Source organism: Mirounga angustirostris, unplaced genomic scaffold (genome assembly GCF_029215605.1).
Source record: "Mirounga angustirostris isolate CCGP_5_RB_7025 unplaced genomic scaffold, mMirAng1.0.hap1 SCAF_2, whole genome shotgun sequence".
Taxonomy (NCBI): domain Eukaryota; kingdom Metazoa; phylum Chordata; class Mammalia; order Carnivora; family Phocidae; genus Mirounga; species Mirounga angustirostris.
In genome coordinates, this window is record NW_026991710.1 from 123,674,924 (window position 1) to 124,157,432 (window position 482,509).

Here is a 482,509-nt window from a genome sequence, read left to right on the forward strand (position 1 = left end):
CATCATGCTATGAGGAAACCCAAGCTAATAAGTAGAGGGCTTTATGGAGGAGCTCCAAATCTCCCTAGCCAATAGCCATACTCAATCATAATCAAAGTAATGAAAAAAAAAGAATCAAGTAATGCAGAACTACCTATGCAATCCACAGAATCATGAGAAATTTAAAAACAAAACAAAAGAATCATTGTTGTTTTAAGCCCCTAAGTTTTGGTATGATTTGTTACATTGCAATCGATCATTGAAACATATGGCTACTCCATTCTTGGGCCCATTGCATAAGCATTGACAGAGGCTGGCTAACATCCACCAAATACATTTGTCCATTCTATTGCCAAGTAACTCCTCTGCCATGGATACTTCCTAGCAGATACTGTTGTGAGCATAAAGATTTTTGTGCCCTCACTCATAGTTCCATCTGCCTCACTCTTTCCCCAGATCTTTACTAACTGCCTCATTGCCTACCAGTTAAAAATGTAGACTTCAATCCTCCAATCTTGCTCTGTTCAGGCCCCTGACCAACAAGCCAAGACAGTTGCCAATGCTCAAACCATTTCTGTCATACAAAAATAACAGAAGTGTACTGCTGAAAGCTCCACCCACTGGGAGGATTTCATCTCATTACTGCCTTATAGGGTATACTCCAAGGAGGGACGATAGTGTGGCAGCAGTCCATTTTCAGATATCACCAGCATATTGAGCCAACCCATCCATGAACCAGGCTGATGGTTTTCTCCTGTTTTGGTTGGTCACAGGGAACTCCTCAAGAAGCTATGGGGTGAGATGAAGGAAAGGTATGGGTACAAGAGAAGTAGGTAACATGGAGGGCAGGGCTACCTATCCCTATAAATGTATGCCCTCTAATTAGCTCCCAGATGTACTATATTATCATACAATATTGCAACTTTCTTTCCAACATTATGATTTGGGGGCTCCAACTCATGACAAAGTTCATGATAGGCAGTTTTAATAACATAGTTATTTGATACCCCCATTGTCGGGCATTCAATCTCTACTACAGTAACATTCTAGAAGCCTGTCCCTTCCTGTCCATCATGAGACTCCTCTACTGGGCAATCTTTGTCCTGGGCTTCCCATTGGCCTAGCAAAGATTTTCTCAGCGACTCTTAATTATTGTAATGTTACTATCACCAGTGATAAGGTTTCGTTGTTATCTGGTTGTTAAGTGATTTAGTGCCAATAAATAATCACAGACTGATTGTCTAGGTTCTAGAAACACCTTCGTACTCCCTGTCTTAGATGCAGACTTGAGTGCAAGTTTCTTTGGGAAATGATCTCAGGAAGCAGAGTAAAGGAATGGGAGAGAGGGGCGCCTGGGTGGCTCAGTTGGTTAAGCGACTGCCTTCGGCTCAGGTCATGATCCTGGAGTCCCTGGATCGAGTCCCGCATCGGGCTCCCTGCTCGGCAGGGAGCCTGCTTCTCCCTCTGACCCTCCCCCATCTCATGTGCTCTCTCATTCTCTCTCTCTCAAATAAATAAATAAAATCTTAAAAAAAAAAAAAGGAATAGGAGAGAGAAAGGAAACGGGGAAAAGTCAAATAAGGGTAAATTTTTAACTGGTGAGCAATCAGGGCTCAATCTCATTATGGATTCTGAGAGGAATCATGTTAATATGCTCAGAACTCTTCTCCCAAAGAAAGGAAGCCGGAATATCTGCCATCTCCCACTCCTTCATGACTTGAGGGTTGTTCCCAAGGGTGTTAGTTCTTCTTGCTCTTAATACTTTCTTCTATGGAATATAAATGCCTTAAAAGCACAAGATTTTTCAAACTCAATCCCCTGGCTCCTTATTCAGGGCTTTTCACTACCAGAACCAGCCAATAAAGGAGTAGAGGTAGGCGTCCACTTCTGGCAGGCACTTTCAGAAAGGCACCAGAAAGCCTTCGTGACTAAACAATGGACCTGTCCAACAGCTTGGGGATGCTGGAAATGACCTTCACTCAATGGAAACGAGACTCAAATGCAAGACCCCTTGGAGAGGAAACTGGCAGAGTCAGCCCAATGCTTGAACAACCTAGAAGAGATCACTGTGGAGGGTAGGGTAGGGACTGCTTGGAGGGAGTGGAAGGGTATCATGGAGAGGACCAAGGGACTAGGAAGAAATTGTTAAAGACTCTGTATTTGTTTCCTATGGCTGCTATAACAAAATACCACAAACTGGGTGGCTTAAAACTACAAACAATTATCTAGATGCTACAAGTCCATAATCAAGATGTTGGTAAGGTTGTTTCCTTCTGGAGCCTCTGAAGGAGGAACCATCCCATGCCTCTCTCCTAGCTTCTGCTGGTTGCAGACAGTACTCGGCATTCATTTCGTTGTAGATACATCAGTCCATTTTCTGCCTCTGTCTTCACATGGTGTCTTCCCTTTGTATGTCTATGTATCTATGTCCAAATTTCCCTCTGCTTATAAGAACAACAGCTATTGGGGGTGCCTGGGTGGCTCAGATGGTTAAGCGTCTGCCTTCAGCTCAGGTCATGATCCCAGGGTCCTGGGATCGAGTTCCTCATCGGGCTCTCTGCTCCTTGGGAGCCTGCTTCTCCCTCTGCCTCTCTCTCTCTGTCTCTCATGAATAAATAAATAAAAATCTTTAAAAAAATAAAAATAAAAAAAAAAAAGAACAACAGCTATTGGATTACAGCCTAATCTAATCCAGTATGGTTTCCTTTTATCTTGATTACGTCTGCAAAAACATTATTTCCAAATAAGGTAATACTCTGAGATTCCTGGTGGACATGGATTTTTGGGGGGACACTATTCAACCTAGTATAGTCTCCAAAGACAACTAACCACCTAGCTCTGTCCTTTTGGACACTTGGATTTGTGGCTTCAGGGGCCCACAGAAGTAGCTATTATTACACACTTCTCATGGCTTGCATCACTGGATAACTGGACAATCAAAGTCTTCTCCTTGCATGTGCCAGAGCCAAAGTACAGTGGTAAACCATGCCAAGAACATTCTCTAGTTTAGTGCCTTCTAAACTCCTTTACCCATAAAACCCTTCGTTCAAATGAAATTTTACTAGGAGTGTTCAGAGAAATATAATGGATAACAGCTGCTCTGATGGAAGTGGAGCCGGCAGGACCAGGGTCTCCCCCTCCTGGATCAGATTATGAGAAAAGGAGCTTCACAGAACATGACTGGAAATCCACTTATCCACTTCTCTGTTTACTTCAGGAAGCAATTGATAAGTGCCACTAACAGCAAAATAAGTACATAAGGGCTAAGAGAAGAGGTAAAGAGAAGAACAAGGTAAATTTAGAAAGGGCTAGAGAAGGGACAGTTATGGCCACCTTATGTATTTGATTGGAAAAGCGAGAGGAAAAGTCACAAAATACCAGTCTGTGACCTCCTGGTAATACCAGGGGAGAGGGTAAAAGGATGGGGGCGGAGGGGGCGCCTGGGTGGCTCAATCGGTTGAGCGGTTGAGCATCTGCCTTCAGCTCAGATCACGATCCCAGGGTCCTGGGATCAAGCCCCGCATCAGGCTCCCTGCTCAGTGGGGTGCCTGCTTCTCCCTCTCCCTCTGCTGCTCCCCCTGCTTGTTCTCTCTCTCTCTCTCAAATAAATAAATAAAATCTTAAAAAGAAAAGAAAAAAAGGATGAAGGGAAAAGGAAGAAATGACCTCCTTATACAAGGATTTAGGATGGTAGCTAGTATTTTATGGCCCATGATGGACTCATGGAGGAAGCTCTAGAGTTTCTGGGTCAAGTTTGAGGCAATTAGCTACAAAGTGCAAGCAAGTTTACACTGAATGACTTTGAGATCTTCTGTTTCCCAAATAAGTAGATAAACAGAAGACTTTAGGCTCCAGACTCATTAATCTAATACCTTCTGTGAGCACTCAGCATGCATACAAGGCCAAATAAAAGCATTCAAATATAAATAAATCAATAATAATTTATATCTTTTGATCTCTCCAAAGAGAACTGTTTATATGTGGAGAAAAAATAAACAAAATGACATTTAAAGAAAGAGCCATCCCTACCCACAAACACACAGAACATTAAAAAAAGTGAGACAGGACGGGTGGGGTAACTGGGTGATGGGCATTAAGGAGGGCACATGATGTGATAGGCACTGGGTGTTCTATGCAACTGATAAATTATTGAACACTACATCTGAAACGAATGACATACTATCTGTTGGCTAATTTAATTTAAATTAAAAAAAAAAGTGAGACACTAAGCCATTTGATGTATCTTTAGAGTCTTTACCAAAGGGGGGAATTATCTGTCAGCAAGCCAAGGTGTGTGAGTCAATGGGTCAGTTAAGTTTTTCTAGAGTCATGCTCCCAAGAAAGCACTTTAATTTTTGTCTTAAATAGTTTAGTAATTTAACCTATTAATTCTTTTTTTTAATTAAAGTTTTTTTTTTTTTTTTTTGTCGGAGAGAGAGAGAGCACAAGCAGGGGGAGCGGCAGGCAGAGGGAGGAGCAGACTCCCCGCTGAGCAGGAAGCCTGACACTGAACTCGATCGCAGGACCCCAAGATCATGACCTGAGCTGAAGGCAAACGCTTAACCAACTGAGCCATCCAGGCATCCCTAACCTATTAATTCTAATATCTTAGAACTAGCTGAGTCTGATATAGGGTGAAGTGTAGGTGGAAACCATTCTGATATTAAAATATTGCTAAGCAGTATTACAATTTCTTGAAAGACCTGAATAAAGAGTATTTTGCTCAGTTGAATACCTGCCACCAATTCTACCTCTTTGACTAGTTCTCAGTGCAAGGCTCTTCTCATAGAGGGGCTTGGTCAGCTTGGGCTACTATAACAAAATACCACAGCCTGGGTGGCTAAAACAACAGACATCTATTGCTCACAACTCTGGAGGCTGAGAAGTCCAAGATCAAGGTGCCCACAGACTCAGTGTCTGGTGTGAGTTGCTTCCTGGCTTGCAGATGGTCATCTTTTTGCCGTATCCCCACCTGGCAGAGAAAGGGAGAAAGAAGGCTGTCTTCCTCTTCTTGAAAAGACACCAATTTATCATGGTGGCTCCACCCTCATGGCCTCATCTAAACCTAATTACCTCCCAAAGGCCCCCACCTCCAAATACCATCACATTGGGGGCTAGGGTTTCCCCCTATGAATTTGAGGGTCACACAAACATTCAAGCCAGAGCAGGGGCTCTTCATCTTTTTGAATCAAAGACCCCTCTGGAAGTCTAGTGAATAATATGCTTAAATGTATTTTTAAAAGCATAGAGTAGGGTGCCTGGGTGGCTCTGTCAGTTAAGCATCTGCCTTCCGCTCAGGTCATGATCCCGGAGTCCTGGGATCGAGCCCCGCGCCGGGCTCCCTGCTCAGTGGGAAATCTGCTTCTCCCTTTGCCCTTCACCCCGCTCGTTCTCTCACTCTCTCTCAAATAAATAAATGAATGCAATCTTTAAAAAAATAAAAAAAACAAAAGCATAGAATACATTCCTAGGAAAAACAGAAAAGCTACAATAGACACGTCTGTGTATATGTATGCACCCACATATACCCATCATACATATGACAATAAACATCACTTGGAGATGGAATTACAGTTTAGGGATCAATTCTGCCTTCCAAAAAAATAAATAATAAATAATAAAATAAAATACATAGAATTCTATGAATACCAATTACATTAAAATATAGTTATCACCCCACTCCTCCCCCCAAAAAATAGTTATCAGAATATTTTTTTAAAGATGTATTTATTTATTTGAGAGAGCGAGAATGAGAGAGAGTACATGAGAGGGGGGAGGGTCAGAGGGAGAAGCAGGCTCCTCGCTGAGCAGGGAGCCCGATGCAGGACTCGATCCCGGGACTCCAGGATCATGATCTGAGCCGAAGGCAGTTGCTTAACCAACTGAGCCACCCAGGCGCCCATTATCAGAATGTTTTTTAAAAGCAAATTTGTAATAGGGCAATATATGTCTTTTGTAGTAACACATTAAATAATAAGATCTAGTGGCAGGTCAAACAACTATCATAATTTCAAAGGAGTGGTAAGTGTAGATGATATTTTGAGAGACCTTTCAATGATCATAATATGTGAAAATATCAGTGATTTCTATTGGTGATAAGGTCAGAGGTACAGCTAACACTACTGTGATGTGTTGCTCATATTCATAATTGAAGAAAAGGCTAACTGTCAGTTGGAAGTGCATGAAAATAAAAATGCAATTTTATCCCATCCACATACTCAGCTCCCCAGATTCAAAACTCCTCTCTGATTTCAAAAGTTCTCCTTTTCTCAGTGCTCACAAGGGCCTGGATGAAGAAACGCACCTGCAGAAACCCCTCCTCTTTTAGTTCCTGCTCATGGCTCTCTGAATAAAGATTATTCCTTATCCCACCCCCAACACTTTGGCTAAGGCTCTGTGCCTCAGAGGCTGCCATTCCTGGGGCATGGTTGTAGTTATCATTTCCCAAATGATGTCCTGAACCCAGGATGCAGTTTGTAAAAAGTGGAGAGAAGAGAATGAGCATTTACTGAGAACCTACTATTTGCCTGGCACTCTACTGTAGGCACTTTACAGTCATTATCTCAAGACGCCCTAAGGAAAGAGAAATAAAATGGGTTGGAGTGGATAAATGGGCTGTTGCCAGTTAGCACATGACTGTCCTTGGTTTTGAATCCAAGTCTGTCTAATTTTAAAGTGCACAATCTTTTTTTAGTACATTTTGCATTGCTGACACTGGGCTGGCTTCTTGACCATTCAGAATCATCAGTTTCCTTATCTGGATATAAGATATTGTGGATCATTTGAGAATCTGTATACAAGTGTTCTGTAAACTATAAAACACTTAGCACACGTTACTGTTGTTATAATCATGTCACTGTTGTTATTATTAACGCAGAAATTTGGCATAACTTCTGCAATCATCGGAAATCCTGGGCACCTAGACAATTCTGTAATAAATGAGCCAAAGTAAGGAAGATTATGTCACAGTAATGCAGAGAATAATATTCTGATTTTTCCTGGTAATTACCTTATTATTTAAGGAAATTGGGTCTTTTCTAGTGAGGAAAATAATTTGCAAACTAAGTCCCACTTAATATAATAGTCACTTTCTAAGAACTTATGTAAAGCAAAAAAAATAATAAAATTAATAATCTAAATATGATAAGAAAATATCTTATTCAACACTGAGGTAAGATAAGCTCTATTGAGGGGTCAAAATTTCTCATAATTCTTGGGCAGCAGCTTCATGAAAATGGATGTGCAATATCTTCTCAAATGCAAACTTGTTCTTGATTTGTTCCCCCAAATGTTTTATTGTGATATGCGTTCACTTAAAATAAAATGGTTTGTTTTGTAAATTTTTAATAGTCTTTTTTCCCGTTTACAAAAACAACATCTGCTTATTTTGGAAGGGGAAAAGAGAAATGCAGATAAAAATTAAAATACCAAAGATAACCAATGTCAATTTGCTGTGCAAACTTTTCAGCCAATTTTTGAACTTTTCAATAAATTCAATACTTTGTTTTTGAACTCTGACTCCTTTTAGTAAGTCGGCTCCCTTCTAGTAGATTTAGCAACAGTGACTTTCTATATAGGGGGCAAAAATCTCTTCCCTGATAAAAGGAATATGTTCCAATGATCCAACTAGGGAGCAACAGTTTAAAACTATAGAAGATTCACAGATCTTTAAAAAAGACACCTATTCTTTAAGAAAGACACTTATTCTTTAAAAAAAAAAAAGTGTAAGAAAAGTTACCATCTGAAACTCAAACTAAAGGAATAGGATTGTGTCAAAACCTGTCTGAGGACCTTGGGGAGAGGCAGAGGAGGACAAAGTTGGTTAAAAGAGGCAGGGAGGGCCACCTGTGTGGCTCAGTCGTTAAGCATCTGCCTTCAACTCAGGTCATGATCCCGGGGTCCTGGGATTGAGTCCCACATCAGGCTCCCTGCGCAGTGGGGAGTCTGCTTCTCCCTCTCCCTCTGCCCCTCCCCCTGTTCACTCTCTCTCATTCAAATAAATAAATAAATAAATAAATAAATAAATAAATAAATAAATAAATAAATAAATAAATAAGGCAGAGAGAGGTTCTCATGCCCCAGGCCTGTGTCCTATTTCCTGGGGCCCCCTGGTGGCTCCCTGGCACTCCCACACTAGCAGTCTGGCGTGAGCTGGCTCCTCACCCCCATCTTCACTGCGGGGCTGGGGAAAGTAGAGGGAAAGCGGTGCCCTAGTCCTTCTGACCTTCTTCTTTCTCACCCTGCAAAGCACAATTGGTATTCAAGTCTTAATAACCCACTGAGTCAAATAAAATGTAATTTCTGGGAACTGCAGAGCCCCACATTTTCTCAGCAGTTTGAACCAAATCTTTCACTTCCAAAATAGAAATAACAAGATTCAGTTCCCAAAGTCTGGCTGGGGTAATATTGATCAAAAATAAGTTCTCATCAAAGTGTAATCAGGTGAGATGGGAAGTCATTTTGGAATACTTGTGGGGGCAGGGTAGCCTGGGCAAGAAGAGACTTGGAATGAGGAAATTCACGAAGATCTGATGTTTCCCAGAATAAACTTTGTTTACTTTCAGCTGATGAAGAACAAATAAAGGCCAGGCCAAATTATTTTTGTCATTTGGTTGCAAACGTAGATGACACTGCGTACATAACTCCAAAGATGTATCCCTATGTGTAACACTGCCAGACAGCACACAGGGTTTCCCTTGCAGTTTATTCATCAAGAACCCAAGATTCTGGAGCTGGATGTGGTTTTTAAAAATCATCTAGTCCAACCCCCTCATTTTCAGAAGAGGAAAGCAAATCCCTGAAAGTTAAATAAATTGTGAAAGGTGGGCTCTCTAGTTAATAGCTAGAATGCAGGTTCCCAGGAACTTCTTGCAATCTTACTTTAATTTTGTTCATGGTCTCTCTCTGTAATTTCAACATTAAAAGCCTCAAACATACACTAAATGGGGTTTACCTATACAAGGTTGCTGACCTACATCTGTTTTTACTCAAGCTGTTTCTTTATAACAGCTATACCATGACACTAAAGAATTAACGATGGACACAAAAGATAGAGTGACTATGGTTAATTTTATATGTCAACTTGACTGGGCCACAGGGTGCCTTGCTATTTGGTTAAACATTATTCTGGGTGTTTTAGTGAGGGTGTTTTAGGGGAGATTAACATTTAAATCAGACTTTAATGAAACAGATTGCCCTCCCTAGTAGTGGGTGGGCGTCATCTAATCAGTTGAAGGCCTGAATAGAACAAAAATGCTGACCTTGCCCAAGCAAGAGAATTCCTGCCTGACAGTCTTCAAACTGGGATATCAATTTTTTTTTTCCCTACCATTGTACCCAAACTGAAATATCAGCTTTCCCATGTCTCCAACCTGCTAGTCTTCAGATTAGAACCACACCAGTGAATCTCCTGGTTCTCTGGCCTACAGACTCAAACTTTCCTGGGTCTCCAGCTTATCAATTTACCCTATAGATCTTGGACTTGTCAGTCTCTATAATCACGTGAGTTAATTCCCTATAATAAATAAACTACTCAATGAATAAGTGAATATCCTATAGTTCTGTTTTTCTGGAGAATCCTAATACAGTGACCTTCCTAATGTTCTTATGTTGTGTCTCTCATGTACCTCAAAATACACTTTCAAGGAAACTTTATGAGCTTATGCCCAGCTGTCAATATAAACCATTTGGTACCACCACCATAGTTCATATACATTAAAGAACAAAGGAGTAGAATGAACATGAACTCCCAAAAGTCACTGCTAAAATGAACACTGTAATATTCTGGTTGTCTTATGTTGATCATCTGAAAAATATGGAGATTAAGTTCCCAGACTGGTAAAATTTTATTACTAGATCAGAAGTTCTCTGGGAAAGTAAGTCAGGCTGGTGGCGATTGGCCAGAAAATGGGAAGAGAAAGAAGAGTCTGATAAAAATAGCAATAACCAGCATTTATTTGGTGCCTACTGTATTCCAGACAGTTTGCAATTATTTATTCATCCAACAGATATTATCAAGCACTTCTAATGTGCCAGACATTGTTCAGGGTGCTAGGGATATACTCTGTAAAAACATACTTGATTTCCTGCTCTCATGGATCTTACAGTTTAGAGAAGGGAGATAGGCAAGTAACAAAAGTGGTGGAGAAAAATAAAGCAGGGAGGAGGGAGAGGTAGTACGAGGTGGAAAGGGTTATCATTGTTGGTAGGGTTGTCAGAGAAGACATCACCAAAGCCAAAATAACACTTGCGAATAGAGCTGAATGAAGGAAGCGAGGGAACAAATGATATGGGGGACATTTTTCAGGCATGGGACTCAGTAAGTGCAAATGGCCTAAGGAAGATGGATGTCTGTATCCTTGAAGAACAACAAGAAAACCAGTGGGGCTGGGGCTGAGTTTTTAGCCAGAAAAGAGTAGTGGAAGGTAAGGTCATAACAATAACAATGAGCCAGATCCTACTCCAGAGTCTTGAGTGAGATAGACAGTAATGGTGGTATAAATGAAATAACTGGGGCTCAGAGTGGTTTGTAATTTTCCCACAATTTAGCTAGTAAATGATGGAGCCTAGCATAGACCTATGTATATCTATTTGGGTCTAAAACCTTTACTCTATCCTCTTCATTAGGTTGTTTCTCCAGAAAAAGCTTCAAGCCTTTCCAGTTGTTTTGTGTATCCCTAGTTTAGTATTTTCAGTAAATATTTGTCTTTTTTTTTTACTACCCAACATATCACATATCCTTCCTCCTCGGAGGGAAATTCCCATTGTGTGAGTCTTGGCTTGCCACAGTAAAACCAAATGACCACACAGTCCTTCTCCCTAGCCCATAACAGTTGGAGTGAGAGCATGGGACCTGGGTCAACTCGATGTCTCTGCCCTAGACTTTGAACCTTGAGGGTGTAATCCAAAAGGACAGGGTCAGGTGGCTGCCTGGGGTGTCCAGCAATGCTGGTGGCAGGGGTCCAGCAGAGGTAGCGACAGGAGGAGTGCTCTGGCCAGAGGTGCCTACAGCAGGACCTTGGTTGTATTCCCTGATTCCTCCCATTTTCTCAGCCTGATTTCAGCACTGCTAACAATGTTGCAAGCCAAAAGAGGGGAGGGATCATCTCCTTCAACTCCAGTGAGGTACTCCGGTTGGGAAAAATTGTGCAAGACTTTGGAAAGGAAAAAAAGATGACTGACTGTTCTCTTTAACATACCTTTCCCGACTATCTCTGCCTTTTGTTGTTTTTGAGCTATTTTACAACTCTCTACTTTGTAGAAAGCTGAAAACAATACAAATGATTCTTCTCCATACAAATGCAAATGAGTTGTATCAGATAGAATGCATTCCCACTTTCCTATATAATTGTGTGGTACTTTAAATTCACTTTTCAACCAGTTATAAGTTCTCATCACACTCCCTCAGTAATTAATGGGTTAAAATTGACGCCATGTCATATTTACTTGTCAAATCATTTCTGCATTCTTTAGCTGCCTATATATATAAATGTATGATAGTACATCGGAGTTTTTCAACCAGTAACATCTTACTGGTTTCCTTAACAATTAGTAAATTAAATAAAATCCATGATGTATGTTCATTTTATATTTGTATCAGAGGCATGATTTTGCCACTTGGAAATATCATTCTTTAACAATAGTGAATAGGAAAATCACATCACTGTGCTGTCTTTAGCTCAGAGCTCTCTCCTCCTGACCTCCACCCACCACGCGCAGCCACGTACTTCAAGAGACAGGAGCCTTAAATGCTGGCCTTAGCTCTCACCTTTACCAACTTCTTAATTCACATGGCCTCCCTGGACTTCAGTTCCCTCATCTTTGAAATAACGAGGATGAATTCAGTATTCTTTAAGATCCAACTCAGCTCTGGGACGCCTGGGTGGCTCAGTCGGTTGGGCGTCTGCCTTCGGCTCAGGTCATGATCCCTGGGGTCGAACCACACAACAGTCTCCTTCTTCGGCACGAAATCTGTTTCTCCCTCTGCTTGCCACTCCCCCTGCTTGTGTGCTTTCTTTCTCTCTCTCACTTCCCCTCTCTGACAAATAAAATCTTAAAAAAAAAAGATCCAACTCACCTCTGACTTCTCATGACTGTGTTTTCTCCCCACTATCTTTTGTGAGTTTCTCATCCCTTTTCCCAGACACTGCTGTATTTATTTCCCCTTATTTCACTTTCTGCCACAGCATGCCCTATTTTCCTTCTCTTACTTTCTCAAGGTTCAATTCCTCGATATTCAGCTTCCTGTCTCCCCACATCTCAATAAACACACACACACACACAAATACAAACCTCTTGTGGGAACCAAAAGACAACAACAAATGTGTAGTTATTATAGGATTACATGGAAGAAACAAGTAATTTCCACTCTGCTTTGCTCTTAATCCCTCCAAAGGAACTACCTCAAAATAAAACAAACAAGTGCTTCACTAAAAAACAAACTAGTTGAACAAACAAACGACTTGGATCTCAATATTCAGAGGTAGATAATAATAGCACAAGTGATGGGCTTTCTTTTTTCTTCTCCATTCCCCTTGCCAGAACCACACTCAGGCTTCCCCAGCTGGGTCGGGAGAATGCACGTTCTGAGGATCACTCTGTAGCTTCCATAGAAAACTACTCAGGCCTGCGTGCCAGAACTCAGGAGTTCCGGATTCTTTCCCAGTGTCCTTGAGGTCAGCCATCCTCAGGGAATCTGCTCTTACAAAATGCTTTCATGTGCTTTTTTCTACCGAGTTCCATTAAGAATTCAAATGGATCTAAAGAAAAGATCCAGGAAGAAAGCCAAATTAGATTCTCCAAAGAGTTGTTTCTAGCGGTCATTGCTGGCCAGTGTGATGTGCTTTCTGAGCTTTCTTATAGCTCGTAAAATGTCATGGGGTGTTTGGAGGTTGGAGGGATTGTACCAAACAGAAAGGCAAGAAGAAATTCCAGGCCAAGGATATCCATGGGCAAAGTACAGACTCTTCAAAGGACCCCTGTAGTTCAATGTGGCTGCAGCAAGGAGGCTGTGTAGGGGCAGGGAGGGGGGAGGTGAGAGGATGAAGAGGAGGCAAGCCCAGGATAATAAGGCGAGAGCTAGACTATAAGGGCCACGCTGCTGCTTGTTCCACCAGGTAGCTCCCAAAGGAAACCTCTGTCAGATTTGCAACCTTGATAGTTTATAATTCAACAACACATGGCGATGTGACTTCTGAAATGTCCCCTTCGGGGTACTCATTCAAACCAATAGCATTTCCCCAGAGACAAATACCAAGTAGTCATTTGACCCTAAATGTTTGCTGAAAATAGATGTGTAGTTGGGAGTTTTTGTTTTTCTCCATGAAAACATATGTGAGTGATCATCTTTCTCTCCCCACACCTCACCTTCCAGCAGCAAGAACACATGGAGCAATCATCAGTAAAGTAAACAAGCATAGTTGCAATAACTCCAAATACTTTATGGTGCATTAACAACCCAGGAATTTGGATGGAAGAACATGATCATCTTCTGTCAAAGAATTTCAAACACATATTCACTTGATTGATTTTGGTCTCCTGGGGATAACCTGGACAGGTGATGCTTCAGCTGCCTTGTTTAATGACTAGCACCGGGGAGGGCATGGCTCCCATGTCTGGTGAACTAATGATGAGGAGAGGCTTGGAAAGAGGGACTGCCACTTTGATAAACTCACACAGTTGCTTGAATCTAAAATCTCCTGTTCCAAGGCAAAACCAGCCCTGAACAGACTCAAGAGAGCAGGTTTGCCTTCAGCGTTCTCCCACCTCATGCACACCTTCATTCTTGTTCTGTCCCTTTCCTACTGAGACACACCAGGCATCTTAGTCAGCTCAAGCTGCCATAACAAAATGTCATAGAGTGGGTGGTTTAGCAGGAATTTATTTGTCAGTCTGGAGCCTGGGAAGCCAAAACCAAGTTGCTAGCAGGGTCAGTGAGTGATGAGAACTCTCTCTCCTTGAGTAACAGACAGCCACCATGGGGCTGCATCTTCATGTGGCCTTTCCTCTGTGCTCAGAGGGAGCAAGAGATCTCCTTTTTCTAAGGGCACTAATCCCATCATAAGATCCCCATCCCCATGACTTCATCTAATCTACATACCTCCCACTGGCCACAACTCCAAATACCATTACACTGGAGGTGATGGCTTCAACATATGAATTGAGGGGGAGGGGGACACAAATATTTAGTCCATAACATTCCACCTCTGGCCCCTCAAAAGTCTTGTCCTTTTTGCACGCACAACACATTCATGCCATCCCAACGGCCCCATGAGTCTTAACTCATTCCAGCATCAACTTCTAAAGTCTAAGGTCCAAAGTCTCATTTAAATATCATCTAAATCAGGGGCACCTGGGTGGCTCAGTCGTTAAGCGTCTGCCTTCAGCTCAGGTCATGATCCCAGGGTCCTGGGATCGAGCCCCACATCGGGCTCCCTGCTCGGCGGGAAGCCTGCTTCTCCCTCTCCCACTCCCCCTGCTTGTGTCCCCTCTCTCACTGTGTCTCTCTCTGTCAAATAAATAAATAAATATTTTTTTATAAAAATAAGTATCATCTAAATCAGATATGGGTAAAACTTGAGAGATGATTCATCCTGAGGCAAAATTCCTTTCCAGCTCTGAACCTATGAAACCAGACAAGTGATGTGCTTCCCAAGTACAATGGTGGGACAGGCACAGGACAGATAGTCCCATTCCAAGAGGGAGAAATAGGAAAGAGGGAAACAGTGGTGGTCCTAAGCAACTCTAAAGCCTAGCAAGGCAAATTCTATCAGATCTTAAGACTTGAGAAATCCTCCTTGGTTTGACACCCTGCCTTCAGAACTCACTGGGACAGCCGTCCCACTTCCAAGGCTTTATGAGACAGGAGTTGCACCCCAACATTTAGGGTTGGGGGGCTCCTAAGGTTCCATTGGGCAGCTCTCCTCCTGAGGCATGGATAGGATCTTCCTGGCACAAAGAACAAGAGAGGCGGCCCTACCCTTTGAAACTGAGGAAGAGACAGCCTTGCCTCTGGACCTCTTCTGGGTGTGATAGTCCTCATGATCTCTGGATCTCCTTCTGGGTCATTCTTCCCTTTCCTTGAAGAATAGTACACATTCACAGCCAAATAGGTCTATGGTCTTGTCTTATAGAATCCAAGAAGTCTGGCAGGCTTTCTTCATTTTGTCTCATATGTAACCCTTTAGTTCAAACTGGCAGTGTTTCTTCTATAATCCCATAACTTTTATCGAGTGATAGTACATTCATGCCCTCGGTGTTCTTTTTTTTTAAGGTTTTATTTATTTGACAGCAAGAGAGGGAACACAAGCAGCGGGAGTGGGAGAGGGAGAAGCAGGCTTCCCGCAGAGCAGAAAGCCCGATGCGGGGGCTCGATCCCAGGACCCTGGGATCATGACCTGAGCCGAAGGCAGACGCTTAACGACTGAGCCACCCAGGCGCCCCCATTCCCTCGGTGTTCTTTTCAGAACATGCTTTGTCATTTTTTTTGCAATGTGGACAAGTTAAGAATTTCCCAAATATTCAAGTTCTGGTTCCTTTTTATATAACAATTCCTTTTACAATTCATCCATCTCTTCTCTCATTTTACCCTTCTCTCACCTCTGTTCTCTCATTCCTCAGTCAGGGGAGTCAAGCCACTCCTTCAACACTTTGCTTAGAAATCTCCTCAGCTAAATATCTAATTTCATCACTCACAAGTTCTACCTTCCGTAAAACACTAGAACACAAATTCTTTGCCACTCATAACAAAGATGACCTTCCCTCCATTTTCTAATAAGATGTTCCTCATTTCCATCTGAGACTTCCCAGAATCTCCCTTAATGTACATATTTCTAGCATGCACCTCAAAACTCTTCCAGCCTCCCAGTTCCCAGTTCCAAAGCATCTTCCACATTTTTCGGTATTTGTTACAATAGCACCCCCACTTCATATATTCATATATATATGAATGATATGGAGAGATTGATTGATTGATTATAAGGAATTGGCTTACACAATTATGGAGACAGAGAAGTCTCAAGATCTGCAGTTGGCAAGTTGGGAGACCTAAGAGACCCAAACATGTAAGTTTCATTCTGAGTCCAAGTCCAAAGGCTGGAGAAGGCTGATACGTCAGCTAAAAGGCAGAGAGATCGAATTCTTTCTTTCTTGGGCTTTTTATTCTACTCAGGCCTTCGACAGATGGGATGAAGCCCACTCATACTGGGGGGGACAGTCTGCTTTACTCAGTCTACTGATTCAAATGTTAGCCTCATTCGGAAACATCCTCACAGACATGCCTGGATAGAATGTTTAACCAAATATCTGGGCACCTCGGAGCCAGGTCAAATTGACATATAAAATTAAGCATCATACCAAGTCAATCTACCTTGACCTGATTTCTCATCTTTTCCTCTCATGTTTTACCCTAGCTTCGCCTGTTTATCACAATTTTCTGATTTTGTCCAATAATCAGAGCCCTTCTAAGAGACTGCTTGATTGCCCTAAAAATTACTACAAAGATATTGATGAGTGCAAATGACTTAACAGTTGTTCTTCCTATTGCATTTAACTTGTACTTAAGAAAAAAAGTTCTGTTGTATTGTGGTAAAGTACATATAGCATAAAATTTACCATTTTAACCATCTTAAAATGTACAATTTAGTGAGATTAAGTACCTTAACAATATTACACAGCCATCACCGCTATCTATTTCCAGAACTTTTGCAAAATCTCAAGAGGAAACCCCATACCCATTCCCTGCTCCCCAGCCCCCAGCCCCTGGCAACCACTAATCTGCTGTCTCTATGCATTTGTCTATTCTGGGTATTTCATATACATGGAATCATATGCTATGTGACCTTCTGGGTCTGGCTTCCTTCACTTAGCTAAAGAGGAAAGTTAGAAGGTGAAAACGGAAAGTAGAATATATTTTGTGCTATAAAGATTTTGAGGAATCTTTAAAATTACACCAACTTTCAGGGCACCTGGGTGGCTCAGTTGGTTAAGCATCTGCCTTCAGCTCAGGTCATGATCTCAGGGTCCTGGGATTGAACCCAACATTGAGCTCCCTGCTCAACTGTGAGTCTGCTTCTCTCTCTCCCTCTGTGATCTCTCTTGCTCTCACTCTCTCTCTCAAATAAATAAAAATCTTTAAAAAAAAAAATTACACCACCTTTCTACTTATTTTATTTTACCAAGATTTAAGGAACTCATCTGTGATCCGTCTCCCCCAGACATTCCACTTCATGTTATTCTTTCTTTCCATAGAGGTTTGAGGCAGCCAAACACAAGCTAGCATCAGGCCAGGATGGAGAATGTGAGGACACTTCAGAGGGCCCATTTCCCCCATCAGAGAGGCCTTCCTTCCCTGCAAGTGACCTGGCAAAACCATGGGAGTCATAAGGTCATACAGCCCTGAGGGACACAAGGATGTCTGTCCCCTGACACTTTAGGTCTTGATGAAAATAAAAGCAAGCACATCTCTGGCAGCAGAGTAAATTATTCATCGGCTTTATTTAAAAAGACAGTATTTATAGGAAAAAGAAATGAACACCATTTCAACTCCAAAATTCATTTCCAGAAAAAGAACATTCCTAATCAAGTGTGAGTCAACGATGCTGCCTTCACGGTTCACCCAGCACAGCGACTGAATTATCAAAGGATCCCAGGTTTGCTTGGATACTGGTTTCTACAATGTGGGTAATTTGAAAGGATACATAGCTTTACTGGGAATGTGTTGCACAGATGGCCAGCCCAGACTGCAAGTCTGCTAAGTTTTATGGGAAATGAGCAGTTTGGCAGCCCCCCAGTCTAAAAGGTCTGAGAATGGCATGCCGGCAGGGCTCAGGCCGCAGGAGTTGGTCTAAAACACTGAAGCCTGGAGGCCCCACTTGAGGGCTTCAGCCTGTGTGGCAGATTTTATGTGCTGCAAGCTCCCACAGCTTTATTTGGTCTAACGGAACGTACCTAAGCAGAAAGCTTTACTCTCTCAGCTCTTCCTTTTTACGCAGCTCCTATTATTATTAATAACCAAATGCAAAGAGGTTGCAAATATTTGTAGTCTTTATTTCTATCCTGTTACTATTTATATTTTTGCCAAGATCAAAGTCTAGATTCATCCTCAAATGAGTTCATGTTGTTTTCCTGCTTCTGTTTCAAAATATGGACTGCGTAGTCTTTATAATTTTATTCCACGGTGACTAGCTTCGATTTAATCATATACACAAGCTTCAGTAACTCCATAAACAAATCCATATGGGATGAAAGACCATAGGTCCAGTCTGAGTACAAAAGCCTTTATATTTTTCTCCTTCTTTTCAAAAGTTTCTGAGGTCTGTAACTGAACACAGTGGACTCTGGTTAAAAATTCACGATTCTTTTTTAAATAAGACCATTTCTCTTTTTTTTTTTTTTTTAAGATTTTATTTATTTATTTGAGAGAGAGAATGAGATAGAGAGCATGAGAGGGGGGAGGGTCAGAGAGAGAGGCAGACTCCCTGCTGAGCAGGAAGCCCGACATGGGACTCGAACCCGGGACTCCAGGATCATGACCTGAGCCGAAGGCAGTCGCTCAACCAACTGAGCCACCCAGGCGCCCCAAGACCATTTCTCTTTTTATGGGGTCTGTCAGTCCATAAGGGTCCCTATTTAACAGCATAGATATTTACATTCAGAAGACATGACTACAAGGCAAGGTCACTGGATTTTAACAAATACACCTGAATTTATCCATACAAATAAATGATGTCTCCCTTAAATAGGTAGCAACATTCCAAGAATATTGCTATTGTTCAAAACTATTTTGCAACTCCAATTAGGAACTGCCTTCCTTCACACACTGAGGGAATTGCTTCAAATATCCCCAGTGTTTAAAAAAATATATATGTTTTTCATCGGTATAAGCATTATTTTCTGAAACAACCAAATTACTCAGTAAAGCAGATGGTAATTAAGTGGATAGAACTGCTTTAGCCTAAATAAGTGACTAAAATATAAGAAGACTAGATTTTTCTTTAATATGATTCCTTAATTATTTTCAATGCTAATTCCAAAAAAAGTTCCCAGAACATTTAGAACAATAGCAGTATGGTTGAAAGAAGTGTCTAGACCTCCAAAGCAACTCCTCTGAAAAGGAGGACTTTCGTGTGAATATATGGAGGGTTTGGGTTTTTGTTTTTTTTTTTAAGTTTTTATTTATTTATTTGAGAGAGAGACAAAAAGAACACGAGCGGGGGGCAGAGGAAGAGGGAGAGGGAGAAGCAGACTCCCTGCCGAGTGTGGATCCAGTCAGGCAGGGTTTGATCCCAGGACCCCGAGATCATGACCTGAGCTAAAGTCAGACACTTAACCAACTGAGCTACCCAGGTACCCCATGGAGGGTTTTGTTTTGTTTTGTTTTGTTTAAGAAAAATAGGCTACCCTCTTTGATTTTCACAGAAACCCCATGTTATCAGTGACTAGATACGGAAGTTCATTGTTTTTCAGCTTATGCCAGGATATAATTTAATTTAACAATCCAATCTTTGGAGTGAACAGAAGGGCAAAACCTGAAATAACTTCATAGAACTCTGCTTTTGTGATGTCTTCCAAAACAAAATGTTCATATGGCTATACAATCTGGAAGTTAATGTATATGCCACGCACAACAGCTAAAAGTATATTCAATGTACTATGAATATTAACAAAATATTTAAAAATTAACTCTGCTCTTTAGAATTTATTTTTGGTTTCAAAGTCTTGTTTCCAAAGCTAATTTCTTTTTTTTTTTTTTTAAGATTTTATTTATTGGGGCACCTGAGTGGCTCAGTTGTTAAGCATCTGCCTTCGGGGCTCAGGTCATGATCCCAGGGTCCTGGGATCAAGCCCTGCATCGGGCTCCCTGCTCAGCGGGAAGCCTGCTTCTCCCTCTCCCACTCCCCCTGCTTGTGTTCCCTCTTTAGCTGTGTCTCTCTCTGTCAAATAAATAAATAAAACCTTTAAAAAAAAAAAAGATTTTATTTATTTACTTGTCAGAGAGAGAGAGCGCACAAGCAGGGGGAGTGGCAGGCAGAGGGAGAAACAGGCTCCCCACTGAGCAAGGGGCCCAATGTGGGACTCGATCCCAGGATCCTGGGATCATGACCTGAGCTGAAGGTAGATGCTTACCCAACTGGCCACCCAGGCATCCCGTCAAAGCTAATTTCATTAAGCATGTTTATGACTGGGTTGCAAGAATAGCCTGTACTGGAATATTAGGCACTGTACAAATTAATTTAAACAAGTTTTGTATTTCACCCACATAGAGATAAATAATATAGGTAAACCTGTGTTTTATTTTTGTACTCCTTTTGATGAAAGGGAGAAGGAAATTCTTGCATGCTGGGCACCTATTGTACACAAGGACTAAACACGTTACTAATTTAATCCTCTCCACATTTCTGAAGTAAATATTTTTAGCCCCATTTCTAGATGAAGAAACTGAGGCTTGGGGAATTTAAACAGCAGAATGCTGGCATACCACTGGCAAGTGGGAGAAATGCACTCAGAATTAGCTGAGCAGGGGCAGAAAAATCAAAGGTCACATGAGTGTGGTTTTTTTTCTCCCTCAAAAAACTGATGCTCTCATTCCCCCTAATTTTTTTCCATTAATCTCAATAATTCCTTTGTCATACTTTTCTGCAAAATGAAATAGTGCAATTACCTCCTGATCTGGGGAAATAAAATATTCGGTTAATTTTTATCATATTATTTATACAAGGAGCCTTTGGAAACTACTTAAGTGCTTGAACCAGTTAAGTGTTTGGGTGGGACATATAAAAATAAAGCAAGCTAAATAAAGAATTGTTTAAGTGAATAAAGCAAAGGAAAAAAATCATGATACTGAGTTAAAAAAAAAAAACAAACACCTTCAGCTTTAATCATCTATGGAGGTAATAGTTTAAAGATTTAACTTAGGAAAAGGATAAAGAGGAGATCCTTCAAATAAATAAGAGGAAATTGAGAATCAACATCAGGGCATTTCATCTGACCTTACAGACATATTTAACTGTTGACTTTTTTGTTTTTAAGTGTGGTTCTGATTTGTTGTTGCTGTTGTTAATGGCCTCGATTTTCCAGTTACCTCCCAGTTTATTCTGCCTAGTGAAGCTTGTTCATTTTTACCTTTTATTTTCTTGTTCAGCCCCTACTGACTGACAATTTGAAAGGAAACAAAGTAAAATAAAGCACCTGGTTTGAGTAATGAATTTTTTTTCATTATCCTAATGGATAACAATCCATTTTCAAAATAAATATAGGCTCCATAATTTACTAATATTTTGTGAGGTTCTTACCTTATTTCTGCAGGGTTTCATTCTCATTGTCTTCTGTCTTTCCATTGATGACCCAAACTAACACCACCCAAATCCTAAAAGGGGTTAAACCTGAAGTGACTGATGTTTTGACAGTGATGTGGCCAAAAAATTATCTTATCCAGAAATTTAGACTTGTGAATATGTTATCTGAGGAGTTCTCAAAATCTCAAAATAAATTGCATAATTCTGGCTTTTTGGTTTGTTTTCTGTAAGTCTGTGTCTGTTTCTACGCTAAAAGGATATACAGAAACTTGTATGCATTGCTCATCTTAAATTGACGTCTTATGAAGCTGCGCTGAGTACAGAATTTTCTTTCACTTCAGAGAGCAGACCACAGGGTACAGAGAAAGAAGGGATTGGGTCCTTCCAGCCAAACACTGCCCTCTGGCACTCATACTCAACTCCCCTGGGATAGAAGAGGGCAAACTCTGGCCCCTTGAAGCCCTAGGTAACATTTCCCACAACCCCTGACTCATAAATATTGACATTTGGGAAAAACAAGAGCAGAAAAGAAAAAAAGAGCTTACCCCAGGAAAAAAAGTTGTTTTCAAGTTGAAATGTTCATATATTTTCTAAAGCCTGATTTATATCAAAGGTAATTTTAAATAAAATATACCTCAACTTAATACCTCAAAATATAGTCTTATCCATCAACAACTAGAGAATATAGAAAACAAAATTTTTGACAGAATCTTAAAATGTATTTTTCCATCCAGAAAATAGTTTAACTAACAGTACTGGGTTGATGAAATTTTTTCTAAAAGTAACTATTAACAATGTTCTCAGAGAAACCCTTTTTTGCTGAATATCAATTTTTAAATCATAGTGAATTTAAAATTCTTTATTTTCAGCAAAGTCTTTTTTTCCTTTTAAATATTTGTCTCCCCCCACCCAACCATCACCATCCCAGGCTTCAAAAAATAGAAATAATATGGCTAGCTAAGACCTATGAGAATGCCTCACAGACCCTAGCCTGTTTTTTCCATTGTGGAACTACAGCGCAACCTGGTGGTGATTACTGTTTTTACAATGGTTTATGCATGTGAATGGCAAAATTACAAACCAAAATAAAAGAATGCCCAGTGTTTAAGCTTTTAGAAAATAAAGAATCAGGAAAAAGAACTATAGAGTGGCTCTCTTAAATCATAATTATGAATATATCTCCTTATAGTTTCTAAAATAGTATACCTTAAGAATGGTTTAGTAAGGTTACTGATGAGTCATTGACCCACACTGATACAATGCTAACATTCATATGTTTTCATAATCCCCCTTTTTATGTTTCAAAAGCAAAAGCATTTAAGAGGCAAAAATATCATTAATAGGTGATAAAGTAAACTAAATATTTTATCAGCCCTGGGAGAATTCTTTTCTGCTTTGTGCCAAAGGTACAATAAGCACCATCAAAAGACCAAAAAGAAAAGATGCACTTGTCATAGGATTTTTCCCTAGCTGTCAAATTTTAGCCAACAAGAGCCTAGTGAATCAGGCTCATTTCCATTCTCTTTTTTTTTTTTTTTTAAGATTTTATTTATGTATTTGAGAGACAGAGAGAGCACAAGCACGCGAGTGGTAGGTAAAGGGAGAGGGAGAAGCAGGTTCTCTGCTAAGCAGGGAGCCCTACATGGGGCTCAATCCCAGGACTCTAGGATCATGACCTGAGCCAAAGGCAGATGCTTAACCAACTGAGCCACCCAGGCGCCCCAGGCTTATTTCCATTCTTAAAAGGGAAATGTATTTTTTGGTAATTGTTTCCCCTAAAAGCAAAGACAGTTTTATATGCTTTTCTTTCACAGCTAACAATACCATTGATGCAAGATCTTGTGGACAAAATGGTGATTCATAGTAACTATAATCATTTATTATGTGTTTTTAGGACTTTACACCCATTCTCTTATCTAATCCTTTTAACGACCCTATCATCGGTATCTCCCTCTTACAGCGTATGACACTAAGGCTTAGAGATATGGAATAACTTGTTCAAGGTCACTCAGCTGATGAGTGACAGAAGGGACCAAACCCTTCTCCAAGCCCATGCTCAGGCTCTGGCACATAGTAGGCCCTTAAATGTTGGTTGACTCAGTGAACAAATTCACCTGTAGCAGGATCCAGTCCTTTGACTCTCCATCTGGTAATTTTTCAAGTAAGGTTTAGACATACTTTGACTTTTCTCTTGCATCTGCATGCAATTATACTCTTCTGAGCCTGCGAAGGGCCATTTTCCAGAAAAGAACAAAGCAGCAGTACCAAGCCAGAGACACCTGAGTCTCACACCTGAGCTATTTTATCCACGAGGTACTAACAGGATCTCTATAATTTTTATGCTATAGACCCCTTTGGAAGTCTAGTGAAGTTTCTGGAAACCTTCCCAAAATAATCTTATTAAATATATTACAAAGGAAACGAACTATTTAAAATATTTTCAAATACTTCTTAAAAACTAACTGGTAATATATGCGCTAATTTATTAATCCATTAAATAATGAGATTAGCATTAGCAGCAGATTTAATAACCACTATATTGTTTTAAATGGTATTTTGAGATATCTATAACTACTATAATTAATGTATCTGTGACTTCTACTGGCAAGAGAGATATTGTTATTCTAATATGATATATGTGACATAGATTCATAGTTAAAGAAAAAGCCAAATTTCAGTTTAAAGTTAATGAAAATAAAATTTTTTTTCATTCAAGTTCATGTACCCCTCACTCCTCAAATTAAGAAATCAGGCTAATCTTAAAAGAGCTACCTGTAGACAAATCTTTTCAAAAACTAAATTATAAAAAAATTCTTAAATTCAAAAAGTGCTTTCAGCAAATATACTTATTTACATTTATATATATTTCCATCAATTACTAAGTGAGATATTCACTTTAATATGAAAGGTCTGATGTGAGGCGAGTCTCCAAGAATAAGCATGGCTAGATTCCAGGAAGGTATAAATAGTCTTACCTGAGTCTTATGACATTAATCAGCAAATAAACATTTATTGATTGCTTATAATAATAACTCCATTTGATTTAGCAAATATGTGTTGAGCAGCTACTATGTACCAGACACTCTTCTGGGAGTGTTAGGAACTAAGTAAAAAATGAATAATTTTGTATTGTTTGTTTGTGTAGCACTTTATCATATTCAAAGCAGTTCTCTATACATCCTTCATTCAAGCCTAATTGTAACACTGAGAAGTAAGCAAAGTCTGGGGACTTACTCATTAATTCTATATTTCCACAATAAATGCCACTTCAAACACATGGTAGATATTCAATAAATGCAGCCACTGTGCTCTGTTCTTATCCCTTAAACAAGCCCCTTAATTAGGGTTGCCAGATACAATGTAGAACACTCAACTGAATTTGAATTTCAAATAAACAACAATTATTTAGTGTAAGTACATCCCATGCAATATTGTAACACACACTGTATTCATTTAGTGGGGCTGCCATAACTAAGTACTACAGACTGGGGGACTTAACAGAGATGTATTTTCTCACAGTTCCGAAGGCTCTCGAAGTCCAAGATCAAAGTGTCAGGAAAGTTGGTCTCTTCTTGGCTTGTAGACGTCCATTTCTCACTGTGTCCTCACACGGTCTTCCCTGTACACCTGTCTGTGTCCTAATCTCCTCTTCTTACAAGACTCCAATCATATTAGACTAGGGGCCACCCTAATGACCTCATTCTCTCTTAATTGTCTATTTAAAATTAGGCTCTATCTCCAAACACTGTCACAATCTGAGGTACTGAGGGTGAGGACTTCAACATATAAATTTGGTAGGGCACATAAGTCAGCCCATAATACCCACTAAAACATTCTTTTATCTGAAATTCAAATTTAACTGGGCATCCTGTATTTTTATTTGCTAAATCTGGTAACCCTACCCTGGAGTTCTCTGGATTTCTCTGCTTCAGAGCTCTCTCCACTGCAGGAACTCAACCACAGATAGAAACAGGCCAAAAGTGTATGGAGATGAAGTGTGGTGCTAGGAGCCAGCAATCAGTTCTGGATGTAGTGTAAGGGAAAAAGACACCAGCTTCCTCTCTCCATCTCTCTCTGGGAGATAATTCTGAGCATGTGCTACAAAGTCTCCCAGAGGTTCCCAGTGGGTTGGAGCCCCAGCTGCCCATTAATACCCCTTATCTCACGCTGGCTTCCTTCCCTTCTCTACCTCTCCTTCCCATGCCCCTTCTGCACATCCTGGAGTCATCTCCCAAATAAACTTTCATATTTACATCTTTGTCTCAGCATCTGCTTCTGAGGGAACTCAACCTACAACAAAATGCTTATTGAACTACATCGTCATTTTCAGATGAGAGCTTTGGGGAGCATAGCAGATGCGGAAGAGCATGGGGAATGAGAGTGTTGGGATTTCTTTCCTTTATTCAGCACGGCCTCAAGTACCAATCCTTACACTCCTATCCTGTACCAGGCCCTGGGAGAGTCCCTTTACAGTATCTTGGTTAATCCTTTCAACTACTCTGCATGGTAGCTATCTATTATCAAATTGCAAGAGGGGAAACTGATGCTCAGAGATTTTCTTTCAACACAGTTATAGCAAATGTCTTTTCCTTTGCTTAAAAGTGAGTTGAGAACACAGAACATCTATATATGAAAAGATAACTACAAACACAAGACAGTAGGTGGACGTGTGTAACAGGTAGCTCAGAGAGGAAGTCCTGCAGGAGTCCGAAGAGAGATAAGGGTGAATAGGGAGATCTTCACCCGGGAGGTTGTGAGCCTTACCAGACATGTTAGATTCAGCTGTGAAAGGAAGGGCAGGGAGAGTATTCTGGGGTGGGTGAGCACAATGCAGAAGCAGAGCTGGGTAGGTGTGCTGTGACTATAGACAGACAGATGGCCTGAGGAGAGGGTAGAGGGGACAAGTCCTTATTGCAGACCCTCCCCGAAGGGTCAGGAAGAAAAAAGGATAAAGAAAATTCCTTTACTGCACCAGGGTAATGGGGGAAATGGCACCATGAACAAGATACTGGGAAGCTGGGTATAAGAAGATGAGCAAAATGACTCCCTCAGGGTTTTATCATTTCTCTAAAAATTATACTCTTAAGATTTTCTGAATGATATGGAATTGTGACTATGTCCCCAGCTAGACAAAAGTACTCAAACCTGTGGGTGAGGCATTTATTTCTTCTCTACCCTCCCTATCACACACATGACCTTGACTCGCACTTAAGACTATGATCAGTCAACTACTAACCGTAGAGGACATTGTTGCTTCTGCTTGCCCAATATCGCCCAGCCTCCCCAGTTCACCTGGTAACGGTATTCATCTTTCCCGTAGAGGTCTCATTCCATGCAGTCCAGGAGGGCCTGAGCCGCCCCCCATCCCACTCCACCCCTCCCACCAACTCCCCCACCCCTAGCCAGCTACAAAAATAAACACATAGCCCAGACCTAGCCAATTAAACCACCCTGTACTCCCTTCACAGCACAGATTCAGGAATAGCCATGTGACCAGAGCCAAGTCAATCATTGATTATAACTGTTATTAAGAAATAACAAGAAATACTTCTTTCTGCTATAATTAAGGTCCATAGTAGGAGTTAGGGCTTATAAATTAAGGGTTAAAGATCAAAGGATGAGAGGAGGGCTGGAAAAGAGCTAGTAGAGATGAGAGAAGAAGAGTCTCAGCAAAATCATTTGAACCCCTGGATCCAGCCATATCTGATGTTAGCTGAACTTCTGAACTTTCCGACTACATCAACAAATTCTCTCTTTTTTTAAGATTTTATTTATTTATTTGACAGAGAGAAAGCACAAGCAGGGGGAGTGGCAGGTAGAGGGAGATACAGGCTCCCCACTGGGCAGGGAGCCCGATGCAGGACTTGATCCCAGGACCCGGGGATCTGAGCCCAAGGCAGATGCTTAACCAACTGAGCCACCCAAGTCCCCCAACAAATTCTCTTTTGTTTTGAGAAAAAGAAATTAGACTTCAATTACTTGCTATCAAAAAAAGTTTTTACATAGTTAATTTTACTACCTTGTTATTAAAAAGTGTCCTGCCTATGCCAACAGCCCACATCATCTTAGAGATCATTTTATTGAAATTCCTTCATTGGCCACCCAGGTATGTTACTCCTCCTCTCAACTCTCTGCCTCCTACACCTAATATTTGCATTTACTTTGAAGAACTTCTAAAAGTTCTAGCAGCACACCCTCCCACATGTGGCCACTAACAAAGGAGGATCTCCAGAAAAGCTTCCAAAAAGAGGAGAACAGCAAAAGTCCCAGTGCAGATAACAACTGCAGCACTAACTGATACCTTGATTTCAGCCCAGTGAATACCTGGGCAGAGAATCCAGCCATCTGACCTATCAAAAGTGTGAGATAATCCATGTGGATTAGTGTAAGCCACTTTCTGGTAATTCATTATGCCACAATAGAAAACTGACAGGGGCCACATGAACAACTTGTTTTTCACCTTGGACAGGATATCTTAACACGCTGTAAAGGACTAGGACTTTAGAAAACTGAAATGGAGACATGGGGGCAGTTTCCAATGAAGCTGGATAGTTGAAAACCCATATTCTGTAGAGCCTTCTCTGCCAGGAGAAGCAGCTCTTCCAACTGTGCTTGAAGAGGTTAGTCTCCCTCTGCCTGAAGAACTTTCCTGGTACACTGTAGAGGAAGTATCTTAAGGAGATGGGAACTTTGAGCTCCCACCTCGGACACAAAGACAACAGCCTTACAAAAACTATTTAACCAGCTCCCATAATTGCGTAAGTCCAAATCTTTGTAACTGATGTGTGGTGTGTGTGTCCTAGTGCTTCTGCTTTTCTGGTTGAATCCATAGTGATGAAGGAGAAGTCATTGTCACTAATTCCATGTTCAAGGTATATCCTCTTTGCCCCAGGCCCTGGTATTAAGAGTTAGTTGGACAGTCAGGGCCAGGGTCCCCAACAAGAAGATATGGAGTCAGAACAGCTAAAATAAAACAGCACTAACATCCTGTTTTGCAGCTTAGACAGGACCACACTAGCATTCTGTTTTGCAGCCTTTGAAGAAATGACTTCTGCAAAACATCGTAAAATAAGACAATTAACTACAAGGCATTTGCCCCTATCATAAGCAAGGGGCAGTTAAGACCTAAGACTCCAGATGCCAGCAAAAAAGATCATCCACACGTTGACATTAACCCAATAGGTATACAGATACGTGACCAAAGCCCTGATTGGCACAACCCAGCATACCCTGATTGTTTAAGATAGTTCTGCAAAAGAACTCATAAAAACCCTGAAACTTAGAAACTCCAGGGGCAACCCTCTCGGGCCCCCCTCCTTCTCTGGGAGCTTGTACTATCGCTCAATAAACTTTGCTTTGCTGTCCACCACTCTTTGTCTGGTCTACCTCTTCGTTCTTCGAAATGGAGTGACCAAGAACCATGGGCACTAAAGGCAGAAAATTCCTGCAACACTGGTGTCTCCCTAATGTACCTTCCTCAAAGTGTTATTACCTACACCTCTGGAAGAGGCAAAAATCACACCGATTTTCCTCAGTTTCACTCAAGAGGTTCAGGACATATTAGGCAATTTTAATGAAATCACCATGAGTTATTATCAACCCACTGTTTATGTATAAAAAATAATAATGTAAGAAAATTTATGAATGTTTTGCTCCAAAAACTTTTTTTTTTTTTCAAAAGTGTTACCTTGATATTTCTCTTTATTCTGTGGGAGTATTTTTGTTTAAGGAATGTGAAAAATCTAAAAAAAATAAATATCCTTTTGGTTTGTATGCAAGTGAAAGAAAAACAAACTGTTTGTAGCAATCAGGCCTCAATCAGAGAAGCAGAGTCACTAGAGTATTATGGGAATAAGAGATTTATTATAGGAAATAGACCACACACCAATGTGGGAGTAGCTGAGGAAGTGAAGGTCAAATGATTTGAGAAAGAGTCACTAACCAGTTCTCAAAAAGCACTGGCATGAGTGGGTAAGTTGGAGGTTGCAGGGAAATCTGAGAGGCAACTATACGCAGCTGCTTCAGTGGGATTGTGAAGGGGGAAGATGTTCCCTCTGTGGAGCTATGACCTCTGTGGGCCTGCAGCCAAGTTTCTGCATAAGGGCATAGGAAAGAACTATGCCTGCTTTGAATGAGCAGGGCCAGCAGTTGGAAACCAGACAGTGTGGAGGAGAGCCAGAATAAGGTGGGACCCAGGGTGCCTCTGTGTCTGTCTATCTGACCAGGATGCTCTTCTGAGAATAATGGTCTTTGCTTCTCTTCAACCTTCCAAATCTCTTGGAACTTCCTCTTTGGTCAACTCTAACTCAGAACTGTGCACAGAAGAGGATGCTGGGAAGTGTAATTCCCAGCTTAACAAGAAGTCATAGCATCATCCAGCACACTAGCTTAGAAAAAGAGGAATTTTTTGATCCTAGGATTCCTCAAGGAACTGAGGACAGGAATGAGATTAGGTGTCAGGAATACTCAAAAACAGGAACTCCAACACTGTCACCTCTGTTTCTTGCCTCTCTTGTTGGTCTCCACTTACCTGCTTCTTTATCTGCCTCTCCCCAGACTGACTTGTTCCCCTGCAGGAAACCTGTGCTAACTGCTGACAACTCCTGAGTTTTCTTTCTTTCTTTTTTTTTTTCAAAGATTTTATTGGAGAGAGAGAGAGCACAAGCAGGGTGGGGAGAGGTAGAGGTAGAGGGTGAGAGACAAGCAGATTTCCCACTGAGCAGGGAGCCCAACACGGGGCTCGATCCCAGGACCCTGAGATCATGACCTGAACCAAAGGCAGACACTTAACTGACTGAGCCACCCAGGCACCCCTCCTGATTTTATTTCTTACAGTTTCTTCAAATGTGTTAACTGGAGAGACTCTCCCAGCTCTATCTCTTGGTGCCTAGTCCAAGACATGCTGAGAAAGGACTCACTGGCCAGCAGACTGGGTCATGCTATCATATCGCTGCTCCTGCTGTACCATGTGGATGGGGAAGGAAGGAGCAGTTGTCAGAGGAAAGTAAAGTATTTTGAACAAAGCAGCTCAGAGGTGTCCACTGCATGGGGAAGTACTTATAATATAACAGGCTCTATGCTAAGAGCTTTGCATGTATTATCTCATTTGATGCCTATGTCAACCCTCTGAGGTTGTTTTCCTTCTTGTTTCCATTTTACAGTTAAGGAAACTGAGGCTCAGAGAGATGATATCTTCCTGAGGTCCCAGAGCGCAGAAGTAGTAAGACTGGTCTGGCTCCAAAGAGTACTCTTTATACTACACCAGTGGCTTCTAGTGTTTCAAGGAGCCCCAGTAGCTTCATCTGAATGTCATTATGTGATGGGCTTTTCCAAGATTGCATTTCAACAAAACTTGCCATTCTTTTTAAGTTCTTAAAAACCACTATGCCATATTGTACTACCTCCTTTACCATTTCACAAGTAGCAGAGACATAACATGATGACCTAAAATACATATCTGCAGAAAAGCTCTGACTCCTGGTACAGAGCTCTTTTTTCTTTTCTTTTTTTAAATGTTTTATTTATTTATTCATGAGAGTCAGAGAGAGAGAGAGAGAGAGAGGCAGAGGCAGAGGAAGAAGCAGGCTCCCCGCCTAGCAGGGAGCCCGATGCGGAACTCGATCCCAGGACCCTGGGATGACCTAAGCCGAAGGCAGACGCTTAACCATCTGAGCCACCCAGGTGCCCCACAGAGCTCTTTTTTCTATTCCATACAGACCCTGTACTCTTGATCATCCACTACAGTAAATATGATAAAAGCGACTTTTAATTTCTTACTTGTAGCAAGAGAAAAGCTGTGTTCACTCTCAAGTTCATTTAGTTTAGCATAATCAAAATAAACACACTTGATATAATCACATAAATTGCTACTGATACTACTTCAGACTCAAAAACCTTCTACCACAAAGAAAGGTCAAAGCAAAATGGAACAATAGCTTGGAAGTTCATTGTTTCTTTTCCTTCCAGAATTTCATTATCAACAGCAACTAGTATATATTGAGCATGCTATTATAAAGCACTCACCAGGCAAAGTAGAAAAAAGTGAGTGTGTAAAATATAGTCTTGGCGTTTTCTTTTTAAAGTTTTTATTTAAATTCCAGTTAGTTAACATATAGTGTAATATTAATTTCAGGCGTACAATATAGTGATTCAATACCTCCATACATCACCCTGTGCTGATCACTCCTGAATCCCCATCACCTATTTCACCAATCCCTCCACCCACCTCCCCTCTGGTAACCATCAGTTTGTTCTCTACAGTTAACTCTATTTCTTGGTTTGCCTCTCTCTTTTTTCCTCCTATGACCATTTGTTTCTTAAATTCCACAGATGAGTGAAATAATATGGTACTTGTCTTCCTTTGATTGACTTATTTCACTTAGCATAATACTCTTTAGCTCCACCATGTTGTTGTAAGTGGCAAGATTTCATTCTTTTTTATGGCTCAGTTATATTCTATTGTGTGTATATCACCACATCTTCTCATCCATTCATCCGTCACTGGACACTTGGGCTGTTTCCATAATTTGGCTACTATAGATAATGCTACTATAAACATAAGGGTGTATGTATCCCTTTGAATTAGTATTTTTGTATTCTTTGGGTAAACACCTAGTAGTGTGATTCCTGGGTTGTAGGGTAGCTCTAAATTTTTGAGGAACCTCCATACTGTTTTCCAGAGTGGCTGCACCAGCTTGCATTCCCACCAACAGTGCAAGAGGGTTCCCCTTTCTCCGCCACCTGGCCAGCACCTGTTGTTTCTTTTGTTGTTGATTTTAGCCATTCTGATAGGTGTGAGGTGATATCTCATTGTAGTTTTGATTTGTATTTCCCTGATGGTGAGTGATTTTGAACATCTTTTCATGTGTTTGTTGGCCATCTGTATTTCTTCTTTGGAAAAATATGTATTCATGTCCTCTGTCCATTTTTAATTGGATTATTCATTTTTTGGGTGTTGAGGGTTTTTTTTTTAAGATTTTATTTATTTATTTGATAGAGAGAGACACAGCGAGAGAGGGAACACAAGCAGGGGGAGTGGGAGAGGGAGAAGCAGGCTTCCCATGGAGCAGAGAGCCCGATGCAGGGCTCAATCCCAGGACTCTGAGATCATGACCTGAGCTGAAGGCAGATGCTTAACGACTGAGCCATTGGGTGTTGAGTTTTATAAGTTCTTTATATATTGTGGATACTAACCCTTTATCAGATAATGTCATTTGCAAATATCTTCTTCCAGCCTTTGTTGATTGTTTCCTTTGTTGTGCAGAAGCTTTTTATTTTGAAGTCCCAACAGTTTATTTTTGCTTTTGTTTCCCTTGCCTCAGGAGACATATCTAGAAAGAAGTTGCTATAGCCAATGTCAAAGAGGTTACTGCGTGTGTTCTCCTCTAGGATTTTTATGGTTTCAATCCCTATCAAAATACCAATAGCATTTTTCACAGAGCTAGAGCAAACAATCCTAAAATTTGTATGGAACCACCAAAGACCCAAAATAGTCAAAGCAACCTTGAAAAAGAAAAGCAGAGCTGGAGGCATCACAATTCCAGACTTCAAGTTATATTACAAAACTATAGTGATCAAAATAGTATGGTACTGGCACAAAAACAGACACATAGTTCAACAGAACAGAAGAGATAACCCAGAAATAAACCCACAACTATATGGTCAATTAATCTTCAACAAAGCAGGAAAGAATAAAAAATGGGAAAAAGACAGTTTCTTCAATAAATGGTGTTGGGAAAATTGGACAGTAACAAGCAAGAGAATGAAACTGAACTACTTTCTTACACCATACACAAAAACAAATTCAAAATGGATTAAAAACCTAAAATTCCTAGCCTTTTAAATTTGGTTGAGTGGATAGAATACAAACATGGAATATAACCAACCATTTATGGTAGCCTATTTTAGCCACTAATGAATGATACAGAATAGGGAATAACACTAAGGCCTGGAACAGTCAGAAAAGGTATCATGGAAAGGGGCACATGAGGCTCAGTCGGTTTAGCAGCCTACCCTTGATCTCCTCTCAGGTCTTGATCTCATGGTTGTGAGTTCAAGCCCCACCTTGAGCTCCACACTGGGCGTGGAGCCTACAAAAGAAAAGAAAAGAAAGGAAGGAAGAGAGAGAGAGAAAGGAAGGAAGGAAGGAAGGAAGGAAGGAAGGAAGGGAGAAAAGGTATCATGGGGGATACAGGAGTTGAAAGCCTGGACTTTAATACTTATTCCTATAATTCATTCATTCATTAACTTATTCATTCACTCATTCATTCAATACTTAGTGAGTTGAGCATCATACTTAATGTATGTAAGAGTAATGAGCAAAGACATACAGGCTGGATAAGAGGTATGAGAGAATCATAAGAGGTATTATTCCACTATCAAAATAGTACAACTATACTCCGACTCACCAGGCACTTGTTGAGTGAGTGTGTCTTGCCTGCTGAGAGCTGCGCTAGATCCCTTTATATTTTTTTATTTTTTTAAGATTGTTTTATTTTAGAGAGAGTGGGAGAGGCAGAGAGCAAGCATGAGTAGGAGAGAGAGAGAATCTCAAGCAGACGCTGTGCTGAGCACGGAGCCGATGGGGCTCCAACTCACAAACCTGAGATCATGACCTGAGCCGAAACCAAGAGTCAGACATTTAATGGACTGTGCCACCCAGGCACCCCTAGATCCCTTTTTAAATGAAGTAAAAGATAGCCTAGCCTGGTCACTGTCTACGAAGACACAGAAAACATTTAAATAATAAGATAAGTCTTTGTAAGAATAAATGCCGAAATAGCCCCTGTTGTGGACAACCAGGACTGTATCTCATGGATTAGGCTCAAAGAAAAGGGCACAAGGAAAACAGGATGCATGCAGTACCCTCAAGTTCTTACCATCCAACTGCTTAGCCAGCCATACCATGGTTGTGCTCCAGGAAAAAGACATAGATCCTCTGCCACCTTGCATATTTACAGGAGCGACGAAGGGGACAGGAACTACTCAACTGATTTGGGAAATTCAGCCTAGCCGGTATAAGAAACACCCTTTGCTGGGATGTTAATGTACATATCAGCACTAGTTTTAGGAAGAGGTCTTGAAATTTATATCCCCCCCGCTCTACTCAGCCAACTTATTGCTAGGCACCTGAGGGAGGGTCGCTATCCTTATCCAATAGAGAAATAGTCGTCTTCTCGGAACTGTAGGAAATCAGAGTGACGTGGGATGGGGAGATACAGCCACAGACAGGACTTGAATAGGTGGGAAGAAAGGGGGTTGGACATTCTAAACAAGGGGACTGCATAGGTGAAGGTACAGAGACAGAAATCAGGATACCACATTCCCCATAGTAACTCAAGTGCTTACTTCAGTGCCAAATAATAATAGGTAAATATTTGTTGGCTGACTGAAAGATATTTAGGAAAACTGCATGCCCAGAATCTCAAACTTGGTCCATAAAATAAGTGGCAATGTCTTGGGGTATATTCAAAGCCACAAGAAATAAATGGCAACAATTTTACCAAACTTACTGATACATTAATTTAAATTAAATATATGCAGATATAGTTGTTTTAATTTTCTACATTATAGATGTGTGTTTATATAGCTAGATTGCAAAGTTTCAATAAATTCTTCAAATAAAACATGAAATGAGATTAAAAAAATGAAATCTAGCCTTTGCAACGAGCTAGAGAGTATTATTCTAAGTAAGTCAATCAGAGAAAGACAAATACCATATGATGTCACTCATATGTGGAATTTAACAAACAAAATAAACAAGCAATGGGAGAAAAAAAAGAGAGAGGCAAACCAAGGAACAGACTCTTAACTATAGAAAACAAACTGATAGTTACCAGAGGAGATGTGGGTGGGTGATGGGTGAAATAGGTGATGAGGATCAAGGAGGGCACTTGTCATGATGAGCACCAGGTGTTGTATGGAGGTGTGGAATCACTGTATTGTACACCTGAAACTAACATTACACCACCTGTTAACTGGAATTTAAATAGAAACTCCTAAAAAACATAAAATGAGAGAAATTTCTTCCTTGCAGTACCTTCAGGTGCTATTTCAGACCCCTGGGAAGGACATGTTCACTCTTCTCCACTATTAGGGGTACTGTGATGGAAAAGCTTCAAAAGCATGAGTAATGAATGGGTTCCTGTTAAGCAAAAGTAAAAGAAAAAAGTGATGAAAATAGCAGCAAAGAGAGGAGTTGTAAGGTTCTTAACCTTTTCTTGAAGAAAGAGTTGTTAGTTAAGACTAAGGAAATCTTTTTCTTTAAATCAGCAGTAAACTGGATTATGTGGCCTCCACCATAAATATTATTATAATATGTATGTATATACTATATATCATACAATATGTATTATTATATAAATTTACATATAATACTACTAATTTAAATATAAATATATGATATTATATTATAATATTAATATTATATTACATATACAATATGTATAATACTTATAATAAATAAATATTATAAATAGAAATAGAAATATTAGTTCATATCAATAGGCTTCCACAATAAGAAAGTGTCTAGCTTTATAAACCATCTTTGGGGAAAAATAAACAAAAATAAAACCCTGCTAGATCTAAGAATTTGTAACTGTACACACACACACAAACATACACACACAATGTCCCAAATTTAAAATGATATGATTAAGAAACCACAGTCCCTGTTTAAAGCTGAAATTTTTTATGGCCATAAGTGAAGATGACAATAGTCCAGGTAATGTGATATATGATAATAGTTCATTATTAGAAATGTTAAGGATTAAATATAAGTAGAAAGAAAACTGGACCGCCAAGATTCACTTTGGTATATTTTTGCATAAAATTTTACTAGTCTTCAGTTTCAAAATTTGCTCTCACTGCCTTGCTTCACTTCCTTCAGAAAAATATACATTGTGCAATTGGGGGGGTCCCTGAGGTTAACTAGTATGGTCAGTTCTGTGTGGCTATAAACTTCAGATCTGGATATTGTCCCCCATTTGCTCTTTCCAAAGATGCAGGGCCCTTATTTCAGGATACCTGTCCTACTGTATTAGCTTAAAAAATGCTGGTGACAGTGTAGCTGAAAAGTCAAATGGAAAAGAATTTGAAAGGCTCAGCATCTTCCTTTCTGCTGATTTTTTTAGACTGATTCTTGAGAAGAATGTTCCTGTGCAGAATGACCAGGCTGTGGCACCTCTAATCCTGTCACTGCAAGCCCCTTCATAATCAGTGGAGATGGCCACACGGTTCATTCACCCCATAGTGATGAGAATCAAACGTGAAAATGGCTGAAATAACTGGGTCAAATCTGCAGCGGGCCACATAAAAATAAGGGCACATTCAAAAATCATAATGGATCATACTTTCTGTGGGTAAAATAGGAGTGATGATGGGGAAGTATCAGCCAGTTTCAGAAGGACACTAGCAAGTAAAATGATGTAAATCATTCATATTTATATAGGTATGGAATATAAATAAACAATACTGTTCATCATATAAATTTAGGCAGATTTATGTCCCAAACATCTAATTTCCAGCTCATTCCCTCTCATAATAAAAGTTAGCCAGCAATAGAAGCATTGGGAGTCAGAATATTTTAAGCTTAAGTATTACTTTTAATACTGTTTCATTATGCTGGGGTGGATTTCTTCCATTTGTCATTCCAAATCCATCCTCTGCCCTCCTCTGCTGTGTTCTGTGCCCTGGGAGGCTGGTTTCTATCAACAGGCTTCCTTGTCCTCTGGCTTCCAATTTGGCCAATAGAGGGCATGAAAGAAGATCAGAGAAAGGGAGGAGAGTGAGGGGGAGCATTGCTTCAACTCCCCTTGATGAGGTCATCCCTCCACATAAGGTAATGGCTCTTTCTAGATGACCTATTCCACACAATCTATCTTCAGATCCCTGCAAGTACTTTCTCCTCTTTGCCCTGTTACTACACCACCCCTAGTGGTTTCCATACTCCTTGTCCAAACCTCTGTAAACAATCCCTCTAGTAAACTCTCCTCAAAACACCAACCTGTTTGACCATGTGTGACCTTGGTTGAATCATAGGACCAGCTAGAACCTTGACTGAATCATATGACCAGTAATCATTGTTTACAATTATTTGGCAATTCGGGGCGCCTGGGTGGCTCAGTCGTTAAGTGTCTGCCTTCGGCTCAGGTCATGATCCCAGTGTCCTGGGATCGAGCCCCGCATCGGGCTCCCCGCTCTGCAGGAAGCCTGCTTCTCCCTCTCCCCTCCCCCTGCTTGTGTTCCCTCTCTCACTCTGTCTCTCTCTGTCAAATAAATAAATAAAATCTTTAAAAAAAAATTATTTGGCAATTCATTTAAAATAATTGTCTGATGATAACAAAAGGTGTGGCTATTTCCCTTCACCTTTTGCATGCTTTCCTTGCTAAACCTGAGACAAGATTCATGGAATGCACCTTCCGTATTATCTCAGACCTTCCTCAAGGGTATGTGGCCTTGACTTATTAAAACAGCTCTAAGTCTAACAGCTGTCTTGGGGATGGAAAACAAGTAATTCTGTCAGGTTGACTCAAGTCAGGCCTCTATTCGCCAAATGTGTGATTTTTTGGTGATACAAGTCAAGTAGGTCTGGTTATCTAGTTTACTCTTTATTAGGGGATAATTCATTCCTTACATTTCCACTTGCTGCCTATCAGCTTTTGTTCTGAACTATATTTTCAAGGATTTATATGGCAAACAGCCTTGGAATGGAGAGATAATATCTCCTTGGGCAAAGAGCACATTTGTTTCCTGACCAGGACAATATGGACGAGTTCTCCCTCCAGGGCAAAAGTTGGGCAGGTTCGCCTGCAGATCGTTCTTAAAAGATTGGGTTTTCTAAATTTGGAGTTCCTTGGCTGTGACGCAAACCTGCTACGTTCACAGCATACACTGGGACCTTTTCACCTAACCCATGGAACTTGGAAGGCAAGGGAACCAACGCAGACATGAAGCCCACACTGCCTGCTGTGCTAGGAGTAGAAAAGTCCTTTGTCTCTGACCAAGATGTCCCCTATCTTCTATTGGCATTTATGAAACTATGGAAGGCTAATCTGTTAGTTTGCAAACAGGGTAAAAATCTCATGCCCGTCACAGTTCTTAACAGTCCAAGGACTCCCACTTGAATTTGCTCCTTGGTGAGTCACAGAGAGAAACTGCAGCAGGTGGAGTTATTACACAAAGTAAACATTATTTGCAGCAAACAAGGAGATCATGAGGAATAACTTCCAAAGCCATGACTCCTCCAGTAAGGGTAAATGGGTTCCTTTTATTTAGGGTTAGGATGAATATTTAGATAGGGGAGCCTTGTCATCATATATAGAGGTGGACGTAGGGTGGGGCATGTGCCTTAAGGAAAACATGCCTATACATACAATGTATGTTATGTGAAAGTGTCTTGTGCTCCTCGTTGGGCAGATTTTAGTATTATAATAAAGTAAAGGTAACTGTTGGTCACTCCATGGGTCACTGCATGGTCCATCTATGCAGGTGTGAATCAGGGTTAAGTTAGAACTGGTCTGATGCCAAGTGATGTGGAGCATTTTTTCATGTGTCTCTTGTCAATTTGTATGTCTTCTTTGGAGAGATGTCTGTTCACGTCTTCTGCCCATTTTTTTTTTTTAAAGATTTATTTATTTGACAGAGAGAGCGAGAGAGCACAAGCAGGGGGAGCAGTAGAAGGAGAGGGAGACGCAGGCTTCCCGCTGAGCAAGGAGCCCGATCGGGGCTGGATCCCAGGACACTGGGATCACGACCTGAGCCGAAGGCAGACACTTAACCATCTGAGCCACCCAGGCGGCCCTTCTGCCCATTTCTTGATTGGATTTTTTGTTTTTTTGGGTGTTGAGTTTGATAAGTTCTTTACAGATTTTGGATACTAGCCCTCTATCTGATAAGACATTTGCAAATATCTTCTCCCATTCTGTCAGTTGTCTTTTGGTTTTATCGATTGTTTCCTCTGCTGTGCAAAAGGTTTTTATCTTGATGAAGTGCTAACAGTTCATTTTTGCTTTTGTTTCTCTGGCCTTTGGAGATGCATCTAGCAAGAAGTTGTTGTGGCCAAGGTCAAGGAGGTTGCTGCCTGTGTTCTCCTCTAGGATTTTGATGAATTCCTGTCTCATGTAGGTCTTTCATCCATTTTGAGTTTATTTTTGTGTGTGGTATAAGGAAATGGTCCAATTTCATTCTTCTGCATGTGGCTGTCCAATTTTCCCAACACCATTTGTTGAAGAGACTGTCTTTTCTCCATTGGATATTCTTTACTGCTTTGTTGAACATGAGTTGACCTTAGAGTTGAGGGTCCATTTCTGGGCTCTCTATTCTGTTCCATTGATCTATGTGTCTGTTTTTGTGCCAGTACCATACTGTCTTGATGATGACAGCTTTGTAATAGAGCTTGAAGTCCAGAATTGTGATGCCTCCAGCTTTGGCTTTCTTTTTCAACATTCCTTTGGCTATTTGGGGTCTTTTCTGGTTCCATACAAATTTTAGGATTGTTTTTTCCAGTTCTGTGAAAAACGTTGATGGTATTTTGATAGGGAATGCATTGAAAGTGTAGATTGCTTTGGGTAGCATAGGCATTTTAACAATTATCTGTTCTTCCAATCTATGAGCACGGAATGTTTTTCCATTTCTTTGTGTCTTCCTCAATTTCTTTCATAAATATTCTATAGTTTTCAGACTACAGATCCCTACCTCTTTGGTTAGGTTTATTCCTTGGTATCTTATGGTTTTTGGTGCAATTGTAAATGGGATCGATTCCTTGATTTCTCTTTCTTCTGTCGCATTTTTATTTTTTATTTTTTTTTATTTGACAGAGAGAGGCATAGCGAGAGCAGGAACACAAGCAGGGGGAGCGGGAGAGGGAGAAGCAGGCTTCCCGCTGAGCAGGGAGCCTGATGTGGGACTCAATCCCAGGACGCTGGGATCATGACCTGAGCTGAAGGCAGACGCTTAACGACTGAGCCACCCAGGCGCCCTGCCTCATTTTTAATGTATAGAAATGCAACTGACTTCTGTGCATTGATTTTATTATTTTATATTTTAAATTTTTTTAAAGATTTTATTTATTTGAGAGAGAATGAGAAAGAGCATGAACGGTGGGGAGGGGCAGAGGGAGAGGGAGAAGCAGACTCCCTGCTGAGCGGGGAGCCCACTGGGGGGCTTGATCCCAGGACCCCAGGACCATAACCTGAGCTGAAGGCAGATGCTCAACCAACTGAGCCACCTAGGTGCCCCTGTGCATTGATTTTATATCCCGCCACTTTGCTGAATTCCTGTATCAGTTCTAGCAATTTTTTTGCTAGAGTCTTTTGGGTTTTCCACATAGATTATTATGTTATCTGTGAAGAATGAAAGTTTGACTTCTTCTTTGCACATTTGAATGCCTTTTATTTCTTTTTGTTGTCTGATTGCTGAGGCTAGGAATTCTAGTATTATGCTGAACAACAGTGGTGAGAGTGGACATTCCTGTTGTGTTCAGAATGGCTAAAAGTAACACTCAGGAAACAATAGATGTTGGCGAGGATGCAGAGAAAGGGTAACCCTCTTGCACTGTTGGTGGGAATGCAAACTGGTGCAGCCACTCTGGAAAACAGTATGGAGGTTCCTCAAAAAGTTAAAAATAGAACTGCCCTAAGACCCAGTAATTGTACAACTAGGTATTTATCCAAAGGATACAAAAACAGTGATTCAAAGGGGCACATGCACCCCAATATTTATAGCAACAATGTCCACAATTGCCAAAATATGGAAAGAACCCAGAAGTCCATCAATAGATGAATGGATAAAGAAGATACGGCATATGATGTAGTTTTTGAATGTTGGTGAAGTCTGGAGCCGACGGCCAGGAAAGAATTCTTGAGACATCTTTGGTGCAAAAAAGGTGATTTTATTAAAGCACTGGGACAGGACCCAGGGGCAGAAAGAGCTGCTGCCCCAGAATTGTGAGGGGCAACTGATGATATACTTTGGGGTTGGGGGAAGTAAAGACAAAAGGAAGTTCCAAAAAGATTTTCATATGCTAAAGGAGACTCACAGGATACCAGAGGCCTTGCTATTGTCAAACTAAGGTTGTTTTTCCCTCTAGCTAGTCATTAAACATTAAGACAGTTGGGAGCTTCCTGGAAGAAGGTTACACTCTGCCTGCCTCAAGTACTTGTCAATGGACTACAGGTTATAAGGACGTTTAATTTAATCTACACTTCCTTCTGCCTTTGTTTTCCATATCAGTACACACACACACACACACACACAGAGGAACATTACTCGGCCATCAAAAAGAATGAAATTTTGCCATTTGCAACACCGTGGATGAACTAGAGGGTATTATGCTAAGTGAAATAAGCCATATGATTTCACTCATATGTGGAATTTAAGAAACAAAACAGATGAACATAGTGAAAGGGAAGGACAAATAAAATAAGAGGAAAGCAGAGAGGGAGGTAAACCATAAGAGACTCTTAACTATAGCAAACTGAGAGTTGCTAGAGGGGAGATGGGGGGGATGGGGTAACTGGTGATGGGTATTAAGGAGGGCACTTGAAGTAATGAGCACTGGGTGTTGTATGCAACTGATGAATCACTGAATTCTACCTCTGAAACTAATAATACAGAATATGTTAATTAAATTGAATTTAAATAAAATTTAAAAAAAGAGAAAGAGAAACTGGTCTAGATGGCCTGGGCCCACCTGGGCGGAACTTTGTCCAGGCAGTCCTCATTGTTTGAGGGGTAGTTTTGGTTTCTATCATCATGAGATGCTATGCATCTCGGGTCTTTTGTCTGAGGTAAGAGATAAGCTGGAAAGAAATGCTTGAGGAAAAACATGGGATAAAGGTCAGTGGGTACAAGCAGGTGAGCAGGAAAGGTCAGGTCTTGGGGTCTAGCTGCTGACACCATCTCAGTGATGAGGGAGCCAAAGGCAAGCTGAGGACAAAGCACAAGCTGACACCCTGCAACCTCACCTCCCCCCCCCCCATATGTGTGACATTCCTCCTGGAAACTCCCAACTGTCTTAATGCTTTGCTAGAGGGAAAATCAACCTTAGCCTGACAAGAGCAAGGCCTCCAGTATCCTGAGGGTCTTCTTTAGCATATGAAAGTCCTTTTGGACACCTCCCTTTCTCCTGACCTCCCCCAGCTCCCAAGTATATAATCAGCCATTCCTCACAACCACAGTGCCGAAGCTCTTTCTGCCCTCAGGGTCCTGTCCCCTTGCCTTTTTTTTTTTTTTTAGATTTATTTATTTGAGAGAGAGCAGAGTAAGAGAGAGCATGGGGGGGGGGGCAGTGCAGAGGGAGAGGGAGAAGCAGGCTCCCCACTGAGCAGGGAGCCTGATGTGGGGCTCGATCCCAGGACCCCAAGATAATGACCTGAGCCAAAGGCAGCTGCTTAACCGACAGAGCCACCCAGGCGCCCCAAGAACTGCTTTTCAAAACAAGAAAGTTATAGCATGAACTTCCTCCAAAACCTTGTCTAATCTAGGGCTTGCCAAAGTCTCCAAACAGCATCTCTGCTGCCAGGCACACTTCTAACGCCATTAGATCTGTTATGCCATAAGGCCCAACAGGCACGTCAGCCTGCTCATCAGCCTAGACCTGTTGCAGAGCTCGTTCTTGTTCCAGGACCCACTTAAAACTGGCAGCTGATGGCTTATCTCATGAATGGGGTGGTGTGGCATGCCCAAATGTGGTATAGGTTGTCACCAAAATCCAGAAAGCTTCATCATACACTGTGCCTCTTTCTTTGCAGTGGTTGATGCAAGGTACTGCCACTTGTCTCTCTGTAGAAGGGATCTCCTAATATGCCCCAAATCACTGAACCCCTTGAAACTTCATCAAGGTGGCAGGGCCCTGAACTCTCACAGTTTATCTCCCACCCTCGGGCATATATAGTTTCTACCTCCTGCTCACTAGGTTCAATTAACACTGCAAATAATCATTGTAAAAAGAAAAAGGTGATGTTTCATCAAACACAATAAAAGGTATAGCTTTGTCTCTGCTGTATAAATGCAAACTGCTCCTGATTGGGTTGGAAAAGAATGCATTTGCCAGGTCACGTGTCAGGTGCCAGGGTGATGACTTGTTCTGGTCAATATACATCTAAAACTATAGCTGCAGCGAACATCACAATCTGATTAGGTCTGCAATAATCTATCATTTTCCAGGGCCCTTCAGGCTGTTGCTCTGGTCACAAAGAAACATTTTATGCAGATATAATAGGAATCACTAACCCTGCTTCTCTCGAGGTTTTTATGGCAGTGGTAAATTCTACAATCCCTTCCCAAGTATCTCTTCCCAATTACTACTGGTGTATTGTGTGGGAAGAGTTCCAGAGACTCTAAATGGTTTTTCCTTTCATAATAGCCCTCACTCCGAAGGACAGGAAACCAGAATGGTGCTTTGTTAGTTATCAAGTCTATGTGTGTGCATTCTCACCATATATCCTGTAACTGTAAAAATAAACACAATGTGGATCTGTAGTTCCACTAGACCCACTGTTAGCTGAATTTGGGTCGAGACTTTATGTAAAAGCCTGACATCCATAAGCACCGACTTTGGTGGACTTTTGTAGAGTTTGGAGTCTCTGGGGATCAGTGTAAAATTAGAGTCAGTATGTCATAGCTCCCAGGAGTTCTGGGTATTTCCCTTTCCTCGGTGCACGGTCCCGTGGGTAGATAGCTGCAGGTCACTCTGCGGAAAGCTCTTCTCCACCCTGTGGAGGAAATTCACTGTGTATACCTATAGCTCTCCTGCAGGGTTCTTTTTAAGAGGCATGTAGCCCCCACCTCTGTTGAGGGGCTTTGGGTCTGTACACTGGCTTAGTTCTGGGAACCTGGTAAGAAGTCATGAATCCAAACAGTGAGGTCTAGTTAGCTTCTTCTCAGCTGACCTCAAAGTATTCCTTCTATGTAAACCATAAGCTGTGTGGGCTGCCCATTTATTCCAGAACACCCCTATTACTCTTCTCTGTGGATTCATTGTACTAACCACACCAAACATGTCTTTGTTAGAATCTACCGCCTAGGTTCTTCCCCCTCTGAAGTTCCATTGTCCCACTGTCATCAGGAAATGCAATTTCCATGGCATTTCCCACTGTCTCTCTGGATATCAAGAGAGCCTGAGAGAGATGCCCTCTTGCTCCCTTACCCAGTGCTTGGTGAAGGAAGTGGCCTCTAGGCTCTCCTAGAGGGCATAATTAGGTGGTGGCAGAGCTAGCGACCAATGACAGGATTTAGAGGATCAAATCAGGAGGCTGCCACTGCCCTGTTTCTTCCCTATGAACTCTAGAATGCTGCTAGATGACCAAGCTGTGCTGGACACCTCGTTCTGCCTTCTACACATCAGAGAATGCATCACTGGAGGAAGCCTGCTTCTTCCTCTCCCACTCCCCCTGCTTGTGTTCCCTCTCGCGCTATCTCTCTCTGTCAAATAAATAAATAAAATCTTATAAAAAAAAAAAGGAACTAATCACTATTCAGGACTTTAGCTCTAAAGGGGGAGAAATGTCCTTCTAGCTAGGTGGCCTTGTGCCTATCCACAAGTCTTTTACTGTGGCAGAAGGGAAGAACAGATAGATGTGGGAGAATTACTCCCAGTGTGCCACACTTCCCTCTCCTTCTCTACTGGTTCCCTCCCATCAGCATTTAAACATGCTCAAATTGCTGTTGTTTTCTGCCATTTCTGGAAGAGAAAACCATCCCTCATCTCCATCTCTATTTCCATCTCCTTATTCTATATAGTTCTATATTATGAAAGATCCTCAAACACTTATTTATTGGTGTATGTAAGAAAGTCTGAATTTAGCATAGCAAAGGAAGCTGTAGATATCAATATGCAATATACGAAACTGACAGCTGTGGACTGACTGAAAATTGAAGACTGTTCCAGTGTCAGGTCATTTATTAACATCACCAGGTGTGGTACGCAGAATAATGGGCCCCAAAGATGTTCATACCCTACTTCCAGAACCTGTGAATATATTACCTTGCATGGCAAAAAGGATTTTGCAGATGAGATTAAGGATCTTGAGGTTATTTTAAATTATCTTGGCGGTACCAATCTAATCACACGGGTCTTTAAAACTATAAGATGGGGGTACCTGGGTGGCTCAGTTGGTTAGGCATCTGCCATAGGCTCAGGTCATGATCCTGGGGTCCTGGGATCAAGCCCCATGTCAGGCTCCCTGCTCAGTGGGCAGTCTGCTTGTCCCTCTCCCTCTGTCCCTGTCGTGCACTCTCACTCTCTTTCTCTTAAATAAATAAATACCTTTAAAAAAATAAATAAAAGAAAAAGATGAAGAAAAAAGAGGAGACGCTTGAAAGGAACTCAACTTACTGTTGCTGGCTTTGAAGGTAGAGGAAGAAGACCACAAACCAAGGATGTGGACATCCTCTAGAAGCTGTAGACAGTCCTCAGCTGACAGCCAGCAAGGACAGGAACTTAGTCCTGTAACTTCAAGGAACTGAATTCTGCCAATGACTTGAATAAGCAAGGAAAAACATTCTCCCTAGAGCCTCCATAATGGAATGTGACCCGGCCAACTCCTGGGCTTTAGCTCTTTGAGGTCCATGCCTCCAGAACTGTAAGATAATATATATTATTTAAGCCACTACATTTGTGTTTGTTATGGCAGAAATAGAAAATGTATCAAACAAGGTACTTTTGCCATGTAAGTCTTCCTTCCTGGGGACACTGATTATAAAACCAGGGTCCCTGAGATTAGGGGAAGTTGAAAAAGATTAGTTCTGGGACAACCACCTGACTCATATCCTGACTTACAAAGAGTTCTAGGGAGAATATCAAGCAGAAAGGGAAAAAAGAAAAACACTGCTTTTCTGTCTTGTTCTCTCTTCCCAAATGAGAAAACTGGAAAGCACACATCATAGGATTTACAAAAGAGCAGCAAAAAATTCTAGTTCTACCTCTACATAGTAAAGATATGTAAATAAAAGCACTGATTACACTGGCCCAAGCCCAGTGGGATACCGTTCAGAGCTATGCATGTACAGAATACTGGTTCTACCCCATCCCTATATCCTACCTGTGTAAAAGCACAGAGGACACGTGCTTTACATGAGTTTACACAAGTGCAATTTACAGCGTGAAATTACCCCATAAAGAGCTCTCCTCATATTTGAAGAAAAAAACCATTCCTCCACAGTAGTCCAAAATCCTCCCATGAATTCTCCTTACCTCATAGAAGTCAAAGCCTTCTTTCTATGGGGGATCACCATAGTATAGCATCTAATGTACAAATGAATGACATATTGATCTTTAAATCCTAAAATAATTTCTCAGTATAAAAACATTTTTCCTTTCCCACATTTTTATAATGCATAGAATCTTCTTCCTAACCAGAAATACCTTCTCTCCCAAATCTTCTGAATTATCTAGTTTTGAATCTAATTACTTAATAAAGTTAGGGTTTTTTCAAATTTCTTTTAACCTGTAACTTGGTATTTCAGAAGTGTCACTTAAATCAGCCTGAAAATAAAACATCCATGGAGATAAAGAAAACAAAACTTCCCTACCAGACAGAGCTACTGGAAAGTTCATCTAGTAATAATTTATAGTAAAGGTAATTTATTATTTACCGTGCAAGTTGTTTATGCCATTTACAGCATCTTCTTCACTTTATTGACAAAGGCCAACATACACTACTAAGGATTACCAGGTGGCTTAAGATACTTTATCACCTTTCTTGTGAGGAAACTAAAGAACCCTACGGTCATTAATCCAGTAATTCTAGTAACGCACTTTTGAAGATGAGGGTGAATGTTCTACTCATTTAAGTATTTATTTCAGGAGTTTAAAAACAGAGACTTTATAAAGAAAAACCAATATAAAAGCTAATGAAGGAAGAAACCTGAATCAAGGATGTAAAAATTAAATCTGTAAGCAGAGAGAGCCACCAGAAAATATTGTTAGGCAAACCCTGGAAATGTGGGAAATAGTAATTGGGGTAAAACAAGGAGCAAGGGCAAGGACAAAATCAAATCCAAGTCAGAAACACAGGTAGACTGAAATTCCCAAATTGTGTGCTCAGGGGCACAGGACACTGGAGTGAACTCACAAGGCACCATGGGATATTTTAAATTTTTGAGAGAAACACAGAAACATCTGCGAGACATTATAAGAATGTCTATGGTTAGGTTGTTTGGATCTAATAACTTAGTAAATGGAACTATGCAGTATTTCTTAGGCTCAAGGACACCACGAAAAAATTAGAGATTCCAATGGTGTTGTCAAACAAGTTTGGGAATCTCTGTCTTAAGGACTTACTAGGGTTCAAAAGACACAGCTTGTCCAGAGTAGAATCAGAAAAGTAGAGCAAAAGTAAAAAGGGGACAGTGCCTCCAGCCTCTATTTGCCTAGTTATACCTAGTGGGGCCTTTCTTTCACTCTATCCTGGCTCTAAAGAAAGGAACCTTTGTGCCCCATTACTCTGAATTTACTGCAGGATTTCTTCAAAATCAATGAATCTTGCTTATAAATCAGTGAATCTTACTCTCACTTAATAACAAAAACAAAACCATGATTTTTTCAATGTTGGTTTGGGGAGCAAATAACTAGAGTTCCTCAAATATTTAGTATGAGAAAGTCCACTAAAATAAATACTTCTCTAGTGAAGAAATGAACTTTATGTTAAAATTCATTCAGCAGTAATAGCCCATTAAAGAAGTTTTAAAATTTACTCTAAATTAAGGGTTGGCAAACTTTTTCTGTAAAAGGCCAGATATTATTTTTAAATACTTTATCTTTGTTAACAACTCTAAAAATGTAAGAGCCCATTGAAAGCAGTTGGTGTATTCACATTGCTGTCAACCAACCTCCAAATCTCATTACATCTTGAAAAGCTGAAACTCCACACCCACTGAACTAACAGTTCTCCACTTCCCTTTGTATGCCTGTGTACGCAGCAGCACTAGACACCATTAGGGGCTAGAAGGAGGGTCTGTGGTCAGGGTTAAAAGGTCAAAGTACCCGCTCCAATGTTCACAGCAGCAATATTCACAATAGGCAAAAGATGGAAACCCAAATACCCACTGACAGGTGAATGGATAAAGGACATGTGGTATATACATACAATACCATACTAGTCAGCCTTAAAATAGAAAGTTCTGATACATGCTACAACATGAACGGACCTTAAAAACATTATGCTAAGTGAAATACGCTAGATGTAAAAGGACAAATACTGTATGACTCCCCTTACACGAAGTACCTATTCATAGAGACAGAAAGTAGGATGGTGATTACCATGAACTGGGGGAAAAGGGAAATGGGGAGTTAGTGTCAAATAGATACAAAGTTTCATTTTGGGACAATGAAAAAATTGCATATGGATTTGGTGGTGGCAGTTTCACAACAATATGAATGTACTTAACGCCACTGGACTGTACACTTACAAATGGTTAAATGGCAAATTTTATATTGTTATTTTACTACAATAAAAAAAAGATGTAAAAACAGCTCTTAGCTCATGAGCCATACAAAATAGACTGCAGACCACAACTGGGTGGCAGGCCAGAGTTTGCTCTGAATCCTAAGACCCACTGAACAAAATGAACAAAATGACATGAAATATTTAAAAATTTTTTCCACGTCATTATAATTTTCTTTTAACATGAACATGTTAAACAGATTTTCACATTTCACATATTTGTTACATCCACCAAAACTTTTAATACAACCAAAAAATACTTGAGGAAAGTCTAAGATGAGGTCAAAATGTATATAAAGACATACAGACATATATGTAGAAATCTGATAATACACAGACGTGTGTACAGCTTTACCTATTACAGATGCAGAGAAGGAAAAAATGAATAAATAAACTATACTGTCTTCAATGAAGCTTAAAACATAACCCAAACAATGTGGTAGGTAAAGCTGACACTTAATGGGCAAAAATACTCAGTTTTCAAAAGTTCAGATTTTAAAGTTTGATATTACAGCTTGTTCCACTTTTATTTTCTTCCCCATTTATTTGGTACTTAGTAGGCTATTTTCCCTCCCATTTGGGAGGAGAAAAAAATGACACATTACAGAATCAAGCATAATGTAAAGACCTACTCACATCCCCTCCCTGCATTTGCAATCTTGAAATCTAACACTTACTTAACTCTTTCATTGGTTAGCACAATCTCAGACTCTGAAGGCAACATATTCCTAAAAAAGAAAACCCTAGACACCTTTTCTAGGCTTAAAGTCGGTTCTAGGCAAAAAATCACTCTAAGCCAGAAGCCTTTTTCAAATAGGTAGAGTGTACGTAAATACAGAGACAAAGGACATGGTTCCAGTTATCTATTCTCTGGCACAGACACATAACAACCAACCCTAAACAAAGAAGTAAAACAGTCATTTTCATAATGCTTATGGATTCTTTTTAAGACTTTGTTTTCTCAGAGCAGTTTTGGATTTACAACAAAAGTGAGCCAAAGGCACAGAGAATTCCTATATACCCACTGTCCCCCCACATGCACAGCCTCTCCCATTATCAGGATTGTCTACCAGAAGGGTCCATTTTTTTTTACCAAGGATCAATCTACATCGACACATCAAAATCACCCAAAGTCCACTATTTACCTTAGGGTTCATACTTGGTGACGTACATCCTATGGATTTGGACAAAAGCACAGTGGCATACATTCAATATACAGAATATTTTCGTTGCCTTAAAAATTCTCTATATTCTGCCTATTCATCTCTCCCTTGTCCCCATCTGGCAACCACTAATCTTTTTTACTGTCTCCATAGTTTTGTCTTTTCCAGAATGACATATAATTGGAATCATAGTGTGTAGCCTTTTCAGATTGGCTTCTTTCACCTTGTAGTTGTCATTTAAGTTTCCTCCATGTTTTTTCATAGCTTGACAGCTCAGTTCTTTTTAGTGCTAAATAATATTCCATTGTCTGAATGTACCACTGTTTATTAATCCATTTATCTACTGAAGGACATCTTGGTTGCTTCTAAGTTTTGGCAATTATGAGTAAAAGTGCTATAAACATCAAGGTGCAGGTTTCTGTATGGACATAAGGTTTTACCTCCTTTAGGTAAATAGTAACAAGTGCAATTGTTGGATCACATGGGAAGAGTATGTTTCATTTTGTAAGAAACTTACAAACTATCTTCCAAAGTGGCTGTACCGTTTTGCATTCCCACTAACAATGTATGAGAATCATTTTGCTCCACATCTTCACCAGTGTTTGGTGTTGTCAGTGTTCTGGATTTTGGCCATTCTAATAGCCGTGTAGTGGTAAGTCATTTTGTTTTACTTTGCATTTCCCTGACGGTATGATGTAGAGCATCTTTGCATATACTTACTTGACATCTGTATTATCTTCTTTGGTGAGGTCTGTTAAGGTGTTCGGCCCATTTTTTTTAATGAGTTTTTATTTTCCTATTGTTGAGTTTTAAAAGTTCTTTATACATTTTGAGTAACAGTCCTTTATCAGATGTATTTTTTACAAATATTTCTCCCAGTCTGTGTCTTGTTTTCCAATTCTTTTAAGGCCATGGATTCTTCAGGTCAGGAATTAGGACAAGACAGAACAGGAATGGCTTGCTTCTGGTCCACAAGTCTATGGCCTCAGCTGGTTAGACTGAAAAGGCTGAAGGGTGGCTCAAATGGTTGAGAGCTGGAATCTGCTTCCCCCACTCATGTAACTGGTACCTGGGCTAACTGGAGGGTGGGCTCAGCTGTGACTGTCAATGAGAGTACTTCAAGGGGTCTCCCTATTGTTCTGGGCTTTCCACAGCACACCGGACTCAGATAGTCAACTTCTTACATGATGGCTGAGAGTTCCAAAAGCAAGTGTTTCAACAGAGAAGATGGAGTTGCATGGCCTTTTATGACCTAGCCTCTGATGTCACATATGGTGATTATGATCACTTTCACTATATTCTATTGTATAAATCAATCATAAGCCCATCTAGAAGGGGAGGGGACACAAGGTATATCTTTTTATGGGAAGGACATCAAAGAAGTGGTACCATATTTTAAAACCACCATGGACATATTTAGAGATGGAAACATATGCCAAAGGGTTAACAGTGCCCACCTCCCAGGATCCCTCAAAGTGAATTTTATTAACTTACTTTTTTGTCAGACTAACCCAAACATATCCTCCATGGATGTCAAAATTCCATCTACGTATTTTCATATAATACAGTAACAAAGAGAAACTTCATTTTATCTATATAAACTGCATTAAGGATGACTAATATCTTACTTTTGGCTCTAGTACCATCTGCCAGTTACAGCCATTTCTTATTTTCTAAAACATCAAGCTCAGATCCATCCTCTGGCTTAGGCTAAGTCATATCCAGAAAGAATACAGAGAATACCTATAGCAAGTATAGCAAGTAGATTGGAATCACGCCAGCATTATAATTGCTGAAACCGGTGGCCATTCTCTATCTCAGTGATTGCTAGACTTTAGGATTTCATGAACCAAGAAAAATTTCAGAAATAAAATAAACCAAATGGGAGCAAATAAAATAAGCAACATTTTATTTTCCAAGGAAAAATATTTAGAAAACAACTACTGCTCTATAACTGCCATCACATAAAAGAAATAGAATGGACAATTTCAAAATAAAGCACAATCCTTAAGAATAAGTTTGACTAAATGAAAACTCACTATATATTTTTTTTTCTCATTTCCCCGCTGATCTGCAGAAACTTCACCATAGATGAAATTCACAAACTGGTGTGTGAGACCACTTGTGCATCGGACATTCTGGTCTCTTCCATCTCTTGCTTTATTCTAATAGTTCTAGAACTTTAGCTTGCTCCTAGGAAGTCGATCTAGAAGACATATAAATACATAATTATAATACAACATGAATGCTGTAAGGATATAGAGGGAAAACCGTGAAAGGTTTCATACATTGGGTGAAAACGATTTGCCCATGAGCAGGAAGGAGGAAGACTATCAAACATGGCAATGACTATGGCTGAAAGCACAGAGACAATCTGTGTGTGCGGTATATCCAAGAAGATATACTGTGTACTAAAAAGTAAGTAGTGGTTATACTTGGTTGTACAGTAAGGGCTACTTTTCTTTATTCTTCTATTTTCTGAAATTTAACAATGGAATATGCATTAATTTAATGACCAGGAAGTAAACAACTATTTTAATTTTGTAGACTACCTTAGGAAGAACAAACAAAAGGCCTATTTCCCTTTAAGAAAGCAGTTTGTATTAAAAGAGGCCAGGCTGGAAAATGGAAATGTTAAGGGTTTGATAGATGGGTGCAGAAATCCAGCTCCAGACTTTGGCTAGGACAGATGACACTGGGGCTGGTAACACTCCCTCAGTGCCTCTGTGAGAATTCTAGCCTAGGTGCCCTCAATACCGAGGTTTTCTTGTCCACATAGTCATTAGTCATAAATTCTTAGGTGGCAGGTGCTGTGTGACAGGTCAAATGCTTAGCAGTGCCTTTGGAGTCAAGAGACCAAGGTTAGAATTCCGGCTCTACCACTAACTAGCTCAATGAGCAAAAGCAAATTACTTAATCACTTGAACCTGTTTTCTCCTCTGTAACATGGAAACCTGCCTACCTCTCTGGCTTTTTGTACAGATCAACTGATATAATAGAGGTATTTAGTACAATGCCTGCTCCTCAGAAAATGAGAATTACAATATAGGACACTTATATATCTAATGGAGAAGTTAGGTATTTGTTTGCTTTATTGGTTTTGAAAGGCCTTAAGGTCCTATTTGCCATCTGTCTACAGGTTTAGCTAAAAGCTGTAAGCACATAAAAACTCTGTCAGTTGGAATGTCAAAACTTGAAACTTAAGGGTATGAGAGTTTCTAACACAAGTTCTAAATGCGGAAAGGATATTCATTATTTGCAGTTGCTTCTAAAATTAAGCTACCTTTAGAATGTTCTGCAGGATCCAGAAAGAACTAAGTAGCCCTCCCCTAGATTCTAACAACTGATAGAAAACGAGGAGGACGTTACCCATTCTTCACTGACTTACTCCGGCTGGCTCCCCTTATCCACTCCCAGAGAGAACCGGAGATCTTTGTGCAGATAAAAGGCTCAGTTCTAAGGTCTTACCCAGGCTTTTTTAATGCTGGAATACAGTGAGCAGAAGAATGTACTAGGTGTTCCTCAAGTCTTTTCAAGCAATTCTTAACAGCTTCCAGAATGCTGTTCACGGGCCATCGAGAACCAACTACCAATTCCAACAACTCCCATCGACTCTTCTCTTCCCAACCTTCTCACCTCGCTACGCCTCTCTACAGCCCCGCCCCCTGAAAATGACCAATCAGAGTGTTAAGTGAGCCGGATGGGGTGGGCCCAGTTTGGCGCTGTCGACGAATCAGCACCCTCAAACAGCGGGGGCGGAAGCGGAAGCCTTGGGGTGGCCTTGGGTTCCGCTGTGGGGGATGTCCCGTGGGAGTGAGTGAGGAAATCTTGGGGCCGGCGGGTTTGAGTGCTCGCCTTTTATCTGCCGGCAGAATCGGGCCAAGAGACGCCTGCAGGTGCGGGAGGGAGGAAGCTCCACCTCCCAAGAAAAGAGCAAGTGGGCAGGAAGCTGCGGGGCGGAACCGAACTGCGTGCAGGGTGTTTAGAAGTCGGTCCTGGTCGGCGCCGCTGTCCGCGAGGCCATGGTGGAGGCGGAGCTCTGGGCGATACCCAGGTGAGGGCAGCGCCTCCACCCGGGGATTCCACCGCGGAAAAACTGGGTAGATGCGGGGCAGGGAAGAAAGGATGCTGCCCGCACTGCTCCCTGGTAGCACCCTGAGCGGCCGCAGTTGCGGTAACAGCAGCAGAAAGCACAACGCGGGCCGAGGAGGCGACTCGAGCCGCTGGTAAAGTCGCCCAACAGCTGTTTTCTCCGTAGTATGCGAGTTGACAAAACAGCCAAAGAACAGGGCTCCCCATCACAGTCTCCTTCGAGCTCTTTTTCCTTGCTACTTGGAGCTGATTTATGCGGAAACATGCCTTGCACTTGTACCTGGAGGAACTGGAGACAGTGGATTCGACCTTTAGCGGTGGTCATCTACCTGGTGTCCATAGTGGTTGCGGTTCCTCTATGCGTGTGGGAATTACAGAAGCTGGAGGTAAGAGTGTCCTTCACCATCAGCCTCTACCCTTTAAAGTTGCCCATTTTTACCCCAGATGCCCCAGACTCTATATCCTGAAAATTGTCATGTAAATGAGCCCAGTCTTAGTTGATAAACCTGTCTGGTTTCTTGTTCACGGTTTTTCAAAGCATGCCGCAGGTGGAAGGAGGACCAGGTCGAGAAAATAGTTAGAATATATTAAGATTGCTGCTTAGAAGAGCACTCTTTTGCAAGTATTCATCAATTCCCAGAAAGTAAGGTAATTTTATTCCTGAAATCTGATCTGTTCAGATATTGGACTTTACTAGATCAAATAAACTACTTTGAAAACCATGTATTGAATTTTACTAGCATTTAACTAGCTTCCTGAATTAAAGGATTCTAGTTGGTTTAACTTTGTAGTTTGTTTTTACTTACACATTAGGTCTTAACCCACAAAGATTTTGCAAAAAGTTCCTTGTATATTTTTTGATGTCATATTCTTATTGTGACATCAGTAAAGTACTACAGGCGGGAAGACCCCAAGGTAAATACTCAACTTAGATGGGTACTTTATAAAAATTGTATAATGAATTTTAAATTCTAAGTTAATACCAGAAAGTACTTTTATTTAGCAGCACCTGTTTTACAAGAGCATTGGCAAGACCATGGCTATTTTAGGCTTTTTATTATGGAAATGATTTTTCCATAATTAAACAAAATGCAGCTTAATATACATTTGTTTTCTGAATGTTCACTAAATTATATTTTGTTGACTTTCGCATATTGGCATATTCTCTGTAGTTATTTTTAATGTTAATAAAACATTCCACTACATTAAATATTCTCCATTTGTTAGATGTTTAGGTTATTCTCATAATTTACCTACCAGAATTCAAGTATAGACATCTTAATACAAAGTAGGTATCTTTTACTTGGGAGTATTTTTTTGGAGTGTGGTATAGTAACTCCTTTTAAGGCTAATATGTATAATATCAACCTAGTTTAAGATTTCTCTTGTTGTTAGTTAACTGTAGTTTTTAAGTGCCAGCTTTTAAGGAAAATTTTAATCTGCAATCTCTACTGCAAACACCCTGAACCAAATTCTCTTCATGTCTTGTCTGGACTATTCTCAATTCACCAGCCAAAGTATCTAATTAAAACATAAGTCACATTATGTGCCTCTTCTCTAAATTTTCCAATCACTCATAGTCCCAGATTGAAAGCCAATATCTCTAACTATGGCCATTATGGCCCAACATAATCTGACACCACCCCTGCCTCATTCCCCTCTGACTTTCCCCAATTCTGGGCTTCCACCACAATGACTTTGCTCACACATGTGGGGTAGGCTACCTCCTTAGGGCCTTTGCATTAAATGTTCCCCCTTCATGGCGTGCTCTTACTCCAGATGGTAATAATCCTTTACGTCCTTCAGGTCTTTACTCACATGTCACCCAGTTGCCCTGTTTTAAAAATTTCAAGGTTTCCTTCATCACAGTGATAAATCAGGCTTGTGTTCTATCTATATGGTGAGAGCTAAAAACCTGGCACCCACCTGCATGGAACTTAGTGGTGAAGACCAATACAACAACAACAACAAAAACCCAAATCAATAAAATAAAACCGTATAAAATGGCTATGCTACCAGCTATGGACAATTAAGTGGAAGTAAAGGACGTTAGAAAACTCTTTATGGTAGTTAAGAGGTCATTGGTACCCGAGTTACAATGACTTACAGCCCAAATCAGGATAGCAGAAATAGAGATGGAAAACTGAATTTTAAATATCGTTGGCAGTGAAGAAACAAGACTTGACAGTAGGTTGGGTTGGGGAGGAGAGGCAATGAGAGAAAAAGAAATCAAGAATGACTGTGAGGTTTTTATCTTGAACAACAGGGTAAATGGTGATGCCAGTTAGTGGGATGGAAAATTGATAGGGACAGGTTTGAGAGAAATTGAGTTCTGCTTTAGACATTTAGTTTGAGGTATATGAGAGACAATCAGATGGGCATGTCAGATACACAGTTGGGTATGCAAGTCTAGAGCTCAGAAAGGTTTGAGCTGCAGATATTAATATGAGAGTTGTCAGAACAGAGATGGTGTTTAAAGCCATAAGGATGGGATGCCTGGGTGGCTCAGTTGGTTAAGTGCCTGCCTTGGGCTCAGGTCATGATCCTGGAGTCCCGGGGTGGAGCCCGATGTCTGGCTCCCTGCTCAGTGGGGAGCCTCCTTCTTCCTCTCTCTCTCTCTGTCAAATAAATAAATAAAATCTTTGAAAAAAAATAATAAAGCCATAAGGATGGATGAGATTATAAAGGCTGAGGACCTGGCACCAACATTTAGAAATCTGGTAGAGGAATAGGAGCTTAACAAAAAAGCATCAGCCGGTGAGGAAACGGAATGCCAAAAGAGTGGTCATGGAAGCCAGAACAGGAGGGTGTTTCAGGAAGTAAATAGTGAACGATGTCCAGTGCTACTGAGACGTCTGTTGGTTTTCATAAGATAGGAGGGTCATTGGTGATCCTAGTAATGGTTTCAGTGGAGTTGTAAGAGCTGAAACTAGAGGGAGTTGTTGGAAGAATGAATGTGAGGCAAAGAAGTGATATCAGGATATGAAGACAAGTATTTTGTTCATTTTTGGTTTTGTTTTGAGTATTTTGACTCTGAAATGGACCAGAAAAATGAATGGCATTGTAGATAGGAGTGTGGATGAGGGAAGCTTTTTTTTTTTTTTTTCTCATTATGTTTTGTTTTTAAGGTTACATACAATAATTAGAGCATGTCCCCAAGATTTAGGTATAATTTTATTTAATCTTCTTAAAACCCTTGAAGCATAGGAATTGTCCTCGTTCTGTAGATGTGAAAACTGAAACAGAGATAGTGGCTAACATAACATTGTGCTAAGTGCCTTATATACAATATATCATTCTGTTCATCATTATTCACTAAATGAGTTTATGTATCTAAAATGCTTAACATGGGGCCTGCCACGTAGTAGGTGTACAGGAAGCCCTAATCATCACTGTTGTTTTTAAAATTTCAGTATTGCGTTGGAGCAGCAATTCTTTTTCTTGTGGAATAACATCTTAGTTGGGATTAGGTTCTCAGTTGAACACCTAAGGCAGAGTCACATACCTCTGCTTGAGCATTAAATGTTTAGGGTCAGTTTTGCATGAAAAACATTTGTCTTTTAAACACTAGAATCCCTGTGCTTGACACTGTGAGAAGTCAGCGGGAACTGAAATTGCAGAAAACAAGAAGTTCATAGAGCCCATCCCATGCCCATGGTGGGGCATATACTTATTTATTGGAATGGCAAGATGACCATCTGCACTACTTAAACTATTTCTGTCTCTTACTTGGCTGAGCATGTATAATGAAAGTCCAGTAAGTTAAATGCACACATAATGTCACACTACTCTGCAGTCATTTTACCCTGTCCTATGTGTACTTATGCCCCAAGTAGCTACTCTTTATGTTAAGTGCTCCTCTCTTCCTGGGAGGAAGTAAGCACTCTCTTACTGCACTTTCCTCTCTGCTCTGAAAGCATTTGGCTCAGGTTCACTTAACTCACTCCTGGATGTTTGTCCTTAATAGTTTTTTCTTTTCTCTCTACTTTCTTCAAGTTACCGTTGGGGGGAAGGGGGGGCGGGGAATCTATTCTACTTATCTCCTCATTTTGTGAACCAAAACAACCCTGCTTCTGGCTGATAAGTCTAAATAATCTTAATGATACCCTCATATCAGTGTGTCTCAAGTGTGAATAATTTATTTAGAAATAAATGTAAATTAAAGGTAATAATTATATTAATAATTTCTACAGATACCTAACATTTACTTATTGTGCATCTTAAATATGTGCACACACAAAACAGATTAGATTTCTTATGCATATAGCTTTTTTAGGTAACTCAAAAGTCAAACAACTATAAAATCATGATTCAAATTAATGGCATTAATGTGTACAGATGATGTGTTTCTGAAACTACCACCTGCAATGTAAAAATGGTACTAACTCTGTGATGCAAGTTTTTTTTTTTTTTTTAATTTGGCATCACTCTACTGAAATAACTCAGTTCTCTAGTCACTTGTTTTATGATCATTTGAAAAGAACTTTCTTTTTTATAGCACACTGAGGATGCTTGGCCTTCATTAGTCACAAGCACATCATTTTTCTCTTAAGTCTACCACCAAGTTAGCACTAAGGCAATTATAAAAACAAATATGGGCCCATTAAAATTACTTGACAGTACTGTTCTTATCACCTTATAACAGAGAAGATCTAGAATATGCTGCTATTATTAAAATGAATACAGGTCTTCCTTGACTTATAATGGGGTTATGTCCTGATAAGCCCATCATAAGTGGAAAATATTGTTCGTAAAAATGCATTTAATGCACTTAACCAGCCAAACATCATAGCTTAGCCTAGCCACATTAAATATGCTCAGAACATTTACAGTAGCTTACAGTTGGGCAAAATCATCTAACAGCCTATTTTATAATAAAGTACTGAGTATCTCATGTAATTTTTTGGATACTGTACTGTACTGAAAGTGAAAAACAGAATGGCTGTGTGGGTACAGAAGGTCCTCAACTATGATGGTTTGACTTAGGATTTTTTGACTTTATAATGGTGTGAAAGCAGTATACATTCGGTAGAGACCGTACTTCAAATTCTGAATATTGATCTTTTCCTGGGTTAGTGCTGTGTAGTATAATGTTCTTCTCATGATGCTGGGGCTGTGCAGCAAACTAGCTTTCAGTCAGCCACGCAATCATGAGGGTAAACAACCAATACATTTAAAGCCATTCTGTGCCCATATAGCCATTCTGTTTTTCACTTTCAGTATAGTATTCATTAAATTATATGAGATATGAGATCTTGAACTCTTTATTATAAAGCAGGCTGTGTGTTAGATGATTTTGCCGAACTGTAGGCTAATACGAGTGTTCTGAGCATGTTTAAGGTAGGCAAGATAATATTTGGCAGGCTAAGTGCATTAAATGCAGTCTCAACTTAGGGTATTTCAACCACGATGGGTTTATGGGTTTATTGGGATGTAACGCCATCGCACGTGGAGGAAGTTGTAAGTGTGTAGATTGTTTACCCTCGTGATCCCATGGCTGACTGGGAGCTACAGCTCCCTGCCCCTGCCCAGCATCAGGAGAAGAATATCATACCACATAGCAGAAAACTCAGGAAAAGATCAAAATTTGAAGTATAGTTTCTACTGTATGCATATCACTTTTGTACTATTGTAAAGTCAAGAAATTGAAAGTTGAACCAGGTAAAGTCTGGGACCACCTATACTCAATTTTAAATGAAATTGAGCCAAACAAAAATCCCTGGAAAATGATTGCTCAGACATTCCTTTTAGAATCTTCACCTTCACATACTTGTTTTTCACTTACTATTTTGATTAATCTCCAGCATTCGGCAAGACTTTTTGTGTAGTTGACCCTTGAACAGCATGGGTTTGAACTACTGCAGGTCCACTTATACACAGATATTTGTCGATAAATACAGTGTTGTACTGTAAATGTATTTTCTCTTATGATTTTTAATAGCATTTTCTTTTCTCTAGCTTGCTTTATGGTAAAAAAAACAGTGTTAAAGGACTGTTTATGATATTGGTAAGGCTTCTGGTCATACAGTAGGCATAGTTTTTGGGGAGTCAAAAATTACATACAGATTTTCGACTGTGCAGGAATTGGGGGTGCTAACTCCCAAATTGTTGAAGGGCTAACTGTATATGCTTTTCAAGTTTTCCATACTGTTTAGTATAGAAGTTGATTGTTATAAAAATACATTTGTTCTCTATACTTTTGTTTTTTATACTCCTGTTGAAAAAAGTATCTTGTTCAAAACAGTAAAATTAGAAGTTGTGGACTTCAGCTCTTTTAATTAACTGTTCAAACCCCAAAAGTACCAAAATTAGATGCCACTTTTTTCCTTTAAAAAGTTAGCATTGGGGCGCCTGGGTGGCTCAGCCGTTAAGCGTCTGCCTTCGGCTCAGGTCATGATCCCAGGGTCCTGGGATCCAGCCCCATATCAGGCTTCCTGCTCGGCGGGAAGCCTGCTTCTCCCTCTCCCACTCCCCCTGCTTGTGTTCCCTCTCTCGCTGTCTCTCTCTGTCAAATAAATAAAATGTTTAAAAAAAAAAAAGTTAGCATTAACTTGTACTCCTGCCTTGAAGAGTGAATTCACAAATTAATATAAAATTCATTCCCTAGGGCCCCACAGATAGAACAGTTTCTTTTTTTTTTTTTGCCAGGAAGTGAGTGGATCATTTCAACTCTACCTTAAGATGAGATAGTTCAGGGGTGCATGGGTGGCTCAGTCAGCTGTCTGCCCTCAGCTCAGGTCATGATTCCAGGGTCCTCGGGATCCAGCCCTGCATCTGGCTCCCTGCTCAGCATGTCTGCTCCTCTCTCTTCCCACTGCTCCTCCTCCCTGCCTCGTGCTCTCTGTCTCTCTGTCTCAAATAAATAAATAAAATCTTAAAAAAAAAAGATGAGATTGTTCAAAGTATATTTTTAGAAATTGAGCTTTTAAAGGATAAAATATTGTCAGATACTGACTTAAAAAAAGAAATTAGAGCTTTTTAAAATGTAATATCCTGAGTTGATACTGTTGTATATAAGAGGGGTAGCCCATATTAACACAGTTTGTCTGGACAGTAGTTGTAGCAGTACTTATCATCAAGTGGGAGGGTTAAAAGTGTTAGGCAATACTCAATACACATTTAACATGTTGGGTAACAATAAAATTCACAGAAAATGTAGGTAGGATTTTAACTCTCCAAACATAAAAACAAAGGTGTAGACCATAAAAGATTTTTGGGGGCGCTTGGGTGGCTCAGTTAAGTGTCTGATTCTTAAGTTTCAGCTCAGATCATAATTACGGGGTCATGAGATCAAGCCCTGTGTTGGGCTCTGCCCTGAGCATGGAGGCTGCTTGTGATTCACTCTCTCTCCCTGCCCTTCTGCCCCTCCCCACCGCGTGCGCGTGCTCCCTCTCTCCCTCTCTCTCAAAAAAATAAAATAAAAAATTTTAAAGATTTTTAGACTTGACTTGTGGAAAATTTAAAAACTTCTGTACATCCCCAAACACAATAATCAAATATAAAAGACAACAAGCTGAGGAGAAATGATATGATGTTAATATTCTTAAGGTACACAGTGCTGTTACAAAAGGCCTCACAAGGAAAAATGCTCAACCCCATGAGGAAAAATCCTCCCCCTCCCTCTGCAAAACCACAAATAGGCTGTTTTTCGAAAAAGAAAAATAATAGCCACTAGTCATTTGGAAAATGTTGGGCCTCCTTAATAATCAAACATAAATGTAAGAAATAAAAATATTTTATTTAGCTTTTTAGTTTTAATATCAGGATGTATTTTAATACTTTTTTTTAAGGTTGGAATACACACCAAGGCTTGGTTTATTGCTGGAATCTTTTTGCTACTGACTATACCTGTATCACTTTGGGTGATATTGCAACATTTAGTACATTATACACAACCGGAACTACAGAAACCAATAATAAGGTAAATATTAATATATTTTAATTCTTCTAGTGTTATGTTCACTTATTTCATAAATATGATGTAAAATGTTTTTAACTTATGCTTTGCTTTCCAACTAGGATTCTTTGGATGGTACCCATATACAGTTTAGATAGTGTAAGTATGTTTCATTTTATCTCATTAGCTAAGAACATGCCTGATGATACAACTATATTTACAGAATGCTTAAGGTAATGAAAGTTTATTATTTGGCAATAAGAAGTCAGATTAATAAGAAAAGTGAAAAGATTCACTTGTTTTTAATGTTAATAAGAAAGATGAAGTATGACAATAGAAAAGATGGGTGTTTTAAATTTTTAAAAATCTATAGGTATTTTCTTTGCTTAATCTTTTAAAGTTTCCAAGTACTAGTTCTTAGTCCTTTAAAGATTTTAATATTTAAAATTACATTATCATCCTTTTTATTTATTAAATCTTTTATTTGGGGGTAAAAAAAAAACCTTCCTTGATGGAGTCTAACAGGCATTTGTCACAGATGACTGCCTTAATTTGATGACATATAAAGGAAATGTCTTTAATTGCATTTTCTATGACCATCTCAAGGAAAATTTCAGATTATATTTAAGAACCCAATAAAATAATTTAGCTTCTTTCTTCATATTCACTATTTACCCCCCAACACGAATGTTTTTACCAATATCCAGTATGTTTATTGCTTTTAAAAGTTCATTTCACAGATTGTCTGGGAGCTCTCATAAATTTCGAAAGTTTGATGTAAATATGTGATAAGACATCTCAAGTTTAAAAATCAGCATTGTGATTACCATGAATTGGAATGGCAATTCGTTTTATCTTAGCTGCAACTGTTTTTAACATCTGTGCTTTTTCATAGTGGATAGCTTTGAAATATCCCAGCATTGCAATATATGTGGATACCTGCAGAGAATGTTATGAAGCTTATGTCATTTACAACTTTATGGGATTCCTTACCAATTATCTAACTAACCGGTATCCAAATCTGGTATTAATCCTTGAAGCCAAAGATCAGCAGAAACATTTCCCTCCTTTATGTTGCTGTCCACCATGGACTATGGGAGAGTAAGTATGTTTTGTTTTAATCTTTTTATGTTTTTAAGCATCAGTCAGGTCTCTGCAAAGCAGCGTGTTAAGTACTATGAGCAGGACAGAAAGTTTAAGAAGAGTTCCTACCCTCAAGTAGTTCATAGTCAAGTTTAAAGAGTAAGAAAACACATTTTCATAATCCATACATACAAAGTACTCTCTTGTACTTTATTTATCCTAAATAGAAAACTTAAAACATTGCAGGGAAAAAACATCATAAATCATTTAATCAACATCCTTTTACTCTTGGGACCCAGGATCTACAGAGATATACTCAGGATTACATTGGTTAATGACAGAATCAGGTGTAAGACCCAGGGAAAGATAGTCTAGGTGGGGAAACAGCATATGATATGAAATAGGAGCAACAAATAGTGTTTATTCTAGTACTAAATAATGGGCTGTTAGCCTTATATATCCATAGAGGACAGTAAAGGAAAATAAAGCCTGAAAATGTCAGTTGAAGCTAAGATTGCATTTTTTAATTAATTAATTTATTTACTTATTCATTCATTCATTCATGAGAGAGAGAGAGAGGCAGAGGCAGAGGGAGAAGCAGGCTCCCTGTGGAGCAGGGAGTCCGATGCGGGACTCGATCCCAGGACCCTGGGATCATGACCTGAGCCGAAGATGCTTAACCGACTGAGCCACCCAGGCATCCCTAAGATTGCATTTTTTACATGAATGAGCCATTGGATATTTTTCAGCAAGGAAACGTTTGAAGATAGCATTTTAGAAGGATTAATTGTGCAATACTATACAGAATGCATTAGAGGCAGGAAGATTCCAGAAATGGGGAAATTAGGAGGTTATTATTACTAGTCCATTTGTGAGATAAGCTGCAAAGGAGGGATGAAATTGGAATAGAAAGGAAAGAGACTGCAACTGAAGAACTGGTAGGACTTGATCACTGATAATGGGGAACAAGGTGAAAGTTGCAAGTCAAGATGACTGGGATGATTTGGAGTTATACTAATCAGTGTAGATACAAAACCTGGGGATACCTATATTACCTACCATGCAATACAGAACCATTTGTACACCACTGGGACTAAATATGTCTCTAGTTTACATACTTGGCAATGACAGGGAGCTACCTAGCTATTTTAAATCATAAGCTCTTAATGTGTTCATTAACACACTTGATATGTATTTAGCACTTAGTGTGTGCCAGTATACGGATATATCCTAGTGCATATAACAGATGTAGAACTCATGGAACCTACATTTTGGTTCACACGTTTGGAATTAAATGAACACACAAATATAGAGTTACTTATATCAGGAAATGCTATGAAGGAAAAGGAACAGGAGACTATGAAAGAGGAATAGTAAGGGAAAACTATTGTAAGTTGGGGATGGGGGGGAGATACTGTGCTCAGCAACAAATACAATATGGATAGGGAGATTTGTAGCTAATGAGCAGATTGAAGCGATCACTGGATAGAAAAATACTAAGAGAAGACATCAAGGGAATGGGGATTCTCTCTAAAATGGCATAATAGAATTCTTGCTAAGGGCAGACCAAGCACTTACATATCAAGACTGGGGGATGAGGAGCTTATCAAATATCAAATATCAAGGGTAATCAGGTGTCAAGGGTAGGCAGATGACTTAGCAGTATTCTTACTCAGTCTGACTTAGGCCAAGGACAAGGCCTAAGAATGATGCCTAGTTGAAAAGACAACTCAGAGGAGACCTATCTGAAGTTTGGTCAGGAGAGAGTCATTGTCAGATGAGAAGCCATTATAGGATGTTGAATAGAGGACTAGTGCCCAAATTTCATTTTCAGAGATTATTGTGTTCTTTGTAGACTGAATTGCAAGTGGAGAAAGATGGAAGAGATTGCAGTGGTCCAGTAAATATAATGATGATGGCTTGACTTTGATTAGGACTCTCCTCCTAATAATACAGAACCTAAAATGAGGATCTAGCTATATCTTCACAGTGACTCATCACAATTAGCTAGTGGTCCACTAAAACCCCAGACCTTTTTCAAATGATGCTACTGGTCAAAATCCCCCTATTCTATGCTTGTGCAATTGATTTGTTCCTAACTACACAATTAACATTTATTCTTGTTAATTCTCTTTGTATTTCATTTTTTCCTAAGACTCTTGAATTCTGCCTGAATAATGTCAGCAATGCATCCATAGTTATAACTCAGGTATTCGTTCCTTTGAAAAAAACATTGTTTACCAAAGTTAATGCAGTTTTAGCAATAATAAAACATCTCTTGTGTATAAATACATTGTAGGTTACCAGTCTCCCTCTAGTAGGTAACTGGCGTTACAAATCTGATAATTAATCAGGCTGTTGCTCTTTAGGATAATTCAGTATAGTGCTTTGGTTATAAGATGTAAATACCATGGCAAGTGTGCAGTTGTTAACTGATTAAAAAACTAAGTCTGCTTTTTATCCTCTTGCTGTAACTTAAGCAGTGAGCACAATGAGTTTTCTTTCAATGAACCTTAAATTTTGTGTATGTTCATGAGAGGAGGGGAAACAGTTTACCTGTTGATTTAGTGTACTGGTGAAACAAATGTTTTCATGAAATGGTACTAATCCTTATTATATATTCCCTTCCTTTTGTTTTTAAAATTCAGGTCATGGCCTACCAAGTTAAATTTGACAGTTTGAAAAAAATGCTCTAGGGTATATATACCTTGTAGTGGCATGCTAGCTAGGTCTTTAGGTTTTGTTCAGCTTTGTTACTGGTAAATTGTTTTCTGAAGTGGCAGTACCATATTCCTCTCCCACCGACAGTATAAAACACTTCTGATTGAACCACATTCTCACCTACATTTGGAATCTTTATATTTGCCTGTCAAGAGAATATAAAGTGGTGTGTTGCTGTGGTCTTAATTTGGATTTCCCTGATTAGTAATGAGATTGAGCAACTTTTTATATGTTTATTAACCATTTTTGTTTCCTTTCCGAGGAATGCTTGTTTCTGTTTCTCTTTTTTTTTAATTTTTAAATTTTTTTAAAGATTTTATTTATTTATTTATTTGACAGAGAGAGACACAGCGAGAGAGGGAACACAAGCAGGGGGAGCGGGAGAGGGAGAAGCAGGCTTCCCGCGCAGCAGGGAGCCTGATGCGGGGCTCGATCCCAGGACCCTGGGATCATGACCTGAGCCAAAGGCAGATGCTTAGTGACTGAGCCACCCAGGTGCCCCGTTTCTCATTTTTTAATGGGTTGTCTGTCTCATGGCTCTATAGGGGATCTTTATATATTTAGATACTAATTCTTTGTTTAGTGTGTATTGAAAATATCTTTTCCAGTTTTTGGCATGCTTTGCCACCTTTATTAAATCTTTTGGTAAATGGAAGTTTTGAATTTAATTTTAATATAGTTGAATTTATTTTATAGTCAATACTTTTTGTGTCTTGTTCAAAAAATTATTCCAATTATAGGATTACAAAAACTGTCCTGTGCTTTTCTTCTAAAGATTTCAAAATTTTCTCATTAAGATTTATAAACATTTGATGTTTTGTGTGTATGTTGTGTGAGGTAGGAATGCAGTTTCATTTTATTCCATTAGCTAATTGTCCTAGTACCATTCTCTCCCTTCTGCCTCACTGATCTTGCCGTCTCTGTCATATGTCAAATTTCAACACGTATGGATGGGTCTGTTTGTGGCTTTTTGTTTTGGGTTTTTTTTTCTGTTTTGTTGGTTAACTTTTCTGTTCCTGGACCAATTCCATACATTAACTAATAAGCGTTAAAGTGAGGGGCAAATGCCCTGACCCTATTATCTTGGCTATTTTGGGGTCTTTGCTCTTACATATAAACTTTAGAAACAGTTTGTCAGGTTGCTTGAAAAGTCTGCTGGGATTTTTTTTATTGTAATTGAATTCAATCTTTATTGATATCTTTATGATTTTTTGAGTCTTAAACTATGAATATGGCCTAGCCTTCTACTTCTTTAGCTGTTCATTTACCTTTCAGTAGAGTACATTTTTTCTCAAAGAAGTGTATCTTTGTTGATTTTATAAATGTATTTTATTGCTATTATAAATGGCATCTATTTTAAAAATTATTTTGATTACTTCCAGTGTAGAAAGGCAATTGGTTTTGGCATATTGGTCTTATATCCAAAAATCCTGTAACATTTTCTTAGTCTGTAGATCTTTGTAAGTTCTCTGTGCAGGTAGTCCTCTTCAAGTGAAGGATCTCTTTGCTTTCCAGTCTGTACTATACATTTCTCTTTCTTCTCACTGTGCTGGTGAGTATCTCTATAGATATTCTTGCATTATTCCTGATTTTAAAGGGAATTCTTATAAAATGTAATTGAGTTTTATGTTTCTAAAGGTGTTTTGTAGGCATCCTTTATCAAGTTAAATGAGCTCTCTTTTACTCCTAGCTTGTTTGAATTTTTAATCATGAGTGATTAAATTTGATCAAATGCTTTTTCTGTATTTATTGAGATGGTTGGTTTTTGCCTTTAACCTATTAATTTAGTGAATTAGATTAATAGTTTTTCTAATGTTAAAACACCCTGCATTTCTAGGGTAAATTCAGTGATTAAGATGTATCGTCTGCTTTTCTACACACAAGATTTGGTTTGCTAATATTTTGTTTAGAATTTTTACATCTATGTTCATGAGTAAGATTATAATTTTCCTTTTTTACATTGTTCCTGTCTGATTTTCATATCCACATTATATTGCCTGAATAGGCATTATCGCCTTTTATTTGTGTATCACAGGAAGAGATTGTAACTATAGCATGAAAGATTAGACCTGGACTTGTGGGAGGACAGGTATAGAACTGTTTTGGCTTCCTGTTGTTTCTGAAATCAAATAAAATTTTTAGGAATTAGGCAGAATAAACAAAGTTTTAAAATATATAGGCAGGGGCACCTGGGTGGCTCAGTCAAGTAAGCGTCCTACTCGATTTCAGCTCAGGTCATGATCTCGGGGTCCTGAGATGGAGCCCCAAGTTGGGCTCCAAGCTCAGCAGGGAGTATGCTTGGGATTCTCTCTCCCTCCCTGCTCCCCCTCCCGCCCCACTCATGCACGCACACAGACTCTCTCAAATAAATAAATCTTTATGGACATACATTATATCTTGTCAATCTCTTCTGGATCCGTTGTTGTGATTCCTTTTCCATTTCTTTTTTTTTTTTTTTTAAAGATTTTATTTATTTATTTGACAGAGAGAGACACAGCGAGAGAGGGAACACAAGCAGGAAGAGTGGGAGAGGGAGAAGCAGGCCTCCCGCCGAGCAGGGAGCCCAACGCGGGGCTCGATCCCAGGACCCTGGGACCATGACCTGAGCCAAGGCAGACGCTTAATGACTGAGCCACCCAGGCGCCCCTCCTTTTCCATTTCTAATGCTATTAGTATCTTTAATTTTTTTCTTTGAACAATCTGGTCAGAAGTTTGCCTATTTTTACTAGTCTTTTCAAGAACTGATTTTTGGGGGCATCTGGGTGGCTCAATCAGTTAAGTGTCTGCCTTCTGCTCAGATCATGATCTTAGGGTCTTGGGATTGAGCCCCGCATCAGACTCCCCGCTCAGCGGGGAGTCTGCTTTTCCCTTTGCCCTTCCCTCCACTTGTGCTCTCTCTTGCTCTGCTTGCTCTCTCTCTCAAATATTAAAAAAAAATAATAAAAAACATTTTAAAAAGAACTGATTTTTGGCTTTGTTGATTCTCTGTGTAATATATTGGTTTTCTCTATCATTAATTTCTGCCCTATTTTTACTTCCTTTTTCCCATTTCTTTTGGTTTACTCTCTTTTCCTAACATGTTAGTCTTAGCTCACTAATTTACATAACCTTTCTTCTTCCTTTCTTTTAAAGATTTCTTACATTTTTTAAATAATTTTTTTTTTTTAAAGATTTTATTTGACAGAGACACAGCGAGAGAGAGGGGACCCAAGAGGGGGAGTGGGGGATAGAGAAGCAGACTTCCTGCCGAGTAGGGAGCCTGATGCGGGGTTCGATCCCAGGACCCTGAGATCATGACCTGAGTGGAAGGCAGACACTTAACAACTGAGCCACTCAGGCGCCCCGAATTTTTTAAGTAATTTTACACCTAATGTGGGGCTCGAACTTAACCCCGAGATCAAGTCACATGGTCTTCTGACGGAGCTGGCCAGCCACCCCCTTTCTTCTTTAATACTGCATTGAAAACTACATTTTCCCTCCACGTTCTACATTCACTTAATTCCAACTTTTTTTTATTGAAAAATGTAATTGACATACAGTAAGTTAATAAATTATCCTAATTATAGTAATTTCAGTTCAAAAAATTGTTCAATTTTTTTTTTTTTTTAAAGATTTTATTTATTTGACAGAGAGAGACACAGCGAGAGAGGGAACACAAGCAGGGGGAGTGGGAGGGGGAGAAGCAGGCTCCACGCAGAGCAGGGAGCCCGATGTGGGACTCGACCCCAGGACCCTGGGATCATGACCTGAGCCGAAGGCAGTCGCTTAACCGACTGAGCCACCCAGGTGCCCTGTTCAATTTTTTTTTTTTAAAGGGCAGAGACATTTATGATTATTCATGGGGAAAAGATGGAGCACGTACATTCAGGAAACATGTACCATATATTCCCATGTTTACTTTGGGGTGGAGACTTGACATCAGAATGAAGCAAAATTGAGTCCCTGATGTCAGGAGGTTATCTTAGGACAAGGAGAAGGGGCTGTGGGCATGCTCTGAGAGCTGGTACAACCTGGATGGGGTCTTAGGCTCCTTCTCTCAGGAAAGAAATCAGGACCTTGCTTGTTCATAGGCTGCAGCCGTATCAGTTGACCTTGAGTCCAGACTTCTGCAGGGACAGCTAGTATTGGTAGCAGGGCCTGGTAAGGCTGAGGGGAAGCAGGGTATCAGGCCAACATTTCCAAGGGGCTTTATTGGCTCCATAAAGTCGATCTTTCTTAAAGCTGTCTCATCATATCAGTCTACGCATGTGTCTCTTAAAGATGACATTCCATACTCAGTATTTATATGTATTACAAAATGATCACCACAGTAAACCTAGTTAATATCCCACCACCACATAAATCCCAGATTTTATATTTTATATTTTCATTATCGTCCATGTAATGTTTTTAAATTTCTATTGGGATTTTTTCTTTACTGGAGTTACTCTGGAATATTTTAAATTTCCAAACAGGATTTCGGGTGGGGGGGTAGATTTTCATTTTATTTCTTTTCATTGCAGTCAGAGAATATACTCGCCCTGAGACAGTCTTTGGAATTGGTTAAGATTTGTTTCATGTCCTTTACTACATGATCAGTTTTTATAAAGGTTCCCTGTATGCTTGAAGAGATTGTATATTCTATATTAATGAATGACTGTATTATATTTATGTCCATGGGATCAGTCTTATGTGTTATTCAATTTTTCTGTATTTCTGTTGATTTTGGCTACTTACACTGCCAGTTACTGAAAAAGATACTTAAATTCTGCCACTGATTGTCACTTTCTGTACTTTTGTCAGTTTTTGTTTTATATATTTTGATGCTGTTTCTATTCCAAATAATCTTTTTTGTCTTGGATGCCTGAGTGGCTCAGTCAGTTAAGCATCCAGCTGTTGATTTTGGCTCGGGTCATGATCTCAGGGGGTCATGAGATCAAGCCCTGTATTGGGCTCCATGCTGAGTATGGAGCCAGTCTCTCTCCCTCTTCCTTCTTCCTCCTCCCCTCCCTCTCCCCTCACACGCATGCTTTCTAATAAAAAAAAAAAAACCAAAAACTTCTTTGTCTTAAAGGTATTTTCCTGTTCTTTCTTTTGTTTAGTATTTGCCTGGCATATCTTTCTCTACCTTTGACTTTCATCCTTTCCATTTCCTTATGTTTTAGATATATTACTTTTTTTAAGTTTAGTATTTTTTGAATTCTAATCTGACAATTCATCACTTAAATTAGGCCATTTACATTTTTGTGATTATTGATATATTCATTTAAAATCTTGACATCTGTTTTCTTTTTGTCTCACTTTCTTCTATCCTTTTATGATTGATTCCATTTTAAAGTAAGGCTTTATTTTAGAATAATTTTAAATTTACAGAAAAGTTGCAAAGACAAGACAGATTTCTAATACATCCTTCAGCCAGCTTCTCCTAATGTTTAACATTTTATGTAATCGTGGTACATTTGTCAAAACTAAGAAATAACACTCGTGGGGTGCCCAAGTGGCTCAGTCAGTTAAGCGTCGGACTCTTGATTTCAGCTTAGGTCATGATCTCAGGGTTGTGAGATCAAGCCCAGTGTGGGGTTCTGTGCTCAGTCTGCTTGAGATTCTCTTTCTCTCCCTCTGCTCCTCCCCCCACTCACATGTTCTCTTTTTCTCTCTAAAATAAATAAATCTTGGGGCACCCCAGGGTCCTGGGATCGAGCCCCGCATCAGGCTCCCTGCTCAGCGGGAAGCCTGCTTCTCCCTCTCTCACTCCCCCTGCTTGTATTCCTGCTGTCGCTCGCTCTCTCTCTGTCAAATAAATAAAATCTTAAAAAAAATAAAAATAAATAATCTTAAAAAAAAAAAACGAACGAACATTGGTATAATACTTTTAACTGCAGACTCTTCAGATTTCCCAAGTTTTATCACTAATGTCCTTTTTCTAGGATCCAGTTCAGGAATCTACATTTTAATAAAGATTTTAATAAATAATTTTAAAGTTTTCCAAACATTAGAGGAATACAAACAAATGTAAACAGAAAAATCTGTTTTAAAACACCCATATTTAACAAATATTAATATGTTATAGGTTTGTGACTATAAAATATATATATATATATTTTTAAAGATTTATTTATTCACTTGAGAGAGAGAGAGAGAGTACATGAGAGGGGGGAGGGTTAGAGGGAGAAGCAGGCTCCTCGCTGAGCAGGGAGCCTGATGCGGGACTCGATCCGGGGACCAGGATCATGACCTGAGCTGAAGGCAGTCGCTTAAGCAACTGAGCCACCCAGGCGCCCGTAAAATATTTTTTAAGAAACCTTGAAAACCAAAAGCTTTTTCACAGCTCATATAGTGGCAAAACAGGGTATAATCTTTGACTATTTGTAATTTTAACATGACTATTTTACCTATTATGAAAATACGTATTTTACTGCAATTGTATCAACCTGTTTGATTGCGGGTGCTACTCCAGATTCCATTGGTAGGTAGTTATTTTGTTATTGTTGCTGTTTTCATTTTCTTACTCCATTTTTTTTATTTCATTTTTTTTCTTATGGGTTTAGAAGTTATACTTTCTAATGTTATCATGACTAGTTAAGAGGCTAAAATTTACTGTGACTACTTAAAGTCTAACTTTAATCTTAAAAATTAGACATTTTTTTGGATAGTTTTTAGTCTTTTGTAGATTTAACTACAAATATTAACAATTTACATGGGGCGCCTGGGTGGCTCAGTCATTAAACGTCTGCCTTTGGCTCAGGTCATGATCCCAGGATCCTAGGATCGAGCCCCACATCGGGCTCCCTGCTCGATGGGAAGCCTGCTTCTCCCTCTCCCACTTCCCCTGCTTGTGTTCCCTTTCTCACTGTCTCTCTGTCAAATAAATAAATAAACAAACAGTTTACTTGCTCCTTGCATCTCAGTGCTCTGTGGGATCATTTCCTTCTTTCTAAAGTCTGGCCCTTAAAATTAAGTTCCCTTTAGTGTCATTTTATCACTGGCAAATTTTCTCAGATACACTTATCCAAAAGTATCTTTATTTTGCCCTCATTCTTAAAAGACTGTTTTGCTGGGTGTAATTCTGTGTTGACAGGAATTTTCTTCAAGCATTTTGAAGATTTTATTCTAATTCTGGCTTCGATTACTACTGTTAGGCTTCTCCTGTTAATTTGTTATTCCATTATAGATGATCTGTCTCCACCTGCATTTAAGACCCCATCTTTGATGTTTTGCAGATCACTATGAAGTATTTAGGTTATTTTGTTTCTGTTTTAGTCCTGCTTAATTTACAGGGATTCATATCTTTAATCATTTCTGCAAAGTTCCTAGCCATAATCTCTTCTGATTTTGCCTTTCCTCTACTGCCTTCTGTAACTCTCACATTTTCCTCTTTGTCTCAGCCTTTGCTACATTCTGGGCAGTTTCTTCAAATACATCTTCAGTTCATTAATTCTCTACAGCTTTCAAAGGTAGCTAATTGACTTTACTTCATTTATAAAGAGTATGGGGCAGGAAGTACAGCATGTATAGCCAAGGCATTCTCTCAAGAGGTCTCCCAACAAGCCCAAGTGCACCCTTTAGGCCCCCACAGAGGGCACACTTAGCTGTAAGAGGGAGTGAACCACCTCAGCAGGGAGAAGAACCTCTCAGCACGCAGAACCCCAGCAGTTTCTTTATTCAATCCTATTAACATAACACCTCAAGGCTTGTATGCCAGATTCTCAATCTTCTCAGTTTAGATGTAAATTTTTTTTTAAGATTTATTTATTCATTTGAGAAAGATAGTGCACAAGGGGCGCCTGGGTGGCTCAGTTGGTTAAGCGACTGCCTTCAGCTCAGGTCATGATCCCAGAGTCCTGGGATCGAGTCCCACATCAGACTCCCGGCTCAGCGGGGAGCCTGCTTCTCCCTCTGACCCTCTCCCCTCTCATGCTGTTTCTCTCTCTCTCTCTCTCTCAAATAAATAAATAAAATCTTTAAAAAAAAAAAAAAGTGCACAAGAGGGGAGAGGCATAGAGGGAGAGGGAGAGAGACTCCTCAAGCAGACTCCCCGCTGACTGCAAAGGCTAATAACATGGGGCTCGATCCCAGGACTCTTGAGATCATGACCTGAGGCGAAATCAAGAAGTTAGCCGCTTAACTGACTGAGCCAGCCAGGTGCCCCTAGATGTAACTCTTAAAGGGGATTCATAATACATAACATTGATAATCAGTTCTCCTGATAGTAGTGCTAAATAAAGCATTTGCCCTCAGAGCAACTTGGTCTTTTAAGGCTTGTACAAGGCTGTCAGGTAGAGAGCCTTTTTTGTTTTGGGACTTCCTGTTTTGTTTTTGTTACTCTTCGTGAATTTTCCCCTATGTTGAGTGAGCCCACCAATAGGATAAAAATTGTTTATGCAGGATCTTTGTTTGTCCTTTCATAATATCTAATCAGTGATACTCTCTGGAATAATATTTAAATTCCAAACTTGAAACTGAACCTTAAATGTAAATAATACCTTCTGAATACACTTTCACATATACATGGACACAGTTCATATGTTACTCAGTCTTTCTTCCAGAAACATACAGGGACAAACTTGTGTTCTTTCTGTGCTGCAGTAATCAAGAATTTGAGACTGAACACAGAAAGGGAAACCTTTCAGAAGATGTAGTCGTCAAATAATTTAAAAAACAGCATTTAAACAATGTTTGCTACCATCCACATTCTTCCCCAGTTGTTCATTTAGAATGACTAAATTAAAAGGATTAAATATAAATATGGCATCATTTGTCAAAGTGACTTTAATTTGGGGGGCTTTGGAGAAAATATGGTACTATTTAAATGAGTAGTTGAAATGCTAAGGTTTTTTTTTCCCCCATTTGGCAGAGTATTGCTATTTAGATGCAAACTGGGTGTTTTGCAGTATACAGTGGTCAGACCATTCACCACCATTGTCGCTTTGTAAGTACAAAGAATTTATATTATCATTTTTTAAAATCCTCATGCTCTGACTTAAGCGAGAACAGCTGACACAAAGAGCATTAATTTACTTGTCTATGATATATATCTAGTCTGTTTTAAAAAACATAGTATACAGAAACCCTACAATATTAAAATAAATAAGGTGACCATTTATAAGCAAAGAATCACCACAGAATTCTTCTAAATAACATTCTCTACAGCTTTCTGGAAAACATTTAAAAAAATTTTTTTTCAAATATTAATGTTCGCACAGCTTTACAAAAATATCTGTTACATGAAGTTAAAGTATGCTACCTTAGGTCCACTATATGGTTTTATTTTCTATATGGATTATTTTCTATATGGTTAACTTAGAATATGAGTACTATATTCCAAGGATGAATCATGTTTTTCTTTTGTAAAAATTCTGTCGAGGCTTAGGAGGTGAGATAAAATGGTATTATCATTAAGCTATCTGGTAAAATAAAAATAGAAGAATATCAGATAAAGTGAGTGGATTGCATGTTTTGTCTGCTATTCATAATTAAATTGTGCATGTTCAGAGGAGGAGAAGGAGAAGGTGAAAGAAGCATTCATTTCTTTTTTCTACCTTTGAGCTAGCAATCCTTTAGTAACATTTACCTTAGAATTAAATCTAATTTATTTATGAAAGCATGCTTTATTTGTCTGCAGTTTAGAAACTGGGGAATCATGTAAGTTAATTCTTAGATCTGAGTGTTCATAAAATTTACCTTCCAAAATAGTTTGGGGAAAAAAATATAGTTGTATATATTGACTAGCATTACAATGCTTTTCAAAATTTCAAAATTCAAAAATAATTTTTTTAAATCTAGTAATTACCCCTTCTAATTCAATGTGTGTGTCTTATTTTAGATTTAAGATGGGGGAATAATCATATGGTAGCATTACTAGAAAAATTTTTAAATTTTAAACCACCTCAGTGACCAAAAATCAAGTGATTATCTGTAGGGTCTTTTAAATAAACTGACTTCTGAATTTAAGTATTACTGTCAATGCTATGTTTTAAAATATATTTTGATTTAGTTAATCATAAATCTCATTTTTACCATTTTTAAGAATCTGTGAGCTGCTTGGTATATATGATGAAGGGAACTTTAGCTTTTCAAATGCTTGGACTTACTTGGTTATAATAAACAACATGTCACAATTGGTAAGTAAATATTAATTTTAATTGTATTAAATTAGCATCTATGACTAAATTTTCTTAGAAGTTTCTTTGGGAATAAAGTTTGTTATTTTTTAATTTTGAAATTCAATTTATAGAAAAGAACTTGAAGAAACTTTAACATGTCTTTATACATATATAAAGACATAGTATCTTTGTAAATTACCTGGTGACTTTTACCTTGACCTGTTGTTCATGTTTGTTCATTTGGTCCTAGTAGTCATTACATAGTTGTGTGGATGTCATAAATAAAAGCACAATGCTATCCTTAAAAAACACATAACCTAGGCATACTCCATAAGAGAAAATGTCTAAAAAAAAAATGTCTAATTGGTAAATGATAGTACCAGGTTTGGTTTTTTTTTAAACGTTTTTTTCTTTTTTAAGATTTTATTTATTTGAGAAAGAGAGAAAACGCACAAGCGCACACAAGCAGGGGGAGCAGCAGCAGGAGAGGGAGAAGCAGGCTCCCCGCTGAGCAAGGAGCCCGATGTGGGACTCGATCCCAGGACCCTGAGATCATGACCTGAGCTGAAGGCAGTCGCTTAACTGACTGAGCCACCCAGGCGCCCCAGTACCAGGTTTGAATAAAAATGGAATAAAATTATCTCATATCTTTGGAATAAAGGAAAATTGCAAATGCCAAGTTTAAAGAAAAATGATGTTCTAGAAACTGAAATGCTCTAAAAAATAACTGTCTGGGGCGCCTGGGTGGCTCAGTTAAGCGTCTGCCTGCAGCTCAGGTCATGATCCTGGGGTCCTAGGATCAAGCCCTGCGTTGGGTTCTCTGTTCAGTAGGGGGCTTGCTTCTTCCTCTCCCTCTGCCCTTCCTCCCCCCCCCATAAATAAATAATAAAGTGCAGCTTAAGAACATGCACTTTATTTAAAATCTTTAATGTTTTCAACAAAATAATAGGTGCAGTGGCATGCATGTGTGATATTAGATGTTTGTTATAATAATATGCCTTTGCATTCAAAGCTTTCGCATATAGGTTCATATTCTTTGGAACCAGTAATTCCATTTCTGGGAATGTATCCTCAAGAAATGGCTTATTTTTGGTTTGAATATCTTTGTGTTTGCAGCCTATCTTTTTTTTTTTTTAAAGATTTTATTTATTTGAGAGAGAAGGAGAGAGAGAGCATGAGAGGGGGAAGGGTCAGAAGGAGAACCAGGCTCCCCGTTGAGCAGGGAGCCCAATGTGGGACTCGATCCCGGGACACCAGGATCAGGACCTGAGCCGAAGGCAGTTGTTTAACCAACTGAGCCACTCAGGCGTCCCTACAGCCTATCATTTGTAATAGCCAAAGTCTGGAAACCATGCAAAGCCCAGTGATAGGGACTATTTAAATGTACTATGGTTCTTCCACTGACCAAAATATTAAGTAATCATTAAAAATAATCCTTATGGGGATGCCTGGGTGATGCAGTCGGTTAAGCATCTGATTCTTGGTTTCAGCTCAGGTTGTGATCTCAGGGTGGTGGGATTGAGCCCTCAGCGGGGAGTCTGCTTGAGATTCTATCTCCCTCTCCCCCTCGCGTGCACTCAAATAAATAAAATCTTTTTTAAAAATACGCCTGGGTGGCTCATTCGGTTAAGCAGCTGCCTTCGGCTCAGGTCATGATCCCAGGGTCCTGGGTTCGAGTCCCACAACAGGCTCCTTGCTCGGCAGGGAGCCTGGTTCTTCTTCTGCCTGCCTCTCCCCCTGCTTATGTTCTCTCTCTCTGACAAATAATTAAAATCTTTAAAAAAAAAAAAAAAATTCCTAGGGCACCTTGGTGGCTCAGTCGTTAAGCGTCTGCCTTTGGCTCAGGTCGTGATCCCAGGGTCCTGGGATCGAGTCCCGCAACGGGGGCTCCCTGCTCAGCAGGAAGCCTGCTTCTCCCTCCCCCACTCCCTCTGCTTGTGTTCCCTCTCTCGCTGTGTCTCTTTCTGGCAATAAATAAATAAAAAATCTTTAAAAAAAAAAAAAAAAGCCCCTTATGTGTAGAAGGGAAGGGTTGGATAATGGGACTGTGGACAACTTTGTATTTTTCTTTATTGCTTTCATATTCTAAAATATTTTACATGAACATTTTATATACTGTAATGGGAAAAACTAAACTTTCAGGGAAATGTTTATTTCTATGTACAATACACTAGGTTGTTAACAACTGATTTCTAAAAATAGTTAATAAAGTCTTAAAAACTATTTTAAAAAAGTAAATTGAGCTGGATTAACATACTGCCCTCAAGAAAAATTGTTTGCTTACTTTCATATTTAATGGTCATAATTTTATTCATAGTACTTATTTACTGTGTTGTCTAATAAGCAGATATATTTTTACTTGGGCTGAATGAGGGCCTTTTCCTCCACTCATGACAGTCATTTGTTCATTGTTTTCTTTATGGGCCCCCATTAAGTGAATGCTGAAAACCATTTTCAGGGAAGACATTATGCATCTCTTCTGAGAAATTTCACATCCTATATTTTCATCCACAGTAAATTCTAAAAGCTCATTATTAATCTAAAAAATAACAGAACAGAAAGCCTAGAAAAATTTGCCTAAAACATTACTCTGTACCAGGTCTCTGTTTTCTCTAACTGTATTATTTCTGTTACCGTCTTTAGTTCTTCTTATTGAATAAGTTTAACTGTTGTTAATTTTGTTTCTAGTTTGCCATGTATTGTCTGCTCCTATTTTATAAAGTACTGAAGGAAGAACTGAGTCCAATCCAACCTGTTGGCAAATTTCTTTGTGTAAAACTGGTGGTTTTTGTTTCTTTTTGGTAAGTGTTGCTTTCTCTTAAATGTAATGTTTGCATTTTCTACAGGGCAGTAACACTGTTGATTAGGGAGGATTTTCAAAATAATCCTAATATAGAAAATGAATTAAAATGTCTCTACTTACCTTTTAAAAAAGTTCATCTGTTTAGCCCTTCTTGGTTTTTCATAAAGAAATAATCAGATGGTCACCATAACATTTATAAGAAGAAAATAATTTGAGACAACCTAACTGTCTCAACACTAGAGGAATCATTAAAAAATACATGATGGTCCTTTCATATAAGAGAATAGTCTGCAGTTTGGAAGATAAACATAAGAATATTTAATAATGTAAGGTAATGCTCATTTGCTTAGTAAAATATATTTTTTAAAGCAGAAGGCAAAACTGTACATGGTCCCAATTTAGTAAAAGGGTGGGTGATAGGGGACCTAGAAACAAATACATCAAATTTAACAGTATACAAATACAAAAAGGGGAAAAAGAATAATCCTTGAAATCCTACCACTCAGAATGAGTAACATTGTGGTGCAGATAATGTCACATATAAAATGCCACATATGGTATGCCACATACCATAAAAACTTGCAGAACTCAACGATACATTAAGTATGTTGTGGATATAGTCAGTAAAATGAGGATATATTTTCTTATCGTTTGGGATTGTTTTTTGGTTTTACTAAGTATTCTGTTCTGTGGATCTAACCTTTTAATTACTCTCCTATTGACATTTAGATTGTTCCTAATCCTTTCACCATTACAAGCAATATTGAAGTAAAATTCTTGTATTACAGAACTGTATAAACCTGTCTCATTATTAGCTGTTTAAATTTAACCTAGGGTCATAGCCACGGATGTGCTTGAAATGTTGAATATGACTCCCATTTTGGGAGTCCAATGCCTTCTGAGTTGGTCTGTAGTTCCAGCACTTCCAACAAGACTGGTTTCAAAATGTTTTTAAAAATAATCTGAATAACTAATACATGTGTAAATAACACTTCAGTGTCTGTCCTTTATTTTAAATGCCTATTGTTCAAGGTTGTGGGCATTGTCTGTGTATAGGAAGAATTTAAAATCTATTAATTACTTGTATACACTTTCAAAACAAAGGCATATAAACCAAGTTTTGAAGTTCCATGTGTATAAGAATGCATAATCAAAATTCACATGATGAAACTGTACTAGAAGAATAAATTTGTAAAGCAAATAAATGTATTTAGTATAGATATACGGTGTCTTCAGGAGTATGCTGTGAAGGTAGGGTGGTGGTGGTGGTGGTGGTCCACAGGTTGTGCTGGGGTTTAACTTTTTAAAATGGCATATTTTTAAAACAACTGCTCATTTTATGCTTGATATAGATATGGCGTTTACCTTTTCCTAACATATAGGCAAGCAGTAGTTATTGCTTTGTTGGTAAAAGTTGGCGTTATTTCTGAAAAGCATACATGGGAATGGCAAACTGTAGAAGCTGTGGCTACAGGACTCCAGGTTAGTGCTCTCTGTAAATAAAACTTTACTGTTTACTCATTTTACATATTATCTCCTAAACCTGACAACATGCAGGCCGTGAGGCTACTATTATCCTCACTTTACAGAGGAGAAAATGGAGGAGCCCTAGAGAGACTAGCCATCATCACTAATTTGTGGTAGAGCCAGGAACAGAACCTAGATTTTTGTTTTACCTAGTCAGTTTCTCTTTGTGCATTTCTCTTCTTAGTCTTTGGGCAGTGGATTGAGACTGCATTGTACTTTGCAAAAACATACTTGACTGAGGTAGTGTAAAGTTTTGTCCTTTTTTTAAGAGGTCAAAAATGAGTTATTTTGGGAAAATGAAAAAATGAATATAATCTTAGGGGGAAAAAAACAGCTGTTGATACTGAAATACTTTTTGAAAAGAGAGAAAGATAGTGCTTTTCCTTTATCTACAAAACTAGATTTAAGCTGAAAGATGGCTGCTATTTTTGTTTTTGTTATTATAGGACTTTATCATCTGTATTGAGATGTTCCTTGCTGCTATTGCTCATCACTACACTTTCTCATATAAACCATATGTCCAAGAAGCAGAAGAGGGCTCATGCTTTGATTCCTTTCTTGCTATGTGGGATGTTTCAGATATTAGGGATGATATTTCTGAACAAGTAAGGCATGTTGGTAAGTACCAGCCATTTCATTCATCCAAATAGATAATTGTAGTTCTCCTGCTAGGGCAATTTAGAAGCTGTTTAAGAGATTAAAAGACTGTTTAGGGCACCTGGGTGGCTCAGTTGGTTAAGCGACTGCCTTCGGCTCAGGTCATGATCCTGGAGTCCCGGGATCGAGTCCCGCATCGGGCTCTCTGCTCGGCAGGGAGTCTGCTTCTCCCTCTGACCTTCCCCCTCTCATGCTCTCTGTCTCTCATTCTCTCTCTCTCTCATTCTCTCTCTCAAATAAATAAATAAAATCTTTAAAAAAAAAAAAAAAAGACTGTTTAAAGCAGTACCCGTAAAGCTCTTCAAAGTGAGAGATGGGAGGGGGGACTTATTCCTAGCATGGTAAGTTTATAGTGGTAAAAATAACTTTTGACTAACTTGGAAACCTTTCTATTACTTTAAAGGAAGGACAGTCATGGGACATCCTAGGAAAAAGTTTTTTCCTGAGGATCAAGATCAAAATGAACATACAAGCTTGTTATCCTCATCCTCACAAGATGCAATTTCTGTTGCCTCTTCTGTACCACCTTCACCCATGGGTCACTACCAAGGGTTTGGACACACTGTGACTCCCCAGACTACACCTACTACAGCTAATATATCTGATGAAATATGTAATGATACTACAGAAGAGAAAAAAGAACTTATAGATAAATCCGTGGCCTCCTGAACAATGTGCAAAAGCATTGCTCCTGCTACCATGATTTCATTACCTGGTATCCCATTGCTCAGGATTTTGTGCTTGGGACAAGCCATAAATGATGGAAAATTTCAACATAAAGAAGGTGAAAGCCAGGTACAACTACTGGATTTATATAACTGACTTGAGTTTTGTATATCACAAATAATCAGTCTAAATATCCTAGACTTAGACTTGATTTCTTAACATTAGAGTATCACATACTCAAATGGTAGAAGATGACTACTAAATGTTCCTAATGTTACATTGCTTTATCAAGAGGATGGACATTAAAAAAAAAAAAAAAATCAATGCTTCCTACCACTGCTGCATGAATATAATGCTCTGGATTTAGCAGAAAGTGTAATTTGGAAATCTGAATTAGTGGAACTTAATCATGTGCCATATATGCCTACCTAACAATTATTTCTCTATTTCTCAACTGGATGTCTTTCAATAAATAAGAATTTATCATTTATTTTCTGCAATTTTTTGTCTCTCATTCTTTAAACATAAACCCTTAATGTTTTTACAAAAAGTTCTTAATTAGAGGCACAGCAAAAAAGAAATAAGTCCAAAAAGATTAAAGGTTAAAAATTATATACCTACAATGAAAGAGATACCTGTATCTTCTATTCCTTTAGGAGAAATAGCTAGGACCCGATACTAATCTTTAAAGCAACTACTACCTAAAAATCCTATTTACAACACTAGTAATAGATTATCCATGACTTTGAGATGAAAAGAATAAGCTGGGTAGAAGACTAGGAGAATAAATAAGAAACTTGTGATAGCAATGGAGCCTACTTTTCCTCTGTGCTATTAAGGGGGTCAGCAAACAAAGCTAGGCTGAGTAGTCTTAATTATTCATTAAACCACAGCCAGCAGACATGCAGGTGCTATTTCAGAGACATTTATTACTTAGGATGGAGTTTCTCTAATTGCTAATCACAACCCACTGCGTCATCTTTAACATTTACTGAAAATCTAGAAAGTGCGAGAGTTACAAATAGCAAGAATAAATATTTTCTCAAAATCTTTGCTTCATATATTTATGCACACATTCACATTTATGTACTGGTTCACAGTAATTAGATGCAAAGTCTTTATTCCGTCCACTCTTACAAACATTTCTATTGAAGGTAAAGCAGGGTAGTATAATACTAGAGGCAATGAGAATAGGCAATGTAGAGAGAAGGTGCATCTTATTTTCTTTGTGGCTTACTTAAAAAGAGCACATAGTATATACAAGGCACGATAATCATCCTTATTAATCTCCCTGTTGCAAGTCTTTAAAAATTGGGCCAATTATTATATATTTCTTACTGCGCATCCAGATCAAAACTTCAAGAAAGCGCGCTTTCTTGAATTTACCAGTTTAATTTTCTTTGCCAAAGTAGACCAGGAAAAATGCTGCCTCTTAGAGATTTTACTTCATCCCTAACTTTTACTCTCTCAACAAATTCAGCTGATAGCTTAAATTCTTAATTCAAAAGTTTGCATTCTCAAAACAAAAACCCAAGGAGTTTCAAAAGTACGGTATTTAAAAGAAGCAAGCTTGGAATTTACAGGTAACCATAACCCTCAGTCTTGAGTGGAAGCCCCAACTTTCTGAAGTATCCCAATTAAGAAGTTTAGACTTAATAAAAGCCAAGATGCCTTAAAAATTAAAAGTTTTGCTTTACTTACTGGCACAGGACAATGAAGATGGGACTCAAATCCCTTATCTTTATAGCTTTAGAGTGTAGACTAAAGTTCTATTAAACAAAATTGAAACCATTTTAAGTATAACCAAGCAATAAAAACAAACTTCGCTAACTTGAAAAATTAATGACAGCCTTTTTTGGAAAGGAAGTCTGCAGCAATATCTTTGTAATAATGCTCCTCTTTAGAATCTTTTAAATATACTTTATTAATTAAAAAAAAATATTTGACCATTACAAGGAATTAAATCTTTACACGTATCCCCATTTTATGATTACAATCCCACTACTAATTCAGACAAGAACTGTGTACTTGCTGCTCTACCTGGACAGTTTTTCATTAGAAAACTGCTCTTCACTGCTTTACTGTGATGCTGACATTGCTTTTGTGGTGCTGGACATTTAGTACTAATTCCTCTCCCATTTCCACCTGGATGGGATTATCTAAAACAACTGCAGCTTGTTTCCAGTGGGAGGCGTCACTTGAAGTATCCAACCTAATCTCGTCATCAAGGTACATATGATACCAAAAGGGAATGGCAGTCACTTGTCCAGATTTACAAATGTGTACCTATGAAAATTAAGAAATCATGAAAATTTCATCAGAGTAAATAGAGTAGACTTGGATAAGTAAGTCTGTCTTTTTAGTCAATTTTAGCTCCAAATGTTATAAAATTTAATCACCCAATTCAAATTAATACCAAGCTACTGTATTCACTAGTATTTACCCAAGCTCATTTTTGGATATTGTTTAGAAAAAAAATAACATTTAAATCATCAAAAAAAGTGGCTAATACTATTTTGTGTACATGAAGTATTACCTAGCTTAAGATAATTCTGAATATGACAAGAATAATCATTTTGTATTACCTTTACTTCTCTGTTAGAGGTGTTCAAATATGGAGTCATTAAATCTAGTCTTAAGAGTTCCACTGGCTTGCTTAAAGGTATACAGGGCAATGAGGACAGATCCAAAAATACGCGTATAGGTACCTAGACAAAGTACAAATTTTTCACTTTTACTCGATTCTTTTTGTGGCCAAGTACCCTCAGGTACTTACTTCATACTTGCATCAGTATGATATGCTTTTTACATCTAATACCTCATTTAATTCCCTTATCAACCTTAAGGCATAAGCAGTTTCATGATTCCAGTTTTATAAGAATGAACAAACCAAGGTTTAGGCAGGTTAAATAATTTGCCATGGTTTCAATTATCTACAAATTCTTTGCTTGGATGAACGCAAATTAAATTTTTACTTAAGCCAGACAGCTCCAAAAATTTTAAACCCAGGATATGCTTATGTGTGAAAGACGAACTAATAAGCAAATAGTACAATATTAAATTACTGTATTATTTGAGAAAATATGCCAAATTCAACCAAATAATAGTGGATTTTATTTGGAAAATAAAGTTTATTTCTAGAAAGCAATGGTTCTCAACTTTAGCTGCAAGTTAAAATCAGCTAAAGAGCTTTTTTTTTTTTTAAAGATTTTATTTATTTATTCATGAGAGAGAGAGAGAGGCAGAGGGAGAAGCAGGCTTCCCGCGGAGCAGAGAGCCCGATGCGGGACTCGATCCCAGGACCCTGGGATCATGACCTGAGCCGAAGGCAGACACTTAACCATCTGAGCCACCCAGGCGCCCGCTAAAGAGCTTTTTAAAAGCCCCAACTGCTCAGGCCACACCTTAGATAGATCTGGAGTTGGGATCCAGGTATCAGTACTTCTGAAAGTTCAGTCGAAGTTGAGAGCCACTGCTATAATGTGTTCCATCAATTTTAATATCAATGGAACGTTCCTACTAGTAACTTTTAGCCTCTTCATTTGAAATAAAAAGGAAACTTGTTTTGAAAGCGCCCTCTTGCCTTTGAGTAAAATATTAGAGAGCAACTGTGCATGGTGAAACAGTGGACACAGATCTACCAACTTCTCCCTGGGCATCCTTGAAGGCATCCAACCTCTGCCATAAAAACACAGTAGTTCCATGCCATTTCCAGGACTCATTGCCCTTTATCCTCGTTTGTATCAGTCACCAGAAGAAGCTGTAGATTCCTGTTACCTCTCATCACATGCCTTCTAATCCCTCATAGTCTGTCCTCACTCCTGTTTCTCAACCTAGCCTCCTGGCCACTCCTGGCATCTGTGCTAATTCTTACATTTCCCATCTAGAACTCATCATTTCATGAATTCTCTAGAGTTCAGTTCTTTCTATATACCCCCAAGGTGATTTCACTCAGGCTTTAAATATCATCTACCAAATTTAAGTACCAAATTTTATCTCTAGCCTCAATCTTTCTCTGAATTCTTATCCTACTGTTCAACGATCCCGCAAACACATAAACACAACCTGATCCTCCTGCTATTTTCCCCATTTCAGTAGATGGTAACTATCCTTCCAGGTGCTCTTGTACCCCACATCCAATATACCACAACCTACCTTCAAATGTCTCTACAATTGGAACACCTCAGTCACTACCACCTCTCACCTGGATTACTGTGGTAATGCCTTTGCCTGCTCTCACAAGTGGTTTACTTCTTTCAAAACATAACTTTCAAAACAACAAGATATACCATGTCATTCCTTTGTTCAACACCCTCCAGGTGTCTTCCACCCCTTTCAGAGTCAAAGTCTTTATAGAACCAAAGGCTCTACAAGATCTAGCTCCTAATACTTTTCTGACTGCATCTTTCATCTGACCTGCTGTTTCTGAACACTCCAGTCATGCTCCTCCCTCAGGCCATTGCACTTTTTGCTCCTTTGACTTGTTTATGGCTTGCTTCCTTATTTCTTCAGTTCCCTACCTAAATATCACTTATCCATGAGTCCTTTCCTTAGTTATCACCTATATAAAATAGTGTATCACCTACCCCCATTCCCTCTCTCTTAACCTGCTTTATGTCCATAGCACTTTTAACCATCATCATTCTCATTTTTTTACTTGTTTATTATTTATTATCTATCTCTTGTTTGTCAATTTGAATCCTAGCTCCAGGAGTGCAGGAACTTATCTTAGATTCACAGCTATATTCCCAAAACCTAAAGTAAAGTAGCATATATATGGCAGACATTTGTTGAAAGAATAAATTTCTGTTGTTTTCTGTACAGTAGTCCCGTTTATCTGTGATTTCACTTTCCATGGTTTGTTACCAGCAGTCAACCAAGGTCCGGAAGCAGAGGATCCTCCTCCTGACAAACTGTCAAGTCAATAGTAACCTAACGCCTCTATCATTCCCATCACATAATCTCACTAGGTAGGCATTTTATCATCTCATGTCATCACAAGAAGGGTGAATACGGTACAATAAGCTATTTTGAAAGAGAGACCACATCCACATAAGTTTTATTACAGTACATTATAATTATTCTATTTTTAGTTATTATTGTTATCTCTTACTCTACCTAACTTATAAACTAGACTTTATCATAGGTGTACGTTTAGGGAAAAACAGTATAGATAGGTTCAGTACTATCGGTGGTTTTCATTGTGGGTCTTGGAAAGTATCCCCCATAGATAAGGGAGGACTACTGTATAGTTTATTTTACCACCTCTCATTTTGTTTCATTGGTTCACTCAGTTGTCTGTGTAACAGATAATTATCATATTAGAAAAAAAGAGACAATATCATGTAAGAAAATGTAAAACTACCAGGCAAGTTGCCTCTTGGGATGAGCAGTCACAGGCTGAAGTGAGACCAAAGTCTGCATATTCAACTGTAGGAGTACTGGCATAGAGAGGGCAGAAAGCTGGATTTAACCAAGGTAGGATCTTCCCAGGCCAGTAGAAAAACTGAAGAGAAGGGATATTTGAAAAGTACATGGACCATGGAATACAAACTATTAAGGAAGGAGGATCTAAAACAGAAAATACAGTGAAAAGATGGAGGGATCAAAATACCATAGATTCTGATGGAATCAAACAATTGTAAAATCAACATCAAGAGGGAATAAGCTAGAAAGGAGATGGTGGTATTTTTGAACCACACAAACAACTAAAACTTCTTTTTTTTAAAGTTGATTTATTTTTTAGTAATCTCTATACCCAACATGTAGATTCTGAGATTAAGAGTCACACACTCCAACTGAAACAGCCAGGCCTTCCTAAATGTCTGTCTTCTGCTAAGTGTATTCTCCTTATTAAACTCTCCAAAAATCTGAGATTAAACAAACTCTAAGATCTCATTTAGCCAGCCCTGGAAAAAAAGCATTTTCTCAACAAACTTACATTTATTGATCAAGTACTGTTCACAGATCTCACTGCATATTCAAAGGCTTACTATGCATAGCCGTTAGATAAAAGTTTGAGATATCACTTCTTTAAATCTGCACACAAATCCTACTTCCCAAAATTCTGCTTTCGCTTACACATCAGTATTCCACCTACTTCCTACCTGTCTTCAACCCCAAACCTCTTCCCCTAGACACTTCATCCACTCACACAATTTTAACTTACAAATTTGTATTCTCCTGCTAATGCCTTTGCCAGCACTAAATCTTGAGTCCTTGTTTCCCAAATAACAACTAACCCCTTTGCCTTGAGCTCCAGTTTCCTAGGCTCCTGCATTCCTACTCACAGCAGTCTGACTATCTAGACATTAGCTGCTTACAGTAACCTATGGCCTGCTAGCCTGAGGTTTAAATGTAATTAAGGGTTCAAGTTTAGAATGCAGGTCTTCTTCTGGCTGCTTCTGTTTTAGACAAGAAGCACCCTTTTTCCTAAGACTAAACCTAGGACCCTATTTTTCACTTGTAACAATGGTTCAGAGGAATATCTATAGACTTTTGTCAGTAGGAACAACAGAATTCCTTGGCTATTTAAATCTCTGGATTCATTTTCACTCATAAATTCCTTTGCTCTAGGAAACTGATTACCATCCTGATCCAGCTAAACACAGTGACTTGATAAAACTACAGAAAAAGATAATGTAGATGGTGGGTAACAGCCACCCGGCTGAACTACTAAACACTTACCTGAAATTGATTAATAAAAGGTGCTATATTTAATCCAAGAGTGCGTTCTGTTCCTTGAACAGCACTCTCTTCTACCAGTGTCTGTGATTCCACAAGCAACCCAAACATCAGCACATACTGAGGAAAGATCTTGCCTCCAGATTGTAGCAAACACCTAGAAAAGGAAAAATCTTTTAAAAAGCATCTTGATTCCCTACGTTTTATAAATACCAGTAACTAAATCGTAATGAATCGGCGAGCTACAGATTGTACATAATCTAATAGACTTTATGTTATTGGCTGGTAGTTCAGAGTGGTAAACCACTGGAAATAATTTCCCAACAAGTCAAGGTGGCTGCTGATCCATGAAAGAGAAAAATAACCAGCTGGCTGGATGGATATGTCTTTAAGATTTAGGAAGAGTCATCAATGGATATTAAAACTAGTGAGTGAAAGTTTTATTAGGAAAAAGATTACAAAGTCTCAAAGTACTGCCCCCCTCCCAATGACATACTCATTACAAAGGGAAACACAGCAATTTACTGTGGAAAAACCTGGTGGATACAACTTAAACCAACTGATCTAAATTAACATCAACAATAATGGGATAAAGCAATACTATGTGCCTCCTAATATGACAAAACTTCCGTAACTTCCTCTCTAAAATGGATAATCCAAATCTAATTAAGAACAAAACAAAGCATGAGGAACATTCTACAAAATAAATGGCCTACACTCTTCAAAACTGTTAATGTAAGAAAAACTCAGGAACTGTTCCAGAATTAAGGAGACTAAAGAGAAAGGACAACTAGGGCGCCTGGGTGGCTCAGTTGGTTAGGCGACTGCCTTCGGCTCAGGTCATGATCCTGGAGTCCCGGGATCGAGTCCCGCATCGGGCTCCCTGCTTGGCAGGGAGTCGGCTTCGCCCTCTGACCCTCCCCCCTCTCATCTGGTTTCTCTCTCTGTCAAATAAATAAATAAAATCCTTAAAAAAAAAAAAAAAAAGAAGAAAGGACAACTAAATGCCATGTGTGATCCTCAACTGGATTCTGAACCAGAAACAAAAGCTATAATGGCTATTATTGCAACAAACGGTGAAATCTAAGTAAGACTATACACTAGATAAAGGTATTGTGGCCATCCTTCCTGATTTTGACAACAGTATGATGGTTATGTAAATGAATATCCTTGTTCTTAGAAATACACACCAAAATACTTAGGGGTTAAAAGAACATGATATCTGGAACTTACTCTAAATAGTTCAGAGAGAATAATAAAGCAAATGTGGCAAAATATAACAATTTGTGCATCTGGGTATAAGGTATATGTTAAAAGTTCTTTTTTGTTGTTGTTGTTAAAAGTTCTTTGTACTATTTTTTAACTTCTCTGTAAGCTTGAAATTATTTCAAAATAAAAAGTTAAACACTGAAAGAAAAAAATCTAATTAAAAATCCAAATGTTCTAGTAAAGAATGTGAGGAAGAGTGTGAGTAAAGGGTTAACAAAACCCATTCTCCTCCTACAACTGATCTTGGGTTCACCTTTTGTTTCCCTGGAAATCCCATAAAGGTGGAATGTCAGCTGTCTTAGTGTGATCAGCAACACTGCTTAGGATAAAGATTTTTTGAAATTGCGTCTTAATATAAGGTAGAGCACATTTAGACTGAGAGAACTATGAACAAACTATAAGCACCTGATGGGAAGCTGTATCATCTTTGGGCTTCCCTGAGGGTGGTGTATCTTGTAACCAAGTGTTCCTATTGCTATACCCATGGAAGGTATTAGTTCCTATGTGAAATTTAGGGCTCTTAAGCCAAGACAGCTCCTATGTTCACCTATACAATCTTATTTCCTCACACCTCAGCTGTGAGAAGCATCAAATGAAGCAGACTTGGAGGATACTTTAAAGGACTTTAAACCAAGTCATTATTTTCATTTGCCACATTTACAATCACACATTAAATCCCTCATTTTTACTGAATATTCTAAGCTGGTTTCCACCTGAACTTCTAGGACAAGCTATTCATAGACAAGTGGACTTCGTATCTTAATAGTAAATTTTTCCTCTTAAATACATAGAGTTAGTAAGGATCTATTTATAATAACACAAGGCTGAGGTTTGGTTTTGCCAAGACATTTGTGTGATCTAAAAAAAAATACTTCCTACAAGTTACTAAAATTTTATGCTATGTAGTTTCCCTGAATAGGTCATTAAAATCTTGACAAATTAAAAAACACCCATTCCTCAAAACCACTTTGGCACTTCTCTTAAATTAGTTTCAAATCATTAATTCTTCTGGCTTTTACTAAACTGATTCTCTCAACCATTTAAAAATACTGTATCTAAAACCAGAATGACAAACTATAACAAGACATGACAACTAAATGCAATGCAGGGCCCTTGATTAGAACCTAGATTGGGAGAAAAAAGAAATATAGGATATTACCGGGACAGCAGGGGAAATTTTAATATAGACTATATATTAAATAATAGTATTTTATCAATGCTAAGTTTCCTGAGTGTGATCTAACTGTGATATGTAGGGGGGGAAGCCTTTGTTCTAAGGAGACACACACTAAATGGTAAAGAGTGAAGGTTATAAAGACAAAACAACAGTCTTGTATTCACTGTTACTATTCTTGCAGTTTTTCTTAAGTTTGAAATTTTGAAATATTTTAAAATAAAAAGTTGATGGAAAAGTTAACAATAAGACTGTTCTTTTTTTTTTAAGATTTTTTTTATTTATTTGAGAGAGAGAGAGCGCACAAGCAGGGGAGAGGGGCAGAGGGAGAGAGAGAAGCAGGCTCCCCACTGAGCAGGGAGCCTGACGCAGGGCTCGATCCCGGGACCCTGGGATCACGATCTGAGCTGAAGGTAGACGCCCAACTGACTGAGCCACCCAGGTGCCCCTAAAAAACTATTCTTCTAACAGCTCTCCCTAAAGATTAACTAGCTAATCAGAAGCCATGTCATAATCAGGTCATCTGAAGAACATAAAATCAGCAAGGAGAGTTAGAGATGATTCCTAAATATAATGGCATTAGACTGATTGAGACAAGTCATGATCCTAAACCAGGATAGTCTCTCTTCAGTAAATATAAGTACATGATTATTTATGTTGTAATAAGTCTTATATATTACAGATCAGCCTTAAAAAGGGCTCCATCCTGACCCCAATGCTTTGCTTATTTTCATTACTGCTTTCCTATCAACTTCTAGTATTTTAGGTAAATTCTAGTAGAAATTAATCTCTACAATTAGTAAAATTACACAGCTCTTAACAAAATTCCCATCTATGTCTTTAGCAAACCAGATAAAAATTTATCTTCCAAAAAACTGGAGAAACCTGTTTCCCTCAAATGGGTAAGGTTTAATTCTGCAAATTTATGTTACTAAATTTTTCTAAAGTTATCTGCTAATTGTGATCCACTTAAATGGAACCAGATCTAATTTTTCTTTCAAGAGCACAAGATCTCAAATGACAAACTAGCCACAGAGCTTTATGCTGCTTGACTAATTCCCTCCATCCCCAGATAACCACAAGAGGGTACTGTACTATGAAATCTGCAAGCTGAAAAAGCATATAGGTTAAAAGTCAACCTTCTAACCATAAAAATCTATGGGAAAGAGGAAGGGAGGGCAATACATCAAATCATTTCAGAAAATCAGACTAAACAAAATATCAATATTTTATCTGCTGAAACTTAAAAAGTCAGAAAAGGTTGAATCAAGTACTATGGCCATGCCAGAGATAAATATTACACAAAGGCAGTATATGAAAATTATTTTAAAAGGCCATGGTCCTGCTATTTTAATCTAAAATCTTGTACAAATCCTTAACTCAATATTACTGTCACTAACAGGAATGCTTCTTAGTTGTGTTTAGATAAAACAGTAATGCCTTGCAACTCTGCTTAGCTTTACTGACATTGTTTTGTTGTCACTTGCACCACTGGAGCTGCCAGACTCCTCAGTGGAATCCTCTGCACAGCCAAATAATACTTCTGAACCATCTGTGCCTTTAGGAGTGAAAAAATACGTCCCAACTCAAAAGTCTAACCATAAATGGCAAAAATTCTGAAGAGAAGAAATTCTTCAGTTTCCTTGTGACCCAACACAAGATGTTTTTAAATGGGTTTAAATTAAAAAAAAAAAGTACCAAGCATTTAAACTTTCTCCTGTATTTTTAGTATGACTAAACATTTTAAAACAACTACAAAAGTAATTAGAAACTAAATACTTAAGTCTGTGAAATGACTCGTTTTCCCTTGCTTTTTTTTGGGGGGGGGGTGCTGGGAGGAGTTCCAGTGAGAGGGATGTCCTTATCCCAGATATAATCTATTCTCCCAATCACTAATTTCACCCTTTCACCAGTCATGAGACCTCCCCTCTGTTAGAGGCTAAAGAGGAGGCCTGTGTGAGAGCATCTGCATACCTCTGTCCCCAGAATCAAGATAAGCCTATCCATCCAGGTAAGGAGGTTGTACCACAGCTTGGGCTAAAGGAAAGAACCACTGGTTCCCCACTGTTACTCAGGAGGTGTTTGAAAGAATACTGGGTTAGGGGGAAGGGGGTGGGAGGATGGGTTAGCCTGGTGGTGGGTATTGAGGAGGGCACATTCTGCATGGAGCACTGGGTGTTATGCACAAACAATGAATTATGGAACACTACATCTAAAACTAATGATGTAATGTATGGGGATTAACATAAGAATAAAAAAAAAAAAAAAGAATACTGGGTTAAAACAATGATTACGGGCGCTACTAGCATTTACTGCCCAGAGATGCCAAACATCCTGCAATCCATAGGACAACTGTAAAAAACAAACAAACAAAAACAAAAACAAAACAAAACTGTCCCACTCAAACTGCCAATAGGACTCCTCCCCCTACCAAGAAACACGGAGGAGTTGGTAGCTTTTTTTTTTTTAAAGATTTTATTTATTTATTTGAGAGAGAATGAGAGAGAGAGAGAGCATGAGGGGGGGGGAGGGTCAGAGGGAGAAGCAGGCTCCCCGCTGAGCAGGGAGCCTGATGCGGGACTCGATCCCGGGACTCCAGGATCATGACCTGAGCCGAAGGCAGTCGCTTAACCAACTGAGCCACCCAGGCGCCCAGGAGTTGGTAGTTTTACATAAGTTGTTTCCCACTATAATAACTAATCCTTCACACAGAACACACTGTCTGCTAAATTGTTTTTATAACCAAAAATGCTTTTTAAAAATCCTTTAAAGGTTCCATGTAAATAAAATGTGACTGACTGAAAGCTCTTCCACTAAGATCAGGAACAAAACAAGGACACCCACTTTCACTACCTTCATTCAACATAGTCACTGGAAGTTCTAAATGAAGCAATCAGGCAAGAAAAATAAAGGGCATCAAAACTAGAAATGAAGAAGTAAAATTATCTCTGTTCACAGACATCATCATCATATATTTAGAAGCCCTAAAGATTCCACATAAAAATGTTACAACTAATAAATTCAGCAAAGTTTCAGGATATGAAATCAACACACACAAATTAGTTGTATTTTTATAATTAACATGAACAACCCAAAAAGGAAATTAAGAAAACAATCCCACTTACAATAGAATAAAAAATAAAAAAATACTTAGGAATAAAGTGAACCAAACAGGTTAAAGATTTGTAAACTGAAAACTACAAACATTGCTGGAAAGACACAAATAGGGCAACTGCATGGCTCAGGGTCCTGGGATCTGCTTGTCCCTCTCCCTCTGCACCCTCCATCCCCCTTCCCCACTCCTGCGCATGCATGCACACTCTCTCTCTCTCTGAGATAAATAAAATCTTTTTAAAAAAAGATACAAATAAACCAAAAGACATCCCACATTCATGGACTGGAAAAAATAGTTAAAATGTAAATACTACTCAAAGTGAGCTATACAGATTTAATGCAATCCCTATGAAATCCCAAGAGCATTTTTTTTTTAAAGATTTTATTTATTTATTTGACAGAGAGACAAGCAGGGGGAGTGGGAGGGAGAAGCAGGCTTCCGACTGAGCAGAGAGCCCGATGAGGGGCTTGATCCCAGGACTCAGGGATTATGACCTGAGCCGAAGGCAGACACTTAACGACTGAGCCACCCAGGCGCCCCCAACAGCATTTTTTTTACCAAAATGGAAAAATCTCTATCCTAAAATTCATATGGAATTTCAAGAGATCCAGAATAGCCAAAACAATCTTGAAAAAAAAAAAAATGGAGGTTTTACACTTCCCAATTTCAAAACATATTATAAAGTACAGGGAAAATAACCATATAAGCAAAATGGTGAATAGGAAGCCTCCGACTCACCTCTCCCCAGAGACACTTACTTAATAAAAACACACAGACTAAACTATTTCTGGGAGAGACGCAGAAACCAGTTAAGAGGTTCCTGTACCCCAGGCCAGTGCACAGCCAGAAAGAACTGCAGGGAAGATGGTAGGAAAATGTATCGCATTTACTTGCCATAGTCTCTTCCCCAGGCACCCACAGCACAGTGCAATCAAGAGAGAACTCCCAATTCCCAGTTTCTTGTGGGGGAGAAAAACGAGAAGAATGGAATGTACGTCATAACATTCTGACTTTTGGGGGGGGGCTGCCCAAGGGACTGGTTTCTCTCTTGCATGAACCTAAGCAGTGACAAAAAAACGGGAGTCAGGTTGGGGACCTCTGATAGATAAAGGAGATCACTTGGCTTGGTTAAGGAGCGGAGAGTGTGCAATACCACAGACAGACATCAGGGTGAGCTCTAGTACCATGACTTGCCATAGCACCAAGGAAGCTGCAGTACTTCAGTCAGAATTACCATATTAACTCAATTGCACCCCTAGATATGTATCAAAAGAACTGAAAGCAGAATCTCAGAGAGATGTATACACACTCATTTTCACTGCAGCATTATTCACAGTAGCTAAAAGGTAGAATAACTCAAATGTCCAACAACAGATGAATGAATGGCTAATGAAACTGGCATATTTATACAGTGGAATATTATGCAGTTTAAAAAAGAAGGAAATCCTGTTACATGTTACAACATGGATGAACCTCAAGGACATTATGGTAAGTGAAATGATTCTACATATGAAGTATCTAAAGTACTCAAAATAATAGAAACAGAAATTGGAAAGGTGGTTGCCAAGGACTCGGGGGCAAGGGGAATTAGTGTTTTGTGGTTATAGAGTTTTAGTTTTCCAAGATGAAAAAGTTCTAGTGATCTGCTGTACAACAATGTGAATACACCTTAGTACTACTAAACTGTATGTTTAAAACGGTTAAGATGAAGAATGCCTGGGTGGCTGTCAGTTAAGCATCTGCCTTTGGCTCAGGTCATGATCCTGGGGCCCTAGGATTGAGCCCCCCTGTGTCTGATTCCCTGCTCAGCGGGGAGTCTGCTTCTCCCTCTCCCTCTGCAACCCCCTCCCCTTGCTCTCTCTGTTGAAGAAATAAAATCTTTAAAAAAGTGGTTAAGATGATATATATAATTTAATATTGTTTTTTACCACAACAACAAAGAAATAATTAGTCGCTTAAAAACACATTTATTATAAAGCTACAGTAATCAAAATAGGATGGTAATGGCATAAAGACTAGACATGTACATCAACGATAATAGAACTAAAGACCTCAGAAATAAACCTTGACATATATGGTAAAATATTTTTTCCCAAGGGTGTCAAGACCATTCAATGTGGAATGGATGTCTTTTCTACTAACAGTTGTTGGGAAAACTGGGTATCTATTGTCAAAAGACTGAAGCTGGGCTCTAACTGAATGCCATATACAAAAATTAAATCAAAATGGTTCAAAGACCTAAATTTAAGACCTAAAACTATAAACATTCTTAAAAGAGAACATATGAGAATGGCTTTAGGCCACAGCATCTGACAATGATTTCTTGGAAATGACACCAAAAACAGGCAATAAAAGTAAAACAAACAAAGTGAACTGTATAAAAAATTTAAATTTCTGCATATCAAAAGATATTATCAATAAAGTAAAAAGGCAACCAACCCACAGAATGGGAGAAAATATGTCAGTGATGTGATAAGGGATTAATATCCAGCTACATAGAGAATTCCTAAAAACTCAAAAAAAAAAAAAAAAAAAAATCTGACCCAAAAACTGGCAAAGAACTTGAAGAGACATTTTTCCAAAGAAGAAATACAAATGGCCAATAGGCACTCAGATCTGAACAGCACAACTAAAGGACCTTGAAGCTTAGTCAAATTTGCTTTCAATATTAAATATTAGGGTCAAGTTTGCCTCCAGCAATCAACACTGAAGGGAAAATACCTTGGGGAGAGAACTGTATTATAAAATAAAGATTTTAAGACCTAAGATGACTGGGGCTTGTTTATAAGCAGCACTTTGCTCTCCCAATATACCATCAAATGTGTACTACATGTTTCTTAAAGATACTTTTTTTTTAAGATTTTATTTATTTATTTGAGAGAGAGACAGAGTGACAGAGATAGTGAGAGAGAGCATGAGCAGGGAGAAGAGGAAGAAGCAGGCTCCCCGATGAGCAGGGAGCCTGACGTAGGGCTCAATCCCAGGACCCCGAGATCATGATCTGAGCCAAAGGCAGATGCTTAACTGACTGAGCCACCCAGGTGCCCATTAAAGGCATTTCTTATAAAGATGAGATTTGATTTTTCCTTATTTACAGAGTATCTTTATCGTTCTTATAAATCTTTACTTAATTCTCTATATTATGTAGAGGCAGTCCAATCCCAAAGCAGGCTCTCTTCTTCACACCTACAGAGAAGGCGTTCCTTTAGATGAAAAAATGAATAATGACATGCACACAAAGAGAAAGGGATAAAGTCACATATCCTGAAAAGGAACACACGTAATCATGACTCATTTGTACAGCTATGCCATTAAAGAACTAAAAGAATTGACATGAATTCAAAAACCAAAAGTTGTATTTTGTATTTTACCTGGATATTGCTGCTTTTTCCATTATTTCCTGCTGAATGAGCCCAGATGGCTCAATGACATCCAATATAATTATACTCCACAGCTTGTCTGATTTTGGCCTTTGCAACACAGCAGATTCATCTTCCACATGTCTCAACCAAAACTCAAGTGTTTCTTTAGGAAAGTGATTGGCTTCAGATATGAGGTCCAGAGTGATACGATGCTGGTCTTTCTCCACAGAACTGTAAGGTTTAACCTGCCCAAGTGTGCCAGCAATTAAGGGCAGAACAGAGAAGCCTTCAGACACATCTAACACATAGAAAGGTTCAGGGATGCTCTCTTCAGAATTACTCTCTTCGTTTCCGCAGCTCATCTCATTCTGACACTGAGTGTCCATGGCCTGACACAGTTTCTCTGGAGTCAACGAAGACAACACTCTTCTCATTGCCATTTTAAAGCCTTCATGATAGAGGTTGTTATTAAGCAAAGCAATTTCTGTGGATTCCAATATACATGTCTGCTCCACAGCATCTGGTTTACTGGTCTGAAGGTTAGCCAGGGCATTACAGAGTTCAGCCTCCCCTCCTAAAGACATCAAGTCTTTATCCTGGGTAAAATTTTTTCCAGCACCCACTTCATGTTCCGAACCAAAAACACTGATATTCTGGATTCTTAAGTAACAATCTTGACAAGACACTTCCATCATCACATGGTCCCCAGGTTTTATCCAGTAGTCTCCGTAAAATAGTAAGAAAGAAAAACGAATTGTAATTGATGAATATATTTATAAGTCTGAGGATCATACAAACACTTCCACCCTCCCCCCATTTTGAAATCACTACAGGAAAGATTGTATCTATTGATTTAATAGAAATAAAATTAATTTATTCATTTCCTACAAAACACCAGGAAAAATCCCTCCAGCTTTCTTGGCCAAAACCTTAAGTTTGAAGACAATTAACTCATGGCATAACAGAGAGATTCAAGAGCTCCATTACTGAACCCCAACTATTAGTACCATAGTGCTTTTAGTGCAATCAGTAGGTATCATCATCCCCATATTAGGGGGTGGGGGAAGGGCTGCAGGGGACTCTTAATCTTCTTCAGTAATGAAGCCAACAATAACAAAGATAAATCAAAATCTGGGGTCAATACCAAACCCTCACCCTAGCTGAAAGGGACATTCTTTTCTCTAAGAGAAATTTCCGAAAGACCAAGGCAGCATTTAATAGGATCTTATCAGTAATATTTCTAACTCTAAGTATTTAGACACTTGCATGTTTAGGAATTTGACAATATATGGAAGGACTAAGTCCTACAATAAAGATATAAAGCTCTTATCCATGAACTTTCAAACTCAGTAAAACTTTAAAATGTAAATGTAGGGGCACCTGGGTGGCTCAGTTGTTAAGCATCTGCCTTTGGCTTGGGTCGTGATCCCAGGGTCCTGGGATCGAGCCCCACGTCGGCCTCCCTGCTCAGCGGGAAGCCTGCTTCTCCCTCTCCCACTCCCCCTGCTTGTGTTCCCTCTCTTACTGTGTCTCTCTCTGTCAAATAAATAAATAAAATCTTTAAAAAAAATAAAATAAAATGTAAATGTAAAATCACAATTCCTTCTTATCAGCTTTAGAACCAGTTGAAAATACAGGTTATTCTTGTGATTACACATTTAAAATGTCCTTTCCCTAAAAAGGATTAAAAAAAAAAAGGTCCATGTGTCTAAGTAACTATAAGAAAGTTTGAATAAACAAAAATAACACATGAAAAGATGTTCAACATCACTCATCATCAGGGAAATGCAAATCAAAATCACAATGAGCTATCACCTCACACCTGTCAGAATGGCTAAAATAAAAAACACAAGAAACAAGTGTTGGCGACAATGTGAAGAAAAGGGAACCCCTGTGCACTGTTGGGAAAACTGTGGAAAATAGTATGGAAGTTCCTGAATAAATTAAAAACACAATTACCGTATGACCCAGTAATTCCACTACTGGGTATTTGCCCAAAGAATATGAAAACACTAATTCAAAGGGATACACGTACCCCTACATTCACAGCAGCATTATTTACAATAGCCAAGGTACAGAAGCAGCCCAAGTGTCCACTGATAGATGAATGGATAAAGAAGATGTGGTATAGAAGGGAGAGGGTGGGGGGGGAATGAGTTAAACAGGTGATGAGGATTAAGGAGTGCACTTGTTGTGATGAGCACCAGGTGATATATGGAAGTGTTGAATCACTATATTGTACACCTGAAACTAATATTACACCGTATGTTAACTGGAACTTAAATAAAAAAATTTTTTTAAAAGATGTGGTATATAGATAAATTAGAATATTAGTCATAAAAAAGAATGAAATCTTGCCACTTGCAACAATATGGATGGATCTAGAGAGTATAATGCTAAGTGAAATAAGTCAATTAGAGACAAATACCATATTACATTCATATATGGAATTTAAGAAGCAAAATAAATGAACAAAGAAAGAGACAAATAAAAAAACAGATTCTTAACTATAGAGAACTGGTGGTTACCAAAGGGGAGCGGGCAGACAGATGGGTGAAATAGGGGAAGGGAATTAAGAGTATATTTATGATGAACACTGAGTAATATAGAAAATTAACGAATTACTACACTGATTATCTGAAACTAATATAACACCATATGGTAACTATACTGGAATTAAATTTTTTTAAATAAGATAAATAAACTCAAATAATAAATGCCACTTACTGAGTGCCAGTTGCCATGCTGCTGATAGGCATTTTACATCCATTCTGGTTATTATTATTTTTTTTTTAAGATTTTATTTATTTGTCAGAAAGAGAGAGAGATCACAAGCAGAGTAAGCAGCAGGCAGAGGGAGAAGCAGACTCCCCACTGAGCATGGAGCCCGACGCGGCACTTGATCCCAGAACTCTGGGATCATAACCTGAGCCGAAGGCAGACGCTTAGCTGACTGAGCCACCCAGGCGTCCCTTATCCATTATTTCTTAAAATCCCTACAACAATCCTGCAAGGTAGATAGCATCATCCTATTTTTGTGTATCACATAATAAAAGCTCTGAGACATAGTCAGCAAGGCCAGCCAGGGAGTCAATAAGTAGCAGTGCCAGGGCCTGAATCCAAGTCTACCTGACTGACTCCAAAAACACCATACTAGCCACACCACTATACTCATTCCAAGACTTAACGATCTTGCCAAATTAGATCCTTGACTAGGAAACTACACAGAAACAGAAACTTATTACCTCTCCCCCCCATTTAAAAAAGGTAGAATTTTTCTATGAAATATAACTTATGTGAATATACTGAAATCCATCAAATTGCTGGTAAAAAATTTCTATACAAAAAATATCTTTAACATAGAACTTCCCTAGGGAAGTCCATGAATTTATAAACCCTTTAAAACTTCAAAATTTTGTTTTATATGTGTGTGTGCACCTTTATGACCTGGGACTCCACAGATTCTGTAAGCAGCAAGAAGAACTCCTACACTAGTACTTTTCCACTGTTGTATAAATAATGGACTAGCATTTCTCTTATCTACAGATAACTAGAGTAATCAGAGCTGAAGAAATGATATTTTTAAAATATTTATTTATTTGAGAGAGCTTGCATGTGAGAAAGGGGAGGGGCAGAGGGAGAGAATCCCAAGCAGACTCCCACTGAGCGCAGACCCCCGACAGAGGGCTCAATCTCAGGACCCAACACCATGACCCCAGCTGAAATCAAGAGTCAGACACTCAGCCAACTGAGCCACCCAGGTGCCCCAATGATAGACTTTTTTTTTTAAAGACTGTATTTATTTATTTGACAGAGAGAAACACAGCGAGAGGGAACACAAGCAGGGGGAGTGGGAGAGGGAGAAGCAGGCTTCCCACGGAGCAGCGAGCCTGATGTGGGGCTCGATCCCAGGACTCTGGGATCATGACCTGAGCCGAAGGCAGACGCTTAACGACTGAGCCATCCAGGCACCCCGCAATGATAGATATTTTTCAGTAGTATGCAGCAATTATGTTTTACTTTTCTTAACTACATATATTAATTATTTAAAACTACTTTTTTAAAAAGTAAGTTCTGGGGCGCCTGGGTGGCTCAGCCCATTAAGCATCTGCCTTCCGCTCGGATCATGATCCCAATGTCCTGGGATCGAGCCCCACATGGGCTCCCTGCTTAGCTGGGAGCCTGCTTCTCCCTCTGCCCCTGCCCCTGCTCATGTTCAAGCGCACTCTCTCTCTCTCTCAAATAAAATCTTTTTCAAAACATAAAAAGTTCTGAAAAATTTAACCAATCTCCCTTGACTGGAAACTTCATATTCAAAGTAAATTTTTTTTTTTTAAGATTTTATTTATTTATTTGAGAGAGAGAGAGAATGAGAGAGAGCACATGAGAGGGGGGAGGGTCAGAGGGAGAAGCAGACTCCCTGCCGAGCAGGGAGCCCCACGCGGGACTCGATCCAGACACTCCAGGATCATGACCTGAGCCGAAGGCAGTCGCTTAACCAACTGAGCCACCCAGGCGCCCCCAAAGTAAATTTTTTTTACATGACTTCAAATGCTTAGAGGATTAAAGCAATAAGATTAAAAAACAAACAAACAACAATTAGATAAGATATACCTGCAAGGTCATGTACAGGGTAGACAGCCTGTTCCCAACATGTTTCCTCACTAGGACTTGTGGATAAACTGTGTTCATCATCAAGCTGGAGTACAAACCAAACCACAACAGCATCTAGTATGCCTTCTTTAATAACAGGAATACCAATTTTACCAGGTTTTTTAGTTGCAAGACTTTTTAATTCCTGACAAAAATGTAAAAGGAATGAAAACATTTTATATACTTAACATACACATGCCCCAATATTACATCACTTTCCATTTCTCTAATTCTCAGATCTGCCCAGCATCCTTAGGAAAATCAGTATCTTGACACACTTACAGCCATTTAAGGCATACTGGATGAGAAGCTCCCATCTATCATAGTGGAATACTGTGCAACTATTAAAAACAATGAGGCAGATACATAATACTGATGTAGAAAGAAGCCCATGACATATTATTGAATGAAGGCAGTGAGTGGCAAACAAACAGATTTTGTTTTTTAAAAAGCATGTGTGTGTGTATAGAAGAACAGAAAAGCAAGTCTGAAAAGATGTACTTCAAATTGGTGATCTGGGGGAAGTAGGACCTAGATTTTAGAAAGGAAGACATACACTTTTTCTTTTCTGTTCTTCATTACTTGAAAGTGTTAAACAAGCAAATATTACTTCCAAATTAAAGCCTTACTAAGGTGGGTTTTTTTTTTTAAACTGTGGCAAAGAAAAATTAACGTAAGAAAAGTTCAAAATAAGAAAAGGACAGCTTTGGGGTATTTGACATCTATAACTGTGTTGTTCCCCTCTGTACCATTATATCAGAAATGAAAGGCTCTTGAAGCTCAGCCTCAGTAGGTAATGTCAAAGTGTTAATGTAGCTCCAAACCACCTCAAGAAGAACCTAGTAGCAATTAATAGGGGATTAAATTTTATTAAATTTATTAAATTATAAAGATCGTAGGCTAAAATGACCCTTACAACGTCTTCTGTCCCCAGGCATGTCTCATCTAACCTTAAAGATCTTCAGAGAAGGACTCTATGGAACCTTTCTCAATTTCCTTGGGTACTTTCTTTATGCAGCACATCTGCCCACCACTCACCAATACACACACAGATAGATACATAGGGTGACCAACTTCTCCTGGTTTGCCCAAGACTGTCCTAGTCTAAAACTGCAAGTCTCATGTCTTGGGAGCCTCTCATTTCTGGGAAAACTGATTTGGGTGATCACCCTAATACAGATACAATCTGAAGATCTGGATTACTGTTCGTTTTCAAGGAATACTGTTAACTTGAAATGGCAGCATGACATTGAGAAAGTCAGAAAGCTCTAGGTTGTAACTCTTGCATTCACACCTGCATAATTTGGGGAAAATTAATGTAAGCAATAGTTCCCTCATCTATATAGCACAAGGATAATTATAACTATAATTATAATTGCAACACTGTTGTAAAAGAAATCTAAGAACTCATGTGAAAGAACCTGGCACATTATACATTCCCAACAAACCTCAGGGATTTTTTTTCCTATGTATTTAAAGTAAGTACATAATTTCAAGAGAAAATACTGGTTACCATTTAATCATTTTCCTTATATATAGTAAGTAGAATCCCATGCAAATTCATAAAATAAGACTGTGCTATGTATTACTTTAACAATGCTTGAAATTTAATGCTCAGAAATTGTAACTGAATTTTTTTTTTTTTTACCTGAAGATTGTTGAAATCTACTGTCATAATCTGAAAGCACTCTGTCAAAGCCAAATATCCTCCAGGAACTCGACTCATCTTTTCAGTTGTATATGGTTCAACTGTCTCTTCAGCATCTACAGAAGAACAAGCTGGACTCTGAAATTTCACATTTGTTGGTAAACAGATCCCAGCAACATTCTTAGTACCCACCCTGGTAGGAGGGAAAATAAGAAAGGGAAGGGAGAAAGATGGTTTCTTTGTGTTTTTTTTGTTTTGTTTTGTTTTGTTTAGAATCAAGTAACACCATCTAATATTGAGTCCAGAAAAAATAAACATAAAAATGAAATAAAACTTCACTAACAGAGGTTTAAACACAATTACATACACAGCCACTAACTATAAAAGAAAACAAATGACAAATAGGTCTATATTGAAATTAAAAATTCTTTTCATCAAAAGATACTCAGCTTTCAGAAAGTACAAAGGTACACGGAGTAGAAGCAATTTATAATACATCTATTCAAAAAAGGGCTCTTATCCAAAATATATTTTTAAATTTCTACAAATAAAAAAAGGGCAAAAGACACTTCCTTCCCTGTGTGATTAACATTTTTCCTTTTGTAATAAATAATTTGTGAGAAGATACTTTTAAACTTATAAATATCTTGACCTTCAATTCAACTTCCCCCCTTTGATTTGATCCATTCATAATTTTTGTTCCTATCTTTACATGGGGATTGCAAACAATAACTCTGCAACATTTGTTATTAGTCAACATTCTACTGCTGGAAAGAACTGTCCTTTTGTCTCCATTTATGAATTTATTAATCTATTTATTATAAGTAGGAACTCACGGATTCTTATTTTACTCAATGGGTTTTAACTGATAAATGCCCTTATATATTTATGTATGTATTTGGTGCTTAATTTGTCTCAGATTTGGCCAGTGGGAGACCCTTCCAAGCATGCTTCTATGTCCTCTTAATGGCCTATAATTTTTTTTGAGTACTTCCTTAATTTCTGATGCAAAATGTTTCAGAGTCATCTTGAATCTGTCCTACCCTAGTCCTGGAAGCAGCCATTTCTCCAAGGAGCTATATATAGTTCCTTTTGGCAAGGAATGGAATTTAGAAACCAAGACCTAAGTGCCAGGTATGCTCATTGCTCCTAGGATCATACCTTGTCTTTTTCACTTAATAGTATATTATGAACTTCTTTCCATGTCAGTACATGTACCTTAAACAATTCTTTTTGACACTTACACAGTACTGCACTGGGTGAATGTTTTATCAAAAATTATTGAAATATTTTCTTACTAATAAGCCTTCAGATAGGTTTTCCCAATTACAGCATTACAGTAAACATCCCTGTACACGTATCGCTGTACACACCAGAAGTAGAAATACTAGGTCAAGGACTATACAGATCTTTAGTTTTGTTAGATAATGCTAAATTGAACTACTAAAATGTTGTACTAACAGTATGTAAGTTTTCCCCACACCTGTAAGAAAATAGGATGTTATCATTTTTAATGCTTACTAATATAAATATTCAAAAAAAGTTATATTGACTTAACTTCCATTTCTCTGATTAACAGACAATTTTAAGGATATTAATGTTTTGTTGCAAAAGTTGCAAATTTTTATCTCAGTCTGTCAACTGTCTTTTAACTTTATTTATACTATCTTTCACCAGATATATTAAAATCTTTTTAATGTGGTCAAATTTGTCAATCTTTTATAGCTTCTAGACTTTATCCTGTGTTTTCCTTTGGAAAGCTTTCCATCTCTCAATGGATTTTCTACACCTATTTAATTCATCTTGAATTAAAAAAGAATCTAATGTTCTTCCCCAAATGAAAAATATCATCTCTATCTCCATTCATCCATTCTCTGCTGATCTGAACACCACCTCTGTATCATTACTAAATCCCTATAAATTCCAAGGTCTGTATCTGTACTTATTGTGTTCCACTGATCTATTTTTCTATTTCTGCATCAGTGTTTTTTATTTCTAGAGGCAAATGTCTCATTTTTCTTGGCTATTCTTAAAACATTTGCTTGTTCAGATAAGCATAAGATTCAACTTACTAGGTTCCAAACTAATTTGGTTCCAAACACTGTTTCTACCAGGGCCACCTGGGTGGCTCAGTTGGTTAAGCGTCTGCCTTCAGCTCAGGTCCCGATCCTGGGGTCCTGGGATCAAGCCCCGAGTCAGGCTCCCTGCTCCGTGGGGAGTCTGCTTCTCCTTCTCCCACTGCCCCTGCTCTCTCTCAAATAAATGAATAAAATGTTTTAAAAAAAAATTGTTTCTACCAGGGGTGCCTGGGTGACTCAGTTGGTTGAACATCCAACTCTTGGTTTCAACTCAGGTCATGATCTCAGGGCTGTGGGATCCAGCCCCACATTGGGCTCTGCCCTCAGTGTGGAGTCTGCTTGGGATTCTTTTTCCCTCTCCCTCTGCCCCTCCCCCTGCTCATGCTCACTCTCACACTCTCTCTTTCTCTCTCTCAGATGAATAAATAAATAAAATCTTAAAAAAAAATTGTTTCTACTAGATAAAATAGTAGAACTAATCTCTATATTTTCAACACCTTTCTTCATGGTCCTCAACCCACACTGCTGAGCTTCATGAAAAATAAATACCAGGCCTCACTCACCCAAACCTACTCAAACAAAATGTATGGCATTTTTATTTTTACAAAACCTGCTCTGGTGCTTCTGTTGTATAGTCAGGCCTTTATTTGCTATATAAATGAATCAATGATGAGGGGATCCTTTTTCAAAATGATAGATACCAGTCAATTTCTATTTTGCTCAGACAAACAAATTTAGTGACTTACCTATAAAATATAAAGAGAAACTACTAATGGCAAAGAATCTAGAATCATGTTATACCAAGAAATCTCAGCAAGATACAACCTAGCTTTTCTGGTGGGCAATTCAGCAATGTGTCTCCACAAACTGAAAAATGTGCATACCTTTTAACTCAATTCTTTTTTTTTAAAGACTTGAACTCAATTCTTTATTAAGAAATTTATCCCAAGAAAATAATAAAAACAAGTCCACACAGACCTAAGTACAAAGATATTTATCCTTGTTCTTAAATGCCAAACAGTAGAAGCAACCTAAAAACTCTAAACTCTGAGAACTATAAGAAATTGGTTTTAAAAAATCATGAAGCATATCTATTAACATGAAGAGGCTCACAAAGAAAAAGCAAATATATTTACTGATACTTTTGAAACAAAATTAAGTTTATACACACACACATTTACTTACACAGAGCTGACACTCAACCAACACACTAATTCAGCCAATCTATTAATTAAGGCCACTGTCTGTCTGGTTGGTGCCCTATGCCCTACCGATAACTAAATATTTTTACTTATCACCCTGTAACATGCATAGAAAAGTAAAGAAGAGTATACAACAAAGATGAACAGTAGCTATCTATCGGTGAGGAGTTTAGGATAATTTTTATTTTCTTTTACTCATCACTATGTCTTAAAATATTTATATGTTACCTTTACTGCCATTAAGTTATTGAAGGGGGCCTCTTTAATCTATCACAAATAAAAAAAAATACTAAGTTGTATCAAAATCAATTTTCCACTAAAAAACTGAAAGCTGGTTTTAATTCTAGAGTTCACTTTATTTTTTTTTTAAGATTTTATTTATTTATTTGACAGAGAGAGAGAAAGAGAGCACACGCACAAGCAGAGGGAGAAGCAGGCTCCCTGCTGAACAGGGAGCCCGATGCGGGGCTCAATCCCAGGACCCCGGGATCATGACCTGAGCCGAAGGCTGACGTTTAACCCACTGAGACACCCAGTACCCCTAAAGTTACACTTTAAAAGTAAGAAAAAGGCAAAAAGGGAATTAAGACTGGAATAAACATCACTGAATTTAAAGGTCACAAAACTACAAATTCTCATCCAAATAAATATTCACTAAATAAAATTTCAAGTACAGTTTAGTCTTTAAAATTAATGTTTTCTAGTATTTGCTATTTAAATTATCACTTACCTATGATGTCTTCTTATCTCTGCACATTCTACTGCCATCCCAAATATCACAGCACTTGCTGGTATAACTTTCCCATACTTTTCACAATTACCATTTTCACCTCTGCTCTAAAATATAACAATAAAAATTATATTCAGTTACATGTATGTAAAAATATGTGTGCATAATTATGAGAAAGAAAATTAGTAAGAAAAAAACTTTAAAAGCAACAGGTAAGGATAAACAAGTTAAGGTATTTTTTTCTTTAAAAAGTTGTTTTGGGGGGGCATCTGGGTGGCTCAGTGGGTTAAGCATCTGACTCTTGGTTTTTAGCTCAGGTCATGATCTCAGGGTCATGAGATCTAGCCCTGTGTCGGACTCCATGAGATTTTCTCCTTCTCCCTCTGCCCCTCCCCCTACTCGCAAATGCTCTCCCTATCTCTCAAATAAATAAATGGATAAATAAATAAAATATTTACAAAGTTTCTTTTGGGGCGCCTGGGTGGCTCAGTCAGTTAAGTGTCTGATTCTTGGTTTCAGCTCAGGTCATGATCTCAGGGTCATGAGATAGAGCCCCACATTGGGGCTGAGCTCAGAGTCTGCTTGAAATTCTCTCTCTCCTTCTCCCCCTGTCACTCCCCCCATTTGCTCCCCCCTCCTCTCTAAAATAAAATAAGTAAAATCTTGTAAAAAAAATTTAAAAATTAAAAAGTTTCTTTTGTGGGGTGCCTGGCTGGCTCAGTCGGTAAAGCATACAACTCTTGATCTCAGGATTGTTGAGTTCAAGCCCCACATCAGGGTTAGAGATTGCTTAAAAATGAAATCTTAAAAAAAAATGCAATTGAAAAGCTTCTTTTGTTAACTAAACTTATTGTGGTGATCATTTCACAATATATACAAATTTTGAATCACTACATTCTACACCTGAAACTAATATAATGTTATATGTCAATTATACCTCAATAAAAAAAGCTTGAATATTACTCAGACATAAAAGAGAAAGAAATTTTGCCATTATCAACAACACGAATGGATCCAGAGTATAATGCTAAGTGAAATAAGTCCAAGAAAGGGGCGCCTGGGTGGCTCAGTTGTTAGGCGTCTGCCTTCAGCTCAGGTCATGATCCCAGGGTCCTGGGATCGAGCCCCACATCAGGCTCCCTGCTCAGGCTGGAAGCCTGCTTCTCCCTCTCCCACTCCCCCTGCTTGTGTTCCTGCTCTCTCTCTCGCTCTGTCAAATAAATAAAATCTTTAAAAAAAATAAATAAATAAGTCCGAGAAAGATTAATACCATATGATTTCACTCATATATGGAATTTAAGAAACAAATGAACAGCAACAAAAAAGAGATAAACAAAAAAACACTTAAATAGAGACAAACTGGTGATTGCCAGAGGGGAGGTGGGTGGGGGGATGGGTGAAATAGGCAATGGGGATTAAGAGTACACTTATCATAATGAACACTGAATAATGTACAGAATTGCTGAATCAGTATGTTGTACACCTAAAACTAATATAACACTGTATGTTCATTATACTTAAATAAAAACATAATAAATTAAAAAAATGGAGAACAATGAATGTGATGCCAAGTTAATACTAATTTTATTATTTTTTTAAAGTTTATTTCACTTTCATTGCTGTGTGTGTGTGTGTGTGTGTGGATACATATTTTTTTCAACAGTACAAATAGGAAGAGGAGGGCAACCATAAATCTGTATACAACAAAAAACTGTTGGGTATGACTCTAACTGAGAAGCCAAAATCACTATTACCTGCTTGAAAAACAAACTACTCTTCTTTTCAGCCTTTAATTAGGTACTTTTAATTCAAATCATTTCCTGTAAACAGTAAATTCTTATGACATGTTAAAAGACTCATTCACATGACATATTATAAAAACCAAATCCACAATTCATGGGCCACATTAGAGGATTTCATTGGAAAACACAATTTGGCAATTTAAACAGTTATTCCTGTCCAATCAGTTGGTACCTTAAAACCATACCAAGCCAGTTATCACTACACTCCCCCTTGATAGTTTGCCAAAAAAAATCTAAGCAGTGAAGGCTACTGAGACTGAAAGTACTTCCCCCTTCCTCAACCCTACTCAAGAATTCCACACTAGGGGCGCCTGGGTGGCTCAGTCGTTAAGCATCTGCCTTCGGCTCAGGTCATGATCCCAGGGTCCTGGGATCGAGCCCCACATCGGGTTCCCTGCTCAGCGGGAAGCCTGCTTCTCCCTCTCCCACTCCCCCTGCTTGTGTTCCCTCTCTCGCTGTCTCACTCTCTCTGTCAAATAAATAAAATCTTAAAAAAAAAAGAAAGTCCGAGTGCGACTTTAAAAAAAAAAAAAAAAAGAATTCCACACTATCTGTCCCACAATGTAACCTCAAATACTATGAATTCCTTCCTGGAGTTTTCTTTCCCTATATACCCCATATACAAATACATTACATTACATGATTAAACGGCTTTTTGCACAGATTTCTTTCCAACTACACAGTATGTACCTTGAGAGGAGGATGTATTTCATACTGCTTTGCAAGTACAGGAGGGGCTCAATAAATACCTGCTGAAATAATGAATTCTTAATCAAATTTAACTGTTATCATGCTGCTTACCTTTGGCTGCAAAAGTAAATGCTCCCATGCATGAATTAAACTCTCCACAATTCCTTCTCCAAATAAACCTGCATCGACAGTTTCTGTTACAACTAGGGACACTCTATAGAACGATTTTTTAAAGATACATGTAAGTAAAATATCATGCTATTTAAGTAAAGATGTCAAAGATGAGAGAACAAAGGAAAAGTGTATTATAGAAACAGTCCACATACAACATTTTCTCATACATTTCACTTTTTTAATATCTACCCTCAAATCTTAAGGAACTTGACTCTACTGTTCCACAGGCTCCTCTGTTCTCCACTGGCACCCTCCGGCCAGTGTGTGTGTCTGGGAGACACACAACCTTCACATGACCCTGGGGCCTCATCAGGCTATTCTTTCACTGCCTAAATCCTTAAGAGTGCTTCATACCCATTACCTTTACCAGTCCCCTCCTTAATGCTGAGTAAATGGATTTCTATCCCCAGTGCTCTATAAAAATATTCTCTATCATAAATAACTCCTCTCCTTGTCAAGATGAATAATTGTTCTCAGTTCTCACTTTCCTTAATCTACAAATAACATGTAATGTACCTGAGAAGACCTCCCTCTCAAAATCCTTTCTCTCCCTTCATTATCCATGTTTACGTCTTAACATTCATTGTAGCTCTCTTGTTGCTTCTCTTGCTTTACCTACTACCTTTGAGTTTTCACAAAAGCTTAAGTCCACAGAGGTGTGATCTTCTGACAATTCTTTCTAGAAAATTTCACCCAAAGACATATCAAAATAATTTCTCCCTTCTCTGAACTTCTTTAGCACTTATTGCCAGTATCATTTATTTAGGCAATTAGAAGATAAAGAAAATTTTCATGAATATTCCTTTTCTTCCTCTCTAGATTATAGGTGGCTTGAGGACAGAAAAAACTTTGGTATCCCCCATAATGCCTAAACCCAATACTATATAAATACACAAAATTTTCAATATTTATGGTTGCATACATTTAGAATGTGGAAGTATCTCAATCATCTAGTCCAACATCTTGAAATCTCTAGATTTGCTCAAGGTCAAAATAAATTAAAAACATAGTATTGGAATCCCTATCTCCTAATTCAAAACCCATAGGTCCTTCTATAACACTATCTGTGAGAGAAATGAAGGTTAAATCAAGGTAACTGATTCATGACATGGACTGAATTGTGTACCACCGAAATTCATAAGTTAAAGCCCTAACCCCCAAAGTGACTACATTTGGAGCTAGGGTCTTTAGGAGGTAATTAAAGTTAAACGAGGTCATAATAACACTATCTGTGAGAGAAATGAAGGTTAAATCAAGGTAACTGATTCATGACATGGACTGAATTGTGTACCACCGAAATTCATAAGTTAAAGCCCTAACCCCCAAAGTGACTACATTTGGAGCTAGGGTCTTTAGGAGGTAATTAAAGTTAAACGAGGTCATAATGGTGGGGCCCTAGTGTGACAGGGCTGGTAGCCTTATAAAAGTGGAAAAGACACAGGCAATCTCTCTTTCTCCTCGCATGCACAGAGGAAAGGGCAGGAATGTAGCTGTCTGTAAGCTAGGAAGAGAGCTCTCACCAGAAACCAAATCTGCCAGCACCCTTGATCATGAACTTCTAGCCTCCAGAACTTCGAGAAAATAAATGTCTGTTGTTTAAGCCACCTAGTCTGTGGTATTTTGTAATGGCAGCCTGAGCGGACTCTGATAATTCAGGACACTGTTTTATTTCTATAAAATGTGTCTCTCTGCCTCAAAAATCTAGTAAGACTTCTTTCATGAAAATCAATGTAGAGCCCATTGAAAAGCATAAGTATTATGTAAACAAATATTACTATACATATGGAAGAACACTTTTAAAAAAACACAGTCCAAATGACAACAGAGTATAAAAGTCCTCTTTCAATATAAATTGAATTTAAGTAAGATGAGAAGACAGACCACCCAGGAGAGGTAGTAAAGAAAGTGCTACATTAAGAAAACTGTCTCTAAAATGATAGTGTTGGGCCAGATGATTTGTAAATCCATTCTAGCTCTAAAATTCCATCACCCTTGTGATATAGATTAAAGCAAGATGATATACTAAAAAGCCAAGACTTATAATATTCAAAGCATTTGAAGAACCCAGGCCAAAATACTTCGACAGCTTTCATTTTAGCCAAGGCTAACACAAAATATGACAAGTCCATCAAGCCTGATCTCCTCATGTATTATTTTTAACTACAATTTTTAAATAGTGACCACACAGGAGGTAGTATCCATTTTCGCAACCAGAATACTGAAATTAACAAAAGTAAAGTAACTTGCTAAAGGTCAAGTGTATTTAGTAAATCTCTTAACACCAGTTTCTTTCAAGATCTCTAAATATTTATCAAGAATATGACCATATTATGAAAATCCATCTTATGCTAAATGAGCCTATATTACTATCTTTACAATATCAGGGTTTTAGCTTTTTATTTGGGCTAGAAGCTCTAAACAGGAATATCTTAATTTTAAAAAAATTATAAAAACTAAAATTATATAAATATTATATAGCACCTTTCAGGAATGTGTTTTGGAATTTCTATGTCAAGTGACTTCATATGTAAGAGTTTGATTCCTGCTTCCATCTTGTTTGCTGCCACTACATCACAGGCAAGTTCATACATGGTCTTGGATAACTCGCAAGCATACACCGAGTGTGCTCCAGCTTTTTTAGCAAACATGCTGCAAGGGGAGAAAAGTGCTCCATCAATAAAAAATAATTCACTGTAGTATTTCAAATTTTAGTGGAATTATGATGCTTAGACATGGGGTTTTCCTCTTATTCTTTAACTAACACAACCATTATTCATTCCACATTAAAAAAATGAACCAATATTCGTATCAAGAAACAAATCATACAATAAATCATGACATTCGTGTTTTTAAGAAGACACAATGGGCATGGAAAATGTTGATAGGCTTTAATTTAGACAACTAGGTTCAACCAGAATGTTAATGCAAAAAGTACTCTTAAAAGGCATTATTCAAAATTTCAATAGTAACCCCAAATTCTTAGTAGTTATGTCTAGCTCTTGCTAAATTAAAGTTACAGTGAAAAATACAATAAAGGTAGTTGCATGAATAATCACAAGATTATGAGAAATAAGCTCTATTTTTAAATTCCACTGTTAAATTTTCCATATTTGGTAAAAAGCTTTAATTTACCTTAGTATATATGTGCATATAATTAAAACACAATTACAACAAACCTTAGAATTCCAGTTCCTGTTCCAATGTCCAAAACACTCTTGGACCCCAAACAAACTGCATTTTGGATTGCTGCGTTATAAATCGTATTCCTTTTGGTGTCATTAAGCATGATAAAGTGCCAGCGTTCCACTAACCAGTTTGCAACACGATAAAAATTCTCCTTTGCATCACTGAAATCAGGATTTAGCTTCACTGCTTTATGAAAATACCCAGCTGCTTCATCTCTAAAGCCCATTCTACAGTAAAAAATGACAGACAAAATATTCAATTATTATGATATCAATTACTGTGTCTTTGTTCATGCCACTCATCAGGCCTGAGAACTTCTCTCTCCAGCACCCCAAATCCTGCTCAACCCAAGCACCATCACCTTTGAGAAGCCTTTTGTGAGGATTACAATCCTTGATGATTTTTTTTTTCCTTTTTGAACCCTTATTGTATTTATGAATTCTAGGAGGCTGACTATAAATTACTATTGTACTAAAGAATAGCAGGAGCTCTGAGTCATCCTGCATTTAACCAACTCACTAGAAAGCCAGTGCTTTCTAAAAATCATTCCCTGTGTAAAACATACTAATGCCTATAGCTAGTAGGCTTCTCTGTGGTGTGCCTCTATACCTTTTCTCTCAGTAACTGAGTGAATTATCAGTTGTGTTTGCTGCTAGACCAGTTTATACCTGTTGTACTTGTTATTATAATTACATATTTTAATTAAATATTATAGAAACTAAATAAATAAAACTGCAAAGAGAGAGCCGTTGTTTCTGAGGATATTAAGCTAAACGCTTTGGCAAAAATCAAAGGTGAGTCACCCAAAAATTACTACTGAATGAGATGTGAGCAAATCAACAATAAAAGGGGGGAAAACAACCAACTATCTAGAACTTCCTGAACTTTCTGTGGTGAAGAACTCATCTCCCCTTTTTTAAAATATCTAAATATTTGTAGACCAATACAATTCTACTGCATGTGATGAGCATGCAACTCACACATCAGATTTCAGCAGCACTCAAACTGGTCCACATTCCCTTCCACAAGTGAGCTTCCTGATCACATGCTTGGATTTAAAATATCAAACTGCTATATACATTTCTAAATGCTTACTCTCAATTTCTAACCTATCTGTTACTAACTGATAATTTGTGGACCTGCCCCAGTGTGTGGTCCACAAATTGAAGAGAAATGAGCTAGTAAAACCCTTTAACACTCATACTTCTTCACAAGAACCTTTAAGAATTTTTTTTTTAAGATTTTATTTATTTATTTGACAGAGAGAGACACAGCGAGAGAGGGAACACAGCAGGGAGAGTAGGAGAGGGAGAAGCAGGCTTCCCGCTGAGCAGGGAGCCCAATGCGGGGTTGGATCCCAGGACCCTGGGATCATGACCTGAGCCACAGGCAGACGCTTAACGACTGAGCCACCCAGGTGCCCGAACCTTTAAGCATTTGAAACCAAATCAGACTATTCATTCTAGGTATGGTTTACATAAAAAAAAAAAAAAAAAAAAAAAAAAAAAGACATTCTGGAACTCCAAACAGGGAACTACACTCTTAACAAAAGGTAATGGCCCTATGTCAAATGATAGGCACTTGTGTTTTAGGTTAAAAAAAAAAATGTTTAAGGTTAGTATCTGTTATTTTTAAGTATCTTGAAGACAGGATTATCTTACTCTTATTCTGCAACTGACATTGCACACAATACAATACAAAACACATCTTAGGGGCACCTCGGTGGCTCAGTCGTTAAGCGTCTGCCTTCAGCTCAGGTCATCCAAGGTCCTGGGATCCAGCCCCACATCGGGCTCCCTGCTCAGCGGGAAGCTGCTTCTCCCTCTCCCACTCCCCCTGCTTGTGTTCCCTCTCTCGCTGTGTCTCTGTCAAACAAATAAATAAAATCTTAAAAAAAAAAAAATTTTTTTTTAAAACACATTTTACATAATCATCAGTTGGTGAGACAAACCTAGCAATGGATATTTTAAAATGTTTAAATATCAACAATCTGCTGAATCAATGCCAAACCTGCCCCTAATAATTTTCTGGGGTTTGTGCTTCCCTTAAGTTTGATTCTTAACATATCATTCAGTTTTCTTAAACCGTAATGATAATCTGAAAGATATATGGTCCACTCAATTAAAGTTTATCTCATATTGATAAGACTCAACAAGTGTGTCAGTATCAACAAACTATAAAATCACCTTTCTTCTTTTAACTAGAAAAAAAAATTACCTTCCCAATTAGCAACTTAAATATGTTTTGTATCTGCTTTTGATGAGAAAAGTAGAGAGGACAAAAGCTAAGAACCACTGTTGTGGAGAACAAAGACAAACTGTATAGCAAAAGCCACATTCACACTATCACAAGTTCTGAATTTTCAATGTCTAAATTAGAAATTTTGCATAATTACACCTCCTGAAGCAAACAAGCATTTTTTTGTCTCAGTATCTGGTAACTGCTCAGACTAATACAACAATAGGTCACCAAGTTACAACCTGTCAAAAGTGTGTAGAGCTCCAATTTTCTGTTGAATTGAGTTTATACTTAAACATAAGTTTTAGAATGTTATGATCATTATGTCATATTATCTGGAAATATAATTGAATCCTATAGACTAACTCCCCTTATATGGACTGAAGAACTAAAGAAAATTTTGAAATTAAAATGTAGATTTTTAACTAATGTGACAAATTATTTAAAAAGCTTTTTAAGGGTGCCTGGGTGGCTCAGCTGGTTGAGCGACTGCCTTCGGCTCGGGTCATGATCCTGGAGTCCCGGGATCGAGTCCCACATCGGGCTCCCTGCTCAGCGGGGAGTCTGCTTCTCCCTCTGACCCTCCTCCCGCTCGTGCTCTCTCATTCTCTCTCTCGCAAAAAAAAGTTTTTTAAATTAAATTTCATTTAAAGGGCAAGTAATTGCTAATTAGTAGAGATGGAATCTGTGTACCAGGATCAGGTTAGCTGTTAGTGTGAGCAAACAAGCCTCAGTTGACAATCTGCCTCATTCTCCTGGTTATTATCATACTCCACAATTAGAAACTATCAAATATTTGTCTCTTAAAGGAGTACTTATTTCATTCCCCCAAGCCATGTTGATTAAGACTATTAAACTGTATACAGCTACATCACTGAGCCTAATTCATTTTGATAAAGGTACTTCTTATATAGAACTTTTCATTGAATAAAACTTAACATGACTAGATGAACAAAGCAATAATACTAGAGGACAACAGCTGGAACATGTAAAATGATCTCACTATATAGAATAGGACATTATCATGGTGTTTCTTAAACAAGAAGTCTCCTTCTATTTTGTACAAAGAAGTGAAACCAAATTTATTAAAACAAATCTACAACAAAAATTTGGAGTTTTCATGTTTTCCTAATTATACAGTTTCTATGGTGAATGGACAGAATTTCCAATGGCAAGTTTCCAGCCAGATCCGGAGACCGGATTCACAAGTTCCCTGGCAAGGTACCACAGTGACTTACTTCACTGCCATCCTGCAATCCACACCTATGTCCTGTCCAACAAGGTCTCAATTTTAGCCCAGTGAGGGGAACTCTTCCTTAGATACTTTGTGGTATACAATATAATACTAAAATTAATCTGTTATTACATACTGTATTTGCTATTCTTATATTCTTCTGATCCCCGGTCACAGTTAATAATTCTTTATATTAAACTTTCCTTTTCAAACTACTGTGTGATTTATCCCTGATCAAGACTGATACAGAATAATTCTTAACAATACTGAAAATCACTACAAACCTGAAGAGATGCTCCCCCATACTATTGCAAATCACTTCATCATCAGGAAACAGTTCCAAAGCTTGCTCATAACAACCAAGTAAGTCTTGTGTTCGACTGAGAACATCAAGCTCTTCAGCCCATCTGAACAGTGTATACTGAAAAGTTTCCTACGTGAAAGAGAAAACAGTAATTTAGTCAATAACATAAAGAACATACAACAATGTTTGATGATTCCACAGAGAATAGAACTTAACAATTATTAACTGATTAACTGAAATTTTATTTAGCTTTAGTAGACAGTTTGCTTAATCAACAAATGCATAAATGAATTTTACCACCTGTGTGGCAATAACATGCAGAAGTAAACTCTCTCCATTCTTAGCTACCACATCACATTCTCTACCTATCCTCTCATTTGTGGGCTCCTATGCTTTAGGAGTTGTTTTTGGCCGCCTTCTCCTTTCCCATCCATCTCCGGTGCATTAACTATCACCCATGCATTGATGGATGATGCTACATCTACATCTCCAATCAATACCCTCTCCTCTTCTGAACCTGACTCACAGACACAACTTGCTATCAGTCATCTTAACAAGGAACTGTACCTTCATCCATCTCAAATTCAGCTCAATTCAAGTATTTCCTGAACAATCAGTGTGCAAAGAACTGGAGCTAAAACACAGCAATGAACAACATAAATCCTATTCCTATCCTCACAGAAGACTTGTTGGGAGAAATTTAACATACAATTTTGAAAAAATTCAAAATGCTCTAAAGTGAACCTACTACATTCCTCTCACACAGGATATAAGGTTAAGGTACCACCCAACCTCAAACCACTAAGTCATTTTATAACGCTACTTTAACTCCAATGCAATTAGTTTTAAACCCAGCCAATTCTATCTCAACATCTTTAAATCAGTCACGGTCTCTTCATCCCCACTGTTACAATGTAGTCTGGCCCTCCTAATACTTGCTGGACAACAGTAATAGCATTCCCTAGCTCCAATCTCACCTCCCTCCAGCCATTCTCCACACCACAACACCATAGAAAGAAGGACGGCTTTAGTCATTCCAGTTTTATGGTGAACACATTTTATATCATCTTCACAGATTTACACAGAAGAGTATAAAAATTGTACTTCAGACTGTAACTGAATTTTGATGGCGTTTACTAGAGAGAAAAGGATATGGGAGAAGATTCTACAGTATCAGGGGGAAAAAAGCACAGATGACATGAACTGGGTCAGGGAATCTATAGGTAACTATCTTGGTGTGGTTGAAGTGTGGGCATGGGGAATAGAGTGAGTAGTAGGAAATAAGACTAAAAAGATCTTTTGCTAAGGCCCACACAAAGAAATACGGACTCTGGTCTGCAGGAAACAGAAGTAGTTTCTGAACCCTACTGAACACAAGGTATTCAAATACAAGCTTTAGATATACTTTTGATGTACACTAAACATGTATAAAAAAGGTACTGTCACTGTTTTACAAAGGAGGAACTAAGGAACTGTGAAATAAAGAAACCACACTTGGGTTGATCCATTATTCTGCTGCCTACCTATAAGAGCAAACTGTATCTTAACATAGCACCTTCTCCTCCTTGGGGCCAGCTGCTCCTGAAATTTACACTAAATTTACGTTAACCACAAACATCTAGATGTTACTGACATCTAGCAGGTAGAGGAGATCAACAATGCTGCTAAACATTCTACAATGCACAGGACAGCTCTCCAAAACAAAGAATCATCCCATCCAAAAAGTCAGTAACGCTAAGGTTGAGAAACGCTGGGTGAAATAAAGCCAGTAGCCTGAGGCTGAACACTGAATGCAAAATTAAGTGAAATCATTTTATTAAATTTAGATTCTGAAATAACTTGAAAAAATTTATAGCATTCAAACAGAATAGCCATCACAATCCAGTAGTTGAAGCTCAAAGAACGCATCATCAAATGATTAGGCTACTTCCAAACTTTATTCAACTGCAGATACGCACAACGTTCCTTCTGCCTACAGTTGGCACAAGGGCAAAGGTCCTGAGGCAGGGACATGCTAGAATTAGATATGAGAGGAGGGAGAGGATCACCGGCGGCCTCGTTTGCAATACAGCGTTTATAGTAAAATGGAAGTTTTGAAAAAGAGAAGTCACATCGTTTGACTTGTTACGAAATGCTCACGCAGGCTGTGTTGAGGCAGGCTACAAGGGAAAGCCAGTTATGAGCCTACTGCAACAGCCAACAGATGATTGAGGCTTTAAGCAGGGCAGTAAAGGAGAAGGTGGTGAGAAGTGGTGAGATTCTAGGTACATCTCAAAGATGGAGCCCACAGGATTTTCTGATAGGCTGACTGCGGGTGTGAACAAAAGAGAAGTCAAGGATGAGCAGTAAATATTAATAGCAACCAACTTGCCACCCATCTCAGCCACCCACCTCCCCCAATTTGTTTATTTTACGTGACGAACAGAGGGTCTGCCTGCAAGTGAAAGAAGGGACCTCCTCCGCACCTTCACGTCGTCTTTCAGCTCCGGTGCCAGGCTGAGTACGAGGAGGTAGTGGGCATAGGCCGTGCCGAAGTCCTGGGCGCCCAGGCAGTGCTCTGCGCTCTGCAAGGACCGCGACACGAGCTCGTCCCGCCCGGCTGCCCCGGCGCCACTCCGGGCACCCCGACGGGGCCTGGGCCGCGAGTTCGGCATGACAGAGCCACCGCCCTGAAACCTGCCCTCGTATAACCAAAGAAAAGACGTTTTCTAAGCGGAACGACAAAACTGTCCCGACGGCCACACTTCCAAGTGACTTCAAGGGAGCACGAGAGCCGGTACAGGAAAGGTATCCCTCTGCGGCGTGAGTGCGCGTCCACCTCCGCCAGACAGAAGCCCCGCCTCCTCCCCGCCAGTCGGGCTCCACAGACACCGACTCCGAACTCCGCGACTACCGGCACTGGCCGGCGGCGCACGCCAAGCGAACGTCAGTGCGCCCGACGTGGGCACGTCGCGGCCCGCCCCCTGCCGTAGGAAGGCAGGCGCAGGGCGGCCAATGCGCGTGCGGAGGGGCACGGTCTCTGACGGTCTCTTTCACTGTCGCTTTCCTCTGCCAGTCTCCTCCCTCTCTCCCCGCTCCCCCGTGCTGAAACCGAACTTTTCTTTCTCGTTCCTGGTGGTCAGGACCATGTGACTTCGACTGCTAGACCTCACAATGCAGACCCAGTCGGCTCGAAGCTGCACCCGACCTTGAGGGACCTGGATGGCTATGAGGAGAGAAGGGCGGGCGTTTGTGGTGATACTTGAGACCGCGGGATCCTGATTCATCAGATATCAAAATGGCGGGACTGGAAAGAAGCCCGAGATAACAAACGTACCTTAGGTGTGGTAGAGCAAATGCTTTCACGGGCATTATTTTAAATCACCCTCGCAGAACCCCGTGAGGTGGGCCTTTTTAAATCACAATCTTAAAGATGGAAAAGAGGACACCCTGAGAAGTTAGTTGCCCAGTATCACACAACCGGTTGGTGGCAGAGGCGTGGCTCAAACCCAAGCTCCCTCACTTACTTTAAAACGACTTAGGGTGTATTTCCCTGTCCCATGTATCACCGCTATATAGTGATTATATTAATATATAGAAAACGTCTTTCTACCTTCAAGTGTGGCCCCTAAGAGATGGATTCAAAACTTTTAAGGGGGGGCAAGGTAGGAATTACGCATGAAAGCAGTCGTTTTTGTCCCCATTTTCAAACATGTCAGTGGTGAGTAATTTACTTAACAAAAAACAGCAAATAGAGCATTTGCATATGAAACTAACAAACGTTGGGGGCTCCTCCAAGTCTCTGCCTTCTCTTTTGATCTGATTATCTGAACCACCCTTCCTTTGAGCACCTACCAAAGTAAATCCTAATCAATTCTTCGGAGTCCAGGTCACTAGATTGTAACCTGCTCTCCTAGTCCGAAAGGTTCCTCAAAGGCAGTAACTATTGTTAACCGATTTTGTAACCTTTGCCCCTAGCAGAGTCTAGCTCAAAGTAAGGACTCAAAAAAAATTTTTTTTAAATTTTAATGGAAAGTACATTCCCCACTACCGGGTTTTGTAGATTTTCCCAATCACTGAGGTCCTTATTTCTCTCCCCATCTGAATTTGCTACTTTCTGTACTAAACAATTTAAGATATAACTATATATTTCCCTATCAAGACTAAAATGCTAGTCCCTGTAGGATGTAGTAGAACACAAAAAGGCCTCTGAACTTTAATTTAAAAAAAAAAAAATGCGTTCTAGTCCAACTAGTCTAATCCTTTTCAGTCCTTTTTTAAAGAGTGCTATATTCCATTACAAAGAACCCAAAAGCATGTTGCAAAACAAATGTAAAATGTGGATTTCATATTTAAAGAAAATCAAAGTTTTCTTTTTTTTTTTTTTTTAAGATTTTATTTATTTATTTGAGACAGAGAGAATGAGAGACAGAGAGCATGAGAGGGAGGAGGGTCAGAGGGAGAAGCAGGCTCCCTGCCGAGCAGGGAGCCCGATGCGGGACTCGATCCCGGGACTCCAGGATCATGACCCGAGCCGAAGGCAGTCGCTCAACCAACTGAGCCACCCAGGCGCCCCCAAAGTTTTCTTTAAAAAAGAAAAAATATTGAAGGTATTTCTCCTTTGTTCACAATTGCCTTCTTCCCACTTCCACCTCACAATCAAAACTATAATCTTTAATTACCTTTGAGAGTCTATTTGATTCCTTCACTTACGGGTTCGAGTTCACCATCTTTTAGCGTTCCAAGAAAAACCCGACTAATTAGAAAACCACTGCTGACTCAGAGGCAGGTTTAATTGAGGTTGTCTTTTACCACGTTCTGGGCGGCTTGTCAACAAACCACACATGCCGAACTAGGAAGCAAAACCAACTGAAAGGCTCTCAGTCAACTTTCCAATGTGCAAAAGTTGAAGGTTAACAGTGGGGGGAAAAAAGGCTCACAGGAAGTTCATTAACAAGTGATAAATAGCTTGCTGGGTACAAGTATCTTGTGTTTATACTTTCTGTGGAGATTCATACCTTTTTGGGTCATTTAGTTTGTTTTCTTTTGTGGTTTGGAGCCTTGTTTTGAACTCTGTGCATTTTAGGATCATCTGGGGAGCTCTTAAACAGTATCAATGTCTAGTCCTTGGACCTGGAGATACTGATTCAATTGGCTTGGGGCGGCAGAGGGAGGGTCTGGATATGAGTACTTTTTTTTAAGATTTTATTTATTTACTTGAGAAAGAGAGAGAGCACCACAAGCAGGGGGAGTGTCAGGCAGAGGGAGAGGGAGAAGTAGGCTCCCCGCAGAGCAGGAAGCCTGACGTGGGGGGCTCGATCCTAGGACCCCAGGATCATGACCTGAGCCAAAGGCAGATGCTCAACCAACTGAGCCACCCAGGCACCCCTGGACATGACTACTTTTAAAAAGCTCTCTGAGTTGAGTCTAAAGTGCATGATAGGGGTGGGGAGTATGGTACAGGCTTCTATTATATCTGATATATTTGAAGTATTTAAGGTATTGTAGTATAAAGTGTAAGGGAATGTAGGGAGTAGAAATATAATTTGTTTATGGCTTAACAAGAATTGTGAAGATTCTCTAAATTCTTTTGAAGTGATTGCTATGTGATGAAGAATAGAATGTTCATCATATTGAATTACTTGTTGGAGAAAAAAAATATATAACTGGATCAACAAAACATTACCACCAGGACCAACTGCTTGGGCACTGAAATTTGCATTGATACATTCCCCATGCTTAATTTTCCCAGTGTCTTCAATCTTTTTTATTTTACTACAGTTAGGATTATTTAGTTGTTGTTGTTTTATAATAGACCCTTTCTATTGTCCTTTGTACATTTCAAAATCTAGAATTCAAAGTTAAATATAAAACTCTAATAATAACTAGATCGGTGCTGAATTCAGGATCTGTGTGCACAAGGACCTGTAATAATGTGACAAGAGTTTCAGAGTTTCAGAGACAAGATAAGAGAAGATTCACTTATTGAGTGCCACTGTGCACCAAGCACCATGCTTGGTTCTGGAGAACCTGCCTGAAGCCCCTGCTAGAGATGCCTACCAAGGTGTTGGTGCTGGGACAGACTCCAAGTAGTCTGAACAGAGCATGTCCTCACAGAGCATTCAGGAAAATGCTAAAATCCATTAGGGAGCAAAGAATCTAAACCCCAACGTCACCTCAATTCTCTGTACTTTTCTCCTTATTCCCCATCAATCGTGACTAGTCAGGTCTCTGCAGGAAAAAGATTCAAAGGGCTTAATTCTAGAGAGCTTAACCAAAGGACATTTTATTGAGGTGGAAGAAGTTAAGGGACTAAACGCAGCTTGTGAGGTACGCACAGAACAGCAATAGCTGGAAGCTATTACCACCCCCTGTCCCGAGGAAGCAAAATAAGAGGACTGTGTTACTGGAACCCAGAAAGGGCTGTAGCTCTGGAAGAGGGGCCACTGGAATGGAGGTGTACTGCAAGTAGAGGAGAATTCCCTGACCTTTTTCTCCTGCTGTCCTTGCCTCCCACTGCCTTCCAGCCCTCAATAAGATGCCAGCCACTAAGGGAACTTGGGTGATAGCACCTGTAGAGTCACACCCTCCAAAGCACAGAATAGAGCAAAGAAAGGTAGAAAATGGTTCAGTAGGACAAAAGGAAAACAATCATCAGTATTTACCAAGTTTTACCTCGTTTTACCCACTAATTTTTTTTAATCTGCCTTCTCTTCTCAATGGTTATTACCATTGTCTGTGTTCATGTTCTTTTAATCTTTCACCTTGTCTGTTTTAATGACCTTTTCATCATCCAGCCTTCAGTTACACACTCCTTATATTCATCTTTTATGCTGTATCTAGAATGATCCTAAAATGCCAGTTTCCCATTCAGTGGCTCTCCAAACCCTGTAGCTGTATTTTACAAACTTTTTTTCTTAGTTGTTTGTGTCAAAAATTTCCTAAATCCTAATCAAAAATATAGTCGTCTTTCCTTAGGAAAGGGTCATGTTGAATGTGTACGCTTACATACAGAAGTGGTTTGGTTTAGAATGTATTATTTGAGTAAATGAACTGAAGATCATCTGGTGTCCTTAGAGACAAAAAGCCATAAGAATGTTTACTTATATTGTCCACCCTGGGCAAAATAAAATAGTTGAGCCACTTAAGATTGACCCTTAGATGTAAATGAACTGATAAGGACACTGCCCCAATTTCTTTTGTAGCAACCTTGGAGGAACTGGACCATCAAGGTACAGGCTTTCCTTTCAAAAGGTAGAGGTGAGACAAATTGACTTTAAAAAATCTAAGCCCTGGGGCGCCTGGGTGGCTCAGTCGTTAAGCGTCTGCCTTCAGCTCAGTTCGTGATCCCAGGGTCCTGGGATCGAGCCGAGGCTTGAGCCCGGGATCGAGCCCCGCATCGAGCCCCCGCATCAGGCTCCCGACTCGGCGGGAAGGCAGCCTCTCCCACTCCCGCTCCCCCTGCTTGTATTCCCTCTCTCGCTGTGTCTCTCTGCCAAATAAATAAATAAAATTTCTAAAAAAAAAAAAAAAAAAACTAAGCCCTGGTCATAGGCTAGGCTTTTTGGGATTGGCCTTTTACATCCTCTGCCTTAAAGGACTCGCCTTAAGACCCATTTAAAAACATACTATAGCTCAGTGATTGTGAGATCAAATACTGGAGCCAGACAGTCTGAATTTAAATTCTAGCCCTGCCTCTTCCATCTAGGTATCTTGAATGTTTTAAATTCTTTAAATTCTGTACCTGAATTTCCTCATCCACAAAATGAGGATCACACAGTACCTGTATCTTAGCTTTGTTGTAAGGATTAAATGAGTTAATGCACTTAAAGTGCCTGAAACATATGAAGCCCTCAATTAAATATTAATTGTTGCTGTTACTACTCCAGTTTTCCCTGGAGGACAACTCTAACTGTTCGCAGAAGAGCCAGTCTTCCACCCAAGAGGAGCCAGTGACTCTCTTTGGCCAGTCATGTGAGTCTTAACACAGTGCTTGGATCTAGAGTACTTTAATGGGGGTAAGAAGACAAGTCATTCCTCCTCCGCCTACTGCCTCCCAAATAAACTGACATCTGTCTCAGAGACAAACAATAAGTGCTTAATTTGGTTTTCTCCCACAGTTGAGGTAAGGAAAGGGAGCAAAAACTGTTTTTCATGGTAAAATAGACCTTAAAGGATAAATCTTAAGCTGTGATAACAAGCCCTCTGAAGGTTCTTTGAGCTTGATGGAAAGCAAGTGTTCACAGTAGATTCCTATGACCTATTTTTTGTGCAGAGTACTGATTGGATGTGAACCGTGAAAAAGCCATAAAACCATGCAGAAATAATAATAATGTCTCATCCTGTGCTTTGTCTTCAGAGCAGAGTTCTTAAACTGTTCAGTCCTCATGCTTTCCAAGCCAAAGTTATCTTCTCTAAGCTCTTTATTTGTATGGTTTTGATAAGCACCCAACCCCTTTAGTTAAGGGAAATATTTGCAAGCGATGGTGTGAAAGTTGGCTGAGCTGCTCTGATTGAAGTAGGTATCAGAACCAAAGCCATAAAGCACAGTTGGCCTTCTGTCCCCTTTCCCCCACCATTCACCAAATGAGGAGGGGCTTTGTTTATCCCAGTTTGAAACTGCAATCTTACAAGATTAAGTCCAGATTCCTTAATTAAGTCCAGACTCCTTAATTAAGTCCAGCTACATGATTTGGTTTCCACTTAACCTTTCTAGCCTCAATCTTTAACATTTCCTACTTCACTGCCACCATTCACACCTTTGCTAAGGCAGTTCTTTCTCCATATAATGTTTTCCATCTTAGTTTGCTCTGTTACTCCGTATCACCCTTACTCAGTTCAAGATTCTTCCTTCCAGAAATTGCTAGTTTAGGAGGAGCATTCTCTCTTTGATTTCTCATAGTCCCCTGTCTATAGCTCTATCTTAACATTTACCCAATTATGTAAGTGAAATGATATGTTTGTCTTCCTGACTAAAAAGTGAGTTCTAGGCCTTAGGAAGTACTTTATTTATTCCTTATCTCCAGCATTCAGAATAGTGACTGGAACTTAAAAAGTAATGAAATGTGTGGTGAACTAAACTAAAGGCAGTAGCAGGAAGATCAGAGAAAGGAAGACTTGGAAGATGTGTAGAGAACAGAATCTATAGGACTTGAAACAATTACATTATAGAAATACCAAGGACATAAGGAAAGGGGAGAAAGTTAAGGTGACGCCAAAACTATTAGCATGAGCAACTAGGGACATGGTGGTGCTGCTAAACAGGGTAGACAATTCAGGCAACAGCAACAACAACAACAAAGATTTGAAGAGAAAGACGATGAGTTAAATGGCCATGTTTGAGATATCAATGGGATATCAAGTGAAGCTGTCCAGTAAGAAGGTAAGAAAGTGTGTCTAGAGCTCACAAGCAAGATTTGGTCTAGAAATACATTTGGAGGTTTTAATTATATGGTAGGTTGAAGTTGTATAAGTGGTTATTATCTTCCATAGAAAGTGTGCAGAGGGTAGAAATGCTGAAGCCAAATTGTAGAATGAAGAGAGAACAGCAAAGCCTCTGGGAGAATCCTCTGAAATTAGTAGTGGAGGAAAGTAAAATCCTGGCTAAGATGGATCATTTTGTAAAAATGTGCTATTCTAAGGAATGGTTTATAAATGAGTTGCCAGTAGGACCAGGGTCTCTCCCAAATCCAATCAGGGTAAGAGCATATAGAATAGATAAATATAAGGAATATGAATGTTATATTTTTCTCAATATACAGGTATAAAGTCATCTTCAGATTTCTTTTGGTTAGTGAAAACAAGTATTAATGTAGGGGCTTTGGTAAAAGTAAAGTGATGGAATGCAAACTTTTGGAAAGTGGGGGATACTCTTCAGTTTATGCCACTTCAGCTTACAGAGATTTCATAGGAACATTCTACTTTCAGATCGTAGGAAGAAGCTGTATTATAACTCATCTTTATGAGGATTTTTTTGTGACTTATTAAAAGTGAGAGTTGGAAAGTTGGAATTTATTGGCATTTCTCCAGGGAAATCTATAGTGAATGCATTCAGTAACTTAATGTTTAAATAATTTAATATTTCACTGGCCAGCATCTTCCTCTCTTTTTCTGGGAACTGCTTATACTTGTCAACTTTCACTGGGTTATGCTACATAACTGAGAGTTCACTGGCTTACAAAACAAAATACTTTCTTGCTTATATTACATACAGACTATAAGTTGCCTACAATGGTGCTTCAGGCTTTGGGAAGTTGTCTACAGTGCACCATGTCTTATCTCATCCTGGATTCCATGTTGAAGAAGCAGGTCCTAATGTGAGACCTGCCATTCTCATGGTGGGGATGGGGGAAACCTGTTAGAAAAATCATGATGCTTTTTAAAAAAACTTTATTTATTTATTTATTTATTTATTTATTTATTTAAGTAATCTCTACAACCAAGGTGGGGCTCAGACTCACAGCCCCAAGGTCAAGAGTCGAATGCCTTTCCAACTAAGCCAGCTAGGCATGATGCCTCTTAAAGCTTCTACCAAGGGTGTTGTATGTCATGGCCTTTCACTCCATTGGCTAAAGCATGCTATAGGACTAAGCTCAGCCTTAATGGGCAGGATGTATATGTATAGTCTTCACAAGGAAAGGGACACTTCAAGTCACATGTACATGGAAAGGGAAGAACAAATAAGTCAATAACACAATTTGCCACACTATTCCTCTGTCAGCTTAACCTCCATGGCTTTTGTGGGAAAATTCCCATGTTCTTATATGTTCCCAGTTTTTTGGCCATAATTGATTTCTTCAGGGTTGAGCACATAACAGAGCCCTTCTATTTTCTAAAAGGAATTGAGAGAGAGGAGAAAGAAAAAAAAAAAAAGACTCTACAGTAGCCAAATTATATATGTGCTGCTGAAGCGAGCACTCCAGTAACCAAATTGTAAAATGTAGTGCATGGGAGTTATCAGTGACCACATTCCTTAACATATGGAGAAAACCAGGCTACAGTGGTAGGGAACAGAGCTGACACACAGAGAAAAGTCAAACAAGGACAGAAAGGAAATTATGGCATTTCTGCTCTTCCAATGGTTTGGTTGTTGAGCCATTCCTTGGATTCTGTGAATCGTGAAGCTTTTCTTTTTGTCTAAGCCGAAATTGTATTGCTTTTTGTCTTTTGTAATGATATCAAGGTAATGGACGTATGTAATTTCATTTAATCCTAACACAAATACTTTTAGGCAGGCACTGTAATTGACATTTCACAAATGAGGATTAGAATTAGGGATGGAAGTTCTCTCTGATACCTGGCTAGAAGAAATATTTTACAAGAACACCCAACTACATTATTCTGCACTATGCTCACCAGCAGTTCTTGTATTGGTCTCTTCCAAGGGCACTAACAAACTGGGAAACAGTGACCCCAAAAAATGGGCTGATGTTGGTTATCTTGCCAGAAATAGCTTGCATTATGAAATAACTAGTTGGTATTATGATTTATAAACTAGTTTTTTAGTGAGCTGGGTTAGTGTGAATCATTTCTGAGAATTTGAGTTAACAATTTAGAATTTAAGAATCTGAAAAGTTGAGGATTATATTAGAGGTAAAACTTATCCAGGTCTGACCTTGCCTAGAGCAGGTGCACAACCTAATTTTGGGCATCTACTTAGCTGCACAACCATCATAAACTTGGATTTTTCAAGATGTCAAAAAATAGAATTTCTGTAAAGAACTGACTTCTGGACACAAAATTCAGAACTTCCTGATCATTTCTGTTTCAACACAGATCTAAAAGATGTACCTACAGTGTTTTTAGTCCTAGACTATCTATTATCAGTGTTAAGAACGACCTGAGGTAATATCAGTGAAAATAGCAGAGTAACATACTCCAAATTCCAACCCCCCATAAAAGCAAATAAAAAATGGGAAAATGAAAAAAATGAAAAATTATCAGAATCAACTTTTTTGTGACTTTGAACATTAGCCAAAGGCCTATAGCAAACTGTCATATACTTACTCAGGGAAAAAGGGCTGATTTTTAATACGAACAGTAAAAATGTATGGTGTTTTAACCTATGCCACCCCCATCCCCTGCTCCTCAGATCGGTGGTACCTGTGAAAATAACAGCCTGCATTCCTGGTACCAGAGGGAGCAAATCATACTTCATAAGCAAAGAATTGTAATTAATGGCAGTTGACCCTTGAATATTATGGGTTTGAACTGCATAGGTCCACTTACATACAGATTTTTTTCAATAAATACAGTACTATAAATGTATTTTCATTATGATTGTCTTAATATTTTCTTTTCTCTTGCTTACTTTGATGTAAGAATATAGTATATAATATATACAAAGTATGGGTTGATTGTTTATGTTACTGGTGAGGCTTCTGGTCAACAGTAGGCTATTAGTAGTTAAGTTTTTGGGGAACCAAAATTTATAACTGGAATTTTGACTGCACAGGGGGATAATGAGGGAGTTCACCACCCTAGCCCCCATGTCGTTCAAGAGTCAGCTATATTTGTTCTAATCATGTCTGGTGGCCCCCTGGAATATTGGCTCAAAGGCTTGTCTTTATTTTACCTAACTCCAAACTAGCCTAGTGCTAAAGCTCCTTCCCACAGGCACTTGTTGAAAACATTTATAGTATAATGTCTTGGGTTGCTGTGCCTGCTATGATAGATAATAGCTGGGGTAAACAATAGACTAATCAGGGGCACCTGGGTGGCTCAGTCGTTAAGCGTCTGCCTTCGGCTCAGGTCATGATCCCAGGGTCCTGGGATCGAGCCCCGCATCGAGCCCCGCATCGGGCTCTCTGCTCAGCGGGGAGCCTGCTTCTCCCTCTCCTACTCTGCCTGCTTGTGTTCCCTCTCTCACTGTCTCTCTCTGTCAAATAAATAAATAAAATCTTTAAAAAAAAAAAAAAAGACAAATCAGAAAGGCTGGGCTACGAGTGTCTTGGAAGGACTTACAAAGCTCCTAAGAATCTAGAAGGCCAAATGCATGCTCAGGGTGGTGTGCATGCTCAGGAAAGACCCAAACAAGCCCTACATTCTCACCCCCTGCTGACTTTGAGGCTCTTAGAAAGAAGGAAGTGAAGGAATAAGGCAGAGTTGTGAAGTGACTGGTGAATGCTGAAAGCATGCCACAACATACATAGGCTCTCTGCAAAGACTGGGACATTTTTTGGTTCCAGGTATTTAAGGAAATCTCCGATCAATCATTAGCTGATCTACTGTAACAGATACTTGAGGGGCTACATACAACAAAGAACAGACTGCAGAATTAGTTCAAGGAAAGTCACTAAACGGGTGCCTGGCTAGCTCAGTCGGTAAAGCATGCAACTTGTGATCTCAGGGTTGTGGGTTTGAGCTTCATGTTGGGAGTAGAGATTACGTCACTAAACAAACAGTAACAACTACAATATGCGGTAACATCAACAAATCCTAGGGAATGGAGAGTTAATATAATCATTATCACCCAAAGTCTATATTTACATTAAGGTTCACTCCATTATTGTATATTCTATGACTTTTGACAAATGTATAATGACATGTAGCTTCCATTATAATATCATACAGAATAGCTTCACTGCCCTAAAAATGTTCTGTGCTCTGCCTATTCATCCCTTCTTCCCCCTCTAACCCATGGTACCACTCACTCCTCTTTTTACTGTCTTTTTTGCCTTTTCCAGAATGTACTATAGTTGAAATCATGTAGTAGGTAGCCATTTCAGATTAACTTCTTCTACTTACTAATATGTATCAAATGTTCCTCTATATTTTTTCACATGGATTGATTACTCATTTCTTTTTAGCACTGAATAATATTCCATTTTCTTGATGTACCACCATTTATTTTTCTATTCAGCTACTAAAGGAAATCTTGGTTGCTTCCAAATTTTGGCAATTATGAATAAAGCTGATATAAACATTTGAATGCAAATTTTTGTGTGAACATAGGTTTTTTTTTTTTTTTTAAGATTTATGTATTTTAGAGAAAGAGAGAAAGTGGGGTAGGGAGGGACAGAGGGAGAGGGAGAGAGAGAATCCCAAGCAGACTCCGCACTGAGCAGGGAGCCCAATGCAGGGCTTGATCCCATGACCCTGAAATCATGATCTGAGCTAAAATCAAGAGGCAAATGCTTAAGCGACTGAGCCAGCCAGGCACTCCAACATAGGTTTTCAACTCCTTTGGATAAATACCAAAGAGCATGATTGCTAGATTGTATGTTAAGACTATGTTTTGGGGACACCTGGGTGGCTCAGATGGTTAAGTGGCCGACGCTTGGTTTCAGTTCAGGTCATTTTTTTTTTTTTTTAAGATTTTATTTATTTGACAGAGAGAGATAGCAAGAGCAAGAACACAAGCAGGGGGAGTAGGAGAGGGAGAAGCAGGCCTCCCGCTGAGCAGGGAGCCTGATGCGGGGCTCAATCCCAGGACCCTGGGATCATGACCTGAGCCAAAGGCAGATGCCTAACAACTGAGCCACCCAGGTACCCCTCAGTTCAGGTCATGATCTCAAAGTCCTGGGATGGAGCCTGGCATTGGGCTCTGCAATCAGTGGGGACTCTGCTTGAGATTTTCTCCCTCTCCCTCTGCCCCTCCCCCTGCTCATGCATGCTCTCTCTTTCTCTTTCTCTCTCAAATAAATAAGTAAATCTTAAAAGAAAAAAAAAAAGACTATGGGGCACCTGGGTCGTTCAGTCGGTTAAGCATCTGCCTTGGGCTCAGGTCTGATCCCAGGGTCCTGGGATCAAGCCCCATATCAGGCTCCCTTCTCACCAGAGAACCTGCTTCTCCCTCTCCCTCTGCTGCTCCCCCTGCTTGTGTGTGCTTTCTCTCTCTCTCTGTCAAATAAATAATAAAATCTTTAAAAAAAAAAAAAAAGACTTTAGTTTTTAAGAAGCCTCTAGTCTTCCAAAGTGACTATACCATTTCACATTCTCTGCAGCAATGAATGAAAGTTCCCATTGCTCTACATCTTCACCAACATTTGGTACTGTAAGCATTTTGGATTTCAGCTGTTTTAATAGATGTGTAGTGATATTTCATTGTTTTAATTTGAAATTTCCTATTGACATATGATGAGGAGAATCTTTCCATATACTTATTTGACATCTGGTGTATCTTTTTTGGTGAAGGATCTGTTCATATCTTTTGCCCATTTTTTTAAAAATCAGGTCATTGATTTTCTTATTGTTGAGTTGTATTACTTGTATATTTTGGATAACAGTCCTTTCTCAGATACACCTTTTGCAAATATTTTCTCCCACTGTGTGACTTCTCATTCTCTTGATAGTGTCCTTCACATAGAAGTTTTTAAATTTGACAAAATCCAAATTAACAATTCTTTTTTTCATGGATTGTGTCTTTGACGTTCTACCTAAAAAGTCATCACAAGGTCATGTAGATTTAATCCTATGTTATCTTCTTTTTTATTTTATTTTATTATGTTATGTTAGTCACCGTACATTACATCATTAGTTTTCGATGTAGTGTTCCCTGATTCATTGTTTGCGTATAACACCCAGTGCTCCATTCAATATGTGCCCTCCTTAATACTCATCCCCGGGCTAACCCATCCCCCCACCCCCCTCCTATGTTATCTTCTAAGGTTTTTATAGTTTTGCATTTTATACCTAAGTCTGTGATCTATTTTTAGTTAATTTTTGTGAAAGGTATAAAGTCTGTGTCTAGATTTTTTTTTACATGTGAACATCCAGTTGTTCCAGCCCCATTTGCTGAAAAGTCTATTTTGCTCCACTGTATTGTCTTTGCTCTTTTATCAAAGATCAGTTGACTGTATTTATTTGGGTCTAATTTGGAGTTCTCTGAACTGTTCCAATGATCTATTTGTTATTTTGCCAATACCACCCTGTGTTGATAACTGCAGTTTTATAGCAAGTCTTGATGTCAGATAGTGTCAGTCTTTTAACTTTGTTTTTCTCCTTCTATATTGTATTGGCTATTTTGAGTCTCTTAGCTCTCCATATAAACTTCACAGTCAGTTTGTTGATACCCTCAAAATGTCTCACTAGGATTTTTATTGGGATTGCATTGAACCTACGCATCAAGTTGTGAAGAACTGACATCTTGATAATATTGAGTCTTCCTATCCATAAATATGTAATATCTGCCCATTTATTTCGTTCTTAAATTTCTTTCACCAGAGATTTATACTTTTCTTCAAATAGATCTTGTACATATTTTGTTGGATTTATACCTAATTATTTCATTTTGGGGGGTGCTGATGTAAATGGTAATGTTTTTAATTTCAAACTCTACTTGTTCATTGTTGGTATATAGGAAGGTGATTTACTTTTGTATATTAACGTTGTATCCTGTAGCTTTGCTATAATTGCCTTTTCATTCCAGAAGCTATTTTCATCAATTCTTTCTGATTTTCTACATAAGTAATCATGTCATCTGCGAACAAAGACAGTTTTATTTCTTCCTTCTTAATCTGTACACCTTTTATTTCCTTTTCTTGTCTTATTGCATTAGGTAGGCCTTTCATTACAAGGTTGAAAAGGAGTAGTGAGAGAGGGGACATCTTTGCCTTGTCCTGATCTTAGCAGGAAAGCTTCCAGTTTTTCACCATTAAATATGACATTAGCTTAGGTGTTTTGTAGATTTCTTAAGTTGAAGGTGTTCCTCTTTATTCCTAGTTTGCTGAGAATTTTTGTCATGAATGAATGTTGGGTTTTGTCAAATGCTGTATCTGTGATATGATCATATGATTTTTCTTCTTAGCTTGTTGACATGATAGATTACATTAATTGATTTTAAAAGGTTGAATCAGCCTTGCATACCTGGAGTAAATTTCACTTAGTTGTGGCATATAATTTTTTATACATTGTTGAATTTGATTTGCTAATATTTTATTGAAGTTTTTTTTTTAAGATTTTTATTTATTTATCTGAGACAGAGAGAATGAGAGAAACAGAGAGCACATGAGAGTGGGGAGGGTCAGAGGGAGAAGCAGGCTCCCTGCTCTGCAGGGAGCCCGATGCGGGACTTGATCCCGGGACTCCAGGATCATGACCTGAGCCGAAGGCAGTCGCTTAACCAACTGAGCCACCCAGGCGCCCCTATTGAAGATTTTTATATCTATGTTCATGAGAGATTTTAGCCTGTAATTTTATTTTCTTGTGATATCTTTGTCTCCTTTTGGTATTAGAGTAGTGCTGACCTCATAGAATGAGTTAAGTATTCTCTCTGCTTCTGTCCTTTGAAAGAGATTGTAGAGAATTGCTATAATTTTTTCCTTAAGTGATAGAATTCACTACCAAGTCCATCTGGGCAGGTAATCGTTTTTCAAAGATGATACCAAAAGCAAAAGAACCAAAAAAATAGATAAATTGGACTTCATCAAAGTTGAAAACTATTGTGTGTCAAAGGATACTATCAAGAATGGGAGAAAATATTTGTAAGTCATATATTGGATAAGAATCTAATATTCAGAATATATAAGGGACTCTTATAACTCAACTAAGAAAGACAAATAACCCAATTTAAAAATAGGCAAAAGATCTAAATAGACATTTATTCAAAGAAGAGAAATAAATGACCAACAAGCATAAGAAAAGATGATCAACATCATTAGTCATCAGGGAAATGCAAATCAAAACCATAATGAGATACCACTTTGTACACACTAGGATGGCTATAACCAAAAAAACATGACAAACTCAAAATTAAAAATGAAATTACCCTATGATCCAGAAAATGCACTACTGGGTATTTACCCAAAGAATACAAAAACAGTCATTCAGAGGAATATATACACCCTTATGTTTACTGTAGTATTATTTACAATAACTAAACTATGGAAGCAGCCCAAATATCCATTGACAGATAAATGGATAAAGAAGATGTGGTGTATATATACAATGGAATATTATTCAGCCATAAAAAAGAACAAAATCTTGCCATTTGCAACAACATGGATGGATCTAGAGAGTATAATCCTAAGCAAAATAAGTCAGTCAGAGAAAGACATTTACCATATGATTTCACTCATGTGGAGTTTAGGAAACAAAACAAAGAAAGAAAAAAAGAGACCAACTAAAAAACAGACTCTTACAATAGAGAACAAGCAGATGATTATTGGGGGGGAGGGGCAATGAGTGAAGGGGATTGACTACATTTACTTTGATGAACACTATATGGAACTGTTTAATCACTATTTTGTACACCTGAAACTAATATAACACTGTATGTGGAATTAAAATTTTTTAAAAAAGCAGTAACAAGTGTTGGTGAGGATATGGAGAAATTGGATCTATCATACAGTGCTGGAAGGAATGCAAAATTGTGTGGCCTCTTTGAAAAAACGTATTAAAGTTCTTCAAAATGTTAAACAGAAAATTACTGTATGACCTAACAATTCCACTCTTAGGTATATATCTGAGACAATTGAAACATGTTCACAGTAGAACTTGTACATCAATTTTTACAATGGCATTACTTACAACAGCCAAAAAATGGAAACAAACCATATGTAATTCAACAGATGAATGAAGCAATAAAATGTAGTATAGCCATATAATGGAATATTATTCAGCCAGGAAAAGGAATGAGGTACTAATACATACTACTACATGGATGAATTTTGAAAACATACACTAAGTGAAAGAAGACAGTAACAAAATTCCTCATACTGTATGATTCCATTTACATGAAATGTCCAGAATAGGCAATAGAGACAAAAAGTAGATTAGTAGTTTCCTAGGGCTGGTGGGGGGGGTGTGTGTGGCCAAATAGTGGAGTAACTGCTAATGGGAATAGGGTTTACTTTTTGGGGTGATGAAAATGTTCTGAAATTAGATTGTGATGATGGTCACACAACATAGTGAAAAAACTAAAAACCATTGAAGTGTACACTTTAAAATGGTGAATTTTGGGATGCGTAGGTGGCTCAGTCAGTTAAGCATCTCACTCTTGGTTTTGGCTCAGGTCATGATCTCATGGGTTGTGGAATCAAGCCCCGCATCAGGCTCCATACTCAGTGAGCAGTCTGCTTGAATATTATCTTCCTCTGCCCCTCCCAACACTCTCTCTCCCTCTCTCTCTCTAATAAATCTTGGGGCACCTGAGTGATGCAATCAGTTAAGCATTGAACTCTTGGTTTTGGCTCAGCTTGTGATCTCAGGGTGGCGAGATCACCACCTGTGTTAGGCTCTGTGCTCAGCACAGAGTTTGCTTGAGATTCTCTCCCTCTCCCTTTGCCCCTCCTGCTTGTACTCTCTCTCTCTCAAAGAAATCTTAAAAAAAATAAAATAAGTAAATCTTTAAAAAATAAAATAAAATGGTGAATTTTATGTTATGTGAAGTATATCTCAATTTTTTAAGTGTTATAAGGGAGAAAAATAACCTGGCAGGGGTTACAATTTCTAGAGAAGAAACTAACATGAAAAATTAGAGAAAATGTAAGCCTCTATTCAATTCAATTCTTGTGTTTTTTTAAACATTTATTATTTATTTATTTACTTATTTATTCATTTTAAGATTTTCTTTATTCATTTCAGACACAGACGGAAAGAGAGAGCATGAGCAGGGGGAGAGGCAGACAGAGAGGGAGAAGCAGTCTCCCCACTGAGCTAGGAGCCCGATGTGGGGCTTGATCCCCGGACCCTGGGATCATGACCTGAGCTGAAGGCAGATGCCCAACCATCTGAGCCACCCAGGTGCCCCAAAATATTAAAAAAATAAAAGTCTTCAGTATTATTGAAGCAATGAATTATTTTTTCCTAGATGAATATATAATCCTGTCAAAGGACTTTCATTAACCTGGGAACATTCTCCAATGTACTTAACAAGAAAAGGAGGAATAAGTATGGACTTTGGGAAAATTTGTTAATCTCTCTGTGTTTCACTTTCCTATTTTGTAAAATGAGGATAATAAAAGGGCTGATATAGTAAGAGCTCAATAGCTATTGATTTGGGGTGGGGAGGTTACATAACAGAAGTTTATTTTCTCAGTTCTGGAGGCTAGCAATCCAAAATCAAGGTTCCAGCTGTCACTTAATTTTTGGTGAGGGCTCTCTTCCTGGCTTGTAGGGGGCTACCTTGTCACGATGTTTTCAAATGGCCTTTCCTCAGTGTGTGCACATAGAGAGTTCTCTGTTATCTCATTCTCTCTCTTTTTTCCCAAATTTTTTTACTGTGTTAAAATACACATAACATAAAATTTACCATCTTAACCATCTTTAAGTTTAGGGTTCAGTGGTATTAAATACTTTAATAATGTTGCACAACCATCACCTCCACCTATCCCCATAATTCTTTTCATCTTGTAAAACTGAAACTCTACACACTGTATATACAAATGGCCAATAAGCAGAGTGACTCCCCCTAGCTGCTGGCAGCTTTCTTCTACTCTGCTTTTACTCTGCTCTTCTACTTCTGGTGTGTGCATGTGTGAGTGACTGTCTTATTTCACTTCATGTAGTATCCTCCATGTTCATCCATATGTCGGAATTTCCTTCCTATTTAAGACTGAATATTTCATTGTATATATGTACCACATTTTGTTTATCCATTCCTCTGTCAATAAACACATGAGTTGCTCCCACATTTTAGCTGTTTTGAATTATGCTGCTATGAACATGGGTGTGCAAATATCTGCTTGAGAAACTGCTTGCAACTATTTTGGGTATATACCTAGAAGTGGAATTACTGGATCATATAATAATTCTAGTTTTAATTTTTGGAGGAACCACCATGCTGTTTTGCACAGTAGTTGTGCTACTTTACATTTCTACCACCAGTGCACATGGGTCCCAATTTCTCTAAATCCTTACCAACATGTTATTTTTTGTTTTTTGGGGTTTTTTTAATAGTAACTGTCTTACTAGGTGGGAGGTGATATCTCATGGTAGTTTTGATTTGCATTTCGTTAAGGATTAGTGATGTTGAGCATCTTTTGATATGCTTATTGGCCATTTGTATATCTTCTTTGAAGAAATATCTGTTCAAGTTCTTTGCCAATTTTTGAGCCAAGTTGTTTGGGTTTTTGTTATTGAGTTTTAGGAGTTCTCTATATATTCTGGATATTAATTCCTTATCAAATAATAATTTGCAAATATTTCCTCCCATTCTGTGAGTTGCCTTTTTTGTTGATAGTGTCTTTTGATGTGCAGAAGTTTTTCATTTTGATGTAGTCCAATTTCTTTTTTTTTTTTCATTTTTGTTGCCTTTGCTTTTGGTGTCATATCCAAGAAATCATGTGAAATCCTATGTCATAAAGCTTTTCTCCTGTTTATCATTTTAACAAATTCTCTTTACCACCTTCTTTAATGAGCTATGATATCAAGCATTCATTCAATATTTGCGTAAGTCACAAAATATTTCACTAATTATTCGTAGTTATTCTTAGTAGTGACTTTATCAGAGGTGTTATGTCAATGATCATACAAAGACACATTGAGCTTAAGAGTTTTTCCTAGAGCACTGGTTCTCAAACTTTTTGGCCTCAGGATCCCTTTACATTCCCCCAAATTATTGAGGGCACCAAGGGGCTTTTGTTTATATGAGTTATAGCTATCCTATTTACCTTATTGGGAATTAAAGCAGATGTTTTTAAAATATTTATTTATTTGAAACAACAGTGATATATTCATTACATATTATCATACATAACATTTTTATAAAAAATATTATATTTCCAAAACACAAAAAATGTAGTGAGAAGAGTGGCATTGTTTTACATTTTCAAGTCTCTTTAATATCTAACTTAATAAAAGATAGCTGGATCCTCATATCTGCTTCCCATTCTATCAATGCCACATGTTGTTTTAGCTGAAGTTTATAAAGAAAATCCAGCCTGACATAGATATGTTGTTGTAAAAGTGAAGAGCATTTTAATAACATTTTTGGGTAATTGAAGATATTTTTCTTTGCTACAATAGTCAACAGTAATAGTTTCTTTTTTTTTAAGATATTATTTATTTGAGAGAGAGAGCACATACATGCACAGGAGGGGGGGAGGAGCAGAGGTAGAGGAAGAAGCAGACTCTCCTGAGTGTGGAGCCCTATGTGAGGCTCAATCCCACAACCCTGAGATCATGACCTGAGCTGAAATCAAGAGTCAAATGCTTAACTGACTGAGCCACCCAGTGCCCAATAAGTAATAGTTTCTTAAAGGCTAGTTACAATATGGTATATATTTAGTGGTTTATCTTACCCTTTAATGGATCTTTAACCCAGGCATGATTTTGTAACATCATGCTTTAGTCATTTGGAAAGTAGTTCATTGAGTTATGTAGATCCTCCTAATGTTGGCACATTCTGTCATACATTATTAAAAAAAAGTCACATTGTTAATATACCACCAGTCTCATCAGAAAATCTCTATGTTTTGGGAAGCTTGTCAGTCTAATAGCGGTGGATACAAATTTCCCAAAATTCTAATCTTTGCCTGAAAGTTGAATTTTTTCATTGGTAACAAATATCGTAAATTATTTTCATAGAAGTTGCAAGCTTACTTGGCTCATTTTCGGAAAAATGTCTGCCACATTTTCAATTCTAAATAACCATAGTTTGTCTTTAAGTTGTTCTTTCAAATAAAGATGTGGTTTCATTTTAAAAAGTGGCTAGTTCAGGGCCACCTGTGTGGCTCAGTTAGTTAAGCATTTGCCTTTGGCTCAGGTCATGATCCCAGGGTTCTGGGATTGAGGCCCAGACTCTCTGCTCAGTGGAGAACCTGCTTCTCCCTCTCCCTCTGCCTGCCATTCCCACTGCTTGTGCTCCCACTCTCTTTCTCTCTCTCAAATAAATAAAGAAAATCTTTAAAAAGTGGCTGGTTCAGCATTGCCTTTTCTTAAGACAACCATTATACCTCTGAATGCAGAAGTGCTTTATATATATTTTCTGTTTGTCACCCAGACTATTAAAAGGATGTGTATTCAAGGGATGAAATTTAATATAAAAGTTAGTAATTTTTACTGCTTCATTAAAGACTTCTTAAATAAAACTGGCTTTTTCCCCCCCCTGCAAATGTGTGATGGTGGAGGCTATAGTAACTAGGTAATTTGGTACTGTTGCCTTGATTCATGCTAAGGCACTTGCAATTTAACCCACCATTGTTTTCATATGATCAGTGCAAATGTGAACACACTGGGGAAGTCAAATAATGCAATTGTATTATTAAGAGAATGTTTTTGACCTCTTGGACCTTCTGAGGTATTTTTGGGGGATCTGAAGACCACACTTTGAGAACTGATGATCTAGAATGTGAGCAGTATAAAAGTAGTGAGTTCCTTTTGTTCACTTTATATTTTCAACACTGTTCTACCTAGAACAGTGCCTGGCACACAATAGGGGCTTAACAAATATTTCCTAAATGTATTAATAAAACAAGATTAATTTTTTTATACAAAACAGAATAATAATTTAGGATGTATTTCTTTTTACTACCTGTAGCTCAATAATTAACCAGCATGTGCCACAAAATGGCATGAAAATCTAGTTTCGTTATTATAATTTCCTTTCATAAAGATTCCATTGACTAAATTATGAGCAAAAAGACTAAAGGATGTATTTGAAGGAAGAAATGTGAAATGCACCAGAATCAGAATAAATGCCTTTTTTTTTTTCACAGAAGCACAGAGCTTAATGAAATGAAATTTAGCTGCCTGGGTGGCTCAATGACTAGCCCAAAGTCTTAGAGTGAGTGACAGGACTAAAATACAGGACCTTTCACATTTTTCTTGCATATAGAAATGATAGGAACAATAATAGGAGGCAAGAAAGATGTTGTGTATTTCTGCTTTGAAAAGGGGCCAAGCAGGTCCGAGTCAAATCCTTAAACTACTTCATGGCTACTTTAGGACAGAAGAGAAACCTGGAGTTAAAGGATCGGACACTTAAGTAATATTTCTTGGTTGAGTACCCTGCTCCTCCCCCAAACAGCTCAGGCTGGAGACATGCAAAGACTGCATGGGGAGTCAGGTGAGCCCAGTGGAACTGTCAAGAGGAAAAAATTCAGGCTCTGAGAAGTAAGCAAGGGGGGCCTGATCCCTAAAAGGAGGGCCTTGGAGCTGTACTGGATAGTAACATGGATTGGGCCAGGGACTGAAAAAGCCCCAACAGAGAAGAATGTCTTTGGTATTTGCCAGCAGGGAGCTATTGGCATTTTATATGAACTGTCCTGCATTTTGCAGACTGTTCACCATCCCTGCCCTCCACCCACCAAATGCCAGTGAATTCCAAGTCACTGTGACAACTGAAAATGTCCTGAGCATTTTCAAGTGCCCACTAGAGGGCTTGTATCACCCCCAATTACCCTGATTACCATGTACCACATATTTACTAAGAAACACACTTCCTGATGGATTTGGTGGGACACACTTTGGAGATGTTTCTCTTTTTCACAGGCTTTTTGGTTCTCCTCCCCCACCACTAGTCCTCCCCCTTCACCAACTGAATCAATAGCATTCATGGCTCCAGGATGAGGGTAAACATAGCTAAGAACAACCAAGACAACTAAGTTTCTGAATGGGGGTTTTTGTTGTTGGTAGTGGTGGTGGTGTTTAGTTTTTGAGTGAGTGACTTATTTTTCTCTGAAATTATACAGTCAATTTCTACAAAACTTTCTCCAGAGAAAATCTGAATGGAATTTTAAAACCAAAGCTAAAACAGTAGGTTTTTTATTGTAACTGAAGGTTTCTCAAGAGGAAGCATGGGATTTTTTTTTTTTTTTTTTAAATCAGTTAGAGGTTGGAGAACTCAGGGCAGATTGTTTACACCATAAGCCAGAGTTACCAGGTGTGAAGTTGTCTACCAGAAGAAAATAAACGTTCAACCTGCTGGAAGGAGAAGAGAATCTGAGGGCATGTTACTGTAATTTAAATGCTGGTAGGTGCCTAAGAAAGGATTGTACCCCCCATTCATTCTTCTGAGTCAGCTGAGAGGACAGGAAATGTCCTGGAGGAAGACAGGAAGGACTTTAAAGCAAAGAGGATCTTCAACTTGCTTCCAGCGGGCCTCTTTGAGAGGGCCCCTGCTCACCACACAGCTGATGCAGAGTGACTGAGACGTGCCTATCCACGCTCCAGGATACTGAGCTCCCCAAAGCAGCACATAAGTGGCTTGAGTGGAGGGGCCTTGTGGTCAGGATGAGGTTAGCAGAGATGGATGCAGACATGGGGAAGAGGGAAAGGAGCTGACAACCAAAAGCTAGAGGTAACTGCCTATACCAGCAGATCCTGGGCCAGGTGACTCTGAGGTTAGTACAACATCCAAATCCCCAGAAAAGGAGAGAGAAGGGCAAACTCCTGGATTGACTGAGTTTAAATCTGTAAATTGCAAAGTTTCCATAGAAGGTCAAGTTTAAGTCTCCTAAATGAAAAGAGGCTTAGGAACTAAGTGCAATAATTAAGACCTAAAGAATGCAGGAAATTTATCCTCAATACAGTAATGAATATTTATACCCTCTTTGCTTAAGCCCTTTAAATTTGCAGAAGGTATCTAGATGCCAAATATCAGCTGTTTAGTTTGTTCGGGTTTTATTATTTGTGTGGCTTTGATGACTATTGGCAAACAAGTGCTCCTTTTACTTCTCTGTGATTGGAAATATCACTGAAGTGGCCCCTAACTATATAGAGGAGGCTGAAGATAGGTTGTTTTGCTGGTTATCAATGGATGAGATACTTCAGCTAGAATCTGTCCCTTTTTTAATCAGTGGACTATTTACCCTCTTTTGTACAAACTGTAGTTTTAAAATTAACTGTCACTCAAATTAGACCTCAAAACAAAGACTAACAAGAGACCAAAAGGCATTACATAATGGTAAGGGGATCAATTCAACAAGAGTACAAGATGTAACACTTGTAAATATCTATGTACCCAGCATTGGAGCACCTAAATACATAATACAAATATTAACAGACATAAAGGGAGAAACTGACATTAATACAATAATAGTAGGGGACTTTAACAACCCATTACATCAATGGATAGATCATCCAGGCAGAAAATCAAATAAGGAAATGGTATCTTTGAACAACACCTTAGACCAGATGGACTTACCAGTAATACACAGAACATTCCATTAAAAAAAAAACAACAACAACAGAATACACATTTTTTTCAAATGCACATGGAACGTTCTCCAGGATAGATGACATGTTGGGCCACAAAACAAGTCTTAATCAACTTAAAAAGACTGAAATCATATCAAGCATCTTTTCCAACCACAATGACATGGAACTAGAAATCAATTACAGGAAAAAAACTGGAAAAAACCCTGATGGGGTACATGGTCACTGGGGTGGCCATGGAATGGGCTGTGGGACACACTGTGGGTAGTGCCCTGACCAGAGCCTTCAGTGGGGTGAGCTCAGAGCCTATCCAGCCTGCCACTCAGGAGGTCTCCACCCACTCTGCTCCCCTGCCCCTGCAGATGGGGCCCTGCACCTATGAGATCAAGCAGTTCTTGACCTGCTCCACCAGTCAGAGTGACCTGTCCCTGTTTGAAGGCTTCAATGAGGCCCTGAAACAGTGCAAGTACAACCACAGTCTGAGCTCCCTACCCTGAAAAGATGGGGGCAGACTGGTGAAAATTCTCAGGCCAGCCCTGCATCCACCTTCCCCCCCTTCACTGACAGCTGGACCATGGTGTCAGATGGCATGCATGTAGCTGGGATTGGGGGTGAGGATGCGGGTTTTCACCCCAGAGATGACCAGAGTCACAAATGTATAATTAATTGAGTTTAATTATTTATTTTTTTTAAATCTTAAAATGTATATGGAACCACAAAAGACCCCAAATTGCCAAAGCAATTTTGAAAAAGAAAAGCAAAGCTGGAGGCATCACAATTCCAGACTTCAAGTAATATTACAAAGCTGTAGTAATCAAAACAGTATGGTACTGACACAAAAAAGACACATAGACCAATGGAACAGAATAGAAAACCCCCAAATAAACCCATAATTATATGGTCAATTAATCTTTGACAAAGCAGGAAAGAATATCCAGTCGGAAAAGACAGTCTCTTCAACAAATGATGTTGAGAACATTGGTAAATTACATGCAAAAGAATGAAACTGGACCACTTTCTTACACCATACACAAAAATAAATTCAAAATGTGTTAAAGAGCAGGGCACCTATGTCTGACTCTTGGTTTCAAGTCAGGTCTTGATCTCAGGGTTGTGAGTTCAAGCCCCATGCCCTGTGTTGGGCTCCACACTGGGCATGGATCCTACTAAAAAAAGAAAAGTGTTAAAGACCTAAATATGTGACCTGAAACCATAAAAATCCTAGAAGAGGGCACAGGCAGTCAAGTCTCTGACATTGGTTGTCGCAACATTTTTCTGGATATATCTTCTGAGGAAAGGGAAATAAAAGCAAGAATAAACTATTGAGACTACATCAAAATAAAAAGCTTTTGTACAATGAAGGAAACAATCAACAAAACTAAAGACAACTTACAGAATGGGAGAAGATATTTACATATGACATATCTGATAAAGGGTTAATATCCAGAATATACAAAGAACTTACAAAACTCAACACCCAAAAAACAAATAATCCAATTTAAAAATGGGCAGAAGAAATGAACAGAGGTTTCTCCAAAGAAGACAACCAGATGGCCAACAGACACATGCAAAGATGCTCAACATCACTGATCATCAGGGAAATGCAAATCAAAAATATAATGAAATATCACCTCACACCTGTCAGAATGGCTAAAAAGAAAACCACAAGAAACAAGTGTTGACAAGGATGTGGAGAAAAAGGAACCCTCTTGCACTGTTGGTGGGAATGCAAACTGGTACAGCCACTGTGGAAGACAGTGTGGAGGTTCCTCAAAAAGTTAAAAAAATAGAACAACCCTATGATCCACTAATCATGCTACTTTGGTATTTACCCAAAGAATACAAAAACACTCATTAAAAGGGATACATGCACCCCTGTGTTTATAGCAGTATTATGTACAATAGCCAATTTATGGAAGTAGCCCAAGTGTTCATCAGTGGATGAGTGGATAAAGAAGATATGGACTATATGTACAATGGAATATTATTTAGCCACAAAAAATGAAATCTTGCCATTTGCAACAACATGGATGGACCTAAAGGATATAATACTAAGTGAAATAAGTCAGTCAGAGAAAGACAAGTACCATATGATTTGATTCATATGTGGAATTTAAGAAACAAAACAAATAGGCAAAGGGGGGAAAAAGAGAGGGAGAGAGAGAAGCCAAGAAACATACTCTACACTGTTGAGAACAAACTGATGGTTACCACAGGGGAGGTGGGTGGGTGATGGCTGGAATAGGTGATGGGGGTTAAGGACTCCACTTGTGATGAGCACTGGGTAATGTATGGAATTGCTCAATCACTATATTTTACACCGGAAATTAAATAACACTGTATATTGAAGAAAGAAATTGAAGATGACATAAACAAATGGAAAGACATGCCATGCTCGTGGATTATAATAAGTATATTGTTAAAATGTCCATATTCCATAAGCCATCTACAGATTCAGTGCAGTCCTTAATCAAATACCAACAGCATTTTTTACAGAACTAGAACAAAGAATCCTAAAATTTGTATGGAACCACAAAAGACCAAAGCTTTGAATCTTGCTCTGCATAGCCAAAGCAATCTTGAGAAAGAAACAAAGCTGGAGGTATCACAATCCCAGATTTCAAGATACACTGCAGAACTGTAATAATCAAAATGGTGCGGTACTGGCACACAAGCAGACCCATAGATCAACAGAACAGAATAGAAATCCTGGAAATAAACCCATGCTTATATGGTCAATTAATCTATGTCAAAGGAGGCAAGAATACAATATGGAGGAAAAGACAGTCTCTTCAATGAACAGTGCTGAGAAAACTGGACAGCTACATGCAAAAGGATGAAACTGGACCACTTTTTTTTTTTTTTTTGAAGATTTTATTTATTTGACAGAGAGACAGTGAGAGCAGGAACACAAGCAAGGGGAGTGGAAGAGGGAGAAGCAGGCTTCCTGCCGAGCAGGGAGCCCGATGTGGGGCTCGATCCCAGGGTCCTGGGATCATGACCTGAGCTGAAGGCAGATGCTTAACGACTGAGCTACCCAGGTGCCCCTGGACCACTTTCTTATACACAAAATAGACTCAGAATGGATTAAATACCTAAATGTGTGATCTGAAGCCATACAACTCCTAGAAGAAAACATAGATAGTAATTTCTTTGACATTAGTCTTAGCAACATTCTTCTAGATATGTCTCCTTAGGTAAGGGAAACAAAAGCAAAACCAAAAACAACAACAACAACAAAAAGCTATCAGGACTACACCAAAATAAAAAGCTTTTGCAGAGTAAGGAAACCATCAACAAAATGAAAAGGCAACCTACTGAATGACAGAAGATATTCACAAATGATATCGCCAATAAGGGGTTAATATCCAAAATATACAAAGAGCTTCTATAGCTCTTCACCAAAACAAAACAAAACAAAACAAAAAAACCCCAAAATCAATCTAATTAAAAAATGCGCAGAGTGGGGCAGCTGGGTGGCTCAGTCAGTTAAGTGTCTGCCTTTGGCTCAGGTCATGATCTCAGGGTCTTAGGATGGAGCCTCGTGTTGGGCTCCCTGCTCAGCAGGGAGTCTGCTTCCCCCTCTCCTTCTGCCCCTTCCCCCTGCTCATGTGCTCTCTCTCTCTGTCTCAAATAAATAAATAGAATCTTAAAAAAAAAATGGGCTGAGGACCTGAATAGATTTTTTCCAAAGAAGACATATAGATGGCTACTAGGTACATGAAAAGATGCTCAACATCAGTAATCATTAGGTAAAGACAGTAAAAATCCCCAGTGAGATATCACCTTACACCTGTCACAATGGTTAGTATCAAAAAGAGAAAAAATAACAGTGTTGATGAGGATGTGGAGAAAAGGGAACTCTCATGCACTGTTGGTGGGAATGTAAATTGGTGAAACCACTGTAGAAAACAGTATGGAGGTTGCTCAAATATTAAAAACAGAAATACCATATGATCCAGTAATTCCACTACTGGGTACTTACCTGAAGAAACAAACACTAATTTGAGAAGACATATACATCCCTATGTTTATTGCAGCATTATTTACAATAGCTAAGATACAGAAGCAACCCAAGTGTCCATCAGTAGTTGAATGGATAAAGAAGAGGCAGTATATACACACAATGGAATATTACTCAGTCATAAAAAAGACTGAAATCTTGGGGTGCTTGAGTGGTGCAGTTGGTTGAGCATCTGACTCTTGGTTTCAGCTCAGGTCATGATCTCAGGGTCATGAGATTAAGCCCTATGTTGGGCTCTGCGCTCAGTGTAGAGTCTGCTTGAGTTTCTCTGCCCCTCCCCCTCATGCGTGCACATGCTCTCTCTCTCTCAAAAATAAATAAGTAAATCTAAAAAAAAGTGTGAAATCTTGCCATTCACAACAACATGGATGGATCTAGAGGGTATGATGCTAAGTAAAATAAGTCAGATAAAGACAAATACCATGTGATTTCATTATATGTGGAATCTAAAAAACAAAACAAATGAACAAGCAAAGCAGAAACAGACACATAAATACAGAGACAAACTGAGTGTTGCCAAATGGGAGAAGAGTAGGAGGATAGGCAAAATGGGTGAGGGGGATTTGGAGGTATAACTTTCCAGTTATGGAATGACTAAGTCATGGGGATGAAAAGTACAGGATAGGGGATATAGTCTCAGTGATATTGTAATATCCTTGTATGGTGCCAGATGGTAGCTGCACTCACGGTAAGCGTAGCATATAGGGGGGTGGAATCAATATATTGTACACCTGCAGCTTATGTAACATTGTGTGTCAACTATACTTCAGTTAAAAAAAAAAGAATTTAAAAATAAGAAAAATAATATTAACTGTCACTAAGAAAACAACAAGGGTTCACACCTTGTAGAGGTTTTTAAATTTAGATGTCATTAACATTCACATTTTAAATTTGGTAGACGTTCTCAGTGTACAGACTCAGCCTGCCTATGGAGATGACCAAAATGGGCTTTCTTATCTTATTGTACACACTCATTCCAAGTTAACCTAGAGTTGATTTCCTTGTTTTGATACTGGTAAGAAGCTCATGTTTTACCTTAGTAAATTTTGCCTTTCTCTCTCTCTCTCTCCAGAAAACAAGAGAATTTCAGCTTGCTCTCAAAGAATATCAAAATAGTCTGAGGGAAAAAAAAAAAAAAGAAAGCCTTAAGCTCTCATAAGCACATAACAGATCTTCCCGTCTTTCTTGCGGCCTATCATTGGTAACTTGTGTTTTATGTTCCAAAAGAGCAAAGTGGCAGTATTCTAATACACTTCTAGTTTTGCAACAAAGTCCTGTAAAATTTCATGTTCTCATTATTAAATATGTGGTTTTTTTAAGGGCAGCCTTATGTCTAAGTGATAAAAAAAAGAAATGTGCTGAAGTTAGTCTATTTTATTACAAACCTGAGACCTTTTGTGGTTGAATTTGATTACTCGATTCATGAAAAAAGTCTTCAGGCTTGGTTTTCAGGTCATTTGGATAGCCTTTGTGCTTCATTCTGTTGCTTTGGAGCTTTGCATTCTGCTTTTTGTTTGTTGATTTGTTTTACTTTTCAGTGAAAATATGTTGGTAGTTCTAATGGTATTTATGCTTTAGTTAAGTAAAGAATCAAGAGAAGGCTTCTTAGCCTTCTTAATCATATTAATGTTCTCTCTGGTAAAGATAGTGACTGAGGCCGGAATAGGAGAGACAGTTGTGAATTTAGAATTTCTTTTCTTCCTTTGATCACTTCATTCTGTAAGTAACAAGAAACACATGAAACAAAATTCTGAGAACTAACTTTAAACTCAACCTTTAAAAACCAAGAGAAACTATGAGTTAAAAACTGGTTATTAGTCACTGAGCATGCCGAAGCAACTTATTTCTTGCTCTTGTAACTGTTTTTTCTAACAGGTTAAAAACTGATAAGAGGCTCTTGGGAAACTATTATCAGTCATTGCAAAAAATAGGTTAACCCGTTCCTAATCTGGCAAAGACTTAAAAGGCCTAAATTCCTAAAAGCATTAGGGAATTTTTTTTTCTTCTATTTGCTAAGTATGCTGTATAAGAATCATTTCTGTTACGACAAATTCAGAGTTAAAATATCTTTTTATTCATGTGATATGTTCTATGAGTGCATTTGCAGCCTATAAAAGAGATGGTTGCCTAAGCAGACACCACAGAACACTGCAGGAAGTGTTGATTAGAATTTGCACATTTGTTCTGAGTTTGTGAATTCCAAGCAGATTTGCTAATGGAGAAGCAGTGGCTTTTTCACAACTGTTCAGCTCAAGGTCATGGCTACATATGTGTGTTTCCTTATGTGGTGACTGCTGTTAGTATTTTAGTATATATCCTTCCTGCCTTTTCCTCTCTTCATATAGTCTTTCCCTTTGCAAAGTTAATCTCATAGTATACTTGCTATTTCCTATTTTTTTCCACTAATGGCATGTTATTAATTTTTTTGAAAAAATATTTTCAATCATATAAGATAATCCATCTAGCTATAACATAATTTATTCAACTACTTTCTTATTGTTAGACACTTAGGCTATTTCTTTTTTTTTTTTTTTTTTTTTAGATTTTATTTATTTGACAGAGAGAGACACAGCGAGAGAGGGAACACAAGCAGGGGGAGTGGGAGAGGGAGAAGCAGGCTTCCCGTGGAGCAGAGAGCCCGATGCGGGGCTCGATCCCAGGACTCTGGGATCATGACCTGAGCCGAAGGCAGACACTTAACAATTGAGCCACCCAGGCGCCCCGACACTTAGGCTATTTCTGATTCTTACCTATGGTAAATATTGTAACTAGAATCCTTGAACTTAAACCTTTGGCACATTCTAATTGTTGTTTCCTATAGATAAATTCCCAAAAGTAATACTATTGGATCAAAAGGCAAATATTTTAAATGATCACTACCCTAAGATAGCCACTGCTAACAGTTTGATGTATATTTTTACAGTCTTTTTTTTTTTTTTTAAAGATTTTATTTATTTATTTGACAGAGAGAGACACAGCGAGAGAGGGAACTCAAGCAGGGAGAGTGGGAGAGCAGGTAATAATATTAAGCAGGCTTTCTGCTGAGCAGAGAGCCCGATGCGGGGCTCGATCCCAGGACCCTGGGATCATGACCTGAGCCGAAGGCAGACGCTTAACGACTAAGCCACCCAGGCGCCCCTATAGTCTTCTAAAAAAATAAATATTTATGTGCTTGAATGTATGTATACATACAAGAAACCTAGTTAGGAGTCCATAGTAGTAATCCAGGAGATGGATCAGAGTAGCTTGCAGCAGGAGGCAGGAGTGGAGGTAGTGAATGGTGGTCAGATTCTGGATAGATTTTTTTCAGGAAGACAGATTGGATATGGAGTAGGAGAGAAAGAAAGGAGTGAAGATTTGCTTCAAGTTTTGGAGACCTGAGCATTTGGAAGGATGGCATTGACCTCAAGTAGCAGGGGAAAAAATGCTGTAGGTGGAGCAGGTTGCAGGAGAGGGAGGAACAGAGTTCGGCTAGGAGAGAGTGAGAGTGAGATATTTATTAGGTACCCAAGTAGAGATGTCCAGTAAGCTATTAAATATATGAGTCTGCAGTTTGGGAGTGAACAGGTTTTGGAAGTATAAATGTGGGAATCCTTGGCATATACATAATATTTGAAGCCAGAGGACTGGGTGAGATCACCAAGAGAGTGAGTACAGACAAAGAGAAGAAGAGTCAAGACTGGGGAGGTGGGTGTTCTTACCTGAAGAGCACTTCCTAGGCACCAGGCACTCTTCTATGTGCTTTGCATAGATTATAGGTTGACTCATTTAGTCTCCAAAGCAACTCAATGAAGGGGTATGATAACCCCATTTTACAGAGGAGGAATCTGAGGCACAGAAAGATTCATTTAGTTATTAATAACTATTTCATGATATGAATTGATGGAATAAGTCTTAACTCCCTTTTTGAATAATGTAGACTTGTTTTGAAATATATCACATAAACTTTTTCTGCATAGGCTTGATCCATCATGTTTCAAAAATCTTAGTAGTTAGGCATTCCAGTTATACTTTAATGAATCAGCATGACTCAAAGGTGCTTTTCTTTTCAGCTGACAACACATTCTAGAAAAGAATATTGAGGGGGTGCCTGGGTGGCTCAGTCAGTTGAGTGTCCTGCTCTTGGTTTTGGCTCAGGTCATGATCTCAGATTATGATCTCAGGGTTGTGAGATCGAGCTCCACGTCTGGCTCTGCACTCAGCAGAAAGTCTGCTTGAAGATTCTCTCCTTCTGCCACTGCTCACACTTGCACGTGAGTGCACATGCTTTCTCTCCCTCTCCCTCTCTCTCTCAAATAAATAAATAAATCTTAAAAAAAAGAATATTGAGGAGAGACTGAAAAAAGAAAAAAGGTAATTTTCAAAAAGGAGATAAGGAGAACCATTTTTAGGGTTCAATGTTTCTCAAAGATCTTGTGTTTATTTGCTTTCATGAGTCTCTTCTTCAAGAATCATGTATTCTTTAATCATATTTAAGGATAGGAGAGGCAAGTTAATAAAGGGAAATTGTCATCACTCCTACCATCTCACTCTATACCATATTCAGAATATCCCAATGGGATGATTTCTTTTTTTTTTTTTTTTAAAGATTTTATTTATTTATTTGAGAGAGAGAGAATGAGAGAGAGAGCACATGAGAGGGGGAAGGGCCAGAGGGAGAAGCAGACTCCCTGCCGAGCAGGGAGCCCGATGTGGGACTCAATCCAGGGACTCCAGGATCATGACCTGAGCCGAAGGCAGTCGCTTAACCAACTGAGCCACCCAGGTGCCCCCAATGGGATGATTTCTAAGGCTATACCTGACCTTTAGCAGAAATGTGCATAAGACAGGGAAAGACAAATTCATTACGATGGGTTAATCATTACAGAAGGCTTCCAGAAAAAATATTTCAAATTGTCCCCTTGGTACCCTGGAGCTTTTTACATCTTGGGACAAGGTTGCAGATGAATGAACTTGCAGTATGCTTTTCTACCTTCTCTTCCTTGAGAGAAGTGTCACTGTGAAAGGGGAGGGGGGTAGGAGAACTTGCAAAATGCTTTTTCAGATAGTTCAGTTTCAGGAAAAAGGACAAATAGAAGTCAAGGATCTGGAAATAAAATGTTCCCTGCCAACAATGTTTCTTAAAAAGTATTCACATACTTTTGAGGGTTCTTATAACTCAGTTTGAAGATTATTGTCTTAAATATTCCCAATAGGGAAGAATAAAAGAGATATCCTAAAACACCAAGGTGACTTCAGAGGTATTCCTTTACTGAGCCCAAAATATGAAATGATGGAAAGATGTGTACATTTATCTAAATACTAGAGAGCAGCATGACCCTTGAATAACAATACCAGGAAAAGCAGAATCCAGAATTAATTCAGAGATGTGAAAAATATTTAAAAAAAAGGAGGAGGCGGTTAGTAGGGAGGGCCCTTTTAAGGTCATGTTCATAGCAAGAACAAAAACATAAAGACACTGGGAAAAGATGATGTAATGTTTAAAAGATAACAGAGAAAGCAGAACTAACCAGTCTCTTTTTCTCCATTCTTCTCTCAATAACTACTTTCAAATGAAAAGGGTAAGAGTAATGGTAGGAGGGAACATAAATGCAAGAAAGTTAAGAAACAATTTAGTTAATGGAGTTATTTTAATGAGTTTGTTTTTATGCCCAGATAAATTGTATCCTGAGATATTTAGAGAACTTGTAGTTGTAATCATGTAACCACAGTTAACAATCTTAGAAAATAATTTTAGAAACAGCATAGATTCATTAAGAACCAATGTTCTCAAACTAATGTTACATCTAAGAACTTATTACTCAACTTAAGACCTAGTCTTTGTATCTTTTTCATTTAACATTATATTGGAGCATTTCTTTAATATTTCTCATTAAATATACTTCTCTACTATAATTTTAGATAGCTATGTAGTTCTCAATTGTATGACTATATTTTAAATTGCTTAACCAATCCACCATGGTCAAGTTTAGACTATTTCACATTTTTGGCTTTTAAAAACCATGCTATGGTTAAGATCATTTAACAAAAAACTTTATAAATTACTATTTTTTAAATTTTAGGTCAAATTCCCAGAAGGGGGATAGATGAATCAATGGCATCATATTTCTTCTTTTTTTAAATGGCATTATATTTCAAAGGCCTTTCAATAAGCACCACCAAAATGTCCTCCAGAAAGAAGTACCTATTTATATTTTCAAAAACAATACATGAATGACTGTTTTTCCAACCCTTATAATTACTGGAAGATTTTGGTAGAAAAACTTTATATTGGTGATTTTTTTATTGTGGTAAAATATACACAACATATAATTTACCATCTTGACTACTTTTAAGTATACAATTCAGTAGCATTAAGTATATTCATAATGCACAACCATCATTACTACTTCCAGAAATTTTTCATCATCCCAGACAGAAACTCTGTACCCATTAAACAAAAATTTAAAAATAAATATTAAAGGGATGCCTGGATGACTCAGCCAGTTAAGCATCTGCCTTCGGCTCAGGTCATGATCCCTGGGTCTTGGGATCGAGTCCCACTTTGGGCTCCTTGTGCAGCAGGAAGCCTACCTCTTCCTCTGCCTGCCGCTCACCCTGCTTGCTCAGTCTCTCTCTCTCTTTCTCTGACAAATAAATGAAATCTTTAAAAAAAATATTTAAAAATATTGCCATTGTTTTGCTGTATATTTTTCAATCCCGTCAGCAATACTCTTCCCCCTTCCTACTATCTTAGAATTCTTCTCTATTAGAAATAGGACAGGGCGCCTGGGTGGCTCAGATGGTTAAGCGTCTGCCTTCGGCCCAGGTCATGATCTCAGGGTCCTGGAATCGAGTCCCGCATCGGGCTCCCTGCTCCTTGGGAGCCTGCTTCTCCCTCTGCCTCTCTCTCTCTCTCTCTCTCTGTCTCTCATGAATAAATAAATAAAATCTTAAAAAAAAAAAAAAAGAAATAGGACAGGACCATGGTCACAACTCCAAAATCTTGTGGCTTACACAACAAGAGTTTACTTCTCACTCAACTTACATATTCTATGCCAGTCAGCACATATACTTGTTTTTCAGCCTTTCAGAGGTTCAAGCTAATGGAGACCCAGTCGTATAATCGCTTCATAGTTTGCGTGGTTACTGAGGCAGGGCAAGAAAGTGCTGTAGAGCCTTGAGGCAAAATCAAATGCTTCAGCCTGGAAATGGCACGTGCCACTTCTAAGAACTTGGTTACAACTAATAACATGGTGGAGGGTGACAAGTACATTCCTCCCGTGTTACCTAAGAGAGAGGGGAGCACTAGAAGTTCTGCATCTTCCTTTGTTTCCTTACTGATACAAAGTTGGCTTTGTTTAACTATTTGCATTTTTTTCCTATTCGTGAAGGCCACACATTAATGTTTCACTCTATGTAATGCCACAAGAAATCTTGGAATAAGTGAAAACAATTAATTTAGAAGAGTAGCAATTTGATCTAAGTGAAAAGTCACATGTCGCAGAGAGTAATATGTAAACACTCTGTTGTGGCTAACATGTTAAATTGCCGTCTTTGGGCCCAGTTTTCTTAATAAATTCTAACTTTTGAAGTAGATGCTGAATGTTTTAGTGGCATTGGACCCTCTGGTTTTCATGTGTCACTGTTCATGCCCCATGGAGGATGATAAATATTGACAAACACTTGACATGTTCATTAGCAACTTTTTTGAGAAATGGGACTTAATTTTTCATTAGACATACACTCTCTCTTAGCTCATTCCTGCAAAAGTTTTTTTTGGTATGTGTGAGTGTGTGTGTATAAAAAAAAAGTTACCAAACAGTAAAGTATTTAGTTATGTAACTACAGCCATGGAGCTCAGACTTCTCTCTATATGCTCTGTGGTAGCTCTTGTAAGCTCTCATTTTCTTTTGTATATTATACTTAACCTGAAAGTTTTTATGAATCATGTTGACCTGATGACCTGGCAACTTCATTCATCTTGTAGGTTACTGCATGGGCCGTTCTAAAATTGGCTGATATATCAAAGGGCCAACAAGAGTAGCAGTGTAAACTGCTGGAAGGAGTAACTGTAACTGTAACTGTAACTGTCCCTACAGGATCATATCCCAGGGAGCTTCATTAGACTGGTAAGTGCCCTTCTTGAAAGTGTGTTGGTTACGTTGCTTCTGGAAAGGTCAAAAAAAGAGAGAGAGATTATCCTTGGTCACCTTTCAGATTTCCTACTTGTCAAAGTAAGAACTCTGCTCACTGCACTTGTGTCTCATGCACTACTAAATGAGACCATGACAGGAGATCAAATATGGGGTGAAGGTCCAGGAACCCATCTTGGCTTAATTTTAAAAATCTCTTCAATATTGGGGTGCGTGAGTGTCTTAGTCAGTTAAGCGTGTTACTCTTGATTTTGGCACAGGTCTTGATCTCAGGGTTTTGAGTTCAAGCCCTGCATTGGGCTCTGTGCTGGGTGTGGAGCCTACATAAAAAATTAAACAAACAAACAAACAAACAACAATCTCTTCAATGCAATTATTTATAGTAAAACTTTATTTCAAAATGACATATCCAGGGGAAAATTGTGAAAGGACAACAGCTTGGCATGCCAGCCTTAGAACAGGAAGCTGGATAGACTGCCAGGCAGCAGGTCTCTTTTGACACTCTTGGCTGAAACAGATGAACTTTGTTTCTTCTGTCAGTGCTTTATTATGCTTTAGAATCAAAGTCCTGGGAAAAAGAGCCTGGTTGGCTGAGCTTAGGGCATGTGCCCCGCCCCTGGCAATGGCAGGTCTGAGAGGAAGGATTAGCAGAAGGAATCTCCAGGGATCTCTTTGGATTCCCTAGTGTGAGGCAGGCACATGAATTTTACCAAAACTCCATGCTGTGTGGGAAAATAATTACCCAGGTGAAAATCAGGATGCTCTTGGGAAGTGGGAATGAAGGCTCAGCATCCCAAAATGCTGGTATCCACCAGTAAGAGCAAAAAAGGCATCAAAGCTCATGTACTCATGAATCTGTTGAGTTGATATGTGCTGATTTATTTTACTATTTTCCAATTGTTAGATTGCTTCCTTTTGTTTTCTTTCCTGGAACAAATAGCCCTAAGCACATACATTTAAAAATTTTTTTTTTTTCTTAGGACAAATAATCAGGCCTGGAATTATTGGGTCAAAAGATAACACACGAGTATTTAAACTTTTTTTCATTTTCTATTTTACTGAAGTGCTGATGGACTCTGAAAGTATGCCTCTAGTCATTATAGATTGGCTTTCCAGTGACTGGATAATTGCCCGGTTGAAGGTCACCCTGTGAAACCTCTCTCTGGGTCATATCAGGGGCATTTGTGGTCCTGGGAAAAGCATACTCTTTAGAGCTCTCCTCTTTCCTTCTACTAATGTTTTTTTTTTTTTTTTAAATATCCATTGCTATTTGAGTGAAATGAAGTGCAAGGTCTCTGTTTTGGTCGATTGATTCACATGTTATAGAAAAGAGGGCAGCATTTGCCGGAGGGATCTGTGGGCAGTGGCAAGTGCCTGCTGATATATATGTATCAGCATATATAATAGCATATACCCAGCTCCCTCTTCTCCATGCCAAGTATCTCCAAACCAGGGGGGCAGGAAAAGCAGTGATTTCACTGACAGGGCACTCCACCCAAGGAAGGTACTTGTTGAGTGCCTTGACCCACATTTTCTTGAGCCAGGTTCTTCTAACTCCAAATGTGAGAAGAGTCCTAGATTTCTTCAGAAGCAGCAGTGTGCTTTGTTTTATAATTATCCCTGTGTTGCTTATTCCCCATGGCTAGAGTACACCAGATTGTAGATGCCTTGAGATTAACAATTATCTCACCTTGGTATTTCTTGCAGCACTTGCACAGTGCCTTGCTCATTCCAGGTACTTAATATTTGCTATCTTTTTTTTAAAAAAGATTTTATTTATTTATGAGAGGGAGAGAGCGAGAAAGAGAGCGCATGAGCACCAGTCGGGGAGGGCAGAGGCAGAGGGAGAAGCAGACTCCCTACTGAGCAGGGAGCCCAACACAGGGTTGGATCCCAGGACCCTGAGATCATGACTTAAGCAGAAGTCAGGCGTTTTAACTGACTGAGCCACCCAGATGCCCCAATATTTGTTGACTATCTTAAGTGGAATAGTTCTAGTACTTTCTTGGGGTCTAAATTCTTCCAAGTTATGTCTCAAGGTGCTGGAAAAGGTGAGCATTCCCTAAAAGCAATCAGGAAACCCCAGGGGATTCTGAAACCCATTCTCAGTGATCTGGAGGAAAAGAGCTAAGCCTGGTGCAGATGCAGATGGATAGGCACTCACTCCCTTTCCAGGGGCTGTATCTCAGCCCACGGTGCTCCCGCCACATAGCCTTTTTCAGTTTCTTGTACTAGCTCTCTGACCAAGGTTTTGCTGGGCATGTTTCTCCCCTCTCTAGGTCATATCCACTTCACCCATATCCATTAACTCCTCATCCTTCAGATCTCAGCTCGATTGTTAATTCCTCACTAACATCTCAGAAAAGGCCAAATTCCTGTTATATATACCATCATGTACAGCTCTTTCCTAGCACTTATCAGTGATTTCATTTAATATTTATATTTGTAATTATTTTATATGTTCTTTCTCTCTGACTGGAGTCTATTAATCCATGAGGGCATGACTTGTTCCCTTCACAGAAGTGCTTGTTTTGTTTGCTGTTGTCTTCCTCGTTCTAGGGTCTTCCCTGGCATATGGTGGGTACTCTGTTACCCTTAGAGGCACACACATGTACCCACTGCATTCCTGGCAGATACAGATTATATTGGTATTCTCCGCAGAAACAGAACCAACCACTGGGATATATAAAATTAGACATTTTTATTGTGGTTATAAATATATATATTATTTTTATTGTGGTAAATTACACATAACGTAAAATCTACCATTTTTAGCCATTTTAAGTGTATAAGTTAGTGGAATTAAGTATATTCACATTGTTGTACAACTTTCATCATTATATTTTATAGATTCCTAGTTCACCAACTTATTGTATAGCATTATCATATCTTGGTGGATTAACCCACCTTCAGCTCAAAGGATGTATATATACAATACCAAGAAGTCCCACAGTCTTGCATTTGCAAGCTGAAGAACCAGGACAGCCAGTGGTGTAAGTCCCAGTCCATGTCTGAAGGCAGGAGAACCAGGAGCACCAATGTTTGGGGGCAGGAGAAGATGGACATCCCAACTCAAAAAGAGAGAGGGAATTTGCCCTTCCCTGCCTTTTTGTTTTATTTCTGCCCTCAATGGATTGCATGATGCCTACCTGCATTGGTCTCCCCCAGCTCAAAGGGTTGCCCCTGGGTGGCCTAAGCTATTTGGCATTACTCCTACCCCTGCCTCAGTGATCACTTGAGGGAGAAGCCTCCAGGTTTTATTGAGATAGGGCATGGCAGTCTCCTAAACTGGTTTGATGCCCTGATTGAAGTAGTTGTGATTGGGGAGCATCTTTCTAGTGCAGGAAGTGGCACTGCTTATACGTAAATCTCCAAACGATGAAGCCATTCGATTCTTAGAAAGGAAGCTTCCAAGAAGCTAAAGTCAATAGTCAGCTGGTGCAGAGCTGAGCAGATAAATCTACAGAAAAGCCTGTCTTACCTCTCCAAGGAGGATTTTAGTGATATGGTCCAATAATTTCTTGTTTATATTATTTTGGCATTTCCCCCCTTAATACTTGTGAGATAAAGCAGCCTGATACAATTTGGAAGACATTCAAAGATTTATCTTGCATTTCTTCTCTTTATATCATTTATGTTTTGCCATAGCTATAATTTATGTGCCTCACTCATAAAGGTGTCATAATCTCTGCAGCAGAGATTGCTAGGTTCCTGCTCAAAATCTATTGTCCTTTTCTCTTTGTAAAAAAATTCAAGTTTGATTTAGGTGGCAGTGTACTTGGGTAAAAGACCACATTTTCCATTTTCCCTTGCAGTGATGAGTGGCCATGTGACTAAGTTCTGGCTAATGAAATAAATAGCAAAAATGTCTAAGACCTGCAGGAAGGCGGAACAAAGTGCTGACTCAGCTGGCCGGGGCGGGTGGGGGGGGTGGGGGGGGTGGGGGGGGATGCACTTTTAACCTTTCCCTTCCTCCTTCACAGAGGGAGCTCTAGGAGCCACCTTGTATTTTGAGGTGAAACTGAGGATGGAACCCAATGCTTCTCTGGGGACTGTGGAATCATGTTAGACTACTTCTGGACTTCTTTTACATGAGAGAGAAATAAACTCCTTATGGTATAAACTACTGTTATTTTAGATTTTTCTGTTACAATATGTCTGAGCCTAATTCTAACTGACTCAGCCTGAAACATATTCAAAGATTAAGTAGAAGCCTGTTTGACTTCATATGTGGCAACTTTGTTACTCATCAGGGAAAGACAACATTGTATGTAGCAGAACCTACATAAAGGGAAGGTTTCATCTGTATTAACCTCTGTTTTATCTACACTGGAACCTGACCAATTTGCATTGTTTCAACTCCTTAACTAATCCAAGCATTTAGCAAAGCATAAGAATGCTTACCTGACATACATACTTGAATGTCTCCAGGCATCTAAAAGCTTAATGAGTCTGAAACGGAAACTGATTTTGCCCATCCCAGTCATCATTAATTACCACCACCACATGGACTTCTTATCTCCTGTTTTCCTTTTAGTGAATGTTCAGTGAAGTTCATATCCACCCACCTTACTTATCATGACAAGAGCCTGGCAGCCATCTTTGACACCCTCCTCATTTCTAATATCCAGGCCATTGTCAACTCCCAGAATCTCCCTCTACAATATATTTGGATCTATTTCTGTCTCCATTGTTACTTAGAGGGTAAAGCTATAACATTTCTTGCCCACACCACTCCAAAAGTCATCCCTCTGGACTCCCATTCTCCACACAGCAGCTAGAGAGAAAACACAAACCAGATCACATCACCATCATGCTGAAACCTCTTCAAAGGCTCCCAATAGCACTACAATACAATCCAAAATCCTAAATATGGCCTATGAAGTTCTGTGAAATTTGCCCCCTGCCTCCCCTCCACCACCCTGTGTTGTGTTGAGCCAGTTTCTCTCACTGACTATGCTTCACCCACCTGACCTCTTTTTGTCTCTTGAATGTATCAGATTCTTTCCCATTCCAGAGGCTTGCACAGGCTGGTTCCCTGCCTGGACTACTTTGCTCTCAAAGCCCTCTATTTAAGATTTTTTTTTTTTTTTTTTTAATTTGAGACAGAGAGAATGAGAGACAGAGAGCATGAGAGGGAGGAAGGTCAGAGGGAGAAGCAGACTCCCCGCCGAGCAGGGAGCCCGATGCGGGACTCGATCCTGGGACTCCAGGATCATGACCTGAGCCGAAGGCAGTCGCTTAACCAACTGAGCCACCCAGGCGCCCCTCAAAGCCCTCTATTTAATGGTTAATTCCTACTGATTCTTCTGGTCACTGATTAAATGACACTTCTCATTAAATCTTCCTGACTCGACTCTTCGATTTTTTTCAGGTCCTCAATTATAATGTCTCACACACTCTTTACTCTAACTGTATGGCACTTTCATTTTAAATTAGATATATATTTATGTGTGTGGGTTTTTTTTGGGGGGGGGAGGGGTAGTTACTGTGTCATTTTCCCTCCAGAGAACAAAAGCACCATGAGGGCAGACACTGTCTGTTTTGTATACCGCTGTATCACCAGCACCTAGTATGGTACATAATACATACAGAAACTTAACAAATATTTGTGGAAAGAATGAATGAATGAATGAACAAAAATGAGACCTAGGAACCCTGTAGTATCTGCTTTTGTGATGACTTTCCTTGAATTCTGTCTTATGTGATTTTAGGAGAATAGACTCCCCTGCCCCCCCTTCCCCCATATTGATGGAATGTAATCTTCATCTCCTCTTCCTTCTCCTCCCTCTTTTCAGCCTACCCTCCCAACTTCCTCCTCCTTCTCCTGATCATCAGTATTATAACTTTAGCAGGTGCTTTACAAAAACAATTTTATTAAATCTCCTCAACCAACTTGCAGTTGCAAAATCATCATCTCCGTGCCATGGATGGCAAGCCTGAGATTTAGAGAAAATTTACCTTTGCCAAGCTGGTATGACTACTAAGTAGTGAAGGTGACTAGGAGCTCCTAAATTTCTATCTATCCATTGTACCATAATGTTTCTCTTCACTTGGCCATACTTCTCATTCATTCCACAGTTACTGATCATCTCTACTAGGCACCAGACAAGATGTAATTGAATAAAACTAAACTACTTAGGCCTTTCACTCTTGGTGATCACAGTAGACTTACTTAGTATTGAATTAAGATTCATATTCACCTGCTCTTTAACCCTGTTTTGGGCTGTGTGTGTGCAAAGACAGAGTAACAATGTTTTTGTGATGTTATAAAATTGTTTTAAACAACTCATTTTGTTCCAAATATCTAAATATCTAAGGAAGAACTGGCCACAGTGAATGAACCAGAGTTTTTGTGGCTGGGAGTAGAAAGCCGTAAGGAAAGAGGCACTTCTGGAGCAGCCCCTTGCCCTTTTTCTTAACTTTGTAATTAAGGTACTACACATACTAAAAAAATTCACCCATTTAAAGTGTACAATTTAATGATTTTCAGTATAGTTAGAGCTGTGCAGTCATTATCAAAATCTAAGTTTAAATTATTTTCATCATCCCCAAAGGAAACCCTTACTCGACACCCAGGTCACCATCCAGCCTCTGACAACAGCTAATCTACTTTCTGTCTCTACTGATTTCCCTATTCTGGACATTTCACATGAATTGGATAATATACGTGGTCTTTTGTGACTGGCTTCTTTCACTTAGCATGTTTTCAAGGTTCATTGTGTTGTAGCATGCATCAGCACTTATTTTTTTCTATTAATATTCAGTTAGTAGATTAATATTCTGCTGTATGGATACACATATTTTCTTTATCCCTCCATTCATCAGTTGTCGGACATTAGGGTTGATTCCATTTTTTTGGCTCTTATGAACAACGCTACTGTGAGTATTTGTGCAGACATGGGATTTCATTTCTCTTGGGTATATACCCAGGGAGTGGAGTTGCTGGCTCACATGTTAATTTTATGTTTAACACATTGAGGAGTGTCAGCAGCCCCTCTTTATGAGGATAAGTTTAGGGTTTTGTCCAGAGGACTGAGTCAGTTTTTCTGTTTTGCCAGGTCCTCAGTGTTTGTTTACATCCCTTCTATTCTTGTGTCTTTCCCCCTTTATTTGCTTCTTCTCTTCTCTGTAGAATCCAGCCCCCTGCTGATTTTAGTAGGAACTGACACTTTCAATGCCTAAAAGTTATTTGTAAAACATTTTGAACTCTCTGGAGGATGGACATTAAAGCAATAATGTTTATCTGTTTTTCCGTGGGTCTGCCGCACGTGGTCCTATTTTGTAACAAAAGAGCTCATTGAGTAGGAGGCTTATTTAACTTGTTCCTGAGGGTTACACTCCAACAACATGCGTCCAAACAGATTCTTAATTACCCAGAGCTGAGTCTGAACGTTTTAAAGAATCAGTTTGAAGTTTCTTGGGGGATATTAACATCTTTAATAAACCTATATAGGTAAACATATGTTGAGAGCTTGTAAAAAATGTATGTAGAGTTCCTGGTGTGTGCCTGGCACATAATTGCTTAATAAATTGTTAGTTGCCATTATAAAAAGTTACTGTAATGAACGACTGATTTAAGTATAAATCTCAATTACTTAAAATGTCTTAGTTTTTTTTGGAAACACATTTGAGTTCTGTTTCAGAATACACAGGATACTTTTCCATGTGTGCTGACATAAATTCTCATTCTCACTTGTTCGTCACCCCCACCTCGTGAAACCTGGCATTTGTTTTCCAATAGTTATTTTTAGAACAATAAAGATCATTTCCACCTACCCAAGCAAAGTTAATCTGAATACGACGGAGACAACTCTTCAGTGGTTTATCCACCCTCTCCCTCCCTCCAAATCGTTCAGTGTGGATACGCAGAAGAGTGTAATAGGAGCTGTCAGCCCCCAAGCTCTCCCTGCTCGGGTAAAACTTTCAGTTAAAGCGGAGATTTAACACGCATTTTACTTGAGATGAGGAGCGGGAATAAGGAAAAGCGTGCCCTGCGTGCGAGAACTTTCACAGCTCAGGGTCGCTCCCAGGATAAATGAGATCAACGAGTCAATCGTTCCCCTTCGCCAAGTCAGACATCTGAGCGCTGTCTCCCGGCCGAGGGGATTAGAGACTGCTATTAAGGCGCCCCTTCCCGGTCCTGGTCGAGGTCCCGGCCTCGCGGAGCCGACTCTGAGTCACCCCAAGAAGGGGAGCCGAAGAAAGGGGAGGGGCACGCACCCCGGGGGTGGAGGAGAGCCGCGGGGCGAAATTCTAGACCGAGTAGGGCTCGGAAGGAAGAGGAGGGGCAACGGCGCGTGGGGGAAGAGAAGGGAGAGGCTGCAGGGGAAAGGAAGAGAAGGAAAGGGAGGGAGGAAGAAGGAAGGCGGAGGATCAAGAAGGGGGCGAGCGGGGGCGGGCGCGCGGGGCGGGCCGGGGAGGCACCCGGGGCGGGGCGGCTCGCGCCTCGGGGAGGGTCGGCGGCGCGGGGGCCGGGCGGGGCGGGGCCGCGGGCGCCCGGGGCTCGGCGGGGGCTGCCGGGATTGGGGCGCCGCGGCTCTCGCTCGCCTCGGCGGCCGGGCTCAGCTCCGAGGGACACGTCCGTGCCGCGCTCGCCCCGGGCTGCGAGCCTCTCCGGGACTTCCTGCCCGCGCGCCCCGCACCTGGCCACGGCCCCGAAGCCCGGCTCCGGCTGTAGAGCGCGGTGGGCGGGCGGTGGACCGCGGTGGTCATGGGGCTGCAGCCGCTGGAGTTCAGCGACTGCTACCTGGACAGCCCGTGGTTCCGGGAGAGGATCCGCGCCCACGAAGCGGAGCTGGAGAGGACCAACAAGTTCATAAAAGAGCTCATCAAGGACGGGAAGAACCTCATCGCAGCGACCAAAAGTAAGCGGGGACCTGGGCGCGGGGCAGGCTGCAGCGCGGCGAGGCCGGGAGGAGCCTCTGCGGGAGGGAGACAGGCAGTCGCGTGCCCCGGGTCAGCCGCCCGCGGAACAGGAGATTGGGGACCGGGAGGCCCCGGGCTCACTCCTGCCCGGCTCCCCACGCAGAGGGTGGCGAGTGCCCTTTCCCGCCCCTAGCCCTCTACCAGCGGCCAGAGCCCGGGGCTGTGCGTGGGAGCGAGCCGCCCGCAGCCGGGTACCCTTCGGTGCCTGCGTTCCCTGCCCGGCCCGCCCCGGGGTCAGGTGGGATTGCACCCTCAAGATCGGTTTCGCTAGTTTTGCCTTGTGATCTCGCTAGAGGACGTCCCTGGGGATTCTTTGAAAACCTGCTGCGTGCTGACTTATTCAAAAGTCTCTTCCACTGCAGCCTTACCGTGTCATTTTCCGATATTTTCGGATAGTCTCGTCCCAGGTCCTTCACTGTGCTAAACCAGAAAGTCCACCCGGCGTCGTGCTGCTTTCCGCACATTCTTTGCCTCCTGCGCCGGGGAGGGTTCAAAGAGTGGGACTTGTCAGGATGAGCAGACAGCCTACCCTTTGGCCTGAGCCAGCGTTGCCTGCCACCAGGGAATTTCACCCACGTCGGGCTTGATGCCTTCTTCCCTGGTTCTTTTCTGCTTTTTGAAAAACTAGGAAGTGGCCACCGGAGAAATAGATCTCTATAGATATATCTGTATCTGAGAAGAGTTTTTCTAGGAGGGAGAAGGGCTAAGATTCTGGCTGATGGTTGGTGATGCTGCTGGATGGGGCGGGGGGGGGGGGGGGCATTAGCTCCAGTGAGGAGCTGGGCGGTTGGACCACACCTGTAGCCCATAGCCCTTCTGAGGAGGCCTCTGAGTGTCCTCTCTTCTTAAGAAGACAGCAGACAAGCGACAGGGCAGTATCCAAGCCTCACAAGTCTGTGTTGTTAGGGTCTTTATCGCTTCTCTAGTTTCTCAGTTCGGTAATTCCCAGCTTTGGGAGTTAGTCCCTTGTACACTTGTTTGTAGACCTCACCTCTGGGAAAAATACCCCATATCACTCTCCCCCACTACCACCATTTTGCATTAAGGAAGATTAAAACATACTGCACAAACTCTCAAGAACCCAGCACAGTGCCTGGAACAGTAAATATTCATTTAATGAGTTGAAATAAGTTTTAATGGGAAGAATTTAGTGAGCCATCCCTGTAATTTTGGAAACAAGTCACTCCTCTGGATGATGTCCAAAGTTCCTTTTGGTTCTGTGACCTTGTTGGTGTTGCAAAAGGAGGATTGGGAATCACTTTGCGGTATGTGACTAGTGGGCTTATTTGGTTGATGGCTGTCCAGTGCCTTGGCATTAGGTATATGTGTTGGGTGGGAAGTAGGGAGGGGTTATAAACATGTAGGCAGAAATGAGGAGAAGGGCAGTGTGTGTGTGTGTGTGTGTGTGTGTGTGTGTGTGTGCGCGCGCCTGTACAAGAACATGAGGGAGAGGACTCCTTCCTTCTGTAGGTTGGTGTTAACCAGTGTCACTGGCCTGGGGAGTGTACCTTCTCTCTTACTGGCTGTAGCAGCTCCCTCTGAAGCTAGGATGATGAGGAGGGAGGCTTTGGTATGGGGAGAGGCAGATGGCAAAGCCAGTTTGGCCACTGGTAGAAAGCTATTTATGTGACTGCATGTTAGCTCTTCTGCCAACAGGACACATGCTTGGTGTTCCAGCGGCAGCTGGTGCATCTGGGAGGCCAGCTGTCGCCTTCCTCCCCAGAATGTAGACTTTCTTGATTTGTCAACTGGTGTCTTACTCCTTTTGGTTCTTGTCCTTTACCATAAGAAACACAATTTATAATCATGAGTAAGAGAGCAACCCGAAAGTATCTTTTTTCTCATCATGTTTGATTAACTTAAAGTCTTTCCCAGAAGACAGCAAAAATACAGCTTTAGCTCACGTGCTTTAGGCAAGTTAGAAAGACCCTGCGTTTGCCCAGCTTGCTCCTCAAAGTTTAGTTCTAGTTCCTATCAAAGACTATGAGCACCTGACTTAAGTCAGGACACCTGCGTTTAATTCACCTTTCCTGTTAGGGCCTGGCCACACAACAGCTGAACAGGCCACTTAATTATTTTGTGTTCAGTTTCTCCTGTCCTACTTCTTAGAGGCACTGGTAGGGTCCTGCAGTGTTTGAAAATTGCAGTGTAGGTCAGTCATTCGCCTAACCAGTTGAGCCTTTCTATATAACATCTGCAAGTCAAGAAGTCAAGGAAGGACGTGAGGTGGGGGGAGGAGCTGCAGAAAGAATAGCAATCAACTAGGTCAGACTGATTATATTTTCAGACGTCTTATACTCTGTTGTGCATAAATGGCATTTGGTGCATTTTCAGAATTATGAGTTTGAGATTTCTGTTTTTAGTTGCCCTGTAAGATGCCTCCTGCATGCACTAAATACTTGTTAGATTTATGTAGTTTTGATGTCTTGATGCTTTGAATATTCCATAAATATTTAAAGAAATTGGAGGTGGCTCTGTGGGACTTGAAGGCTTACTGCTGAGTTCAGTGATGCAGCAATCAGCAAATATTTAGCATCTATGATTCATTAAATATTGGGATTGAGATACAAAGAGGTAATAAGGCAGAGGCCCCTGTCCTTGAGTTTATCGTCCTGTAGTTGAATTCAGTCCAATCTAGGGAATGTGTTTGAACTCCTATAGCATTGTGCTAAATTCTTGAAGAAACAAAGGACACACACACACATTTAAAAGGTTAAGGGGCACCTGGGTGGCTCAGTCGGTTAAGTGACTGACTCTTGGTTTCGGCTCAAGTTATGGTCTCAGGGTACTGGGATTGAGCTCCAAGTTGGGCTCTGCTCTCAGCGCAGAGTCTGCTGGAGAGTCTCTCCCTCTCCTCCCCAACCCCCCATGTGCGTACTCTCTCTCAAATAAACAAATCTTTTTTTTTTTTTTAAAGATTTTATGTATTTATATGACAGAGCAAGAGAGGGAGAGAGAGAGCACAAGTAGGGGGAGCCGCAGAAGGAGAGGGAGAAGCAGACTTCCTGCTGAGCAGGGAGCCCGACTTGGGGCTTGATCCTGGGACCCTGAGACCATGACCTGAGCCCCCCAGTCACCCCATACATAAATGTTTAAAAAATAAAAGTTTAAAAATTGAGTGAGGAACAAGTATTCTAACTTTGCCAGAAACAAGAGTTTGTTGTAGGTTAGAATGAAGACATGTGACTGGCAGTTTGGGAACTTGTTTTAAGTAAGGAGTAGAAGCTTGTAGAACTTGTCAGATTGAAAACAGCTGAGAAGAAACCTGAACACCACAGTATTTGAGGACCCTGAGGAGACCAGTTAGGAATGGGATAAAGGGAGAGGTTGGTTTCAGATTATGGAGGGTCATAAAAAGCAAGGTTAGGAATGTGGACTTTATCCGGTGGAGAATCACTGAGGTTTGTCAGCAGAAGGCTGACATAATGGGAAAGAGTTGATTTCGAGACAGGATTTAACATCTGTGTGTAGGGTGGATTTGGACATAGCAGTGGGGGTAGGCGGGAGCTCCAGAGAGAAGTCTGGGATCATTGACTTACGTGGCACATTTGGAGATCATTCACTCAATTCAGTGGACTCTTTGTTTAAATGGATTTTTTAGTCCTTTTTCTTTTTCACACCTTTCCTTTCCTAGAATAACCAGTGTCCTCTTTTAATACAGTCTTTCCTTTTGTAAGCCTTTCATGCGCTGTCTGTATAGTTTCAGATGCTTATGATTCATAGAAATGTTTAGCATATCTGCCAGGAACAGAAATAGGCCATATATGCTTTTCCACAAATTTTACATTAGGCCATCTTGAGGGAATTTGTTCTGTTTAGAGGAAAAAAATTTTTTTAAAGCGAATAGTCCTTAGAATTATTAAGCACTTATACAGTTATGTAAAATGCTCTTTATTAAGCTTAGATTGTCTAACTTTCTTGGTGTGTGTGTGAAGCTGGAGAGCCCCTCATAAGTGAGCCTGCTCTAAGCACAGACATGGAGAAGGGTGTGAGTGGCAGACAGGACTAGAATTGGAGTCTTCCAAGTCTTGGTTTTAGTACTTTTTTTTTAAGGCCTTGGTATTTTAATATTCGCTTTGCTTTTTCCTTTAATATTTTCTTGATTTTTGCTTTGCTTTCTTTAGGACAACATAAAAGTTCCTTTTTGCTTTCTTTATGTTAATGTTTTAGAGAAATGGTTCAAATGATAATCCCTTTTAGGGGAAATTTCCTAAGTTGCTATTGCATTGAAGCATACAGAAGTTTGGAAGACTTAAAAGAATTTCACGCTGTAAACTTGAGCCTCAGTTTCCTTATTTGTAAAGTGGGACTACAGCAGAAAGCCCAGTCTGAGGATTGAATAAAATCCAGTGATTTTATGTGAAAGTGTTTTGCAAACACACATGTGAAGTGGTTGTGTAGACTCTCTTGTTTGCCCAGCCAGCATTATTTTTCTCTATCGGAATTTTGTTCAGGTGTCTATACCTTTTCCCAGGAGATTCAGGGAAAGGTGATTAGGGCTAATTCTGATTAGTTTAACTAAGTTTTTCAAGCCCAGCTGATCTTTAGAATCATCTGGGCAGTTATAAAAACATGTGGTCAGGTTTAAGAGTCCCAGAACTCTAACTCAGTTATGGTGAACTTATTTTCTGGGCTGGTAACTGGTTTAAGAATGAGGATATATCTCAGTTCTGGCCAGTGAGACATGAGAGGAAGGCTGCTGGAGACTTTGGAAAAGATTTCCTTTTGTGTGAAGAGACTCTTAAAAAGGGTTCTTGGGGTGCCTGGGTTGCAGTGTTGGTTGAGCGTCCGACTCTTGGTTTTGGCTCAGGTCATGATCTCAGGGTTGTGGGATCTAGCCCTGTGTCAGGCTCCGTGTTTAGCTTGTAGTCTGCTTAGATTCTCTCTCCCTCTCCCTCTTCCTCTGCCCCACCGACTCGTGCTCGCTCTCTCTCTCTCAAGTAAATAAATAAATCTTTAAAAAAAAAAAAAGGTTCTTTACTCTTCTATGCTATCTGGTTGTGATGCGTGGAGCTGCTACCACCGTCTTGGGACCGTTGAATGGAGCCAAGGTAAGGACTATGGAGCAGAGGTAACTGTATCTGGGTTTTTGATATCATTGTGGGAGCCACAGATTGTTCTATGTCAAAAGCCCAGCTCTGGATATATTGTTAAATGACCTAAGCCAGTTTGAATTGTGTTTTCTGCTACTTCACACCCCAATTTTGATGGAGTAGTATAATTGTAAATTTCATGCTGATGCTGCTATTCAGTGGAATTTAGGGAGGTATAGAAACAAAATGTTACTTAAAAAGTTGATAAATTACAAATACAATTTTTCCCTGAATGGAAAAGAACACTCATATGTATTTTTTGTCCCAAAGAAATCACCATGGATCACCAACAATTCAAGGCATCGCCTGGGATAAATCTTCAGCTCTCACTTGGGGTTTTAGTATGGTGGGCCAGTCTCTGGTATGAATGTAGACTTGCTGTAGAAAAACTACCATCAGACTGGAGCTAGGATGTGGACCCAGACAGGCTTTAGAGCTTCAAACGCTTTACTCACTACAGGTGGTCCTTGACTGCATATAGAATAGTTTTTTTTTTTTTTTAAGATTTTATTATTTCTTTATTTGACCGGGGTGGGGGGAGAGGGAGAATCAGGCTCCCCACTGAGCAGAGAGCCTGATGCAGGGCTTGATCCCAGGACCCTGAGATCGTGACCTGAGCTGAAGGCAGACGCTTAACTGACTGAGCCATCCAGGCACCGCTATAGAATAGTTCCTGTTTAGAGCGCTCTACTGGCCAGCCATGTTCATTTAAAATGTTTTATGGGTCAGTCATCTGGTGTTCCCCGTGTCTTACTGACACATTGCCTTTTCCCTGTCCTTCCATTTGTTGGGGTTCCTTTGACCACCTCCTTTCTGCTTAGTTTTTTTGGCGGGGACCAGGGAGCATTATTGACTTTTGGAAGAGGGGAAGTCAGGAGGGCATGTTTGTGTTTTAATTTTTAAAGTAGCTGATGATATAGTACAGGGTAGAGGATTAAGAGCACATGTTGAGGGTACTGGTCTGTCTGGATCCCTGTCCTAGCTCAGCCATTCACTGGCAGTGGGACCCTGGTCAAATTGCTTGGCTTTTCTCTATGTTGTCACCTCTAAAATGGAGATCATAATACTATCCACCGCATAGGGTAAATGAGTGAATACATGTAAAGCATTTAGAATAAGCATTCAGATGTGAAATGTTAACACTTATGATGTATCATTTAAATCGCAGGTACATGTTTTAATATCAAGGTCCTTTTCTTGTCTGAAAAATGGTGCTCTGGCCCAGTGACTAGTATGTAACCTTTTGGTGCTTATTACCCCTAAGAGTATATTGGTTCATATCCTCATTAGCAGTGACCAAGAAAGACAAATTTGACAAACGCTGGGAGGCTTCCAAAGTTTGAATGTCGTGCGAGATACTGAAAAACCTTGAAAGTAGGTTGATGAATCAAAGCTAAATGGTATCTTGGGAAAACATTCTCCAGAGTTTATTTCCAATTCACAAAGATTTGAAGATGAAGTAGAGAGTGTCAGTAAGGCCGCTGAAGATCTAGCAAGCCACCTGCAACTGAGACTCAAGCAGTCAGCAGCCGACCTCTATCTAGAGGACTGAGAAGGAGGGGTTGAAGGTGACAGAGCTGTGCTCAAGGTCCTGGGATGATAATGTCAACGACTGGAGCCTTCAGGTACTTAAAAATCACAGTGACACTTTTAGAGGATACTAACGTTAGTGTCTCATCAACAGGAAACCCTAAGAACTAGTGGACAGTGCTTGTGTCTGCTATGGGAAATTCACAATGAGAAGAGGCAGTCAGAGAGGCCTCCAAGAGGGCTGTCCCTGAGACCTGTTAGGTAGTCCTATTCTCTATGAAAGGATCCTCAAAGTCTCCTCAACAGATTGCCAAAGAAACTGTTTTGAGTCTGTGACTCCAATAGCTATTTATCACACCTGATGGTTCTGTTTGTTTTTTTGGGTCATAAGCAAGGATTACGAAGGATATAAAAATGCTGGGTAGTCTGCTAGGTTACCATACATAGTGCTTTAAGTGATGGCAGGCCGTATGTGGCAGTGAATAGGTACGGTGTGAAAGCGTGTTCACATCACACAGTTTGTCAGTGGAGGAGCTGGGATGGGAACCCACTTTTGTCTGGCTCTGAAACCCTTAACCACAATCATTAGCTGTCTCCATGAAGGGGTGTAACTGCGGTCTTGTGTTAAGGGAAGTTATTATGATAAATCTTGGTTATCTGGAATGTGTGTACACCTCATGATCTAGTTGGGAGACTGTTCTTCTTAGCACAAGGGCCACCACTGACAATTTAGGGCCCCCTTGGATGATTATTGTAAATAAAACTGGCTTCTAGTTTGTATAAGTATAGACATTCAGAGATTGGTTGATTTAGAAGCCATTAGATTCAGATCTCTACTTTAAAACAGTATCATTTCCTTCCCCTCAGTCTCTGTCTCTTAATCTCCACTCCCCCCATCCTTCCTTTGCTGCCCATTTCTTGTCCCACTCTTTAGTAGAATACATTTTTATTTTGTTCTTATATTTTGGCATTAGGCTTTTTGCTTACCAAAATTATGAGATTGTTTATAAAAAGATACAGGGAATCTCATAATAACTACAGTGTGTATATTGTGTCCTTCATCTAACATCTTGTTTCATTAAGATGCAAGTTTTTGTAAACGTATGTGCAGAAGCATATAGGAATAGCTGTGTTCTTAACTCATTGAAAGCACACTGTGTATAAATCGTCTTTCAAGTAACATGTTCTTTCATTAAGATATAAGTGGTTGTAAATGTTATTGGAGGAGCATATGGAAATAGCCCTGTTCTTAACTCATTAATAACTATACTCTGTGTGTGTGTGTGTGTGTGTGTGTATAAAGAACCTCATAATACACATTTCTGTATTTGCATCTTGGTTTAGAAGAAAGCTTACTATCTGCCTCTCCCCGGTAGCAACCTGTCCTTCTCCCTAAACAGTAGCAGCTGTCTGAAATCTGGTGTTTATTATTTCTAGACATTTTAATATATCTGTACAAATTCCTAGATAATAGCATGTTTTTAGACTATATAATGGTTCTCATACTATATGTGCAACCTCTTTTTTTCCCTCAGTTTCATGTTTGTGAGATTTATCCATGTGGATACATCTGTATCTCTATTTCATTTAGTTCAAGCTCTTTTTCCTCCAAGTGGTGTTTAAGAAGACTTTGTTAAGTGATGTTTTGTAGATGTTATATAAAACTGTAAGATGTTCTATGATGTGTCATATAGTCATGCATTTTTTGATTGCCAAACAACTTAGAGAATTTATGCAGCATGAAAGCCTTATTGTAATTAATTTTGTAAACTTTAAAACAGTAGCTTTGACAACAATCTGTAGATAACGTACCCATGAATTTTGAAGTCCTTTAGTAAAATTTCTTTTCTTTTTTTTTTTTTAAAGATTTTATTTATTTGACAGAGAGAGACACAGCGAGAGAGGGAACACAAGCAGGGGGAGTGGGAGAGGGAGAAGCAGGCTTCCCGCTGAGCAGGGAGCCCGATGTGGGACTCAATCCCAGGACCCTGGGATCATGACCTGAGCCGAAGGCAGACGCTTAACGACTGAGCCACCCAGGCGCCCAATCCTTTAGTAAAATTTCTTTTTGATAAATTATCAGCTTAGTGTGGATAATCAGAGCAAACCAGTTTAAGTTTCAGTCACTGGTCTGAATCACAAACAAAATTTAAAGCCTTTTCACTTCCTTGAAATTAGACTTCTGATATTGGTATCTAGAGAAAAAAAATTATATTTATATTCATCAACAGTGTGCATTAAGAACTCTGGTAACTCAGTCTAGTTAGGTCAGATGAACTTGATTTTTAGGCAGGGATTGGTTGGTATTTTGTGATAGGCCTCAAAGCAAACAGGAACCACAGCCTGCTTTATTTGATTATCCTAATATAGGAACCTAATTTATAGACTTGCCAAGGGGATCTTTTGTAATGAGGAAGCCTTGACATCCTTCTCTTTTAAACAAACAAACACACATGCTGAAAAACCCCTGACACTTTACATTCTAAGGGCAGGCATCGCTAAGTCCCAAGCTCCACAAGCATCACACCCCTGTTGCTGCTGCTGGAGGCCTGCCTCTCTGGTTGAACTAGAATTTCCTCCCTGTGTTTTCTGAGGAAGATGTTAATCCTGTGCCACTTAATATTTCAATGGTGAGTGTGATTTCTCCTTCCTTGTTGACTTGTTCACCCATGGGCACCGTCTGCCCTTGGGTGTCAAGGTGTGTGTTCCGCCACCATCTGGGAGCGGGTCATGGTGAGGTGTGTGGCTGGAGGAAATCCATTTGGAAATCCAGAGTAATGTCACTTCAGGTCTGAATACAGGATGTTTAATACTCTCTAAGAAGATGAATGTTTTTATTTCTGACTGTAAAGTTGGCTCCCCTACTTCTTAGCAGTGTAGACTGCTAGACTTTGGGCAAATGAGACTGGGCAAATTACTTAAACCCTCAGTTCCTCACTTTTTTTTTTTTTTTAAGATTTTATTTTTTTGTCAGAGAGAGAGCACGAGCAGGGTTAGCGGCAGGCAGAGGGAGAAGCAGGCTCCCCGCCGAGCAGGGATCCCGATGGGGGACTCGATCCCAGGACTCTGGGATCATGACCTGAGCCGAAGGCAGATGCTTAACCGACTGAGCCACCCAGGGGGCCCCATCTCACTTTCTGTTTTGTTATTAGTAAAATGGAGATAGTAGGAACTCTAATGGGGTGGTATTATTTAATTCTAATGTTCCCTAGTAAAGGATCTCAGAACTGTGTCTGGCCCCTGGTAGGTACTGTCCTCATCACCATCATCAAAAGAGCACCATTCTGACTTCCTTTGGTTGAACTTGGACACAGCTGTGGCTTTACCAGTAGAGATAGGAGAAATAGTCTCTGAAACCTGTTCCTTGCTCTTTCAGGCTAACAGTATTTTGAAGCACTGGGCTGAATATAGGCCTCGCATTTATTAAATAGAAGAAGTCAGCTGTACTAGCATGTTGAAATCCAGCATATTACTGAAACTCTTTGCTTGAAAGTTTCGGGGACAAAGCCAAAGAAGTACAAGGGAGTGGAGTGTCATTGACATGTCATTACTTTTATTGGAGAATCTGGCAGATAGGACTTCTGTCACCACTGTGACAGATAGTTTTGTTTTTCTTTTGTGAAATGCAGGTCAAAGGCAGCAGAGCAAAAATATTGAAGAGCGTGGTCTTTGATGTCAGATTTACTATGTGATCTTGGGCAACTTGTTTAACTCCTTTGTGCCTTGATTTCCTCTTCTGTAGAATGTGGATAGTAGTTTTATTTCCCTAAATGTTGCTAGAATTGGTTAATTATTTCCAAAGCACTTAGAAAACTGATTCATAATGACCCCTGAATGTGTTTGCTAAGCATAGACAAAAAATTAAAAATCTATTCACAGTCATCATTCTAATAACCTCATTTATGACAGTGGGGAGGAAGTGTCATCCCAAGTCATTAAATGCCACCTATTGTGGGCAAGTTGCTAGAGGTTTAACAGTGAATAGGGACCCTGTGTATCTGTGCAGAAGTCAGAGTTCTAGTGGGGGAGATGGAAGATTGATTAAATGTTGTCATTCACTTTGTTGAGTAAGATTGGGATGCTGTGGCCCTAGTTAGCAGGACTAACTAGGGAGTCAGAGAAGACTTCAAGAGAGTAGCAACTTCTAAGCTGAGGCCACTGGGAAGGCTAGGAGCTTTCCATGCTGAGGGTAGGGAAGAAGCATTCTTCAAGCATGGTCAAATGCATGCAAGAGGACTGGAGGCCAGAGAGATCGTATGCTACACTGCTGGAGAACAGCTCTGGTGGGCTGGGAGTGAGGCAGGAGCAGAGTGAGAACAATGGGGCTGCAGAGTGGGCAGGTGCAGGGTTGGGAAGGGCCTGGTGAAGCCAGTTAAGGACTTCACACTTCACTGGAAGCACAGTAGGAAGTGATGGAAACATTGCCAGCAGGGGATTGGCATCATCGGAATTGCATTTTAGAACAATTTCTCTGGCAGGCAGCCATTGTGAGAGTGAATTTGAGGAAAGGGGACTTGGAGTTTCGGAGGTCACCCATCTAGGCCAGAGACTTTGGTAGCAGAAGAGGCAGATTCTCGAGGAGGAGAATACAGAGGCTGCAGGCTGTGGTGGGTGATTGGGTGTGGGGGTTGATGAAGGAGGCACCCAGGGTGATTCCTCAGTTCCTCCCCTGAGCAGTTGGGTGCTGTTCACTGAGGTAGTCCAGCTAGAGGAACAGGTTCTGTGGGAGAGAGGAGACATTTCTGAACTAGATATGTTGAGATTGAGGTGCTTCTCAGCTATCCAGTAGACACATTCAGTAGTTTGCTTTTTTTTTTATAAGTATGTATTTCAGGAACACGGAATGAAGCTGGAGGTGAAGATTCTGGAGACACAGCATATAGATAGGAAATGATACCGTGTAACAGTAGCAAACCTGCCCAGAGGAGGAATGTAAAGGGAGAAGGCAGGGAGGCTGGGCAAATCCTGGGGAATACTGCTTTAAAAATTTTTTATTTTTTTTTAAAGATTTTATTTATTAGAGAGAGAAAGTGAGAGAGAGAAAAAGAGTGACTGAGAGAGAGCTGGAGCAAGCAGGGGGAGGGACAGAGGGAGAAGCAGGCTTCCCGCTGAGCAGGGAGCCCAATGCAGGGCTCAATCAGCTGAAGGCAGACGCTTAACCGACTGAGCCACCCAGGCGCCCTGGGAATACAACTTCTAAAGGGTGGATAGAAGAAGAGCTTGAGAAGGAGGTTTGAGAGCAGTAACCATGGGGTGGGGAGGAGGGAGGAGATGGAAAATCTGGTGAGGGTTGCACAGGTCACGGAGAAAGGAGGAGAAAGGAGGAGGAGGAGACAAGGTCACGTTACAAAGAGAACCAGTACCGGCAGTACAAGTGACATTGCATTAAGACAGTGTCGTTGGTCAAACAGAAAGACTCTTAACCATAGAGAACAAACTAATGGTCGCCAGAGGGGAGGGGAGGGGGGATGGGAGAAATAGGTGACGGAGATTAAGAGTACATTTGTCCTTCTGAAAAACAAACTGAGGGTTCTAGAGGGGAGGCGGGTGGGAGGATGGGTTAGCCTGGTGGTGGGTTTTAAGGAGGGCACATTCTGCATGGAGCACTGGGTGTTATGCACAAACAATGAATCATGGAACACTTCATCTAAAACTAATGATGTAATGTATGGGGATTAACATAAGAATTAAAAAAAAAAAAAAGTACATTTGTCCTGAAGAACACTGAGTAATGTGTGGAAGTGTGGAATCACTGTATTGTACGCCTGAAACTAATACAACACTGTATGTTATACTGGGGAAAAAAAGGACCGCAACATTGGTAATAACTGGATTAGTTTACGGCACAGCAGGGATGAGACCCTGATTGCAGAGGGTTGAGAGGGAGGGTGTAAGGGAAATAAATGAACCTGTGGTATAGATAGCTCTCTGGAACTATTGGTTAATGGGTGAGATTTGAACATGCTGATGACGATATCCAACAGAGAGGAGGAGACTGAAGGTTCAGGGAATATTCCAGAGTACAAAGTACTTCTGAATATAGAAGATGGGATTCAGAGTCCAGGTGAAGGCAGGACACATCCTTCATCTATTTCAATACTAGAAGGGTGGAAAAGATGGGTGCAGACTCAGATAAATTTGTTGATTTGTGTCAGGACTTTGAGGAAATTATTACCAGTAGATTTATTTTCTCTGTGAGTTAGATGGCAAGATAGTTTCTAGTAGTTAATTGTGTTTTAATTTCCCCACCACCACATTCTTTCTCTGGTTAATAAATAATACATGGCTTGTAAGACTTTTGTTTCACAGTCTGTTTGAAATGGGGGATGGATGGAATCTAGATGTTAAACCGAGACTAGGTAATGGAAGGTGGATGGGGAGAAAAGGTAGGAATAAAATGTGTGGATAAACAGTCATCAAGACATTAACAAATGCCTCAATTCCAGACTTTTATTCTACTGGCACTTAAAGTTGAATACTTTATTCAGTCTTTAAACTTGTTTTTATTTTTTATTTATTTTTTATTTATTTTATTTATTTATTTTTTTTTTTTAAAGATTTTATTTATTTATTTGAGAGAGAGAATGAGATAGAGAGAGAGAGCATGAGACGGGGAAGGGTCAGAGAGAGAAGCAGACTCCCCGCTGAGCAGGGAGCCTGATGCGGGACTCGATCCCGGGACTCCAGGATCATGACCTGAGCCGAAGGCAGTCGCTTAACCAACTGAGCCACCCAGGCGCCCTGTTTTTTTTTTTTAAAGTAGTAAATGAAAATACCTTTTTTTTCCTCCCCCATGGAGTGACACTGCTGATTTTTCTCTTTTATCTCTGTGGAATCATGCTGGTTGTCTTTAGATGCCTACAGAGAAGAAAATGCCTCTGGCAATGTCTGGGAAGAGACTCTAGGACTTTAGATTTTTGCCTTTTGTCCAAGAGAGGAGGAGGAATAGAACCTGTAAGAGTTTAAAATGTAATTATCAGCGATCTAAAAAGATCTTTTCATCCTCTTTTCTAGCTATCTGCTTAGGTTCTAATAAGTTCAAGAAATGATTCTAGAAGAAAGAATTGCTTACGATGACTAACTCTTCAGATGCAGTGGTGTGCAGATGGCACCCCTCTTTCTTTAGCCCTGGGTGCACTGAGTGTAGACACACTGTGCGTCTGGAGGTGAGGTGTGGAGGCTCTCAGGGTCTACAAAGGGAGGGACTCTAGGACTTTAGTGCAGAAGTTCATTGCTGGTGTCCCTAGAACTAGAGTTGGTGGTCTCTTTTTGTGGAAGGTGTAGGATAGGGTTCAAAATCTGAATCCTTTTTTCTTTTTTTTTTTTTTAAACATTTTATTTATTAGAGCTCGAACATGAGTGGGGGAGGGGCAGAGGGAGAGGGACAAGCAGACTCCCGGCTGAGCAGGGAGCCCAACACGGGGTTGGATCCCAGGACCCTGAGATCATGACCTGAGCTGCAGTTAGATGCTTAACCAACTGAACCACCCAGGTGCTCATGAACCCTTTTTCTTTCTTGACAGCTCAAATTTTTGACATAAAACATGCTGTATATCCTCATTCATTTCTTTCAGTTGCAAGTGAGAGAAATCCAGTTTAAAGTAGTTGAAGCAAAGAAGAGATTTCTGGGCTCACATGAGTGAAGTCTGAGGAATGGGGCTTGCTTTAGGTGTACCTGAATCCAGGGGTCCAGCAATGTCATCAGGTCACTCTTTGTATCTCGGGCATTTCCCTCAGTTGGCTTGACCCTCAGATGGGCACTCTTGCATGGTGCTGATAGCTTAAGGCTATCTTTCTTATTGCTCTGGGAATTCGAGAGAACAGTGATTCCTTTTCCGTAGAGGACTTGTTCTCAAATGGGTGAATTTGATCCACCTGGAGACATGTTTGGTTGTCCTAATTGGAAGGTGCTACTGGCTTCTAGTGGGTAGAGGCCAGTGATGGTGTGCTGCTGAATGTCCTGCAATGCGCAGGACAGCCCCCTACAACGAAGAATGGTCCAGCTTAAAGTTAATTGTGCTGAGGCTGAGAAACCCTGCCTTCGAGGTAGGGATCAAGATATTTTTGTGAAAATAAAATTATGCCAGAGCAACAGGGATAAACTGGGATTGTCCTGGGAAAAACCTGGACATGTGGTTACCTTCCCTAAAGGCCCTATCAGTCCTGGGTCACTTGCCCAGCCTGGACCTGCCGCTGAGCACGGCAGATGGTATACTTGGGCCAGCTGAATCACGTGCCTGCCACTGGGGTGAAGAAGCAGGCAGTAATTGCTTTACCAGAATGCTAAGGTTCATAGCAAAGGGATTTGTAGAATGTAGAAAAAGAAGGAGATTGCTGATCTGTAAGAGAACTTACATTTTTTTTTTATTAAAGATTTTATTTATTTATTTGACAGAGAGAGACACAGCGAGAGAGGGAACACAAGCAGGGGGAGTGGGAGAGGGAGAAGCAGGCTTCCCGCCGAGCGGGGAGCCCGATGCGGGGCTCGAACCCAGGACCCTGGGATCATGACCTGAGCTGAAGGCAGACGCTTAACGACTGAGCCACCCAGGCGCCCCGAGAACTCACATTTTTGAAAACGACTTTTAGACCTGTTTTGATCTGGGCCTCGGGGCTTCATGGGGCAAATGAAGACTGTGAGAAGATAGTAAGTCAGAATAAGTTTGTTCTTGGAGCACCTGGTGGCTCAGGTGGGTAGGCGTCTGACTTTTGGTTTCTGCTCAGGTTGTGATCTCAGGGTCATGGGATCGAGCCCTGCCTCGGGCTCTGTGCTTGGCGGGGAGTTGGCTTGGGACTCTCTCCCTCTCCCTTTGCCCCTCCCCCTGCTCTCTTTCTCTCTCAAATAAATAAATGAAAAAAAAAAAAAGTTTGGGGCACCTGGGCGGCTCAGTCATTAAGTGTCTGCCTTCGGCTCAGGTCATGATCCTGGGGTCCTGGGATCGAGCCCCGCATCGGGCTCCCTGCTCAGCCTGCCGCCCCCCCTGCTTGTACGAGCGCGCTGTCTCTCTCTCGCTCTCTCTGTCTGTATGTCAAATAAGTAAATAAAATCTTAAAAAAAAAGATATATGATTAAAAAAATTAAGTTTGCCATCTATTTTTCCCATTGCTTGGTTGATTCCTTTTAAGCAAACTTGAGAAGGGCAAGAGAGACGAGAGGTAGAAATGAAGTGCAGCTTGCCTGGATACAAGGTTAAGGTTGTTGATGCAGTGGGGTAGTTGGTCTGTGCCTTCCTGTATTTAACCTCTAAAGTACCGTGTGATTGCGACACTTTCTTTTTAAATAATAGTTTAATTTGTGATAGTCCAAGAAAATATTTAAAAAATTAAATAGTGATTTGCTGGCTTAATTTAAATTTCTCACACTGATACAGTGCTTCTGTTTACTTTTAGAGAAATAAAGTATTGCTAAGAAAAGCTGATGTTGGTGAGTATAATTCATCTCACACAGTAGATTGAGCAATTTTACATTCTTTTTTCCTTTTAAGGAAAGAAAACTTTTCTTGAACAGAAATTAGAGCAGGTGTTTTTTCTTTCTGTTTGTGTATATTCCAGCCTTAATTTTAAGTTTGAAATCAATTGAGGTAATCCTGTAAGCATCTGGAAAAGTTTATTATAAAAAAATAAGTTTATTTTCTTCTGAATTTTATGATAGTCTCTGGAAATATTTCCCTTCTCTCCATCTTATTGTGTATGCTGGATAGTATTTAAAGCAAAGATTTGAAAGTAGGTAAATGACCTATTTGGACTATTTTCTTTTCATTGCTAGTCTAGGGGAATTGTAATAGTTAAATTACACATTTATGATGTGAACTCTGAAATCTTTGAGATTTGACTGTATATCTTGATATTTTCTAAAAGGCTTATATGGCTATGCAAAATTGTTGATGAGCAGTCCTACATCCAGAAACCGGATGTATCACTTAACCACAGTTAACAGTTTTTTGTTTGCTTTAAGATGGTTCACTGCCTTTTGGCAGTATCTACCAGAGTGCCTGCAGTACTGATTTATCTTGACAATCATGGAACAGAAGGGTTTAAAAAGTGCTTCTTTGTCCAGAGAACAAAGAGGCAACTTTGTAAAGACCTTTAAGTTTTGTGACTTTGAAGTTTTCATTTCAAAAGTGTTAAAGCTGAATGTGTAGTTTTGAGTAAATGTACTTCCTCAGTTCAATGTATGTGACGGGCGAGAACAAAATAGAAAGGAACAGGGAGAGAGTGGGTTCCATGGTGGAAGCTAGAGCACCAGTGAGCATTTGATCTTTGGAAGGTGTTGGAGGGCACCGTAGAATGATGCATGCCAGATTTTGATGTGTTTAATGAATGTGTACCAAAACTCAGAATTTACATTAGGAAGGAAGGTTGGAATGGAATTAATATATAATCAACTCTGTGGGCTTCCATTATGTGTGTATATATAGTCTAATCATAGTTTAGATGTCACTAAACTGTGTTTATTATTTAAGAGGGATCAGTGATGATTCCTTTAAAATGAATAGTCATCTCCCAACCTGTTTTTGCTATGTGTATGTGAATATCCATTTTTATCTGTTGGATTTGTTTAAATGAAGGTGCATATAAGATATCTTCAATTTAAACCAGCAATGAGTAGGTTACTGTTGCTTTAAGTTGGAGATACTAGATTTTGTTTTAATTTGCTTCATAATTATCAGTTGAGCTGTTAGAAAATAATATCTGAGATGTACTAAAACATATTTCTAAGTTTACTGAGAGTAATGATAATGATGGTTGTTCTGGTAGTAGCAGATAGTAGGTTTTTATTTTTTAGCACTTACTGTATGAGCATGTAAGCCTTTCACATGAATTAGCATTTACTTCTCACAGTCTTGTTTGGTGCTCATTCTTAGATCTAATACCATTTTGCAACTTAGGAACCTGGGTTTAGATAGGTTGAGTTACTTGCCCAAGGGCACTTAGCCAGAAAGCTGTGTGGCACCTGCCAGGTACACACTATTTCTGAAGCCTGTGGTTTTCAGAACATGCATTATTGCCGTTGATATAGTATTTCACAAGTCTTATTTACAGTATTATCTTGTAAAGACATGGGGGGGGCAGTTATGTCTGCAAAGCACACTTCAGGAAGTTAAAAAAATTTCTGTGAAGGTGATAGAAACTTCCTTTAAGCTATTAAAAGTCACGGGAAAGAAGATCATTTTCAGGGGCTCTGGAATAGTGGCCATACTCTTCTACTTGTATTACAAAAAGTGAAAAAGCTTACTGGTGTTGACTTTTTAACCAAAGCAGAATTTAAAAAGTAATGTTATAGTTAGTGATCCAAAGGGTGTGTGGGTTTGATGTATACCACTGTTGCCATTTTCAGCTTCCCCCTCTTATCATGACAAGCCTGTAGGAGTTCTTCCCTTAAAGGGAAAGAAATACTTTGTTTTGTGAAATGGATGCTTTACTGTTAATGCCAGTTTGGACCCTTGCTGAAACTTGTTGCTATTTCATGCCCCAAATTGTATTGCCATCTTATTTTCTTCACAAGTAATGGCCATTTCTTTTCTTTCTGGGTGCAGTTTCATTCTTTTTGGTGCGGTATTTTGAATGTATTTACCCTGAAATAGATTTTCTCCTCGTTCATCTAGGAGGAACTTGCTACCCAGAAGTTTAAGAATTTTGTCTAGAGTCATAGACAGTATTAAGGAGACATTGTAGTTAATTTGAAAATATTTTGGGGCTTTTTAATAAATCTTGAGCTTAGTGAATTTCAATTTCCATATAGAAAGCTAGAATTAAAGTCCTGGTCTTCTAATACCTGCCACGGAGCTGGAAGGAATGCCCAACTCTTGTATTCTACAGATGAGGAAACATGTTCTGAGTGGCCCCCTTAGATACCTGCTTTGTCCTCTCTGTTTCTTGAAGTTCATTTATAATGTTGAGTTTACATGGTAGTAATTTTTTTTTATTTGCAGTATTAATGAACGAGTAAATCTGGAAGTCGTATTTAAAGGGAGATTTTTTTCCCTTTTTGAAACTATTTTCATGATGCTTAATGTCATATTCATATATGTTGAAATTTAGATGTGGATGAGAGTGAGCAAATTTTGAGACTTAACCATTTAATTTACACAAGTGAAAGCCCTTCCTCCTGATGCTTCATTTAAAATTGAAGTAGAGAAATTAATGAATAAAGATGATGTGTCTTGTGGTTGGGGTTTCCATTCATCTGCTACTGCTGGTCCTAATAAAGACTGAACATTCCTATAAAAGCTTTGCCCCTCACCTTGCTCACATTCTAGATTCCAGTAAACTCTCCTTGAGGGTGGTTTCTCCTTGCGGTCCTCCACTAGCACCTAGAACAGTACCTGGTTCTTAGGTCTTAGATTACTTAGATTACTATGCTTGAGTAAATGCCTGTCTGGCTCCTGCGATGTTGGAAGTTCTTGAATTCTGGAGAGGTTAGGTGACACCATTAAAGACACAGATACGAATGTGAGAATCCAGGCCCTTTCATTCCCTTCCTGTTCCTGAGCCTCTGATGTGAGGCAGAAGTTTCTTTTGTAACTTTGTATTGTATTGCTGTCCCAGCTCCTCTGCAAATTTCCACTGAGTACTTTGTATTTTAGGAAAACAGGAAAATCATAATGCTCAGGAGGTGGAAGCTACTACATTCTGGTTAGAAAGTTGTTTTGGCTTTCAGTTGATAAATGTTTGGAGCGCAAGGACGGGCCTAGGGGGAGTTAGGGCACCGTTGGGATAGCATGCCAATTCTTCTGAGGGCCCCAAACTGCCTTGGGATGCAGAGAAAGTTCAGGATGGTTCTTGTCAGAAGTGTATTTCTTTTGGTTGACTTTCTATTGTCATTTCTTAGCGATTGTTTCTATTTAATATGCTGAAAGTTGTATACAATTTTTTGTTGCTGTTTTAGTCTGTTTCCACATAGAGATAAACAGTCTGGGTGAATTTTCATTGTTACACATGAGTGAAAGTAGGGTATTAGTGTTTAATTTGTTTCATATAATGAAAACTAACAGGAAAAAAGACAAAAAGTAGCAATTTTGCTGCACAGTTAAGTTGTATATTCTTTTATTTGATTTATAATAGAACAAGTTTCCTGAAAAATATTAAAATCCTTTAAAAAAATGATAGCTTTAAAAAATTCCCAAGCAGTCCACAATTATGTGGTCAATTAATCTTTGACAAAGCAGGAAGGAATATCTAATGGGAGAGACACCTGGGTGGCTCAGTTGGTTAAGAGTCCGACTCTTGATTTCAGCTCAGGTCGTGATCTCAGGGTTGTGAGATTGAGCCCTGCCCTCCATTGGGCTCTTTGCTCAGCGTGGAGTCTGCTTATCCTTTTCCCTTTGCTCCTCCCCCTGCTCATGCTCTTTCTCAAATGAATAAATAAATAAATAAATAATTTTTTTTAAAGAATATCCAATGGGAAAAGACAATCTCTTCAACAAATGGTGTTGGGAAAATTGGACAACAACATGCAAAAGAATGAAACTGGACCACTTTCTTACACCATACACAAAAGTAAAATAAAAATGGACTAAAGACCTAAATGTGAGACCTGAAACCATAAAAATTCTAGAAGAGAGCACAGGCAGTAATTTTTCTGATGTCAGTTGTGGCAGCTTTTTTTCTAGATATGTCCCTGATGCAAGGTAAATAAAAGCAAAAATAAACTATTGGGACTACATCAAAATAAAAAGTTTCCACACAGCAAAGGAAACCATCCACAAAACTAAAAAGCAGCCTACTGAGCGGGAGAAGATATTTGCAAATGAAATATCTGATAAAAGGTTAGTATCCAAAATATATAGACTTATAAAAATCATTTAAAAAATGTGCAGTAGAAGTGAGGACATTTCTCCAAAGAAGACATCTGGATGGCCAACAGACACAAAAAGATGCTCAACATTATTGATTATCAGGAAAATGCAAATCAAAAGCACAATGAGATAACACATCACACCTGTCAGAATGGCTAAAATAAAAAAACACAAGAAACAACAAGTATTGCAAGGCTGTGGAGAAGAAGGACCCCTCTTGCACTGTTGGTGGGAATGCAAACTAGTGTAGCTGGTCTGGAAAACAGTATGGAGTTTCCTCAAAAAGTTAAAAATGGAACTAGCCTACCACCTAGTAATCACACTGCTTGGTATTTACCCAAAGAATACAAAAACACTCGTTCAAAGGCATATACGTACCCCAGTGTTTATAGCAGCATTGTTTACAATAGCCAAACTATGGAAGCAGCCCAAGTGTCTATCGATAGATGAATGTAGAAAAAAGATATGGTATATATATACAATGGAATATTAATCAGCCATAAAAAAGAACAAAATCTTGCCATTTGCAATGACATGGTTGGAGCTAGAGAGTATAATGCTAAGTGAAATAAGTCAGAGAAAGACAGATAACATATGATTTAACTCATGTGGAATTTAAGAAATGAAACAAACAAGCAAAGGGGAAAAAAAAAAGACCAAGAAACAGACTCTTACTTATAGAGAACAAACTGATGGTTACGGGGGGAGGGGGAGGTGGATAGGGGGGATGGATGAAATAGACGATGGGGATTAAGGAGTGCACTTGTCGTGCTGAGTACTGGGTGATTAAAAGAAAAACTTAAAAAAAATTTCCCAAACAGTAATGATAAAATACAAGCAAACCTATTATTTAAGCAAAACCAAAACTATGATATTAGAAGTACTTGTTATTTTAAGAACAGACTGTCATATTTTTCCTTGTGAAAATATTTTCTTACAGAACTAGTTCTTGTGAAACTTAGTCTGGACCTTCTGTGTTCACAGCATCACTTCTCATCTAATTTCTCCTAGAAAATTGTAAGGCATTTCATCCCGTGTAATCCCTGTAAAGAGGAAGGGAGCCTAGCTATAGGAATATCAGTGCTATGTTATCAAAAAGAAAGAAATGGCTCATTTTGAAAACATTATCATCATTCGCAAGCTGCTGATAATGGTATTTTAAGGAGTAGCTTTACTTTTGGTCTTAAAAACATAGTAAATAGGGGCACCTGGGTGGCTCAGATGGTTGGGCGTCTGCCTTCGGCTCAGGTCATGATCCCAGGGTCCTGGGATCGAGTCCCGCATCGGGCTCTCTGCTCCTTGGGAGCCTGCTTCTCCCTCTGCCTCTCTCTCTCTCTGTCTCTCATGAATAAATAAATAAAAATCTTTAAAAAAAAAAAAAAAAAAAAAAAAAAAAAAAAAAAAAAAAAAAAAAAAAAAACATAGTAAATAGATACTGCCCTCTTGTCCTTCTCTTGCCCTTATATAGTGCGGGTGATACTCTTCTGTTTGTCTCTTTTATTTATTATTATTTTTTATTATTATTTTTTTAATGATTTTTATTTATTTATTTGACAGAGAGAGACACAGCGAGAGAGGGAACACAAGTAAGGGGAGTGGGAGAGGGAGAAGCAGGCTTCCCGCGGAGCAGGGAGCCCGATGCGGGGCTTGATCCCAGGACCCTGGGACCATGACCTGAGCCGAAGGCAGACGCTTAACGGCTGAGCCACCCAGGCGCCCCTCTGTTTGTCTCTTTTAGAAGCTAGACTATCACTAAAGAAGGTAGGGATGTGCATAGTACATTGTGAGTCAGCCTCTGTGACTGCTCTCTATTTTGTCTTTGGTTTATTTTGCTGTGTTTATCCCGTATGTCTTGAGGAGCAATGTATCAGTCACAGCTGGTTGCATGCAACAGTAGAGAGATCTTGATCGAGTTGTTCATTTTTTTTCTTTTCTTTCATAGTGAGTCAATAGTAGGTGGTTGCTGGCTGGTTGTCAAGGCTGAGGGTTCTACATATTTCTTGGCCTTTTCCTCATGGTTGCAATGTGGCCCAGCCATTACACCCTCTTTCTAGGGCAACAGGAAGAGGAAGAAGTAGTAAGGAGGAAAAGTCTGTATCAAAGGCTTTCCCAGGAATCGTCCATCAGCTTATGCTTATATCCCATTGGCCTCAGTTTTCACGTGGCCTCCCTTCGCTGCAGGAGGCTTGGGAAAGAGTTGTTCATGGTCCAGCCTTCATTGTAGAGGAAGGGGAAGGAAGAGAAGATTGGAATGGCTGTTGAATGAAACAACTTCTGGACCTCCCAAAAACAGTTTAGGATCTTTATAGTGTTTCTGCACTTAACCTCAGCTAATCAACAGGTCTTCACTGAGCACTGTTAATGTGAACTCTGTTTTTACGGGCGTTAGTGAACAAGAGAGCTGCAAAAATATAATGGGTTGTCGTATTAGAATTTATAGTCCAATTATGGAAATAAAAAACATGAGACAAAGGTTCAGTGGAATTAAGTGCTGTGTTTTCTCACCAGATTTTAAGAAGAGGGGCCTTCATGCATACATGGTATAATTAAAAAGGCTCCATATAGAAGGTAGAGTTGGCTGAGGATGGGCTGATGGGAGGAATAGAAATTTCTGGGGAGGGGGAACAGCTTGAATTCCCAAGGTAATCTAGGCTATAATGGAAAATATTAGGGCCTATCAGAAGGATGAGTGTGGAAATAAGTTCTGCCCTGAAACAGAACTGGGGAGTTGTTGTGGTTTGGGAGTAGGAAATATGAAGATATGCTGTTTAAAGGGAAACTAATTAGGTACTCCTTTGTGGAGCAGGGAGAGCCTAGGGCCAGAGAAGCCTGTGGAGGGCTATCCTGCTCACTTTGAGGACAGGGGCTGTGGTCCAGGTTGGTGGCAGAGCAGTTGGAGGGAGATAGCGTGCCAGAAGGAAATGAGTGATGCCTAAGGAAAGTTAGCAGGACTCCGGGGCTTCTAAGATTTACTGAAAAATCTAAATCAAAGCTAATGTTTTCAGCTTGGTGCACTAGGAGAACAATGGAGACCAGAACCAGAAAGTTCACGGGGAGCACAGGGCCATCCAGGTTGAGCTAAAGGCTTTGTGACCCAGCTGGTCTTTGAAGTCTAGGCTGCTCTGTGTCCACCATCTTGACATCCCTTTACCTGCTTCCATCTGTGTAGTGCCCACAGCTTTTGTTTGTTCATAGTTTCTGCATCCTTCCAATTTTGGCTTACTCGTGGGCTGCTTCTCTAAGTGTGCTAGCAGTCTCACTGTCCTCTACTATGCATCTGGGTAATTTCCATATTCTTAAGTCCGCTTCTTAAGAGAATCTAGTTGGCCCAGCTAATTACCATTGCCCTTGTTTGGGGAGGGGTTGTCTGGCTCAGCTCTTGGGAGGTCACTAACCCACCTGTCGGTTGTCTGCTTTTGGATCTGGTGCCTGCCCCTGTCCAGCCAGCTGTAACCTGTGATACAGAACAGGTTTGCCCAAGATTGCCACCTCACCACGGCCCGGAAGAGGAGGGGTGGGCTGATTGAGGGGCAGGCACGATTGTTTAGTTATGTGCATAACTAGTATATGCGCCATAGCTTGCTTTGCATTTTCTAGTCCTTTCTTTATGCAGAGGAGCTATTTTCTGTCTCGCTCTAGAGAATGTGGTGCAGTTACATGTGCATCAACCTTCGGCTGATACTTTTTATTTGGTATTTTTTAACCACTTTATTGAGATCTAATCTATACACCATATGAGTCACCCATTTAAAGTGTACAATTTGGTGGCCTTTAATAAGTTCACATATAGGTGTAGCCACCTCCACAATCAGTTTTAGAATATTTCATCACCCCAAAAAGAAGCCCTGGACCCTGTGGGCTATGTTTTTTTTGTGGCTGATCATGTGTAACGTGCTTCTACACTTCAGCAGGTTTCAAGGTGAGGTGTTTCTGACCACAGTGTTTCATTTGGCACCCCTTCCTCCTCCTTTCTCCCCCTTACCTGCCAATGACACGCCACAGCCTTCATCACCTGCTATCTTTTATGTTTTTGTGTATCTGTCTTAATGTCTGCTTTTCTTGGAATGCAAGCTTTGTGGCAGTGTCTTTTGTCTGACTTAAAATATCTAGTATGTAGTAGGTATTTAGATATTTGCTAAATGCATTCTTAAGCTTCCTGCTACCAGTGTGATGGTCTCAGCTCCTTATTTTTCACAAGAACCGGAGGAGGAGGTAATTATATCAGGTCCTAGTACCTGTCCAGTTGGCATGAAATTTTACAGATGACAGTATGGAGATCTGGAGAGCTTAATACTTTGTCCAGATTCACAAGCTTTCTTCTTGGTAGGGTTGGGGGTAGAATCCAGCTCACTCGAGGCTTGGGCTAGTTCTTCAACATAAAGAGTTTGTTCTGTCTGTCCCCCTGGTGCATTCTTGGCCTTCCAAGGGACTCAGTGTGTCAGAGAAACCCAGAGGTTCTTTGTTGCTGATTTCAGCCTTTACTCATTTTGACCCCTCCCATATTCCCTCTTGTTTTGAACAGCTGTCCCTCCATCCCTACCCTAATTCATTGTATTATCTCTCTCCCTCTCTCTCTCTCCCCCTCCTCTCTCTTCCCCCACCTCTCTCTCTCTCTCTTTTTATTTTTTTTCCCCCAGACAGGGTTCCTTTAGAGACTTTCTTCTTTTCCCCAAAATTCTCCCCCTGGAAGTTCCCTGTTCTGTCCCTTTTATGATCAATAACTTAAAAAGACAATATAAGGAAAAGATCTATTAATTTGCTGACTCGATTATCTGAGGGCCAGTTAATTAGTTGGTGGTACAGAACTAGGCAAAGAAAAGATTTCCTCATTCGTGACCAGTTTCCTGAGGTCCCAATTAAAGGGGGATTGTGTTAGTCTCTTCTGGGGGTGGTAGGAATGCCCTGCTGCTGTGCGGGGTGGGGGGTAGGGGGGACTCAGGGCTGGGAAATGGGACCCCTGGGTGGACACTGTGGATGGGAACAAAATCCTAGGTGGGAACTGAAGAACCTCCACCTGAGAACTGGAAGGGAACTGTTTATGGGCAATAATTTCCGAGAGGCAGTTTATTTGATAAAGTTACATAACCCTCTTTATAGCAGCCCGGAGTTAAAATTGTTTAAAGCTGTCAAAGCCTTCTCTAGGGCTTCCCCCTTGTCATAGTCATTTCTTCACCGGCCACAAGTCCGTCTCATGTGTGTTTTGTGTTTGTAGGTGGCTGCTTTGGCACTTTTTGGGTGGGTGTGGCAACAGCATTCAATTCAAACCACATGCGTCTGCTGCAATACACAGTGGTTCCTCTCTGATTAAAAACCTGGGGTTTGGATTTGTTTCCTCTCCTCTCCAGGGCAGTAGCAGGAGTCTTTTTTTTTTTTTTTTAAGATTTTATTTATTTGACAGAGAGAGACACAGCGAGAGAGGGAACACAAGCAGGGGGAGTGGGAGAGGGAAAAGCAGGCTTCCCGCTGAGCAGGGAGCCCGATGAGGGGCTCGATCCCAGGACCCTGGGATCATGACCTGAGCCGAAGGCAGACGCTTAACCACTGAGCCACCCAGGTGCCTCCAGCAGGAGTCTTTTATGAGTGGAAGGAAGGCTTTTAGCGGGGACCTAGCCATTACATCAGGCATTTACATTTATCCACTTTAAAATATAATTGTATGCAATTCTGCAACCAAACAAGAGCCAATGGCCTGTATTGGAAGATTTGTCCATTCATAGTATGTGGGCTAGTTAACCTTGCACCGTACTGGACTCTTCTTAAGGTTTTGTGCTGATGGGTGCTAAGCAACTTCCAAGGTGATTTTAAGAAGGCTTTGCTAGGACCAAAGAAGGAAAATAAGGCTAAAGGAATTGAGTTAAATGAGCGACCATTTGCTTTAGCTGTTCTGAGCAGCATCTGTATGTTGCGTTCTTTCTCCTGACTCTGGTTTTCATGCTCATGCCTAGATCAGAAACTGCAGATTCTCCACCACCAGACACTTACCCCTTTTGAAATATAAATATATCAATTAATATGTTATTATCTTGTAGCAGATTACAGTCTTTAGCATTGGTATTTTTTCTTCCAGCTTATTGAGCTATAATTGACAAAATTGTAAGATATTTAAAGTGTACAGCATGATTCGATATATGTGTACATCATTCCCCACCCCCCCCAAGCACTGACGTAGTTGAGGCAGATACAGAATGGTAGTCTGGTAGGGGCATAAGAAAAGGAAAATGAGTGAGATAGCCAAACAAAGAAATGATTTATTTTTTCATGACCAAGTGGACTGGGGTAGGGCAGATTGTTACTAATCAAAGATTAGTTGTTGCTACTCACCCACTGTCTGCCCTATTTGCTGGCAATTATGAATGATAACAGATTTCAACAATTGAGGTGAGACATAAACTGTGACAGGACACAAATAGAAGGAAAGTAAAATAAGAGTGAGTAAATCAACTAATGATACAATGTAAAAACAAAAGACCCATAGTAAGTATGTATAAGATTCATTGCAAGACAGATGTTATACAAGTGTTTCTCCATTCTCATTATGCACTAGCATAAAATGGGAAACTTTTGAAAAATGCTGATGCCTTAAAAAATGATTGAGTGATTTTATTCTGCTTGCTTTGGGATGAAGGCTGGGCGCTGGTGTTTTTGAGAGCTCCTTAGGTGCTTCTTAGTGTAGCCAGGGTTGAGAATAACTGGTATAGATGTGAATTAAGACTTACATAGGGAGTGATTATTGAACTTTGGTGGGAGTCAGACTCACCTAGGGTGCTCTTTAAAAATGTAGTTTCCTGGGGTGCCTGGGTGGCTCAGTCAGTTAAGCATCTGTCTTTGGCTCAGGTCGTGATCCCAGGGTCCTGGGATTGAGCCCCACATTGGGCTCCCTGCTCAGCGGTGTATCTGCTTCTCCCTCTCCTTGTGCCCCGCCCCCACTCGTGCTCATGCTCTCTTTCTCTCTCTCAAATAAATAAATAAAATCTTAAATGTAGTTTCCTGGTCTCCACTCAAGTTCTCTCTGGAGTATGAGACAGTATCTTGGGCTACACTTTGAGAAACATTATGTTGGTATAGATTATTGGATAATAAGATTACTGGGCACGGGGTTGGACAGATTTCTTGTAAAGTGGGACATGAGCAAGTGTCTGAGTAACGTATAGGGCTCAGAAGAACAAAGGGTGGGAAAGTAGAAGGTATATTTGGGGGCATTGACAGAGTCGGTTTTGGTGAGGGAGTAATAGGAGGGGAGGTTGGAAGGTAGAGGGACTGCTGTACCACTTTATGGAGCTTACGTTTTGCATTTTTAGGCTTGGAGACTTGAGTTTGCAGAGCCTGGCCTTAGCTAGTCCTGTGTAAGCTAGGTCAGTAAACAACACACAGGATAGGCGTCCTTAACACTATAGGAAGTGATTGTTGTATGAGAGGTGACTTGGGAATTTCCCATTGGCTCCCTGCAGTAATAAAATAGTGACACTGAGCTAAAAAACCTCTAAATTTGGAATAAATTAATCCAGCAAACATTTGTTAGGAGCCTTTTATTTTTAAAGATTTTATTTATTCATTTGAAACAGAGAGATACATAGAGAGAGAGAGCATGAGCAGGGGGGAGGCAGAGGCAGAGGGAGAAGCAGACTCCCCACTGAGCAGGGAGGCCGATGCGGGGCTCTATCCCAGCACGCCGGGATCGTGACCTGAGCTGAAGGCAGACGCTAAACATCTTAGCCACCCAGGTGCCCGCTAGGAGCCTTTTCTACGACCAGTGTGCTGAGGACCTATAGGTTATTTTTATTTTTATTTTTTTATTTTATTTTTTAAAGATTTTATTTATTTATTTGACAGAGAAAGACAACAAGAGAGGGAACACAAGCAGAGGGAGTGTGGGAGGGAGAAGCAGGCTTCCAGCAGAGCAGGGAGCCCGATGCGGGGCTCGATCCCAGGACCCCAGGATCATGACCTGAGCCGAAGGCAGACACTTAACGGCTGAGCCACCCAGGCGCCCTGGACCTATAGGTTATTTTTAAATAACATCTTAGAATGCTTTGTTGGTAACACACTTATATAAATTCTGCAGACTCACCAGACATGAGCCCATCAGACTAGGGAGAAAAATAGCAACTGTGACTTTCATTTGTGCATAGATTCTAATAACATGGTCAGGACTTACTGGAAATGTTTTAATCAGGACAGCTTGCAGTGTTTTTGATGATCTTGATTTGACAAATATAATTGTTTTGTGTTGGAAATATTACCAGAATACTGCTGGAAGACTGTTCATTGGGAGTATTTTAAAAATATATTTTGGCACAGAAACCTCTGACTATCGAGTACAAGCAAAAGCTGTCTTTCCACAAAAATGCACAGATACATATACTCTTGCTTATAATTTAGGGCTCTTAAATGCTGTGAGGTCAGTTTATAACCCATGTAGGTATTCACAGACTCCAAGTTAACACTTGGATTATGGAATTACTCTGATGTCACAGACATTTTGGGGGAGTGGAGAAATACAGGTGTTCATGGACATTTTCAGTTTTTTTAATTGTTAGCCACGACACTTCATGATGTGTAATTCAGCATCTGTTTAGCAAATGCTTTTGAATGAAGTTTGCATAAGCCACAGCCAAAGTATTTCCATATGATAATGCTGTAATTAAGTGCACTTTGGAACAAGGGCATGTGTGTATGTGTATGTGTGTATTTCAGTATGCCACACCCATTTGCACTCTGGACAGGCTGCAGAGAATTGGGTATGTCTATTGTTGTTAGGTCTCCTGAAGTAAAACACAAGATAGGATTTAATCCAGCAGTCCCCAGTGTGTTTTCTGGGGGAATGCTACTTCTGATAGAAGCTCCATGAAAACAGTCTCAGAAGATAGAGTCCTTCTGTAACACATGACATATTCTATCCTGTCTTAGAGATACACTACACATGTGATTATATTAAAAGAAGTCTGGCAATAAAGAAACCTGTTTAGCTTTGCTTAAACCCACTGATTCTTAAGTTTATTTAACCAGGACTTCTCTTCTCAAAACAGTCTTTAACCTCTCAAAGATAAATATTGTGAAATATTAATTTCCTTCACTGTCATCAAAGTTGGCTGCATGAAATATAAGTGAAGCCTTAATGTGTGTGAGCTGCAGAATTTGCTTTTTTAGAAAACCCACGTGGAGAGAATTATGTCAGCACTCTGAGTGAGAACTTAGTCTCACTGCAGATCTAGGGTCAGAATTTTGAAAGGCATTCTGAGATGACTGCCTAGACAGTACCTTTTAAAAATGGCCATATTTGTGGGGTGCCTGGGTGGCTCAGAGGTTAAGTGTCTGACTCTTATTTTGGCTCAGGTCCTGATCTCAGGGTTGTGAGATCAAGCCCTGCTGTGAGCTCCATGCTCAGCAGGGAGTCTGCTTGAGATTCTCTCTCCCTCTCCCTCTTCTCCCACTTGTGTGCACTCACTCTCTCTCAATAAATAAAATCTTCAAACAAAAGGAATGGCCATACTTTTATAAAAAGACAGAATTTATCAAGATATTATCGAGAATCATGTTGAAAATAAAACAGAAAACTTTTATAGTTTTCTTCCACTAACCCATGCCTTTTGCTCAACTGAAGTCCTTTCCCCAATATAAATTGCAAATTTGAAAATAATAACTGATAGGGGTGGAGAATCAGGGAATACCATATTTGAATGATCAAGGAAACGGTTCTTAAATAACAGCACAGATAAATTAGAGTGTTTTATGTGTGAAGGAGCAAAGATTTTGATTATAGAATTATGAAGGATATTATATATGAATATACTAGGGAGTAACCATCCCCCCCAACCCCTGACATAAGTCTAAAGGCATGAAAATTATATTGTAGTTAATGGATTATTCTTTAATAGTTTATTGGTTAACTATTTCAGGATGATTTTCAAATATTTAATTGATTTAGATCATGTATCAGACACTGAATAAACATCTGTAATTGACTGGCCAGTAATCTAGCTGCTGAATATTCAGGAATGGTTACGATATCCCGAATATTCAGGAGCCTCTCCTGCCATTGAGAGGCTCATAATTTTGGTGGGAATTGCTTTCCCACTGACATAATTTTCCGCTGGGTGGCATCTTTTTCCTCTCTGGGCTTTCTCTCCTGTGCAATCCTTCCCCCCGCGCCCCCCCCATTATTGCCACTTACTGTTGCTAGCCTAATCTCAAGCTGAATGAATCGTGGACCTGAGCATGGTACTACTTATATTGCTTTATTACATTGTGAAACACTTCCTGATAAGAACATTAGAAGTGGTTTTGAGTGTCTGGAAACCTTGTAAACCTACTGCCAAATAATCCTGAAGAATCCACTGTTACCGTCAGTGTAAAGATTTGTTAGTGACTTATTTGCCAATTCCTTATTCCTATCCCACCTTTCTCCTTAGTTAAGAAAAAGTTATCGATGTTTTGGACTTAGTGAATTTTACTTAATTTTCCCAGGAATAAGAGACTTTAGCATATTCTCATAATAAAATTGTTTATTCTAAGAATCTTCTCTGCCAAAATTTTCCATTTTTTTTCAAAAACATATTTTTGTCAGCTACTAAGTAGAAATGAATGATAGAAACTCTAGAAATTGCAAGAGTTTGATATCACCTTTGCTGTTTTTGAAAGTTTTGATATAAATGCTTAACTACTCAAAAATGGGAAGGGGATGAATTACACAGTGGTGATATGCATATCCATATTCTTCAGGTAGCACCGATCTGTTTCGGTGATGAGGCGTTTTCTCACCATGTAGAGTAGAGTAGTTCTGGTCTTTAGGGAAGTTACTCAGTAAATGTTCTTGAGGAAGGAGGGAAAAATGAAAGTTATCTATTTTGGCCCATAATTTTAAACTTAAGGTAAACCCCTAATTAGAAAATAAGTGTAAATTTTATAGGCATCTAGGTTCTTATATGTCCCTGTTCTGTGTTGTTTTCTTCATAATATGGACAATAAAAATAAACCATGCATCAAAACTTCATTTCAAATAGGAGTCACAGTGCTTTATGTACATCGCAAATTCCCTATTAGCTAACATTCTGCTACCATGGAATTTCCATATATTAAGAGGTTCTTTCTGCAGCAATGATTAATACTTGTAATGATTACCCTGAGGATCCACAAAATCCTCTTGAGTCATCAAAGATTATATTCAGTATAGCTTCAATGTCACATACTTATTGTCTTCTAATTGTTTGAAAATTAAGAATCTATTTGTGATTTTTTTTTTCCCTCTTGGTTGAATGCCCCATTTCCTGATCATTTCACATAAGAAGCTGTAGGATGCTATCGGAAATCTGTTTTTCTTTGCTACCCTAGTTTAAAAACCAGTGGCTGGAGTTAAGAAATGTGTTATGGAGCTTCAGAGATGAGCCTGCAGTGACTTCTACCTTCTCTAACCATGGAATATGGAGTATTGCTTTGGACTAAGAATGATTAAAAAGAGGGGTATTGAAAAGTCATCCTACTGTTTATGCACATATTCCAGGTAACAACAGAAGGGCCCAAGGAAAGCAGGGACAAAAGAGTGTGATGAAGCTGTCCCCTTTGATCACAGAGATGTAAGTGTGCGTTCATAGACCAGCTGTTCCTCCCTAGCCTGTCACCACTTCCTTGGGCCAGGTCATTATCAGGTATCACCTGTGCTACTTCATCAATCATGTAATTGGGACATTTACCTCAGTTCTGAACTTAGCCCCAATCTACTGAATCGCTGATACAGTAGTGTTTGTCTATCATGGCACTTAGGAATTAACCTCATCCAGTTATATTATAGCTTTATCCATGGATCCCACATTCCAGTTGATAGTCACTTGGTGTAAATAAGGAGTGGTCAGTATTTATTGAGCACTTACTTTGTGCCAGGCTATGTATTCAACCTGTAGAGAGTAGTTTGTGTTTTGACCTAGATTCAAATTCTACCTGTGTCACATACTGGCTATGTGATCTTGAGCAAGTTAGCCTCTCTTTCGGTGTCTTTTTCTGTTATAGCAGTTACGCTAATTTGCTAGGGTTGCCGTAGCAAAGTAGCAGGGATTGGGTGGCTGAAACAACATCAATTTATTTTCTCACAAGTCTGGAGCCTAGAAGTCCGAGATCAAGATATCTGCATGGTTTCCTCTGATGCCTCTTTTCCTGGCTTAGATGGCTGCCTTCTCCCTGTGTCTTCACGTGGTCTTCTTTTATGCATGTCTCTCTGTCCTAATCTTCTCTTACAAGGACAGCAGTCGTATTGGATTAGGGCCCATCCTAGTGACCTCATTTTAACTGAATTACTTTTTTTAAAAGACCCTATCTCCAGCCAAATACAATCACATTCTGAGGTGCTGGGAAGTAAGACACGTATGAATTTGGGGGGACATGATTCAGCAGCCCATAAGAGCCGTGAACGTAATATATGCTCAAATATAGTTGTACTGTTGTGAGGATTAAATGAAATAATATATGCAAAGGCCTGGCCTGAGTAGGAGCTTAGCGCATACTCAGCGTTAACCTACTCCTCGCTAGAGGTGGGATAGGATCTTGTTTTCTTTATGTTCCAGCCAAGTGTAAAAGTAAACATTGGTGGAATTGTGCTGTGAATATCTAGGTGTCTCTTTCCAGAGGCTTCCCATCTTCTTTACCCTCATTCATGCAACCAAATGAGTGATTTGTTTCAAAGCTGCTTGTGTTCTCTCTGCTTCTGCTCCCTGTCCATCAGGGCATCATCACTTTTCGAGTCCACGGGGCTTTCCTTCCAGTGGCAGGAATGTTAGGCTTCTCCCAAGAACCACAGTGCACCTTTGACTTCCTCTCCCTTGATTCTTTCAGTGTTTCCACCTGGCAGTAGTATGTTTCTACCATTGGACACTTCAGATGTCATGGTTTATGTTATTTAGACCTGTTCTTCCCCATCCCTCCCCCCGCCCCCCGGTTTCATGTAGCAGTACCCCCTCCCCACCGCAACCACAGTTCCACACACAGACCAGAGGTTTAAGGTGGGGTCGGATAGGTGAGTGAGGAAGCAGTGTGAGAGGAAAATGAGCACAGACTTGCAATGACTTACTGTTTTTGTTCAGACCAGTACCATGTGGCCTTGCCTCATGGTGAATGAGCATAATTCCTCGGAGAACATTCCCTTGAAGGATCATGTCTGACAAGGCATTAGCCAGTGTGTATCATCCAGAGAATTCCAAGTAAACACACATGAGTTTAAAATCCTAGGGTATAATTGGTCACAAAATCATTTCACTTGCTAACTTTCAGGATACACTATGTATTTTATAAGTGTTACTTAAAAATCTTTTACTGGCCTTTTCATTATTAACTATTGAGAAGTTTCCCCCCAGTGTTCTCTCAAGTTGAGAAGGTTTACTAAGTGTCGTTTTCCAACTGGAGCTTGGTTTCCTGGAAGCTATTCTTGGTGTGGTGGATGAGTACAGCTGTTCATATCTTAATATTTCAGTTTGAGTCACTGGGTGGGCGGAACTGATTAGAATTCCAAATGCAATACATATAGGCGGATAGGTGGAACTCTTTTGGAATTTACTAGGAGAGGTTTTTGACAGAAGTCCTACATTCTGGAGTTAAGTGGTAAAAAAACAAAAAAACACCACTTTAAGTACAAAGTATCTGAATAAATGTCTTATGCATTTTGTTTTAGTTTTCTTTTTTGGTTGGTGGCAGGGACATTTTTCTTTATATTAAGAAACAGTTAAAATATGTTGTCGAGACAGGATTCTTTGAAAATATTTAAAATAATATGCTTCCCTTCCAAAAAGATGCTTCTTTACTGTGGGTTAGCATGACCGTATTTTCATGAATGTTCATACGTGTGTTCAAGACATCATTTTTTCCTTTAAACACTTTATGAAGCTTTATCATAATTCCACTCAATTTACCACAAATTTGAATTTTGCTGTATCCCATACACCAGTTGGGAAGAAAAATTCTGTTTATTGAATGGCAAGTGGCTTTTGGGCTGGCTAATATAAACATCCCTTGGAATGTGAGCCAGTGTAACAAAGAGGGGCAGTGGAAAGCATCATATTTTAGGATTCCAACTGCCCAGTGACAGCTTGGGAAGCAGTGTTAGGTTTTCGAGTTTGTGTTAGGAATCAACCCCAACCCATATGTGGGCTTGAATGTTACGTTCTGAGTTATGACATAAACTGACATTGTAGTGTTTTCTAGGATGTGGTTTTCAGGGTTGCCATGATGTCATAAGGAAGGCTTGAAAAAACAGTGATTCACGGCTAAAGCTTAAAACAGTCTGTTAAAAAGCATGCACTCTCTCTAAAACAAGCCATAAATCAAAGTGGAGTAATAGGGAATCCCTACCGGGTAGAGAGAGAAAGAGGGTTCTTGGTTCTGCACCTCAGGTCTTCAGAATGTGAATCAACACAAGTAAGAAAGTGGACAGCTCTGAAAGATGCGTTTTAGAGCTCCTTGAAGCTCGTTTAAAGGGTTACTTCCTTTTCTCAGCCGTTTACTCCTTGATCAACTCCAGAGTGTAGCCTGAAATATGCTTTGAAGGCATCTGTGAAGCCGCACATCAGGTTAGGCACGCAGACGTGAGAACCCGATGGCCTGTGGGGTACACACCTTGGCCTGCCCTTCAAGCTGTGTGATCTTGGGCAAGTTACTGACCTCTCCGAGCCGCAGTTTCTGGCTATAAAATGGGCATGATAATAGCATTCATAGGGGAGTTATGAGAATGAACTGCATTAACATATGTAAGGCATTTAGGCTAGTGCCTGGCACCTGGCCAGCCCTGTCTAAGTGTTGACCGCTATTGTTATTTAGCACATATTAAAAACCCATACATGACCCTGAGCAGACCAGATTGATACCCAGCGGCATTGTTGTGCATTTCTGACCTCATCTGTCCCAAGTTCTCCAGTTAAACCCTACAGTTCCCCAGGCTAGGTAAGCATGAACTCTTATTCTTGGTGGAGTGTTCATGGAAGAATTTGTTTCTGCAGGTATTTGATGTTGTTTGACGGGTTTGGTTTGTGTGTAAGAGTGTAGGTGGTGCGCGTGACCTGGGCTTGTGTCTCTGGGGTTTAAAGTAGTCTTTAGGTGAGGGTTAGAATGGTGATTTTGAGATCAAAGTTTTCCTTATCTCTTTCTCTTGTTAGTGTTCTCCATTCTGTAACATACTTATTTTTAATTTTAAGTTTTTTTTTTAACCTTTAAACCCTCCTGATTGCCTGTGACTTTATTTTGTGGAATGGCGACCACCCGGGAGTTAGAGAGCTTGCTGCCTGTGTGTTGTGGGAGACTGTATAACCTTCACATAATGCTTTTACTCAGGCGCCTGTGTGTGATTAATTTTTTTTTTCCTTGGGCTTGAAGAGGCAGATATAAGATAAACATTTCGTGTTGCCTGAGCCCCGAGGGACTCAGAGTTGAGGTAAGCAGCATTTGCTCTGTGTCTTCTCCATGCTACTACTTTGCCGGAGCTCTTTCCCTGTTGATGGGCCTTACCTGCCCTCCGCATCCTCACCTGTGGAGCCCAGGTGTAAAGCTTGCATCCCGCCTCCGGGCCAGTCTGGAAATAAAAATAGAAATAAAGGGGGCTTTAGGTGGGTCCCTGCTGTTTGCTGCTTCTCCTTTGTCTCAGGCGGCTGGGGGTAGCCTCTCTGCAAGGGCCGAGCTGTGCAGATGGGAGGCTGCTGGACGAAAGCGGTACCTGTTGTCTCGGGGGCTGGCCCAGGGGCCAGCGGTGGTGAAGGCTTTTCCTCCGACTGGCATCAAGGTTCTGGCCTAACCCTTATTCCCATAGGTGCCCAATTGGCATAGTGTAACAAGGCCTGGTCGGAGAGAGAATGGTGATTATTGTTGGTACCCTTGGCTTTGTCAGAAGGCCATGGGAATATGGAAAGAACACAGGCTTTGTGGTCAGGCTGACATGGGTTTGAATTCTGCTGTGTTGCTCACTATATCATTACAAGTAAGTACCTCCCACCGACCCTCAGTTTCCTCCTCTGGAGCGTGGAGGTTCTCATTCTTCTTGCTCAGGGTTATGGAGTCAAGCAAAGTGCAGCACAGCAGGAGAGTGGCAGACGCTGATGGTAGAGCCCTTGCTGTGCGCCAGGTACTGTCCTCGGAGGTGACAGGTAATAAGTTACTCGGTCCTCTCCATGACGGCATCTCCATTTTGCACACTAGGAAACTGAGGCACAGAAAGGTTAAGCATGTTGAACATGTTGGTACTGAAATCCAGATTCGAATCCGGGAACTCAAAAGTTTGCTTCCGCAGTTACTCTGACGGATAACTTTTTGATGATTTCTAAGATGTGGTATTACAAAATATAGTTCCTTCTAAATTCTTAGTCTCTGCATAGCAGCTTATTGGCTGGTACCTGTACCTTTCGGGGACCTACCAGTGGGCAACACATATGACCTACTGATGAGAGAATTGTCCTTTTGCAGATGTTAGGAAGTTATAATGGTTGTTCTGGTTCAACGTGAAGTCTGTTTCTCCCCTCAGACACCACCTGTGGTACCTCCGCAGGCAGCAAGCAGGCTAGGAATTATTGTTCTAGAACTTTTGATGCATTTGTGAAAAAGAAAGTCTCTAGACCAGACCCTTGGGCTTCCCTGTGTATTGTTGCTTAATCCAAGTTGCCTGGGAGTTCTGCGGCGGCTGTTGAGGTAAGGTTTGATAGGGAGCGGCTGCGCATCAGAAGCTCACTCACTGGGACTTGCCGTGGAGCATAGACTGTGCCCTTAGCTGCTGTGAGGCCCAGATGACATGCTGTGCTTCATTCTGATCCTGCTGGAGTGTTGGGGACTTTTGCCAGGGCATGGTGAAAGCTTTAGGATAGGTTCTGTCTGACCACTAGTGTGGGCTGCCGTCACATGGAGGCTTTGGGGGTAGGTGTATGGCTATATTCGTCACTGACTAGTCCAGAAAAACTCCGGCTGTGCTTGACCTGGCAGCAGCAGAAAGTAATGTGAGGTGCTGGTCACTGTCACGATCAGTTTTCTTCATTTGGACTTGAGTATATATTCATGTTAAGCTGTTTTAAGATGGATGTGCCAGATCTGAGTTTCAGCTACATATCTATGTCTCGTCACCATTAAGAAGTTTGGTCTTCTTGCTGTGCCAACTGAATGAAGGTCTGTGTGGCCGAATAGAATTGTCTGCTTAGGGTGTGTTTTTCAGACGTGGCCTCATGTTGAACCCAAGGCTTGGAGATGTAGCCACTCTGTCAGGCAGATCTGTGAATCACACTGGGCTTCCAGGGTGATTCATGTGTGTGTCATTTCTGACTGTGTCTTTACCTCTGGCAGGGACAGCTTGTGCCTCTAAATAGTAATATGAAGTGTGGGAATGTACCCTGATTTTTATTACCTTGACTAACACTCTGTGTTACCCTATGGTACCTTATGGTACCATAAATGTTGTGTTTTTAATGACCTAACTTTCTAAAATCTAGATTCTGTTTCCTATACGTGGGGAGATGTCTTGAGAAATTGGAGCCCTAAAACGAGAAAGGAGTTTTGTAGGCCCAGCCTGTGTGTGGTTACCTTTCATCACAGTCTGTGTGTGGCACTAAACTAGATAATGTGAGAAACAGTCGGTCCTGCATCCTGTCCTCAAGTTGCTTGCTACTTAGGTGGAGATATAAGTGAGATTAAACACTACATAGGTTTGCAACAGGGAAGATCCTCTTAGAAATGTCTGTTAATATTGGCACCGAGAAGAACAAAATGATTTGAAATTGATAGATCCCTAGTCTCTGAGTCTAGTTTAGACAAGATTATTTTTTGTGAATTTCTTAAACTCTGAGATAGAGAAATGTTGGTGTTGTCTGTCATATGGCTGATGTTATATCATTCTTGATGGGAAATGGGTCTTTTTGTCCCTCGTGTCACCTGGTAGAGTGTAACTGTGAAATTGTGGAAAAAAGCGAGATACGCATTGGGTTTATAATGTGCTACAGCTCTTTAACCTGGGGCAGAGCACACTGATTTCTGCCATGGCCTGGGCATGGTACTCAGAAAGTCCTGCTTCCTGTAGTCTGTTTTATCTCTGGGTCTTTGAGAGCCCTTTCCTCTGTTTCCTTTTGGGTTAAAACCCTAGAGCAGGAAAGAGACATTTGGGGTAAGTACGCTATGGCACTGTCCCCACTCTCCCAAGGAAACTGCTCGTAGGGCTATGGCTAATTGAAATGTCCTTTTCCTACCTGGGTATAGCTACAGAATCTTTCTTTTCTTTCTTTCTTTCTTTCTTTTTTTTTTTTTTAAAGATTCTATTTATTTGACAGAGAGAGACACAGCGAGAGAGGGAACACAAGCAGGGGGAGTGGGAGAGGGAGAAGCAGGCTTCCCACTGAGCAGGGAGCCCGATGCGGGCCTCAATCCCAGGACCCTGGGATCATGACCTGAGCCGAAGGCAGACGCTTAATGACTGAGCCACCCAGGTGCCCCTGCAGAATCTTTCTTAACACATATTCCTGGCTGTCACTACTTTTTGCTTCAAGTCGGCACATTTTATGAAGTTTGTAATTCTTACCCTAGAAGTCCAAGGTGCTGTCATCATTTTGCTCTGTTGCATTTTAATAGGGGTTCGGCGAGTGGTGGAGATCGTAAGTGCTGTTGGCATTCAAAAGGCAAGAGCATGTTAGAGTGATCAGTAAAGATTTTATGGTGAAAGAGGGACTTGGTCTGTGCTTTGAAGGGTGGCTAAGAGTTGGATGGTAGGGAGGACGCTGTCCTGTGACTGAGGGGCAGAAGAGCAATGTACAAGGATAATCTGGGGACGGTGGCTTTAGAGGGTTTCGATGGGACAGTAGTTCTCAATTTTACTTTATCGGTCACCTGTTGGACCCCATCCCTGAAGCTGCTGTTTTAGTAGGTCTGCAGTAGATCCCTATAACTTGCATTTCTAACAGGTTCGCCGATGATGTTGATGCTACTGGTCGCAGGGCTGCCCTTGAGAACCACGGCTGTAGGGGAGAAGGTGTAATGCTGCGGGCGAGTTCTATTAAAGCAGAGGTGGTGGCTGGGGCAGCCCTCCCGGCCAATTCCAGGGATCACTCACTGTTCCCATGCGGGCTCTGTTCTGAGGGGATGCAAAGTAAGAGCCCTGCTGAGGTCTGGAGTGCCGGCCTAAGGAGCTGGCCCTTGATCATGCATAGTGAGAAGCTTTGGGAGAATTTTCTCAGGATAGTATTATTGGCATCTCCTTTCCCACTTTATTGGGTAGCAGGGAGGGAAGTGGCCAGAGATGGCGAGACACGCTGGAGGGTCGTGCAGTGTCCAGGGGATGAGTTATTTTAGGAGTGGATTTTAGAGAAAGATCTGGAAGGTAAGAAAGAGGAAGAATACAAAGGTGACCCAACATTTCCATCAGCTCTGGAGCCTGGGGAGTCGTGGTCACATTGCCAAAAGGGGGAATCAGAGCAGTGGCTGCTTTTGGGGAAACTTCTCAGCTATTTTTAAACTGAGTTTAAATTGTTTATCTTTTCTTCCAAGAAGATTATTGTCTCTCCTGTTTTCAAAGTGAAGGGTCTGTATAATTTTCCATGCCTTCCAATTGTTTTTTTTTCTTTAATGTCTATGCTTTTCGTGAGTCTAATGTCTATGCTTTTTTATGAGACACCTGTCTCTTGAAATAATTTCCTTATCCTCAAGTTTAAATGGGAGAATATTGTTTGAAAATCTCTTAGCTATCTCGCTGTAATTTTCTCTAGACTCTTACACCCCTGTAGTCCTAAATATAAGTGAAATGATGTGTTGTTATCAGTCACTTTTGTTTTTTAGCAATAAAACATTAATTATGTTGGGTTGTGGTATATCTCTCATTTTTCTGTAAGTTATTATCGTGATCATTATGAATACCCACAAATTGGTTTATATTTCATTACCCCCCCTCATTTTTTAAAGTAATACATACTCATTATAGAAAATTTGGAAAAGGGACGCCTGGCTGTCTCAGTCAGTAGAACATGTGACTCTTGATCTTGGAGTTGTGAGTTTGAGCCCCATGGTGGGTGTAGAGATTACTTTAAAAAAATGAAAAAAAAAAATTTGGAACCTATATATAATAAGAAGTAAGACTCAGCTGTGAACTACCCATAAATTATGTCCTTAGCATTTTCATTTATTTCGCTCTGTCTTTGCACAGCTGCGTTTGTATTCAGCAGTAGAGCTGGGCCTGTCTGGGTCAGAGCCGAGGCTCAGTATGCCAGTGTGTGGAGCTGAGTGGCAGATTTTCTCCTGCCTCCCCTCTCTTTAGTGTTTGGTCCCCCCCTCCCCCCATGTTCTGGGTGAGGCCAGATGACTGGGAGTGACAGCAGCGCCCCTGAGAATGAAACAAAATGCCAACGTTGACGAGGTTGATGAGGAAGGAGTCGGGTAAGCAGGGCCTCAGGTGAAGAGGGCAGTGTTTGTATTTCTGATGAGATACCATGCTCATCTCCACTGTGTTTGGATCTGTCCCCCTGAGGCTTTAAGGGCCTTTGGGAGAAGGCTGGGAAGAACAGACTGAATGAACAATGTCACAGCTCTGTTGTGGGATTCCCCTCGCCTAATCCACAGAGAGGGACTCCAGGAGGGGAAGTTCCTTGCCTATCGTGCAGAGAGAGAAGGAAACATTTGAGGTCAATGGCAGGTCAGCCTCATCCTGTGGGTGAGCCGAGCAGGGCAGCGGCCATGGAGAGGGGCATCGCAGATTACAAGGAATGCTTCTAGTGACAGGACTTAAGGCACAGCTGGGCGTGTGGCTGGAGTAGTGTCCTGTGAGACGGAGTCCAGTGATGGTGGAGTGGGCTATGGGAGCCTAGAGAGGCAGAGGCATAGAGAGCAGCCTGACTTTTGTGTGGGGGTAGGCCCTTTCTCCTCCACCTCTCACCTTTGGGAACTCCAGAGGGAGGGAGAAGGAAAAGAAAGGGCTTGGGTCTGGCGCTTGGCAGTAGGAGCCATTGATCCTGCAGACTTAGGGAATGACTATTAGTGACCTTACCTGGGGCCTGGAAACCACTGGGGTATAGGTGTGGTGACCTTTTAGCTTGTTGACCAAACTGGATACTGTTAATATTTACATTGGGCCTGGACCTGGCAAGCCCGGACATAGGGTCACCCTAGATATTGGAGATATTCAGGTTACATACACATATTAAAAAAAAAAAAATCTGGGAACTGCTTTTATATCTTAAGTAGCTCCTTCCCAAGGCTCTAAACTTTTTCATACTTTGACTTTTTTGTTCTCCTTTAAAAAAAAAAAAATAACAGTCCCTTTAATATTAGGAGTATTTTGGTATACTCAACACCGTACTGAAAATATTAATAGGTAGTTGTGTTTCATCTCATAAATGTACCACAACTTCATTAATTGCATAATGTTACTAACATCAGTTTCTTTCCAGTTATTTACTATCAGGAATGATAGCAAAATAAAGAAATCATTGTATATGTCTCAGTACTTTCATAAAAGTCAAATTCTTAGAAATAGAATAACTGGGTCAGACTGTACAGTTCTTGATACATATTGCCAAATTGTAGGCATTTATTTTAAATCTGAGTTTCTAAATGGACCAACTCTGATAGTTGAGTTGCTCTTATTTGGAAGTAATGTGAAATAAATGATTTCTTTTTTTTAAAGGCATTAAGTAGTTTTTACCACCTAGTATTTCTCTTCTGACTTTGGACAACAAAGGTACATACAGTGATGCAACACTTGAATAAAGAAAATACTTTTATTGCTAATGCAGCATGTTTCATGTTGCTGTAGAGGGAATGTCTTGTTGAGACTGAGTTTACTGAATTTAACTGTGGTGGGTGTGTGGGGTGTGGACACAGAAATATGTGACCATGAAAATCCTTACTGTTTTTATTGATAATTCACACAATATGGTTAAAAGATCAAATCTTGGGCATGGTTAGCTATTTGTAGTTTTCATGAGGAACATGATTCTTTATGTCAGTGATGACAGTTGTAGAACATATTGGAGTGCCCATGGCATTTTCCACGTGGCTTATGCGTTTTTATCACCAGCGTGAAACTAGCATATTTTCGGGAGTGGGTTCTTCTAGTGTGAGTCAGCTTTGCAGCTGACCAGTCAGCTACTAGTTGCAGAATACTACTTTGTGGAACAGTCGTCAGCAAAAAAGAAAAAAAAAAGTCTTCCTTACCTCAGCAAGAATTAGAGCTGAGAAATCAGCTTTGAGAGAGAACTGTGTGTGTAGATCAGTGGGTCAAATGAAGTGAAGGTGCTTTGTTGTACAGCCTGTGTGGTAATTGGCTCAGTCATTGCCGGTGCCTGAATGCCGCATGCCAGCCCTGTGTGTGAGGTGCCCATTACTGGCTATGTTACAACTTGCTCAGAGAGGCCAGACCAGTTTGCAAGCAGCAAAGAAGAAACTTCTGGAAAGTTAATGTATGTGTAAGGACTTCCTAGTTAGAGAGCTTCCTCAGTTGTTTCCAGTTCACCTGGTCTCTAAACATTCAGAAGACCCAGGAAAGATTTCCTGATATTTTAAATATGATAGACTATGGTCAGTGCTGCAGTATATGGGGGATTATGTTCTAACAGTCAGGGAAATAAAGATGTTATTAGAAGCGTGATGCTCAGATAATAACACCCAAGCTAAAAGGAAAGAATAATCTTGAATATTGACTTGTTTAGCTCCTCCAGTGTTTATGCTTCAGATTTAAGATGGAAGCATGAGACTTCATGCATTTGGAAGTAGGACTAAACCTCAGAATAAAGTTGCAGTGCTAGAGTTCTGCTTTCTGAGATTTCCCGGTTTTCTAATGATGGCCTTTGGTGTTTTGTATCATTTGCTGTGTCTGTAATCCAGTGCGCCATTTTGCTTCTCTTTATTTTCTGGCCCCAGATTTAACATTCATTGATTCAGGTTCCTAGTTGTTTTTGAAAGATGACTTGACAGTGCTGGACATCAGGGGAAGCTGTGTTATGACCTTCAGATTAACAGCCTGTAGCTTTTAGAATGTTGAGTATTGCAGACATAGGGCTTTTGATATCTTACACACCTCCTTGAATTCCTTGGTTGTCCCTGAAATGGATGTATGTGCCTGGTATCCAGGATACACATAACGTGCAGTGTATGCTTTCGAAAAAGCCATCCAGACAACCTCCCTTCCCCCTGCCACATTGTATCTGAGCTCTTTATTCTTAAAATGCAGTACTAAGTCGGGGCGCCTGGGTGGCTCAGTCGTTAAGCGTCTGCCTTCGGCTCAGGTCATGATCCCAGGGTCCTGGGATCGAGCCCCTCATCGGGCTCCCTGCTCCGCGGGAAGCCTGCTTCTTCCTCTCCTATTCCCCCTGCTTGTATTCCCTCTCTCGCTGTGTCTCTCTCTGTCAAATAAATAAATAAAATCTTAAAAAAAAAAATGCAGTACTAAGTCTATTGAAGATAATTTTCCCTCTGTCATCACTAGCCATGACTTTAGCCAATTTTTGTGGATTTTCAGCAGTCATTTCATTTAAGGAAGGTTGTTCTCTATGAGATTTTAATATTACAGTGGGTTTAAAAATAACTATAAAGGCTTGGCTCATAAATGACTCTTAAATGACACTCATTTTCTTAATCCTTTAGGTATGCCAACCACTCCCTATTTTCATAATTTATCACTGAATATATGTTTCTTACATCCCAAGTTAGTTGTGAAAGACTGAGCCCATGAATGCATTTTACAGGATAAACTTGTTTCCGATTGTAGGAAAACTGAGGTTGGTGTGTTCATGTTTAGGGACAAGAATTTTTCTGAGGTGGGTCATTTACAAGCTCTTGGTTTCTTAACTTTCCATGTGCGAGGTTGCTTTTTTGGTTAAAGACAGAAGGAGACCCTAGGTGAAGGAGCCGTGAAAGTTTTAAATGGAACCTGCAAGTCGGTTGTTCCGTGGAGCTGCCTTATGACAAGGCAGCTGGAGAGCCTGCAAGCCTCTCTTAAGCAGCTGCAGCATATCAAATAACTGATTTGCATTAATGTTACCGGGCAGTATCATTAAATGTATTTGTTTTGTTGATCTGGCAATACCAGCATTATAGTTGTGTGACCCCCTAAGTAATTCCCTGGGAAAGGGGAGTGTAAGGTGTAGGACCCTATGGAGGGATCCATTGTTATGGAAGTCCAGTTCCTACCAATGGCAGGGAAAAGTAGTGACTCAAAATTTGTAGGAAGTATTTTCTTCTTTTCCATTCATTCATTCCCTTAACCTAGATACTTTCCCATCTGTAGGAGCAAAAGAGGCACACACACACACACACACACACCCCGCCCCCAAAAAAATCCCCGCAACATTTTGATTTGCAGTGTGGGAGGAGAAAGGTTGTCCTATGTCAAAGGACAGCTGAGGATAAAATGGTAACTTAAATTATTGGTGAGAGAATGCAGGTCATGTCTACTGGATGGCACAAATTAGTTTTTGTGTCTGATTTAATTTATTCAACAATAATTGCTCTCTTGGACACATAAGACCTGTTAAAGTTATTTGGGGATATGGATGGAGGAAAAGTGGGTACAAACATGAGTCTGTGTTCAGTCTCCATTTCCTTACCTCCCACTCTTTCATGGTTCAAACCATTGTAGTCTTTTCTGTCTAGTGTCAGTTGTCCTCACCAAGGTCACACCCTTTTGTCTCAGTGTAGTGGATGCATTTTTTAATGTCTTAACTCCTTGGCAGCATGTGATACATTGTAAGTCACTCCTTTGTTCTCAAAGCACTCTCTTCCCCATTCTGAAGGGGTCTGGAATGCTCTAGTCCTTATGCTGAAGAAAGTCTCTTCTTCCCTCCTTTTATCTCCCCAGCCAAGAACCAAGATGGAAGCTAGAAGATCAGGGATGTAACACGTGTGAGGTGCCGTAGGTCTTTCAAACACAGGAGGGAACACTGGAGGATTGGGTGTGATTTCCTGGTAGAAGTAGTACTGAATTTTTTCTTTTGTTAAATGGCATTTGAGATGCACTTGGCCCAGTGGGGGCTCCATATTGGAATGAGTAAAGGCAGGATTTAAACAGAGTGGGTGAGGGGTAAATTTGTTTGATTTAGAAATCAACAGAGACCAAACTTCGGCAGAGGGGGAAGATGGAGCTGGTGAAGGTAAAAATGAATCATTCCCTTGGCCGCAGTGGAGTGATGGTGGGGGTGGGGCAGGCGGACAGCGAGTGTGTGTTCTTGCCAGACTCTGGAAGGCTGCGAATATCAGCCAAGGAATTTTGGGTTGTGTTTGTTAGGCAGTGGGTGGACTGGGAGGATTCTGAGCAGGAGAAGCTTTTGGAATTGGGAAGACTGATTCAGCAGCAGTTTGTCAGATGGGATTAGACTGAGAAAAACTTCATTTGGGTTTTTCTCACTTCTGGACTCCTTGCAGGCATTTTGCCCCCTGGAGGGGCAAAGCACTGGCCTACTGCCTTCATGCTGCAATAGCTCATTCCCCATGACCATTGCCCGATTGTCCTTTGGTCACTTTACCTGAGCCACCTGGTCCCATGACCACTGACCACGGAGTACCTATCAACTTGTGTGCACAGCATATCAAGTAACAGCTGTAACTCTGGTCCCCTGATACGACAGATACCAAAATGGTAACCTTAGCAGAAGTCATGGTACCTGGTGGAGGCACAGGGGCAGTGTGGCTGGAGTTCATGGGAAGCATCAGGTCTGTAGCGGGGAGAAGGCCTGCGATTTAGAACACGAGTGAAGACAGCGTGGAGGATGTGAAGTGGGTGCCTTGGGTAGGTTCAGGAGTGAGGGCTAAGGGCAAAATCAGGGCTAAGTTTGCCTGAAAAATCTAAATAGTTCCCAGATATGAAAAAAAAATCATGAGGGCGCCTGGGTGGCTCAGATGGTTAAGCGTCTGCCTTCGGCTCAGGTCATGATCCCAGGGTCCTGGGATCGAGTCCCACATCGGGCTCCCTGCTCTGCGAGGAGCCTGCTTCTCCCTCTGCCTCTCTCTCTCTCTGTCTCTCATGAATAAATAAATAAAATCTTTAAAAAAAAAAAAGAACTCTCTCAGTGATAAGTGACAGGCAAAAAAAAAAAAAAAAATCATGAGAATTTACTTCATTATCAGTTCTTCCTGTCTAGGCGTCCTTCCCCCCCATATCCACAAACCAAGCACACTCCCCGGACTCCATATTGACACCATAATCGCTTGTTTTTTTTTTTTTTTTTCTTTAAAAGAGTAAGTACTTCTGAAGTCAAGAGAAAGTATGAAGGAAAAATTCTGAAAATGCTTCTCTTTGTTCATGTGTCTATAAGCTTGGGGGCGAGAACCAAGGTGGGGACATCAGCACATGCGGCCGGGAAGGGTAGCGCCCTTCACATCATCTCTGCCAACCTACACATTTGGGAATGTTCTACGAGTATGATTTGAGCAGCAGTAGTAGTCTGCATTATCAGTAAATGATGTCTATGCTCGGTCTTTCTTGTTGGTAAAAATGGGGAAAATAGTATTATGAAATATTTGTAGAGAACTCTGATTCTACAGGCTTTGGTAGATTCCTGTGACATCAGGAGAGCTAGATAGTTTTGTATGCTTGGGAGCATATTCATGCTTCATTGTTGATAAGCTGAAAACATCTAGAAAGTCAAATGGATTAAAAGTAGGTCTAAGTTAGAATGTCAGTGATATTTATTAAATAACCATAAATGTGATGGCTGGTGCCGTAAATCCATTCAGTTCTTGCGACAGCAGCGGCAGCTGGCCTCAGCCAGTGTCGTCTTCACTGGACCGAGGACATCAGAGAAAACTGATGGCAAGGTGGTGGCTGCTCATGTGGAGAGTGGCCTCCCCTCTTAGCTGCTCCAATTGCCTTTGGGAGGGAGACTGGGAAAGAGGCTCTTTTTAGAAGCATTATCTGCTTTCCTTTCAGTCTTGTGGAAGTCAGTTTAACTATAATGTTAAACTCAGCCGGGCATCATTACAATCTAAGCAATATTTTGTCAAGGCGTATATTTCTGTGTTAAGTGGGCTGTGTCCATTGAGCTCCAGGGTCCACATAGTTGAAGTGAGAGGTGCAGAAATGCCTAATTAGTGTGATACTGAATTCTGAAGCCAAAGAGCCTTTGGTCCCTGGGAGCAGTCTCATGTTTTAGATACAGTTGTCCGCTAACGAGAGATCAACTGGCCTGCCAGTGTCACACAGCTTTGCCAGACCTTCCAAGTTAGGGCTTTCCCCAATAAACTGTTGTTGTGTGTAAAACAATGGTGGAAGTCATTTAAAATCAGAGCATTCCTGTTGGTCCAGGGAGACAAGATCCCAATGATATGGTGCATGTCTCACGCCCTCTCTGGCGCGGATTTTTGTGGGCTCAGAGCCGGTGCTTTCTATTAGCACTTAAGAAGGTCTGTTCTTAATGAGCAGAAAGGTTTTTAGTTTTTTTTTTTTTTTTTTTTTTAAAGATTTTATTTATTTATTTGAGACAGAGAGAATGAGATACAGAGAGCATGAGAGGGAGGAGGGTCAGAGGGAGAAGCAGACTCCCTGCCGAGCAGGGAGCCCGATGCGGGACTCGATCCCGGGACTCCAGGATCATGACCTGAGCCGAAGGCAGTCGCTTAACCAACTGAGCCACCCAGGCGCCCCTTTAGTTTTGTTTTTAATCCTAGTGTCTTAGTCATCTTGGACTGCTCTAACAAAATAACATAGACTGAGTGGCTTAAACAACAGACATTTATTTCTCACAGTTCTGGAGGCTGGGAAGTCCAAGATCAAAGTGCCCACAGATTCGTTCCTGGTGTGAGCCTTCTTCCTCGTGTGTTCACCTTTTTGCTGTGTCCTGACATAGTGTAGGGAGGAGAGCTCTGGTCTCCCCCATCTTATAAGGGCACTGATCCCATCGTGGGGCGCCACCCTCATGAACGCATCTAAACCTAGTTCCATCCCAAGGAACCCACCTCCAAACACCATCACACTGGGGGTCCGGGCTTCAACATACGAATTTTAGAGAGACACAAATATTCAGGCCGTGACACATAATGATGCTGTTTTTTAAAATAGGGTGGCTATCTGATATAAAGTATGTTTTCAATTTAAGAGACAATCCGGTGTATCAGTAGTTATTCATGCTCACAAATATTCAGAGATGGGAGTGAATGTTTTTGAAAATATCCAGAGATGGCTAGGTTAATAATTTGACTTTTTTCTACCTCCTTGTCCAGTTTATTCTGCAAATGCTTATTTGAGCACATTTTATGAGTTGGGCCCTGTGCTGGGTTCTAGGCCAAAGGATTAATAAAATAAAGCTATTTATCTTAGTTGAACCATTTGGTAGCCAAGTGTTAAGGTGGCATACAGTTGTTACTTCCTCCAGTCTTCTTTCTAATATATTTTATCAGGTTTTAGTCTTGTCCTGTGTACCTTTTATATGAAATATTGTAAAAATACATAATATAGATAATATAATACGTATGTAAGTACTCATACCTGGCTTTATCAGATCTTAATATTTGAAGGAAACATGTCAAATTTTTCTTTTTAATATGAGAAATAAACATCACTGGGAATTGAAGATTCCTATACGCCCCTCCCTGTCCTGTCTCTCTTTCTCTCTTTCTGGAAAGAACTACTGTCCTGAGTTTGGGGTATATCATTGCCATCCACATTTTTATACTTTTATTATGTGTGTATGAGTTTATGAGCAATAGAATATATGTCATTTTTAAAACTTTATGGAAAAAAATAGCAAACTATTTGTTCTCCTGTACCTTGAGAGAAAAAACAGCCAGGTTATTTGAGATTTATTTCCCTTGATACATAGCTCTAGTTCTTTTTAAAAAACTGATGTATATAATATTCCATTGATGATTATTCTACATTATTAGTCTACTCTCTTGTCAGATATTTTTGGAATGTTTCCAGATTTTCATTATTGTAAATAGCACTGCTGTGGACATTCTTGTATCTGTCCTGCATATATGTGAATTTCTTTGGGGACATAAGTAAGTGTGTAATTGCTGGGTTATAGGATGTGAGTGTCTTCAGCCCCAGGCTTACTAGATAGTGCCACATTGCTCTGCACGGTAGACAGTTTGCATTCCCCTTACAATGTATCATTGATCTCGTTGATCTGCATCTTCTCCAATACTTGGTACTATGGAATGTTTGAGTTTTCACCCATCTGTTGGGTGTAAAGTGCTATGTTATCATTTCTAGCTTTAGTGCTGCATTTCCCTGATTGCAGTGAGGTTGAATATCTTCTTACACATCTATTGGCCTTTTGGGCTGTTGCTTCTGTGAATTGCCTGTTTGTCACACAGCCTCACTTCTTTACTGGTGGTGGTGATGGGACTCTGGTGCTGAGAAGTGGATTGATCATAATCCTTAATTCATGACACAGTATCACCATTTGGTTTTGCATGACCCTCTTCTTTATTCATATTTTTAATATAATGTATACCTGAGAACTCATGAAGGTCTGAAACACTGCCAACAACTTACATCTACCCATGCTTCTCCCCTTCCATCCCTCTGCCTCCTGCCCCCATACATAGTGTCCTGAACGTCATCATTCCTTATCATCTGGTTCTGTATGTGGTCTTCCTTCTGGGCCTTGCTTTTCTCAGTCCTCCGTTATTAGCCTGATTTATCCAAGTTGCACTGACTTTGGTCTGTTCATTTTCACTGCCGTGTAACATTCCCCCGTGTTGTTATTTTTCTACTCTTTCACCTTTGAATAGGCATTTGGATTGTTTTCATTTTTTTTGTAATTACGAACCATTCTTTTAGAAGCGTTCGTATACGTGAATCTTGCTGGCCATATGATCAGGATGGTCTCTTGAGTATGACAAGGGACTGAAAATGCTTGATTAGATATTCTGATGTCTGACTTTGTTAGCTAATGCCATTTTCCCCTCAGTTGTACCATTTATATTCCCACAGGCAGTGGGTCTGTTTGCTCTAGAGCTTCTGCACAATTTGTGGTTCTTTTTATGTCTGTGATTCTCATCAGTAAACAGTTGTTGGTTTGGTGGGATTGGGTAGTAAAGTCTGATTTCCTTATAATATGCCTGCTGGCATGAAAGGGGTGCAGGAGGAACACATAAGCCTGTCCTGCTAACTGTTGGAGGCTCTCAGTGTTTATGAAAAGAACCTGACATTTGCTGAATCGCCAAGTGGGCTTAGGTCTGTTTGCAACATCTTTCATGCCTGTAATCATTTTAAATTTATAGTGCATCTCATAGGTCTGTTATTTAAAATTCACAGTGGGTTTAATCCCTGCTCTTCTGTAGTGTCTACTCTTTTTGCCCATGTCAGTTTTTTTTCCTGGGTGCTTTTTAGTTTTGGATTGTGAGCTCCGTTTCAATTGAGCATTATCTGTGAGAATCCTGGGGCACCTGGTCAAAAGTGTATTAAAAATATGGAGTAGGAGTGTCAATTTACAAAATACTTAGTGATGTTGGGTAAAATACAACAAGTATCCTTTTAAATGCAAAGCTGTGGTTATAAAAAGAAAGTATGGAAACTTCCCAGAGTTGGACAATGAAGAGAAGACATAATTCCCGAGCAGTATGCTAGGAGTTGAGCTTTCCACAGGTTCAAAAACAGGGGTCTTAACACCAATATGGGGAGAGAGAATGAAGCCTTGAGCAAAAAGCTGGACCTGGGATCTTACCTCGTTAACTGGTTAGCCAGGACCCTCCAATGGCTGCACCGTTGGTGAAGGAGTAGATCAGAAAAAGTCTGCCCAGCGCAGAAATATAAAGAAGTTTTTCCATCTCAGCCTGGGCTCTGGGTAGGGGATAAAAGTGCTCTGATCCTGTCTTAAAATTTAGAAAGCACAGGTGTTTCCTTACTTCTTAGGGTTCAAATGTATACTACCCAAATTTTCCAGGAGTTACCGAGTGAAGAAATGAGCTTAAAAACCAGTCCAGAGTTAATGATGCTCCTCTGCTGAGATGCCTCACAGAAACAAATCTGTGCTATTTGTCTTCTGCCTCAGTAGTAAGCTTCTTGGAATGTAGCCATGTAGGTGATCTTATGCACCTTTGCATGTCAGTGTATTTTTGGAATGAATGAATGAGTGAAAAGTAGAAACACATGGGCATTTTTAATAGAACTTAAGTTCATCTACAAGGTAGGTTTTCAATACATTAAAAAATAAAGCTTAGGGCGCCTGGGTGGCTCAGTTGTTTAAGCGACTGCCTTCGGCTCAGGTCATGATCCTGGAGTCCCTGGATCGAGTCCCGCATCAGGCTCCCTGCTCGGCGGGGAGTCTGCTTCTCCCTCTGACCCTCCCCCCTCTCATGTGCTCTCTCTCTCTCATCCTCTCTGTCTCAAATAAATAAATCTTTAAAAAAAAATAAAGCTTAGAAGAGATATTGTTTTGCAATTAAAGTTTTCCACAATTTTCAAATCATTCTTGCATTAGAACCTTCTGCAAATCACAGAATTAGCAGACATTTATTATCTTCACTGTTTTGTGTGTTGTGAAGGATACAGAGACTACCGTGTGCTTTGTTCTTAGGGAATTTAAGTGTAGAGGGGTGACAGGCTTGAACACAAATAGTTATGGTGAAAAGTGCAAAGTAAATGCTTTAGTAAATTTTCAAAGTTTTGGGATTGTAGAGGTTGGCACTGATTCATTTCACCTGAGGAATTTATTCATTCCGTAACATTTAATAGAGCTTCTCATGTGGTCAGCATTGGGAGGGATTACAAGAGAACCTAATATTTATTGTGTGATCTCCCATGTATTAGGTGGCAAACATTTTATGTGCAGTTAATCTCTACAACATAATTTTAATTCTCGCATCATCCCTATGAAGAGGAACCTATAATTATCCTCATGCTTAAAACTATTTATTGGAATTTAGTATATATATAGATATATATAGAGAGAAGTATACTTTCATATGTGTACAACAGGATGGACTTTCATGAATTGTATACACCTGTGTAACCACCCAGAGCAAGAACAAACTGAACATTACAGACATTTCTGGAAGTCCCCCTTTTGCCCCCTTGACTTCCAGAAGCAATGTTTCTTTTCCTGTTTCTGTATTTTCTGGAAACAGAATCATACAATATTTGTATAGTTGTGAATTGCTTATTCCTGTACTTCTCTAGTATTCCATTATCCACATTTTACAGATGAAGAAATTGAGGCTGAGGTCAGAGTAACCCAACATCATGCAACTAGTAATGAACACATTACAGTGCCACTAAGTGTTTTTGTAAAACGTGATTTTTAATGTCCCTATGGTGTCCTGTTATGTACGTATAGCACAATTAATTTAACCAATCCCCTTCTGATGGATATTTGGGTTGTTCACAACATGTTATCATTTATACTTTACCATAAAATAAAAAAATCACTTTCAATATTTGAAGTGTATTTCTACATTGGTCCAAAACCTATGGGATACTGCATAGGCGGTCCTAAGGGGGAAATAACATAGGCATCCAAGCCTCACTCAAAAAAAAAATAGAAAAATCCCGAATTCACCAGCTAACTTTACACCTTAAAGAACTAGAGAAAAAGCAACAAACAATGCCTAAGCCACGCATTAGAAGAGAAATAATTAAGATTAGAGCAGAGTTCAATGAATTAGAAACCAGAAACACAGTAGGTCAGATCAGTGAAACTAGAAGCTGGTTCTTTGAAAGAATTAATAAGATCGATAAACCACTGGTCAGACTTATCCAAAAGAAAAGAGAAAGGAGCCAAATTAATAAAATTATGAAAGGGGAGAGATCATGACTAACACCAAGGAAATAGAAACAATTATTAGAAATTATTATCAACAACTATATGCCAATAAACTGAGCAATCTGGATGAAATGGAGGCCTTCCTGGAAACCTATAAACTCCCAAGACTGAAACAGGAAGAAATTGACAACCTGAATAGGCCAATAACCAGTAATGAAACTGAAGCAACGATCAAAAACCTTCCAAAAAAAACAAGAGTCCAGGGCCTGATGGATTCCCTGGGGAATTCTACCAAACATTCAAAGAAGAAATAATACCTATTCTACTGAAGCTGTTTCAAAAAACAGAAACAGAAGGAAAACTTCCAAACTCATTCTATGAGGCCAGCATTACCTTAATCCCCAAACTAGGCAAAGACCCCATCAAAAAGGAGAATTTCAGACCAATATCCCTGATGAATATGGATTCCAAAATTCTCAACAAAATCCTAGCTAATAGGATCCAACAAGGATCATCCATCGCGACCAAGTGGGATTTATCCCCAGGATGTAAGGGTGGTTCAACATTTGCAAATCAATCAATGTGATAGAACACATTAATAAGAGGAGGGAGAAGAACCATATAGTCCTCTCAATTGATGCAGAAAAAGCATTTGACAAAATACAGCATCCTTTCCTGATTAAAACTCTTCAGAGTATAGGGATAGAGGGAACATTCCTCAAGTTCATAAAATCCATCTATGAAAAACCCACAGCGAATATCATCCTCAGTGGGGAAAAGCTGAGAGCCTTTCCCTTAAGATCAGGAACACGACAAGGATGCCCACTCTCGCCACTATTGTTCAACATAGTACTAGAAGTCCTAGCAACAGCAATCAGACAACAAAAAGAAATAAAAGGTATTCAAATTGGCAAAGAAGAAGTCAAATTCTCTCTCTTCTCAGATGACCTGATACTTTATGTGGAAAATCCAAAAGACTCCACCCCACAATTACTAGAACTCATACAGCAATTCAGTAATGTGGCAGGATACAAAATCAATGCACAGAAAGCAATTGCTTTCTTATACACTAACAGTGCAACAGTAGAAAGAGAAATTAGAGAAACGATTCCATTTACAATAGCACCAAAAACCGTAAGATACTTTAGAATAAACCTAACCAAAGAGATAAAGGACCATACTCTAGAACTACACAGAACACTCATGAAAGAAATTGAAGAAGACACAAAAAGATGGAAAAACATTCCATGCTCATGGATTGGAAGAATAAACATTGTTAAAATGTCTATGCTACCCAGAGCAATCTATACCTTCAACGCCATCATGATCAAAATTCCAATGACATTTTTCAAAGTGCTGGAACAAACAATCCTAAAATCTATATGGAATCAGAAAAGACCCTGCATCGCCAAGGAAATGTTGAAAAAGAAAAAGCTGGGGTCATCACATTGCCTGATTTCAAACTATATTACAAAGCAGTGATCACCAAGACAGCATTGTACTGGCACAAAAACAGACACATAGACCAATGGAACAGAATAGAGAGCCCAGATATGGACCCTTAACTCTGTGGTCAAATAATCTTTGACAAAGCAGGAAAAAAATATGCAATGGGAAAAGACAGTCTCTTCAATAAATGGTGCTGGGAAAATTGGACAGCTATATACAGAAGAATGAACCTCGACCCATTCTCTAACACCATACACAAAGATAAACTCAAAATGGGTGAAAGACTTCAATGTGAGATAGGAATCCATCAAAATCCTAGAAGAGAACATAGGCAGTAACCTCTTTGACATCGGCCACAGCAACTTCTTTCAAGATACATCTCCAAAGGCTAGTGAAACAAAAGCAAAAATGAACTTTTGGGACTTCATCAAGATAAAAAGCTTCTGCACAGCAAAGGAAACAGTCAACAAAACAAAGAGGCAACCCACAGAATGGGAGATATTTGCAAATGACACTACAGATAAAGGGCTGGTATCCAAAATCTATAAAGACCTTCTCAAACTCAACACCCAGAAAACAAATAAGTCAAAAAATGGGCAGAAGACATGAACAGACACTTCTCCAAAGAAGACATATAAATGGCTAACAGACACATGAAAAAATGTTCATCCATCATTAGCCATCAGGGAAATTCAAATTAAAACCACATTGAGATACCACCTTACACCAGTTAGAATGGCGAAAATTGACAAGGCAAGAAACAACAAATGTTGGAGAGGTTGTGGAGAAAGGGGAACCCTCTTACGCTGTTGGTGGGAATGCAAGTTGGTACAGCCACTTTGGAAAACAGTGTGGAGGTGCCTCAAAAAATTAAAAATAGAGTACCCTATGACCCAGCAATTGCACTCCTGGGTATTTACCCCAAAGACACAGATGTAGTGAAAAGAAGGGCCATATGCATCCCAATGTTCATAGCAACAATGTCCGCAATAACCAAACTGTGGAAAAGAGCCGAGATGCCCTTTAACAGATGAATGGATAAAGAAGATGTGGTCCATATATACAATGGAATATTACTCAGCCATCAGAAAGGATGAATACCCAACTTTTACATCAACATGGGTGGGACTGGAGGAGATTATGCTAAGTGAAATAAGTCAAGCAGAGAAAGTCAATTATCATATGGTTTTACTGATTTGTGGAACATAAGGAATAGCATGGAGGACATTAGGAGAGGAAAGGGAAAAATGAAGGAGAAATCGGAGGGAGAGATGAACCATGAGAGACTATGGACTCTGAGAAGCAAACTGAGGGTTTTAGAGGGGTGGAGGGTGGGGGGATGCATTAGCCCAGTGATGGGTATTAAAGAGGGCACGTACTGCATGGAGCACTGGGTGTTATATGAAAATAATGAATTGTGGATCACTACATCAAAAACTAATGATGTATTGCATGGTGACTAACATAACATAGTAAAAAAAAAAAAAAAAAAAAGTGTGTTTCCAAGTTTCCAGCTACTTTGCCATTGACTATAATCAGTTCCATGTAAGTATAGCAGCAAATGAACATTAATTTCCCCTGTATCTAAAATAGCAGCTGCTAGTCAAGAGTGGCTTTTGTAGTTTTCATGTGGTTTACTTGCCTTTTGAAAGTGCCTTGTAAGAATGTGCAGTGTACTTGCTTTTTTCCTCTTGCCATATTATGCCGCCTTCTTTCTACTTCTTTTTCCCCCCGAAAACTCCTTATTAGAGTATCTCTGTTCTGCTGTAGTCCAAAATTACATCTCTGCCTGAAGGATAGCTCTCCATCGGGCCTGCTGATGTGTTCTGCAGCAAGTTTTGTGTGCATCAGTCCTTCAGAGGACTTCATGAAACATTCTTCAAGAAACCTTCTCTAGTGCAGCGATTCACAAAGGGAACTTAGGGGGTATGAGCCTCTGGAAGGGAAGTGCTGTGTGTTCTTCACCATGATACCTGGCAGGTAGTAGGTACTCACTCAATGTGAGGTGACCAAATAAAGATCTGTTAAAGCCTCAGATTGTCTTCTTTTTATTGACCTTTATAATGTTATGATTTATGCTTTTGGGGAATATGGATTAATTTTCTTAGACTCTTTAAACAGGATACCTCGAGTTGTTTGTTTAAACTTTTTTTTTTTTCCTGTTCTGATAGCAGAAGAGGAGTGATTTAGGAATGTGATAGAAAATAAGTTTGTGATGATTTTGTTACAGCATGAAGTTTTTTATATTTTTTCCATTCATTGAGCATTTGTTAAACCCTACTGAGTGTCGTGCAATAGAGATACAAAGATGAGTATAATAATCCCTGCCCTTGAGGAATCTAGTGGGAGAGATAGATACATGTCTAAGTATAATGCATTGTGGTAAAATATATCCACATAGCTGTGAGCTATTTTTTGTTTGTTGGTTTGTTTAGAACACAATGCGGAGGCTGCCAGGAGGGTCCTCTGGGAAGATCTGACACCAGCACTGAATCTTAAGGAAAGCACGTAAATCCCTGCTCTATCTTCCATCCAAATTCTACTCTCCTGTTTCCTTATTTCTAGAATGGGAGTGCTGCCCATAGTTACACCATTCACCCTTTCTAATGTAAAAACCTCCCTCTTGTCTTTCCCAGACATCACATAGCTCTTTTCTGAGTCCTGTTGATTCTAGCTCTGAAATGACTGTTTCCTCTTCCTTTCCAACTTCACATTGATACCTCCTTGATTTGCAAAAACAGGCATGGGAATCATTCATCTTTCTGCTTTAAGTATCTGACCTATGGCACGTAATAGGTTCACATTTTTGTTGAACCAAAATGAACTGAGTGACCTGTAACTGGCATTCCTTCCTCTAATCCCTTTTATTTTCCTTTGATTCTATACAGGGTTTTATTGCTCTGCTTAAAATTCTTCCATGACTCCGTATTACCTCAAGATGGAAATCCAGCTTCTTGGCCTGGGTCCTTACCATTGACCTCAGTCTGCCTTAAGTCATGCTACTGTATGTCAGAACATGTCTGGGGCTCTTTATGTCATTTTCATGGCCCCATGTACCTTCCCCTTTGCTGATATGTCACTTCTGTCTCATATGTTAAGATCCAGCTCAGCTGTCACCAATCCTGTGAAACCTCCCCTACCTTTCCCAGGAAGAATTAATGGTACCCTTGCTGGGTTCCCTGAATTCTGTCCAGTTTGTTCTCTAGTTGTATTTCTACATTTGATTACAGTCTTCTCTTTCCCTCTGCATTTCTCTCATTAGACTGAGGGCCAGGAATTGTGTCTGATTCTTTTTTGTCCCCTTGTCAGATGCTTGTTACCTGTCAGATGAATAGGTCTTGCCTGTACTGTCCCTTAAATATACCTTCTGCTTTCACATCTCTTCAGTTTTGCATGCATGATTTTCATGATGGACACACCCTTTCAGCAGCCCTATTTAAATATAGTGCATTATTCAAGGGCCAGTACAAGTCAGGCCTTGTTTGTGAAGTTGTCTTTGATCATGGCAGCCCAAAATATTGGCACTTACCTCTAAGCCGTCTTAGTTAGCCCTTGGCTGTGGCACTTACACAATACTTGCTATTATTATTTTTTAAAAGATTATTTATTTATTTATTTGACAGAGAGAGCAACAGCGAAAGAGGAAACACAAACAGGGGGAGTGGGAGAGGGAGAAACAGGCTTCTTGCGGAGCAGGGAGCCCGATTCAGGGCTTGATCCCAGGACCTTGGGATCATGACCGAAGCCGAAGGCAGACGCCTAACAACTGAGCCACCCAGGCGCCCCAGTACTTGCTATTATTATTTGTATTTTTGTTGTGTATATATCATGTCTCCCTAGTTAGATTATAAACTCTGGAGTTTCTCATAGATAATCGTGAATCTTCTCTGTTGAAATATGTAATTCCTTATTTAATAGTCATTTGTGCTTTAAAGGTAGGTCTGTTAGTGACATATTCTTTTAGTTCCTTTTGTTCTGAAGGATACTTTTCTGAAGGATTCTTTTCATTCATTCCTGAAGAATACTTTTGCTGGGTATTGAATTTGCAGTTGACAGTTCTTTCAGCACTGAAAAATCTATTTCCTTTAGAGTCCGTGGTTTCAGATGAGAAATACACTGTCATTTTTCTCTGGCTGATTTCAAGATATTTTGTCTTCGATTTTCAAAGGTTTAGTTATGATGTTTTATTACTTTACCATTGACCCCAGCCTTGGCATGGCTATCTTTGAATTTGTCCTGTTGAGGAATTTGCTCAGCTTCCTAAATCTGTATGTTTGTGACCAAATTTGGGAAGTTTTCAGCCATTGTTTCTTTGAATACACTTTTAGCCTCACTCCATTTCTCCACTCTCTCTGGGACTCTGTTGATACAAATGTTGGATCTTTTGTTGTTCCATAGGTCCCTGAATCTTTGTTCATTTTCTCAGCCTGTTTTCTCTCTGTTCTGATTGAGTGAATTCTCTTGTTCTTTCCTCAAGTTCACTGATTCTGTTCTCTGTCCTCTCCAGTCTATTATTGAGCCCATCAAGTGAGTTTTACTTTCTGTTACTATATTTCTCAGTTGTAGAATTTTTGTGTGGTTCTTTTTTGAACTTCTATAAATTTGCCAAGAATTTCTATTTTTTTCATTTGTTCCAACAGAATTTATAATTGATTGTTGAAGCACTTTTATGACTTTTATGCTTTAAAATCCTTTCAGGTAATTCCAACATTTATCTCAGGGTTGTAGCATCAGTTGATTGGCTTTTCTTATTCAAGCTGTAGTTTTCCTGGTTCTTGGTAAATGGATGATTTTTTTATTAAAGATTTATTTATTTATTTTAGAGAGCGAGAGTGTGTGAGCCAGGGGAGGGACAAGGGAAAGGGAGAGAATCTCAAGCAGACTCCCCACTGAGTGCAGAGCCCGATTCAGCGCCTGATTCGAGGCTTGACTTCACAACCCTGAGATCATGACTTGAACCAAAATCAAGAGTTGGATGCTTAACTGACTGAGCCACCCCGTGCCCCTGATGGATGATTTTTGATTGTATCTGTTTTGCCTAGTTCTGGTAGGATATTCAGGGTCCCATTTAAATCTTTTATTTTAGCAGTTAGCCTGTTTGGTTTTAGCACATAAGTCCTGGCCTACATTTGTTGGCCGGGGCTCCAATGACAGTTAGTTTTTAGAGCCTCTATGGTGGTGTTTTAATTTGCTTGATGGTCAGGTGTTGCTGGAGCTCCCATTGCCCCCTGCTCTCACTGGCTGTGGGGACAGAAGGAGTTTCCCTAGGCAGGGGCACTGGGTGTCTGGGGATGGGGGCAGGTAGATGCAGGCTCCTGGGGACCTGGGGCTTCCCTGAGTGTGATGGAATCCCCACTGCCTATGTGGGACAGAGGGTCACCTTGATCCTGTCACTTATTGAAGTGAGATCTTTTTACTGGTGCCCCATGACTTTCCCAAGGCCTTCTGGACACGAGAAAGGAGGGAGTCCCAGGCCTGTGGGACCAAAGAGACTTCTTGGGCCATGTGTGGCTGGGTTCTTACTGGGTTGACTTGTCCTTGGGCATATGTCTTGGTTCCCCTAGTTGCTTATTGTTGATGGGGCTTCAGATAGGTCCCCCTTTTGGATGGTATTGGGCTTGCCTCATGTTTCCAGAAGGATTCTCCTTCCGTTTGGGTAGGAATGAGTCTACATGGTCCACCTGCTGTTGTCAGGACAGGGGCTGGAAACAGTGGGTCTGAGTGGTTGCCCTCCTTGTGTGGCAGGAATGTGTGCTTTCCCAAGGTTTTCTGGACAAGGGAAAGGAGGGAGTCCTTTCCTGTGCTGTGCTGCTCCTCTAGTCTTGAAGTCACAGACTGGTTTGCTTTTTTCTTAACAGTGTTCAGAGTTCTTTGGTTGTCTCTTTCATTATTTCCAGGAATTATAGTGCTTAGTAGAAAGGAGCAGGGAGAAATGAGTCTATGCTATCTTGTCTCTTGTCCTTCATTCTTAAATGTTGGATTTTTTTTTTTTTTTTTTAAGATTTATTTATTTGACAGAGAGACAGCGAGAGAGGAAACACAAGCAGGGGGAGTGGGAGAGGGAGAAGCAGGCTTCCTGCTGAGCAGGGAGCCCAGTGCGAGGCTCGATCCCAGGACCCTGGGATCATTACCTGAGCCCGAGGCAGATGCTTAACGACTGAGCCACTCAGGCGTCCCTTAAATGTTGGATTTTTAAAAAGCAATTAAAAATGTTAAGAAGTTTAACATTTGTTTTCTACCTTTAGCAAATCATGTCATTGAGCTCTCTTACTTTATTGGTGAGGAAACTTGAGACCCAGTCAGGTTAAGTGACTGGTCTAGGGCTCCCACTGCTAGTTAATTGCAGAATTCAGACTAGAACTAGGTTCCTGGTAAGGAATCCACTGTTTGTTTTATTGTAGCAAACTGCGTCAGAGAGTTATCTAGAAGAGAAAACAAGAGAACATTGCAGTGCAGTAGTGTTCTGGGCTTTATAACATTAGCACGCTGAAAAATTAATACCCCAAATGAAAAACCTGTCAGAATATAAGAGTAAAAGAATCAGTTTTAGATTATATTGACTGAGATTGAATGACATGCCATATATTTGTCCCCATTTTAATACTAAAAATTTTTGATAAAGCCTAAAATAACATATCTTCTGTTTTTGCTATAAAATATCCAAATGACCTTAGAAAATGATCCTTCTTACAAAAAAGTTCTATCACTGGTTATCATCAGCATTCATATTCTACTTCAAAGAGAGTAAAAAAATATAATTAAGATTGGTGGCACTACCCAAACAAATTAATGTCCTAGCTTAGCATTCTCTGTGGCTTTTTATCAGATAATCTTTGTGTACTCCACAGACTGTAGCTCTTTCTCCCACTATTTCCCCACGAAGCTTTTTCCTGTATCGCAGAATTGGAGACATGGAGAAACCCAGATGTTAACTATTCAGTTGTTTATAATTTTTTTTGAAGTCTCCAGGGTTTTACAGCAAATAGGGTCAGAACTGAACTGATGCCAAAACTCTTTGGAGATCTGAGATGGGAAGCATTTAGTTCTTCCCCTGGGACCTTCCCTGAGGCACAGCGAGAACGAGGTACAATGAGGAGGGCTAAACATTGGCTCTTTTTAATGTCATTTGGGTCATGATGACTGACCGAAGGGACCTGAGGAGGGGTGTTACTGCCTCCCTTGCCCCCCTTGTCCCCCTTGCCCCCCTTGTGTACTGAGTTTCTCTCTTTCTGCTTTGGTGTTTTTTCCCTCTTACTACTTATGTAGTCTTTCTGGTAAGTAGAATCTCTGCACTGCAGAGAGGAATTTAACATTGGGCTTTGGAGAGCTTTTCCCATCACTCATGGTAAAACTTTAGCATAGGCAATCCGTATGTTAAAATCAGCTGCTTAAAATATGGAGTCAAGTTTCTTTTTCTTTGTTTTCTAGGATTTTATTTATTTGTCAGAGGAAGAGAGAGCGCGCACACAAGCCGGGGTTAAGGGTGGAGGTGGGGAGTGGCAGGCAGAGGGAGAAGCGGGCTCCCACTAAGCGGGGAACCCGATGTAGGATTTGATCCCAGGATCCTGGGATCATGACTTGAGCTGAAGGCAGATGCTTAACTGACTGAGCCACCCAGGCATCCCTTGGAGTCAAGTTTCATAAACATCCTATACGGTATGATGGTTAAATTTTTAAACCTGTCTTATTTAATTCATTATGTATGTACTTTCGCTATGTGCTATAAAGGTAAGAAAGTATTAGTGCCAGTAATTCATCAGCTGTTGATTGGCTTAGAATAAAATAATGTTCACATAGGGCAGGACCTTTTTGGACCACTGTTCTGACGTCCCGCCCTCAGCAAGATTTCCCTACCATACAAGTAGTAGTGATGTCTCATAATTGCCTGCCCAGTGAGACAGCCCACTGTATTACAGTTAGCAAGTTCTGCTTTACTTTAAAGATTTTATTTATTTATTTTTTAGAGAGCGAGCGAGAGAGAAACAGCATGAGAGGGGAGAGGGTCAGAGGGAGAAGCAGGCTCCCCGCTGAGCCGGGAGCCCGATGTGGGACTCGATCCCAGGACCCTGGGATCATGACCTGAGCCGAAGGCAGACGCTTAACCATCTGAGCCACCCAGGCGCCCAAGTTCTGCTTTACTTTAAACCAAATCTGCTCCCTTTAGCTTCCACCTATACTGGCTTTTGGATGAGTCCGTTAAGACCATGTGGAATGAATCTAAGAACTGGTCTAATTAACATCCCTCAAAATTCAGAAACCTTCCCAAGATTTCGTCTTAATTGGTAGGGTTTTTGGAATCCTCACCATCCTGATAACTTTTCTTTGATATTCGATTTCACCAGCATTCCTTTCAAATGTAGTCCAAACTAAACGCAGTGCCCCCAAGCTTTCTTACTCATGCTGGAAATGTTATTTAAAAAAACAAAAAACCCCTAAAAAATAAAAAAAACATAAAAGCAAGCTTGTAAAAAAAATAACTGTTTTGTATGCTCTGTATAATATCATATGTGGAAAGGGGACATTTCTGAACTTGAGTTTTCACTTACCCTTTCTGTGTCTGTTCTCTTATTTGTAGAGTGGGAAGCCATTACCCATGTTAGAAACCATGTGTGTCAGGGATCCAGACTTGAATGCGCCAGGAGCCTGGAAAGTCCGTCTTTCCAGCTGGCTATAAGGAGTGGAAGCTCCTAAATTGCTATACTGTGTTGCTGTTTCCATATCATCTCTGGGAATCTGTTTCTCCTTCTCAGGAATGGCTCCAAGTACCTAATTTCTCGAGTTTGGGGCTTCTCCTTTGCTGTATGGCAGTGTGAATATGATATATAAAAGTTGGGTATCTCTAACCTCCATTTATCAGCTTCTCTTCGTTTTTTTTTTTTCTTTAAAGATTTTATTTATTTATTTGAGAGAGAGAGACACAGCGAGAGAGGGAACACAAGCAGGGGGAGTGGGAGAGGGAGAAGCAGGCTTCCCGCCGAGCAGAGAGCCCGATGTGGGACTCGATCCCAGGACCCTGGGATCATGACCTGAGGTGAAGGCAGACGCTTAACGACTGAGCCACCCAGGCGCCCTTCTCTTCGTTTTTTAAAAGCTAGTTCTTGGGCACCTGGGTGGCTCAGTTGGTTAAGCGACTGCCTTCGGCTCAGGTCATGATCCCGGAGTCCCGGGGTCGAGTCCCGCATCGGGCTCCCTGCTCAGCAGGGAGTCTGCTTCTCCCTCTGACCCTCCTCCCTCTCATGCTCTCTGTCTCTCATTCTCTCTCTCGCAAATAAATAAAATCTTAAAAAAAAAAAAAAGATTTAAAAAAAAAAGCTAGTTCTTAGGGGGCACTGGGGTGGCTCAGTTGGTTGGGCATCTGACTCTTGGTTTCAGCTCAAGGTCATGATCCTTGGGGTTGTGGATCGGGCTTCGCACTGTGTGTGGAGCCTGCTTGAGAATCTCTCTCTCTCTCTCTGCCTCTCCCCCTGCTCATGCACTCTCTTTAAAAAAAAAATGTTCTTAGAAACCAAAGCAAAAGAGTAATCTGGAAGTTAGAATTAATGATTTTACTTATATGGTATTGCTTACAGAGTGGATAATAAGCCTGGTAAATCTTATGCTAATACAAATTGCTAATCCAAGAGCCATCCTAATCCAACTCAGTACACTTAAAAGAAACCTATAAATTTTGTACATACACAATATTTTCCACTAAACGAGGGGAAATGTATATTCACTTATACAATTTATACTTCCACCCAATGAGTCCTTTATATTTATCTTAAAAGAATTACCAGTTTTGTTCAAAAGTGTTTTTGTACCAGATTATAGTAATGCCCCTACCTGTCTTCAACTCCCTATACCAGAGGACTCTATTTTCTTTCTCTGCTATTAAAAAATGATGGTGTGGCTCAATGTACTGATTTTATCACCCACTAAATCACAGATGGTGCACTGAAAAATTCTGCTCTGGGTACTCTGAAAAATGCTACTGTAGGTCAGGGCTACTCAAAGTGAAGTCTGTAGACCTATGCTAGTCTGCAGACTGTTGATTACGATAAGTTGACTTCCTTTATCAAGAAGTCTTGCTGTAGGGGTGCCTGGGTGGCTCAGTCAGTTAAGTGGCTACCTTCGACTCAGGACATGCTCTCAGGGTCCTGGGATTGAGTCCCGCATTGGGCTCCCTGCTCAACGGGGAGTCTGCTTCTCTCTCTGCCCCTCCCCCTGCTCATGCTCTCTCTCTCTCTCTCTCTCTGTCAAATAAATAAAATCTTTGAAAAAAAAAAAGTCTTGCTGTAAAATAGTGTCAGCCAAACTAGACAGGTGTGCTCACTTAATTTACATTTGTACAAATTCCTTGTGTCTCGGGGACCCTGTGACTAACCCCGTTCGGGGGCTGGCACCTTGAGTAACATTGCCTGCAGGCACCACAAACCTTTCTGTGCCACCTAGTTCTTAGCCATGTGGCTCTCAGGTTTCCAAGCCTCTGGTAGATTTGAAAGGTGAGGCAGTGCTACACTAATTTGGTATGTCAGTTAAACCCCCGTAGCCCAGTGCTGCCTAGTGTGCGAGCAAGTAATTCTACCAGAGTTTAGGAATGAAGAGGTCATGAGTTGGGAATCAGAGTGACCTGGGCTTACTTCCAGTTTTACTGTGTGACCTATTTTACTTCTTTGTTTCCCGACCCACCTCTGTCTATAAAATGAAGATATAATATTTGCCTTTGTGGTATGAGTCTAAGGATGAGGGGTAAATTTTATAAAACACACTCTGCACGATAGTAGATGCTTATTGCTTTTAGGGATAATTCTGAAATGATAGATGAAGTTCTAAAAAAGAAAAATAATAGGGATGATTGGTTGTATTAAGTAAAAAGCATGACATGAGACCGTGGTTTAAAATGTGGTACAGAAAGGGAGACAAAGGAACAGAATAACTCAGAGATGCCAGTTTCTTAAAAAATAAAGTTTAGGACAATTGGAAATATTCAGTTTAATTTTCTTCTAAAATGTTCTGAGATGTAAAAGGGTGGGTGCTTTTTAATCGTGAAAATGATGGAAGAAGCTTCTTCAAAATGGAAAAATTTGACTACTTAAGAAGATACAAAATTCAAAATCATAATCCAAAAGAGGTCACACAATTAAGAGGGAAAAATATTTAAAACAATATTATGGATCAAACTAGTTGGAGTAGAGAAAATAAAGACAGTCCATTAATGGCCATTTGTTCCATAGAAATACTTGCAATCAAGGAAATAAAGATTAAAGATGAGAAAGTACAAAAAAAAATTAACTTTGAAAGAAGTTGGACAAATGGAATAATGAACTCCCATGTACCTGGAACCTTCTTCCAGGAGTTATGAAGTCATGGTCCAGTGCTGGGTTTCTAGGTTATAATTTAATAATTTTTAATAATTATATCTTTGCTTTATCAGTTTGTGGAAAATGAAATCAATATTTCCTTTTGGAAGTTTTCCATCTCTAATTCAACTTTTTCTTTCCTTCTGTGCTAACTGTCCCTGTGGCAAGTTTACTTTCTATAACATAGCTTGGTGAATAAAGGATGTTAGCTGATCTCTTGCTAAGTGTCCTGGAGCCTGGACATTATTAATGGTGCAGAAGTGTTCATGAAGGTCTTTACCCATCTTTTGCTTGTATGTGTGTGTAGTTTTGGTTAGGGAAGGGTGAATCAATAATGTAATTAAATTTAGAGTGATAGTAATAAAAAACTTAACTGGAAAATAGGCTTTAGGGGCATGTGGATCTTCAATCAATATATAGCTGATTATTTCTTACACTTTTTATTTTATTCTATTTTTTTATTATACATTTTAGTGTTTCCTTTTCAGTTATCTACTGATTTGGAATAAAAACCATTTGAAATCAGGAAGCGTGGATTGCAAATAGTACAGCCACATGCATCTGCTGTCTCATAACTGGAGCCCGGTTATAAAAGCAGGCAGAGGTAAACCCACTGAGCTTGGGGGAGTCCTGGGGAATTCGAATGTAGGTTGCACTTGAGTTTTGGAGGAGGTAGGAGAAGAGCATTCCAGACAGAAGGCTGGCCATGTTCGAAGACCCCAAGGAAGGAGAGAATGTGGCATTCCTCCTCCATTCCCCCAAGGAATAGGAGGGAGGCTGATGAGGCTGGAGTTGGGTGAGCTTAGGGGTTGAATGAGGCTGGAGGGCTGAGCAGAGACTAAATCACTCAGGGTATTTTAGACCTTTGGTGAGGAGTTTGGGTTTTATCCTAAATACAACAGAATGATATTGAAGACTTAAGCTGGGGAGTAAGGAAATCCCATTTATATTTTCAGTTAGCTTTTGCTGCTATGTAGGCAGCAGAGAGACTGATGAGGGCTGTGTTAACAGGACTGAATGTGTTAACAGTTGAAACAGAGAAAGTGAGCAGATCCACGGGATAGTATGGATGTAGAGTTGGATGTGTTAGAGGGTTAAGGGAAAGGGAGGAATCAGGATGATTTGTCAGAGAACTACTTGCCAAATCCCCAGCCTTGCAATACATTTGGCGCTTTTGAGCATCGTCAATTTTGTGTCCTCTCTGATTCTGCACACCCCTCGTGCCTCATTTTGGCTCTGTCTTTTCTCTGTCTTGTCTTCTTCTTCCTTCCCCTTTCTCCATCGTGAGTGTCCCTTCATGGTTCTCTTCTTTATTTTCTTCTCCAGATTTCCTCTGCTTTTTCCTTCTAACAAGGAAAATTCACTTCAATTACCTTTCTGCACATAATTGACAATGAGACTCTCTGGCCTTGACCTTTATCTTGAGCTCCTTTCAGAATTTCTGTTTAGTTCATCCACTAGTTTGTGAAATACCTAAAATGCAGTTGTTTCCTCACCTTACCTTGGCTTCCTCTCTTGACTTCCCCTTTTAAAAAAACTGGTTCCGCCATTCTATCAACCCAACAGGATAACTTAGTAATCTTTTGATTCATTATTTTCCTTTATGACATTTTGTTCTATAAAACCCAGTATTCTTCCCAAGCTGTCGGTGAAGAAACCAGAGCTTGGGAGGGGTGTCACCTGCTCAGGGCCACCCACCTGGTCCCTGGGGACACTAGTGTGTGAGCCCCAGTCCGTGTGACATGGTCCAGAACCCGTGATCTCAATCACTGTGCTGTGTTACAGGCCAGGGAGCTTTGTGATGAGGCTTTTCTGAGGGACAACTAACCTTACTTTGTAAAGGATGTCAAATTTTCAGAAGTTGGGACCTCAGTTGTTAACTGTGGTCGTGCTGGCTTTGTGAGCGTTTTCTCTGGAAATGTTGCACACATATTATCTTTTTTTTAACAGATAGAAATAGGTCAGCTGCCATGGCAGGTTGTTTGCCTTCTTCCTTATTTTTTAGGGGGAGGAAGAGAGGAGGAAGAGTGAGCAGCAGTTCCAGATTCTTCATTTTCTTCTCCCCTACGGGTATATGAAAGGTTATTTATCCATATGCTTGCAAATACTGAATTTCACTAAAATCATATTGGCATCAGTGGAAGAGCTATCTAAATTATCTTTCATGACTAGTGAATTTAGATTTTTTTAATGTATGTTTATTAGTGGTTGGATGATGTCCATCCACATTGGGGAAAGCCATCTGCTTTGCTCAGTCTACCAATTGAAATGCTAGTGTCTTTTGGAAACGCCTCCCAACCACACCTAGAAATAATATTTCATGTGATATCCAGTCATCCTGTGGCCCAGTCAAGTTCACAGATAAAATTCACCATCACAGCCACGTTCTCTTATACCTCAGTCTATTCTGATGATCAGGTATCATCCATTCTTCTGTTTTGTTTTGGCTTTAACTTATTTTTTTCCCTCATTCTAAAAGTAATTTATGCTGCATGAAGAATATTTTGAAAATACAGAGAATTAGAACATAAAAAGAATCATTGGTTAAGATGGGACAGGAGGACTTTTAAACTGTTAGATATGCGCTTCTATACTTTTCTCATGCTTTCAGTGACTTTACAAGTTGACCATGTGTCTTATTTATTTATATAACCCCTCTTTCCTCTTTTTTTTTTTTTTTAAGATTTTATTTATTTGTCAGAGAGCATAGCAGGGGGAGCTGCAGGCAGAGGGAGAAGCAGGATCCCCACTGAGTGGGAGCCCAGGACCCTGGGATCATGACCTGAGCTGAAGGCAGATGCTTAACCCACTGAGCTACCCAGGAGTCCCAACCTCTTTCCTCTTTGAACATGGCTAGTTTTCAGGAGGCCCAGACCTGTGTCTGTCTGCCCTAGGAGGCTTGGGTTGCATGGACCCTGTTGTCTGGGGTCCTGGTGTATGTTGACCTTATTCTTCAGGAAGCATGAAACCAAGAAGCAGACCTCACAGACTTGACTGCCCAGATGGTACTTGTTTTCTAAGAGTGGCTCTTCCAGTTGCTCTTTCCTTTTTCCTGTTGGCTGCGGGTTCCTCTGCATAGCTTTCTTACCCTGCCCTTCTTCTTGGCCAACTTTCCTTTCCTAGGGATTGTCCACAAAACATTTTTTTTTTCCCAGAACTAAAAAAAAATTTCATTTCATTCTGAATAAAAGACCGAACTCTTGGAAATCTCGAAAGCAATGTTATCACTATGGCAAAATTTCACAGGAATCATTGCACAGAGTGTGGAGACCAGGCCTAGGTCCCAACCAGCTATGAAGGCTGTCTCTCCGGGGAGGGGCATGAAGGGGGCAGTGGCCTGGGTGGGCCAGGCACAGGTGGTGGCTGTGCCCCTGTGATAAGCCCTGCTGGGTACCCCCTGCGACCAGGCTCAGGGCCTAGCCTCCAGCTACCACTACAGGACTGTGGCCAGGGGCTGGGAGGGATCGCCTTATCTTCGAGGCCCTTCCGTGTGGGAGCCTTTCCAGTGGCCTGTGCCCCGCATTGCCTGCTTGCAGTGCTGTTGCTAGAAATTCTGTAGTCGGAGCAGCTCCACTTCCAGCCCAGCTTGCACGACCCTGTCCAGGAGCTCCCAGTCCTCGCCTCCCCACTGGTCGCAGAGCTCCTCGGTATTCATGCCTCGAATGCGGTCAGAGTCTGACTTGTAGAGCCCGAAGAGGCCAAAGCCATTCACCCTCCAGGAACGGTGCGGGTCTCCCAGTGGGCTCCCTTGGGCCCGGCCCATGACCACAGGTGCAAAGGCCAGCTTGTCCTCCACACAGTGTTTGCAGATGCCCACACAACCTTGAAAAAAAAATCTTGACCTCTCCTCGAATGCTCCAACAAAATCAAGACATTTTGATGATTGACATACATTTTATAAGGGCATCGTAAGGAAAGGATCTTGTGGCCCATCCGTGACCTGCGCAGTTTTCCCTGTGGGGTGGGTGGGGTATTGTGACTATTTAGATGGAAATCTGGCTCCAGGGTTCAAATCTTTGCTTCACCATCTAACTCAGTGTGACGCGCGTTTGTGTCTTCTGGTGCTTGTCTGTAAAATACGGTGCCAAAAAGCATACCTAACTGAGCATAGTGAGGATTAAATGAGCTAATACATGCAAAGTACTTCCTTAGAGCGACCAGCGCGTAGGAGGTGCTATGTAACTATTAGATGGTTGTTGCACACATTTAAACCGTTTGGAAGTGCTGGATTTGAACCCATTTTCTAGTCCATTAAGAGTGTTAAAACTGTTTTAGGTCAGGCGCCTGGGTGGCTTGGTCGTTAAGCGTCTGCCTTCGGCTCAGGTCATGATCCCAGAGTCCTGGGATCGAGCCCCACATCGGGCTCCCTGCTCCATGGGAAGTCTGCTTCTCCTTCTCCCACTCCCCTTGCTTGTGTTCCCTCTCTCCGTCTCTCTCTGTCAAATAAGTAAATAAAATCTTTAAAAAAAAAAAAACTGCTTTAGGTCGAACATAATTCCTTAGGTTAAAATGGCCCATCTCATAGACTCCTGCCCTGCCTACTGCAGTTTTTCAGATGGATTGGTTTCTGCCTTTAGGGGCATTTTGTGGAATTTTATGGTTAACAAAGTAAAGTCTTCAGAAATAATTTTGACCTTTAAAGGATATATTTTGTCCTCTTTGGCTTTGTACCCAAGTTGTCACTCTTGGCATTTGCTAACTACTTCACAGCTCCTATAAGGAAAAATGGCTTTGCTCACAGCTGCTGCTGAGGAAAGGTCTCTAAGGACCACACGACCTCCCTCCTCTAGTCTCCCTGAGCTGGCTGACTTGCTTGGTGGGACACTAGACAGCTACTTCTGTCATGGCCTTCTGGGGGGGGAAAAATGAGCCGGACCTGTTTGATTCTCTTGAGAAATTTAATTAGGGAGATAAGGGAAAAGCAGTTAAGAGCCCCACTTCAAAGAAAATGAGAGAAAAAAGTTAACAGTCAGAAGACAAGTTGTGTTATGGCAGCAACCCAGAGAGGAGATCCCATGGCAGGCTGTGCTGTGAGCTCTCTGTCGGGACATGTTATTTACTTTCTTTTCCTGGGTTCTTTGCTATTGTATTGTCATTATCTGAATCTTTATTTCTTGTATTCAAAAGGCCCTAATTTATATAGGTTGTGCAGTGTAGATAGTCTTTCTGATTCCCATCTGGAGGATTCCCCTCATTTTGTTCCTACTGCATGGAATGTCTCCTCTGTGGTTTATAGCGATATAAATGTAACTCACTTTTTTGGACCCTGTTCAAGCCACCCATTCCATGCTGTGCTTTCCTGATGACTCACATTTTTTTTTTTTTTTGAGTTTGTCTCCCATGGAACTCTTGTTCAGTGAGTAATCTGAACCCCTCAGTGTGTATGCAATATGTGATGTCATGGTGATCTCTCTCCGACAGAGGTCACGGCTTCCTAGGACAACCATCACATCTTGGTATTCGGATGACACGTTGGGCTGTGCTGAGTGAATGATGGAAGTCATGGGGCATTTCTTGGGACATTGCTTTTAGCTCTTCTGATCCTGGTTTATCTTGGGACACAAAAGAAGAGGTTTTAGTTTCCCCTTACAGTGAATCTTGTTTTACTTAAGAAAAATTATTTTAAAGGAAACAAATGATTAAAGCATTTGAGAGAGGGGGAAGCCTGGGTGGCTCAGTTGGTTAAGCATCTGCCTTTGGCTCAGGTCATGCTCAGGTCATGATCCCGAGGTCCTGGGGTCCAGTCCCACATCCGGCTCCCTGCTCAGCGGGGAGTCTGCTTCTCCCTCTCCCTCTGCTGCTCCCCTTTTCCCTCCCCCTCTGCTCTTGCTCTGTCTCTGGCTTTCTCTCTCTCAAATAAATAAATAAAGTCTTAAAAATAAAGCGTTTGAGAGAAATGAGAGCTATATAGTAACGTTTAGCTTTGGCTGGCAACTAAGTATCTCTTCTGTGCCGTGACATGGTGATGCTTCGGTGGCAGGGAATCGGGAACACTCACGTTCATTAGCCAGATGAACACCTGACAGCACAGGCCCTAATCCTGTTTACTTTGGGCCTTAAGCATATACTGTGGTTAATGTGGTAGCTTATCTTGACATTATCCCCTGTATGTGGTTTTGTTTTTCTTTTTGTTTCCCCTCTCTTAGGACATTTTGGAAACCACTTTGTTTGCAAGCTTACTATATTCAGTAACCAGAATGTTTGAATAATATTGTTTTGCCATGGAGCTTAAATCCCTGATCTGTACTTACCAATAGTGTTCTTATGCCTATATTACTTTCAACCCCAAGGTTACCTTATTTTTCTAAAAAAGAGAAGAAAAAAAAAAGAATTCCGATGTATTAGGGCTAGGGCTGCCATACCAAAGTACCACAGACTGGGTGGCTTACGTAACAGAAATTTATTGTCTCCCGGCCCTGAAGGCTGGAAGTCCAGAACTGAGGTGTCCGCAGGGCTGGTTCTTTCTGGGGGCTGTGAGGGAAGCTTCTGTTCCAGGCCACTTTCTTTAGCTTATAGATGGCCATCTTCTTCTGTCTCTCCACCTTGTCTTCTCTGTGTGTCTCTGTGCCCAAATTTCCCGTTTTACAAGGACCCCAGTCATACTGGTTGAGAGCCTACTCTAATGATCAGCTTTAACTTGATTACACCTGTAAAGACCCTCTCTCCAAATAAGGTCATGTTCTGAGATCCTGAGGGTTAGGACTCTAATATATGAATGGGGGGGTGGGTTGTTGCACAAAAGAACCCATAAACAGGGGAACAATAATACTTTACTAATTTTAAGCATTTGTAAAGCAGGCTTTCTTGGCTTTGAAGCCAAGATGTTTCAAAGGGGATTGCTGTCCTTGGGGAAGTTTTTGCATGTTAGACCCCTCAACTCATTAGGTTGAGATCCCGGAGTCTTACCAGTTTTTGGCACAGTTTCCAGAAATTCTTTAAAGAGGAACTGTCATCTCTTGCCTGGATCAGGGCAGTAGCCTCATAACTTGTTTTCCTGCTGCTCCTCTTGTCTACCTTCAGTCTGTTCTCAGCACAGCAGCCAGAGTGATGCTGCTGAATGTTCGATCATGACCCTCTTCTGCTCAGAATCTTCCAGAAGCTCCCCATCTTACTCAGAAGCTCAAGTCCTTCCTGAACTGGCCCCCATGATCTTTGCCCTTCTTGCCTATTTGCTTTCTCTGTCCTTCCCTCAGTTGGCTTCAGCCATACCAGCCTTTTTTTTTTTTTTTTTTTTTAAGATTTTATTTATTTGTCAGAGAGCACACGCACAAGCAGGGGAGAGGAGCAGGCTCCCTGCTGAGCAAGGAGCCCGATGCGGGACTTGATCCCAGGACTCTGGGATCATGACCTGAGCTGAAGTCAGAAGCTTAACCAACGAGCCATCCAGGTGTCCCAGCCATACTAGCCTTTTGCTGTGATGCAGCAGGTCTGTGCATGACTGTCCCCTCTGTCTGGAAAGGCAGTTATCTGTGTGGCTTGCTCCTTGCATCATTCAAGTCTTTGCTTTGGTGCCATCTTTTCTGTACCATCCACTCAGATCTCCCAGCCTCTCCCCAGGCATTCCCATTTCCCTAACCTTTCCTAAGTGCCACAGAGAAAATAATTTTTCACTTACCTGCTCCCAACATACTATGTAATTTACATTTTATTATCTTCTACTCCCCCGTCTTGCCTTGGCCTGTCACCCATTCTCACCCCAGTTGGTGTGATGTATTTGTTGCAAGATCCTCTGTGTCTAGAACACTGCCTGGCAAATATTTGGATAAATACACAACATGAGTAGAATGTGGATGCGTAGAATAAGGATTGAGATGCTGAGAAAGGAACACTGGAATTCGGGCCACTTGGGTTCCTGGAAGTATAGGAATGAGATGAGGGTAGATGGGACCAAGGACAACAAAATGGTTCATTGATTCAGGGATGTGTGGGTGTCCTTGTTTCTTTCATTTTAATACATTGTGATTGTTTTATTCTTTTGTGCTAATTATTTTGTTTTATGAATATCTACTACAAGAGTTGCAAGGATAGACTAATAAACATCCATGTATCCTTTCTTAGACCCACCAATTGTTTAACATTTTGTGGCCTTTACTTCATTTCTTTCATTCCGTATATACACCTGCCATGTGTTTGTGTCTCTGGCTGGCCTGTGGGGCCTGTTCTTAGGTCAACTTTCTATCCCTATTAATTTAGCCCTAGTGAAGTTTGGGTAGGGTTATGTGCCACAAAACCTGCCAGTGTAGGAAGTGAAGGCTCTGGCATCAGCATATTGCTCTAGAAGGGAAAGTGAGAGGTCACATGTTCGTTAGATGGGACATTCTGGGTATTTGCAGTTTATAGATGGGAAATCTGATATCTACTATGTGTCTTGCCCAAAGCCCGTATTTCAAGCCAGCTCTGCCTGTCTCCTTTACATAAACCATCCTGCCTCTAGTATACTGTGCCTTTGGTTCCTCATCTGTAAAATAGGATCGTTAGTCTAGATTGTCTCTAAGATGACGTCCGCTGCTAAAGTTCTTTAATTTAGGCCAGGACTTCGGATCCCAGTGCCTCTGGGGGCCACACAGATATTTTACATATGTGAGGCAGATGAGTAGAAGACTGTAGGGAGTAGGGGGCCAATGGTAACGGGAGGGTTTGAGAGATTCAGATTAAAATTGTAATGAAAGGGATGGCCAAATAAATAAGTCTATGGGACCATCGGTTTTTGATGCTCCGATCTAGGTACTTCCCTGGAAATGTCAAGCTATCCAAATATCAGCATGCAGTGCTGTAATTATAATGTTTGTCGGCCCCTCAGCCATTCTTATTCTCTATGAATTATAATCAGAGGAGGCGGAGCTTGGGAGTGTGTTGGCCTCGATATTCTTTTTCATACTTAAGCACTTCACCTTGATCCCCTTCCCCCTTATGTGCATGCATGCACTCCACCTTTACAGCCTTTCTCTGGGGCATACTGTCCAACTGCTGGACCAAGTATTCCTCCCTAACAGGTGCCCCACCAGGTTATCCTCAAACTAGGATTCTATACTAAAACTTGGATTCTAGTTAGTTCTCTCCTTGAACTTGGTGTGTGAAATTGAACTAGTTGTTCAAAGTTGTGCTTTCATTTCCCACTGTATAGTGAAGGTGAGAGACTCTGTCAGTGATTTTCAGATTGGGTTTTCTGCAGGGTGCGCTCTTATCGGGGAGCTCTTTGTGGGAGATGGGGACCAGTTGAATGGTATCTTTATCTTACCTCCACCTGAGCAGCTTTGATTATCTCTTGGTTCTACTACTTACTAGTTGTATAATCTTGGGCAAGTTGCTTAACCTCTGTGTGACTCAGTTTTCTTCTCTGTAAAGTGGGCATAATAATAGTTCCTGTCTCTTAGAGTGGTTGGGATACAAAGCAGTCAATAAATGTAAAGTGGAAAAAAAAAATAAATGTAAAGTGGTTAGGAGAGTACCTGACATTATAAGGTATGGTTGGCCAGAATAATGGCCCTCCAAAGAGGTCCCGTTCTCTTCCTGGAACCTGTGAATATGTTATTTTACTTGGCAACAGGGGCTTTGGAGATGGGATTAAGTTAAAGGCCTTGAGGTGGTGAGATTATCCTGGGTTAGGATGGTGGGCCTGTTGTAATCACAGTAATCCTTAAAAGAGTCAGAGAAGATGTGTGATGGAAGCGCAGGTCAGAGTGATGTGATTGGGGGCTGGGGGCTCTGAGCCACGGAATTTGGGCATCCTCTAGAACCTGCAGAAGGCAAAGAAATGGATTTTCCCCTGGAGCCAACCGAAGGAATGCATCCCAGTGAGACCGATTTGGGCCTTCTGAACTTGAGGACTGTAAGAATAAATTTGTGTTGTTTTAAGTCACTAAATTTGCGGTGAAGAGTTACAGCAGCAGTAGAAAATGAATACGTAAGCATCTGCTAATTTTTCTGTTCTCACTGTAAATAAGATTTTCTTCGAACAACTGAACCTGTGGCCAGACAGTTAGAGAGCCGGCTGGCTAGGTGATTGCCAGAGTGCCCTGCTCATCTGAGAGCCTGTAGTGGTAGGGGTTCTCTCTGTACATGGAACCTAGCCTGCGTAGCCTCTTTGCATCTGCTGAAGGTGTGCGGGACAGTTAAAATTTGGAATAAGGTGTAGCGAAGGTTGGGTGGTGGGATTTGCCTATGGGATTCTCTGCAGGGTTCAGATCACCCCCTTCTTAAGTGTTGTTCATAATTATTTTGGTTAACAGAGTCTGGTTGTCTGTTAAGTGCCCCGTTACGTCGTGGGTCTTGTACTCTGGATTTACGCATTTGTTCCGAGGCATATGCATCTCTGTGGACTCATCTTATTTTCCTCTACCTGATAGATTTGTCAGTTCAGGTCTAGAATATTCTAGTGACCATAGAAGCTGCTTTTTCTAGGATCAAGAAAACCTTACTCTACGCACACTGCACTTGGGCTGGAATTGGAGAGTTAGGACCAGGAATGCCTTCATGTAACAGTTCCAGAGATGGGGCTGGCCCATGAGCTCTTCCTAGAACGGCCTGTTATTTGGCCTTTGGGCCTCGACTGGCCCAGTAATGCATTTCAGGCTCATGAGATGTTTGCATCATTTAAAAAATCTACACAGTGAGTTATTTACTTTCTTATTTGACACGCACAGAGAGGCCATAATGCTGTTCTTGGATATAGTGCCGCTGCCAGTTGTGTGAGTCTGGAAAACATGAAGGAAAATATGAAGCCAGGGTAGAGGCCAAGAGGAATTTTATTTCACTGCCAACTTAAGTTGGATTAACATCAGCATTATTTCCTTGGCATGAATCTGGCATGAAAGATATTAAGTTCTTAGAGTCTGGACCCTGTTCCTCTCTAAATAAAACGTGGAAGAATTTTGGTGCCTGTTTTGTTGTGCAGAACGGGTGGCAGAGCTTCCAGTGGCAGAACGTTTGCATATTTGATAAACTGGTTCCTTGGGTCTCTACATGCAAAGGAATGTGAACGTCCAGGTGCACTTTGCCTATTCGAAAAAAAGGCTTCAGAACCCAGTATGGTGTACGCAGAGTCTTGTATTTCAAATTTAACGAGTAAGAAAGGCACATTTATTTGCTGTTTCGTTCTTCTTCTCAAGCCCAGAAGTATAGAACCTGCCGCGTTTCCTCAAGCGGCCCCGTTCGTGCTCTGCTTGATGGTGTGGGAAGTTGCTGGAGACAGTAGTAGCAATCTTTATCACCAGACCTTTATCACTGTCACTTACGCCGTTACCCTGCCTGCAGAGCACTGCCTCGAAGTGCAGGAAAACTAGAGCAACCTGAGCAGAGAGGCTTCCCATGCACCTCCTTCCAAGTGCCTGTATGTGACTCAGAGTTCATGGTCCTAACTGATAACTGTTAATGGGTGGGGATTCTGCAAAAAAATAATTTTCTCACCTGTAAAATCAGCAAGGGTGAGCTGTGGCAATTTGGGCCAGTGTCTGGAGGCTCTCTGAACCTGGATTTACACTGTGGTTGCATCTCTCCACGTGGTGCCCTACATCTCAAACCCACCAGGTCTCCAATAGAACTAACTCCTCATCTCTCACATGGCTCTTAACCATGGGAAGAGTTAAGTTGCCCGTGCTTTCTTCCGTTTGCAGATTGAAGACCTACAAGTTGTAGTCTGGGTGACTCTGAAGGGGCAAGTTCATTTGAAAGAGTGCAAATCACATGAATTCTTTCACGTTAGCTGTGCTTTTTTGGGTGCACCTTGAAGGTACTTCATTCACAGTGGTCAGGAATTAGTCGGCAGGAGAGAATGTAGGCACAGACCCACGTGTATGTGAATTTTCCCTTTTGTTAGAAATCTTCACTAGAGCCATTCAGATAACTGGGCGAGATCCTGGCAAGGGAATAATGCTCTGTCTTCTGAAAGTCAGAATGATGTAATTAATGGAAAGGACATTGGTAGAAGCTTGAGAGACTAGACAGTTGATCCTTCGCCTCCAGCACTTATTACTAGCAGTCTGAAGAGATCTGTGCGAGGTCTGTGCCCTTGATCAAGTCACTTATCTATCTCTGAACTTAACCCATTTGTAAAATAAGGTGACCCCAACGTCTACCCTCCAGGCTGATTATAAGGAGTAAGTGAAGTAGTATTTGTAAGTCAGTTAGCATAGACTAGGCGCTCAGTAACGGTATTCCCATCCAGGGGCCCCTCACCGTCTTCCCCCCAGTAGAGGAATGTTGCCAGCTTCTGTAACTTGAGAACTAAAGACTGGTTGAGATTCATGTGCAGTGATACTGGAAAGAGAAAACATTATCCTTTGCACAGAGCATCTTTGTGCTTGTTTGATGGACTGTACTAAATATGGTGAACTGTCTTAAGATTTTTATGTTATGTTTGAAAAGGCCGAAGATATCTATGAAAGTATAAATTACATGGGAGAATAAAATAAATTTAAAATGTATGAAATGATGGAAATGGGATAAATTTGTGATTCTTAAAAGGAATGGAGTTTGGCGTGGTCGAATTTTTAAACAATAAAAATTTTGCATAATGAACTCTAATAACACCAGAAGGAAGTCAACAGAAAGGAAAAACGATTTATTCTAAAATAAAGTATTAATGTGACTATGATACTTAGCACTTAATAAGAGAGAAAAGCATGCTATTTACGTCGGGACAAATATATCCTATTAGCTGTGCAAATGAACCCAAATTTAATCTATTATAAACATTTTAAACTAAAATGAAATTAGGTATTATAAAATGTTAACAAAACGGATGCCTTTAAGTTTTGACTTTCTAGGGAGCATCCTGCCCTGGCCATAGGAAACATGGTCTTTAAAGTATACTTCGACCTGGTGATTTGGATAAAATACCACAGGAAACAGCTCCAGAGGGGAAAAGTATAATTTATGCCAGTGTTTATATATTATATGAATATTTATATAAAGTGTGTATACTATATAAGTACGTATGCATTGACAAAATGGAATAACATAAAGTTATTCAAAATGATAAACCCACACACTAGTAATATCTGGAAATAGGTTCATGAAATGCAAAAGGAAAATCCTGTTGTAGCCCCTGTTTCAGGGGTATAGTGAAGCACAAGATTGTCCGTTGTTGCACAAGACTTGACAGGATACTGTAGAGTGGGCAGATAGATGACCCTGAGTAAGTTTTGACTAAATAAGGTAGTTTCAGGTAGTCAGTGCTATGAAGAAAAATAAAGAAGCAATAGGATAGAGAGGGATTTAGGACTGCTGGGGAGCCTGTTTTGGAGAGGATAGTAGGGAGGAGGATTGTATGGGCTGAGCCATCAGGATTAAGAAGGAGCCAGCCCAGTGGGCGTGGGGAGGGAGTGTTTCAGGTGGAGGGAGCAGTGGGTTTAAGGGTGTCAGACTGGAATGAGTTTGGCATATGTGACCAAGAACACACCAGTGTGGCTAAACCTTAGAGAAAAATTAAATGTTTGTTTGGATTACAATAGAAACTAAGTTACTACTCTTCTGTGGTTTAAAAAATTTTATTTTTTAGTTGTGAATTTATGGCCAAAATACAGAGGTATACAGAACAAAGTACATTGTAGACAAGAACCATAACGTAAATATCTACAGACTCACCAGTAGGCTATGAACTAAAATACCTTTAATCCCTTTCATTTTCTGTCTGCCTTGCTGTCCTCAGCCCCCAGTGGTAAACACTCTGTGACTTTTGAGGTAACGATTCACTTGCTTTTCTTTAATTTTGTGACCTATATATGCAACCCAAAATATAGTGTAGCTTGTTTTGAACTTGATATGAGAGAACCATACTGTGTGTATTTTGTGTGTGTGACTTCTTTCTGTCCAAGTTGTGTGATTCATCTGTGTTGATATGTGAATTTATAGTTATTTTTACCCTATAGTGTATGAATGTAATATAATTTTCAGTTCTATGGTTGATTGGTATTTGGTTTTTCCAGTGTTTGGCTATTTTTGTGATTGTTCTGTTACGGATTTTCTAGTATATGCTTACAAGTGCACATGTGTTAAGAGTTTATTTTGGGAATTTACTTAGAAGGACAATTTCTGGGTTGTAGGATATCATCAAATTTACTAGAAAATGCCAAAGTACTTAAAAAGTAAGTATCCCAATTTTTACTCTTAACCAGCAGTATATGAGGATTTCTATTGCTCCACATACAGAATTACACAAACACCTGGGTTTGCCAGACTACTTTTTGCCAGTCTGGTGAGTGTATTGAGGTATGTTGAGATTTTCATTTTCACTTATTACCACTAATGAATTTGAGCACCTTTTTTTTTAATGTAAAATATTTTTATTTATTTCCTTATTATTCTAATTCCAGTGTAATTTTTTCATGTGTTTATAGGCCATTTAGATTTTTTTCAGTTTCTTTTGTGAAGGGCCTATTCAAGTGTTCTGTACAATTTTTTATTGGAATTTCTGCCTCATTGACTTATAGCTGTTATTTGTGCCTCCTGGGTATGTGCTTATCTTCACTCTTTTTATGTCTTAAAAATTTTTAAAGTTTAACACAGTCAAATTCCATTAATTTTCTATATTAATTTATCCATTGCTTTGTAACAAATCATCCCCAAATCTAGTGGGTTAAACAGCAGACATTTATTTATTTCAGTCTAGACTCGGCTTGTCTACATTAACTCCTGCATGGAGGGCAGGAAAGCTAGGCTTCTGTGGGTTGGCTGTCTGACTGATGGGTCAGTAAGTGGGGGGACTGGGCCACAAGTCTTTGACCAACCAGCAAGCTAGCTTGGGCTTGTTCACATGGAAGGCAGAGTGTTCCAAGAGAGTTGAGCAGAGGTGTACAAAGTTTCGTGAGATGGAGGTTCTCAGTTAGCACAGTGTCAGTTTCACTCCATCCTGTGGGCTGGAGAACCAGCTAGATTCAAGGGGTGGGAAGAGAGACTCCCCCAGTTGCTGGAGGAGCTGCAGGGTTGCATCAAAAAGAGAGGTGCCTACAAGGAGGGGTGGAGAATTGTCACCATGTTTGTAGTCCATCACAATTTACATTCCAGTATGTTCTTTTGTTCTATACACCAAGGGTAAGAAATTAGAATCCTATATTATCCTCTAAAAGTGTTGTGATTTAGCCTTTCACATTTGTGTCTTTCAATCTCTTCTTTATTTTAATGAGAAAAAGGATTTGAGAGGAGCAAGCTAAACATGAGTTAGAGGAAGAATGAAGTTTCAAAAACCATGATAGCGAGGGGATGTTGATAATAGGGGAAGTTATGCATGTGTGCGGGCAGCAGGTCTTTGTGCCTTCTGCCCAGTTTTGCTGGGAATCTAAAATTGTTCTAAAAAATATAGTCCTCTGGGTCGCCTGGGTGGCTCAGTCGGTTGAGCATCTGCCTTCGGCTCAGGTCGTCGTGATCCCAGGGTCCTGGGACTGAGTCCCGCATCTGCATTGGGCTCCCTGCTTAGCGGGGAGCCTGCTTCTCCCTCTGCCTGTGCTCTCTCTCTGACAAATAAATGAATAAAATCTTAAAAAAAAAAAAAAATATAGTACTTTAAGAAAAAAATTAAGAAACAAAACCAAGCCATGACAGTAGCTGAAAGAGCTGATGAGCATGACTAGAAAGTTTGAGAAGTGAGAGAAAGAGAAAGCAGCTTGTCCAGGAGGTCATTGGGGAGCCTTTGTACTTAATGATTGGATGTAAAGAGTTGGCAAAAGAAAAAAAAAATCAAGTAGCATGTTCTAATGTAAAAATAAGAATCTTTTGCTTTCATTCCTTGTTTAGTCCATGACTAAAATAAAAAAGAGAAAATTGCTTCTATCTCATTAAAAACAGCCCTCAGTTTTTTTACATTGTTGACTTTCCTTTCTTATTGATATTTATTGTTTGCATGAGTACTCTGACCAGCAGTTATGGATTGCATTTTTTTTTCAACTTTTCAATTTGCTTGACATGAAACTTCAGCACAGTCTGTCGGTATTCACGGTACTGAGACAAGAGGTGTAAGGACTACAGGAGTCAGTGAGCAGCTTCTTAGAAAGTGCTTTAGACCAGTGGCAGGATTGTATCCTGGTCAGGGCATGGCTTTGTGCAGTTAGCGCTGGAATAGACTCAAGCCTTTACTGTTTTAGTAACTGTGCAACTTTGTGTAAATTATTTAACATCTCTGAGCTTTAGCACCCCATTGTAAAATGAAGATAATCTTTATTTTATATATGAATATTGAATGAGATTAAAAAAAAATCACCTAGCATGGCCCATGGCCCATAAAATAAATGTTACCCTATTTTAGAAGTAGGGTTTTCCATTACTAAGTTCTTTTCCTTTCTGTATTTGTATGTACTTCTCATTATTAATTTTTTTATTGAGGAATAATTGTATTAGTCTCAACATAGTGATTCAATATTTATATACATTATGATATGATTGCTACAGTAAGTCTACTTACCATCTGTCACCGTACAAAGTTATTACAATATTATTGACTATATTCCTTATTCTATACGTATGTGTTATTTATTTTATAATTGGAAGATTGCACCTCTCAGTTCCCTTCACTATTTCATTCATCACCCCCTCCCCACCCCCGCTTCGGGTGACCATCAGTTTGTTCTCTGTATCTATGAGTCTTTTTTTGTTTTGCTTTTTGTTTGATTTGTTTTTTAGATTCCACATATAAATGAAATAGCATGGTATTTGTCTTTCTCTGACTTATTTCACTTAACATAATGCCCTCTAGTTCCCTCTAGGTTGTCGCAAATGGCAAGATTTCATTCCTTTTTATGGCTGAGTAATAGTCCATTGTATATATAAACCACATCTTCTTTATCCAATTATTTATTGATAGATAGTAAGGCTGCTTCTATATCTTGGCTATGGTAAATGAAACTGCAATGTAATTTTCTACTATTTTCTATTAATCCCCAGTTAAAAAAAAATGAGATCCTATAGGTCTTTTGTAGAATAAATTCTTTCTACCATTTAAGCTTGGCCTTTAGTTACCTTCATGCTTCTGTCTTCTATGAAAACTCTGATCCATCTGGGTTTCTCTGGCTGGAGTTTGCCAGTCAGTTAAGGGCATCTGACTGGTGACTTTGAGCTTTGAACTTTTATATTTGAAACCTTGGCATCCAGCCAGTTCTCATCCAGCCCTGGGAGAAGCCATCAGGTGTGTGTGTTCCTAATCATAGCGTGAACTTTTGAATTGGGCAAGTTCTGACCTGAGTGCTCAGAGACAGGGAAAGCGCTTTGGAGAATGGAAACAATGTGGAGCAGTCACATCTCTGAGGAAGAAGAGGGTAGGGAGGGAGTAAACATTTCTTCAGCACCTGTTCTGTGCTAGAGTATAGAAGCGAAGACAGAAGCATCCCAGAGCGTGCCAGGTTGAGGACAATGGGCCCCTTGGCAAAGGAGTTGGGTTGTGCCTCCTCACAGATTGGGTGGAGAGCTCTACAGCTCTAGCGACCTTAGGAGGAATGCATTTCTTCTAAACCTGGACTTAAAGCCCCAGGTAACCATTAAATTTTTCTTTCTAGGTCTTTCAGCAGCCCAGCGGAAGTTTGCACACTCACTCAGAGACTTTAAATTTGAATTTATCGGTGATGCAGAGACTGATGATGAACGCTGCATAGGTATGTAAAGGTGGGGTTTATGGTTTGCCTTCCTTTGCTTTGGCCACCAAATAATCATAACTTTCTCTTTGTAGATGCTTCCTTACGTGAATTTTCTAATTTTTTGAAGAATCTGGAAGAACAGAGAGAAATTATGGTGAGTTGTGGGATGTAAACTAGTAAATTCAACTTTAAGCAGGGAAAATCTGGGTTTAGAAGCTGGTTCTGGTAAAAGTTTTTTTTTTCTTCTTTAAGATTTTATTTGTTTGAGAGATGGGGGGGGGCGGGGCAGAGGGTGAAACAGACTCCCTGCAGAGTGTGGAGCCTGATGCTCCACCATGACGATGCTGGGCTCAGTCCCAGGACCCTGAGATCATGACCTGAGCTGAAATCAAAAGTCGGATGCTTAATCGACTGAGCCACCCAGGCACCCCTCTGGTAGAAGTTTTGATACATTCATCTGCAGATGAAGTAATGCTTAGTAGTGTAAAGAGCCCTGGAGGGGCTTCAGGGGGGGTTGAGGTTTCAGGAGTCTGGATTTCTAGTTTCACAGTGGGTACTGACTGCGGTAAGATCTTGGACAAGTTGCCCGACCTCTAAACCAAGACCCCGTTTCTTTATCCATAAAATAGTGGGTCAGACTATAGCAGTGCTTTCTAGATTTTTGTTAGCAGTGGAGCACTTTCCTTTAAATTGAGTCTCAGGCAGAACATTAATGTACCCAGAAGATGAAGCAGAAAAACTTACGTAGAGGCAGAGGGACAGCAGAGCAATGTTAGAGCCTGACTCGTACTTTGGTAGATTTTTAGGTTGTGTGAAGGGAGAGAATTTGGGCATGGACGTCTTCAGAATCCCACTTTGCCTTGAGATTTGTGATCACGACAGTAATCATAATAGCTGCTCTCCACATGCCTGATGCTATGCTGAGTGCATTGAGGGAATGATTTTTATTTAACAAACACTCAGCAATGGATTTTGAGGGTGTTGAATCATATTTTCTCACCTTTCTTAAAAGCCTCCCTCCTAATGTTTGTTATTCATTCAGTAAAGATTTACAGTAAAATTGCCCCCAGATTATTATATGCTATCTATTCACACTGGTTTTTACAGACTTTAAAAAAATGACAAACTTTTTTTTCCTATGTCCTTAGGAATGAGTACTAGCTAGAATTATGTTAACGTATAGGTGTACAAGTCAGTTTATTTGTGGTTGTAATAATAATACTGATTGGGATAGCTGAGATAGTCAGCCTTTACTCTGTGACTGGTACTGGTTTAAGCTATTAACCTAATACTTCATTTAATCCTCAAGTCAGTCCAATGATACAGATTCTGTTATTGCCCCCTGTTTTGCCATTGAAGAAACTGAGGGATAGTACCTTGCCCAAGATCACACGGCAGCTGAGAGCTGGAGCCAGAACCAGCCTCTCTGAAACACCCACCATTTTGGCCAGCTTCCTAGATGTTGCTGTAATTAATCTCGTGGGTGGTGGCAGTGGTGGGATTTCTGTCTGGTGGAGTTGCAGTAGAGGAAGAAGGAGCGGGAGAGCACTGATTTTAATTTAAAAGTGATGGGGACATATGTCCTCTAAAAGCCCCAATATAATTTGCACTGTGCCCTATTTCCTGAGATAATTTTTATATATTGTAAATATTGGAGAGGGCAGGTGAAGGTACTGTGGTCACATTAGGTTTTTGTGGCACGAACTGTGACATATTCAATGATTATTTGTGTGATCCTGAATCACTGATTTTTCAGCAGTTTAGGAAAGTCTAAATGTGATAGTGGATAAAAATAGTGCTGTGACGACACAAAGTGGGTGTGGGTGTGTTCTTAGTTTATGTGCATAGGATCAACTTTTTTGTTCTCAGCCCTCCATGATATTTAGTTATACTTCTGGGATCCTGAGCATTCGGCAGATATACATTTGATCTGCTTGTATGTTCCAGTTACTGTTTAGAATCTGAGGACACAGGCAAACCGAGCAAGGTCCCTCATGGAAGTTGCATTCTGGGAAGGGGAGTGATAAACATATAATATAGGTCAGGCAGTAGTAAGTCCTACAAAATGAAATAAAACAGGGTTAGTAGCCAGAGTCAGGGAGTGGGGCGGGGTGCTATTTTATCTAGGGTGGTGAGGGGAGGCCTTTATTGCTGAGAACTGTGTGAGGCGTCCCGGCATTTAGGGGAAGAGGGTTCTAGGCAGACTGGTACCTGATTTTAGCTCCACTGAAATACCATGTGACTACTTCCTGTCTTGATGTTCTATTTTTGTCTCATGTTCCTTGAGATGAATTGACCAGGTCAAAAAATGAACGTGGTCTTAGCTCCAGGCTGTCTGACACAGATAGCATGGTCCTCATAGCTATTATTAGCTGGCATCTTGACTTCATCTTTAGCTGTGATAGGGATGGATAGGATCTTTTAGATAGAGTGAGGATGGTGGGGCTGGGTTTCCAGTACAGGGTAGAAGTAGGAATAGGATGTTGTCTGCACAAGGTCATGAACCTCAGGGAGGGATGGGGCAGTATGTTACCACCCATTTGGGGGAAGAACAACTCTTGCTGCATAGCAGGAAACTGTTCAAAGCCAGAAAGCAGTTTGGGGTGGGGATGGGAGGGAGCAGCTATGACCAACCATAGAATTAAAAGGACACCTAATACTTTTTTTTTTTTCCTTAAACTTTTTCGTTTGGAAAATTTTGAGCATGTACGAAAAGTAGAAAAATGTAATTAAACTACGTGTACTCAATATTCAGCTTCAGTTGGTTGCCACACAACCAATCTTGTTTCTCCTGTATGTCTCACTCCCTGCCCCAATCAGTTTGACAGAAAGCCCATTATCATATTGTTTCATCCATAAATACCCTACTACAGAGCTCTGAAAGGTAACTCTCTTTTTGATCCATAGTATCCTTGACACACTTAAAGACAAGCAGTTAATTTCTTAATATTACAGAGAATTAAGCTGTATTCAGAATTTTCTGATACTCATTTACATCCTCCCATAACAGTTGGTTTGTTTGAATCTGCATCCAAACACATTGCATTTGATCGACCTTCCTTCCTTCCTTCCTTCCTTCCTTCCTTCCTTCCTTCCTTCCTTTTTTAAAGATTTTATTTATTTGAGAGAGAGAGAGAGAGAGAGAGAGAGAGAATGAGTGTGGGAGGGGGGAAGAGCAGAGGGAGAGGAAGAAGCAAAGTCTCCACTGAGCACAAAGTCTGACGCGGGGCTCAGTCCTAGGAGCCTGGGATCATGACTGGAGCCAATGGCAGACGTTTAACCAGCCGAGCCACCCAGGTGCCCCTTGATTGACAAGTTTCTAAGTCTTTTTTAATCTGTAGGTTTTTCTTCCTCCTTTTTCCCCTTGATAAGAATTCCTGATACTTTTCTATTCACTTTAAAAGACCTTTAAAATAGTACTACTTCCTGAGTTATGAGTTATAATGACAAAATAATAAAAGCAAAGAAGTTTGGTATTTAACCCATATTGATGTTCTTTTGGTGTTTCTGTCTAATCTTGATCATCAGGGGTCGCTTTTTTTAACCATAAAAATTGCATAGAATAATGGCTACTCTTGTTTTAAATAGCTTTGAACACTTAATAAAGAAAACTTTGATGCTTTGTTGGACACTAGCCTTAAACTTTTGAATAAGAAAAGATGCCTCTGTCAGGAAGTGCTCAGTGTGGCCCTGGAGAATAGCTGGTAAAAAGTGAATTAAAATCTATTCTACTAAGGGGCACCTGGGTGGTTCAATCAGTTAAACGTCCAATGACTCTTGTTTTAGATCATGATCCCAGGGTCATGATATTGAGCCCTGCATCGGGCTCTGCACTCAAAGCAGAGTCTGTTTAAGACTCTCTCTCCCTCTCCCTCTGCCCCTCCCTTCCTCCCATGCTTGCTCTCTCTTAAATAAATCTTTAAAAAATTTTTAAAATTTTTAAATTTTTATTATTTTATTTATTCTCTTAAATCTTAAAAAAATATTCTACTGAGTGTGATAATACAGGAATAGTTGGGGTTGCGTGAAGTGGGGAGCAGCTAAGTCTGTGCTTGTCAGGAAGGACTTTGTGGAAGAAGTTGTATTTGAGCTGGAGTTTGTGGAGCAGACACCAGAGGAGGGCCTTTGTATGACAAAGAGACGAGGAAAGTCTTGAAGTAGCTAAAGTGGGAGCCAGTGCATTGTGGGAACTTTTAAAAACTCTTGTTTTAATTAAAATTATTACACATTGGGGTGCCTGGGTGGCTCAGTTGGTTAGTTGTCTGACCCTTGATCTCTGCTCGGGTCTTGATGTTGGGGGTCGTGAGTTGAAGCCCCACGCTGGGTTCCATGCTGGGTGTGGAGGTTACTTAAAAAAAACAAACAAAAAAAAACTATGGTTATCAGTATTATCATTAAAGTACCTCATTGTCATCTTTATGTGACATAGTGAAAAACCTACATAAAACACATGTTAAAAAAGTTATTACACATCAGCAGTACAGAGCCACATATTAAAAAAGGAATGCAAAATGACAGCTGTAAAATAGTGGTAGAAATAGTCTAAACTTGGTTTTAAGAATTTAACAAAATCTTACTGGTCACTTAATCTTTAAAAGCAATCAGGGGTGCCCGGGTGGCTCAGTCGGTTAGGCGTCTGATCCTTGATCTCATCAGGGGTCTTGATCTTGGGGGTCATGAGTTCAAGACCCACGTTGGGTTCCATGCTGGGTGTGGAGCCTACTTAAAAAAAAAACAAAAACAATTAGTGTTTTCTGAAGTCCTAAATTAAATGATGTTGTACCATGATAATTGGATATTCATAATTAATACTGAGTCATTAAAACGTGAAAAAATATTTTAAATCTAATCTGTTTTCAGAAGGCAAGGACCAGTGTCAAAAAACTTTAAAAAAGCTTTCCATTTCTTAAATGTTAAAATAGGATGCTTGGCTTTAGGAATAAGGTCATCAGATTGGAAGCTGAACAATAAGGAACAAGTTCTTCTTTATTGGTTTTGAGCCACTAAAGGGGTGTGTGTGTGTGTTTGTACACACACATGACTGAGCTGTATCCCTCAATAGGATTAGATATAAATATTTCAGCAAATACTGTGTGTGTCTACTACATGCCAAACACTGTGCCAAGTGCTTTAAAGACAAAGGCGGAGTTCCTGCCTTCACGTAGTTACCTGTCCATTGGGAAAGATTGCCCAATGCATGCTTGGGGGTAACAGAGTTATTGGGGAATTCGGGGAAGGCATGTTGGGGACATCATTTCAGACCTGAGTTGACAGATGAATCGGAGTTATCCAAGTAAGGAAAGATAGAAGTGAAGCACTAGTTTCTTCCCTGTGGGGAAAACTGATAGAATTTGGGAAAGAGGGAGGGCTCTGTTTGCATAGTTCCCACCAGTGTTTGGCTCTGTGGCTATTAAAGCCAATTTTGTTGGGGAGGGAACTGGAAAGAAGGCCAGTCTGGAAGTCAGAGTGTTTCCCCCCAGCCCCTGCATGTAAGTCTGGAATGGATTTCTGTGAATGGATGTGTCATGCCCTTTAAAAGGCCAATATTGACTTTTTCAGGGTAGTGTTTTCAACTGCGTAGTTTTTACTGATAATTTTGCTAGCCTTGACTGTGAAAGTGAGTAACTCAAGTTGGGGAGCTGGGTACTGTTTGTGGCCAGAATTGCTGAGCTCACTTCTGTGCATGTTCTCCAAGGAGAGTACTGCATGACGTTTCACGGCCAGAATGCTCGAGATGTTCTCTCTGGCATGGCAGGACATGGCGTACTTATCTGAGGTGGGCAGCTGTCCAAGAATTTAGGGACTTTTAAAATAGTGCTGCAGCATTTATGATGCTCTTCTAAAAGCCCTCATATTGTATTTATTTCTCTGCATGTGTTCTTTGATCATAACTTTTTTGTTTCCATCCTTTTCCTGAACACGACTGCTCAGTTTCTGAGGATTATGGAAAATTAGAACAGTTATGTAAGGCTCAGGGGTTGCGGAAATCTTCAGGGAAGAGGGGGTGCCTGGAGAGAGAAGGTAGAGCTTGCCAGATGGTGCACAAAAGGCACTTGCCTCTCATCCCGAGGGGGCTGGGGGCCTGCTGGGCTGCCAAGCAGAGTGAAGTGCCAACAGTGTCTTATGCACCAGCTGCATCCCGTTTCCTACTTGAGCAAGATGACCCTGTTTGCCATTAGGAATTTTCGTGTTACTGGATTTGTCTTTAGCATTACTTACGAGTTCTTGAAAAGTGGTAAGTATCTAAGGTATTACGTGCCATTGGGAAGATTGTGCCGTGAGTTTCATCTTATTTTTATGGTATATCAAATCTATTTTAATCAGTTCTTTTACATACTCTTTAGGCTTTTGAGACCTCCTCCTCCTCCTTTTTTTCTCCTCTTCCATATTTTTCTCCACCACAGATTTCACTCTTGTGAAAACGCCAGGGTAGGGAACACTTTCTGGGTGATTTGCCCTGAGCTTATGCCCCAGTAAATAAGGCTCTGGGCTTTTCAGTACCAAAGGTTTTCATTAATCATTGAGGTGGTTCCAGTCAAGACACAATGGCGTGTTTCCTCAACACTTGCCTATTTGCTTCACTCCTTTCTCATTGTTCTATCATTGTTTCACGTATCTTACAGAATGATGTGATTAAGTGACTTCTATATCTTTTGGGGTTTTTGATACAGATTTTTGCTCCAAACTTCCTATTTTTTTCTTTCAAAAATATGTCACGATATTGTTAAAATGACATACGTTGGTTAAAATGAACTAAATATCTTTTACCTTTTGGGAGAAATTTTCATGCTGTTCTTTCTTTAGTACACTCTAGGGCAGTGGTTCACAAGGCTTGGTCTCTGGTCCAGCAGCATCAGCATCACCTGGGAACATGCTAGAAATGCTTACTCTTGGGTCTCACCCTAGGCCTACTGAATTGGGAACTCTGGGGTGCGGCCCCTCAATGTGTGTTTTAATAAGCCCTCCAGGTTACTGTGAAGCATGCTTACATTGGAAACACTGGCCTAGGGTGCCAGTGAAGTCTCTGCTGGCATTCCTAACCTTGGAGCTAGAGCTGTCTGAAGGTTGGAAACACTGTAAATTGCTTTTTGATGTCTTTCTGTTTACCAGGAGGTTAAAATAGGCTTTAAAAACTTAAGCTTTCATGTGTCATTTCCAAAGGATTTTGAACTATATCTAGTTTGTTTGTTTTCATAGAACAGGCTTCTGCTGTTAGGAACTTTAGTGTTACTTAATTTATGTTTAGCATTACTTATGGGTTCTTGTAATGTGATAAATACCTAAGGCATCATATGCCATTGGAAAGATTGTGCCTTTAATTTCATCTTATTATAAATATTGTATTTTATATGGTATATCAAACCCGTTTTAATCCATTATTTTATAGTTAAAGTGACATTTTTTTGTGTGTGAAATTCTGTTGGAAAGTGTATTCAGATGGGGAAAAATCCATCTTGAACTTATTTGTGAAAACATTTCTCAGATTAGCTTAAAAGTTGTCAAATGACCTAACTTTATGAAGAATTTTTCTCCTTGGAACTGACCCTTACAATTTGACGTTTTTTTTTCATATAAATCCCTTTTTCCCCTTGTAAACTCACTATAATTTAGTCAGATGCAGATGTCATTGTGAAACCTGTTTCCTAGGAAGATAGCTTTTGCAAGTTGGATTTTTACTGACCTAGAATCCTATAGAGGTTACAGTCCAGACTAACTCAAGTCAGAATCCTAAAGTGAGTGAGAATGTGTTAGGCAAGAGGATTGGGCTCCTTGGTGGACCCCTTTCCATGGAAGGCCTTGCTCATGACTCAGTGTCTTCTCTTGGTGACTCATAGTCATCTGTGGTCTTGAAGCCTTGTCATCATCAGATTCTACTTCCCTATTGAAACTTATGTTTCCTATATTTCATGTCCTTGGGCTTGTTCTCTGCTTCTGAGGTATCAGCTCTTCTGATAAACCAGTTACTACTGACATGAAAGAGCAAAGAGGACACACATGGACCCCCCTCAAACCCCCCCCCCGCCACACACCAACAACAGACACCAGAATGTGACCAGCCCACTCCTTTCATTGTCTTATGTAGAGGAGTGGTTCCGTTAGTAGGAATTAAGTTCAGCTGAATCTACAGTTTCATGAGAAAAATATTTCTGTCAGATCCAGTTATGAAGTACTCAATGGTATGGCCTTGGCTTCTAAAACAAAGAACTGAGAGAGAACTTAGGGAAACTTTTAACACTTTTAATTACCGAAAGAAGAAAAGGGAAACTGGAACTCAGTGAAGTAGAGTGATTTGATCCACATCACTTCACAGAATAAGTTGGTGACAGTGATGAAAAGAGAATCTCCTATCTCCTGGTAGCCTAAGGACATTATTCTTTGCCTTTAGCCCCTTGTAAGATTTACCAACCTTTCCTCCACCTTTGAACCTGGGTGAAATGGAAATGTATCCTTATAGGTGCCATCTACAAGGTGGCAGTCTTGAAGAAATGTGAATTTTGTTATTTCTCCTGACCTGTTTGGACATGTGTAGCCCCCCAGCATTTCAGTCAACAAACCACTTGGCCACTTAAGGAAGAAATATGGTGGATATTTGAAAACCTGCCATTGAGGCCTTCTAGTTATGTCAAAGAAGTGCCAGCATCGGTAAATACCTAAAGAGTGGGTGCCATCACCTTGGAAGAAGATCCTGGGTACCATAGTGGAGCACCCCTTAAAGAAATAATGCATCTCCAATATTCTTAATGGCACAGAAGAGAAAAAATGTGTGGGCAAAACTTGATATTGGTGACTGAGATGAAAAGTGATTCAGAAGAGCTGGACTCTGACGAAATTTTAGAAATATTTTAAATATGTTTTGTTTTTTGTTCTTTTATGTGTGCATGAAAGGGATATGTGATAAAGATCTGCCAAAGAGCTTTTTCAATAAATGTATAAGTTCTAAGTATTAAGTTTTAATTAAGATTTCATTTGTAGTATTTTTTCCATAAAGTGTATGAAAGGGTGAAGTATTATTATTATATTTTATTTTTTGAGAGGAGAAAGTGTTTGTGAGTAGGGGGAGGTGCAGAGGGTAAAGGAGAGAGAGAATCTTAAGCAGACTCCATGTCCAACACGGAGCCTGACATGGGGCTCAATTTTGCAACCCTGAGATCATGACCTGAGCCAAAATCAAGAGTTGGATACTTAACTGACTGAGCCACCCACGTGCCCCTGGAGTGTCTTATTATTAGTGGCATGTTAGATTGAATGAAATACAGAACTTCAGTGATGGTGGTGATTACTAGAGGGCCAGGGGTATACCAGTGGCCATGATAGTGTAGTGGAAAGAATATGGACTTTGGGGACAGTGGCAGACAAGCATCTCTCAGATCTCCCACCACAGGGAGTGGAATGGACCATTGGGCCCAGCTGCTCTATGGTTCCATCACTGCTTTAGAGTGAAGGCCATGCCTCCCATAGGCTGCCCCCAGCCAGTGACTGAGACAGCAGGGGTACTAAAGCAGCACATTCCTGGGGACTCTGGAGTCCTCTGACAGGCAGCCTTGGCTCAAGGAATCCCCGATGGCCTCGCTGAGCATTCCCTAGAACTGCCCTGCCATCTAACTCGTGTCCACCCAACCTTCCAACCATCCTTCCCTGCCTGTCTCCTTCCCCTGGGGTCAGACCTGCATCACTGACAGCTCTTCTAGCCTCCTGGGCTCCCTCCCCAGGTTCTCTCACAAATGTTTCCCCTAATACATTTCCGGCATTTCTAATCTTGTGGTGTCTGCTTCTTAGAGGATCCAGTGTAATACAGAAACAGACTGTTTTGAATGAAGATAATGTATACAGGAGCCTCAGCATAGGTATTCATGTTACTATTGTCACCATTAGCAGTTGAATTTTTGTAGATGTTGAATTTTTGTAGAAACTCTATTCTTTTTTTATTTTTATTTTTTATTTTTTTTTAAAGATTTTATTTATTTATTTGACAGAGAGAGACACAGCGAGAGCAGGAACACAAGCAGGGGGAGTGGGAGAGGGAGAAGCAGGCTTCCCGCCAAGCAGGGAGCCCGATGTGGGACCCGATCCCAGGACCCTGGGATCATGACCTGAGCCGAAGGCAGATGCTTAACAACTGAGCCACCCAGGCACCCTATTCTTTTTTTAAAAAATATATTTATTTACTTATTTATTTTAAAGATTTTTATTTATTTATTTGACAGAGACAGACATAGCGAGAGAGGGAACGCAAGCAGGGGAAGTGGGAGAGGGAGAAGCAGGCTTCCCGCCGAGCAGGGAGCCCGATGCGGGGCTCGATCCCAGGACTCTGCGATCATGACCTGAGCCGAAGGCAGACGCTTAACGACTGAGCCACCCAGGCGCCCCTAGAAACTCTACTCTTTATGTTATCTAAATTTGTAGGAGAATCCTACCTCATTCATAAAATAAGTATTTTTGAATGCCTGTTAGGAGCTGGATGGTGTTCTAGCACCGGAGGATGCAGTGAGGAGTTAGGTCCTTATCGGGATGAAGTGCTTAGCTGCTGGCTGCAGAGTGGAGAATGAGGGACTTTCTGCCTTGCACCCTCCTTTTCTCTCTCTCGGCCACTCAGATAGCCCAGGCACAGAAGGGCTGGAGATTAGTCTCTTTGCCATTGACCAAAGGTGTAGGTGTTCTTTTCTGAACAGGTCTCCCCACCACCCCCTTCTCTCTGTCTCATATTTTCTTCATACAGCCATTTATGGCCTGATTTATCAGGTTCCACTAGTAGCTATGCCTCTGACTTACACTGTTCACTTCAGAAATGAAAATGTTCTCTTATTTAAAGCTAAAAAATAAAATTTCGAATTCTCTCATGATACTTTTGCAGCTTTCTGTCAAGCTCCTCTTTCCCTCACTTTTGTGGGGTTTTATTCCTTCTCATATTGTTCTGCCTGGGTATTTATTAAAAAAAAAAAATAGAAGCTAGATCCTTATTTTCCCTCATGCACAGAGGAAAAGAAGATCAAAGTTAAATCTCTTATTTAATGTCCTTATTAGGTTAACTTATTCCTAATACACCCAATCTCTGCTTGAAGATTCTAGGTTTTTCCCAAGAATAATAAAAAACAATCTTTATTGGTAGAGTCTATCTGATTTAAATAATTGGAGTAAAATTGCTACCTTTAATGAATGGCCTTCAAAATTGATGCAAGACTTCCTTTTTTTCCCCCTTCAAATAAAGGCTAAGGTATTTGTTTGTAGAAAAGAGACATTAAGGGAAGCTTAAACTTTTGTGTTTCAGTCGCTTAACTTTTTTTTTTTTTTTTTTTGAGAGCCAGATTATGGCCAAATATTCAGGGAATTAAGCCAGAGTGAAGAAATTGTCAGAACTTCAGCTCAAATCCTCTGGTTTTTTAGGCTCTGTTCAGAGTTTAGGATTGAAAGTTGACAAAAACTCTAGGAACTTTTTATTCTTGGACTTTCAGAAGAAAGCAAAGGTGTGGTGACTGATCTGGTGAAATTAGAATGTATATTTTACTAATTATAATTTCTAGCCTGTTAAATAGTACTGCTGTGGGCTAAAAGAATCCGACATTCAAGAAACTATTTCACATTAATTGGCTCTTAATTTTCAGGTTTAAACTATAGAATTAATTTACAGCACCTCTGTACCTATGTTCCAGTTAGACCTCTGCATATGGGTTCGTTAAGATTCTCACCAGTTTTGAGCTGGTAAGTTTGAGCTATCACTGCTCTAAAATTTAATTTTGTTTTTACATTAATTTTTTCCGCCAGAAGGATTAGCATAGCTTGAGCTGTGCTCACAAATAAAATAACATCCAGGGATTTATTTGGAAGTTAAAATTGCTTCTAGTGTGGCATTCCCTGCCTTTTTTTTTTTTTTTTTCTTAACTGTGTAAAGTAGGTAGAGAGAGCAAGCATTATTCCTTTTTTAAAGTTGAGAATACTCAGGTAACAAAAGAGAATTGTGTTTTCTCTGGTGTAAAACCAGAACTGGTTAGGACCGAGCCCAAATGACAGAACTTACTTGTCACTGTGGCAGGGCTCTGTTAGCACGACCAATTAGATGTTTCATTTCTTCTCAGCATCCCAGGTCTTTTGACTTCTTTCCCTTATTATTTTAGGTATTAGAAAAATAGCTTTGTTGTGCATTTTAATTTTCCTATTAGGACCCGAGTTTAGGTTGAGGGGGGAAGGCACAGTCCAGGGAGATCCTGGCTAGATGGAGAAAAAGATCGCAAAGGATGAGTGTGACAGGGGAGTAATCTAATTCATGAAAAACGATCTGGTTTAATTAGGAGAAAAAACTTTAGGAATTGAGATGGATAGTACTGAAAGCATTTTGACAAGACTGTTGAAAGTTCTGCAGTTAAAAAAAATGTGAATCCTATGTTAGTCCAGATTCTCAGTTGCAAGGCCTAAGTATTCTGAACAGAAAGGGAATTTATTTAAAGAATACTTGGTAGGGCACCTGGGTGGCTCAGTCGGTTAAGCGTCTGCTTTCGGCTCGGGTCATGATCCCAGGGTCCTGGGATTGAGCCCCGCATCGGGCTCCCTGCTCTGCGGGAAGCCTGCTTCTCCCTCTGCCTGCTACTCCCCCTGCTTGTGCACCCGCACACTCTGTCTCTCTCTCTCTCACTCTCTAGCTCACAAATAAATAAATAAAATCTTAAAAAAAAAAAAAAATAGTTGGTAGCTTGCAGGATCTTTATCTGGATCTGGGAACCAGGAACAAAGCCCAGAGTTGCTCTTGCAGAGCTGGGCGTGGAGAAGACCGTCACCACCACTGCTGTAGGGTGTACGTAACAGGGCATGTCCCGGCAGCACCGCTGCCCCTGCTGGTGGTTGTGGAACTGCTCCTTCTGGAAACGATGCGCTACCACTCACCATCTCATTAGTGGAACTCTGGCCAGGTCCCACAACCTCACTACAAGGGGGCTGGGAAAACAAGTGTCTGTCATTCCCAGCTTTTATAGTGGAAGGTGGGCTGTGCCTCCTTTGGTAGGAGAATTCTCAAACATAGGAAAGGTGTTTTAAGTGTTATGTATCGCAAAGGGCAGATATACCCTACCTATAATGTTATGCCTGATTATATGGCAACACCATTTTCCTATGAGAAGATTAAACAAAAAATGTTTTGGGATGGTTTGAATGGACACACATGCCTTAAGCATGTGATTATCTAGTAGACATACATATACATACCTACAAGTGTGTCCATTCAAAAAAAGGTATGTGGCTGTATTTTAAAATCAAATTTTTAAAGATTTTATTTATTTATTTATTTGTCAGAGAGAGAGAGCGAGAGAGCATGCATGCTCATGAGCGGGGAGGGGAGACGCAGGAGTAGGGAGCCCGATGTGGGGCTCGACCCCAGAACCCTGAGGTCATGACCTGAGCCGAAGGTAGATGCTTAACTGACTGAGCCACCCAAGCATCCCTAAAATCAAATTATTGTTGAATCCTTTAGATTTTTTTCCCCACTTATTTCATAAAAAAGTTATTCCAAGTCTCGACCGCTTTTATGTTAGTATGTTTATCACTGATATACTCTGAATTTTTCAGGACAGCTGTCCAGAGTATTTCATGGCCCCGTTTGTCTGAATTGAGATACGGCACCTTTAAAAAAAATTTCTTTCTGATGATTTCATTGGATATTTTATCTTAAGCTACAGATTTGCAACAGATTTGGACAGTCTCTTTTACAGGTTTTATAATACAGATGTATTTTTAAGACTTAATCACCCAGCTTGTTTCTTTTAAAGTGATCTTTACAAAAGCACCAAACACTTATAAATTGAGGTTTTCTCCAGAATAACTACATCTCTTAAATTTCTTAGCTTCTTGTTTTTGTAACCCAGACTTCTTTGTGATCTGCGGCATCTGAAACTAGGTGTGATTGGGGCCCTTTCAGACTAAGATTCCTCAAGCAGTTCTTTGTTGATCAAAATAATGGAAAGTCTCCTTAAGGAGACTGTGAGAATTCTTATATAGGGTTAAGTTCCTTTTTTTCCTTTTTTTTTTTTTTTCCTGAGAGACAGTTTTGGGAAAAATACTTCTTATGTTCATATATATATATAAAATAATAGTTCCTTGGCACCCTTTCTTGAGGTTCTGTTTCAAGAAAAAAGTAAGAAACATGTCTTTGATGCATGGTTTCTTTGCTGTTATTTTCGATATTGGAGTTGGAAAGTAGAGTTTTCCTTTAGTCTGATGAAATGGGAAGTATCTGGAAGGTCATGGGAGAAAATAGTGGAAATTCTCCTTTGCTCTCAGATTATGCATTCCTCTGGGGTCAAGAACACTTGGAATCCAGGCTTAAAATAACAAGGGCCATGGGGAACAGACATAATTCCTTCTGTTCCATTAGACTCCGTCTATCCTTGTTAGTACTGAGTGATTAGAAAGGCATGGTTTAGTACTTACATGGACTTATTCACTGTTTTATCTAGACTGAGACTTGAAAACATTGTTATTAAAGATCTCATAGGATGTAGTTTTGCCTTTTTACTGAATATGGGTTTCTAGCCCCAAGCCCCATTTTCTTTAGATTTAGAATCAGAACTTAGCCTTCGATACCAAATGGGGAAACTTAAAGCGACAGCAGAGGTTCCTCTCCAAAGCAGAGTCTGATTCTCTGCTGGTCAGCTGTCCGTTGTTAACAGATTTCTCAGCTACTGCTTGAACGGTGGAGACAGGCAGAGATACCACCCTCTCTTCTCTTTTCTTTTTAGACATTTAAGTTCTCACCTCCAGATACCTAATAATAGGGATTTCAGACTTGACTAGTTGGAGAACTTTTAATCCCCCAGGCTGTTATAAAATAATCTTGTTCTTTTACTTTGAATTGTGAAGTTTTAATGGATTCTGTGATTGGCCAATCACATGAAATGTAGCTTGTATTTCTGCTTCTCCCAACTCATGTAGAATCCTAGAGCTGGGTAAGACCCCAGAGGTCTCCTAGGCCAGCTCTCTCTCAATGCAGGCCTCTGTGGTAGAGTATCCCTCGATATCAGTTGTCTAGATTGTATTTGTTGGTGTGAAAAGAGCTAGAGGTCATAGTTTGCCTGCTCCATGAAGGTCTTACTGACCTCCTCTTGATAGCGAACTGAGAATCTGCTCTACAGCTTCTCCCCACTAGACCTGGTTTTGTCTTCTCTAAGTAAATCAGAATGATTTCTTTCTTCTTTCTTACAGCATCTATTTAAATATTTATGGGTAGCTTTCATGTTCCCTCTGAATATTCTCTTCCTCCCCAATTCCATCGAACACCTCTGGTTTTCCTATTCCTTCTAAACTGTTTTAACATTCTGGGCACATTCCTGCTTCGCTCCAGTTAGAAAATGTCCCTCTTAAACCACAGTACCCATCCTATTGAGATAGGTTCTGATCTTATGGGACACAGTTGAATGATTGCCTTGTTTGGTTTGAACATAGACAGTGTATGTGTTCATTCTTTTTTAGGGCCACTTATGACTCCTTTGACTCATGCTGGACTTTCAGTTAACTCATTTTTAGGGACTAAAGCCCTTATTAAAGCCTGCTATTAAATTCACATAAATTGTTGTTAAGATAGTTTTACACTTGAACAATTGCCTCTCAGTGTTGAAACCCGCTGTATTGCTTATCCTGGCCAAACTCGACAGCATCACTTTTGAATCCTTCTTTTCAGCTGGACAGCTACTTGAACTGTGATTCTCTCATCCAGCATTCAACCTTTCCTCCCAAATTTTGGTACCCTGCAAATATGGTAAATGTATATTTAAAAAAATACATACAGTCTGTTAAGAGTAAGTAGAACCTCTTTGGCCATGATACTTGAGATGATTCTCTCAGTCAGGGTTTAGCCAGCTGTGGCCTAAGCCCACCTGGCCTCCTGTATTTGTAAATACAATTTTGCTGGCATCTAGCTGTGCTCGTTCACTTATATACTGTTTACAACTGCTTTTGTGCAAATGGCAGAGCTGAGTAGTTGCAACCCAGCTTTTTATAGGAAAAAGTTGGCTGACTCCTGCCCTAAGGCGAAAGCAGCTGGTAAATGAACACGTTTTATGTTCATGTAGATGCTGCATTCTGTTTCTAAGCAAGACTATCCAAAACCCTTTCCAAGGCTCATTAGTCAAGGCTTTTTATGACTTCTTTTTGTGGCTTGTTCAAGTATTTTATGGGGAAAAATATGGTTATATAATCTTATTTGTGGATTCTAAAATCACAGTCTATATTTGCTTTTTCTTTTTCTCTTCTAATGTACTAGTATTTGAAAGCTTATGTCCGTGTTACTACTTCAGCTGTCTCTTTCAAATTGGGGTACTGTTATCACCAGAAATTTCCTTTAGGGTTTTAGGGGCAGTCCTTGATTTGGTATTCATTTTTCACTGGGGAAGAAGAATCACATTTTGGCATTAGAACGTTTTAGTAACACTCATTACTAACAAATATAATACTTCTGTGAAATTTATAAAAGGAACTGAGAGATTCCATGGAGTCTCCAGTCTATTTTGAGAAAAAGAAGAAAACAATCCTCATTGCTCAACCAGCATTGCCTTGCTGAAGATTTAGTCGCCACTCTGTTATTTTGTTCTTGAACAGAATGCTTAAGGTTCAGTTCAAAAGTTACATAACCAGATATTTTAAAGAAAAAAATGATAATTTTAAAGAAAAAACTTTTAATCAAAAAATTTTATGAAAAAATTGGATATAGTGGTATCAGAACCTTTCCTTACTCTGGATATTTCCTTGTTAACCTGCAAACAGTAAGACAGAAATCCCATATATTCTTGTCCTACACTAGTGTTAGACCTTGGGAGTCAGATATTGCATCAAATTAATTCTCCAAGTGAAGGACATACTTAATGACCTAAAATTGCTCATGTGTAATCTTTGTGGCCTGGTCCTTTTGTGAAGCACAATGTTTCCTCCACAGTATAGAGTTTTAGGACTCACATTTTAAAAGGCCTTTATATGTCTGTGTTATTAATGCCTATATCTAGCGTTTACAGGGCATTTCCTACGTCCTACTCTGATGGTGAATGGAGCCAGTTGGATCTCTTCAGCCTCCTCTGCTTATTTTCAGCTTCTTCAGCTGCGTTAGTGACACCAGGATTGCTTGCAGTTCTGTGTCCTGAGGTTGCCATTTCCCCTCCCTCTTTACTCTTAACTCTTTGCCTGAAGAACTCCGATGCCCTGTTTCGGGCTCAGGTCTGTTTTCTCCCCTTCCAGAAGTCTTCTCTCACCCAGTCAGCGTCTTCTGTGCAGCTTGCCTGTGCAGTGTGATGCTGGTACATTTAGATCTCCTGGAAATGCTCTTCCCTGGGATGAACCTCACTGCTCACCTGCTCCCTGTGTTGCTAGAGAAAATCTCACAACTTCACAGATTCCTGTTTACTTATCTAAAGGGCCTGCAGGCTTGCCTAGGAATGTTCATGTTTCTCTAGGAAGTGCCCTACTCACTGTTTGAAGATTCTTTCCTTCATTCTCCTATTCAAACTTTCTCCTATGCTCAGACTCTCTTATAAGTGGCCTTGCCTTGTACTTCATGGAAAAAAGAACCATCAGGTAGCAGGTCCCCCAGCCTCTCTTCATGAAATCTGCACGCTCATTTGTACTGATACTTGTGTTCTCCTTACATCCTGTTACAAGGGAGGGAAGGAGCCCTACTCCTGTGACAAGACAACACCCATGTGTGGGCAGCATCTCATCTCCTCCCACATTCGAAAATTTGAACCATCTTTTCTGGATTCTTCATGTGGGCATTTAGATGTTTTACTACCTTTGCGGTGTCTCCTAGAATCTCAGATTTAATGTAATTCCTTAGTGCTTGCTTCCAGTTGCTTCTCAAAATTTTCCTATTTCAATAAAAGGTATTCTTATACAGTTGCTCGTGGCAGAAATCTGGGAGTGACCCTGGAAACGCCTCCCTTTCCCACATTCTGTCTATCACCAGTTACTTTGATTCCACCTGCAAATATCTCTGAAAACGGTCTCCTCTCAATTTTTATTAGCATGACCTTATTCCAACCCCGAGAGAATGTGCCATTCTAGAAGCCTCCTAGCACATCTTTCTCCTTCCAGTTTTCCTCACCTCTAATCTCTTTTTCTCAGAGAAGCCAGAGTAATCTTTAAAAGATCTAAATAATCATTGTATTAGTTCCCTGCTTAAAACCCTCCAGTGGCTTTCATCATGCCCCAAATAAAAGAACTCTTTGCCTGGGCCTACAGGGCCCTGCATGTTCTGGTCCCTTGCCTTCACTCCTCCCTTTCCATCCACTTCTTTGTTCTTTATGCCCCCAGCCACACAGGCCTTTTGCTAGTTACTGTAATACACAGATTCCTCACCTTAAGCCTTTTGGACTCTGCTGGCTTCAGGCTGGAAACCATTTCCCTTCCTCTCTGCACCCCTAATCCCTGCTCATCTTTCAGATCTGAGCTTAAATGTCATTTCTTGGATGGAGCTCTCCTGAGTCGTTTTTTCCTTATAAATCCTCTAATAAATTCCTCACCTTAGCCCTACTTTTCTCCATATGAAGGGATTACTAGAATTTACTTATGCATTTACACATTTACTTATGCATTCACTTGTGCAACCTGTGTCTCCCGTGCTAGACAGTAAGTTCCAGGAGGGCAGAGACTGTACTAATTTTGTTCAGAGTCGTGTCACCAGCACCTGGGGCTGAATGCTCAGCAAATACTTGTTTCATGAAATACAAGTTTATTGAGATGGCTGCTTGGGACGGGGAAGTCCCCATGTGGTACTTTTAGGCTCATACTTACATGGTTTTGAATCTCTGCTTCTATCTTCTATGCACTTGAGCAGCTCCTAGCCCCTGTGTTCCCAGCACGTCATGCTGGGCTGACTTCTTTCTTGAGTGGGCCAGCCACCATGGAGGATGTATGTGTGTATATACACTCGCACACATGTGTGCGTGTGTATATATATGTTTATATGTAGGTTTATGTAGGAACACGATGTGGAAGCTAGGCAGCAACACTAGTGCTCATAGAAATGTGCCTTAAATTATTTTGAGATGTTGTGTGTGAGTTGGATCACTTTGAAAACGTATGGCAGACCCTCTCCTATCTGCTGGAGGCATTCCATATTGTTCTGAGTGGTTGGGAATTCCTGGTATGTGCTTTGTCCTTGCTCTGTTCTTTAGTACAAAGGATTTTCTGGTTTGCCATTGTTGTAGGTCACACGGTCAACAATGTAAAGAGGATAAAATTAAGGTATTTTGAAAAGGATCCCTTTTCCTTGACTAGTTGTTGCTGTTAATTCTCTTAGTTCCCTATTGCCCCAGCTCCTTGATACCTAAGTGACAAATTGTCAGGGTGGGAGTGAGTAGAACCCTAGGAAGAGAGTTCAACTTCTAAGCCTCTCAAGTAGGCACAGTCACTTTGAGGATTCCCTATCTCACAGTATGAATGGTCTCTTTGGGAGAAATCCTTACCTAATGGAACATTGCAAAGAAGCCTTTGGTTAAATTCAGAATCCTTTCTTTTCCTTTTTTTTTTAGAAAAAAATTTTGAAGATTTTATTTATTTGAGAGAGAGATTGAGCAAGAGAGCATGAGGGGAGTGAGGGTCAGAGGGAAGAAGGAGAAGCAGATTTCCCACTGAGCAGGGAGCCCAGCTCAGGGCTGGATTTCAGGACCCAGAGATCATGACCCGAACCGAAGGCAGATGCTTAACCGACTGAGCCATCCAGGTGCCCCAGAATCCTTTCCTTTTCTAAGTCATTTATGCTTTCTATAATTTAAAGCTTGGATTTCTAGGGGCTTTTTTTTTGTAAAAAAAGGAATGGCACACTGTTGTATTTTGAGGTTTCCTTTTCTATCCTGAATATTTTTGATCTCCTGGAAATACAGGATGAGAAAACCACTACCCACCTGCATATTGTTAAATGCATTTTCCTTAGGTAATTATTCCCTTTTGTTTGTATTTTTAGCATTGTTTTTTGTATATTCTGTCTTAAAATGAAAAGCCCCAAACCAGTCAATATAAGAATGAGTGCAGTTGTGGTTGGACTCTGTGTATGGCTCCTAGCATGTTGACTTTCCCCTTCTGTAACTGTTTGCCAGCACCCCCAATGTTTACTTTGTTGTGACTGCTTTGCTGATTTACCTTACATCCTCAGGAGGAATTTTCAATAAGACCAAGTGTATTTAAACTTGTAGCCACAGACCTAACCCTTTACATAATGTAGTCTGCTAACTAATAAAGGAATGTAGTTGACTTGTAAATTCCTGAGGAGGGGGAGGGAAAAAAATCTCAAACAGAAGTGTCCTGTTAATGAATGTGATAGACCCCTTTGTTGTTTAAAGACAGCCCTCTTGCTCTTTCCCAGAAGAAAGAGCTGTGTTGGGGCTGCTTGTTGCACATTTCACTGGCACTCTGCCCCACCTCCTCTTCCCTGAAAATATTTACGGAGATCTAGCGTGTTAATAAATTTAGAAGCGATTTAATGTTTGCATTGGCAGGGTGAGATAAGGTAGTTAAAATATGTTGTTCATTTTATTTCTGGGTGGGGTCGAAGAGGGAAATGAAATACTGATTTTTTTCCTTTAGGGAAACCTAATACTGTGTTCTTTTGTTATCATTCTTGTTCTCTAGGCATTAAGTGTAACTGAAACCCTGATTAAACCCTTGGAAAAATTCAGAAAAGAACAACTTGGAGCCGTAAAGGTTTGTGTCTAATTTGAGCGCACTTGTAAGCGGACGATGGCGGTGCCTCCGCTATGTCTAGTGTATGCTTAGTTGCATTTGGCAGCTTTGAAGGAGATGCTGGAGTAAACCATCTGCTGTTTTATGTTTTCAATGTGCTTTTTCCCCTTTGGGCGATATGAAATTGTAAACAAAACAAAAACACCTGGGCAGGATTGTAAAACCTCTAGTCGTCTTTGGCTACACCTTCCGACACCGGGTTTTGAAAACATCCTTAACCAAACAGCACGTTCACTCGGAATAGAAGCATTTTACCTCTGTAGGGAATGCAGTTACTTCCTTGTATGCCTCAGTTTTATTGGAGGAGTGTAGCAGGACGTGAGGGTTTAAGATCAGAAACGCAGCTACACCATGATGCCATTGTGAAACTAGGAAGAGAATATTGGGTTATTGGGATGTAATTTCCTTCCACTGAACACAAATTTACTGAGCTTCTGTTATGTGCCAGTATTGTTAGGTGTCGGGGATTCAAAGATGAGTGACCCACAGGCTGTGCTCAAGGATCTGGGAGTTAGCCAGGATTCCTGGGAATAATATGGTGACTTGACCACAGGGAGCCTGGGATATATTTAGCAACTTCTAAAGTTTGTGAACTGAGCTTTGAAATTATCCCAGGGAAATAATTTCCACCAACCTTTCCTGAATTTTATGTATTCACTTGAGGGACAAAAAGTAACATTCGTGTGTTGACTATTTTTGGCCTGGCCCAGAAGAGAATAACATCAATTTTAGGTAGAGAAGAGAGTTTTTATATTTGTATTTTCCTCCCCTACATGGCTTGGGGATGTGATGCTTTTTTCCCTTTATCTTCCTAAACAAAATATTAAAGTCCTTTTGTACAAATAAACATTGTGGCTTCTAGGGCTGTAGCTATAGAGTTGGGCCCAAAGAGCGGCAGCTTTTTAGTTGCTATTTATAGAATCAGTTCTCCTTAAGTGACTTGTTAAAATATTAGACACTTCCTGTTGGCATACTATTTTACCGTTTTTAATGAAGGGCTGTGTTTTGAGAGGGGTTAGTGGGGGTACCCTCCAGGTCCTCTTCCTGGGATTGTTTGCGGAGCTGCACGAGGCTGACTGTGTCTTCTGGCTTTGCAGTAGGTCACTGGAGGTCTGCTTTCACACCTGTGACCTTGGGCAAGTAACTGCCTTTAGTTCCTTATCTGTAAAATGAGAGACCTGGGGATCTGACTGCTCTACTTTGTAGTTTATGATTCTGTTTTAAATCTCGGACATCTTGGTTCTTTCTTTTTTTATACTTCATTGGTAGGTATGGAATGTAAATAGTGTCCATTTATTATTTTTCTTATTTTAATTGGGTGAGGGTGGTGGTGAACGAGGATATATTATGGAAATGAAAAATGAATATGACTTAATATATTTTCTTTTTATTTGCCATACACCCTACTGGTTTTTTCGTTTGTTTTTTGTTTGTTTTTTTTTAAAGTAAGCTCCATGCCCAGTGTGGGGTTTGAACTCACAACCCTCCCAGACCGTGCTCTACCAGCTTGAGCCATCCAGGCAGCCCCCTACTGGGTTTTCATAAATTTCTGACCTGAATTTGCTATTGATGGATGACTCCTCCCTCTGAAACTTTCCCCATTTCTGATGTTATACTTGTTCAGGGTATATCCTGTAAGTACCTGGCAGGATAGATTGCCATATTAAAAGAAGAAGTTATTTTAGTAGTTTTAGTCTATGCCTTGAGTTGTTTAGTGGCCAAATTCCAACCTGAAGTCTCTCTCTCTTTTTAAATTCCTTTGTTGTTCTCCTGGCTTTAAGTTTACAAAGGATATATCCCATGTTTTTGTTCTGTATAGTATGCGTATTGGCTGTCGCATCATTGATACTCTTCGAGGAGGCCAGTCCTCATGGGTCACAGGGAGAAGCCCTTTTTTTACTGACAGTTTTATATGTTATAATAAAGAGTAGAGAAAGGTGATTTTCTAGGTGACATAGTGCTACATAAACACCTGTTTCATTAGATTGTTCAGTTTTTTAGAGAAAAGACTGTGCTTTCCTTATTTTCTACTAGCTTCCACTCTGCCTTAATACATAAGGTATCTAATTAAATAACCTATTCTGATAATTCTAGAAGAACCTGGGGAGGGTTTGTGATCTGGATACTTGATTTTCTACGTCTGTGCTTCCTAAATATTTAATCATGTTTTGACAAACATATTTTTGTTTCACTGGTTAATTGGGATACTTAAAAATAACTTTATTCTCATAGATAAAAGGTCTTTTTTTAAAAACAGAATAAAGCTTGCTTTTTAAATTTTTTTTATTTTTGTGGGGATTAAAACAAAAAAAAGCCTTTAAAAGTTGACCATAGCAGAATGTTTAAAATATCCTTGTTAGGATGTTGATCTTCTCTTTCTCTTCTCCTTCCCCACCTGGCGTATCCTGCTGTCTGCCTTTTCAACTAGAGCTCTTTCTGTTCCTTTCAGTCTTGGTTTCTCCAGTTTCCAGAATCCTAGTGACGTGTTCATATGGTGGTTTTCGTGTGATCTAAACTGCTAGGTGGTTTTTGCAAGTTGGATTTTTTAAAAGCCCTGAGGTGGTATTTTCTACCATTTGCCTCTGTTTGGATATGTTCTTCTTCTGTCCTGTTTGGTTTGGGCTTATTCCTCTGTTCTTGGAGGTTCTGCTGATTTTCTCGCACGCTTGCCAGCTCCTCTCTGTTGGAAAAATTCCATTTCCCCTCGCAGGACACCCATCCTTCTGTGCTGTGTCACATGAGGTGACTCGTCAGAGTTCCCTTCAAGGCCTAGATCAGTTTTTACTTCCTCTGCAGCTCTTTCCCCTTCCCCGGGGCTTCTCACTTCTCACTTGTGTCTGCACAACCCTTTATCCGTAGCCACTGCCCATTAAATGTCGAATTAGCCCCAGAGGACTAGTACAGGTACTGAACAACGTAGGAGCCTAGTCGGTTGTGTAAAATCTCCAAGAAATACCCCAGCTTGCTAAGACAGTGGGAGAATTAAAAATTGCTCTTTTAGGTATTTGAGCAATCCAGTAATGACAACATGGCTTCTAACAAGGGGCAGCATGCAAGTGTCAAGTAGATTCAATTAAACTATATTGATAATAGAGCCTATTCAAATGCCAGGTTGGAAAGAGCCCATTACCATTTTATTCCATGGAATAAACAAATGTAACCTCAAAGGGTTGAAAAAGATGTTCACTTCATATATTAAAACTGCCTCAGCCATTCACTGACCCTCATGCCAAATGTCTTTTGTGTTTCTAAGACTAGATATCTAATGACTGAATGTTTAATAAAAGTTGATTTCCCAAGATTCTGTAAATGACTACAAAATATGGGTAAAAAGCACATCTATCTAAATAATCTCTCAAATTATGTTTGATAAAGCAGAAAAAAATGATTTAATATAATTACATTTCTTTCATTTTAGTTATAAAACACTTCCCAGTGCCTGTCCTATGGCAGGAGGCCCTGGGGTACAACTGTGAATTAAAACCCTGGCTGATTGGCCTTCAACTCTGGAGGAGAGATGTCAAATAAAAAAGCAATAAAAATACACTAAAAAGTGCTATAATTGGGGTAGGCATAGGTGCTCTGGAACATGCCCTGTGATCTCAGCTTTGGAGTACAGGGCAAGTCTCTCAGGAAGACGTGATTCCTTCTTGTTTGAATCCCACTTCGGCCCCTTAGCTAGATGTGTGATTCAGGGCAAGTGACTTACGGCATCTAGCTCTCGATTTCCTGATCTTTAAAAGGAGACGAATGACCCCTGTCTCAGAAGGTTTTTGTGAGGACAGCATGAACGTGATGGTGTATTTCTCTAGAGTAGGGCCTGGCATACGTAGTTGCAATTTATTTTATTATCCCATTTACGCCTTATGCTGCAGCAACTTGCCAAACAAGACTCGCTCGGTTTTTGTCCACTCTCTGCACGCAAGCTTCAGAGATAACATGCGGCATGTGACCCTTCTGGCCAAGTAGTGCTGGCGCGATGGGTAGGTGACTCTGGAGCGACTGCTTGGGACCCCAGGGCGCCCGTCCACTTTGTTGTTGGTGGTGCCTCTGCAGCCACAGGCTTCCTCTTCCACTCCTCCTCTGGCGGGCATCTCCTGGGTGTGGAGTCAGTTGCTAGATTCTGTGGGGAGGAAAGCTGAATTCTCCTTTCTTTGGATAGGCTGATGGGACTTTATAGAAAGGGGGACAGTGGGGTTGGATCAGGCAACTGAAGTGTCAAGCAGGGATATAGGTGACACTTGGTGCAGGAGTTAAGGGGGGTGCGGTTTTTACGCCCCCGAGTGGTAGGGGGGTGCTTCCTGGAAGAGGTGACGTTTCACCTGGGCGTGTAGGAGGTTGGTAGAGCAGGGAAGGAGAACAGGGAAGGCAAAACTCTGGTTGGCTTGGATATCAGGATTGCATTTGAGAAGGTGTCCTGCTGAGTATATTACCTTACAATAAACAAGCGAATCTTGCTTCTTGAATGTGTGGTATTACTCCCATCTTATTTAAGTAAGGAGGGGGAAGAGTTGGAATATCTAAGAAAGTATCTAGTTCTCCAGACTAGTCATGCCTTATTATTTAATGTTTATAGTTGTAAAATAAGCCTTTTCATTTCCTCATCCTAGGAAATTTGTAAAATAACCAAAGCATTTTAAAAAGATCATCTGGGAACTTTAAAAACTACCCTCCCCCTTCTTCTAAAACAAAACAAAAAAATTCTAGTACCCTAAAGAAATGTGGACAATTCACAGTAAATGTTCAAGTTTTTGTGAGTTCTTTATATGTTCCTTATTCATTTTTCAATGGAAATATTATGTGATTTTAGCAAAAAAATGCTTAATCTTAAGAATGTTTTATACATTAAAAATACTTGCTTCTTTTCTTATATATTAATTGCCTCTTCTCCCTGCTTTGTTGTTCACCTTTTAGCTTGTTTATTGTGGGGTTTTGTTTTTGTTTTTTTTTTTTTTTTGGATATCTAGACGTTCTTATGGCTTCTCCCGTTTCTTTTTTTGCTCAAAAGTATGCCTCTGTTCTGATATCTGATGAAACTGTTCTTTTTTATGGCTTCATTTTTTACTTGTGACTCTTTCAGTCCATCTGGAATTAATTTTGATATGAGATGTGGTTCTCTGTTTCCAAGTAGTTAACTAATTATATCAACACTGTTGGCTAAGTATTTTTTTACCCAGTGAATTATGATAAAACCTTAATATATATATATTTATATATATATATTTACTTCTAACATATTCAGAAGACCTGATTACATAAGTTTTATTTCTTAGGTTTCTGAATTTCCTTTACCCATTTATACAGCATACATCTTATTTGGTTAAGCTGTTTTAAATAATAGCTGTTGTTTAGTTTTTTTGGGGGGGGGCATGGGTGGTTTTGTAACAGATTACAAACTGACTTTCAGTGAGTCATACTTAACCTGTAGACATAATTTTGCTTGGCTTACTCATGTGAAAATGTAAAAACAAAACCAAAAACAAACTATCGCCATCATTTAAAAATCTTTGGATTTTTCAAAGCTATTCCAGAAAAATCTAAGGACATGGTTTATATACTAGCCTATATTCCCACATGGTAAAAATCTGCTGGAGCCATGATATGGCCACCTTCCCCTCTAGAATAGATGTGGACGATCTGGTTTTCCATTGCTCCCACCTCTCCTTAATGAGTTCTGTCGTTCTTCACTCATTGTACCTGAGTTCAGGTATAAACTCATTGCCCCCAGCTCAGAATTACTTGAATTTGTACTGCTGTTTTATAAAAGAAATTTTCATTGTATTAAATTTGATTATTCATAGAACCTTTTGTCGTAAGTTACTCAGTTTATTATATATATATGTATATATATATAAATTCACACACATCTACGTATGTATGTCTGTCAGATATAGCAGTGTTGAAGAAAAAATGCTGTTCTTTATTGGATGCTACTTGAACATAGTCCCTTTTAAAATTCTCATTATTTCAGCACAAAAGCCCTGTAAGCACAGAGAAACAGAATACTATTCTATAATGGCATTGAGAACAAATGCAAAAAGAAATAATTATTTAAGTCTTCAGGTTTAACAATAAAACTGCTTTTGTATAACGCCATACCATGTGTGAACAAATGTGTTTCCTCTCTGTTGGTGCATGGAATGTTGTTTCTTGGCTGAATTCCTTCTTCACAAAGCCTTTGATACCCCCGCTTTCTTTCATTCTCAACTTTACCCACGTGTTAACTTACAAACTGCACAACTGCTGAGTGTGCTGGGTGTTTTGACTGCTGATTTTAGCATCACTGCTTCCTTTGTCCCCTTCTGTGATTCACATGAAATCAAATGAGTAAAAATATTTTCAATCTTCCTGGTAAGGTTGAATCTGCGAGGATAGTGAACGTTTGTTCCTATACGATCCTGCTTTGCAGTCCTCTTGTGGTGAATGCAGTGGCGGGACTTCTCTTCCTGTTTTGTTTCAGCTCGAGAAGTGGGATCCCCAGAGAACGCTGGGACGCTGGTGTGTAGTCACAGTAGAAAGTGGCCCGGACCAGGACCTGTCTTCTCACCCCTAACCCAGTGTGCATTCCACCGTAACAACATTTTAAAATAGTGGAGATTCTGAAATGGTGGCCACATGTTTGTTTTATGTTATTTTTTTGTTAGTCACCAAAATAGTTGACGAAGAGTATAGTAATAAAAAGCAGAAAAGAAGGTAACCGTAAATTAATGCCTTAAACTTTTTTTTTTAGTAGTTGTAAATTAAGAGCATAAAGGAAAAGTGCTTCTGTTTCAACAAAAGTGTGACTCTTGTCACACATAGGGGAACCTTTGGGTCACAGAACTTTAGGATTGGATCAAAGAATGAGCTAGTACCACCCCTCCCCCCCCCCCAAAAAATCCCTTATCTTTTCAGTAGGAGAATTTAGATTCTGTGCTGTTACATTTTTGTTTTTTTTTCCCCTAAGTTGTGCAGCTAGAGTGTAATTAAACTTGGAATACAAATGGGAAGAAATGTCTCTTCCGGAGCCTGCCTGTCCTCCCTCAGTGTGGAATGAGTTCAGGATCTTTGGATGAGCCAGCAGAGGCTCTGTCCTAGGTTTCCACACAGCAGTTTGTAGTCCTGTGTTGTGAAAAAACAATGATAAATGTGAAGAAATAGACTTTTCATGCTTTGTTCAGTCTGTTTGCCTGCTAGGAAAAAGATTGTATCAGAAAAGATTATTTTTGCTTTAGAAGATAGAAGTTGGAAAATAGGGAAGGGAATGTTCCTTTCCAGGAGCCCTTGGAAAGTTAGGGAGAATTTGAAGTTAACGGAAACATTTTGACAGTATGAGGACATAGTGTGCTCTCATTGGTGCTCAGAAATGTTTATTAAAAATCCACTTAAAAAAAATCCACTTAGGGGCGCCTGGGTGGCTCAGTCGTTAAGCATCTGCCTTCAGCTCGGGTCATGATCCCAGAGTCCTGGGATCGAGCCCCACATCGGGCTCCCTGCTCTGCAGGAAGTCTGCTTCTCCCTCTCCTACTCCCCCTGCTTGTGTTCCCTCTCTCACTGTGTCTCTCTCTGTCAAATAAATAAAATCTTTAAAAAAAAAAAAATCCACTTAAATTGGCAAACAGTGTTAGGGGAAATTGTCTTTTCTGTATTTAACAATTAGGATACTTGTTTTTTCAAAAAGCTTCTATAGCAAAAGAAAAGCAAATGCTAGTTCTGGGCAGTACCGGAGAAATGTTTGTAATGCTCAACCAAAGAGTCTCAGTATGAGGATGTTGGTGTTACTTTAGGCCCTGTTGACCTATTGATATATATTCTCAGTGGTGTTATAGAAATCACTGCAAAGGTTTTGGAAAGGAGATGACGTTTCTGATCAGAGGGTCTTATTATTAAATTCACACTGGACAGTTAAGGGAAATCTTTCCCAAGGTTTTTTTTTCTTCCCCAATTGTGATGATGATTATTTTTTTAATCTAGACCAAAATTTACTCAGTTTTAAAAGAATCCCATTTCTTTGCCAAAATCTGCACAAGTTTGCTGTTTTAGGCCTGTGTTCTTCTTCTTATTATTTCTTTTAATGAGGGACAAGTGAGATGGCATTATTTCTAAACACTAAGTAGAAGTATTGAAAAATACCGTGCTCCGTAAAAAGCCCATTAAAGGAAAAAGAGAAAAAATATGTGACTCTTCAGTCCTAACACTGAAGATGATTAATAAGCAGTGGCCTGGGTACAGATAGATTTTTCAGATAGCTTCATCACACTTAGTGGTACTTTATTTATTTTTAGATCCTAATCTTATTTTGAGCTTCTCAGTAGATAAACTGTATATATATGCATTTTCCCCGTTTAATCATAGTTGTCTGTGTTTTCTGACTTGTAGGAAGAAAAAAAGAAGTTTGACAAAGAGACGGAAAAGAACTATAGTCTAATTGATAAACATTTGAATTTATCAGCCAAAAAGAAAGATTCACATTTACAAGAGGTATTGTTTTTACTTTTCTGTTTGTTTCTAAAATTCAATAAGCAGTGCATGCCTTTTTAAAATGTGCTTTTCTTTTGTAAACTTTTCATCTAGGATTATTAGGGATGAAAAAAAATGAACAGGTATCATCATGAATTAATAAAAGAGTTCTTGTGGAATAAGACACAAAATAATGAATACATCTTACAGTGATTAATTCAGTAGAGATTCATAGTATTAACATTTTTGGTTCTGAGTATATTTTCACAGGAACAATTTTATCTGGCATTACTGAAGAACAGATACATTATTTTCAGGAATAGACTCATTAATTGGCTTTCAAGATTTTTTGAAGAAATGAATTTAATAAGCTCATCTACCATTTTGCTTTTATGTGAAGGCAGCATTAATCTTATTTAACACTGAAGATTCATGAGGTTCAGCTTCATTGGAAGGAGAGCCTCTGTTATACTTGTGTTAATAGACTTTTTTTTGGGAGGGAACGGTGAGTAAGGAGAAAGGAATTTATATCTTATCTCTCATTTCGTCTTTCTCTTTTCTAAATTCCCTGGCACTTGGGTTTTCTCACTCACACACTTGAGTGGAAACTCAGTGGTTTGCAATTTGGAACATATGTTTTCATTAAAAATAATGCTGTTTTGAAGCTGTTGGGATCTTGACTCATCCCACAAAAGTGTGATATTTTTCTCATTTGTTTATTTTTAAACACATAAGGAATCTGGGCATAATATACCACTATAATATACACTTATTGAAGGATCATCAAAATGACACAACATTGGCTCCAGTATATTTAAATGCCAGATATGCAGTTGCACACCTGTGTATGTGTGGTCATTTTGACATTCCCCACATGTCACATTTACTTTTTCCTCTTTAATGACTTTAACTGACGTTTGGAAGGTGTTTGACAGTTTATAAAAGAGAAGGGAGGGGTGCCTGGGTGGCTCAGTCAGTTAAGCATCTGCCTTTGGCTCAGGTCATGATCCCAGGGTCCTGGGATCAAACCCCGTATCGGGCTCCCTGCTCAGTGGGGAGTCTGCTTCTCCCTCTCCCTCTGCTCCTCCCCCACACTCGTGTGCATGCTCTCTCTCTCGCTCACACACTCTCAAGTAAATAAATAAAAAATCTTGAAAAGAGGGGCGCCTGGGTGGCTCAGTCGTTAAGCGTCTGCCTTAGTCTCTCAGGTCATGATCGCAGGGTCCTGGGATCGAGCCCCGCATTGGGCTCCCTGCTCCTCGGGAAGCCTGCTTCTCCCTCTCCCACTCCCCCTGCTTGTGTTCCTGCTCTCGCTGTCTCTCTCTCTGTCAAATAAATAAATAAAATCTTAAAAAAAAAAAAATCTTGAAAAGAAAAATAAAAGAGGAGGGAGCTTTTATTCTACTGAATCCTCACAATACCATAGGTAGGTAGGGCTCTCTTTTCTCCTTGTTCCATATTATGTAGAAAACCATATAGTTGTTACATATGCTCCGTCATCTCCTTCCCTCTGTCCATTTTGAAATGATAGCTGTTGTTTTTATTGGCTCACCTTATGCCAGAGGCTTTCTACCTGTCTTCTCCTCTCATCTCTCTTTTCAGGTATTCTGAAGGGATTTTTCATGCTGCAAGTAAATTTCCATCTTCACTTCACTCTCTAATTACGTATCTCATGGGAGCTGTTGAGCAGGCAAAATCTTTATGGCCATCCTTGGCCCTTCCTCTCCTATGCCACACCTACTTTCTCAGCATATGTCTTCCTTAGCTTCAGAATATTCTCAGGATATGGCCACCTCTGACTCCTACCACCATCACCCTGGCCCATGCTGCTGGCATCTCTCACAAGGATTACCGTAAAGGCCTCTTAATTGGTCTCCCTGCTTCCACCTATGTATTCCTACAGTTTATATTCTGTACAGCAAGCAGAGTGAGCCTTTATGTTGCTTCTCTTCCCCAGACCCTAACAGCTGTCTCCAGAGGCCCAGGGCCCACCCTCCTGTCCTCACACCCACATGGGCTGGGCTGTTTTGCTGTGACTGACTGGGACAAGCATACTCTAGGCTCAGGGCCTTTGCATAGTACGTTTCCAGCCCAGACCCGCATGCTTCACTCCTCCACATACTCTTAAATACTGTCCACTCAGAGTTCACCTTACCAGAGAAGTCCCTGACCATCTTATTTAAAGTGCCCCCCCCCTTATGCTGCCTTGATTTTTTTCATACTCTTACACACATTTGACATACCATATATTTGGTTGTTACATGGCTTCTTGCACTCGCATGTAAGCTCCTCGAAGGCAACAACATTGTTTTATTTGGTACTCTATCCTTTACATCTAGAACACTGCTAGTCAGGGAGTAGGCACTTAATACATATTTATTGAATGAAGAAGTGTGAAGATGCTTGCACAGTGAGCTGGGGCTTCATTAATTTCATCATTCCCAAAGATAATTGAACTCCAGATCAGAAATTTGAAGAGACCCTCGAGATGAATAACTTTAGTTTCATTTAAATTGTATATTCTGTCCCATCTTGCTGTTTGCTCTTTACAAACATACACACTCCCACTGGAAACAGCTTTCTATTGCAAGTGTGAAGGCCTTTAGCGGCGGGGGTGGGGTGGGGTGGGGAATGCTCTTTAAAAGGAAAAGGTTAGATTTGAATCTCATTGATTTTGGTATTGGCTTATGTATTGCTAATCTGCAGTGAACTGAGTTGAGGTGCTAGAGAGGTTTATAAAGGTTGCTGAGAGTGGTACTGAACAAAGGCATAAAAACTTGTATCATTCTTTCTCCTTGTTTCAAATGAAAATAACAGGAGACGAGTGTCACAGACAGCAGGCTGGCAATTTGGTAATTCTGTTAAGACCATTACCTATAGCTCTCCATTTACTGGGTACAGTAGCTTCTACTTCCATCCACACCCCTAACTTCTAATATTTGCACTAGAACAAGTATCAGACATTTGAGAAAAATCTATGTCTGTTAATTTTTGAAGTATATTTTTGTTTTTTGAGTAGTCAAATGATTATATTTCAGTACATATGACCAGGGAAGTAGATCTTTTGAATAACTTTGCCTGAGAATGGTCTATTCTCATGATACATATTTATGGCAGGAATGGCCAGAAATGAGATGATGATCAAATAGAAGTTTGTTTAAACAGTCACTTTTGCTTGGTATGGTAAAAAGTAGAGTTTGAATGTGTGTTTTCCCATACCACCCAGCAATTAACTCAATTCTCACAGTCTACCTGGAGGCCGCATCAGTCCCAACAGGTTAAGGGCTCCGTCCCATAAGACGGTCCCTTCTTCAGATACCAGTTGCAAATCATTACTGGCTTCTGACCTACTGGCTATAAGTTAGACGTTCCCACCTTCCCCTCCTCCAGTTTGATTCATTTGCTAAGAGTGGCTCACAGAACTGAGATAAAACACTTACTTATATTTACTAATTTATCGTAGAGGATAATATAAAAGATAGAGATGAATAGCCACATAGGGTGGGGTCTGGAAGGGTCCCAAGCCTAGAACTTCTGTCCCCGTGGAACTGGGGTGTGTCACTCTCCAGGCTCTCGCGTGCGTCCACCCACGGGGACGTTCCAGAGTTTTTACAGAGCTCGGTCTGTGGTGCCCCTCCCTCTACCCACTGCCAGATGTCAGTGGGCAGGACTGAAAGGTCCAGCCCTCTAATCACTTAGTCTTTCTGGTGCTCTGTAGAAGCCCCACCCTAAGTCACCCCAGTAGCATAAACTCACGTGTGCTCCAGAGGGGCTCTTTATACAGATATAAAAGGTACTCCCATCACTCAGGACATTCCGCGGCGTTTAGAAGCTTTCTGCTTTATTCCACGTATAGCACATTCGCATTCTTGTGCAACCATCACTACCTTCCATATCGAGAGCTCTTTTCACCTCCAAACACTGAAACTGTTTCCATTGAAAACTACTTCCCCAGCTCCCTACCCCCAGCTCCTGATAACTGCCTTTCTGCTTTCTGTCTCTATGAATTTGTTCTAGGTACCTTATAAAAGTGGAATCCTACAGTATTTGTCCTTTGTGACTTGCTTATTCCATTTAGCATAATGGTCTCAGGTTCATCCACATTATAGCACATGTCCAAATCTCCTTCCTTTTTTGAGGCTGTGTAATATTATCTATATCTATCTATGTATATATCATATTTTGTTTATCCGTTTGTCAGTGGACACTTTGGTTGCTGCCGCCTTTTAGCTTTTGTAAATAATGCTGCTGTGAACAGGGTTATATAAATCTTTTTTGAGTCCCTGTTTTCAGTTTTTAGGAGTATACACCCAGAAATGGAATTACTGTATCACGTGATAATTCTGTGTTTAATTTTTTTTGAGAACTGCCATGCTGTTTTTCTCTTTCTTTCTTCTTTTTTTTTTTTTTAAAGATTTTATTTATTTATTTGACAGAGAGAGACACAGCGAGAGAGGGAACACAAGCAGGGGGAGTGGGAGAGGGAGAATCAGGCTTCCCGAAGAGCAGGGAGCCTGATGCGGGGCTCGATCCCAGGACCCTGGGATCATGACCTGAGCCGAAGGCAGATGCTTAACGACTGAGCCACCCAGGTGCCCCTGCCATGCTGTTTTTCATAGCAGCTACATTTTTTTGCATTCCCACCAACAGTGCACAGGGTTCCAATTTCTTCACATCCTCAGCAACACTTGTTTTCTGTTTTTTTTTTTTTTAATTAGTTATTATTTATTTTTTTGATAGGTGTGAGGTGGTATCTTGTATTTATATTTCTGTAATGATTAGTGATTTTGAGCATCTTTCTAGGTGCTTATTGCCATTGCTTTGGAGAGTTGTCTGGATAAATACTTTAAAAATTGGCCAAGTTAGGAAATATGTGATGCCTTGTTAAGAGTGGTTTCTAGGATGACAGTTCTTGTTCTGCCGTTCCTCCATGGAACCCAGCTTCTCTCCCAGTTCCCTTCTAGTTAGATAAGATAAGCTGGGACTCCCCCCCACCCCCCCAACCTTGGAATAGTCTCCTGACCATCTGGTGCCTGTTTACTCTCAGAGGACGACACATTTTGAGGGCCTAAGAACATGATTACCTGTAGATGGGCTTTAAGCCCTGGCCTACCTTTTGAGAGTCAGGTTCTTTTATTTTTTCTTTAATTGAAGTATAGTTGACACACAGTGTTACATTACTTTCAGGTACAGCATAGTGATTTGACAGCCCTGTACATTATGCTGTGCTCACCACAGGTGTAGTAGCCCCCATCTGCCCCCATACAACGCTGTTAAAATACTGTTGACTATATTCCTGGGCTGACCTTTCATCCCCATGACTTATTCATGCCATAATCAGAAGCCTTTACCTCCTCTCCCCTTCACACATTTTGCCCATCCCTCCACCCGCTCCCCTCTGACAACCATCAGTTCTCTGTTTTAATGGGTCTGTTTTTGCTTTTTTGTTTGTTTGTTTAGATTCTACATATACGTGAAATCATGTAGTATTTGCCTTTCTCTGTCTGACTTAGCATAACAGCCTCTAGGTCCATCCCTGTTGTTGCTAATGACCCCTCCCCCCAAAAGCTCCTCCTTTTTTATGGCCGAGTAATATTCCATTGTATGTATATGTACCACATCTTTATCCATTCATCTATCATTAGACACTTGGGCTGCTTCCAGATCTTGCCTATTGTAAATAATGCTGCAGTAAACATAGGGGTGCATATGTCTTCTCAAAGTAGTGTTTTTGTTTCCTTTGGGTTAATACCCAGAAATGAAATTACTGGATATGGTAATTTGAGAACCAGATTCTTGAGATGGTACTCTAGCTGCCACTTCCTCACCTGCTGCCTTCAGTTGTGCATCCTGAGGTGACTAGATTTCCCAGGCCAACTGCATTCTTAGAGGATTTGTCAATGGAAATAATGTTTATGTGATTTTGAATGTATGTGTATGGTTCAACCTTGGGTGTCAGTTGGGGTTGGGGTGAGTTTTTCATGAAGAGCCATTCTGTTTGATGTTCAATCCTTGGGGTCAAGCTCATCATAAAGGGCAGGGGTTGGCAAACTTTTTCTGCAGAGTCAAGTGGTAAAAATTATGTTTTTGTAGACAGTAAGGTCCCTGTTGCAACTACTCAGTTTGGCTGCCCCAGCGGGCAAGTGGCCATGGAAGATACATAAACCAGTAGCTGTGACTATGTTCCAGTACAACTTTATGTAGAAAAACGGGCTGGGGCCATATTTGGCACAGGGCTGGTGGCATGGCCACCCTCTGATCAAGCGTTTCACTCCTCACCATCTCTGATTTAACCAGCCTCTATTGCTTTAACATAGGCAGATATCCAAGTGGAGCAGAACCGGCAGCACTTTTATGAACTGTCTCTTGAATATGTATGTAAGCTTCAGGAAATCCAGGAAAGAAAGAAGTTTGAGTTTGTGGAGCCTGTAAGTATCATAGAAGGTTGTTCTGCTGTTAGATTTTTGTGATATAATAGAAATGTTTTTCTCTCTAGATGGAATTTACCATTGTTGGGGGCCAGAGTGCATACACGTGAAGCACAAGGCATCGTAAATTATAAAAGTGGACACCCATCACCATGAAGTCAAGGAATCACCTACAAATTAGTGGTTCTCAGCCTTATTGGCACAGCAACATGTAGGGAATATTAGTTCTTAAGGACTCCGCAATCAGGTGGTATTTCTGCCACCCTATTGTAGGTCCACCCTTTAAAGAGAAGCCCTGTGAAAGAAATGTTAGGATGGGAGAGACATTGGTGGTGGTGATGGATAATTTTCACTCTGCTCAAGTTTGTTCTGAAGCAAGCACACCAGTCCAAGTTTTGGTACTTTGAACAATTATTGGTAACAAATTATTTCTAACACAACTCAATGCTTATGGCAACCTGTTAAGAACCAGCATGTGGAGCACTTGAAACTATTTTGTGAGTTACTCTGGCCATTCTTTAGACCTATTTACAGACATGTGATTTGTGTTTGTGCTTATATAGATGTATTCTAATAGCTTCAGTTCTTTATATATTTTTGTATATACATAATGTATATGGACACATATGAATATATGTAAAGGGTAATTCGTACTGTGGGTTTTAGTGAAAAAACCAAGAAGAATTGAAATTCATGATTCTCAAGATTAATTTTAATGTAGGTGTTTTTGCATGTGATTTTTTAAAAAAGCTTTACTGAGATAGAATTTACATCCCATACAATTATCCATTTTATATGTGATTTTGAGAAACAGAAAAATAACAAAGTAATGATTAATTTGAAATTGACATTCATGGACACAATAGTCTAGTTAGAGTAATAGAATCTTATTTATTTAAGATTTAATTGAGAAACAGAGATAGCGACAGAGATAGGAGAGATAGCATGAAGCAGGGAGGAAAGGGGGAAGCAGGCTCCTCACTGAGCAGGGAGCCCGATGCAGGGCTCAATTCCAGGACCCTGGGATCATGACCTGAGCCGAAGGCAGACGCTTAACGACTGAGCCACACAGGCACCCCTAGAATTAACCTAATTTAAACAATGAGAGAAAAATTGATCTCCATAAACCTTTCTTGTATGTGAAATACTAATAATGACCTGCATTTATTGAGCATTTACGGTGCTCAGTCATTGTTCAAGTCATTCTTCTAATACTTCACATGCTCATGTGTTTATTCCACACACTAACTCCATAAGGAGATATTTTTATGATCCCACTAAGCAAATAAGGAAATGGAAGTACAGAAAGTTTCAGTAATTTGCCCAAAGTCTCATACAGAGCTGAAGTTGGGGATTGACCCTTGCTGGCCACTTGACATTAGAGTTCCAGATTCCTAACCATTGTGCCACGTGACATTATGAAGAAAATGAATCTCAGGATTTCCTTAATTCCTACCCCAAATCACTTTTACTCATTTTAAATTCACATGTTGGGCAAAAGCAGGTGCTCTTTACTCAGGAGGGGCAGGTTGAGGGTAGGTCAGAACTCAGAGCTTAATTATCACTCTGTCTCTACCTGTCTCTGCCCCAGTCACTGAAGGTTTATAGACTAAATAAATAAGTCACTGGATGCCATTGGAGAGAGCTTTTAAACTCTTTAATTCTGTGATTTCACTTTCATTATAGGTTCTATTGACTTATGGTGATAAGATTTCAATTATAAATGAAGATAGAGATTCTCTTGACTAGAAAGAACAATGGATGATATAGAACTCCATTTCTCCAGTACACTATACTCTCAAAGCTATCTAATAGCTCTGATATTTAAGGAAAAATAACAAATCTTCCATTTTGTGAAAGGACAAATTAATAAAATTAATAAATAATATGTAGTTAGATTTAGTTAATTCCGGTGACTTCTTTTAATTATTTTACTTCAGTAGAATCAGTGGGTTGAGGGGGGCAATATGTGGCTGTTCTTATTCTCCCCTCCCTCCCAACCCTGAGTTTTTGTTTGTGCTAATGTCATTTTTTTTCCCTTTGTCTTAGATGCTGTCCTTTTTTCAGGGAATGTTTACTTTCTATCATCAGGGCCATGAACTTGCCAAAGACTTCAATCACTACAAAATGGAACTACAGATCAACATTCAGAATGTAAGGAAATGAAAGCTTTCTGGTATAAAAGGGTGTTTGAGATGTGTATTTTCATTTGGTTATATGAAAAGCCTTAAACCAAAACCAGGCTGAGCTGTTGGTGTTGAGAAACTGAGGCTACGTTGCCACCTTCTGGTCAGTTCTCAGTGTAACAAACTGCTCTTCAATTAGGTGAGGCTCAGGAATTCCGCCACCTGGCGGCTCTTTTTTTTTTTTTTAGATAATGAATTTGTTTTAAAATTTTTTCTTGTCTTACTTTCAGAAAAGTCACTAGATATGTGTTTTAAATCAGGAGTCCCATAATTTATTATTTTTTCTAGTTTGATTGAGGTGTCATTGACATACAGTACTATATATGTTTCAGTTGTACAGTGTACTGACTTGACATATATATTGCAAAATGATTACCACAGTAAGTTTAGTTAATGTCTGTCACTTCATACAGTTACAGAAACTTTTTTCTTGTGATGAGGACTTTTAGGATCTATTCTCTTAGTAACTTTTAAAATATGTCCTAGAGCAGTGTTAACTGCCACCATGTTGCACTTTGTAGGGGTAATTGTAAGGATAAACTTTGTTATGTAACTTTCTTTCATGTAGGGAGCAAACAAAAGAACTTCACTTTAGATGTAAGGCATTTCAGTTATAATGATCTCAATTTCTATTACCTGTATATCTTGATTTTTAATCCCAGCTAGGTTTATGGTTCAAGAGGAATTTCTTCCCTATGTTTATGCATATTCACTAATGTATTGAGTTCACAGTTGCTGTTGGTCTATATTATTTTCCTGGAAAATATATGCTTTCAAAGAGGTCTTGGATAAAGAGATTTAAGAGAGCTGTATTAAACAGTATAACATAGGTGATTTTGATCAGAAGGTGGTGGATGTTTTTCCTCTCAGAACTTAAATTGACTTTTGGAAGTATCCTCATTGAAATTCTTTTTAGGTTATGTTTAGTATAATTTTAGGCCTCATTAGAAAAAAAAGTGAGTTTTAGGACAAGCACATTCTAGCTCGTACTGAAAGACATATGAAGAATGGGACTCTGTGCTGTTTGCTGCCTGACTTTCAATTTGATATCATCATAGGGATTGAGGAGGAATGGTTTTGTGTAGATTTTGTTTCTAAGTTTTTTGTATAGTTCCCTACATTTGGGAATTTAGATAATGAAATCTCTCTCTTTTTCTCTCTCTCTCTCTCTCTTTTTTTTTTTTTTGGTAATTCAAGTGTCCATTTGTATTTATAGATTATTTTGATGTTGAGCCGGGTTAAATAACTAAAAGAGTAAACACCCCCATTCACGCCCCCCCACTATCAGTGACCACAATGTGACAGAATTCTAAAAAATGTCAAAATGTATATGTATGTGTAGATTAGTTCTAATTTTAAAATTGTCTCTATAGGTAGTAGAATAGTCTACTGTTGCTGCAATTTTTTCAGATTACTTTTGCAGACAGCAGAACAGTTTTGTTAAAAGAACGCTATATAGTTAGTTTAGAAGATTAATTATATTCTTGAGTTTTTCCTCTACCAACTGGCTATATAACCTGTGGAAATTTACCTCTTCTGCCTGGATGTCATCTGTCAAGTACAGGGCTGGCCTGGATGAGAACCTTCAGGCAGAACTGGTTCCAAAATTTGTGGGGTCGGTATAAAATGGGAAGGCAGGAGGGCCCTTATTTAAAAATGAAGAATTTCAAGACCATGACAGCAGAGCATTAAACCAAGAGCGTGACCTTCTGAGCACAAGGTCCCCTGTGGTTGCACAGGCTACGTGCCCACGAAGCTGGCTGTGTCTCGGTGTCTGGGGTGAGGGGTGGGGTACATCCGCGAAACGATCCCTGCACAGCTTGCTTGTGGATGGAAGTACTTTTGTAACACGTCTGTGTGGTAACAGGGAGATAGTTACCTTACATACGCCAAAATGATTTCAAGAGATTAAATATTTCAGTGTAAATGAGCAATGCCCAGTCATGAAGTATTAGAAGAAAAACCTAAAAACAAGCTATCCCTTGAAATGGTTCACAAAATAACTTGGTTAATATCCTTACTACATTCAGAAGTTAACTTACACATTTGATAACAGTCATTTCCCATAGAGAAATGGGCAAAGAACAGTTCGCTGGAACATTTTTCTGTATCCTCTGGAACTCGACTGTCATTGGTAAATGGCCCTAAAACCTCTTTTCTAAATACTCATCTCTTCATTTTGTTCTGCTTCTGAGGCTGCTCCTGCAACTCTTTCATGCAGAGCCTCTTCTTTCCACCTCACCTGCAGTTTTGAGAACACCTGATCGAGGTGTCTTTGCCATTCGTGTTTGCGCCTAGCTAATTCTTTTCCCTTCAGAAATGCCGGCACCTTTGAAACACATGCCGCTCCTTCTGCGGTACCTGCTGTACCTGAGTGTTGCTGTAGTTTGTTCACTTCTTGGCCATTTCTCTCATTCCCTGATGATATCAGCTTTTAGCAGAATAAAGGGAAAATGCTGGCAATATAAAACAATTACAAAAATCCCAGTTATGTGTTCTTTTTTATGCGATGTATATTTATGTATTTAAGGAAATAGACGCAAATATTAAAACCAAATCTTAGGGTGCCTGGGTGGCTCAGTTGGTTGGGCATCTGCCTTTGGCTCGGGTCATGATCCCAGGGTGCTGGGATCGAGTCCCACATAGGGCTCCCTGCTCTGCGGGGAGCCTGCTTCTCCCTCTGTCCCTCCCCCAACTCGTTCTCTCCATCTCTCACTCTCTCAAATAAGTAAATAAAATCTTAAAAAAAAATAAAACCAAATATTAGCATTAAATATCTGTGCGCTATAATGCTATGGATAATTTTGGTCAACTTTTAAGAATTTTAGTAAAAAAACAGCAGGATCGTTTTACAAAATCAGAAAAAATGTAGAAGTTACTTAAAAATGAAAACAACCCATTTTCCCCACCTGGTTTCACCTTTTCTGTTGTAAAAATGGCAACACCTCTTTTAGTTTTTTGAAAGCAATTTATTCCTCATCCACTTTCCATAATCCAGAGTAATACATGGAAAGCAAAACAGAGCAAGATGGCTTTTAGAAAATAGATTTTCAAGAAAAATATAAATTGCATCAAAATTGAAGTATATTTTAAAAAACTAAGTTTAAACTTTTGTTATCTTTATCCCCAGAGGAATGTGGGGAAAGAGAAACTAGAATAGAATTCTTCCTAGAAGGAAATGTAATGTGAGAAATCTTAGAATTCATGAAGAATCCCCAGAAGATCCTAAGAATAGTTAAGATTTTAAGAATATGCCCAAATATTTTTCTTACAGTGTTGTGAGAAAAGTAGAACACTAAAACAATAAACCATGTTTTTTTAAAAAAAGGGATTGGAAGTGATTGTGTAAAAATACAGAAGTGCTTATTTCTGAGGGATAGGCTTATGGTCACTTTTAATTGCTTTTAAACCTTTTCTTTCTGCCCCCAAGACAGGACTGTTTGTGCCCCTTCCTTCTTTCTGTTTTATAATGTTGTGGATTTGTTTTTATATTCTGAAAAAAATTTTTAAAAATATACTTTCTCTTGCAATCACATTTAAAACAATAAGCTGTTAGTTTGATATTGAAGATTTTCCTTTATCCTTTGACAGGGAATAATTGTGACTTTTGGGTGACTTCATTGTAATAGTAGTCATAGTAGTAATGTCATCTATATTTATTTTGTTATCATGTACCAGCTACTCCCCATGTGCTTTATTTGGAATATGCACATTTCATCTTCCTAGAAGTCCTGTGATGGAGATTTTGTTATACCTGGTTTACAGATGAGGACACTGAGGACAATAACTTCCTGCTGTCCTATTGCTTTCAGGTCGGGTCCAGCACTGGAACTTGGGCAGAGTCCCTCCAAGGGACCATGGTGGTTGGTTTCAGATTCTGTGCTGGGATATAAATGGGTCACTCATGGTGTATCTGGGGTCCATACATATAGGAGCCGGGGAACGTCTTGATATGGCCATCTGCTTGCCCAGACCTTAGCAACTTGTGGGTAACACGGGAGTCCTTTTAATTGTAGAAACTCAGATTTAGGCCCTGATGGTGAATCTCCGCTCACCTCCACCTGTCACCAGTTCTAAACTGTGTTTCCCTCATCCCCGTGGAAGGTGTCTTATATGGGACTTAGACTCTATCACCTATTCACTTGGGGTCTGTTGCCTGATGTTCCTCTTTCTGCCACCTCCCTCTGCGTGGGGCGTTTGAGGAGCAATATGGGGATTACAGTGAGGGTGTGTGTGTGTGTGTGTGTGTGTGTGTGTGTGTGTGTGTATAGGGCCTTATCCCTTTTCTGTTACATTATTTTGCAAGGTTACTAAAGCAGGGCTGCATGGGGCCCACCCTCATGTTTTAGAGCTGTTTCATGAAACCTTTTCATATTTTTAATTGTACTTTGCCTTCCATTCCTCTCTGAATGAGGTCATGGGGCCAGGATGGGAAAACTTAAAATGGCTATCTGTACTTGGAATCAGCCTTTTCTCTCTGCCTTGAAAGCTTTATTTCTGGATATAGCACTGTGAAAAGCTCCTTCTCTCTCTCGTCTTCCTTTTTCCCTTACCATGGGAGTGAGCCTATGCTAAGCCTGACCCGCCAGGTTTCTAGACATACTCAAATGTGTCTGAATTCCAGCTTAGTCCCCAAATTGAATCCTCCTCCTCCCAAAGAGGTGATGTAATAACATTTAATTTATAAGGCTTAATTTAAGACTGGTTTATTTGGAGATTTATTTAAGAAAGCATGCAAGGAAAGGAATTTCCTTTTCCTTTTTACTGACAATGGATAGCACCAGACTATCTCAGAGGTTATTTTGAGGATTAAAGCCCCAAAAAGTGTTTTCAGTGGTGCCACCAGTGTAAACACTCTAATGGTCACTTACGGTATCATTTCCAGTCTAACACTATTATTTGATGATAATATACACCTGGAATTTAGAATTGGAGATTGTGAGGCTCTAGCCATTCTATTATTTATGTTCAAATTTAAAAAAAATGTTGGGGCTCCTGGGTGTCTGCCTTCAGCTCAGGTCATGATCCCGGGTTCCTGGCATAGAGCCCCACGTCGGGCTCCCTGCTCAGTGGGGAGCCTGCTTCTCCCTCTGACCCCCCCCCATGCTCTCTCTCTCTCAAATAAATAAAGTCTTTATAAAAAAATTTAAAAATGTAATTTTCAATCCTATTCATAATTTACTTAAAATGGTAAAATCCTTCCTCTCCCTTCCCGGTGCAGAGTCCTACACATCTGAGGAAGTAGGACAGTAAGGGCAGGTGGTACTCCATGGAGGGGTCTGCAGCAGGGAGAGTGGGGGTGATGGTGATGGTGGGGGTGGGAAGGGTGTAGAGGCAGCCTGAAGAAGAGGTGGCTGGTGTATTTGGGAGATTGGTTACATTGAGCAGATGTATTAATTGAACAAATAAGTAAATAGATTGAGAATATGGGAGCTAGATTTCTCACTCTCTGAAAAGAAATGTACAAAATGGGGTAGGGAGGGGTGCCTGGGTGGCTCAGTCGGTTAGGCTACTGACAATTGATTTTGGCTCAGGTCATGATCTCAGGGTCATGAGATTGAGCCCCATGTTGGGCTCCCCGCTGAGCAGGGAGTGTCCTTGAGAGTCTCTCTCTCTTCCTCTTCCTCTGCCCCTCCCCCTGCTTGCGTGTGCTTGTGCATGTGCGCTCTCTCTCAAATATTCAAAATTGGGAAGGGATAGGCTAGAAAGAAACTGGAGTATTGGATTGGGATTATATTTACTTGTATGAACATATGGGTTTTTCAATATAGAGAGATACAGAAGTATATGTGTGTAAAAAACAAACAAACAACCTATCTTTGTGTATATATATACACACATCCATGTAGTTTTTCTGTCTGCCAGGAACACCCAGAAGCAGTGACACCCCTTTAACTGTGACACACTGTGCTCAGATTTTGGTTTCTAACTACTACACTCCACTAAAAGGAACAAGGGCTTCTGGGGGTAGGGGGAAATCATTGCTTCTAGGACTGGGACAGAGAAAGTATAAGATGAACCCAGGACTCCTTTTGGGACCAGAAAGTAAGGGATTACTCAATTAAGGGGGTGCATCAGGGGCGCCTGGGTGGCTCAGTTGTTAAGTGTCTGCCTTCGGCTCCGGTCCTGATCCCAGGGTCCTGGGATCGAGGCCCACATCGGGCTCCCTGCTCGGCGGGAAGCCTGCTTCTCCCTCTCCCACTCCCCCTGCTTGTGTTCCCTCTCTCGCTGTGTCTCTCTCTGTCAAATAAATATATAAAATCTTTAAAAAAAAAAAATTAAGGGGGTGCATCAAAAGATAACAAGATTCAGCTAGAAGGGGCCCCAGCTGGTCCAGTCCCAGGACAATTTGAGTATTAATATAAATGATGAGAGTACTGGGTGCAATTCATGAGATTAACAGGAATATCTGTGTGTGTGCAGGTGTGTACTCGTGTGTGTGTGTGTCTGGCATCTGTGCACACACGGCATGCACGCATCTGTGCGCGTGTGTGTATGTGCAGGCATGCCTCGCTTTATCCTGCTCTGCTTTTTTAAGCTTCACAGGTACTATGTTCTTTACAGATTGAAGGTTTACGGCAATCTTTGTCACACAAGTTTATTGGTATTTTTACAGTAGCAGTTGCTTACCTCGTGTCTCTGTCTCACATTTTGGTGTTCTCGTGATATCTCAAGCTTTTTCACTGTTGTTACATTTGTGATCATGATCCGTGGTCTTTGATGTTACTGTCAAAATTGTTGTGGGGCGCCACAGACTGTGCCCCTATAAGATAGTGAACGTAATCGATGAAAGTTGTGTGGTTCTGACTGCTTCACTGACCAGCTGTCCCGCACCCCCGTCTCTCTCCCTCTACTCAGGCTTCCCTATTCTCTGAGGCACAGCAATGTTGAGGTTTGGCCAGTGATTAACCCTGCATTGGCCTTTAAGTATTCAAGTAAAAGGAAGAGTCACACATTAAATCAAAAGCTAGAAATGATTAAGCTTAGTGAGGAAGACATGTCGAGAGCCCAGATAGGCTGAAACCTAGGCCTTTTGCACCAAACAGCCAAGTTGTGAGTGCAAAGGAAAAGTTCTTGAAGGAAATTAAAGGTGCCACTCCAGTGAACACATGAATGCTAAGAAAGCGAAACAGCCTTATTGCTGATACGGAGAGAGTTGGAGTGGTCTGGATAGAAGATCAAACCAGCCACAACATTCTCTTAAGCCAAAGCCTAATCCAGAGCAAGGGCATAACTCTCTTCAGTTCTATGAAGGTTGAGAGAGGTGACGAAGCTCCAGAAGAAAAGTCAGAAGCTGGCAGAGGTTGGTTCATGAGGTTTTAAGAAAGAAGCTGTCTCCATAATAGAAGAGTGCAAGGTAAAGTAGCACATACTGATGGAGAAGCTGCAGCAAGTGATCCAGAAGGTCCAGCTAAGATAATTCATGAGGGTGGCCTCACTACACAGCAGATTTTCAGTGTAGATAATGTTTGGCTTCAAAGCTTCAAAGGACAGGCTGACTCTCTTGTGAGAGGCTAATGCAGCTGGTGACTTTAAGTTGAAGCAAGTGCTCATTTACCATTCCGAAAATCGTAGGGCCCTTAAGAATTAGACTAACTCTACTTGTGCTCTATGAATGGAACACCAAAGTCTGGATGACAGCACATCTATTATAACAGCATAATTTACAGAGTATTTTAAGCCCTCTGTTGAGAGCTAGATGCCACTAAGAACATTCGTGATTCATGGGAAGAGGTCAAAATATCAACGTAAGTAGGAGATTGGAAAAAACTGATTTCAACTCTCAAGGATGACTTTGAGGGGTTCAAGACTTCAGTGGAAGAAGTCACCGCAGATGTGGTGGGAATAGCAAGAGAACCAGAATTAGAAGTGGAGCCTGAAGCTGGAACTGAATTGCTGCCATCTCATGGTAAATCTTGAACAGATGAGTTGCTTTTTATGCATGAGCAAAGAAAATGGTTTCTTGAGATGGAAGCTACTCCTGGTGAAGATGCTATGAAGATTGGTTAAAATGACAACAAAGAAGTTAGAACCTTCCATAAATTTAGTTGATAAAACAGCAGCAGGGTTTGAGAGGGTTGAGTCCAACTTGGAAAGAAGTTCTGTTGTTGGTAAAATGCTACCAAATATCATTGTTGTCTTATTTCAAGACATTGCGCCAGCTGCCCCAGCCTTCAGCAGCCACTACCCTGGTCAGTCAGCAGCCTGATCAACACTGAGGGCAGACCCCCCACCAGCAAAATGATTATGACCGAAAGCTCGGATGATGGTTAGCATTTTTTTTTTTTAAGCAATATAGTATTTTTTACTTAAGGTATGTACATTTTTAAGACATAATTCTATTGTGCACTTAATAGACTATAGTGTAAACATAACTTTTATATACACTAGGAAACCCCAAAATTCATTTGACTTGCTTAATTGCAATATTCACTTTATTGCAGTGGCCTGGAACTGAACCCGTAATATCTCTGAAGTATTTATATGTATAAATATTATACACACACACACACCACACATTCAGAAAGAAGTGAGGGTTGGGAGGAATCTAAGTAAAGTGACAAAGAAGCAAATAAATAAAATCGGTGTATAATTAGTATTAAAATGAGGACAAGAAATCCTGGAGGCATGAGAAACAGAGAGGCAAGAGGGGACTGGCCATTAACAAATGAGTCCCACCCTCCTTGCAATCCTGCATTTTGTTCTAGTACATACATTTTTTTTAAACTCTCAGCTTGTGTTTAAAATAAGTTTCTGCAGATAAGTTTTCCCCTTTGCAATCCACATTTATCAGACTCCATTCCCCTAAACAATGTGTACCATTCTACCATTTTTCTGTTCTAGGACCCTTGGTAACCCCTTTCATTGTAGGGAGGAGAGGGGAGGGATTTCAGTAAAAATTTTTTTAATCTCCACTTTTTCACAATTTCACATCAGCAGTTTTTTGGTGTTAATACAATTATTTTAGAGTGTGGATAAAAGAAATGTCCAGAAATTTGGTGGTGCTGACTCATCATGCTTGCCTTGGTAATTTCGTCACTTCACCTTGCATATACGTTTCCAGTGTGTCCATTTGACAGAGATATTGGCATACCAAGTCTCCTGGGTTTCAGAAATGTGATTTGTCACATTATCAAAGACATTATTTGTACATGGGATTCTTCCCCCCCCCCCCCAATCTGAGAAGAAATGTCATTTCAAGTGCAATTGCCATGACCTGCAAAAAATGACCTCATATTTATTAGTTGGCAGAGAAGAATTAAGTTTTTTTGGGTTCTGAGTACCTAATACTGCTGGTATAATAATGGTGAGTCAGGTTAATTGTGCAAAGGAGAGACTTCCCAGATATTTTATGACCTACTTTTTTTTTTTTTAAATCTAAGATTTAGTAATATTGTGAGATGTGGAGGTATGAATTCTTATGTTGAATATCACAAGCATTCTTGGTGTTTGAAATCTTCGAGAGTAAATAACCTCCAGTTACCTTAGCTTAGACTCCCTCTGTTAGCTATTCTACCACTAATTTTTTCCTTAACGCTAATCTTAACAAAGAGACACACTGGAAAGGGTGGGTATATTTCGAGAAGTTTATAGAAAAATCCTACAAATTTAATTATAGTTATCCAGAAACTTAAAAATGTACATGAAAGAGCTCATATGAGGACTTAAAACTTACATGTGTTTTTTATGTTTCAGACACGGAATCGTTTTGAAGGAACAAGGTCAGAAGTGGAAGAGCTTATGAACAAAATCAGACAGAATCCCAAGGACCACAAACGAGCAAGTCAATTCACAGCCGAAGGCTACTTATATGTACAGGAAAAAAGTAAGACCTCCAGCAGTGATGAATGACTAAGGAAAAATTATTTTAAAACTTACTGTAATTACTCTATTTTTGGAATAATTATTGCTACCACTGCCTTTGCCCTGTCCTGTCCTAGAAGGTAGTATTTTGTATTATGGGGGAAAACACTTTCCTGCTCTAGTGAGGGGACAGTGAAATTAGGAACTCAAGGAGCACCCCACTTTTCAGATGCATCCTGGAGTTCTGCATCACACTTTGCTAAAACTTGCTTATAAGGATGCCAGAAGTTGGTGTAAGGCTGAAAGTGAGGCGAGGTATTTTTCCTCCTTTCCCTTCATCCCTCGCCGTCCTCGTCACCTACGCACACACATATGCACATTCATATACATATGCACACCCTCCCCGTCCCATAGACCTCCTTCTTCATGTTAAAGTCAACAGGGACATATTCCTCCTATCCCGTCACATCAGTTCTTTCCACACCAATCTGAGATCGTTTGTTCTTGCTAAAATTGTCAGGGTGATTGCAGATGGCTATAAAAAAGACTCCTAGATGGCATTCTAACTTACAGAATTTTTAGTATTGCTCTCAGTGAATATGCGGTGCATAGAGTGTCCTTATTTTGAAAATGAAGGCCCCTAAAAATTCTTTCGGACTTTTTGACAGTTTGGTCGTATTTTTAACTGTTCAGCTCTTAAACTTTACTTCCTCAGCTATAGAACCTGAGTACTATTTAGTAGAAAGGAAGAGAATGTGAAAATATTTCTCTCTTTGCTGTTCTCCTGCCTTCCCACCCTTGACTGTCATCAGCACACTTCACAATTTTCATTAGTGTGGCTGATTTACAGGACTTTCCAACTGACCACTTGAGTAGGAGCGGGTACTCGTGGAAGAGCTGTGGGATATCTGTGCTTCCAAGTCAAGTTAATGCATATGTGGTCAGCAGAGGGGTTCTTTTGCCATTTGTCCTTATTCAGTCTGGGCTACCACAGTCTTCATGTCTCACGAAGAGGAGTTACATGGCGAGCAGAACTTTAAATTTTCCTGATGCTTTAGCTTTTTAATCTCACTTTGTTCACTGAATTTGAAATAACTAAATTAACATGTAGGGTAGAGACATTGGAAGGATAGAATTTTTGTATTATATGCCCAAGTGAAAACCACAGGAAGCTTTAATTTTTAGATTCATAACTGTTGCTCAGCTTACTGTCTTTGAGAGGAATTGGGCTGAGACTAGTTGGAAAAACAGAACGAAAACAGTAGTGGCAAAAGTCTCCTCTTGTTAACTGCATGCGAGACACTGTGCTAAGCTTCTTACACACCTTGTCTCATTTAATCCATTAAAAAACCCTATGAAGTGTATGGTACTACTATTATGTCTTCAACTCATTGCTTTGTTGCTGAAAAGTATTGAATTTTCTCTCAAATGATCTCTCTGAGCCTTCTTATTTTCCCTCCTTTTTTTTTTTTTTTTTAATTGGAATGAACAGTGTTGCTGGTTGGTTTCCTTGAGCTGTATTAGTTGCTGCTTATTGGGTTTCTCCTATTTAGTAATATGTTTGAAACTCTGCGTATCTGCTTATTTATGAGGAAAAATGTAAAGTTCTATTTCTTGTTGAAGGGCCTGCTCCGTTTGGTTCCAGTTGGGTCAAACACTACTGCATGTATCGGAAAGCAGCCAAGAAGTTCAACATAATCCCATTTGAGCACAGATCTGGGGGAAAACTTGTAAGTATTTGATTATATATTATGTATTCTATGTGAGAGGTAGTTTTTGAGGCTGACATTTTATTGATTTATTGATTTTATTTATTTACTTGAGAGAGAGACAGCACGAGCAGGGAGGGGACAGAGGGAGAAGCAGACTCTCCCTTTGGCAGGGAGCCCAACATGGGACTCAGTCCCAGGACCCTGGGATCATGACCTGAGCCAAAGGCAGACGCTTAATCGACTGAACCACCCAGGTGCTCGAGGCTGACTTTTTTTTAAAGATTTTTATTTATTTATTTGACAGAGAGAGAGACAGAGAGAGAGGGAACACAAGCAGGGGAAGTGGGAGAGGGAGAAGCAGGCTTCCCGTGGAGCAGGGAGCCCGATGCGGGGCTCGATCCCAGGACCCTGGGATCATGACCTGAGCCGAAGGCAGACGCTTAACGACTGAGCCACCCAGCCGCCCCCGCAAGGCTGACATTTTAATGGTGTTTATATTCTCTAATGATAAATACATTATATTTTGGTTTTAGGATTAAAATCTTTGTTTTCTTTTGTTTCTAAATAAAGTAGGCCAGTAAACAACAATTCTTGTGGTTTTTAAATTGTATGTATGGGTTTTTATGGTCAGGACTAGAATCCTTTTTATGTCACTGTTCTTGAAGGATAAAGTGAACACTTAAAACGAGCTTTCACAACTCAGTGTTCTGTCAGGTTAGTATTTACAAAGATCTGATATGCACACATGTATTCACAGCCTGAAAACTTTCTACGGTAGATAGTCTGTAATGAATTTTATTGTTTTCCATTTAGACTTACAAAGTTCTCACTTAGGCAGTTCCCAGTTAACTACTCCTCCACAGAAATAAATAGCAAAACAACATGTGATAGCAAGAGGACCTCAGGAATTGTCTGTGTAGGAAAGATGATTGTTATTTGGGTTTTAAATAGAAATTGCCGCTCATAGCAATAATCGATAGTCTGGAGGCAAAGCTCTTCTTCCAATATTGAACATAATTGGTAACGCATTAAAAAAAAGGGGGAAGTCATTGCTTGCTGGGTATGATTTTGCTTAGGTGAATACAGAATTGACCCAAGTTCACTTCTATTTACATATACTTTGCATCTTACTGAAAAATATTTATAAAGCAGCTTATAATACAGACATAGTTTTGTAATAATGAAAGAGACATGGAAAATCAGGGCCACGGAGAAGAGGAGGAAGTGAGGAAATCACTCGTAAAGGCTGATGGGATTAAGATTGAGCATGAGGTTTGGGTTTGAGATTCCTGTCAGGACTAATTCAAATGCTAAGACATGTCTGCTTAGTGATGTCTCTCTGTTTAACGACCACATAATAAAAAATACACTTCGGAATATAATGACTGTGACAATTTGAATATTGGCATATTTGAATGTTTAATATTACGTGGAGATTCTCCTATTTTAGAAAATGTAAGAATGTTCTAGAAGTAGGTACTCAGAGGTTTTCTAGTTCTTTACTCAGAACCTGTGTTCCTGCATTGCTTCTACCTCCCTTGGATGGTTTAGTGAGGTAAAACAGTACCATATTAAAACAAATTAAGTAAATATGAATTCAGGGTGATCCACTCCGGAAACAAAACCCACGTTGATTGAGTGGCTCTAGCTTTCTATGATCACAGCAGTTGCTCTAGGGCCTTCCAATATGATACCTTTTAGGTATTTTCATATGGAATTGAAGTTTTTATAGGTCAAAAATGGTCACACATTGGTACGCCTGGGTGGCTCAGTCTTTAAGCGTCTGCCTTCGGCTCAGGTCATGGTCCCAGGGTCCTGGGATCATGCCCCACATCGGGCTCCCTGCTCTGCGAGAGTCCTGCTTCTCCCTCTCCCACTCCTCTTGCTTGTGTTCCCTCTCTCACTGTGTCTGTGTCTGTCAAATAAATAAATAAATAAATTTTTTTTTTAAAGAAAAAGGTCACACATTGCCTATTTTATATGGTGTAACATAGTATGAATTAAAAACAAATTATTCCTTTAAAAAGTGCAGTAAGAGAATAGCAAATATTCTGGCTTGTGGAAACTGTGTTGTTAGTCTGCCTTTTAAAATCAGTGCTCACGAGGTCTGGTTTAGTGTTACTGTAATCAAAGCAAGATCTAGAAAACCTAAGGAAAAGAGGATGACAAAAATGATTAAGATTATAAATAGGGATGCCTATTTATAATCGGTTAATCAGTCGGTTAAGTGTCTGCCTTTGGCTCAGGTCATGATCTCCGGGTCCTGGGATCAAGCCCCATGTTGGGGTCCCTGCTCAGTAGGGAGTCTGCTTCTTCCTCTTCCTCTGCCCTGCTCGTGCTCACTCGCTCTCTCTCTCTCTCAAATAAATAAATAAAATCTTAAAAAGATTATAGTGTTTAAACAAACTTGTTTGAAAGAGAATAGGATAAAGGGACTTAAAATCTTGAACCTTGGGGTACCCCCCTCCCCAATATAGGGCTCTTTAGTGTGTCTATGTTTATATTGTAGTTTTTGAGTATGTTTAAAATGATTATTTTCAGGGGGATGGAGAGGTGTTCTTTTTGAAAGAATGTACCAAGAGGCATACTGACTCCATTGACAGAAGATTTTGTTTTGATGTAGAAGCTGCTGACCGGTAAGTTATTAGAATTCTTGCACTTAATGAAAGAGTCCTATAAAAGATGATTTAAAAAATGGAGGTTAATTGAAACTGAGATTTCCTTGGCCTGAAAGAATGTTATTTTGTTACATTTCCAGGCTTTGTATTCATTTTGACCTGTTTAGTCTTTGTCTCTGTGTTTAGCTATGGAGTGATAGCTTGATCTTGGCTGGAGTTCAAAGTCCTTCTAAATAGTAATTAAAAATTACCTTGGAGCATTTCATTGTTGATCCAAGCCTAATTGTGGCACTGAAAGAATAATGAATGAAAGTGAAGCAGTAGGTGACAAAGCTGACAAGAGATGGTGGGTTGTTAATACAGAACAATATTCATTTTCGTGTGTGGGAATTTTCGGTGTGTGTATTCTGTATGTGATGGAGGCTCATAGGCAAACTGTTTATTTAAAGACTGCTTAAATTTTTCCCTTGTCTTATCTTTTCCCTTGTTGTATGACTTTCAGTTATTATGAAAGAATCTTTGCCAGAGAGGAGGAAATAAAGAAAGAAAAACATTCCTCCGATAATATTACTACTTCTCTGGAATTTATCTCTGTATCCTCCTGTCGTACTGAGGAAAATCTTGGTATTTATAGAATATTTCTTTCATAATGTCTGATAGTATGGTGGTTCCTTGCCAGTCCTGGTCTTGGCAACACTGGTCTTTAGATAAGGCTATTTCATAGTTGTATAACAAAAGTTTACAAGATGAGATTTCTGTAACAAAAGTTCATTTCGGGTCGGGATCCACGAATACAAAAATAATTAATGCTACCTCTTCCCTCAGATGATGGAACCGAGTCTGTGGGGTGGATGCAGAGAGGAAGGAGCTTTGCTTTCCTTTCCAGTAAATTAACTGAAGACCACATACATAAAAGTGTGCCACTAGGTGCCATGATAAATTTGGCATTACCATGAGAAAGGTAGTTTAACATGCATTTTTGCCAAGACTGAAAAAAAAATGAAAGAGAATGTCATTGTGGAAGAGGTCCAATTTCAGGCCAGTAAGGACTAATTCAGAGACTTTAAGAAGAGATTCAGGCTGTGTCGTACAGCTGGAGCATCTGTGGGCATCTACCCAGAGTAGGCATTTACTGAGTTAGTGCTAAGTACTCTAAATTCTTCTGTGCTTTCTGTCATTGAATCCTCACCATAGCCCTGTTAGGCAGGTATCATCCTTCCCATTTTATGATGGGAATCCGGGCCATAGAGAGCTTAGGTGATTCTCCCAAGGGCATGGAGTTGTAAGTGGAAGGGCTGACATTTGAACACCTGTGTTCCACCTGCAAAGCCCGTTCTGCCTCTCACCCACTACACCGTAAGTCTGAGTGTTACCGTGTAATTGTGACATTCCCTAAATAACTGACAAAGGTGTGTCAGCAGTGATGTCTACTAGAAAATGTGTTTAATGGGGTTAATCTGATTTGCTTTGAAAATAGGATACTTCTAGTGCTTTCATATATTGCTCTAGTATAGTGTGTATTGTTTTTGCCTAACCCCGTATTTTCTCTAAGACTTGATCATGCCAAATGCACTTGGTCAACAATGATCCTTATTATGATGGTAAACACTTTCCACCCCTCACAGAGATTGACCAGGGATTACCGTGGAGTTATTTTCGCCTATATGGGATAACACCTTATAAATAGACTCTGATACAGTGAGCCCTGTGAATTGTGTAAGACTGTTGAATCACAGACCTGTACCTCTGAAACAAATAATACATTATATGTTAAAAAAAAAAAAAAAGCAGGTAGGGAAAAATGAAGGAGGGGAAATCGGAGGAGGAGAGGAACCATGACTATGGACTCTGAGAAACAAACTGAGGGTTCTAGAGGGGAGGAGGGTGGGGGGATGGGTTAGCCTGGTGATGGGTATTAAAGAGGGCACGTACTGCATGGAGCACTGGGTGTTATACACAAACAGTGAATCGTGGAACACTACATCAAAAACTAATGATGTAATGTATGGTGATTAACATAACAATAAAAAAAGGAAAAGAAAAAAATAGACTCTGAGAATGGTGGGGGGCAGACTTTAGAGATGATCTATTCTAGTGGGTTTTATTTTATTTATTTTTTTAAAGATTTTATTAATTTATTCGACAGATAGAGAGCACAGTAGGCAGAGTGGCAGGCAGAGGGAGAGGGAGAAGCAGGCTCTCCGCTGAGCAGGGAGCCAGACATGGGGCTCGATCCCAGGACCCTAGGATCATGACCTGAGCCAAAGACAACCGCTTAACTGACTGAGCCACCCAGGCACCCCTATTCTAGTGGTTTTTAAACTGCTTTATAGGGAGACCCTCTTTTCAAATAAAATTTTACGTTTATGTATATGAGAAACAACCAAAAAAGAGAGTTCCCTTATTGAAGAAGGGTAAGCAGCCTGGAGCCCTACTTTTTCAGCTTCTTTCTTCTTGTAGACATCTCTAATTTACTTCTGCTGACACCCAGTGCTTCTTTCTGGGAAATCGTGGTAGGGGGACCATTAATCTAGTCTAGATAGATGGTTGAAGAAAGGCATATGGAGGACCTGACGTCTAGTTGATGACTGATGGATTATTTGGAGTCCGCTGTGATTGAGACTCCTATTCCAGGCAGAGTGAATAGCTCATGTGAAGGCCTGGAGTCAAGGGAGAACATGGCCCATTTGAGGTCCCCAGAGACACTAGCAACACTGGAGTAGCCAGAAAGAGTAGGAGAAGAGGCTTGAGATGGAGGCAAGGGCCTGGCATTGAGGTTTTTTAGGTTAATCCATTAAATGGCTTTAAGTCGAGTAGTGAGTGATAAATTTATCTTTTTCAGAACTCACTCTGGCAGAGTAGAGAAAGGTCTGCAGGTGGCATGAATAGATGAAAGGGCCCTGGATTAATGTTGGTAGCAGTGGGAATGGAAGCTAAGGGATCCATTTGAGGGAGATGTTGAGAGCTAAATTTAGAGACAAATTGGATGTTGGAGTATAGAGTGAAGGAGGGGAAGGTTTGGCTTAAGCAACTAGGTAGTGCCATTTACTAAGATGGAAAACCAAGGAGGCCCGAGGATGGAGGACAATGAATTCACCTGTGGTCATGTTGAATTAGATTGCTGTGGGTCATTCAGTAAGAAACCCGGTGGGAGATTGGGTGCAGCACTTGGCAGCTTTGGCAGCATTTGACCTACATGACTGAATCATGCTCGTTGCCCAAAATTTCTTGGACCTCTCCATTTTCAGCTATTGCTTTTTAAATGTTATTTCCTGTGGCTGTCCTTTCTTTCTCTGTCCATTCAGATGGTTTCATCCTCAAAGTGAATAACTCTGCAGTCTGTATTTTTCTTTTTTTTTTCTGTTTTTTTGAGCTGCTTTTAGAATCTTTAGCTCCTTACACAGTATATCTCCAATTCCACTCCTTTTAAAATTCTTGGTGATTTCACTACCGCTTGAGAGGATTTTTTTTAGTACTTTGCTTCTTGACTCCTGGAACTCCTCTCCTTTGGTCATCTTGTCCTTTACCCTACCTCAGCCATTCACTCTCACAGTCATTGCTTAGGTCTTGTCATTACAAGGACCGGCAACCGTTCTAGAATCTCAGCCGCAAGCCTTTCTCTTTCCGACATCACCTTCTATCCTTCTCTGCTTTTTTCCTAGTAAGTATCCTGAGAGTTTCTCTAATTAGTTGAGCCTATTGTTACTCAGTTTCTTACACCCTCACTTCATTCCTCACCTGGTTTTAATTTCATAGTCAATCTTTTAAATATGCTCTGTTGTCTTTCTCTTCCTTTATTAGACTTGCTGGTACAACCCCAACTTAAGTAAGAGTCACCTCTGCCTTCCCTCTTCCTAGAGAGGCATATTTAACCATGTTCACTGGGATCACTTCAGATTCATGACCACTAACCTCAAATGAGCCATTAATTCTAACCACTAATTATGTTACATTTTCTAGTTCCTTTATTCTCCTGGTTGATGAATATTTTATATATTTCTCTTTCTGAGCCTCTGACACTGCCTCTTTCCTGATAATTTTGTGTCCTATTTTGTTGTGACTGTAGAAGCAAGCAACGAGAAGAGATCATCCACTGCCATAAACACCCACTCCATCACCGTGCCCAGACACCTTGCCCTTCTTCCATCTCTGTAAGCTGTGTTCCTGAGCCTCTCTGTTCATTTGTCTCTCATCCTGTCCCTGCTACTCCACAGTATCACTCAAGCAGTCTTCTTTCTTGTTAACCTGAGGGTTGCCCTTTCTACTGGATTATTCTTATCACACAAAATACTCTTTTTTCATCGGAAAAAATGCCCCCACCATCACCCGTAAGAGACAGTCTTCCCTTTTGTCTGTTGCCCATTTCTCTCCTCTAGGAAACAAAAAACTTCTTCGAACGCTGTTATATTAAGGTCTCATTTTTTCTTCCTCCTATTCTCTTTTGACCCCTCTCCAGTCTGGCCTTTGTCTCTCCTCTCCACTGTGGTTGTGTTTGTCAAGCTGTCATGATCTCCATGTGCAACGTCCAATGGTCAGCTGTCCTGTCCTTCCTCTTCTTTGTTGGCAGCAGCATCTGACATGGCCAGTCACTCTCCTCCATGACCTACTTGCTTCACTTCTTCTAGAACATCATACCTGCCTGTTCGTTTTCTCCCACCCCACTGGCTTTTCAATTCTTAAACTCAATTACAGCTTCTTATTTCCCAGACCTCTTGATGTTGGAGTTCTCTGATGTTCATCTTAGAGCTCTTCTCCTCGTTCTCACCCTTAGGATCTTGTCCAGCCTCATGGTTTTAAATGCCATCCTTATGTTGGTAACTCCGACATTTATTATCTCTACTTAGATCTTTTCCCTGAATTTCAGGTTCTTATCTGGCTGCCTACTCAGTGTTCTCAGTATTGTTTCTGTGATGCATTTTGAACAGTGCGGAGGTGGGAGATATTGTTTGTTTTGTAAATTTTCCCATTTTGTAAATTCTGGGAACAAAAACGGTCCCTTTATAGGATCTAACATTTTATATGAGTCTATTCAATCTTATGTAAATACTAATATCATAGAAATACTTTTTAAAAAATAATACATGCTTATTGTGAGTTTTTTCCTAAAGCTTTTTGGTTAACTTGGAAAATAACTTTATGTATGTCTCCTTGAGTCTCTAGGATTATGTTACTTTTGCGTTAAATTATTGACTCCTCTTGTCTTTGCTTACTTCTTCATTTCTAAGCAGGGAAACATCTATTCAAGCCTGATGTTACCAAAGGATAGTGTTTGTGGGGCTGTTAGGTTCCTGCTACCAGCCCCCTGCCCGCTGCCCCATCAGTGTGTTGCTATTGGTCTCCCACTTTTGAAACAAAATTTGGAGGGAGGATGAGTGTAGTTTGAGGTCACTCCCCTAATTCTGGGGTTTCGAAAAGTTTATTTAGTGAAGAGTTCGAATGAGGTAGGCTCTTCTCTTGTGTATTTCTCCAATTCCTGGCCAAGTAGGCTACTGGGAATTGTAAGTCATTTGTTCTTTGTCTATTAGATTATGAATTCCACGAGGGTAGAAACTCTGTTTTAGGATTACTTGGGACTGCAATACCAAATGTGATGCTTTATATATGGTGGGCATTCACCAAATTTGTACCGAATTAAATGAAATTGAATTGTTGTTTGGAAGTGACAGAACTGGGATTAGATTTAATCAAGCAACTATCAGTCAGCTGTCCTTTTCTTCTGTACCACACTGCAGTGCTGAGAGCTCCAGTGGTTTTTTTTTTTTTTTTTTTTTGCTTAAAGAAAATAAACTTAACCCATTGTGGAGCAGGTGGGTATTGTAAATGTTTCTGATAGATTTTGTAGAGAATTCCTATTGGGTACCTCCATATAGTAATTTCACAGTTGATTGCATATGCTTAACATAAACATATTTTGGCTTCTTTCCTGGTATCAATTTTTGCTATTTTTTTATTCCTTGGGTTGGGAAAGCAGGTAACATTGTGACAACAGGCAGTGCTTCATAAACTGCAGAATGGAACTTGGGCTTGCATTTGATTTATGTAGATATAAATCAAGAGCTTTTCACTTAATTGTTGCATGAGTTGAGATCAGGTTTGATTGCATGTAACAGAAAAACTCAAAATAAGATGGCTTAAATCATGCAAAAGTTTATTTGTTCTTGTTTGGGAGAGCCTAGAGGAGGTCAGATCAGGGTGGGTATCATGCTTCTTGGTGCCAGGTCTTGTTCCCCCTTGTGTAGGGTTTACCCTCCCAGTCACCTTAGGTCCAAGATGCCTGATCCCACTTGTACAGCAGTCTCTTGTTATAGGAGCACTTTCTAGAGGTTGAACATAGCACTTCTGATCACATACAATGTGAATGGAATTGTATGGTTATATCTAGTTGGAAGGGAGGCTGGGAAATGCTGAGGCAGGGAAATTTCTGTCTTTTGTTTCCAGACATCCATGTGCTCTTCTGATTCTGGGGGAATTTGTCACTGACAGTGAAAGAGAATGGTTGGTGGTGGGGGCCCAACTAGCCATTACTACTTTGATTATCAATGTTAAATGGATCTGTGCTTCATTTTCCTCCTTTCAACTCACCAGAAGTTTACTTTGACTATTTCAGCTAGGAACATTTAGGAACACATGTGCTGAGAATGCCATCCAAAAAGTGAAAAGACAGCCCACAGAATGGGAGAAAATACTTGCAAATGGTATATCTGATAAGGGACTTGTATCCAGAATATATAAATAACTCTTATAACTTAATAATAAAAAAAGAGGTAACCCAATTAAAAAATGGGTAAAATATTTGAATTAGACAGTTTTTCAAAGAATATGTACAAGTGGCTGATAAGTACATGAAAAGATGCTTAACAGCATTAGCCATTAGGGAAATCAAAACCACACTGAGGGGTGCCTGGCTGGCTCACTCTGTAGAGCATGTGGCTCCTGATCTCAGGGTCATGAGTTCAAGCCCCATGTTGGGCATGGAGCCTACTTAAAATAAGTCAGTCAGTAAGTAAATAAATAAATAAACGTATTTTTTAAAAAAACCAGAATGAGATACCACTTCACACCCACTAGAATGGCTATAATTAAAAAATCAGATAGTGACTAGTATTGGTGAGGATGTGGAGAAATTAGAACTTTCTCATAAACTGATGGTAGAAATTTAAAAGGGTGTGGCTGTTTTGGGAAGCAGTTTGGCAGTTCTTCAAAAAGTTAAGCATAGGGGCACCTGGCTGGCTCAGTCGGTGGTGGAGTATGTGACTCTGGATCTCAGGGTTGTGAGTTTGAGCCCCATCTTGGGTGTAGAGATTACTTAAAAATAAAATCTTTAAAAAAAAAAGTTAAGCAAAAAGTTATCATGTGACCCAGAAATTCTGCTTCTAGTTCTATATGCAAGAGAAATGAAAACCTATGTCTACATAAAAATCTTGTATGTGTATGTCCATAGCAGCCTTATTCATAATAGCCAAAATGTAGAAACAACTGAAATGTCTATCAGCTGATGAGTGGGTAGATAAAATGTGCTATATTCATACAATGAAATATCATTTGGCAACATAAAGGAATGAAGAACTAACATGTGCTATGATGTGGATGAACTTTGGAAACCACATGCTTAGTGAAATACACGAGTCGCAAAAGACTACATATGATATGATTATATTTATATGAAACATCCAGGATGGGCAGATCGTTAAAGGCAGAAAGTAGATTAGTGGCTGTCTAGGGCTGGGGGTTTCGAGGGAAATGGACAGTAACTGTTAATGGGTATGGAGTATTTTGGGGAGATGATGAAAATGTTCTAAAATTGATTTTGGTGATAGTTATACAACTCTTTGAATATACTAAAAGCTGTTGAATTATATATTCTAGGTAAATTTGATAGTGTGAATTATATTTCAATAAAGCTTAAAAAAACACAGCCGCAAATAAGGACCATAAGTAAAATAAGGCTTTTAAAATGATACAAACATTCAGTACTTCACGTCGGCCACACGCCAGATACCATGGGCTGTGAAGTGATCACGTCACTCATTTCAGGTGGGAGAAGAGGATTTTGTGTGGTTAGTTTCTCTCTGGCAAGCTGTAGCATGTCAAAAGATGCAGCTTTCTTCTCTAAAGGACAAAACACCATCTCCTTCCTCCTGCCCCAACAATTTTGTTATATAATGTGCTTTTAGCTTCCTTCGCATGCTTATCACATGCCTCATTGTGCTGTGACCCCCACACATTTGCTTGATAAATAATTACCATTGTGTGAGGTTCTCCCACACATCACATTCAGGCACTGCTTAAAGAAAATGCTTCCCATTTTGCTCTCATTAATCTGACATTTCAGATACTCTGTTTGGTTTGATTTTGCCTGATTCCTAGTATATTGGTGTTGAAGGATGGCAAGATATTTCTTACTTTATAATTCACTCATTTATGTTTTCATGATGATAGTGGGTGGAGGCAGTCGCCTAAGTATCTGGAGCAATAAGCTTTTTTGAGTGCTGCTACACCAAAGACTTTATTTAGCAACTGTGTGCACGGTACCGTCTTGTTTGTCCCTTGAAAAGTGAGTTAAGAACATGTTGCTTCCAGAAGCCCATACAGGTGGGCTGAATAATAATGTTTCTGTAGCACATTAACTGTGGTAGTATTTGTAAGTATTTTGTAGAGCATGTCATTCAGGCACCTAAACAATCATTGACTGTGTTTGGAACTAAGGATGCAAAAATGAGAAACCAAAAGGCCTGACCTTGAGGGAACTCACAGGCTAAGAGCCTTTTCAGAGGTCTGAGGTGCTTTAGGAGCTGTGAAGCAATAGAAGTGAGGCTGGCCGGGAAAGCTTGCTAGAAAAAATTAATTGTTAAATTGGATCTTGAAGATTTGGTAATAGTTTGAAAACTCAGAGGAAGGGTTGCCCAAGGCAGAAAGAATCACAGAAGTCTTGAGAAAACATACTGAGATAATCCTTTAAGTCCAGTTCTCAACCGTGAGTGATTGTGTCTGGAGACATTGTGATTGTCACTCCTAACATCTAGTGGATGGAGGCCAACCCTGACGATAAATATCCAGCACAAGACAGCCCTTTGCAACAAATTATCATCTGGTTCAATATATCCCTAGTGTGGCTGTTGAAAAGCCTTGCTTTAAAGCATTTGAAAAGACAGCAACTCCAACACATTTGTGGAATTGAATGCAATTGTTCTTTTTTTTTTTTTTTTACATGAATATATTTATGGGATATATATTTCAATTAAAAAAGTGTAACAGGGTGCCTGGGTGGCTCAGTTGGTTGGGTGACTGCCTTCGGCTCAGGTCATGATCCTGGAGTCCTTGGATCGAGTCCTGCATCGGGCTCCCTGCTTGGCGGGGAGCCTGCTTCTCCCTCTAACCCTCCCCCCTCTCATGTACTCTCTCTCTCTCTCTCTCATTCTCGATCTCTCAAATAAATAAATAAATCTTAAAAAAAAAAAAAAAGTTTAACAGCTTAATTGGTTATAGTTCAGGGGATGAATAAAGCCAGAATGTGAAGAGATCTGTCAGGGCTGATGCATCATTCAAGAATTCTTAGATTCTAGTGTAGAGAGACTAGGAAAGGAAGTCATTTTAAAAGAATTTAGGTAGAACTGGTAGAAAATGGATTATGTAGAATTAGAGACAGCATTTCTTGTATATAAGCTTCTGTGTTTTTCACAGTATGTAAGATTTTGCCCTAAAGATGGTAGTTGATAGAGGCATACTGAAAGACACATTCTATTTTTTAAATTTTATTTTATTTAAATTCAGTTAATTAACATATAATGTATTATTAGCTTCAGGGGTAGAATTTGGTGATTCATCAGTTGCATATAACACCCAGTGCTCATTATATCATGTGCTCTCCTTAATGCCCATCACCCAGTTACCCCATCCCGCCACCCACCTCCACTCCAGCAACCCTCAGTTTGTTTCCTATGGTTAAGAGTCTCTTATGGTTTGTTGCCTTCTCTGATTTTGTCTTGTTTTATTTTTCCCTCCCTTCCTCTATGCTACTCTGTTTTGTTTCTTAAATTCCACATATGAGTGAAATCATATGATAATTGTTGAAAGACACATTTTAGGGCGCCTGGGTGGCTCAGTTGGTTGGGCGACTGCCTTCGGCTCAGGTCATGATCCTGGAGTCCCTGGATTGAGTCCCGCATCGGGCTTCCTGCTCGGCAGGGAGTCTGCTTCATCCTCTGACCCTATCCCCTCTCAGGTGTTCTCTCTCTCTCAAATAAATAAATAAAATCTTTTTTTTTAAAAAAAAAAGAAAGATATTTTATATTGGTTCCAATATTTAAATGGAAAACTAAATTGACATTAATATGAATTTATTCTTAAAATACATGCTGAAAGACATTAGAATGTGGATCATAGAGCAGTTCTTAGCTTTTGTGAATAAAGTTGTAATGAACAATTGTATAGAAGGGTTTTTGTGGACACATATTTTCATTTCTCTTGGATAATTACCTTGGAGTGGGATTGCTGGTGTGTGTGTACATATATATTTATGTATATTTGGCTTTTTATGAAATTGACAGTTTTCTAGAGTAGTTTTATCCTCCTACCAGCATTATATGAGAGTTCCAGTTGCTCTACCCCCTTACTAACCTTTGACTATGGCAGTCTTTTTCTTTTTAAAAGCTAATTATAGTTAGTGATGTTGAATAAAATTTTTCATGTGCTTTTTAGCCATTTCTATTTCTTCTGTTTTGAAGTGTCTATTCAGATCTTTTGCTCATTTAAAAAATTATGTTGTTGATCTTTTTGTTATTGGATTGTAGGAATTATTCTGGATACAAATCCTTCGACAGATATATTAGTTGTGAATATTTAATCTGTGGCTTGCCTATTCATTTTCTAACAGTGTTTTTTAGTGAGAAGAACATCCTAATTTTGATAAAGTTGAATTTATCAATTATTTTTAAAGAGTTTATTTTAGAGAGAGAGAGAGTATGCCATTTGTGGGTGGGGGTAGGGGCAGATGGAGAGGGAGAGAGAATCTGAAGCAGGCTCCGTGCTGACCGTGGAGCCTGACTCTGGGCTCGATCTCACCACTGTGAAATCATGACCTGAGCTGAAACCAAGAGTTGGAGACTCAATTGACTGAGCCACCCAGGCACCCCTGAATTTATCAGTTTTTAAAAATTTTATTGAGAGAGCTCTTTGCTCTAAGAAATCTTTATCCCAGTGTTGTGAAGATTTTTTCCCATGTTTTCTTATAAAAGTTTTATAATTAGTTTGTGACCTGTGAAGATTTTGTGGGGTGGGGTGGGGGGGTGTATGGTGTGATGTATAGAGAGTGAGTTATTTATTTTTTCTTATGATTCTTCTGTTCTTTTTCAAAATTGGTTGGCTATTGTAGGTCCTTCGCATTTCCATATAAATTTTACAATCAGTTTATTTGTACAAAAGCCTATAGTTCAATATCATCAATACAGAGTTTTAATAATTCCTGAGTAATTACCATTTATTTAGTCTTTAATTTCTCTCAGTAATGTTTTATAGTGTTTAATATAGGGGTTATGGACATCTTTCATTAAATTTCTCTAAGTATTTTATGTTTCTAAATGTTATTTTTAAAGGTTATGTTTTACATTTCATTTTCCAATGTACTGTTAATACATAGAAATGCACTTGGCTTTTGTGTCCTACAATATTGCTGAGTTGACTTATTATTTCTTAAAATTTCCTTATGATTTTTTTATGTACACAATGGTATCACGTGTGAATAAAAACAGCTTTCTTGGGCGCCTGGGTGGCTCAGTTGGTTAGGCGACTGCCTTCGGCTTGGGTCATGATCCTGGAGTCCCTGGATCGAGTCCCGCATCGGGCTCCCTGCTCGGCGGGGAGTCTGCTTCTCCCTCTGACCCTCCTCCCTCTCATGCTCTCTGTCTCAAATAAATAAATAAAATCTTAAAAAAAAAAAAAAAAAAGGAAAAAAACAGCTTTCTTTCAGATTGAATCTGTATGTCTTTTATTTCTTTACCTGTCTTATTGCAGTGCCAAGATCTCTAATAAAATGTTAAATAGAAGTGGTGATATTGGAAATCTTACCTTATTCCTGATCCTCGGGGAAAAGCATTTATTATTTCACTGTAAAGTATAATGTTAGCTGAAGATTGTTTGTAGATGCCTTTGACATGTTGAGGAAGCTTGTATCTATTCCCAGTTTTAATGATGAATAGATACTGACTTTGATAAAATATTATCTATCAAAATGATCATTAAATATTTTTCTTGAACCTGTTAATGGGTGTATTGCATTGAATTTTCTAAGTTAAACTAATGTTACATTCCTGAGTTAACTCTACCTGGTCATGATGTATTAACCTCTTTATGTATTGTTCTATTTGTTTTGCTAATATTTGATTAAGGATACTTAAATTTATGTTCATGAGAGAAATTGTGTGTTATGTCCTTTTTCTGTAATGTCTTTGTCTGATTTTGATATCAGGGTTATGGTGGCTTCAGAAAAGAGTTGGGAAGTTTTCCATTCTCTGTTATTTGAAAATGTCTGTGTAACACTGGTATTATTTCTCCCTTAAATGTTTCAGAGAACACACCTGTGAAGTCCTCTTAATCTGGCATTTTCTTTGTGGGAATTTAAAAAAATATAGGTAAAATTTAGTGAGTAAAGAGATGTTCAGATTTTCTTATTTTTCTTGTTAGTTTTCATAAATTAGGTTTTCAAAGAATTTATTTCCTTTAAGTTGTTGTCTCAGCATACCTTTCTTCATAATATCTGTTTCTTACTACTTTATATCTGTAGGATCTGTAGTGATACTTCATTTTTTATCCCAGCTATGGGAATTTTTGTTTCATTTTTTTGTGAAGTCTTGCCTAGAGGTTTATCAGTTTTGTTAATTTTTTTTTTTTCAGATAACCCATATTGTCCATTTTATATTTCACTGGTTTCTGCTTTTATTTTTATCATTTCATTTTACTTACTTTGGATTTAATTTTTCTTTTAATTGCTTAAGATAGGAGTATTGCTTTTCCTTTTTTTTTTTGAGTGTAGACTTCTTTTTTGAGAGAGTGCATGCTGGAGGGAGGGGCAGAGTGAGAGAGAGCAGGCTCCACACCCAGCAGGGAACCTCATGCGGGGCTCAATCTCACAACCCTGAGATCATGACCTGAGCTGAAACCGAATTGGACACTTAACCAACTGAGCCACCCAGGTGCCCCTGAATGTAGACATTTAAATATATAATTTTCCTTATAAGGACTGCTTTAGTTTGCATCCTACAATTTTTTTCATCCTACAAATTTTTATGTATAGTGTTTTCATTGTAATTCAGTTGCAAATATCTTTTTTTTTTAATGTGATTAGGACATAAGTGTTGAATTTTAACCCAGGTGTTACTTAGAAATATGTTTTAAAAGTTCCAAATGGTGGTGGTGGGGGGGCGGTTTCTATGTATACTATTTTGTTTTCCTATTTTTTTTTATTATTTTGTTTTTCTTTTATACTCTTTTTGGTCAGAGAACATACTCTATTTTATCAGTATTTGGAAGTTTATTAGACTTGTTTCACTGCCCCAAAGGTGGTCTATTTAGTAAATGTTCCATGTGCATTTGAGAACAATGAGTTTTCTGCTGTTGTTGGGTGTAGTGTTCTCTAAATGTCAATTAGATCAAGTTAATGATAGTGTTGCTTGACTCCTATATTGTTTTGATTTTTAATATTCTGTAAATTACTAAACTCAGAGTGTTAAAATCTATTAGGACTTGCCTATTTCCCTTTAATTTTGCCAATTTTTGTTTCACATATTGAATATTTGAAATTTGTGTGTGTGTGTGCATTTTTATGATTGTTACGTCTTGTTGATGAAACGACCCTTTTATCAGGGTGCCTTGGTGGCTCAGTTGGTTAAGTGTCTGCCTTCGACTCAAGTCATGATCCCAGGGTCCTGGGATTGAGCCCCTTGTTGGACTTCCACTCAGTGGGGATTCTGCTTCTCCCTCTGCCCCTCCTCCTGGTTCATGCTCTCTCTCTCTCTCTCAAAAAAAAAAAAAAAAAGAAATGACCCTTTTATAATTATGAAATGTCTGTTCCTGCTAATAATCTTTATTTTGAAATCTACCTTGTTTGATATTAATGTAGCCACACTAGCTTACTTATGCTCAGTGTTTACTTGGTTTATCTTTTTTTCTTTTTTTCCTTTTACCTGTGTGCCTTTATGTTTAAACTTTGTTTTTTATAAATAGTATATTATTGAGTCCTGATTTTAAAAAATCTAGCCACTTAGTCTTTGCTTTTTAGTCAAGGTTTCAGTTAATTTATGTATAATATAATTACTGATTTGTATGGGTTTAAGTCTACCATCTTGGTTTTTTTTTTTCCCCCGCTGGGCCTAGTGTGGGGCTTGAACTCACAAGATCTGAGATCAAGATCTGAGCTGAGATCAAAAGTCAGACACTTAATCATTTGAGCCACCCAGGCACCCCTTGGTTTTGTTTTCTATTTGTCTTATCTGTTCTTTGTTCTTCTGCTTCTACTTTGCTTTCTTTTTAGTGAATTGAGTCTTTTAGTGTTCCATTTTCTATTTTTAGTTATGCCTCTATGTACGTACATTTTTAATTCTATGTACAGTATGAACCTAATATACGTTACTATTTTTACTTTATGAAATCAATAATTAGTAATCTTTTAAAGAAATTTGATGTTTTATTTATGTATGTGTTTTTCTTGTCTTTTTTTAATATCAATATATTTATCCATTTTGATTTTCTTCATTTCTTTTTATAGAACTGAGTTTCTATCTTGTGCCATTTCTTTTAAAATCCTTAGGCTAATTTAATCTGAGCATTTCATGTAATGCAGATCTGCTGGAGAAGAATTCTTTCATGTTTTATCTGTCTGAAAATGTCTTTATTTTGTCTTCATTTTTTTTTTTTAAGATTTTATTTATTTATTTGACAGAGAGAGACACAGCAAGAGAGGGAACACAAGCAGGGAGAGTGGGAGAGGGAGAAGCAGGCTTCCCACGGAGCAGGGAGCCCGATGCGGGACTCGATCCCAGGACCCTGGGATCATGACCTGAGCCGAAGGCAAATGCTTAACGACTGAGCCACCCAGGTGCCCCTTGTCTTCATTTTTGATAGATGTAGATTTCTAGATTAATAACTTCACCCCCTCCCAGCACTTCAAAGAAGTCATTGATTTTCTTCAGGCCTCCCATTTTTTTTTTATCATGATAAATCATCCATCTTTCTTATTATTTCCCTCTATGTCATCTTTTTCTTTTGCTGCTCTTAAGAATTTTTTTTTTAATGATATGTGTAGGTGTGGCTTTCTTTGTTTTATCTTGCTTTGGGTTCATTGAAGTTCTTGGATATTTGGGTTGATATTTCATAGCAGGTTTAGAAAATCTAAGTCATTTCTTCAAATACTTCTCCATTTTCTCTTTCTTCACTTTCTGGGATTCCAGTTACATTATCTCTGATCATTTGGTATTTGTTTTGGTTGTACCTGCAGGATTTTAATTTATGGAAGTGACTGAGTGATGATGTGGACAGACTAATGGCACTGGAAGACCATTTATTAATTAGAATTTCCAAGAGAAGAGGGCATGCCATGCCACATAGGACCACATGGGGAATGCCAGGTTTTGATCAGGAGTCAGGAAGGAGTGAGAGAAAATCCTAGACTAATCTTTATTGGGGTTTCTGCAGAAAAGGCAAGGCAGAGAAGGGGAAGCAATTTAGGATTGGCTAGTTTGAATAATATTGGTGGGCTCTCTCCACTAGGGGTGGTTGTCCTGGGGTGACTTAGGGCAGAGGAAATAGTGCCTCCCTGAGTACAAGTTAGATAAAGGAAAGGTTGCAGATACTGACTCCAGATTGGTTGGTTTGCATATGAAGGGTGCCCTCCTGAATTCTTCATCACTGTTCTTTTATTTTCCATTTCTTGCATATCCATTTGTCTCTTTTTAATAGTTTTCATTTCTTTGCTGAAATCCCCATCAGTTTATGCATGTTGGCCACCTCATACACTGGATCCTTTAATATACATGTACTTGTTCATAGGTTCTGTCTGATTTTTTCTTCCTCTAATATCTGGGCTATTTCTGAGTTTGGTTTTCCTAACTGCTTTGTCTCGTTATGTTTGGTTACATTTTCTTTGCATACCTCCTAATTTTTTGGTTGAAAGCCAGATATTGTAAAAGAGTAGTAGAAAGAAAGTAATATTTATACCTGGGAAAGGGTATTCCCTTTCTTCTGTGGGGCTGCTAATGGGTAGGGCTGTCCCTTTAGTTGGCAGTTGAACTGAGAATCTATGTTGTTACTTCATTTAGATTCCGTTTATCAAGGGTCCATGTGATTTGAGAACACCATCAGAACCTTCTGTGGAGGTTCTCCTGCTCTGCCCCTCATACTTAGCACACACACCTCAGAGGGTCAGTGGTGGGGGGCTCTCAGCCATGCTCTCACATTTCCTCCTGAGCACTTTATGAAGTCCCATGGGAGGGTTGGAGGATGGGTTCAGACTCTCTTTGTGTCTCTGTTTTGTAGGGATTTGAAACCATCACACCCAACCATACTCTGCCTTTACAACTTCAGTTCTACTGTTGTCCTCCACTCTGATGTCTTCCTCTTTGTCCTGCTGCTTCTCGAAGGTTCAAAGTAGCTGTGCGTACATGTGTGTTTGTTTTCTCTTTAAGAAAGGGCTTGTTGCTGTCTGCGTTTTAGTTCATTAGGGTTTTTTGTTTGTTTTGTTTTGTTTTTGCATCTTCAGTTCTCCAGTCTTTATTACACACTATGATTTTATAGATTCTCCATCCTGTTGTTGTTAGGGTGCAATTTTCTGTGTTCTAAAGTAGCAGTTCTCTAATGATTAATGGTTTGAGTTCACTTTTATTAGAGGAAATAATCATACTTCTAACTATATCAATGCTTACTTGCTCTATTTGAAACTTTTTTTTTTTTGGTAGACAGAAGAAAGAAGTTATTATAAAGTCTTTACCCTTAGTAAAATCATGCACCTTGCTTTGATCATTTCTGAAAAAATGTAAGATTCATAGATTTGTACTTAAATTTTTCCCCCTTGGAATCCTATGTGAAACTGATTATGACAGCTACATTTCTATAACTTTAGAAAGTGTTTGGTTTGGCTTTGGCACTTTCCCCTTCTCCTAGTAAAATTTAGTGCAGGACTTACAACATGCTGGTTTGGTTTTTTCCTTTTCCTTTTCAACATTCCTCTTAGAAAAACATTAAAATATTCCTAATTGGTAACATTGCAAGTTTTGATAGCTGCTTCTTAATTTTTTTCTCTTAACTTCTCTATTTACAGAATCTATCATTAATTGGCATCTCATAAATGTGAATGTTTCTATTTTTTATGTTTTCTTAATTTACAGGCTCATTCATCTATTGTGTAGAGTATAAGGAAAACACATGTCTTCCACACGCCTTGACTGAACTATAAAAAATGCAGTTGAAAGAGAATTAATAGATAGGGGGTCAAATGTAGAATACAGATAATAAGCTCTCTAGACTGCTTCTCATGGGTGGGCCTCGGTAGTGCTTAATAGTGCATAGTAGTGCATATTTTTTTAATGAGTGAAGGGAAAAAGATGAATTGCTGATTTAAGAACAAGAACTTGCTTAACCTAAGTGTTTTTCTTCAGATTTCAATTCTCTGCCTTGTGCTCTACAGACAACAGTTACGGTTTTAACAAAAGAAAGATAAGACTATCTGGGCAAGTTGTGCTCTTTTCCCTCATCCGTTTTTTCTTTATGAAGTTCATACTGTTGCCTTTGTATTTGCTAAGAATTAGTTTTGCTTACCATATGTGGTAAGTTACTCAGAGCTTAGCACAATGCCTGGCACGTATTAGGTACTCAGATGTTAGTTTGGTTGAAATGAATTTTCAGATGAAGAAGGGACTGTTGTGTCCTCAGCAGACCAGCGTAGTGCATGGTAGCAATATCAGCTCCAATTACCAAAAATTAGAACTTTGTCAATTCTAGTTCAGGCTCCGATGGAGTCACTAATGTTATCGGAGCTTCTCCATGGAATGAAGATGTAATTGTGAATAATCTAGCACACTGTAAAATTTTTTGTTCTTTGCTATCCATATATATTCACTGTGGGAATATATATTTAATGGATAGATAGACTATCCGTTAAATTTCATGAGTAAAACATGTCTTTGTTTCAAAAACTAAAGAATTTTTATGGTTTGGTTTAACAGTGAGATGCTGTTAATACTGTAGTTTAAAATGTGTCCACTGCTTCCCTAAAGTCCCATATTTGCAAAATGATTTCCTAGCAATTGATTATTAAAAAAAGAAACTTGAGAAATTAAAAATCTTTAAAACATGTTTTAATGCACTGGTTTTTACTTTTCCTACACTAATGTTTTAGAGGTGAGGGCTGAGCAAATGGGGGATGAATGTGAGCCATCTCTGTGGTAGGATGGGAACCCAGCTTTATATAATATTAGTGACTGATCCCTGTCTGGAATGTTCCAAGTGTGAAGAGTTCTGAAAATGTGTACTGTGATGAATTAATTCTCAAGAGGGGAGTTGTTTGAGTTACCATGCTATTATTTGTCAAAATGCAAACAGAAATAGACTGCTTTCCTTGTAGGTGATATATTTCTATTTCATCTCTCATCTTTCAATAAGTTTGTTTGTTCTCTGCTGTATTCCATAAAGGGCTAGGTGGCTCAAGCCTGAGTCATTGTGCTTGGAGACAAGATGTATAATAAAAATTTAGTTTTTATGCTGCATTGGAGTTTTATTCAGAAGTATTCTGGCTATTTCATTGGAAGTCCGACAATTGTTTTTTTGTCCCCCCCCCCCCTCCACTGTGCTATTTGTAGTTCTAGTTCATGACTCTAGACTCTTCATCATTCAACACTTTTTTCTTGTGTTTCAAGTTACCAGAACCAGTCATTGTTTCTCTTATCCAACATCTCTATTTGCCACTCTATATGAATATCCAACCATCTCCATGTAGTAAATACTATTTCCCCTCACATATCCACGGAGAACCTTAGGGGGAAACAAAAAAAGGAACTAGAAAGCATAGGATTCTCATCAGGCTCAGTGTCTGATGTTTTTGAGTGTAAGAGTATTAAGCCCTTATTTGCTACAATTGTTTTGGCTTTCATGGAATCCCTTTACTAGTTACTGGTGAAACATTGTAATTGACCTGTCCTTTACTGTTGATTTTGTTGTTGTTGTTGTTGCAACCTCCTATTTCCAAGTTCCTGCATATTTTCCTTCATTTGTGCCCTTCCATCTCATCCCCTCATTCTGCTTACAAGTCTCTGCAGCCAGCTCATGCCTGTCTTCAGTCCATTTCCACCCAGCAGCCCGTGTTCATGTACACCTTTAATCATGTTATTCCCCTACTGAAAACCTTCAGTGACATTGAGGATTAATCAAATCCTTCGCCCAGCCAAGGAGCCTCTTGTGACTGGGCCCCCAGGCTGCTTCTGTAGCTTTCCACTGTGCTCCTCTCCAGCTGGGTGGGAAGACAGCTGATGAGGCTGAGCCAGCTCCTCCAAGGTGTGTTCCTTCTCTTCTTTATGCCTTCTCGGCTTAGGGGTAACTCTGGCCCTGGTGCTCTGACATGGCCCACATATCTTCAAGGCCTTAGGTTAAATGTTCCTTTCCCGAGGAAGCCTAATGTCCAGGGCTAGGTACGATCTTTTTCTTAACTCCCCATAGCACCTTGAATGCTGAAATTTCCTCTGAGACTGGCAGCCAAACTAGCCAGTCAAGTCTTCTTGACAACAGTTGAACATAGTTGAAGTTGAATGCTTTTGTATTTGGGCATACATCTTCTGATGTCTTTATTATGCCCTCTTTTTCTCCTAGGTAGCTGGCTTTTTGCAGGGCTCTGTACAATTGTAATTAATAGATTACTTGTAAATTTTTTTTTACCTTCTTCTTTCTCTTGATAGGCAATAAGCCCTTTGTGGGTGGGATGCCCAGCTCAGTGCCTAGCCCATGGTAAGGTATTTGATAAATAATTCCTGGCCCTCTGGCACAAGATTTAAAGCATAGTCAGCACTCACTCAGTGTTTATTGAACTGAATGTAAACTCCCTGTTTGCCTTTCTATGATAGAAATTGACTTGTTTGGCCTTTCTGTCCCATTTTCTCTGCTCATTTTGCCATTTCTGGACTAGAGAAGCTGTCAGCTTGCTTGCTTGCTTGCTTTCTTTTCTTTCTTAGATTTTATTTATTTGACACAGAGCACAAGCAGGGAGAACAACAGGCAGAGGGAGAGGGGGAAGCAGACCTCCCACTGAGCAAGGACCCCCCCCCCCCCCCCCATGCAGGGCTTGATCCCAGGATGCTGGGATCATGACCTGAGCTGAAGGCAGATGCTTAACCTACTGAACCACCCAGGCGCCCCAAAGCTGTCAGCTTTCTATTTTGTATTTGCTATCACATCTTATTTTGCATTTTATACTTTTGTTCACTTATTTGCATACTAAATGTTTGAATACAGCTATGTTTTAGAGAGGTATCTAGATATTTTTCCTTCTTGACAAGAATGGAGCATTCTTGCAGACGTTAGACCCCCATATGTAAATATTGTTTTATCACTTAAAGAATGTAAAGAAAAACATTCGTGCCATCTGAAGTTTTCCCTCACAATTTTAATTAACTCCCTTGAGCCCAGTGTGGGTTACTAAGAATAAGGGCCAAAATCTTCACATCCCAGTCAAGGAACTTCTTGAAACAGACTGGTTGTCTGGGCATCTTGCCTTTATTCTTGCTCCAAAAAGATGCTGTGTGTAGTAGAGCGGGAGGAGGCGGGACCTTGGGTCTGTACTGTGTGGTGCCAAGGTAATGGAAAAGTGGAACCAAGACAAAAAAGTGTCGGGTAGACAATTAAGAGTCATTTTGCTATGTGGGGGTGGGGGATTATTGGTGATTTTTTTTTTTTTTTAACCCCCTACAAATTTCAGTCTGGAGAAAATGGTTGTAGGCAAGAGCCTATCAATTGTAGCTATAGTTACTTTGTAGTGAACCCTAATCAAACAACTTCTCTTGTGCTTTATAACGATCATGTGGGGAGAAAGCATAATGCCTGTGTGAGTGAGCACTGGGAGTCCTACTTACTCACATTTGGCTCGTTGCTTTTGCAGGACTTTTTACTTTATAGTACTTTATAAAAATTGCAGTGATTATTGAATTATAGTTGATTATTACTGCTTGCTTTACTTGAAAGAGATTATCCATTAGTTAAAAATGAGTTGAAATACTACCACAGGAGTGATAACTTTAAAAAGTATATTCAGTATCCAACAAGAATTAATATTTACTTTTTGTTTCAGCCATCTACTTTCATTTCTAGTTTTCTGTGTTTTGCCTTTTAATTCTTTGCCAGAAAAGTTCTTTTCGAATACTAATTTATAATATTTGAATCAAATATTCAAAATTTGTTTCATTTGCAAAACTGCCCCCAGGTGAAGAGGCATTATTAATGGCTTTTCTACCTAGTTATTGCTTCCCGGTATAAAGAGTTTTTCTGACTGAATCTCTGAGTGTCTGAAAAAACTGAACTGAGAAAGATTATTTGACCCAGAGGACCAGCACAGGGCTCTAAGAAAATATGAAGGAAACACCAAATGGTGAACAGTCTGCCTTCTTGAACATAGAATTGGGATGGGGTGGAAAATGATTTTCTGGTTTTACACTCTGTCCATGCCTGGGTAACAATAAGCATGTATCTCTTTTATAAATAAAAATTTAGTCATCACTAGCACTTCACACCGATTAAGATGGCTACTCTAAAAAAAAAAACAACAAAAAGCGGATAACATAAGTGTTGGTGAGGATGTGGAAGCCTTGTGCATGTCGATGGGAATATACAACAGCACAGCTCCTGTGGAACAGGTGTGGCAGTTCCTGAAAAAGATTAAAAATAGAATTATCATTGACCCAGGGGGAGGCAAACTTATTTCTCCCTGTTCACACAGTACTTCTGTACTCTAAATATGTGGGTTTTTCCATACCCAGCAAGTCTCCAGTTCTCTGCAGAGACCGAGTACCCTACAGTTTAACCGAATCTTGGCATTACCTCAAGTTAGTGAAGATGCTTCCGATTAAGGGCTCACTCCCACAAGACTGTGCCCACTGCCTCGGATGCATCACGAGTCCAGGTTGTCACCTGTGCTTTTGGCTGTAAATTGGGGGTTTGATATCTTGGGTTTGATGATTTTCTAGAACACCTCGTAGAACTCAGGGATACTGTTTACTTCTGCCATTTTATGACAAAAGATATTTTAATGGAAATAAACGAACAGCCAGATGAAGAGATATATAGGGCAAGGTATAGGGGAAGGGGCTTGGAGCTTCCATGTCCCCTCTGGATGTGTTACCCTCCTAGTGCCTCCACGTTTTCTCCAACCTGGAAGCTCTCTGATACTTCGGGTATTTTATAGATCTTCGTTGTGTAAGAATGATTGACTGACTCATTGGCCATTGGTGATTGAACTCAATCTCCAGCCCCTTCCTCCTCCTGGAAGGGGCGTGGGGGTGGGGCTGAAAGTTCCAGTCTCCTAGTCACACATTTCCCCTGGCAACCAGCCCCCATCCTGAGGCTGTCCTGGAGCTCCCAGCCTTGTTATCTCATTAGTATATCAAATGGCATTTATTTTGGAGATTCCAACGGTATTAGGAGCTTTGTGCCAGGAAACGGGTCGGAGACCAAATGCATTATTTCTTATCACGTCACACCCTGGACTTGCGATTGGCATCTGAGGCAGTGGGCACAGTCTTGTGGGAGTGAGCCCTTAATCGGAAGCATCTTCACTAACTTGAGGTAATGCCAAGATTCGGTTAAACTGTAGGATACTCGGTCTCTGCAGAGAACTGGAGACTTGTTGGGTATGGAAAAACCCACATATTTAGAGTACAGAAGTATTGTGTGAATAGGGAGAAATTCCACTTCTGGCTATATCCCTAAAATAATTGAAAGCCAGGTCTTGAGATATTTGTACACCTAGGTTAATAACAGCATTGTTTAGAATAGCCAAAACGCAGAAGCAACTGAGGTGCCCATGGACAAACGAGTGGGTAAGCAAAGTGCAGTGCATGTGTACTCAGCCTTCAAAAGGAAGGAAATTCTGACACATAGTACAACATGGATGAGAATGGAGGATATTATGATAAGTGAAACAAGCAAGTTACAAAAAGAAAAAATATGGTATGATTCCACTTACAAGAGTTACCTAGGAGTAATCCAATTCACAGAGACAGAAGGTAGAAGGGGAGCACGACAGAGGCGGGGCAGGAAGGAAATGGGGCATGGTTTCATGGGTACAGCATTTTCGTTTTACAAGATGAAGCGTTCTGGGGATTGGTCTCCCGATAACGCGAACATACTCAACACAGTTTGCCCTGCACAGCTAAAAATGGTTAAGGTGCTACATTGTTTGCTATGCGTCTTTTGTTGCAGTTAAAAACTCACCCCCTCTTCCTCCCCACAATAAAACATTCAAAGGTGGAAAAGCAGGGTGGTTTTCCCAGCCCCGGGCTCACAGGCCGCATCCCTGGTGTCTTTCAGGCCTGGCGCTGCTCTGACCATGCAGGCGTTCTCCGAGGATGAGCGGAAGCAGTGGTTGGAAGCCCTGGGTGGAAAAGAAGCTGTAAGAATCCTCACCGGTCGAGTCGTATTCACATCCTTCAGTGTTGACTTGTATTCCTTTTTATGGGATTTTTGCTTTCTGGTATTTGGCGGGGAAGAAAAAGGTTCTCTGCCGACGCTGGTGTTTCGATTCCTCTGGGAAGCGTCCCGCATTCCAGGAATTTGGCGGAAGCCAGCAGCCACACACAGAAGACCCGTGTGTCCTTCGTTTTGATTTTTGATTTTTCTTGACTTTGCCACTCAGGTTTGCTGTGCTCGAGGAAGTCATCGAAACGCTCAGTTTTGTTTTTTTTTTTCTTTCCTACCTGACAGTTCTTTGGGTGATGAACACAATAAATGCTTGCAGTTCATGTTGATCTCAGTGGAGACAGAACAGTAAATACGAGGCCGTGCAAGCAGTATTATAAACAACTGCTTATATTATATATTATAAATATTAGATATTTTGCTTGATTTAGCAATTTATGGGTCAGGCTAATGGTTTATGGTATGCAGTATCAGGTAGCCCTAGTAAATGGGCCTCTGTATGATGGGTATGAGGAATAAATTAAAGGGAGTGGTAGAGATCCAGAGGCACATCAACTCAGTCTGCTTGCGACTTGATTCAGGCACTGCTTTCATCTTAGTGGGCTGCTGGCCTTCGGGGGCAATTGAGAATTTGGCAGATTGTGTATTGAATTGGGGACTTAGGGTAATTATAGAAAACACCATAGAACCAATTTAAATAAACTCTGCTGAAAGTATTACGACTCTAAGTAAACTGCCAGTAGAGGTAGCAGGGGGGCTTAACTGGAAAGCATTTGCCATCTTAGCAGGGTTTAAAAAAAGGGAAAGAGAGTGGCTTGCAACGTGAAAGAGGGGTCATACGTAGTAGTAGGAGAGGTGTCCGAATAGAGTTGTGAAACTGGCAAAGGATGATGTTATCTGATGGTCACAGAGAGCACACTGGTGGAATTATAGGATATGGGGGCCGGGGAGATGGGCCATGGTGTGTGTGGCAGTCTGGTTCAGTATTTGAAAAACGAAAACCCCAAGAACACATGTTAAAAATAGATGCTGTAGAGGAGAATATATCACGCTTGGGAAAACAAAAAAGTAGTAATCAAATTTATCTATTATTTTGTTGTATTTGACCAACATTTAGCCTTCATAGTTTTATTTCTGTCTATTCTTAATTTGTCCTTGAAATTTTTAGCTGGGAATCAAGAGTATTTACAGCATTTATGGTTACTGAGATCCAAAACACATTATACTAATCCTCTCTAGTAAAAGCAATGCAGTGACTAGGACTTCTCTCCCCAGAGATTCAAGAAGTGCTTTGGAAAGTGAGTTTGCCTAGCAAAAAGGTCACATGACTAAGTCTTTGAGAAATAAATCTGTTGTCAAAGGCAGTGTAACCTTGAAGACATATATAACCTCTCCTTTAGAACAAGAAACCAAGTAATTAATTTGAGATACACAGACAAAGGCAAATCTGCAGAAAGAAAATATTTAGATATGTATTTATGTGAGGACACTTAAGGACACGTATTTTTTTTTCAGGTGCTATATATGCCTTGCAAATAATGGGTCAGTGCTGAAGTTCTTAGAAGCAGCCTGGAATTATCACCTAGCTATTTCAGATGTAGTTATTTAAATTATGAGCAGGAGTTCTCTCTTTTTTAAGAAAATACCAGATTTTAGAAATAGTGGTAAAAAAAATGAGCTTCATCTTATTGCTTAGAATGCAGCAATTTGTCATTCGATACCTATAAGGCTGAGCATTTCAAATTTATATAAACTTCCAGTGAGTTCCTAAAGAATCATAGCTCCTTCATCTTATTTTTACTACTGTGGCATACCTCTCTGTAAGAGAGTAGACTCAGAGATGCCCCTTATTGTTCCTTATCTTAGTATTTGAGCACATTAGTATATAATTAACCAATATCAATGTATTTTTTTGCATAGTCCTAGGCATGCCTACTTGAATCCTTTATATTGATGTGTTAAAAATACTGTTTTCCCTTTTTTTCTTTTACTAGCTGTTACATAGTTTTAATAGAGCCATCATCCCAAGACCAGAAGGAAGTAAGTGTTAATTCATAAAAAGGACTGTTTGTTCCCCTTTTTCATGAGTTTGTTTTCATTACTGATGTCAAAGTGTTGCTGAGTGCTCTGTACTCTCTCTAACTAGTCCTCCAAATAATACATGTATTCTCTTTTACTTACTGGGGACCAACTCAGATTTTCCTGGACTACTGTAATCCTCATTGATCTTTTCCATCTCTGGGCTTTTTTTTTTTGGCCTTTCTCTATAATTACTTTCTCTACAAAACCCAAAATGCTTCCTCCACAGTTTACTTTGATATTTATTCTCATGGCCATAAATAAACACATAAGAGTTTCAGGGATGCATCTTTCAGCTTCCTAAATTGTAAGCTCCTGTGGGAGCTCTATCAGGTCCCCTGTTTGCAACCCCCTCACCATGACCCTTGATATTTTTTTATCCTTAAAGTCTGAGTATGGACTATATGAGTAGTAAATCATTGCACTTTAGAAAATAACAATCAAACACATTCAGATATTCTAGGACATCGATCTTCACGTGCATTGTATGCACTTGAAGAACATAAAGCCTAGCTCTCTAATCTTGATTTTTACTGAGATAAAACAAAAATGTGATCAGAGTTGTTGGATTCTTTGTAAGTTTACTTTTGATATCTTTGGAGAAATTAAGGCTACGTTTATCAAATGTGTACAGTTTGGAAACTTTATATTCTCTAACACACAGTTTCAAAATTATCATGATGTGTGTTTCATTTGAGCTAGTGTTGAGTAAAAGACATTTCTAGCCTGCCACCGAGAATTGCCGGTTGTAAACCTACTTGAAGTGCCTTCTTACCCTCTTCCCGTCCCTCCCTCCTCATTCTCCTCCCTTCCTTCCTGTCTTTCTCCTCTTCTTTCCTCCTCCCACTCCTTTTCTCCTTCTCCCCTTCCAAAGGTTCTTATTTTTTATGGAGAAATAAAAACATGCTACTTTTTTTGAAAAATAGTTTTGCTAAAAATTTTATAAAATTTTGTGACTAGTGGATCCTTAAACAGTAAACCACTGCCTTATTTTCCTCCTTAACATTCTCTTCAAGCTTAGCATTAAACCTGCAGTTTATATTCATGGATTGTTCATGCTGTCTGCTCTGAGAGACTAGTGTTAATATTAGTGTTCCCTCGTTCTAAATACAGACTCAAGTATTCGCTTCCCCTGATTTCATTTTTGAAACAAGAATCGTCTTTTATTAGGACACTCAAATGTGTCAGCCTAATCACAGGCAAGCATCTATATTAGAAAAAAAAAAGAGGAAATTTTTGAAATAATCTCTTCTGCTACATAAATCACTTGTTTTAAATTCATTATGAAAATAATAGAATATTAAACACTTAGAGCATGGTATGAAATGTGAGATTATTTTTCAAGCTCATGGCCCATATAATACTTTTTTTCCCCAAATAATACTTTTAGAAGTGTTTAAAAAATTTTTTTAAAGATTTTATTTATTCGAGGGAGAGAGAGCATGACCCTGAGGTGGGGAGGGGCAGAGGGAGAAGCAGGTTCCCTTGTAGGGATCCACCCCGGGACCCTGAGATCTTGACCTGAAATAGCCACTTCACCAACTGAGCCACCCAGGTCTCCCTAAAATTTTTTTTCTTTAGGTTAAAAAAAAAAAAGTTTGTGTTATTTCTCTGTCAAGTAATTTACTTCACTCATATATAACTAAAAAAAAAAAAAAAAAAAAATCCTGAGGTGGTGGTAGAATTTTGGCAAAATGTATCTTAACCATCTTTAGATAGATTCCCCCTAAAGATTTGTATCATGTTCTTTTCCACTGTTTAAAATAAGTTACATTTATTAATATAAAAATTACTTTATATTATAAATTTATAAATTATTGGTAACAGATGTCCTAATATTCCAGTAAGTGCTTCTCTAAATATATGAAATTCTCATTTACATTATTTAAACAGGAAACACATGGCCTTTAGCTTTCTTTTAATAGCGAAATGAAAATTAAATTGGATTTAAGTAATTTTTTCTATTTTTGTAAAGAAGAGAAATGTAAATAATTCATTGTGCCCTTAATATTTTATAACTGTATTTCTTTTAGGTGCACAGTTGGATAAGATGGGATTCACAATTCTCAGAAAATGTATCAGTGCAGTTGAAACACGAGGTAACATGATTGAATCATTTTATTCCTGAAAGGCTATAGGTATGTAAAATCTAAGAGTCATTTAAAATGCCTGTTGCATGGGTAAGTGTTGTAGAATGGAATACTTCAATGCAAAATGTACGTTCTGGGTGTCAGAGATTGAGTTGCTCATTTACCATGACAGGGTGGGATTTTCCTTTCTGTTTACATTAATATTTCTACCTCCTGCCACCCCCGCCCCGCATTGAGATTGAAGTCAGAGCTGAAATGAGAAGCATTCGAAGAATCAGCAGTGTTGGACAGCCAATCTGAATCACGTTTTGTACGCTATTAAGATATTCTCACCTTCCATCGTCTTGTTGGCCTCCCTTTAAAAAGTCCATTTCATCGAGGTGTCATTTACATAAAAAGAATTCACTGACTTTGTAGAAATTGGTGAGTTTTGACAAATGTACTGTCGTGTAACTGCCATAACATAGAAGTAACAATCATAGAAGATTTCTGGCTTTCCTCCCCCCATTCCTTTGTGCCCCTTTGCAGTCAGTCCCCACTCCCTCCTTGGCCCTTGGCAACCACTGAGGTGCTTTCTATCACTTTAGTTCTTTCTTTTTTAAAAAGCATTTCATATAAATGGAATCATGAACTATAGTCTTTTGAGTCTGGCTTCTTTATGTAGCATAATGCTTTTGAGATTCGTCTCATTGGGTGTATCCCTAGCTCCTTTCTTTTTATTGCTAGGCATGATTTCATTACATGGATGTTTATTCATTTACCTATTGATAAATATTTGGATTGTTTCCATTTTAAATTTAAGGAAAGCTAATCCCTCCCGTGACCGAAAGCTTTCTCTTTATAGTCCCTAGAAAAACAGGGCCCTTCCACTTTGCAGCCATGGCAGCAGACTTCGGAGAAACGAAATATTGAACATTACAAAATGGGCTCCTTCTGGAGGTCGAGTTTCTCTTTGTTTAGAGGCCTAGTGAAATATGGATAAATGGATATTTAATTCACTCTCATATATTGCATACCCCGGTCCCGCTTTAGATGACTTTGTGGATGAAGCATTGCGTTCATACTTTCTGTCAAAACAAGGTCTTTGTTGTGGAGCCAGGTGCCTGCCATGGCTGAAAGGAGAGTGTCAGATGACAGAAGACCGGCCGTTTTATGACTTGGGGATTTGCCCATTGACAGTAAAACCCAAGCCACAGAAAGCCTTTTCTCCTCCGCTCTCTTCCCCTGGCAATTTGGGCTGGAACAGATTTTCCTCCATCTTAGCCTGCCTTCAAGTTGAGCTGACAAATTTCTTCATTTTCCTAGATCTTCACACATTTCCAAAATTTAGAAAAAATACTGTGATTTTCATATCTCTCACTTCATCATTCATGGTTCTGTTTCTCCCAAGCTTCTGAAGTGAAGCGCCTTAATTGTATCACTTGTGTGCTTATATTTTGATAAATTATGTTCTTTCCCCAAAGAATATGTTTTATACATACTTGCTTCTGACTGAACAGATTAAAATCTATCTAGAATGCTTTCTGATTGGTAGGTGTAGCTTTACGGAGTGTTACATACATTGAATGGAATATATATACTAGAGCCTGCATGTATTGAATGTGTTTTTATTATAAATATATAATTATTGGATGTTTTTAACAGAAGAATGAGTCTACACAATTTTTTTTTTAAGATTTTATTTATTTGAAAGAAAGAGAGAGAGTACACTAGTGGGGGGCAGAGGGACAAACAGACTCCCGGCTGAGCAGGGAGCCCCATGCGGGACTCGATCCCAGGACCCTGAGATCATGACCTGAGCCGAAGTCAGACACTTAGCCAACTGAGCCACCCAGGTGCCCCGAGTCTACACAATTTAAGTTAGATTTTCTCATTTAAAGATAACAAAAAGCATAGTTTTTCTTTTTCAAATCTTTTGTTCTTAAAGGTTGTCCATTACTGAATGAAGCTTTTTGCTTTTAATGGAATACTAGACTAAAAACAGTGTTAAAAGCATCAATGGTCAGATTATATTATTAAAAATGATGAGAAACATTGTAGAATCTCTGAGGCTTTTATCCTAAATTTGTAAGTTCCTCCAAGTAATATTGCTCTTAATGATTTCCTCCAAATCAGCTATCATGGCTGTTGTTTTTTTTTTATGCTACAGGTATGGTTGCCTTACTTCTTTTTTTTCATCAGGATAAAGCAGCTATCTCTGTCCTGTAACAAGAAACACACAAGTCCCTGTGGCTTAAAACAACAGGACTTATTTCTCACTCAAGCATTGGTAGGAGGGCTTTGCTCATCACCAGTACCTTGGCTTACAGGTTCCTCGTTGCCTTTGCAAACCAACCAAATTAAAGGTTCCTGGTTGCCATGCGAGAGGGAAACAGTTCCGGAGGGCTTTGGACCAGCAAGTACAATGATCTGGCCTTGAAGCGAGTTACATTTACTTACAACTAATTGGTCAATAGAAACCTCATGGCCCCACTTGACCCCAAAGACTCTAGGTTGAACAACCCTACCAAGAGACTGGAAAACACACAGAGAGCTGGAAATATTTGGTGAATAGCATTAGTGATAACTGTGTTTTTTGTGGATCTACATACCTAAAGGCCAGGGGCATTTAATGAAATCTGACTGAAAAATTATTTCTAATCACTGCTTTTAGTGTTTTAAATGTGACTATCATTGTCTGAAAACTACCATTTCATGTGTTTGGATTAAAACTATTAGTGTGCCTTTTTCCCTAATATGTTCTTCTAAAAATGACTTTTGGCATTTTTATTACTATCCACCTTAATTGTGACGTCACTAAAATATTTGGAAAGCATCAGACAAATGTCTAAAACTTACTATGGTCCTCAGTATCCTAAGAAGAGGTAACATTTTTAGTGTACTAACATATCTTTGACAACATATATAATTTATATTACACTAAGATGACATATATGACACATATATATGTGACACTAATATATGATATCAATATATGACACTAATATAAATATATAATCTGTGTTAACATGTACAGTGTATGTTGACATATACAGACGCTAACATCTTGACCTGAGTGGGACTATTTAGCAGTTAACTCTGCTTTTGGGATAAGAAGAAACCTGTTTCACTACAATATTAACATCAGTTAACAAATCATACTCATCATTTCCATAGAGTTGTTTGCTCATGAGGTTAGGGGGTATGTGGGAGTCAGAGTAACTGATCTTTCAGCCATTTACCAAATGTTTGTAAATGCTATGTACCAGCTCTTAGTGGATTCAGGCGAACTGACTACCGCTAGGAAATTATTGCTTAAGTATGCCAAGCTGAAGGCCTTTCTAAGGCCAAGATTCCAAAATATTGCTGCACATTGGGATCATCTGGGATCCTCAAAAAATATGACCCGACTTCCCCCCTGCCTTCTCTGACTTTATTGCTATCTGGTATGAGCTGGGAAGTGGGATTTTTTTTTTTATAAATGTTCTCCAGGTGATTCTACTATGTAGCAAAGTTTGGGAACCACTGTCCTTAATGGAAGGGTTGCTTGTATGTTGGAGAAATAGGTGCACAATCATTATTTTTATGGTTAATATATCCTGCCATGTGGGGAGCTTTTCTTTTAACTTCTTAAAAATAACCCATCCAAAACCCAAACAAACAAAACTGAGAAGTTCTGAAAAAATAGCGCAGTGTTCTTTTCCTTCTCTCAGTAACAGATGACCTATCACAATTAAATCCTAGTTCTAACGTGAAGCCAGTCAGCTAACCAGTATTTATTTATTGAGCAGTCATAGTGTGTACATAGCTTTGTTCTAGTCCTTTGGGACACATATTAAAGGTTAGTTATATATAATGCTGGATACATGAATAGTAAACATAGAGATTTGTAATGTAAATACACCATGTGATAAAGTAAAAGTGTTATACATTTGCAAGAATTAAGAGAATTTGAATGTATGTTGATAGATTGCAGTGTACTTGATGTTGAGGACTGTGTTTAGGAATAGGCTCCCTTAGATTTAAAGGATAGGAAGGTATATTTTGGCATTTAGAGACACCTCTGCAAAGATGTAGAGACAGAATGTGAGGAACAAGGCAAATGTGATTGGAAAGGAAGCATGAAGAAGCAGTATAAAAGCAGGTACTCAAACATTTGCATTTAATTATGAAGGAACTTGGTAAGCCCTAGAGGATGGTGGATAAAGTAGGAGGCTTAGAAAGATAAATATGAAAATTAGTATTGGTAGCCATGTGTGGGATGACTTGAGTGCAAAGGAGCCCCAGAGTTCTGCCTAGGTTGGAGGATCTGGCAGGGCAGGTAGCAGCTGATTCAGGATGGGAGATTTGGCAGTGAGGTCAGATAGCATGGATACACCCCAGTAATTTAGCAGATGAAGTAGTAGTCACATTTAGCAATTGGTCGTATGTACAGGATCAGAGTTCTGCAAGGAATTTCACCTTCAGATTTTAGTTTGGAAAATAAAGGATATCAGGGAAACTTCAGGGTCCATGGCAGACTTGTTGCAGATTCCTGGGCTCAGTCAGCTCTGTTAAATCGTAATCAGTGGTAGCTGGGCCTCTGCTGTAGACAATGTGAGTTCCAATAAGAATAGTCAAGGGGAGACAGGGATTTTCCCTTCTTCTGCTTTTAGGAGGTAGAAGAAGCCATGATGGTTTCCTGAGAGAGTAGAGTTTCTGAGGGCCCTGGGTCATGGATCCATGTAGCTTTGGGGATTATGAGTGTGAATCTAGCAGATGCAGGGTGGAACCTCCATCCTAAAAAATGCAGTTGAGAGAAGAAATAAGAAAATGGCTCCAGGTGGCCAAGTCTCAGTCAGAAGCCAAGGGCATTTCAGATTTCCAGCACATTGTAGGTGGATCCAAGGCAAATTCTGAAGTGTTCATGGGGTCTGTTGTTCACTGATCCTGTGCTTCACCCCCAGCCCCTTTACCTGCTATTCCATGTGATGCCTAGTTTCTGGTGCCCTGTAGTAGTTTGTTCCTTTGTGGGAAAACACCTGGTTATTCTCAAGCAGTTTTATACATCCTTTCGTCTATTGTGTCTAGGCTAAAAACCATGCAGCCACCACGTCTCTGGCTATCTGATGATGGAGAATATGATGGGCTCATTCATCTCCTGTCTGATGATGGAGAATATGATGGGCTGATTTGCCCTGCCGCTGCCCACGCTGCACCCCCCCCCCCCAGCCCCAGCCTCTGAATCACCGCTGACTCAGGGCTTCCCTGGGGACTCAGCACATAAGCTGCGTTCTAAAGGACGAGAAATTGGCCAGGTGTACAACTGTGGGGTGTCAGGAAGGATTTTGGCAGAGGGAAAGGGTGGGGTCGAAGTGTAGATGTTTGACAGAGCATGATGCATCTGGAACCTGGAGGTCATTGGCCAGACTGGAGGAAGAGAGGCACTTGAATTACTCTGGAGAAGGTACATCTCTTTGTTGGCTGGTAGGAGTGGTCAGGTTTACACTCCAAAATGATGCAGTAAGGTAGGCATTTTGGAAAGATTTTTAACCCTTCAGACCCTTAGTCTCTAAAAGAATGTGACTAGGAAGTTCATTCACACTGTCTACCTGCACCCACGTTTGTGAGGATGAGAGCTGATTTTAGTACATAGTAGATATTTATTAAATGTATTTTTAAACTTTCTCTTTCCATCCTCCCTTGAAGAGGTTTCCTCATGAAAAGGAAGTTCCTCATTTGGCAGTTATATTGGCTGATATTGTTAATTATATTTGATCTATTTATTTTGTTTCTGGAACTTTATGGTTTCCTTGGAGTGGAAAAAAATGTCTTATTTATCCTTTGCTTGCCTCTTCTCATCTCTACATATAGTCTGTGTCTTACATACACAGAACTCAGTAAGCAATTGTGTTTTGCTTGAGTATTCAAAGATTTGACTAATGCCACATCAGAAAATTATGTGTTCCAGCAATTTGTAAAATTATTGGAAGGACTTTTTCTTCTATATGTGGTTGGAATTGGTACTTTTGAATAATTATGTAGGATTGGTTTTCATTCCTTTATGAATTTATGTCAGCATCTTTGGGAATTAAGGGTAAGAGTTTAGACATAGAAAGATACATCATGTTACATGTTGAAGCATTTTATGGTTTCAGAGCTTGGAGAGTAATTACACGACTTCCTTAAGTAAATTACTCCCATTCCTATAAAGGGACCAACTCCCATGACCAGTATTTTGACTTTCTCTGGAACTGCATGCCATCTAGTTTTTCAGGTGCATGCATTCATTGTAAAATACACAAAAACAAAGTTAAGACTCTTGCTCAAAAACTTCCTCTAGTTGCTATTTTTTAAATAGTCATCATGATTTAAAACTAAATTTGTATGCCGCTTTTGTTTATGAAGTTTCTCTTTAAAAATCTTCCATATGTGAATAATTTGAATATTCATTTTAATTTCTAAAGTATGGCATTAAAATGTTGGTCTAGGCAAGCTGTCAGTTATCCAGTTCAGCACTGTAACAAGCTGTGAATTCAATGGGATAGAAGGAGGAAGTCACATCTAAGATGTGTCAGTCTTTGATTTGTTGTATGTAAAAGTGAATTTCTCTTTCCTTGAAAAGCAGAGTTTTAGGTTTTTGGAAAATCTTTTTGAAGTTGACTTGAGGATTTTTCCACTTCTGGAGCACCTCTGGAATTGTCCGGGGTTTTGAGAAGGGGCCTGGTAGAAGATGATGCTGTATAGCTTCAGTATTATGTGGGAGGGAAGATGCCCAGAGTGAACTTGCAACATATTTTACCATGATTGCACATTAATCTTAAATTGCCAAGGGCAAATTATATGCAAAATGAAGAAAATAAAGAACAGCTGTCCCCAGAAAATTTACAGCAAGTGAACTTGAGTTTCTCGCGCACTGTCTCTTTTTTAATCATAATGGGTGTGAGATGGGAGTGGGTGGGTAACAGAGGACAGTCTTCTGTGGGAGGGAACCAGAGAGCCTTGTGGTGTCTGCAGAAATGCAAATGCAAAACTGAAATACTAAATCCAGGGCAGTCAGGATTATTCATTTTCTTAATTAGTAATTTTATTTGTTTTAAGAACAAATAAGCCTCCAAAGCTATTAGTTTCCAAATGAGTGGTTGCTGCATAAAGTTCATAGGGAAAAATGGTTAAACTGTCTTGCTACAGAGTAGGCGTGCTAGGTTCCCTGTGTTTGGTTCAGATTCTGAGGAGGTCCATGGTGTTTTACTCCAAGGGAGTGGCGAAGGGCATGAGCTCAAAGGTCAGTCTGGATTCGAATCTCTTTCAGCACGTATTAGCTCTGCAACCACCACCGGTTAGTTACTTGACTGCCTGGTGACCTGGTTTTATCATGTGTCGTCTGGGATAATGGTGGCATCCCCTTTGTGGGCAGGTTGTGAGAATGAAAAAGGAGCGCTTGGGACATTGGCTCACATTGAGTGCCCAGTAAGTGTGAGTCACTTAACTAGAGATCCACCAGCAAATCAAGGCCAATCACAATTAAGTAGTTCTGTTATTGATTCAAGGCTCTGGGAGCATGGAGAAATTTAGTTTTTGGTTTTTTTTTTAATAGTAATTTACATAGGGAAATAAATCACTTGAGTTCACTTTAGTAATTTTATGTGGCGCTTGTAACAAGCAGTAACAGTAACTGCTTTGGCTTTCATTCTTCTGTTCCTCAGTGTCTTGTGGACGCTTGAGTAAAAAAGTGGCTGGGAGGCAGTGAAGAAAAGGAAAGAGCCATAGGAAGGAGACCATTTAGATTACCTCAGGCTCCCCCTCCCCCCCACTCCCCCCAAAAAAAGAAATTGCCCGGAGTTGCCCAAAACTGGTTTGGTCCCTGATGCCGCAGCTACTCTGAGGTGGAGAGACAGACGTCAGCAGCGAGACGCCTTTAGGCCTTTCCTGATGTTCTGCTCTCTGTAGAGAAGGGAGGAAAAGGAGCCTTGAAAAAACAACAGCCAGCTTCTGCCTTGAGTTTGTGTCTTTTTTCTGATTTACGTAAGTAAAATTTTGTGACTGCTAAAGCTTAAGCTGCATGAGCGGGTTTGGAAATAAAATGTACTTTTATTTAGCTGTCCCATCCATTCCAGCTTATTTAATACTTACATATTCCTGGGCTTGCATGTGTTAGATGGGCTTTAGTCCTTTCTTTTTGGGTGTTTCCTACAGGAAAGATAATTGGAGGAAAAAATGGTGGAGATACGGTTCCTTTTCTTAAAGATTAGATTCGATCTAGTTTCAAGGCAGTGAAGGCCCTGGTTTTATGCTTTCATGTGAACAAGTTATTTTGAGGTTTCATGGATGCTAGTAGAAGACTCAAGACTCCTAGATCAGAGATGAAGGATAGTTTATTACTCTCAGTAGCCAGAGTATTAAATTTTGTGTTGGTACCTGATTCCCAAGGGCACTGCAGAGAGGGTCAGGTGAGATCTGCACACATAGTGGGTCGTATTATAAGAAGGAAAAAAACCTCTGAACTTAGGAAACTTGAGTCTTTTATTATGGCCAACAAGCACGCCTGCCCGTTGTTCTAGATGGAGACACTATCTCTATTTTCCAAGGCTGATTCAAACCTGTTCTTTGCTCCAGAGGGAGCTAGTGGAACAGATGGTGTTCATCCACCCTGGGGTGTTGCCGGCACAGGGGGTGGATGGGTATGATGTGACAAGATGCTCTGTTGAGGCCAGAGTGGGGCAGATCCCAGGCACTGTGCTGCACGCTTGCCTCAGTTCTATAGGCAGTGATGAGATATTGACAGATTTGAGCAGGAATGTGTTCACATCTTTTAATGGGAGGAAGTAGATTTAATGGGAGCCAGGTGGGATGGAGGGGATGGCAGGCAGGATGGCTGGTTGGATTTTAGAAATAATCCACACAGGAGTTGATGGAACTTTAAACTAGGGCGTTGGCAATGGAAAGAAGGGATGGATAGGACGAGAGACTTGGCAGAAGAACAGAATCTGAAGACAGGTTGGCTGTAGAAGGTAGGGAAAAGGGAAGGTAAACTGTAAGCCTTCCAGCCAAGGTAGATGAAGACATCCTTAGCCAAGACAGAGAATGCAGGAGGAGCAGTAGGTTTGGGAGGAATATAAGGATTGGCATTGGTTTCTGATAGGAATTCAAGGTGCCTGTGACATTTCTGTCAGAAATAAAATGAAGGTAACAGAAGAGATGGTGGGCATGATTTTTGGAGACGTGAAGTTTTGAGTGTCAGAAAGTCATGCCAGGTGGATGGCTAGGGAAGAAGATAATGGGGCAAAGGGCAGAATCTTTGGGGATCTTTGAGCTCAGAGAATATGAGGAAAAAGAATAATTGAGACACAGCACAGTCATGGGTTGGAGAGGAACCCAAGGCAGTGTGTGTAAAGGAATCCAGAAGAGGGGCGATTCCAAAGAAGAGAAAGTCATACCTATGTCAGCTGCTCTAGCAAATTCAGGCAGGAGGAAGACCAAGAAAAAAACCACTAGGTTAAGAGTTGGGAAGCAAGAAGCTAGAGAATAGCTAGGCTGGACAGGTTGTACTTCTTACAAGAACCCTATGAGACAATATTTCTCCATTTTGCATGAGCATCTGAAGCCAGGAGACGTGATTTGACTTGCATAAGTCTCAGCTAGAAAGCATTAGACTACAACTCAAATCCAAGGCTGAGTTTTTAATGCTGGTGCTATCAACATCCATGAACATGAGGAGATGGAGACTCTGTAGGCTGATTTCCTAAGGATACTGGAGATGAATGAAAGAATACAAATTTTTATTATTTATTTTTTGAAGATTTTACTTAACAGAGAGAGAGTGAGAGAGCACAAGCAGGGGGAGGGGGAGAGGCAGAGGGAGAAGCAGGCTCCCCACTGAGCAAGGAGCCAGATGCGGGGCTTGATCCCAGAATCCTGGGATCATGACCTGAGTGGAAGGCAGACGCTTAACTGATTGAGCCACCCAGGCGCCCCTAGACAAAGTTTTAAAGAAGAAAGGAAGTTTGAAACTGTAGACAGTAGAAAAGGGAAGCAGGGAGGGCAGATTTAAGTGTCCATCTCTGAAGTGCTTATCCAGATTTGAGATGAAGCCGTTCTAAAGTCATGCCTTCTTCTTTCCATTCAAGCTCCATCATGGACTTCTGAAGGGGTACCATCAGCCCAAGAAAGATTTATCCTTTGCTAAGAATCTCTGCAGCACCTTGGAAAGTCTTAGTGGAAGACATAATATCAGTGTGGATTCTGCATCTGACAATATTTAAAGCTTTAATAATAAATGGCATTTTATGTTTTCCAAGTATTTCATGTACTCTAGCTCACCCAGTCCCTATAAAACTCAGGAGGTGGTTGAGGAGATTGATCTTGTTTATTAGGCTCGGGTGCACATGAGGGATCTGAGGCTTGGAACAAGTTAAGGGTAAACCTGCCACAGTTCACACAACTAGAAAGTGGCAGAGCTGGGATTTGGATCCTCATCTCCTGACTCAGAGTCAGAATTAATCCTGTGGCAGTAGAATAAGGTGAGAGGAAGAGTTGGTTGACAACTCAGCTTAGTGGTAGTAGGGGAGCTGAATTCTGGGAGGCCCAGGGACTGTGAGATACTCCTTTTCCCCAGGGTTTCCACTGTGAGGAAAGATGGAAGGGCACATTGGATGAGTCATAGCTAGATCTGTCAGATCTGGGACAGCAAGACCTCTGGAGAGAGTTTGGGACCCCAAGTATTACTAATGAAAGAGGAAACTTCCTGTTAGTGTGTAGTTTCTCACCAGCCCTGCTGGAGGCGCCCTGCCCACTGGTTTGGGTGTTTGTGCAAGGAATAGCAGCAAGTCTAGAGGTTGTCCGAACCAAAAATGCTTTTTCTCATGTGGGCTAGAAACTGGAAATGAGGCCGGCCACATGGAGTACTAGGAATATATATTCTGTTCTGACCGTAATACCAAGGTAGCAGCTAATAAACCAAATACCCTTTGTATTTGAGACTTGGATTTGAAAGGATGAGTCTTAGAGTCAAGCCTAGATGATGTGTCTGAAGAGTCTTGAAGTGATCACTGCTTCCAAAAATATTGGCTTAGACCTGGAATTGGATATTTGCCTTGTACTTTGTCCACACTCATCACTTCTGCTGGGATGGGATGCAGTAATATAAGTGGATGTGACAGCCAGACTCAGTGGATACAGCTGCCCTCATGTGCTGAGCTGTTGGGTTTCTGAGCTAAGTCCTGGGTTGATTTGGGCGTGGGAAGACCATGTGGATGAAATCACGAGACCTTTCCTCAAAGTCCCTGCTGGTGGGGAGGCTATTATCGTAGTGCAGAAGTGGATTTCTATGAAAAGAGTACGTGGAGGCCAACTGAAAGTGAAACCAAGACTTCATAGGAAGGAAAAGTGCTGAGTGGTTCCCGGCAGATAGTAGCTGTCTGTTGTGTTTTCCTGTCTGCAGCTCACATCATTATCATCTCAGGGAGAAATTCCAAATGTGATCAGTGAACAGGAATTTCATATTTTCCATGAGCCATTCATATTGAATAAATTTTGGCTCTCTTCTCAACATGTGCTTTATTGTGTAAAAGTAGGCTATAGACTATAGACTATGCGCCTCAGGTAGGGCAACCTGTGTTTCTATTGTGTCTTGTACCGAGCTTTTTTGATACTGATTTTGATACTGATTTTGAATTTTTTGCTCAACTAAAGCTTGTAATGGGTGCTTGGTATGTGAGGCTCATGCACATGCTTTACACATGTTGTCTCCTTTAATCTTCATGACAACCCCATGCCACCATTAACCTTGTTTTTCAGGTACAGAAGCTGAGACACAGGGAGATGGAGCAACTTGCCAGGTTGTACAATGGGGTAGTGTTAGAGCTGGAAGTTTCCAAGATATCATAATAAGGAAACCTTAATAAGGAAACCTTAACTCATAATAATTTTCATCCTACAAACTTAAACTCAACAAACTTGTGTTTCTTGATTATGCTTTTTTTTTAAAGTGAGGGGACCGAGATCTAGAAAGGTTAAAATGTTACTATCAACTGTAGTTAATCTCTTTCAGGGCTTAAAATTTGTTTTTTACCCTTTTTGCAGTATTTAATTCATTGGAAGTGTTAAAAACAATGCATTCTTCTTCCAAAGTTTTAGAATTTTAGAATACTAGGGCACCTGGGTGGCTCAGTTGGTTAGGTGACTGCCTTCGGCTCAGGTCCTGATCCTGGAGTCCCTGGATTGAGTCCCACATCGGGCTCCCTGCTCAGCAGGGAGTCTGCTTCTCCCTCTGACCCTTCCCCCTCTCATGTGCTCTCTCTCTCTCCCTCATTCTCGCTCTCTCAAATAAATAAATAAAATCTTAAAAAAAAAAAAAGATTTTCTCATAAGACAAATATCTGTGTGACAGATATGACAGCTGAACTCAATCTCACTAGCCAGAAGTGGGTCACATGGACACCCATACATGGAGGAGACTGGCTGTGTTCCCTCTCTCGCTGTGTCTCTCTCTCTCAAATAAATAAATAAAATCTTTAAAAAAAAAAAAAGAATTCTAGAATTCTATAAATCCAGTCTCTTAAATTTATGATGTTGAATGTTATGTCCCTTTGATGGACTAGAGGAAATGATTCTTGGTTCTGCCTGCTTATACTTAAAAATAATTTAATGTAAATGTGTGTTTTTTACAGAACCTTAAGTTATTATGAATTGTCCGGTATCTTGGAAGGGCATCTTTGTGTATGAAGCTGTTTATTTTTATGTAACCCAGTTCAGTGGATAGCCTGGAAAGTGCTTATTGGATTTGCACAGACATGTAAATAGAGTGTTTATTGGAGATTAGTTATAAATAGATGTAAGGGACACATTATCAAATTTTTGTAATTTACTGATGACCTGAAGCAATATTCATGATCCTCATGATTGCTATTTTTGGAGTCACCTTTATAGCATATCATTCTTAGCCTTGTTGCTGGGTCATTTCCTCACAATTTTTCCTAATCATTTTACCTATAGTGCTTTTTTCCTTTTATTTAGAGTCTTTCAAGGTTAGTTAATATTTATAATATATAATTATGAAACATATTTACAACTATGATTAATATTTATGCATAAAATTGTATGTTTGTTTATTACATAGCCCAAAGGGGAATTCGTCTTTGAAGCGCTGGGGGACATGTAGACCTACATTTGTAAATATGCTTGCGTGCATGCGTGCGTGTGTGTGGATGCCTTATTAATGATAACATGTGGCAGACTTTTGATGTAAATTCTGTGAATGTGAACCTGAATATTAATGACCTTTCACCCTGTTGTCAACTTGTGCACATGCAAATAAATGATTCAGTCCTTCCACAAATATCCTATCAAGCACTCTGCTGGTTACTTGATGAGAACTGAATGAATGTTAGTTGCTAGACCCATAACATATGGTCCTTTATTTCTGTAGAATCATACACCTGGAAAATTCTTTTTAGTGATTTTGTGCCTGTTCATCAAAAATATTTAAGTTCCACTTTGAGTCTTATTCTTTTATACTGCTATATCTATCTTTTCTACTAACAACCTTTTCTGTCCCTTTTTATTTTCTGTTCTTATCACTTTACAAATCAACTTATTAATCATTTATTCAGTTTATCCATTAATTTATCCAATTTGTTTGTTAAATGTATACCATGTGCTGAGGATCATGCAAGTTATTAAGAATCCTGAGTTATCAGGTATGGAATCTGCTCCTGAAGCCAGAAAGGAAAGGAAAGACTTTATGGCTGGGTTGGTCCCAAGTTACTCGCTCTTTTAATTTTAATTCTCTTTAAAAAATTTTACCCTGTCTTCACTTTATTCTACCTTAGTGCTTAAAATATAGTAAGTACACAATATTTTATGAAATTAATAAGAATTTAAATGTTATATAATTTCCAGTCTGCTTCTCATTGATTTCCAATTTCTCCTTCCTTTCATTCTGTTCTTTGTTGACCTTTCCTCTGTGTGTGCGTGTTTTAATTACCTGTCTTCTCTCTCCTGCTTCCTTTACTCTAAATGCCGCTTCCTGTGTTCTTCTTACTCAATACATTTATTTGCCAGTTGCAGCCACTCCAGCCTTTGTACCCACCTCTGTTGTTTAACTGAACTTATCCACCCTCTTTGGCTTTCTTTTCCTTTTGCATCTAATTCTTTTGTTGTCCCAGAGCATCTTATTTTTTTGCTTCTCCAGCTCACCTGCCAGGGCCTGAGTGCCCACTGGTGTTGGGCAGTTCTCTGCAGGTGTTTTATGGAGTAGAATAGACTCTGGTTCTGGCAGCATCTTCTGGGTTCTGAGAGGGAAGCTGTTGGGCAGAGATGATGATGAAACCTGACTCATTTCCACTTTTTGACTTTCTCCTTAAGAAAGATGTAGCTAGTTCTCAGTGACAGGACTGTGTGAGATTGGAGGAGACAGGTGGTGGGAAGGAAGACACATCTGATTTCACCTTGTCCACTTTGCCCGGGAACAGCTGTGAGCAGCTGCTCATCATGGTGACGGAGAGCACTTACCCTTTTTTTTACTACTGATCAGAAACAATCTTATTTATTAAAAGAGAAAAAAATCTTTGGGTCTATAACACTTTGATCAGATGATGAATTTTTGTTAAAAGTTAGAAAGTCTTGTAATGACATCAGAGAATGTTGATATCCTGAAAAAATTGTAATAACTTGGATATTTTAAGTTTTTAGTTCCTAATTGTAATGTCTGTTTTGGACCAAGTCCAATCTATATCTGTAGTTCCAAGTTAATTTTGAGTCAAGTCACCCTGGCCATGCCTCTTCAACTATTCTATGCAAGGCACCATGAAAGCTATTAAAAACAAAAACCAAGATTGACCTAGTATCTTTCCATGTCTCTGTGTATTTGGGAAGAGAAGGTAGAACACAGGGCTGAAAATCATGAGGTTGGATGTGTTTTTAGAAAGGTAATGTAGACAGTATGTAACATCTCCAGATAGGTTGTGTGTGGAAATTGCCTTTAACGTGGTTAATTAGGAATATTCACATTGAGTGGGGGAAAAATACATAACTAATCTGATGTCAGGTCAAGCATTCAGATTTTGATTTTGGGAATTGCGAATAAGAGATTATGGGCTTGTTTTATTTTTTTTTGTTTTTAAGAGGAATTAATTATGAGTCACATTCAGAGAAAGGAAATATCACTGTGGGCTGGTGGTAGAAAAGGTGGGATTTTTATCTGGTTTTGAAGGTCCGGATGGGACTTCATTTTGCTCACCATTGAATCTCGGGCAGCTAGAACAGTATTTGGCACATATTTGATGAATAAATACTTGACAGTGGAGTAATTTGTGAAGCAAAGGGAAAGAACGTTTCTGTCAGACGGGACCTCTGCCTCAGGAGGGAATGAATTTGGTTACTTGTGGGTGATAGTCTGGGGTCTGCTCTGATGAAGATGAATATTCCACAGTAAATGTGGGTAGGTGAGGTAGGGCCCATTGTGGATATTTATGTGTTTATGCCTTCCCTACTTGTTCTGGAATCGAGACTTGATCTGATGGTTTACTCTTAAGTGGGGATGAAAGAGAACTTAGATAATCAAGAGAACTTAGAAAAATAAAAAGAAAAAATGATGATGTTCTGAATGAATTATGGTCGTGTGTGCTTTCCTGTAAGGATACCGTAATAAATGTGTGTGTATAAAATTGAAGACTGTGTTGAAGGAGCAGAGATTAGTCTGAAGTTTGAAGAAATTGTGTACACTGACCTATTGAATTTGGAAAGTGACAGAGAGGAAGTCAAAGAAAATTTCAAAATTCTAATGCTTGGTGATTAGCCATAGTGACTCCTTTGACTGAAAGGGGAAAATGTGGAAGAGAATCCGGAGAGACTGTGATAAACCCACTCATGGGACTTGGCGTATTGATTGGTTTATATTCTTCAAATATATTTATTTGTTGTCTTTTATAGGACACGTGTGTGTTCATAGATATAAAGTATGTTCCAATTTTCTTAATTTTAAGGACATTGTAATAAGAAACAATATCCTACATGATGTGCATGCGTGTGTGTGTGTGTGTTTTACGGGCTGTTTCCAAGCTGCTTTGATAAGAGGTTTATTTAAATTTCATCTTAAAAAAGTGGAAACTGCGTTGAGTAGGATCAATTCCCCCTTGCGCCTTTCATTATGCATTAGCAATTAACTCAGCTTCTCTCAGGTTGATGAATTTGAACTTGATCAATTATCTGATAGTAATTACCAGCACAGAGTGATGATTATTGCTGAGGTAACATTCTTATTTCATTTCTCTATGTATTTTAGGCCCTTCTCAAAGGCGCATGTTTGTTTGACTGCAGAATATGACTTGCTCTTTTGGCTTCTGGCACTGAGGTCAAACTATTTTAGGTTTCTTAAATAGAGGAGTATTGAGAAAAAAATCCTCTGGTATTTTAAACTCTCCGGACATGGCCTTGTGGCCTCTAGGGGGAGGAAGGAATGAAGCCCAGTCTTTTCTCTTGTAGCAGGCTCAAACTCTGATTTTTGTGTTTCTTGACAATTTCCTTTCCTTTTTATCAACTCCTGGCAGGGCTGACCTGAATTTTTCTCTCTCTTGGAGTCCGTGAGCTTCCCCATCAGGAAGATGCCTCTCTGCTGCTTTGGTTCTTTAGCATTCAAAACGTCTTTAGAACAGACATGTGTAGACTGAAAGGCTAGTCTTTGCTCTTCTGGTTCTTTGAGATAATTGAGAGAGAAGGTGTATGTGTTTGCTTGGACTACCATGGTGAAGTACCACAGACTGGGTGGCTTAAACAATAGAAATTTATTTTCTCAGAATGCTTGGGGCTAGAAACCTGAGGTCCATGTGTCAGCAGGGTTGGTTTCTTTTAAGGGCCCCTCTCCTTGGTTTGTGGGTGACTGTCTTCTCCCTGTGTCTTCACACCGTCTTCTCTCTGTGTGTGTGTCCCAACTTCTTATAGGAACATTGGTCATACTGGTTTAGGGTCTACCCTAATGACTTAATTTTAACTTAATTACCTCTTTTAAAGACTTTATTTCCAAACAGTCAAATTCTGAGGTAGTGAGGGTTATGGATTTTGGAGGGACACAAAATTTTGCATATAATAGATAAGTAGGACATTTGAGAAGCTTAAAAAATGATTAAGGAGAAATAAATGAAAGGCAAAAAGAGAAAAGGAAAATAAAGACTTGTTTTTTTACAAGGAATAATAAGCGCTTTTATGTGTGTGGTGTGTAAGAATTGACAGTACATGTGTTAATACCGTCTCAGTATCCTCCCACCATAACACAAGGTGCAAGATGCTATCCTTGATCTCAGATACCTCATCGAGACTCAGAGAAATCTCCGGTCTCTCTGCCCAAGGTCTCAGGGTTGAGGAGTGACTGAGCTTTGACCTGAATCCAGCCCTTCAGAATCTGTCTGGTATTCTATTCATCACCCATGCAGGGAGGCAAAAAGAAAGTAAGCCCCCTTGGGCAAATTCCAGGGCCTTTTGGATGGTGTTTTGTTTTGGAAACTTGGAGGATTGGAGGCATCATCTTCCTTTCAGCCAGTTGTGTTCTTGTTAGCTTTAACATTGGTAGTGCAGACCATAAACATAGGCAACAAGCTGTAACTCTCTTGAGAAATAAAGATAAGTCTTGTTTTTTTGAAAGTCATTATTTTATTATGAAAGGTTGCAAGCATAAAAACAGTAGAGAGAGTGGTACAGTGAACTCTCTTGTATTCCTATTACTCAGGCTCAACAATTATAAAGATTTTACTAAAATTGCTTCATCTATCCCTTCTTTGCTCTTAAAGCAAATCTTAGATAGGTTTCTTTCACTCTTTTCGGTATGTACCTTAAAAAAATAGGGATATTTTCTGACCTAATCTTAATGTCACTCAGAGTTTCCAGATTGCCTCAAAAGTGCCCTTTTATAAGTTGGTTTATTCAAATCAGAATCCAAACGTGCCATGTATTCGATATACTAAATTATGTTCGACAGTATATTTTCTTGCCTTTACTTCTTGTCTGTTGTGCAAAGAGATATTTTGTTTCCCCGGCTCTGCAGAGAGAGAATGCTGTGATTTGGTTCATTTTGATGTATACTTTGTAGAAATGTTCCTTGGAAGTTTCAGAGCTCCTCACTGGACAGGGCATGTAACAGCTCTTAAAAACAAAAACAGTTCTGCCTTAGTTTTGAATGCAGTTTCCAGGGTCTTAAAGAATCATCCAAATAACAATTTCTTTCTGTGTCCTAATTAACACCATGTTATTTTTAAAAGGCTAAAACTTTTCAAGAAAAAAGTCAAGAATAAGTAAACATAATAAACACGAAAGTTACAATGCATCTTTACAGAGTGCATTGGTACACATGAGTACTACTTAAGGAACTTCTTTCATTAACATTGACTCATTACATTTTGTCCACATGGAACGTTGTTTTTATGAGATTATTTTCCAACCATAACTCATGAATACCAAGCTGCTAAAACAAGTTGGTAAACACTTGCTTTTGTCGAACGTTATTTTTATAGTCAACAGGAATGCTGCTAATGTGAGTTAGCAAAGATTCTGAATGCAATTGTTTGTTCCCAGCTTTTAAAATATGACAGTCTTGTATTTTGCTAACACTTTGTCTCTTCCAATAGGTATAAATGACCAAGGATTGTACAGAGTTGTGGGGGTGAGTTCAAAGGTCCAGAGACTTCTGAGTATGTTGATGGGTATGCCTCTTTTCTAATCATTTTCCATGCATTATTTGTTTATGTTCATTGACTTCACCACTTAATATTTCATAGTAATGTACAGCATACTTGTGAATCCATTCTGTTCTTCTACTGCCTAGATGAGCTTTCTCCTGAGCAGAGCTAGCTGATGCAGAGAAGTAGATTAGTGTTTGCCTCAGCCCAGATTATCCACTCCCTCTTTACTGATTAAGAAATGGTGGTGGTGGTGGGGGGTGGTGGAAAAAGAATGCAGGCTCATGGGTGAATGTCTTCTTGCCCTGGCTTCTCAGAGGAAAGAAGCAGCCAGGCCTCTGCGATTTGCATGGCTTCCAAATTGCCTGTCCAGAGTCTTGACAGTACATTTGGTTGGACAAGACCACTGGGACTCACTCATTTTTATGTTGCTTCCAAAACTGTCACTTGACAGCAAGGATCTGATTTTCCGGGATTCATTGGTATTCACAGTGGCTTGTTTGTAGTTTGCACCAGGCTCTTCTCCAGAACCATGCATGCTCCATCTGTGCTGATAACACAGTGTTCTTTGGCATCGCAGACTAGAGGAAGCCAGAAAGCGAATTCATTTCATTACCCCAGACATTACGTGAATGACAAAGCGCTTTTACATTACACGCTGCTGTCATCTCAGTGCCACCTGTAAGGGGCCCCACTTCCCTCCCCACCCCAAAGCAGGCTGCCTCTTTTTTTTTTTTTTTCATTTTTTTATTCTTATGTTAATCCCCATACATTACAACATTAGTTTTAGATGAAGTGTTCCATGATTCATTGTTTGTGCACAACACCCAGTGCTCCATGCAGAATGTGCCCTCCTCAATACCCACCACCAGGCTAACCCATCCTCCCACCTCCCTCCCCTCTAGAACCCTGTTTGTTTTTCAGAGTCCATTGTCTCTCATGGTTCGTCTACAACAGGCTGCCTCTTGAGGAGTGATAACTCATCAGGCTGGAGGGCCTGCATGTCAAACCAGTCTGTCATTTTGACCTTGCTAAATATTAATTAACTTGATATCTCACTTTAATTAATCAATATTAACAATGCCCTCAGGTATGCTGTCAATGCATTTAAACCTGCCTGCATCTGAAAGCATTGTAGGGAAGATTCAGTTTTCGGAAGCATAAACCAAGATGAATAAAATCAGCTGATGTGTTGCAGATAGGATTGCTTGTTTGGCTGTATTTGAATTAAGGATTTAATAAGAATAACCTTTTTTTTTTTTTTTAGCTATTAACCACAGGAAAAATTGCCCGTCATCAGTTGGAGAGCTGTCTTAGAATACATTCGCTTTCATGAGCTGTTTTCATTTTCTGCCTCTCTGGTTTAACTTGGGTGTGCAATTTTGGCAGTCAGATTTTCCTTTTTACCATTAGTGGGCTCTAAATTAAATAGACTCGGGTTGCCAGTGGTTCAGTAGCAGCTGGAAGAGTTTAATGGGACTCCAGCATCTGCTTTTAGTTAATTTTAAAATTAGAAACACTTCTCTCATTTCCAAGAGATGGTGTAATAATGATTAGAATTGGAAGACTCTGTTGGCATCAGAAAGGGATATACGCAAACAATGAATCGTGGATCACTACATCAAAAACTAATGATGTATTGTATGGTGACTAACAAAATAAAATTTAAAAAATAAATAAAATAAAAAAATAAAAATAAAACAAAAAAGAAAGGGATATTTTGGCTGAAAGGCACACTTGGGCAGCAAATTGGTCAGAAGGATCCTAGCATTATTTTTATTATCTTCATGTTCACGTCCAAGGGAAGCTCAAACCAGGGTGTCTCCGTGGTCACACCAAAGTGTTAAGCTGTCTCAAAAGTTGTTCTTAATCTCATAAAATCCCACTTGATCTGCATCCCTGAACAAGGTGGTAGTTTGCTGTGCTCATGGGAAATGTCTCAAAATAATCCTGAACCGGCAAGGTGTTTTAAAATACCTAAACCCTCAAAAATTCATGACCTGGAAAATGGTTTTCACTTTCCATGAGACTCAGAGCAGCGAAGTCGGGGATACAAGCATGATACAACCTGATTTCAGTTACTGACAAAGGAAATGCTGTGTTTTCCCAAGAAGTATTTATCCAGGAAGTTGAAGAATTGATGAGAGTGTTAGCTCCTTATTAAAGGAGGGTGGGGTGGGGTGGGCGCTACACAGCAGAAATTATTTTACTTAATCCATAATAATTCCTAGTATGAATTTAAAATGGCCAGTCACAAACCTTGGATTTTTATTAGGATTAATCCACTTTCTTGTTACTTTGTTACCAACTCAAACTTAAGCTCTTAACAGAATAGATTTATTCGCTGTGCTCTAATTTAAAATTCCCTTAAGATACCTCTTTCCATAAAAAAAAAAAAAAATCTCTTTCCGTCCATCCTGATTCACTAAGTGTTCACAACAAATAATTTATACCTCTTCCCCCCCCCCCAAAAAAAAGATTTTAGAGTTTCTGTGTATTGTATATACCCTGTCCCCTGGACGTTCTTTGTTTCCATCTTTTCTCACCTCCCTGTGTTCTAGGGTTCTATATCTTAAAGAGAAAAAAAAAATTGGATGAGTCTGCCAGATTTTTAGCTTTGCTCTTTTAAACCAATCCATAATTCCTCCCCTCTAGAGGAGTTAGTTCTGATGATTTTGCCTTATTGTGGTACTAGGTAGTTTTTTTTTTTTTAAGTTACCATTTCTCTAGGTAGTGTTTATTTCAAATTTGAATTTTTCAAAGTGCAGTTTGTGTGTAATGGTTTTGTTCTTTGTAGAGATGAGAAATCATCTAATTTTTTAGTATCTAAGGAAAAATTCCAAGGCATTTACTATTTTTTGACAAGAACTTCCATTTACTTGGTTTCTTTAGTTCTTGAGAGCTAATTATTTACTTGGATATTTTTCTGTTATTGCCATTTTTATGTAACACATTTGTATATTGTTTGTTTGAAATGTTTTAAGTATTTAAGTACGCTTGCATAAATGTGATAATTTCTAAAGAAAGGGTGCATGTTTAGTATCTTGCATGTTTTCTTCACTTGTGTTGTTTTTTGGTGTGTTTTCACCCCTGGTATTTAAGATTAAAATAAAAAATGTTTCTCTCCATTCTTCTCCTCTCCCATCTCCTCTCTGCCCCCCCCTTTTCCTCCACCCCGTTCTTCTCTTTTCTCCTCTGCCAACAAGAAATACTAATGATAGTTGACCATACAAAGTCCTCTAAATAGACCTGTCATCTCTACTCCTCCAGGTCAGGTCATGGTGATGGGAGTTGTTTGTCTTCTTAGTCGTCTTCCATTCTGGGAGCAGAAGATAGAGGTCTGCTAGCTTTTCCTGGACCAAGCTTCTTAAGTTTCCAAAAAAAAAAAAAAAGCCCAAGTGAGCAATTGTCTTTGTTCGCTTTTCAGGTGTTTTTCTTTCCTTCCCCTTTTGCTCTAACAGAGGGCATGCATAGGCATAGTTTTGTAAAAGTTGTTTGTTTGTTTGTTTAAATAGAAACTTGGAGCACTTGGGGAGGGAAGGGAGAAATATCAGATGAGGTGTCTTTGGGTGAGTCATGGATTTTTTAGTAAATGGGGTGAGAATATAACAGATTAATTACAATAGTATTGGTAGGTTAGAACTAAGATGGGTTAGAATTGTCATTATTCTTCCCACCTCCCCACTGAAGAATGAAAACATCAGAGCAGGGTGGGGGAATTGTGAGAAAAATGTGGTGGTAGCTTATGTGTGTTGGTGAATTTGGTGGTTATTTCTAAATTTAACTTGCAAAACAGGCTGGATGATTTTATTTTTAGACACAAGCATAGAAAACAAGAAATAAAACTAATTTAGAAGTTTTACTTTAAAAAATACTACCTTGTTTATTTGTAGGACAGCTTTTTTTATATGGATTGGGGGGAAAAATTAATGTAGGTGAAAAATTCTGATTTTGATTATAAAGAATATTCTCAAAATTCATTCCATCAGCGTGCTCTGTCAAGTACTTTAAAGTGGGGCCCAAGTCAATATTCAGAAGGGTGTCAGCACTTTGTATTTAGGTGGGGCTGAAAATTTCCAGTTTCAAAAAAAACAGAACACTGGTTACATAATTATGAAACATTAGCCCAAATAAAAAGTCGACTATTTGTATCTGTGCTTGTTAGTTTAGAGTTTTAACTAATCCATAAGAGTGTTGTCCCTTGGTCAGAAGGGAAGCAAAATTCCTTCCTTGTTTACAGTAGAACATATATTCTGATTGAACACTCAAATGCATTTTTAAGTTTGAATCCCAAATAAGTTACTAGCAAATTTGCCTGGTCCCAGTGCATCCACTGATTGTAAAGAACTGCTAGGGATGATTGAGTTATTTGAAAACAGTGAAAATTTAATAGAGGATTAGTACCATAGGCCCTATGTAGTCATTAGCTTCTGATACGACAGCTACTTTTTATTCCATGAATTCAAAGGATGGCTTATTTTTCCATAGAAAGAATATTATTCTCAAAATATAGACCGATTATTTGGTAGAAAGATAAAAATAAAAGATTTCCTTTAGAAGCCTCCTGATTTTAAAATGCTGATTTGCCGGTAGCAAGTTGATTGAAAATGTTATCTGACTTGTATGTTAAAATGAGATTTAAATAATTGATTTAATGAGAGAGAGAATATTCAGTTACTGAAGTAATTGGTTGGCAAAGCCTTTAGAACAGAATTATTTAGTCCTAGTTATAAAGGATTGCACCTTTAATCAGGGTGCTTAATTTGATTTCTTGAATGTATCTGTGGCTTGTCTGACAAGCCCAGTAACAAATGAGTTCTGAATTGTAGGAACTGATCAAAATGTAATCAGTGTCAATTGCCATTGTTGTAGTTTATTGCATGTTGCTGTCAGTTGCTGTAATCAAGAACTGTTGAAGTGCTTTAAAAAGTCTCCAGACTTTTGAGTAATTGACTTCATATGTATGATGTTATGGCTGTGGAAGAATCATTACTTCCTGTTTTATTTTCAGAAAGTTTGAGAATAACGTTGAGTTGCCATCTATCCTTCCTCCTGCCCAAGCCCAAAGCTTTTTCAGTGGCAAGCCTGACTGACTGCAGTGGTCCCGCTCTGACAGGCTTTTCTTTTTAGTGCCTTTCAAGAGGAACTAACTAACAAGATTTTCCTCCCCTATATAGACAAATACATAGTTAAGGGAGGAAAAAAAGTCTGAAACGACTTGTTTTCTTGGGACTTGGTTGAAACAGCATTCTAGAGTGAGGGAGAAATAAAATCTCTTCCAGGAATGTCTGATTTTTTTCCTTTGGATGATGGGAGTAGAGAAAACCAGGCAAGTTTTGTCGATTGTTTAATATCATTCATCATAACCCATTTGCTGCCCCCTCCTTTTGAGTAGGAACCGCCTCTGAACGCTTATACTTTTAGTGACTCAGCTGTGGTAATTGCCTACTTATTTAAACAATTTATGGGAATCTGTACACATTCCTGTTTTACTTTGCTGCTCTTCAGAGTTGAGAGCGTTTACTTGATCTCCATGGTACAGGCGAAAACCTGAAGTTCGGACAGGTTTAGAACTGACTTGGTTTGGGTGGTGTAGCCCCTCAGGGTGGTGGCGGGGATTTAAGCCCAGGTTTGTGATAACATGCTGCCCACCTCTCCTCCTCCCCCGGTGCCGAGCCAACAGCCGGGTATAGTAGCCCAGCCTTGGAAGGATTAAAGGTCCTCCCCTACCCAGAGTGCTTGCCTTTCCCTTTTGCACCATCCTTTCCTTTTATTTCGACCAAAGACTCACTTTGTCCTTTTCAGAATTTACTACCTCCCTTCCCCTCCCGTTTATTTGTTTGTTTAAGCCACACATCTTTTTCTACCGAGTTTGTTGGCTATCTGAAAGGGCATTTGGAAGGAACACATCATTAACACTTTTAGGACAAAGAAAACTAGTTTTATTCAGAATGAATGTCAGAAGTGTTGCACGGAGGCTTCTGATAAGTATTTCTTAGACAAGCTTACAAATTGTGATGTTAATGTGAAAGTTGAGTTTAAATGTATGTGTCACCCTATTGCTATTTTGATGGATCATGTATTAATCTTCAGAAAGGTATATGTTGAGTACAGGTCTTAGAAGCATGGGACCAAGCTTACTGTCCCTTCTTCCCACTGACTTGCTGCCATCTTGCCCTTAACAGTGCTGTTTCCCTTGTCATAACACAGTGTGATGACTGTAATGTCACCTGAGACGTGGTAAAATACGTAGACACTGCAAATGCCACATGCTCTAAGCCATGGCTACCGAGTAGTGTCTTTAATAATAGTAATAACTGTCAGCATCGCCGTCATCGTGCCCACATATGCTTTGAGTTGTGACTATTGAAATGCCCCACTCTGTCCAGGTCTTCCCTCCTCCCAGCCCCATCTTATCCTGTTCCTTTGATTTCCACTACAGATCTTCTGAAGTTGCTTAGGAATGTCTAATAATAGGACACAGCTTATACTAGAAGAAACTGTGTATGTTTTTATAAGAAATCCTGGAATTAATTATTTGTGGTTTGGCCATTTAAAAGTGGAAGCTTTGTGAGCCAGTCAAGGGGGCCGTTGAATGTTCCGGGTTTTAATTACTGTTTTCTTGCTTACTTACTCACTAGATGTAAAAACATGCAATGAGGTGGACCTGGAGAATTCTGTAGATTGGGAAGTGAAGACAATAACAAGTGCCCTAAAACAGTACTTGAGGTAAGCTCCTCTCAGTGACAGAACGGAAGCGTGTGCTCTTGGGCATCTAACACATGGCGGATGCCGACTCTGCCCAGAGATCTCAGTCGTCGAGTTAAACCTTATGAAAAAGGGGGACATTTAGGAGGGATCTGTGTCTTCAAAAGTGTGGCAAGTAGTAGCTGAATGTCAGTTGTTAGGTAAATTGCAACAGAATTGGAATGGATTTGGTTTTTGAAATAGATGTCTATTGTAGATGTGAGTTTTAGGAGTTAAGTGTTATGAAATAGGAAGAAGGCTATTTATTGAATTCATTGACTCTTTTAGGCGGAGATGAAGATTTTTTTCGTTTAAATTTAAACCATTGAACCTAGAGGCTTATAACGATAACACATAAATACAAAGCTATTTGAAAGGAAGTTCACTTGAGATTTTAAGATAAACTGAAGTCTTGCATTTATTATAGGAGATATTTAGGACCAGAGTTAGACTAGGGCTCAGCATCTCTATGGGGCATTACCCTTTTTATAAAAAAGAATTTAATGATAAAAAGCTTGAGATTAGATGAAGAACAATACCGCGAGAGGGGAAAAAAGAAGTAAAAGAATGGAAAAAGGATGACGACCATAATTCCTGTGCTGTGGTGCCCCTATGGAGGACTTTGATTTTTGTGTGGCAGACAAATGACAGTGCTTCCCCAGGACTGATTCTTGGTCACCAGCACAGAGGATTGTGTTTCAGGTATATATTATTTGGGTTCGAATGAGGACATAAAATGAACTGCTATTATATATTTTAAGCAATTCATCTATTTGAAAAATTCCAGGTCTGTAAAACCAGAGAGGTTAGTATACTGAATCCTCATGGCTCTACTACCCCGTGTCTACAGTTATCAACATCCTACCCTTCTTGTTTCTGCAATCCCCCTACCTGCTACTTCTTTTGGATAATATTTGAAAGATTTTCTAAAACATCATATTGCTGCACCCATAAATACTTAAGTATATGTCTATAAAAAGGTAAAGACTTAAGAAAAAAAGACAATATAGAAAGACAAAGAGAATACAATGATCATACCCAACAAAATTAATATCATCCAGTACTGAATCCATGTTTGATTTTTTTTACTGATTTTTTTTTTCCAAAAGGTCTTTTCATATTTATTTAAATTCCTGTAGGGTTTGAATAATGTCAACACATTTTATATGTTTTAAGTCACTTTTAATCTGCACAGTCCCCTGCCTCTGCACAGCTTTCTTCTCCCTCAGCATTTCTGTTTGTTTATAAACCTAGCTCATTTTTATTTTTTTGTTCTTATTTTTTTAAGGATTTATTTATTTATTTTAGAGGAGGGGTGAGGGGCAGGGCAGAAGGAAAGGGAGAGAGAGAGTCTTAAGCAGACTCCGCACAGCACGAAGCCCAATGTGGGGCTCGATCTCACAACTCTGAGATCATGACCTGAGCTGAAACCAAGAGTCCTATGCTCAATTGACCATACTCCACAGGTCCCAACCTGGGTCGTTTTTAAGTATAATTTTCCATATTTTAGATATGGCAGTTTGTGTCATGGTGTCATTTAACGTGTTTCTCTAGTCATCATATTTCCTGTAAACAGTTAAATCTATAGAATTCATTAGATTCAGATTAGGTTTTTTAAAAATTGATTTATTCCAAGAATATCATAGTGGTGTTATATTCTTCCTGTAATATATCAGGAGGCCTGTTACCTGTTTGTCCCACTTTTTCATTTCTTTTCTTTTTTTCCCAAGATTTATTCATTTTAGAGAGGGAGAGAGCTGAGAGAGAGCGCAAGCATGGGGAGGGGCAGAGGGAGAATCTCAAGCAGACTCCCTGCTGAACGTGGGGCCCGACATGGGGCTCAACCTCACAACCCTGAGATCATGACCTGAGCCCAAATCAAGAGTCGGACATCCCAACTGACTGAGCCACTCTGGTGCCCGGTTGTCCCATTTTTTAATGAGATTAAAACTTAGCAGTGGGTTTAGATGTGTATTACCTATTTTTGAGTATTTTATTTAAGCAAGGTATTTTTAACCACTGTTTAAAAATTTTTTTCTTAAACTCTGAAGTACATTATTGTCCCTAGTTGATAAAAGGATAAGATTACTGCTAAATCTATGTGTTAATGTCTCCCTAACTGATAGTGACTAACTGGTTTGGATGAGAATTACGGACAAAATGAATTTCCTTAGGTCCCACCTGGGGATTAGAATGTAAGCTTCCTAAAGATAGGCATCTTGTGTGTCTTGTTCATTGCAGTATCTCCAGCATCTAGAGCTGTACCTGTCACCAGGATATAGGGCTTCTCAACTGGGGAAATTTTGCATCCCCCCAGGAGATACATGGCAATGTCTGGAAGTATTGTTGGTTGTCACGATTGCTGGAAAGGAGGTGCTACTTGGCATGTAATGGGGGGGAGGCCAGTGATGGGCTGCTAAACATCCAGGAGGTTACCCATGATTGCTCCCAAATGTACAGAATGTTAGTAGTGCTGAGATTGAGAAAGCCCGTAAGAGATGGATGAAGGAAAGAATGGGAGAGGGATATAAAAATACAATGAACTGCATATGTTAACTTGAGAAAAGGGTGCTGCCACTCTAGGAGGTAGCTTTAAACTCCTTTTACTCTTTGACTAATACAGTTAAAGGGATTGACCAAAGTGACTCAGTTATTGGTGGGAAACTAAAGGCAAAAATCCAGCTGTTTTATAATGAATTGCATGAGGTTTTTGTTTGTTTGTTTTGTTTTTTTAACCCTGTTCCACATGGTTCTTTTTTTCCTGGTGGGGTAAGTAGTTTAATAAACTTAGAGGATCTTTTTATTGAGTACCGTACATAAAATTTCTTTTTAGTTCTTGATACTTTCTGAAGCTAGTCCCTTATCGCTCCTAGTCTTATGTTGCTTTGTCTGCCTTTTTCTCTCATTACATTGCTTTATCCTTTTGAATTCTGCTTTTAAGCAAACATTGCCTACAGAACAACATTATGAGATGCTATTATTATATAACTTCATTCCTAACAATATACGCAGTCTGCCTGAATGTGATAAAGTGATTATCATAAAATGGCAGATGCCTTGGGAGATTTTGAAAGTTAGGTTGCTGTTCTTTCCCCTGTGTTATTTTTAGCAACTAAAAATGCAGTAATTAGGATTTAAGTAATACTTTCTCTGGTGATGCACCAAATGGGAGAAAAGGGAATTTTTATTTTGGCTATCTGGTTATGGCCTGAGCCTGTGCATTTCTTTCAGTACAAGAGGTAATACCGTGTGTTGGTCAAGAGCATGGTTGGAGCCAGCCTGCGTGGGTTGGAATCCCAGCTTTGTCACCTAAGGTACCATAGCACAAAGTTGAATATAGCTTTTCTCACCAAAAAAGCTGTTGCTCTTGAATTCTTCTCACTGCAAATAACCCAGCCATCTTATTGGTTGGGAGGTTGGAGGTGTAAGAAGGAAGTAGCCAAACCCCTAAAACACTTGAAGGGTAAAGATGTGCAGCAGATAGATGTATGGCATCTCCGTTTTTCTTCTCCTGACTTGAGGCAAAAATTCTTTACTTTAGTGTTTTAGAGGGCTGAATACCAGTTCCCTGATTGATTACCTATCTATTCATACCATAATTTTGATTTCCAGCAATGTGTTCATTACAATGGTTTCCCATTGTGAGGGGACAAATGAGCTATTTTGTGAGGTTTTTCGTAAACTGATTTGAGCTAGAAGAAACTTTTAAAGCCTGGAAATTGGAATGGAACTTTTCGGGAAGAAAATGCCAGCTTAGATAAATATTATGATTTATACTCATAGACAGTTCCCAAGGGGTGGCAAAGAGAGGTAGCTTGAAACATGTTGGATGGCAAGTTGAGAGACAGAGTAACTCGGTAGAATACATTTTGTATGGGGAACTTGTCATCTTTATCACTGCTTCCCTCCCATCAACAATATTTAATACTTACTATTTATGCTATGTTGACTAGCAGACAAATGGCAATGGGAGATGCAGCTCGTAGAAGGTATTTCGATGCAAATTCATTTTTATTGGGAAAGAAATGCTCTCTATGGCTTTTCTAAGTGTTCTCTACCACCCTCCTCACCCCAGTTTTCTTTTCAGGACTGTTTAGCTTTCCTTCTGTGCCAAGTCATCATTTTCCTTCCTTGCCATTTTTCACACATTTTGAAATAAAAAACTCCTAAGGTTTACTTCTTTTTATTTAGGCTGTGGGATAATTGATTTTGTTTTTTTTTTTAAATGAGAGCGTAGGAGATGAAGGGGAGGGAGAAAGGAAATAAGAAACAGCTTTTCTTCACTAGGGCTTTAAGTTTTAGTTGACGTGCCTATGGTTGTCATTGTGATTGTGTGTGTATGTGTGAATGTGTGTGTGTGTGTACTGTAGTATCCTAAGTTGTGTATAGGGAATATGACCTGTAAATATATTTTTGTATCTGTTTTAGTTTTTTTTTAAACAGCTTTAGTGAAGTGAAATTGACCTGTAATAAACAATATATTTTTTACATTGGGGTAAGTTTGACATGTGCATACACCTATAAAGCAGTGGCCATAATCAAGATAGTGAACCTAACCACTACCCCTCAAAGTTTCCTCATGCCCCTTAGGGATCCCCCTCTCCTACCCTTCCCTTTTACTCCCTCATTCCTAGGCAACCACTGGTCTGCTTTCTGTCACTGTACATTAATTTGCATTTCTTAAAATTTCATATAAATGGAATAGAAATATATCTTAAAAAAAAAATCTGGGTTTTTTCATTTAATTAGAGGTTCGTTTGTGCTGTAGTTTGTACCAGTAGCTCATTCCTTCTTGTTGCTAACCAGGGTTCCGTTGTGTGGATGCAGCACAGATTTTTTTTTTTTTTTTAAGATTTATTTGTTAGAGTCCGTGTGGGCGGGGGAGGAGCAGACAGAGAGGGAAAGAGAATCTCAAGCAGACTCCCCACTGAGCATGGAGCCTGATGTGGAGCTCGATCTCACGATGCCGAGACCATGACCTGAGCCGAAATCAAGAGTTGGACGCTTACCTGACTGAGCCACCCAGGCGCCCCTACACCACAGATGTTTTTAAAATCCATTCACCTCATGATGGATATTTGGGTTGTTTGTAGCTTCTGGCTATTACAAATAAAGATACCCAAATCCCTTCTGTACATATCTTTGAGTGAACAGGCTTATATTTCTCTTGGGTCAAGCCAAGGAGTGGAATGTCTGTCTACATTATATATTGGATGTATGTATAACATTTTGGGGAACTGATGAATATTTTTTTCAAAGTGGTTACATTTTTTTGCATTCTCACCCTAAATGTGCAAGAGTTCCATTTCCTCTGCATCCTTGCCAACTCTTGGTATGGTTAGTCTTTTTCATTTTAGCCATTCTAACAGGTGTATAGTGGTATCTCATGTGCTGTTAATTTTCACTTCCATGATGACTGATAAGCTTAAACTTTTCTATGTGCATATTTGCTATCTTCTTGGGTGAAATGTCTTTCATGGAATTAAAAAAACTAAACTGTTTCCTTATTGTATTTTGATAAGTTTTAATTGTATTTTGGATACAAGTCCTTCATCAGATACGTGCTTTGCAAATGTTTTCTTCAGTCTGTGACTTGCCTTTTCCTTCTCTTACTAGTGTCTTTCAAAAAGCATCAATTTTGATGAAGTTCTAGTTTATCAGTTCTCTTTTTTGAACTGTACTTTTGATGATGTATCAAGAAATCTTTCCCTCATCCAAAGTCACAAAGGTTTTCTTTTATATTTTCTTCTAGAAGTGTTTTAGTTTTAGGTTATACTCTTAGATCTATGATCTGTTTTGAGTTCATTTTTATGGAAGATATGAGATATGGATCCAAGTTTGCTTTTGAATATGAATGCCTAGTTATTCTAATACCATTTATGGGAAGAACTATCTTTTCTTCCCTGAATTACCTATTCAGATGATCATACAGTTTTTCTATTTTAGTTTGCTAGTGTGGCGAATTGTATTCATTTTGTTTTAATATTAAGGCAGTACCACATTTGTGTGATAAACCCAACTTGGTCATGATGTATTATCCTTTTACTTATCTTGTTGAATTTGAATCTTCTTCATTTTATTTCGGTTCCTTTGCTTATTTGGGGTTTAATTTACTCTTGTTTTTTTCTTCTGACTCTCCAAAATGGAAAGTGAAGTCATTGGTTTAAGACCTGTCTTCTTCTATAGGTGTTGAATGATACAAATTTACCCCTATATACTGCTTTACTAATAGCATCCCTTAAATTCTGATATGTTGTGTTTCATTTTCATTTTGTTCACAATACTTTCTAGGTTTCTCTTTCTTTGGGGTTTTCCACATATCTTTTTGTTATTGATTTTTAATTCAATTTTTATTGTAATCAGAGAAATAGCTGGTATAATTTAAACCCCTTTAAATTTATTGAGATTATTTGATGGCCTAAAATGTGGTTTATCTTGATAAGTGTTCCATGTGCACTGGAAAAGAATGTGTTTTCTGCTCCTTTTGGATGGGATATCATTTAGATGAGGGATATATCAATTAGGTAAAATTGGTTGATAGCTTTATTCGAGTCTTCTGTATCCTAACTGAATTTTTTGTCTACTTGTTCCATCAAGTTATTCAAACAGAGAAGTATTTAAATCACCAGCTATAGGTGTGGATTTGTCTGTTTCTTCTTATAGTTCCATCAATATTTGCTTCATTTATTTTGAAACTCCTGTTATTATTAGACACATTAACATTTAGAATTGTTATGTCTTGTTGATTAATTGTCCTCTTTATCGACATGAAATGAACTCCTTTATCCCTGCATTTTTTTCTTGGCTTTTGTATATGTCTTAAATTTTTTTTGTGTGTGTGTCTTTGATTTTTTTTTTCTTAAGCATTTGAAGAGGAATTTCTGGGTTACACAATTTAAACCTCTTAAAGATTTTTAATATCTTGCCAGATTGCCCTCCAGGAAGACTGTGCAGATTAATACTTGTCTAAGTATTCTTTAAGTGTTTTTACAGAGTTCAGAGATCGGGTCTTTTAAAATTTAAGATACATATAAAGATTGACTGAACTGTAGCACTCTTTGACCACAGGATAAAATACACTGCCATTCGTGTAATCTGTTTGGTAGAAGATTAAAATTATGTTGGGCATTTTTCACATTGTTATCAATTTTATTTCATATCTCTTTTATTGTTTCATAGGCATAAGCCAAAAATGGATATCATATTTCTGTAATAGAGATTTGTAAGGGGAGAGGATATCTTTGTTTAAAGTTTTTAATGTTTTTTTTGTAGCATCTTCAGTTAATATCCTAGAGATGATTTTCAAAACTATATGCTTATATTTGGTTGGTTAGAATGTTTGACTTTAAATAAGTTAGTATGTGGAAAGAAGTTTTATATATGAACTCCGATGTTTATAAAGGTATTTTCCAAGATTAAGTATGAAATTTTTAAAAAAGATTTTATTTATTTGAGAGAGAGAGCATGAGAGGGGGGAGGGTCAGAGGGAGAAGCAGACTCCCTGCCTAGCAGGGAGCCTGATGTGGGACTTGATCCCAGGACTCCAGGATCATGACCTGAGCCGAAGGCAGTCACTTAACCAACTGAGCCACCCAGGCGCCCCTAAATATGAAATATTATGTGATTAGATCTGATAAGGATTTGTGACTGCTTAAGCTTTGGTAGTGCCTGGTACAGGTAGTACTTAATAAAGTAATCCATATAAATCCAGATATTTATATATCTTTTTGATATGTAAAAAAATTTCCTAGGGAAAGTTTTACACATTAACTGAGAAATGCACATCGTATTTATAACCTTTTATAAAAAATGAACACAAAGAGCAGTGATCTGTTGGGATGTGTTTGGTAATTCTGGGCTGTCCTTTTCATACAGGAGTCTTCCAGAGCCTCTTATGACCTATGAACTACATGGAGATTTCATTGTTCCAGCCAGTAAGTATTATGTAGAGGCGTAGTGGTTGACAGAGTATTTAAAATTTCCAAAAAATCTCACTTAATGTTCTTGTAAATGTTAAAAATAGAAATCCCTTTAGAAGGTGTTTGGTCTCTTTCCTCTTTTAGAGGGTGAAAAAGAGTGAGAATTGATTAATTAATTCCCATTTATTTATTGCCTGCTGTATGCTAATCACTGGTAGATACTGGGTAGGTGGAGCCCTGAAAGGATTTCTGCCTTTAGGAGTCCATTCTCCAGCAAATATTGGGGCACACACGCCTCCCATTATCCCATAAAACAGAATAATGGCATGAGCAAAACGCTTTGGGAGCACAGAAGTATTTAACTTGCAGAAGGTTGGGGAAGATTAGCAGATTTGGAGAGATTAGCAGGTTGGAAATGGCTTCCCATAGAAAGATATTTAGATGGAAATTACAGGCAGAGGGAGTAATGTGAGATAAAGCCAGAAACCCACACAGTATCCGATAGAGAGTGAATTATATGTGATAAAATGTTAAAAAAGGCCTATAGTTGGTAGAATTTTAATTTGTGATTGAATGTTTCGTGAGTCATACTCATCTGAAGGTGTCCTGTTTTCTCTCTGTTATTCATACACCTTAGTTTTGTGTTGACACATGGTGTTTAATCATCAGAGTTGTCCAAAATCCGTTGGTGTGAGGTATTTAATAGTTAAGGAGATGAAGGGTGAGACATGTGAAGTCACTTGCCAGATTATAGAGATCTTTATTTAAAATTCAAAACCCTAGCTCACTGGCTAAAACCTGCAGGATTGGTTTTCACAGGTGCACTGACAGTAGCTATAATTGTATTTTCATTTCCTTTTTTTTTTTTCTTCCCCCTTGGATGTATTCCACAGTTTAATCTGTTGAAAAATTTAGAGCAATCCCTTTGGGTCCTATGTTACTGCTGCCCGAACATTGCTTTAAACATTATCTTCTTGTGAGGTCTTTACGGCAGCCAGTGTAAAGGTTCCTAGTGTGTTACAGAGAGAAGCAATGTGTAGGCCCAGCTAGACTAGACTGTGCTGATAAAACAGGCCTTTGGAAAAGGCAAAAATATGGTCCCACTCACTTCTGTTTTCACATAGAAGAGGAATTTTTTTTTTTTTTTTAAGAGAATTTGTGTGATCAAGGAAGTGGGGGAAAGTTTTCTTGGCAAAAACTCAAGCAAACGCTTAGTTGTTTTGATTCCTTCCCTGTGGCATTTTTGGCAAACGGCCAAAAGAGAAATTAAACTCTAGTTGGAGGACAATTGTTTCATGTTCTTCACCTCAGAGACTGGAAAAAGCAGAAGAGTGCCAGTTTTAATCTAGAATCCTTTGAGAATGGGGGAAAGATACAGTGATTATGGAGTAAGGTTTTAAAATACCACAAGCTAATGTCATTAGGATTATCATGCCTTATAACTGAAACTGGTATGTTTGAAATTCTGATGTGAATTTTTTTTTTTTTAATACCCGATGAAGGCTTCATAAGAGGTAGGAGCTTGCGAATAGTAATGGAGTCTGTAGCAGTAGGAAAGGACTTTAAAAAGTTTGTCGAAGCCATCCTTGAGTAATGTGGTAGAAGAGATTGCATAAATATAAACGGTAGCATCGCCTACTAGATCGGTGCCTTGTGTTTGGCCTCCCGACTTTCTGGGGATGCTGTAATAGAGTCTCCACAATGATTTGAGTAACAGGCCTGTTCCAAAGAAATACTATAACTACTGTAATTATTGGCATGAATTTGCACCCAAGTGGAGTTGCGGTTAGAGCAGGACCTGTAGTTACCTTCTTTAACGAGAAAAAGTGTGTGTGTTACACAGGTGTATCCAGTATCCTCAGTGTGGACTATAATTTTTTATTTATTTTTATTATTATGTTAATCACCATACATTACATCATTAGTTTTTGATGTAGTGTTCCATGATTCATTGTTTGTGTATAACACCCAGTGCTCCATGCAGAACGTGCCCTCTTTAATACCCATCACCAGGCTAATCCATCCCCCCACCCCCTCCCCTCCAGAACCCTCAGTTTGTTTTTCAGAGTCCATCGTCTCTCATGGTTCGTCTCCCCTTCTGATTTCCCCCCCTTCATTCTTCCCCTCCTGCTATCTTCTTCTTCTTCTTCTTCTTCTTTTTTTTTAATATATAATGTATTGTTTCAGAGGTACAGATCTGTGATTCAACACGCTTGCACAATTCACAGCGCTCACCATAGCACATACCCTCCCCAATGTCTATCACCCAGCCACCCCATCCTGCCCACACCCCACCACTCCAGCAACCCTCAGTTTGTTTCCTGGGGTTAAGAATTCCTCATATCAGTGAGGTCATATGATACATGTCTTTCTCTGATTGACTTATTTCACTCATCATAACACTCTCCAGTTCTATCCACGTCATTGCAAATGGCAAGATTTCATTCCTTTTGATGGCTGCATAATATTCCATTGTATATATATATACCACATCTTCTTTATCCATTCATCTGTTGATGGACATCTTGGCTCTTTCCACTGTTTGGCTATTGTGGACATGCTGCTATAAACATTGGGGTACATGTACCCCTTCGGATCCCTAGATTTATATCTTTGGGGTAAATACCCAGTAGTGCAATTGCTGGATCATATGGTAGCTCTATTTTCAACTTTTTGAAGAACCTCCATGCTGTTTTCCAGAGTGGCTGCACCAGCTTGCATTCCCACCAACAGTGTAGGAGGTTTCCCCTTTCTCTGCATCCCCGCCAACATCTGTCATTTCCTGACTTGCTAATTTTAGCAATTCTGACTGGTGTGAGGTGATATCTCATTGAGGTTTTGATTTGGATTTCCCTGATGCTGAGCGATGTTAAGCACTTTTTCAAGTGTCTGTTGGCCATTTGGATGCCTTCTTTGGAAAAATGTCTGTTCATGTCTTCTACCCATTTCTTGATTGGATCATTTGTTCTTTGGGTGTTGAGTTTAATAAATTCTTTCTAGATTTTGGATACTAGCCCTTTATCTGATATGTCATTTGCAAATATCTTTTCTCATTCTGTTGGTTGTCTTTTGGTTTTGTTGACTGTTTCTTTTGCTGTGCAAAAGCTTTTTATCTTGATGAGGTCCCAATAGTTCATTTTTCCCCTTGCTTCCCCTTGCCTTTGGTGATGTTTCTAGGAAGAAGCTGCTGTGGCTGAGGTCGAAGAGATTGCTGCCTGTGTTCTCCTTTAGGATTTTGATGGACTCCTGTCTCACATTTAGGTCTTTTGAACATTTTGAGTCTATTTTTGTGTGTGGTGTAAGGAAATGGTCTAGTTTCATTCTTCTGCATGTGGCTGTCCAATTTTCCCAACACCATTTGTTGAAGAGACTGTCTTTTTGTCATTAGACATTCTTTCCTGCTTTGTCTTAGATGAGTTGACCATAGAGTTGAGGGTCCATTTCTGGGCTCTCTATTCTGTTCCATTGATCTATGTTTCGGTTTTTGTGCCAGTACCATACTGTCTTGATGATTACAGCTTTGTAATAGAGTTGGGAGTTGTGATGCCGTCAGCTTTCTTTTCTTTTTCAACATTCCTCTGGCTATTCGAGGTCTTTCCTTGTTCCATACAAATTTTAGGATTATTTGTTCCATTTCTTTGAAAAAAGTGGGTGGTATTTTGTTGGGGATTGCATTGATGTGTAGATTGCTCTAGGTAGCATTGACATCTTCACAATATTTGTTCTTCCAATCCATGAACATGGAACATTTTTCCATTTCTTTGTGTCTTCCTCAATTTCTTTCATGAGTATTTTATAGTTTTCTGAGTACAGATCCTTTGCCGCTTTGGTTAGATTTATTCCGAGGTATCCTGTGGTTGTGGGTGCAATTGTAAATGGGATCGACTCCTTAATTTCTCTTTCTTCTGTCTTGTTGATGGTGTATAGGGATGCCACTGATTTCTGTGCATTGATTTTATATCCTGCCACTTGACTGAATTCCTGTATGAGTTCTAGCAGTTTTGGGGCGGAGTCTTTTGGGTTTTCCACATAAAGTATCATATCATCTGCAAAGAGTGAGAGTTTGACTTCTTCTTTGCCGATTTGGATGCCTTTTCTTTCTTTTTGTTGTCTGATTGCTGTGGCTAGGACTTCTAATACTATGTTGAACAGCAGTGGTGATAGTGGACATCCCTGCCATGTTCCTGACCTTAGGGGGAAGCTCTCAGTTTTTCCCCATTGAGAATGATATTCGCTGTGGGTTTTTCATAGATGGCTTTTATGATATTGAGGTATGTACCCTCTATCCCTACACTCTAAAGAGTTTTAATCAAGAAAGGATGCTGTAGTTTGTCAAATGCTTTTTCTGCATCTATTGAGAGGATCATATGGTTCTTGTTCTTTCTTTTATTAATGTGTTGTGTCACACTGATTGATTTGCGGAACCAACCTGCAGCCCAGGAATAAATCCCACTCGATTATGGTGAATAATCCTTTTAATGTAATGTTGGATCCTATTGGCTAGTATTTTGGTGAGAATTTTTGCATCCATGTTCATCAGGGATATTGGTCTGTAATTCTCCTTTTTGATGGGGTCTTTGGTTTTGGGATCAAGGTAATGCTGGCCTCATAAAACAAGTTTGGAAGTTGTCCTTCCATTTCTATTTTTTGGAACAGTTTCAGAAGAATAGGTATTAATTATTCTTTAAATGTTTGGTAGAATTCCCCTAGGAAGCCATCTGGCCCTGGGCTCTTGTTTGTTGGGAGATTTTTGATGACTGCTTCAATTTCCTTAGTGGTTATAGGTCTGTTCAGGTTTTCTATTTCTTCCTGGTTCAGTTTTGGTAGTTGATACATCTCTAGGAATGCATCCATTTCCTCCAGATTATCTAATTTGCTGGCATATAGTTGCGCATAATATGTTCTTATAATTGTTTGTATTTCTTTGGTGTTGGTTGTGATCTCTCCTCTTTCATTCATGATTTTGTTGATTTGGGTCATTTCTCTTTTCTTTTTGATAAGTTTGGCCAGGGATTTATCAATCTTACTAATTCTTTCAAAGAACCAGCTCCTAGTTCCATTGATCTGTTCTACTGTTCTTTTAGTTTCTATTTCATTGATTTCTGCTTTGATATTTATTATTTCTCTTCTCCTGCTGGGTTTAGGCTTTATTTGCTGTTCTTTCTCCAGCTCCTTTAGGTGTAGGGTTAGGTTGTGTATTTGAGACCTTTCTTGTTTCTTGAGAAAGGCTTGTATTGCTATATACTTTCCTCTTAGGACTGCCTTTGCTGCATCCCAAAGATTTTGAACAGTTGTGTTTTCATTTTCATTCGTTTCCATGAATTTTTAAAATTCTTCTTTAATTTTGTGGTTGACCCATTCATTCTTTAGTAGGATGTTCTTTAGCTTCCATGTATTTGAGTTCTTTCTGACTTTCCTCTTGTGATTGAGTTCTAGTTTCAAAGCATTGTGGTCTGAAAATATGCAGGGAATGAGCCCAGTCTTTTGGTACCAGTTGAGACCTGATTTGTGACCTAGGATGTGATCTGTTCTGGAGTCTGTTTCATGGGCACTAGAGAAGAATGTGTATTCTGTTGCTTTGGGATGGAATGTTCTGAATATGTGTGTGAAGTCCATTTGGTCCAGTGTGTCATTTAAAGTCTTTATTTCCTTGTTGAACTTTTGCTTAGATGATCTGTCCATTTCAGTGAGGGGGGTGTTAAAGTCCCCCACTATTATTGTATTGTTGTTGATGTGTTTCTTTGCTTTTGTTATTAATTGCCTTTATAATTGGCTGCTCCCATGGTAGGGGCATAGATATTTACAATTGTTAGATCTTGTTGGATAGACCCTTTAAGTAGGATATAGTGTCCTTCCTCATCTCTTATTACAGTCTTTGGTTTAAAATCTAATTTGTCTGAAATAAGAATTGCCACCCCAGCTTTCTTTTGGTGTCCATTAGCATGGTAATTGGTTTTCCACCCCTTCACTTTCAATCTGGGGGTGTGTTTGGGTCTAAAATGAGTCTCTTGCAGACAGCATATCAATGGGTCTTGTTTTTTTATCCAATCTGATACCCTGTGTCTTTTGATTGGTGCATTTAGCCCATTTACATTCAGGGTAACTATTGAAAGATATGAATTTAGTGCCACTGTATTGCCTGTAAGGTGACTGTTACTGTATTTGTCTCTGTTCCTTTCTGGTCTATGTTGCTGTTAGGCTCTCTCTTTGCTTAGAGGACCCCTTTCAGTATTTCTTATAGGGCTGGTTTCGTGTTTGCAAATTCCTTTAGTTTTTGTTTGTCCTGGAAGCTTTTTATCTCTCCTTCTATTTTCAATGACAGCCTAGCTGGATATAGTATTCTTGGCCGCATATTTTTCTCATTTAGTGCTCTGAATATATCCTTCCAGTCCTTTCTGGCCTGCCAGGTCTCTGTGGATAGGTCCGTTGCCAATCTAATGTTTCTACCATTGTAGGTTACAGATCTCTTATCCCGAGCTGCTTTCAGGATTTTCTCTTTGTCTCTGAGACTTGTAAGTTTTACTATTAGATGTCGGGGTGTTGACCTATTTTTTTGATTTTGAGAGGGGTTCTTTGTGCCTCCTGGATTTTGATGCTTGTTTCCGTCGCTAAATTAGGGAAGTTCTCTGCTGTAATTTGCTCCAATATACCTTCTGCCCCTCTCTCGCTTTCTTCTTCTTCTGGGATCCCAATTATTCTAATGTTGTTTCATCTTATGGTATCACTTTTCTCTCGAATTCTGCCCTCGTGATCTAGTAGTTGTTTATCTCTCTTTTTCTCAGCTTCTTTATTTTCCATTATTTGGTCTTCTATATCACTAATTCTCTCTTCTGCCTCATTTATTCTAGCATTTTAAAAAAATTTTTTATTGTTATGTTAATCACTATACATTACATCATTAGTTTTTGATGTAGTGTTCCATGATTCATTGTTTGTGTATAACACCCAGTGCTCCATGCAGAACGTGCCCTCTTTAATACCCATCACCAGGCTAACTCATTCTCCCACCCCCCTCCCCTCTAGAACCCTCCGTTTGTTTTTCAGTGTCCATCGTCTCTCATGGTTTGTCTCCCCCTCCTATTTCCCCCCCTTCATTCTTCCCTTCCTGCTATCTTCTTCTTTTTTTTCACATGTATTATTTGTTTCAGAGGTACAGATCTGTGATTCAACAGTCTTGCACATTTCACAGCACTCACTATAGCACATACCCTCCCCAATGTCTATCACGCAGCCACCCCATCCCTCCCACCCCCCCACCATTCCATCAACCCTCAGTTTGTTTCCTGAGATAAGAATTCCTCATATCAGTGATGTCATATGATACATGTCTTTCTCTGATTGACTTATTTCGCTCAGCATAATACCCTCCAGTTCCATCCACATCGTTGTAAATGGCAAGATCTCATTCCTTTTGATGGCTGCATAATATTCCATTGTATATATATACACCACATCTTTATCCATCCTCTCTTGATGGACATCTTGTAGAGCCTCCATTTTTTGATTGCACCTCATTAATAGCCTTTTTGATTTTGACTTGGTTAGATTTTAGTTCTTTTAGTTCTCCAGAAAGGGTTTCTCTAATAACTTCCATGCTTTTTTCAAGCCCAGCTAGTATCTTTAAAATCATCATTCTGAACTCTAGTTCCAACATCGTACTAATGTCCATATTGAGTAGGTCCCTGGCAGTCGGTACTGCCTCTTGTTCTTTTTGTTGAGGTGATTTTTTCCGTCTTTTCATTTTGTCCCGAGGAGAGTAGATGAATGAGAGAACAAAATGCTAACTGGGTAACAACGTCCCCAAAAAATATACACTAAACAAATCAGAAAAGACCTGAGACCAGGGGAAAAGAAAGGGAAGGAAAGAAAAAAGAAAAAGAAAAGAAAAAAATAAAAACAAACAAAAACAATACAAAACCATCATATGATCAGATATGATCAGGCTGGTGCATAGATCAGTGCCACACACTAGATTTTGGGCGTGTTTCGGTCTTTTAGAAGAAAGTGCCTCCCAAAATTTTAAAGAAAGTAAAACTTATATATGTACAAAAATAAGGGTTAATACGATGAAGAGATGGAATACGACTGTAAAGATGAAAATTATAAAAGGTTTTATAAAAGAAATTGATAAGAAGTTGGTTGAAAAAAGAAAGAAGAGGATTTAAAAAAAAAGGAGAAAATGTGATCAGGCAGGAGAGTAGAACAAAGCCACACACTAGAGATTTAGGGTATATTTTGATCTGTTAGAAGAAACCGTATCTCAAAATTTTAAAGAGAGAACAACTTATATACATATATACCAAAAATAAGGGTAACTACTATGAAGGGATAGAATATGACTCTGAAAATGAAAAATAAAAAATATTTTTTAAAAAAGGGATTGATAAGATGTCGGTTGAAAAAGGGAAAAAGAAAAATTAAAACAACCCAAAAGACAGTTAAAAAAAAACCATTAACTTTGAATGACTAAAGAATCAGGGGTAAAAAAGCCATGAATTCTATGTGCTGTATTCTCCTAGCGCTGGAGTTTTGCCATTCTCATTGATCGGTAAACTTGGTCTTGGCTGGCTGCTCTTGCTGATCTGGGGGTGGGGCCTGTTGCCGTGGTTCCCAAATGTCTTTGTAGGAGGCGGAATTGCCCCGCCCTTGCTCGGTCTGGGCTAAGTAATCTGCTCAGTTTTGCTCTCAGGAGCTTTTGTTCCTTGCAAGCTTTCCGTACAGCTTCGGAGGAGGAGAGTGAAAATGGCGGCCTCCCAATCTCCGTCCTAGAGGAGCTGAGAACTTGGGGCCCCGCTCCTCAGTGCGCCCCCAGAGAAAAGCAGTCACTCCTGTCTTCCCGGTCTCCGGCCGCACTCCATGCTCACCCAGCCTGTGACTGAGCGTTTCTGTGTCTGGCGCATGACCCCGTGTGGAGTCTCCAAACCCCGCAGATCCCTGCGGTGCGCTCCCATGCCACTCCTCCTGGGGGAGGAAGGGGAGTCTCCCCAGATCTGCTCCTTGTTGGGTTCCTGCTGGAGGAGCAGCGGCCCAACTGTGCCGTGGATCACAGTTTATGGCAACCCCGGAGCTGAGAGTCCACACCTTGGCTCGGTCTCTGCAGCCGGCTTCCCCACTCTGATACCTGGGAACTCTGCTGCACTCAGGCACACCCCGTCTTTCTGTGACCCCGAGGGTCCTGAGACCACACTGTCCCACGAGGGTCCACCCCCCTGCTTAGCTACTGGAGCGATGTCCCTCAGCAGAGCCGACTTCTGAAAGTTCCGATTTTGTGCTCCGCGGCTCTATCACTTGCCAGAAGCGGCGGACAGAAGCCCCCTTCCCCGCCGTCTATCCTCCCGAATATCGCCTCGGATTCACTTCTCCGCATGTCCTACCTTCCAGAAAGTGGTCACTTTTCTGTTCAGAGAGTTGTTGCTATTCTTTTCTTCGATCTGTTGAGTTTGTAGGTGTTCAGGATGGTTTGATCCCTATCTAGCTGTATTCCTGGGACCAGATGAAATCCCGGTCTCCTACTCCTCTGCCATCTTGCTCCGTCCCCCAACTTTAATTTTTTATTTGAGTCTCTGTGAGTACCCCTCTCAGTCTTCACTGTGCCTCTCTTAGGAAAGAGTGTGGGAGCAAATTCTCTAATCTTTTGCACATGGACTTGCAGGTATTACATAAAAACAGTTACAGAAGTCAGATGGCTAAAATTAGTCTCCCCTTTTGAATATTGTTGGAAAATTGGGATTGCAGTCAGGCTATCATTTTCCATTAACAACAGCACAGGTGACCTTGTTGTGCGAAAATGTCTGTTAGCAGAGCTGACTGCTAAAATTATCAAGCATCGCCCATCTTTGTTACTACCTTTCACACCAGCACGGAAACTAATTTTTGATTCCTTTCAGTCATGTGTGGTGGGTTCCATCTGTTCTGGGTTGTTGAGATGGTCTTGTTTGCCTTCCCTGCTGAGAATTCTGGAGGTTTCTCCTGGGTCCCTTTATTGTCTCTCCTCAGTTTCTTCTCTGTAGGCTTCTGTTGGGTTAATTTCTGGAGTGCCTGATACAAATATGAATTTTATTTCTTTTTTTGTCACCATGAGACAGACATTTTTTGTTCTTCATTCTTAAAAAATACTGACTGTTCAGTGTTGAATGCATTGGGAAATTAATTTTTTTTTTAATAGAGAAAATTAAGAGTGTTAACTACACCCTCTCAGCTGAGAGCACTAACTAAAATTGCCAAAAGGAACTAGAGTCCCTCTGTATGGAAAACCATTCCTTTGTTTCTCCTTTACTCACACATACAGTACTTCACTTCTGACACCTCTGGTCACCAACTGTGTGGGCTTTTTTCCCACGCCAGCCAATTCTGTGACACCAGCCGAGCGTCCTATAATTCAGTTCAGTTCTGATTCTTTCTACCTGGAGTTAGCATCAGGTCCTGCAGGGCAAGGGCTCAGTAGCACAAGCCTGCCCCCACTTCAGACACCAGTTGTGAGTCCCAGGTTGTCTGCAGGACTTCTGACTAACTGGCTTGAAATCAGTTTCACAACCCCCACCTCAGGTATGTGTGATAAATGGCTCACAGAACTCGGGGAAATACAAAGTGGTATTTGCCAGCTTGTTATATAATAGAGGATATGATAGAGGATACAGATGAAGAGCCAGATGAAGAGATACATTAGGTGTGATCCAGAAGTGTCCTGAGTGCTGAAGCTTCTGTCCCTGTGGAGTTCGGGTGTGTCCCCATCTGGGAGCCCACCACAAAGTCACCTCATTAGAATAAAAGATAATCTTATCACCCAGGAAATTCCAAGGGACTTAGGAGCTTGGCGTCAGACACTTATATCGCTTACGAAATTATGGAGGTTGTGGGAGCTTTGTGTTAGGAACTAGGATCAAAGACTAAATATTAGGGGTGTCTGGGTGGCTCAGTCATTAAGCATCTGCCTTTGGCTCAGGTCACGATCCCAGAGTCCTGGGATCAAGCCCCACACTGGGCTCCCTGCTCAGCAGGAAGCCTTCTTCTCCCTCTTCCACCCCCCCCCGCTGCTTGTGTGCCCTCTCTCAGAGCTGTCTCTCTCTGTCAAATAAATAAAATCTTTAAAAAAAAAAAAAAAGACTAAATATTAGAACAGATTAGAACACAAGATTCATATTTGTATCAGGCACTCCAGAAATCAAACCTTACTCCTATTTATAAGACTTAGGAGCTCCATGTCAGGAACCAGAAGCAGAGACCAGCATATATTTCTTATTACTTCATACCATCCATCTTGTGAGAAAATATAATGAGCTTTTTAGTATAGAAATTCATAAGATGAAAACACAGTTTAGTTGGTCTGTGCAGGAATGCAAAAGATTGTGCCCATCTAGGGAAGGCTATTAGGTGTCTACCTGGATGTTTTTCTACGGCGTTTATTATCTCTGAGAATGTTTTAGTCCATGGTCTGTGTCTTAGCCTTTCAGGCTCAGAGTTCTTGATATATCATATTGATAAAAACTGGACCCATTCAGGATTGGACTCATATTAAGCTTAGCTTGAGAATGACCGCCGAAGCCTGGATGCCTAATGTAACATCATACAAAAATATTTCCGCCCTGAACAAGAACACTTGTCTTACTATGTTCTGTATATTTTCCTTCTGTAGTCAAGTTACCTGGGAAGCAAAATCATAATCACAAAGCTCTTAAGTCATTTATGATGAAAAATATAAACTATTAGAGGATCCAGGGCACTGGTATTTGCCTAACTGGAATGTTCTATGCTAGTTGGTAAACCTGCATGGGAAGCAGGAAAATCATGTGGTCTTAGTTGGGAAGGACTTGGAAACCTGGACATTAGAGGAATTGAATGCCTAATGACATTGAGCTATTTTAGCCGGATATATTTATTTCCCAGTGGATAGGGTCACCCATGGAAGAACTCGAATACTTGATGTCTGTTGAGTGAAGCACTTTGGGAAGTGTTTGGATGTTTACTGCTACACTTGCTTTAACTTACAGTACTATTGACTTATGACATTTAAATATTGAAATAATTTAATATTTATCTGCCTGGGTATCTTTGATAAGCTCCAATAAGCTATGATCCTATCTTTTTCAGTCTCTGTTAGTTGGCACAGCATCATAAGCACATAGATAGTAAGTGTTGTGGATGCTGATTTCTCGTTTCACAACTAAAAATGCTTTTGCTATTACAGTAAACTCCTAATTCCCTGGCATATGTTAGGAATTTGGTGTTATAATTAATTCAGTATCCTAGATTTAAAAAAAGTTATGCTTTTCATTATATAATTTATATAAATTAAAATATAATGAAATGCATATAGCATAAGCCACTGAAGATAATTTATCTAACTATGTACTTTATCATTTAGAAAACTTTTTTGAGTACCTTTAAGTTATTATTATGTTGCAACTACATGGAGATGCCCATTTAGTAGAGATTTCTGATTAATGTCAAATAAAATGGAGAAAAAAGTAGTTTTACTTTAAAAGCCTTACTTGCAGGGGTGCCTGGGTGGCTCAGTTGGTTAAGCATCTGACTCTTGATTTGATTTCGGCTCAGGTCATGATCTCAGGGTCCTGGGATCGAGCCTCGCATTGGGCTCTGTGCTCAGTGGGGAGTCTGCTGGAGATTCTCTCCCTTCCTCTGCCACTCCCCCACCACCCCAAAGTAAATAAATAAATATTTAAAAAGCACCTTATTTCCAAATATTCTTCTTTTTGAAAGAGGGAAAAAGTAGGCTTCAGAAAAATGCGTGTGTGATTTCAAATGAAGATGGGTGTGGGAGAGGCACTCAAAGAAGGAAGTGGAAGGCTTTGATTCTATTTTTCAAAACCGATTCTACTATTTTTAGAAATGAAGAACCTTAACCTTAGGGAGTGGGAAATGATTTCTCTAGCTTGTGTTTCTGAATAAGTAATAAATCCCCAAATATTAAAATTAGATTTTCTTTGGAGAGAAATGCTTATTAATGACAAGGTAGACAACATGAGTTAGAAGTAGCTTTTTGGCTCAAAGTTTTATAAAATATTCAGTTTTTGAATGTACGAAATTCTTATCATAGGCAGTTACCCTTTTATTCCTTCGGAATTTTTAAAAATTATTTTACAGAGTCCTGACTTTAAATTTCCCCCAATTTTTTTTTTAAATTTTTTAAAGTTTTATTTTTAAAATTAAAGCTGTGAATTGAAAATGTTGTTTTTTTAAAAATTTCTTTCATTTTTCTCCAGCTTTGATTTAGTAAGGTATTATCTTGGTTTTAACTCCAGACAAAAACTTGATTATGATTTATCACCTAATTTTTTTTTTTTTGAAGTATTGTATTTGAAGTACTGACACACAGTGTTACATTAGTTTCAGATATACAACAGTGTGATTTGGCAAGTCTATTCATTATGCTATATTCATCACAAGTGTAGCTACCATCTTTCACCGTATCATTGACTACGTGCCCTGTGCTGTACCTTTCATCCCCCTCACTTATTCATTCTGTAACTGGAAGCCTGTACCTTCCACTCCCCTTCACCCATTTTGCCCATCTCCTGATCCCGCGCTCCCCTCTGGCAACCACCTGTTTGTTCTCTGTGTTTGTGAGTCTGTTTCTGCATTTTTTGTTTGTCTGTTTGCTTTTGTTTTTTAGATTATACATTTAAGTGAAATCCTATGATATTTTTCTCTGACTGACTGATTTCACCCCTCTAGGTCCATCTATGTTGTTGTGAATATAGCAAGATCTCATCTGTTTTTATGGCTGAGTGATATTCCTTACTAACTCTTTAGATAGTTGTACTTTTGATTTCAGTGACAAATTTGTCTATCTCTAAGAGGTTTTTTTTTTTTTTTTTTTAAGATTTTATTTTTTTGAGAGAGAGAGTACAAGGAGGGAGAGGGAGAAGTAGACTCCCTGCTGAGTGTGGAGCCCAACCCTGAGATCATGACCTGAGCTGAAGGCAAATGCTTAACTGACTGAGCCACCCAGGTGTCCCTGTATCTAAGAGTTTTTAGTATGTAATATGATTTGATTATTTGTATTCGCCTTATCAGATGCCTTTTCATTTCTTAGCCTTTTTGCTTCCTTTGTCTTTAGCAACAACGGTGTCCTGTGTTGTGAAACCTCATTCCTCACTCTAAAACATTACTATTGGAAGTGTAAACTGGAACAGACTTACCTGTACAATCACTGGAAGCAACTGTTCAGAGAGTTGATGGTGTGGTGCTTTTTAATGACATGGAGAGATGTCCATGGTATATTAAATGCAATAGGCTATTCATGCATTTCATTATGAAAAAGGAAGCAAAGTTCTGAAAGGATTAAGCCTAAAATTTACCAGCCTTTATTATGGGTAGCTTAATGTAAGTGAACTTTTTGTTGATACATAATAGAAATGTATACGAATAATAAGTATACAGCTTAATGAATTTTCACATATTAACATAGCCGTGTAATCAGCCCTGGATCAAGAAATAAGACATTGTCAGAGTCCCATAAACCCTTTCTCACACCCACATGGTCCCTATGACACACGAGCACTCCCCTGACTTCTGACACCATAGGTCCAGAGGTTAGGGTTGCTGCTGCATTCGCATTGTATCTAAATGGAATCATCTAGAATATCCTCTTTTGCATTCAGCTTCTTTTGCTCATCTTGGTGACATTCCTCTGTGCTGAGTGAATCAGCAGTTCATTCTCTGTCCTTGTGGTATAAGATTCCATTGTACGAACACACCACAATGCATTTATCTGTTCTGTTGATGGAGACTTGGGTGGTTTCACTTTTGGGATTATCAAGAGTGCTACTGCTGTGAACATTCTAATATGTGCCTTTTAGTGAATGTTTATGTGCATTTCTCTTGGTTTTGAGTAGAATTTTTGGGTTGTGGGTTGGAATGTGTGCATTCAACTTCAGTAGGTACTGCCAAAGAGTTCTCCAAAGTGATTGTGCCATTTAATTATTCCCACGTAGTTAGAGTTGGACAGTTCTAGTTACTTCTTATCCTAGCCAGAACTTAATGCTGTATTCATTTAAAGCCATTCTGATGGATGAGTAGTAGTAGCTCATTGTGGTTTTAATTTTATTTCCCTGATAAATAACGAGGTTTAGCACTTTTTCCTATGTTTATTGGTCATATGGCTGGTCTCTTTCCTGGAGTTCCTGCTCCAGTCTTTTACCTGTTTTTCTTTTGGCTTGTCTCTTTCTTTTTGGCTTGATTTGTAGTTCTTCATAGTCTGATGGCATGTTCTTTTTCAACGATATGTATTTCAAATTATTAGTGATTGCTTTTACTGAGTTGTTTCATCTATGTTTTCTAAAATTTTAACAGTAGATATTTAGTTTTTACAACAAGGAAAAAGTAAAACCATCATCATGTTGGAGAAACAGATTCCTAAATCAGACAAAGACAAAAACCATATTATTTCACTTATATGTGGAACCTTAGAAAAGATAAACAACAACAAGCAAGCTGATAGATACAGAGAACAGATTAGCGGTTGCTGGGGGCTGGGGAGTGGGCAAGATGCATGAAAGGAGTTGGAAGGTACAAACTTCCAGTTATAAAATAAGTAAGTCATGAGGATGGAATGTACAGCATGGTGACTATAGTTAATAATACTGTATTGTGTATTTGAAAGTTGTAACAGAGTAAATCTTAAAAGTTCTTTTTTTTTTTAAGATTTTATTTATTTATTTGAGATAGAGTGCGCGCACGAGAGAGAGCACAAGCAGGGAGAGGGATAGAGGGAGAGGCAGAAGCAGACCCCGTGCTGAACAAGGAGCCTGATGTGGGGCTTCATCTGGGGATACCAGAATTATGATCTGAGCCGAAGGCAGACACTTAACTGACTGAGCCACCCAGGCACCCCAGTCTTGAAAGTTCTTATCACAAGAAAACAATTTATAACTGTGTGATATTAGATGTTAACTAGATGTATTGTGGTGGTCATCTAGCAATATATACAAATAATTGAATCATGTTGTACACTTGAAACTAATATAATGTTATATGTCAATTATTCTTGATTTGCTTTATCTCTCTTCCCTTCCATTTCTTGATATTTGAACCAGTGATCTGAAATCCCACTCTCTCTGTCCCTTCTAGCCACTCACTCTTTAACCTCCTTGTATAACTAAAGAGGGACTCTTGGCTGGCAAACTTAGTGGTGGGTGCCTAGGCCCTCCTCCCAGTCTTGCTTTTCCTCTGTCCCTCGTTAACTCTTGATACCACTGGCTACCCAGGCCTTGCATGTTTCTTCTCACTTGACTTTCTGATGATATTGAACCTCCTGTCCTCCTTCCTCTTCCTCCTCCTGTGCTTTCTTTAGCCCCCAGTTGGCATTTCCCATGCACCCAATGGAGCTCTTTTCCCCACAGGATGCTCTGTTAGCTTTCTGAAGTAGTCAGGCAGCCTTGGTCACATGCCGGACGTCCCCTCCCTCCAGAGAACATTGCTACCTTCATCTCTAACGCCTCCTACCATTCCCAGCTCCCTGCTAGATATCTGCCCTTTGAAAATCCCTTCCTCTGTCACTCCCCCCATCACCGTCCCCCTCAAACCAGCCTTGTCTCCTCTGCTCCTGTCTATTGGGGGACTGACCATACTACTGCATAACCCAGGCATGAAACATGGGTCATCTTTGCCTTCTTCCTTCTGACCCACGGCCAGTCTGCAGCTAGAGCCTGTCAATTCTGTGTCTTCCGTGGGAGCTCTCACATGGGAAGAGCAATGCAAACCACAGCAGAGATGATGGCTAACAGTGAGGGAGCACCTGTCTGTGCCCGCCACCAGCACTCAACACTTCTCAGGTGCTACCTCACTGAGTCTCAGAGTGGCCTTAGGAGATGGTGCTGTTAACTTCATTTTGCAGATGAGGAACTGAGTCCCAGAAGCCTCCGTTAGTAGGTATCTTGCTCTTGTTGTCAGTTGGAAGCAGCAATTCTAACGCCTGCCTGCCGGCTCTACTTCCTTACTTGTAATTCTATCACCCGCACCCCCCCACCCCCGACTCATTACTTCTTGCCCAAATAGCCTTTCCCTCCTGATTTGCTTTTTTTCCCGTTCAAATCCATCCTCCAGAAAACGTCAGGTGTATCTCCCCAAATTTGACTCTGTGCCTGTCTCTTCCCAGCCTTCCTTACAGTGACTGATTTAGAAGCCAACAGTAAAGACAGATTCTTCACATTTGCTTTTACAAGCCAGAGTTTGGCCTCTGCCTTTCCATAAGCTTAAGGTGCCCTCTCTGCATAGGCTGTGCATTTTCTTACACTGTTTGCAGAATCTGGAGCGTGCCTCTTCCTCCTCAGTTCTGCCTTGCTTTAAATTCTTCCCTGTTCTTCAAGACCCAACTCAAATGCTCTCCCTTATGTGAAACCTTTCCTCAGCTTCTCCTGCCAGCTCTCTGTGAGCCTCCAAGCAGTCTGTACCATCCTTTCTGCTGCCTTAAGTGCTAGCTGAATTCTCCTCAGTTACTTCTTTGACACCCCTGAAAATTCATGTGGAGTTCTCAATAATAAGCATTTTATTGATTTGTTTGATACTTTCTGTCAAGAACACAATAAAGGGAATTTGGACGTGTTGCTAATAAGAGCCATGGATAATTCATTCCAAAGTCTAAGGGGGAAAGTGAGTGTGTTAGTTCCCTAGGGTTGCTGAATAGCTTAAATCAATCAATCAATCAGTCAATAAGTAAATAAATAAATTCATTCACTCATTCACCCACTCACTCACTATTCCAGAGAATGGGAGTCCAAAATCAAGGTGTAGGTTGGCACGGCCAACCTCTAAGGCTCCAGGGAAGGCTCTTTCCTTACCTCGTCTGGCATGTGGTAGTTCCCAGCAATCCTTGGCATTCCTTGGTTTGTAGACACATCACTCCAGTCTCTGCCTGTGTTGTCACATGATATTCTCCCCTGTGTCTATCTTCTTATGGCCATTTTCCCTTTGTGTCTTTCTTTTCTTATAAGGGCACCAGACATACTAGATTAAAGGACCACCCTACTCCAATATGATCTCATCTTAACTGATGGCTTCTGCAATGACCTTATTCCCAAATAAGGTCATTATGTTAAGCATGTCTTATTCTGATGTTTTGACATCTGGGGCTTTACTGATCCTGGGGAGAACACCCTTTCTGGGGCTATAACCAATTCCTTGAGATAGTAAACTGAGCATGCTTTCCATATGCCAGTCAATCCAGAGCCCATTTTCTCTCCTTGACTCTGTCGTTTGGGCTCTTACACTCCAAGTCAATATTCTGCCCTTAGCACCTCGGGGCAGGTACCATATGTCTTGGCACAGCTCTTGTGCTCCAGAGCCTGCTGAAATAATTCAAACCAACCAGTCCTCAGTCTTGCCTTGCCTCTTCCTCACATGGAAAATACAATAAAGCCTCTTGCCCACATTTCCCCCTTCTTCCCTCTGCCTCTTGGCTGACCCTGGCTTACCATGCCTCCTGTTTCTAGGGGGTATGAGTATAAAACTCTTCCTTCAACTCAGTCATTTTCATGTCACATTTCTTACCATACCTGATTAAAACAAATCCCAGGCACATTTTAAAACAGTCATGTTCTGAGACTCTAGGGAGTTAGAACTGCAGTGTATCTTTTTGGGGGATAAAACTCAACCCTAAGAGGGAAGAACCTATTTGCCCCTGTTTTATTTGCATTCCATTGTGGGGCAGTGACCCAGTGACTGACTCCTTCAAGGGACGAGCAGACTTGAAGTGTAGAGTGCAAGAAGGAGAAGCTGTAGTCGTCCTCTGTTCTTAAATATCACCCTAGGGATAGGCACTCATTACATTCACACTGAAATAGATAGACCCCCCCTTTTTTGGGAAAGGTGGCAAAATACGTTTAAATTCTCTGTTGAAAGATGTTGAACAGATGAGTTGTTGTCATCGTTGATTTCTGGGACTGTATTTGATTCTGAGTAATCTGTTTTTTTCTTTTTTCTTTTTTTTAAAGAAAGTGGAAGCCCAGAATCTCGTGTTAATGCTATCCATTTCTTGGTACACAAACTGCCAGAGAAAAATAAAGAAATGTTGGACATTTTGGTGAAACACTTAACAAAGTAAGCCCCCTTTTCTTCCTAACTTTCTTTGTTTTACTCTGGGTACTATGTGGGGTTCTTGGATTCATAATGGTTGGAAGTGGGGCTGTCTACACAATACCAGGGACCACGCCTGGAAAGGCAGGCTGGACAGTTGAATCACTGTGCATATTTTGGACAAGAGCATTGAAATATGATGCTTTCGTGAAGTTGTATAATTATTTGCTTAACATCACTGCCAGCAACTTGGGGTTTGATTGGAAGTAAGAGAAGAGAATATTATACACTTCCCTATACACGGGTCCTGGAAATGTGATTATAAGTCTGTTAGCGAATTTAGCCTGGTTTCACACCTACCTAACTCTAAGTTTCCACATGGTCTTTAAGTTAGTTTAATCCAGTAATAGGTAGTTATTTCATAGGATCCATTCTAGTCTTTTTACTCCCTCTTTAAAAAGCAAGCAAAATCTAATCATTTAGTGGAGAAATTAGCCCTTTCTTCAAACACAAATGACTCTTAGCTCACTGTAATTATAGAAATTTGGAGGTAAGAAGAGGCTGAGGAATGCTGTTTTAGAATGTTCTTAATTTTCTTTTGTTATCTTATTTATTTTATTATGTTTTTATTTTGTATAAAAAGAAACTGAAGGCCAGAGGATATTATGACCTGCCAAGTGTCCTACTGCTAGTGGAGCTATTTGTTCATTTAGTCAACACATATTTATCGAATGCCTTTTTTAGGTGCTTGTGGATACATAGTTGAACAAGATTGATGAATTCCCTACTTTCACGAAGTCGCTTCTTTCTAAGAGGGAAAAGATCATAAACAGATTACAAATAAAAATACGAAATAATTTCAGGCGATAAGTGGTTAAAAAAAATGAGGGGATAGAGAATATAGATTGAACGTGGGACTTTAAAGAGTGTTGTTATGGAAGGTATCTTGAGGATGGGAACTTTGAATTGAGACCTGAATTAAGCATCAGGGCTTCTGAGAACAGTTGTCTAGGTTGCTCACTGCACAATGTATTGGGCCAAAGGGGTGAATGTGGGTTCTCTGACCAAGTTCTGTGTGCTTGTGAAGCTAAATCTGATAAAGATACCATACAATCTGGTCATTCCTGGAAGCCAAGGGTATAATAGTCTGGGGAAGTGGGGATATTCTAAGTAGAGGGGAATGGTAAGAGAAGGTCTTCGGGGGGCACAAGTCTAACATAAACATGGAATTATTAAGAAAGCCATTGTGGTTAGAGCAGAGCATCGAGAAGAGAGGAATAGTAGGAAGGTAGGCAGGGGCCTAATCCCCTAGGTTCTTGTCAGATTTTGTTATTTCAGAAGCAGACATGGAGGACAATTGAGTGTCTTGACTCCTTGTTTTTAAGGAAACACAGAGTTGCAGAAGATTGTACGTCCCCAGCTATTGCCTCTCTTTTAACTGGAGACTTTCTCCCCCTGCCCCCTTCCTTATCAGTGTTTCAAATCACTCCAAGCAGAACCTCATGACTGTGGCAAATCTGGGAGTGGTGTTTGGACCAACTCTGATGAGGCCCCAGGAGGAAACTGTTGCTGCCATCATGGATTTGAAGTTTCAGAACATCGTGGTGGAAATCTTAATTGAAAACCACCAAAAGGTAAACTCTCTTTGTTTCTTCCATAGGGGAATTCCTGGTTTTGGCTTTATCACCATGTGAAACTAGCCTCTAAGATTCCCCACCACCGTTAAATGATTTTATTATTATTGCGATGATGAGTTTGGTTCTGAGAAGTTCCTGCTGAGCTTCTGTCTTCTGATGGATTTCCATAAATCTGAAGTTTACCTGGTCTTCTGTTATCTCACTGGTTTAAGGAAGCAGCATTTTACCCAGATGCAAATGACAGTCTGCAATATAATATTGAACTGTTTAGATTCTTTGCAGCTTTCAGTCCTATCTTTAGATTTCTCAAACTCTGTTTTTGTAACCTAGGGAAAATATTTTTGCCAATCTGTGTCACATTCTCCCTAAAAAAACACACATATAACTTCCCCTTATCTCCCAAATTGTGCTGACAATTTCAGGGGATTCACATGCATCCCTGAATCTGGGAACCCCAGGTTAAGAATCTCTGGTTTAAAATGAATAATCTCCTTAGTGACACATCATTTTACTTGTTTCTCTATAATCAGGGGACTACAGAAGTTTACAAAATATGATAGATTCTTTGAAGAACTTTTATGTGGTTTTTTCTCACTATCATTATAGATCACAGCCTTGCTAATAATTTTCCTCACTTCTTTTAAGATAGGGAATTTGAAAATTGTTAAAATGCTTGGTTACTCATTTGTTTATTAAAGGTTTGTTGTAGTTTGTTTGTTTTCAACTAAGATTACACTATATGCCAAGCATGTATGAGGTGCAAGGCTATGAAGAAGAACATTACAGCCCCTGATGGAAAGCAGCTCACAGTCTGGGGTGGTGCCCCATTTTGGGACTTGTATCCCACAGCACTTATCTCTGTCCAATGTGCTATCTAATTTATTTATTGTTGTAGTTATCTGTTTCTCCCTGCCAGATCCTTGAGGGCAGAGATCGTTTTTTACACTTAGAATAATACCTGGTACATACTAGGTGTTCAGTTCATATTTATTGGATGAATTAATGAACTCAATAAATTTTAAGGGGGTCAGAGGAGTGGGAAGGAGAGAAACAGAGCCTCCATGAGCAAAGCACGGTAAGAGCCTTGTTGCATTTGCTGTTTGCTAGAGCGATTCTAGCTTGTGTGAGTTAAGTGTGAAAGCTGGTCAGAGATTTTCTTGCCCAGGATAGTAAAAGCAGCTTGTTTATGGGTGTAAGAAGTTTGGGGTTTTTGTTTGTTTGTTTGTTTGTTTGTTTTTAGCTAGCAAGTGGTGCCCTAAGCTATCCAGACAGCTTTAAGGAAAGATGGCTATAATCGTTTTTAGAAAAAGAAATAATTGAGGACACCTGGGTGGTACACTTGGTTAAGTGTCCAATCTTTGGTGTCAGCTCAGGTCATGACCTCAGGGTCATGGGATTGAGTCCCACATCGGGCTCTGTACTCAGAGTGCAGTCTCCTTGAGATTCTCTCCCTCTGCCTCTCCCCCACTCACTCGCTCTCTTTCTCAAATAAATAAAAAAAAATCTTTAAAAAGAAAAAGAAATAATTAATTAGACCCACAAGCTTTGAAACAATGTTTAATGGTACAGCTATCATTAGATTAAGTCCCAATTAGGGAACTTTTACGCAGTTTATGGGGAAAATACTGGCTCTGGGTCTTGCTCTCAGATAAAAGGATCTCCATTGAATCCTGCAGCTTCCTATTTTCTTATTTGAAGCTGAGAAGATAAGTTCACAATTTTTCCGCTTGGGAAGTAGATAGTGCCGCCTTCACCTTGTTAACAAATCTTACAGGAATTTCCAAGTGGCATTGGTGAACCAATTATAATAGTGATGGCAGATGACACTGGACCCACTCTCAGAGATTAAGCTCCATAGAGCTAAGGAGAGGGTTTTCACTTTTCCGCTCTGCCTTTCTGTGGCTACGCTAGATAATGCTGTGAAGGCGTAGCCAATGTGAATTGAAGCACTGACTTCCTATTAAGAAGGGGGCAGGTGGGATACTGAGTTTCAGATTCTTCACTGAGTGCGTGGGTTTAGTTTGGAAGCACAGGGTGGGGGTGGAGAGCTGTTAGCTTGGATTAGTTCATATTTCTGAGAACTTAATTTCCCTATTTCCTCTTCTTTTCTCTCCGATTTCATCCTTGTCCACTTTCACTCCCGGCTCTTTGTTCCTGCTCAGCTGGACTTCACTTCAGAGTCTAGGCTCTGCTATGAGGAAGGATATTTCCGCTGACAAGGGTGGTTGTGCAGAAAACTTCACGTGGACGCATGTACCCATAGGAGCCTGAGGTTTCCTTGGCAACTGATCCACGTTTACCACCCAAAGATCTTGTGTTTGACTTGAATGTGGTGAGGGAGGGATGTGGTTCCTCTTAGTAACTATGTTTGAGAACAAAATGAGAAAGAGAGAGGAAGGAGGATAGAGGGTTAAAAAGAAGAGTCTTCTGGGGGGGGAAAGAGTTATAATAAATAGGGGGGCAAATAGGCGCAATGAGAGAGGGAATGAAGAGGCCTACGTAGTGTCTATGAAGGAGAACCGATGGAGGGGAAAGTGACAATAGAAGGAATGCCCTTTCTTTTCCTCAGTTACTTATTTTTTCATCCTGGGAATGTGAAAAATGTTGACTCTGACCAGGAACGTCACTAAAGCAAAAGAGGAAACTTTCAGCATATAATTAAAGCAAGAAAGCTCTGGATTAATTTTAGAGTTAGAAAAAGACCGAAGTTAATCTGCCTCGGAGATCACATTTTATCCTAGCCTTTTGCTGTTTTCATAAAACCCATATGTACTCTATAGGAAACTTAATCCACATGTTTTGGCCTCATTCCCACACAATACATTAAGATGTTGTTTTAAAAGAAGCGTTTACAGGCCAAAAATATTATCAAGGTCTTTCTTCCCGTGCAAGCCAGAAAATTGCAGTTCCCAGGTGGAAAAGGGTGCAAAATTCCCACAGATTTTCAAGTTGGGATTGTGCCTTATAATTTATCAGTTTTACATAAGTTTTCTTTCTTAAAGATTTTACTTATTTATTTGAGAGAGAGAGGGAGAGCCTGAGTATGGCAGGGAGAGGGTGGGGCAAAAGGAAAGGGAGAAGCAGGCTTCCCACCGAGCAGGGAGCCCGACGTGGGGCTCGATCCCAGGACCCTGGGATCATGACCTGAGCTGAAGGCAGATGCTTAACCAACTGAGCCACTCAGGAACCCCATAAGTTTTGTTCTTGACAAAGTATAATTCTTATGGATTAATGCAGTGTGTTTGTGGTGAGCGCCTGCTTGGAGTCAGATGTGATGTGAGATTTGGAGGAAGAGTCTGGCAGGGGAAGGATCTGTCCACCAGTAATTGCAAGATGCAGTGGAGAAGAGTACTCTCAGAGAGATGCAGAGAAAACTGCTGAAACTTCAGAGGAGAATTTATGTCCAACTGTGAGGATTCTAGAACGTTTCCTGACTAGGTGGTTTTAATAGGTTTTAGAATGGAGTTTGAGCAGGTGGAGATGTTTTAAGAGGACATTTCAGGTATGGGGAGGTCATGTAATTAAGAGAAGCCCCGAGAATATGTGTGCGTCTGGGAATGCAGCTTCTGTTGGAACAATTGTGAGGGGCATGAGATGTGGTTGGAAAGAGATTTGGGCCAGGTGTAAGGAGGTTGGGAATGCCACCCTAGGACTTTTGGATTTCATTTGGATAACCAGGGCCTCTCATGGTTTTTAGGTAAACTGCTTCAGGAAGTTTAATCTGGCATCAGGTTAGCAAACAGAAGGTGGAAGAATAACAGGTAAGAGGTCACGTGGCTGAGGACATGGTAGTGAGAGTGGGAGTTCAAGGGGAGCAGGCTTCATCTCCCAAGGCTTGGTGGACACAGTCCAGGGACTGGATCGGTGGGCCGTCTCAAAGCAATGTGTTAGGAATGATGGTCAGTAGGTCACAAATGAGGACCCAGACCTGGGAGAATATTAGGGTCATTAATAAAAATAGGGGAAAAATGGGTTTGGGGCAAGAGTTCAGTTTTTTTTTTTTTTTTTTAAGATTTTTTTTTTTATTTATTTGACAGAGAGAGACACAGCGAGAGAGGGAACACAAGCAGGGGGAGTAGGAGAGGGAGAAGCAGCCTTCTCGCCAAGCAGGGAGCCCAATGTGGGGCTCGATCCCAGGACCCTGGGATCATGACCCGAGCCGAAGGCAGACGCTTAACGACTGAGCCACCCAGGCGCCCCAAGAGTTCAGTTTTTAACGTGCTGAATTTTAGCTGTCTGGATGTCTAACAAACAGATGTGGGGCTCAAATTTGTGAGAGAATTTAGTGGTAGGAGGTAGAAGATAAGATAAAAAGGCATGATATTGGCATAGGAGAGTGTGCTCACTGTGCTATATGCTTTCGGTCTACTACATGGGGTACTTAACCTCCTGTAACCCTAGTGTTTACATGCGTGTATGTAAAATAGATACAGTTACTTAAAATAGATAAAATAGATACAGATACTTAAATATATAAAGTAAAACATATAAAGTGCCTATTGCATGCATATGTAATAGTATCCTTATGTATACAGAACTCTTATTACATATATTGTCCCTTTACACCATGGGAGAAAGCTGAAGGGTGAGAGATTAGCTTGTTTATGGGCACACTGCTGGTGAGTGGCGAGGCTTGGGTTTGAACTAAGGGTTGTTTGACCCCCAAACCTTTGCTTCTCATCACTAGGAGAAGGTTAAGAGCAATATCCTTGAGAAACACCAAGATTTTCCTATGACAACAGGAGCCAGAAGAAACCCAGGCAAGTTTCAGTGTTAGGATTGTCAGGGGCCTTGTCAGTGATGCTGGATGCTGGCACTATGGGAGAGCACGAGTATTTACTCCCAAGAGTAAAATGTCGAGAGCAAGAGCTGAAGTCGACTTCAATGAGTGAGCGTTGGGGAATGGGTGCTAACAAGTGCAGACCTATGTTGTATTTTTCCCACATGACAGAACATACGGGAGGAAAAGGCAGAGCAGACAGGACAGGGGAGGGAAAGAGTAGGGTAGGACTGCTAGCACCTGATGTGTATACAGTTTGCCAATCAATTTCAATTCTAGTTTTCGGTTAGCTAATTTCTGGGATTGGGGGCTCTTTAGAGGAACTTAGGGATGGAAAGAACCCTCCTGGGAGTTAATAGAGTTTGTTGAAATGGAGCCCATTCTGCTATGTTATACATTTGTAGTGTCCTAAAAGGAATTTGTGTTTATAATGTGACCCTCTCCTAGTCTCTCCCCAAGTCCCTGAGGGCCCTTGAAGATTATGAAGAGCCTTTGAGAATCATCAAAGAAAACATTAATATCAGTGTGGTTTTCTTTTATTATCCATCTTATTTCATGTTAATACTTAAATTGGCAGTTCATGTAAAGTAAGATATATAAGGTTACCTTAACCAAATCACTTTACATAATATATATAATTTTATTTTATTTATTTATTTTTTTAAAGATTTTATTTATTTATTTGAGAGAGAGAGAATGAGAGAGAGAGCACATGAGAGGGGGGAGGGTCAGAGGGAGAAGCAGGCTCCTCGCTGAGCAGGGAGCCCGATGTGGGACTCGATCCCGGGACTCCAGGATCATGACGTGAGCCGAAGGCAGTTGCTTAACCAACTGAGCCACCCAGGCGCCCCCATAATATATATAATTTTAATCCAGATTATAGGCGTGCCTTATTTTATTGCCTTTTGCTTTATTACCCTTCGTAGATACTGTGTTCTTTACAAGTCAAAGTTTTGTGGCAACTGTGCATGGGGCAAGTCTATCGGCGCCATTTTACTTTGTGTCTCTGTCACATTTCATGTTTTGGTCATTCTTGAAATATTTCAGACTTTTTCATGATTATATTTGTGGTGGTGATCTGTGATCAGTGATTACAACTTGCCGAAAGCGCAGATAATGGTTAGCATTTTTTAGCAATAAAGTATTTTTTAATGTATGTACTTTTTTTTTTAGACATAATGCAACTGCACACTTAATAGCCTGCAGTACAGTGTAAACATAGCTCATGTATGCACTGGGAAACCAGAAAATTCATTGGACTCACTTTATTTCAATGCTCATTTCGTTGCAGTGGTTTGGAACCAAACCCGCAATATCTTTAAGGTATGCCTGTATATTTATCTTGTTAAGGATTATAATTGGATTTTCAGTGTGATCGGCCAGATATGGTGCTCTGGTTGCTTTCAGCTTTGTGTGATGCTTAAGTTTGCCTTGATGTTCACGGGTTCTGTGGTGGTCAGTGGGGCATGAAGTTGTTTTCTGGTGTTAGCCTTTAAATATCACCGTTTCTGTGGACCACAGGGTGCCAAGAGATAATCACATTTTACTTCCATAAAACTTTTCCTTGGTCAGGATTCTTAAAACTTTGTCAAAATAAACAATGTTGTCTTTGAAACAGGTACTCTGGCAGTCTGTGTCTCATTTTTCCTGGTGAGAAAATGGAGGCCATCTGTGATGCTCAGGCTTTGTGGAAAAGGCTGATGTTGTGTTCCCATTCTGAGGTTTCTTCCGTAACCCTCCCTGTAACATAGGTTGCAAAATCCTTGAAGAGCCAGTGCCCCTCCAGTCACAGAAGAGTCGAGATGAGAAGGGCATACCCGTTTCCTCTCAGGTGTGCGACACAATCAGAATATTAAATCACACGCACAAGTGCAGAGTATCCAATGACACGCTGCATTCCTCTTGTTGACCTTGGATCCCACTTTCTCACCTACACCCCTGTCTTTGCCAAGAGCTAAAAGAAGGTGTCCCTGCCCCCAGGCCCAGTGGTGGCATGGATTCCCTAGTCAGTCTCAACCCGCAGTCCGGCAGCAGCCACACGTGGACCGGGTTAAGTTTGGGGCAGCCTGCTTCCTGACTCCTATAGTTGCAGAGACAAAGCACCTCCTAGCTCTGTTCTGCTGGTTGGTCTCTGGTAAAAGAGGCCCCAGTGGGTAGTATGCAAACCATTTTCCTTGAGGTGCAAAGAACCTTTAAGTCTTCCAGCGCGCCTGTCATTCAGTAGGAACAAGAAATTTCTTTAAAAAAAAAAATGCAGCTTAAAATGCTTCTTGATTTAGCTTTGCTGGCACTGGGTTGCTAAGCAGCACCAGTTTTCATGTGAGAGAAAAATAAGTATCTGAAACAACAGCAACAATGATAAAACTCCAGAGTTTCTAGAAGCTTTTTGTTTGCCTGAGTAGTGATGGTTCAGTGTAGAAGTCAAAACCCCATGGCAAGAATAGTTGACAAATTGCAGGGGGGTGGCTTTTTCCCTTCTCCCAGTTTTTCTTGAATGTTGGCCATCTTTGGCCATCTTTGGCATAGCCATGGAGACTTACTTTACTGTTAGGTCTCCCCCCCCCCCCCCCAGTAGGGCCTTGCATTCTCTGGAGTGTTTAAAAAGAGGCTTTAAAACCACAGAAAACTTTCTGTCTGCCTTCCTCCTTCCTCAAAGGAGAGTCAGAAAATAATGACATTGTCTTCCCAGTTCTGCTGTCTGCATTTAGCTATGCTACAGGAAGTCCATTCTCTGTGCCGTAGTGTGCTCTGGAGAGGGTAGGTAACATTTTCCCATGGTACTAGTGTGGTTTGATAAGAGAAAATTTGAGAGACAAGGTCCTTTCATTCTGCAGCATTTTAGTGTCCAGGATAGACAAAGCACTGGGGCTGTCTCAACAAAATCTAAGAGCTGCAATACAGAAAGGGGGTGGGTAGATTTATTCTCTGTTATCTAAGAAAGCATAGTCAGTACAAGCGAGCAGAACCTGCTAGGAGGCGAGTTTTTGATAGAATAGGAGGAAGAACTTCATAATATTTTTCATAATGAGAATGTGTTCATGTTGGAAATGAGGATTGAGGAGTTGGAGAAAGTGAGCAGGCCTAGGAGGCCTGGCCCACTCAGAAATTCTCTGCCAAGGTCCCTGGAGATGTAGAGCCGCGAAGACAGGTCCTCAGAGCAGAGCTCTGGGCTTGGAACTTGGCACTTAATTAGTATTTGTGGAACTAAGGATGATGAGGAATACGATCTTTTTGTTCATCTCTCTTTTATGAGCAGCACCAAGAGTTCTTAGAAGGGAAAATAAGAATCTGGGAGTGAGGGGTGGGGGTGGTGGGGAATGGGTAGGTGAGCAATGCAGAAGGTACCGTCGGATGCCTTTCCTTGGGGGACAGGATAGTGTGGAGTGTTTATGGGCTTGACTCTTTGCATGGTTGTGCCCATTTTTATTTTCTTTTATAAAATAAAAAAACTTTCAGAGCTATCTCTTCCGCATCTTTCAATATATAATTGAGAACAATAATAATTATAATAGCCAATATTGACAGAGGGATGATTATGTGGTGGGCACAAGGCTTATCTCCTTATATGGCATTTTACTGAAATACTCTATAGATAGGATCATATAGTGTAGCACAGTGAGCTCTAAAGTGAAATTCCTTGGGTTGGCATCTCAGCTCCACCACCTTATGTGACTTCTGTGTGATCTCGCCACCCTGTTGACTCTCAGTGGCGGTTTCCTCCTCTGCAAAAGAGAAATAATGAAAGTACCTCCTCAGCAGAGTAGTTGCAGAGATGAGCTGAGCTGGTCCACAGGAGAAACTCATCTCACTGCTGTTGCACACGTGAGGAAGACGAGGCTCAGGGAGGCTCAGTAACTTGCTCAAGGTCATAGTCCTAGAAAGTGGCCAAGCTGAGATTTGAACCCAGTCTGTCTCCAAAGCCTATCCCTTAACCTTACACTGTCACTGTCAGATAATGTGTGTATAAATAGACACAGTTTTATATTAAACAACTTTAATGACTCATTTGTATTTTTAAAAGACTTCATTTTTTTTTCCCCGCGGTGTTAGTTTACAACAAAATTGAGAGGGAATTGCAGAGATTTCCCATATATTCCCTGCTCCCCGCCCCCCCCCCCACATGCAGAGCCTCCCCATTATCAACATCCTCCCATCAGAGTGGTACATTTGGTACAGTTGAACCTACACGGACATGTCATTATTGTCCCAAGTCCAGAGTTTCTTTGGTTCCCTCTTGGTGGTGTAGTTTCTATGGGTTTGGCCAAATGTGTTATAACATATATTCATCATTATAATAGCAGCATATTTTCACAGTCCTAAAAATCCCATGTTCTGCCTGTTCATTTCTTTCCTTGCCTGCCCCCCGCCCCCACTTCCCAGGTACACCACTCACTGGTCTTTTTACTCTCTCCATAGTTTTGCTTTTTCCAGAATGCCATGTAATTGGAATCATATGGTAGGTAGCCTTTCAGACTGACTTCTTTCACTTGGTAATATATATTTAAGGTTCTTCTGTGTCTTTCAATCGTTTGATAGCTTATTTCTTTTTAATGCTGACTTGTTTGTATTTTGAGAGAACCAAGGGGTTTATGTGATCATTGTACCCATCAGGCAATGGGAAGAAGGCCAACTGCTCTCAACTGGCCATCTTTCCTCCCCTCAGATCGCCCTCCATTTGCCGTGTCATGTGTGACAGGCAGCCTGCTTCTGAGATGCCCTCTCTCTGGTGTCAGCAGGTTGTGTCAGGCCTCCCAGCTCACTTTTGCCAGAAACTCAGCTAAGAAGCTCTGCTCATCATCTCTCTCCTTGTGTTCATCACCATCAGGATAATTAACATATAATAATAGAAAGCCCAATATTTATTAAGTGCTCACACTGTTAAGTATTTTACATCATAATCTCATCTAATGCCCTGCTCAACAGCTCTGTGAGGTAGATACCATCATCCTCATTTTACAAATGAGGAAACTGGGGCTTTGGGCAAGAATTTGCCCAAGGTCACTCAGCTGGTAAATGGCAGTGCTGGGATTTAAACCCAGGACAGTCTGGCTCTGGAGGTGGGACCGTTAAACCCTAGTCTATACTGCTGCTCTGTCTGTTCTCAGTGGCTTTACATGGAAGGCTCTGTCTGTGTGGTCCCTGGCTAATAGACTGGACAACTACATTCTGATCCTTAGAAACAGCAGACCTGGAGTATATGTAGATTGAACAAAATTACTAAAAATAGAATGTTTCAATGTCTCAAATAAATTTTCAGAAATCCAAAGTACACCAAATAGTGCAAGTGGGAAAATATAAACATGAAGTATCATTTCAATAATATGTAAAGAACTGATTTTTCTAAACTTTAAGTCAGACTATCGCGAATAGGCTACCTGCTTTTAGCAAAAACTTTAGAATTACCGATAGAAGTATTTTATTAATGAAGTATGTATGCTGTTGAAGTCTATGTAATGATAATATGGCCACTTGCATCGGACTAGGATGCTTGCAGAGAAAGTTTTTTTTTTCTTTTTCTTTTCCCTTTCTTGTCCTGGCAAGATGGCCTGCTACTATGTAGATAAGCAGGGCAGGGAGAAGGGTATTTTTCTAGACTGAACTCCATCTCTTCCCCTTTTACCTCTCTCTGGTCCCCCTCATCTGTACTGCCCCATAGTCATTTAGTCCAAATAGGTCCTGGCAGACAGCTCCGTGCCTCTGAGAACTGCTTACTGTGGAACTCATCCCTCCCGTAGGTTTCTAAGACGTGGTGCCACTTGAATCTAGATCTGCTGGTGGGAGCTGGTTAGATGCTCAAGAGGAGTCTCACTGGAGTCTGGGCTGAGTCAGGTTCTCTCCCCTAGAGATTTGGAATTGGGAGAGGGAGAAACTCAGCCAGTTACTCTAAGATTGCCCCTGGGCTTGAGGCTGAAGGAACCCTGGTGATGGGTCAGGTGCCCAGCGGAGAAGGCAGACCACTGGGAAGGATGGGGAATCTCATTAGAAGAGGGTGCAGAGGTGAGAAATGGAGAGTTGTTGGCCAGCTCTCGATGGCCTCAGGTGACTCTTGAGTTCCAGTTCTTCCTACTTCCTGCTGATTCCTTTTAATGAATCCCTTTTTATTTCTGTCAGTTTAGTACTATTTTGGTTGCAATGAAACCATCTTTGGACCCTGTGAGAAAATTCACAACGCACTGTACCTGCGATTTGATAAATTTACAGATACATGATTTATTCATCGACTTTGATTTAACTCAGTTTATATTTTGGTGCCATCAGGTAGCTCCAGCATATCCTTAAGGCTGGCTACTACTTCGGCCCAGTCCTTATGGAAACAGATCAAGTGGGTCCAGTCAACAGAGTTTTAGGTGGAAACTGGCATTTTGAGGTCACCCAAATCTGAACCTGTTGCTTTATTCCCATGATTTTAACTAGCACTTCCTTAACTTTCTTCTTCAGTTTTCTCAGACCAGTATTTAAATCAGAAGTGACTTTTCTCTTAACGCTAATGTAATTTCTTTTTTTTTTTCCGAGGTAATTTTGTTCCCAGCTGTTGGTCTCCAACTTGATATACCCATTTCATCCCCCGCTGCATTCTCACACATCTTCTGGCGGGGTGGGCCTCTGGTCTGCCACTCAGTCATGTAGCATTTTAACGTATACTCTTGCATCTGACGTACTCTTCCTCTGCTTGAGCAATAGTTTTGAAGTTTTATTACATTAGGACCCAGTTTGAAAATTTAATGAAAGCTTTGGGTCCTGTTCCCAGAAAATAGTATTATATATACACAGAAGATGCACTTTTAGGAATTTGAGGTTAAGAACCTAGAACCATGGGGAAACCAAGAGCTGCCATATATATCCATGAGAAGTTAGGGTCTGGAACATGTCTTCAGGCTCAGCCTTTCTTGTCTTTTGCTGTTGACTTATTCCATGTTTCTGCTCAGAAGCTGGGAGGGGGACAGATAAAGATGTCACTCATATCAGACTTTAGCTTTATTTTGTCAGTGACACTTCATTGTTTCTGTTCCTTACCCGGGACAGCCACCAAGGAAACCCTTTATTAAAATACTGATGGCTCAGTTTGGCCATGGAAAGAATGAGCCCACGCTGAAAGGCATTGTCCTTAAATAATGAAAGGCAGCCATTTTCCATTATTTTGAGATGTGCTGATATTCAGACTTCTGCCTGAGTGGGAAGCAGAAGGAAACTGACTTCGGGGCAGACTCAAGAAGGCACCTCTGTCCTCACCAGGTTTTCACAGTGCAACCTTGTTGTCTCATTTGAACTCCTCTGAATTGCCCTGAAATTAAAACCATTGGGAAACACCACTGCTGCACTTAGTGATAACCAAGAGCTGACCATGTGCTAGTATTTTAGCTCCTGCATCTTTAGCATGGCAAAACCAGTGTCCTACCTAAGTGTTTTGACTAATGAATGGTAGCTGGAAAATGGCTAAATTAAGGGTTGGCAGTTTCAGCTCATGCACAGTGGGGCATGGCAGTTCTATTTCTGCTAGGCTTCCACAAGTTCTCCAATTTCCACTAGCTAAAAGTCAGAGTAGATAAAATGTCTACTTGATGAAGCCGGCCACTATGTAATATCCTCCAAATAGAAGTCTTCCCAGCAAGTGTAGTACCTGCTTCCCTGGCTCTGTCTGGGGTCCTCAAGACCACCCCCATGTTTGGGGATGTGCTGGAAGGGGGATGTGCTGGAAGGGGGTAAAGTTGTACTCACAGCTAGATTCATCACAGCAATGTAGTAAGGACACACAGAGAAGAAGACAACCCGGGTGGAATCTGGAGGAATCCACATGTTGTTTTGCTTATGCTCTTTCCTCCCAGGAGAGGTCACACAAAGCAGACTCTTCCCCCAGCCCTGAAAATATAGCAACATGTGTTTGATACTTCCATTCAGGAAAGCCCATTGGAGACCAGTGCCTATTGGGAGGTAGTCCCATAGGCATCCTTTGCCCTCCAAATACCAGAATTCCAGACTCCCAGACAGAAAGCAGGTGTTTCACAATAACCCCCACATATGCACATTTATGTACAAACAGTTTAGGCATGATGGGCCATCCTAACTTTAAAGGGAATGTTTTCTATCAGTTTAAAGACCTGTTTACCAGCCTAGTTCCCAGACACCAACCAGGGGCCAACTTTGCAAGCAGGCCTTTCTAAGGATGCCCATCTTAGGCCTGCTGTGTTTATTCTCTTCTACATACTGGGCATCTTCTAACTGCTGGGGTGAGGAGCTTGAGGGCAGGGGTGACCATGAGTTACGATCTCTCTTGCAAGGTTGTTCTCCGTCTTTGGGATTTAGAGCCTTTTCTCTTGTGCTTTGGAAGTGTCTTCTCCATGCTGTCGGGGAAGTGTGTGTTGGCAGCCCTATTAGGAAGTACAGGATTAACTTTATTGAGGAGCTTGGGAATTGACACAAATGTGGTCAGTGCAGGTCAAGTAAATTTCAAGCCATGCAGCCTGATGTCACTGGACTAATTTGGCACAGGATGAAAAGTCCCTTAAAAGCCCTCCTTGTCTTAACTTTCCGGTTGGTTGATTTCTCCTTGAGTATGACCCCAAAGGGCAGGAATCAGTTTTGTCAGCTTTATTTCTGTTCTCACCCTTCAGCTCTATTGAGTGCTGTCATTGGGGGCCCCACATTTTCTCAAGGATCAAGGTGCTGCCATGTCTGTCTTGCCTTCCCTCCTTGGCATCTGGTCAAAACCCCCCTCTTCATCTTGGCCTGAGCTTTGTAGTGTCTGGCTGATGCTGACCCTCCTCAGATCTGCACCCTCTGCTATTTAATCTTCTGGATTTTTCTCTAAAAAATCTTTTTATTTAAAAGGTAAAAAAGGTTAAAAAAACCCCTATAGCCTTAGATGAGGATTTGTTAGATGAGCTTGTCATCCAATATTAGCACTGTGTTCCTCCTCCCAAGTCATTATTTTTCCTCATGCAGATATTTGTAGAATTATTGTCTCTCTCTCTCTCTCTCTTTTTTTTTTTTTTTTTTTTAACTACCATTACTGTCTAACCGGTAGTGAGTTAGGGGAAGGGTTTGATTTCCTTTTGTTTGTATCACAGCTCCTCTCTTGACCAGATAGCAATGACTTCTATTGTTCTTTACGTAGTATTGTGTGTTTCTTGTTACTGTAGAGATACAAGTGTCTAGAATTCTAGAGTCTACTAGACTAGTCTAGAATTTACTTTAAGTAGAATCTAATTAAAGCTTCTTAAACATTTGTACTAAGTCTGGAATCTGCCTCAAAATAATCTAGGGATATCGATGAATTAAGCTGGCCATCAGTTAATGATTATTGTAGTTAAGGGATGTGCACATAGGAATTTCTTATATTATTTTTTACTTGTATATATATCTCAAATTATTCATGATAGAAGTTAAATGAACTAATACGTGGTGTTGGCATCATTTCTTTTACGCACTTACTAATTCATTCACCAAACATCTATTAAGCCGCTCCTTCATGCCTTGTACTGCATGGACAGGCACAAAAGATTAAGGGAAAAAAAAAAAACAACACATCTGCTTTCTGGAAGTCCAGTGTGTAACAAACTCTGACATAGTGGTAGAGAGCTAGTAACCTGGCCCGAGGATTACATGTTTGGAGTTTGGACCTACAAGAAGCCAGTAGCTTTCTTTGTCCAAAGCCAGTTTAAGATCATTTCTATACTTTGAAGACTTACTGTACTAGGCATTCCTTTGTGAATCAACTCAGTTGTTTCTTCAGAAGGTGTTTACCCATTCCATTCGCAGCAGTGAGCTAGGTCTGGAGGAGATCTAGTGGACATAATTATAAAATTCAAAATTCCTTTTCCTAAGCATTTAGTCTGCATAGGGCAGAAGGCCGGCACTAAGGCCTTCTTGAGCACCTGATGTTCCAGGCGCTGGCCAGCTCTCATTCATACGACCCACGAGTCAACCAGCCAACCCTGAGAGGGTAGGTAGTATTAGTTGTATGTATGTTTGTTTGTTTGTTTTCTTTTAGGTAGTTTTGTTTTCTCCGCAGTTTATGGACTAATGCAAGAAACGGAAGCTTGGAGAGTTGAAATTAACTTACCCAAGGTCACACAGCTTGCTTTATTGACAGTCTGCCTCGTTCCAAAAAGGATTTCAGGCAGTTAAGCCACACAGTTAGAAAATTCTTTGTGGTCTTTCTACTGTCCCAAGAAAAACAAGACCATATTTTTTTCTTTTTAAGCTTCAATGATGCATAGTGTTTCAGTCAATATTACTACATGGATAGCTCCAAGTTTAAATTGTGCAAATGTGCTTACGTATGTCTCTGTTGGAAGGTGTAGGAGTAAGAACGGAAATCTCTATATTTGATTTCATAAAGTCATGAGCTTTATATAGTTGCTTGAGCCACACATGCCAGTGCCTGGTTGTGTGCACAAGACAGTTCTTATTAATCTGCACAGCTGGTGTGTTGTTTGTCATCATTATTACTTATTCTTAATTACCAAAAGTGCACATGGGCTGCAGACTGTAGATTGTGCCAAACCAAACCTCTAGAGTGGTTGAACTAATAGGTTTTGAGGAAGATTTACAATCATTTGTAAATGATAGCAGTGCTGTATATATTCACATAAAGAAACAGTGTACTTCAGAAACTCACACGAAATCTGGATCATAATCTTGAGTATAGGATTCTCAGTATCTGCCTCCTGTTCTCTTTAATTTGTTGCTGAATCAACTTTGCTTGCTTTGTATACTGAGAATAGAATCTATTTATAGGCTATGCCCTTTTTTAAGGTAGTTGTTTCTCTTTCCCTAACTCAGCAGTAAGTGGAAGTGGAGACATTCTTTCTCCAGGAAAGCCTTTAAACCCTTGATTTCTCTAGAATGTCATTTCTGTTTAGATGAAATGCGGGACATGACCACTAAGAGGATTAGTCATCATTTTCAAAATTTAATGAAGGAATTAGGTCATTTGCGCTTAATGTGCTAATAAGCTCAGAGTAAGCTGTACTTACTGATGGATTGATATGGAAGGGTCCTCGGAATGATAATTGTTTCTTGTGTCTACTCCTTTTTTTCCACAGTTTCTGTAGGACCGGGTTACCTGCAATGCCCAGGGTCACAAACAACCTGTGGTTGAACTTTTTTGGAAGTCCTGTGGGCTTTGTCCAAATTCCATGTAACTTAAAAGAAAACTCTTTCACTTGACTTTATTATTTGGATGAATCCAAACTCTTGTAAATGGTTTCTAATTCTCCGTTATTTTCCATTCTTGGCAGCTTTCCTGCTCGTTACTGTAGGTCACTGGTTCCTAACCAATTTTTGTGTTTCATACTTCTTTGAGAATCTGATGAAAGATAACAATCTCATTTTCTAAAAAGAAAAAATACAAATGCATATATACCATTTACAGATGATTTGAGGGTATACAGTAATACCAAAGTCTGTAAGAAATCTCAGTTAGGAACCCCTGCTTTGGTGAAATAAACTTGAGTGATATTGAAATAACTTAATAAAAACATGTGGCCCATTGACACAGCGTGGGAGTGAGGGAACTAGAGAAGTTTATCAAATTACAGGTTTCCACATGTGATGGTGTGTGTTACCTTTTACTTATGTCTTTACCAGTAGTATTTATTGTCCATTTCTTATCTAAAACAGATACCTCAAACACATGCTTTAAGATAGCAAACTCAGATCTCAAAATCTTACAATATAAACCAAAAATAGGTTAAAAGGAGAAAAGAATAACACCTTGGTGTCAGTCAAATGGAGGAAAAGGCTAGAGACTAGCAAATAACATTTTTAAAAATTGGCATGGACCATATCTGTTTTACTCCTAACTCAACCTTCCACAGATGTGATACCCAACAGCTGTATATGTAATCCTCAAAATCCCTTTTTGGAGGGAGGAGTATAAGATGGTTTGGTCAACCTTGGGTGAGACTTGCACCTTGCCCAAAGGTAGACGCTCCTCCTGACCACCCTGCTCTCCCACCAGGGCAAGGAGAATAGGTGGGGTGTGATATATCATGGACTCTCACAAACATCCCAGGGGTGGTGAGCTCCAGCAAAAAGCAAAGTCAAAGAAAACCTCAGAATCAAAACTAAATTAAAAAAAAAAAAAAAAGCTTTTGTAGGAGAAGAAGATGGGAAAAATGAACCCCAAGAGTAGAGAGAGGAATGCCATTTCCCACCCTGATAGCTTGTGGCGTGAGTGTCTAGAATTCATGTCTCTTACCTGGTCCATCTTGTGCCTGGAGAATGATAGGAAGTGGTGATAAACCGGCCACTGAGGACAGAGACTCCTGGCAGGGGCTGAAGGGCCAGGGCCTCTGCTGGAATTATGGGCAGCCCAGGCAGGGGGACTGAACACAGACAAGGGCATTTTGGCAAAACCAGAGATGAGGTGAAAGACCAGGTTGCGTGCAGCCCTGGCTGCATCCTTGTCCTCCCCATCCCCATTGGTTGTAGACCGGTTGTGTCCTCTCAAAATGTTGAAGCCCTAGACCCCAGTGGAGGGGCATTTTGGAGATGGGGGCAGTCTTTAAAAAATGGAATTAAGATTAAACGAGGTCATAAGGCCCCCATCCAACAGGACTGCTGTCCTTATAAGAAAGGGAAAAGACACCAGGGATGTGCATGCACAGAGGAAAGGCCATGTGAGGGCACAGCAAGAAGGCAGCCACCTACAAGCCCAAGAGAGAGGCTTTGGGAGCAGCAGACCCTGCTGGCACCTTGATCTTGGATCCCCAGTCTCCAGAACTGTGAGAAAATAGATTTTTGTTGTTCGAGCCACCCAGTCTGTGGGGTTCTGTTGTGGCAGCCCAAGCAGACGAACACACCATTCTCTAGCTACAGAACACCGGGCAGGCAAAGCTGTAGTGTGTAGAAGAAGAAAATAGACCCCCGCAACATGGGAAGAGATTCAAGGACGTCTCACCCCTGGTGTTGTGGTGTGAATAAAGTGTTGACAAAGCTGCCCATTTAGAACACAAGTAGAATTGAAATCAACCAACCAAAAATATCCAGCGTGGAGTCTGTATGAATGTATTGCAGCAGGAGGGGAGAAAATGTAAACTGTAGTGGAAGAATCTGTTTTGGAAGAAATACTGATCTAAGGAAGAGAAGAAATGAACTTACTAAAATTTGTCTCTGTAGAAGAATTAAATAGTTAATGAAATGGGAGTTGAAAAAATAAAATGATTAAGGAAGATGGTTTTTTTTTTTTGATATTTCTCTTTCACAGCCTACCCACTTTATTTATTTATTTATTAACATATAATGTATTACTTGTTTCAGGGATACAGGTCTGTGATTCATCAGTTTTACACAATTAACAGCGCTCACCATAGCACATACCCTCCCCAATATCCATCACCCAGCCACCCCATCCCTCCCACCCCTCTCCACTCCAGCAACCCTCAGTTTGTTTCCTGAGACTAAGAATCAATTACGGTTTGTTGATTTTTTTTTAAAGGTACTTGCAGAGCTCAGAAAACAGACTGACACATGTATTTTAAAACAAATGAACAAATTAAAACATATCAAAAGGAATAGAATCAAAAATTAAATTACCCTTATTGATAAAACAGTCACAGTCAGTGGAAGGAGAGGGACAGGTAAAAGAAGTCAAAGAAGCAGACGTGGAAGGCAAAAATGACCCGTTACAAGTCACCACGGCAGTATAGAACAAAATGCATGGAGCACAAATAATTTTCTGAATCAAAGTGAGACCATAATCTGTTCAAAACGTTCACTGAATTTCAGGAAACCTCAATTCTGACTTTTAAGTTCTTCAGAATTAACCGTATAGGGACAAACTGTGATGCATTTATTAGATTTTGAGGAAAAATAAAAAATCCACTAGGAGGATACATCTGGTTGCCTCATATTTTCCTACAGCAACTCTGTAGGAGAAAATAAAGCAGTGTTTATAGGTTTTCAGTATCTATTTTTGCTACAAAGAAAAATCCCAAATTTCAAAAGGCAGAAATAACACAGACAATTTTTTTCCTGATCTGTAATCCTCTAAATCTGGAAATTAGAAGCAAAAAAAAAAAAAAAAAAAAAAAAGTCCCTGGTCATCTGGAAATTTAAAAACTTTCATGATTCATGGATTAAAATAGAAATAAAAAAGTTGGAGAATACCTAGAAAAATATTGTGAAAACAAGAATATCAAAACCTGAAGAATCATGCAGAAATTACGTCCTGAGGGAAATGGATAACAAAGCGAGAAAGAATGAAATAAGTTACACTTCCACCCACCTCCCCCCAAATTTGAAGAAATTAAGAAATATAAAAGATGAAATTATTAATTAGGAAAGAAAAAGGTTTTTTTGTAAAACCTCTTACATTTTTGGTGGAGTGGGGAGCATAAAATAAAACATTTTCTTGGCTAAGCTAGTCAAGAAGAACGGGTGGGGAGCGCCTGAGTGGCTCAGTCGTTAAGCGTCTGCCTTCGGCTCAGGTCATGATCCCAGGGTCCTGGGATCGAGTCCCACATTGGGCTCCCTGCTCGGCGGGAAGCTTGCTTCTCCCTCTCCCACTCCCCCTGCTTGTGTTCCTGCTCTCGCTGTCTCTCTCTCTGTCAAATAAATAAATAAAACCTTAAAAAAAAAAAAGAAGAACGGGTGGGAGAGAAGGCTCACATATATAAATAGAAACAAATGTGGAAATAACCATAGATACACAGTGCACAGAATTTTGAAAATCAGGATAAAATCAGTGAAATAATAAACAGAAAACTTTAAAAGAGCTGCCATCCCCCCAACAAGCACCAGGCACAGATCTTTTCACAGGTAAATTTTAAACTTGGAAGAAACCGTTTAATCTGTTAATGTTTTAACTGGCCCACACCATAATAGAGGAGAGTTTCAAATTCTTTTTATGACGCTGGTAGGGCACCAATGCTGAAGCCTGTCAGATATAAAGTTGTAGATCAATTTTACTTAAGCATAATTTGCAGAGCCCTTAAATAATACATCAGCAAATAATAGCAGTACTTTGTATAATATTTCAACCTAAGTTGACTTCATCCCTGAAATACAAGGGTGGCTCAATATTAGGAAATACATTAATATAATATATTATTAAGTCAAAGGAGGAAATCTTACAGCAGATGCCTAAAAGCATGTGACAAAATCTACATAATTCTTAGGGAAATATTTTAGTAAAGCAGAAATTGTGGATACTTACTTAAAATGATCTAAAATGTGTATTTTAATCCTTTAGTATTCTCTTTAATGAAATGCTTAGAATGTTGAAATTGTGACTTGGCTCACTGTTACTAATTAACAATTGTCCTGGAATTATTAGACAAGAAAAGCGAGAAAGCAATACGAGGTAGTTTGGAAAGTGGAAGGGGGAAAGTTTGCATTATTTATGGGTGTGATTGTACACATAGATTGTGTGATTGAAGAGCAGAGAAGAGAGCAGATTGAAGAGTTCTTACATACACTAAAATGATTCACTGGGATGAAGGATTAAAAGTAATTACCAAAATCGATAGCTTCCTTATATATCGCAAGACATCAGAAGATAACAGTGGGAGAGCAGGCCCTATTATCAGTGTTTTCCGAAAAGATGAATTGCCTGAATGTAAGCCTAAATCAAGAAGAGATAAATCACCAGTGCGTAAGTCTAAATGAAGAGATGAAGAACACCTATTTGAAGAAAGCTGGAAAGCTCCACTGAGAGCCAAGAGAAGTCTCTGGGAGGAGGAAATGAGTGTGTGTGAGCTGGAATAGACTTCCTGTGATGGTTTGCAGCATCCAGCAAGGCTTAGAATGTGCTCCTGCTTTGAAGCCATCTCTCTGTTACAAAGTACTCTATGGATAAGTGTCAAGATTTTGCAAAAATGTAGAACATAGGGGCGCCTGGGTGGCTCAGTCGGTTAAGCGACTGCCTTCAGCTCAGGTCATGATCCTGGAGTCCTGCATCGGGCTCCCTGCTCGGCGGGGAGTCTGCTTCTCCCTCTGACCCTCCTTCTCATGCTCTCTGTCTCTCATTGTCTCTCTTGCAAATAAATAAAATCTTAAAAAAAAAAAAATTAAAAAAAAATGTAGAACATATTTACTGCTACTGCAAATCTACCGTACCTCTCAGTGCAAACATCAGAAACAGGCTGGGGGCTCTGCCACAAGTTCCGAAGATGCCACCCAAGGGAAAAAGTGGTTCCGGGAAAGGGGGGAAGGGGGGAGCAGCTTCTGGGAGTGACAGTTCTGACAAGAAGGCTCCGGGTCCCAAAGGTGGTGGCAGTGCAGTGAAGGTCAGACACATTCTGTGTGAAAATCATAGGAAAATCATGGAAGCTATGGAAAAGTTAAAGTCTGGAATGAGATTCAGTGAAGTGACCACACAGTACAGTGAAGATAAAGCCAGACAAGGGGCGACTTGGGTTGGGTGACTGGAGGTTTCATGGTGGGGCCATTTCAAGAAGCAATATTTGCCTTGCCTGTAAACAGGCTGGATAAGCCTGTGTTTATAGACCCTCCGGTGAAGACAAAATTTGGGTATCATATTATTATGGTTGAAGGGAGAAAATAAAATTGTATGAAAGACAAAAATCAGAAACAGCCTCCAGTGGCAGGGAAGTGGGTTAAATAAATTATGGGATGGTCATAAGGAGAAATGTTCAGCAGCCCGTTAACAAGAATGAAGTAGACTCATAAGCACTGATACTGAATGTGGTGGACACGCGCTAAGGTGGCCCAGTGGTCTAGGCCCTAGGATGCCTGTGGGACCTGTGGCTTGACTCTCACCAGTAGAATCTGAGGGGATGGGATGTTTTCCCCATGATGGTTTTGTTATAGAAGACTCCATGGGAGCAGACTGGAGATAGAGGTTCTCGTTGGCCTGGAAGAGGCAGATAGCTGTGTTGGGAACTGCCTCAGAGAGGACCACAAGGTAGGGAACTAGGGGGGCCTCCAGCCCATGTTCATCAAAAAGTCAGAACCCTCGGTCCTATGACTGCAAGGAAATGAATTCTGCCAACAACCCAAATGAGCGGAGGAAGCAGGTTTATCCCCAGTTCGGCCTCTGTAATGCTAGCTGGCTGATACTTTGATTATGGCCTTGTGAGTCGAGGACCTGAGCAGAGGGACCCAGTTAAGATGTGCCTGGACTCCTGACACTTGGAAACTGTGAGATAAAAGCTTTCTTATACACATTAAGAATCAGAAAACAAATAGTAAATGTGTTGTTTTTAGGCTTTGAGTTTGTGGTAATTTCTTATACAGCATAGTAAATGGACACACTGAAACTGAATGATACCTAAAACACTGGTGTGTACTGTCTCACTCTGAGTTAAATTAAAAAAATCTCCTGCTACTGACTGACCCAACTTTTCTTTCATACCCTCATGACTGCAGTCATCTTGGCCTCTTTGGCATTCCTGGAACATGGCAGGCACATTTCTCCCTCAGGGCCTTTGTGCTTATTTATTTCCAATGTCCAGAACATTGTATGTTCCATAGTAAGCATTCAGTTAACAGTTGAATAGTTAAAAATTGAGGCTTGGAAGGGCAAAAATGAACTATTAGGACTTCATCAAGATAAAAAGCTTTTGCACAGCAAAGGAAACAGTCAACAAAACCAAAGACAACTGAAAGAATGGGAGAAGATATTTGCAAATGACATATCAGATAAAGGGCAAGTATCCAAAATCTATAAAGAACTTATCAAACTCAACACCCAAAGAATGAATGTTCTTTTAGGTAGAAAAGGGACTATTTTTAAAGGTTACATATTTAAAGAGCAACACGTTATCTGCATATTTTCATCCAATAATAATTCTAAAAACGGAAAATACAGTGCAGGATCTGCAGGTGATTAGTTAGCATCTCATCTTATTCTCCCCATTTGACAGCAGTTTTAGAGTTTTAGCCAGCTTTCACCAGCTGCCTAAAATTTCGACCTATCCTGCCCTCACCTCCCATCCTTCCCCAACACACAGACTATACTTATCAGTGGGACTCTGGGGCCTCTTTTGGAGCTGTGCTCAGTATTACTACTACAGTACCTGTATGGTTTTTTTCCTGTTGTTTTTTTTTTAACATATTTTTGCATAGTAGGATATAGGAAAATAAGGTTAAAATGCCTATAGGTGCTATGACTCTTAGGAAACTCCAAGGGGGTTAATCATCATGCTCTTCGACGAACATGTCTCTATCCATGGCTGTGGAACTATAAGATCACTATTTCAGGAGCCACATAAGGATGACTTTATCTGTAATGAGTGCATTTATGAAATGGTAACAGTTTACAAAGCCTTTTCGTGTATTAATATCTGACATGTTCTTCCACTGCAAAGGGAAAACCAGAATAGAAAGAATGGTAAGACGAGATTACTCCGTAACAGTCAGGGCCACCCGTGTCATGTTAATGGTGCATCTGGGACAGAATGAGCACTCAGAGCATGGCTGACTTGTGGCAGGAAATAAGGGAGCTCAGGTCTCAGCATGGAACAGTGTGAACTTCTCAGGGGTTGGGGAAAGGTTACCCTGTATGGCAGAAATGGGTGACAGGTCAGCTTGACAGGCTTGTTTCTATATTAGGGAGTCAGGCACTTGGCTCAAATAGCTTGGCGAGTGAGACTGTCTTTTGGGGAGGGGCAGATATTTTCTCATTCACAGATTCATGGGTCAACTATTCAAGCCCAGCCTGCATGCAGTGTTGGAGCCTCTTTTGGAACGCTCCTAGTCTTACCTTTGTTAAGACTTTGTAAAAGTTTGGTGACATGGAACTCCTCATCTCCTAAATTTACTGCCTGAGAGTTATGTAACTTCATTAGTTCAGAAGGTTTTTTTCCCATATATTTAGTTGACATATGCCTTCTTAGATTATTAAGCCATTAGCCCTGGCTTTAATCTCTGGGCCAAATACAAGATGAATCCCTCTTTCACACGATAGTGTTTTTAGAATTAGATGATTGATAAGTTGCATGACTTTCTTTTGAATTTCCGGCCTTCCTGGTCACATTGTGTTGTGGTCTATAGCAAGTAATATATATATTTGCTCTTTGTCCATAGTTCCTGGCTCCCAGTTCCCAGAACCCTTGGAATTTCTTGAGCCATAAGAGCCACGGGAACATCTTTGTTGTATTTGGTCTCTTGTCCTCAGTTCCTGAATCGCTTCAGGTGAAATGGGAGTTTTGTTTTTTTTTTTTTAAAGATTTTATTTATTTATTTGAGAGAGAGAGAGAGAATGAGAGACAGAGAGCATGAGAGGGAGGAGGGTCAGAGGGAGAAGCAGACTCCCTGCTGAGCAGGGAGCCCGATGTGGGACTCGATCCCGGGACTCCAGGATCATGACCTGAGCCGAAGGCAGTTGCTTAACCAACTGAGCCACCCAGGCGCCCAAAATGGGAGTCTTATTATTCCTGAAAAGCTTTCTCTACCACAACTGGGCTTATGTAAATGAGGTGACTTTTGGAAAGTACTGAAGGATGGGAGCTCTTTGCCAGAGGAACCTACAGTGAATAGAGTATTGAAATTTTCAGCCCTACCCCCTGATTTGGGGATTGAAGAGAGAGGCTGGAGGTTGAATCAGTCACTAGTGGCTAGTGATTTAATCAATGATGCCTATGTCATGAAGCCTTCATAATGAATCCGAAAGCACAGGGTTTTGGAGAGCTTCCAGTTCGGGAGCCAGAAAGCTTCCCACATGTCATGGTGGCGAATCCCAGACTCCATGAGAACAGACTTCTTCGTTTGGCACCTTACCCTATGTATCTCTTCATCTGGCTGTTGATTTATATCCTTTAGAGTATCTGTTGTAATAAATCAGTAATCTAGTGAGTAAACAGGTTTCCTGAGTTCTGTGAACTGCTCTAGCAAATTAATTGAACCCAGGCGTGGATCATGTGAACCTCTGATTTATAGCCGGTCAGAAACCCAGGTAAACACCTGGTCTTAAAATTGGCTTCTGAAGCAGGGGGTGGCGGAGGCAGTCTCTTGGGACTGAGCCCTTAACCTGTGGGATCTGATGCCACCTCTGGGTAGATACTGTCAGAATTGCATTGAATTGCTCTAGTGTGGTCCAGTCAATAAGGAATGTAGTTGGGATTAGCATCTTCCTTGTTCTAGGTGAACTCTCTGTCTACTAATTCTGTTGGAGATGTCCTTGGCTTGCCAGTCATAACATACGGTGGCCTCACCCTGGCCGTACTGTTCACACTGACTACTCACAGCTGTGGTTGAGGCATATGTTCTCATACTGTACTTGTGTGGCTGTTTTTACATGGGTTCAAGTATGGCCCTGATAGTTTTTTTCTTTTGAACCCTGCTCTGTTTGTTTCCAACCTGCTGAAAGCTACTTGGGCACACTTCTTGCTCAGGAAATTGTTCACTGTCTCTCCAGTTTTGTGTCCTCTGTCTATGAAGACCAAGCCATTGTTAATAAATATTGAGCTCTGAGGCATAACAGTAGAAATATTTCTCTAGAGGCATAGTGGTGGATCTCAATCCCCAGGGAACATTTGGTAATGTGTGGAAACATTTTTGATTGTTAGACCTGAGTAGGGCTGCTATGGGTATCTAGTGGGTAGAGGCCAGAGATGTTGCTAACCATGCACAGGATGTGCCTTCAACAAGAATGATCAGACCTAGAATGTCAAGGGTGCTAAGGTTGAGGAGTCTTTGTCCGTATTGATGTAGTTCTAAACAGTGTCTGGTGAAAATGGTATTTTTAATTTTGTTAATCAGGTTTATTAGCATCCAAGACAAGGTTTCTCAAAGTGTGAATGGGGGTTCCCTGGGACCCTTTTAGGGGTCTCCGAGGTCATACCTATTTTTATGATAATTGCCTTTCTCACTCATTCTTTTACAGTTGTAGAGAGGAGTTTTCCAGAGGTCATATGACATCACAATATGGAAACAGATTGAATGCAGAAGCAGATATGAGAATCCAGCTGCCTTCTTTTAAATCTGACATTGAAGAGATTTTTCAAAATGGAAAACAATGTCATTTCTCTCATTAAATTATTTTTGTTTTGGAAAACCATTTTTTTTATAAAATATGTTGATATGTAATGGATGTATTATTTTTAATCAACTAATATGCACTTAAACATTTTTTTTAATTTTGGTTTTTATTTCTATCACTAAGAATGTCGGTGGACATAATCCACACAAACAAAGATCCATACTGTTCTTTGGGATGCCAATAATTTTTACAAATATAAAGAGGTCCTGTTTTCATGTGTCTGTTGGCCAGTTGGATGTCTTCTTTGGAGAAATGTCTGTTTGTGTCTTCTGCCCATTTCTTGATTGGATTATTTGTTCTTTGGGTCTTGAGTTTGATAAGTAAGTTCTTTATAGAATTGGGATATTATCGCTTTATCTGATAATACATTTGCAGATATCTTCTCCCATTCCGTAGGTTGTCTTTTGATTTTATCAACTGTTTCCTTTGCTGTGCAAAAGTTTTTTTTATCTTGATGAAGTCCCAATAGTTCATTTTTGCCTTTGTTTCCTTTGCCTTTGGAGACGTGTCTAGCAAGAAGTTGCTGTGGCCGAGGTCAAAGAGGTTGCTGTCTGCATTCTTCTCTAGGATTTTGATGAATTCCTGTCTCACATTGAGGTCTTTCATCCATTTTGAGTCTGTTTTTGTGTATGATGAAAGGAAATGGTCCAGTTTCATTCTTCTGCATGTGGCTGTCCAATTTTCCCAACACCATTTGTTGAAGAGTCTTTTTTCCATTGGATATTCTTGTCTGCTTTGTCAAAGATTAGTTGACTGTAGAGTTGAGAGTCCATTTCTGGGTTCTCTCTGCTGTTCCATTGATCTTTGTGTCTGTTTTTGTGCCAGTACCATACTGTCTTGATGATTACAGCTTTGTAATAGAGCTTGAAGCCTGGCATTGTGATGCCATCAGCTTTGGTTTTCTTTTTCAACATTCCTTTGGCTATTCAGGGTCTTTTCTGGCTCCATATGAATTTTAGGATTATTTGTTCCAGCTCTGGGAAAAAAAGTTGATGGTATTTTGATAGGGATTGCATTGAATATATAGCATAGACATTTAACAATTCCAATCCATGAGCATGGAATGTTTTTGCCATTTCTTTGTGTTTTCCTTAATTTCTTTCCTGAGTGTTTCATAGTTTTCTGTGTATAGAACCTTTGCCTCTTTGGTTAGATTTATTTCTAGGTATCTTACGATTTTGGGTGCAATTGTAAATGGGATCAACTCCTTAATTTCTCCTCCTTCTGTCTCATTGTTGGTGTATAGAAATGCAGCTAATTTCTGTGCACTAATTTTATATTCTGTCACTTTACTGAATTCCTGTATGAGTTCTAGCAATTTTGGGTAGAGTCTCTTGGGTTTTCCACATAGAGTATTATGTCATCTGTGAAGAGTGAAAGTTTGACTTCTTTGCTGATTCAAATGCCTTTTATTTCTTTTTGTTGTCTGATTGCTGAGACTAGGACTTCTAGTACTATGTTGACCAATAGTGGTGACAGTGGACATCCCTGTCATGTTCCTGACCTGAGAATGATATTTGCTGTGGGCTTTTCATATATGGCTTTTATGACATTGAGGTGTGTTCCCTCTATCCCTACCCTATGAAGAGTTTTAATCAAGAAAGGATGCTGTACTTTGTCAAAAGCTCCTTCTGCATCAATTGAGTGGATCATATGGTTCTTTTCTTTTATTAATGTGCTCTATCATGTTGATTGATTTGCAAATGTTGAACCACCCTTGCATCCCAGGAATAAATCCCACCTGGTTGTGGTGAATAATCCTTTTAATGTACTGTTGGATCCTATTGGCTAGGATCTTGTTGAGTATTTTGGCATCCATGTTCATCAGGGATATTGATCTGTAATTCTCCTTTTTGCTGGTGTCTTTGGTTTTGGGATCAGGGTAATGCTGGCCTCATAGAACGAGTTTGGAAGTTTTCCTTCCATTTCTATTTTTTGAAACAGCTTCAGAAGAATAGGTATTAATTCTTCTTAAATGTTTGGTAGAATTACCCTGGGAAGCCGTCTGGTCCTGGACTCTTGTCTGTTGAGAGATTTTTGATTACTGCTTCAGTTTCCTTGCTGATTATGGGTTTGTGCAGGTTTTCTATTTCTTCCTGGTTCAGTTTTGGTAGTTTATACATCTCTAGGAATGCATCCATTTCTTCCAGGTTACCTAAGTTGTTGGCATATAGTTGCTCATAATATGTTCTTATAATTGTTTGTATTTCTTTGATGTTGGTGGTGATCTCTTTCATGATTTTATTTATTTGGGTCCTTTCTCTTTTCTTTTTGATAAGTCTGGCCAGGGGTTTATCAATCTTACTAATTCGTTCAAAGAATCAGCTCCTAGTTTCGTTGTTCTGTTCTGTTCTTTTGGTTTCTATTTCATTGATTTCTGCTCTAATCTTTATTAATTCTCTTCCTGCTGGGTTTAGGCTTTATTTGCTGTTCTTTCTCCAGCTCCTTTAGGTGTAGGGTTAGGTTGTGTATTTGAGACCTTTCTTGTTTCTTGAGAAAGGCTTGTATTGCTATATACTTCCCTCTTAGGGCTGTCTTTTCTGCATCCCAAAGGTTTTGAACTGTTGTGTTTTCATTTTCATTTGTTTCCATGAATTTTTTAAATTCTTCTTTAATTTCCTGGTTGACCCATTCATTCTTTAGTTGGATGTTCTTTAACCTCCATGTATTTGAGTTCTTTCCAACTTTCCTCTTGGGATTGAGTTCCAGTTTCAAAGCACTGTTGTCTGAAAATATGCAGGGAATGATCTCAGTCTTTTGGTACTGTTTGAGACTGGATTTGTGACCCAGTTTGTGATCTATTTTGGGTAATGTTCCATGTGCACTCAAGAAGAATGTGTATTCTGTTTCTTTAGGATGGAACGTTCTGAATATATCTGTGAAGTCCATCTGGTCCAATGGTTCAAAGCCCTTGTTTCCTTGTTGGTCTTCTGCTTAGATGATCTGTCCATTGCAGTGAGTGGGGTGTTACAGTCCCCCACTATTGTATTATTATCACTGTGTTTCTTTAATTTTGTTTGGTTTATATAATTGGCTGCTCCCATGTTAGGGGCATAAATATTTACAATTGTTAGATCTTCTTGTTGGATAGACCCTTTAATTGTGATATAGTATCCTTTCTCATCTCTTACTACAGTCTTTGGTTTAAAATCTAATTTGTCTGATATAAGGATTGCTACCTCAGCTTTCTTTTGATGTCCGTTAGCATGATACATCGTTTTCCAGCCCCCTTTTCAAGCTGGAGGTGTCTTTGGGTCTAAAATGAGTCTCTTGCAGAGAGCATATCGATGGGTCTTGCTTTTTTTTTTTTTAATCCAATCTGATACCCTTTGTCTTCTGATTGGGGCATTTAGCCCATTGACATTCAGAGTAACTGTTGAAAGATATGAATCTAGTGCCATTGTATTAACCTATAAAGTCTGTATATTGTCTCTGTTCTTTTCTGGTTTGTGTTACTTTTGGGCTCTATCTTCGCTTAAAGGATTTTAATATTTCTTGCAGGATTGGTTTAGTGGTCACAAATTCTTTTAGTTTGTGTTTGTCCTGGAAGCTTTTTATCTCTCTTTGTATTTTGAATGACAGCCTGGCTGGATAAAGTATTCTTGGCTGCACATTTTTCTCATTTAGCACCCTAAATATATCTTGTCAGTCCTTTCTGGCCTGCCAAGTCTCTGTGGCTAGGTCTTTTGCCAGTCTAATGTTTTTACCCATATAGGTTACGTACCTCTTGTTCTGAGCTGCTGTCAGGATTTTCTCTTTGTCTCTGAGATTTGCAAGTTTATATGTGGGGGTGTTGACCTATTTTTGTTGATTTTGATGGGGGGGGGATTCTCTGTGCCTCCTGGACTTGAATGCCTGTTTTTTTCCCCAAATTAGGGAAGTTCTCTGCTATAATTCACTCCAGTATACCCTCTGGCCCTCCCCCTTTCTCTCTTTCCTCTTCTGGGATCCCAATTATTCTAATATTATTTTGCTTTATGGAATCACTTATCTCTTAAATTCTCCCTTTGTGATCTAGTAGTTGTTTCTCTTTTTCTCAGCTTCTTTATTCTCCATCATTTGGTCTTCTATATCACTAATTCTCTCTTCTGCCTAATTTATCCTAGCAGTTAGAACCTCCATTTTTTATTGCATCTCATTATTAGCTTTTTGATTTTGACTTTGTTGAATTTTAGTTCTTTTATTTCTCCAGAATGGGATTCTGTAGTGCCTTCTATGCTTTTTTCATGCCCATATATTATCTTTATAATTGTTTTTCTGAATTCTAGTTCTGACATCTTATTTAATATTTAGGTCCCTGGCAGTCAGTACTGCCTCTTCTTCTCTTTTTTGAGGTGAGTTTTTCAATCTTGTCATTCTTGCAGAAAGTCGTTGCTTTTCTGTTTGGAGAATTACAGCAATTCTTTTCTTAGGTCTCCAGTTTAGTTCAACGGTGTTCAGAATGATTTGATAGCTATCTAGCTGAATTCGTGGGACTAGACAGAACTAAGGTCTCCTACTCCTCCACCATCCTGGACTCTCTCCACCAAATTTTAAGAACTTCTGACCATGCTACATTTCTTCATTTTATGTGTGAGAATATCATATCATGAGGCCTTGTTAGAATCTAGATGTATAGAGTGTTGATATTTCCCAGCCTGAAAGGAAATTGATTGGCAGGTTCCTAGTTAACCTGTGGTAGTTTCTGGTTATCCTTTTCTGCTCTCGCAAGTGATCACTATTCCTTTTGTAATAAATCTGAGCCCAGTTTGGGATCTCCATTTGTTGGAACGATTTCTTCTGCTTCAATTCCTTTCCTTCATTCATGGGTACCTTTTGTTTTTGTTGTTGTTGTTGTTTTAGAGTTAGGATTAAATTTTTGAAAATGTCTTTGGCCCTTTGAGAAGGCTTTCCTTTCAGGACCTCAAACAATGGAAGCAACATTACTTTACACAGACCATTTTGATGTCTACTTTCGTGAAACCTAAGTCTGGTATCCAGATAAGGGACAGTGCTATTCCTTGGAGAGAATATGTGGCTTAACTCCTGATCTTTTTTAATTTTTGGAATTACATTTCATATGATTAACCAATTAAAAACAACACTGATATCTGTGATTTAGTGTTGGTCATATGGATATGTTTTTTAGGTATGTTTGCCTTTGCTCTTTAATTCTGCCATGAAAGTAGTGGGAGAATAAAGACCTGCCCAGAAGAAGTGTGTGAGGGATGTAGTGGTTGCAGGGTGCATTGACTCATGGGAAGAGCATGGTGTTTGAGATGCTAGACATCATCTGGTCTGGTGCAACCCTTTCAGGTGGATCCGGAAACTGAGGCCTAGACATGCTATTACTTTGTGATCTTTTGGCCCTTTACTAGAATTATGATTGTACACAAGTTATTTGATCTCGTCACACATCTCTTTCCTCATCTGTATCATTGAAATCAAAATAGCAGCCTTATAGCGTTGTTGATATTAATTTACGTAATACCCTTTCTATTGAAAAATTTCAAATCCACAGAAAGGTTGCAACATAATGCAATAAACATTTGTATTTCCTATACCCGATAGGATTTATTACATTATTATTGTTATTGTCGTTGAACCATTTGAGATGAAGTTCCATTTCTTCATGACCCCTTCATTTCTAATTACTGCAGCATGTGTCTTCCAAACCAAGGACAAATTCAGGAAGTTTGACACTGACACTATGTTGTTATTTAGTGTATTGCAACACTAAGTGTGTCCCACAGTCCCAACACATTGATGCTGAGAACTTGTTAGATTTGAGAAGTTGGGGTCCCATTCCAGGGCTGCTGACTCAGAATCTGCATTTTAACAAGACCCCTGATTTGTATGTGTATGAATATTTGAGAAGCACTGTTCTGAGTAGCTCATATTCATACTTAATTAGGTTTTACATGATACTTTTTTTTTTTTTTTTTAGTAATCTCTTTGCCCAACGTGGGGCTTGAACTCATCACCCTAAGAGTTGCATGCTCCACTGACTGAGCCAGCCAGGTGCCCCACGATATGTTTTTTTTTTTTTTTTTTAAGATTTTTTTATTTGACAGAGACACAGCAAGAGAGGGAACACAAGCAGGGGGAATGGGAGAGGGAGAAGTAGGCTTCCTGCTTAGCAGGGAGCCCAATGTGGGGCTCGATCCCAGGACCCTGGGATCATGACCTGAGCCGAAGGCAGACGCTTAATGACTGAGCCACCCAGGCACCCCACATGATACGTTTTATAGAAAAATTTACCCACATGCAGGATCCAGTCCAGTATAATGAATTGTGTTTTAAATAATTGGCATGTCTCTTTAGTTTCCTTTAATTTAGAGTAATTCCTCAGTCATTGTCTTTCATGATATTGATAACCTTTAAAGAGTATAGGCCAGATGTTGTTTTTAATTTTTTATTTAAAATTTTTAATTCTAGTATAGTTAACATACAGTGTTGTATTAGTTTCAGGTGTACGGTATAGTGATTCAGCAGTCCTATACATTACTCAGTGCTCATCATGGCAAGTGTGCTCTTTAATCCCCATCATCTATTTTTACCCATCCCCCATCCACCTGCCCTCTGGCAACCACCAGTTTGTTCTCTGTAGTAAATAATCTGTTTTTTGGTTTGTCTCTAATTTTTTTTTGTTGTTGTTCATTTGTTCGGTTTCTTAAATTCCACACATGAGTGAAATCATATAGTATTTGTCTTTCTCTGACTTATTTCACTTAGCATTATATCCTCTAGATCCATCCATTCTTTTTTAATGGCTGATTAATATTCTATTTTATATATATATAAACTACCTCTTCCTTATCCATTCATCTATTGATGGATACTTGGGCAGCTTCCATAATTTGGCTATTGTAAAGCTGCAGTAAAGATAGGGGTGCATATATTTTTTTTAATTTTTTTTTAATTTTTAAAGATTTATTTGAGAGAGAGAGAGAGAGAATGAGTGGGGGGGCAGAGCCAGAGGGAAAGGGAGACGCAGACTCCTCATTGAGTAGGGAGCCCCATGGGGGGCTAGGTCCCAGGACCCTGAGATCATGACCTGAGCTGAACGCAGATGCTTAACTGGCTGAACACCCAGGCGCCCCAGGGGAGCATATATTTTTTCAAATTAGTGTTTTTGTCTTCTTTGGGTAAATACCCAGTAATGGAATTACTGGCTCATATGGTAGCTCTATTTTTAATCTTTTGATGAACCTCCTTACTCTTTTCTACAGTGGCTGCTCCAGTTTGCATTCCCATCAACAGTGCACTAAGGTTCCTTTTTCTCCACATCCTCGTTAACACTTGCTGTTTTTTGTGTTTTTTGATTTTAGCTATTCTGAGAGGTGTGAGGTTTTTATCTCATTGCAGTTTTGATTGGCGTTTCCCTGATAATTAGTGATGTTGAGCATCATTTTATGCACTTGTTGGCTCTATGGATGTCTTCTTTGGAGAAATGTTCATGTTTTCTGCCCATTTTTAATTGGAATATTTTTGTATTTGTGTGTGTTGAGTTGTATACGTTCTTTATGTATTTTGGATACTAACCTTTTATCCTATATGTCATTTGCAAATACCTTTTCCCATTTGGTAGGTTGTCTTTTAGTTTTGTTGATTATTTCCTTTGCTGTGCAGAAGCTTTTCATTTTGATGTAGTCCCAATAGTAAATATTTGCTTTTGTTTACCTTGCCTCAGGATACGTTTTTAGAAAACTATTGCTATGGCTCATGTCAGAGAAATTAGTGCCTGTGTCTCTTCTAGGATTTTTATGTTTTCACATCTCACATTTAGATCTTCGATTTATTTTGAGTTTGTTTTTGTGTATGGTGTAAGAAAGTGGTCCAGTTTCATTCTTTTGCATGTGATTGCAGTTTTCCCAACACTATTTGTTGAGGAGATGGTCTTTTTCCCATTGCATATTCTTGTCTCCTTTGTCATTTATTAATTGATCATATAAATGTGGGTTTATTTTTGGGCTATCTGTTCCATTGATCTATGTTGCCTAGTTTTGTGCCAGTACAATAATGTTTTGATTACTACAGCTTTGTAGTATATCTTGATTTTTGGGATTGCCATACTTCCAGTTTTGTTCATCTTTTTCAAGATTGCTTTGGCTATTTAGAGTCTTCCCTGGTTCCATACAAATTTTAGGATTATTTGTTCTAGCTCTGTGAAAAATGCTGTTGGTATTTTAATATGGATTGTATTAAATGTGTAGTTTGCTTTGGGTAGTATAGATATTTTAACAATATTTGTCCTTTCTATCCATAAGCATGGACATCTTTCCATTTGTGTTGTCTTCAATTTCTTTCATCAGTATTTTGTAGTTTTTGGAGTACAGGTCTTTCACCTCCTTGGTTGAGTTTATTTCTAGTCATTTTATTATTTTTGGTGCAATTTAAGTGGGATTTTTAAAAATTTCTCTTTTTGCTGCTTCATTATTAGTGTATAGAAATGCAGTGAATTTCTGTATATTGATTTTGTATCCTGTGAGTATAGTGAATTCATTTATCAGTAGTAGTAGTTTTTTGGTGGAATCTCTCAGGTTTTTTTTTACATATAGTATCACGTCATCTGCACGTAGTGAAAATTTTACTTCTTCCTTACCAATTTGGATGCATTTTATTTCTTTTTCTTCTCTGATTGGTATGCCTAGGACTTCCAGTACTGTGTTGCTGGATGAGGCTGGATATGGATATCCATGAGGCTGGATATCTTTGTCTTGTACCTGATCTTAGGGGAAAAGCTCTCAGATTTTCACCACTGTGATGATGTTAGCTGTGAGTTTTTCACATATGGCCTTTATTATATTGAGGTATGTTCCCTCTAAACCTACTTTTTTGAGGGTTTTTATCATGGAGAGATATTGTACTTGTCAATGCTTTTTCTGCATCTATGGAAATGATAATATGGTTCTTATCCTTTCTCTTGTTGATGTTATGTATCATGTTGATTTATATGTGAATATTGAACCACCTTTGCATCCTAGACATAAGTCCCACTTGATCATGGTGAACGATTTTTTTTTTTGTGAATGATTTTTGCATTGGTTTACTAATATTTTGTTGAGGATTTTTGCATCTATTTTCACCAGAGATACTGGCCTGTAGTTCTCTTTTTTTGGTAGTGTCTTTATCTCATTTTGGTTTTATGGTAATGCTGGCCTCAGAAAGAATTTGGAAGCTTTCCTTCCTCTTCTATTTTTTGGAATAGTTTGAGAACAGTAAGTATTAACTCTTCTTTAAATGTGTGATAACATTCACCTGTGAAACTGTCTGGTTCTGGACTTTTGTTTGTTGAACTTTTTTGATTACTGATTCGGTTTCATTACTAGTAATCAGTCTGTTCAAATTTTCTTCTTCTTCCTGATTTAGTTTTGGGAGATTATATGTTTCTAGGAATTTATCCACTTCTAGGTTGTCCAATTTGTTGGCATATAATTTTTCATAATATTCTCTTATAATCCTTTGTATTTCTGTGGTGTCAGTCATTATTTCTCTTTCATTTCTGATTTTGTTTATTGACCCCCCCCCAATCTGGCTAAATGTTTATCAATTTTGTTGATCTTTTCGAAGAATCAGCTCCTGGTTTCATTGATTTGTTTTTTTTTTTTTTTTTAGTTTCTGTTTTATTTTTGCTCTAATATTTTTATTCCTTCCTCCCTACTGCTGGTTTTGGGTTTGTTTGTTATTCTTTTTCTAGCTCCTTTAGGTATAAGATCAGGTTATTTGTAATTTTTCGTGCTTCTTGAGGTAGGCCTGTGTTGTTATAAACTTCACTCTTAGAATGGCTTTTGCTGCATCCTAGAGATTTTGGACTGCTGTTTTAATTTTCATTTATCTCCATGTATTTTTTGATTTTTCTCTTTGATTTCTTGGTTGACTTATTCATTGCTTAGTAGCCTGTTCTTTAACCTCCATGTATTTGCTTTTTCCAGATTTTTTCTTGTGGTTAATTTATAATTTCATAGCATTTTGGTCAGAAAAGATACATAGTATGACTTCAGCCTTTGTGAATTTGTTGATACTTGTTTTGTGGCCTAATATGTGATCTGTTTTGGAGAATGTTCCATGTGCACTTGAAAAGAATGTGTATTTTGCTGTTTTAGGATCAAATGTTCTGAATATATCTGTTAGATCCATGTGGTCTAATGTGTCATTCAAGGCTACTCTTTCCTCATTGATTTTCTATCTAGATGACCTATCTATCCACTGATGTAATTGGGGTGTTAAAGTCCTCTACTACTATTGTATTACTATGGATTATTTCCTTTGTGTTTGTTATTAGGTGCTTTATTTATTTAGGTGTGGGGTCTGGTCCTCTCCCCTCTCCATGCCCACTGTGTCCCTTCCTCCTGAAGACAGTCCAGCAGGTCCATTTGGCTCCTGACAGTGTCTTTGCCCTTCCTACCCTCTTCAGTGTGGCATCTTTTCTACATTTAGCTGTGGAGAGTCTGCTCTGCCAGTCTTTGGGTCCTTTTCTGGGTTATTTGCACTGATGTGGGTGCTATTGAGTTGTAACCATGAGACGAAGTGAACTTAGGATCCTACTACTCCACCATCTTCTCTGGAAGTCTAGACCAGTTCTTTTATAAACTGATCTTTATTTTGAATCTTTCTTCATGATTAGATTCAGGTTATGTATTTTTGGGAGGTAAATGATGTTGATTATTCTAGGCAAATCATCTGGGAAGTTTGAATGGCTGGGGGGCTGGAATCATCTGGAGGCCTCCATACTCACATCTGGTGCCTAGGCTGGGGTGACTCAGAGACAAGACTCCTCTCGGACTATTGAGCAGAGTCTCCTACACAGGGTTGTGTTTCCTCACAGAGCATGGCAGCCTAAGGAAGTGTTCTAGCCACCACGACAGAGACTGTAGGGCCTTTTATAATCTAGCATCCACAGTCCTATAGCATCACTAATGCATATACTGTTGGTTAGCATGGTCAGGAGCCTGCTCAGATTCAAGGGAAGGGACATAGATGCCACTCTTGATGGAAGGGTGTCAGTGAATTTGTGGTCGTGTTTTAAAACTGTCAGAGGTGATGACTGCCAGATTTTTTAATTGTAAAAACATGTTTTTTCCCTTTGTAGTTAATGGTGATCCATTAGGATATAGCCTGAGACTTTTGCTTTTTGTTTTTTAAAGATTTTATTTATTTATTTGATAGAGAGAGAGAACATGAGTGGGAGAGGGAGAAGCAGACTCCCTGCTGAGCAGGGAGCCTGATGCAAGGCTCCATCCCAGGACCCTGGGATCATGAACTGAGCCAAGGCAGATGCTTAACTGACTGAGCCACCCAGGCGCCCCACCAATAGCCTGAGACTATTTAAGAATCCTATTCCACGGTAGACTTTTATTCTTTAGTGATAGCATTCATTGATGTCTCCCGAGCATTTATGATTTGGGACTTAAATTACATAAAAATCTTAAACATAATACACTCATCTCCCAGTAAATAAACATATAATGATGACAGCCAGTGTTAGATTCTTGAGTAATTCCTGTGACAAAGATAAGCATGCATGACCCAATTTGATGGGTACTAAACAATTTACATGGATGTAAGTAACAAGCACTTAATTATTTGAATGTCAACAGAAATACAGATGAAGAGGTTCTCTCTGTGTGTGGTTCTGTGGCTGTTTTATCCTGACTGTTCTTTCCTTCCAATTAAAGGAATGCACTTAAGGCATAACGCACCATTCATCATGATTGGAAACATTTGTGTCAAAGCTGGTTCTAGGAGAAGTGAAATCAGTTGAAGAAGATCTTCCCTTTTACACTTCAAACACAGCTGTTGTAACTAAGATTTAGCAGGTTCCAAACTGCCCTATAATGCAGGAGCATAAGCATTAACCTTTTGAGCCTCACCTTTGAAGGTGCAGGAACTATCGTATTTAAGTCTTATTAAAATGAATTGTGCAGTACATACTGAAGGAGTGGGTATCAGGCGCCAGTATGTGTGACTTCCACAGAGGCTTGAGTTGGCAGGGTGAGGATTTAAACATTGGGCTGCTTGGCATATTCTTAAAATTATGCATGAGTATTTTCTAAATTCCTAATTAGAAACATTTCAATTAGGAGGTGAAATCTAGCTATATGCTAAGGTGTTTAGAAATCAAATCTTGCCCAAAGCTTATTCCTAACAGTTGTGTATGGCAGAGGTCACTACCTAGCACATGTAACTAAGGACTGAATACTGGCAAATTCTAGGAGACTGAGGTCCATGTATTTTTGTAGTCATGTATTGACTTCTTTAAAATGAGACAAATGTTACATGAGAAAAAAAAAAGCTCTGAGAATAATCATTAAAATTTTAACAGAAATATTTCTGTGTGTGGGATGTTGGGTGGTTTTATCTTCTTAAAAGAGCTTTCTTTCTTTCTTTCTTTCTTTTTTTTTTTTTTTGACTTACCAGAATTCTACAAGGAATATAATGAGTGTTAGTTATCACTTTTGTAACATGAATAAATTGTACAGTTAACCTTTGAACAATACGAGTTTGAACTGCACAGGTTCACTTACGCACAGATTTTTTTTTTTTTAGATAAATACAGTATAGTACTGTAAATGTATATTCTCAATAAAATTTTCTTTAGCTTATTTTATTGTAAGAACACAATGTATAACACATATGACACACAAAATATGTGTTAATCAACTGTTTATGTTATCAGTAAAGACTTCTGGTCAACAGTAGGCTTTTTTTTAAAAGATTTTATTTATTTATTTATTTGACAGACACAGCGAGAGAGGGAACACAAGCAGGGGGAGTGGGAGAGGGAGAATAGGCTTCCCACGGAGCAGGGAGCCCGACATGGGGCTCGATCCCAGGACCCTGGAATCATGACCTGAGCCGAAGGCAGACGCTTAATGGCTGAGCCACCCAGGCGCCCCAACAGTAGGCTCTTAGTAGTTAAGGTTTTGGAAAGTCAGAAGTTACATGTGGGTTTTTGATTGCTTGGGGGAAGGGAGGTCAGCACCCTAACCCCGACATTATTCAAGGGTCAACTCTAATTTGAAACAAAAAAATTACCAATAAAAAATTAAACCAAACTGTTCCTATAAATTTTAAAACCATTGATTTAATATGAAGACTGATAAACATCCTCTGCCCCCACCATGCAGTTTCTCATAAAGGACCACCATTGACCACCTTCAAAACATGGTTTTGCTTTAGGCATTTTATTTTTATGAAAGTTAAAAATGGAGGAAAAAAAAAGTCTGCTGCACTATCTCTTAAATATTCAGACCATGCCTGGGGGCATACATACTTGAAAAAGGTTTTAGATGATTCTGATAAATATAATCATATACATGCCTTCAGGAGATGTTGTCTTCATTGTGATTAAAATTCACACATTTCCTTTTAGAGAATTAACAGGTCTGTGGCTTATTTTTTCTTTCTAGGGACATGGTCATTCTGATCTCAAATGACTAGGGGTTGTGGCTTGTATTCCAAAAGAAAAATGTCATTCACCTTGAAAATGTCATAAAATGATGAGTGTATTTACTTGTATTCAATTTAAAGTGTTACAGGTATCATTGAAGGAGGGGCCTGCTTTTTGTCATGACTAGAGCTAGTGCTGGGTTGGGGAGGCCTCTTCTTATGGATCCCCAGGCCTTTGGGGATTGCAGATGGTGGGCTTCCTTGTTCTGATCCTCTGTGCTGCTATTAGGACCAAGTGATTTCTAAGGGAGCGTTGAGTCCTGCAAAGATAAAGGATGAAAAACCCAAAAAATTTTGGGAGAAGTGGTACACCAAAATTGGAGGAAGAGGAGTAGGAGAAAAAAAGAAAGGAATATTATGTATTGAGTATGCTTCATTGTTGGTGTAGAGTATCTCTATTTCCTTCATGTTATTCTAGGCTTTTATTGCTGAAATGAAAACTTTTTTACTTACTGGGTTTTTATTTAGTGAAGAATATTTATTGGAATTTGGGTTTTGAAAGTCAAAGTTACAGCTGTGTTTGGGAAAGTGTATTCTTCTGACTTTGGAAGGTGTATGCTTGTGTTTCCCAGATGTTTGCAGGTGTAAATTGATAAAACTGCACCTGGAGGGCGCCTGGGTGGCTCAGTTGGTTAAGCGACTGCCTTCGGCTCAGGTCATGATCCTGGAGTCCCGGGATCGAGTCCCGCATTGGGCTCCCTGCTTGGCAGGGAGTCTGCTTCTCCCTCTGACCCTTCTCCCTCTCATGCTCTCTGTATCTCATTCTCTCTGTCTCAAATAAATAAATAAAAATCTTTGGAAAAAAAAAAAAAAAAAAAAACTGCACCTGGAGTGTTTTTAAAGGTTTGCAAACCAGAAAACAACATTTTATATCTGGGAATATATGTTCACACCATGAGTGTAAGAGCAGTGTAGCTTTGGCTGAATCAGGAGAAGTTTCCCTTATGAATTGAGTGGGGAGAAAGTTATTTAGGGAGCCTGTAAAAATTTTCTTAATGTCATTTAGTTCCCAACATATCAAAGTTATTAATTATTATCATTACCTCTGTCAGTTCTTGTTGAACACTGGAAACACCAGGGCACTGATGTTGCATGCACTGTTAATGGCACTGAAAATACCCATGGTCTGGGGTAGGTAGTTCTGGGGTATGTTTCATTATATAAAGTCTGGTAGATAAAAGTTGTCATTTATTGAAATCTTGAAGTAAAGAAACCAAAGTCAGTTATATATTACTCTAGTGCATGGAGTGCTACAGAAATCCGTGTGGTATATACCCCGTTAGGACTTGGGAAGGGGTCTGAAAATGTCTCTAGAAATTAAAGCTAAAAGCTTGGAAAGAAAGAAAAAGAGGAATTCTAGCAATTGGATAACTTCAAAAAAGTGTACTTTTTTTCCCCCCTTTATCTTTCTTTTCTTTTCCTTTTTTTGGGTGGGGGGGTTGTTGTAAACCAAAATTTAAGTTGTTTTTCGAGAAGCTCACGGTAAGTCAGGGCCACAGTGAAAGCCCGAGCCTGTAGGATTAATAGGCTGGGACTGGGAATGTCTCCTGCCCCCCTTTTCCCTCCCATTCTTCCTGGCTGCCCTTCCCCCTCTCTTCTGTGACATGGTGGGAGAGGCCTCTTGCTGATGGGTAGCTGGGGCACTCTGAGCCAAACCCTGTAACATGGTCCAACGTCAGCCTCACAGATCCCCGTGTTGAGGCTTGCATCAGATAACGCATATGAAAGCACTTGAAGGAACTGCAGCTATTAAGCAGAATCTCCCCTGATGAGGAAGCACATGCATAAAAGAGCAGTCTGTTGGAAGGAAAGGACCCAAGCCAGCAAGATGGGAAATAGCAGTTGGCGTTGAGGCCTTGGTCTGGGAACAAAGCTTGAGTTTACCACTAACTAGTGGTATAAATATGAGCAAATCTTTAACCACAGGGGCCTCGGTTTGTTCCACTGTGAGATAACGGGCTTGGCGTAAGTGATAAGTAGGATACTTTTCAGCTCTGAGATTCTGAGTTCTAATGAGCCAGAACAAACATGAAGCCTTAGAATATTTCCAGTGTCAAGTCTAAACCCAACTGGTATTTCACTGTCAGCCCCTATTGTCGATTCTAGTTACATTTTCTGTAGAAGACTGGTATTTAGTCATGGGGTCGAGCTGATTCAAGGACAGACAGCTGGAAAGTTTTCAGAGTTCTCTTTGTACTGCTCACACAGTAGCTGACTTCTGAAATTATATTGTAGACGGAAGGTTCAGGCTACCTTGGTGCCAGCTTAGAGTCCTACAGCCTGAAGGTGATAAATGTTTGCCTAAACACACTATAGACTCTGAAGCTGAAAGGAATATCTGGCCATTCTGTAGTTCAATATTGTGGAAAGAAGACTGGAAATTTCATTTCTGTCCTTTTGTATGTGAAATGTTTACTAAGGGGAGTAGCCATTGATTTCCAACCACCTGCTGGCTATTTATATAGTTATAGTTAGGTGAGATACGCCATCATCAAAGAGGACATAGTGTGAATGGGGCTTAATGCGATTGGATGATACTGGAGACAGGGCAGCATAGTGACTGACACATCCACGTTGAAGTCAGGAAATCTGGGTTCTTGGTTCAAATCTTTGGAGGTCAAGCACTTGGTCATAGGAATATATCAGACATATATTTCAACTACCCAATAGTAGTTGGGTAGTATTATTATTGAAGATGATAGGAATATGCACAGGTATTAGTAATCTTCCTATTGCAGTAAAGACCAGTGAATTCTTCTGTAGAAACATGTAAAAAAATAAAAAAGAATTATCTCATCCCTCTTAATTTCCTTTAACCATATTACTAGTTAATTTAGTTGAATCAAATGCCACAGGTTTGAATTGGGTATTAAACTTTTCAGAGACCTTTTTTTTTTAAGTTTTTTTATTGTTATGTTAATCCCCATACATTACATCATTAGTTTTAGATGTAGTGTTCTATGATTCATTGTTTGTGCATAACACCCAGTGCTCCATGCAGAACGTGCCCTCCTCAATACCCATCACCAGGCTAACCCATCCTCCCACCCCGCTCCCCTCTAGCACCCTCAGTTTGTTTTTCAGAGTCCATCATCTCTCATGGTTCGTCTACCCCTCCGATTTCCCCCCCTTCATTTATTTCCTGTTATCTACAAAGCATTTCTAGCAGACGTAGCCCAATCATTTCCATATGTGGCCCCTGGTGGCAGAGCAGGAAGGACTTGGGGAGGTATCTATCTGTATGGCTGAGTCCCTTGGGCATACACGTGCAGTTTGTTGAGTCTGAGGAATCTGTGACTGAGAGGTGGTGCCAGACTTGTGTTTGTGCTGACACTCAGGAGACCTGAATACGCACTTACTTACCTGACATGCTTACGTGCTGAATTTTGTTTTTTGTCATTGGATTATCTGGTTTGAGTTTTTCTTTGTTATAAAATACTAGGTGCAGTGAAGAAACTTTCTACCCTGAAAAAAATGTTTTGAGTAGATTTGATCTCTTAGTATTGTTTCAGATGAGTTCATCTGCCCTACAGTGAAGGAAGCCTGGTGCTAGGGAAGTTAGGAGAGTCCAAAGATTTTGAAAAGAGACCTGGGCAGTAAAGGAATTTGCATCCATACAGTGGTTCTAGAATCGGGAAGTCAGTGTTAAAAATGACACACATCTTGGCCACATAGAACAAGACAAGCAAAATTGTAACTTCTGGAATCAGATGGCCAGAAAACAGGTCAAAACTTTTAAAGTATAATCAGTTTACTGTTTCCTCCTCTCCTAAGTTTAAAAAGAATATTTTTAAAAAGTTATTTCTGGTGTTCAGCCATGAGAGCATAGCTTTGTAGCTTAAACAGAGTTGAGTACTTGAGGCTAGTGCCTTGGCAAACAAGGTAGATGCACATGAAAGGTAATGGGGTCTTGAAACATCTGGGAGGACATAGCACATGATGGTGAGTCTTAGGTTAGATAATCTCTTACACACATAATCTGAGATGATATAATCTCCAGTTTTACTCTTTTAAACAGATATAGAATAGTATAGTTGGTGGGGTTTTTTTTTTCCCCCTGAGAATTAAATTTTGTTTTTTAAACTGGCAACAGGGGCTTTGGAATCAGAGCTGAGAGTGGAGATACCAACTCTACCATTTTCAAACTGGAGACTTGGATTCATGGTTTAATCTTTGAGCTTTTATCATTTTAAAATGTGGGGAACAATGCTTCCCTCAAAAGTTGTGAGAATATTAAAGAAAGCCTACTACCTAGTAGGCATTTTTTAAATGTTAAATGTATTCAATGAAAGAGGAAATAATTTAAATCTCAAATTTTTGAGCTGCAGTGCGCACAAAATAATGATGTGATTCTAGCTGACTTGGGAATTTCAGGAAGGGGCTCTATGTGTTTCTTCCCTTTTGCCCTTTGCTTGATGGGCTTTATCCATAAACATTTTGGAATCATAGTGTTTAGAATAACTAAACAGTGAATTGGAGGAATATTCAAGACCTCAAGCAATTAGTGCCCTTTCAAAACAGTGGTTGAGCTGAGTAGTGAGGGTCTAAATCCATATTTATTATCATTATTTACTATATGTGATCATATTATAGGTATCATTAGCTCCCGTTTATTTTCTGGTTATGGTGGGCCAGTTGCCGTACTAAACACTTTATAAACATTTTCTCATTTAATCCCTATAATAACATGAGATCTAGTTGTTATAGTCTTCATTATACAGATGAGAAAATGAGGTACGCTGTTTTAAGGACTATGTCTAAACTTCCATAGTTGAGGAGACTTAAAAGCTAGGATAGTGCCTTCTCAAGTTAGCAAATGCTTTGGTACCCCCTCATTCAGATGATAGGTTAACTCTTTGAAATGTTAACACAACGTGGAGTTTATTGAGGGAGTGGTTGATATTTAGAATCTTTGAAATATTTTACTCTGATTAAGACTTGGGAAGGTCCAAGGAATTGATTGTGTATGTTCAGTGTCAGTTTTTCTGAAATAATTTTTCTGGTGTTTTGATTTTGACTTTGGTCTATCCAACAAAAGTAGAGAGTGCTATATAATGATAGAATGGGCATCTCTCAGCCTTGGCTACACAGAAGAATCACCTGGAAGCTTTAAAATGCAAATCCAAGGAAAACTGAAGCCCAGTCCCCATTCCCAGATATAATTTCTCCCCAGTTTTATTCAGATATAATTGACATAAAATGTTTGTATTAGTTTAAGGTGTACAGAATAATGATTTATGTATATATTGTGAGATGGTTACGACAGTAAGTTTGGTTAACACCCATCATCACCTCACATACTTAAAAATTTTTGTTTCTTGTAATGATAACTTTTTTTTTTAAAGATTGTATTTATTTGACAGAGAGATCACAAGTAGGCAGAGTGGTAGGCAGAGGGAGAGGGAGAAGCAGGCTCCCCGCTGAACAAGGAGCCCGACGTGGGACTCGATCCCAGGGCCCTCGGATCATGACCTGAGCCTAAGGCAGATGCCCAACTGACTGAGCCACCCAGGCACCCCTTGTAATGAGAACTTTTAAGGTTTACTCTCTTAGCAACTTTCAAATATGTAATACAGTATTGTTAACTATAGCCACCCTGCTGTACATTCCATCCCCAGAACTTTATCTTAAAAATGGAAGACGTTTGTACCTTTTGACCACCTTCATCCATTTTCCCCCATCCCCATCTTCCTGCCTCTGGCAACCACTGATCTGTTCTATTTCTAGGAGTTCGGTTTTGTTTTGTTTTTCTTTTTTTTAGATTCCTCCTATAAGTGAGATCATAAAGTATTTGTGTTTCTCTATCTGATTTCACTTAGCATAATGCTCTCGGTGTCCATCCATGTTGTCACATATGGCAAGATTTCCTTGTCTTTTTATGGCTGAATAATATTTTCTCAGATACTCTAATGTAAACTAAACATTGTCATAAGTATTCCAGAGGCTTTTAGAGGCTCAGCCCTGGGATGTCTCAGATCAGTCCCCCAAGAGCATTGGAGTCCCACTCCCAGGTCCTGACTTGCTTGGTAGTTTGACTCTTTGGACTTGAGCTGCCGCACAGCTCAGCCCCCACACTCCTACTCATCCTCTTACCCTGAGGTGTGTGGGGGAACAGCAGTCATCAGTGTGGATCTTGGAGGAAGGTCTGTTCAGAAGGTTATCAGCTATCCAGCATCAGTTCAGGGGATGTAACTCTGTCATTGTTTATTTAGGCTTTGGATGTATTGGTTCTCTGTATTGTTTGGTTTCCTATTCCAGTACTGTCCCAGAGGTATTTCCCATATTTGTAAAGATCAAACACAGGTAATTCAAGAAGCTATTCCAAAAGTTGACCGCATACATGTGCTGTTTTCTTCCAATGGAAGTAAGTTTTCCCGTCTTTTCTTCTCTCCTTCACATTGTCATGTGCTTCTCAGCCTAACTTCTCTCCTGCTTCTGCTACCCCACAACCTACTTTAATTTGCACAGTGACAGATGGTAGTAAATCCAGCTGTGGACAGTAGTTTAGGCAGCAGAGGAATTTTTTTTTAAGGCAGATAAGTAGTTTGCTATTTGCCAGAATGCCCGATTGGAACACAGAGTCTGTGGAAATATGGTGTTAGCAGGTTACCAGTTGGAGCACTAAATTACATTTTCACTAGCAAATATTTATCCAGAGTAATTTAAATCATTTTGTATTCCATTTACACATGAGGGGGCAGTATGGTACTGTAAAGCAAAGGCTCTGTTGAAATTATCTATTTTTATTGGTATATAATAGTTTTTAGGTGAGAACTTTTAGACTCTGGGATTATAACTGACATGGTTGTTAGCTGTTAAATGTGATACGCATATGTGATACCCTCACTCGTATACCCAGGTCACATGCCTGTTTTTATTTAAATGCATAAATAATCATGTCCTTGCGGCAGTGGGGTTTTCCCACAGTGCCTTTTATTGTGAGTTTTATATTTATATCTTGTTTAATGCTAGCTAGCTTTCTTCCTGTTTCCTGCTTTCCCTTGGGGACCATCAGCCCTCTTGGAGATGCAGTGTCTATTAGGTTAATGTGTCTAAATATTTTATTTTATGACTTCATTGAAGACTGAAGGGTCTGCAGTGTTGCTGGGGACAGGAAGCCTCTGAACCCAGGTCTTGGAAGGTCTGTTATAAATCACCTCTGCATGATATCTTCCCTTTACAGTACAGATCGCTTTTCTCAAAAGAAAAAAATTGCTAAGCAAAGAAACAGCACATTTTAATTAATGTTATTATTGCTGATCTATGAGTGACACTGTAAGATAATCAAGGTGCTAATATTCTAGGTTTCATAAATGGAAGAGAAATTATTAAAAGAAGTTGGAAGGTATTAATTGATAAAATCTATAAAGCATTTTATGAAAAATGTACATGGGAATCTGAAAGGTAATTTCATAAGCATAAGCTATTTTTAAATGTGTAAAAAATATTTGCAGTCCTGTGTTTGTTTATGTAGTTCAAAAAAAATTGAGACCAGCATTTGGCATAAATATAACCCTGTATGAAATTTAATGGGATATTTACTTTGACGTTTTATCCTGGCTACTTTCTTTGTGGATGAATAGCTGTGGTATTGTCTACACCTGGTAAAGATAATTATACGTATTTAGTTTGGGAATGAATTTATTTTGAAATGTAATGATTGGATGTTGCTTTTACTTAATTTTAATGGGAAATTTTATTTGGAAATCTTCTGGTAAAAAAGTAAATGAAAGGCTTAGGACCTGTACCTGAAATTTGAAGGAATGGGTTTTTGGCTCCAGCATGTTTTGGATGAACTCCAAATCAAATGTTGTTTCTTTCAACACACAGGTTTCTGTTCATGGGAAGCGATTAATGTTCTTTGTGCTTTGATGGCAGATTTTTAGGACCCTGCCTGATGCCACATTCCCAGAGCCGGTCTCCCTGTCAACATCACCCCCAAATGCTCCACCAAGGCAATCGAAGAGACAAGGCCAGAGGACTAAGAGACCCGTGGCTGTATATAATCTTTGTCTTGAGCTGGAAGATGGTAAGATGTTAATTATATTTTTCTGCTTGACAGCATGTCCAGAGCATGGTATATCGTATGTCCCCAGGGAAGGCCATGGTTTTCCTTCCTTTGTGCTTTAATTCCTTTTCCCCTTAAGATGATAATTTTTGAGATTAACAAGGAGGGTAAAGCTTTCTTGTCAGAGAGAGAATGCAAGTTTCAGGTTTGTGTTTGTATTTGTTATGCATGCTTTTTTTATTTTTAAAAGACAGCTTAAATTTCTTTTTTGGGAGACTTGTGTGACCTCCTGTGAGGTTATATAACTGAGACAAATGGAAAGGGGAACTAAAATTAAAGCAGATCTTTTGAGAGGAGCTGATAGTTTAATGTTAAATGCATCTAGATTAGAGGCACAGTGTCTTTTCTGTTGCACTAGCTTCTGTATCTTACTTGGCCCATTTTTTGGACTTTCTTGTGATGCTGGCGTCTCCTCATCTAGCAGGGGTGGCAAAGTGACCTGCCTTCGGGGGCCAGGCTGAGTGAAGTAAGCTGCAGTGGGACTCCGGCAAATGGAAGTTCTCCTGTCTCATCCTGGTTGCCATGTTCCAGTTACTTGTTGTCATGCAGCCACATTGTGTCAGCATTGCCAGATTGCCTCGCTGTTTAAAGAGAGCTTGGAAATTTGAATTTTAAACACTGATCTCTACAAAACAAGACGGTGCCTTGTAGAAGTCACCGATTGCCAATTTGTAATCATGTGGTTATTGGTGTGGAGAGGAAAATGATCCTGGTCTCAGAACCTCCAATTTCAGTAGGCATGTCTGAAATGGGGGCTCTTTTGTTGTGGGACTTCACACCTGTTGAGGACATTTCCTGAACTTGAAATTCATCGTCATTCTTCTTCTTCTCATCCTTTTTTTTTTGTTTGTTTGTTTGTTTGTTTCTTTTTTTTTTTTTAAAGATTTTATTTATTTATTTGACAGGGAGAGACATAGCGGGAGAGGGAACACAGGCAGGAGGAGAGGGGGAGGGAGAAGCAGGCTTCCCGCTGAGCAGGGAGCCTGATGCAGGGCTGGATCCCAGGACCCTGGGATCATGACCTGGGCTGAAGGCAGACGCTTAACCGATTGAGTCACCCAGGTGCCCCATATCTTTCATTTATTATCCTTTTAAGCTACCAAAGTTATGCTGGTTTGGAAGTATGAGGTGATTGTCAGAGGGAGAAAGGGAATGCAGACAGAAACAAACAAAAATACCGTCATCATAAGGAGCTATATAGTCAGATGTCCAGGTAGTTAATATCCAGAGATCCACGCGAGCAAGTGACAAGTGACTTGGGAGTCACTGCAGGAGGACTCGGAATGCTTCCTGTAATAGCATGAGGGGCGAAAGTGTGCTGGTATTCTTTTACATTGTTTAAGACATACATCATATGATACAACTATTAGTTTTACCATCAGATCCTTATTTTCCAGAGGAAGAGTATGAATCATTAAAATCAACCTATAATTTCAGAGCTTCCTTTTAGACATCAGTTTCAACTTCTGATCCCACCTAACTTTTTTGTTCTCTTTTTTTCCTCACCTTCACTCTCTCAACAGAGTTGCTAATAAGGAGTAAAACTGACTGGTTTGAATTGCACCTTTTCTTGTATCTCACTTGTCCTCTGGTGGAAGTGTTAATAAATCGTGAAAGAGGCTAATAGTGGGAAGTAGGAAGAGAAAAAGAAGTCAAGGAGATACAGAATAATATCTACATTGGCTCATGGGCCCTTGAGCAAAACTGAATTGGCTGTATTTCATAAAGGAAATGACCAAAGAGGGGCTATTTGTCTTAGAATCACATCTACTTTTTTTGTATTTTAGGGAATTAAATCATAATACCCAATTATGTGTACATGGTATACTGGTCTTTTGATCATTGGGTTGCTAAGTGATTATTAATGGGTAAGAAGTTGCTGAAGTGGTGTTTGGCACATCTTTTATGGGAATGCTCACGATGGTATATAATCATAACTTTCCTAGTTTTTAGGTCATATAATAATTCTTAATTATTTGATTATAAGGGGAAAGGATTGTGAAATATTCAATTCCTTTAGTCTGTTTTTATGTTCATTATTTATATGATTTTTAGTCTACATTTTGTATTTTATAACTTTACATTAATCTTTCTTGATTGCAGCCTTGGAATTTGTCATTGGTGTTACAAGTTGTCAGAATCAGGAAAGTCCATGATTTTGTCGTAGAGTGATTTTATTTGATCTTAGAGGTCATAAGATAAAGCAGTTAAAAACTATTATTTATTTCCCCCCACCCCCCCATTATTTATAGCTAAGCTTTAGTGAAACTCAGGCTTGTGAAAAAGAATTATTTCAGAGAGTATAGTAGGGTCTACATATTGCATTTTCCAAAAAGAGAGTGAGTGGGGGATAAATGAAGAGAAAAGCTTTTGAAAGGAAGCATATAGGGGAAGGTTACTAAAGAACTGTGTTATTGAATATCACTTAACATATTGAAAACTCTGCCCCCTTCCAGAAAAAAAAAATCTATTCTTGCCATTAAGACATAAATGCTTTTTATTTTTTTCAGTAGCGTGAGTTCTGTAATTGTCAACTCAAAGGTTTCAAAAAGTTTTTTTTTTTTTTTTTTTTTTGTATTATCAATGGTAGTAGCCACTTGCTATGTTTGTCTAGGTTTGGTTAAGGTATGCATTATAGCCAACTTTGGTGGATTATTTTTATCAATTTTGTAGCTTTTATGAGTCTGATAGAAAATTTAAATGCAAATATGCCCTCTCTCCATTTATGCACTGTGGTATAAATTAATCTTGACTTAATAAAACCCAGGGCAAATAGTTTTTGTTTAGATTTAGGTGGATTATCTGCCAAGATTCAAGGGACTAGACTGGATAACTGGAGATTTTCTTCAGTCCTATTATTTGGTCACAGATTTGGTATTTGAGTTAAGTGGTTTGTAGTATGTTATTTCTTCTTCTACATTGAGTAGGGTATGAAACTTTCTGATGTACCACACAGCCAACCCTGGAAAACCATCAGAACTGGCTTCAGTTTAACATCAGGCATATCAAAAAGCATTATTAGCAAAGAGTCAGCAAAGCAAGCCTGTTACATGAGCTGTTGTAGGATAGGCCTGGAAGCAGAGAATCCAAGCGGGCGTAAAATGAGAGCGAAACCCTCCGCTGTTAGACATGATTTTTATTATGATATGTTCAACCCCACCCCCATCCCAATTGAGAGATGACCAATTTAATTAAAGATGCCTAGTATCTTTACTTTGTTAAAGACTTTAATTGGCTTTGGCACATCTAGCCATACTGTATAGACAATGCTCGTTATTTTTTTTGTAATATATGATTAAATGATATTAAACTTACTATTTGCAAAAGACTTTAAAATTCCAGTTAGTTGCTTAAGGATCCTTGTTGATGATTAATATGAACTGAAATGGATATAGTTTCTGGCTAGATTTCTTTAAATAGAGCAGCTATTAAGTCTTTACTAAAATTCTTATCTTTATTTTGTAGAAGCCATATTGTTCATTTTCATATAGCATTTAATAATCTCGTGAACTTCAAAGTTGAGGAGATTTGGCTAAGTCTGTTGTGAAATAGCAAAATATGAGGTAGGCTGGAAAGTGCTAGAAGGAAAATTAAAAATCAGAGGTCTACCTTCATTCTCCAATTATCTTTCTGTGTTTTTATTTTCTTAGATTTAGTAATAAAGTAACTCCAAGTTTAGTATATAACATATGTTCCTTTTCTTCTGCCCCTCCACATTTATGTCCTTACTACCTCTTATATAGAGACTGTTGTCTTTTTTTTTTGAGAGAGAGAGAGAGAGAGAGAAAGAAAGGGGGGAGGGGTAGAAGGGAGGGAGAGAATGACTCCCAGGCAGATTCCCTGCTTGAGTGCAGAGCCTGACTTCCGAGACTGTTGTCTTTGCTGTAATTCTCCCAGATACAAGGAAGGGTCGTGAGGTATATGAGATATATTCTTTGTTATTTTCATTCAAGGCAAAAGAAATATTTTAAAGGTTTGGGGAGTGGGAGAGAAGATGATTGTCATCTAAATTTTGACTAAGCTCTCTTTCTTTATGCTAGTTCTTATTTTAGACAGAACAAGTCATTCACAGGACAAGATTTTATTTGTATCTTCTTGGGTAGTTAGGTATGCTGTGCCCATCTTCTTTAGTACATGATATAGCAGTTTATTTGTTTAGGCAACTTAAAAAATATGATTTATGGAGAGTTGAAAACAGAATCATCTTGCAAGCCAGTTGGTAAGATTTAATATTATAGAGTAGGTCTTACTTGGGTATCGTTGGGTTGGCACTTTCACACTTGGATCCCGGATGTGCTAACTGCAGCACATTTTGTTGAACATGTGTTATTGTAGTCCTACAGTGTGACAAGGATGCAGAGCCTTATAAGCAAAAAGCGAAAATGTAACTGTTGAAAGGGAGATAGATAAACAGTGAAGCATGAACATTTCCCTTCTGTTCTAAGGAAGAACATACTGTGACATGGATCAGTCTCTAAAATTGGACAAAGAAGTCATATATAGATGTCCTTTTAGCCTAAATGATACCAAGTTAGATTTTTTTAAATGATTGCCTAACATTTAAATGTCCCCATCAATGAGAATAGTCCTGATGAGATAAATGAGCCACCTTAGATATGTAAAAAAAAAAAAAAAATCTTATTGAATTATGAGGCATAAGCAAGAGAATAGAACTAAAAAAGTAGGCTATTATAAGGTCTTTTGAAATGTAGATTTTTAATCCTAAAATACGGAATGCTCCTGGCAGTTTGGAGTTTTTCTGCCTCTATCATTTATTAGTGATTTTTTTCATACTGGATACTAAAATCAGAATTCTACTGCATATCTATTTTTTTTTTAAGATTTTATTTATTTGAGAGAGAGAGAGCGTGCACGAGTGGAGGGGAGAGACAGAGAGAGTGGGAGAAGCAGGCTGCCCTGCTCAGCAGGGAGCCCAGTGAGGGGCTCGATCCCAGGACCGTGGGATCATGACCTGAGCTGAAGGCAGACACTTAACAAACTGAGCCACCCAGGTGCCCCTATACTGCATATCTATTGAAGAGCTTTTATAAACTCTGCATCATGTCACACAGGGTTTCTGTTTCAAGGAGCTGATGTTCTACTCTCCTTCTGTCACTACGTAGTGAAATAATGAAACAACATGGCAGTAAGTGGCCAGTGCTGGGCTATCAGCTGTGAGGACCCTCAGGAAGGGAACTCCAGGGCTGCAGGAGGAAGGGAAGGTTTCCTGGTTTCCTTGAGCTGAGCCATTTGGGAGTTGGATGGGGAATGATTTCAGGTGAGGGGACTAGCTTGAATGAAGGCATGGCAGCAACTCTGAGCAAGAACAAGGCACGGGGGTAAAGAGGAGGCTAGCTTGATCAGAAGGGGGCAGGGATGAGGGGTAGTGATGGGCGGACCTGATGAGATGCTGCCCACCCTGGCAAGGTCAGCCTGAGGAAGGAACAGGTGGTTAGAAGTCTGGGCTGAGGAATTCATATTCTGACTCTACTAGTAGGCAAATAGCTTACCCTCTCTAAGTCTGTTTTATTACCTACAAAATAGGAGTTATCATAATGTCTACTACTGAGGATGGTTGAGAAGGTTTTAGGTTGTTAATATACTTAATATAGTGTCTGGCATATAGTAAACACTCAAATACTAGCTTCTGCTGTTCAGTATTATTATTAAAACCAGAGAAAGGTGCCTTATATTTCGAATGATAAGAGAAGTTACTGTTTATCAGCAAGGGAGAAGAGTTGTAACATAGAAAATAATATTAAAGGAAATTTAATGGGACTTAATCTGTCTGTAGGAATCAGAAAGTCCGTGGCAAAGGCTGGTTAAGTAGTTTAGGCTCAGGTTGATGTGGTCTTGAACCCACACTAGGGCTAGAAGATAAATCTGGGAGAGATGTCAAGCACATTGAGGGGACTTCTTAACTGACTGGATGTGGAGAATGAAGGCAGATGATCGAAACGGGTCTTCAGCCATGTTTTAGGGTCATAGATAAATGTATCATTGCATTTATGTCTTAGATTTTGCCTTGAGGGTCTTTTTTGTTTTAATATCTAGACCACCTTTCCATCAAGAGGAAGGAAATACCTCATTTTGTTAGCATCTTCAATACATATTGCTGTATGTAACTGCTTTGGAAAATAGGTTTGGTAAAAATAGTGTAAAATGTATTGGTATAAATAGTGTATATGGAAAGTCCGTTTCCATATTGCCTATGAAAATTCAATATTAAGAAAATATTAAACTTTTCTGAATATTTTAAGAAAAAATATTAAATAATAGTGTTACGTCTTCTTAGAGAAAGAATAGTTTCATAACTGTGAACAATAGAGAGCTCATTTTTTTCCCCTCTACTTTACCTCACAGACTTGTATCTCCATTCACTCACAGGCTGGGAGGGTAAAGGATGGGAGGCAAGTGCTATACTAACAGACGCTCGTTTCAGTAGATGCCGAGGGTGGGTCGCGGACAGTCATGGCTGCTATGTTCTCTCTAATCTCGGTTCCCAAGAGAGCATCTTTAGAAATTGCCTTCATGAAAACATGCTTTTGTAAGTGAATTGCAACTGCTCTGTCCTCCCCAAAATGTAAGAAGAACCACCGTAAAACCATTGTTGATATGAATTTTCAGTGACATTCTACAGCTACTGACATTTTCTTGTAGACCTATCTGATCAGCTTGACACAGAATTATAACCAAGCTAAGAAACTGAGCACAAACAGATCTTTGGCTCAAGCTTGGCAATCTTCTCATGATTCTTATCGGTTTTTTTGGCATGACACTTCATGGATGGGCTCTAGATAATAACTTCCTGAGTGCCAGGCCTCTTGCCATCTCTCCAGAGGAATGTTATGATTCCCTGACATGGAATTACTATATTGTGAAGTTAAATCTAAGACCAGGCTTGAATCAGTGACAGTATATGTAGACAGATTATTTCTTAACTCACTTTTACAATGATGAGATCAATGGGTTGGAAAAGGCAGCCAGAAATTTCAGGGCTGTAATTGAGTTGTGGTGTGCCCATAAATCATGCGAGCTGCCTTCCCTGCATTGGCGTCTCCCCAGAAGCCTCCCAGAAGCTCAGCACCCCTAATGTTAGTGACAAAGCACACGGCAACTTATATGACTTCCTATATAATCTTAACTATGCTTCTGTGTGGGATGAACATTTCCCCTTTTCTCTGGAGGGAAAAAGCTTATTTAATGCCTTCAAAAAAATACATAGCTGCTTCTGTGGTGAAAATAAGTTCATGGCAGGTAACTGGAATTTATAGAAGAGAGAAAAATTCTTTAAAGCTGTCTCCCCGTGGTGTGGGTTTTTTCTTCACTTCTAATAGCTTTTATTTTAATTTCTAGTTTTGAATTCAAGCAGCTGTCATTCTCTTTATAGCCCTTTTTGAAACTCCTACAGCGTAGGAGGTAGCCGGGCTGTCTAAGAAACATCTTTTCAAACCAGCCAAAGTATTGTTTATCCTGAATGAAATAGAATTTTTAAGGCTGTCAAGAGTGAGTGATTTGAAACGTTTTCTTTGATAGCCAGGAAGATGAGCAGAAATCTTGAAGGGGGGAAGGTATTAGCTCTATGTGGCCAATTCCAAGTAACTTCTATTACTCAGAAAACTCTTTTGGACCAAGATAAAAGTTACCACGAAGTAAGGGTGCTGTCTACAATTAATATAACAAAATAAACCTGTGACAGCTCAGTTTTACCTCCTGAATCCCTACCAGCTGTTGAGGAAAAAGGAAGAATGTGAGCTTGAGTCAACAGTGGAGAATATTCCTATAACTTGCCCTCTCTAGTTGCCTTTTGTGAACTCTGAGCAGCAGCTCTGCAGCTTGGTTTCCTCTGAGGGCTCATTCCGCTTCCCATGGCATTGCTGTGTACCCTCTGCGCAGTATCTGGAAGGAGTCCAATGTCACCCTTGGATGAAAAAAAATCTTCAAACCTATTAAAATGAATACTTGGGCTGGCATTTTGCATATACTAATATTTGCTCTCTAAAATCAGCAGCATGACTTTCTGAGCTTCAAATGCGATTATGGTCATGATTTTATTTTTCTCTTCAGGTCAGAAGAGAATAGTGCTTATTTAAGTCTTTGTTGATTAACTTAGTTATTTTTAAGGTGTATTCTTTTTCTTAAACGTTTTAATAGTTAATGCAAGAACAAGATACAGAATTTGGAGGGTGATAATGGTGAACAGTTACATATACCATATTGAATGCCAGACACTGTTTTTAGCAATGTCTGTTAGATAATAGATAATCCTCATAACCGTCCGAGAGCTGCTTGAATTCAGAGCTAGAAATTACATTTTATGGTTCAGGAAACTGAGGCCCAGGGGTCAGTAAGACACCTAAGTCTCACAGCTGGCTAGTGCAAAGCCAGGACTGAACCCAAGCAGTGCGATGCCACGGTCTGGCCCGTTTGCACCCGGCTGGCGAGCTGAACACAAGTGCTGTAGCCAGCGGTCCTCTTCCCCTGAGTCAACACACATGGCCTGTTGGCCTCAGAGTCTTTTCAGAAGGGACTCAGTCCATTCCAAGCAGTATGTCAGTTTATTCTTTTTTAACTTTAGGAATGATTCTTAGTTTTTCTATTTAAAAAAAAGTACCTAGTTTTCTTGTACTGGATTCAGAGTAATGATCTTGATGTAGGAGATGAAAGAGCTAGAAAGAGCCAGAGATATGTATGGTTTTATCTGGGGCACAGTGCTCTGTGGCGGAAATGGGCTCTCCCCCCTGCCCCGGCAAAAAAAAAAAAAAAGGAAAGGGGGGATGGTGCCTGGGTGGCTCAATTGGTTAAGTATCCATCTTTTGGTTTCAACTCAGGGTCGTGAGATCGGGCCCTGTGTCATGCTCTGTGCTGGGAGTGGAGCCTGCTTAAGATTCTCTCCTCCCCTCTGCCCCTCCCCCGCTGCTCGCCATATGAAAGTGCCATCTTTTGGTTCCAAAGTTATCTAATATTGGCAGTTTCAAAAAAAATTTCATTTATTAGGTCAAAAATACGAAAGCTATCAGAAATTTCATGTAGTTCAACCTATAGCTTCTTAAATCATTTCAGAGTTGAGATCCAAATTGGATTGCTAACCACTGTTGTTGGAAGGGTTATACCATTTGAAACTGCTGTTCGTGTGTGTGCTGTTTGTGTGAGGTTGAAGAGCCTCGGTTTGCCATGGTTTAACCTGTGGTTTCTCATTCATCCTTCCAGAATTCTTTATGTATTTATAAGCAAATATGAATATAGACTCTTACTTACCTATTTATGTACCCAACAGCCAGTTGTACCTAATTAAAAAAAATTTATAATATACTCATTGTTGCTTTTAATGTTGCTACAGAGAGCTCTCTTTACCAGTTTTTCACTGATGTATAGTATTCTATGCGTTCTGTTGTACGGATGTACTCCTAAGAGGGCCTTGTGTTCCAGAGCCCAACCCAAGTAGATAATGCAAGACCCTTACTAACCACACACAGGCTTTAGTCTTCCAGTGATAACAAAAAATGTTTCCACAGAGATAATATATGTGGTATGCTTTTGAGTGAATAAAGCAAGCTATAAACAGAATTTTCAGAATAATCTCACTTCTAAAGGAAAAACTGTAAAGAAATGTGGAAGCATAGAAATAAATCTGGAAGAATATGAATCAGTTACGACCATGGTTATACTTTAAGGGGTGAGAGTCATGGTTTTCTTCTTTAGTCATATCTGTGTTCCTTTTTCCTATATTACTTGTTACACATATGTATTACTTGTTATACACAAGTATTATTTGTTATATGCATATGTACATATTTTTATACACAATATTGTTATACACACATATACATATAAATACAAATGAATACACATATGCCACATAAATATATATGTATTTAAGTTACAAAACTTCGGCTTAACACTGATGCAAGCTGTGCTTGGTATTTGGCGTGCTGGATGTAAGTTTAAGATTCAAAGTGGAAAGAATGAAATAGATCCTAGCAAGAAGGGTTTGCAGCCCCTCTGGCATGAGTTGGCTTGGACAGACTTCACTGGTGCCACATTGAGAATGGATAGCTCTTGCTGGTTAGTGGTTTCCTGTTTGATTTAATATCTTTCACCTTCTACCTTGGCCACTCTCTGAGCCACACTGTCCAAGCATTTTGGGGATCACTATTACTGGAAAGACTTAGGTAGCAAAGAGTTTTATTGACTGGTAGAATTGTTTGTGGTCAAGTTTGGATTTAAAGTAATCTGGATTTAAATCCTTGTGCTCTTTCTGTCTTTTATGATCATGGTGAATTCTCCTCTAAGCCTCATGAGTTTGGGGCAATAAAATTTCACATGATTTTTTGCCAAGAACAAATGAGTTGATAGTTGTAGACCACCCAATATTTTGCAAATATCAAGAGTTTTAGCTTATTTTTTTGAGGGTCTGATGTATGAAGTAGAGGGTTTCAAATATATTTTCATATGAGATATACTTCAAAGAAAGTGTAATTCCGTCTTTTATTTTTGTCAAGCGTAATACCTAGGCATATTTGTTTCTCTTGTCTTTTTTTTTTTTTTTTAAAGATTTTATTTATTTATTTGAGACAGAGAGCATGAGAGGGAGGAGGGTCAGAGGGAGAAGCAGACTCCCCGCCGAGCAGGGAGCCTGATGCGGGACTCGATCCCGGGACTCCAGGATCATGACCTGAGCTGAAGGCAGTCGCTCAACCAACTGAGCCACCCAGGCGCCCTGTTTCTCTTGTCTTAATCTGGTATTTGATGATAATTAACATTCCTCAGGGGAGAAGAATGGCAGGGGAGGAGAGGAGACAGGTAAATAGCTAGAAGTCTAGCAGCCCTCATTGTCTCAGCTGGATTGGAGTTTGTGTTCTGAGCAGTGATCTAAATTTCCTGAGCTGTCAAAGTGTCAGCCTTCCTCAGAAGTTTATGGAAGACAGTTTGATTCAGTATCTGATTACTTTTTAGTTCCTAAGGATAAGAGTATATCGTTGTTGTATTTTTTGTTTGTTTATGTAGGCAGAAATCTGAGTCTGTAAATAATACTTCAGGACTGTGATGACGGTGTAAAAATGCTCTCTGGCTTTACAGAGTAAAGCAATTTGCTTTGACTTCTATTGACATTGCAAGTGAACTGGTCTTACTCACTTTATAATTGAATTGCTACAGACTTCCATCGACCTTTGCAAGTAGTAGAGGTGGTTCCTGGACTTGTAACCTAATGCCTATTAGCTGCTGCTATAACGTTATAATGGGGTTTTATGTTTTATGGCATGTGATATTAACACAGCCCATTCCCTCATCAGCTTCTCCTAGCATACACGGTGGGCATATCCAGGCTGTGTAGTAGATTTTGGGGGCAAACATCATACTTAACTTTTGAAATCTTTGGGCAATAAAAAATAAAATTTGCTTAATAATTTTATGGCAACTTCATTACATCTTTCTATGCCCTTAGTATGACTCATTAATTCACAGTTCGGGAATTGCCTTTTTCCCTCCTATACAAGTGTTTTGGCAGATGCATATCTATATGTAGTTTTGTTTTGTTATGCTTTTGGGATTGGGAGTAGGAGGCTGTTCTACTGAGATAACCTTTCCTAGACACGATTTCAGATAAAGAAATTGTATTACCCAAGTGAATTATTCTCATTTAGCTACTGACTGTCATTAATCTGCATGTTATTTAGCTTCATTAAGGTTCCCGTTATCATTTGTCTTGTTGGATGAGGGCAAAATGAAATCAGAGGAACTGGGACATCTTGCCCCCTACCCAGCATGACATTGCTTTAACTTGTAGCAGAACTGAGAATTGGGTAAGTGGGACTTTAGGAACCTTTCCTTCCACTTGGCAGTTATAACCTGTCTCAGTGCACCTCCCACTGCTGAGAAACACAGTTAGCTTTCTTTCCTTAATGGGCATTTGGCAGGGTTAATTTCTTAGGCCTCCACCCCCTTTTTCCCTAATGTAAGACTTAGGGAAGATTTTCTGATCAAAGAATCTAGACTGTTCTCTAACAGTAATCATTCACCACCTACTACTCTATGGACAGTTAAGACTTCCCTTTGAATGGTAGGGTTGGATTTGCTTTTTTAATGAAAGAGATCCAATTACATTAGGAATTTTAAAAGTTCAATTTTAAAGTCAAACTTTGAGTTTCCTAACCTATCTTGATTATTCTAATTAGTTTTAGAAAGGAACTCTGTGTGTGTGTGTGTGTGTGTATCTACTTTTCCAGTTAAGGAAAGCTAATGTGTAAGATAATATGATGTAATTCTTTTGGCCGAAGTTTTGAGGAGAGGATAAGAATAAATATGTGGCCTGAGAAATATATCGACTTTAATTTTTGTCTTGCTTTAGACTTTTTCTTTCAATAGATCTTGCCTGTTTAATGGCACTATTGATAGTGTTTCCTAAAGCGAATTATGTCAGGTCTTTGGCTGTTTTGGGTGCAGGAGACTGGCATATGGGAAGATGTGAAGGGAGTGCCAGGTTTTCTTTGGCTCGTTAGGTGTTAATTGGGTGCTGAATCTGATCATGACCCTTCCCAGCCATGCTGCTCACAGACTGCTCTGCTGTGCATCAGTCCTTCTGTTTGTATATCACAGCTTCCAGTTAGAGAAGGTCATAGAAATCCGTGAAGTTCTGGCCCAGCCAGCCATCGGAGTAGATTGTGAAGAAACAAGCCTGTTCACTTTTCTTCAGCAACCAGAAAGTGAGCTACTTGGATGAAACCAATGTTAGGCAGACCACCTAGGCAAGACAGGCTCTTCTCTTCTCTGAGTGTGTGGCCTTTTCCCGTTTTCCTCAGTCTCATGGTAAATTTGGGTATCTGGCCACCCTCATGCCTGTAAGTCAGTAATTATGGGAATGCTAGTGCTAAGGACAAGAGCTGCAATAACAAAACACTGGACGACACCATAATCCTGCCTTTAGAGCAGGTGTGAGTGGTAAGCTGTTCTGGGAGTCATGCTCCTTACTCAGATGTGGAGCTCGAGAATGTTTCACTGTCTGCAATAATTTCACCCCGTAATCTGAAAGCAAGTAGGAATTTTGATGTACATCCAAGACTTGGATAGAAAGTGTGAGGCCATGGACAACTGGAATGGCCTTGGATGTCCTTGTTAAAAGTAGAATTCTGCCCTAGATGGGTTATCTTTCTGATCCAGTATGACAATTCTAGGATGTCTCATTTCTCACAAGTCAAGTAGCAGAGTTTGAACCTGTATTAAACACATTTCGGGGAACAGCCCTGCCTAATGCATGCTACTATTCCCATGCACTGGATCCTTAATGAATTCTCTGATCTCTGTTCACCTTAAAATTCCATTGTTGGTCCCCTTCCTATCTTTATGGAAATCAGTGGAAAAATATTTTCTTCCTACTGTTTCATATATCTGAAGCTTCTCACCAGCTCCTGAACATATTTAGCTTTATTTATACAGGTCACTTCCATATTTGTTGTCTGTTTTTTGACATGGTAAAATACAGTGACTCAGACTTTGTTTTAGCAAAGTAGAAATGATGTCAGAAACTATAGGAAATGAATTTGGGAGTACTGTATTTGGTACAGGGCACTCCTTTTCAGTACATTAGGTCCTGGGTAACATTAGGAGGAAAGATGGCTATGGGTGGAAAGAGATTTTATTGATGTCATAATATCTGCCACATGGTGGAAACTAGGGCAGCATGAGTATTTCCTGCTTCGTTCAAAGGTTGTGTTTTGAACAGGCTTATATAAGTTAGCAAAACAAACAAATGAAACTCTCTTCCTACTGCAGCATTTCATAATTCCCCCCTTCCCCCCCACTTTCAGCCTCATCCTGTCAACTTCATCCCCAAAGCTGTTGTCTGTCCACTGCTGTGACAGATGTTGATTCTTGAGGGTATCCTTTCTCTATTTCCCACCTGCTCAGCCCTTCTCGGCTTCGGTCATTAGGCCTAAATGTTTGGTGCCTGAGTCTTCCTTGGGTACAGCATCATTAGAGAAGACACACCAGTTGGGCAGAGAAGTCAAAATACTCCCAGCAAGACCATAGTGGTTATTATTGGGCAGCCCTATTTTTAAAGATGAAAAATACAGAATGATAGGAGAATGGATCCAGGCACAAGGGGAGGGTATAAACCACAGCAGTTTTGTTCACCCCCTGCTGCTGAAAGAGTCCACCTAATTTTGGTTGAAATCACCCTTCAAAAGTGTAATAGATCATGTTTAGTCTTGAGACCTATTTCTCTGTACCTAGGGTGAGTTTTTATTTGTCAATTCACATTTTCTCATGGAAAAAATGTGATTTTGGAGACTTTTTTCCCCCCAGAAAGTCTTAATGCCAATAAATATTAACAATAATAGTTAAGAATATTAACTTCTTACCTTATGGTACAGCTTGTTTATTAATTATAATATACAAGTAATTCCCCTTGAGTCATGCACTAAAATAAAAAAAATACATCAAATGTATTTCAGTAAATTCTAGTTTTATTGAGAGTTTACCGTAACTAAATTTAATTTGATCATTTAAACAGCCATGATGACTCTCATTTGACTATCAGTATTTTGGAAAATTGTCTATTTAAATATGGCATAAAAATGTTCTGAACCTTTTTTTGTTTTCCAATAAATATTTTAGAGCTATAAAGTTCTCTTTGGCTTTTTTTTTTTTTTGCTGTGTTTCACAAATTTTGTTATGAAATGTTTTTATTATCATTGAATTCTAAATCTTTTAAAATTTCCATTATGATTTTCTTTTTAACCATATTTAGTTTACCAGCATATGAAAATTGTAAAATCTGTACTTTTGTTTATGAAGCTATAAATAGTTTGCAATTTTGATCTGAGGAGACAGTATGTATAATAGTCAATCTTTGGTATTTAAGACCTTAATCTTGCTTCAAAAATATTCTGTGTTTCTTTTTTTGTTAAAGTGTCATTGACACACGGTGTACAGCTTAGTAATTCGACAGGTCTCTGCATTAGGCTCTGCTTACTACAAGTGGAGCTACCATCTGTCACCATACTATGTTATGACAATATCATTGACTATATTCTCCATGCTGTACCTTTCATCCCTATGATTTATTCATTCCATAACCAGAAGCCTGAACCCCCCATACCCCTTCACCCATTTTGCCCATCCTCTTACCCTATTCCCTTCTGGCAACCATCCGGTTTGTTCTCTGTATTTATGGGTCTGATTCTGCTTTGCTGTTGTTGTTCTGTGTGTTTTTAAAGAGTATGTATCCCATGTATTGCAGAATGTGTGTGTGAAATAGATCACTTTTGTATTGTTGACTACAGATATCTCTATTTTTTTTTTTTTTTGGCCTGCCTGATAGCATCTGAGAGGAGTGTGTTAAAATCTCCAATTACAATTGTTGATTTTTCTGTTTTTCCTTACAGTTCTACTTGTTGCTTGAGGCTGTATCATTAGGTGCTTATCTTCTTGTTATATCATCTTGTCCCTTTATCAATATAAAATGACTTTTTGTCTCTCACTTTATTGAGATCATTATCTTAATATTTACCTACTACATCTGTTATTTTTTTACTTTCAGCCTTTTTTTAAGCTTTTTTTTGTAGTCAACATATTGTAGGATTTAAAAAATACATTTGGAAAGTCACTGCCTTTTAACTGTTCAGTTTAATCCACTTATGTTATTGTATTTACCATTATGTTAGGACTTCTGTCATTTTATAATTTTTATTTAATAAACTTTGATATGTTTTTTCTTGCTTGCTTTTTCTTCAAAAAAGCAAATGTTCTTTTGTTTTCAATATTGTTTTTGTTCCTAAGGTGTTTGCTCTTATTTTGGGATATATAATCTCATGTATCTCTTGATTTCTTAAACTTAATTATATGTGTTTCTCTCCCCACCCCTTATAATAAGACAAATAATTTAATGCACTCTCCTCTGCCTCTGGGCTCCCCTCCCCTACCATGTTGATATTTTCCAGAATTTTAGTTCTGGATCATTTTAATTATGTTTTTACCGTTTGTCCTAGAGTTTTTAGAAGGTAACAGTATACATTATCAAGTTTGTTGAACATCCGGTATTATTTCTTTTATTTAAACACTTAACTACTTCAGCTCAGGTCATGATCCCAGGGTCCTGGGATCGAGTCCCGCATCAGGCTCTCTGCTCCTTGGGAGCCTGCTTCTCCCTCTGCCTCTCTCTGTCTGTCTCTCATGAATAAATAAATAAAATCTTAAAAAAAAATAAAAAATAAAAAAATAAACACTTAACTATTTTCTTTAAGAGTGTTCATCAGAAAAAAAAAAAGAGTGTTCATCAGTGTAGTTCTTTGTGTGGCAAACCTTGTGTATTTTTATGTCTAATAATACATTTATTATGGTCTCACATTTGAATGGCAGTTTGGCATTTTGAATATATAATTCTTTGCTCAAAATTCTTTAATACTTTAAAAACATTACTTCATTGTGCATTCAGAGTTGCTGTTGAGAACTTTGATGTCAGTCTGGTTCTTTTTTCGTATGATCTGCTTTTTATATCAGGAAGCTTTTTGTTTTTTTCTTTGTATTTGATATTCTCAAATTTTGCAATAATGTATTTTATATGCAATCTTTTCTTTCTTTCTTATTATTTTTAAATTTTAATTTTAATTCCAGTTACCATACAGTGTTATTTTACTTTCAGGTGTACAATACAGTGATTCAATAATCCCGTAGGTCACCCAGTGCTCATCATAACAGGTGTGGTCCTTAATCCCCATCACCAATTTCATCCATCTCCCCACCCCTCCTCTCTGGTAAACATCAGTTTGTTCGCTATAGTTAAGAGTTTGTTTCTGGGTTTGTCTCCCCCCACCCTTTTTTTTAACCTTTGCTCATATGTTTTGTTTCTTAAATTCCACATATGAGTGAAATCATATGGTATTTGTCTTTCTCTGACTGTTTTTTTCACTTAGTATTATACTGTCTAGCTCCATCCATGTTGTTGCAAATGGCAAGATTTTATTCTTTTTATATTCTTTTTTTGTGGCTGAATAATATTCATATATATAGTCTATATATAGTCTATATATATTCCATATATATTATATATAGTCTATATATATTCCACATATATATAAATATAAATAAATAAATAAATAAATAAATATATATATATATAAAAAACCTCTTATCCATTCATCAGTTGATGGACACTTGGGCTGCTTCCATATCTTGGCTATTGTAAATAATGTTACTATAAACATGGAGGTGCATGTATCTCTTTGAATTAGTGTTTTTGTATTCTTTGGGTAAATAGTGTGATTACTGGATCATAGGGTAGTTCTATTTTTAATTTTTTGAGGAAACTCCGTACTGTTTTCCACAGTGGCTGCACCAGTTTGCATTCTCACCAACAGTGCAGGAGGGTTCCCCTTTCTCCACATCCTCACTAACACCTGTTGTTTTTTGTGTTGTTGATTTTAGCCATTCTGATAGGTGTGAGGTGATATCTCATTGTACTTTTGATTTGCATTTCCCTGATGATAAGTGATGATGAACATCTTTTTTTTTGTGTCTGTTGGACATCTGATTCTCTTCTTTGGAGAAATATCTGTTTCATGTTTTCCGCTCATTTTTAATTGGATTATTTGTTTTTGGGGTGTTGAATTTTATAAGTTCTTTATATATTTTGGATACTAACCCTTTATTGGATGTGTCATTTGCAAATATCTTCTCCCATTCCACAGGGTGCCTTTTAGTTTTGTTGTTTCCTTGACTGTGCAGAACGTTTTTATTTTGATGTAGTCCCAATAATTTATATTTGCTTTTGCTTTCCTTGCCTCAGGAGACATACTTAGAAAAAAGTTGCTTTGGCCAATGTCAAAAAAGTTACTGCCTGTGTTTTCTTTTAGGATTTTTATGTTTTCAGGTCTCATATTTAGGTCTTTAATCCATTTTGAATTTATTTTTGTGTATGGTATAAGAAAGTGGTCCAGTTTCTTTCTTTTGCATGTTGCTGTTTAATTTTTCCAGCACCATTTGTTGAAAAGACTATCTTTTGCCCTTTGGATAGTCTTTCCTGCTTTGTTGAAGATTAATTGACCATATAACTGGGTTTATTTCTGGGTTTTCTATATTATTCCATTGATCTGTGTGCCTATTTCTGTGCCAGTACCATACTTTTTGATTATTACAGCTTTGTAATATAACTTGGAGTCTGGAATTGTGATGCCTCCAGCTTTGCTTTTCTTTTTCAAGACTGCTTTGTCTATTTGGGGTCTTTTGTGGTTCCATACAAATTTTAGGATTGTTTGTTCTAGATCTGTGAAAAATGCTGTTGGTATTTTGATAGGGATTGCATTGAATCTGTAGATTGGTTTGGATAAGTGTAGACATTTTAACAATACTTGTTCTTCCAATCCATGAGTATGAAATGTCTTTCCATTGTGCAATATTTCTTTTATTCCCCTGTTTGGCACTTGGAGTTCTTTGGATTGAGGTCTCTGAAGTTCCTTTAATTTTGAGGAATTAGTTGTTGTTTCTTTAAGTATCCCTTCCTCTCAATTTATTTCTTCTTTTGGGGCCTGGATGTTGGCAATTTCACTTTCATTCTGTATTACAAAGCTCTAAATATTTTTGTATTTGTTGAGTTTGCTGTCTTAGTTTTCTTTGTGTTCTAGAAATTCTATAATTCTCTCATAAAGGAGGATTTTGTGTGTGTACTTATGGTTGTGATGAGTTGGAACCTCCTTCTCTCTTTTTCTCTTTTCTACTCCCTCTCTGGCTCTTGCCTCAACCTAAATGCTTTGGTTCACAACCAGGTCTTATTCCTGCTGATAAATCACATCCTGGGGATGGGAGGGGCAGGAATGTCACATCTAGTTTCCCAGGCAAGTGGGGAACTCAGTCATAGACTTTGGGCTTCCATTTAGTGTGGAGAGCCTCTCCCAACCCCCAGTTCCACATGGAGAGCCTGGTTCTAGCGCCTTGCCCCATGCCTGGTGGATTATAGGTACTTGGGACATCACAGGATTTAAATGTCTGTCTGGTTCTGCTGGTTTCCATAGGTCCTAGAGCCAGTAGTCCTTTGGTTTATGCTCCCACTGACCTCTGAAACTATGTTCCCCTTCTGTTTCACAGATAGGTTTAACAAAATGTGGAGTGCAGTTATAGCTTTTTATTTATTTTAAAAATATTATTTTATCATTTTGTTGGTGGTGGTGGTGACAGCGTATGTGGGAGGGAAGGGTGGGTTTCCACTTAAAATTTCATTGCCCTCTTGAGTGGAAATTTCCTGACCAGCCTTTATTGTAAGAGTGTTGCCGTGGTGTTATAAGTGCAGTTACTTTGTTCTCAGTAAGTGCTTCTTTGATCCTAGTGATGAACTGTTTGATATTTAGAAGTACCTATGATTTTCCCAACCTGACATGGGGTGTATGTGTGTGTCAGTGGAGATGTAGGTGTGGTCTGCGGTTGCCTTCCAATGAGCCCAGATGCACAACTGTGAGGCTCACTAGAAAATGAAGTTCAGATAGTACACTGGATCTTCTCTTTCTATGCTTTTTTCTTTCCTTTTTTTCTGTCCCACTTTCCTTTTCTTCCTTACTTCTAATACATAAAGCAGGATGTTTAAGAGAGAAAAACATGGAATATTCTTGTTGCTGTGGAGACAATTCATTTCTGAGGAATAACCTGAAACTTCTGTGGTTCTTTAATGGATGCACACATTTTAGGCTAACGTGGAAAACAGCAGGGAAGAGATTCAAAGGGAACTATCCCTGACTTCTTAACAGTTAGGAAGTATATTTGAGAGGAAGACAAGAAGGAATTGAATGAAATGGAAGGGGAAACTCAAAGCCTTGTTCCCTCCAACAATGCAGAAGCACTTCCACTTACATGAAATGACCAGAGATGAGTAGGGAGAATCATTTGTCATCATCAGAACAAGAAAGTTCAACTACTAGCGTAAAAGTCTATCCGTCTATTAGCCTGGTGATGGGTATTAAAGAGGGCACGTACTGCATGGAGCACTGGGTGTTATACGCAAACGATGAATCATGGAACACTACATCAAAAACTAATGATGTAATGTATGGTGATTAACATAACATAAAAAAAAAAGAAAACAAATAAACGAGATGAACGTTCTCTGCATTGTTAGATATGGTACAGCTATCAAGTTCTTGTTTCCTCTTCTTGCTCTAGTTTTCTGCCAGTCTTTGAAGTTTCAGTCTATCATGAAAGTAAAACACTTCATGTCCTCAGGGTCATAAAAAAAAAAAAAAAATCAGACTAAATAGTGAAATGTAGTAGCCATCATGAAAGGCATGTCCTCTTGCATGCTTTTTTGCCCACTTTTTTATGAAAACATATGCCTGTGAGGGAATCCTAAATATTTGCAAAATCACACTTCATATTTATCGTCATGACGACAGCAACAGTCACCGCCAGCGCCACCACTGCCAATAATCTTGCTTTAAGGAGAAGCCTGCTCCTTGCATCTGAGGCTTCTCCAAGGTTCTCTTACATTTCTATATCGCTTCCTCTGTGTCCTCCATCCAGTGCCGTGACTTCAGTTCTACCTATGTGACACTCAACTCAAAACAGCTGTCCCCAACCTCTTTCCTGAGCTCAGGGGTTGTATAACCAGCTCTCCTCTGGGTATTTTCACCTGGATTTTTTATTGACACCTGTAGCCCAAGATGTCTACAACTGGTCTTATTATCTCTCACACCCAATTTGTTCTTGCTTTTTACTCCCTATTTCAGTTAATAATTCTACCATTCGCCTTGTTGCCTAAGCCAAGAACTTGAGGGTCATGTTAGGTTCCTCTTCCACCCTTCACCTTTATTCACAGAGTTCTAGTGACTGTGCTACTGAATATCTCTTGAATCCATTCTCTGGATCTTGTCACTTTAGTACTTCACCCCTGCAATAACTTCCCAGTGCCTATGGAACAAAATCAGGTGCCTTAATGTTTCATATATCGCCCCACTTCGTATTCTTACTCTCTACCTTTGCCCTTATTCTCCAGCCAAATCCAACCATCCAGGGCTCTGGAAACTGCCACATTCTCTCTTGTTTCTATGCTTTCAACCATGATATTTGCTCTGTCAGGGGTTCTTCCCTTGCAAGTTTGGCAGTAATTTCTTCCTTTTCCTGTTGCCTGACTCCCATGTCTTTCTCCCTCCACCACTGGCAGGTTTGGAAATTTCTTTCTCTGGATCTCAAAGCTGCTTGATAAAATCATAGTATGGCTGACACCACCTTCTGCTGTGTTTGTCTTTACTGTCCTCAGCACTGTACTGTGAGCACCTTTGGGTTAGGGACTGATTCTTCACCTTTATAACTCAGCAGCCGTGATGTGCCTTGTACGTAAGTAGAGGCTTAGGAAACACTTGTTTTTTTTTTTGTTTGTTTTTGTTTTTTAAAGATTTTATTTATTTATTTGACAGAGAGAGACAGCGAGAGCAGGAACACAAGCAGGGGGAGTGGGAGAGGGAGAAGCAGGCTTCCCGCGGAGCAGGGAGCCCAATGCGGGGCTCGATCCCAGGACCCTGGGACCATGACCTGAGCCGAAGGCAGACGCTTAACGACTGAGCCACCCAGGGGCCCTAGGAAACACTTGTTGACTGAATAAAGAAGGTGAAAGATATTTCTGGCTTCAAAGGGGAGAAGATGATAATCGGAAGCCGTGTGCAGATTTTGTAACCATACTTTGAGGCTTATAGATTTTTTTTTTCTCCTCCTTCGTTCCTAGAGGCACTGGCTTTCCATATTCATAATATTTCATGTGGCAATGAGTCCACAGTATTTCCTGAAGATTCCTGGTTTGCCTGGCCCTGCATTATGTCCTCTAAGGCTTACCGAGACTGAGGCTTGGTCTCCACCCTCAAAAAATGCATAATGGAAATGAGGAATTAAAACCAGGTCATGAAAACATTAGAGGATAGCGAATGCAAACTTGCTTGCTGCATCTCGTTGTGAGAAAGGAGAGAAGAGGCGGAACAGGTAGCTGGCAAGTGCTTTGTGGAGAAGGTGGGAATGAAGCTGGACGCTGTGAAGAACTCATTTTCTCTTCTAGGTGGTGGTAGTTCTGTTTCTAGTGAGTTTCTTCTCTGGGAGTCTCTTCATAATGAAAGTCCTTCAGCACTATTTCTGCTCACTTACCGGAACAGCCTTGTTACTCACAGGTGATTTGTCTGTCTGTGGGTGCCTGTTAAAGGGTAGCACCTACGGAAGAGGTTGTGTGACACTCAGAAGAAATGGAAGGTGAGAAACGATGAGAGTATCCGACTTTAATTCTCAAGTACAAATCAGTTTATAGGCTTTAAAATCTTTAGCCCAGAAATCATTTGAACATAGAGGTTTTTTTTTTTTTGGAAAAAGTTTTATTATTTTCACACTAGTTAAAAAGTCCTGGTTTGATTTGGGGGAACTAAAGTTTCAGAAATGGTTATAAGTACTTAATGTTTATGTGCCTGAGATGTTCTCTGCCCGCTTTCTCGAATTCAGTGATGCTCAAGTAGATAAGCTCATTCTGGAACAGTGAAGGAGAAAGGAAATCTGTGCGCACAGAAAGTAGGGTGAGGTATCTCTTCATTTGATCAGTTTGTGGAGGTATCTCTTCATTTGATCAGTTTGTGTAAACATATTCCCTTCTACCAACATTCTTTTCACTCGAGGGTTCAGATCGCTACTGTTGGGCAGGACAGGAGAGAGAAATTCTCGTAATAGAATGCATTTAAGATGTTGAATGGCCGTTTGTGCTGTGTCGGTCTGCTGGGGAAAAGGATCTGAGGCATTGTGGATGAGCTAGTGTGTCTGGTTGCAAAAACATTTCAGGCATCTTTTGGAAGTAACATTAGACCCTTGCTTTCCACTTCCCCAAAGTTGCTTCTCATTGAAAGGCTTCTCCTTGTAGGAATGAGTCAGGGAATAACTGGTCCCAGACTCTCATTTGCTGCTTTTGCTATGTCATGCCCTGCCCTAGAGACAGGGCATGAGGCCCAGAAAGCAGAGGGCCAGGATCCAGCCTCGCGGCTGGGAAGCTGCCTCCGTCTGACTCACTGTTGAGGTGATCCTGCTCTGCCTCAGAGCTGAGCGTATTTTGCTACTTCTAGCCAAGCCCCGATTTGGCAGCTATTGTGTAGGTACCTGTTCAGGAGTTCCTGGGGAAGCTAGAGCTCCAGCCCCTCATTCTTGGGCATATTCACAGAACAGAACTGGATGGATTTGAACTATCCAGACACAGGAGGAGAAGTAGCCTTAGTTTCAAAGTGGACTGTAGCCCAGAATGAAAATAAATCAAAAGGAAATCATAGTGGCCTATCAGTGGGTGTTGGTTTATTTGCCTGAAGTCTGACCCATGTATTTGGGGCTGAGTTACTCCAATTAGCTAAACATTTTGTGGTGAAGGGCTATGGAAAAAGTGACTTCACCAAAAGAGGAATCATACAGTATTCTAGACTGCACATTTGCAAATGGGCACCGAGCAAGCCTTTACAGGGACACTGAGACCAGGGAGAAGACCTGCCCACAGAGGTTGCATTCATCTCTTGTTGCAGTTTCTCTCTCACCTTCCCCGATGACAACACACTTAAGGAAAGAAAAAGCTCAGAAAACTCTCGTTTACCAGAATCTTCTGCCCACGATCATCCTGGTAGTTCCTCTTAACTACCCCCATAAAGAATTCCTTTTTCCAGCCATCACCACCATCTGTAACTCCTACTTCCTTGAATTCAACCTTTCTAGATCTCCATTTCTAAGATTCTCTCTCTTAGCCTGAGTTGTAAGCTGGGTCAGAGTTAAATAAGAATTATCTCATACAATCAATTTTCAAGGTTAGCATCTTGGGATCTAGCTTAATCAGAGCCCAGAATTTCTCTTGTGCTTCATTGTTAGTAGAATTGGAAATCCATTTGAGATGGTGTTCTGAGGGCAAGTTCCTTGCTATTCCTGGCATTCATGCATACTCTCTTTCTAGACCTGGGACTAATGGACTAAGGAAAAATGAAGGTTTAATCAGCCAGAAGCTGTTTGTGGCTGGGGTATGGTCCTCCAGGTTGTGTATCTTCTACTTCGTGGCAGTTTCTTGATCTACTATTGTGACCCATCATCTGTAAAATCAAGGTCAAACCAGTGCCTCTTGATAGAATATTGCTACCTCTGCAAAGCATCCTGGAGCAGTTGATATTTTGATGGGGACTGTGAATGTGGCCGGAGGGTCACAGCTCTGATGGGTGCTGTTCTGGTACATTATGGTAGGTGGGAGTACCAGGAAAATAAGGAGACCAGTTGAGGAAAACAGCTGCTCTTGTGAGCTCTCTTTTCCATCTTCTCCATTTTTTCACCCCAGTTCGTAATATGTACAAATGATACTAAACGTATTCCATAAAATGGTCCTCTGTGAATGATAAATCATGTAACCCATTTACAAAATGCTTTTTAGTTTTGGTTTAAAGTCCTCCCCGCAGTCACTGCAGGCGCCTGATTCTTCTATAATATCCTCCCTAATGTTCACAGGGAAATGGAAGTTTCTCTATGTCTGAGATTTTAATAAATTGGACTATTAAGTTGTAATCCAAGACCCCAGCTCAGAAGACAAGATCCCTTTAGAGTTGTTGACTTTATTACACACGAAGTGGTGACTGGCAATGTCTTAAAGAAACATTAGGTGACTAGAAAGGGAGAGGTTGGTCACGTTGGGGCTGGTGTACTGCTCTGAATTATTCTTGGGGTTATCACTGACTTATAACTGTGCACCTTAGAGATTAGGAAGTCATTGTGGCTGCCATTAAGGCTCTCATCTTCCATTGGATCTGATTTTGATTATTGTGTTTTCCTGTGGGGAAAATACCCCTCACTGTGTATTATCTATGCTTCAGTTTAAGTGTCTTTGGTTCAAAACAAAAACAAAAGCTTTAAAGAGAAGACACCCAAATAATCTCAGGGTGAATTATAAGTATAATTTTGGTTTTCATTTGATTTGAGTAATCAAATGATGCCACATAATTATTAGTGGAGTTGTTTTTTTCCTTTTTTTTTTTTCTTTAAAGATTTTATTTATTTATTTGAGAGAGAGAGACACAGAGAGAGGGGGAACACAAGCAGGGGGAGTGGGAGAGGGAGAAGCAGGCTCCCCGCTGAGCAGGGAGCCCAACATGGGGCTCGATCCCAGGACCCTGGGATCATGACCTGAGCTGAAGGCAGACGCTTAACGACTGAGCCACCCAGACGCCCCTGTTTCTTCCCTTTTGAGTATGTGTTTGGAAGTTCATGCTTTTTTTTCCTCCCTAGGTGACAGTGCTAACCTTCCTAAGGAGGACACCCCTACCGGGAATCTAGATTCACTGTCCTCTCCATCTCCCACGACTGCAGCTGTCCACAGGCCTCCTGGACCAGACAAAAACCACCTTCATGCTGATGGGGGCAGCTTTGGGGACTGGGCATCCCCTGTGTAAGTAGCGGTGCTTCTGTTTGGTGCTGAGGAAAAGAGGGCCATGACCTTCATTTTGAAGTTCACATGGCAAGTGGGTTCTAAAGTGTTAGGTCTAAGTACTTCTGTTCTCGAATCAGTGGGACTGCTTAAGGGAGGATGGCCCATAAGGAGGCCTTCCTTGAAAGCGTCTCTGTTCCCAGTGTGGAAAGGTGGATGGTGCTCTTTCATATCTATTTTGAGTTTAATTTGTGGCAGTTTTGGATTGCATGAAGGAAATTTGTTACTGTCCTACTCAGATACTCAGGATGTTTTCTCAGTAGTAAGGCAAACTTTTAGACATAGGAGAATGCGTGCATTGTGATCCATAGACTATTGAAACTATCTGTAGAATGATATTTTAGTTGTTTGAATTTTCAAGAGCTTTATGCTAGTGTTCTCTGCCTTCTCCATAACACCTTGCATACTTGACAATTGATGGATGAAATATCTGATTTTATCTTCTCAGTTGGGTTTAGTGACAGGCATGTGCAGATCAGCTCAGGTATGTCAGAACAAATAATACTAATACAAACAATATCATGGACCTGGTCTGACTACATGGTTTGTCTTTCTGCGCTGACCAAGCTGTGGAATAAATGCAGACTGGTGGTGGTTTGGGACATCGAAAGAACATCAAATTTCAAATAAATGGTTGGAGAACCAAAAAAAAAAAAAACAAAAAAAACCCCTACTATTAATTACATGCCATTACTTGATTAGTCAATCACATTACATCCAAAAAGACATTTATAATTCAGCCTGAGAGTATTTGGGCATCTTGTCTTCAAAGTTAAAAGAGAAAAATTTTTTTTTAAATCAAAGTTGCCTAAAATAAATCACAGATAATGATGTCATCCAACCCTAGCTGGGCATTCTTGGGACTTTAAATGGAATTGGAAAGTGTCCCTCACATTACTTGGCTTTTTATAGTTACTGCTGGATTCACATGAAATCATTATGAACTTAATTAAGTATTAAAAGAGGCTGGGAGAATTTTGGTATGCTAAAATTTGGGGGTGACCTAAAGACTGAAAATCTAACTGAAACTGCAAGTGAAACTCAAAGTATGGAAACATTCTCCAGATGAGATCTTTTTCCCCAAGATTGTAATATATGTATATTCATATGCCAGAGACTGTGTATTATAGACTTAAATTGCCTATTACTCAAACATGCTTGTCATTTTTATTATTCTTTTTCTAGATTAAAAATTCTCTTTTCACTTCAGTACTCCAAGCACCAGTGACAATGGTTACATAGGAACCAAGAATCTAATCCTGGGCCCTTGGGGGGTAGAATTTGCATGGGTGCATGTGGGCACATGTGTGTGCGTTAAAGCAAAAACCAGATTTCTAATTATTTCTTTCAGTAAGCGTGTATCATAGTGGAGAGCAGCTTAGTTAGTCCTACTTCTTCCAGAGTGGTTCTGTAGGAAAGTGACATTATGAGCCATGATATAGCCAATGCTCAATTCATAGCACGTTCATGCCTGAAACATGAAGGGCTTGATATTTTTGGTCATAAATCAAACGAGGAGTGAATTCCCCAGCTTCCTATTCATACAAATTTTAAAATGTCATGGAAAGCACTCCAACACAGAGAGGCCGAAAAGGGAGAAGAGAAAATAAGTAGTTGAAGCAAGTCTGGAAAGGAGATTTGTATTATAAGGTAGACTTTCTCCTACTTCAAGAATTTGGGTTTTTTTTCCCCTGTGCAATGGATAAAATGAATGGATATTTCTCTTAATTATAGGGAGTGTTTCTTTTGTATCTTTTGAAGGGTTTACTTGTAAGCATATTTCAGTTCAGATTTATCATGAAGTGAGGAAATGTGTCTCAAGCTTGAGCACTCAGCAAGATCCCCTGGAGGGCTTGTGAAGCCCCCACTGCTGGGCCCCACCCCAGAGTGACCCTGAGGCTCGAGGGGCGGGCTCCAGGTGTGCATTTCCAACAGAATGCCCCTCTCATCCCCCCCCCCCCCACACATCCAGGCATGTGTGGATTGGAAACAGCTTCCCTGAGGAGTATTATAATTAGGATGAGTGATATCTCTTCTTGCTTTTTTTTTTTTTTTTTTTTAAACTCTTCTGGGATGGTGTGTTTGCTGTCTTGAAGTCCCCCTTAGTGGCTCCCCCATACTTTGATTCACTCTGCTTGAACTATTTCCCCCTTTCTTTGCTCAAGGCGATCTGACCTATCTTTAGGGTCTAATTTAGTTTCGACTTTCAGGAAGCTTTCTCTAGTGCTGTAGTCTATAGGAAGATTCTCAGTATCTTTCTGTCTATACCTGATGCTGGACATGGGGAAAATATTGCCTTCTAGTATTAGGTAATATTTACCTTTTAGTGTTAGTTGATATTTAAGCGGTGTATGTGTATCTGTATATTCAAAGTCTCTATCTGCCTGTCTGCCTATTTGTGTATTTTAGTCCATTCAGGCTGTGAGAACAAAAGTACTTTGAGTGGCGTATAAATGACAAATTTATTTCCCACAGGTCCATTAGAGAACAGAGGTCCTTAGACCTAACACTTTAGAACCCACTCACCATGTGAACTTCAAAACTTCTGGAGGTTAAATTTCCAAGATTAGGGTGTCCTCATGCCAGGTTCTGGTGAGAGCCTGCTTCTGATTTGCGGAGTGCTGGCTTTGTGACTCTTATAAGGACACCTAATTCCATTCATGAGGATTCTACTCTCATGACATCACTGAATCCTAATTACTTTCCAAAGGCCCCACTTCCTAATAGGACACGTGGGGGGGGTGTGCGTAGGGTTTCAACATAAAAATTTTGAAGGGACATAAACATTCAGTCCATAACACTGTCTTTCCCTCACTCCAAGATAGAGTATAAAATTATTGATGATAGAAATTGAGTTTTATAACTCTTTGAACTTTTTAGTGATCTTAACATAGTTCTTAAAATGGGAAATAAAATACTATGTATTTATAAAAATGCCTTCCTCTTAGAAATCTCATTTCTTTCTATATATCATTGAATGTCTGTTAAGCAACTGTGCTTTGTTTCTGGTCCATCTTCCTTATAAAGATTAATGAGTCTTCCTCCAGGAATTTCACAGAATTAATCTTACCATTTTCTCTTTATGGCATTTTTCTGTTTCCTTAGCATTTGTAAATGTGGTTTTCATTGTGTGGTGTTTTTGTTTCTTCTTTTTTTAATCCATGACCTCTGCACACAAGCTGTACAGTATTGAATATAGTAGGCTCTGTGTAAATACTGATTAAGATTCCTTTTAATGAAACCAAAATTGCTGTGGGGTCATTAAAACTTTACCTAGGGCTTTAAAAAAGGAGGCAGTACCTGGGCTGCCTGGTTTTAAACCAGGGTAGTGATTCTTCATTCCAAAACTTACACTTGCCTTATCTTGTGTCCTGAAACACGGACAAATGTATGTGGATCACATAGGACCCCGGTAAGTCTGCTGTACAGAAATGCCATGACCCTAGCCACGGGAAAGCAAATTTGCAGAGGAAAACCTACAGCAGCCAAGATTCAGATGGAGGCAATGTGTAAACACAGCTGTAGCCTCTGACAGGTAGAAAACAATACAGCCGAATTGGATTTCTTGGGTTTCTGCTGATGTTTATGACTTGTGGGGATTATTCATTGCAGTCAATCAATCTGGAGCTATTACTTACCTGTACACTCAGGAAGGTGACGGGTGACTTCATTGCCAGTGAAGAATTGCTAGCTCAGTCTCCTTGGAGGACATTACATCATAGGTCAAGGTATTTCAGATGTTTCGAAGTCTTTTTTTTTTTTTTTTCTTCAATAAAGTGGCTTTCTCTAAACAGATTGTCTTCAGTTGTAAATGATAGAGCAGGTTCTTGACAAGTAATCCTTTTAGGTTCTCTGCCACAAAAGAAAATCTCTTTTAAGAAATACCAGCCATTGCTATCTGCTTCCTTCATAGATTGCAAATGAAAAGGGCCGCCCCCTTTCCTGCCAGCACATCCCCACCTCCAAGGTGGCAGCATCATAGAATATCTCTGTGTGGTTGGGAATGTTGGTATCCCAAGGTACAACTCACGCTGTGCTCTGGCGGGCCAGAAGGGCAGTAGATCCTTCTGCCCCATCTGATGAGAAGCTCGGTTTAGTTTATCCTGAATAGTAAGTCCTGACCCATCTTTCCCGGTTGCTGCCCAGAGCTGCTTTTGGACAGCAGCTTCATGCCTACCCAGACTTGATGCTAGTTGCTTGCAATCATTAGGCAGTAGACTCCCACTCTCATTTACAGCCTTGTGCTGCATGTCATCCCTAGACGCTGTGTGCGCTCACTGGTAACCATTTGTATGCTTGTCAGTGAAATAACTTGCTTCCTTTAAATTGTGCAAACAGTTCAAGGTTGCCCATAGACAACTACTTGGTATTTTAAATCACTTGGCTGTTGGTTCCATGATTGCTTTTTAGGAAAAGTTGATGAACACATTTTGCTGGGAGCCCTTTAAGTTTGATTTGTGGCTTAGTGTACACCACCACACCATGAGTGATTTGTCTGAGGTTCAGAAAATTAATCATCTTAAACAGTTTTTTAACAAATTTCTGTGAAATTTGGCACACACCTAGAAATTAGAAGATAGCAGCCATAGGGAAGCCTTGTCTTCACCTCCCCCCTTCATCTCATTTTCTGCCCTTTTTGTGTCTTCTCCAGCCCTTCAGGGAGGCTTCCTCTCGAGTTTACTGCTCCCAACCCTTCTTGGCCAGGGGTAGTCAGTTCACCCTAGAAATTGGTATCTTATATTTTCCCCCTCTCTTGTTATGATTACTGTTTAAAAAGAAAATAGGGAATTTATCTCTTAAAAGTTCTCCCCACATCTGCTTTTTTTTTTTTTTTCTAACTTGACTCAAATGAACACATAATGCTTTTGTAGCAAAGGGAGGAAAGCTACGTAAATTTGAAAAGAGATCAGGAAGCAATGAATTGTCCATCATAGGAATTTTCAGCATCTTTAGTAGTTAGGGGGGAGATTGTATCCTAATAAGTGTAGCACATTTCTCTGCTTATCTGTAGGCTGGCTTTGGTTACAGACTGTGGTGGGTTCCATGGATTGAGGTCTCTAGTTGAGCTAGTACCTTCATATGGAAGGATGTCCTTTCTGGTGCTGGCTACTGTGAAGAGTGAGTTGGAAGCCAGTCCCTGCCACCCCCCCCCCCCCCCGCCCCACCTAAGTGAGCAGCAAAGTCCCTGGGTGGATTCAGAAAGATTGAAGTCTCAGATAGCTCAAGTGAAGGAAGAATAGGGCCTGTGAGCAGGAGGAGCGTGTTCCCTGGCTGTGAGCCCAAAGCAGCCTTTTAAATTATGCTCAGAGGATGGCTCCTTTCTGGACTTTGTTTTGGGGCATCGGGGACTTACAGGGAATAGAAGCTTCTCTTCATCAGTGGCTGGTGGTTAGAGGCTGAAGAGAAGGCTTGATTAGATACTTATCCTCTTGCATTTCTCAGAACAATGGGGCGTTAATTATCGGGGGCCACTAGACATTGTTTTAGCCACTTTATAAATGATATTTCATCTTAGTCCTTACATGAACCCAGCGGGGTAGATATATCTTCATTTTTAAAGATTGGGAAATCAAAACACAGAGGGTAGGAAAATTGCCCCAAGCCTCAAGACTCATAAGGGACAGAGGTGGAGTTTGTCCCTGATCTGTCTGTCCAGTGATCATGGTGTCCTTAGACTTACTGTATTGTAGGGATTGAAATTATCTAGGCGCATATGAGAGCATTGTTTGAAGTGCAGGTTTCCCTCGAATCTGAAACCCAGTGAGATCACAGTGGCTGTCAGCCGCTCATTGCCCTTGTTTTGAAGAGGGAGCTCTGCCCCCACATTAGGTCCTGTGGCTTTGGTTTATAATTATCTGTGGGGGATAAACACTTGAATCTGGTTGCTGCATATTCATCATCCAGCACCTTTGGCTGAGATTTGGGGAGGAGGGCATCCTCCCCAACAACAGAGCTGAGAGGCTTAGAAATTTGAAAATTTGCAATAGAGCAGCATCCATAATTTTTTTTCTGAGTAACGTGGTATCTGGTCGTCTCTCTTTAGCTTCAGTAGAGCACTTGAAGCTAATCTCAGAGCCCGCATACTTGGCCATCGACCACAAATGTCTACTCTCACTCCTTTTGGGTACAGTTTTGGTCCTGGCTGTTTCCTTGACTCTTCTCTCCAGCTCCATGGGAATGATCCTCACCGCCTTCCATACACGACCCGTGTGTCTTGCTAGGGCATTTTTGGTATTTGTACCGTGTACTTGGATTCGAGTGGCCCCGTTCACGTCTTCCCTTGTGCTGTAACTACAGGTTCTGAAATTCGAAGGTTTTATTTTCTGTGCAGAATGTTAATTGTTCATGTAGCTTCAAAGCCCCATAATGAAAAGTGGACTTCCTAAAACTAAGACACACGTCTGAATTTTGTCGTAGCTTTTCTCCCGTTTAACTCAAAGAACAAATTACGTCTTCTCATTATTACTATGTTTCATTGTTCTTTGTTGTTTTAATTTATCATTTGCTCTGCATGGATTGGTTGGCGGCATCTTCGTATCAAAACGAAGGCAAGGACCTCCTGAGTTCTCTGTAAAGTGGAAGATCGGTGAGATTGGTAAAGCATTGATTGGAGAGTCACACAGGCTTGGCTTTGTATCCACCTTCTGCTTCTGAAAACCTTGGAGGCCTTCTATAAATGATTTAAACAAACCAGGGCTTAGCACAGTTGTCTGTAAAAGGGGAATCACAACTGCCCCTCTGGATTGTAAGGTTTCAAGGTATCACATCTAATAAAACCCAATCACGGTTCTCCTGGGAGCACCAGATGCCACCTGTCTGGATTGCTTCCATCTGAGAACCTAATTTGATATTCTTAGTTTAGGTTGGCCCGACTTCCTGGTTCATGAGTTCCAGAATCTCCTTACTAAATCACTCAGGGAAATAACCTCTCTGGTCCTGGGGAAGCCTAAGAGGTTGGTCCAGGAGGACTCCGCTTGGGGTTCCTCTCCTTGCCTCTCTGTGTAGGAACCCCCTTTGTAGAACCCTCTGAGAATAGGGTCTTTGGATATTGCGTGACCAAGGCATGCCATGCCCACTGGGACCAGGCCACTCTGTGAATTATTCTGAGTGGTATGGCTAGCTTACTATTAGAATAGGTAACTCATAAAACCAGCTTGGTAAGTAACTGGAGGGTATTTCTTAGAGTACTGCTGTACCCCTTTTGAGCTGCGCTTGGGAGGCCCTGTGTTACATGTGCGGGCCTCACACCAGGTCGCACCTGTTTTCCACATAAGAATTGAGCTGCTAGAAACATTTTTGTCAGTTATCCCGCAAGACCTCAATGCTGAGGCCTCTAATGCCCCATCATTTTCTGAAATGAAGCTTCAGTTCCTTTTCTGTTCAGCCAGCAGGCCAAAGTTCAACCCTCTTACCTGATTCCAGTAATCATCTGGAAGGAAGGAAAATGGGATTCAGGGAACACTCTTTGAGTGAAAGATGGGTCAGAGCTGTAATTCTGAGACAGTTCTTTTATAGCAAAACCCAAGAAAATGACCACCTGTGGAGTGAACTTTGTAATCTCTAGGATGACTAGGTGGTGGCGTCCTTTCTCCTTAAGGAGGGAAACCGCCAGGAGCCTTAGCACCTCACAGCGGGAGGGGAGGACTGCGTGTTCACTGTGGCCGGGTCCAACTTGAAAAGACTTTGTCTTAGGTGTGCTCGAATGAATTCCTGTGGGGCTCTTTCCCCTGTCCCGGCCCACACCCCTCCTGCAAAAGACTTTTTTCTCAAGGACGATCGAGTTACTGCTTCTGTGTGCTAGCTTGATATATTGTTGTCTCTCTCGTGCATGGGAGGTGCTCGTGAGCAGCTGGTGAGGAGCGCTTCTGCTGCAGGCAGGCCCTGGGCATTGGTAGATGGGCTTCTGGCACATAGTGGGGGGCCCATGCCACAAAGCTAGTGTAGACAGGGGGTGGGGGGGCAGGGGCCTTGCAGGCCCACGGGAGTTTGCAACATCATTGTCATCTCCCCCCAACTCTCCACTCCGAAATGGATTCTCATCTGGTCCATCTAATGCCGGGGTCAGCATGCTGTGGCCCACCTCTGCCTGTTTTTATACATAAAGTTTTATTGACACACAGCCACCCAGTCACTGACGTTGCGTCTGTGATTGCTCTGGCGTAGCCATGACGGCAGAGGGGAGGAGCTGGGAGACCAGCTGTATGGCTGCAAACACTAATGTGTTTACTGTCTGGTCCTTTCCAGACAAAGTTTGCTGACCTCAATCTCCTCTATAAATAAAACAAATCTTTTTGGAAAAAACACCTTTCTTAAAACCCCATTTCAACAAGTGAGGTTAATGGCCTTAAGATGGGCAGTGTAGGTGATTTTTAAACGTAACCCTTACGAATCTTTTCTTGTCATTGAACCAAGCAAAAGGTTTCCTTGTGGCTTTGGATGTCTTCAAGGGGTGTGATCCTACTTTCAAAAGGTCTTTAGTGTTTGAATGAATAAAGAGTTTATATGGGGCTGTTTTTTTTTTTTTTTAAACCTATTGTTTAAAATTTTTATTTGAAATAGTTGTAGATTTACAGAAAAGCTACAAAGACACTGCAGGGGATTCCTCTAGACCCTTCATCCAGCTTCCCCTGCTGTCAGCATCTTACCAAGAATCATGGCAGTTTTATTAAAAATAAGAAATTCACATTGGTTACATGACTGTTAACTAGAGACTTGATTTGGATTTCACTAGTTCTTCCATTCCTGCCTTTTTCTTCCAGGATCCATTCCAGGATACCATATGGCATTTACGGCATCCAGCGACTTTTTTTCCCCTTTTTTTAATGGTGACATCCACTTAATATCTCCAGTTCTTCCTCTTTGAAATAGTTTATATGTTGTCTTTGGGTAAAGAAAATTATTTGTTTGTGATGACATAACCCTGGAAAGCAGAAGTGACCTCTGACTCCAAAGTACCTAATACTCATAATAGGGGCTTCATTTATCGAGGGTTCGGTGAGAGCCCGTCACTCTGGGGGTGCCTCACACCTGGCACCCCACTGAAGCTGTACAGCCACTTGGCCTGTTAATGATTCCTTTCATTTTCGTTAAGGAAACTGAGGCCAGGGAGCTTGATACTTACCCAAATTTCAGTTGTGGATGGCCCTCAGCCAACGCTAACAATGTCATGGGGCACCAGCCTCCAGCGGGCACTCTGAGGTCATTCTCCTTCTCCTTACCACAGCCTCTAGCTAGTGAGAAGTGTCCTCTGTGCTTCCAAAAACAAAAGGAAAAAGCATAGGGAGATTAGCCAGAGCTGGCTTGGGAACCCAGGTCACTCTTCGGAATGGTGGCACTTCCCGCACTTGTAATTTGTGTGATTACAGTCCTTCAGTAGCCACCCCCTCTTGCCTTTAGCACACAGTCCTGCCCCCTCAGTGGGTCTGACTCCCGCCCTCCTCCATTCCTCTCCTTGAATTCTGTTCCAGCCACTCAGAAGGACCTGAGGCTGTGAGCTCTGTGCAGTCTGGTCAAACAGGCTGTAGCACCCACATGACCTTGAGCAGATCCCTGTCAGCTTTCTGAGATGCTCTTCTCGCAGGTTCTGTGAAATGGGAGCACGGCTGCCACTAAGTGCATTGGCGTGTACGTGTCTGGCCCAGTGCTGGAGCGAGCGGCTGGGCCTCGCGGGAGCCAGGGTGTGGAGGGGTGACGATGATGTTGGCCCTGGCTGCATCAGCTCAGGGCAGACACCGCCTCATCCAGAAAGCCTTCCCAGGGTCCGCGTGATCGCTGGATGCTTCCTTCTCTGTTCTCCCCAAGGACCCTGGGCAACTCTCTACATGGCAGTCATCACACTGTGTTATGATTATCAGCTTGTCATTCTCTACTCACTTGACTGGGCACTCATGGAGAGCAGGTGTCCTAGTCCCCCGGGTGTCCCCAGGGCCTAGCATGGGGCCTGACAGGTAGTTCTCGGGCCGTAAATGATGAGTGAACTAGGTCCACGTCCAAGTCTCCTAATGGGCAGTGAAGGCCTCCTCGCCCAGCCCTGGACGAGGGCGACTGTCTTGTCACAGGCGTTTGCCCACCGCTGCTGCTGTCCCCTCAGTATGCTCATTTGGAACCGACAGTGTGCTGACGGTGGGATTCTCCCTCTCTGGCACTTAAGCGATAACTGTGGCATTTATTTGAACAGAGATTTCCCATAATATACAGATCTACAATATTTCCTTCTGTCTTTATTAACATTTTCAAACACTTTTGCCCAGGACAGTCGTTCTAGACTTCGGCTGTACGTTTCCGAGGCTGGAATGAAAGATCATTTCACTAATGTGTTAGCTTCTGCTCGGAGACCTTGCAAATGAGGTTTTAAAACCTTTCATTCCAACGCAAACTTCTGATGCGATTCTGACATCATATAATCAGAGTCAAATATCTTGGTTGGGGGGGCGATTTAATCACTTCATATAAGCCATCATTTCTTTCCTTGATATGTATTCTCCCTGTTCTGTGTCCTTTGAATATTTTAAATTATGCTCATTGCTCAAAGAGCCCAGAATCGGGCACTTGTTTTGCCAAGCACTGCCCAAAGCCTGATCCGTCTGTGTTGTGCAAGAAATGTTCACTAGATGCAGTAGTTCTCCCGTGACTGGTGAAGCTGTTGTCAAATTTTAACAGTTACGGCCCTAACTCCCCTCCCCCATTGCTGAAATGCTTGTGCTCTTCTGCTGCCAAGAAAGTTTTTAATATGCATGGAGCGTAGAGTCTGGTATTGGAAGAGATCGGGTCACAGTTTGAATCAGAAGCAGCATATATTGCTGATATGTTACATTTTATAAATATAAACTGTAAAGTATATACATACACAGCTACTGTCATAATTTTATGTATCTGAGGGTTTATTCCTGCTCACCACGAAATCTACAGGGTCTTTCCCTGAAATACAGACTCCAGAGCAAGAGTGTGCATTTATTATTATTATTATTACTTTTATAGAGGTCTCTCAGCACTTCCAAAAATGCACATTCTACTCCCCGCTTATATGTTCCCAACCCGCGCCCGCCCCCCCCCGCCCCCCACCAGAGCACAGGAGACGTCTCTGTTGCCTTAGGAATAGCCAGATAGGCTTTCAGTGTAAGTATTTTCAAGAATGAGTTTCTGAGGGGCGCCTGGGTGGCTCAGTTGGTTAAGCGACTGCCTTCGGCTCAGGTCATGATCCTGGAGTCCTGGGATCGAGTCCCGCATCGGGCTCCCTGCTCGGCGGGGAGCCTGCTTCTCCCTCTGACCCTCCCCCTCTCATGCTCTCTGTCTCTCATTCTCTGTCTCGCAAAAAAAAAAAAAAAAAAAAAAAAAAATCTAAAAAAAAAACAAAAAAAGAATGAGCTTCTGAGTTAGCAGTATGAAATCTTTATGTGTTTTTCTGCAACCCTCTTGTTGCCATTTGAGAAGGAAATGTCTCTCCTCAAAGAAGGTGGCGGATACTGGCTCTTCTGCGCTCAAAATGGAGACGGGTCCATTCAGAAGAAGGCTCTTTCAGTTTAGTGTGTGAAATTGGGAAGCTAGCAAACAAACAGTTATTAGTACTTCCCTTTAACTTATTTCTGTTTTGGTAAATGTGGTTTCTGAGCTTTTCAGGAAGAGTCGACTTCTGCCTCCATTTTTGCAGACCACAAGCTGGCTTTCAGGAAATATGTGGCGCTTAGGTACTTTGTTGTAATTGGTTGCAGCTCATCATTAAATAAAATGGGTGGTTTGTGATCATGCCAGTCCTACTCATCAAAAATTTGTAAAGGGGCAGTAGGAAGAAGGATATAAATGTTTTCTGATGCTTAAATTTGGGAAGTGGTAGGAGTGAACACTGAAAATATTTCATTATGTTTTAGCAGGTAATAAGCTTTTTATTCTTAGATTACCCATCATTTTTGGTTTTTAACCCAAAGACTTTTTTTTTTTTTTAACCAGGATTCTCCTCTGAACCACAGCCAAAAATAAAAGGGGGGGGGGAAAGAAAAGGCCTGAATATTTTCTCCCATTTTCCCAAAGATGTGAATGTTAAGAACTTAGAAGTCTGAAATCTTATTCTGCTTATAAGCCACCACATTTGTCTGTTGTGGTTTCATGGATACTGGTAGAAGATGCAGGACTCCTGGTCAAAAGACTACTGATCATAGCAGAAGTAGTAGTCAGAGGATCAGATCCCTGACTCCTAGTTCCTACAGGCTAGTGCCCCATGGGCCGGCTGATACCTGCATGCGGAGTGTTAAAAGAGAGGAACCCAGAGCTTAGGAAACCCAGATCTTCTATGATGAGCAGTAAAGCCTGCTTTTTTCTCCACGGGGAGACCCAGTCTCTATCTCCCCAGGCTGTTTGCTCTACAGACATCCTTGGAAAGATAGTCTAGGAGAAAGGCAGCCAATGCCTCTGCTCAGTAGGAGTGCAGAACATGAGAAGCACATCAAGAATTGTCTCTCACCACATGGGTAGCTGGAACCATTCTAGATGTATAGGAGAGATGTTAATTTTATGTACCTGGATGCCTTAGGGCTTAATTCTCTCTGAGGGCTCAGGCTGAGAAAAACTGTGAGACCTTTGCTGGGGTCTGCCATTTCCAAAATGCCCAGTGTGTTAAATCAGAGATGAGAAAGAGAATCTCAGAAACGATATTTTCCTCTGCTGCTTTTTGGGAAAATATAAATAGTGTATCTAGAGCATTAAATACAGTTGACCCTCGAACACTCAGGTTTGAACTGCACAGGTCCACTTCGATGTCGGTTTTTTCAATACAGTACAGTAGTGTAAGTGTCCTTTCTCTTCATTACGATTTTCTTAAAAACATTTTTTCTAGCTTACTTTATTGTAAGGATACAGTACATAATGCAAATGTAACATACAAAATATAGGTGAATTGACTGTTATCGGTAAGGCTTCCGAAGTTCAACAGAAGGCAATTAGCAAGGGTTAAGTTTTGGGGGGAGTCAAAAGTTACATGTAGATTTTTGACTGCATGGGGATCAGTGTCCCTAATTCTCGCATTTTCAGGGGTCAACTGTAGTTAAAAAATTTCTGATCTTCATTACAGTAAAACCCCCAAAACAAACAAAGGACCCCACCAAATTCTGTAAAGGAGGAGGTGGTTTATATAAAGAAGCTTACGCTTACAATTTCTTGCCTTCAACAACAATTCGGGCAGTGTGCTTGTGGGAGACCCCTATGAGACATGTCATTATTGGACCTCTGTTGGCTGAGGTGAGAACTCATTTTAGGACTTTCTATTTACTTAACCACTTCTTGCCTCTTCCTCACTCTTTTCCAGTGGAGAAGCCTGTGAAACATTTCTAGTACCCAACCCAGCAGCTGTTCTGTTTGTTTTCCAAACTTTGTTTTGCCACGTAGGTCTCCTCTTTCATAGGACTTCCGATTCTCCACGTGACTTCTGATGCCTCCTCCCCACTGAGACTGTTTCCAGACTTGGGTTTTGCTCCCTCTTTTGAATATTCCACCTCACAAAGTTTTTGCCCGTGTGCGATCCTGAAATCCGAAGGAGAAGTGACTGGCTCAGGCTTCGGAGATGCTGTAGGGGGAAACCCAGGAAATTGAATATAGAAACTTAAGTCTCAGTGGGAAGTCTCAACGGTTATCTGGGTGAACTGGTCAGTGCTGGATCACATAGCACATCTGTATATTGAAGGACATCAAAAAGATCACAGAAAGCAAACAAAAATGGCTAATGTTGAGAACTTGACCCTGAACAAGGATTGCTGAGTCTGAGTCCCTGTTTTGGGACAGGATGGAGAAGGCCAAGTTAAGGGATAGGCTTAGACCTATAACACCTGCTATGCCAACAGTTCTTTCACTTTCCAAAAGGAGTGTTTTTCCTTTACAGAAAAGCAAATCACTTAAAAAAAAAAAAGATGTGAGGATTAAGTAGATAATAGCTATACAATTTATGATCTTTATTTTTAAAGAGCCTTATAAATATAGTCGCCATTGTTACTTTATCCTCATCCTGTAGCTGTCCTCCCTCTCTGCAGATGGATGGCCATCATTTAATCACTAGGCTATTTATGACCTGGAAGCGTTGATGGGGGTGTGGTAAAACATCTCATCTGTTGCCACCACCACCCTCCGAGCACCTTGAATAATTGCTGGGAGATGAAATGGCAATTGTTTGGCTAAGTGCGGTCTTAAATTCTCTGTCAGAGTTTCACTCACGCCTTCTTCTCCCTTCCTGATTAGGAAGACACCACTTAAGGTTCATTTTCTGACAAGGCATTGAGTGACTTTTGGTGCTGGCAAGACAGATCATTTGAGATTTATAGGTTTCTTTGCTTGGTTATGAAATAGGTTTTACGACTTCCACATGAATTGGCTGGATCGGGGGATTGTAAATAAATGGTTCAAAAAATAATGTTTTTTAAAATGTGAGCCCCTCTCCCCTTTACTGGTCAAAGGATAGGAGACCTTCTAGTGTACTAAATATCTATAAAGTCAGTAATGCAATATTTCATGTACTTGATTTGTAAAATCCAATTGTAGTGGTAGAATGGTTGTTCAGATGTTCATGGAAGACTTCATATGCCTAGCATTCTGCCTGGCTCTCTGAGGTCTGTGGAAGGAGTTAAAGACCTGATTTTACCCCAAAGGCAAGAAAGATCTCTGAAACCATCACAGAATAACTCCTGCCAACCTGCCCTCCTATTTCTTACTGGGCTGGGCCTTCAGAGATCTGTGCCTTAGACCAAAGGAGAAGCATTCGGGGAGGCAGGCCTGGAGCTGAGCTGAGGAAGGGACAGATTGGGGCTGGCAGAGGGGTTGGGGAGCCTGAGAGGTGAGGAGAGACCTGAGGCAGAGTGCGGGACCCATCAGGGAGCAGGCAGAGGACAGGTCGGGGAACGCACTCGTTCTTGGGGAGACGGATGGGGCAGCCTGGGTCTCAGGTGGCTGAGGGTGGCTGGTTGAGCCACTCGAGTTGGAGGACTTGGACTGGGGGCTGAGCCAGGAGACCACAGTGGAGACACAGGCACGAAGCAACGTGATGAGAAGGTAGAGAAGAGGACAGCCTGGGGGCTATTGGAAGCGAAAATGGACTGAATTTGATGTTAGTTCTGCTGCAGAGGAAAGAAGCAAAGGTAATGCTCAGGAATGGGGAAGGATAAGGAAGCTGCTCACGGAAACTGGTTTTAGCTGAAGAGGGTGAATTTGAGGTGAAGAGCATCTGGGTGTAGCAGCCATTGAATACATGTGTGTCGAAAATGTCGTTGAAGCGAGCAGCTTTCATCACTGTGCTTTTAAAGTAAGCTTCATATACCATAGTCACAAGCCTCTAGTTTGGAGATAATTAAAGAGTAATTTAATTCAGATCAGCATCTATTTATTGCCTTCTTTTTCATGGTTAGAGGCCCCTCCCTGAGTCTGTTCACTGACCTTTTTACGTTAGCTTTTTTTTTTTTTTAATTTGCAAATATTAGGGAATGTTAAGGTCCCCAAAGATTTTTGCTGTTCATGGGTTTCTCTCTTAAGTGCTGTCTTTGGTCTGCTCTAGAGGAATCTTGATTCCTAGGGGCAGTTTTTTCTGAGTTGTCCTGTGTGTATGACCAGATGAAACAGCTTTAAACACTGAAAGGCCATGTGTTGGGTTTTTGGATCGACAGGTCATGAGTTTGACTATAGATTCTGACACTTTCCTTATAAGCAGAGAACATGAGCACCTCAAAAGTCCAAGTAACTGGTCACGGCAGTTGGATTCTAGTGTCCTAATTAGTGAACTGATACGGTGCTAGGTTGGACAAGACTCGATCTTCTCCATGAACCTGGAGAAGTACAAGGCATCTCTCCTTTGGATTGTGGTTCTTGGGGCTACAGACCAGTGAGAACTCTGTCCTGTTCTAGTCATTGGGGGAGATAAGGAAGCTATCATCTTAGCCATTTAGGAATGGGGTGTCACGTATTTGGTGTTCTGTGGCCTTTATACTATTAACCCTGTCCTTCAAATTTCCATCTGCAGTCCCTGCCAGACGAGATCACCCATGGTCCAGTGGCTTAACACGCAGTCCCCAGCCACACCAAGCTGCAGCCCAGTGGTCACACCTTCTTCGCCCAAGCCACCGCCTTCTCCCCTCTCTCAGCCTGCCGCCATAGTGGACAAGCCGCTGGAAAGGTACGGGGTATGGAAAATGATGTCGAAGACAGGGGCAGCACACAGGCTTGATCAACCTGAGCAGCTTCTTGTGTTCCCCGCACAAAAGAGGCTTGCTCAGGTTCTCGCAGAAGTGCTGGCCTAGCAAGCCCTTCGTCCTGGGTGGTAGGCTGAAGTTCTTCTTGTCTTCACTGGCTTCTCCCCACTCCAGTGAGGTGGGGCACTTCCTTCTGCTTCAGTTTGCATCTGGCTAACACCATGGTCTCCCTCCTCCTCTGGTGTGCTCTTTCCCCAGAAGGGCACAGAGGGCATTTTGACAAGTGGTGAGAAGCTGAGCCTTGAAATGCCTTTTGGAGGCAGGCGGAGGGGGTCAAATAGCGAAGACCCAGCGCAGAACAACAAACTCCTTCCAGAGTGGTGTGGAAGGAGACTGTCCGCGTGGACAGGGGGATGTCCGCTGAGCACTGCCCCAAGTCACTCAGTGCGCGCGCCTCTCCCTTCACTGCCTCACCTTCTGTCTCAAGATACTGGTGCTTTCCTAATAGATGAATGCAGCGCTTAGGAGTAAACATACCCTGTGGCTCCGATAATGCTGAATGATGGGAAAAGGGCATCCCACCGGGCAGAGAGGAGAATTAGGTGATGAGGTTCAGTGAAAGCTTCTCAGAGAAGCTCCCAGAAGAAAGATTTGAATTTGAAACCCATCATTTACTTGAAAATCAAGTGCTGTAGATGTGCCCGATGTTCACTTCGCTGCTATTTGGTTGGTTGGTTGGTTGGTCGGTTTGTTTTTTGGAAGGAGTTTTCCCACTGGTGCTGTGTAAATGAGGTGTGGGAAGGGGTGGGGTTGGGGGGAGGTGAGGTTTCCCCTCCCGGTTTCTCACCTTTTAATTCATGTCTTTCATGTTCCCTTCTCAGCATTGTCAGTCGGAAGGCTCGAGCAGTGTATCCGTGTGAAGCAGAACACAGCTCAGAATTGTCTTTTGAAATAGGAGCAATTTTTGAGGATGGTAAGTGTCTGTGGGAGCTCTGTGGTAGCATATATTCTGTCCCCCCTCGGAATGTCTACAATCTGGAGTAAGCAGTCACTGGTTGTGGGCTTGTCAGGGGCACACGTCCATCCCTTGACCCTTTGGGCAGGAGAGAGCTGGCCCAGTTGGCTGCCGGGGGGCGTGGGGGGCGGCTATGGAATTCCACTTCTGCTTTCATCTTGATGATTCTCCAGCTCTTTGAACTCTTGTGAATCTTTGCTCAGGACATCCTTCTCCTGATGTAGAGAAGCCAGTGCCACTTGGAACTAAGAAATACTTCTAATTTGCATCCTTTGTTTTCTTCTCCCAGAGTCTCCAGCCAAGCCTCCTCTGTGTGTCAGGTTTGCCAGATCTGAGTTACAGAAGAGAACTCTTGTCAAAAAATTTTGGTTTATAGTTCCCATGCCATTCTTTTGCTTTACATGATCTTTGCTCATTTGAATAGTGTGTGAATCTCTGGATCTGGGTATTGACTTTGTACATTGAAGCAAGGGTGTGGATTTTATCCCAGTCTTTAATATTCACACACAAGCGTTTAGGAGCTTTGCCTGTCTTAGTATTTCATAGATTTCTCCTATGGTTCATTGTTTGTCTCTTTTCCCCCGTCTCCTGATTTCTTCCTTAACAGTCTTGCTCATTCTGAAATTCATGGGTTGCTGTGGAAACAGTGATGCATGTGGGTGGAGCTGCCCAAAAGAGTTCTGGGGAGGCAGTGAGGATCTTAGATGCTTGGAATGGAAAGGTGGGTTAGCCAGAATGTTTGGAATATATGGAATATATCAACACAACACCTAGTGGTATATTGTCAGTAATGCAGCGTTTGCTGGTGATTGTCTTTTAGAAAGCAATTTGCCTATTTATTTATATTTAGAGAAGGAGCGGGGAGGGACAGAGGGAAAAGGCGAGAGAAAATCTTAAGCAGCCTCCACGCCCAGTGGGGAGCCTGACGTGGGGCTTGATCTCACGGCCCTGAGATCATGACCTGAGCCAAAATCAAGAGTGAAATTAAGCATCAGACGCTTAACCGGCTGAGCCACCCAGGCGCCCCGCAAGTTGCCTCATTTAGAATAGATTTGTGTGTGTGATGTGTACTCTTGAGAGCCAGGAACTCCTGATAGTGTCAGAAAACAAACAACACTCCCGCCAGAACCCCACATAGAGCAGAATTATACTTTATGGAGAAATTTTATTTTTGGAGTAGAAGCAAGGTCATTCCTCTGTCACCATGACACACACACATGTGATTTTGCCAGGAGAGCATGGTAAAAAGTCTGCCCTACTCCAGGCCCTTCGCATGTTGGCCCACCACGTGGCAGGACAGAACACTGAGACATTTGAGAGGTGATGGTGAACGTTTACATTGTGTGGTGATGAGACCTGATTGGGAGCTTCTGAAACCCCTTAGGCTATATTGTTCGTCAGATGTTTACCTTGGTAGGAGGTGTATCTATTAGGATGCCTTTGGCTGCAAGAAACTGATACAACCGGCTATCAGTCGTGAAAATAGACTAGCTCCTACAGTGATTAAGTCTGGAAGGGTTGGCTAATTCACATTCTCAAAGACAACATCAAAATCACGGTAGAGCCATCTCTGCTGAGCCGTTCACAGCTTGTGGACAGGGGCTGGCTTCCGCGATGGGGACGAGATGGCTGCCAGTCCAGGCATCATAGCTATGCTAGACCCTCGCAGAGGGGGGTGCCTCATCCTTGTGTTTTTTTTTTGTTTGTTTTTCTTTTTTTTTAAGAAGGAGAAAACTTTTCCAGAACTTCTTCCTTCGTTTACCTGCCCTCACGTCTCAATAGTCAGAACAAGGTCAGATGCTCACTCCAAACCCATCACTGGCCAGGGCTTAGGGCAATCTGAACCACACTGGGCGCAGGGACCCCTCCTCTGGGCACACAGACACGTGAATGATGGTCAGGACCTCAACCAAATCCAGTTTCTGCCATCATGGGTAACAGGGGAAAGGCTAACAGATGTCAGACACGAGAGACTGACTGCTGTACCTCTGAAGTCCCCCCCCCCCCCCCACACGCACGCACGCACACACACGTACCAGTATCTCACTGTGTTCAGGAAGAGGAGAGTGATGAGAGCAGGTAACTATGGATTATCAACCCTGCAGTTATTTTGCTTAAGATCAGATTGGCTTTTCTGCTTTCTCTGTGCCTTTGGACGAGTTAAGTTCTCTCTGGATCAGATTCTCCATCCTAGTCTTCACGGATGTCTACAAGAGTGATGCGGTGTCAGAGCAGCATCTTGGGCCACGGGTGTGGGTAGGGCTTTGAGAACAGCGCAGACGTCCGTGGAGGATGGGGCCGAGCAGGGAGCCACACTTGGCGCCCTGTGGGGCGCCGGGGACCCGCTCCGTTCTGAGCCAAGGTCTGTGTCCCTCCGACTCGGTGCTCTGTAGTGCTGTGTCCAGCTCTGGCTGGGTCCCTGGCACAGTGGTTCCTCAGTCTCTCCCTCAGGCCGGCTGCCCCCTTCTCCTACACAAGTATGTTAGCGTCTTATTTTATGTGAGCTCCTTGTCCTGCGCGTGCCCTCCTGCAGTGACGGCACAGAGAAGCACGGCGGACACAGAGGAATGCATTCAGAACGTACACCGTGACCCTCGCGGTGTCTTTGGGCTAGTTCTTAAAGGGTACGGAAAGTGAAAGGCCCTTAAACAGGATTTATTCTTTTTAGTCTGCACCTTCATCTCTGTGCATAATTGATCTCTTAGCAGAAAATGCATAATTTGTTGTGTGCTTGCTTAGGAAGTGTAGTGAAGCTCTTCCTTGAATGGTTTGGGGTCTTCCTCTCCGGGGACCGACACAGAGTAGGACAGAAGGGCAGCTCGTCCGGCCTCAACTTCTGTGGAGCGAGGCAGGGCTCCGGGTGGCCGCTGTGACAGCACCAGCCGCAGGAATGTGGCCAGGACCACCTCTTTTCTGCACACCGGCAATACTTTGGCCTCTAAAATGTCCGAGACCTTTTCCCTGTGTTCGCTTGTCCACTGGAGCCTTACCGGCTATCATAAATGCTCTTGCAGTATAATCGCCTTTTGTACCTCATATGGGCAGCAAAGAAAATTGGTTTATGGCATTCAGTGGCCTTTGGTAAAGACAAAATCCAGGTCAAAGTGGCCCGTGGGCCGCATCATCAGTAGTTATGTGGTTTGTAATATATACAACAGTGAGAAACCCTAAAGCAGAGTGTGGAAGAGAAAGGGATCTTTAGTAATGAAGTAGCTTGATAGCTGTTCCTTGCTCTTTTGCTCTTACCGTGTGGACCTGGACGTAAGTTATGAGTTTAAATTGTAGGCTGAAGATTGATCTGTATTGTAGACACATGAATGCTTAGCGGTTGTTTAGGGGCAGTGTCTCCCATATCCCCCAGGGAGGGCCGTGTTTGTAAAGTCTCAGGGCAGCTTATATTCCTGTGACTGCCGTATGGACCTTCCCTTCTCTCCGGGCCCGGGGAACTCCAGAAGCACATTTGCCTGGTGACCAGTCAGTCCTGCTCTCTTTCCAGATAGGCAGCTTTTCGGTTGGCAGACCCTCCTGTCATACTGGGGAGTGGTGTCCCTCCATAGGCTGCCAGGCACAAAGAGGGGGGCCCTCTGGTGGGAGGATTTCCGGGAGCTGGCCATCTCTCAGCAGCGACCCCCCGACTTTGTTCATTTCCATGTGGATATGTGGCTGAGCCGATGCCTTGGGGAGCAGGTGTGGCCCAGATTAATCTTTTAAAACTCCTGGTGATTCATTTTTAAAGATCTCGAATATATAAAGAGTAATCCTTGCAAAACAATTTAGCATTATCTTGGCAGGTTGAATCTGTACAGACCCCACAACCCAACAATTGTACTCCTGTACTCTAACAATTGTACCTGTGGGAATCCTTACATGTTAAGTAAAAAAAAAAAAAAAAAAAAGTGAGTGCCAGAAGGCTGTATGTAATGTGGTTCTGGCTAAGCTCTGAAATAAGCAAAATAAATAGCATATTATTTAGAGATCTGTACACGTGCGATGAAACTGTGATTTAAACCTAGCTGGGGTAAGAGGATGAGAAATAGAACATTCAAGCTACTGGTCACCTCGAGGTGGTAGGGGCATTAGGTGAGCTAAGCAGAGGAACCAACCCAGGACGAGGCCCCCGTATCGGTCATGCGCTGGTGGCTTCCCAGTATTCACTGTATTATGGTGATGCGTCATAATACTTGAATATTTGTCATATATATTGTTTTTATTATGCTAAAAAAAAAAACCCACCCAAACTGGAACTGAGTCCATATTCGGTTCTGGAGAAAGCTTCTTGCAAGTTATTCTTGCCGCTGGCTCCTGTGCTCCTGTTGTTATAGGACGGTAAATGAGGAGGACGTGGGAAAAGCACAGTGAGATTTCACCTCATACCCATTAGGATGACTGTTCTCAAAAACACAGAAGAGAGCAAGCACTGGCAAGGATGTGGAGAAATCGGAACCCTTGTGCGTTGCCGGTAGGAATGTAAAATGGTGCACATAGCTGCGGGAAGATGGAATGGAAGTTCCTCAGACAGATGAATCACAGAGTTACCATCCAGTCCAGCAATTCCACTTCTGGATATACACACAGAAGATTTGAAAGCAGGGACTCAAACAGGTGTTTGGACACCCGTGTTCACAGCTGCATTTGCACGGTAGCCAAAAGGGAAACACCTGAATGTTCCTTAACGGATGAGCGGATAAACAAAATGTGGTAGATATACGTATAATGGAATATTCGGCTGTGAAAGGAATGAAATTCTGAGACATGCTCCAAAGTGGGTGAATCTTGAAGGTATTAAGTTAAGGGAAACAAGCCAGCCACAAAAGGCCAAATTGTGTATAATTCCACTTATATGAAATATCTGTAACAGGCAAATTCATAAAGACAAAGTAGCATGCAGGGTCCCAGGAGCCCAGGGAGGGGGCTGGGGAGTTAGTGTTTAAGGAACACCGAGTTTCAGTTTGGGAACGGGTAAGAGCTCTGGGGATGGAGATGGTGCTGGTGGTTAGACAACACTGTGACTATTCTGAATTGCATGCTTCCAAATGATCAAAATGGTAAATTTTAGGTTATATATACATTATAACGTAAAAGCAGTTGTCCTAGAGCGCGTTGGTGTAACTGTCATCACATACTTACCGGGTTCTTCAGGCTGTGTGGCTTGCTAAGCGGCAGGACAGGGTGTGTAGCTTGGGCCCTTTCTCGCCCCCGGCGCTTGCGGAGGAGGACCTTGCTGTGTCACCTCTGCGGCATGGGAGTCTGTAAGGAGCAGCTGGCTGCCTCCGCACAGCCTCTCGGTGTGGGGAGCAAGCTCCTGACCTGTGGCCCACGGGATTGTGGCCGGCGGTAGCCCAACGTCAGGGAACTGGCTACCTCCCAAAGACCCCACCTCCTAATCCCATCCCATGGGGAGTCGGGGTTTCAGTGTATGAATTCTGGGAGGACACACACATGCAGTTCCTCACAGCTGTCTTGCTGCGTGCCCTGGCCTTCCCGCAGCATGAGGCGGGCAGGGGCTCCGCGGCTGACACTGACAGGTAGGGTACGGTCTACAGGGACGGGCACCCGCACACATTTACTTCCCTGCATTGCACGGGGCATGGACCTGGTGGATGCCTGGCATCACACTTCATGTAAATTGTCTCATTTTAGTCTTTGCAGCAACTTCAAATGAGTTACTGCTTCCCCTCTTCAAAATGAGGAGCGTGGTAGTCAGAGGCGCTGAAGTAAATCATCCAGGGTTGCCCAGTCATGAAGGAGCCAGCGTTCCAGCCAGGACCTCATTTCTCTTATACTCACTGCCTCTTGGAGTCAGAATCTTCCCCCAAAATGAGGCCGTTATTTCCGAAACTGCCTGCATTAGGGTTCTCCAGAGAAACAGACACATGGGATATGCCTGTCAGTGAATGAATCGTTTTCCATAGATAGCTATTGGCTCATGCGGTTGTGGGAAATGCACAACCTGCAGGGTAGGCTGGTGGGCTGGAGACCCAGGGAGGCATTGCAGTCCGTGTCCAAAGGCAGTGCAAGGGCAGGGTTCCCTCTTCTTTGAGGGAGCCCACTCTTTGTTCCATTAATGCCTTCAACTTATTAGGCGAGGCCCACCTGTATCCTGGACGTGCTTTACTCAGAGTCTACTGATTTCCCTGTTCATTACATCTAAACATCTAGAATAACACGTGGGTACCATGGCCTCACCAAGTTAACACATGAAACTACCACTCTGCCATTGGAGGAAGCGGTTTGATCGGCCAAGTATAGCAGGGAGCCTAGGATGGGTCTTTTGGGATTTGATGCTCCCAGGAGGGACTGGGTCATCACAGAGGTGGTGAGACCCTCACAGGCCTCATCTGTAACCTCTGAGCCACCTTCCCGGGCCTGGGGAGCCCAGCTATGGGTGCTTGGCCCTCCTCCATCCCATTCCCAGGCCTTGGCCATTTCCAAGCTCTTGGATACTGCAAGAGTCTCCTCAGTCCCCTCTCTACGTTGGTGACCCTTCTCTCCTGCCCTTTGGAGAGATGAGGGCTGCAGAAGAAGCAGATGAGGTGTGGAGAAGCCCCCTGGTCTGCGAGAGGATTGGTGCAGGATTCTCGACCTCGCCTGGTTTCCCACATCAGGCCTCCTTCACCTCCAGCTTCATGGGGAACTGCCTTTCTTTTTCTTCTGCTCAGCCTGTGTCTATTAATACCTACTCTGTGTGGGAGTGGGCGTTTGTGGTGTATAAAGAAACAATGAGCACCTCCAAGGTGTTCTTCCATGAGCTACTTTACAGACTCCTTGTAGCAGTCGTCTAGGCTAAGTGCTGGTAGCCCCACCTTGCAGGAGAGGAGGCTGCGTGGGGCCCTGAGGGTTCAGTAGCTCCCGGTGCACCTGGCTGGCACCCGCCAGCTGGGAGTCTCCCTTCCAGGCTCTCTGTCCTGAGCCTGGGGCCCCTTTCCACGGAGGCCCCCAAGTTGCACAACCTCTGGGAGCCTTTCCCATGGAATCCAGTCCCCTTCCCCTGACAGCGGCTTCTGCTGACATTGCCAGCTTGGGGGATTTGGAATAAGGGAGAGCCTTTAAAAATCCTGCTCTGAGGACCAGTTTCAGGCTAGAAATCAGTGAGGGAGCAAAGAAGGTGACTGGCTGCCAGACCGCCTGGAAAGCATATACCTCGTTCATTTGATTATTCATTCATTTTTTTTTTTCTTAAAGATTTTATTTATTTATTTGACACGGAGAGAGAGAGAGAGAAGGGATCACAAGTAGGCAGAGCGGCATGCAGAGGGAGAGGGAGAAGCTGGCTCCCCACTGAGCAGGGAGCCCGATGCGGGGCTCGATCCCAGGACCCTGAGATCATGACCTGAGCCAAAGGCAGATGCTTAATGACTGAGCCACCCAGGCGCCCCGATTATTCATTCTTTAAACAAATCCTCATGTGCCGGGCACGGTGCTGGGGGTGCAGGGTCCCTGTGTCATGGTAGAACCTAGACTAGAGAGGGAGAGTCATAGTCAACCTCCCGCCCTCCCTCTCTGTCTCTCTGTCTCCCTCTCTCTCTCTCTGTCTCTCTGTCTCTCTCTCTCTCTCTCACACACACACACACACACACACACACACACACGGACCATGTACAGTGTATTACTGGGGCTCTGACCTAGTCTGGAGCCGCTAGGACAGTCTCGGAGGGAGGGACACCTCAGCTGCTCCCTGTAGGGTGAGGAGGCGTCCTCCAGGCCTAGGTGGGGAGAGGAGCATCTGAGCCGAGGGAGCAGCCGTGTGGAGGTCACACTGTGGGCTGCCACACATTAGTGGGTGATGAACTCCATTTGCTGAGCTGCGGTCAGCGTTTCAGAAGAGAGTAAAGAGTGCATGGCGCACAGCGAGGGAAGTACTGTTTTGGAAGCTTTTGTGTGGTGGGCACATGTCTGTGTGTACGGGTTTCTGATACATAGTAGTTGTTCTGGGGGGGATTGCAGCTGCACGGCTCAGCCAGCTCCGGGCAGGTCTGCAGGTGGGAGGGGGGTCCCCCGCCTCCCCTCCCCTTCCCTCCCCTCTCTCCACACAGCTGCCGCTTCGCTCCTGGCCCTGGTCGAGGCCTGAGTGGCGGCTTGCCCACAGTTGGGGGTTAAGTGCTTCTGTATTTTACTTCCAAACCCTGGTGACAAGTGCTTGGACTCTGTGCCCTTTGCTGTCCAGCCTGCAGTGCTTCTCTTCTGTATCTGCCATGGATATTCCTGGACATGAGCAGTTTGCCAGGCACTGCGCCCAGGTATGTGCGGCCTATGCCCTGCCCTCAGGAGCACCCCATTCTGTGTGGCAGACAGGTGCCCAGACGAGGCCTGAGAAGTGCTGAGAATGGTCGAGGGCGTCTGCCCAGAGGTCAGGACATTAGAGGTCTCTGAGAGCAAGACCACCTGGTGGAGAGGTGGGGGGGAAGGCGCTCGAGGTGGAAGGCACCGCGCTGGTGGGGAGTCGGAGGGGAGGCTGCGGGTTTGGGCAGGACCGGGTATCTGCGCACCCGACCAGGAGAAGCTGGGGTCTGTTCCTGTACATGCCAGCAAAGGTGATCAGCTCTGTGTTCTAGAGAGTTCACTGAGCTCCTTTGTGCATGGTGGATTGGAAGGAGCCAGACGAGAAGCTGGGGGACCGGTTAGGAGGCTGCTGCAGGAGGAATGATGGGGGCTGTAGTGGCCGAGGGGCAGATCCTATAAATATCGCTTGTGCAGATTTGTAACCAGACAGCCCAGCCGTGGGCCCCCTTCTCTTCTGGTCGAGCCTTTAAGATACACAGCGGTGCAGTGAATTCCACAGGAAGCAAGGGCTTGGGGGCATTTTGCTAAAAAGTGATTTCTCTTTTCAGTGCAAACCTCAAGGGAACCTGGCTGGCTAGAAGGGACCCTGAATGGCAAGAGGGGGCTGATCCCACAGAATTACGTCAAGCTGCTCTAGTGTCTGGCCGGTGAGGCCCCACGTGGACCTTGGCACCTGGGAACGTGCCTTCTCCCTCCAGGACGGAACCCACAGCCACCTGGACACAGGAACTACATATCACCGATGGGCACTCCAGGGGCAGGGAGGGGGGCCTACGGCCAGAGGCGGGGGCAGAGGACGTACCGCACGGGAACTGCATCGATCTGTGGAGCGGGAGAAGAGCATCAGCGTTAACAGGATGGACTTTTCATATGTCAAGCCTCGGGACTTCGGACTGTGAGTTTTTAATTATCCAGTCCTCGGCCTGCTCAGCCTCCCCCGCTGGTGACGGCTCCACCGGGCAGCCCCCTGGGCACCTGCTGCTGAGATTTTAAAGGGAACTGTACTTACTCACGGTGGTGTTTGCAGGCTGTGCTCTTGGCTGTGGTTGATGGGGTGTGGAGGGGGCTGCTCCTGGCAGGCGGGGGACGGGTCCAAACCCAGAGGGCAGTGGAGAGATGCTCCTTCCTAGACGGCCACCCCGGGCCCACCCTCCCTCTACTTAGAGCCCACTGGCGTATTTATAACCGGCTTCTCGTTGGTGCTTCTCCCCGTGTGCTGTTTCCCAAACGCCACCTTTTCGCCCCAAGCTCTCTGTAAATGAAATAAAACGTAATTTACTATTTGATTTGTGTGTCATAATGTGGGGAAGAGATCGTGGAATGCATTCCCCCTGTAACGTTTTATGCTTTGGCACCCGGTGCGTAGAAATTCCCTCTCCTGTGTTGCTGGCACACGCCCACGGGTAGAATTTAGTAACAAGGAGCCTTGCTTATCCACAGCAGGCCGTGTTCCTGACGGCAGCAGCCTTCTCTGGTGTGTGAACTGCTGGAGGGCCACGTCCGGCCCCCTGAACACGCCTTGCCCCCCGAGGCGTGTGTGACTCCTGAGCAGGAGTGGGGCTGGGGCTCTGCCCCCCGGTGGCTTGCGCGTGAGCTGCGTCCGTGCCGTGGAGGGCCGCCTTCCCGACTCGCGTCACTGGGCTACTCCGTCCCCACCCCACCCCATATTCCTTCTGTTTTCCAGGCCTCAGCGCTAATCTCTCCATCTGCATTAAGCCGGGCAGCCAGGCGGCGGTCAGGCATCCAGACCGTTCCTGGAGGAGTCTCAGCCATGACCCTGCCCCTTATGGCACCCCAGCTGTGGGCGGGCCCCACTGGGAGGCTTCGTCCTTCTTCCCAGACACAGACTAAACCAACTTCTCCTTTGTCCCCTGATCTGGAGTCCTTGGAGTGTGGAGCTCCTTTTTAGGAGCCTCCTGATTCTGAAGCCTGCCCCACCAAAGGGCCTGCTGTGGAGGCCTGGCGGGTCTCTCTTCCCCACAGGAGGGAGGCTCCTCAGCCTGTCAGACTTTGCTCCTGAGAATTTGCCACAGGAAGGATGTGTCTACTGCCTCCTCTCCAGATGAGTTGATTCGAGAGCTTGCTGGTTATCAGGTTTGAAGTCACCTCCGTGGACCAGGCAGGGTGTCAAGTTTGGGGTGATGGGTAGACAGGGGAATGGGCCTGTTGAAAAGCATCCATGTTTTACATAAAAAAAAAAAAAAGACAGTCTGAGTGCAATCTAATTTAGAGTACTGACCTGTGGGCCCAGGGGAGAGGACTGGGACTGCCGAGAGCCCAGGGCCACATGACAACGGCCAGCCCTGGCGTCCTGTTTTCTGAGTTACCACTCCCTGCTCACGCCCCTGCTTAGGGATGTGGAAGGGGAATTTGGTTTATGAGAAGGCCTTACTGATGTGTCCCACTTTAAGAAAGCCCTCTGTGGGACAATGCAAACGTCTGGGCACTTGGAGTGGGCTCAGTATAGCGCTGGGAGTGATCTGCTGGCAGTTTTCCTAATTGCTGTATCCCTGTGGGGCCTTACAGATAAGCCCACCTGCACCAAGACCTGACTGATTTGCTTGCTTATGGGCAATTTCCATCCTTGACAGTGAGGTGCACCCTACCTGCTGGTCCCTGCCCAACGGCTGTTAACCCCCAAAGTGTGTTTACTGCCCCTCACTTGGTCAAGGAAATTGCTACTAAGTCTGACGACCTGTGTGATTTTGGGTCGATTAAATTGACTCTGATTCTGTTTCTGCCTCCTAAAAAGCAAACGATAGCCAGAGGTTTGGCTTGAAATGATGTAACCCGAGTGGCATGCCCAGCATGTAGTATATGTTTAGTTAATGGGACCTGCTGTCCCCTGTCTTGTCACCACTATGATTGTCACTAGCACCTTTGGTGTCAGGGCCATTTGTGTTCCGTAGGGTGACAATGGGGTGGTCGCGAAGCCTCAGAACATGCTGGGTGTGAGGTCCCCTCCAGCCCCAGGCCCTGCAGAACCCCCCTGTGGCGAGCCGGGGAGGAGCGCCAGGGGGCAGCCAGGGCTGTTTGCCTCTGCCAATGGGGACTGGTGTGGCCAGGCTTGCCAAGGCGTCCAGGCAGGGAGCTACCCTCTGGGTCTGGCCCAGAATATACTTAGTAACGGGATCGTGAGGTGTTCGCTTACACTGGCAGATCATCTTCACTTCCCCAGATGAGGAATAGGGTGTATTTGTTTCTGTGTTTCTGCTGCATGGGCGTGGCCAGTCCCCTGAGCATCTGCAGGGCTCTGGCCTCTCAGCCCACCTCATTCGAA

The 482,509-nt window shown here is 40.2% G+C and overlaps 3 protein-coding genes, 2 long non-coding RNA genes and 1 pseudogene across 19 annotated transcripts; 5 read left to right on the plus strand and 1 right to left on the minus strand.

The window, feature by feature from the left end:
* Positions 1-51,770: 51,770 nt before the first annotated feature.
* Positions 51,771-164,473, minus strand: PRMT9 (protein arginine methyltransferase 9). 6 transcript variants are annotated; one of them, XM_064585144.1, is made up of 12 exons: positions 164,421-164,473; positions 116,930-117,078; positions 113,164-113,400; positions 112,469-112,636; positions 109,925-110,027; positions 107,322-107,428; positions 103,312-103,504; positions 101,625-101,808; positions 97,020-97,734; positions 88,094-88,247; positions 83,992-84,114; positions 79,938-83,692 (listed from the first exon to the last, which is right to left on the minus strand). In XM_064585144.1, exons 2-12 carry the CDS (start codon positions 116,947-116,949, stop codon positions 83,477-83,479), a joined length of 2,220 nt encoding a protein of 739 aa, XP_064441214.1. In that variant the 5' UTR covers positions 116,950-117,078; positions 164,421-164,473; the 3' UTR covers positions 79,938-83,476. The 6 variants fall into 6 exon arrangements, with proteins under 6 accessions (XP_054364688.1, XP_064441214.1, XP_045736284.1 ...); XM_045880328.3 differs by lacking the exon at positions 164,421-164,473 and adding an exon at positions 119,415-119,859 and having other exon boundaries at positions 101,625-101,709; XM_045880327.3 differs by lacking the exon at positions 164,421-164,473 and adding an exon at positions 119,415-119,858.
* Positions 53,639-81,896, plus strand: TMEM184C (transmembrane protein 184C). 2 transcript variants are annotated; one of them, XM_045880333.1, is made up of 10 exons: positions 53,639-54,356; positions 61,761-61,891; positions 61,990-62,026; positions 62,763-62,968; positions 74,505-74,579; positions 75,678-75,771; positions 78,442-78,554; positions 79,939-80,038; positions 80,530-80,701; positions 81,144-81,896. In XM_045880333.1, exons 1-10 carry the CDS (start codon positions 54,138-54,140, stop codon positions 81,407-81,409), a joined length of 1,413 nt encoding a protein of 470 aa, XP_045736289.1. In that variant the 5' UTR covers positions 53,639-54,137; the 3' UTR covers positions 81,410-81,896. The 2 variants fall into 2 exon arrangements, with proteins under 2 accessions (XP_045736289.1, XP_064441216.1); XM_064585146.1 differs by lacking the exon at positions 61,990-62,026.
* Positions 119,973-160,469, plus strand: LOC123848187 (uncharacterized). 2 transcript variants are annotated; one of them, XR_006791695.3, is made up of 5 exons: positions 119,973-120,270; positions 124,818-124,902; positions 154,959-155,100; positions 159,108-159,240; positions 160,230-160,469. It is a non-coding gene; the product is annotated as an uncharacterized LOC123848187 (long non-coding RNA). The 2 variants fall into 2 exon arrangements; XR_006791696.3 differs by having other exon boundaries at positions 160,234-160,469.
* On the plus strand, positions 163,565-480,515 carry ARHGAP10 (Rho GTPase activating protein 10). Of its 8 annotated transcripts, XM_045880330.3 has the most exons (24): positions 163,861-163,991; positions 180,066-180,099; positions 247,364-247,459; positions 247,534-247,595; positions 268,034-268,105; positions 276,503-276,604; positions 282,901-283,011; positions 285,061-285,165; positions 294,894-295,023; positions 296,625-296,731; positions 299,255-299,349; positions 322,882-322,963; positions 324,984-325,029; positions 327,102-327,167; positions 345,731-345,805; positions 352,423-352,510; positions 360,404-360,462; positions 379,398-379,503; positions 380,954-381,113; positions 428,153-428,303; positions 453,582-453,741; positions 469,766-469,918; positions 470,816-470,907; positions 479,778-480,515. In XM_045880330.3, the coding sequence occupies exons 4-24, from the start codon at positions 247,593-247,595 to the stop codon at positions 479,864-479,866; spliced, it is 2,052 nt and encodes a 683-aa protein (XP_045736286.1). In that variant the 5' UTR covers positions 163,861-163,991; positions 180,066-180,099; positions 247,364-247,459; positions 247,534-247,592; the 3' UTR covers positions 479,867-480,515. The 8 variants fall into 8 exon arrangements, 5 of the variants coding, with proteins under 5 accessions (XP_054364691.1, XP_054364690.1, XP_045736285.1 ...); XM_045880329.3 differs by lacking the exon at positions 180,066-180,099 and having other exon boundaries at positions 163,571-163,991; XR_010409585.1 differs by lacking the exons at positions 180,066-180,099; positions 453,582-453,741; positions 479,778-480,515 and adding an exon at positions 387,188-387,219 and having other exon boundaries at positions 163,565-163,991.
* On the plus strand, positions 387,226-403,376 carry LOC129045973 (peptidyl-prolyl cis-trans isomerase NIMA-interacting 4-like; annotated as a pseudogene).
* Positions 447,547-453,174, plus strand: LOC135363665 (uncharacterized). Its single transcript, XR_010409586.1, has 2 exons — positions 447,547-450,554; positions 452,269-453,174. It is a non-coding gene; the product is annotated as an uncharacterized LOC135363665 (long non-coding RNA).
* Positions 480,516-482,509: the final 1,994 nt, after the last annotated feature.

Coding starts and splice junctions, on each gene's coding strand:
- PRMT9 (XM_045880327.3), bottom strand. CDS start 119,603: ATGCCGAACTCGCGGCCCAGGCCCCGTCGGGGTGCCCGGAGTGGCGCC. Junction 107,429..109,924: donor ATTTACTTTTGCAGCCAAAG/GTAAGCAGCATG, acceptor GTTATATTTTAG/AGCAGAGGTGAAAATGGTAA. Junction 103,505..107,321: donor GAGATAAGAAGACATCATAG/GTAAGTGATAAT, acceptor CCCTCCTACCAG/GGTGGGTACTAAGAATGTTG.
- ARHGAP10 (XM_045880329.3), top strand. CDS start 163,838: ATGGGGCTGCAGCCGCTGGAGTTCAGCGACTGCTACCTGGACAGCCCG. Junction 345,806..352,422: donor ACTTCTGAGTATGTTGATGG/GTATGCCTCTTT, acceptor CTTACTCACTAG/ATGTAAAAACATGCAATGAG. Junction 469,919..470,815: donor GTGGACAAGCCGCTGGAAAG/GTACGGGGTATG, acceptor TTCCCTTCTCAG/CATTGTCAGTCGGAAGGCTC.
- TMEM184C (XM_045880333.1), top strand. CDS start 54,138: ATGCGAGTTGACAAAACAGCCAAAGAACAGGGCTCCCCATCACAGTCT. Junction 62,027..62,762: donor CCATATACAGTTTAGATAGT/GTAAGTATGTTT, acceptor GCTTTTTCATAG/TGGATAGCTTTGAAATATCC. Junction 74,580..75,677: donor TTCACCACCATTGTCGCTTT/GTAAGTACAAAG, acceptor ACCATTTTTAAG/AATCTGTGAGCTGCTTGGTA.